Here is a 565,380-nt window from a genome sequence, read left to right on the forward strand (position 1 = left end):
GGGAGAGGGAGAAGCAGGCTTCCCACTGAGCAGGGAGCCCAATGAGGGGCCCGATCCCAGAACACTGGGATTATGACCTGAGCCAAAGGCAGACGCTTAATGACTGAGCCACTCAGGCGTCCCCTCCTTTCTTCATGGTTGACGGGCTACCGTAGTCCAGCTACACCAAACAACTCATATTTCCCTGATGACACCATCCTCTCACCTTGGCTTCTTTTTCTAAACTTCCAGAAATATTAGCAATATCCTTTCTCCCTTCTTTGCCAGGAACTCCTGTTTACGTATATGTCTATCTATATCTATATTTGACATTGTACCTTTCATCTCTGTGAATTATTTCTTTTATAACTGGAAGTTTGCACCTCTTCATCCCCTTCACCTAGTTGGCTCATCCCCCATTCTACTCCTCAGCTTGGCAACCAACCAAGGCTCCAAACTGCAAGACTCCTGGGTTAGGAGGCCCTCCTCTGTGTTTTCCACTTCCTGGGGTCACTTCCTCTACATCAGAATTTTCATATTCCTTTGTAACTCTCTGTTCATCTGTGAACCCCACTGTACTATGAACTGCCCTTTATTTATCTGTGGTTTCGCAATACTCGACACATAATAATAGCCACTGTTAATTAGGTGCAACTACATACCAGAAACCTTGCGTGCATTATCTCATTTAATTCACATGATAACTCATAAGTACCATTATCTCTATTTTATAGTTAAAGAGAAGGAAGCCCTGAGAAGTGAAGTAATTTTCCTTAGATCTTACAGCTAGTAAATGTTTTGCAATTGCTGAAAGTTCTGCTCCAACTGAATGAACCCTTGGCGTTCTATCTGTCTTACAAAGTTGCCAAGATCAAATGAAGTGATGAATAGGATATGGCTTTGTAAGCTGAAAAACTCTGATGTCAGAAACTGCTAACTCCCGCCCCCCATATTTGTCTTCTATTTTCCTTTCATAATAATAGATTCCCCGGTGTCTAACTAGACACATAGCTGCCCACAATAATAGCTATATTTCCTAGACCCTCCTACAGCCAGGAATGGCCATATGATTCTGTTCGGGCCAATGTGATACGAACAGAACCATACCTACCACTTCTAGGACATGGCTTTAAAGGGAATGCCCGAGGCTCCTCCTTCCTTTCCCCCTTCCTTCTGGCTAGGCCATGGACATGGTGGTGATGAGTCATCTTGGATCACATGGATAAGATAGAAGAAGCCTGGGAAGTCTGGCCTCGTGGAATTCACATACTTCCCCTACACTGCATCTGTCTGGGCGATGGTGACAGAGATGGATAAGCTTCCATCTTGTTTCAGGCATTTTGGCCCTCGAACTAATATAGTCTATTCATAAGGGGGAAGGATTATTCTTATTATTCCTACACAGATGCTTTGAAACTGCATGTAGGCTATATCATAAGAATTAATTTTCTCTTCTCAGTAAAAGACATTACCATTCAACTAGTTGCTCAGGGCGAAAACCTAGAAGGCTTTATTTTCCTTTTAAAAGCGCTTTCTTGGGGTGCCTGGGTGGCTCAGTTGGTTAAGCGTCTGACTTGTAATTTCAGCTCAGGTCATAATCTCAGGGTCATGAGATCAAGCTCGGCATCGGGGCTCCTCACCCAGCATGGAGCCTGATTGGGATTCTCTGTCTCCCTCTGTCCTGTAAGGCTCTCTCTCTCTCTCTCTCTCTCTCAAATAAATAAATAAATAAATCTTTAAAACAAAAGAAAACTTCTTTCTTGAGGTATGATTGATATGCAATAAACTGAATACGTTAAAGTGTACAATTAGATAAGTTTCCAGCCAGGAAACTATCTGCACAATCAAGATAATAATCATATCCATCACCACAGACGTTACCTAATGCTCCTTTGTAATTCCTTTCTTCTTCTTCCTCTTCCTCCTCCTCCTTCTTCTTTTTGTAATCTCTTTCTTCTAACTCCTCTCCAGTCCCCCTCTTCTTTCTGCCACTTCAGATCGGTTAACATTTTCTAGAATTCCATATACATGGAATTATATAGTATGTTATTCTTTTTTTGTCTGGCTTCTTCCACTCAGCATACTTATTTGGAGATTAGGAGTGATCTTTGGTTCCTCTTTTTCTTTCATGGCACCTTCCTGATCCCAATCCATTCCTTCATCAAGTTCAGTAACCTCTACCTGAGTCCATCTATTTCTACCCTTGTTTCTCTCATCCTCATTCACACCACCATCATCGCTCTCATACCACTTTTATTGTCTACTAACTGGTCTCTTTGTTTCCACTCATTTCTTCCAATCCATTCTCCACCTAGCACCTACAACGATCTTTTTAAAATGGGATCATATCAATCTCTTCAGATCAGATCGATACCCTGTTTGAATTCATTCAGTGCCTTCCAATCACACTCAGAATAATATTCTAAGGGGCGCCTGGGTGGCTCAGTAGTTAAGCGTCTGCCTTTGGCTCAGGGCATGATCCCAGGTCCTGGGATCCAGCCCCGCATCAGGCTCCCTGCTCTGCTGGGGGTCTGCTTCTTCCTCTCCCACTCCCCCTGCTTGTGTTCCCTCTCTTGCTGGCTGTCTGTCAAATAAATAAATAAAATCTTAAAAAAAAAAGAATAATATTCTAACCCTAACGGTAGCTTGCGAAGGCCTTTCATAGTCTGTGCGACACCCCCCCACCCCCGCACGCTACCGCCAACAATTTGACGAGGGAGTTGGTCTCTTGTTATTGGCATATCCCAAAGGCCTAGGTCACGGTCTAAGAGATGTTCAATAAATATTTGTTGAATGAATAAATAAGTGTATTGAGTATGCGTAAGTAGAGTTGAGGGATAATCGATGAACTTTTTAAGTTCCACAAATGTGGACTGATTCAGTCTTGGAAGGAGTATATCTCTGTACTAGTGAAGACTTCAGCATGAAGTCTATTTGTTCTGTGAAAATAATAGAAGTGACCACATCATGGTTAGACACTGTGTCAAGTGTCTAAGGACTGTAAACCCTTCAGGACTTTCATAGTCTCTTCCCGCCATTTTAGAAGTTCCAGAGAGAGGGGCACCCGTGTGGCTCAGTGGGTTAAGCCAGTGTCTTCGGAATTGAGCCCCACCTCCAGTCCACCTCTAACCCCAACTGGAGCTCCCCGCTCAGCTGCTCCCTCTCTCTCTGCCCCCCTCTCCCGCTCGTGCTCTATCGCTTTCTCTCAAATAAATAAAATCTTAAAAAAAAAAAGAAGTTGCAGAGAAAGAAAAAATATTTATTTTGAAGACCCAAATGAAAGGGAGAAACATACTATTGTGGCTTCCAGTCCATAAATGTATATCACATTCTGTTAATTTTATGCCCAGGGCAAGTTTTATTTTTCTCCAGATTTGCTTTCCTCCTGTGGTATCAAGAATTAACATAAAAACTGGTCTGGAACCCATGAATCTCATAGGGCTTTGGTAGAAGCGAATGTGAGGCCAGGCTTAGGGCTGTTTCTACAGCCCAGAACACGTTACACACTGAAGACAGGTTCTTCGTCAAAAACTAATGAGTCACAAGAGAAATCAACTATCTATCACAAAAAATATCAGCAGATGCCCCCAATGAAAGAACTCACAAGCCACAAACCTCAGGTAATAATACATTGTAGAGAGATTTTTAAATAATTATATTCATTATGTTCTATTAGTCAAGAATACATCATTACTTATCATTATGAAAAAGAAAAGACTATGTGGATTTGAAAAAGGACCAAATTAAAAAAAAAAGATAAAGGACCGAATAATTTTTTTCCATTTTTTTTAATGTGGTGAAATACACATAGCATAAAATTCATCATCTTAACCAGTTGTAAGTGTTACAGTTCAGCGGTATTAAATACATTTATAATGTTCTGCTACCATCACCAACATCCATCTGCGGAAGTCCTTTCATCTTGTAAAACTGAAATCTGTAGAATACCTCTTTTTTTTTTTTTTTTAAGATTTTTATTATTTATTTGACAGAGAGAGAGAGAGCCAGCAAGAGAGGGAACACGAGCAGGGGGAGTGGGAGAGGAAGAAGCAGGCTCATAGCGGAGGAGCCTGATGTGGGGCTCGATCCCATAACGCTGGGATCACGCCCTGAGCCGAAAGCAGACACTTAATGACTGAGCCACCCAGGCGCCCCCTGTAGAATACCTCTTAAACAATAACTTCCCTTCCTCCCCTTCTCCTCATCTCCTGGCAACCACTGTCTTACTCTGTATCTTTATGATTTTGACTGCTCTAGGCCCCCCATATAAGTGAAATCAGATCATATTTCTCTTCTTGTGACTGGCTTATTTCACTTAGCATTATGCCCTCAGAGTTCGTCCATGATGTAGCGTGTGATAGCATTTCATTCCTTTTAAAGGCTGAATACCATTCTATTGTACATATGTGCCACCTATTGTTCATCCGTTTATCTTTTGCCAGACACTTGAATTGCTTCCACATCTTGGCTTTCGTGCATTTGCTGCTATAAACATAGGTGTACACGTATCTGCTTGAGCACTACCTTGGATTCTTCTGGGTATACACCTACAAGCAGGATTGCGAGGTCATATGGTAATTCTAGTTTTAATTTTTTGAGGAACTACTGTGCTGTTTTCCAGAGCAGCTGCACTGCTTTACATTCCCACCAGCAATGCACAGGGTTCCAATTTCTCCACATCCGGCCAATACTTGTTATTTTCTGTGTTGTTTTTGTTTTTGTTAATAGCCATCCTAATGGGTGTGAAATGGCATCTCACTGTTTTGATTTGCATTACCCTAATGATCAGTGATGCTGAGGATCCTTCCATGCATTCATCTTCCTTGGAGAAATGTCTTTTCAAATCTTTGCCCCTTTTTAATTGGGTTGTTTGCTTTTTCATTGTTTAATTGTAGGGGTTCTTTATATATTTTGGATACTAATTCCCTACTCTCTCTCTCTCTCTCTATATATATATAATTTGCACATATTTTCTCCCATTCCATGGGTTGTCTTTTCTCTCTTGATAGTGTCTTTTCATGCTTAAAAGTTTTTAATTTTGATGAAGTCCAATTTATCTACCTTTTTCTTTGTTGTTGGTGCTTTTGGTGTCATTTCTATGAACTCATTATTAAATCCGATGTCAGGAAGGTTTCGCCAATGTTTTCTTCTAAGAATTTTATAGTTTAGCTCCTACATTAAGATTTTTTTTTTAAAGATTTTATTTATTTATCAGAGAGAGAGAGTGAGCAAGAGAGAGAGCATGAGTGGGGGGAGGGGCAGAGGGAGAGGGAGAAGCAGCCTCCCCACTGAGCAGGGATCCTGATGTGGGGCTGAAACCCAGGACCCTGGGATCATGACCTGAGCCAAAGGCAGATGCTTAATGGACTGAGCCACCCAGGTGCCCCTCCTACATTTAGGTCTTTGATCCATTTTGAGTTAATTTTTGAACATGGTGCTTAGTAAGGGTTCAACTTCATCCTTCTGCATGTGGATATCAATTTTCCCCAGTATCTTTCCCCAGAAAGTTATGATTAAAAAAAGATATAAAATATAACAGCATATACATAAAAACATGGAGGAAGGAGAGGAAAAAAAGAGAATGAATGTATTTGGAGGCTTTCTTTCCTCTTCTAATTTTGGGAATAGTTTGAAGAGAATAGGTATTAACTTCTTTAACCTGTGAATTCATCTGGTCCTGGACTTTTATTTTTGGGTAGTTTTTTTCTTTTCTTTTTTTTTTTTTTAAAGATTTTATTTATTTATTTATTTGACAGAGAGAGACAGCCAGTGAGAGAGGGAACACAAGCAGGGGGAGTGGGAGAGGAAGAAGCAGGCTCCTAGCAGAGGAGACTGATGTGGGGCTCGATCCCAGAACAGTGGGATCACATCCTGAGCCGAAGGCAGACGCTTAACGACTGCGCCACCCAGGTGCCCCTGGTAGTTTTTTTCTTAGTGATTCAATTTTATTCCTAGTTATTTGTCTGTTCAGATTTTATATTTCTTTCTGATTCAGTTTTGGAAGACTCTATCTTTTTTGGAATTTATCCATTTCTTACAGATTTGTCTAATTTATTGGCATAAAAATTTTCATTGTACTTTCTTTTTTTGTTGTTTTTGTTTTTTAAATTCAAATTCAATTAATTAACATATAATGTATTATTAGTTTCAGAGGTAGAGTTTAGTGATTCATCAGTTTTATATAATATCCAGTGCTCATTACATAATGTGCCCTCTTTAATGTCCATCACCTAGTCACCCCATTTCCCATCCCCCCTCCCCTCCAGCAACCCTCAGTCTGCTGCCCATGATGAAGAGTCTCTTATGGTTTGCTTCCTCTCTGATTTTGTTTTGTTTTATTTTTCCCTCCCTTCCCCTATGCTCCTCTGTTTTGTTTCTTAAATTCCACATATGAGTGAAATCAGATGATAATTTTCATTCTCTAATTGACTTATTTTGCTTAGCAAAATGTTAATCCCCTAGTTGCACCCACATAGTTGCAAATGGCAAGATTTCATCTATTTTTAATGGATGAGTAGTATTCCATTGGATATATATACCACATCTTATTTATCCATTCATCAGTCAATGGACATCTGGGCTCTTTCCATAGTTTGGCTATTGTGGACACTGCTGCTATAAACATTGGGGTGTAGGTGCCCCTTTTGATCACTACATTTGTATCTTGGGGTAAATACCCAGTAGTGCAATTGCTGGGTTGTAGGGTAGCTCTATTTTCAACTTTTTTGGGGAACCTCCATACTGTTTTCCAGAGTGGCTGCATCAGCTTTCATTCCCACCATTGGTGTAAGAGGTTTCCCCTTTCTCTGCATCCTCGCCAACACCTGTTGTTTCCTGGCTTGTTTATTTTAGCCATTCTGACTGGTATGAGGTGAGATCTCATTGTGGCTTTGATTTGTATTTCCCTGATGCCAAGTGATGTGGAGCATTTTTTCATGTGTCTGTTGGCCGTTTGTATGTCTTCTTTGGAGAAATGTCTGTTCATGTCTTCTGCCCATTTCTTGATCGGATTATTCATTCTTTGGGTGTTGAGTTGGTAAGTTCTTTATAGATTTTGGATACCAGCCCTTTATCTGATAAGACATTTGCAAATATCTTCTCCCATTCTGTCAGTTGTCTTTTGGTTTTATCGACTGTTTCCTTTGCTGTGCAAAAGTTTTTATCTTGATGAAGTCCCAGTAGTTCATTTTTGCCTTTGTTTCCCTTGCCTTTGGAGACATGCCTAGCAAGAAGTTGCTGTGGTCAAGGTCACAGAGGTTGCTGCCTGTATTCTCCTCTAGGATTTTGATGGATTCCTATCTAACATTTAGGTCTTTCATCCATTTTGAGACTATTTTTGTGTATGGTGTAAGGAAATGGTACAGTTTCACTCTTCTGTATGTGGCTGTTTTTCACTGTACTTTGTTATCCTTTGTATTTCTGTGGTGTCAGTTGTTACTTCTCTTTTGTTTCTACTTCTGTTTAAGTATTTGGGTCCTTTCCCTTTTTTTCCTTGATAAATCTGGTAAGGGTTTACCAATTTTGTTTATCTTTCCAAAGAACCAGATCTTGATTTCATTAATTAGTTCTTGTTTTGTCTGTCATTTTTTAAAAAATTATTATTATTATTATTATTAGTAGTAGTAGTAGTATTTTAAAGTAAACTCTAGCCTACTATGGGGCTTGAACTCATGACCCCAAGATCAAGGGCTGCATGCTGTTCCAACTGAGCCAGCCAGGTGCCCCTCTGTCATTTATTTCTGCTCTGACCTAATTATTTCCTTCTTCTGTTATTTCCTTCCATCTTGCGCTCTCTTTGTTTTTTTCTAGTTCCTTTAGGTATAAGGTTAGATTGTTTATTTGTTTTTTTCTTATTTCTTTAGGTAGGCTTGTATCATTATATATTTTCCCCAGTATCATTTGTTGAAAAGACTGACCTTTCCCCCATTGAATGGTCTTGGCACAAAACCTTTGGGACAAAAAAATCATTTGACTATATATTGAGGGTTTATTTCTGGGCTCTCTATTTTTTTCTAAGATTGATTGACTTATAAGAGAGAAAGAGAGAGAGAGAGAGTGAGCAAGAGCACAGGGCGAGAGGCTTTGGGAGAGGGGAGAGGGAATCCTAAGCAGACTCCGAGCTGTGTGTGGAGCCAGACTTGGGGCTCAATGGGGGGCTCAACCCCACAATCCTGAGATTACAACCATGAGATCCAGACCTGAGCTGAAACTGAGAGACCCCAAATTGACTGCACCACCGAGGCACCCTGCTGGGCTCTCTATCGTATTCTGTTTGTACATGTGTCTCTGTCTTTATGCCAGCATTACACTGTTTTGATTACTGCAGTTTTTTTTTTTAAGATTTTATTTATTTATTTGACAGAGACAGCCAGCGAGAGAGGGAACAAAGCAGGGGGAGTGGGAGACGAAGAAGCAAACTCCTAGCAGAGGAGCCTGATGTGGGGCTCGATCCCAGAACGCTGGGATCACGCCCTGAGCCAAAGGCAGACGCTTAACGACTGCGCCACCCAGGCACCCCTGATTACTGTAGTTTTGTAATAAGGTTTGAACTCAGGAAGTGTGAATCCTCAGTTTTGCTCTTCTTTTTCAAGATTGTTTTGGCTATTCGGGGTTCCTTGAGATTTCGTATGGACTTCAGGATAGATTTATCTATTTTTGCAAAAAAAAGTCATTGGGACTTTGATAGGGATGGCATTAAATCTGTAAATTACTTTGGGTAGGATTGACATTTTAACAATACTATGAAATCTTCTAGTCCGTGAACACAATGTCTTTCCATTTATTTGTGTCTTCTTTAATTTCCATCTGCAATATTTTGTAGTTTTCATTGTACAAATCTTACACTTCCTTTGTTATGTTATTTCTGAGTATTTTATTCTTTCTGATGCCATCATGAATGCAATTATTATTATTATTATTATTTTTTAATAAATTTGTATGCATAGAGATGATGTTTTTGACAGAGATAGAGACAGCCAGCGAGAGAGGGAACACAAGCAGGGGAGTGGGAGAGGAAGAAGCAGGCTCATAGCGGAGGAGCCTGATGTGGGGCTCGATCCCATAACGCCGGGATCATGCCCTGAGCCGAAGGCAGACGCTTTAACCGCTGTGCCACCCAGGCGCCCTATTTTCTTAATTTCCTTTTCAGATTGTTTATTGTTAGTGTATAGAAATGCAACTGATTTTTGCATGCCAACTTTGTATTCTTATACTTTGCTGCATACATTTATTAGCTCTAATAATTTTTGTGTGGAATCTTTAGGATTTTCTTATTATAAGGTTGTATTATTTGTGAACAGGGATAATTTTGCTACTTCCTTTCCAATTTGGATGCCTTTTATTTCTTTTCTTGCTTAACTGCATTGGCTAGGACATCCACTACTATGTTGAGTAGAAGTGGTGAAAGTGGGCACCGTTGCCTTTTTCCTTGTCTTACTGGAAGAGCTTTCAGTCTTTTACCAATGAGTATGATGCTCACTATGGGTTTTTTATATGTGGCTTTCATTATGTTAAAGTTGTTTAATTCTATTCCTAGTTAAGTGTTTTTATCATGAAAAGGTCAAATAGAATTTTAAGAATTAAGGGTTATAAGTATTCAAACAAAAACCCAAGGAATGGCTTAAATAGTAAGCTAGACATAGTTGAAAAGAGAGGTAGTAATTTAGTGGAGAAAATTGAATAAATCATTCAGGATTCAGAATGGGGAAATAGTAAGTATAAAGTAAGGCTAGGGAATATGGATGATTTAACATATTTCTAATAGGGGTTCTAGTTAAGAATAATGACAAAAAATAGTGGAAAGCCAATATTTCATGAGTTACTGGTTGAACATTTTTCAGTATTAGCATAAATCCTCAGATTAAAGAAGTGCACTATGTCCCAAACAGGAAAAATAAAGAAAACACACACCACACACACACACACACACACACACACACGGGTAAAAGGGCAGAACCTAGAACAATGTGAATGTCTTAAAAGACACCAGAGAAAGGACGGGTTTCTAACAAAATCATGAAAAGCATCCTGACAGGACTTTTTATCAGTATATGAAAGCCAGAAGACTATGGAAAAATGTCAAACAATTGTCAATCTGTAATTCTACACACAGCTAATCTGTCATTTCAAATTAAGGGTGAAATTAAGACAATTTTACATATACAAAGTGTCTTACTTCCATAAAGCTGCCATAACAAAGTACTACAAACTGGGCAGCTTAGAACAACAGAAATTTATTTTCTCACAGGTTTAGAGACTAGAAGACCAAAATCAAGATGTTGACAATGTCATTGTCCCTCTAAAAGCTATAGAGGGTTTCTGGCCTTTTTCAGCTTCTGATAGCCAGAAGTATAACCACAATCTTCACATGGCGTTCTGCTGTCTCTTCATACAGTCCTTTTTCTGTGAATGTCTGTATCTGTGTCTAAATTTCCCCTTTTTATAAGGACACCAACCATATTGTGCTATGGTATAGATGTTTGTGTACCCCCAAAATTCATAAGCTGAAATCTTAACCCACAAAGGTGATGGCATTAGCAGGTGAGGCCTTTGGGAATTGCTCAAGTCTTGAGATTGGAACTCTTACAAATGGGATTGATGTTCTTATAAAAGAGACCCCACAGAGATCTTTCACCCTTTCTGGTGAGAGCACAGCGAGAGGTCAGAAGTCTGCAACCCAGACTAAGGACACCCTGATCTTGAACTTCCAGTCTCCAGAACTATGAGAAATAAATGTTATTTATAAGCCGTCCAGTCTGTGGTATTCTGTTACAGCAGCCTGAAGGACTAAGACATAGGGCCACCCCAACAACCTTATTTTATTTTTGATTACCACTGTAAAGACTTGATTTCCAAATAGATGACATCTGGATGTACTTCAACTCATCTTCTTTTTTTTTGAGACACAATCAAACCCATCACACAAGGCTAAGAGTTTACTCTCTAAGACTCTTCCTGAAAGAATCTACTAAACGATTTACTTCATCAAGAAGGAAATTAAACTCAGAAGGAAGGAGTGGTATGCAAAAAGGAACAAGGACCAGAAAAATTGAGAGAAGGTTCTTTCTTAAGGTCCCACTGCTCTTAAGTAGTGCAGGCAGTATTGGAACCCAGGTTGTCTGACACCCTAGCCTATGCTTCTAACTTTGATAGTACATATGCCTCTGTGAGGAGTGTTTTAAAATCTCATTAGGTAATATACAGAAAAGTGTCTGAAACGTTCTTTGAAATTTAATATTCAGTCATTATTTATTAATTATCTATAACAAAGTTCTAAGGAGGTCCCAGAGTAGAATTAGGCCTTTCTTTTCTTTACCAAATTAGAGAGAAATGACTAGTTTTCTTTGGAATAATTCATTTTTACTGAGTGTTTATTTTGTATTTCTTCCCTGTGAGGCACTGTGATCGGTGTTCTGGGTGTAAGTGGGAGAACCATTATTCCATAGTTCTTGATTTCAAGGAGCTTAGAGTTTACTAAGAATTTTTTTTGGGGGGGGGAGGTAACGCCTGCGTGGCTCAGTTGGTTAAGCGTCTGCCTTCGGCTCAAGTCATGATCCCAGGGTCCTGGGACAGAGTCCCACATCAGACTCCTTTACTCAGCAAGGAGCCTGCTTCTCCCTCTGCTTGCCAATCCTCCTGCTTGTGGTCTCTCTCTCTGACAAATAAATAAAATCTTTAAAAAAAAAAGTTAAAAAAAGTTGTGTTTTTTTGGTTTGTTTTTGTTTTTGTTTTTTTTTAAGGTAGGAACTATCACGTACCTGAGAAAGGAACAGATGTAGTCTTGAAGAGAGTTCAGAGGAAATATTATTTTTGGTCTGTGTGATGAATGATACAAAAAAACAAAAAAGATAATGGGAGAGGTGGCCTGCTTCCTAGACCTTGAAAAACAAACATAATAATGCTAACTACAACAACTCAACTATAATTATTGAGTACCTACTGTGAGCGTTGTGCTACACTTGGAGCTTTTCCTGGTCGTATTTATTCCCTAAAATAACCCTGTGAGGTCAATTTTGTTACTCTCAAATTAAATGAGGATGTAAACTCTATTATCACACAGCTACTGAAATGGAACCAGGCAGAGCCGGGCTCCAGGTAGAGCAAGCAAACTTTGAATCCAGATCTAGCGGGCTCCAAATTCCCTTTCCTTTCCCCACCCTTCCAAGTTTTTGGAGTGCGTAAAAGGTCCAGTTCTTCCGTTTCTAAAAGTCTAATTACTATTTATCTTCTGGTTGAAATGCCAGGTCTTTTACATAAAGCAGTTTCTGAAAATGTGGTCTGCAGGCGGATTTGCATCAGGTCATAAGGAGAGTTTGGGAAAACACAGACTTTCAGGCCCCAATTTTAGAGATTTTAAGTAATTAAGTTTGGGATGAAGACCAGAGACTCTGTATCATAATTATTTTTTTAGATATGTATTTGAGAGAGAAAGCATGAGCGCAGAGGGAGGGGTAGAGGGAGAGCCCAAAGCAGACTGCCTGCTGAGCGCGGAGCCCAACGCAGGGCTCAATCTCAAGACACCCCCCCCCCCCCCCCGAGATCACCACCCAAGCAGAAACCGAGAGTCGGGACCTTAAGCAACTGCGCCGCCCGGGCACCCCAGAGAATCTATATTCTTTTTGCAAATTTATTTGGCCTCTCTTGAGAACCACTGTGTCTAGAAGGTCTTCCAGGAGATTTCAGTAGAAATAAATTCTTTGGAAGAACACTTCTACTAAAACTGCGGAACTTCTCCTTACTGGCAGGCTAATTCTTCTACTTCCCCGACAGCACAGGGACTAGCTGAAGTAATGAACGCCTGAAGAGGTTTTAGCCTGATCGACACACAACTCCATTCACCAAGCACTAAGCTATTTGTCAAAGCGCTTAAAACCACACGGAGAATCTGCGTGCCAAGCCTAATAGATCACGTGGGGAAGACGTAATTTGTAGCCTTAGTATTTCTGGAAGCCCAGCTAGCCCGACTCGTGCGCAGGCGCAGAAGAAAAGGGGCCGGTCGAACCGCCGAGGAGCGCCCCTCGTCCACCCTTTTTCTGGCTTTATCGTACTGCGCAGGCGCACCGAGTGAACCAAGATGGCGGCTCCCGTGGATCTGGAGTTGAAGAAGGTAAAAGAGGGTCCTGACCTGCCACAGGCTTCTCTTTGGGAAGCTGAGGGGACTGTGGATAAGAATATCGAATGAGGCTCGAGTCCTGAGGAAGGGAAGAGGCCCCAGGGAACTGGGGAGTGATTTCCCAGAGTCCTGAGGCGGGACCAGATCTCCTTAGGTTGGCGTGGGGGGCAAGCACCTCTTTCTGGGTAAGAGCCGGTTGGGCTGGTCTGGTTAAGTCTGGCGGTCCGATAGCTGGCCTGTCCTCTCGTTCCGAGCTCCAGAGCCGTTTCTTGTGTGGAGGCTTCAGTGCGATAGTAAGGCCTGAAGTAAGCGTTCCAAATGGGAGAGCCTTCGGACCGCTTGCCTGAGCCGAGGCACCTGTAATTCTAAATCTTCATTTGCTTTAAAAATTCCCAAGTCCGCTCTGTGTTTTTAGGCCACTTACTCGATCCCGTACTTTGAAAGGTAGCAGTATCTACATACAGTTCAGAGTTAGTCTCATAGCAATGTTAATGTCAGGGCTTTAACTCCCAGCCCTATCCCCCCTTCCCCTTTTCTTGAAGGACTTGTCAAAAAAAGAAAAAGGTTCGTAAAATTTTCCAAATAAAATCGTATCAGAAAGAATTGAGCTTCTGTCTTCAAACAGTTGCTTATAAATGTGTTAGTCAAAAAATTTTCCGCATCTAACGGTTGTCAGGGAGAAGATCCTGGACTTCATCTACTTTAAACCTGTACTTTTTCCTAGGAAAGGAAACTGAGTTCCAGAAAAGATATAGTCAAAAGTTGGGACTAGAATCCACTATTCTCTACTCCACACCTTTTGATGATTAGTTTAGGTTCTTCAGAAGAGCAAATTTTACATCTTAATACTTCTTCAGGTCAACCTTTGCATATGAACTAGGACAGCTGAGATGCTCCTAATAAATGAAGCTGTTTGTTATTGCCCTGAGGATATATGTGTATGTAACTTGCTTTTTGTCTTTCTTCTTTTGAAACTTGTAAATTTAGTCTTTAACGTGTTGGTGTTCTCTAATGCTGTAATATCTCAGTTTGAACAATATACCAGCTTCCTTAGCAAAGTGTGTACAGAACAGTCAGGCAATTTTACATGCAAACCAAAATTCATTTTAAGAATTCTTAACGAATTCTAAAAATTTGCCTTTTTTTTTTCTGTTAAAAGTTCAAATGTAAGTCAGGGTTTAGTGAAAGAGCTAACAATAGAGTACAGCTGTGAATGAGCTCAGCTCTCAGTATTTGAATTAGTTACTAAGAAACCCCTGGACACAATGAATGCAAACTAAGAAAGTGGTGACTTAAATTGGGTAGTTTTGACAGCTAATTAAATTAACTAAAAAAGAAACTTGTTTAAATGTTTTATCTTCTAATATCTTTATAAGGTCTTTTTTGTTGTTGTTTTTGGAGACTAATAGGAAATTTCAGGCACCTTCCTTCCCAAATCAGTCTTTGAAAACCTACTAGTAGGGGGAACAAAGTTAGAAAAAATTTTAGTAGCCTTTGCTGTGTATTGCAGTCACAAATGTTACTATTCAGGCTAGATTTGACAGCATCTGAAAGTCATTCCAGGCACTTAAACAAGAGGATCCAAGAACTGTGTTTATCTTTGAGTTAAGTGTATATGAGGGTCAAATTTGGCGTGGTATGTAGATATGAAGATCATGATGCAGCTCTTCTACCAATGCTTTGAATTTTTTTTGTTTTTTAATCTTTATCTCAAAAATATTTGTGTTCTGAATATTACTGTAGACGGTAGAATAGAAACATTCCTGAACTAGAGGTCGGAAGAAATGGATTTAAGTACCTGCCTTTCCACCTAATAGTTGTTCAACCCTGTGCAAACCAGTTATATCTCTTTGATAAATTTAGTTACTTTAACTTGTAAAGAGTGATGATGAAATTGCCATCCCTAACTCATAGGATTATTGAGAAGAGTAAATGAGATTATGTTCCTCAATGTTCTCATATTAATATTCCCTTGTTAGTATTTCAAACAAATGTGGGAAAGTGTTTTGAAACCTAGTCACGTAACACAAATGAAGTGAGTCCTTGTATTTGTGGTTCTTGTTTTGGATCTCTGGGTTTCATCCTCTGACTCTCGCATTTATTGTTTTTTATTACTCCTTGGATACCTGCTTTTTCATATGGTTATTTAATGTGCATTTGTTCTGCTTCAAGTAGACTGCATCTTCTGGGGACAGGATAAGTTCATTATTTAGTATGGTGGCTTAATTGTTTACAATTATATTGACTTTTACTGATGTTCGTGTTGGTAAATTTAACAGCTTTGTCTCTGGTTAGCATGCTTTATTTTAATGTGTTTGGATTTGACTTAAGTGTTTCCTGTAAAATGTTTCACCCACTGAATCAAGGACTTGTTTTTATTAGGCCTTCACAGAGCTTCAAGCCAAAGTTATTGACACTCAACAGAAGGTGAAGCTTGCAGACATACAGATTGAACAGCTAAACAGAACGAAAAAGCATGCACATCTTACAGATACAGAGATTATGACTTTGGTAGATGAGACTAACATGTATGAAGGTGTAGGAAGAATGTAAGTAAAATATATCCTTAATGGGGTTATTGTGGGAGAGTTTTTTCTAGAATTTGTTCATTTTAAAACTTGGGTTAAAGTATCTTAGTAGTTTTGAGGATCATCTAGTTAAATACCTCCTTTTAAAAAATGCTAACTGAATCCCAGATAGATGTGTTTAATTTTAGACTTTGAAGTACATTTCTTATTTTCCTGTTCTTCTCTCTATGATCAGGTAGGTACTTAAGTGTATAACTTCAATGACAAAAATATGATTTGTCATGAAAAGATGTGTTTTTTTTTTTTAAAGATTTTTAAATTATTTGTCAGAGAGAGCGCACAAGCAGGGGGAGCAGCAGTCAGAGGGGCAGCCTCCCTGCTAAGCAAGGAGCCCAAAGTGGGACTCGATCCCAGGACCCTGGAATCACGACCTGAGCCAAAGGCAGACTCTTAACCGACTGAGCCACCCAGGTGTCTCTGAAAAGATGTTTATAGTAATTTTGCATGTGAAGATTTATTTAAGTAGTTGTAGTTTTAACTTCCGCTATCCTACCTGATTTATTAGGAGTCATTCAAATCCTAGATCTTTCAGATGTTTGACTAGTGTTGTAAAATAAAAATAGATTCATTTATCATTTAAATGATTTAAAAATAGATTCATTTATCATAAATCATTTAAATTTCTCATACATGAGAAATCAAGTAAACCAGTTTACCTTTTGTTTGTTCTAATTGTTAAACATTATTAACCACCTACACTGCACTTTTTTTCTTTTAAGAAATCTATTACCCTTGTGAAGGAGAATAGACCTGCTTCGCTTTCTCTAAGCAGTAAATAAGGAATGGAAAAGCCCTTAACTACAGGTCACATTCCATTACAATGAGCTAAAAGGAGAAAACCTTTTTTTTTTTTTTTTTTTTTTTTTTAATTTCAGTGGAGGAGGTACAAGAGGAGGGTTTTTCTGGAATTTGGTCTTTGAATATTATTTAGTAAGTGGACTGTTACTTCAAGTTTGGAGGTCTTTTAGTTGAATGGAATTTGACCTCAGTCTTAGGATGACTTGTTTTGTGATTGATTTGAAGGAAGCATAACATGTGTAACATTTGGTAATGGCTTTGGAATGACATCATGAGAAGTGGGCCCTGCTCATGACTAGCTACTCCATTTCTTTCTGGAGAAAAGAGAGATTATGATAAACTTCATGTGATTTGCTTTCTCAGAATAAACAATATATCACAAATAAATTTTATCTCTGTAGTTCATGTTTTTCATTTTAGCTAGTTTTTAGAGGAAGAGAATCCCACTTTGAGGGTTTGCTTACTGGGACATGAAAGAATGGGAATGAGAACAAAGTAGAGCCCTTGCATATCTATCTATGTAGTGTGAGGTGCATTGTTGGCATTCACTCCAGGGTAATTTTATCCTTAATGTGAATATCCTGAGGTGTTAAAACAGTAATGCTAGCTTTCCTAGCGTGTTTGTTAACGTGTTGCACCTGGATTTCATGTCACAACATGAGCCTTTGCAACAGTTAAAGAATCTCTTTTTCCGAAAATAGAGAAACTCTTTTGACTATCTTTGACCTTTTGAGCTATAATGAAGTTTTTAGTTTTAATCAGAATAATTTAATTTAATTTAAACATTGTGCAGACATGCTAGGGTAGCTGCTTTTTTTTTTTGCATACTGCCCTAAGAGCTACAAGTAGGTTGTATTCCATGCAAAGAAGTCTAGAATTAAAAGGCTAGGATATGATTTAGTTAACGGTACAACAGTAGTAGTATTTCTGGAAGATTTATTTCATGTAAAAGAAATACATAGTCCTAAATGTTTGGATAAAGTGAAACCTACATAGTTTCAAACTTTGGTTTTCAATTTGACTTTTATGATTTCTGCATCCCACTGGGAGTACAAATTTGACCCTGCATTGTAGGGGCATGTAAGGTGAATAGTGTTTGTTGTTTGGCTAGAGTATTAGTGCCCTCAGGAAGAAAAGACTTGCTGAGTATTAGTCTGGTCATGAGGATGTTCTCCTTGATGCTAAACCTGAAATAACTATTTCTGAATTTATAGTCTTGAGTAATCTTGAGTATCATTGTGATTCACTTCTTTAATTGTAGTCTTTACCTTCATTTGTCTTTTCCTTTTTGGGTATTATTTGGGATTTCTAATTAGAATACTAATTTTTCTCAAGCTGTTGTTTTAAAACCATGAATTATGAAATCCAAAACACTCCGTTTTTGTTTTAGAATCTGCAGTAGATTTTTGCCGTCGCTGAAATTCAGGCCTCATCGTATTTTGCCTAGATTATCACAGTAGCATAATTGTTCTTTCTGCCTTTGTTCTGTCTGTCCAAATGTAGTCTTCATACTTCTGTTGGAATTGATCACGTCCATATTTTTCATAAAATTCTTTGATCTGTTGCCCACAGGATAAAATCTAAACTTATTAGCCTAGCATTCATGTTTGTTCATAATCAGTCTTTAATGTATCCCCCTAGCCTCAAGTCCTGCCATTTTCTATTCCCAGGCTCTGGATGGCACATAAATTTCACGTCATGGACTTCTTACATTGATTTTGGGTTATCTGTTGAGAAGGAGTTTGAGTTTCATGTGGGCTTTCATGATTAGTAGTGTCTGTCATGGGTGAAGGTAGAAGAGTAGTAAGTAGCACGTGTTCAAGAAATGGTTGTCCCCATTTTTGTCACAGGGCTTTGTCACTCACGTTTTTGTGCTTTCTTGCTTTTGTTTCTTCTGGCCTTGGCCTGAAGTATCCCCTTTCCCTTGTGAAATTCTTATCCTTCAAGACATAGCTCATCTTCTCTGAAGATTTTTCTGTCCTCCCTGGCAGACTTACTCACACTTCCCTGGGTGATACCAGAGCTTTTGTTCCTGTAGCTAGTACAGCAGAGAGAGAGAGATGATTGATATCTAAGTGGGTAATTTTTCTCAACTAGATCGTCAGCTCTGTGAGACCATATACGTATTTATCTTCGTTTCCTCAGTTCTCAACATAATGTCTGGCACAAAATAGGTGTTAAATGTGTCTTGATTTGAAATGAGTATGATTCTTTCTCTTGCTTAAAATAACTGCATTTTCTTTTGTTTCTTTAGAAAAAATATGTTTATAAAGTTGGACAATTAAAAATTAGGCTTTCTTATTCTGTTTTAAAATATGATTCAACAAAGGTGAAATTGTAAAAGTAATAAATTTTAACTAAGGTCAGAGGAGTTATTTCTGACCAAAATTATGTCCTTTGATTGGACAGGATTAATTCTTTATTAAATCTACTGAGAAAGTTGACTAATTCAAAATGCCAACCAGTTGCAGAGATATTCATTGAGAACTGACAGTATAGAGGAACCTAAGCCTTTAGAATTTTGCTGAGGGCAGTATACTCCTTAAAGAATAAAGGCTATTCTATGCAGAATAATATAAAAGTATCTCTTTTACCTTCCTCATTTTCATATAGGATGAAAATCAGATTTTCCTTTATAGGGTATATATTTAGTTTAACCAAATCTTGCAAGCCTAGATGTCTTTCAGGTCACAAGTATGGAGAAATTTGGTAGTGTTAAATACCTCTTATGTGGCTAATTTTGGTTTTAAACAAGGAAGATCAGGCTACAGGGCGGGAGATGATGAATTGCTATATACTGTAAGCTCTGCATACTCATTGCTCAAAGCTATATTCCATCCAGTCTCTTGGCGTGTTGCCAGCACATTTTAGTTCTCTTACTTCATATTCTTTGGAGAGGCTGTTATGTAGCCTGATACTACTACCACCAATTTCTAGTTTGGCTACTTAAGCTGTTTGTGAGCTGACCTCACCGTACTGCTTTGAGAACTATGATGAAAGTTACAACTGTGGAATGATCTGTCTGAATAGTTGCAAGTGTTTGTCTTTGCATCTTTCTAGCATGCAAGGAGGGAATAGACATAGTTCTCAAATACTACATGAATGTTTCTTGTATCTTTTTTTTCTTGAATAAGAACCAGTTTATAATGGTTTATGGGGGTTTTCTTCCCTTTTACTTTGCACACTAGAAAATAAGAGTATTTCTTAGAAATAAGAATTACATTTGAAAGTGCATGTAAAGGACATTTAACCACGCTGGTATTTGAAAGGACCATCATCAGAATAAATGTCAGACTTGGTTTTATTAGCAGTAGGTATGATCCTGACCCTGATGTGATGTCATGTTTATTATTCTATAATTTTAATGTCCCTTTAGTTGAGCATTGCATACACTTCTTTTCAAAAGACACAAATTAAGCTTTTAATTCTTTTAATATGGGAGGAACTTGAGTAGATTAGCCTTTGAGAAGAATTATTAGTGCCTTTTTAAAACTTGAACCTAACTAAAAATAACTTTGTACCATATTTAAACCAATTTAGAGGTATGCCACCATTCTGTGGGTATTTTTTACATTTAAGGAACTAAGAATGAACAATGGTATAAATCTACCAACTAGATAAGTGTCTAGCAATGTAGAAATTGCTGTTTGGGAGCGGTGTTGCTATTTCTACTTGTTGAAGTAATTTGATGGTTGATCTCTAATGGTTGAGAGATCCAGAAGTGTAAAACCTAAGATAAATGTGGCACAGGTAGAAAGTAAAAACAGTAGATGTATTCCTGATAGGTAACAAATTAACATCAACAAAAATGTAAACAGTTGAGCAACTTTACAACTATTTGGGATGTAGTAAACTAAATTCTTCCTGACAGCTTGTTTGAAGTGCCCTTTGTTTAAAATACGATGTTGGTTTTGTTGTGATTTTAATTGTTAGTTTGGATGTTGACCTGTAATCTGAATGGGACAGTAATAAAGCCAAGTTGAAATATTTGCTCTTTCTCTGTTTCGTTGTATTAAATATTAATAGAAAAGGGATATAGTCATGGTGCCTCAAGTTTTGCAACCATTTTACAATTTCATGTAGCTGTAGAGTTGGTATTCCATTCAATTTGAGATAATTTTAAAGCCGACAGAATAGTTGTACTAGCTTAGGAAATAAACCACAAGTCTTGGTGCAGTAAATACTGTTGATGTTATAGTAAAAACAGTTATGTATCGTTTTTACTGGAATCAAGTTTGGATATTTTATTTAGTGCTTGTTATAGGAGAAAAGAAGCGCACTTTTACTTTTGTTGTGAGAGCACACTGCAGATATAAATTTCTCTGCTCCTTGTATACTTTCTTTAAAGGTAGTAATCTGTATTTTAGAAGAAATGAAGCAAAGATAACTGAAGAGTTCTTCTTAGCTTTGAAAATTATTTTGTTTTTTAGATTTCATTTTAAAGGAAGAGGGGTTCTTGATGTTGAGCTGCTTTTACTAATAGAATGTGACCCACCCTTTTTGTGTTTTTATACAGAGCCATTTAAAGTCCTGGTTTTCATTGCTCAGAGTTCTAAGGGGAAAAAAAAACAACTTTTCTGTTGTGCAGGGAAAAATGACTTCAGTCTTGTTGATGCTGAGTATGTATATGACCCCAGATGGGCACACTCTCCTCTTTCACAGATGTGGTACTCTAGGGAGAGGAGATTTTTGAGTAATATTCTTAATTTCCTTAAGTTGTCAGTGATTTAAAAACTCAAGTGTTGATTATAACTGCTGTACGGCTGTGTAGAATGACATCACTGTTTTTGTGCCAGGGGAAGTTAACAAACATTTGCGTAGGAATTACATAGCTATGTTTCTTCTTCAGAAGAGTATTTTTAATAATTCTTTCCCTTCTTCCCCTCCCATGTCCTCCAGAATCCAGACTGTCTCACTGAAACACAGGAAGTTAGTTTCGAAAATTGTTGTGCTAATTAGGAGTTTATTGTAAAAAGGGAAAAGAAATCCGTTATACTTACCTTGGGATGTACAAACATGCTAAAGTAAAATATTTAATGTGTCCTTGTAGGGTTACTTATTTTAGGCTCAACTTGATTTAAAAATGTAGATGTAATTGATTCATTTGGTTACTTGGAGGACTTGGCTTTTGCATTTCCTGACATCAAAAGACCTGACATTTTTTTTGTTTTTTTTTTTTAACTGGCAAAGGATTAAACAAAACCTGCTTTTGTTGCATGAAAGTTGCAATTACTCAGCAACACAGGAGGATACTACAATGTATTCCATTTGGTGATAAGGATTGATCTAGTAAACTGAGGGAAGGGTGAAAAGTACTATTACCTTGTTGTTCCTATGTAAATAAAAATTAAGGTAGTAGGAACCTTGAACTATGTTACTTTGTTATTGGGGAATTGTTTGCTGCAACTGACTTCAGCTGAATTTCTCTGAAATGAAAAACAATCACTTTTAAGCTGTACCAAGAATTTTCTGATTTTAGCTGCCACTTATCTCATAATGGCAAATTTAGGAACAACTTGCTATCTAATCTGTTTGAGAGAGGACTGAAATGGTCATATCAAGGAACATAATCTGCTTAATGAAACATCCAAAAGGAGCTCAGAAAAAGTATTGACCTAGAAGGTGAAAGTCAGTCTGTGTTACGTGAACACACACTTGATGGTGATTTCTTAGTATTCTTTCTTATTCCTTGTATCAGGAATTGCTGTGAGCTACAAATACCGTTTGCCCAGAAGGAATGATTAAGATTGCAGTTTGTTGCATGCACCATTAGTGCCTGTGGTTTTGTGAAGAATGTATGCTCAATTTATTTTTAGCATTTAAGTTTGAATAGACATGTCTGAGGGAATGTTCTCTTATTGTCCTGGCCAGGAACTCTCATTACCATCTCTTGTTTTGCGGAAGGTCAGCTACCTTGAAATGGGCCAGATTACTTGGAAGACACTGTTCCCTTGGCTTTGAAGAGTACTTGAAATGTTCTCATATCAAAATTTGCACAGCAGCAAGAGCCCGGTATTAAAAATGTATCTTTAAATAGATAAGAGCATGACTGCCCTAAACTGAGCCTTTTACATTGTTTGGCTCAGGGTAAAAAGATTTGAATCACAATATGCATCCTGTATGTGTGTGTGACTGAGTCTTTTGCATTTGTGCCAAAATATATTTATATTCCTCTGACTTTCTGCTTTTGCATCAGGAGTCTTCTGTTCTACTTGTGTCCTTCAGTACTCACTGGATAGTAATTTTTACTATCCAATGGTTATATTTCATTAGGTGTTAACGTTTTAACCTAGTAAAATAAAGATCACAACTTGGAAAAAGTTGTAGCAAATCTTGATGATTATATGTGGGTATGTTTGGGATTTGATGAAGCTAGAGTGAAAGTGGTAAACATCAGAGGTGATTATTTACCAGAATAGTTAGAATACCAAATAGTGACCAAAAATAAACACCATGTTTAAAATAGATTAACATACTACTGCTTCCATTTTAGGAGTAATAGTTTGATTTAAAAATACACAGTGATTTCTAATTAGTACAAATTGAACCTAGCAGTGTGTGAGTTACTCATGTAGAAGAAGGGATATTTACGGGGCCTGGGTTCCTGAAGGGACATTGGTCCTCTCATAATTCCAGTGAATTCTCAGTCCTCATCTAATTTGACGTATTGGTAGCGTTTATTCCAGCTGGTCTTGCTTCCCTTGTTGAAGCATTTTCTTCCTTTGTCTTCTAGGATATCACCTCTTGGTTTTCCTTTTATTTTACTGGCTGTTCCTTCTCATTCTCCTTTACTGTTTCTTTTTCTTGCATTTCCAAATTTTAGATTGTACTTGGGCTCAGCCTTTGGAATTTTTTTTCTTGTCTATACTCAGTCTCTTAGTGATCTCATCCAGGCTTATCTCTTTAAGTGCCTTTTTTATATATTGGCAACTCCCAGATTTTTATCTTTAGCTTAGACCCCTTCCTGAACTCCAAACTTGTATATCCATCTGCCCACTTGATATCTCTATTTGATGGTCTAATAGGCATCTCAAAATTAACTTGACCAAAATAAAATTCTCACTGTTGACAAGTAAACCAGTTCCTTCCTATGGTCTTCTTCATTTGAGTAGATGACTTTGTGGTCCTTCCACATCTTGTAGTCATCCTTGACTCCTCTCTTTCAATCTTATTCAGTCCATTAGCAAAGACTATCTTTAAATTTGGTCCAGAAGCTGAACATTTCTACTTACCACCACCCTGATCTCAGTATCATTGTACTGTTGCAGCTGCTTCCTATCTGGCTCCCTGCTTCCATCCTTACCACTTGATAGTTTTTCTCAACTGAGTGCCCAGACTGATCCTTTCAAAACATGTCTGATCACTCTCGTCAAAACCTTCGGATGGTTATTACTGAAAAAAGACAAGGGCATTGCAGTTGCTGATCTCTATGTCTGGAGCTGCCTTCTTCAAGATGTCTCCTGTACACCTTTCTTTTGCTTGAGGGCCTTTATTAAAAAGGCCTTAAGGCCTTTTTTAACCATCCTATTTAAAATTGTGCACATCAACTGCCACTTTCTTGCCTCTTGTACTGTCTTTTTTTGTCTTTATTTTTCTCCGTAGCGTTTATAACCATCTGGCATACTATAATACTAATTATCCATTTTTCTTAAGTAAACTTTATTGAGATATAACATATATAGTAACATACACTCATTTTTAAGAATACAGTGAGATGAATTTTGACAACTGTAACCATCACACCAGTCATGATAGAGAACATTTTCATCAAAAGTTCCTTCTTCTCCCAAGTCATTTCTTACCTCCCCCAAGTTCTGCTCTAGGGAATTGATAATCTGACTTGTATCCCTGTAGATTAATTTTGCCTATTTTAGAACTTCATGTGGAGTGTGTGTGTGTGTGTGTATCATTATATATATTGTATATATTTATAGGTATGTATGTATTATATATTGTATAATCATTATAGAATGTACTCCTTTGCGTGGTTTCTTTCATTAAGCACAATGCTTCTGCGATTTATCAGTGTTGTATATATCAGGCTTCCAATGCTGGGCTGCACCCCACTTCTTTACTCTTGCCTCTGCCCTCTTTGTGCTTGCCAGCTTTATCTTCCACATTGGCTGTAGGAGTTCCAAATATTTCATTCAGATATGACAACATCTAGAGTTAGAAAGTACCATGTTTTCTATGTCACATTTGTAGGAGCAAAGAAATTTCCCAGAAATCTTCAAGAGGGCCACCTCTCACATTTCATGACAAGAACTTTACCATGTGCTTGGGCTTAAATCTTGGGGGATGGGACTGCCATGATTGGGTAAGACCAATCAAGATTCACCCCAGGTTTCACTTCCCTGAGTCACTTGGGGAAGTGGAGGATCCCAAACAAAATTTGGGCTCTGTCAACAAAGAAGAGGAATGGATATTGGGTAGCCAACCAGTAATGTTTACTAAAATCATCAGCAACAGTCTTTACAGTGACCAACAGTTGAGGGCTAGCTACATGAAAACTGTTGGTAATATATTTAGGATGAATTAGGGAGAGTTTCATCAGGGAATACAGAAGGAAGCTATTGAAGTAATTCAGGAGTGTAATAATAAGGGCGTAAGTTAAGGTGGCAGAAGTGGAATGGAGAGAAAAGGGTCAATATGAAAAAAAATGATGAGTCAGTGATAAATTGGGAATATAGAGGGTACAAGGAAAATATTGCAGGTTTGGGATTTAGGTGAGTGGGCAAGTGGTGGTATCATTGGTAGTCGAGATTGAAATGGGGAAACTTCTTGTAGGGAATGTTGGTATGGGTAGATAAAAGGACATGTTGAGCTTGAGATACGGAACATACAAATAGAAATGACAGATAATGACAGATAGTGCAGGTGATGGGGGTGATATTATTTTGTGGGCCATTAGCCAAGTTGATGCCTTGAAAATAAATGAGTTCTTGGAGGGACTTTGGGTAGCGATAGCTTAGTGGATAGCTTTCCATAATGCTTGAAATACTGGCCCTGGAAGAGAAAAGGAAGGGGGTGTGTGTGTTTAGAACTATAGTAGTTGATGAGGGGAACACAGTATAGCACTAAGCAGCAGCATCCCTCAGAGTTAGATTTCAGCGCACTGTGTGCCTAATGTATGGCAGGTCTTCTAGGTGCTGTATTTCTGGAATATAATCTGAAACTATGTTATTTTGTGCTCAAATAGTTCCACTTTGGCCATCTGTTCTTTCAGGTTGTCTCCAACTTGTTCCCAACCTTTTTTCGTTTTTTTTTTTTTTTTTTTTTTTTGAGGAAGAGAGAGAATGTACACACACACACACACACACACACACACACACACACACACACGCTTGGTGGGGGGCGGGGGAGAGGGAGAGAGAGAATCTTAAGCAGCCTCCACACCTGATGGGATCTCACGAGCCATGAGTTCATGACCTGAGCTGAAATCAAGGGTTAGAACGCTTAACCGACTGAGACACCCCAGGATTTAAGGATGAATCATACTCCGTTGTGTATATATACCACATTTTCTTTATCCACCCATTAATGGACATAGGTTGCTTCCATGTCCTGACTATTGTAAATAGTGCTACAGTGAGCATGGAGTTCACATCTTTTTCAAATTGATGTTTTCGTTGTCTTTGGACAAATACTGAGAAGTAGAATTGTTGGATCATATGGTAGTTCTATTTTTTATTTTTTGTGGAACCTCCATACTATTTCTTATAGTGTTTGCAACAATTTAGATTTCCACCTACAGTGCCCAAGGCTTCCCTTTTCTCCTTGTTCTTGCCAACAGTTGTTATTTCTTGTGTTTTGATAATAGCCATTCTCATAGATTTGTGGTGACATCTCATTGTGGTTTGATTTACATTTCCCTAATGATTAGTGAGGTTGAGTACCTTTTCATTGTACATGTTGGCCATCTCTCTGTCGTCTTTGGAAAAATGTATATATTTAGATCCTCTGCCCATTGTTAAATGAGGGTTATTTTCTTTTTTGTTATTATGTTGCGAAAGTTCTTTTTTATGTATTTTGGATATTAGCACCTTATCATATATATGATTTGCAAATATTTTCTCCCAATTCACAAGTTACCCTTTCATTTTATTTTTTTGGCTGTGTAGAAGCTTTTTGGTTTGATGTAGTTTCCCTTACTTATTTTTGCTTTTGTTGTCTAAGTTTTCTTCTGGGAGTTTTATGGTTTAGGTCTTATGTTCAAGCCTTTAATCCATTTTGAATTGATTTTTGTGCATACTGTAAGATAGTCTTACAGTTTCATTCTTTTCATATGGCTATCCAGTTTTCCCAACACCACTTATTGAAGAGACTGTCATTTCCTCATTATATATTCTTCCCCTTGTTGTAAATTAATTGATCATATATATGTAGGTTTATTTCTGAGCTTTCTCTTTTGTTTCATTGATCTGTGTCTGCTTTTAGGCTAGTACTGTATTTGATTAATATAGCTTTGTAATATAGTTTAAAATCAGGAAGCATGACACCTCTAGCTTTGCTCTTTCACAAGATTGCTTTGGATATTTGGGGTCTTTGATGGTTCTGTACAACTTTTAGGATTGTTTGTTGCAGTTCTGTGAAAAGTGCTATCCTAATTTTGTTGGGGAATGCATTGTATCTGTAGATTGCTTTGAGTAGTATGGGCATTTTCACAATATTTGTTCTTCCAGTCCATGAGCATGGGATATATTTCCATTTGTGTTGTCTTTAGTTTCTTTGATCAGTGTTTTATAGTTTTCAGAGTACAGGTTTTTCATCTCCTTGGTTAAGTTTATTCAGTGGTATTTTATTATTTTCGGTGCAATTATTGGGATTGTGTTCTTAATTTTTCTTTCTGCTACTTCATTATTAGTGTATAGATATGCAACAGATTTTTCTATGTTGATTTTGTTTTTTTTGTGTTTTTTTGTGTTTTTTTTTTTGTACGTTGATTTTGTGACCTGCGGCCTTACCGAAGTCATTTGTCAGTTCTAATAGTTTTTTGGAAGTCTTTAGGGTTTTCTGTATCTACTATTATGTCATCTGCAGTTAGTGAAAGTTTTACTACTTCCTTACCTATTTGGATACCTTTTATTTCTCTTTCTTGTCTGGTTGCTGTGGCTAGAACTTCTAGTACTCTGTTAAATAAAAGTGGTGAGAGTGGACATCCTTGTCTCGTTCCTGATCTTAGGGGAAAGCTCTCCATTTTTCACCATTGAGTATGATGTTAGCTATGGGTGTTTCATATATGGCCTTTATTTTGTTGAGGTATGTTCCCTCTAAACCTACTTTGTTTCAAGGTTTGCATCATGAATGTTTTTTATACTTTGTCAGGTGCTTTTTCTACATCTATTGAATGATCGTGTGGTTCTTATCCTTTCTTTTTTTGTTAATGTGATGTATCTCGATGATTGATTTGTGAATATTGAACCACCCTCGCATCCTGGGAATAAATCCCACTTGATTGTGGTGAATGGTTTTTTAAATGAATTGTTGGATTCGATTTGCTAATATTTTGTTGAGGATTTTTGCATTGATGTTCATGAGAGATAGTGGCCTGTAGTTCTGTTTTGTAGTGCCTTTATCTAGTTTTCATATCAGGGTAATGCTGGCCTCATAGAATGAATTTGGACGTTTTCCTTCCTTTTCTATTTTTTGGAATACAGAAAGATATTAATTCTTTAAATGTTTGGAAGAATTCACCGATGAAGTTGGTCATGGACTTTTATTTGTTGGGATTTTTTTATTTTTGATTCAGTTTCATTGCTGGTAATTGGTCTGTTCAAATTTTCTGTTTTTTCCTGATTCAGTTTTGGAAGGTTTTATGTTTCTGGGAATTTATCCTTTTCTTCTAGGTTGTCCAGTTTGTTGGCATATAATTTTTCATAATATTTTCTTATAATCCTTTGTTTTTTGGTAGAGTTGGTTGTTATTTCTTCTCTTTCATTTCTGACTTTGAGTCCTTCTCTCTCTCTTTCTCTTATTTATTTACTTTTTTAAATTGCGTCTCGCTAAAGGTTTATCGATTTTTTTTTTTTTTTTTTTTTTTTTTTGGATCTTTTCAAAGAACCAGCTTCCGGGACACCTGGCTGTCTCGGTCAGTAGAGCATGTGACTCTTGATCTTGGGGTTGTGAGTTTGCGAACCCCATGTTGGGTGTAGAAATTACTTAAAAATAATTTAAAAAATTTGGGCACTGGGTGGCTCAGTTGGGAACTAAGGCTTAAGTTTGAACCCATTCTTTGCTACCCCCCCCATGTTTTAGGTATATGGTGTCATACTTCATGTCCTTTTATTTTGTGTTGTGAATCACTTGACTGATTTTTATAGTAAACCTAATTTTACTGCTTTTGTAATTCCTATTTTTCTTCTACTTACAGTCTTTCCTTTCTGTTGAAAGTTCCATTTAACATTTCCTGTCAGGCTCGTTTAGTGGTGATATTCCTTTCACTTTTGTGTGTCCAGGAGATTCTGGGAAATTCTTTATCTCTCTTTCCTGGATAGAGAAAAACCTGGTTATAGGTTGTTTTTTTTTTTTTTTTCTAAGCATTTTGAATATATCATTCCACTTCCTTCTGGCCTGCCAAGTTTCTGCTGAAAAATCAGCTGATAGCCTTACGGGTTTTTCCTTGTTTGTAACTGATTTCTCTTGATGATTTCAAAATTTTGTCTTTATCACTACTTTTTTCCATTTTAATTACCTTTTGTCTTGGTGTGGACCTCCTTGGGTTGCTTTTGTTGGGGGCTCTCTGTGCCTTCTGGATCTGGATTTCTGTTTCCTTACAATTGATGGTGTCGCTGAGTTCCCAGAGTCTTTTCATTTATTATTTTTTTTCTTTCCTGTTCAGCTTGATTGCTTTCCATTACTCTGTCTTCCAGATCACTTACATTCCTCCTTCTGCTTCCTGTAGTCTACTGTTTATTCTGTCTGGTGTGTTTTTAATTTCAGTTATTGAGTTCTTCATCTCTGATTGGTTCATTTTACATTTTCTTTCTCTTTGTTGAGGGTCTCACCAAGGTTTTTCACTCTTTTCTCCAATCCAATGAGTGTCTTTCTAACCAGTACATTAAATTCTCTATCAGGCATATTACTTATCTCCATTTCATTTATCTCTCTTGCTGTGATAGTATCCTGTTCTTTCATTGGGGCATACTCCCTTGTTTCCTCACTTTGTCTAACTCTCTATGTCTGTTTCTGTGTGTTGTGAAGGTCAGCTATTTCTCCTGCTCTTGAAAGTAGTGGCCTGATGAAGAATAGGTCCTATAGTGCCCTGCAGTGCAGTGTTCCCTGTTCACCAGTCCTGGCCCTTCAAGGATGTCTCCTATGTATGTTGCTTGTGCCTTACTGCTGTGGCTGATCTCTGTTTGCCTGCAGTCTAGTTATCTTTAATGGTTCTCTTTGCCTGTTGTGGGCAAGGTTTGGTCCCTGTGTTGTTAATGGGCCAGTCTGAATCCACCTTGTGCTTCAGTTGAGTCAGACCAGATTTTTGCCATAGATGCAATAGCACTGAACTTCAGGGTGCTCTCCCTATGTTGTCCCTGAGAAACTTTTGTTGGAAAGGGCCTGCAGTCAGACCCAGTGTCTGCCCACAGTTGGGGCTGTAGTTGGAGTGGTGTGTGGGGTTATATTCTCTTCACCCTGGGACAGGATTCACTTTGGAGTGGTGCTGGCCCCTCTTGGGACTGCTTGCAAACTACCAGGCTTATGACACCACTTTAGATGGGCTCCAAACAAGGGCATATGGGAGGGAGCACATTAGCAGCAGAACATGAGAATGGGGTGCATGGTGCCAGCATGGTCTGTGCTGCTCTGCTGCAGGAGGGGACTGCAGCCTCCTGAGAAAACTCTTGCTGAGGCCTGCCAGGTTGGAGGGGCAGAACTGCAGAGGTGCTTGTGGATGGGGATGCTGTTAGCAAGCAGGATGGAGAGTGTAGGTGCTGTGCTGGTTCCCACAGGTGTATCTAGGCTGTAGGGTGGGGAAGAGAAGTGGTACCTGCCAGCTCTTTAGTTCTTAGAGAAGTCTCCCAAAGATCCCAGCCCTTCCCGTACAGACTTTAAGATTAGTCAATAAATCTCCTTCTCATATACCCCAGGCATTTTTCAAACTGCTGCTTTTGTGCTGTATCTCAGCAGGAATGTTTCTTGTGCTCTCTCTCTCTTTTTAAGATTCATTTATTTATTTGAGAGAGAGAGAGAGTGCACACATGTGTGGGGGGAGAAACAGAGGGAGAGAATCTTCAAGCAGACTCCCCACTGACTGTGGAGCCTGATACAGGGTTTGATCCTGTGACCCAGGAGCTCATGACCCGAGCCAAAATCAAGAGTCTGTCGCTCAACTGACTGAGCCATCCAGGCGCCCCTGTTGTGCTGTCTGTCTAAGGGCAGGGACTCCACCCTTCCCACTCTCCTAAAGCAGAGCCTCCTGATTATTAAAATTCCAGGTGTTAAGCCCTACTGATTATTAGGCTCCTCTCGTTTTCCAAGCCAAATGTTATGGGGGATATGTCTTCCCCATGTGGGCCTCTCATGCCTGGGTTGGGGATCTGGTCATATCCCCTCTCTGCATCTGCCAGTCCCTCCCTTCCATGGACAGTTCTTGGGGTCCATTTGACTTTCCACCCTTCCTGTCGTCTTTGATGTGGCCCCTTCTCTACATTTGGATGTGGAGAGTCTGTTCTGCCAGTCTTCAGGTTATATTTTGGGTTATTTATGCTGATATGGGTGTTATCTAGTTGTTTGGTGGGATGAGGTGAGCTCCTATTCCACCATCTTCCCTGAAAGTCTCCCCAGTCCCCACTTTTAATATATGTTGAATTTGGTTTGCTAAGATTTTGTTGGGGATTTTTGCATCTGTGTTCATTAGGGATATTGGCCTGTAATTTTCTTTTCTTTGGGTGTCTTTATCTGGTTTTGGTATTAGGGTAATGCTGGCCCTCTAAAATGAATGTGAGAGTGTTCCTCTTTTTTTTTTTAAGAGTTGAGTTGAGAAGCGTTGATATTCTTTGAATGTTTGGTAGAATTCATCAGTGAAGTCGTCTGGTTCTGGACTTGTTGGGAGATTTTTGATGAGTGTTTCAGTTTTCTTCTGTAGTAATTGGTCTGTTCAGATTTGTGTATATTTACGATTCAGTCTTGGTAGATTGTATGTTTCTAGGAATTTATCCATTTTCTCTAGGTTATCCAGTTTGCTGCCGTATAATTCTTGTCTTTTAGGATCTTCTGTATTTCTGTGGTATCATTTAAAAAATTTTTTTATATATTTATTTTAGAGCGAGTGCATGGGGGGGGGTGGGGAGAGGCAGAGGGAGAGAGAGAAGCAGACTCTCCCCTGAGCAGAGAGCCCAGTGCAGTACTGGATCCCAGGACCCCGGGAGCCTCTGTGGTATCATTTGTAACATCTCTTCTTTCATTTCTGATGTTGAGTCATCTCTCTCTCTCTCTCTCTCTTTTTTTTGTCTTGGTGACTGTAGCTAAAGGATTGTCTATTTTGTTTATCTTTTCAAAGAACCAGCTCTTAATTTTATTGATGTTTTCTGTTGTCTTTTTACTCTCATGCTCTCTCCTCTAATCTTTGTTATTTCCTCCCTTCTACTAACTTTGGGCTTTGTTTTGTCTTTTTTTTTTTTTTTTAACCCTAGTTCCTTGAGGTGTAAAGTTAGGTTATTTGAGATTTTTCTTGTTTCTTCCTGTAAATTTTGGTATTTTGCTTTTCCAATTTCATTTATCTCAAAGTATTTTTTATTTCCCTTTTGATTTCTTCTTTGGTTGCTTAGTGACGTGTTGTTTAGTCTCTACATATTTGAGTTTTCCAGTTTTTTTACATGTAATTAATTTCTAGTTTCATGAAAAGATGCTTATATGATTTCAGTCCTCAAATTTAATAATATTTGTTTGTAGCCCAACATATGATCTGACTTGGACAATGTTTCCTGTGCACTTGAGAATAATGTGTATTCTGTTGATTTTGGATGGAATGTTCTGTAAATATCTGTTAAGTCTATTTGGTGTTATGTGTCATAAAGGCTGTTTCCTTAGTGATTTTCTATCCCTTGATGGAAGTGGGGGCATTAAAGTGCCCTACTATTATTGCATTGCTGTCTGTTTCTCCCTTTGGATTTGTTAAATTTGCTTTAATTATTTATTTTTTAAAGTTTTTTTATTTTTTAAGTAATATCTATACCCAGTTTGGGGCTTGAACTCAAAACGCCAAGATCTAGAGTGGCATGCTCTTCTGACTGAGCCAGCCAGATGCCCTACCTTGCTTTTATTTAGGTGCTCCTACGATTGGCATGTAAATATTAACAAATGTTATATCGTCTTATTGGATTGACTTCTTTATCAGTATGTAGTGCCGTATTTTGTCCGTTATTATAGTCTTTGTTTTAAAGACTATTTTGTTTGATAAAGGTATAGCTGCTTCAGCTTTCTTGTTGTTTCTATTTGCATTGAATATCTTTCACTTTGTTTGCATATGTCTTCACATCTAAAGGGAGTATCTTGTAGGCAGCAGGTAGATGTGTCATGTGTGTTATTTAATTCACTCTGTCTTTTAACTTGGGAATTTAGTCCACTAACATTTAAAGTAATTGTTGATAGATTCGTGCTTATTACCATTTTCTTAATTGTTTTCTGGATGTTTTTGTGGTTCTTCTCAGTTCCTTGCTTCTTTTGCTCTTTTCCTTTGTGGTTTGATGAGTTTTTTAGTGGTGTGCTTATATTCCTTTCTCTTTAATTTTTTTGTATTTACTGTAGATGTTTGATTTGAGGTTACTATGAGGCTTATATACAATGACATGTCTAAAATGATGTCTTTCAAGTTGATAACAGCTTAAGTTTGACCCCATTGTAAAGCTTAACATTATTACACCTGCCCCACCACATTTTATGTTTTTGACTTCACATTTTTACATCCTTTTTAAAAATAGGAATGGTTTTATTTGTGTTTGTTTATTTATTTTTAAATTGTAATTCTAGTATAGTTAACATACAGTGTTATATTAGTTTCATGTGTACAATATAGTGATTTAACAATTCCTTACATTATCACCCAGTGCTCATCATGACAAGTGTACTCCTTAATCCCCATCGTCTGTTTGACCCATCCTCCCTCCACACCTGCTCCACCCCGCCCCCCTGCCCCCTCCCCCCGCCCCCAGCCATCACCTTGTTCTCTGTAGTTAATAGTCTGTTTCTTGGTTTGTCTGTCTTTTTTTCTTTGCTCATTTATTCTGTTTCTTAAATTTCGTGTATGAGTGAAATCATATGGTAACATTTTACATCTTTAAAAACATTATTTTATTTAAATTCAACTAATTAACATATAGTGTATTATTAGTTTCATAGGTAGAGTTCAGTGATTCATCATTTGTATATAATACCCTGTGTTCATTACATCACGTGTCTTCCTTAATGCCCATCACCCAGTTACCCAGTCCCCACCCCCCTCTCCTCCTCTCCAGCATCCCTCAATTTATTTCCTTAGTTAAGGGTCTCTTATGCTTTGTCTCTCTTTCTGATTTCGTCTTGTTTTATTTTTCCCTCCCTTTTCCTATGATCCTCTGTTTTGTTTCATAAATTCCACATGAGTGAAATCATATCATTGTCTTTCTCTGATTGACTTATTTTGCTTAGCATAATACCCTCTAGTTCCATCCACATCCATTTTACATCTTTTTTGTCTTGTGTATCCCTTAACTCATTATTTTGTTGTAATTATTTTCATTAGTATTTTTAAAAGATTTTATTTATTTGAGAGATGGTGAGAGAGCACAGTGGGGGTTGGGGCAGAGGGAGAGGGAGAAGCAGATTCCCTGTTGAGCATGGAGCCCAACACGGGGCTTGATCCCAGGACCCTGAAATCATGACCTGAGCTGAAGGCAGCCACTTAACCACCTGAGCCACCCAGGCACCCCTGTTTTTATTAGTTTTAACTTCCACAATTTGGTTCTTTTTGTTCAGTTATACTTGATATGTATCTGATTTTATTTCATAATTTTAAAAAATGGATGTTCTTTAGTCACTTTGAAACTCTTAAGTGTACTTATGTTAATGTCATTCTAAGATTAATCTATTTCCATTTTGTTGGAAATAAAATCATTTCCTGATTGTTTTTCTTTTTTCTTTTTTTTTAAAGATTTATTTATTTTGGGGGGGCACCATGAAGGGGCAGAGGGAGAGAGAAACTCAAGTAGACTCTGTGCTGAGTGCAGAGCCTGGTGCAGGGCTGGATCCCACAACTCTTGAGGTTATGATCTGAGCTGAAACCAAGAGTTGGATGCTTAATTGACTGAGCCATCCAGGTGCCCCAAATTTAACCTTTTTAGTTATAAAGTTCTTATCTTTTGACAAACATATATGGTTGTGTAATTAACACCACAGTCTGGTTTTGAAATATTTACATCTCCTCAGAACATTCCTTAGTCATTCTTCTCTCTTTACCCTTACTCCCTATTAACTATTGGTTTATTTTTTCCCCTTATTTTCCCTTTTTAGAATGTTATGTAAATGGAAGCATACTGTATATAACTCTTTGCGTCTGTTGCCTTTGACTTGGTGTAACTTTTGAGATTTCTTGATGTCATTAGGTGTATCAGTAGTTCTTTTTATTGCTTAATAGCATTTCATTGTATAGCTGCACCACATTTCCTCCATTCACCAGTCGATGGACATTGAGTTTCTAGTTTTTGGCAATTATGAATACAGTAGACATAAATATTTTGTACTGTTTTGTTTTGTTTTTGCAGACATATGTTTTTATTTTTCTGGGTTATAAATTTAGGAATGGGATTGCGGGGTTCAGTGGTGGGTGATTGCTTAAGTTTATAAGAAACTGGCCAACTATTTTGCCAACCATCTACGTATGAGAGTTCCAGTTGGTTTGCGTCTTCATTAATGCTTGGTATTGCCTTTTTTGTTGTTGTTGATTCTAGGCATTCCCGTAGATATGTAATGGTGTGTCCTTGTGGTTTAATTTTGCATTTCTTTAATAACTCGTGATGTTGAGTATTAGTTCTCATCTTCATGTCTTCTTTGATGAAGTGTGTAAGTCTTTTGGCTATTTTTTTTAAGATAAAATTCACATAACATAAAATTCACTTTTTTAAACATTTTAAAGTATACAAATCAGTGGTTTTTAGAATATTGATGAAATTGTGCAGTTACTGCCACTAATTCCAGAACGTATTTTTCACTATGAAAAGAACCCATGAACCCATAGTTGTTATTCCATCTTTCTCCCTTCTTTCGGTTGTAGGCAATCACTGATCATTCTGTCTGTATGAGTGTGCCTATTCTGGACATTTCACGTAAATGGAATCATACAATAATATAATATTGCGTTTGCCTTCTCAGCATTATGTTTTATTTATCTTCTTTTATTTTATTTTAAGTATTATTTATTTAAACTTGAACACCCAGTGTGGGGCTTGAACTCACATCCCTGAAATCAAGAGTCACATGCTCTTCTGACTGAGCCAGCCAGGTACCCCTCAGCATTATGTATTAAAGGTTAATCCATGTTGTAGCATGTATCAGTCAGTACTTTATTCCTTTGTATTGCTGAGTAATATTCTATTGTAGGAATATACCACATTGTATTTATCCATTCATCAGTGGATGGACAGTTCAGTTGTTTCCAGTTTATGACTATCATGAATAATCTGCTTTGAATATTTGTGTGTGTGTGTGTGTGTGTGTGTTTATGTGTTCATTCTCTTGGCTATACTCCTAGAAGTTGAATAGCTGGGTCATAAGTAACTATGTTTAACATTTTGAGGAACTGCCAGAATGTTTTTCATAGCAGCTATGCTATTTTAGTATCCACTAGCAACATATGAGGGTTCCAGTTTCTCCATATTCCCTCCAGCATTTGTTATTACCTATCTTTTTCATTATTTACATCCTAGTGAGTGTGATCATGCTTTTACTTTTAAACTGTTTATGTCTTTTTATTTAAGGTATATTTGTTGGTGATTGCATAGTTGGGTCATGATATTTAATCCAGTCTGACAATTTGTACCTTCTAATTAGGGTGTTCGGATCATTTATTTTTCAAGTAATTGTTGTTGTGGTTGGATTGAAATCTACCACTCTGCTACTTGTTTTCTTTTTGTTTCGTTTGTTCTTTATTCCTTTTCCTTTTTTTTCTGCCTTCTTTTAGATTATATATATATATATATTTTTTTTTTTCTTTTTCTTTTTCTAAGATTTATTTATCTCAGGGACAGAGGGAGCCTGTGTGGTGGGGAGGGGCAGAGGGAGAGGGAAAGAGAGAAACTTAGGCAAATTCTGCACTGAGCGCAAAGCCCAACACAGGGCTCAGTCTCACAACCCTGAGATCACAACCTCAGCTGAAACCAAGAGTTGGATGCTTAACTGCGCCAGGCACCCCTCTTTTAGATTATTTTTTTATGGTCCTATTTTATCTTCACTTTTGGCTTATTAGTCTTCAGTTAAAATTAGTGATTTTCCTGTTTTTACAATATATGTTTTTGTTACATTCTACCTTTAAGTACTATTATTTGCTTCATCTTTAATATTGTATTTCAAATTCCTTCACCCATTCCTTTTTTTCTTTTTACTGTTAAATCATTTACGTGTTATAGTTTGCTTAAGTAATTAATTAATTTAAAAAATATTTATTTATTGAAGAGAGAGAGAGCAAGAGTGTGCACAAGCAGGGGGAACAGCAGGCAGAGGGAGAAGCAGGCTCCCCGCTGAGCAGGGAGCCCCATGTGGGACTCAATCCCAGGACCCTGGGATGATGACCTGAGCCGAAGGCAGACTCTTAACTGACTGAGCCACCCAGGTGCCCCCATAGTTTGCTTTAGATCAGGAGTTGGCAAGCTTGTTTTGTAATGGGGCAGATAGTAAATATTTTTGACTTTGCTGGCCATGTGATCTCTATCATAATAGTCTCTCTTAAGTCTGTCTTTGTTGTGAGAATAGCCGTAGACATTATATAAACAAATGAACGTGCCTGGATTGGACTGCTTGCCATAGTTTGCCAGTCTCTGCATTAGGCAGTCACCTGTCTTTTAAAATGACTAAAAATAGGGGTGCCTGGGTGGCTCAGTCGTTTGAGCGTCTAACTCTTGATTTGGGCTCAGGTCATGATTTCAGGGTCATGGAATCAAAGCCCACGTTGGGCTCATGCTCAGCGTGGAATCTGCTTGTCCCTCTCCCTCTGCTCCTCTCCCTGCTATTCTCTGTGTGTGTGTGTCTGTCTGTCTCTCTCTGTCTCTCCCCCCCTTTCTCTCTCTGAAGTAAATAAATAAATACAATGTTTTTTTGAAAGTGACTACCAGTTAAAAAAAAAGTTGCTTATATTCATCTTAATTTATACTGTCTCGAGTGTTTTTCATTTCTTTGTAAGTTGCCTTACAACATACTCCTGCTGAAGTTATACTCCTTTTGCTGAAGAACTAATTTTAACATTTTTATGGTCTATATTTGCCAAAATAGTCTCAGCTTTTGTTTGTTTGAATTTTTTTCTTCATTTTTAAAAGTATTTTTTAAAAATTTATTTCAGAGAGAGAGAGTGTGCATGAGCAGGGGAAGGGGTAGAGGGTGATAAAGAATCCTCAAGCAGACTTCCCACTGAGTATGGAGACTGACTTAGGGTTTGATCCCAGGATCCTGGGATTATGACCCGAGCCAAAATCTAGAGTTGACGCTTAACCGACAGAGCCACCCAGGTGCCCCTTCTCCTTCATTTTGAAAGATATTTTCACTTTGTATGTACTCCTGGGCTAATAACTTTTTTCTTTCAGTATTTTGAAAATGTCATTCCATTGTCTTCTGCCATATATAGTTTGAGACAAGAAGTTTGCTGTGCCTCTTGCCTTTGTTTTTCTGAACGTAATCTGTCATTTCTCTGGCTGCCTGTAAGAGTTTCTGTTTATCTTTGAGTTTCAGTAGTTTAATTATGTTACCTGTTACATCTTGTTTTTGTTTTTGTTTTGCTTGGCTTTCTCTGGGTATCTTGGAACTGTGATTTGGTGGGGTTTGTTTTTTTAATTTGTTTTAGGAAATTCTTGTTCATTATTTCTTCAAGTGTTTCTTCTGCTTCATTCTTTCCTTCTGGATCTCTAATTACACATATGTTAGACTGCTCAATATTGTTTCTTAGGTCTTGAATGCTGTATCCTATTTTGTTATTGTTGTTTATTTTTTAATAGCTTTTTCTTTCTCTTAGTTTGATTAATTTTTATTAACCCATCATCAAGTTTACTTGAACTTTGCCACCCACCTAATTAGGAACACTGTAAATTAAAGTCTGTGCTGGAGATTTTCTAAACCATACAGTAGGTCGAATTTGGACCAGAACCCATGAGACGGTCAGTTATGGTTATACATTCTTTGATTCTTTTTTTAGTTAAAATACCTTTTTTTCTCGAATGTTTAGGAAATGTAGAATTACCTTTAGTGAGACTTAAACAACTCTTAGCACTGCTCACATAAGTTTTATAAGTTGTTAATTGTTTAATGTTCTGTCTCCTTCCTTTTAGAAATAGTTCATGATCTGCTTGATTTTGTCATTTGCTTTTTGATAGCTACTTAAAAAAACAAAAATAGGAGAGTTCTTATATTCCAGTAAGAACTGATACCTGAAACTAATATAATGTTACATGTTGGTTATATATCAAAAAAAGACACCCAAGTGTTTTTTTTTTTTTCTGAGTAAAAATGAAATGTGTTTTTATATATATCATACTTAACTATTTTAAAAAATTTGAATTCATAGCTTACATTTTGAAAAGTTATTTACATCCTGAGAATTAAAATATGAAAATTACACTCTTCCTACATAACTGATGTATCTTTAGTCAAATTAAAAAAAAAATCTGGGGCGCCTGGGTGGCACAGCGGTTAAGCGTCTGCCTTTGGCTCAGGGCGTGATCCCAGCATTATGGGATCGAGCCCCACATCAGGCTCCTCTGCTATGAGCCTGCTTCTTCCTCTCCCACTCCCCCTGCTTGTGCTCCCTCTCTCGCTGGCTGTCTCTATCTCTGTCAATAAATAAATAAAATCTTTAAAAAAAAATCCATTTCACTGTATTTCATTTTTTTATTGTGTTGAATTTTTAAAATATTTTTTATTTTTTAATTGAAGTATAGTTGACAGTACAGTGTTAGTTAGTTTCAGGTGTAAAAGTGATTCGAGAAGTCTGTATGTTCTGCTCTGCTCATCAAGAGTGTAGCTAATGTCTGTCATCATACAATGCCTTTTCAGTACCACAGACTGTATTCCTTATGCTGTACCTTTTTCCCTGGTGACTTACTCATTCTATAACTGGAAGCAAGTATGTCCCACTCCTCTGCACCCATTTTGCCATCCCCCCACCCTCCTTCCTTTGGTTATACATGCTTAGGGGACATTTTTGTTTGTTCATTTTATTTACTTCCGTGGTGTAGACAGGTTTCTTCTATTTTACCCTACTGAGAGACAAGTTTCTTTTTTTTTTTTTTTTTTCACTCTTCTTCACTCTTACTGAAGGTGGAACCCTTTGGGGACCTGGCTTTAACTGAGAATTCTCCTAATAGTATCTTCATTTTGGATGGTTTGTAGGTTTTATCTCCTGTTTCTTTATCAGTATGGATCCTCAAGGTCTCTGGGATTCAGCAGGAACTCTCAAGTTGAAAGCAGTTTTACTGTTTTCATACCTTTCAGAATTCCTGATCTCACTTCTTTTGGGCCTCTGGAATGTTTCATGTGTGTTTGCTCAGCAAAATGTTAGAAAAACAATTTTTTTTTTTTTTTGCTTTGTTTTTTAGTAGGAAGAATGTTCAGGGTATCTGTTCTCCATTATGCTGGTAACAAATGTCTCTGCTTGCTCAATATTCTACAATATGGATGTGCCATAATTTTATTTTTATTTATTTTTTAGAGATTTTATTTTTAACTAACCTCTACAACCAATGTGGGGCTCAAACTTAAAAGCCTGAGATCAAGAGTCACATGTTCCACCAACTGAGCCAGCCAGGCTCCCTGGATGTACCATAATTTTAAAATTCCTTCTTTACTAGGGGATTTTAGTTCTTCCTTGCTTGCTAAAATTATGACATAAAATTTTTTTTGCACATAGATCTTTGTGTGCATATGCTAGTAGTTTTCATCACCAGTGGGGTGAGGCAAAGAAGCAAGATAGACTCTTTCTTTTTGTTCTGTTTTAAGCAAGCTCCATGCTCAGCATGGAGCACAACATGGGGCTTGAACTCACGACCTGAGATCAAGACCTCAGTTTGAGATCAACAGTCATACGCTTAACCTAATGAGCCACCCAGGTGCCCCAAGATAGATTCATTCTTATTCATCCTTTTCTCTGCCACTTAATTTGTGAATGTTCTAAATCCCATATGTTTTCAGATGTCCTCTAAAAGTTTCCCACCCATACAGAATACATTATCATAAGCATATTGTTGTGTCTGAATAGTGTATGTCCAGGTGAGCATACCCAAAAGACAACATTGTCGCTCATCTTGGATTTTATTTTGGGCAGGTAAACAACACTCTTGATTCATGCTGAGTCATAAGAAAGTGGAAGTCATGTACCAACCTGCAGGACAGTTCAGAACATACCCTCTGATGTTTCTCAAGAAACAAAAACAAAAGTCATCATAAAAATTACGTATTTCAAAAATAATGTATATTTCAGGTGGCATAATTATAAATTAATGAGGAAATTAAGTAGGCTACTTGAGCATGAAGGTTGGCCGTGCTGGGCCACCTAGCATTGGTTTCCAGTGTTGAGACTCTTTACAAAGCAGTGACTCTAGTGTAGCATATATAATCCCGAATATTGTAAGCACATTCTTTGCATGTCATGTGTCATATAAAAATAACTTTCCTCTTCACGGTTTATGTTTCCTTTGTGGCACATTTTGACCTGCAGAACCCTTTATCTACCATTTGGCTTTCCATGAGCTATCAGGCAGGATCTCTGTGAGAGTCTCTACTTTGAGAAACTATGTGCCTAATATTTATTTATGATAAATGACTCATAATTACATTATGTGTTTTCAAAATAGCGTTTGATAATTCAGCACCTTTTAACAATAGATAAAATGTTCCTAAAGACTTTTTCCAGAAACTCAGATGTTTCTTGGGGCCCTTCCCAGTCTTCATTGGATTTGTGGTTGGCGTTTTTTAAAAATAAAGGGCTAAACCAAATTTTCCATAAGTTTTTTTGTTTGAATTTTACAATGTAACTACTCATTGAGGTAAACAGTTGTGTTTACTCAATGCTCATCCTTGTTTAAGACTTTTATGGCTGAGATATCCTTAGGCTTATAGTAAATTGGCTAGCTTCAGCGACATCTTTCTGGCCTTTGAAGTTGGCACAGTCCAGTATAGCTACCTAAGGGTGTGTGGCCATGGAAAAACATGTTTTTGTTGTTGAGTGTTCTTGCTTTCTAGTAATTTTATTTTCTGCTCAAGGGATTTAGTATCTGTTCAGATACTTTATTTTTAAAGGCCACATAAGTAATGACTTGATCTCTAATCTTAGCTTTGAAAATTTCCCAGACACTAATAAAGGTAATGTCTGATGACCTATTATTTGAGAATACTACTCACTGGCCAGCAATCAGTGCTATTTAAAAATGTATATTTTATTCTGAAAATTATTTTTATGGCTAAAAGGCTTTGTTAGTAAAATTGTGCATCTAATGACACAATTTGGTGACTTTTGGGCCTAGATTTATAGTAACTTTTTACATGGTATCACTGAGACTTAGTACAGTTTAAAACACTTTACTCTTCAAATACTATACTAAATAGTTCTTTTTTTTTTTTTTTAAAGATTTTATTTATTTGAGAAAGAGAGAGAGAAAGCACAAGCAGGGGGAGAGGCAGAGGGAGAAGGAGAAGCAGACTCCCTACTTAGTGAGGAGCCCGACGTGGGGCTTGATCCCAGGCACTGGAGATCATGACCTGAGCCGAAGGCAGCTGCTTAACCAGCTGAGCCACCCATGCGCCCCTGTATTAAAGAGTTCTGAGAAAAATATTCAGTGTATCCTAGTCTTATCAGAAATAGCACCTGTCTCTTGGACTAATAAGAATATTTTAGTCACAAAAGGTTATATAGTAATCCTTATTTTGCATGAATGTGCACTATCTTGGCAGTGACTCTATGAGTAAAATTTTAACTAAGGATCAACTTACTGCTGAAGACCAGGATCATCAGTTAAATGATGTGGACTGTCCACATCAGGACATTAACAAGGTTAATTATTAGTGGAGTGAAAGAGAACTTTACCAGGTTGTATTATATATGGCAGGGTGGTGTATTCATAAAGAAGAGGAGCAGTTTTCTCACAGTTGACTGGACAAAGCTAGAGTTGCCATTTTTGGTCTGTTTTTACTTGTTTTATATTTATAATAACAGATCCTCTTGGTTAAAACCCAGCCTAGACACAGTGGTGGGTTTTTTTTGTTTGTTTGTTTTGTTTTGTGGTTAGTAGAGAAAACTGCATATTGCTACCTTAATATGTTTTCTTATTTGGCTTCTTGTTTAAAGGAGATACACAGGTCAGTAAAACACAGTAGAGAGCCCAGAAGTAAACCCATGCATATATAGTCAATTAATGTATGACAAAGAAGGCAAGAATATGCATGGGGAAACGGTATTCTCTTCAGTAAATGGTGTTCGGAAAACTGGACCACAATCTTACATCATATACAAAAATTAAAGTGCATTAAAAACTTCAGTGTAAGACTTAAAGCCAATAAAACTAGAAGAAAATATAGGTAGTAAGCTCCTCATATTAGTGAGGTTTTTGTTTTGTTTTTATTGTTGTTGTTTGCATCTAACTTACAAAGTAGGGGTAATAAATACAAAAATAAATGGGACTACATCAAACTAAAAAGTTTCTGTACAGCAAAGGAAACCATCAACATAATGAAAAGGTAAACTGAATAGGAGAAGATATTTGCAAATCATATGTCTGATAAAGGCTTACTATCTAAAATATACAAAGAACTCCTACAACTCGATAACAACAACAACAACAAAAATCCAATTAAACAGTGGGCATAGGATATGAATAGACGTCTTCCCAAAGAATACATACAGATGGCCAACAGACATATGAGAAAACACACACACACACACACACACACACACACACACACACACACACACATACTGGAATAGTAATCAGCCATAAAAAAGAATGTTAATATTGGCATTTATGACAGCATGACTGTACCTAGAGAGTATTATGCTAAGTGAAATAAGTCAGGCAGAGAAGGACAAATACCAAGTGATTTCAATACCAGTGGGTTCTTAAAAAACAGAACAAAGAAAACAAAACCCAGACTCATAGATACAGAGTTTAGGGGTGGGGAGCTGTTGGGGGACAAAATTGGTGAAGGTGATTAAGAGGTACAAATTTCCGGTTATAAAATAACGTAAGTCTTGGGGATATAATGTACAGCATGGGGAATACAGTCAGTAATATTATATTAACTTTATATGATTAGAGATGATAACTAGACTTACTGTGGTAATCAGTTTGTAGTATATACAAATATTGAATCACTGTTGTACATATGAAACTAATAAAATATTTTTTGTCAGTTATACTTCAATAAAAACAACAAAAAGAAATGAAGTTTAGTTCTTTGTTGCTAAACTTAAAGTTTTATGCAAAGAGAAGAAACCATCTGCCTAATTAATTGCAATTTTTAATGGAAATCTGTTCAGCTTAGTTGGACGCTTGATTCCATTAGAAGGGAAAGAATTCATTTCACTTTTTTAAGGCTACTAAATAGTTTATTCTTCCTTTCCCTACAGCAAGAATTATGAACATATGTTCACAAAATGGATTCAGTGCTAATTTTTAAAGCTTCCGCATATTTCCACTCTCATCAGTTGTAAATAATGTATCTGACTGTAAAATGGAAAAAGTTGAAAATTTCCCCTTGTGCATTTTGAGCTTTTCAGAGGTATTATAAACTCTGGAAATAATAATAAAAGATACTAGGCTTTATACAGTGCTTTTTGTGTGAGGAACTCCTATAAACACTAATGCATTGATCCTAACACAGTACTTGATTGTGACTTTAAAAGGTCATGAGTTAGTGCTGTTGCAAAAAAAAAGTTTAAGAAGATTGGAGGGGGAGCTCTAACTTATAAATATTGTTTAAAAAATATCTAGATAAAAGTTGATCTAGACAATTGAAAAATAAAAATTATGGGGGATTTTTATTATTTAACTTTTCTCTTAGCCTGTGATAGATTTTTATCCCTTTTTTTCGTTTATTTATGAATCTTAAAGCCTGATTCCCTTCTTAGAGTTGTAAGCAGAATTTTCTTTTAAACTTTTAATCCTTCTCAGCCAAGGCTTAAACCTGTGGTGATTTCCTGAGTTTGTCGCATTAACATAGCAGTGCATTTTATTGGTCCTGAATTAGGAGATCATTGTCTTAATTTTCTTAGTTTAATATTTGTGGTATGTAGCTGTTGATTTTGATTATTATAGTGGTCATGTGGCTTAATCTTCAACTTTTTTGTGTTTTGTAGGTTTATTCTTCAGTCCAAGGAGGTAATTCACAATCAGCTGTTAGAGAAACAGAAAATAGCAGAAGAAAAAATTAAAGAATTGGAAGTAAGTTTCGATTGAATATTGACAGTAGTAAATTTTAAGAAAAAGGTAATTATCTCTGTGTGTCATGTTAAATGAAAACGTATGTCTGCCAAAGTCATGTCATGTTTTCATTTTATCGAATTGTGTTAGAGCAATAAATCAGTCATACTCATGGCAGTGTGTAAGACACTCCTCCCCCCTCCCCCAAAGGAAAGAAAAAAAGAAAGGAAGGAAGGAAGAAAAAAGAATAGTTTCTTGGAAATGTAGAGATTTTTGAAGACGATGGAGAGTATTTTCTCCATTGCCTTCAAATGAACATGTCTGTTTTTAAAAACAAAGCAGGGGCACCTGGGGCACCTGGGCAGCGCAGTAAGTTGGGAGTCCAACTCTTGGTTTTGGCTTGGGTCGTGGTCTCAGGGTTGTGAGATTGAGCCCTGCGTTGGGCTCCCTCCTCAGCATGGAGTCTGCTTCCGTTTCTGTCTCCTTCTGCCCCTCCCATTTGTTCTCTCTCTCTCTCTCAGTAAAATAGATAAATCTTAAAAAAAAAAAAAAAAAAAAAAGAAAGCACAGTGTATATTTAAACACCACATATTGTGGTGGATTGGCATGAGAGTGGGTAATGATAATAGTATTTAAAGGATCTTGATATATGTCTCATATATTATAATTTGTTTGACGTAGATTAGGTATAGCCGAAGGATGGTGCTGCAGTGAGAAAACAATTTTTTCCTTTTTTTTTTTTTTTTTTTTTGCTAGGGAAAAAGGTGATGGGTAAGAGAAACATAGTAAATTTTTGGATAATTGGACTGTATTACATTTTCCATATACATTAAGACTTTTGATGAGATACTCTTCTTGGGCTTGAGTAGAACGTCCATCCTATGTATAGTAAAAACTGGCCTGGGCAAAAGACTGGTTGTTATTTCTTTGGGGCCAAGATTTCCTGAAATGGGGGTGGTTGCAATGACTTCATAGGTCACTTTATCTAATTTGTGTGAGTACTGTTTGAGGCAGTAGTTCAGAATCTGACTCAGCTCTCTACGGAATTGGTGAGACACCCCCTCAGTCCTCCCGGGGATTTCTTAGGGGCACCAACTTGGCATGGCCTGGGTATGTAGTGTCTTAGGTTACTTAGGTTTATTTTTGTTTGACTACTGACCATAATTCAGACAAACTTAATAATAGATTTGTACTTTACAAAGGTATATTGTAAAAACAAAGCAATTAAGCATGCAAACAAAAGAACAAAAAAGAAAAACTTACCTTTTAGTAACCAGGTTGTTATTATGTCCTATTTTATCATTTTTGTTAGCCCGACTATTCTGGATTGAATTTTATATCTTCTACTGTTCTCAAAGTAACTTAAAAAACTCCAAATAAAACTATTTCATGTGGATAACTAAAAACCTGTTTTTGCAGCTGTAGGTAAATACATCTAAAAATTACCTTGATGAATAAGTAACCAGATGTAAACCATTGTGTGTATGATTCTTTTTATGAAAACTCAAAAAATAAGAGCTCCCTATAAACATTCAAAATGATATGTCAGGGGCACCTGGGTGGCTCAGTCAGTTAAGCGTCTGCCTTTGGCTCAGGTCGTGATCCTGGGATGTTGGGATTGAGCCCTGCGTTGGGCTTCTTGCTCAGCAGGGAGCCTCCCTCTCCCTCTTCTGCTCCCCCTGCTTGGGCTTTCTCTCTCTCTGTGTCAAATAAATAAATAAAATCTTTAAAAACAAACGATATGTCAGTATATATAGTACATTAACACTGGTTACTCTAAGGAAATTAGGTGGGATATGGACATAAAATTATTTTTTTCTTTGCCTTGGATAAATTATAGCAAGCTTGTGTTAATTTTTACAATTAAAAAGAATGTTACGGTAAAATCACCACAGATGGTGATTTTAGCATACTGTTCAATTTTGATGAGCATTTATTTATTTATTTTTTAAAGTAAGCTCCTGGGAGCCCAGCACGGGGCTTGAACTCATGACCCTGAGATTAAGACCTGAGCTGAGATCAAGAGTTGGAGGCTTAACCAACTGAGCCACCCAGGCACCCCAGGAAATTTTTTTTCCCCAAGTTACCTTTTTTTTTTTTTTTTTTTTGGAGTTTCTCAAATACTGGTAGAGTATCCTGGTATCTGCCAGATAATGGAAGTAGATTAGCTGGCTCGTTGATACCTGTTTGAAATGCTAATTACAGCTACAAAAAACTATCAGAGTTAAACTCCACCTTCTTTCCTAGAATATTTTATTGTGTCTTTTTTCTTCTTAATCTTTATTTTACATGTTTCTTTATATCACAAAAGCATTATTAAATGTACTGTAAAGAAAAACAGCCAATAAATACAGCATGATTAAATGAAGGTAATATTTTCCCCTCTTCCCTGCACATCTCCAGATATCACCTCTGCAGTTTGGTGTGGATCATTCCAAACTTTATTTTATAAACAGTCATACGCACATATACACTCTTTTTTTTAAGCAACTTTATTTATTTATTTATTTATTTATTTATTTATTTATTTATTTATTTATTTATTTATTTATTTATTTGTCAGAGGGAGAGAGAGGCAGGCACATGGAGAAGAAGACTCCTTACTGAGCAAGGAGCCTGATGCGGGACTCCATCCCAGGACCCTGGGATCATGACCTGAGCTTAAGGCAGACCCTTAAGCAACTGAACCACCCGGCGTCCCTACACTTTATTTATTTATTTATTTATTTATTTATTTTAAAGATTTTATTTATTTATTCGACAGAGATAGAGACAGCCAGCGAGAGAGGGAACACAAGCAGGGGGAGTGGGAGAGGAAGAAGCAGGCTCATAGCGGAGGAGCCTGATGTGGGGCTCGATCCCATAACGCCAGGATCACGCCCTGAGCCGAAGGCAGATGCTTAACCGCTGTGCCACCCAGGCGCCCCTTTTTTTTTTTTTTAAATAAAGAGGAATTATGCTGTATATACTGGTTTTCATCATTTGACAGTTAATCTTTCCACTTCTAGTTTATATTTTCCACTTTGTTTTTTTCCACCTCTCTTATCCTTGTAGGTTCCTTGTTATCCAGTATTTAATTATTGCATGATCCCTACCTCTGCATTTAGTACACTTTCCAATACTGCTCTAATTTGTATTTTTAATAGTACTTTCCACTATACACTCTCTTCTCTCCCCTCAAGCAATCCTATACTTTCCACTGCCATACTTTCATAGTTTCATTGCTTCAGCCTGAAATGTATGCATGTACACACACCCACATGTACACTAATGCACACATACATTGTTAATTGTAGTGTTCAGATTCCTTGTGTTTCTTACTCATTTTTTTCCTGAGTATTCAATTAGTTATTGAGAGAGATATGCCAAATCTCCATGATGATACTTATCAGTTTCTCCTTCATCTTTCAGCTTAGTGGGCATTGGTGTTTAGAGATTATTCTCTGTGTATTTAAGTGCTCATTATTACTGTATACATAGTTCAGAGGATAGGTTTTCATTTTGCTTTATATGTTTGGGAATTTCTCAGGTCTTTCAAGATAGTATTCTGATTTCTGGCTTCTTTTGTTGCTGTTGAAGTCATTTGTCAGCTTAATTGTTCCTTTGTCTTTTTTCTCGGTTACTTTTATTTATTCATTGTTTTTAAAAATTTATTTATTTATTTGAGAGAGAGAGTGCACACAAGTGGGGGGGTGGGGTAGAGGAAGAGGACGAGAGAGAATCCTCAAGCAGACGCCGTGCCAAATGTGGAGCCTAACATGGGTCTGGATCCCAGGATCCTGGGACCATGACCTGAGCTGAAGGCAGACACTTAACTGACTGAGCCACGCAAGCACCCCCCCCCCCCAGTTACTTTTAATATTCTCTTCATCTTTCATGGTTTGTGGTTTCTTTGGAATATGTTTTAGGTGTGGAGTTAGTCTTTTTATTTTTTTCTTAATCCTACTTGGTTTAAATTGAATTTCCTGAATCTGAGGATTAAGATCTTCCATCAGTTCTGGGAAGTTTTTGTTTTTGTTTTTTAAGATTTTATTTTATTTCTTAGAGTGAACAGGAGTTGGGGGAAGGAGCAGAGGGAGTGAGAGAAGCAGACTCCCTGCTGAGCAGGGAGCCCATTGTGGGGCTCTATCCCAGGATGTTGGGATCACGACCTGAGCTGAAGGCAGATGCTTAACCGATTGAGCTACCCAGGCGCCCCTGCATCTTAACTGGCTGTTTTTGTTTTTTTTCTTTTCTTTTCTTTTTTCTTTTCTTTTCTTTCCTTTTCTTTCCTTTCCTTTTTTTTTTTTTTTTTTAACATTTCTGGTTTTCCCCCATAAATCCTTTAAATGTATTTAAGCTAGAATGTCCTTTGTAGCATATTAGAAAATCTGGTCGTTTTACTCCTCGGTGTAAAATCCATCATTGTTCTTGGGTAAAGTTCAGACTTGTTAACATACATTCAAGGCTTTTTGTGAAAAGACTCCTGTCTGTTTCTCCATCTCTCTCATTTCCTTTGCCTTCTTTTACGCTGTATACTCCAGCCATTTAGAAATACTCTGTGTTTAGAACTTGCTGTGCTTTCTTTGTTTCTATTAGGTCTTTGGAAAAAATAGTTTCCTCCACTGGGGAACTTTCTCCTCCTGCAGTTATTACTGGCTGCATATATTAATACCCAAGATCTTAGTTTAGGGCTACTTCTAAGAAGCATTTTCTGATTCTTCAGTCTTAAATCAGGTCCTTTTTCCTTGTTCTCCCTAATGATTTTATTAGTTTCATTCCATAGTGTGGCAATTTGAACATATAAACTATCACCATTTGAGGTAATTACAGATTGGATTTCCTGGGGCACCTGGGTGGCTCATTTGGTTAAGCAGCTGCCTTGGGCTTAGGTTATGATCTCAAGGTTCCGGGGTGGAGCCCCGCATCAGGCACTCTGCTCAGCGGGGAGTCTGCTTCTCCCTCTGCCCCTCCCCACCGCTTGCACAGGCTTGCGTGCTTGCTCTTGCTCTCTCAAATAAATAAATGAAATCTTTAAAAAAAAAAAATGTTTCCTATTACTTGGGAAGCTTGATACAGATTCAGAGCTCTAAATAGTTCTTCCCAAGGAGGAGTTGTTGCTTCTCCTTTCAAATCTGCAGTGTTTTCTTCCGGGCCCTAGCATTTCCTGTTTTGTCTTAATCCTATTTACTTATCATTATCATTTAATTTTTACCCTAAGATACCTTAAGATATAGTTGGGGAGTCACCAGTTTATACGTAAGTCAGCAAAGGCCAGGCTCTTTCCGTTAAGCATGTTTTCATCTCTGAAGGAGTAAGATTATTTTGTGTCTGGGTCTGTAGTTTCAGTTTTTGATCAAAGCTGTTAACTTGGCCCACTTTGTATGCCTCCTCACTTCCTGCCAGCAGTCTATACAAATGACACTATGGATACACTTTTTTTTTTTTTTTAAGATTTTATTTATTTATTTGACAGCGAGAGTGGCAGTGAGAGAGGGAATGCAAACAGGGAGAGTGGGATAGGAAGAAGCAGGCTTCCTGCTGAGCAGGGAGCCTGATGCGGGGCTCGATCCCAGGACCCTGGGATCATGACCTGAGCCGAAGGCAGATGCTTAACGGCTGAGCCACCCAGGCACCCCATGGATACACCTTTTTAATGACATGGGTACTTATTTGATTCAGGTTCTCTGAAATGAGAACCCATTTTCATTAGTATTTCCTAGACTCCCTTTTATCTATGTCTTTTCTTACTGTTTCTTTATGTTTGCCTTCCGCATATTCCCCTCCCCTTTGTTTATGAATGCAAAGCTTACCTGGAATTTGTTTAGCTCTTAATAAACTCTCTTATGCTGTCCCTATATTGTCATCCAATCTAGTGGCCTGACTTGCTGGACCTTTGCTTTTATGGAGCAGAGGTGGGGGTACTATAACCCTGCCTACATGTTCCCTTGATAGGGAGTTATATTACTTACTAGAAGGGTAAAGGCAAGTACTAGCTTATTGGAAAGATAGTCTTACTGTCTTTTTCTTTTTAGTCAGAATGGCTAAAATTAACAAGTCGGGAAATTACAGATGTTGGCAAGGATGTGGAGAAAGGGGAACCCTCCTACACACTGTTGGTGGGAATGCAAGCTGGTGCAGCCACTCCGGATAACAGTATGGAGGTTCCTCGAAAAGTTGAAAATAGAGCTACCCTACGACCCAGCAATTGCACTACTGGGTATTTACCCCAAAGATACAAACGTAGTGATACAAAGGGGCACGTACACCCCAATGTTTATAGCAGCAGTGTCCACAATACCCAAACTGTGGAAAGAGCCTAGATGTCCATCGACAGATGAATGGATAAAGAAGTACACACACACACACACACACACACACACACACACACACACAGAGGAATATTATGCAGCCATCAAAAAATGAAATTTTGCCATTTGCAATAACGTGGATGAAACTAGAGGGTATTATGCTAAGCAAGATAAGTCAATCAGAGAAAGACAATTATCATATGATCTCACTGATATATGGAATTTGAGAAACAAGGCCAGAGGATCATAGGGAAGAGAGGAAAGAATGAAACAAGACGAAACCAGAGAGGGAGACAAACCATAAGAGACTCAGGAAACAAACTGTTTCTCAGGAAACAAACTGAAGGTTGCTGGAGTGGACGGGGGTGGGAGGGGATGGGGTGGCTGGGTGATGGATAATGGGGAGGGTATGTGCCATGGTGAGCGCTGTGAATTGTGTAAGACTGATGAATCACAGACCTGTATCCCTGAAACAAATACTACATTATATGTTAATAAAAAATTAACAACAACAACAAAACTCTGTATTTACAAAACATTACCCAAATGTTGGGTTATTCTTTGGGCTGTCGTCATTTTACTGGGATTGATGAGAAAATATTTTCATAATAGACTCACAATATGATAGTGTTATTTAGATTTTTATCTTTCCTCTATAAAGATGATAGATCAGGAGGAACAATCACCATTTCATCCTCATGGTGATTAGTATAGACCAATGATGCTGATCCTGTTAAAGAAAAAAATATAAAATGGTGGCTTTAGTATGAAAGAGTAACCATGTTATTTATGTCTGTTTTTTAAAAATTCGGATAATTTTTTAAAGAAGATGGCTGAGTGTATATAATACATAATACAGTATATGTTGTTAGAAAAGTACAAAAGCTTAATTTCTTAAATGACATGAATATAACTGGGATTTGGAATGATGACTATGAGTCTTTTCTGTTGGTTTTTTTTAAGATTTAAAAATTATTTTTAAGTGTTTTTACACCCAGTGTGGGGCTCGAACTTACAACCCTAAGATCGAGAGTTGTACATTCCATCGACTGAGTCACCCAGGCACCTCTCATCTGTCTTTGTAAAAGTAATTTTCTTTTTGAAATGTATAGCATTGCTACAATGGGAAAATAGAAGTCTTTTTTTTTTTTTTTTTGTGAAAATTCAGTTTTAGTTAAAGTTGGGTTGAAACATTGAGGCAATATATTCTAAAGAGTGACAAATACTTCTTATATTTTTGCTCACTTTTTTGAAGTAAGAAGGATATAATTTTATGGACTTTTTTTGCATTTAGAAAAACTTGATTCAGCTTCCAGCTGAGCTAGAGCTCCGTTTCTGACCTCTTGCCTTATGAATCTCAACTTTTTGGAATCCTTGAGATATCTGTAAGCTTTCAGTGATAGATTTGAGCACATTTTGACCACGATTCTCTTAAGTTCGCTCCTTCATTCCAGGTGAGGGGCAGTTATTGCTTGAGGCTCATCTGCATTTAGTCCAAAGTCCCCACTGTATTTTAGACACAAGCGTATACTGGTTGACTACTTCCTTTCCTTTATCTTTGACGTGGTCACCACGCCTTCCACTACCCTGCTAGCTTAGCAGTGACATGATAAAAATAAGAGTAAGGAAACCCAGGACATTCTGGCCTGCATAATGCCGCTTTTGACGCAAAATATTACAATCTCAGGGTTGTGAAATCGCTCTGCAGCCCAGTAAAAATCTAAGAAACTGTAAAAGTCCTGACTCTTGCACAAAAATGACAATTTTGGTCAGATAGTGGTTCCTGAAACAAGAAGGAAGAATAGTGGCAAGGGAACTGGTAGGAGGTGCCTGTGACATTCAGCAGTTGGCTGAGTTTTGAGACTCTGATGAGAAAATGTTTTGGAGGAGTTCCCATGATTGAGGAGGTTTTACTCTGCCTATTGAAGATCATTTTTTCCATAGCATGGGTGGTAACTTGGTAGGCACTTGGCTGGATGTCCACGTTTTGCTCTGAGTACTTAATTTTTGAGTTGGTACCATTGTGGACATGGTGGGAGCCCCTCTTTGGAGGTGATGTCAGGTGGACACTATTATATGATAGATAGTGATTCTGTTCTGTTTTAGTGGAGAGAGAAGGGCAGGTGAGAGCAGAGCCAGTGATGGGATTTTTTTTTTTAATATATTAAACAAGAATTATACTCAGTGCTGGCACAGCTCAAAATTTAGAATCCATCAAGAAATTAGTCATTTATTTTGTAGTGAAATGTAGCATTTACAAAAATAAACCTTAAAATACATATAGCTTAATAAAAATTGACATGCAGCAGAGGGGCTCCCACTCTTTTCCCCCCTAATGACAATGCCGTTCCTGCCCCGTCCCATAGCTACAACCCTAACTTTTGTGATAGGTATTCCTTTTTAAGTTTTCATTTAAATTCTAGTTAACATACAGTTTACTGGGGCACCTGGGTGGCTCAGTTGGTTAAGCATCTGCCGTCAGCTCAGGTCATGATCGCAGGTCCGTGGGATCAAGCCCCATGGTGAGGCCCATGTTGGGCTACCTGCTCAGTGGGGAGTCTGCCTCTCCCTCTGCCCCTCCCCCTGCTCGGGCTTTCTCTCTCTCTCTCAAATGAATAAATGAAATCTTCAAAAAACCCCCACAAAACCAACCATACAGCGTACTGTTAGTTTCAGGTGTACCATATAGTGGTTCAGCCCTTCCGTACATCACGGGTGCTCATCACGAGTGCTCTCCTTAATCCCCATCACCCGTTTAACCCATCCCCTCACCCACCTCCCTTCTGGTAGCCATCAGGTTGTTCTTTATAGGTCAGAGTCTGTTTCTTGGTTTGCCTCTTTTTCTTTTTTTTCCTTTTGCCAATTTGTTTTTTTCTTAAATTCTACTTGTGAGTGAAATCATATGGTATTTGTCTTTTTTTGACTTATTTTGCTAGCATAATACATGGCAATATTTCATTCTTTTTTTATGGCTGAGTAATATATACCACATCTTTATCCATTTTTCAGTTGGTGAACATTTGGGTTGTTTCCATAATTTGGCTATTGTAGATAATGCTGCTATAAGCATTGGGGTGCATGTATCCCTTTGAATTAGTATTTTTTTTATTCTTTGGGTGAATACCTAGTTGAGCGATTGCTGAATTGTAGAGTAGTTCTGTTTTTAACTTTTTGAGGAACTTCCATACTGTTTTCCAGAGTAACTGTACCAGTTTGCATTCCCACTAACATTGCATGAGGGTTCTTCTTTCATCCTTGCCGAACCCTCTTTTTTCTTGTGTTGATTTTAGTCATTCTGACAGGTGTGAGGTGATCTCATTGTAGTTTTGATTTGCATTTCCCTGATGATAAGTGATATTGAGCCTTTTTTAATATGTCCTGTATGTCTTCTTTGGAAATATGTCTGTTTATGTCTTGTGCCTATTTTTTAATTGGATTATTCATTTTTGGGGTGTTGAGTTTTACAGGTTTTTCATATATTTTATTTATTTTAGAGAGGGAGAGTACATTCAGCGCAGGGGGTGGGGCAGAAGGAGAGAGAAGGAGAATCCCAAGCAGACCCCCTGCTGAGCACAAAGCCCAGTGCTGGACTCAGTCTCACGACCCCGAGATCATGACCTGAGCTGAAATCAAGAGTCAGATGCTTAACCGGCTGAGCCACCCAGGTGCCCTGGCTGCCTTTTACTTTTGTTGATGGTTTCCTTCTCTGTGCAGACGCTTTTTATTTTGATGTAGTCCCAACAGTTTATTTTTGCTTTTGTTTCCCTTGCCTCAGGAGACATACTCTAGAAAGAAGTTGCTATGGCTGATGTCAAACAAGTTACTGCCTTTGTTCTGTTGTAGGATTTTTATGGTTTCGGGTCTCACCTTTTGGTGTTTAATCCATTTTGAATTTATTTTTGCGTATGTGTAAGAAAGTGGTCTAGTTTCATTCCTTTGCTTGTAGTTGTTCAGTTTTCCCAATGCCATTTGTTGAAGAGATGGTCTTTTCCCATTACATATTCTTTCCTGCTTTGTTGAAGATTAATTGACCATATAATTGTGGGTTCATTTCTGGGTTTTCTCTTCTGTTGCATTGATCTGTGTGTCTATTTTTTGTGCCAGTGCCATCCTGTCTCGAGGACTACGGCTTTGTAATATAACTTGAAGTCTGGAATTGTGATGCCGCCAGCTTTGCTTTTCTTTTTCAAGATTGCTTTGGCTATTTGGGGTCTTTTGTGGTTCCATACAAATTTTAGGATTGTTTGTTCGAGCTCTGTGAAAAATGTTGTTAGTATTTTGATAGGGATTGCATAAATGTGTAGATTGCTTTGGGTAGTATGGACATTTTAACAATATTTGTTCTTGCAATCCATGAGCATGGAATGTCTTTCCGTTTCTTTGCGTCATCTTTAATTTCTTTCATTAGTGTTAGGTTTTCAGAGTCCAGGTCTTGTACCTCTTTGATTAGGTTTATTCCTAGGTATCTTACTGCTTTTGGTGCAACTGTTCTTTCTTCCTTTTTTAAAAAAATTTTACCACCTATAAATACCTCCCCAAACAGTGTAATTTACTCTTGTTTGTTTTTGCACTTTATATGAACAAAGTCACTGTGTGTATATATATATATATATATTTGGTCTTCTTTTGCTCAACATGGTGTTTGTGAGGTATACCTGTGTTACTCGAGATTATGATTTGTTCCTTTTCATTGCTATATGGTATTCCGTTATGCAGAGTTAACCACAGTTTATCTTTGTAGACAGACCATTTTTATTTTTAACAAGTCAAGATGTTGTAATAGAGAGTATAGTTTATCTTTTAGTCTTTTGCTGAAGGGAGCTATTTTTCAGACCTCTGCTGCTCTGCCCCAAAAGAGTTGAGTACTAAAGTATAAAATGTCTATACTCTAAAAATTAGGTTGATGGTGTCCCACCTTCAGCTAGGTCACTAGACCCTCTGAGTGGCTTTTTTTTAATTTAAAAAAAAATAACTGCAAATTAGTAAATTCATCTCTTTTCTGTGTTTTGACTTGGAGAGTTGTGAGTCATCTTTCCCTTGCTGTCCCATACTTTGGGATTTCAGATATGAATACTTATCTCTTTATAGAGTTCATTTGCATTCTCAACATTTGTAAAAATGGATGTTTGTTTTAAAATAGTTTTTAGTTATTTAAGACTTAAATCTAAAAGAGCCTGATGGTTGGAAGCCCTAGAGTTTATAGTGAACTATATATATTCCCTATGTCCTGGTGTCTCTTAAGGCTTAATGTAGCTGCATAATCTTCCTCTTCGGCTTTTAGAGAAGAATAGGCATGAGTCTGAAAAAGCCCAATATGCTCTTTTTCTGGTTGAGTATTCTTTATTGGTTATTATCAATATTTTCAATGCCTTGGTCAGTGTATATGTGTTACGATCCAAGTGCTAATATTTACCCAAATATAAACTGTGATATATTTCACTTCCTTATTGGAAATACTTCAGCTCAGGGATGCCTGGCTGGCTTGGTCAGTATAACACGTGACTCTTTATTTAGGGGTTGTCAGTTTGAGCCCCGCATTGGGGGTAGAGTTTATTTAAAAAATAATATTTCAGCTATGGTGAGAACTTAAATCTGACCTTTTCAAATAGATTTGCCCTGTTAACTAGACAGTCTCCCTTTTTGTAAAATATATATTACAAATATTTTACACATACACCCCTCTGATTTCATCTATATACTGATGTATGTGTCTTCATTTGATGATTAAGGTAAAAGGAGGATTTGCATTCCAGTTAGACTTGAGTTTAGCTTTCTGCAACTTTATTCTATTAATCCTTTCTTCTAGAATGCATTCATAGGGTGCCTTGATTTCTTCCTTGGAATATTTGCCCATACCGACACCAGACTATCACATTCAGAGCTTCAGAGGGTTGTTGACTGACCTCAAGTTTTCACTGCTTTGTGTTTTATATGATCTAACTTCTCTCTGTGCCTCACCCTGAATATTTGTCTTTAGCCTCCTCCCTCCCATGCCTGAGAATTCCTGCAGTCACTTTCAGCCTGTCTAGGGAATGATTTCTTTCAACGACGTAGACTTTGAAGTTTCTTTCATGTTATTGCCTGCCTCCCTGCTCTTGTATCTAGATGGTAAGGGGAAGTTAATCATTATATCTTCTTTACCTTAGATTCTGACTCTGGTCACTCCTTACAGCACAGGTCTTCCCTAACCTGAAGTAATAGATACTGGCCAGAGGAAGTGAGTTGTTCGATACTCAGTGTGGACAGGCCACACCTGTATTAATGAGCACACTCTGCATGTTTGCTCAAGAGAACAAGATCCATACTGATATTTGAACCATAAATAGAAATCTCCAAGTCTACTGGATTTACAACAGAGCATTCATTCCTAATTTAAATACCTTCTGCTGAGTTAGGAGTTCTGAATTCTAGCCCTTGCTGTACTCTAAGCTTCAGTGTCTTCATCTGTAAGACGAGAGGTTGGAGTAGAAGGCATCTACGGGCACTTCTGTTAAATTTATCATTATAGCCTTGGTATTCTGAATTGACCCTTGAGGAGCAAAAATGCCCCCTTACAAAAAAAGATGGAAGGAGGTAAAACAAAATAAAAACCAGTTTCCTTTCATGTCCAGATTTAATTTAAAAAGCTAATTGGAATCCTTTTCTTTGAAGGTAAAATGAAAGTAGTTGTCTGCCCGCAGCTTTGCCATTTAAAATGTAATAAAAGGTAGCAACACCTTTTTTGATATCTTTGTAGTAGTTGCTTAAATTACTGAAATCACAGATGTGCGTGCGATGGCTTAAGGTAGTATATTAGGCATCAGCTGTTTTACAGATACTGTTGGATGGAGCTGTATTATTAATCCCACATAAATTAAAATAACATACCAAGGAAGACGTCATTTTACTCATTTGTAGTGCGTTATCCTATACTGTCTTATAAAATCCTTCATGTTGATCAGGAAGGAATGATTTAAATGCCTTTCCTGCCCCTTGCTATATATTTACCAGTGGTGGAGTGTAGGAAAACTAGGCCGTGTTTTCAGTTGTATTCTGGTATTCTGCAGTTTGTGATGATCCACCAAGGGATTACTGATCATACTTAGAGTAGGGGCAAGAAATGTTGTTCAGAAAGTGTTCATAGGGGCGCCTGGGTGGCGCAGTCGTTAAGCGTCTGCCTTCGGCTCAGGGCGTGATCCTGGCGTTATGGGATCGAGCCCCACATCAGGCTTCTCCGCTGGGAGCCTGCTTCTTCCTCTCCCACTCCCCCTGCTGTGTTCCCTCTCTCGCTGGCTGTCTCTATCTCTGTCAAATAAATAAAATCTTAAAAAAAAAAGAAAGAAAGAAAGCGTTCATAAAGTATAAACTCCTGAATGTACATGGACATTTTATCTTACTAAACAATAATGAATATATTTTTATGAATTTTAATCTGCTGGTGCAGATAGTTCTACTTTACCATTTTTATTTTTTCATTTTTCAGAGAGTTTTTAGTATTTTGTTTATAAATAAAGTGTCTGTGGGTGGTGCTGTCTTCCTAATTTTAATTAATTAGAGGAGTTTCTCCTACCTCACTTGCAAATCTTTCACCTGTCATCAGCATAATAAAAATATTTGAATTCCATCACTATTCATGAAGCCATTCTTTTGGGTACATAATTAGCTTGTGAGGGAATTCTTCCAAAATGGACACGGTTGCATTTTACTCCTACCTGTTGTGTAAAACAACTTAGTTCATTTTATTCTGCTTTTGTTTTTAAGAAAACACATGTGAGGGTGGAACAGCCCTCCAGATCAGGAAGCATTATCGGTTTCCACTGATGTTTTATACGTACTCTGTTTTTATGTGAGACTCTAAAAGCTCAAACTCTGCATGATGCTATAAAGACATGGAAAATGACTCTTTCTTAGGGTTGGAGGAAGTGACGACTAGTGTTTTTTTGCTGGTAGTATCTGATAATCCCCCCTCCCTTTAGCTATTCTAGGCATGTTTAGTTGTCAGGCGTTGTCGGACTAAATTGCTAAAAATAATAAATAAGGGGGAGGCTGTCCTAAGGCCAGCCCTTGCCACTGTCTGTAATCTGTTTAATTTAGTTCCTAGGGAGAAAGGGCAAAAGGAACATGGTGCCATTCTCATTGAATGGTTTTTTTGTTTAAAGTGCTGACAAGAACATTGTTTGAGCTCTCCTTTTTCCCAAGCCCCAATGGGCTCACGCACCCACGTCCACTGCAGCGTAGAGCCAGCGCTGGGGGACTCCGAGAGCAGGCTCCAATCAGTAGTTATGCTAGAGGTTAGCCAGGTGATTGTGGTCTTTTGCTAGTCTTTTAATGTGGCTTTTGACAGTGGAAATATGCAGTTAGTGTGTGAGAGGGGGTGAGAGGGAGAGAATGATTATTACAGATGGGGGAGTCAGTGTGAGAAAAAAGAAATCTGTTCAGTCCTTTTCCCTAACTCATCGTTCAGAGAGTCATGTTGCTTGATGAAATTTACCACACGTTTGACGCCGGTATACCTGTGCGATTGTAACCCCCAGTGCCAGCGTGAAACTCTGCTTGGATTTGGTTCTTGACCTCTCTTTGCCTTCGGTTTTTGCTAATAATAGAACTATGTCACTTTATATAAAGTAGACCTAGCAATCTAGTACTTGTTTGTAAAGCTGTCGATCATGAAGGAATGATTTAAATGCCTTTCCTGCCCCTTGCTGTATATTTACCAGTGGTGGAGTGTAGGAAAACTAGGCCGTGTTTTCAGTTGTATTCTGCAGTTTGTGTTGATCCACCGAAGGGATGATTGATTTTTATATTCTTAGGTTGCTTACTGATTTTTGTATCTGAAGTTGTATCCGAAATCCCTTCCTTTTGTACAGTTTTTTATTTTTTTGGGGGGTGGGGAGGAGGTGGTCTGAATCTGACCACTGTAAGCACCAAAGAAAGAAATGGATTGGTTTTATTAGAAATTCTCCGGGGAGAAATGTCTTGGGGAAGCCTATATTAACGTAGAGCCTGGTGTTTACCTAAAGCTTTGGGATCTCAGCACTTGGACACTGCAAGCTTTGGGAATGCTTACTTTTGGACATTTCTTAAGTCACCAACCTGTCCTACTCTCTAATTTAATGAAATCATGATTTTCACTGAACTAAAGGTTCTCAAATACATAATTTAGAACACAGTCTTCAGGATTGTCCGTGCTCTCTGTATATGATAAAGTCTTGTGATTCATGTGGAATGACATATCTGGCAGTGATTTAAATCTTCAAAAGTAGCTCAGAACAGATGTAATTTGTGGTTGAGTTTAATCAGCTCCAGAAATTTGTAAAGAAAAACTTCACTTTTTGTTCAGAACCTGGGCTTTCTTTGGAGTTCAAATTCAAAGCCTTCATTAATGCGTACTCTCTGCTTTCTTCAGATAAGTGGTGAAGAAAAATAAAAGAAAAAGAAGGAGCTTCTGATTGTATAGTTGAAGCCTTAAATTGGATCAGGTTTCAAACTAAACTGTAAAATATTGATTGCCATAAACTTTTAAACTTAGATGCTTTTAATAGTAGAGGCTGAAGTTTTTCACTTAAAACTGATTCCTTTGGGAGGACTAAACAGTTCCCAGATTTATGACATAAGGTTTTGGCCAATAATAGTTGTCAGATATGCCAGAAGTATATGCATATTTTTAAACAGGCATTATTAAATGTTTGCTGAGTGTCTGAATTACACATAGTACTTTGGGATATGCCTGTGGAGGCTTTTTCTTCTTACTTTCATACATTAAGGAACATACAGTCTGTTATATTTGCTATATGCCTGGCACGGGTGTTATGCAATGAAGACAGAATTAACAAAGGCCCTCATGGGTATGGAGCTTATATTCTAGTGAATGGGAGTGAGCAAGAGATAATAAACAATATAATTTATAAATACCAAAAGAAAAATAACTTGGAGTACGCAGAAAGAGAATGATGGGAGTGTATAAGCTGTTTTATATAGTGTCGACAGGGAAGCTTTTTCTTATAAGGTGATATTTGAGCAGTAGCCTGAAGGGAGTGATGGAGCAAGCCTCATGTACATCTGGGAGAAGACGACTTCAAGCAGAGGGACGAGCAAATATAAAAACCTGGAGGTTGAGAGCATAGTTGACCAGCTGGGAGAATAGCAAGGAGGCCAGTTCAGCTAGAGCTGAGTGAGGTAGAGAATACTAGGAGAAGAAATCAGGGAAGGGTCCCGGAGTAGATTATATAGGGCTTGCAGGCCATATTAAGGATTTTGGACTATGCTCTGGAAATCGGAATTTGGGGATGGTTTTGAACAGATGAATGACATGATCTGATTCATAATTTAATGGGACCAGACTGGGTACTGTATTGAAAATAGATTAGGGGTGGCTGGGTGGCTCAGTCAGTTAAATGTCCGACTGTTGATTTCAGCTCAGGTCATGATCTCAGGGTCCTGGGATTGAGACCTGTGTTGGGCTCCGTTCTCTGTGTGGGAGCCTAATTGAGATTCTCTCTCTCCCTCTGCCCCCCCCATAAGCAAATCTTTTTTTAAAAAAAGGTAAGATGTTAGGGGACAAGGGTGTAAGCATGGAGATCTGTTAGGAGGCTGTTGCATTATCCAAGTGAGCGATTGATGGTGGCTTGGACCGGGGCAGTGTCAGTGGAGGTGGTCAGACTCTGACAGTTGGGTGTAGGGATGAAAGAGAGGACTCAAAGTTTTGGCCCCTTCTTCCTCCCATGTGTGTCATTTATTCTCCTCTTGGAGAGATCTGGAACGGGTTCATGGGAGAGGGGTCATTTCACCTGGACCTTGAAGGTCAGTTAGAATTTTGCTTGCTTAGGGTGGGGGCAGAGGAGAGAACATTTCAGATCAAAGAAATAGTGGAGACAAATGTCTGGAAGTAAAGTGGTAAAGGAGGTTGGGGTGAGAAATGAGGCTAGAGAAGTCTACGAGAAAAGAGTTAAGGCTAAAATGAATGAAACCCACGTTGTCTCTACTCACTTTGTGTAAGTACTACTTGTTCTGGGCAAGTAGTTATTCCCAGTGCCAGGGCCATTCATTTAGTGTGGCTTCCACACAGCATCCATGTGTGCTGGGCTCCAGAGATTCCACACGTGTATGGGAACACATGTGCCATTGGTTATTCATTGGTCAGTTTTTCCTAGTTGATCTTCAAGTTTCAAAAGTAATTTTAAAAGCAGATTGAAAGTTTGGTTTGTGATACCCAAGTAGAGATATTGAATAGACAGTTGGATATATGAATCTGGCACTCCAGGCTAGTGAAATACAATTGAGAATTATCTATAAATTGTCAGTTTATAGGTGTCATTTAAAGTTACAGAATTGGATTAGGTCAACTGAGGAGAAAAGGTAGCTAAAGAAAGCATGAGATTCACGGACTAAGCCCAGCGGCACTGCAGCAGGATGTAAAGTCTTTCCAGAGGTGTGGCCGGTGTGTAGTGTGCGTCCAGAGAGCTAAGTGAATGCCCATACGGTCGAGCCTGTGCTGAGGAAGGGCCACTCCCTCCATGGTGAGGAGGCTGTTCATGCCCTTGGTTTTATGGTGGCAGCCGGAGCTGTCAGCTCAATTAGACTTGGGTTGCAGATGCTTTCTGGCCTTCTCTTACCAGTACTGACCCTGGAGCTAGGCGAGCCTGGTCTGCCCAGGGAAGCAGGTTTGTTCCCTCAGGGAGGGGTTGCCCGAGGTAGAGGCTGACATCGGGTTAGGCTCAGAGGTGAGCCTCTGTCCGTGGGACTCTACTGCAGGGAGTGGTTGAACACAGTTCATTTAGAGCACGGGAGATAAGCAGCCCTTGAGTGGTATCTTGAGTCCTAGTTGAGGGACGTGGGTACTTACACGGCCGCAAGCAAACATGCCTACGAGTTTTGAAGGTTAAAAGTTTCCTAAAGGGATTTTATAATAACTGCTTTCCCTAACACTCTCACATATGCACACACCTAAATATGTGCACTTCCCTACCCTCTCAGTATATATACTAAGAAAAGCTTTAGAATGTTTTTTTAGTTCCTCTTGAAGATTTTTTACCAAGTAGTAGGTAATGCTTTTCTTTGCTCAGGTATGTGTAGCATAATGCCTTGGCATAATAATTAAGAATATGAACTCTGGGATCAGATGAATATGAATTAGAACTCCAGCCCTGCCACTTACTACACTTTGGGTAAATTACTTAGTGTCTATAAGCCTAAATCCGCTCTTCTGTAAAATGGCAACAACAGCAGTGTTGATGGAGAGGGCCAATAAATAATCCCTTTATTATCTGCCTAAGTATGGAACCAACTGAAAGGCAGATTGAGATAAAAATTTTTATATATTTTCCCTCTATTAGTGAAAGATAAGGTTGAAGAATGTGGCTTCAGTGTGCCGTGATAACGGCGGTTTCTGAAACTGATCCAAAATTAGACACACTGATGAGACAGATTTACCCAGCAAATCTCTGCGGATGTAGGACAACCACAGGCGTCTCTCTGCAGAGGCATGCTGATACTGCCCAGCAGATGAAGAAAATGTGTACCTTGTGCAAGCGGGCAGATCCTGGCAGAGCAGAAGGAGCTGAGCAACATTGCTTTTTCCCAAACACGCCAGTCAAAAAACCACTAGTCTTCCTGAGAGTAGATAGAGGTCAGCGCTATAGCTGATGAATACCGGAAGTGAGGAGGATAAGCATTTATCCCTTTAAAAATACTGCTTTTTTTTTTTTTTTTTAATTTTTGTAACCTCTGTGCCCAGTGTGGGGCTTGAACTCACAACCCTGAGATCAAGAGTCTCATGTTCTACCAACAGAGCCAGCCAGGCACCACCCCCCCCATACCTACCTTTTAACATAATGTATGTAAATCACTTGACATTGTGCCTGTAAATACTCAGTAAACATAAGATTTGTTGTTTGCATCTGGTGGCTGCTCCGGAGCTGCTTACTGATTGAGTGTATCGCCACCAAATGTTTATAAGATAAAGGTTTTTTTTTTTTTAATTTCGAAAAAAATTGAAGATACACAAATATACAAGGCTAACTTAAACACCTGTGTACTCACTACCCAGAATTAACAAATGTTAGCATTTTGTAGTATTTACTTTTTCGTTATTTTATAAGAATAAAATAGTACTAATGAAATTGAAATCTCCTTTGTAACTTCCCTTCCAAGCCCACCTCAGTTTTATGCCCACTCACCAGAGGCAATTAGTAGGAGGTTTTTGGTGTGTATCCTCCATTCCATGTTTTATGGCATCTTATATTTAACAAATGACATCTTATTGTCTGTGTCTTTCAGTCACCCTCCGCCCTTTTTTTTGAGCTCTACCCAGACTAATGTATGTAGTTCACTCATTTAAACTGCTCTAGGGTATTCCATAAGAACATGTTGTATTTTATGCAAAGAATCCATTGTCTGTACTTCAGTATATACCATGTGAGTGTGGCCAAAGGGCCCAGTGACTTCTTCCATGCGTAGCATAAATACAGCCATTGGTAGGGCTGGTTGATGGGCTCACGAATGCAAGTGCCAGCAGGTTAGTGGTGTCTGCTGCTCTTATTCTTAACAGCCATGGATTCTGTGATGAAGCCATGTCATAAATTTCATGGCCTCTGCCCGTGTTTTAAAAATGGAGATCGAGTATCCTTCTTAGAGCCAGAACCAAAATCAGGGAAAGAGAGGAGGCTGAGGGGGAACCCAGGTTTCTAGATTCCAACCACAATATTCACTTTTACTCTGAAAGAAATGGGGGTTCCTGTACTATGGTTGGATATTCCTAGTAGCTGGGCCTTCTAAAAAGTTAGTGGTCCTTTTCCTATGAAATGGTAAACCCCCTAAATGCCAGTTCTTTGAGTAAAAAGATTGTAAGTGGTTTCTAAGTGACCTTGCATCTGGAAATTGAAGAAAGGGCAAAATGAAAACCACCCCTTGAATCATGTTTGCAAAGAGAAGCGTGCCAAGTGCTCTTTTATTATTCCAGTGTCATTATAAATTTAATTGGTGTTATGTCAGCTACTTAGATCAGAGCTAATAGCATATTAAACTCCATTCTGTTTGTACCAGTTCCATGGTAACTTGGGTGTGTGTAGAGTTGGGACAAGTGGCAGCTGTGACGTCTGGTCTGTAGAGTAATTTCATCATGGTATGAGCTTCTGGATCACCCCGGATGCAGAAGTGTCACTGGGTGATGTGAGCTGACCGCCCGGTGCCCTTCAGAACACCGTGAGCCATGTGAGCAACGACCCTGGGTTGCTTGTCTGACCTGGAGGGTTAGCTTCGAGTTCGAGAACAGTAGTAATGCCTTGGTGATACTGAGAGGTGTAACTATTATTCCTTTTGTCTTTCTTAATGAAAAGAAAGCCAGTTTTTTGGGAAAGCTTTATAAATAACTCTGATACTGGAGTATATTTGTAGTTCTCCCGTCCTGCCCTCTGCTGACCTAGACAAATCAGCAGAGGAGGTGCCTGTGAGTCATGAATCTGTGCTTGTGGTGGCTTTGAGCTCTGGCTTGTTTTCACTGTCTCCCGTTCCTTTTACGGGTTTCCGGTTGCCGTATCTCTATTTTTTTAGTTGTATAAATATGTTCCTCGATTGGAAAGTAGTAATGTGATCACATAGAAATTTCCTTACCCTTGTGTATTCATTGGCTCTCCCAGAGTACCTGATTGACTCATTAATCTAAATGTTTAGTGCTTACACTGATAACATTAAAGTTAGTTTTCAGAAATTAATACGTCAGTTTATTTTACCTTGGCCAGTTTGTGTGTAATTTTCGGAGTTTTCGGGTGGAGCAAAGGCTGATTTGCTCTGAAAGTAATTCCTTAGGAGCTTGCCTTGCCATGCCTTTTTAAAAAATTTACTTAGTTATTTTGGAGAGAGAGGGAGAGAGAGAGCATGAGCAGGAGGGGCAGAGGGAGGGGGAGAGAGAATCTCAAGCAGACTCTGCTGAGTGCGGTGCCCAACATGGGGCTCGACTCGGGGCTGGATCTCACGACCTGAGCTGAAACTAAAACTCGGATGCTTAACTGACTGAGCCACCCACCATGCCTGTTTTTAAACACAGGGCTTTCATGTCCGGTCTTTTCTCCTTGTGGTACAGCATTCTGAGTTTCTGTAACAGAAAATTCGCAGTGTTGTGCAGCCATCCCCACTGTCTGATTCTAGAACATTTTCGTCCCTCCCGCCCCCCCCCCCACAAAGAAACCCTTATCCATTGAGTAGTCCCTGGCCATTTCCCCTCTCTCCCAGCACCCGGCTGTCGTTAATCTGTTGTCTGTCTGTATAGATTTGCCTGTTCTGATGTTCATAAAAATGGATCATACAGCATTTGGATTTAGTATCTGGCTTCTCTCACTTAGCTCATGTTCTCAGGGTTCATCCATGTTGCAGCATGCATCAGAACTTCGGTGCTTTTTATGGCTGAACGGTATTCCCTAGTATGGGTATATCACATTCTGTCAGTTGATGGGCATTTGGGTTGTTTCCAGTTTTTGGCTATTTTCAGTGATGCTGCAGTGAACATTCAGAAGTTTTTGTCTGGGCACCTGTTTTGATTTCTCTTGAGTATATACATAGGAGTGGAATTGCTGGGTCATGTGGCAGTTTTATCTTTTAACTTCTTAAGTAACTGCCGAACTGTTGTCCACCGCAGCTGCACCATTGTACATTCCCACCAGCAGTATATGAGAGTTCTGATATCTCCACATCTTTGCCATCACCTATTTTCTGGTTTTGATTATAGTCATCCTGGTGGGTAGAAAGTAGTATCTCATTGTGCTTTAAAAAAAAAATTGGGTATTTTTTGAGAGAGAGCTTGCATGCAGACAGGGGTGGGATGCGGTGAGGGGGAGCAGAGCGGAAGGGGGCGGCTAAAGAATTTCAAGCGGACTCTGGCACTCAGCCTGAGTGCCGAGCTCTTGGGGGGAAAGATCTCAAGACCCAGGATCATGCCCCGAGCCGAAACCGAGATGGATGCTTAACCAGCCGAGCCACCCAGGCACCCCTCATTGTGGTTTTTATTTGCATTTCCCTAAGGACTAATGAAGTTGAACGTCTTTTCTTGTGCTTATTGGACATTCATGTATCTTTTTTGGAGAAAGGCCTGTTCAGATTCTTTGCCCATCTTTTAATCATATTGTTCATCTTTTTGTTGAGTTGTAAGAAAATTGAAATTCTTGCTTTGCTTGGAGCAGAGAGTAGTTACTGAAGTGACTTCAGATGCTTGTCTCATGTAGCTCCCTGCTAGTCTTGTCCTTACAGTTGAGTCAGGCGCACCTCTACTTCCAAGAATGCGAGGTGTTGCCCTTACTTCCTCTCTGAGAAGGCACACCCTTTTCCACCTACCCCTTTATCAGGCCTACAGGGCAAACTCCAGAGTACACACTAATGGCTGGATTCTTAGCTCTTGTAAGACTAGACCAAACTAAAGACACACTGAAATAGTAAAACTTTATTTGCTCACTTGGAAGACTTGTAGTGAGAGTAGTAGTTGGCCAAAAGAGTCACAGAGTTACAAGAAGATTGTAACAGATTCCTCTGCTCTATAAAAAATAAGCACAGGGGCGCCTGGGCGGCTCAGTCGGTTAAGCATCTGCCTTCGGCTCAGGTCATGCCTGGGATTGAGTCCCATGTTGGGCTCCCTGCTCAGTGGGGAGTCTGCTTCTCTCTCTCCCTCTCTCTCTCTGTGTGCTCTCTTTCTCTCTCTAGCTCTCACTCTCTTTCAATTGAATAAATAAAAATCTTAAAAAAAAACAAAACAAAACCAAAACAAAAACCTGTCATTGAGATGAAGTTGAAGTGCTGGAGCTGAGTTATCAGATAAAGCAACCTGGAAAAATACCGAGTAGTGATGGAACCTGAAATTTCGGAGGTGGCGCAGTTGGTGGTGTCGACATGGGTATGGCTGTTGGGTGGGTAGGGCTGAGGTGGGGTGAAATAAAAATTGTGAGGGGAGGGGACGTCATGGTACTGGAAGGATCGCTGACATTCTTGTTGGAGCCACGCTGAGTGGTGCAGAGGCGGTGGAGAGGAAGACAGTGAGCCAGCAGTGACTGAGGGACAGTACTCAGGATGTTGTAGATTGTGGCAACAACAGCAGGGGGGAGGCTGGGAAGGGTGATGCCACAAACTTCAAGGACCAGAGTTTTGGAGGGAAGGAGAGAAAATGGTTTGGCACTGGGCTGAATGAATGAATGGAAGAAGGATGGATGGATGGAAATTTGGGCTTTTATGAGGCCATTTCCATTGAAAGTTAAAAATCTCTGGAATCTCTGCACCTGTCAGTTTACACAGTCTATGGCAGCTTTGACGCTATGATGGCAGGTTGAGTAGTTGTGACAGAGACATCCCCACAAAGCCTAAGATACTGACTGGCTCTTTATAGAAAAAAAATCCAGTTTGCCAACTCTTACTTTTGAACAGTGGTTGTCAAAGTGTGCCTCAGAGTCACCTGGAGGGCTGTGCAAACACAGATTGCTAAGCCCTGTCCCTAGAATTTCTGATTCAGTGGGTTTGGGTTGAGGCCTGAGATTATGCTTTTCTCACAAGTTCCTAGGAGTTGCTGATGCTGGAAAAATTTCAGGGGCCACATTTTAAGAGCCATTGCTTTAGATATTTAAGGCAGTGGTCAGGTTCCTTCTCGCTTAATTTTTTCTGAGCCACATAGCTCTGCCTCCGTCAGCTGCATATCACTTGACTTGATTTACTGACATGCTTCATCCCTTTTAAGCCTGGTGCCCCAAAATGTGATGATGCTTTGGATGTAGCCTCCTCAGCGCCATGTACCTTGGAACAGTTGGCCCTTCTGCTGGCTCTGCGCTTATCTGGGAGTTTTCTTTCTACTTTTGCTCCTGGGTTGTCTGATGGGCTGGGCTTTCTCTGGGACTTAAAGGAGGCTCATGTGTTAGGGAGGGCACCACTGGTATTGATCACTCAAACCCTAGGGGGACCAAGGGGAGGAAGTAAGAATCCTTCTCTCCCCACCCCCTCCACCAGTGTGTTTTCTGCCGTAAGGCGTTGAGTCGTGTCGAGGTTTGTCTCGGGCGCACTGAGCATGCAGTCACAGGTGGGATTTGGGAGTCTGACCCCACACAGTAGCAGTGTCAGAATCTCTCTGCAGGTAAGAGAACACCTGGGAGAAAAACAAGGTCAGTGTCCAGCCAAACCACATCTTTTGGCAGAGGAACTTTTGAAAGCAGTTTCTGAAAGTTGCAGAGACAGTAACTCCTTAGAGTTCTCTTAGATTCTCCTGTTCCATGCCTAAAACTGCTTTTTCATTCTTTGAGCTTGTCTCCCAGCTTTGTTCCCTTATTGCCTAGTTATATCGTTTCTTTTTTTTTTTCTAAAGATTTTATTTATTTGACAGAGCCCAAGCAGGGGGAGCAGTCGAGGGAGAGGGAGAAGCAGGCTTCCCGCTGAGCAGAACCCTGGGATCACGACCCGAGCTAAAAGGCAGACACTTAGCCACCGGAGCCACCCGGTGCCCCGCCTAGTTGTGTCCTTACGGTGAGGTGGGCACACTCTGACGTTTCCCAAGTAGACGTGTCTGTGGGCCAGTCCCTTAGCTTTCCGTTCCCGTGGCCGTGGCCCGTCTTTCCCGCCCTGGTGAGTGCTCGCCCGTTCACTTGCACTTTCAGAGCCCGGCACTGCTTCTGCTTGCTGCACTTCTGCCGTCTCGGTCTCATTTCCCTTCCTCACTTCTCTCATTAGGACTCCTCATTGCCTTTCTTACTTTCTCTTCCCCCTTTTTCTCTGTGCCTTCATCACATTTACCCCCCCCCCCCGTCTGCCAAGATACGCCTTCTCAGCCTTCGGTGAATTCTTGGCCTCTTGCTAAACTTCCCCAGTGTGGGCAGCTGGCACCCTCTGGCCATTTTAGAGTTCTGCAAACTGAGAGAGCATGGGAATCAGGGAGGCTCTGGGTTTTTAATTTGGGAGCTGTAGGAGCGACAGTGAGAGGTGGCCTCGGCTTCACGTGTTTTGATTAAGAGTAGAGCTTGCAGCTGGCAGCGGTCCACAGAAGTTGGCAGCCGTGGATTCAGCATAAGGGAGAAGTGTGTGGCCAGGATAGGTCAAAGTCAGGATCTGAAACATGGGACTCAGAGCAGAGGGTCTCTGAGCACCGAGCTCACAGAACATCAGGGGTGGAAGGGAGTCAAGATGCGCATTTCTGCTGCCCCTGTAGCCTGGGTTGGAGGCATGGGACAAGCCAGAAGTTCTGCTTTTATCCACCGTGTCTCCCCCATCCCTTCCCCCAGCTCTGTTTCACCTGTCTTGTTTGTTTTGTCTTTGAGACAGGAGTTCATTTGAAGAAAAACTTCTGTGTCCTAAAGAATAATAATGGGGGAGTGAGGATACTGATATTGTCCAAATCCTCATTTTACAAATGGGGAAATAGAGGATGAGAGAGGAAAGCTACTTTCTATACCCTAAGAAATGGCACACAGGAAAAATATTAGAGAAAAGAGGGAAACAAAGTCCCTAAGGAAAAAAGTCTATAGAGATAGCATCACAAGATGAATTACCTCAGCGGTCTATTTGAGAGATTATGTCATGTCAGAAAAGTTCTAGAGACTGGAGCCTCTTTCCTTCATGGGAGGTCATAAAGGGAACACGGGCCCCTCAGCCTGACTCCCAGAAAGAAGAACCTCAGGCTGGTGAGCAGTAACTGCAACAATGTCATTTCCCTGGCCAGGCCGAGCCCCACAGGAAACCTCAGAATTTCACTCCAGAACAAGGCCCACAGGAATGTCGCTGCACCCAGACCTCTGTGGTTTGAGTCCACTGGAGAATTTCCTAGGGGAAAGCTTCTGAGGGAGATTGTTCAGCAAGACAGAAAAATGCTGCAGTGAGGCCAATTCCTGGGACTGTTGCTGGAAAGGTGTGGGTTTGAAAGGCCCCCTGGAGTTTACAGAGCAGTCATAATCCCCTTGTAGCTCACAGCAGCCCTGGCCAACCTCCGAGCACTTTCTCAAGGATTTCCAACTCCAGGACATGGGAAATTGGGATAGTTTGTTTTACAGTTTTACAAGTTGATCTAATAAAGGGCTTGACCCTTAGGGCCTGTTCTGTTTGTGGAAGCAAGCCTCTGATTTTCCCAGGAACATCAGTGAGGGTTGAGTTTTAGACCTATGTTTACCTAGGGGCAGAGGTTAGGAGGCATTGTTCCAAACTGAAAATCATCTTGAAGGAGATGGTCATTTTCTGCCTTTGCTTGCTCTGTTGGTGTTCCTCATTCATTCATGTTGTGAGGAGAACTAAAAAGTGTGTATACAAGTACATCAGTAAGTCCTCATTTCCTGTCATAAATGCACTTTTATTCAACAGGTATTGAGTTCCTCTCATGTACCAGCCACTTTTCTAGACACTGGGATATCAGTGAACAGAACAAAGTCTTGCCCTTGTGGGTTTTTCTTTCTTGTAAGGGAAGAGGGACCGATCCTACCGCTTCCAGTGCTGGTCGGTGCTGTGCAGGCACGTCGGGGTGAGAGCAGGGAGCACGGAGCTGCCATATATTCAAGGCTTTTCCCGATGAGGTGGTGTTTGAGAAAGGCCAGAAGGAGGTAGGCGAGCTAGTACTGTGGGTATGTGGGGAAGAGAGTTCCTAAGAGAGAGAGCCAAAGGGCAACAGCCAGGCAGGAGCATGGCTGGCGGGTCGGAGGGGCAGCGCGGAGTCGGAGGTGCTGGCCAGTGTGGCTGGAGCTCAGTGGGTGAGAGGGAGCTGAGGTCGGAGTCCACTGAGAACAAGACTAAACATGGCTTTGCAAAAGGCTTTCATTTTGAAACTGGAAGCCACTGGAGGGTTTTAAGTGTGCAGAGAGGACTCTGAGCACTGTGTGGAGAAGAAACTAATAGGGTCAAAGCGCAGAAGAAAGGAGACCACTTAGGAGGCTATACATTAAGGTCAGATTCTGGACACATTCTGAGGTAGTGCTCATAAGATTTGTTGGTTGACTGGACATCAGATGTGAAAGAAGAAAGATTCAAAGATGACGCCAAAGGTTTTGAGCATTTCCAAGAATGGACTTGTCATTTACAGAAATGGGGAAGACGGGTCCATGGACTTTCTGATTTGACTAGTAGTATTAGGAAGAAAGTGTGGAGATTCAAGAAAGAAAAAATTTGACTTAATCATTGCTTCCTTAATTTTCTGCATCCTTTCTGACAGGCTTGTTTGTATTTGGATCACTTGTACCACAATTTTCTTGGAGGAAGTACAGGTCCCAGTGTCCTAACTTATAGGGATCCTTAGCCAGACCTCCATGATTCAGTGTGGTCAGAAGCTGTGGGTACAGAAGAACTTTGGGGTAGATTCTGTCTCTGGGACATCCCTCATTTCATAGTTTCCTAGGGCTGCTTAACAAATTACTACAAACTGGTTGGTTTAAAACAACAGAAAATTATTCTCTCACAAGTTTTCGAAGCCAGAAGTCCAAAATCAAGGTGTCATGGGGCCATACTTCCTCTAAGCCTCTGGGGGAAAATCCTTCAGTTTCCTCTTCCTGGCTTCTGCTGGTTGCTGACCGGTCTTGGCCTTCCTTCGCTTATAGCTGCAGCCTTCCCTTTCTGCCTCCCGTCAGGGGATGGCATTCTGTCTCTGTGTCCCTTTTGCCTTCATGTGGCCTTATTAGGACACTAATCATTAGATTTAGGGCCCACCCTAAGTCAGATGACCTCATTTTAACCTGGTTACCTCTGCAAAGACCCTGTTTCCAAATAAGGCCACATTCACAGGTAATGGGGGGTTAGGACCTCAGCATTATTTTTTTGTGAGACAATTCAACGCATATCACATACTGTGATTCAGGTTTTTGATTATGAAGGTCTTTTTGGCTTAGGTGTATTTGAGGATAAGACAGGAACTATTGAAAAAGTTAGAAATCAGGATGACCCATCTGTTAGGATGAAACGAAAATTTTAATGGCAATAAGTTTACTTTATAATTAAAGATAGGTTTATTTTGCATTTTTTTTTCAAACTTGAAGACTTTAGGTTATACAGTGGTAAAAAACATGAAAAAAAATCATAAAACTGAAACCGGAAGATAGACGAGACATAGAATGACGAATTTTAAAATAAGTATTATAACCTGAATTTGGTTATCCAGAGGCCTGTGCAGTAGGTAGAAAAGCTCCAGCTTATGTTCCGAGTTTACGGTTTCGACAACTGGGGCAGCAAATTGGCAGAGATGGAATGCAAAGGACCCGGGTCCCTGAGCACTAGCTGACTCCGGGGAGCACAGCCCCGCTTGCCCCACTGGCCTTTTCCTCCCATTCGCGTGGGGCTGGGAAGGTGCCCAGATGGGACACGCACTTGCTGTGTAGCTGCTGCTCCCCTTCTGTGCAACACCCAGTGCACGTACATTCTTCAGCGGTGTGTCAGCAGTTATTAGTGTTCCCCTCTTGAAGTCACCACATGTAAAGTCTAGGGGTTGTTTATCAAAGGAAGTTTAAGTTCCCATTCTGATATCACAGTGATAGGACTGTATCAGGGTTAGCAACGTAATAAATTCCTTAGCAACAGTATACATTTGTAGCCACTGTGAATTTTTATGGAACTCCTGTTGTTTACAGGTTGGACAGGAATTGTGTGCAGGTTGGACAGATGGGAGAGGAGTAAAGAGATATGGCTCTTTCTAGCCTTCAGGAAATTCGAACTTAGGACACGACCAAAGGAATCAGGGTTCACACAGGAACTGATAAAGATGCTACGGCATTGGAGCCAATGGGAAAACGCCTCTAAATGTATCATTTAATAAATACCTGGGAGCGCCTGCGTGGCTCAATGGGTTAAAGCGTCTGCCTTCAGCTCAGGTCATGATCTCTGGCTCTCTTCTCCCCCCGGCTCGTTCTGTGCCAAATAAAATCTTGGGGGAAAAACCACAAAACATCTGGACAGAGAGTGGGAGAAGTTAGCCACAGGGATCTGCAGAACAGCAGAGACTTTAATGAAGGTCCAAGCAGCAGAGGACGTCATTTCGATTTTCCTGCCTCAGGTTTGGCTGGGCATCAGTTCCCAAGGAAAGCCTGCCAGGCCAGACTGCTCACCTGTTCTCTGGCCCAGTACTGCCCTGTTTTTTTCCAGGTCATCTGGGCACTTCGGTGGTCACAGTGAATGCACAGCTGCTGGGGTGAAAGGTGTCGGGGGAATGAGAAGGGCACTGGCTGCACCTGAGCTGGTGGCTCAGGGCTTTGCGTTACTGTCTGGCTCCAGTGTGGCCCGGTCACGTGGAGCCTTAGGGGACTATTTTGAGTATTCCTCAAAATGGGAGCCTCATCGCATGTCTCTTAAGTGGGAATGCAGCCACAACTATGTCCTCAGGGCAGGGACCAGTGGTGAAGCCACCATACTTTTTGGGTGACCGCAGGGCCCATAATGTACAGACATCATTTCCTTTGACTAATCTTTTGTAATCCTGGCCCAGATGTGGCTCCTGAAAGTAGTTAAAGCTCTTTGTCTAAGTTGAGATTTTTAATTTAGGACCCAGATGGGGTAGGAGGTAAACTTCCAAAAGGTCTGTTTTACTCAGTGTGTCACTGTCCTGGATTCCTGGCAGGCAGCGGTTTCATTAGAAAAGCAGATTTCATCCTGACTCATCTGCCTCAGTGAGACGTGTGATACAACTTCTTAGCACTCATACAGCCTGTCCTCTCACTGGACAGAGCAGAACCCTCTGGTACCCTGTCCATTCTGCAGCAGTGGCGGCTACAGGCGCCTGGCCCAGGCCATGGAAAACCTTGAGAGACAGTCTGTTATGGGGCCAGAGCTTTGTCCTGGAATTTCCTGGCCTTTGTCTGGTATAACTTCATGTACTGAGACGGCTGTTTTGAGTCCACTTCCTCCTGGGGGGAGAGCATAGCTGCCTTCCACAGAGCACTTCTGCTTCCTGTACCGAGTAACCTCTTCCTTCCCCCTCAGGCCTGTGGATGGGATGAGGGAAGCACTCTGGGCAGGTATGTGTGTACCTGGCCCCCAGTAGACAGTATGCTACTGGAAGTCCCTGGTCACGGAGGAGAAGCCATTACCATTGGCCATAAAAGCTGCATCTGCCAGCCTGGCCTGTACCTCCTAACTCTGGTTTCTTTCTTATACTGCAGCAGAAAAAATCCTACCTGGAACGGAGTGTGAAGGAAGCTGAGGACAACATCCGGGAGATGCTGATGGCACGAAGGGCACAGTAGGAAGTCTCAAGCAGAAGCTTCCTGCTCCCTCCCATTCCTGGCGAGGGCAGAGGGGTCCATGTGGGGAAACATCCTCTCTTCTGCCCTGATGGACTTTTTATTTGGATGATCTGGTAACCCTACGTTTTCTACTTCACCCTGTTCCCCTTTCAAATCCCAACTCTGTATTTTTTATCCTGGCTCTGCCCCCCGCCCAGACCACTCTTCTCGCCTGGGGGTGAGTCACCAACTCCCAAGAGAGGGAAGATGGGAGCCAGGACAGATAGGGGAGCTCTGCCCAATCCTATTACTAGTTACGCTGCTTAGACCAATAAAAGGCATCTGTTTCCCCAGCCACTCTACTGAGTCTGCCTTTCTCAAGCTGAAGGGTGAGAACCAAGGGCCAGGGAAGCAGAAGCTTTCAACCTCCACTCCTCCCTGTCTCCTTCCAGAGCTTTGGCTCTGTTCTTTTCTGGAGCCTTTCCTGCTTTTTACCTTTTCTGTTCCTTTTAGTAAATCCCTCACCTTCTGAGTCTCTCCATGCAGATAAGGAAGGAAGGAGACCAGGGCATAGCTGAATTTAAGTAACTCTGGTGGCGATGTTCCTGGAGAAAATGCAGTCATAAACCAGCAGCACCTCCATGGCTGTCTAACCCTTTGGCCAGTGTCATAGAGGTGGAAATTACAGTCGTAAGGCCTCCTGGGGGCTTAGGGGTGGTGGGTGTGCTGGAGCTGGTTTGTACTGGCTTGTGAGAGCCAGTCAGTAAACCAAGTGTTAGAATTTTGTTTCAAGCCAGTTGTGAAACACAGCCCTTATTAAAAATTAAGTTAGGTAAATATACAATTAAATTATATTCAGAACTTACCCCCTACTAAATCTGGCCATTATCTATGTTTTTGATGTTAACAGTCCATTGTATCTGGATGATGGAAACACTACACCACGCTTTTCTTCCCAACTCTTCGTTCAGGACATCATGTTGGTAGCTTGAGATCAGCTATGTTGGGACCATTTACTCCACAGAATCAGGTGATTGATGATGGATAAAATAAGGATTTGTTTTAAAGAGAATTGGTAGTTAATATTTATGAGTACACCGCTGTTTCAGAGTGAAAGTGGGCAGGCTCTCAGGGCTGGTCGAGCCAGCTAGCTGAAGGACAATCTGGCTCTGTTATGGCGGCACAGCGCCACCCCGCGGCCAAAGCTGAGATGGGTGGCCGGCCTGCCTGTCTGGCTCGTATTGCGACAGCTCTTCTCTCCTGTGTGGAGGGAGGCGGGGAGGGTGGGCAGCAGAAAAGAAAGAAGGCCTAGGCTCTGGGTAAAAGCATCTCCAGCAACTTGGTGAGCCTGTCTCTGAGAGGGACGAGGGAGAAAATGCTAGCCTGGCGAGGGCCCTGTGAACTGCCTTCCTCATAGGACCATAGACTCCTTTCTCGTCATAGTGGACAGTGGCAGAGAAACCCAGGGCTTATATTCTGTCTGGAATAATTCAGACAGTTGAGGTTTAGACAAATTTATTGAAACATACAGGGTGTTAGCAGAGAAATCACTCAGTGGTTTTGCATCATGTCACTATCTTGAATGTATAATTTTAAAATTAATTATAAATATATATTTTATAACTAAGCCTTTGGCCAAAAAAATAAAAGTCATTTAGCACATTTGTGAAAGGCCAATAAGAAATGATTTTAAACATTAAAAAGATAAAGTCACTGAATTAAACAGCAGCACAACCCCTGCTAATCTAGAATCCCACTGTGTCGAAGGTAGAAGTGTCTGTGCAGAGCTAGTCATTTTCATTTATTTCAGCAATCAGAAGAGATGGGGCAGGCACACCTGTTGAAGGTGGTGGCAGAGCTGGCAGGACAGGAAGGCTGGGCCGGTCACGTGAGCATGTCCCAGAGACAGCAGCAGCAGAGCGCAGTCCAGCAGGCTGTGAGGCAGGTGGAGGGGCCCAGGTCATCCCTTCTTTGGTCTTCCACCACATACACTGGAGGGAAAAGAGAGAGGGTGAGAATGAACTGGCACAAAACCCAGGCCCTACAGAGCCAGTGCCTCCCGGACCAGGCGTGGGCTACCAAAAGCCACGGGGCAGACTGGGTGCCGCCTTTCACTTACACTGTGGCAGACGATTGGAGGAAGGGTAGCTCAGCTCCTTTCTCTCCTCCTCCTAAGGACTTTCATCCCTGCAGGGACAGGTACTAGGGAACCAACAAAATGGCCTCACATAACGCAGCCAGAGAAAGTGATGGACATTCTGGTCTGCCCAGAGTTGCTTTAGAAGCAGGCAGCACCGTGTGCCGTACTGTATTTCCTCAGCCACAGTTACGCCATCTCCCAAAACAGCCACCTGAAAAGGCACTGCAGGCCCTAAGAGAATAACCAAGAACCCTGGTTTTCCAAACCTGGGCAGCGCACACTATCACAGTGCGGCCCCGCCTCTTACCTTTCACACACCGGTGGGGGGGGGAGCAGGGCTGATGACCTGGTCAAGTGAGAGGGAGGGCTGTAGCCTGGCACCCTGGCTTCTTCTCACAGTGGAGGTGAAATCTAGGCCCTGTCAGGGCTAAGTGCTCTATTAAGAAATTTGAGTGCTACACAAATCCACAGGTCAAGAAGGACCCCAGCCTCCCTCTGCTAGTCTGCTGACCTGCGGCCGACGTCAGCCTTCCTTCCGGTAAGCAGGCTAATGGTCAGCCTCAGTCTCAGAGGATCTGTGGACCCTTTAAAGAAAACCTGAAAACCACCACCACTAAACTCATTTATAAACAGTAAGGATTTTAAACTTTTTCAAAGTTAATGAATATATGAATCTTATAAATGAAATTGGTCCTTTGGCAGTCTTCTTTCAGTTCTATTTTTTTGTATCTATTTTTATACCTCCTCTCTTGGCAACTCCTCTCTCTGAAGCCTGGCATAGTAGCTAGAATACTCTGGGTTAGTAGTGAGCTTGTCCAAGTTGTCCCATTGTGTCAGCCGCCCTCCACAGACCTCCCCTCCCTTCTCTCGTGGCACAGCTTTCAACTCGGCCTGCTTTCATTTGGCCCCACTCAGCAACACCAGCAAACTTGTTTTAAGGTCTAGGAGACAAGACCCAGCCCCAGGGAAGCCTAGTGAAAGAGAAGACGTTTATTCTGAGGCCTGATAAGGTACGTTCCCTGGTGTAGTCGTAACAGCAGTACCTAAACACGGATGCTACCGTCATTCCCATTTCACAGGTAAGAGATGCAAGGCTTTGAGAGATTAAGTCTCTTGTTCAGGCATACGTAACCAGCCAGAGGCAGGCTCAGGGTATGAACCCAGGCCTTTGGCAAGCCAGACTTGCTCAGGCCCATCTGGGATAGAAAAGGGATCAGGAAGAGCACAGGACTGAATGCGCTCTAGGACCATTGTCTCTCCCCTCCCGCTAGCTAAAGGCATGCACCGTCCAAAGCCCTGGGGCCACCGCAGCAGGAAAGCCCTACGCAAGGGCTTTCACCTGCTCTCTCTGCCCAGACGACCTACCCAAGTGGCCAGCCTCCCCCCATCCTGCAGTGGGCAGCTTCAGACAGGGAAATGAAGAACGGAACGCACACTCCCCCAGAGTAATCCCTTACTGTATTCTCCTTACCAGAGGACGGGCCCTCTCCCCTGCCAGCTTTGTAGAAACCACCTGCCTTATCTAGGCCTGACACCCCACCTGGGTGCTGTGTGCGAGGCCCTGCAGCCTCTACCGTACGTTGAGATCACAAATGTGCCGCGACCTATGCCAGGAGCCTTCTGTACACAGTGCCGCTCCGTCTTCCCCACCCTGTGCGGCAGGCACCCTCCCTCACTGCTGCTGCTCCCTGTGCTTCCCTCCCATTTTACCACAGAACCTTGAGCAACTTCAGCAGGGAAACAAAAATGTCCCAGTCTTGCTTCCTCTAACACCTTTCTCCTTCAGTTTAGTCAGGTTTGTCCTTGCTAAGGCTTATTTCACATGACAGTTGGCTCTGAAACCGGGGCAGTGGGGACTTGGAGCTCATTGCTCCCAGACAGTGCTTACGGGGCGGGGGTTAGAAAGTCCATCTGGCTACAGGACAGGAGACTTCAAAGCAAAGGGCTGCGTCAGCCTCATTGGGGGGGGGGGGGGGGCGGTGTCCATTCTCTGCATACCTTAGAAACCCTGTCACTTCTTTCTTGGAGTACCAAATCTTCCAAAGCCCTCTTGACTTTTTCCATTAGGTGACAAAAGAATCTCTACCCCCAAACTACTGAAGAAGTAGGGGGTGGAAGGGTGTGTGTGGGGTAGGTCTGGAGGTAGGAGCGATTTGTGTTTTCCTTGCTCTTCTGTCACCCAAAGCAGGGGTGACTAGCCCAGGAGAAAGCTCTTGAGGAAGGCCTCGTAGTTCCTCACAGCACCCACCGTGGGGTTCTGGGATGGCATACAACTTACCTTCCTAGATGCCCAGCCTCGGGGTAGGCTCTGAGGTCCCGCGCCTCCGGAGGGTGGCTGCTGCACCGAGCAATACGGCCTAGTCTTCCCCAGGATACGCTCCACTGGAGGGCCCTCACTCCTCACCTACTCTCCCACCCCCTGGGTCAGTCTGTCTGAGAGCTCCTACACCGCCCTGGGTACTTGACCCAGGGGACTCGTGTGCACTGAGGCGTCCCTGGCAGTACTGCTTTCCCGGCAGGAGCTACGGCAGAGGGGACCCCAGCATGGGTGTTCATACCCAGGCCTTCCTAGCAAGTGGCCTCCACTGGCAAGCAGGCCATAAAAAGGGGGCCAGCACCATGGTTATGCAAGATGGTAAATATTCTAGACGAACAGTATAGGTAGAAACTATCTCTGCAACTCTTCCAGGAGCCTAAAAATTATTTCAAAATAAAAGACTTTAAAAGGGGCACGGAGAGGGGCACCTGAGTGGCTCAGTCGTTAAGCATCTGCCTTCAGCTCAGGGCGTGATCCTGGCATTCTGGGATCGAGTCCCACGTCAGGATCCTCCACTGGGAGCCTGCTTCTTCCCCCCCCCCCCCCCCCCGCTTGTGTTCCCTGCCTCTCTCGCTGGCTGGCTATCTCTGTCAAGTAAATAAAATCTTTAAAAGGGGGTGGGGGCACAGAGGGGGTCAGAGGAGCGGCAGGCAGGGGTGGGAGACAGCACTGCCCCTCCAGGTAGGTCAGCAGTGAGCCGAGGTGGGGAGGCAGGTTCTGGTACCTACAGACGCTGCTCAGATTGAGCCCTTACTTAGAGATCAAACGCCCTGCTGCGGCCAGCCGGGGCTCCAGCTCCTGGTGGACACAGGCAGGGCCTTAGGGATGGGCTCATATCCACCTCAGCCAAAAGGTCCGCCCTCCCCATTCGTGTCTGGTGTCTCAGTGCCCATACCACCAAACTCAAACCTCTGTCCTACTCCGCGTGAGAAGGGACTCTGTTCCCAGAAAACTACAGCAGAGTGGGGGACCAGCTCCCAGGGTCCCCTCACCAGCGTGGGTCTCGCTTGTTCCCAGATAGCCCTTTGACAATGACCCTCAGTGAGGGGCAGGAACTCAGCTTTGCCACATGAATTCAAGTGCAAAAGTGTGTGTGTGTGGTGGCAGAGAAGGGGGGGGGAGATGTGCACCCATGTGACCCAAAGACCTAGACTAGGTCAGAAAGGCTTAGGTTAGTCTTGGGTGCTGGGCAGCTTTAAGGAGCTGAGCAGCTCCTGGGAGAGGTTCCCACCAACCTTTCTTGCCTCTGTGCTGGAAGCAGAGACAACAGATGTTAGATAATGCGGGGCACGCGGCCCTCTGTGCCCCACTACCTGCCCACCAAGCCCTGGGGTCTTCTCCACAGTCATCAGCCCACTGCAACCCAGACTGCCAGACTCCCCAACCAGCAGTCCCAAGTTCTGGGACTCCCATGTTGTACAAGCCCAACAGTGCTGTTACAGGCGCTCAGAGACCCACTTCTGGGCAGCAGTGGGCATGCAGGGCGCCGGGCAGCAGAAAGGCCAGGGCAGAGGTGACCTGAAGAAATGGGAGCAGAGGCCTTCTCCGCTGAAGGCTCCAGCAGCTCAGTCAGCCCTGCCCTGGAATCTGAAGCCTTTACAGGAACAGCTCAGACATTTTAAATGATTCATCAAGTGCTCTGAAGTGGTGATACAGCCTTATTATTAAGACCTTCCTATTTGTGTACCTGTACCCAGTCCCAACCCAGGAGAGCTAATAAGGAGAAGAAAACAAAAAGACTGGGGCCTCCCAGAGAGTTCTGATGTCTGGGACTTTTATGCTCCATTAACTAGAAGGCTGCCCCTTGGCCTCTCACGGCCCACACCTCTGACGGGCACCCAGGACTGCTGCTCCACGGCTGGGACCACCACGGTCAAAGGAGCTCCCAGGAAGTACCCTTGGCAGAGGAGCTGATGGCTTTGCCAGGGGCAGGAGCCTTGTAGTCTTCGCCCAGTCTTGAGACTCTACACCGAAAGAAGCAAGCCAGTCTTCCAGGAGGTACTAGAGGATGCCGGAACAGCCCTCCTACTGCTCAGACAAGAGGTAGGGAGGGGCAAGTCTTTAAGCATTTTTAGCAATAAGCAAAATCTCAAGACAGCCATAGCGACGGGTCCTGTTCCTCCCGTGCAAGTGGCAGAGAGGAGTGCACACAGCTTGCTGAGGCCTCACCGCAGCTTTCCGGGGCTGTGCGTGTGCAGTGGCCTCACTCATTACTCGCACAAGGGGGCTACACTGGTGAGAAGAGATGTTCTAAAGGCAGTACCACCACTGTGCCACGTGGGGTGGGGGAGTAGTATCTAAGAGCCTAGATTTTCTGACAAAACCATAAAGTGCTTGGCCCAGGCCCTTGCATAAAGCGAAGCAGGGAAGAGGACTTATGTAGGAGCCACAATGTGATGACGTCCTACAGAAGAAATCACCAGAAATCTGTTACCTTATTCTGGGTCTGTGTGCATGGAGGGGGCTCCTTCAGTCAATCCACATTCAGACTGGTATTTGTGTGTGTGGCCCCAAATTGTCACAGGATGACAAAAGCTGGGACACTGGCAGTCCATGCAAAGCAAAAGCTGCTCCAAGAAGAGGAGAGGAGAGACAAGCCAGAGAAGAAGCAAAGGGCTGTGTATATGCACTGGGGGCCAGGGAGGCAGCTTTAGCTGTTAAGACCCCTCAGACACTATAGAGAGAATGAATTGTTTAGAAACAGCTCATTTCCTTAGATAAAGAGAAGAAGAAAACCCTCATAGATGCACACGTGAGCACGTGCCTAGATAGGATGAGTCTGTGGCTGTCACAAAGACAATGCAGACACAAAAGTCCCACAGAACATGGTATGAAATATGAAAGGATGGTCAAGGAGGAAGGAATGTACACATTTCAAAGATTAAGGACTGAAGAATAAGGGGTTTCTCCTTATGCCTTAAAAAAAAAAAAAAAGGCCAATCAAACGTGATGAGCCCACAACTGAACGTCAAAAATTCCAGCAGGACTGGTAGCCGCGTGCACTGAATCTCAGGAAAGGGACTGAATTCTCTAGGGACAAGTGTGTCTTTACAGAGGCAGCTCCCTCCAGTCCTGTTCTTCAGTCTAGAAAAAGTACAGAAGTGCAGTAAGAGAGCTGACAGCATTTTCTGTCCAGGGTCGTAGAATATTCAAGTGAAAAGACCATCTTCCTCCTCCCACCTCCCAGACGGAGCTGCAGAAGCGAACAAGGTTGCCAAGGAGGCTGCACAGGGCAGGGGTGTGGTAGAGAGGGCGGAAGTCCCTGTCCTGTTCCTCGGTGCGGTGCTGGGGGCGGAGAGCGGCGGTGCAGGTGGCTGAGAGCCAGAAGTGCTCGGTACTTTGCAGTAAAGACCATGCTATGTAGGCAGTAGAGTGGAACCCACGACGCTTAAGTAACAGAAAATAAAAGTCGTCTCCCCCACACACCATTACCAACAAAAGAAAGGCCGAAACCAGGGCCCATATCCCTGCTACCAACACAGGAGTCAGGCAGACCCGAGCTGAGATGCTGGCTGGCTGTGTTCTTCCACAGCTGGATGATGTAACATGGGAAAACAGGATAAGGACAAAGCTGAGTAAGATTAGGACAGGTCAAAAAAGATCTCAGTTTACTAACAGGTAGGTTTCATCATGGGGTTTCCTAAATAACGCGATCATACAGTAATTTCGAACGTCTTTCATATGTGACCGACATCCTATAGTTTATGGTCAAAGAAATCGAGAAGGGAGGTGCCAGCTGTTGCAGCGCGGCATCTGTGTCCCTGTCCGCCACTCCAGCAGCCCCGACCTCGGGCCCAGGACAGCACAGGAGCCCGCGCACCCACGGAATGCCCCACACGATGGGACGACTGCCGGCGCGCGTGGGGCGGGGACTCAGCCAGCGGAGTTTATGAAACTGAAGAGGTACAGATGTTTTTGTGTCTGAGGAGATAATCAAGAGCTGCTCATGCTGGTGAGAGGAATATTAGCCACCAAAAGGGAATCTCAAATGTTTACTAAGGTGGCAGTCCCAGTTCTGTTGCACAGACTTAGACTGTGAGGGGAAAAGACATCTTACAATAACCTGTGTTTCTCATTTAGCCTGGGGAGTAAAAAGCAATCTTTGTTTCATTCTGAAGACAGTCATGAGCCTGGGGAGGGACTGAACATCACTAATAGGAAGGAGTAAACAGGACAAGAACACAAGCAACAGCCGAGTCCTTGGCACCCCACTATTTCACTAGAAGTCTGTACCACTGTCTCAGACCAGAAAAACTACAAGCGTGAACTGAGATGATGTCACTGTAAGGGTCCAAGGGGGGAGAGAGTGGTCAACAAGTAAGAGAAGCTTCCATGATGACACTACAGCAAAGGGGAGGAGGCAATTCATTTTATCATGATAGATCAGGAGTATATTTCTAATGGAGAAAGAAATATAAGGCTGCTATGTCAAGAAGAAGAAATCAAGGAAGATGCAGAGAAACAATCTGGCCATGCCCAGTATACAACAGTTCTATGACCCTGAGCGGGGAGAATCTAATGGCTGGCTAAGGGCGCACGATCTTGCTTATGACCTGCTCAGAACTGAGAGACCGTGACCAAAGTTGTGAATGATGGTGACAGACCTGCCTGACAAGCCCTTCAACATTCTGGTTGTCTTTTCCCAGTCATTTCTACCTGATCTGATGTATAATCACACCTCCTTTACTGCCAGACTTCAAAAGACACCACTATAATCAATCATAACCTAGGGCTTTAACTCTAGAATCATCACAATACAGCCAATGAAGGAACAAGCTGCCTCGTGTCATATGCACATAAGGGGGAGCAAGCAGGGGCGCCTGGGTGGTGCAGCTGGCTGAGCGTCTGACCCCTGGTTTCAGCTCAGGCTGCGATCTAGGGGTCATGAGATGGAGCCCTGTGTTGGGCTCCTTGCTCCCCGGCGAGTCTGCTTGAGATTCTCTCCCTCAAGCCCCCTCCCCAGGGTTGTTCACTCACTCTCTCTCAAATAAATACATCTTAAAAAAATAATTTAAAAAAACAGTGAGCAAGCAATCCCATTTAAATACTCATCAGGCCTATAACGATCTACAGATTTAATGCAATTCTAGTTAAAATTCCACCAGTGTTTTTTATAAACTCGTTCTAAAATTTATGGAAAAGCAAATGCACTAGAATAAAACAATTCTGAGAAAGAAAGCTGGAAGAGTTAACGCTATCTTACGATTTAACATAAAGCCACAGTACTCAAGACAGGTACGGTATTCGCAAAGGGACTGACACAGATCAAAGGAACAGGAGAGAGAACAGTAATAGTGACGGAAACATGGCCAATTTATGTTTGACAGATATGCAAAAGCAACCGAATGGAGTAAGGACAGTCTTTTCAAATGTTAAAAAAAAACTGCCATGCAAAAATTGAAAAACAATTATTTTAGACTTTGCATTTTATGTAAAAATTAATATAATTAATGGATGAGAGATCTAAATGTAAAACATAAAACCAAAAACTAGAAGAAAACAGAAGAGAATCTTCATAACCAGGGGGTAGGCAAACTTAGACCTGTTGCCAAAAGCATGCTCTAGAGAAGAAGAAAAATGAGAAATTGGACTTCATCAAAATTAAGACCTTTTCTCTTGGAAGACACCGTTAAGGGGATGAAAAGGAAAGCCACAGACTGGGAGAAAACATTTGCAAATAACATGTAACAGAGGACTTGTATTTAGTATAAAGACTCTTGAAAAAGACTCCACAGTAACAAAACAACTCAGTTTAGTCATGGCCAAAGTACTCCCAACAGATAATTCACCAGAGAGGATACAAGGAGGGCAAATAAGTACACGACAACACCATTAGCTATTTAAAAAATGCAAATTAAAACCACAATGAGATATCACTATACACCTATCAGAATGGCTAAAATAAAAAATTCCATATCCAGTACTGGCTAAGATACAGAGCCACTGGAACCGTCGTTCATTGCTGACGGGAAGGCAAAAGGTATAACCTCTCTGAAAACTCGTAGCAGTCTGAAGTTAAACATACACTTAATCATATGATCCAGAAATTCCACTCCTGCGTATCCACCTTAGAGAAATGAAAACCTTCTGTTCACGCAAAAACTGTAGCAGTTTAAAGTTAAACATACACTTAATCATACAATCCAGAAATTTCATTTCTGGGTATTCACCTTAGACAAATGAAACCTTATGTTCACACAAAAACCTGTACATAAATTTGTGACTACCAGAAAGTGGAAATAACCCAAATGTCCTTCAACTGGTGAATGAATAAATGCACTGGCCCCGCCACACGGCAGCGCGCTGCTGAGCACCGAGAAGTACCCCCGCCCCGGTCCTCACAGAACAGCAGCAGGCGCGCAGATGGTCTGCAAGGCAGTACCGCAGGCATCCCAGCGCAAAACCCATCCAAAGCAAATCTCCCTTTGCCAGATGTACTGGAAAACCCAGAAAGACCGAAGGCTTTCTGACGTACTCCTCAGGTCCCTGGGCTTCCATAAAAAGGCAGGGGACCCCCTTTTTGCCTCAACAGCAATTCTACAGATTCTATTTTCCATACTGGAGTTACCTTTAAAGTTTCCTTTGATAAGATGTACACTAGAAAAATATGAAAATGCTGAGAAAAGTGTGATAGTATAATCTGAAGGGTCTAAACTGTTGCTGTGGCTCAGAAGGGCCTCCCTGGAGCACGGATGGTCACATGCTTGGGTATCTATGTGCTGGAGCCTCCAAAAGACACCCCAGAGGATACAATGTGCCTAAGGAGCAACGTCTCCTCTGTTTGGGCTCAAAGCTGAGAGACAGCAGCCTGACTTCCTTCCTTGGTGCCTGGCCTTTCTGGAACTTGATGTTTGATTGCATGCAGTTTTACTGCCTCCAGTGTGGCAGGGGTTCCAAGCCTTCATGCCGCAGCTGGTTCTTTGCACCTCTGAGCTCATGTCTTTCACACCCGCACAAATGTCTGACTTCCACCAGTCCCGAGGAGCCCCGTTTTCTGGTCCTAGCAGTCTTGTCTCTCCCTCTGTGGGTGTCCTTCACAGAATAGGAACTGGAGAGAAACCCACCCTCAGTGACAATAGCATGACAAGTCCAAAGGACATTTTCGAATTCTTACCTCACTTGACCTCGCAGCAACACTGGATGCTACTGATCACTCCCTTTCTCTAAATACAAATTCTACTTTCAGGACACCCCATTTCTCCTGGTTTTCCATATCTGACTCCTTTACAGGTTTTATCATCGATAATCCAACTTAGTTTTCCTTAAAGCTCAGTCCTCCACTGCCACCTCTTCTTTTCCCTACCCAACTTAATCTCATTCACCCCCACATTTCCGGTTACCAGGAATATGCCAGTGCCTTTCCATAGCTCTATCTCCAGTCCAAACTCTCCTCCAAGCTCCAGGTATATATACAAGGGCTTACCTGACATGTCCACTTGAATGTCTCATTGTCATCCTGACACCTCAGTCTAACCCAATATGGTTTTTTTTTTCTTCCTCCCAACCATAGTTCCCAACCTCCACAAACATAGCAGACATCCAGTTCCAGTTGGAAGCCCAGGAATCCTCCCTGAGCGTGCCTTTCTCCTTCAATCCCCATATTCAGCCCATCACCAAGTACTCTTGATTTTACGTCCAAATATCTCAAATGCATTCATGTCTCTCCACCATCATGTGAACTTGTGCCCCCTCCAAATCATTCTCTACATAGAAGCCAAGGGGATCTCTTAAAAATGCCAATTTGGTCATGTCATGCCTTTGCTTAAAATCCTTCAGTGGCTTCCCGCTGCTCAATCAAAAACCAGAATCTTTAACTGGGAATATGAGCTCCTTATCTTGCTCCTGTTTCTCATCTGTTCCCAACATCCCACGGCTCTCGCCATGCTAGTTTCCTCTTCTAGTTTCTCAAATGAGGCATGTTCTCTTCTGCCACTGAGCCTCGGCAGCTGCTCTTCCTACAATGGTTTTGCCTATTAACATCTACTCCTCTTTCAGATCTCTCCCAGTCGATTCAAGACGGCCCCCTTTTATATGTTTTCATATATATCTTCCTTTCATAGGAAAGAAGAACGTTAATTATTACCTGTGAGATTATTTAATGTCTGGTTCCTTCCCTAGAGTGCAAAGAAGCTCCATGAAGGCAGGGAGGGGGTCTATTCTGTGTGGTCCATTACCTAACACACTGGAAATGGCTCAGCATTTACTCAATGAACGTTGGTCCTTGTAGACCAACAGTGGTTCCCCAGGAGTATGCATGGTGTAGACGGATTAACTCCACCCACAGTTTAAAAGTGCCCTGAAGTGGGGGCGCCTGGCTGGCTCCTAAGTAGAGCATGTGAGTCTTGATCTCAGAGTCGTGGGTCTGAGTACCACACTGGGCATAGAGATTACTTAAGAAGTAAATAAAATAAAATAAAATAAAATAAAATAAAATAAAATAAAATAAAATAAAGGAAATGCTGTGATAAAACTTGTTTAGAATCCTCTAACCTGTGACCCCACTAAAGTGAAGAAATTATTTTCACCAAAAATGTATTTTTAAAAAAGAATCCATTCTGGGGCACCTGGGTGGCTCAGTTGGTTGGGCGTCTGCCTGTGGCTCAGGTCATGATCCCGGGGTCCTGGGATGGAGTCCTTCATCGGGCTCCCTGCTCACTGGGGAGTCTGCTTCTCTCTCTCCACCCCCCCATCCCCTGCTTGTGCTTTCTCTCAATAGCTCGCTCTCTCAAATGAATGGATGAAATCTTTATAAAAAAAAAAAAAGATTCATTCTGGGGCATGTGGGTGGCTCAGTCAGCTAAGAGCTGCCTTTGGCTCAAGTCATGATCCCAGGGTCCTAGGATTGAGACCTGCCTCAGGCTTCTTGCTCAGCGGGGAGCTGCTTCTCCCTCTCCTTCTGCCTGCCATTCCCCCTGCTTGTGCTCTTTTTTCTCTGTCAAATAAAAAAATAAATTTTTAAAAAATTAAAAATTAATTACAAAGAATCCATTCACAATAGCATTAAAACTAATGGACCTCAGGGTCATCTGGATGGCTCAGTCGGTTAAGCATCTGACTCCTGATTTCCACTCAGGTCTTGATCTCAGAGTCTTGAGATCCAGCCCTGCACTGGGCTCCCTGCTCAGCACAGAGTCTGCTTCCCCCTTTCCCTCTGCCCCCCACCCCCTGCTCATGCTCTCTCTCTCAAATAAATAAAATTTTTTAAAAAATTAAAATTTAAAAAAAAATGAAAGCAAAACATATGCAAAAGCTATGTGATGAAAACTGTATGATTTAACTTAAGGACATAAAGATGACCAAAATAGATACCACGTTTCTGATAGGAAGACAGTACTATAAATATGTCAACTCTTCCCTCAGTTATTTTGTGAATTATATACTATTCCAGTTAAAGCCAAACATGGTACTTTTCTATAGAAAATGACACATTCATCCTAAAATCCAGATTAAAGAGTAAAAGGCCAAGAACAGACAAGTTCTGAAGAGGAAAAGGGTACACACGTACATACGTATGTATATATGTGCTAGGGGTAGGGAAGATACTTATCACACCAGACTGGGGAACTTAGTATATGACAAATCCCATTTCAAATCAATCGGGAAAGGATGACCTAATGTTGACGGAAATTAAAACAAACAAACAGAACTCTAACCTATAACAATATCACAACTAAAATTAGGTCAACTAAAGGCTATGTGAAAAAAATTACAAGAAAACAGGCTTATGTTTATGATACTGGAATAAAAAAGGATTTTTCAAAGACCAAAACACACAAAGCATAAGGGAAAGACTGATAAACATGATATTTAAAAACGTTCCTATTACGGGTGCCTGGGTGGCACAGTCAGGCATCTGACTCTTGGTTTCAGCTCAGGTCATGATCTCAGGGTCATGGGATCGAGTCCTACGATGGGCTCCCTTCTCAGCGTGGCATCTGCTTGGGTTTCTCCCTCTGCTCCCCCACCCCCCACATGTGCTGTCTCTCTCCCTCTCTCAATATAATAAATCTGAAAAAAACTTTCATATTAGAATATCTTCTGTCTCAATCTTTTTATAGTGTATTTTCTAAGTGACAAATATTAGTGTGTGGAATATTTAGAGATTCCCTATGAATCAGTAAGACAAACAAAAATCACAAGGTTTTTAAAAGCAAATCACCAAAAATTTATATTTTTATGTTAAGATCACGAGTAATCAGGGAAGGTAAATTAAAATAGTGAAATACTGAGTAAAATACCTAGGCATAAACCTAACCAAGGAGATTAAAGACCCATACTCTGAAAGCTATAGAACACTGATGAAAGAAACTGAAGACAGCACAAATACAAAGATATTCCATGGGGGCGCCTGGGCGGCTCGGTCGGTTAAGCATATGGCTCTAGATTTTGGTTCAGGTCATGATGTCACGATCATGAGATCAAGCCCCATGCAGGTCCACGCCCAGTGTGGAGTCTGCTTAAGACTCTCTCTCTAACCCCCGTCATGCTCACTCTCTCTGAAGTAAATAAATAAAATCTTAAAAGATATTCCATGCTCACGGGTTAGAAAAATTCATATTGTTAAAATGTCCAAATAAATGTCCACACTATCTAGAAGCACCTGGCTGGCTCTGTAGGTGGAAAGTGTGACTCTTGATCTTAGGCTTCCGTGTTGGGTGTAGAGATTACTTAAAAATAAAACCTTAAAAAAAATGCCACACTATCCAAAGGAATCTACAGATCCAATCCTGTCCCTATCAAAATACCAACATTTTCCACAGAACTAGAATAAAGCTAAAATTTGTATGGAACCAGAGAAGAATTTGAATAGCCAAAGCAGTCTTAAGAAAGAGGAACAAAGCTGGACGTATAATCCTAGATTTCAACATCTGTGGCACAGAGCTGCAGTAATGTGACAGTACGGTACTAGCTCAAAACCAGACACAAAGGTCAATGGAACGGAGTAGAGCGCTCAGATATAAACCCACACATCCATGGTCAATTAATTTACAACAAAGGAGACAAGAATAGAATGAAAAAAAGACAGTCTCTTCAATAAACAGTGCCAAGAAAACTGGACAGCTGCATGCAGAAGAATGAAACCAACCACTTCCTTACACCACACACAAAAATAAACTCCAGTGGATTAAAGACCCAAATATGAGACCTGAAACCGTAACCATAAAACTCCTACAAGAAAACACAGCAGTCATCTCCAACACTGGCCTTAGCAACATTTTTCAGAACAGGCCCCCTGAGGCTAGGGAAACAAAGGCAAAATTAAATTATTGGGACCACACCAAAATAAAAAAACCTTTGCATAGCAAAGGAAACCACAAAATGATAAGGCAACCTACCGAATGGGAGAAGATGTTCACAAACGATACATCTCATAAGGGGTTAATATCCAAAACATGTAAAGAACTTATACAACTCAACACCAAAGTACAATCTGACTTAAAGATAGGCAGAGGACCTGAAGAAACATTTTTCCAAAGATGACATACACATGGCCAACAGACACATGAAAGGATGCTCAGCATCACTCATCACCAGGGAAATGCAAGTCAAACCACTATGACATAGCACCTTACACCTGTCAGAATGGCTAGAATCAAAAATACAGAAATAACAAACGTTGGCGAGGCTGTGGAAATAATGGAATCCTCATGTCTTGTTGGTGGGAATGTAAACTGGTGCAGCCACTGTGAAAAACAGTACAGAGGTTCCTCAAAAAATTTAAAAAAAGAATTACCGTATGATCCAGTAATTCTACCCCTGGATTTACCTAAGAAAACAAAAACACGAATTTGATAAGATATATGTACTCCTATGTTTATTGCAACATAATTTATAATAAGAGCCAAGATGTGGAAGCAACCCAAGTGTTCACCAAAAGATCAAAGGATAAAGATGATACACATATATACAATGGAATATTATTCAACCATTAAAAAGGATGAGATCTTGTCAAATCCAACAACATCTAGAGGGTATAATGCTAAGTGAAATAAGTCAGAGACAGACAAATACCATATGACCTCACTTACATGTGGAATCTAAAAGACAAAACAGAAACAAATCCATAAATAACAGGAAATAAACTGACTACTCCCGGGGGAAGGGGGGGTGAGGGATGAGCAAAATGGGTGAAGGGGAGTGGGAGATACAGGCTTCTAGTTTTGTCATGGGGATAAAAGGCACAGCACAGAGAATATGGTCAATGGTGGTGTAATAGTGTTGTATGGTCACAGACGGTAGCTACACTCGTGAGCACAGCATAATGTACATACACTTGTAAAATCACCACGGAACACATGAAACTAATTTAACATTGTGTGTTAACGATACTTCAATTTTTAAAAAACTGTACAGTACTGGCACATAAACAGACACCCAGATCAAGGGGACAGAATAGAGAACCCAGAAATAAATCCACACTTATATGGTCAATTACCTTACAACCAAGGAGGCAAGAATATACAATAGAGAAAAGACATTCTCTTCAATAAACGGTGCTGGGAAAGCTGGACAGCTACATGCAAAAGAATGAAACTGATCACTGCTTACACTATACAGAAAAATAAACTCAAAATGGATTAAAGACCTAAATGTGAGACCTAAGGCCATGAAACTCCTACAAGAAAACACAGGCAGTAATTTTTGACATCAGCCTTGACAACATTTTACTGGAATGTCTCCTGAGGCTAGAGAAACAAATGCAAAATTAAACTACTAGGATCACACTAAAATAAAATACTTTTGCACAGTGAAGGAAATCATCAACAAGGTGACAAAGCGACCTACCGAATGGGAGAAGGTATTAGCAAATGACATATCCCAAAAGGGGTTAACACCAAAAATATATAAAGAACCCATACAACTTAACACCCAAAACAAAAATAATTCGATTAAAGATGAGCAGAGGACCTGAATACACATTTTTCTTTTGTCTTTATTGTTTTTGAGAGAGAGAGAGAGCACGAGCCAAGCATGCATGCCAAGCAGGAGGGAAGGGCCCGCGGGAGGGAGCAAGCAAAAACCACTGGATGCGGAGCTCAATGTGGGGTTCAATCTCACGACCCAAGATCATAACCTGAAATGAAATCAAGAGTTGGATGCTTATGGGGCGTCTGGATGGCTCAGTCAGTTAAGCTCAGGTCATGACCCCAGGGTCCTGGCACTGAGCCCACATGGGAGGAGGGAGCCTGCTCCTCCCTCTCCCTCTGCCCCCCCCCCCCCGGCTTGTCCTCTCTCTAGTGTTCTCTCTCATGAATAAAATCTTAAAAAAAAAAAAAAAAGTTGGATGCTTAACCAACTGAGTCACCCACACGCCCTCTGAATAGACATTTTTCCAAAGATGTACAGATGGGGGCGCCTGGGTGGCTCAGTCAGTTAAGCGTCTGCCTTCAGCTCAGGTCATGATCGCAACATCCTGGATTGAGCCCCGCGGTGGGCTCCCCGCTTAGCTGGGAGTCGGCTTCTCCCTCTGTGGCTCCAACCTGCTTGTGTTTTTTTTTTTTTTTAATTTTATTTATTTATTTGACAGAGAGAGAGACAGCCAGCGAGAGAGGGAACACAAGCAGGGGGAGTGGGAGAGGGAGAAGCAGGCTCCCAGTGGAGCAGGGAGCCCGATGGAGGGCTCGATCCCAGGACCCTGGGATCACGCCCTGAGACGAAGGCAGACGCTTAACGACTGAGCCACCCAGGTGCCCCCCTGCTTGTGCTCTCTTGCTCACTCGCTCAAATAAATAAAATCTTAAAAAAAAAAAAAAAAAGATGTACAGATGGCCAAGGAACACATAAAAAGATGCTCAACATCACTAATTATCAGGGAACTACTAACAAAAACCACAATATCATCTTACACCTGTCAGAATGGCTAGTATCCCAAAAGACAAGAAATAGTAAGTGTTGGCAAGGATGTGGAGAACACAGAACCCTGTGTGCTGCTGGTGGGAATGCGAACCGGTGCAGCCACTCTGGAAAACAGAATGGAGGTCCTCAAAAAACTAACAGTAATTCTACCACTGGGTGTTTACCCAAAGAAAACAAGAACAGTAATTTGTGTTTACTGCAGCCTTATTTACACTAGCCAAGACATGGGAACAACCCAAGTGTCCCTCCACAGGTAAACAGCTAGAGATGTGGCACATGTAAGAACCAACCCCAGAGAGAGACAGACAGACACACACACACACACACACACACACACACACACACACACTGGATCGTTATTCAGCCATAAAACAGAAAGAGTGAGGTCTGGTCAATTGTGAGAACACGGATTATGCTAAGTGAAATTTAAAAACCGTCTTAAATAGAGAACTGCCGGTGGCCAGAGGGGAAGCGGGTGGGGGGATGGGTGAAAGAGATAAAAGGGTTAAGAGGTACAATTCCAGTTGTAAGTGGCAGAGATGAGAAGTACAGCATAGGGAATACAGTCAATAATATCGTAATAATGCTGTATGGTGACAGATGGTGACTGTCCTTGTGGTGAGAAATGTGTCATGAACAGAACTGCTGAGTCAATACGCTAAAGAGATAGTGAGATACCACTTCACACCTATCCTAGGTGCTAAAATGTAAACATCTGTAAATGAAGTATTTTTCAAACGAAGGAGAAAAGGAATGGTACAGCACTAATTGTTTATTGCAGTGACAGAAGGCAGCGGGCCTGGAGGGAGCGCTTGGGGGCCAGCCGCTCAGTCCAAGGTGTCCAGGAGGCAGCAGCAGCAGAGGGCGGCCCAGCACGCGGCCAGGGCTGCCTGACACCCGGTGTCCGGCTTCTGCTCCCGTTCCACCACGTACACTGGGGGCAGGGCGGGGGAGAGAGAGACCCGGTCAGAGGGGACTACGCGCAGCAGCGTCCCATGCAGGTGGCACGTAGCACCGGCCACGGAGACTCCAGAGGGAGGGCTCCGTGAGGGGGGAGCCACACGTGTCTGGTTCACGGCCCGTCTCTGCTCCGCTGTCTGGCACATGTCAGGAACGCAGGAAACGTTTCTCAGATGTACGAGTGCAGGGGACATCTGCTCAGCAGCTGTCAGAAAACGGTTTCCTGCCACCTCCCCTTCCCCAAGCTACAATGAAACCCAACCAGCACCCGAGCTGACGCTTGTCCCAAGTGATACGTCTGTAGTGAGCCCCGCCCTGCAGCCCAGCGCAGCGGGCACCCGGACAGTTTTGCACATTCTCACACCTAATCCTCCCAACTGCTCAGGGCCGCCCTCGTCACTTGTAGCTCTCAGACACTACCAGCAAGGGCGAACCGGCAGAACCCCTTCGAAACAGAGCGGGGAGGGCGTGGTGCATACAGTTTTTGACCCACAAACTCCCCACCTCGGACTCTTGCTGCTGAAGTAATGGTCTCGCTGTTGGGGTTCGTGTGACTGCTATGGTATCAAGACAACCCCAGCCGACCACGTCCGTGTCCAGTGCAGACTGACGAGCTACACCAACGCGTACCGTGCGACAGCAAACCCAACAGCCATTGCAAAGAACTAGGTGGTTCTTCCATGTTGCCAACAAATTAAGCAAGGTACATAAGCACGCTTTGATCTGCATGAAGAAACTACACACATACACACCAGCAAGTTTCCGAAAGAATACGAGAAACTTAAAGGTCAAGGTACGGCAAGGGGTGGAGGATCTTACTTTGCACTTTACATTTTCCTCAATCCAGGCTTGTCTGATTCCAAAGCCACACTCACGGCTGTTCTGGACTCACTGGCGGGAGGGCCTGTCCAGTTTCAGCACACCTCGGATCCCTTCCAGCCTCTGCCACAACTGCCAGCTCCCGGGTCTTTGCAGGCGGCTGTCACTGACCGACCCGGGCTCCCTGGTGGTGCCGGCGTCAGTCCTGGACGGCCTTCCCCGTGTCACTTGGACCCCGGCCCAGCTCCACCTAATCTGCGCTCCCGGTTACTCTTGCTCCTCCCACGGCCTGACCTGGCCCCTGGGACTCCAAGTCCCACCTACCAGATATGCAGTTCCGACTCCTCTCGGGCCTTGCCGGCTCTGTCAGGTCTAAGCAAAGGTGGTGAGCGGCTGACTCACATCACGGCTCCCCGCTCCCTCTGAGGCGCTCGGACACCAGGGAGTACTCCTGAACTGGTATAATTCTGAGGCTGAGCCCCACGCCTGGTCCCCCGCTGCCCACTGCCAGGGTGCCTCCCCCTCTAGCAACACCAGCAGGTGGCATTTCAGAAATCACCGAACCAACCCCAGCCTCTTCCATTGTTCCCCTTCAAGTCTGGGTTTAGGTTTGGGCAGATGTCAGAAGCCCACCTGAGCCCAGGCCTAAAGAAAGAGGACACCGAGCGAGAAGGAACAGTCAGTCCCTGCCTGTGCGCACCCGGGAGGACTCCACAGCCTTCCAGGGGCCATCTTCGGGTCCCGTGGGCACCCCTGTGGCTCTGCTCTTTGCTCACCCCTGAAAGCGAACATCATGCCCTTTCTCCTCTCGCTTCCTCAGCAGAAGCCCTCCATTCACAACCCCCTGCCAGCCTGTTACCTCAGCAGTGGCGTCAGGAACTGCAGTGCCGGCGCACTGGACCCTGACAGCAGTGCCCCCCCGCACCCCTTGGCCCTCTCGAGACGGGCAACAAGGTCACTGGGCTCGCCTCTCCATCTTGCAAACATCCCCCCCACACTTCTGCTCTGCCTTTCGGGACATGGGATGGATGCCACCACAGCCAAGGCCCCTGCCCAGTGCTCCGGACTCCCTCATCATTCCCGTCTTCGCCTCTGGACTGAGGCCTGTACAGCCCTGTGTGTGCACAGGTGAAAAACCACTGTGCTCCCATTTTACCAAGGAGGCGCCTGCTCGAGAGAAGTCTACAGGGTCTGTCCAAAGTCAGTGAGAAGGCAGCATTCACACGTCTGTCTCCTGACTCCTCCCGTAGCACACTCCCACTGCTCCGCACTTCAGGGCCCATCACGTCGCTCCTGGGGCGCTGGGGTGGCTCCGTCAGCGAAGCGCCCAGCTCCCGATTTTGGCTCAGGTCACGATCTCAGGGTTGTGAGACGGAGCCCTGCACTGGGTTCCACGCTGGGCACGGAGCCTGCTTAAGATTCTCTCTTCCTCTCCCTCTGCCCCTCCCCTGCCTCTCTAACAAAACAAAGCATCCAGGCGGCTCCTTCCTCCAGCACTTTCCCTGTGGCCACTGCCTGCGTCCCAGGGGTCTGGATTGGCCCGTGGGCGGCAGCTCTGCTGCCCGAGCCCCCGAGGGCCTCTGGGACCTCACTGCCAAACGTCTTGGCTTTTCCAAGACCCGGATCACACCTGTCTGCCCCCACAGGGAGGGCTGCTCCTCAGACAGGCCCGGCGGTGACTCAGTCGGCCTCCTACATCCCAGTCCCTCTCAGGAGACCTTGGGGTGCTGCATGGGAGGCGGGCCAGGGCTTCCTGTTCGTGAGTCAGGGAGCCCGATTCCAGGCACGTGCACAGCAAAGGCCAGCGCCTGAATAACTGATAATCCAAAGAAAGTGTTCATTCTCTGGGAACTTCCTCTGGGTTTCAAACCCCAAGGTGTGCATCTGGTGGGTACAGAACTCCGGTCTCTGGAAAGCTGGGTGAGGAGGTTTGCTGTGAGGAGGCAGGCGCCCACTTCGGGCTGCATTCACAGGGTAGAGGGACAACGGCCCTGAGGCCCCTGCAACGCTCCCCGCTGAGGGGGTGGGCAGAACACCGGCCCGCGGGCAGACTGCCCGGTGCGGGCGGCCCGGGCCGGAGGGCAGCGGGCTCCGCAGCTCCACCGCACAGGACACAGCCCGCAGGGGGCGCCAGCTGCGTCCTTGACAGAGCTCTGTCCCTGCGCCAGGCCGCCTCCTCTCCGGGGGGCCAACTCTCCCAGCAGCTCTTCCCAGGAACCTGAGGTTCAGCAGCAAGAGTGAGAGACAGAGGGAGTGTGAGTGAGTGTGTGTGTCTGCGTGTGTGTGAATGTGTGTGTATGAGGCACTGGGGTTCTCATCAGATTCTGGAGATGGGAAGTTCAGAGAGAAGCAGAGAAGACACCCTCCCTACCTGACGCTGTTGCTCCAATCCAGGTCACAATTCCCTAAGACACTGTGGCCCAATTTAGTGGGAGGTACCACAATTAGGATTTAAGAACAGAGATTTTAATAAGACATTATCAAATTGGATTTAAATATAGGCTCATCTACGCACTGGCCACATAACCTTGGGCAGGTGACAACCTCTCTTAGCCTCAGTTTCCACTGCGGTAATATAGGAGGAACACTGGTAGCCTACACCCCACAGGCTGCTGGGAAAATTAGGAGATCAGGCTCGTAAAATGCTTATTAGCTCAGCGCCTAGTGAACCATAAAGTTTTCCATCAATGCTCCCTGATGTTATCACTATTCTTCACATGACCATGACCCTGCAGGCAGACCCCTCCCCTGACTGAGCGGGCCTCTGGCGGGCAGCTCCACACAGGTAGAGAGAAGGGGGCTCTCACCCAGACTCTGGACAGAAGCCTCAGAAAGAACAAGAGGCTGGGGGCAGAGTCACAGGCTGCTCTGGGAGCAAAGGGTCCTAAGGTAAGCTGGCTCTTCGCTGTCTGGAGGACAGAATGGGTCCAGCCCAAGGGAGGGGTATGGCCCAAATCCACTCTGAGGGCAGGGGTGAATGAAGAGAGCCAGGCCCCATTTCCAGCAGACCCATGCTGGAGGGGGAGCTGCAGGCAGCTCAAGGCCCTGCCCTCACCCCAGCCCATGCATACACAGTCCCTGCCACTTCTCCTCTGGCCTCAACTGACCACATGACATCAGAGCCCAGAATCAGGGTCAGGGGGACATGGTCACATCTTTGGGAGGTAGGACTCGGAGAAACTCAGGCAGGACCCAGGACAGAGCAGCCTCCAGGGGCAGGGAGCTGGTATGCCAAGTCTGGGATGATAGGAGGAGCTGGCTAGCATGGGAACTAACAGGACAGCAGCACAGGGGCTGTAATCCAGGGGCCAGAGACACCTTTATCCTGGCTGTCAGGCCCATGCCTAGTGATCCCATCAACTGAAGGCCCAGGCGCCCTGGGCTCCGTGGCCACCCATCCCAGCAGGAACCCCCACTATGGGTTTCTCAGGCACCTGCCACTCGTCAGCCTTCCTGTATAGCCGGCCTCTAGGATCTGTGTGTGCACTCCTTGAACCACCTCTCTTCCTTCTCTCCCTGCCCCAGGGCGGTAGAGTGTCCCCTCTCCTTCACGTCAGCTCCAGGAATAGCTGCCTGATTCATTAGCCAGGCCCCTCCCCGCGCTTCAGGCCAGAGTTCTAGCTTGAGGTTGGGTTACTGTGTGGACGGCTCTTCCACCACCCCACCCCTGTCTTTCTGACCCTGAGAAGCATCTGATCTGCTCTCTGGCAAACTTGTCCTTTCATCCTCCAGTGTCTAAAACAAACCCAAATAAGGCGACCATCAGGGGACTAAACAGCCACAGTCCTTGAAAGTACTGATTCCAACCCTAACCCTAACTGATGCCCTACCCAGACTCATGTACACTCCCTCCCTCCTTCTTGGTTTGGGCCCCAGGGTGGCTTGGCCCAACTCAGCCGTTCCCTCTGCCTCTCGGAACCTCAGTGTCCGCACCTGCAAAAAAGCAGGGTTCGTAGTGGTATCTGTAATATGGCTCCAGAGAGATGAAAACGCACTGGCAACAAGATATGGTTCGATCCTCTTCCCTCCTGGCCCTGCAGCCACGCGCCGCAACAGGGGGAGAAGCTAATAGCCCTCAGAAGAGTGGGAGGGGGGCAGAGAATGTCCTCCTCTGCATCGCCAAGGTGCACGGTCCCCACTACATGGGGTTCCGAGAATCTCCTCTGAGCCACGTTGTTCCTGACCTGGTCTGGCAAACACAGAGGGACACTGGCCTAAGGAAGTCGCATCCAGAGATACCGAGCCCCACGACAGGACAGCTGAATCCAGCAAAAGCCTATCACCCTCCGGGTGTGTGCACCTCCCCAGCAGCCAAGAGCCCCCGGACAAGGTCTAAACGGGTGCAGGGAAACCAGTCCTTGTGGCAACGCCAAATGCCAAGGTATTATTTCAGAAAAATATTGCACTTTTGGAAGAAAAAACTTACATATAATTCTAATAATGCTAAATGTGGCACAAGAACTGGATGAAATGAAAATAAATGACAAGAACCAGCAGACGTGGGGGAGAATACCGTGCCTCACAAAGCTGCCACGGCGGGGGGGGGGGGGGAGGGAGACAGGAGGCCTCAACAGCCTCAGCTGCCCGTGGGCTCAGGGTTTTAGGCCCCAAGATGGAGCCAGATCCGGGGACAAGGTCAAAAGACCAGCGCAACTTGGGTGAGGAGGGGCAAACTCAGAAAGAGACCGCACCCCAGGAGCAAGCCAGCTAGAGTAAGGTGTGCTGCCCAGCACCAGTGCCCACCAGCAAGTGACAAGGTGCCTCCGCGAGCCCAAAGTGGCCAAGTGTAGTCGAGGACAGGTAATCCGCAAAGCTGGAACTGTAACGCTGCAAAAGCCCATCAGATATGAAAATGAAGCGTGATGTAACAAGTGACCAGCGGTGCTTAAGTCGGAGTCTAAAATTAGACGGTGAGCAAGGCTCACTTTCGGTCCGCAAGCCTCGCCCTCAGGGGGGAAGGGCAATTTATCAGAAACTGACCTTCAAAGACATCTTGCTCCTTGTGCTTTGAAACTCTCACCCGTCAGAACTGATGGCACGAACCTGAACGGGTATTTGTGCGTCGACGTTTATAGCGGCATATTCACGACAGCCAGAAAGTGGAAGCACCCCCAGCATCCCTCGATGGAGGAATGGATAAACAACACCTGGGGCGCCTGGGTGGCTCAGTCGGTTAAGCGTCCGACTCTTGGCTTCAGCTCCGGTCACGATCTCAGGGTCGTGGGATGGAGCCCTACGTCCCTGTGGCAGGCTCCTCTTCCTCTGCCCCTCCCCCCTTCCTCAAGGAGGGGATGGCAGGGAAGGTGGTTAATGCGCGATCTGTTATTTCATACCCTGCTGAGCAGAAGGAAAGATGCTTGGAACCAGAGAATCGCAGAAACAAAGCAATGAGAGAGAGATCAGAAACCACAAACTCCCAATGTCCCTGGCTCTTGAATAGAAGACAATGCTGTCATGATTTTGGAAGCTAAATAGAAATCAGCAAAATTATTATTTTCCTGGTTTTCAGGCACTGGGTTACAGTAAAGAATGGAGAGGGACACTCTGAGGGGAACTGGCTCTTTGGAACCTGCCCGGAAGGGCAGAGATCGCCAAGGAGGTAGCTGTTGGGTTCTACCAGCGCGAGGAACAGAACAAGGACATAGGATCGTCTCAGAAATGGCTGCTTTATCATCAGGGTTTCTCAACACCCTACCTAGTCCAGGCAGAGACAGGCACAGGCCGTTCTGTTATCGGCAATGCGGTCTGACTCACGCTGACTGCCGGCCTCCGGAGTCTCATTCAAACAGGACTTGCTCCATTCTGGAACAAGGTAAACACTGCCATATCGTTTTTACTGAACACAAAGTGTGTTTTTATCTTAGGCATACAGAACATAACTGGCTTCTACGTGGACGAGATTCCCATGTTACTGATTAACAGTCCCAGCAGATCTGTTTCTGCAAAGCACCCCAGTTGTTTCCTCCTTCCACGAGGCTTAATTGTGCAGAAGTAAAAGAGCTGTGTTTTCACCTGAGTGCACCTCAGGTGAGAGCCCTGGTGAGGACAAGGTGAGTTCTGAGGTCAGGGATGGAACGGATGACCGTCCTCAGTGAAGGTGGGGAGGTGATTCAAGGCAGACTTCGCTCTAATGGCTGTCCACCCTCCCTAGCTCGCTGCCCACCGTTTCAGAGCAACCACGGTCATGCCTGCAGATCTGGAAAGAAGTGTGTCACTCAGTCATCCACAACAATCCCTGCTGTTCTGTAACCCTGCCACACGCCAACACCGATGCAAAAGCCAACAATAAAGGGTCCTCACCCACTGACATGTGACATCTGGTGAATGTAAGGCCAGAGACTCCCCCAGCGGAAAAAGGGAGACGGAGGGGTGGCCTGACCCGTAGGGCTGTGACTACAACGCCGCTGGCCTGGAGACAGGGCTGGAGTTCAGGGAAACAGCTTCCTTCTGTGGTCAACTGGTGAGTTCTAGCTAGCTTGTTACCGAAGCCCGATCAAAAAAAGTCTCTAACACGACCAAACACCTTGCCATTGCTGGAAAATTTCCACTGCCATTTTCGGAAAAGACAGGCTCATCCTTGCTACGAAAACCCTAAAGTGGGAAACTAAGTGGGCTTAGCCTTGGAGGTGGAGTGGCCACGTGGGGGGGGCCTCCAATGCGTCAGGAATGACCAAAGGCACCTGACTGCTCCCCATCCGCTGAAAAGTCGTGAGCTGCCCGAAGTGGTGTGTTTATTGACAGCACCACCGGGAGCATCTCAGCAAACGCTAAGCCCAGCACACTCAACCCTCCTGCAGCTCTGCCATCACCACTGACAGCAGCACCCCTTCCCCAGGTCACAGCACAAGCAGCACTGAGAGATCACTCCTGGGCCTAGGAGCTCGCCAAGGAATGCTGGAAAGAGGAGAGGGGGCCCTAGAGGTGGATATCCTGGGGTCCACTCTGGTGCCACTGAGAGGGTGTGACCACCTCTCCCAGGCTCAGGTTCCTCACCTACAAAATGGGGACACTAATAGCACCTATGCCCTCACTTAACGAGTTAATCCACAAAGGCCAAGGTCTAGTACACAGCAGGTGCTCAGTTTATGTTAGCTGCTGTTACTCCTCCCAAGACAAGAGGTCGGAAGGTGGGAAGGCAGGGCTCCCTAACTCTGGAGGACCTGGGAGCAACACAGGCCTAATACAAAGCCGGTAGGGAGATTCTACAGGCAGTTTTTCCTTTATACAGGAGTCTTTCGGAAGAAGAAACAAGGGACACAGAAATGGGGTAAAAGCAGCATCTATTTCTCCTTGGCACTACCCACGCAGGCTGCGGGTGTGGACTTAGCTGGCTATTCTCTGAAGCAACAGCAAAGTGTTCCCAAGAAAAATACGAAGACCCTAGGAGTTTTAAGCTCTTAAGGAAGGAGTCAATCCCTCAGCTCAAACCCTTCAAGAGAACTCGCTTAGCCTTAACTTTCTTGCAATGGCTGACAACAGCCCTTGGTACGGGAACCAGGCACTTTATCCCTGAGGGGATCAAGCTGACCAGGAGGAGACCTTTGGCGTCAAGCGAGGAAAGGGAGCTCAGGGTCCAGAGGCTGGCAAACAACAGGAGAGCAGCCCCCACGGAAGACGCTTTCCCCAGATAGGCCTCTCGGGAGCCTCTCTTTCAGACCTACAGGCACAGGGCATCGTGCCCACAGCCTTGCGGAGTTCGTGGTTACCTGCTGCTGCCCAAGGGAAGTCGGACAGGTTTTTGGGGGGGTGAGGGTGGGGGAGGGGCAGGTATTGATCTTTCATAAAACTACCCATGATACACACCCCACCCAAAAGCAAAAATCCATTTTCACCCGTTAGGAACAACTCAAATACAATCTTGTACTCTCTCTAAAATCCGTCAGGCTACAAATATCCCAGGCTACCAAAGGGAGGCATCTCAAAGGTAAATGGAAAAGCTCAGAGGGAACCAAAACACCACAAAAAATAAAGTCTAATGGCAATTTCTCCCTAAGGAAAGTGAAATCTTTCCCAGGCTACCCCCAATTTATGGCCTCTAATCAGGTGTGTTCCTGGGAGAAGGGTCAGATGCTTGGGACTGTGCACCACACACGCATCCCAGGGCATCCCTAGAAGGACAGCGTGTGCTCCCACGTGCACGCCGCGCCGGGGTACAGTGGGAGAGGGCTCTGTCTTCTTCAGCTTCAGAAAGCCTTTACATTCCAAGGGCATCTCTAGAAAGGGGGCCACCTTCCGATCAGGACCTCAGCCTGGACATACAAGCCACCTTTGATCAAATGAGGAAAAGACATGGAGCCCGGCAGCAGGAAGAGGCGGGGAGCAGGACTGGTCTCTCACAGGCAGAAGAGCTCTGGCCTTCCTCCCACAAGCTGGGGAGGCTTCCCGGGAGAGCCGACAAGAAAGTCACTGTTTGCTGGAGGAGGGGAGCCTGGCAAGCCCGGGACAGAAGACCAGGGCAGGCTACAGATACTGCGAGGGTCCATTCGCTGGTGTGTCTCCGTGGGTCCGTCAGCCCCTGGCAAACTGCGAGCTCAGCTCACGGGGCAGGGGCAGGGTCCTCTTCACTCCCGGACTCCGCAAGGGCTGCCTCCAGATACAGGGTCACCAGGTCCCGGGGTGATGCTTGCTATGGTCCATTTAAGGAAGATGCAATTTTAACCTCTCTGGGGCTCCGTGTCCTCACCTGAACACTGGAGACAATAAAATAACCCACCTCTTGGGATCGTTAGGAAGATTATATGACGAACTCCTTGAAAACCAGTTAGCACAGTGCCGGGCACAAAACAGACAACAGTAGCTATTATCACTGCTGCTGTTCTATGAACTAAATAAAAGGCAAAAAGGAAAAGCAACCTATATGCTAGAGTTTTACCCTGTAAAACTTCGATCTTTCAAAACAATACTTTGCGCAGGCTGGGGGGGGGGAGGCACTCCTGCATGAAGTCAGCAGTGAGGGACTGTCGTCTACAATGGAGCCCTCAGGGGCCTGGGTGGCTCAGTCGGTTGAGCGTCGGCCTCTGGATTTCAGCTCTGGTCGAGATCTCAGAGTCCTGGGATCGAGCCCTGCCATCAGGCTCTGCTCTGCGCTCAGCGTGGAGTCTGCTTATCCCTCTCCCTCTGCTCTTCCCCCTGCTTGTTCTCTCTCAAATAAAATAAAATAAAATAAAATAAAATAAAATAAAATAAAATAAAATAAAATAAAATTCTTTTAAAATGGAGCCCTCGGTGACAAATGATCACCGCTCCTACTGAACACTTGCACAGCCTATCGGGCGGACATGCAGCTGAGGACAGACAGGACTTGAGGAACTGAAAATGGAGAAAAACAAAACCAGATACCCAACAACACTTTTATGGTCCAGGTAGCTGCCAATACATTCCCTGAACAGAGACTAACACACTAGTTGAATTTCAACAAGGGCTGCATCATAAAAAACTGAACACTGGGCAAAAGATTCATACCAAAATGTTAACTACTATCCCCGGAGAGCAAAATACCAGTATTACTCACTTTCTATAAGGAAGAGCTAGCTCTATAATTTAAAAAGTTATTTTAAAACCAAGGCCATGTTTCTCTGTGAAGAACCAGGGTGTAACCCAGAAGCAACAGCCTGGGGTGTGGCAGAGACGCCCTAAGTCGGGGTGTGGGCAAAGCCGCTCTCCTGGCCCCCGGGCCTGCTACGGCCCCAGTGCAGCAGCTGCTGGGAGAAGCCCTCAACCAATGACGTGGACACCGATCCTGTCTTCACTAGGAGCATTTTAGTTTTAATCATCCTGTGTCGTGTCCTGCTTTTTAGGACAACCCTGGGGAACCACAATATAAGCAGAATATCGATTCTTCCCCCCGCGGCTAACCACACAGCGACCACTGCAAAGCAGCGCCAGGTCCCTACAGTCGCCGAGCCACACCGGTGGGGGTACGGCCAGAGCCGTGTAGCCGGCCCCTCCAGCACTGCGAATGCCTAGTTACCACCTGGAAGGGTTTGTTCTCGGGAAAGATCCCTGTCACTCTAGGTGACCCCACTCTCCCAGGAAGGTCCCAACACCACGGTCGTGGCTCCAATCCTAGAGACTGACCTACGCTGTCCCACCTGCACCTTCCAAATTCCCTAGATGCCTTTTCCCCAAAGTAGTTTTCCCTCCTATGCCCACCAAACCAATTTTGTCATTGTTTATATCAACATAACTTTAAAAAGCTTCTGAAAGAGGTGAAGTGAATGTACAGGTCATGTTTCAGGACTAGGTAAAAGCAGTCTTCAGGCAGAAAACCCAGGCCACACCAGGATGGAAGGGGCTAAGAACAACGAAGCAAACTGGTCTGGGAGCCGCTGAGACTCTCACCACCTTCTGTTCCCCTGGCCAGCCAGGTCCCGGTCAGCGGACACCGAGCACACCCCACAGCAGCTCACTCAACTACATCCGCAAAGAGCAGCTGCCTTCTTGTGTTCCGTTACCCCTGAGAGCTGGGGAGGCCAAGGCTGTCGAAAAGGCAAAACAGAGTGTTTTTGCATAAAATATTTGACCAAACCAGAAAGCATCTCAATATCCAAGAAAATGGAAAAATCCGAGGCCATCTTTAGGAGCCTGTGGTCCCCCCAGTGTCTCTGTGAGCAGAATGTGTGCACGAGGCCCAGGGCCATGGCACCTACAGCAGTCGCTAGAGGGACTGCATCGAAGCTCTGGGCGCTGCTCGGCAGATCTGTCACGTTAAAGACCGAAGTCGCAAGTGTTGAAACAAGAGTCAAAGCTGGTACCAAGAGCCCGGTACATTCACTCAAGGCCAAGCTCATCTGCTTTCGTGAACAGAAGAGAGTTGCAGCTGAGTGCCCCCAGAAAGAACATGTCCTACCCATGGAGCCCACCTCCTTTACCCCTGCTAACCATTAATGCTATGGCTAACTGACATACTTTAAGGATGTTTCCTAATGGAATGCAAAAGAGCATGAAAGTTAGGAATATAGTTTGAAATCGACAGACCTGGGTTCAATTTATGGCTCAGTGAGTTACTTTCTGACTTTAGGCAAGTTACCTCCTCTCCCCGAATCTCAGTCTCCTCGTCTCTAAAATGGGAAAGCACCAGGACTGCTGTATGGTTTCAATTAGATGATGGAGACAAAGCATCTGAAGAACAAAACCTAATTAGAAACGGTCACATTTATTTAGTGTCTGACAGAAGGGAAAAAGGAAGATGACGGTAGAAAAGTTTTTTACTCATTCACGGGAGGTCACGTGACACAGGGAAGCACGTCCAGCTCTGGGTCAGCTGCCCGGGAGACCAGGGGCAAGACATCCTAACTTCTCCAAAACCCTGGTTCCACATCTGTAAATGCAGGAACATACCACGTAGCCCGAAGGACTACTGCAAGAACCGAAGCCACGTCCCGCAAGCTCTCAGCCCCCCAGTAAATGGTAGGCGCTGAGGTGCGTAGGCTTTGGGGTTGGACTGGTTTGAATCCCAGCGCTGCCCACCCCTAGCCGGGTGACCAGAATAAGTCAGCCTTTTCCATGCCTCAGAGTCTTCATCTGTATGATGGGGGTAATAAAAGACCTACCTGCGAGGGTCGTTCCCAGGACGAAATGAGTTAATATATAAAAGTGCCTGACACATAGTAACCACTTAGGTATTAGCTCTATTATTCAGCTAGTCTTTACTATTTAATAATGAACACTTAATATTAAATTATTTTAAAACTTGGACCACGGGACTCAAACTCTTCTTGTTCTCCTGTTTCTTTTCTCAGATTTTATTTGTAAGTAATCTTGACACTCAAAGTGGGGTTTGAACTCAACAACACCAAGATCAGGAGTCGAATGCTCCCTGACTGAGCCAGCCAGGCACGCTTCTGCTGGTTTTAATAGAGGGACTGGTATCAAACACCCAGATGCTCCAGTCCCAGACTGAGAAGAAGCTCAGAAACAGACTGTCCAGTCAGAAGTCGAGAGGGAGTTCTATACACTTCCAAGTTCCCAGAGCCTTCTTCCCGAGCAGGCCACCAGGCAAAGCCACGTATTTTTCAGCTGCTGATGAAACGGAGTAGGAAGGCCTTTGCCACCACGAGGCAACTTAAATTTTTCATTATGCAAACTCCAACCCAGTGGCTCTCAAAGGAAGGTGATTTGCGCCCTGAGGAAATCGGCTACTGTCTGGAAACGTTCTGGTTGCCGTAACTGAGCAGCTACGACGGGCATTTAGTGGATAAAGGTGAGGGATGCTGCTAAGCTTCGTACAAGTACGGCAGGAGACAGCCCCACCGACCCCTGACGAAAAAATCATCCAGGGGGGCGCCTGGCTGGCTCGGTGCATGGAGCATAGGACTCTTGATCTCAGGATTCTGAGATTACCTAAAAAATAAAATCTTTAAGGGGCACCTGGGTGGCTCAATCAGTGAAGCATCTGACTCTTGATTCCAGCTCAGCTCATGATCTCAGGGTTGTGAGATGGAGCCCTGCGTCGGGCTCCGCACTGGGTGTGGAGCCTGCTTAAGATTCTCTCTCTGCCTCTGTGCCTCCCCATCCTCTTTCTCGGTCTCTCTCTCCCTCTCTAAAAAATAAAAATAAAATCTTTTAAAAAAACTTATCCAGCCCCCATGTCAACTGTGAAGTTGAGAAACTGTGCCCTATATATAGGAAAGTTGCCTCTTGACAAAGTAAGGGAGAGGGGACAGAATATACCATGACTCTACACTACGATGGCAGCCAGGTACAAATGACACGTGCACATTAGCAAGAACTGCCTAGGAAATAAAAATGCGAAAATGATTTCAGATGATGGTCTATCTGGACTATGTGCGGTATTAAAAAAAAAAAATTCTGCATGAGCTGTTACTATGTTTAGGGGCCAGAGAAGAAGTGAGGGCGAGCACTAGGTAGAGGCAAGAATGACTCAAATCCCCATCTCTCAGTTCTGATCATTCGCACAGCTGACGGCCAGCCAGTGCCCTGACGGAGCTCCAACCCTGCGACACAATGACTGCTCTGCTCTGAACCCGGGCAAATAAATGAAGACCGTGAGGGAGAGAAAAGTAGTGCAGTCTTTTCTGCAAATTCAAGCCCAGAGCGGAACAGCTTAAAAAGCTTATTCTTAAAATAAGCTTAAAAAGCTTATCCTCATCTTTAATGAGTCAACAAGAAGTTACTAGGGAATCAAAGGCTCAAATTAGACGAAGTCTCTGCTATGATGGGAGACCTTAATTCTGTAACTAGATCCAAGATCACGAAATTACAACTCAATGGCGGATAGAGAGCTGACCCAGACTAGGGGTGGAAGGTAGCACTCAGCACCGAACTGACACATGAGCAAGATGGGAAGGATTTAATGGGTTACCTGAGCTGAGAGAGGTGAGGAGACTTCTCACAACCACTCAGAGGAAATACCATTTACAAAAGCCATGTGGGAGGAGAGGCCTGGGGAGGCTGAGGAACCGAACCAGAATCTGGACCATGAAGGGCCTCAAGGGCTTTTGGAATACTGGCCTTTACTCTAAGAATACTAGAAAACGATTAAGGAGGATGAAAGAAATGTATAAACCTTTGACTTGTATAGTTCCTACTGTGGCATATCCAAAGGTTTGGGGAGGAAACTGCTGCGACCAAAACGTCTTTATCCTCAGTTCAATCAAAACCTCTGGCCTATCATGGAGAAACCCAGGCCAGTAACCAAGCGTCCGAACTAAATGGAAGCCAACAGAACACTGCAAAGAGAAGGAACGGCCTCCCCTCCAAAGCAAGGACCAGCAAGTTTGAAGCCCAATGGACCATAATGGCCTATGTCCTCTCTGGGGTAGACGAAAAAAAGAGCCCGCAAGATGGCTGAGAGAAACAGCTGTCAGAGCCCTTGTACAGAGCCACAAATCCCAGGAGGACCCATAAGCAGCCCATCTTCCCCTCGTTGAGGGGCCCCGTTGAGGCTGCATCACAACACAACCAACTCTCCCATCTCCAGTGGTGTGCTTTCCTCTGCAAGGGTCCTGAGGATTCATCCAGACCTTGTGGAAGTCCTACTAATTACCAGCTACAGTGCTGGGTTGGGGACCGGACTGCCTCCATCTCCTATCCCTTCCTTATTCAGGTCCCTCCTCCTCCCTCTCTAGAGGCCTCCATCCTCTGGCCACTGGGTCTGGCTCCTCAGACCAAAGCATATATAGGACTAAACCCATTTACGGGGTCAGAAACCACACAAGCTTCTCAATTCTGACAGGCCTGGCTGAAGTCTTAACGAGGCTGGCTCAGTTCCATGTTGAAACCTAAGGGCATTCCAAGGAATTCCACGTAAACGCCATTTGGGTATCAGAAGATTCAAATGAATGACCCAGGACATGGGCTGAGAGATGCAAAAGGAAGGACAAAGGTTAAATAGACTGAACAAAGAGAAACTGAGGATAAAATATAAAGGAATATTTTTGCAAGACCACTGAAGATGTAGGAGACCAGGATAAACTAAGAGGCCAAGAAGGAAGAACCAAAGAGGCACAAGGTATGCCAAGGGTGGACCTCAGCCAGATTCGAAGGCAGCAAGGGAGCAGAGCCCACGGACAGCAGCCCGCATCCTGGGGGGGAGCCCGGGAGGCGGTGTCGGCGCAGGACAGGCTCTCAGGCCAGAGCCAGGAGCAGAGGGCCTGCTCCAGCACTCACTAGCGCGGACCTGGGCAAACCCTCTCCTTTCACAGGACCCGCCGCACAGAGCTGTCGGGCCAATTAAATGGAGAATCAGTGTTTAGCACCAGGCCAGGCACACGGCAGCAACTCAAGGAACTAGCAGCAGCGCCTTAGGGCCACTCCCAGGATTCAGCGTAGAGGAGGAGCAGGAACCAGAGGGAAGGCCTGAAGGAGAAGGACTCCCGAGACACCTGCGTAGGGAGAGAATTGGGCAGCGAACCTAACATACACAGGGCCCTGCCATCGAGGAGCTTCTATCCCGGCGGGAGGAGAAAGGCAGCCAAGCAACACAAGAGAGTATGACGTGGGGAGGGAGATGAGAAGAGCAGGACAGAGAGGGCCCAGGAGGGGTGCCACATTTAGGCGGAGGGCGAGGGGAAGCAGCTGGAAGGCCTCTCTGACTAGGTGACTGCTGAGTACGAGCCAAAAGAAGCCACAAGGTGTGTAGATTTCTGAGAAAACGCGACAGCCCCGGCTGGCAGCCTGGGGGTGGGGGGCACAGCGTGCTGGACGCCACTGGCTCTGAGCGGGCCTTGCTGGCCCCTGGAAGGACTCTGGCTTTTACCCTGAGGGACATGGGAAGCTCTTAGGGGGTCTGGGCAGAAAACAGATGGCAGGAGGAGGGAGACCAAGTCTGTGGCCGTGACTGCAGAGGACGACTTCAGAGCTGTCCCAGTTGCCTCAGGCCCGTGGGCAGCGGGGGAATGACACTCAGCAACTGGCTGCCCCACCCGGCCCCTGAGAGCTTCCTGTCCTCACCGCCCTATGCACCCCCAAGCAAAAATTCAGAAAATTCATGTGGGCCAAAGGAGAGTACTAACTTCCTCAAGCCAATGTGCCATAAACTGTACAAGGAATATTGCTTTATTCTTCCTCATAGTCCTGTAATCCCCATTTTACAGAAAAGGAACCGGAAGCCCAGGGAACCAGAAACTCCACCTGGATTCCTAAGCAGTGCGGTGTTGGGTGGCACCATGCAGCGTCCTTGCTGGGACATTCTGTCATCTGATACCTGGCAAAGAAGGTTCTGACTGGACTTTATCTCTGCTGGAAAGGCTTCCCAGGGCAATGAAAGGGCCTGATCGGAGTTTCTGATGAAAAAAAGCATAAAAGGCTCAAACAAGCCAAGCTGTAACTCCACACCCCCAGCCAATCAGCCAGAGATGCCAGACCGTTAAATTCCTTCCCCTTCCATCCTCATGACGACTGATGAGAGCAGTGTCACACACCAAGAAGAGCGTCCAGAAAGAGAAATATGCCATTCTATCGCCACCCTGCCCCCAACTGCTGACCTTGGACTAAAGGAGAGGCCACTCTGAGCTTCGGGGGTTGGTTGGCCAATGACCCAGTAGGGCACTCCTGGATCAGGCACTCCCCTTTTGCATCTTCAAATTACAAAGAACCATAATAAGGTCACTTTGAGTTCCCGACTGACAGGCCTAGAAACCCGGTTCAAAGGCCAATTGGGCTTTTGAACTCCATGGGGACATCCCAAGGACTATGCTGAAATAGAATTTTTTCCATTTTTTAAAAAAAGATTTTACTTATTTGAGAAAGAGCAAAAGAGAGCATGAGTGGAGGGGAGGGGCAGAGGGAGATGCAGACTCTGGGCTGAGCAGGGAGCCCACTTGGGACTCGATCCCAGGACCCTGAGATCATGACCTGAGCTGAAGACAGAAGCCTAACCGACTGAGCCACCCAGGCGCCCCAAATTTATTTCATTTTAAATCAATACCTTGCCAGATACCACAGTCCGAACCCAGAAGAACATGTACAAAGCCCTGGTATCTGGACTCCCAGGAGGTAAACAGCATGGGAAGGGGCTCCAAGGTAAAGGGACCTGGAAAACTCACATGAATTCACAACCACCTTTCAAAATGGTGCTGCTGCCACTCATCCAACACACATTTACTGAGCACATGCGACGTGGCAGGACCGCCTTAGGTGAGACGGGGACGAAGGAGAGAAAGACAGCCACTGTGAGGTTTCCAAGGCGGGGCAGGCAGGCAAGGGTCAGGGAGGTCAGGTAACCGGCCCAGGTCCTGGTGTTGGTCAGGGGGTTTGTAGATTCATCATACTTCCCCTCGCTCTGCTACTAGGAAGCTGATAACCCTGCTCTGAGCTACCAGGTTTTTGTGTTTGTTTTGTGGGGGCTGGAGGTGGTGGCGGCAGCAGGGAGACGGGAATGGGCTGCAAAGAAGGTATTCTCCTGAGGCAGTGTTCGAGAACTGCCGTGGAATCTGATGGACCACAGCACTAGGACTGAATAAGGAAAAGCATTTAGCTTGGAATCAGGACTTACATCCCAAACTCGCTGACCCTAGGCAAGTCACTAAACCTCTCTGGGCTTCGGTTTGAATCTCTCTAAAAAGAGGGGGTTAGCCCAGCAAGGAATGGCAAATGGCTTCATCTCATCCACCAGTTGAAGCCTATTCCCAGTGGCTTCCCAGGGTGCCGGGGTAAGGAGGATACTGAGGCCACATTCAGGCTAAGCGGAAAGGGCCAGTGACTGAGGTCGGCCAGGAGCTTGGCAGGTGACTAACCTGGGTGATCCTCTGAGGACTTCCGCTGCTGCGGGGGCTGGGAGGTAGCTGAGGGGGTGTCATTTTAATCTTGGTGACAGAATTTTTTAAAACGCTCTTTCACTACTTTCTAACCAACTCACAGAACCCTCCTTCAATAGACAGATTTCCTGATATAAGACTAGAGATACTGCTGTGTTTTTCACTTTAAACCATTCCATTACTAAGGCAGTCATGAGAACCTAGAAATGGCTGTGGTAGTGAGAATGCCTCACTGAACAGGAGTCCACCTATCGCCACAGGGACTTGGTGTAATGCTTGCAAAGATCGCCCAACACAGACGCCAGGCTGCAATGGGGCTCCTCCACTCCCCTCGAGTCACGGCTACACAGACCCGTGGCTGTGTGCACCAATGCAGTGTGCAGTGCTATTCCGAGCCTTCCGGACCTGGGTGGGGAAAAGGCCTGGCAGATCATTACAGGGTAGTGATGTGAGGCTTGGGGCAATCTGGGTGAGAGGTACAGAGAATCATCTGTACTATTTCTGCAAGGCTGTTCTAAGTCTGCAATGGCGTCAAAATTAGAAGTTAGTTTCTTTTTCCTTTCTTTCTTTTAAAGGCAGGCAGGCCAACAAACAAACAAACAAATAAATAAAGGGCCTGGCAGCTTCCACCTTTGCACACGGACACTGAAGGGTGAAGGAGCCCAGCTACCCGAGGCTGCTGTGCTGGGAGGATGCCCAGCCACACCCCACTGAGAGGCCATGTGGAGGAAAAGGGGGGAAGGAAAGACATCAGGTGTGGGGTTTTGTGGGTCTTTAGGATTTGAAAGAACAATTACTCATTATGATGAACGGGAAGTACAAGATTTCGCTGAAACAAACAGCTGACAGAATATGGCTGAACTTCAATTAAACCTTAAAGGGAAACGAGAGGGGGAAACAAAGCCAGTAAGAGTGGAGAAGCCCAAGATGGGTCTGGAACACACATAACGACAGTAGCACCTAGTGATGAGCTCTGGGTCTTGTAAGTGACCAATCACTGAATTTTACTCCAGAAACCAATATTGCACTGTATGTTAACTAACTAAAATTTAAATTAGAAAAAAATAAAGATGGTAGCATCTAAGTGTGGGTATCTTCTGACCCTCCGGCCCCCAGTCAGACTGCCCCTGGCCTCCCATCCCCCTCTCCCTTCTGAAGGTTCTGCTAAACCGCACAGCTTCTCCATACCGCACACGCAAGCCAGCCCGACAGTACCCTTTCAGACATGCTATCAACATAAAGCCTGGAGGATAGTTTGTCAGGCTCATTCAAGGTTAGAACGTACACACAGTCAACCCAGCACCCCAGTTATCATCTAACTTCCAGCCCCGGAGATGGCATGGGGAGCACAGATGGAACTTTCAAGCCAAGCCCTGCCCCATTACAGAATCTCTAACTTGGGATGGTTGGTTACGAAGCAGTACGTCGACCCCTCCACCTGTGGCAAAATGCCTTCGATTCTGGTTTGGCAAGATCCGACTACCTGAATGGGTCTTCTGGACCTAATTCCTCGGGCTGAGGTGGGTTTCAGGTTCTTGGCTAAATGCTTTTGTTTCCTGAGTTCCTTTTCATATAGCATCCCTAGTTATTTCATTAGGATTTATCTTCCCACATATCTAAAACTATTAGAGGTATTTTCTCCTATTTTCTCCCCTTTTTGAACAGGGTTTTTGGTCCTTGCATTGCCTCTGTCCCCTCAGAGTCCCTTTTTTGTCCGTTCTGGTCACCATCCATCATTGTGGAGCCTTTACTCAGGTCTCTGGTGACCCTCTGCTGCTGGTTAACACTTCCGGCTGAGAGACTATCACTTCCGGGCTGTCTTGACTCCCCACCAGTGGCGAGCGCCTACACTAGCAGACCAGACACAACACAAAAAGGAACTGAACTCCGAGAGGGGAGGTGCTGGGAAAGAAGCCTGTTTGGGGGTGCGGCTGAAGCACGGGGGACTGGTCACGTCTACCAGAGGGGTGGGACGCACAGGGAAAGCTTCACAGAGCGACATTTTGTGTCACCTCCGAGGCGTGTGGGTTGGGGCAGAGTGGGAATGAGGGGTGGAGATGGCAGGGAAGCGGCCCTGCCTACGTCGAGATGCCGACGACAGCCCGGACTTGAAGCGGATGTGACGACTGACGAGACAGCGGTGGTCTGGGAAGGGGGTGGACAGATCTTGTCCACGGGGAGGGCTGGGGATGCCGTGAACTGTTGGGAGCAGAGTGCAGTGGGGTGAAGTGTCTGCCAAGACGGTCACTGACAACTCCTCCGGCTCCCCGTTCCCATGTTGTTCCTCCGGAGACGGAGCTAATTTTACATAAATGTTGGTAATAGCCATTACTTACTAGTCGTAATAGCCAAGCAAAGTGTCCGTCAACTAATGAATGGATAAAGAAAACGTGGTGTAGCCATAAAATGGAATAGTATTTGGGGACACAAAGGAATGAAGGACGGACAGATGCTTATGCACGGATGAACCTTGAACACATTACACTAAGTGGAAGAAGCCGGTCATAAAAGCCCACACTTCACGGCGGTAGCATCTAGTGACGAGTGCTGCTTGTTGTAGGATTCCACTTATAAGAAATGTCCACAACAGGCAAATCGACGGAGATAACAGACTAATGGAGGGGGAGGGTTAAGGAAATGGGAGCTATTGGTAATGGAGCTGGGTTTCTCTGGGGGTGATGAAATGTTCTGGAATTACAGTGGTGATGCTCATACGACTCCAACTACAGTAAAAACCACTGGATCGTACGCTTGAAATGGGTTAAGTGTATGGTACGTGAATGATCTCTCAATGAAGTTGTTACTAAAAAAGGTGGGGGGTGTTGATGACATCTAGTTCCCCTCCCATTGAATCCAGCCGCGTTCATGACTTGCTTTGAACGAGAGAATATGGGTTAGTGATGCTGGGCCAGTTCTGGGCCTACCCACGAAAAGGCTGGCCAGCTTCCACTTTCACCCTCCTGGAAGTGAGCTGCCATGTAAATAAGCCAGGCTAGATGACAGACAACAGGTAGAGAGAGGCCGCATGGAGGTAAACCAGGACCCCACTCACGTGAATGAGGACGTCCTGAGACACTGCAGCCCCAGCCAAGCTGACAGCTGAACTAAGTGACCCCAGGAGAGATGACATAAAACCAACTTTCAGAATCATGAGACTAAATCACTGTTGCTTTAAGCCACGGGGTTTCGGGGTGCTATGTTATACGATGGGTAACTGACAAACAACCTCCCCAAGCCCCGGGTTCCAACTCTGTAATGGGGGATTAAAGCTACAGGGCTCTTGGCGAGGTTACACGAGGCCAACAGCAGGCACCAGGCTCAGGAAATACTCATTGTTACAGTTATTATTAGTACATATCATCCCAGGAGCCCCGACACACTGCAAGCGTACCCTTGGGAAGCCCCATGTGCACAAGCACCTGCTACCTCCATCACGTAGTTCCCAAAACACCGGTTTCCAGAGAAAAACAAAGGTATTTTTTACAATTTCTGTAGTACAAAAAAATGAACTTTGAACCACAAAGAGACTAAGGTTCTGCTTAGATTAGCCACGTACCCCAGGTACCTATCCATTCCACACACCCTTATTAAGTCCTTACTGATTACCAGACGCAGACTACCAGCAGCTCAGAAGACCTTCCCTCCCTTGAAACAGCGACAGTTACCACGTAGGTGTCCGTTAACAGAAGGGACTAGACACTTGCACTTCACTGGAGATGCACCTGCAATCGTAGATAAAAATCTACAACCATCCCCCTGGAGAAAAAGGCTCTAGGTACAGATTCCGAGGCCAAACCATCAGGATTCCAATCTGGAATCTGCCCTTTTAGCGGGGTGACCTGACCCACGTCATTACTCCACTCTGTGACTTTATGACTTCACCGTAAAGTGGGAATAACCTCACGGGACTGTTGCAAGGACCCAATGTTACTGTAAAGAAAGCTTTCAGGAGACCCCGGGGCACAGAGCGAGCACTCCGTAAGCATTAGCTATTCTAACAACCTGAAGACACTAGAACACAGCAAGCATTCTGCAAACCAGAAAGTCACAGAACAGTCCTAACAGTCGCCCAGACACCAAGCACAGCGCTTCTCAAGACGTTTCCATTCTAATCCTTCACAGACTGATCCTTTTTGTAAAACGCACCATTGCCTGCCTGAATGTCACCGCCATGTCCAATTGCTCTAAAAGTTCTTCACTGTTTAGTCTCACTCTCTGTACTTCTCACAGCCGTCTGCAGACTGGCACTTGTCCGCACAGCCAACTTCGAGCAGCACTGTCCTGGCGCACGAGGACGACTCATAGGCCTGCTGAACACTCAGCGAGCAGGTGTGAGAGAATCACGAAAACACAGCAGTAAAGAAAATCAACCCAACAGCTGGGGCAAGAGGATGACTTGCGGGTCAACAAACCGAGAGAGCAAATAATCTCGACAGGCCAAATCTAAAAAACAAAACTGGCTGCCAGAGCAAGACCCCCCTGGGACTTTCCCCCAGCAGTACTCCAGAAGGCACCCCCAGAAACACGTCGCCCTGGAAGTCATCAGCGCCAGAGGGATCAGAGACAAAGCAGGCAGAACTGACTCAGGCCTCCCGAGAAAAAAAGTACTTCTCAGGAGTCAGAAACCATCCGAAGCAGTCACCAAGCTTTGGGAAAGTCAACCATGACACACAAACGCCCGAGTTCCTTCTCTGCGGAAGAAAACATGCAAACATTTGCTCTGCTGACGTGGGGCTGTGCCCAGGCACACCCACATCTACACAGGCCCCGTCCCCAGTACCTGTGGTTTTAGGAGGCTCCTGAGGTCCGCCCTGCCAGCCGTACTGTGGATATCCTTGGTAGGGGTACCCCTGAGGAGGTGGGTAGGGGCCCCCCATAGGTCCTGGAGGGTAGCCCTCTGGTCCCATCGGTTGCGGTGGATAAGGTGGGTACGGGGCCGTCGGACCAGGGCCCGGATACGGTGGAGGGTTCCCTGGGTTCATCAGGGACCTGCAGAATGTACCTAAGAGACAAATAATGAAAATTACTTTCATCTAATCTGTGGAAATCATTAGGAAAAAAATTTCAACTCAAGAGATCATTTACAAAACACCTTAAAGGTTACAAACCTCTTGTAAACCTTTGGTTCTGCCCACTGTTTCCTTCTCACCATTCCCACAACTGACAGATATCCTCTGTACCTGTTTACTCGCCTTCTCCTGCCTGCCTTCCTCACTAGACTATAGGCTGTGGCAGCAGGGATCAAATCACCTGTGGATCATCACCATGACCCTGGAGCTTATTAGCATTATGCCTGGTACGAGAACAGCATTTTTTAAAAAAATTCTCTGAAATGTCCACAAATGTGAGTGCACAGCTCTAGGAAGAAGGCAGCAAGTGTAACAGCACTAATTGTAAGTCCCATCACTGGGGGCTAACCCGGCAAGAGAAATCCTCCAAAAAACAGGCCTGGGCCACACTGGGATCTTCTAACAACCAGCACTACTGCTGTGACCGACCAGAGACCCGCGGCTCTCAGCAGCTGAGCTGTGTGCTTAGTCCTCACTGGACAGAGGGCAGAGCTCTCTATGCAGGACACTGAGCATGTCCTCAGATCATCCGGGTTCTCACGACTCCGGAGGGCTCACCAGGAGCCCTCACAATTGTGTTTAATGGTGCCTGTTCTTGGTGGTTTGCTTGTCAGGGAGACCACTGCTTCCCAGCCCCCAAAGACGTGTTAACCATTCTCTTGATTGGCCTTGAAGTCGCAGGGCCAGCATCTCCTCTCCATCGTCTCTGCAAGCCCTGCGGTGCCGGGCAGTACAATGACCTGATTAAGAGCATTACTGGGGAATGCGAAGTACATACCCCGGATGGATGCTGCGTTGTACTGTAACCCATCTGCGGTACTGATGTTTAACTCTTTACCTACTCAGGGGTCTTTTATCCCCAACTAAACAGTAGGTTAAGAGAAGGCAGACTCTCATAGTCAAAATTTAGTAATTTCACTATTCCTTCTTCTTTATCACAGTCATCAATAAATTTGTAAGTGACTCTATAGGAATACGAAGAATAAAATACCCATAAAGTAAGGTTCCTTGGAAAATCCAGATTAAAATACAGTGGACTTTGCAGGTTGCCTGCACAACAACCATATCCCCCTTCATAACAGCGGTCAGATTTCCGGTCAGGTATCCATCCACTCTTCCCTCCATAACAGCTCCAGGATGAGCCCGGGTGACCTCAGCCAACCCAGGTCACTCTCTCCCCCTTTTCATCAGGACTGGTACAAGGAATCCAGCACTAAGTCAATCACAAGTGGCAGTCCTTGGCCAATGGGACTGGTTCTGAAGTGGTTTGGTAATTAAAAGCTTGGGGTTCTTCTCACACACTCCCGCCCTTCCTCTCCCCGTAACCTGAGCGCACACAGTCTAGCAAGGACACGGCCTAGAGAACTGCTGACAGCCAATCTGCAGCCCTGAGGAAGCCCGCCCGAAGATGAAGAGGCGCTTCAGAAAAGCAGAGAAGAAAAAAAGAAAAGCGCTTCCAGAAGACTTTGTAACGGTTCATAAATCAGGCAGAAACCTAGCCTAACCTAAACCATCTCTACAGAATTTCCAGTTCTAGGAACCAGTAGTAAGCAAGCTAATGAACCCGAGTGACATTCAGGCAAGCACATAGTCACACGGTGCTGACCGTGCTGGCGCTGCGCTAGGTAATGGGGTACAGAGATAGGTATGGCTCAAACCCATCCCCTGAGCACCTGGTTAAAAAGGCAAACATAGGGTAGGGATTTTTAGAAAAGGTGGTAAACAGACAGGTGGGCAGGAATAGGGGCTTAAACCAGTAGGAGGAGGTGAGAGTGTCACGTGAAGGAGGTGATTAGAAACTGAAACTTTATAATATGGAATCAGAATGGCTTGAAGGTCTCCATCTTGATCACATCTGCATTCTGTCCCTCATTTTAGAGACTTATTTTTCCAGAGGCCTAACAGGGATTCTGGAAAGAGAAAAAAACAAAAACAAAAACAAAAAAACACACAAAACAAAAACAAACCCTCGAGTTCTTTCCCTTCTCTGCTCTTGGCCCGCATGGCATCGCAGTCTGACCTGGGAATGGCCTTGCTCCTTATCCTAACGCAAAGGCTTGTGGTGACTAACACTGCAATATTCACCGAATCTGGGGACACGTATGTAACCCCAAACCACTTCTGCATTTCCTGTCTTCTACCAAGAAGGCTGTGGAAAACCTGGTTTAAAACAGAAATCAATCTCATCGACCCTTCCTGTCCCCCAAATGGCTGCTCCATTATTTACTTGTTAAGTCGCAGAAGCAGAACACGGCCGTCATAACTAGCTTTCCAGCAATTCAGTGCAGCGGGTGGGGGCTCCTCTGAACTGAACTAATCCCATCAAAACTCTATTGTATCTTGATTGCTCCAACAAAACCTTGCAGTAATGGTCAGTCTCACTCTAGCAAGGTCTGGACCAAACTCTGTAGACACTGCCCTTGAGAAGGGAAAAAGAACAAAGTGCAAAGAACGATATCACAGCCTCAGTCCTCAACATTTCATGTCTTTCCTGGATCCATCTACTTGCATCTATTCCCCATTATCCTGTGCTGGTCTCTCTCTCTGAAACCCTCGAAACTCCTCCAAAAGGATGTGTCCTCTCTCCTTCTCCCTCAATACGCTTCCCACTCAATTTTGGTATGTACCTTTCTCCCTCTACCTGAGGACTCACTTAATGTCTAGGGGGGGAAAATCCCATGTGCTGCTCACAGAGGCGCTTATAAAGAACATAAACCATGCAGGGCTCCAGCTGCCATGCCTCCCGCCCTCTTGGGTCCGTTTGTTCCCAAGACACCCAGTCACCTTAAAGGGATAAAAATCTGGACCTATCTTCATTTTCCTCTAAGTAGTAAAAAAAACAAAAATTAAAAAATCTCGGTAAGAGAAGAGGGAGAATCACAGAAACAGCATCTGTGCTGAGATCAAAGATCCTGAAGCTGGCATTTGCAAAGCACAACTTCCCCTAGTGGGAATCAATCGGGAGTCCCAAGTTGGTATACAAGCCAACCGAAGTAAAAAAAAGATTACCTCACACTGACACAGTCTAGTACAAACCACTCAGTGTAATCAAAACACAAATGCGCTTTAAATTCAAGGTATGATAACATCTTCCCTTATCAATTTGGTCAGGTGAGATGCAAGCCCTCCTACTACCCGAGTGTGTTACACCGAGGGCCAAATGTAAACTGGAGGTCGTACTATTGAAGACAAATCAGAGCTGCAGACGGGAAAGCTCAAATCAAGCAGCAGCCAAGATCCATTAACAGACCGCACTGAACACGGCTATCCGGCGTCCCCATCAAGACATGCTCCAAAGCACAGCATCAGCGGTCACTCAGTCATACCGTGAGAAGAGCAGGGACTGCGCTTTCAGGAAGCAGTCCTGCAAGATAAGACCACTAGAAAGGACCTCAAAAAGTAGAGACATAGGAAAGAACAATTTTTTTTTCAAAGCTGTCCTTATTTTTTTTAATTACAAGATACACGGTAGCCTGGCATTGACCCTGAAGGGAGAACAGTGAAGAATTTTCCTCTGGAAAAACTAAAAAGTCCCCGTGGAAGAAATATTACTGATACCGGTATTTGAGGAGACTCCCAAGAAATGACTCACCCAGTCCCCCCGCAGCAAAGCCCAGGCACACGGAACTCTCACTCTGTATTGCAGAATACACAAACGAATGGACAGAAATTATCAGACATTTGAGGAAAGTCTCAAAATAAAGAGCAAAACAGAACACTTTGAAGCATGATGTAGTATTAAGTATAAAAAAATTTTAGCGGCACCTGGGTGGCTCAGTCTGTTAAGTGTCCAATTCCTGATCTCAGCTCAGGTCTCAATCCCACAGTCCTAAATTCCAACCCCCGTGACAGGCTCCACGTTGCGCATGGAAAAAAATTTTTTAAGCTATATATTCAGCGTGTTCCCATTCTCTTCTTCTTTTTTGGCGGGGGGGATTTTATTTATTTTTTTGTGAGAGAGAGAACGTGTGCCTGAGCGATGGTGGGGGGAGAGGGGGTTGGGCGGAGGCACAGGGGGACCAGGGGCTCAATCTCAGGACCCTGAGATCATGACCTGAGCCACTCGACCTCCTGAGCCACCCAGGAGCCCCAATCCCATTTTCTTTAAACTAAATATTCATAACTAGATTAATGTACAGAATGAAGAGGCCTACAACAGACACAGACAGTAGTCGCTTAATTGTACAGAAAGGCACCACTACAATTCTGAAAGTAAAAATTAGTCCTTCCAAAAAACAGTGCTGGATATTCTTGCAAAGGGGGGGAAATGAACCTTGACCCCTAACCTTATAAATAAAAAATAATTCACACTACATCATGGGCCCATATATAAACACTACAACGATCAAGCCTTCACAAGTATATAATATATTCATTTCTTTGGCACTATTTACCTTAGGACCCAGCAACTCTGCTCTCAGATGTATAGTGAAGTGAAACGAGCACAGTAAGAACATTCAAAGCCGTTTTATTTATTATAGCCCCAAAGTGGAAACAGTCCAAAATGTTCGTCAACAGAACAGACAGCTTACGGGACATACAAGAGAAAACTGTCCGTCAATAAATTAAAAAAAAAAAAAAAAGAACAATTACTCCATGCAACAGCATGGATGACTCTCGCAGATGATGAGTAAAAGGAGCAGATTCAACAGACTCCACACTGTATGATTCCATTTATACGACGTTTAAGAACAGCCAAAAGGAATCTACAGATACTGACTGCAAGAGGCACAAAAGGAGCCTTCTGGAATGATGGAAATGTCTGCATCTTAGGCTGAGTCATGTTTACATGACTACTACAGACTCACTGAGTTGTACATTAAGATTTCACACTTGAAGTTGTACAGTAACTGCAGACGGAATTTGGCTAGGAGGAAAAAAACACTGATAGTGTTTTTCCCTGGGTGCTGTAATTATGGGCAATTGTTACTTACTTAGACTCTTCTGTATTTGAGAGTTTCAAGAAGGGAACCTATAGAGTAAAAAAAAAAAAAGGTTCTCTTAGTGCTTTCAGATATTTTCACGCTACTCACTTTTTTCTAAACCACTAGCATGCCTCTGCAGACCTCCTACCTACCCACTTGCAGCACCCCGATGTCCCTTCCCACTACTCATCGAACCTTTGTTGGTAACGTATTTATATCTGCTCTTCCCTTTTTACAGTAATTTCTGTAATTATGATTCTTTTTTCACAAGATACTTCAGCTACTTAAGTTCTTTAAATGTTTTCTTTCTGCTTCAAACTAAGATGTCACTTGACTGAGTACCGGACATGTGGTTACAAAAAAAAAAAAAAAATTCTGATGATTGCATGGAGGCTTCCCCCACCCTGAAACTGTTCTTATCGCCAAAGCCACAAGTCATGCTTATCCTTCTATCCTTACATATACTCCTTCAGAATTTATAAAATTATCTTTAAAGTTTAAAAGAATGAGAGCAGATCTTACTCTAACGACCTTCTTCTGTGTCTTTTTTTTTTTTAAACTCCCTCATTAGCTGGCCTTTTAACAGGATCCTTGCAGAAAGATTTAGATTCTAAGTCCCTCAATTTTTCTTGATTCTCATACCCATAATTTTGGGTATGGTTTGTTGAGCTAAAAAAAGCTCTAGAATTACTGGGTTTGTGCTGTTCTGTCCTCTCAGGTTTACGGTTTTCATTAAATTTTAGCACTGACATGTTGGTTTATCCCGTTCACACAGTCATTTGTTCATTCCATAAATACTTCTAGAAGCACCCACTATGACCCAGCACCAGGGGTTCTAGGCACTATGGAGCTAAAGGTAAGCAGGAGACAGCTTCTCCTGGGACTAGTGAGAGAGGCAGATGTTAACACCAGCAATTATGAAATCAGGCTGAGAGAGGAAGCACTTAGTACAGCGGAGCTCAAACTAGAGACAAAAGATCAGGAAAGTCAGAGCTTCTGGGAGGAAGTGATTATTACACTGAGAGTTAAGCATAAACAGAAATCCAACCACTCAACCTTCACCCTCTGGTCAGAGACAAAAACCTGTGAGAAAAACCTGAGTGCACTGGAGGAGTTGAATGGGTTCATTATGGCCTAAGGAGACAGGATGAGACCAGGCCAACGGTCAGCTCACAAAAGACCTTACTAAGAACAGACTTTCAGGATCACTGCAGCTTCTTCTTTTTTTTTTTTTTTTTTTTTGGTTTTTTTTGGTTTAAAGATTTTTATTTATTTGTCAGAGACACAGAGAGAGAGAGAGAGAGAGAGATCGTGAGCAGGGGAGAGAGGCAGGGAGAGAAGAAGTCTCCCTGCCTAGCAAGGAGCCCAACGCAGGACTTGATCCCAGGACCCTGGGATCATGACCTGAGCCAGTGGCTTAACCGACTGAGCCACCCAGGAGCCCCTGCAGCTTCCCTTTCTTTCTTTCCTTTTCTTTCTTCCTTTAAGAATTTATTTATTTGACAGAGAGAGACAGCCAGCGAGAGAGGGAACACAAGCAAGGGGAGTAGGAGAGGAAAAAGCAGGCTTCCCACTGAGCAGGGAGCCCCATGCGGGGCTTGATCCCAGCACCCTGGGATCACGCCCTGAGCCGAAGGCAGACGCTTAACAACTGAGCCACCCAGGCGCCCCTACAGCTTCCCTTTCTATACTTATTACCTCTTGTAAAAGGATTCACGTAACTTATGTTTGCTTCTCTGATGCTACTGGCAAACCTCATCATTTGTTTATTCAACCGTAAACGATATTCAACAATATGAAGGACAAGGCAGCCTGGGATATGAGAGAACAAACCCTAGCTGGCTTGCTCTGGCCCTTCAGTACTGCCAGTCATAAAAATAAAACAGTCGTTTCCACTTGTCTGTTACTGCATCAGATGGAAAATGCGGGAAGTTCTCCAAATTTCTAGGGTGTAGCGAGGATAGTTTGGTTATTCAGTCTATACAAAATTCACTTTGGACAGCCACCGTAATGAGTTCCGCAATTTTACTGGAAAACGTACAAGAAGCCTGCCTGAATGACACCATTCGGAGGGGAAGTTGGGCCACACACATGTGCAACGAGCCGAGAGGAGAAGCAGCGGCCCCAGCCACAAGAATGAGCATTCTAGAACCATGGGCTTGCTCCTAGGAAGAACTCCCTACTACTGACATGGACGTGACACAGAAGCCCTGGGGAGGAGCAACCACGGGGATTCACCTTTTCAACTCGGTAGGAGCTGACGTGCCCAACAACAGAGCAACAGCAGGAGACCTCTGAGAGTTCACTGTTACCACAACATGGGCAAGATCTTTGATTTTGTAACTTGCTCACCATTTGCTGTGTTACCATTTCCTAAGTTGCTTTTCTTTGGGGGGGCAGGTTGGAAGGATATAACCTGCAATGTTACTTCAGCATTGTCGAAATACCGATTCTGGTTGTCAACCTCCCAAATATTATCAGCCATCCCCTACCTCATTCAGGATCTTCTGCTTGCCAGAGTTCTACGAGGCACTGAACTGTCCTCACAAAATCCATGAGCGAATAATAGAGCATGTCTTTTGTATCAACATGCCGGCTGGTGGCCTCTTTGTGGAGGACACAATGACAGAGCTCAGAAATGGCACCTTTCACTGAACAAGGGCATCAAAACGCACATGAAAGGGAAAAAAATATAATAATGGATCATCCATCTCCGGAGGCCCTGTCCTAGAGTAATGAAGACCTTCATTTTTGACATACAAACTACAAAGGAGCCTAAAATCCTACAGTCTTTATTCATATGCTTTGCTAATGCTATTCCCGTAACTGCTTTAAGCCACCATCCCCAACGTTAAGCTAACACAAAGACAGAAGCACACTCAACTTGTCCTGACACAGTAGACAAGGAGTAGTAAAGTCTGAAAAGTCATCCCCACATTAATTATCCACAGTAGTTTAACATTAGTTGAAGATATGACTACAGTTGGGGCACCTGGTGGCTCAGTCAGTTAAGCGTCCAACTCTTGGCTTCATCTCAGGTCACGATCTCAGGATCGTGAGACTGAGACCCAAGCAGGGCTCCACACTCAGCAAGCAGTCGGCTTCAGATTCTCTCTCCCGCTCCCTCTGCTCCTCCCCTCCCCTTCTCTGTCTCAGATAAATAAAATCTTAAAAAAAAAAAAAAGAAAGAAAAGAAAAGATGACTACAGCCAATCAATCTTGCCTCCCTCCAACATTAAACTCAGTGTGCAGGTTGTAGCATTCTTCCAGCCTTGGAGACTTCGAGGGGATCCAGAGAAGCTGCCTTCAAGAGAGGGTAACATAACCGCTAAAATTGTTGTATAAAGCTGTCCGTAGAGAACCTCTGGCGGGATCCAAACCTGTTGCTCTATAAAATCTGTATCTACAACATTTATTAAATGGTCCTTAAAAAAATAATTGCTACATCAAAAGATCTACCAACAATTAAAATAGCCCCCCTAAGCTGCCCAGCCATAGGTATCCCATTCCTCCCTAATGTTTGGAGGAAACTTTATTTTTTTATTATTATTTTTTTTGAAAGAGAGAGTGTGCAAGCACGAGCAGGGGGATGAGCAGGAGAAGCAGGCTCCCCGCGGAGCAGGGAGCCCGACGCAGGGCTGGGATCATGACCTGAGCCGAAGGCAGACGCTTAATCGACTGAGCCACCCAGGTGCCCCCGAAACATCCTTTCTTTTTACTTAGGGACCATCCTGTTTTCTTACGTACTCGTCAATAAAAGCATGTTTTTAAGTGAAACCTTAAATAAATAAAAACACCCTCTTCTTCGAACCAGCAATTTCACCTTTAGGACTTTATGTTACAGATAAACACTAGTTCTGGTGTGCAAAAAAAAAAAAAAAAAAAAAAAAAAGATGTGTCTATATATATTACACATATATATATATATGCACACACACAATTTTAAACCTTCTCCACAGATACTATAGCATTTGTTCATTATAGCCATATAACACATCACACACAGGCGCACATACACACAATGTCTAAAATCCTAAAGGGCCACCAATATGGGAATGGTTAAATAAATAAATCATGAAACTTACAAATCGTGGCGTTACTATTTGGCCCTTAAGAATGAGGCAGAATTACGTGCGCTGATATGAAAAGATGTCAACATCCTGAAAAAAGCAAACTGCAGCACAAAACATTCTATTACCCCATTTGGGTTTAAAAATAAAGTTCTATTTCTAAACCTGAATACATTACAGTTATATTAATGATTATAATTATTCATTTAACTGTACTTTCTTTTTATATATACATTTCCACACATATTTAATAATGAAAGTTAAAACCCCTACTGATCATCTTTGGGTAGTCTGCCGCATGGCTTTTAGGAGAAAATAATCCATTTCATAACCCACTAAGTAGAAAGCCAGGCTTCCAACAACCAGTTAACTACCACTGAGAAAACATTCTGTTCTAGTCACCACCTGGAAAACCCCAGCTCCAGACCAGGATCAACAGTTGCAAACTGTCTCATGGGTTCCAGGACCACTTCACCAAGGGCCCCATTTCCAGCCTTTATTAGTCTTGTATGGTCCTCTGCAGAAACCACAGGCCTGCCTGGATGTAGGACTCATTTCTGCCTTCAGCTTCTGGAAGGACTCCCCAATGGTGGACCTCAGCTTGTCTGACAGCTCCCTACAATGCCAGCAAATCCTGACCACAACTCCCCTCCCCACACCACTGGGACCCCTAGTTGGGGGAAAGACACCTCCAGCCTCACCCAACCACTCGGCTCAGGGACGCTGGTCAGTAAACCAGCCATGATGTTATCTGCGAGCCAGTGGGGAAGTGAAGGTTGGCTCCTCCTCAGAAAAAAAGGTTGGGGACCTCTGAATTACATCTAGTCACCGGGACATATGGGACAGCATTGTAACTCTGGGACTTCAAACAGCCAGCCCTCAAAGTGACAATGGAGAGAAAATGAGGCCCAGCAAGAGGGAGCAGGGAAAGAGAAAGCAGCAGTGAACAGAAGGGACAGAAAAAGGGAAGAAGGCTATTAACACAGAAAGTGAGTTGGGGACATGAAAGGATAGGTTAGAGCACAGAGAGGAGGAGAAGGACCCAACTCTGCCCCCTGCCAAGTTGAGAGGACACACTAGAAAGGGACAGGTCCACCCCTCCCAACAAGCCTGACAAGGCCACTTCCCAGGCCAGGTCCCCCACCGGCACAGCCCCTGAAAGACCCGCTCCCCTGCCCCCTCCCAGAGCATTAGATTAGGCTTTGTGGGAAATGTGAAATCCTGATGGCTTAGGAAGAGGCCCCTACAGCTTAATGTGCCGGCAATTTAACTAAGCACTCCTGGTTCCTGCCGGCTACCAGGCCAGCCAGGGCTTTGCTCCGCCATTAGCGCGCTCTCCTGCCCCTGGGAGAAAGGCAGCAGCCCAGTCAGCACTGCGGGGGCGCCTCTTAATGGGCGAGAGGGAACCTCACTTCACACCTGCAAAAGCCACTCCTGCCTACCCTGTGCCTGTGTGGGCCACACCCTGAGACACCAAAACAGCCCCAGGCAGCGAGGTCTCCCCTCCTTTCTTCATCTTCATTGGACTTTGAGAGCAAAGGGCAGTAAGGCCAACCGAAGTTCGAAAAAACAAACGCTAGGTAACTCCAGATTTCGGTCAGTACCTCCACAAAGAGCTACTATAAATGAGGAAGACGGGCTCAAAGTAGTAGAGGGCACTGATGAGTTTAAAAAAAACAAAAACAAAGCTGCCTCCGCCCGGAAATAAACCCACGCTTAGATGGTCAATTAATCTACGACAAAGGAGGCGAGAATATACAATGGGGACAAGACAGTCTCTTCAACAAATGGCGCTGGGAAAACTGGACAGCTACATGCAGAATGAAACTGGACCACTCTCTTAGCATACACAAAAATACTCAAAATGTGAGACCTAAAACCATAAAACTCCTGAAACAAAACAAATGTAGCAATTTCTTTGACACTCTAGATACGACTCCTCAGGCAAGCCAAACAAAAGCAAAATTAAAGTATTGGGATTACACCAAAATAAGGAGCTTTGGCAGGTAGAAGAAACCATCAATAAAAACTACTGAAAAGGAAAAGGTATTTGCAAATGATTGATCCGTTAAAAAGTTAATATTCAAAATACATAAAGATCTAAAAAAAAAATTCACACACACACACACACGTATGATCTTATACAACTCAACACCAGAAAAACAAATCTAATTAAAAAAATGAGCAGAGGGCCCAAAGAGACATTTTTCCACAGAAGACATACAGACAACAGACACTTCAAGAGATGCTCAATGTCACTATCAGGAAAATGCAAATCAAAACCACAATGACATAGCACCTTACACCTATCAGAATGGCTAGAGTCAAGGACAACAAGTAACAAAAAGACAAGAAATAAAAAGTGTTGGTAAGGATGTGGAAAGGAGCCCTCGTGCGTGTTGTTAGCGGGAATGCAAACTGGTGCACCACTCTGAAAGACAGCATGGAGTTTCCTCAGAAAGTCAAAAATAGAATTACCATATGATCCAGTAATTTCACCATTGGGTATTTACCCAACGCAAACAAAAAAAACTAATTAAAAAAGATATATGCATCCTATGTTTATTGCAGCATTATTTACAACAGGCAAGATATGGATAGAGCCCCTGGTTGGCTCAGTCAGTGGAACGTGTGACTCTTGATCTTGGGGTTTTGAGTTGACACATGCTTCCCACATGACCCTGCCCAAGGTCCCGATACTAAAAGCTGACTTGTAAAGCACTGTGTACAGCATTAAAAATTTAATGTGTCAGGGGTGCCTGGGTGGTTCAGTTGGTTAAGCGTCTGACTCTTGATTTCATCTCAGGTCTTGATCTCAGGGTTTTGAGTTCAAGCCCTGCATTGGGCTCCATGCTGGGTATGGAGCCTACTTAAAAAAAAAAAAAAAAATTAATGTGGCATAAGTCTAGCACCTCTTCCCCGGTCGTCGTCTTCCCAAATAACTTTGCAGTTAATTGTTTCCCATCCCTATCTTTCTTTGAGCAATGAGACCATGTGGTCTGACAGTTTTCAGTAATGATGTATCTTCTGGACCAACTCTCTGGGGACGACTAATGATTCTTCAGCATAAATCAGAGAACTAATGATAGGCCTTATGAATACAGCAGTACTCCCCAGTGAGTGAATTCAGGTAGCTCAAACTCTCCTCCCACCATGACTACCAACACTGCCTTAAACCATTTAATTAAGCCTTCGCAAAAATATCAATCATCGCTTGTTTTTGGCAAAGTCATACCACAGGCTTACTGTCCACAGAGACTGGATTCAGACCATTTGTCTCCCCTGCTTTAGAGATGAGGGCCCATCCAGTTTCCTAACTCGGGTTCTGAGGCCTATATAAATACTAATATTCCACCTATGTTTCCTAAAAACTACACAAGAAATCATTCCAAGTTCATTTCCTTTCGAAGAGTCCTTTGTAAATAGTGCACAAAGTGGTGTGAACCTTTTTCGCTGGAGGGTCAACTCATGCCCAATCCCTTCGCTTCTATACTGCTGTTTAATTGCTGACTCCCACTTTATAGCCAAGCCAATTAGTAGCCTTGGCCAAGCGCTGGGAGCTTGGAGGCCTGTAACTCAGAGCTGCCTGAGAAAAAAAAGCCTCTTCCATCAGAACTCCCCCCCTGTGAAAATCATGCCTAGCCAACCAATGACAGAAGTCTAGGAGGTGGATGTTGTTTGTAGTTCTGTAGAGCTCCTGGGCACGTCAGTAAGCTTGTGAGCATCTGAGCAGCAGTACCGGAGGACTGACTTAGGATACAGGAATTTTAAAAGATGACTATTTCATTCCTCGTTTCATTTAGGAAGCATTACTATGCACTTTTTACCTCTGATGAGCATAATAACTAACTCCTTTCGAGCTGAAAGGATATTGGGTAGAAAGCTCCAGAAAGCTTCACACCCAGCTGTTACTGGCTTACTCTAGGCACTCTAAGAGAACGAGAAAAGAGTGGGGAACCAGCTGAACTGACTTCCTTATGAAACACAAACATGCTCTTACCCTCAGGCCTCCAGATCTTGATTATAGGCTTATCAATAACCAAGCCCAAATAGCCCACAAAAAAATCAACAGAACACCTCAGAGTCTGAATGAAGCTTTCACAAAAATTTAGAATGTCCATCTCTTTTTTACTTCACTACATCTCAAAATACACCATTTATCCAAGAATTAAAAAGATTCAGCTTTGGAGGAGCTCAAATTTCATATAAGCCTCTCATTAATTCTCCTCGGTACCCCTGGGAACCTCTGGGAACGGAGTCCTGACCATTATCCCCTTTCAAGGTCGAGGAATGTTTCTCTCCTGAGAAAGGACAGCCCTGCCCAGTGCCCTGGGTGACCAAGGCCAAGGCTGAGAATTCTCCCTGGCTCAGTCTGTGGCCTGTACCCCAGCCTTGCCTCTCACCTTGGCTCAGAGCCCCTTAAGGGAGAGCATTCCTGTTCCTCATCACAAGAGGAGCCAGCCCCGGTGTGTATCATACTTATGTTTAGGGAAACACACGAAAATATTTTTCCTGACAAGTCATATTCTCTACCAACGGGAAAACTTGTGTGGGTGGCACGGGTGAATGAAAGTGGAAAATTTCCCAAAACTCTTGGCCTACTTAATGGCCCTGACAGCACATAGTTACGGTGTTGGGGGGTGGGGGGACGCTGCTTCTTTCCAAAGGAAGCGTAATTAGTTGGCTGGTTCAAATATTTCCAAGGAGATTTAGAAAATGGTTAACAATTCTTCTTAGATGTGGCCAAGAAATCTAACCTCCGGAGATTCTAAATATTACAGAACTCCTGCAAAGACCCTTAAAAATCAGTATCACAACAAGCCCTGCCACTTGTTACCAGGAAAAACTCTTCAGTGAGCAGTAAGGTGTGGTAAACACCCATTGCTCAGGTGACGAGAATGGCCTCACTGATCCGAAGGGAGGTTCATTTTCCTCAAGTGCCAAACCCCCCCATGTGCCCTCCCTTGAGTGCTGTGCTGGTTTGCGCAGCACAAACCAGCTGCAGCCTCCTTCCCGAGTTCTCTGCAGTTCCCTGAACTACCTTTTACTGTACAGGATCCCTAGAGGTCCAATTCTATTTTCTGCAGCAAACATAAAACAAACTGCTGGGAAGGTTCAGCCATTTCACATCCTCCCAGAAAACATCAATTGCTAAGGTTCAGTATAAAATGGACAGCAGTGGGGCGACTGGGTGGCTCAGTCCTTGAGCGTCTGCTTTCAGCTCAGGTCATGATCCCAGGATCCTGGGACTGAGCCCCTCGTTGGGGGTCCCTGCTCCTTCCTCTCCCACTCCCCCTGCTTGTGTTCCCTCTCTCTCGCTGTCAAAATCTTTAAAAAGAATAAAATGGACAGCAGTGCCTTTTTTTTTTTAAGGTCACAGAATAAGCAAATTTCAGAGCTGGGAAAAAACCATAAATCAGCAAATCATTACTCTTCAATCAAAATTTCTTGTTTCTCGGGAGGCCCGGGTCGCTCAGTCGGTTAAGCGCCTGACTCCCGATTTCCTCAGGTCATGATTTCAGGGTCAGGGTCGCAGGAACAAGCCCCGCGCGGAGCTCCGCCTGGAGCCTGCTTGAGATTCTGTCTCTCCCTCTCTCTCTGCCCTTCCCCCCCCCCCCGCCCTCGCATGCCGGCATTCTCTCTAAAGAACAAAAAAGGGGGGCGCCTGGGTGGCTCAGTCGGTTAAGCGTCTACCTTCCGCTCAGGTCATGCCAGGGTCCAGGGACTGATTCCTGCATCCGGCTCCCTGCTCAGTGGGGAGCCTGCTTCTCCCTCTCCCTCTCCCTCCCGTTCCCCGCTTCGGCGTGGTCCGCATGCGCGCGCGCTCTCCCTATCCCTTTCTCTGGCAAATAAATTTTTTTAAAAAACTTGTTTCTCAGGAAAGTAAGACAATGACCAATTAACACTTAAACAGCCTTAAGCTGAGAAGCCCAAAAGCGGAAGGGAGAATGTGTGAAAGGGGACCTCTTAGTTCTGCAATTAACAAAAGCCTGAGACTCCTTTCAGTTTCCCCAATGTTCCATATTCATGTTTTGGGCATTTTTTTATCCTTTATTAACTTCCCCCCATTAACTGTCCTACTAATCACTTGGCATTTGGATTTCACTCTGGGGATACGGAGTGTTTTTAAGACACTCTGAAACCTCTGAAGGCCGAGTGCTGTGAAGAATACAACCCTAGTGTTTAATGAGGGGGGGCAAGCTCACAGGTAGACATTAAATTCGGTCAAAAGAGACAACAAGAGGAGCACAAGGCTGGCTCCGTCAGTAGAGGTGCGACTCGATCTGGGAGTTGTAAGTTCGAGCCCCTCTTTGGTATAGAGATTATTTGGGAAAAAAAAAAGTCTTAAAAAAAAGGCAATAAGAAAAAGAGCTGCAGCTGGGTGCTTCCTTCTGACAGGATTTTTTAATCTAATAATGGCTGGAGTACAGGCACCTGGCTGCCGGCGTCCTCATTATATTTCATAAGCAGGGGTCGCAGAATCCCATCAGACTACAATTCTAAGCGTTGTCACCTCTTTCCCAGGCTGTCACAACAGCCTCCTCAGTGTTTCCCCAAGCCAGATTCCCCCTACCCCAATCCAGCCCACGATTCAACGGCTCCCCACAGCACACAAACGCTCGGCCGGGCACTCAAGAGTTTTTCCTAACCAGCCCTAACCTAATTCTCCGAACTTTTTTCTCCGCAAAACAGCCCTAGCACTTGGTCCAGTCAGTCACCCAACAGTCTTCTTTCCTTTACCTCCAGCGCAAGGCTCGCGGTCTCCCTCCGCGGAGGTCCTCTCTCCCTCCCTCTACTCTTCCAACCCCCAACCGCTGCGGGCAGATTAGTCCCCACCCCTCAGGACTCCACTCAGATTTCACCTACACCAACAGGTCCACTGAGATCCCAATCACCCCCCCCCCCGCCTCAAGAATGAGGACTCCTTCACCCCCCCAACACCTTCTCTGAACACCCGGGCCTCTGCTCCCAGCCGCCGGGCTCCCGAGCGGCCTCCCGGCCCCCGGCAGCGCCTCAGAAATCGCAACCCAAGGCGGAGAGCTGCAGAAGCCTCCCGCACAAGTCCCCCGGGACGGGGTGTGGCGAGCCCGGGTCGGAGCACGCCGAATCCCGGCATGGCGAGGCCCGCTGAAACGCGAAGCCCCTTTAGACCACGGCCCAGAGGCCGGGCGGCGCAGGATCTCCACCCTCCCAGCCTCTAACAGCGGAGCGGCGACCCAGAACCGGACGAACAGCCGCGGGGCTCCCGAGTGGGCTTTGGGCCGGCTCCCGGCCCCTCCCCGGGGGCTGCGCACACCCCAGCCTAACTCGGTCCATCCCGTCCCGGTGCCTGCCGCTCCAGGGGTGCTCTTTGGGGAGCTCGCGGGCGCGCCAAACCTCCGAAGGGCCCTGCCCGCACCTTACCCGCTCCCCGCTTCCAGCTTGGCTGGGCCTGCGTCCGCCCCGACTCACCTCTCCTCTTCGAACCCGCAGGGCACTGGTTTAGTAGAGACCTGCTCCGACCAGATGAGACCGCACCAGATGCACCGCACCTGCCACTGAGCGAGAGAGGAGCCGCGGCGCGCGTGACGTCACGACTGCCCCGAGCGCCGCGAGCTCCGAGTCACCTGATCACCCTGGCAACGCGCGCGGGGCGGGGCGAGGCGGGGGGCGGCGTCACAGCACGATCCCCACCCCCCCAGCCGCCAGGCCTCTGGGCGCCTGCGGGAGCGCTCCGGGTGGGTCGGCTCGGTGGGAACTGGAGGCGGGGTCCTGGCTTCCCTGCTGCCGCCTCTGAGCTGGGGTGGACCTGAGACTCCCGACAGGCGTTCGTTTCAGGTTGGATCAGTTTGCCAAGACTCCAGATGATTGCCCCTCGCCGCTAATGCAGGTACCTGGAAGGGAGGCCCTGTGTCCCCGATGTATCCCGCTCAGTCAGGGTTCATTGTAGGCCTCTCCTGCTGGTGTCTTCTTGGTCTAGACCCACATAGTTCAGGGGTTTAGTTCCCGAGCTGTACCTGAGAGGAGTGGGGCTGTGGCTAACTGGATTGCTCTCTGGCAACTTTCCGTCATAAACGTCACAGCAAGTAGTGCAGCCTTTGCTAGAGAATGTAATAAGATCTCATTCATTCAGGCCCAGGCCCAGACTTCCTGTCCTAAAGGACTTCTGTTCCAACAGAGAGAGAAATGACCAAAACACTCCCGGAGCAAAGTCCAGGAAAAACCTGCGAGTCCTGCTTGCAAAGACTTTTTTGTTACTCATTTTAGAAATGGATTTTTCTCTAATGTCCTCCCCTCGTCTTCTATAGCCATATTGCCTACACCTCTGTGACCGGTGTAGATCCTCAGCTTCAAAGTGAGAATTGAACATCCCGTGGAGGTCCCAGTTTGACAACCACTTTTTATCTCACCCTTGGCTTCTTGCTGATTGAATTTCATTTAAGTTTTACTCTCTTATTCCCTGCACGGCTATGGAGGTTTCATACATATTGTCCTTCCCTCTCAAACTATGGGATTTTAGACCTGTCAAAAGGAAAAACCATAGGCCCCAAACAGTGTCACTTTGGCCAAGTCCCAAACTGAGGCTTAATAACAGAAGCTAATTGCAGTGTCAACCTTTGCCAGAAATAAGGTCAGGAATTTCCTGATAAGCACCAATGAGGCAATCTGTCACGTGGTGCTCTCTAGCCCTCAAAGGAAGGTGGAGTAATCTGCATCATAGGAAGCCCTCTACTCTACCCCTAAGGGAAAATCCTTTCTTTTCTTTTGTTAATAACTTTCTCGCTCCAACCTACCTTCTATTAAAAAAAAAAACAAACCTATTTTGTACAACTCCCCTCTACTAGGTAGATGGGATGCTGCCTGATTTAGGAATCATTTATTAAAGCCAATTAGACCTTTAAATTTCCTCGGTTGAATTTTTTTATTTAACAGATAAAAAGTTATTTTATAATCAGTTTCTAGTGAGCGCCTTTTGCCGTTGCCCAGCTGATTGGCAATGCGCAGCTGACTGAGACATGTTCTTTGACGATCAAGAGCCGATGGGTAGTGTGTCTCATATCAAAGTACCACCTGTACTGTTTACTATTTACTTAATAGTTTCAAGTTATACTTTTTTACTTTTATACATTTATTTTTTAAAGAAACGCATATAAATGGGGGAAAAGACAGTTGTGAGGGGCATTTGTGTGGCTCAGTCAGTTGAGCGGCTGCCTTCCGATCAGGTCATGACCCCAAGGTCCTGGGATGGAGCTTCGAGTGAGGCTTCCTGCTCAGTGGGGAGTTGGCTTCTCCCTCTCACTCTGCCCCCCCCACCCCCACCCCCCCGCTTCTGCTCTCTTGTTTGTGTGCGCTCTCTCAAATAAATAAATAATAGAAAAAAGACAGTTGTGAAAGGTAGAGAAGAAGAATCATGGCTTCAGACAGAGCTATACTAAGAGGTTGAAAACATGAGCCCGAGGTCCGAAGGGGCAGAGATTAGTGTGCAGGAAGATGCTGGGAGCAGGGCAGGGGCAGCGAGACCTGGGGTGTATGGCAGACCTCCCTGGAGGTCAGGGAGGGTGGAGGTCAGGAAGGGTGGGGGGAGAAATGAGCCTGAATGAGGTTTGACGGATGTGGTGGAAGGCAAACTTTGCTGGGAGCCAAGATAGAGAAGGGATTGGAGAGAAAGGAGAAGCAGCAGTGGTTTGGGGATCGGTTGCCGAAAGGGAGGGCAAGATAAAGAGAGATTTAGGAAAGGGAGCTGCGGGGTTATGGTGTCCTTCTAAGGTTTGCAGGGCAATACAGCATTGCCTATTGACCTCCGAGGAATAAAGGTCACTCACACACACCCCAAAACCATATTCGGACCATCAGGGGCAAGACCCACCCTTTACAAACACTGATGCAGGAGGAAGACCAGAGACCGTATGACCATAAGTACACTCTGACAGGAAGACTTTTTGGCAGGAAAATTTTCCAGGTCCTTGCGGGCAAGCACATGTCTCTGAGGTTCTAATGAGGGCAGGGCAAGATGAGGAAGGGGGGCTAAGGCAGGAATAACTGCTTTGAAAGGGAGGACAGCTGCTCGTGCTAGTGGGACCAATGGGAGCTGTGCTGGGGAAGAGATGATGAGAAATGTTTGCGGTAAGGTCCCTGGCCGCTCCCCTTTTACTGAGTTAGTTGGGATTGAGAGGGCATAAGTATCAAAAGAAAAACAGAACATTTCCCACCCCCAAATCCACGTCCACGTCTATGTCCACAGTTAAGAAGTGCTCTCATGTGAGTACAAACCCAGAGAATGTTGCCAGCAGCAGCCGAGAACCCGAGAGACCAGGCCAGGTTGTACATCCCACACGGTTCTTTTCTAGAATTTGACCTTAAGTCCCAGGACTCAGCAGCGGGCCAGTGGTCGAAGTTGCTGGAGTTTCACCAAGTTTCTTCACAACAGCAGTGAGTTTCCTTCCAATCCTGGAAATGAAGAAAAACGTCTGTGTAAAAGGCCCCAACAAAGCATATTTTCTGTGAAAGTTCATGAGCCACAGAAGCCGCAATGGATTTTGCACATATGTGAATTCAGGAGAACCGTCTAAGGACGGCAGAGGCAGCAGGATGCCGTGGTTGGGGAGCCTGTGCTGAGATTTATCCATTTTACGAACGTGGCCAAGTTACCCACTTTCTCTGAGCCTCAATCTTATCTGTAAAATGGGGATAATAACACCTACCTCATAAACTTTATATGAAGTCTTGATGAAAGGAAGAATCCAGATTCATGATTTTTCGCAAGGCCGTTTTATCTTTTTTTTTTTTTTTTTTTTTGAAGTAGGCTCTACGCCCGCCCGCCGTGGGGCTGAAACTCACAAACCTAAGATCAGGCGTCACGTGCTGTAGCCGCTGAGCCAGCCAAGCGCCCCTTCACAAGGCCCTTTTAAAAACCATCGTATTTTCACTGGATTCCGTTGGTTCACTCAACAATTCGATGAAAGAATGTTTCTTGGATGGCTAATGTGCGCTCAAACCTGTGTTGGCTACGAAAAGAGAGATGCTTCCTTAACTCCTTCTCCAGGGATCTGCCTCCTGGTGGGAAAGCCAGGGAGCGTGAGACCTGGGAAGGCCCCTGTGGGACTGAATGCTGACCATGTTGTCATGCCCTTCTGTGTCCCCAGCATTCATGAAAGGGAGGCCATGCCAGCTGCCCTGGCTAAGGTGGGAGGCATGAAAGAAAGGGTGTGGGGTGGAGCCTCGAAAGGCACGACTTGGAGAAGTGGGAGAAAAGAGAGCATTCTTGGTATGTATGTGCTGACTGAGTGAATGAAGAAATGACTAAACAAATAGCGAAGACAACAAAATCAGAGACAGTTTGGCATAACCGTAAGACCTGCCTAAGTGGACTGCGGAAATTGTAGAGTTGTGAGGAACAAGGTAAGAGACAGAGCAGGTTGTGGAAGAGTGCTGGAGATAGCAGAATCTTCTGGTAGGAATATGGGGTCTGGAGCTGGAGTGACAGGGTTGCATTCGGACACCAGCACTTATTGGCCATGTGACTTGAGCAAGTTACATGACCTCCTGTGCCTTGGTTTCCTCTTCTGGAAAAAAAAGGGGGGGTAGCATTAGTATCAGCTTTATAGCAGCATTTTGAGGATTAACTGAGATAATGCATGTGAAACCTAAGCATAGTGCCAGCACCCCGTAAATGCTCCAAACTGTGAGCTTTTTTAGTCCTGGCATTTGTTTTATTAAAGGCTAAGAAGAGTATAGATTCAATATGAAACCTATAGGGAACCAGTGAAGCTCCTGGGAATGGGAAATGGGAATGGGAGGCAGTCTTTTGTAAAGAATCATTGGGCAGCAGAGTTCAGGCTGGTCACAAGGGAAAGGGGGGGGGGGTCACGGCAAAGGTGCAGCCCCAAAGGGTCAAGAAGGACTGACGAAGGACTGGAGGAAAGAAGCCTTCCTCAAAAAGAGAAAGTTGGAGCCTGGCGCACAGGAAGTGCTCAGTAACTGTATTAAGTGGACTCCTCTAGATGCCGCACGAGTTGAACATCTTTCTGGAGCTCCCTGGCTCTGTGGCCAGCACTAGCGGAATTCCTCTAGGTTAAGTCCAAAGAGTTTTTATTTATTTGTTTGTTTGTTTGTTTATTTATTTATTTTTAAGATTCTATTTATTTATTTGACAGAGAGAGAGAGAGAGCACAAGCAGGGGAGGCAGCAGGCAGAGGGAGAGGGAGAGGCAGGCTCCCTACTGAGTAAGGGGCTCGATCTCAGGACCTCAGGATCATGACCTGAGCCGAAGGCAGACGCTTAACCGACTGAGCCACCAGGTGCCCCAAATCCAGAGAGTTTTAAAGCACTGGAGAAGTCCACTAAGACCTGGCCTCTGGCTTATTTCAGTGTCTTCTCCTTATGGAGGCAGACAAATGAACACACATGAAAGCAAAGCCAATGAACGTGGCCACACGAGCACCAGCTCCAGAAGACAGTGACCGGGTTCTTACTTTGTGTCAGGGTATTAAAGAAATGAGACAAACAATTATGCTGCTTCTTCTCTTTCTCACTGTTCTACAAGAGTCTAATTGAATTTGAGGTCCAGGTCAAGGAAAAAGAGGCAAACTCATCAGTTTGCTTCTGGCCATGGTTCATGGTTTTGGTTTTTATCTGAGCAATGGGTCTCCCAGTTTTGTGCCTCTTTTTCTGATCTACATTTTCAAATTCTAATCTGCTAGTCAGGAACATTCCATTGCAATTGACTAAAATGCTAGTCAAACTGGTTTAAGAAAGGAGAGAGATTTTATTTACTGGCTCCTGAAACCAAAAATTCAAACGTGAGTTTCAGGCATGGCTGGATCCAGGCACTCAAACACTGTCACCAGGAATCTCCTCTCTTGCTTTCTCTGGCTCAGCTCTCTTTTCTCTGCATTCTCCAGTAGTGCCTCTGGCAGTGTCAGAATTACATTCTCACAGCAAAAAGTCCCAGCAAACAAAAGGCATTCTCTTTCCCAACAGTCTTAAAAAGAGTTCCAGGTTGGAGTCTTAGCGTTTGCATTCCTGGTTAGAGTCTTTGGGTTACTTGCTTTTTTTCTGTATGTGTGGCTGGAGCCAGGAAATGTGATACCTTGGCTCCTCCCTGCTCTCCTGTGGAGCTGGGGGTGAGGTTAGGCACCACCAAATCCTACGGCTGGAAGTATGCAAGGAATGGCTTCCCTAGGAAAACTGAAGTTCAGTTACCAGAACTAGGAGGCAGATGCCAAGCAAACAGAAAACACAGCTGACCCCTACAGGCCACCTAGCCCCAAACCACCAGCCTTTGGCACAAGTAATACAACAGTCCAATAAGCTAACACTGAATCAAGCTGGGAGTCAACCTATCTTCTCCTGTATTTCCAGGAAAGTTGCATCCTACGGGGAGCAAATTTCAGCACTCAGAGGTTGAGCCTTGTTGAGATCGTGGCATAAAACCTGCCATTGGTTTTACCTAAATACGCTCTCCTCTCTGGAAGTATTACTTCTGAGGAAAGTGCTTCAGGGAGCACTTAATGTTTTAAATGTTTGTACAGCACCTTGAGTTCTCAAGAAGCATCACATAAATGCGTGCGTTTTTAATTATGACTTTTTGAAGCCCCGATTCTTCAAGTGGCCTGGTATTTGGATAATGATCTTAGGATCCCAGTCCTGGAGGAAAACACATTTTTCTCTTAGGCAATGACTCAGTGGAGTACGGCCATGAAATTCCCATCAACAACTCTGAAAAATTGCCCTGAAATACTCAACCGTTATGTCCATTTGCATTATTATTTATAAAACGGACCGATAATAATAATTTAGCACATGACGTATGAAGCCTAAGAACTCAGGGCAACATTAAACCCACGTATTCACTCAATACGTTTGCTATGTGCCTACCATGTGCCAGGGACCACCCTAAACTCTGGGGATGTGGGAATAAACAAAACAGATTTAGAAAATCCTTGCTTATGTGAAGCTTACATTTGCAATAGTGGGTCCATTTGTATACACCTTCCAGCAGCCTGTGTTATTGACAGGAAATATACACCAATAAACAAACCTGCCAAAGTCTTCGCTGAGTGCTTCCTCTAGCCTAGACTTTTCTGCCAGTGCTCTGAACACATTACTGCCTTACTCTCCTCTTCATAGGGATTAAAAGCAGGCTTCAGAGAGATGCAGACACCTGCTCAAGGGGCCACGGAAAGTAAGTGGTAGAGTCGAGACTGAAATTCCTATCTCCATGTCTGCCTTTTAATTACTACTTGCTCTTAGGATGTGGATGGGGGGTCATGGAGAGGGGTGGGGACTTTGGCAAACCAGAGACCAAACTCTGTGCAGAGGGAGCCACTATTATTCACGTGTCGCAGGGAAATGTGGCCCACTACAGCTAGGTTCTCTGAGTTTTCAAGAGGAGCCCGCAAAGAGGATTTTGATGTGAAAGCTGATTTTTAAAACGCTGTGAAAGCCAAAAATAATCTGTCCGGGCATAATTCAAGCCCTGGGTCTGCCCCTCTATTAGAGGTCACAGTGTGTCCAGGAGGGTCCCTGGGGAGGTAAGATTCTGGATAGAAACTCTGAAACTAAATGTGGGTAGAAAGCTGCAAAAATAGCTATGGTTCTTGCACAAAGTATTTCTCAGGTTGATTTCCTAAGGCTAAGGTAGAAAAACGGGGCTTGTTTACTAAAAAAAAAGCCAAGTCCTTAATGAAAGGTAAGAGTGAGGAAGCAGCTGGAACATTCCAACCCCCCAGTGTGGAGGAGGCTGACATAGAACCATCCTATGGTGGGTTGACAGGCCACGCTTACGTGAAAGGGAAAATTTAACTTTAGGGCGGATTTCGTGTTACATCTGAGGTCCTAATAATGATCATTATGCTGTCAGCATACAAGATGTGGTTCAAAATAATTCTCCTCCTAAAAGTCACATTCTACTTGCTTCCTGGCCCTTCCTCGCCTCCTCCACCCAGTGGCCTCCCACGCTCAGCAAGCCTTTCCTCTTCCCCACCCCATTTGCTAAAGGGTGACAGGCACGGGACATACAGAGGTCTCCTCCCTGGGGTGGTCTGGAGCCGGAACAGAGTTGGCCGCACCTCCTCCTGTCCTGGCTTTTGGGGGAAGGGAGGGAGCCCAGAAGAGCTTGGATGTTTAAAAAACATTTGTACCGTCAATAGAATGAAACTCTGCAAGACAATCGTTTTACTTGAGAAGTGTGAAGGAATTCCCATCCTCCAGATCTTAAGATCAGAAAACCTCTGTTTACTACAAGGATTGTTTCAGAGAGGGAGTGAAATCTGGCACATGTAAAATCCCATTCCTGTCCGCTCTCAAGATAGTAGCCATATGCCATGAGGATTTCATCACAGCCAAACAGGACTGCGCTGCGCTGGGGACAGATTGGCCGCCGCTGCCGCCTCAACCACCTCCTTCTGTTGCAGGAGGCAGGTGACAGTGCCGTGCGATCCACCAACCGGGCAAGTGCTCCTGGCGGGGACCTGACAACTCAGTTTGCACCATGAGGCCCTGGGAGCCTCTTCTTTGGAAAACACAGGAAGGACCTAGATTCATTCCTTCTTCCTGTCTTTCTCCCTCTCTTTTCTTTTCTTTTCTTTTCTTTTCTTTTCTTTTCTTTTCTTTTCTTTCTTTCTTTCTTCCTTCCTTCCTTCCTTCCTTCCTTCCTTCCTTCCTTCCTTCCTTCCCCTTTCTTTCTTTCTTTCTTTCTTTCTTTCTTTCTTTCTTTCTTTCTTTCTTTCTTTCTTATTATGAGAGTGAGCGAGAGCACGAGAAGGGGGGAGGGGTAGAGGGAGAAGTAGACTCCCCGCCAAGCAGGGAGTCTGACGCAGGGCTTGGGCTGCATCCCAGGACCCCAGGACCATGACCATAAGCATGAACCACCCAGGTGCCCCAGGACATACATACCTAACAGGACGAGACAAAGAAAACTCGTACTGTGCCCCGCTCCCTAGCTTGGAGGATCATTTAAGATTAAGAGATAAAGTGACTTCTCCCACTTGTGGAGGCAGAGCAATGCTATGACTAGAAAGGTCCAGAGGCCCGTGTTCCAGCCCAGGTTCCCCTGCATCCCGGCTTTGGGACCCAGAACAATTTCCTAAACTTCTGGAGGCCTCAGTCTCCTCATCTGTAAAATGGAAATAATAATAGGACCGGGGCTGCAGAGCTGTAGTGAAGGTTGGTTGGTGCACAGAGTAGGAGCTGCTCTCTCTTTGAAGAACTCACGCCGAATTCACCACGGCCTCTGTGAACCCCCACCGTGTCCCCCATCTACAGCCGAGGAGAGAGTGAATATGCAGACATGTGCTTCCATCTTGGCCCCGCCACTAGTCTCTGGGGCTCCCTGGACACGTAAGCAGGAGTCACACGGGATGCCCAGGGCCCCTCTCTTGCAATTCTTTAGCTGCCGCAGCAGAGACACAAGCTACCTTTGCTCTCACTCCATCCAGAGCCTTATTCTAGATGCCCCCTTCGCCTGAATTGCCGGTCTGCTTTGGCCACCTTCCCGATGAGAGTGCAGCCGCGCGGCCTCCAGCTCCAGGCCCCTGGAGCGGCCAGACTGGCAGGACCGTAGGTGTGGCGTCTACCAGCGTCGGAGCGGGACTGGCCCTCGGCACTTTGTACACACGCCATCTCTCAGGCCCCATTCTAGACCCATTGCTTCTGACTCACTGGGACCAGGGCCTAGGGATCCTCAAGGAACAAGCCCTGGGAGGGAGCAGGTGCACATTAAAGTCAGCATCGATGGTCCCTTGGTGCCTCAAACTGCCTATCTTTTCCCCAACCTGTTTCTCCTCCTCTGTCCTACTTAACTCATCATCCCCCAGGGCAGCGAGGCCTCCAAGCCAGAAACCAGGTAGTCCCCCAGCTTCAGGACAGGCCCAATCACCTCTTAACAGAGTGTGGCCCTTCTCCCTGCCCCGCCTACCCCTATTCAGGCCTTCCCTGTGGTCTCACTCCAGAACCAGTGGTCTTGCTCTCCACCTGCCCATTCTGGAGATCTTGATCTGAAATGTTAACTTAGGGTTGCCTGCGGGGCTCAATTGGTGAAGCCTCTGCCTTTGTCTCAGGTCATGATCCCAGGGTCCTGGGATTGAGCCCTGCGTCGGGGTCCTTGCTCAGCAAGGAGCCTGCTTCTCCTTCTCCCTCTGCCTGCCGCTCCCCCTGCTTGTGCTCTCTCTCTCTCTGACAAATGATAAAATCTCAAAAAAAAAAAAAAAAAAAAAAAGAAATGTAAACTTGGCCCTAATAGTCCCTTACTTAAAAATCTTTAGGGTTTTTCCATAGGCAGGATTCAAAAGCCTGTCCCTACAGCCTCAGATCTCCCGCCACTTGCACACCTACAGGGAAAACTCCAACTAGACTGACATTATGCTCAGGTCTTCGAATGTTCCATGGGGCTGCATGTCTCTGGGCTTCTATAGACACGGTACTCTCCACGGGGATATCCTCTCTCCTCTGCTACTCTTCCTTAAATCTCGACTGAAATGTCACCTCCTCTAGGAAGCCTTCCCAGTAGCGCTGAGTAATCCCTCCTTTATCTCTGTACAGTCCCCAGATATGTCACCCATGACCCTATTTTGCCTTTACTTACTTATGTGTTTCTGCCCTCATCGACCCACACAGGGATATGCATTTTATTCATTTCAAATTCCAAACCTTTATCAGGGCTGATAAGGTCCTCCATGAACCGGCTCCTGCCGCCTCTCCACCCCGGCTCCTGCCACACTCTGCCCCACCCACTTCACCCGGTAGCACTGGCCTTTGGACTGTTGCGAGAGCACCAAACTCCTCCCTGCTTCTGCGTCTTACTTCCTGCAGTGACCTCTTCCTAGAATGCCCTCCCCCAGATCTTTCCATGGCTGGCTCCGTCTTGACATTCAGATCTCTGCTCCAGAGTCCCCTCCTCAAGAGTCCTTCCTTGCCCAAGCAATCAGAAGTAGTCTCCCTTCTCCACTTTTCTCTCTTATAAAACCTTATCTTCTTCACCTTGGAGCACTTACCACAAGCTCTAGCTACTTCTCATTCAAAACCAGCCTTATTGAGGTATAATTTGCATAAATCAAAGGTATACAGTTAGAGGAGTTTTGACAAATACCCATCTATCCGCTACTCCACTCAAGATAAAGAGTATTTCTGAAACCCACTCAACTTTCCTGATCCCTCTTTCCAGTCAATATCCCCCATCCCCATGCCATCCCGGGGCACCAGGCCCCAGCCAACCGCTGCTCTACTTCCTGTTCCCATGGGCTCCTTTCGCTTGTTCTAGAACTTTATTTAAACGTCATCAGATGGTATATATTCTTCTATCTGGCTTCTTCCACTCAGCCTAATGTTTTCGAGGTTTATTCGTGTTGTAGCGCTTATCGGGATTTGTTTCTTTATTACTGAGCGCCAAGTGATTGTCTGAATATTCCACAATGTATCTGTTTGCCTGTTGATGGACACCTGGGCTATTTCCAGTTTGGGGCTATTATAAATAAAGCTGCTTTGACAATTCATGTACAAGTCTTGTGTGTGGATCCATTTTTATTTCCTTTAGGTAAATAACTATAATGGAGATCTCTGGGCAGATGGTAAGTGTATTGTGAGATACTGCCAACCTTTTTTCCAAAGTGCTTTTCCATTTCACACTCCTACCAGAGAATTCCAGTTGGTCCACGTCCTTGTCAACACTTATTACCAGTCTTTTCAACTTTAGCCATTCCAGTGGGTGTATGGTGTCCTCCTGTGGTTTTAATTTACATTTCCCTAATGGCTAGTAGGATTGAACAACTTTCTATGTGCTTATGAATATTTGTGTATCTTCGTTTAAACTATTTGCTAAAATCTTTTGCCATATTTTAATTTGGTTGTTTCCCTTCTTCTTATTAAGGCATATATTTCTCTGTATGTTGTGGATGCAAATTATTGTCAAAAATATGTATTGATGGGGCGCCTGGGTGTTTCAGTCATTAAGTGTCTGCCTTAGGCTCAGGGCGTGATCCCAGAGTCCTGGGATCGAGCCCCGCATTGGGCTCCCTGCTCCGCTGGGAGCCTGCTTCTTCCTCTCCCACTCCCCCTGCTTGTGTTCCCTCTCTCGCTGGCTGTCTCTCTGTCAAATAAATAAATAAAATCTTTTAAAAAATACATGTATTGCAAAAGTTTCTTCTATACTGTGACTCGTCTTTTCATATTCTTAATGCTGTCTCCGCCCGTTTTTAGGACTAGTTCTACCTGTGATCTAAGAAAACTCTGCCTATCCCAAGGTCATGGAGATTTTCTCCTATGCTTTACTTCTAGAAGTTTTAGTTTTTCTTTATTAAATACTTAGTTCTTTGATCTAGTTCAAGCGTGTTGTGAGGGAGGGACTGAGATCCACTCTTTTCCTTTTGGATATTCAGTTACTCCAGCTTCATTTGTTGAAAAATCTATCCCTTCAACTGTAATTGTTTAAATTCTGGTTCCTTTTTTTAATGCTTATTGTCTCTTCCACTAGACTATAAGCTTCATATATTTGTTCTAATTTAATCTGAGCTCTTTTCCATCCCTGCTACCTCCTTGCAGGGAGAGAAAGAAAGAGCTGACTTGCAAGTCATTTCTAGACCTGATTCTAGGGGACACGTAGGGGAGTGGGGAGAGTGGATGGGAGGGAAAGAAAGCCAGGACATGGTGCGCTATGGAGCTGGTCACCGCTGCGGGGAACTGGGGCTCCATCCTGCACCTCAGAACCTCCTCCCAGTGTCAGAGAAGGGGAGTAAGTATCTGCCACCACCAGCTGCATTGGTCAGTGGTTGTCCCACCAGGATTAACCACAGACCTGCTGGCCAAGGCCCTCGAGTGCGGAGGGAAGCCCTGGGCAGAAGGCAAGAGCCGTGGGGAGCAGCTAAGCCAAGGGGTTTCCACCTGCTCCAAGCCGGTTGCTAGGATGTCAGAGGAGTAAAACATGGCTCAGAAGGATGGGAAGAGGGTCACGCGTTTCTGATACACATTCACTCAACAAGTATTAGTATATTGAGTGTCTCCTCTGTGCCAAGCATTGTGCTGAGCAGTGGAGATAGTCAGCCAGAAGCCAAGCCCTGCCCTGACGACGGAGACAGACAGCAACCAGTTCAGTGACTGATACATATTATACCAAGAAGAGGTCAGTGCCATGAAGAAAAATAGAACAGGGTAAGAGAGTTGTGAAGCTAATTGCAGGAATGGGGCTTATTTTGACCCTCAAGTTCCCCTGAGAAGCTGATGTTAGGGGGCGCCTGGGTGGCTCAGCCCTTAAGCATCTGCCTTAAGCAGATGTGGCTTAGGTCATGATCCCAGGGTCCTGGGATCGAGCCCCGCTTCGAGCCCCACATCAGGCTCCCTGCTCGGGAAGCCTGCTTCTCCCTCTCACACTCCCCCTGCTTGTGTTCCCTCTCTCGCTGTCTCTCTCTGTCAAATACATAAATAAAATCTTCAGAAAAAAAATTAAAAAAAAAAAAAGCTGATGTTAGAGAGAATGAGCCATGTGGGTACGTGAGGCAAGAACATTCCAGGTAAAAGGAACCACAAGTGAAAAGCCTTGAGGGAAAGAGGATAGGAGGTCGCTGGGGCTGGAGCAGAGCAAGAGGCAGAGCCTCTAAGAGGTTGGGGAAGGCCTCAGAAATGAGTTTGAATTATATTCTGACTGTGATGGGAAGCCACCGGAGGGCTTTAAGAAGAAGAGTTATAACTTGGTCTTATTTTTGATTTAAAAGTTACGCAAGATACCATTACACATATATTAGAATGGCTGGAATTTTTTTTTTTTAAGGGATAATAGCCAGGACCGGCAGGTCGCAGAGCAGTGGCAACGCTCACAGGTGGGTCTGGGAATGCAAGGCGCGGCGGCCAGCGTGCAGAAGAATTCGGCAGATTCACAGGAAGATAAACTTACGCTTCACTGTGCAACCCAGCGATCCCACTCCTAGGTATTTACCCAAGTGAAGTGAACCGTATGTTCACATCCAAACCTGTACACCGATGTTTGCAACTTTATGTATCATCGCCAGAAACTGGAAATAATTCACATGTCCTTCAGCTGGTGGACGGCTAGCCTGTGGTCCGTCTATGTAAGGACACCCCTCAGCCACTAGAGGAGAGGGACTATTGAGAATACACGTGACAACCTAGACGGACCTCAACGGCATTAGGCTTAGTGAACAAAATCCCATTTCCAAAGGTTGCATACCGTGTGATTTCATCTATCTAACATTCTCAAAATGATAAGACTGTAGAGTGGGAGAACAGGTTAGGAGTCACCAGGAGACAGGGAGGCATGAAGCCAGAGTGGGTGTCCGTACAAAAACACAGCACTAGAGTCCTTCCACGATGAGGTCACAGTTACCTTCCGTGGCTGTGCTGGTAGATACACAGCTCCATGCACGGGATTTAAGTGCACAGAACTATACACACAGCCACGCACGCAAGCGAGTGCAGGTTACGAAGTGGTGAGTACCGCGTAAGGTCTGCAGCGTAATTAACAGTCCTGTACCAAGGTCAGCGTCCTGGTTTGGATATTTTCCTACAGCTCCACGTAAGATGTCACCATTGCAGGGAGCTGGTTAAATGGTACACGGGACTCTTATTTTTTGCATCTTCCTGTGAGTCTATAATTATTTCAAACCAAAAATTTGTTTTTCAAACAAAACTCTTGACAGGTGGGTAAAAAGCTACAAAAGACTTGTTTTGAAATAGGGGACATTTGCAAATGGATGGGTAGCAGAGGACACTTGAGAATTGTTGTCAGCTTTCTCTGGGTGACATGCTTCTCAGTCGTCCTCATTCCTAGGTAACACATGGGGAGTTTTAGAGGGGAACTGTCAGCGTCTACCACGTACTTTCAAACAGTGCAGCAAATATATGCCTATGCACAGACATCATTTTAAAATACAGCAACATGGAAACAGTTATTGAATCTAGGTGGTAGGTTTATAAGTGTTCACTGTATTATTCTTTTAACTTAATATTTGAAAAGTTTTGTAATGAAAAATTGAAAGAAAAAAGGCATGAACTGCTGATAGGTAGAACAATCTGGATGGATCTCAAAACATCGTGGTAAGTAGAGAAGCCAGATTCAAAAGGCTACATACTGAAAGATTCTGTTTTGAAAAAGTCAAAACTATAAGGACAGCCCTGGGATCAGTGACTGGGGATGGGGGGAGGGGCGGGTCAGTCAAGAACAAGAGAAAATTCAGGAGGTAATGAACATACTCTATTACTTTGATTGCGTTGTTGGTTACATGACTGTGTTTGTCAAAACTCATAGAACTTTACACTAAAAAAAGGTGATTTTAACGTGTGTAAATTATACCTGAAAAAAAAAATAGCAGACGAAATTATCATGTGCCGAACCATTAAAAAGCAAGCTGCATGAGGGCAAGAGCCTCTCTGTCCTAGACTTGTTCGTTGTGCTTATAACGCAGTTGGCATCTAATAAGCACTGAATAAATATTAGCTAGTATGTGCAGTATGTTTTTTCCCCCATTGAAGCCCCCGCGTCACAGGGACCGCGTGCAGTGCGGTGTGGAACAGCCTCGGCCAGAGCACCTGCCTGATGGCTGATGTGGCCTCGTCTCACTCACCCGGGGTTTGACATTTCCCTGTTGCATCACCAGGAACAGCGAGGTCCTCCACTCTGCCTGGAGGGAGCTCTGTGGGCCATCTCAGGGACCAGCAACAGCTCCAGAAGTGACAAGTGGCTGCTCCAACAGAAGGGGAGGTAAAGGAATTTCCCTTTCTCTTGAGACTTGTCAATCAAAACCAAACTTCCTTCTCCGGACTAGCCCCTTTTAAAAAGAAAGAAGAAATTATCAATTCCCTTTGCAAGCCTAACATGCTAAATAAACACGACACATTGTTTCTCAGCATAATAATAACTAGCATTTAGCTTTCTCAGCGCCAGGGTCCTCTACGGGTGCTGCGTTATTCCCACAGTGGTTGAACGTGGTGGCTACTGTTAGGAACCCATCGTACAGATGAGACAGCTGAGGTTCAGACAAGGGAAGGGACTTGCCCTTGGCCACATCCCGGGGTGCTCAGCCAGCTGACCCTGCACTTACCTGCTTTCCCATGTGGCTTTCACAGAGCGCCCGCCCTCTTGAGCCACCCGCCCTACTGCTGCCCAGGGGACCCCTTTTATATAGAGTCACTGTGGGTTCAGCAGCGCCATGTGGGCCGTGGAAGTCTCTTCCTCTGGCCCAGAATGGGAGGTTCTCCCTTTTGTGGGGTGAGTGCTGGCCTCTAGGTCAAATATGGAAGGCGAGGGGAGGAGTGGGGGTAAAGGAAGTGAAGGACAGGGAAGAACATGCAGAAAACACCAGATGCTCTTTCTAGCTTTAAAAAAACACAGGCATTAGGGAACACAGATTTTTATCACAGTTTGTCAGAAGGGAGAAGGAGGGGAGAGCAGGCTGTGGAGTAAGAAAGGGTTTCTATCCAGACCTCAGGATTGGGTCCGAGGCCCAACGATACTGACAAGAAAGATGGTAATGATGACCACAGTCACGGACACGGGGCCAGGTGCTGAGCGGAACACTCCCCATGGACGACCTCAGGTGGCTTTTCCATTATTTTCATTCCCGTTTTCAGATTAGAAAAGGGAGGTCCAGAGTCCGTACACGAACTCATACAACATATTTTCATATCGTACAGATTCATACCCATTGAACCAGGTCAGGAGGGACACCCATGAAGCTAACAATAGTAGTTACCGGAGAAGGGCGGTGGGTGTGACAAAGGGGAGAGCTTTAGCTTTTTATCCTATTGTGTAATATTTTTTACAATGGGAATGGTACCCGTGGGTGTGTTCTTAAACAACAGGGGGAAAAAAAAAGGTGGGAGGTTGTAAAGTCTGTGTCCAAGGATCCCATAACCAATTTGGAGCAGGGTCTCTCAGACGGCAGCTTTCAGTCCTAACCTCCCACCCCCCACCCCGTGCCACGCCTTTCCACGAGAGAGCCCGCGGTTCTGGCCCCGACACTCCTGACGGTGCAGAGGGAGGAGGAAAGGACTTCTGAGAGGTGTCTACTTTCCCTGGGCGTCCTGGGGGACTGAGCCAGTCTCGACCTCCGGGGAGCCGGTCTCTCGGGTTCCAGCCCCGGGGCCCGCCCACTATCGCGGAGTGGACTCCCGGCCAATCAGACCCGGGTGATGCCACGCTGGAGATGAGAGTGGCAGGAAATCAAGGTCAAGGCCCCGGACACAATGGGGCCATTGTAGGCCTCCAGTCAGTTGACTTTCAAGCAGCAGTTCCCCATCCACCCTCGCTCCTTCTCCTCAGCCCCGCCCCTTGACAGGAAGTCACCTAAACCCACTGCCTCTTTTTCGGCCTCCGCCCGAAGGAAGCCACATTCCGAATCCTACCCCAGACGGGGGAGCTTGGCCGCCCCCTGCATGGTCCGTTACGTCCACCAGGTGGCGACAGAGCACCACACTTCCGAGGGCGGGGAAGCAAGGCCCGGGACGAGCCGCTCTATCACTGATCAGGGCGTGGGGGACCCTGCCCTTCCGTTTTATCCACACAACTAAGTGAGGTTATACTTTCCCTTTACCTTTTACTCTGAGGTCACCAAGATCTGGAAACTCAGGGGCTTTTCTCTCAGCAAATGGCAAAATGGCCGTGAGCTGCAGCACTTTTCCTTAATGGCTGGGAAAACTGAGGGAAACCTCTTTACTACGCAAATCACAGCAGGTGAAACTGACCACCTCTATGGCCTGGATTAGTCAGGTGGTTGATTGACTGATTATGCGAAGGTGTAAATGTTATCTCTGAAAGGCCTCCCCGCTGTCTCAGTGCTGTCCTCCTAAGTTGTTCTCTCTCAAAACCAGCTGTAGTTTTCCTTCTGGGCCTGTATCACAATTTGTAATTGGATCCATATTTGTCTAATTCTTTTCCACTAGAATATATGCTCCGTGAGAGCAGGGTCTGGGTCTGTTTTTGTTCACCGGTGTATCCTTGGCGCCTAGTACAGGATCTGGCACGTAGCAGGTGCTGAGGAAATCAAGGAGTGCCCTATGAACCCCCGGGGGGTGGGTTTCAGGTTCCTGACAGTCCTGTGTGCGGGAATATAGTGCCTGAGCCCCCTGAGCAGGTGGACCTGGCCCAGACTATCAGAGTGGAGAGGCATGCCCTGGCTCCAGCCTTGGGGTTAAGACTTCTGATTCCGGGATCTGGCTTCACACCTCGACCCCTCACATGCTGGGCCATTTTGCACGTGTCACTTAACCTCTCTGAATTTGTTTCCTCACCTGTAAAATTAAGATGAAAATGGCCCCCGTCTCTGGAGGTCTTTTGGGGGATTCGGGAGGGATAATCAGGGTGGGTGCTGGGCCCAGGGCCCAGGACACAATAAGCACTGGGTGAGTATTAGGCAATATTATTATTGCTGCGGCTGTTGTTGTTGGGGAAGGAAGCCTCACGGAGGCCGAAGCCCGAGTGCTCAAGGCAGGTGTCGGCCGAGGCTGGCCATCTTGGGCCGAGAGGGCCATTCCACTGGGACCTCCCCTTGGCAGTTCTGGTTTGGTTTCTTCTGTGAACAGGCACAGGAAGCTGAGGCTGGTGGGGGCCTGTCCCTGTCTTTGTCGGCAGGTCTTACCCTCTGATGGGGCAGAGCAGGAAGCAGTGGGGAGGCAGGGCGAGAAGCCCTGGGGCCGGTGGGTGTGGAGACCACCTCCAGAACCCTGGCATGCCGTCCTGCCAGCCGGAGCCACACATCTCTGCTCAACTCTGCCCCCAGGATTTTGTGGTGCCCCCTCCCTCACCCACTTTGGCCTGTTGGGCTGGGCCCGTTCCCTCCTCTCTTTTTCCTGGTCGAGTGCCGTAATTTCAACTAACAAAAGTGACCATGGCTACTCTGACGTGGGTGTGACGCTGATGCTGGCCAGGCTGGGTCCAGTCAGTGAGCCAAGCGGAGCTTGGGCCCCGTCCCACGTGCCAGGCTGCACTGACTGCCACTTGCTCCCCTCCCCGTGAAATACCCAAGCAGCCCTCACTTTGGAGACACGTGCCAAGTGTGTTATAAGCACAATGAACAAGGCTTAGACAGATAAGATCTTGGCGTCCTGTGTGTTTTAAACAACTGTGGGGTTGGGGGCATTGAGGGTGGAGGAGTGGTAGAAACTTCTTGAGCCATCCTGCTCCCTCCCCAGCTCTGGAAGGGTGGGCCAGGACCTGGGCAGAACTGGGTTCAAGATACACAGAGATTAAAAAAAAAAAAAGATAAGCAGAGGTCAGATGGGCCACAGACGATGCCGCCCTGTAAGGCCTTGGGTTTGGGGGTGAGCTGGTGGGGTGGGGCAGGAGCAATGTTGGCCCAGCTTCACCCACCCTCTCTAGGCGTTGGAGTCAGTCAGACCAAGTGTGAGTCCTGACACTGTCACTTAGAAACTGTGTGGCTTTGGGAGGTCCCTGAACGCCTCTGAGCCTCAGTTGCCTCATCTGTAAAATGGGGTTCATTAAACACTCACGAGGTTTGTGAGGATTTAAAAAGATGATGAATTGGAAATGATCTGATCTTTTTTGCCGTGGCTACTGCCACTGTCACTGAGGAAGGCTTGGAGATAAGGCCACACAGAGTTGGGCAGTCTGGCCAGCCTCCAGATGTGGGTCAGCCAGGGCGGCTAGGGGAGGTTTCCTCCCTGCCCAGTCTGCTGCTAATGACACCAGGTCCTTGGGTCTGATACAGGAAGCCCAGAGGTCCTGCCGAGGGGAGTCACCCACCCCCAGCTCACCCCAGCATTCCCCCCTACTTACCTGGCCAGCCTGGGAGGTGGGGTGGGGACCCCTTCTCCTGAGGCGGCCTAATCTCTCTTTCTTCCCTCTCACTGATTCTCTGTCTTTACCTTTTGCCAGTGCCACAGACCAGCTTCTGGGTGCCAGGGATCGAGAGGGGAGAAGGGGGGAGCTGGGGGAGGGGATAGAGGAGGTTCTCCAATCTATAAAAAGGGAAGGGGCCATCTCCGTCTTTTTAATCTCAGGTAGAAATTGGTGACATTAGGTAGTGTATTTAAGATACCTGTCCTCACACCCTGCCACCTGCTTATGAAAAGTGCTGCCTCAATAGCCTGCTACTGTTAATAAAAGAATGGAAGCTTTCACACACACACACACACACACAAAATACAAATTGTGAATTGAAAACAGAGTCTGCAGTCCAGTTGGCCAACCAACACCCCATTTCCAGGGCTTCATATCCTTGTCTCTGCCCTCCCTTCCACGCCCACCTGAGAGCAGGCCAGAGCTGGACTCATGGAGGGCAGCAATGCTGGCTTGCACTCAGGTGCTCACGTTGGGGCTGAAGTCCTGCCCTTTAGCCTTTTCTAGAAATACCAGCCTGAGCAGCGGCCTCTTGAGAACCTGATTACTCCCAAGTCCTGTTCCTCAGGCAGGATCTTTCCGCTCCTCCTCCAGGTGCGGCCTCTGACTCCATTCCCACTCCTCTCCTCTCCATCCCAACCCAGCTCCCCCAGAATCTGGTGAGGGAAAACTTTGGGCCTCCAGAGACTTCTGAGGAATCTCAGAGGACCTGGGATCCCCCACTCCAGCCTGGCTGGGTGAGGAGCAGGCAAGCTCCGGGGGACAGGGGTGGAGGGAAGTTGGCCCCAGTGTGTGGAGCCTCTGGAACTTGCCGATCTGCGCTTCGATTACGCTGGAATGTTCCCGGTCCAGTTCACAGCGATGTCCGTGGGGAGATTGTGGGAGGGTGTCTGGCTGTCCCCGGTTCCTCAGGCTTGGGAACCCATAAGCCCTGCCTTTAAGGTCTGTGATTTCTGGCCTGCCCACCCACAGCCCTCTCCTCTTGCCTCTGCCCACCTCAACCCCATTTCTCAGCAGCCTCAAAGGACTTAAGCATCCCTGGTCCTTGCTGGTATGCTCTCTGCCCACCCCCACTGCTTATCAATTTGTCTCACTAAGTTAATTCCTACTCTTTCTTTAGGACTCCCCGGGATGCCCTGCTGACTCCTCCCTGCCCCAAGCGGGGCTGGCTGGCTGTCCATGTCATCTAGCATGCCTGCTATCCCCGGAGTAGGTGCTTTGTGAAGTGTCTGTTCCCTCTCACCACTGCCACCTGCCTGAGGACGAGGCTGGTGCCGCTGCTGGGCTCTGGCACCCACACAGGACCTGCCTGTGGAAGGCGCCCCACTCGACTCAGTCCGTGAGCGGTGATCAACCTCATTCGTGGCTTCAGGAGCTCAGAGTTTATTGTGCATGTGGGGGTGAGGGCGGGCTGACTCTGGCCTCTTCCCAAAGTCCTGGATTTGAGCTCCCCTTTCTCTTTCCCTCAACCCCAACACCCCCCTCTGTCCTCCCGCCATCAAGACCTAATAAGGGCTGGGGAGGTGGTGCAGTAGAGGAACTGACCATAGGGCCGAAAGCCCGCTGAAGGGGTCTGCCGTAGCTTTCCTCTTCTGTGAAATGGATCATTCCAGCACCTTCTCTGGGTCACTCTAAGGACTGAATGTAATAATCCCCAGAAGGATCCCTTTCTCTCCCCTGATGACTCTGGACCAGGGGTGACTCTCTTTCCCAAAGGTTTGTGATCTCCTCTGGTGAGGGGAGGGCACCCTATGTGCGGCGGTTCTGCACCCCTCATCCCTAGCCTGCCCCCTCCGTAGGGCCACACCTTCCCCCAGGGCAGAAGCCAGGGCAGCTCTGGGACACGGGGCAGGGTGTCCAGGGAGGCTCCTGGACACAAGGGACAAACAAGTGGCTTTAGTGGCAGGTTCTCTGCCCACTTTTATTTGACTTTGGGCCCAGAAGTCACCTCTGACCTTATGGGTAAGTCCTCAGTCTCATAACTGACTGCCAGGTGCCAGGGTCTGAGAAATCACTGCCTAGGCCAAGGTGGGGGGCAGAGTAGGTTAGCCCAAGCAGCAGGGGAGCTCAGCCATCAGAAACACGGGCGAGCTGCCACCTCCCTCCCTGCCATGATGTCTGGAGGCCTCATTGCCCACCATCGGGCCACCGTCCCCAAGACCAGAAGACACAGACAATCTGTGTGGAGGCCGGCATGGCCGCCTCTCCACTGCCCCTCCCTCCCCCAGCTCAGGGCCCTGGGAGATGGTAGGTAGGAGGGATGGAAGGTATGAACCCTGGAGAAAACAGGCATGTGTTTTAATCCTAATTAGCCGTGTGTGACCTTGGGCTAGTGACTTCATTTCTCCAAGCCTCAGTTTCCTGAGCTATGAAATGGGGATAATGATAGCACATGTCTCTTAGAAAGTTATAAAGATTGAATAGGAACATTCACATAATTCCTGGAGCTCGGAGTGCACGTGTTAAGGGAATAATAAATGACAGTATTCCTCTCATTACTATGTGTGTCCCTAGCATCTACCCAGGATACTTTAACGCTGTCCGACCTAACAGAGCCCGAATTTGTTGAAGATTTATAATCCCTTAAAGAGGGGCTCAATTACCTGAAGTGAGAGGAGAGGGCCCACCAGGCTCTAAGGTAGGGGGTGCTCTCCTTTTCTGCCCCACCCCTTGCCTGGAGCCCAGGTGGTCCTGCTGTTGTCTTTACCTCTTCCATGTTCAAAAGCTCACGGAGGCCTTGTTACATCTTCTGCACGTGGGAAACTCACACAGGTGGGCAGCCCTGCCGCCCACGATCCAGCAGCCCCGGTCTGCAGGCCACTGCAGTGGCTGTAGAGTGGGCTGGGATGCAGGCCTGGCCAGACAAGTGGTAACAGGGATCACACCTTTGCTCAGGGCCATGCTTCTGGCTTTGCAATGGGGATTCTCCAGCTTTTTCTCGCCATAGAGATGACAAGTGGACAATGACGCCAGCAGCAGAAGGGGCCCCTTTCCCTGTGCTGGGGGCCTCAAGGGCCCCCAAATCCACCTACAAAGCTTTGTAGCCACCGTGATGGTGGCAGGAGGGGGAGGCGGAGAGACCCGCTTCCCTAACGGTCGGAGCCACGAAGGGAAGCAGGGGCATCAAGCACCCCCGTAAGTTCCAGGCTTTGGCCTCACCGGGAGGAGTAGCACAAGGGGTTACACCTGCCCCCGCGACACACACATCAGTCTCATCCACATCCGTAAAGACAAAAAGAAGCAAAATGCAGGAGACACAACTGCCTGAGGGTCTAGGCCTCATCCTCTGGAGGCTGCCGCTGGCTAACCTGCAGCTGTGGCATATGGGCACCTGGCTGTCAGCTGGGGGACCCTGGCGTTCCCAGGCAGGCCGCCCTGAGGAGACCAAGGAGGAGGAGAGAGCAGCTATGCCCAACGACAGAGGTCAGCTGGTGGCCCTGGCCACATGGCTGCCCTTTAAGGCTGAGGCCTGAGTCAAGCCCCCCACAGTGGACAGCAACCCCCAGCCGCCAGACATGGGAGGCACTGGGCTCCGCACCGCCATTCAGAGGGGGCAGAGGGACCCGCAGCCTTCTCTGCGCCAGTTTGCAGGTGGGATGAGCCTCAGAGGGGCTGCCTCTGGCCTCTTTGCCATGATACTGGTGTTCCCGGGGGACCCCCTGGCTCTCTGGGCAGTGCGGTCCTTACCTGGAGGTCGGTAGCCTGTCCCACCCCGACGCAGGCCAGAATGGGGAGTGGAAGAGGAGCCAAAGCCAGGTGGATCCAGGTGTCTGGAATGGCTGTTCTGTTGGCTGAGTTCCGGGCCAGAGTCTTTGCTGCTCCTCTCCTGAGGGATGAGGGTCGGGGATTTAGCCTGGCCAGGCCTTGTATAACGAGATGGCCAGAGACCCAGTGGAGTGGCAGGGAGCGTGAATGTGACTGTGCCAAACCTCACCGCTCCTCTCCTAGGGGTTCTTTTATTAAATGCCCCGATCCCAGCTCCGCAGATGGAGCTCAGGAGGCTGGAACACAGCCGCCCCACACCCTGAAGCCCCACCCATCTGCTGGCCTGGAAACTTGAGTCAGTGGCTATGTGGGGCACCACGTGGCCAAGAAGAGGTGCCTGGCATCCTCAGAGATGGAGCCACGTGCAAGGGCTGCCAGGTTCCCTGGGTGTGGGGGTGAGGGTCAGGGTATAGGGAGGAACATTCTGGAAGCTTTGGGGTTCTGTTTCGGGAGAAAGGCAAGCACCATACCCGATTCTGCCAGGTATATGTCCCCGTCTGGCACCTCCTACTGCCCCTCCCACTCAGAATTTCTCTCTACCCTCTTCACCTGTGCTTAAGGGAGCCTGTGATTCTCTTTAGTGTAGCTCATAATTCTCTACTTGACTGTCCGTCTCCCCTATGGACCATGATAGTGGTACTGTCAGGATGGTTGGGGCTAGCTTTTCACTTCACTGCTCCCTAGCACAGGCACCGGGCCTGCCGCATAGTTGGTGTTTATGTTTTTTTAAAATTTTATTTATTTATTTGACAGAGAGAGCATAAACAAGCAGGCGGAGCGGCAGGCAGAGGGAGAGGGAGAAGCAGGCTCCCTGCTGAGCAAGGAGCCCAGTGCAGGGCTTGATTCCAGGACCCTGGGATCATGACCTGAGCCAAAGGCAGACGCTTAACCGACTGAGCCACCCAGGTGCCCCACATAGTTGGTGTTTAATACACCTTTGGTAAATGAATGACTTAAAGAATAAATTCCTCCATCAGACACCATGAGCTCTCCAAGGGCAGGGACCACTTCTTGTGTATTTTGTATCCCTGACTGCAGTGCCTGGCAAAGTCGGTACCCACTGAATTGTGTGGCACGGAAGACTCACTGGGAGTGAAAGTGAGGCAGGAGGAGCCTTTGCAGGTGTGCTAGTGAGACTCATGTCTTTATCCCTTCTTATCTGGGAGGCAGGGAGGACATGGCCTTCTCCTCTAGGTAACTCTCCAGTCACAAAGGGCTCCCCAGCAGGGCTGAGAAGGGGGTGGTAGTGCTGACTGGAGAAGCAGAAGGGAGATGAGCCTTGGGTGGGCTGAACTGGGGGCGCTCTTGCAGGAAGGTTGCTGCATTCGGGTAAATGGGAGCCACATCTGAACGGCACTCGCTTCTGGGAAAGCTCAAGAAGAGCTGGGGTAGCAGCACAGTAGGGGTCTGGGCCAGGACCTGAGGCCATTGTCAAGCCTAGGTTGACAAACTGCACTACCCCAAGAGCCTCCTGAGGTTGGGGACTTGGGGCCAGGGCTCCCACAAGTGCCACTCTTCAGACCTAACGGTCTTCTGCTCACATGAGATCTGGACTTCAGGCCATTCCTTGCCTTCACAGAGCCAGGAAGTCTCAGACACACATGGGACAGGGGGCAGGGGTGGGATCTCACACTGGACCGGCAGCAGACGCCTGGCACTATGAGCAGAGTGGGAGCACTGTGTCCTGGGAGGTGAGGCTCCCCCGGGGCTGCAGAGTCACCCATGCTCTCTGATTTCTGAGCCCATGTTTGGTGTCCAGAGAAACTGAGGAGGAGGGAGAGTCTCCTGGGACCCAGATCCTGGATGCTGAACAGATTTGGAGTTTGCAGCCCAACCCACATCTCAGAGCTTAAAAGGGACTTGGGCCATTTAGTGACTGCCCCTCCTAGCTGACAGACCAGTCTTATTTTGTCTGCTGGTGGGCAGAGGAATGCACTCATTTCAGAACCTCTCCCCAGAGGTTTGTCTGAGTATCTACTGACCAACACGAGTCAGAATAAAGACTGACACGCGTCAGCCCTGGCACTCCTGCTGTGGAAATCGGGGCTAAATGGTCAGATCTGAAACCAGAGCTTATGCGCAGACTGAGACATCATTTAACCGTTAATTCCTGCGTTGAGGGTTGCAGCAACCCCCAAATCAAGCCAAACTGAACAAAAATGTGAGTGACTGAGTAGCAGGCAAGTAGTGAGGTACTATTTCAGGGACACCTGGGTGGCTCAGTCCTTAAGCTACGGACTCTTCCCCACGGTCTCGGTGCTGGGTGTGGAATCTGCTTAAGATTCTCTCTCTCCCTCTTCCCCTTCCCCCTCCTAAATAAATAAATAAATAGGAGGTACTGTTTCAAAGACTCCCTTGGAAATGAAATGTGAACTTGACTTTCTTTTATTCAGTGACAAAAGTATTTACCCCAAATGGTTGCAGGCTAGTGAGTGGACACCGAGAGGCTCACACACGGGCCGGCACGCACACATTATCAACTCTGGCAGGCCTGACATGTTTTGATCAAGGCTGATTTGGGTCCCAAAGAATGGACTCCTTTTCTATCCAAACAGCATCTCATCAAGAGGAAAGATCCAGGGGCGCCTGGCTGTCTCAATCGGTGGAGCATACAACTTTTGATCTGGGGTTGTGTGGTCGGTCCCCAAACTGGGTGTAGAGATTACTTAAAAATAAAATCTTTAGGGGGAAAAAAAAGACTAAAGATCCCCAGCAGTGCTAAGGCCCCAGGTGGGCTGGGGGCGGGGACAGGTCTCCTTCCTGAGCCATGGGGGTCTCAGGCTGCAGCCCACTGACTTACCAAAATACGGTCTTCACCACTAGCTGACCCAGAGGGGAGCCGACGTATGCCACTAAACCCACTTTTTTGTTTTGTTTTCCTAAAGGCAAATGCCGCTTTGGTAGGTGACCGCGGCCGGGCTGGCGTCTACCTTGGAGGTCGGCCCCTGGGAGCAGGTTGAGGCCCGCTCCAACAGGTGCAGGTGCGCAGCGCGCGCGCCGGCCGGCGTCGCGCGGGGTCTCTCCCGAGGCAGCCAGCCGGGCGGCCGGAGCCCCAGGGCGCAGAGACCCGCCTGCGCAGCGGCCGCCTCGGAGGGGTGGGGAGAAGGCGGGGAGCCGAGCTGCGTCCTCCCTCGCCCCCTCCTTAAATGCCAGCGTCCTCCATTTGCTGCGCCCAGGGTGCGGCCTACTCAATCACCCGCCCCGCAACCGGGCGGCCGCGAGAGCAGAGTCGGGGCTGCCGAGAGGGCGGCGGAGCGGCGGGAAGGGAGCGCGGGGTGTCTGCCCGGCAAAGCCCGGTGGCGCGCCGAGCCGGGCGCTCTGGCTGCCCCGCCACCAGTAAGGGCGCCCGGCCGCTGCGCCCCGCCCAGCCCTGGGGCACCCCGAGCGGCCGAAGCGGCCTGAGGACGGGGCTGGAAGTAGCGGCCGGGCCAGGCTGTGGGAGCAGAGACGGTCCTGGCGGGCGCGCCTGCCCCGGCCCGGCCTCCCGGAGCGCAGCGCCCGCGCGCCCGGCGTCCCAAGAGCCGGCGGGCACCCTATTCGCCCCCTGGCGGCGCCGGGGACTCGCCGGGCGCCGCCGCTGCCACCGCCGCAGGATGAGCTGTCCACAGCAGCACTGGGCGCCGCCCGAGGTCCCGCACGAATCTGTCCCGGGGCCGCGGACCCGGAGGTAGGCCGCGCTTGGAGGAATGGAGGAACGAGGGAACGCGGCATCTAGGATGTTTGGGGGGGGGGGTGTTTCCCCCTGGATCCACGTCCTCCATATCCTGCGTGGGCTTCTCCACCAGCATGAAACCGGACACCCAGGGACCTCATCCCCTGCTGGCCCTCCCTCCCCTCACCCAGTCTCTCTGGAAATAAAAGCCACCCTCTCGTTCTTAATCATTCTGGGAAAGGTCCCCGCATCTCCCCTCCCTCTGCAGTGACCTGACCATGGTAACCTTGCAGACTTAGCCACACCAGGACCTGCCACACCCAGCCCTTGCCGCAGGTGGAGAGCTCTGAGTGCTAGGAGGTTATCAGAAAGATCAGCATTCTACATGGCCCTCGGTGTCCCTTGGGAGCCTAGCACTGCCCTAGGTTTTGTGGGAGATCAAAGTCCTTGCCCTCTAGGTACTTCCACTCTCAGAAGACAAAGACACTCAGGAGACTATTGGCACAGCAAGTGGCCTGGCAGCAGGAGCTCAGGGGAGGGCATGGTGGGGATGGGCCGAGCGTGAACACTGGAGCCATTAGAATTTGCTGAATGGACAGGGTTTGGAAGGAGAGAGAGGGAGGGAGAGAGAGGACAGACTGTCCTGGTCCAATCTGGAGTGGAGGGCTGGTGTGGGAGAGTTGGGGTGGCCAATCCCAGACGCCCTGTAAAGGTTAGCTTCTGTAGTGGGAAAGACAGGGAGAAGGAAGAGCTGGAAGCTGGACGCCCCTCTGGGAAGCAGCAGCGAAGTCTTGCTCTGACGTGCTGGCTGAGGAAGGGCGCACTTGCAGTTCTGAGGGGCATGTGTGCAGGTAGGAAAGCAAGGCAGTTGGGCCATACACTAGCCCCCTCTCCCCCCCAAAAAAGCTTGGGTTAGATGCAGAGGTTTTGTCGGGAAGGAGGAAGCCCAGGTTACGGAAGGGGGAGAGACAGCTGCGGCTAGGTCCGAAGGCAAAAAGAGGAAAAAGAGTGAGGGGAAGCAGGACAGCCAAGTAGCGCTGGGAGAAGCAGCCGGCTGCCTCCTGGGGAGGAGGAAGCCCCAGGGCTGTAGCCCATCTGAGGGGCCAGCAGGGGGCGCAGGGGCCCTGAACCTCACACCCACTGGAGCCTGCTGTAGTTGACCCTCGGGCTGCTGTGTGCGGTTTCTCCCCTTTTTCCCATTCCACTTTCTTACTGAACTCAGGTAATTGGAAAGACCCCTTCCGCCCAGTCTGGTTTTGTACAGAAGATGTGGCAAACGCAGAATGAAATTTGCAGGCCTCGCTGTGCCCTCCTGCCCAATTCTGCCCAGGTCTTAGGGCTACTGTTATCCTGCCTCATTTTTGACGTAGAAAAGCCATCTTTCTGGCAGCTGGAGACAGATGGACCATTGGGTCCCCTCTCAGTAGCATGACTTCCCACTTGGCCTTGGCTTCCAGAAAGGCCTGTCCATGCCTGGGGTCTTGGCTGTTTCACGGTGACCTCTCAACTTAGCTCTGGGACAGGCTCTCCGGGGGCCAGGGGGTCAAGCCTGGCAGATAGAGACCGAAGAGCCCAGACACTCGGGCACTGGCTACGCTGGGACTTCCATGGGAAAGACTGAGGCTGCTCAGGTGATGAGCCGGCAGAGTCAGGCGCTGCCTGTTCAGAGCCAGTGAGCACAAAGAGGGCTCTGGGGAGTGGGACTTCCCTGCAGTCCCGCAGTCGGCCCGGCCGGCTGTGTGATGCTCCTCAGACGTGGCGGCCCAGGAGGAGGGAGGCGGGAGCGGGCGGGCACCGGCACCAGATCCGGCCCCAGGAATGGCCTGGTCAGGGCCCTCCACAGGAGGGGGCCCGAGGAAGCACCGTTTGGAAGAACGGCCAGGGTCAAAAGTCTTCTAAGAGTGGGGTAGGGTTCTGGAGTGTGCAGAACTGGGCTGAGGAGAGGAAGGGTCCCGGCCTAGCGGGGACCACACAGGTGCCCGGGCCGGGTTTCCTTCCCTTTGCGGTCAAGTCACAGCTGAAGGAGAACTTCCATTTACTCATGCTCTGCTTCAGTTCCTTCAGGGTCCGCCACCCTCCACGTCCTCCCTCTTCTACCAGGAGCCTGATGGCAACGGGGAGAAGCATGCCTTATTTCTTCACGAATGATGCCTACATGAGTGCGTCTGAGGCCGTGCATGCCCCGTAGCGTCTGCTGCCATTACCCCCACCTCCGCCGGAATAGGTCCCATAGGGGAACAAGGTCTCTCAGCCACCATGCCCTGCCAGTCCTTTTTAACATTTACAGACACAGCTATCCATTTCTAAGTCCGTACTACGTGCCACGCACTGTGGTAGGCACATTGGGTGCATGACCTCATTTCTTCTTCTTAGTAGCTCAGAGGCTCATCGTCCCTACTCTTTGGTTCCAGTTCCCAAATCCGGCCAGGCACAAGGGGTTGAAGTCTGTTCCCTAAGCTGATAGAGAGGACACAGTCCAGTCTTGGCGTCACTCACTGTGTGGTGGCTCAGTAAATATTAATTAACTCTGAGGACAAGCTGCACTTTGACTCATCTCTGGCTAATTAAATAAACCTGCCATGTAAATCAGCTGTGGGGACAAAGCGATATTAGGCTGTGCTGAAAAGAAATTGGGCTGAGGGACAGTTGGCCTTCAAGCAGAAATCTACCTTGGCCTGCTCTGGCTCCCTCTGTGTTCTTTGAAGCCAGGGCCAGAGTGGTGGGAATGAGGAGTAACCTACTTCTCAGAGAAAGCCTCACCCCGACGTCCTGGAGAACAGCGAGGAGGGAGGCAGGGTTTATGTGCCCACTGTGTCCTGCAGGCCCACGATGATGTGAGTATTCTCTCAGGAGCCGAGACACAGCTGTCCGGCCTTCCCTGCTCTCCCCCGCTCCATCCCCATCCCTGAGGCATCACGTCCCAGGGGTCCTGTGGGAGACCTGGCGCCCAGAAAGCACAGGCTGTGAAAGCCCCTTCCAATAGCACCTGGCAGTTTGCGACTCTGGTGGGGCTGGCAGTCACCTCCCTGGGCTCTGCTTCCTTCTGCTCCTTCCTGCAGATAATGAGCCATGGCAATGTCCCAGATTCTCTGGAGGCCCCGCTCCCACTCTGACCAACCTAGGGCAGGCCACTTAGCCTCACCCGGCCTGGGCTCTACTTTGTCGAATAGGGAAATGGCACTGTCAGCCTCACAGGACGGGCTGTGCACAACGTTAAGGGCTCAGTAAGTGGCAGCTATTTGATGCTGCTGATGATGATGTTGTGTCTGGTTCGTAACAGCCAACTGTATCCCCCAGTACTGCTGGGCTGTCTTGAGATATAGTCAGGGTAGCTACTGTGTTTGAGCCTTAAGCTGTCACTTTGAAGGTGGCTGTTCTTTACATGGAAAAAGAGAGAACAGCATCTCAAAATAATGTCATGATGTGAACACGTAAGGATAAAATGACATAAGGTAGGGGCGAGGGCAAGGGCGCAGGGAGTGTGTGAGTTGCCGAGAAAGGATGGAACAGTGTGCCCCTTCCCCTCCCCTCCAAGTCCCTCCCTGCAGCCACGTGGGAGCCCTCACCCCTCAGGGCTTGTGTCCTTCCTCCTCCCCTGGGCTTGCGTCCTGTTCCCAGCGCTAGCATTGCTCAGAAGTTAAAGGCCAACCTTGGGGGCCTGTGGTTCATTCAAGCCGATCCCCCTAGTCCTCTACTAGGGGGAGCCACACCTGTCACCGTGGTGGGCCACAGGAGTTCTACAGGGTCCCCTAGAGCTGCCAAGCAGGTACAAGACAAACATCTACACGTAGCTCATTGGAACAGATCAAATGTGGTTCTCAAAAGCTCAGACTTGCAAGCTTTGGAGAAGGCCCAGGTTTGGCTCCTTTTAACTCCAAACAAATTCTTGTGGGATGTTGCAATTACTTGTGACAATCCGTCTCCCTGCCTGGGACTTTGATTTCAGATTTAGACATGTAAAACTGGGTGGCTGGCTGGGCCTTGAGCAACTTGGGGGGTAGGGTGGGGGATGGCCAGGGAAAAATCTTTGCAGCATACTGTGTTTGAATGAAAGATCTCAAGGAATCAGACACTGTAGCTCTGTTTGTGTTACCAGAACTTTTTCAGCCACTGTGGCAGATTTCCTGTCCCTGAAATTGGTTCACTATGCTGGAGTGGCTCATTCTGTCCTTTGAAATACAAATGTCTAGGAATCATTTTCTGTAATAGTCTTATGTTAGAGTAACTTTCCAATCACTGTAACAAATTCTGCAGTCCTTACCCTGAAATCTTATCCCCCAGATAAGCAGCAGATGAAGATCGGTCAAGGCCACAAGGGATATTTTCATGGTAACTTGTGCTGACCTGACCCCAGAGGAGCCTGGAAGCAGGAGGAGGTGATGCAGAGAGCGCCAAGCGGACGTAGAAACAAGAGAAGAGCATGGCTGGGCAAAGTGTGTCTGGATGTCGGGGCTCTGTGGCCTTTCTGGGTACTTGGTACATATGCAAATGCTTTGGGCAAACCGCCTGTGTCTTTGTGTTGCTATTGTACCTGGCCTTAAAGCAAGTTTTAAGCCCTGGACCCCATGTTGGGCCGCTCTTTCCCTACTTCCCAGCCACCCCCCTGGTCTGAGAGCCCACACAACCTTAGTTCTGGCTCCTTTGGCTTTCATAGTGGCAACAAAACTGCTGGATACTGCTGTCCCTGAAAGGGTTTTGGGCAGAAGGACCTTCTTTGTTTCACCCCTAGGCTTTTGACAGTCAGCCTGACCTAGCAGCTTGCCTCCTGAGGCTGGTGCACGGGACAGAAATCCGGGATCAAAAATGGCTAGGAATTTCTAGATGCTCTATGGAGCCCAGGCTGATGTGCAAAGTCCCAGGTGCCTGCTGGCAGATCTGGGGTCATAAGCTCTTGCCTTTAGTGTGGGTATCTGGCACAGAATCACTAACACTTCTGTTTCCTCAAATACCCTGTGAGCTCTCCTCTCCTTCCATCCATCTCGTCAGGACAAAGCTTAGAAATTACACGCAACAGTATGAAAAGAGAGGTCAGAATGAGGGGCTGTGTTTCAGGCCCACCAGATTCCCAGGGAATTCCGACCAAAGGAAACACCCAGCTGTCCTCCTCTGGGTTAGAAGCACTGCAAGTCCTGAGGGAGCAAGATGAGAGGGGAGGTGCTGGGAATGGGATGTAAAGGCAGGGAATAAGGGAGACAGGACAATCCCCCTGGAGTTCTTTTGAGTCTTAGAAAGAAAAAGCTTGGAATGCCTGAGCAAAAGCAAATGCTCCCTGCTTCACTCATATCTGAGGGGGAAGAGGGAGTGAGTAAGCTAGGATCATGGGGCATGACAATAAAAGGACCTGGCGGCTCAGGGCGCTGGCCAAGGGGTGCTGAGGGGACCGTAGGAGTCAGCACAAAAGAGAATGTCTCCCCCAGAGGCCTTTGAGAACATAGCTGAGCCATTCTGTTTCTGGATGAGAAGACTCAATGTTATAAAGGTATCGACTCTCTCCAACTTAATTTATATAATAAAATAAAATCCCAACCAAATTCCTAATAAGACTTGTTAAGTGAAACTTGATACACCGATTACAAAGTACGTCTAGAAGGATAAAATATGACAAATAATAAAACAATTTTGGAGGAAAATACACTGTATCAAAACATACTCTGCCGGCTTATTGAATTTAAAGAAAAAAAAAAAAAAGAAAAAAAACTCGTATTCTAAAAGTGCAACTGGAATGGTGTGCCGCTGGTCCAAGGAATACGGAAAAAGTTCAGTGCAGTGGAATAGAGAATCCAGGAACAGTCACATGTATTTATGGGAATTTTGAATGTGATAAGAGTAGTATTTCAAGTCACTGGGGAGAGGATGGCCTATATAATTCCGGGCGGCATGTGACCCTCCAGAAAAAAAAAAAAAGATTCCTAATTCACACCATATATGAAAACAAATTCCAGATGAATTAAAGAACTAACATAGAAACATAGAAACACAACTATAAAAGAAATACAAGAAACTATGGGAGAATATGTTTATTATCTAAGGATAGGGAAACCTTATTTAAAGACCAGAAAATACCAAGGCATAAAGGAGAGGACTGATACATTTGATCATAATAAAAAGCCTCTGTATGACCCAAGGAAGCATTCAGGTTAGAAAGACAGTCAGCTGGACAGCGGGGTGGCTTGTTCTGCCCAGTGGACTGTGAGATCAGATGGCCTTTGAGGCCTGTCTTTTCCCTCCTAATTCCTTCTCCAAAATCCAGGTTTCGGAGGAGGCAAATCGCACCAGAGGACGGCTACTCCCTACTGTTCATTGCCCCCGGGGCCCTATAATCAAGACATAATTCAAGAATTCAAGTCATAGTTACTAAGAGCCAGCTTAACCTGAGTGTGTTAAGGGAAGCAGGGTACAGGAGAGGAGGTGGTAAAGCCAGACAGAAGGCCCGGGGTGAGGAATGGGAACAAGACTGTCTCTCTGGTCTCAGTCCTTGGGCTCAACTTTCGCAAAGTGGGTGTGGCTGAGCTCCTCCTAAGACCCAGAGCCTTTTTGGAAGAGCATGCTGAGAAACTGTCACCTCCTGTGGGTTTTAATCACCTCCATGAGATCCCTCAGCTCTGTGGGGATCAGGGCAGTCCTGGGATGACGGCCCCTGCCTAGACCCCCTCTAGCAGTGACGCTGGATACGTCTATGTCCTTGGAGGAGTTGGGCGGCCTTGCACGGTGATGGCTCCAAGTCAGAGGCCTGTGTCCTGGAGACGTGACTATTTCATGTTCGGAGAACAAGGCTTCCAAGCAAAGTGAAACTCTAGTCCCATGGAATCTTCTTCAGCCAATTCACCCTATGGGGATCAGGCTCTACTCTTGGGGGAGCCCAGGGAACCACTGTGCCCTGCTGCTCTCAGTCTACACTGCCCACGTACGGCCTGACTCTGAGCTCAGAGCATGTCTGCCTGATTCAGGTACGAGGATGGCCAAGTCTTAGGATACCTCTGCCGCATTCTGGTGCCATCCAGCAAGCTGGGCTGAGCACACAGATCTGAGGTTTGAGAGGAAGGGGGAAAGTCTCAGCAGGGAGGCAGATGCCATTTTCTAACATGAACAAGAAACTCAAACAAAGAATGACAGGTATTGAGAAAAGCAGAAGAAAGTATCAGGACTGCCTAGAATGGGGGCACAGGCTCAATGACAGAATCATATTCCAAAAAGCATTAATCTCACAGGCCCCAAGTAGGCAGGCGAGGAGTCAGTACGCACAGCCGGAACTATGACCGAGGCGCCCGACCCCTAAAGAAAGGGTGCCCCACAGGTCAGAAGAATCCACTGGTCTCCAGGAAGTTAAAAAGTAGACCACGGGCTTTAGAGTTAATGCCTTCAAAAGGGAACGAAACAACTTCATATCAGTGCACAATCTGTCGCTGAGTAGTGACCACGTATCAAACTTTCAAATGACGGCAACATACTGAGATTCCCGCATCGCCTACCACTACGACCACCAAAACACACCTGGAGAAGCGCCCGACCCTGCCTCCCACTTCTGAGGTGACGCCAGATCCGACCTCCATGTGGCATAAAATACAGCAGTGTAGAGTGCCTTATAATACTATAACCACATCTCAGATACTCAGCTAGCTCGAAACCCCCAACTTCCCAAACGGATATGGTAGGCTCCAACCAGCCAACACAGAGCTACGGACGGCAGCTCTCTTTCCTCAAAGCCTCAGCAATGCTTCCGGGCCCGGCTCACTGACAGTCCTGTCAGTCAGCCAGGCTGAAGCTTCTTAGAGACCCTCAGAGGAGGGTTCTCTTTCTATTCTCAGATTAGGACCAGCGATTCTGAACCTATTTGGGCCATGAATTCCCTTAAGAGTTTTGAAGAAAACTATGGATCTTCTTCTTAGAAAAATGTACATTGCACACGCAGGTATAAGTTTGTATAAAATTTCAGGAGCTTTACAGACCCCCCAAAAACACCAGCTTAAGAATTTCTGCCAAAGGCAAATCACTCCTTTTCTTACGCAAGAGCTGTTTCCCAGGGCTGATTAACTGCTATCTTAGATGTCCAACAGGTGAATTAACATTCAGCACTGACCTCTAGTCATCCCACGCCCTTGGCAGATGGCAGAGTCTCTGCTGTTGTCTGTGACCAGAAGGAAGCAGAGTCCCTAGACAGAGACCACATTCTGTTTTTCAAAAAAGCACTCTTCTCTACCACGGCCAGAAAACCTCAGACACCCCACGTCTAGAAGAGAGACACTAAATAACAGACCAAAATAAATCTGGTCCAGTATCCAGCTAGGTCCGTGAAGACACAGCTATAGACTGATCCTCCTTGGACCGGGAGGAGAAAGGTATGAAGATAGGCAGGTACCCAGGCTGAAATGGGAAGGGGTCAGGATGGGTTTGCCTTCCCTTCAGCTAAATGCAGACTAGCTCTTCATTCTAGAGGCATCTGCTCTTTTCATGGCTCCTCTACCTGGAACGCGGAGGCTGCTGGAAGCAGTGCTCCTATTGACTACTCAAGTTCCACATCTCTCTCCCTTTTTCCAGTAACAACCACAACAGCGCCATGACAACAAGGCTAATGATAATGATAGCACTTACCGGCCATTAGTCTGTGCCAAGAACTGTGCTATAAGCTCTTGACATAAATTACTTCATTTAGTCTTCCCAACAATCAAATGAGGTATGCCCTCTTACCCCATTTACAGATGAGGAAATTGAGACTAAGAGAGATTAAGTAGCATTCCTTAAGGCACAGAGCTAGGGAGTGATGGGACAGAGACTGGATTTGCACCTAGGCCTGATTTCAAACCTCATAGCCTCTTTCTTTTTTTAAAAGTAGGCTTCATGCCCAGTGTGTAGCCCAGCATGGGCCCAAACTCACAACTCTGAGATCAAGACCTGAGCTGAGATCAAGAGTCGGACACTTAACTAATCGAGCCACCCAGGCGCCCCTCAGACCTAATACTTTTAATCCCCACCTCCACGCTCCTGCCCAAAAGATTGGGACTCAGACAAAGGCCTCAGAAATCCTCCAGAGTGCCACTCTGGTCCCAGGTCCTTGCTTTCCCCTCCCTATCCTCTGCCCACAATGCAGCAGCCTGGTTCCCATCAGGGACTCACTTCATGGAGAAGTGGTTGGAAACCCTCAAACTCTATCTTCTATCTCCGTCTGACTTAGCTATGACTGTATGACTCCATAGCCTGGAGCTGAAATTTATTTTAAACTCAGCTGAGCTCGGGAGCCTCATTTCCTCCTCAGGTTTAGAATCAAGGAAGAAGGCTCTTTTCTGCTTCTTCCCTGTAGAGTTGTTGTTGCGGTGTGTGTGTGTGTGTGTGTGTGTGTGTGTGTGTGTGTGGTTGTCACCACTCCCATCTTAAAGACTCGGGGGAGGGCCAAGTAACAGAGAGTAGAAGAGCCGGGATTCAGTGAAATGTCACCAATGATGATGGTGCTCTATGGAGGCCATACTTTTCTACATCTCTCCTACCCCTCAGCATTTAGAAACAGGGCACATCACCTCTCAGATAGCTAGTCTCCTCCCTTCCCTCAATTAGTGGGTTCCAGGGAGAGTAAGTGCCGAGTTCATCAAGTGAAAAGTCCAGATGAATGTGGCCAAGGGGGCCCCCAAGTGCATGCTGAATGGCTAGAGGCCCAACTAATGATGCTTTGGGGAGCTTTTGGGGGCAGAGTGGGCATTAAGGTCTCTGTTGAGTCCAGGGTTCCTGTCCTTTCCCCAGAGCTTTGGCTAAGGATGAAATAGCTGGGGAGAGCAGATGCTGACCCTGCACAGAGGCGGGAGGTGCAGGATGCTAAGGAGGGTTGGCAGCAGGCTGAGAAAATCATCTCCAATGCAGGGCCCCTGTCCTATGCCACCTGTGCGCCAGCGGTGAGATAACACAGAATGACAATACTTGCATTCAAAGTGGATGAGGAAGTCAGCCCCAGAGGCAGAGCTGACTTTCCGAAATGGCCTACTCACTGGGGTCCAGTCATTTAGCTAAGAGATGTTTACTGAGTATCTGCTGTGTGCCAGCCTCATTCCGACACTGGGGATGCCTTAGCGAGTCCTGCCCTCATGGCGTTAGCCCATCAACAGAAAAACATAGAGAAGTCAATCTTGGACAGGGAGAGGTACTAGGAAGAAAACTTAACCAAAGCAGTGAGGGAGAGTCCACTTCAGTTTGGGTTGTCAGAGGAGGCCCCCTCGAAGCAAGAACATAAGCTGAGGCCTGAATATGAGAAGGGCCAGCTGTGCGGGGGTGTGGAGGGAAGTACGTTCTGGGCAGAGGGAAGAGCAAAGCCAAAGACCCTTAGGTGGCAATGGGCTCCATGCGTTCAAGGTACAGGAAGATGACCACATGGCTTAGAGAAGTGAACAAGGAGGTAAAAGGAAGAGACAAAGCTGGAGAGTTAGGCAGGGGCCGGCTCATAAGAACCTCGAAAACATATTTACAAGCAGGCTGCTGTGTGGAGAACGGATGGCAGGGGAAAGAATGGCTGTAAGGAGACCAGCGAGGAGACAGGTGAGAAAATGGGTGGCCACATAATCTGTCATCCAAACGAGGACACTTGTGCAGGTGAACGGGGTGCTACAAACAACCAGGGACAACAGGCAGAGCCAGGACTCGCCATTGCCAGAACTCCACCTGCCGTCAGCCAGCTCCAGCCAGGACTGGCACAGGAAGCTCGGCAGTTTTTATCGCTCCTGCTCTGACACAGCGCTCCCAGCTCTAGGAGAAAGAATCACTTTTCTATTTGGCCCCAGGCTCCTGGCCTGGTGCCCCACGCCTGAGCACTTGGTTTCTGTCTAGAGGCCATGGGTTACAGTTGCGGCACATCCACGGAGCATGCCCTTTTCCCCGTGTGCTCTGGTGCGCTCTGCGCGACGACCAACAGTGCACAGATGAAAGAACAACTAGGGGAGAAGGCCGCCCGGGGGGCTCAGTCGGTCATGCGTCAGACTTGATCTCAGCTCAGGTCTTGGGTCGTGAGTGAGGAAAGTGATGGCTCCACGCTGGGCATGGAGCCTACTTAAAAAAAAGAAAGAAAGAAAAAAAAAAATAGGGGAGATGTGGCCGTCCCTTCTGGAGGTGGTGTCCAAAGGGTGAAAGCCAGAGAGAGCTGGACAAGCTCTAAGTGGCACAACAGGGACTCGTAACTTGGCCTTCAGGAGGATCAGTGAAGCAGGTGAGATGGCCACAAGCTCTCACTGGATTCTCAAATCTAAGACTCGGAAAGACACAGAGAACCTTGCTTTAGAGAGCAGTGGCTCTCACACTTCCATGTGCCCTACGGTCAGCTGGTGGGCTCCTTGTAACAAGGGTCACTGGGCTCCTGAAGAGCAAAGCCAAGCTTCTGATTCAGTTCATTCCGGAGTTAGGCCCAAGAATTTGCATTTCTAACAATTTCTAAGGGAATGCTCATGCTCTTGGTCCGGGGGCCACACTTTAAGAATCACTACTACAGAGGATACAAAACACATGAGGGGTTCCAATTTCAATTGTGAACGTCTCTTTTCAGACAAGAGTTCTAACAGAGGCCACAGCCATCTAAACCACCCCAAGTCCCCAGGAATTTCATATTTTATTTTTGGAAGAGGCCCCTGGAGAGTGACAGACTCTGGACCTCCCCTTGGAGGTCAGGAAGCATCTGGAAAATAGCATTTTAGAGGATGCAGGAAAATGCCTTCAGAAACATAAAAGCCTAAGCATAACTCTGAGCTAGAAACTACAGGACTAGCCCTGGCTGATCCAATTACTGGGCCAATTACTGGTGAATAGTGAGGTTTTGGGAATCTGGGCAGACCTGGATCCTTTCCTAAAGGCTGCCTCCTGATCCTTTTCGAGCCTGTATCTGAAGCCAGATGGGCCCAGATAGGAGGTCAGCTGTGAGCAGGACAGGGTATCTGCTGGGGACTATAATCCGGGAAACAGAAAGAAATCAACAACTCCACCAGACAGAATTCAGGGGCTTCATTCACAGGGCTCTTTGATCAAGTCATTGTGGTGAGAGTGGGAAGAGGCAGGAATAGTATTTAGGGCTGAACTTACTTTCAAAATCAGCAGTGGAGAGAGAGGCCTGGAAAGGCTATTGCCGGCTTTCGTCGGCCCCGCTCTGAGTAAGTCATTCCCCCATGAAAGGGGAGAGGGAAATGAAAATGTGGATTCATTCATGAATCAACCTTCAGAACAGGAAGTGTGGCTTTTGAGCTATACAGGGAACATAAGCCTTGCCATCCAGCTAAGTACATCCCGAGGTGAGGTGACATCAAATTCAGGGGGACTCTACCAGTTAGAACCTCACAGGGAAGACAATGCACTAGAGTGACTGAGACCAAGGGTGTGCTCTGGCATCAGCCTGCCAGCACACCTGACTGTGTGGCCCTGGGCACGTTACTTAATCGCTCTGTGCCTCAGTTTCCCTCTTCTGTAAAATGGGGGTAATTCAATAATAGCCTATCTCATAGGGTTGTAGTAAGAATTAAATAAAATAATCTAGATAAAACACTTAGCTTGGTACCTTGCATATTTTAAGGATTCAATGTTAGTTAAAATAAAAAGTAGTGGGCTTGTAAAAATTTAAGATGGTAGCAGTATAGACCCACCCTTAGTGTCACTGCCAGAGACAGAAAAACTGGAGGCAGGTTAGACCTGCTACGGATCTTCCCAGGAGGATGACAAAGAACCTCCTGCTCCTTGGGGGAAGGTCTAAGCTGTGAGCTGGGTATGCAAGGAGAATCAGGATCCTTAGGATGGGGGGGGGGGAGTTAAGTGGGTAACCCTGTGGGCTGTAAGGTGGGGATATCCTGCTTTTAAACATTGCAACATTCACTGACTCTGTTTTGTGACATTTCCTCACTGCCAACTTAAGTGTCAAATGGCCCAATTTGAACAAATCAAAATAAATAAAAATCATTGTTGATGAGAATGGGGACAACCTTACTGAAAAGTAGACTCCCCATTTTCAGGAAAGAAAGTGGCTCCTCCCCCCCAAGTTCCAGAAGCGTGGGGGATGGTGCTGAGTGAAAGGAGTGGTGAGGTGTGCCTGCCCTGAGGCTAGCCAGCAGTCAGCCACAGCAAAAGACGGCTCTTCTTCCCTCTGGTGCTGAATGAGCAGAACCTCTTCCAGACCCTGTACTCTCAATCAAAAAGTCCTGTCTGCTTAGAAAGAGACTGTTACTGGAACTAGGAACAAAGAGATTTCTAAAAACCATGCAAAAGAGCCAAACTAAATGACATACCACATGGTTAAATAAAAGGTAACATCAATTAGAGGTGGCGGTGGGAAGAGTTTGCCAATTATATCACTTTAGAAAACAAAGAGCTAAATAAAAATGACAAATAGTTCTGTTGAACATGCTGGGCCCCTTTCTTGAGGGTCTCCCTCCCATGGCACGATACGCCTTGTCCTGTAGTTCAGACTGATCCCAAGTCTGCATCCCCTGCAGCCCTGCAGAACTTCACTACTTGCTCTTCAAAATGACCATCCATAGGGCATATTTTATCATAGTCCCATCTGGCGTCTTTAAAAGAGTAAGGTCACAGACAGTGAGGAAGGGGCTTCTGACTTTTCCTTCCCTTATACTCACCACAAATCATGGCTACAGTTTCCACCTCAAGCTCCTATAACTAGAGAGCCCAACTCTTCGAAAGGGATCCAAAGGTTAGACTGATTTCACCTGGAGCCCAGTAGGGAATCTGGTCTCCTTTTCAGGAAGTACCCACCTGTTCTGTGCGTGCCTCCCAAGTCAGAGGCCTCGCAGAACTCGGGGGAAACTTTCTTTGCAGCCCACCTACCTCCTCCAAACAGTGACACCCTCAGCTTTAAGTTTTCATACGCAAAATTCCTGCGTTATTTTTACTGGCTGTCAGATGTAGAAGCTAGTCTAACAGCTAGTCTGCTGTTCTCTACAAAGGAGGGCCACTTGAGCAAGAAAAAACCAGTAACAACAATAGCACAACTTTCTTGGGATTCACCCAGGAAAGCCTGGAACTGTAATAATATGATCTTCAGATATTTTTATGGCCATATAACAGCTTTTAGAATATAACCACTGTCACATACATTTAAATAACAATGAAAAATTTTCTATGGTGTGACTTTTGCAGGGACCTTGTCCCTGCAACTACTTGTTCCAAGCCTCCTTCTATCCAGCCTGAAGGTAAGTGAAAGCATCAGCAAAGATAAAATGAGGAGAATGCAGAAATTAAACTTCCAACTCTACTTCTAAAGTTTGGGGAAAATGTCATACACCTAAGGCCTCCACTAGTTTTTGAATTAGAGGACAAAATTGGGATTTTTTTGGTCTAATAATCTAATCTTCTATAAGAAGACCCATTAAAATTATTCTGAAGAATCACACCTGAGCCACATTTTCATTGGTAACTTCATTCTCTACCACTCTGCTCACTAGAAAAGCAGTTCTGAAAGCATCTTTAAGCACAACCTCTATTTTCTTCAGAAGATTCTTGTCATGTTTTGTCATGCACTCTTTGGTAAGTCTTCTACTACCCTAAACCAAATTTAAAAAAGACGAAAACAAAAAAAACCTTCCATGGTTTCGAAAGGGGCATGATTTATGGGGAAAGTTTTCTTTTTCTTCAATTGTGATGGGCTAGGTTAACCATCATACCATCAGAGAATTTAAAAAACTGACTCAGGGGCGCCTGGGTGGCTCAGTCCATTAAGCATCTGCCTTCGGCTCAGGTCACGATCCCAGGGTCCTGGGATCGAGCCCCATGTCACAGGCTCCCTGCTCAGCAGGGGAGTCTGCTACTCCCTCTCCCTCTGCCCTGCTCCTGTGCTCGCTCTCTCTCCCACTCTCTCAAATAAATAAATAAAATCTTAAAAAAAAAAAAAAAACCTGACTCAAAAAGACAGGCAAGTCATTCACATAAAATCTTTAGAAATAAATAAGTGTGTTTTAAAATAAAATAGAAAATAGAGTTTACCAGTGTGAGAGAGCACACTTAAAACTTGCAGCCAATTAATGATCAGGCAAGTATACCTGTTACTGAGTCCTAAAAATGGTTTCCATCTATCAAAAAAACCAAAAAACCAAAAACAAGAGCAACCAGATCCCCCCCAAAGACACTGAAACAAAAGACTGATCTGTTTATATAGTCACATGAAAAATAAACATCTTTATTTTTTTGCCTACTTTATTTCATTTTTTTCAAATAAAATTTAAATCTGTACAAAGTATACTGTTACAGTATATATTTTGTAAGAATCAATGCCTAAAAGAATCACAATACTTCAATAAGCAGTACAGCAGACCTCGCTAGTTTCAGCTTTGATATTGAACAAACTCAAGCCGGCTGATGCACAACACATTTGCTTGGTTTCCACATGGTGAGTTCCCAGCACTGAGATGGGAGAACATGACAGCAAGTATGGTTATATTACAGCCCGACACACTGCGCTTCTTCATGTGATAATAACTGCACATATTTAATACAGAATGCTCAAATTTACTTTTTAAATTGCATTTGCTTACTTCTTAGTTGGCAAAATTCAGCATTCTTAATGGGGTCCCCAAACAGTGCAAATTAATGATATTCTACTGTATAATTGGCACATCTCCAATAAGGATTAACTTGTAAACTCAAAGAATTTCACAACTTTGTCCTAAATTTTAACTAATATACATCTGGTCCATTTAACCAAAGTCAGTTTGGAAAGATATTAAAGAACAATTCTATTTTTGAAAGGATACTGTTTTGACCATTCTTTCGAGAAGTAAATTTTTAAATTGTCATTAAAATGTTTTACTATAAAAATTTTACAAACTTGATTAGAAATTTCAAGATTATGATTCACAGCAGACAAATACAAACTTTATATTCCAACAATACCTACTCTTAGACTTTCAAACAGAGCACAACCATGTCAGCTGTGTTAACTAAAATTCTGAACAGTGTACTAAATTTATAAGTGGTGCTGGGTCTAGCAAGTGTAAATACACAGTATATTTTAATGAAAAGAATTGTCTTCTTTATACTTTATTTGTTTTCCCATAAGGAAACATTAATGTTTACATTCTTTAATAAAGTTAATCTTACATCAGAATATAACTTAATACTGTCAGCAACAGGGACCACACACAGTAAATAAGAAGCACATTTAAAATAAGTCTGAATTCACATAGATTAACATTTGTTGGTTAATAAAATATCGACAGTATTACAATCTTACAATATTTACAGTAAGAAAAATCTAGAGTAATATATACCTTTCACAGCAGGATTCTTTTTTTTTTTTTAATTATTTCTTCCAGTTTGGGATTGTGTATACATGAAAAGCTCAAATAAAGCAACTCTGCAATATAATCTTAAAATAATGGCTACTGGGGGGAAATTCTATCACAACCATTGAAAATAATGGTGACTTTTCACGGAGTCTGTGGCATCTGAGAACCCAGTTAATTAACCAAAGTCTTGCCCCAACCAGCCTCAGTTACCCAGATTAAAGCTGCAGAACTCCGGCCTTCCCTGACAGCTGAAAACCCAACAGATTTTCTCAACATGCTATAAGAAAAGAGGGAAATAGGTTTCAATTCATACCTCATGGCTGGAAGCCTCCGGCCAGTGCATATTCCCCAACTTATGCTAAAAGGGCCCATTTCACCTCCAAAGCATCACAAGAGTTTCCCTCTAACAACAGGGCACTTTGATATAGGAGCTCACTCGTTCCTCAACTCTTGTGCATTAAGATAAGGCATGAACGTGGCCCATATAATACACACCAGCATCCTACTTGGGACCAGGGCAAAGAAACAGACTAATGCAGTTTGCACTGAGGTCAACAGGGAAAATGGGAAGCGATGCACATTTCCAATTAGAATGGTAAGAAGAAGACCCACATCCCTAAACTGGAATTTGGCCAGGGCCTCAGAGTTAGCACCCCCTCTCTGAGTACCACAAGCGATTAGGATGTGTGCTCTGGGCCTCCTCCAAGAGAGAGCATCTACAGTAAGTAACACCATGTGGGACATTAGTTCAGTGATGACTCCCAAGAAAACAGATACAATTCTTGAATCTGGGGCTGTCCACAGCCTGAGGTCACTCATCTGAGCTGTGACCTGTCCCAACCCTGCTTACTTTAAGAGATCTGATGGGCACAGAGCACTCAGGGGTATGGCTGCTGGCTACTTTGGACTCTAGATCTCACAGGTAATCAACAGGTATCTGGGATTGAATTAGCAAACTGTACCATAGCTCCTTAAACAGACACTGTCAGGTTTGAAATCATGTCAAGCATGAATCTTCACTGTCAGGTCAGAAATCAAAGTGGGTATCTTCCCACATCAGCCAAGATTATTTTGTCAAAACCTTAGAGGAGTTGGACAGTTTTTCATGTTCCAAGTGATTAGTTTACTTATTTCAGTCAAGCTGGATTGACAAACCAGACTGATCTATTTAGTTAGTTTTGTTTTTTTGATTCTTATGTATGTGTTAACCCAAAGCTGTTATATTTGGGCTAAATACACTGACAGAGAAAATTCAAACAACAAAAGTTTTCAGCAAACTTCTGTGGTGTTTTCTTTTTGGAAGTCAATGCAAGATCTAAAGGTATTTCTACCCAACAAAGTCTGTTTAAGTGTTTAATGTTATTTCCTTTTTGGTCCTATACAGAATGCTATGACTTCTATATAGGTCTGAATGCTGCTCCATGTAGATTCCTTCTGTATATCTAAAAATATATACTTTTCAGTAGTTCAATACATGGTTAATCTTCCCACAGTGGAAGATTTTTGTAATCACAAGTTGCAAAGTAGAAAAAAAATCTCCTTTCTAAGAAAGGAAATATACTTTCCTATTGTACACTTTTGAAGAAGCCCAAAGGCATGCACCAAAAATCATTATGAAAACTAATACATGCACTACTAAAATGGTGTAGAGTTAGGACTTAAAGTGCTGTTTCTCAATTTTTAAATTTGGAGAAGACATTTTGTCAGTTGTTGACTCAAAGATCTCCCCCCACCCCACCCACCCCACTCCATGGCATCAAGAGAGAAAAGTAAAAAGTATGCATAAATCTTTAAACTATTCTTTACATAGGGGAAAGGACAGATACAACAACTATCCTATTTATAAACTGGATTCCCAGTTTTAAATAAAACCAATATTTACTGGTAAAAATTGTCAAAGCTAATACATCCAAACAAATGTTGCTAGTAAATAATGTTCTACATAGAGAATAATTTACTTTGGTTTTATGTACCTTCTCACAAATAATACTGGTGTCCCATACGTCACCAAACTGATGTGTTCCAGCAAAGTTGTAAGGCAAATCTTTTTTTTTTTTCCCCAGTGACATCTTTTTTCCTAATAGACAAAACTAAAATCTTTTGGTGAGGAAGGGGTTAAGATAAATGGCTAACCCCTTGGCATCCTGAGCATTGTGGTTTATCAAACTCTACCCTGCTAGAAGCTGTCAGGCACCCTGACCCCTGCCTTGAACCAGGAATGGCTCCCATGTCTAGAGATGCCCTGACTCCTTATAAATAGCTCTCAGAACATTGCTTCTTTTTTCCTTCTGTCTGGATGTCTAACAAAGCTGGTTGCAATGTCACATTTTGCTAGTAGGGGCCACCATCTAACAATAATTCCAATCTGAAATGTTTTAAGCCAATAGTTAGTTCTTAATTTTATCAATTAATTGCATTAGAATTTTCTCTATAGAGTTTACTTAGAGCAGAGATCCTTAACTTGGGTTTCAGAAGATGTGTGATGCCCCTGAGGTTGCATGTAAAATTATCTGTGTATGTGCATTTTTTTTTCCCTGGGGAGAGGGTCCATCACTTTCATCAGATTATCAAAGGTTTCTGTGATCGCAAAAAGGGGTTACAGGGACTCAGAGGGATACCCGTAATTCATTTTATACTAGGGTTGGGAAATGGGTGCAGAAAACTAAAAATGGCCTCAAAAAAAGGGGGCCAATTTGCTGATCTTTTCCCTTTATTCAAATTTGGGAAATAAGTGCTTCAACCTAGGAAAAATAATTAAGCTGATTAAACTCCATTAAAAAATAATCAAAGCCACTTTCTAAAATATTTTCATTTTCCATATATGGTAAGTTTAGTCTCCAAGAAAAGGTCTGGAGACTGAATTTTGCTCTTTTCCCTAAGGAAATTCATAAACACAATGCTGATCATCATTCACATTTACAGATCTGACAACCTAAAACTTAAGACAACTCTAACACTATAGCCTTTAGCTTACGATTTTGAGTAAAGGATTATCTAGAGTCAAATACACATTTGCCAACCTTCATTCCCCCAAATTGGTCCATAGTTAGACAACTATCGGGCACAATTCCACTAGATAAACCTAAAATTTGAACAATGGAAGTTTAACTTTCTATCCCAATTGAAAACAAAACTACAAGGTTCTACAATAAAGGCCAGCCACAAACGTTCACACTATGTCATAGAGGACTTACACATTTCAATACATGACTGAATTATCAACAGAGTTTGCAAAACATGAGATCCAGAATGACTACCATGCTGAGAAGAGCATGTCAAGAATTAAAACACCACCCTGTGCCCCCCCCCCATAGAGAAATACACTCAGGCATTCCAAAAATAAACCAGATCTAAAGAGAGGCCTCTCACTTAGTTTTAAGTATGAAGCGCCCAAAAGGATACAGGGAAGGGAATATAAAATGAAATAATTAAATAACTTACAAAAATTAATTTTAGCCAAAACATATTTCTGTTCTATTGACAAAACTATCAACCTTTTTTTTTTTTTTGCAATTTTGAACACTGTGTTGCACAATCTCACTAAGACAAAAAATGTGTTCACAGGTACACATTTTGTTCTCCTATTCTTCCTAGAGCACAACTTGAGGTTATAAGAATGCTTCTAGTTAAAATAAAGTCTCTTATCCCTTGCCACCCTCCCCCCCTCAAAAAGTGAGTGAACCTTGAATTCCAAAAAGGAATATTCATTTAATGTAATTATTTCAATACCAGTTATATCACATAGACCATGATGAAACTCTATGAGCATTATGGAAAACTACATAAAAGAGGGAGCTGCCACTTGTCACCCACTTCACTTCCAGCTTTTTAAGCCAATACCCAGCTAGACTCAGATCTCATTGACTTCAGTGAAAATAAATCAACACTCCAAAAACAGGCCATTTCAGGCTGGAAACTGGATCTCAAAGACATCGTTTCATATACATACATATATATATATTTTTTCTATCCTAAGCTTTCACTTTGTCTATTCAAATAGTTTAATAAAGCTCACATTTACAAAGGATTATATTGGCAAATAAAGGCCCATATTAAAAATTTTTATCAAAACAAATTTTTGTTCTACATACCTAACACTAAGAAATATTTTCTTGGACTTATAAAGCATATTTAATTGCATATAAGTTTTGCTTTGGGTGGGATATTGAAAACAATTCTGTAAGAAATTAGAAAAGACTAGAAACAAAAGTGAAAGTGACTAGTCTTAACTTTCAAAAAATCAAGTGCAAAGATAAATAGTGCAAATAATGAAAACTAGAAATTTTATAGGCAACTTTACATCTTTCCTGCTTTTGCACTTTTACATATTGATAACTTTATAAACCCTAACAACTGTATGCAGCATGGAAATGGGCTATCATTTATCTCCATTCACTAGACTCAAGGAATCCTTTCAAAGGCAGTCATTTAAATCACTGGTTCTTGACTAGGTTTGGGAATTCACTTTTTAAAAAACAATTCTTAAGGGAGGGGCTATTTAAGAAGGCTCTGCACGGACTTAAACAAGTTATAGAATGTAATTGTATCATAATTTAAAATCGGTAGGATGGGAAAAACATACTAAGTGGTAACTCTAAAAAATAAATTATAATAAAAATAATTCTATTGTTAATGAACTTGATATTTGTTTTAAAAAAAAGTTACGTTCCAGATACAAAATCAGAACCTCTTTTTTTAGCTAAGAAATTTTATCACTAGCGTATACAGATTTGGGTAAAATGAAATAAATACTGTCAGAATCACTGAGAATAAGTCCATATTAAACTAAAAAGGAGTCCAAATAAATTTGAATTATGTAATTAAAAAAAAATATTACAGCAATTCTTTATCTTAAATAATTAAAAATGTTCCTGGGATACTGGGAACAGAAATCTAGACACTATCAGTTCACCCTACAAAGAACATAAGAACTTCCAAGATATACTAAATTACATTACTATCTGCCACCACTGGACACTTGGGAATTCTACAACTTTAAAGTAACAAAGTGGGACAACAAAAAGAAATTTGAGTTTGGGGGGGTATGTTGTCTAATTTCAGAAATATAGTATTATTGAGGGTCTCATAAGGTCCACAATCTTAAATGATGGGACTGCAAATGTAAAAGAAATGAAAAGATACCTAAAATTGCAGTTTAGTGTTTTTACTTGGTTTACTCTCCTCTTGTAAGAAATTAATGTGGACCAAAGGCTCAAGGTTCTGTAAAATCAAGGCATGATATGGATCTTTATGAACTGTAAAATCAAATGATTTGATCAAAGGACCATTTTGAAAAGTAAAGCTAAACTACACTGTAACATGAGCCCAGGAAAAGAATCTGTACCATAAATGTTTCTGATAGTTTAAAAATGATAAGTGAAAAAGTTTGAAATTTTCTTATCTTCTTTCCCTCACAATAGTAAGTCCCCAGTACCAACAGGCTTTGACCAGAAAAGCTGTCATTCCACAACTGTGCTACTTAATTTGTCCAGAAAAGCAAACATCCTACACCTGAAAGCAGATTTGTATAATGCATCATCATCATCATCATCATCATCATCATCATCATATCTAGCTACAGACCAACAGCTTTCTCGTAACCAACAAGGGACCCATTTTCTCCGACTTTATTGAAACTTCATTAGTGAAGATCAACTTCATTGTCCTTAGCAAACAATGCTCATTTAAGACTCCACCTTAGTATCTTTTCCTACCTCCAATAAAAACTTCTCCCACTTTACCTCCAAACCATTCCCTTATATAACTCTCACACTCCCATTCATGAAGACATTAAACGGTTCTTCCCTTTCTGCTCTCAAATTTCCAAACCAGTAAATCTCAGCCCCCAGTAACTTACCTAAAATACACATACCTCTTACTCTCTTCAATACACAAATTTCTTAATGATTTCAATGCCCTTCAGATTGCCAGTTTAAGACTATGCCTCAGAAAAACTGCCCAATTATCTCATTATACAGAAATCTTTCTGGGATCAGTTAGCTATGTTCTAAGGCAGAAGCCAACAATTTCTTTACTTCCCTCTTAAAGGGGTAAGTTCGAGTGTCACTGGCAGGCCTATGGTAAGGAGAAGAATAAAGGACAGTGAAATGAGGAAAAAGGAAAATGGGAGGAAAAAAAAAAAACCAAACGTATATGGTAGGGAGGTAGGTCAAATGCCACCAACAACTACCTACACTGGAAATTGCCAATACACTCCAGCTGAACGGGAGCTTGATCCAATCCCAACATGTGTCTAATAATTCATTAGCTGATGCCCATCACTGGTTGAGCTAGTCAAGGTGAATACATAAGTCACCTGTCCCCTAAGTTTGCTACTTCACAATAAGGACATCTTAAGTCCTCCGAGGATCCTTCTGTTTTAATCCAGTTTAGACTAAAACACATGTTAAGAAGAGTACTTCCATGATTCTCAAAATTCCAGAATATAAAGGTTTGGTCCTTGAACTTGGAGGCCTCTTGAATTATTAAAAGTGTACCCTAAATCAAGAAAATCAAACTTTTAGCTTAATTTTTTCCCATGAAATGCTATAAAGTTTTAATAAGCAAACTGCTAATAGTCATTAAAACAAAGTATGCTTTCATGAAAATTCAAAAAATCTTGCAATTCCAAAATGAGTAAAATATTTCTGGTCCCTAAAAATTAACTTTATTTTACATAGAGGATCACCACCATGTTTCTACCTATCAAACAAGACAATTTTCCACAAAAGCAAAGCACATCAGGGGGAAAAAAAGAAAAGAAAAAGAAAACAAATACCAAACATAATATGGGGACAAAATAAAAATACATGAGTAACTATGAAAAATTTTTTTTAAGAAAAATATTTCTAACGGATGACCTTTGCCGTTACTCAGCTTTCCTAAAGACATGAATTGACTAGACCATTCAACATCAAAACTTGGTAGTCAGTTTAGGAGCTGTAAGATGACAAATTGTTAGCTTGAAACCAATCATATCTTTCTCTTTTCACTTGGTTGTTTTTGGATTATGAAATTCTACCTGACATGACAATGCTAGTTTAGATCATCTTCACTTAACCCATAACAATGAAATTTGTTTGAAAAGAGTCTGTCAAATGGCCTAGGCCTTAAATTTAGGTTTTTAGGATCAAATAACTCCCCAACTATTAAAATCAGGTTTTCTTAAAAATATATTGCAAATTCTCTATGGTAATTAATGCAGTTGGGTGAAAAGAGTAATTTTAATAGCAGTGATCATTTTAGCTTTATAGTATACTCCATTACAAATGGTCTAAATTCAGTTAATTTGCAATTAAAGAACCCAGAAATATAATTTATGATTTAGAAATGGATAAACTTTAACAGAAAACTACACAGATAAATTCAGTGAATTTGCTCACTTAAGCAATTCCAATAAATTCTTTCCTATTCATTCCACTCTCATGAAAAAGTATGTATCTCTCCAAATTACTAAGATATTCAAATTTAAGGATATTCAACTATAAATGTTATACTCAGAGTCATCGCCAATTGTTCCAAACCTAAGTTGCTAAGACTCCCTTTTCTTTAGCATCCTTTTACATAGAAAGCAGGATCTCATTCTGATATTGAAAAAACTCAGAAAAGGGAAAAAAGTCATTAGATTTGGTATCTCATTTTCTTAATGGGGAAAAATATTAAAAGTATGTTCACATGTAAAATAAAGTGAATTGTGGAGCTATGAAAACAACTACAGTAACAATTTCAGAAATCTCCATTCTAAAATCATCTGGAAATGTGTGCGTGTGTGCGTGCGTGCATGCGTGTGTGTGAAATATGAAAAAATGAGTGGGAATATTGAAGAAGAGAGGGTGAACCATGTGTGGGAGACAGAAGTAATAATCATGCCCATGGTGCGTTCACCAGGGCTGGCATATAACCCAAAATATCATAAAAGAAAAATATGTTTGGAAAGTTTCAATAGTGCCAAATGCAAAATGTTAAAGCACAGAAACAATGAATGAGATAACCCCCACAAACATCAAGTTCCATACGAAAACAGGAAGAAAAAAATTGACATGTGCATCTTTTTTAATATACCAAATCTTAATTGACTTAAAGATTATATAAAGTGCTTGGGCCATGGTTACCCACCCAGATGCTCATTATCAACGGACTTATCTCTTCCCCTCCCTTCCACCCAAATTTAGTACAGTGTTCCTGCAGAAAAAGTACAGCATTCCTATATTAATAAGAATAAGAAATGAAAACAGTGAGTACAACTGATATAGATCCATTGACTTTTATTACAAATGTACTTGATCACTTGGCTTCAAAAAGTTTAAAATCAATACCCTATTTTCTGTATGCCAGTACAAAGCAAACTGTTTTACAAATTAAATACCTAAAAATTTGACAAAAATATTAAAATTTGATGAAAAACAATTATAAAAATCCTTAATCTCTCTCTCTTCAAAAAAGGAGGCAGTCTTCCCAGTCCTATTATACAATATTAATAATATTCACCATTTTTAGAATAGGTAGCTAAATTATATTTTTCTGTTAGCATACAAAACTCTTAGACTAATAGATTTCATTTGTATATGCTCCAGTTAAGTTTGTGAATGCCATCTGATTGCAATATAATCAACTATCTTTAATTGAGTCCTAATTTACACTTATTTAATAATTTGCATAGTTTAAAAGGGATAAAGGTTATTCTACAACTAATTATCATAGGCTATTACAGTGCTATTTTTCAAGGCAATAAGTATTTGCTCCCAAATGAAATTAACTGTCTTTAGGCAGGGGTTAAAATTACTAGCAGCTTTCTCCATTACCTGAAAAATCAAACTGGAATAGTTATCCATCTCTAGATGTGAAGACCTAAAAACATATCGATATATTTTCCACTTTGAGTCAAATTTCAACCCCTGCATGGGACTAGAAAGTGAGACTTTCAAGGTTTTTATTTCCCTGTTGGTTTTGGTTTCTACTCTCCATGGCTTTTAGGAAGCTGGGAAAGTTTGTCTTTCCTGACTCACATTGTCTCTCCTTTCCATTTGGCAAATATTCATCTACCTTCAATCTGTATCTAGTAGAGGAAAAGCCGACATGGCTTTTCTTATGAACTTCCTTTGTTGTCAAAGGCATGTATAATGATTTCTACAGTTCTGGTTAGTTAACTTTAGCTCCCTCTGTGGCTGGATGACTGCTGCTTCTAACATCAGCATGATAAATAGGAGGCACAAATAAAAAGTAGCTTAAAAAAAGATTTGGTGATTTAAAAGAAAAAAAAAAACGAACAACACCAAACACACACACATATATGGGCATTTCAAATCTGGTGGCTGATCTCTGGATTAAATTACTTGACAGTGTCTCTCATTTTAAAGAACGTCAATATTGCAATGCATTTCAAGTTTTCTTCTATACTTAGGCAAATAACATAGTTTAACCAAGCTCTTGGACCTTAATCGTAAGACAAAGCAGATCATTAAAAATAAGGCATACTTGTCAGGAATTAAGTTTTGTTTGCTTGTTTTTGGCACATTTGATCATACTGTCTTCTATGAATAACACATATGGTCAAATATACCATTTCCTTTTTCATTTCAGCACAAACAGGGCTTACCAACCAGTAAAATAAAAACAAGGAAAAACTCCAACATAAAACACTGAGATATAGAACCTTGGTAAAGTACCGAGCACCTGGGAGGAAGGGTGGGGAAAGGATGAAACAGTAGAGGGAAGGGAAGGAAGGTTGGGAGGGTGCTTGGGGAGGTAAAGTGAGATGCAAAAAAGAGCATCTTTACAGTCACTTAGTCTTTTCTAAGATCACCTCTTAAGTCTTAAAAGATTTGCACGTGGATTTCTTTTTAAACCCACTGACCATAAATCAGACACTGGTTTCAAAATCTTAGTAAGATTGTGTTTAACTGTTATAGTGTAAAGACAATTGCACAATACATGTGCTTATTGATCCGGTAGGATTCCAAGCAGAATCTGAAGTCTGTAGGTAAGAAAGGCTTCACTTTAGGTAACTCTGACCCTAAAGAAAACCTCATGAAAGAACTCGCATCTCAAAGAAAGGACACTTTGCCTAAGTTTGCTGTGTTTTTGTTGACTTGCACTACTTATTGCTGGCTACTATGAAACACTGATCTAGGAGTACTCCAACAACCTGTAGTACAAGGCTTAACTTTAAGAAGCTATAGTAAACAAGAGACAAAATCAAAGCAATTCTCTTTCCTAACTAGTAACAGCACAGAGAATGCAGTCTTTTCCATATCACAGTAAAAGTACAGTGAACAAAACAGCTCAACAAACCTTAAGACAAAAAAGTGCAGGTTATTAATGTTTACATGCAGTTGATAAGCATTCCAAATGTCACATTATGCACTGTAAAAGCTCAACTTTACTATATGGAAATAAGAAAAATGCACCTTGGGGGAAGGGGAAAAGCAATTTAATCATTTCCAGTGATTTTTGTAAGTAAAGAAATTCCTAACTATTGTACGGTCACCTCATATTTAACATTGTATGAATATTAAAAGCAAACAATTTAATGGGAAAATGCACAGTACAATGGAAATAGCTTGTTATTCAACACATACAGTAGATCTCAAAAACAAAGACAACACACTCAACCAGGGAGCTTAAAATACCAAATCAAAACCCAAAGAACCAGCAGAAAAAAAAAAAAACCTTCAAAAAGACAACTGTTTCACCTTCCTAGGCCAATGCTTTACAATGTGAGAAGCACTGATACCTTCCAGCTCCTACAGGTGGTGTCTTCTACATACAGCAGTAAGCTCTATATGGCTGGATTTGCCAAGAAACAATTCCATCCCCAGAACTCTCTATATCAGACAAGATCCTTTTTTTTTAAACCAAAATACTTTCTACAGAATTCCAAACCAAAATGTACTGTTTAAGGCATCTTTTTTTTATAACATTTTCTCTTCACTCAAAGATGATAGTCATGCAGCAGTTTAATGATAAAAATATATTAATATTTTACTATACAGCAGCAAGAAGTTAGTTGTCAATTAAAAGCACACGAACATCTTTAAATGAAAACCTGTAAAAGACTATCGTTACAAACAATTTCAGTTTGGAGGACACCAGCTTGGTAAAGTGCTCTCCTAAGCTTTGCATTTTCATACCCTACACCTTGAATATATGAGTTATAGAACATACTTTTGAGAGAAGGCTTGTACACTTGGGGAACACAAATACATTAGCATATAATGTAGCCAGTAATAACTAGCACCACAGCTACATGGAAATCCTTTACACATACCAACTTGGCTTTCACTTTTAAAATGAAACTCAGAATCCATGGCTCAGTAGGATAACTATAATTGTGTTGCTCTGCTTTTTAACAGGTCTACATAAGTTAATAGCACTGGCAAAAATCAAAGAATAGCTTCAGACCTCTTACTAGTTTAGGAGACAGTGCTAGTGACCACAAATAGACTCGCTACCTGATGTCCAAGTACAGGTTCACTGGAAATTGCTGCACGTTAGTTAAGTTTTTAAAATCTTTCTACACATAATAAAAAAAATATATTATGAACGATACATCTCATATACACAATAATGACAAAACACCTACTCAATCAAAGCAAACAGATGCAGAAAAATATTATGGGAGATTTCCTTTTTCTTTCTTTCTCTTTTTCCTTTTACTATTTGGATAACTTTGGTTCCAACCGTAAAAATCACAACTTAGCAAATTTCATTTAAATGCCTTTTTTAATAATTTCTTCATGTTCACAGAAGTTTCACTGACCATTTTTATGTTTAAGGTCCAGATGCAATGCATATTGTATAAAAGAGAGCACTTATTGTTTACCTTGCATGAATTAAACCTACGTACCTTTAACTCTACAAACTTCTGCATAACATTTAGACAAAGCTCAGACACACAGCATGCCTAGCCCTCATATATATACACATCTCTAATCACAGGTATATAGGGTGTCAAATATACTATAATAACCTCCATGTAAGGTTTGAAATTTGGTAACAAAATGAGAAAAACTAAAAATATTATTTTACGTGTTCTAAAATATCTCTTTTTTGTGCTAAAGTCAAATGTTAGCTCAACATGAAAAGGACTTTTATATAATTCAGCAATATTATAATCTTGACCATTTTGCAAACACTTTTAATAATAATAGCTTAAACGTGTACAAAAGTTCTTGGTTAATTAGGGAAATAAACACTCAGTTCTTTATATTTTTTAATCAAGTAGGAAACACAGTTCATATAATGTTATTACTTTTTGTATTTTTTTTGTTTTTTGTTTTTAGCAGCTGCTTACTGTTTTATATGGTGGATAAAGTGGACAACATCCAGCGATGGGTGGCAAGTCAAGAAGAGAAACTGTCAGTTGGTGGAGGTTCTGTGGGTGGTGCTCCCTTGGAGTTAACAGTTATTTCTTTTTTTTTTTTTTTTTTTACTTTTTTACTTTTTATTTTCTCTCTTTCTTTACAGTATATTTTCTGTGTGTGTGGCTGTGTGTGTGTGTGTATGCATGTGTGTGTGGGTTTTTTCCATTCAGTTTGATCAATCTTCTTCCCCTTCTTCCTCACCCTGCAGCAACAGGGTGGCAGCGGCGGTCTCCTCCTGCTGCTGCTGCTGCTGCTGGTGGAGCTGCTCACAGGCAGCTCGCTTCTCCCTCTGCTTCTCTTGAATCTTCTTCATCTCCTCCGAGTACTTGCAGAAGGTGTGTCCAAACTTGGCCCACACCTTGTAGGGCACGGTGATGGAGTTGCGGTAGGTGGGCTTCACCTCGCTCACTCGCATAAACACGCCGTACTTGTTGGAGCCCACATCAAAGAAGAAGCGCTTGTTGTCCACAGTCAAGGAGGTGCCCTCGGGCAGCTCGGCCGGCTCCTCCTCCACTCCGTAGTCATCGATGAGCTTGGCCAGAGCGTCGCGGAACTCGATGAGCCCCTGTGCGGGCAGCGCAATGGTCTGGCCCTGCGTGGAGCCCAGGCCGGGCCCCCGGTTGACCGTCTGGCGGATGCGCAGGAAGCGGCCGCGCTGGTTCTCCTTGAGATCCATGTAGTACTTGCGGTTCTCGCGCACCAGGAACTCGCTCTTGAGCGCCCGGCGCGGCTCGTCCTGCGCCTGGGCCAGGTCGGGCGGCTGGCTGGGGCCCAGCTGCGCGTAGTGCTCGATGAAGTCGCCCAGGTAGTCGCGGAACTCCACGGCCACTGACATGGAGAGAGTGAGGCGGCTCTTGTTGCCGCCCGCGCCCACCTCAGCGATCTTCAGGAAGCGGCCCTTGGCGTTCTGCTTCACGTCCAGGTAGAAGCGCTTGTTCTGGATGTCCACCCGCTTGGAGGCCAGCTCCTGCGTCTCGTGCTGCAGCCCCCCCGGGGCCCCGCCGCCGCCGCCGCCACTGCCGCCGCCGCCCCCGCCGCCACCACCGCCCCCGCCGGAGCCTGAGCCCGAGCCTGGGTGCCCCAGGGAGCCGCCCGAGCCCAGCGCCGCACCACCCTGCTCGCTGCCGCTGTCTCGGTCCGCCATGATGCTGCGCTCCGCCGCCGCGCCGCCGCCGCCGCCTGCCGCTCCGCCCGCCGCCTCAGTCGCCTCAGCCGCCGCTGCTTTCCCTCCCCGGCTCCGCCTGCTGCCGCCGCAACCCCCACAGCCAGTCAGCCACTCTCGCGAGATCTGCGGGAGAGACGAGACCCGGTAACAGGGCACTGACTCCCCAGTACAGTAGCAGGGCGCCCTACTGTACGCGCCCACCCGCCCGCCGGCACGTGACATGCGCCCCCTCCCTGATGCCAGCCCCCTGCCCGCCCGCCCGCCAGGCGGCGCCCACCCGCCGGCCCTCACCCCACACCCCTGGCTGGGGGGGGAGGGAGGTTGTGGGACGCGCCGCGTCGCAGCTGCTGCCGCCACCACCACAGTGGCTGTCGCTGTTGGCCAGACCCTGAGCGGCTTCGGCCCAAGGAGTTGGGGGACCAGGGGTGAGAAGGGGACTGCCATACTAAGCACAGGGAGGAGGCCTGAGCTCTGCTTTCCAGTGACCCCAAAGAGAGGATGTAGGGAGAAGGGCCTGTGAAGCGCAACTGAGCCCGCTGCAGACAGGGGACACCGAGTCACGGCCACCCCCTTCCCTGTGGGCCCTAGCCAGACCCAAACCCATACCCAGACAGGCCCACCCACTGCCCGGCTGGGCTGTCTCCTACCGCAGAGACCTGGCCTCAGAGGCGGGCTAGGAACAGGAGAGGTGGTGCGGCGGTAACCCTTAGCTGCAGAAGGGGCTGCCTAGGATGAGGACGGGGCGCCGGCAGCAGTGGCGCGGAGCAGCAGACACCTAGCCCGTCCCTCCCCTCGCTCCCGCCGCTCCCCCTCCCCGCGCACGGCAGCGGCTCTGGCCTCAGATGATCCCGCTCCCCCCCTCCCCCCAACCGCAGCCCCGCACAGTCGGGCGGGCGGGCGGGCGGGCGGGCGGGCGCACTCACCGGCGGGGGGGAGCCGAGCAGAGGACGGCAGCCGCACCAGGGCCGGGGTGCCCGCAGTGCCTGTTCCCGTTGGCTCTGCCCTTCCCCCCAAGCAACAATCAAAAGGAAACCCCACACTCACCCAAAAACCATCAACCAGCCTCCTTTGGGACCACAACTGCCCGCCTGCCTCCCCCTCCTCCTTCCGAGATTTGGGGAAGGGGGGCACCCTGCTCAAGGCTGAGCCCAACCTCGGTTGCCGGCCAGCTCTGCGGATGAACCAGGCCCTGCTGAGCCTTCAGCCCCCAACCCACTCTTCTTCCCCTCTGGAAGGACCCAGAATGGAGGAGAAAACCAAGCAAGATTTAGGAAATTCACGAGCTAAAAATGCCAGGAATTTCCTGGGAAACGCAGTTCCTTACGGGTTTCATTAACGCAGGTTCATTCGCTCCTTTTACCCCTCCTCCCAGAAACTCTTAAGTATCAAGGAGAGCCCCCACCTCTCAAAAAGTAAAACATTAAGTGATTAATGGTTTTTAGGTGACAGCTACGTTACCAGCCACGAATTAACCAATGAATCTTTGGACAGTGACAGCTAAAGGGGGTGTCTGGTCTCGGAAAGGGGCTCGGAAATTAGTGAATGCTATCCTCCTAGATCTAAGGCATAATCTGGGGCCTGTTTTCTTTCTCCTAGATATACAGCAAATGCTCATACTCCCTCCCTGCAGTCTGTAGTTCTAACAGTTGAGGGAAAGCTAAGGCCTATCTCCAGGGGAACCCCTGCCAATCCCCGTACATTCTCCCTATTACCTTCTGCACCGGGCTCAGGGGATACAGACCTCACAGCTTTACTCCTGGCTTTCTCAAGCATCGATTGCTGCCTCCATCCTTAGAAGAGTGTGTTTGTCCCATCTGTGAGCTCCATTCCCACTGAACATCCCTCAACCCCCAAAGTTAAGGAATCTTGCCTCCCTCATTCAGCCCCAGAGACGGCTGAATACATAGTTGTGCAAGCTTCCTGGAAAAGAAAGGGGTAGATCAAGTAATGATCAAGAAACACAGACCAGTCTAGGACATAAGCCTTGTCAATGCCTGAGCCCTCAAAGTCCCCTAATATATCCTTTCATCACCTAGGCAAACCTGCCTGCTAAGTATTCACAGCTTCCTTTTTCTCTTAGCAAGGTCTCCGTTCTACCCAGCATTAGCTCCTTTGGCTCTGGGTTGATGTTTGCTACTTCCCGCTAAAGAGCAAGAAACAGGGAAAAGCACGATGGCTACCAAAGAGCAAACTGGAGTAGTCCTGTGGGAACCAGCTCCAGAACCACCCACCTGTCCAGTGGTCCCTGAAATGGTTCCCTGAAGGGGAGGCCCATTCTGAGAGACAAAAATCCAGACTTTGGGCCCCATAAAGAACTTCTCCTTAGTTGGGGGGGGGGCATCCTCCAGTATCGTGAAGTAACCCTGTTGGTGCTGATTTTTCTATACTCCCTCCCTGTCCCCAAGTCCGCAGGGAAGGGGAGAGAAGAACTTTGGCGAACTTCCGACTGCGCAAAATTTCAAGTGAGAAAAAGCAGTGGCTCCTGCAGGCTCACACAGTAGCGATCAGGACCCTGGATAGACCCTGGCCCCAAACTGGGGCGGAAAGGCTGAGTGGCAGGGTCTCCACGCAGAGCAGGGCGGGGTATTACGCTCCCAGCTGTAAAATGAGGCTAAGATCTGTTTAAGATCTAGAAGAGCCGCTGCTCTTCTTCTGGGGTTTACCTTGCGCAGAACCAAGCCCTTGCCCCTTCCAGAGAGCTCATAGCAGCAAGAAGCCCAATGGGATTGCGATGAAGGGGCACGCGCCTGCCAGTCCCTGCCATTCTTCCACACTAATGACTGCTTCCTCCAGGAGAGAAAACTAGGGTTTAAAACTGCCCATCTTCTTGGACCAACTTTAGAGTCTAAATTTCTTGCCCTCTGTCCCAAACATTTACATCCAGGGGTTCTGAAGCGGTTTGAGTTTGGGAACACCCCGATTTTCTGAGAAAGTGTCACCAGAAACTGAGTTCTTAGTTCCCCAGCGGAGAGGCAACTGATGAAGTTTCTAGACAAAACACAAGTTAAATATCATCTGCATGCTTACACTGGGAATTTTAAGCCCAAATCAGCAAACGATTGAGACCTGGATCTCTCCACATAAATATGCACTTACTTATGTTATACTATTTGTTATATATGTATACAATTTCTGTCATTATATACCAGTTTCTTCCCTATTTTACAAATGTATCTAAAAGATAAACAAAGTTAACAATGGCTTTTCCAAAATAATTCAATGATAAATTGGATAGTTAGTACATTTTCACTACTCAAAAAGTTAATTTCAGGATAAGCCTGTATGTGGGGCTTTGGTCAGACTAGGGAAGGCATGGTGGTGAAAGGCGGCTTTCCTTAGGCTACAGAATACAGTAGCCTTAAAAGGCAGTCTGGGAAGAATGAATATTGACTCAGAGTAAAGTCTTAAAAAGTTTAGAACCTTAAAAAGAATTTCAAAGTTAGATTTGCATCCTAACATTGAAACTCCATTAGAAAATTTGTAGATTTGAAAAGACTTCCAGGCATTTGCTAATTACCTAAATAATATACTTAGTAAATGAAAAGTCAGTTCTAGTGTCTAGCTTTTTGAATTTGTTATTTTGAAACAAACAGTTGTAAAATTAAACTGATGATTTCAATACAATGTAGGGAATGCAAAGGGGAAACGAAATATATTAATATGCAGCAAAATATAGGTGTTAACTAAAAATCATCAAAAAATATTCCCTTTCTACTCAAAGTTTGCTTACTTTAAAAAATCTGGTAAATATCTTTAGATTTCTTGTGCTCTTTTATTAATACTACACACACATTTTGAAGAGAACAGAGATTGCTTTATTTTTAATCCCACTATCTCTATGTCGTTAACAAACTCTTACCAACAAAAAATTGTTCACAAGTGAAACAAACATTAGGCAGAACAAGAAGGAAAAAAACCTTTCTTCCTCAGCCTGAAACTACAGGGGATTCTAAAATAATCTAATTCAGCTTTAGTCTTTAAAAGTAAAAATTAATACACACATGTTTTTAAAATAAACTTGGAGGGAGGGAATCTACCTCTGGGTAATGAACCCTTTTGATTATGGAGTTTCCAACAGAAACAATATGCTGATTAATATCACAGATTTCCAAAATAAAAAAGCAAGAACATTAGAAATTGTGTTTTCAAGCGCTACTTAGGTTAAATGCCTGTCTTAAACTAGACAATTATCTTCAATACCCAAATCATTAAAACTAACTGGAATGTTGCATTGCAAGTGTTCGGAGTAGAGGAATTATCCATTTCTTTTCAGGGCTATCTACCAGGAAAATGAAGCGTAAAGTAAAACGTTTAACAACAACAAAGACTAATAGTAATAGTATTTCATCAATCATTTTTTAAAAAAGCATATCGTCCTTCTATAGTTCATCTAATCTTTAAAATTATGCCTCTCCAATGCTATTTTAATGTTTAAAGATATGAATTAAACATTCAAAATCTGAAGAGAACAATCCATGTGATAGAATCCTCGCACTTCACAAAATGTTTTCATTTTAACCATTTGCAAAAGAGTTAAATAAACGTAGCACACATTCTAAATTCGATAAAAGATTCCGAGAACCCGACATTTTATGTACCCAAAAGGCCCAAACAGAACCGATGCAAATGTCAATAGCTCACTCTCTTCCGGCTGATACTTAAAAGGTTTTACTAGTACCCAAAGGAATGAAATCAGCAACTCTCCACACTCTAGTCAACACTCCAATTTTCAAAGCCGCAATTCGCAAACGTCAATTTGGGCTGGAAGCAGTGGGGGTCTTGAAGTAATAAAAAAAATTCCTTTTCTCCCCTGACAGTCTACCAAAGGATGTCAAACCAAATTCCGTCTACTGTAAAGCACTGGGACCTCCCTTCCAAGGACACGGGACACAAGCATAGACACCGCTGCCAAAAAGCTCTCCAAAAGCACCTGGCCCGACAGAACGAATTAGAACCCTTAAGAGGGTCCCTCACAGACAGCAGAAATGAAGGTGGCATTAATTCAGAGGTAGACAGCAACGAGCCAAAGAAAGTTGCCCTAGCCGGACTTGGGCCTTTCTCTACACAAGTTCAGAATCAAGGCAGATATATTTGTGGGGGTCTCTTCTACAGACATCTCAGCCGCCTCCGGAGCCCACTGTCGCTCAAAGACAAGACCCTCCAGCTTCGCATCCGTTCCTTTTGCCCCCGAACAAAGGCAGAGGAGACTGCTGAGCTGACCTAGCTCCGTGGGGCAGCAAAAATGCCTTGTTCGGGCCACCCATCCTTGGGCCTGCCTTCATCTGCGATGTCAGCACCAATGTATTATTTTTTATTTTTACAACGCATCCTGGGCGGGTGTATGCATTGCGGGGGTGGGGGTTGAACAGAGAAGAGGAGGGGTTGGTAGTGAAGCCTAGAACCCTCCTTCCTCTCTCCTCCTGCCAGGGTTGCTGTGCAGGGAGTGTCGGCCTCGTTTGGCGCACTGTCCCAGGGCCGGGGCGAAGGTGGCCAGGGGAAATGGGGCTTAGGGATCGCTAAGCAAACGGCACCATTGGTGGTCTACAAGCATCTGCGGAGGTAGGATTGCCTTTTTTTTTCTTTTAAGGGGCGTGTGATTTTGTTCTTTTTTTGGAGGTGGGAGTTCGTTCGTTCGTGCGCTACGGGGGTGGGGGGGGGATGTTGCTGCACTGCCAGAGTCCCCGAAGGGAGGGTGCGAGGATGTCTACAATGGTACAATAATCATTCCTGGGGCATAAGAGGGCAATTAGAGGGGACGGGGTGGGCGGCACCTCGAGTTGTGGCAGTGGCAGCAGAAAAGGTCGCGAGGGGCTTACCCGGGCGGGCGGGCGCTGTCCTGCCGCAGGTGAGGGAGGGCGCGGGCTGGAGGGAGGGAGGGCGCGCGCTAGGCAGGCGCTAGGCTGGCGCGAGGAAAGGGGGAGGGGAGGAGGGGGAGGAGGGCGCGCGCGCGCACACCTGTCCTGGACAGCGGCGCGAGCCGAGCGGCGCCTCACTCGGGCTCTGCCGGCTGAGGAGGAAGGAGGGCGGGCTGGCAGGCGGGGGCGGGACGCCGAGGGGAGGAGGAGGAGGCGGCTCGGATGGCTGGCTCGGCTCTCGCTCGTTCTCCCTCCCGCGGGCAAGTCCGGCTCACACCCTGCTTCTCCCGCTCACTCACAGCCCCCTTGGCTCTCCCTCCTCCTCCTCCTTCCCCTGCGGGATCCGCTCGCCGCCGCCGCAGACGGCAAGTCGTGGCAGCCAGACGTCGGCGCGTAACCCGGCGCTCCGTGCGTGACTCCGAGCGACGTCAGCGCGCGCTCCGCGTTACCCACCATCTCTCCCCCATCCTCCCCCCGTGGCTCGCGCCCTCCGCCCTCGCGTCCCTCCGTTTCAGTTGCCGCGGCGGCGGGCGCGGAGCGCGCTCCCTCCGCCCCCCTCTTGCGCGTGCGCGCGCCTTCTCCGCCGTTGGCGCGTCAACAGCCCACGGCCCAGGCCTTGAGGCGCGTCTGAGGAGGGGGCTGCCTGTGGCCTCTTTGCCCGCACTTCCTCCACTCACCGCCCGTGGCGCCCCTAGGAGGACTTACCCTCGTTGGGCTTTGAAGGCTGGAGCTAGGCTCAGGCGGGGCTAGAGTCCCGTAGGGCCTGCATCAGCTCCAACTTAGGGCCCTAAGCGTCGTTACCGGTGCAGCTACCACCCTGTCACCCTCTCTCCCCCCGCCCTCGTTCCGCCCTCAAGTCTCAGGAGGCGATAGGGCTTTCATCTCCCGGGAGGGTCTCACCTTGGCCTTCAGACGCCCGCCGAGAGGGCTAGAAGGGCAAAATTAGCATAAAGAAGAAAGAGGCGAGACCGCGTTCAGGCTTTAGCCCCTGGAATCCTTGACAGGAAGCGTGGGGCTGCTGCCCAGCCTCCCACGCAGTGTAGGTGAAACTGGGCCCCTTTGAGGGACTGTGACTAAGGACAAAACCCTGATAAATATTATTTATGCGTCCTTGGGCTGAGAGGGAGAAAGTTAAGAGACGAGTTCATTTTCATAAATTGCTACGCAAGGACGAAATGCAGAACTATAAAATAGCCTTTTAAGAATTTTCTTGAAATCCAAGTTTGACAAGATTTTTGGTGCATGGTAACTTTTTTCCTCACTTTGTATGCTGTCACATCTCCACCCTGTAACATTGCGTACCTAGAAGATGGATCCATTAAAAATTATCAGCTGCAAATAAATAGAAAGCTGCCTTGCCATCTTTATCATTATTTAAATAGGTCTCAGAGAAGTCAATCTGTAGCTTAGGAAAATTTAGTCACTGTCCTAACTTATTTAACTGAGTATATTTTAATTTGAAGTTACCTTGCAATGCACAGTAAAATACCCTTTTAATAGGCTACATTAGACTTTTAAACTCATTTATTATAGGACCAGACCTTTTTTTTTTTTAGGAAGCTTATCTAATTAAGCCTCTGAGGCAAGTAGGAGGGAGATGAAATTAACCCCATTTTATAGATGAGAAAATCAAGTTACAAAAATGTAAGTCAGTTGTTCAGAGTTGCAAGGAGTCTGTCACCGATAGAGGGAAACACCTTTGGTCTATTATTGCTTGCTTTATCCACTAAGCCAGAAATCCCTCAATTGTTTACTTCCGGGTATCTTTGGATGCCCCTCCCCCATGTATTATAGGCAGTGCCTAATGTCTGAGAGAAACAAATTTGGAAGGTATTCCTGGAGACCCCAAATCACAGAGGACTAAAGGGTTTGAGGTTGGAATTTTCTGCCATAGAAAACTACAGCTGAGCAATCAGTTATTGTGAAACAGTTCAGATTCCATACTAACAGCAAAATGTTTATTAATCCTTAGAGGTAAGAAAATTTTTGAGACAGGTTTAAGAATGATGGGTCATTTCTTTTGAATTGCTTCTTTATTCACCTCATCTTTAGGTGGCAGCACTACTATATAAGTATCTTAAAAAGTACAGTCTTCTGCAACTTGATATCCTAAAGAGTGTTTTGCCCTAAATGCATCCATCTCTATTGTGGAGATTAGAAATATGAAATCATCCCTGAGAATTAGAATATTTGGGTTCTAGAGGAAGAAAAACAGAAAGGCTTTCAAAAGAGAAGTTAATACATGGAGTTACTGAGAAAATATTTGAAAGTTTTTAAAAAGCTTTTTCTTTTTTTAGCTGTATGAGGAACAAGAAGCATCTTTACTCTAAACCTGATCTTGTATTGAACCAGCACAAAATAACCTTCCAAAACAAACCACACTTTTTCAATACTGCATATTAAGAATTTACAAGTTTAAACTTGCTAGTTGTATAGTTGCCAGTATTCTAACTACAATTTTATTTTATTTATTTTTAAAATAAGTTCTACGCCCAACATGGGACTTGAACTCATGATCCCAAAATTTAGAGTTGCATGCTCTACCGACTGAGCCAGCCACGTACCCCTAACTACAATTTTAAAATTGGGGTGCAGTTTTCTTCATTAAACTGCATCAAGCTTGTGAGGACCCTGAATAGCACCTTATTGTTCACCCTCATGGAAGAGAAGAACTCTATTGGCTCCTTTCTTCACCTCCTAAATTGTTCATATACAAACTAAACCACCATTACTCAAACTCAGAGAAGTGACAATACAAGCTAAAGCATATATAAATTGATAGCAACTTACAGATATTCTGTATCTTAATTTCTGCCACAGTGTTTGAGGGTAATAAATTGTGCTGTATGGGGGCTATTTGGATCAAGTATTCTCTAAGTAGAACTTTGTCATAATTAATTTTGTATATTTACAGTAATTCTCCTTGTACCCCTTTATCCAAGCAACCAAACAAAATTGAATTTACATGTATTTCAAAATAGACTGTGTTACATTTACAGTATAAACAAAACTACCAAAGAATGTAGAAGTATGACCATCAGGAGTGGGAAATCAAATTATTTCTGGGTAGAGGATGAAGTGTTAATAAAGTCTTTATTGATGGCAGCTTCCATCTTTCTCAGGTCAAACTTGGAGAAAGAGTCTCAAGCAAATTGGTAGAGCTCAAACTCAGCAGTATTATGTTAAGATTTTAAGCTCTCTGGTGCCAGCAAATCATGCAGCCTGGGGGCCTTTGCTCCAAACTTCTGCCAACTCCATTTTGGCAGTAAACTGTTCTGTTGAACAAAGTTTGCACGTGTTTGGGGTGTGAAGTGGTTCCTCAGGCATTTATCTGGTTTTATTCCAGTTTGGGGACTTGAAGACAAGAGTCAGAAGCATGAGACTTGTATAGTTCGTATGTGCCCTGACAGACTACGTTAGTGATCTTGAATTTCCACCTAAGCAAGGGCAGCTTTTATTTTGTTAGTGTAGGATTTATTGAAGTGGATCATTTAGTTTACTCCTTAAATGTTAACATGATATTGAACCAGTTCTCAAAAGCAGGTAAGCAGGACCCTCTCTGTTGAGGGTCCAGAGCTGTGGCAAATCACTTCTGATCCTCCTACCTACAATACCACCACATACCACTTGACAGCAAAGAGGCCAGTAATTATTTAAACTTGATCTCACTGTCATACGTAACTATGAGTCTCTGATCTTTTTTGGTATTGGTTGTCTGGTTTTATCTTTTTTACCTACTTTTTCCCATCCTGGAGTCGTTGGTTAACAACACTTGGCCCAGTTATATGTGCTAATTTGTGTTATTTCAGAGGGTCCCTCTTCTTGTGGGAAATATATACATTCTCAATTTCCATTGTTTTTTCAAATAATTCTAGTAGCAAATCCTTGCATAATCCGGGGTAACAGTTTGAAAGCCACTAATCTGCTATTGGAATATTTTCTTTTTTTCGTTTTCTTCTTCCTGGTTTAAGAGTAATGGAAAGAAAAAAGTGCAAAAGTAAAAGTTACAGATGTTGAAATGATACTATTTTAACCATGATCAATGGAATGTCAGTTTGTGAGATACAGTATGGTAACTTGAAAATGGTAATTATTTTTGACACTTTTGCCAAGAGTGTGGCCTGACTTCCTATTTGCACCTGTCCTAAGTCAAAACTGACCTATGGATGAGGTTAGAAAGGAAGAAGAAACCTGGGCCGTTCCAAAGACTGAATCTATCTGGACTGAAAGTACTCTTGAACATTGTTGCACATTTTATGGTGACCCCAAAACTCCTTTGTTTGCTTACTTTAAAATATAAATGTGTTGTAATTTTACTACCTGGAGCAAGACTAAATACAGGCATACGTAGGTGAGTGTGTACATACAACCAGGTTGCTCTGCCCTCTGAAGCTAATTTAGACCATTTTTATAACCAAATGCAGCAGCACTTTGCGATTAGATGATCAGTTGGTTTCTTTCAGTGGTGAGTGAAATATGTCAGGGGAAAAATCAAGATAATCCTCCATGGGAAAAACACAAAGTAAGTTCTTTAATGTTTTGTGCTCTATTTTTATCTTTAAGTATTTTTATTTTTATCTTTAATATACTTTTAGGTATACTTGTCTAAATCCTGAAAATTAAGTATTATACTTACTTTTATACTTTATTATTATTAAATAATTTTATACTTATCTTTAAGTTTACTCTAAGTATACTTTTTCTTCTTGTCTAAATACTGAAAATTAATTATTAAATGTAAATGTAAGTGTAATGATTAGTTTTTACTTCCTAGAGAGTAAATCAATATTTATTTGATATGTATAGAGAAGAAATGTTTTTATTTATTTTTAAAGTTTATTCTTTTTTAGTAATCTCTACACCCAACATGGGGCTCAAACTCATGACCCCAAGATCAAGAGTCACACGCTCTTCTGACTGAGCCAGCCAGACGCCCTGAGAAGAAATGTTCTTAAATTACTATTCTGGAATTCTATTTATATATATATATAACATAAATGTATTACAGCTGATGTTTAGATGGCATTTTATGTATTTATTTTGCCTTGAATTTCCTTTTGGAAAGTAATTTCAGGACTAATTCTTAGAACCCACCACTGTTTATGAATCAGGCTTATTTTCTTAAATCACTTATTGGACACTGTCTATCAACCACCTGTTTGTCAACCATTGTTCCAGGTGCTTGAACATAACCAAGTCCCTGTTCCCAATGAGTTTCCAGTCTAGTAAGACAGATAACAGACAAATATATAATATAATGCTGGATAGTGATAAGTGCTAAAAAGAAAATGAAGTAAAGGGGCAAGAGTTCACTGTGTGATTGTGTGTGTGTGTGCCTCCCACCTGATATTTTAAATAGAGTGATCAAGGAATCCTTCTTGAGGAAGTAACTTTTGAGCAGAAACCTGAAATAGTCAGTCATGAGAATATCTAGGGAGATGTTCTAGGCATCATGAAAAATTTATGCCACATAAAGTCTCCCAACTCTAATCCAGGTACCATCCCATGTGATAACTATGTATATGTCTTTTTCTTTCTTAAGAGAGAAAAACTCATCAAGTTTCCTGGGTACACATTAGGTTTTCAGAAATGTTTATCATTTAATATCATTATTGCTCTATACTTCCCATGTTTAGTATTCCATTATTTAATACAGTAAGATTTATGTTAGACAAAGCTTCACAATTCCTTATCTGCAATTCCAAATTCCAAAACATTTTTTTCTTAATTTTTTGGTGTAAAAAAATCTGATCTGAACTGACATGACTCTATTTAAAGTCTTCATTATTCCATTTGGTGTGACTATTGATGCATTTCATTATGGAAATATGTGTTTGATTAGAGGCCACTGTCCAGGACAATATAGGCTACATAAAATATAGATGGCATAATATGTTACCTCCTAAAATATATTTAAAAAATTAATTCAGAAACCTATCTGGCCCCAAGGATTTTGGATAAAGGATTGCATATCTACCAGATTTCTTCTTGATTCTCTGATTAAATATCACTATTGATATTAATCTTTAGATATCTTTTATTCAAAGTGTAATGTTTATATAGTGCTCTTATTATGTACCTGGCACTATGTAAACACTCTGTATATTAGCTCATAAAATCCTTACAACAGCCTTATAGTAAGTTTATTTTCCTCATTTTACAAATGAGAAAAATGAGGTGCAGACAGATTGAGGAAACTGCAAAAATCACACAGCTACTAAGTGACAGAGCTAAGAATTGAACCTAGACAATTTTCCTTCCTAGCTTGCATTCTTTGCCAATAAACTAACTCTCCCTCTCTCTATTCCTCTCTCCCTTCCCTCTGCTTTGGGGAAGTTTTAAATATCAGCCCTTTCCAAGAACATGGGTTTTTACTTATACTCTGAAATATCGGACATCAAAATTTTACATTTTCTTTACGAATACCCTTCAACAATTTTTTTCATTTTATTTTATTTGCTCCTGGTATAATTTCAGCCATTTCTATTCTCAACTGAGATCACAGATTTACTTGTCCTTATTCTCAGTCTGATAGGTTTTCATGTTAACCTTATCTTTCACCTTTTCTTCACTGAATATCCTTGCATAATTATGAGACACCTCCCTTATTATTATGGCCTTGTCAGATGTCAGATCACATTTAAAAATTTGCATCTCGTTTATTGAGAAGTACCACCTGCTAAATAAAGCTCTGTCACCGATTTGTAGGTTTTTTGCACTCAATGAATTACATAACTGCCTCAGATAACTGTATTCTAAGCATATTAAATTCACATTTTTGAATTGGAACTGGCTTGGTTTTCATTACTGTGTCCTCAGGTAAGAATTCTCCATAAGTAATTAGAAACCGAGATCATTTTTGTATTGATTCATTGACTGATTGCAAGATTGAGTATATTTTATGAAGTTGGGCAAAGACTATTATAACTGTATAACATAGGTAGGGTCAGTTTGAGTAAGTATATCATATTGAACTTTCTTTCCAAGCATCTATTCTTGCTTATCCTAGAAATCCATTGTGAGACATTAAACAAGTCACTTTAGTTGTTCTCTGTGGAAATTAATGTGTTGCCCTTGAATACAAAGATGAAAGATCCGACACACACTCAGTAAAGTATTATCTTTTGTGTAATGTTGATAGACTTGTTCTGAGCCAAACATAATTTCTCAGGAGTCACTCAACAGCTCATGTTTGCTAAATTTAGGGGTGCAGTTCATGGCCACCAGAGCTAAAAAGGAATTAAACCCATCAATTTTACCTCATTAGCATCCTGTTGAACCAATTGAGCCACAAGTCAGTTATTAAATTGCTGAGAAGGAAAAAAGAGACTAAATACATACCTATGTGCATTGAGATTGGTTATAAAGTACATCGGTTTATTCTATGGAAAATCGAGGGCTTTGCTAAGGATTACCTTTCTGCCTCTATCTCCTGAGAGATAACGATGACATTTTCTCCTGAGACCATGTTTGGGAGACACAGCTTTTCTCCAACTAGTTCCTCTGCAATATTCTACATTGATAGTATACAAAACCTTTGAGGCATGCCATTAATATTTACCAAAGTGTAACAATGTCTTAGGGGTAAAAATTTCGTATATATAATTCACCTCAAGTGAATATAAACACACTTCAATGAATTCAAGTGATGAATAACTGTTTTAGCTCTTCTGCTTTTCCTAACCTTTAGTTAGGAGATCCCTCTATTCAATGTGGCAGTCAAGAACGTGGTCGGGGTAATCCAATCTTTCGGATTCAAAACTCTGCGTTCCAATTCCTAACTATGTGATTTTGGGCAAATTACTTCATTTCTATAGGTCTCTTTCCTCGTTTATCAAATAAGGATGCTAATGCCAGCAGCCACATAGGTATATTATGAGGATTAAATTAGTTAATTCATAAAAAGCATTTACAAGAGGATGGGGCACATAATAAGTGCTCAATAAATGTGAACTCCCACCCCCTGTGGCACTAACTTTTCTTGCCCTCTCTCAAGAACCAAGCCAAGTTCTTTCTTTTCTTCAGATTTCAAGTTCACAGGTCTTGGCCTAAGATTAAAACTATCCTCTTCCTGAGGTGCTTAGTTGGCTCAGTTGGTTAAGCAGCTGCCTCTGGCTCAGGTCATGATCCCAGGGTCCTGGGATTGAGCCCCACAGGGCTACTTGCCCAACAAGGAGTCTGCTTCTCCCTCTGCCCCTCCCCGCTACTTATGTTTTCTCTCAAAATAAATAAAATCTTTTAAAAAAATACCCCAAAACTGTCCTCTTCTTCACCACTAGATTCATCAACTGCATTGTTCTTAAAAACCTTCAAGAAAACTCTCCTTTTCTTGGTTTTAGACCATTATACTTGCTTTCTCTATCTGAGAAGGGCTTTTGTGGCTTCTCTAGGTAGTATGTCTTTCACATACACATTGAAAGGTTTTTTCCTCATTACTACAATATTGGTTCCTTGAGAGTACGGACTGTGTCTCAAATACTCTATTACTCCGGTCCTTTCCCCTTCCCTGCTGCATAGTTTACTCTATAGAAAAGTTAGTTGAATAAATAAATCAATTCATTTAGCCTTTGTATTTTTTTCCTATTTTATCCTGGGTGTTCTATTCTGAACCTTCAGTTTTCCTGAAAGTTCTCTTGCTCCTTTTATCTCTGGAAATTTTAAGTTCACCTGGTGATGCTGAGATTCCATCCTGGATCATCACAGTTTTCTGACTGACAGGTAAGAGGTTCATTTGGCCACACAATCCATGTGTTAGAATGAAAATTCCCATTTAATTCACCTAGATTTAATTTCACTTATAATCTTGTGGCTCTAGCTAAGCTGATTATTCTCTTAAAAATCTATCAGTATCTTTGAGAGAGGGGTTCTATTTTGCAGAACTCTTTGTCTCATTACTTATTTGAAGTTAGGGCTATACTACTTTCAGTTTCTTTACATGCAGAATAAGCATCAGCTCCGGGCGCCTGGTTGGCTCAGTTGCTGGAGCATGTAACTCTTGATCTCCGGGTTGTGAGTTCGAGTTCCACATTGGGTGTAGAGATTACTTTTTAAAAAATTTAAAAATCTTGAAGAAGCAGCAGCAGCAACAGCTCTCTCTCACTTGGAGTAAGTCAGAATGAACTAGATCAATCTCAAAACATTTTTCCTTTTAATACATACGAAGGACCTATGTAACACATGTATTAGCTATAAGTCTTGGTAATATCATTAACTACCCAATCAAGATCTAGAATCTTTCCCCTGTAACTTGTATCTACCTCTGCCTGGGCTCCCCTCTTATCTCTTCCCCCATCCTCAAGGGTACCCAGTATCCTGAATTTTATGCTTATCTTTCCATTGCTGTTTTCTTTTTAAAATTTAGTTTTATGACAAATGTATCTATGCTAAAACAACATGTTGTTTGATCTATATGTTTTTGAGCTTTAGAAAAATGCTGCAAGAATGGGAGAAGATATTTGCAAATGTCTTATTAGATAAAGGGCTAGTATTCAAAATCTATAAAGAACTTACCAAACTCAACACCCAAAGAACAAATAATCTAATCAAGAAATGGGCAGAAAACATGAACAGATATTTCTCTAAAGAAGACATACAAATGGCCAACAGACACATGAAAAATGCTCCACATCACTCAGCATCAGGGATATACAAATCAAAACTGCAATGAGATACCACCTCACACCGGTCAGAATGGCTAAAGTTAACAAGTCAGGAAACAACAGATGTTGGCGAGGATGCAGAGAAAGGGGAACCCTCTTGCACTGTTGGTGGGAATGCAAGCTGGTGCAGCCACTCTGGAAAACGGTATGGAGGTTCCTCGAAAAGTTGAAAATAGAGCTACCCTACGACCCAACAATTGCACTACTAGGGATTTACCCCAAAGATAGAAATGTAGTGATTCGAAGGGGCACCCGCACCCCAATGTTTGTAGCAGCAATGTCCACAATAGCCAAACTATGGAAAGAGCCCAGATGTCCATTAACAGATGAATGGATAAAGAAGATTATATATATATATATATATATATACACACATATACACACAATGGAATGATGATATATATATATAAATATATATAATGGAATGAATATATATTTATAAATATATATAATGGAATGAATATATATATACATATATATATAATGGAATATTACTCAGCTATCAAAAAATGAAATCTTGCCATTTACAATGACGTGGATGGGACTAGAGGGTATTATGCTAAGTGAAATAAGTCAATCAGAGAATGACAATTATCATGTGATTTCACCTGTATGTGGAATTTAAGAAACAAAACAGAGGAGCATAGGGGAAGGGAGGGAAAAATAAAACAAGATGAAACCAGAGAGGGAGACAAACCATAAGGGACTCTTAATCGTAGAAAACAAACTGAGGGTTGCTGAGGGTCGGGGAGATGGAGTAACTGGGTGATGGATACTAAGGACAGTACATGATGTAATGAGCACTGGGTGTATTATAAGACTGATGAATTACTGACCTCTACCTCTGAAGCTAATAATGCACTGTTAACTAATTGAAGTTAAATAAATAAAAAGAAAGAAAAATGCTGCCATCCAATATATAGTTTTCTGGGATTTGCCCTTTTTACTCAATACTATGTTGCCCAGATTCATTCATGTTGTTGTGTATAATGACTTCTTGATTTTCAGTACCATATATCATTCTGTTGTATGAATATATTGTAATTTACTCTCCTATTAATAAACAGTTGTGTTGTTTCTAGCCTTTTAAAAAATTATAAACACCATTGCTATAAAAATTCTTATGTATGCCTTCTGGTAACACATGCAAAATATTTTTCTTGGTTGTATACCTAGGAGTAGGACTGCTGGGTTGTGGAGTATACAAATATTCAACTTTGTTAGGTAATTAATGCCAAATGGTTTTCAATTCTCTGACAGTTTACAAGAATTCTACTTACTGTCAATATTTGGTATTATTACATGTAACTTTTGCCAATCTAGTGGGGGTAAAATGTTATATATATGCTTTTTATAGGATGGAAGAAGAAGTCATCTCTACTTAAAGCTTTTTAAATTCCCTCTTCCTTTCTATATGAGGAGCTTGGAGCCTCATTTGACATTACTGTGCCTGGGAGTTCCTTTGAGAGAAAGCATCTATTTGTGAGATAGTTTCTGCTAATGGTATAGAAACTGAAATGGGATGGAGGCTGTAACTGGGTAGTTTGCATGTTGCTTTTGAGTTGGTCTTGCACATACACAAACTAAAATTTCTCGTTAATGCTCTACAGAAATGGAAATTACATTCTTTACTATTGGCCCATCACAGACTAATCCGAGTGCGTTTACACCTATCTGCAAAACTATTTTAAATAAAAGCTTTCTTCAATCTGTTGATCTGGAATATTTCCACGGAATCAAGTTTAGTAAAGATATCTTTGTGTATTTCTTTGTATTTTAATTGTACCAAGGAGACCCAACTTACCTTCTTTTGATGTGGTTACATTTACATAATGTAACACAAATTAATCTCTCAAAGGAGTTTTAAAACTACAAATGATCATCTTACTACTGTTACCCACCGAACTGACCTCCACATGTCAGCCAGGGAAATAAGTCCAAACAGATGGTGTTGCAACACTGTGCCCTAAAATGTGCTTTTTTTTTTTAATTGAAAAAGTCATCTTGTATATAAACAGTTTCCATCAATAACTAAAAACATATGGAGATGAAAAAAGAGAATTCAAGGCAAATGGCAATATATGTGTATTTTAAAGAAGAACTTTTATAGCTCCTAGTGTTTATTATCTTTAAAAACAAATACCAGTTTTGTCATTTGTCTATTTTTTTTCCTTGCCTTTGAGTGAAAGATTTTTGAAGGAAGGGACTGTGTATTTGTTTTATGTGTCTTATGTTTTTTATTATATTGTTAAATATAGTGTCATATCCCAAAGGGGAACTCAGAATATTAATTGAGTGCAAAAGTCCCTGCTGTACCATTAATATTTTTTGACTAACAAAATGACCGAGTGAATATTCATGACCAAACCATAAGAAAGCTGCAGTTACTTTCTTTCCTATGGTACAGTAGCTATTATTGGAAATAATCATTCACCAGGGTGAATACATTTATGCCAGGTGAGTGTTTTTCAACTTTATTTATATAGCTAATGCTGTATTTAGTCACGTTGCTATCAGCCATTGGTTTCTTTTAAAGCCAAGTGTTAAGCTTCATTTCCTCATTTCCATGGTGCCAGATATTCACTTTCTGTATTGATCAAGGGACCTCAGGTGCTGCTGAAGTAAGACTGACTTCCTGCCAAAGCTCCCTCTAAGTGAGGGCTTTTCTTTGTATCATGCAGCATACATGAGCTTTTTGTTGTTTTTTTTTTTTTTTTTGCTTTTGTTATTTTGTAAGTGGTGATCTATAAGATGGGGCAAATCTAGAGGTTAAGTGTTTACTTCTCACATGGATTGCAACATGACGACATCCTCCCTGTGGTAGGCAGCCTCCAAGATGGCCCTCAGTGATTCTTGCTTTCTGGTATTCACACCCTTGTGAATGTTCTGTGTGGGTTGGTCTGTATAACCAACAGAATGTGGCAGGAGTAGTGGTGTGGCACTTGTAATATTAGGTTATAAAAGACTTTAAGAACCCAGGAACCACAACCAAATTAGAACCTCAGCTAGTTCTATAAGGCACTTTTTCTGAGACTGGGAAGTGCCAACCCAGATCCTGAGCCAAAAAGGCCCAAGTCTTTCTTGGATCTAGGAAAGTAAGAGACAGGAAAACATATATGTAACTAGAAGCAAGTAGGAATTTCACTAAAAGATAGTGGGAAAAAAGAAAGCACCTAATGTAAAGAAATGAAATACTGACAGAGGTTACCACATGGTTGAACCTTTAAAACATACTAAGTGAAAGAAGCCAGTCACAGAAGACCAGATATTGTATGATTTTAATTGTCTGTAATGTCCCGAATAGGCAAATCTATAGACACGGATTGAGAGTTGCCTGGAGCTGCAGTGGTGGGGGTGCGGGGAGCTTGGGGTGTGAGAGCTTGGTTCAGGGTTTCTTTTGGAAGTAATGAAAATGTTTTAACATTGGTTGTGGTAATAACTGCACAACTCTGTAAATATACTAAAGCCATTCAACTGTACACTTTGAATGGGTCAATTGTATGGTATATGAATTATATCTCAATAAAGCTGTTTTAAAAAAGACTGCGGTTTCTGTCTTGGGCTTTCTATCTCTTCCATCACTTCCATCACCCTGGAGGAAGTCAGCTGCCATGTCTTGAGGACACTTAGACAACCCACTCATGGAAAGGCTTATGTGGTGAGGACATTTGTGAATGATGTTTGCTAGTTAATTTGTAGTTTCCTATTATGAGTGATATTAGGCATATTTAATATATATTTTTAAAATATTTATTTATTTTAGAGAGACAGCAGGGAGAGGGGGAGAAGGAGAGGGAGAGAGAGAATCCTCAAGCAGACTCCCCACTGAGCGTGGAGTCAGTCATAGGAATGACTGAGTTCATGTACCTGAGCTGAAATCAAGAGTTGGCTGCTTAATCGACTGAGCCACTCAGGTGCCCCACAGCATATTTAATGTGTTTAAAGGCATTTGTAGGAGGATAACAAGAAATATAAGCATGAAATCCATATTCAATGACACTGGGAGATGTCTCTAACCCCAAGATATAGTACGTGAAGGCTAAAAGTGCATGGAGAAATGATGAATGACTTAAGGAGTCAGGATGGTAAAACCTAGGAACTGCAGAGAAAGAAGATACCAGTAACAAGCACACAGATTTGTACCATGGAACCTGAGAAAGCCACAGGAATTGGAGGGGTGAAAACTATATGCAGGCATACCTTGGAGACATTGTGGGTTTGGTTCCAGACTGCTGCATTAAAGCAAGCATCCCAAGACTTTCTTAACCAGTGCCTATAAAAGTTATGTGTACCTTACACAGTAAATGTGCAATAGCATTATGTCTAAAAAAACAATGTACATACCTTATTTTAAAAATACTTGATTGCTAAAAAATGCTAACCATCATCTGAGCTTTCAGTGAGTCATAATCACTGATTACAGATCACCATAACAAATATAATAAGGAGAAAGTTTGAAATATTGCAAGAATTACCAAACACAGAGGCATGAAGTGAGCAAATGCTATCGGAAAAATGGTGCTGATAGACTTGCTCAACACAGGGTTGCCACAACCCCTTGATTTGTAAAAAACACAGTATCTGCAAAGCACAATAAAGCAAAGTGCAATAAATCTGGGTTCTATCTGATTCCTAATCTATATAGGAATCTATACAGGTCTCGATCAGATTCCTATACAGATTAGGAATCAGATAGAACCCAGATACTCACCCCCCATTCTCACTCCCAAGTAGTCAGATGTTTCCTCTCCCTCACCAGGCAGGAGAAGGAAGTCATCTTCTTTGGAAAAACTGAATTGGGAAGGCTCTGGTCTTTGGTCTATCAGGCTCTGAGGACTGGGTATGAAAACAAGGGTATGGTATAAAGACATAAGTCTGTATCCTAAACAGGACATTCTGCTCTTTTCCCTACCCAGCTCCAGAAAGCGTGCAGCCAGACTGTTGTGATCTCCAGGGAGGAAACAGGAGGATTTTTCTATGGAAAATTGAGCTGATACAGAGAAAATACATATACTGAGAATCCCTAATTTTAAAAAAAGCCAGCTTCATAGTATAATAGAATTCATAACATGTCTGGGGTATAACCCACCTTCGCTTACTATCATCCTGGGACTCGCTACTACCATTCCTTACTTGGATTCTTGCAGCATTTTCCTATCTGCTTGCTTACTTTCCTACCTTTACCCCTAGAGCTAATTTTCGTCCTAGTAGTCAGAAGAATCTTTTTATAATGGATGTCAGATCATGCCACTTTTCTATTCAAAACCTTCTAGTGATTACAGGTCTCGATCATAATAAAAACCAAATTTCTTACCATGGCTTACAGGTCATACATGATCTGTCTTCTCTGCCCTCTGCCTCTCTAACCTTGTGTTCTTCTAGTCTCCTTTTTGCTTATTCTATGCCCGCCATATTGGTATCCCCGAAAATATGGGCTCTCTCCAATTTTAGGACCTTTGTATTTGTTCTTTTCTCTACCCAGAACTCTCTTTCCCCAGACATTCTCTTGGCTAGCCCATTCACTTCTTTTAGGTTTTGCTCAAAAGTAATCTTAACTAGGGCACCTGGGTGGCTCAGTCCATTAAGCATCTGCCTTGGGCTCAGGTCATGATCCCAGGGTCCTGGGATTGAGTCCTGCATCTGGCTCCCTGCTCAGCGGGGAGCCTGCTTCTCCCTCTCCCTCTGCCTGCCACTCCCCTTGCTTGTGCTCTCTCTCTTTGTCAAATAAATATTTTTTAAAAAAGTAATCTTAACAGTGAGCCTTCCCTGATCACCCTATACTAAATAGCATCCTTCTTATCATCATCTTAACTTGCTTTATTTGAATCATAGCATATAATTATTACAGATGTTATATATTTATTTACTTAATTATTGTATATCTACCTTGACTAAAATGTAAGCTGTTGCCAGCAAACACTTTTGCTATTTATGCCCACTGCCATATCTTCAGCACCTGGTACACAGTGGATGCATAATGAAAATTTGTTGGCTGAATGAATCAATCAATAAATCACTCAAAAGTGATGATAATATGCTTTTTCTCTTTTGATTTGTTAATATGGGTGATTATCACAATAAATTCCCTGATGTTGAACTATTCTTGCATTCCTGATATGATCCTACTTAGGTGTTAAATTTTTTAAAAATGTTTTTGAATTTTATTTGTTAGTATTTTAGTTAATATTTTCTCAGTAGCTATTTAAAAATTGTGGCGTTGTCAGTTTTTGTTCTGGTATTTACTTTGGATTGAAACAAATGAATGTCTTTTTTTTTTCCCCTCAAGGCAGCCCAGATTTATTTTGCAAGCAGAAGAGAGAAGAGTTTGCTCCAATTTATAGAACCAGGATTATTTCAGCCCATATTTTTTTCCACTGTCTGAGGCTGAGGTTCCTCTCAACTTTTTAAAAATGTATTTCTTTTTTTTAAAAGATTTTATTTATTTATTGAGACAGAGAGAGTGCATGAACAGGGAGAGAGGCAGAGGAGGAGAGGGGAAGAAAGAAGGAAAGGGAGAGAATCTCAAGCAGACTCCATGCAGAGCCCAACATGGGGCTGCATCTCACAACCTTCAGACCATGACCTGAGCCAAAACCAAGAGTTTGACACTAAACTGACTGAGCCACCCAGGCGCCCCTGAGGTTTCTCTCAATTTAAGTCACATTTCCTGATTGTGTCCATCAAAGATAGTAAAAAATTCCCTGAAAAGTTTATCTCCCTCAGAAGATTCTGGCCTTCCCATTTGCTTGGTTAGAAATAGTCTACATTGGGGCGCCTGGGTGGCACAGCGGTTAAGCGCCTGCCTTCGGCTCAGGGCGTGATCCCGGCGTTCCGGGTTCGAGCCCCACATCAGGCTCCTCCGCTATGAGCCTGCTTCTTCCTCTCCCACTCCCCCTGCTTGTGTTCCCTCTCTCGCTGGCTGTCTCTCTCTCTGTCAAATAAATAAATAAAAAATCTTAAAAAAAAAAAAAAAGAAATAGTCTACATTGCATCGAAAACTGGGGATGTACTGTATGGTGACTAATATAAAAAAAGAAAGAAAGAAAGAAAGAAAGAAAGAAAGAAAGAAAGAAAGAAAGAAAGAAAGAAAGAAAGGAAGAAAGAAAGAAGGAAGGAAGGAAGGAAGGAAGGAAGGAAGGAAGGAAGGAAGGAAGGAAGGAAGGAAGAAAGAAAGAAAGAAAGAAAGAAAGAAAGAAAGAAAGAAAGAAAGAAAGAAAGAAGGAAGGAAGGAAGGAAGGAAGGAAAGGAAGGAAGGAAGGAAGGAAGGAAGGAAGGAAGGAAGGAAGAAAGAAAGAAAGAAAGAAAGAAAGAAAGAAAGAAAGAAAGAAAGAAAGAAAGAAAGGAGTCTTCTAGCTCTCTGTTAACTACAGAGAACAAACTGGTGGCTACCAGTGGGTAGCTGGCAGGTGGGGTGGGGGTGGGTGAAATAAGTGAAGGGGATGAAGAGTACATTTATGGTGAGGAGCTCTGAATATAGAGTTGCTGAATCACTATGTCATACACCTGGAACTAAATAACACTGCAAGTTAATTATACTGGACATTAAAAAAAAAGGAAATAGTCTTCCTAGGACCTTAGGTTTCCTCTCATTAAAATCTTTCTCTGGGATAAAGTTCCTGGGAGAGGGGCCTCTGGTTTGAGGCTTGACCCTCTCTTAAACGGAGTGTTGACTGTAATTTAAGTTTTCTTTTTAAAGATTCATTAGTTTATTTTAGAGAGAGAGAGAGAGTGGAGGGGCAGGGTGGGGGGGGGCAAAGCAAGAGGGAGAGAGAGAAACTCAAGCAGACTCCGTGCTGAGTGCAGAGCCCAATGTGGGGCTTGATCTCACGACCCTGAGATCACAACCTGAGCCAAAACCAAGAGTAAGATGTTTAACCTGCGGCGCCATCCAGGCTCCCCCATAATTTGACTCTTAATTGATGACCCAGGATAATTATTAGGAATATCAGTTCTATGTGCTGGCACAGTGATACCCTCCTTGGCTGTTGTAGTATCTATGTGTGTTTGCTAGGACCTAAAAGATACCCAGACTTGCTGTGCATTTTAAATTTTAATCAGCATTCTCACTTTTTTGTTCCTTCTCGACTTTTCTCTCAGAAATCAGCGTGTTTATTTGTTCCTCACCATCCCCCATGGGTTTTAAAAATAACATGCTTATTAAAATTGTGCCTAAGATAAAAGTCAATAGGCCTTGAGCCTGAGGGAATCCCTTGTGGCAAAATGAAAGACATTAAAAAGTTTTGACATCTTTTTTGGCTGTTCAGTCTTTTCCTTCATGCTTACTATTCTATTCTAGGTTACTACAGTATTAGATAGAAGAAGATAAGAAGAAAGGCAATATAGAGTTGCTTGGGTTCAAATCAGGGCTAGCTGTGGGCTTTTGGGCAAGAATCATAACTTTTCTAAGCCTCAGCAAAATGGGGAGAATAATTATATTTACCTCGTATGGCTGTTGTAAGGCACAAGTGATTTAATACGCGTAAAACACTTAGAATGGTGCCTAGAACAAGTAAGTACTCAATTTTAACTTTTATTATTATTCCTATATTCCCAGAGTGGCTTTGCCTGATGTTCTTCAAGTGCCTGATGAACGTGGATGAAGATGTTCAAGGCCCTGTTGAAATCTCTTTGTATCTTAAGTTTGGTATTATCATTTTACAGTATTAACAGTGTCCTTATCATATGACCACTAACCCTCTATAAATCTCCACTCAGCTAGGCCAGTCTATTTATTTCTCCTAATACATCATGCACATTTGCAACTTTCCCACTTAGGGGGATGTACTCTCCTCCAGTTTATCTCCAAATGCTACCCATTCTTTGAATTCTTCATGGAATTTATCCTGGATACATCATTCTTTCCCTCTTGAGAATTTGTAACTGAATCTCTCAAGTAAATATACAGAAGGATGCAAATAAATGAAAATGATGTTGTCTAAGAATTATCTTCAATTCTGTACATGTGCTTGTGTGTGTGAAATAGTGTGCAAACTCTGACATCTTAACTATTAAGGGTACGCAGTGTCATGCTGCACAATTTATGGTTACATGCCACTGTACTGAGACACCATCACCGAGAACTGCTAATCTAGACTAATCATCTGGTTCTGGTCTTAGGTCAGAGCTCTTGTGCTGTTAACTCATACTGTATTATTTTTTCTAATGTATTCATTTTATATAATTTTAAAATGTATCACAAAATTGGAAAGTGTTATTGAGAGTTTTACAGCTATATAACTCAATCCCAACCAGATGAGAAATTTCTTTGCATCAAGTAGGCAATCAATAAATATTTGTAAATGAAGGGATTCAAAGATAAGCTGGTAATGGGGAAATACTATAACAAATAGTTTCCAGATAATTATAGTAGAAATTTAACAGATCCATTAAGGAAAAAAAGGAATATTCCTATTATTAAACTTGCTGCACTCTAGTGTTCCTATGGTGTTTTATTCATATTTTTATTATTGCACTTACAATGTTGGATTATAATTTATCTTTAAGAATAACTGTCTCCTTTTCTAAACTGTGAACAATTAGAGCACAGCATCTGAATCATATTCCTTCTTATAATCCTGGGACACATAGTAGGCATCCAATTAGTGTGTGGAAAGAATAAATGACAGGTGACTTTGAGATTAAAATATTATTTTTACTCCCTGCTAAAAAGGATGTATCTCCTTACTCCTTTGTTCTTGAATATATTTTAGCTCAGTTTTCCTTCTAATCCATCTATTGTAGAAGCAATGGGTAAGGTTGGCTGATTATTTTACGCTAAGAGGCACTGATGACTGTAGTTTGGTGGGTAACTATGCTCTGAGGTCTAGTCACCAGTTAATACTTTAGTAGTAGTAATCTGATTCACTTGGAAAATGTTATTGAAAGTTTTACAGCTATATAACTCCATCCCAACCAGTTGAGAAACTTCTTTGTCTGCATCAAATAGGCAATCAATAAATATTTATAAATGAAGGAATTAATAACATGGTGGTAATAAAAAGATGTTCTGGGGTGCCGGGGTGTCTCAGTTGGTTAAGCATCCGACTCTAGATCTCAGCTCAGGTCTTGATCTCAGGGTCGTTAGTTCAAACCCCGAATTGGGCTCCATACTGGGTGTGGAGCCTACTTAAAACAAAACAAAACAAAACAAAACAAAACAAAACAAAACAAAACAACAAAAAGAGATATTACTCTGCTCTGTCACTGATAGGCAAGATAATTAGAAGACCATTACATCAATCTGAGTATGAGGGCATAAGAATCTAATGAAAAGTTGTAGAGAAGAAAAGAGGAAACACATTCTCACTCTACTTTTTTATTACTCTGGTTGTGTTTTCTGATCTTAAAGTGATACTTTGATTTTCAACAAGCATTCCAAAACGATTCAGTGGGGGAAAAGAATAGTCTTTTCAACAAATGTTGCTGGAAAAACTGGATATCCACACACAAAAAAACAAAGTTGGATTCCTACCTCACACCATATGCAAAAACTAATTCAAAATGGATCAAAGAGGGGCACCAACTTTTGGTTTTGGCTCGGGTCATGATCTCAGGGTGATGAGATTGAGCTCTTGGTCGGGCTCCACATTGAGTGCAGAGTCTGCCTAAAGACTCTCTCTCCCTCTCCTTCTGCCTCTCCCCCTGCTCTCTCTCTTTCTCTCTCTCAAATAAATAAAGCTTTTTAAAAAATGGGCAAAAAACTTGAATAGACATTTCTCTAATGGGTATGTACAAATGGGCAACAAGAACATGACAAGATGCTCAACATCATTAGTCATTAGGGAAATGTGAATCAAAACCAAAATGAGTAATTACTTCACATTCACTGGGGTGATCAGTAAACAACAACAACAGCAAATTAAAAAGGAAGGGGCATCTGACTGGCTCACTCAGGAGAGTGTCCAACTCTTAATCTTGAGGTCATGAGTTCGAGCCCCATGTTGGATATAGAGATTACTTAAATGAATAAAAAACGAATTCAAAACAACAGTAACAGAAAAAAACAAGTGTTAATGAAGATGTGAAGAAATTGAAACTCTCCTACATTGCTGATGGGAACGTTAAGTGGGTGAAGCCTACTGTGGAAAACAGTTTGGCAGATCCTGAAAAATTAAATATAGAATTACATATGATCTGGTAATTCTACTCCTGGATATATATCCAAAAGAACAGAAAACAGAGGTTCAAACAAAGACTTGTACACGAATATTCAAAGCAGCCAAAAGGTAGAAACAACCCAAATGTCCACCAATAGATGAATTGATAAACAAAATATGACCTATCCCTATGAAATACTACTTAGTCATAAAAAGGAATAAAATACTATATATGCTACAACATGGATGAAGCTTGAGAACACTATGCTAAGTGAAAGCAGCTAAGCACAGAAGGCCAAATATTGTAGGATTCTATTTATATGAACTATCAAAAATAGGCAAATCTGGATACAGATGCAAGTCAGTCTGTATGGCCCAACAGAGACAGAAAGTAGATTAGTGGTTGCCAGGGACAAAGGGAAGGAGGGAATGGGAAATGACTGCTTGGGGCTCCCGGGTGGCTCAGTTGGTTGAGGTTCTAACTGTTGGCTTTGGCTTGGTCATGATTTCGGGGTCATGGGATTGAGCTCCATGTTGGGTTCTGTCTCAACGTGGAGTCTGTGCATGCTCTCTCTCTCTCAAATAAATAAATAAAATATTATTTAAATAAGGAAATGAGGGGCACCTGGATGACTCAGTCAGTTAAGCCTCTACCTTTGGCTCAGGTCATGATCCCAGGGTCCAGGTATCGAGTCCTGCGTAGGGCTCCCTGCTCAGTGGGAAGCCTGCTTCTCCCTCTCCCTCTACCCTCCACTCATGCTGGCTCTCTCTTTGGTGCTCCTCTCTCAAATAAATAAATAAAATCTAAAAAAAAAAAAAAGGAAATGACTGCTTAATGGGTACAAGATTTTTGTTAGCAATGATGAAAAAGTTCTGAAATTGGATGATGTTGATTGTTGCACAACTTTGTAAATGTACTTAATACCATTGAATTGTATAATTTTTTTGAAAAGATTTTGTTTTTTTATTTAGAAAGAGAGAGAGCGCACAAGTGGGGGGAGAGGCAGGCAGAAGGAGAAGCAGGTTCCCCGCTGAGCAAGGAGCCCAACGTGGGACTCGATCCCAGGATGCTGGGATCATGACCTGAGTGGAAGGCAGATGCTTAACCAACTGAGCCACCCAGGCATCCCTGAATTGTATACTTTAAAAGGTTTAATGGTAAATTGTATGTTATATATATTTTACCACAATAAGAAAAAGTAACACCTTACACTTTGACCCAGGAACTTCAATTTTAGGAATCCACCCTGAGGAAATAATGGGGTGGATATAAAGATATAGTCAAAAAAATGCCCAGTTGAGACAGTCCAGAAGTAGAGAGTTGACCTAGTAAATTATGATATCTCCATAAAATGGAATACTGTGAAGTTATCAAAAACCGTATTGGATAATACTTTATGTACCTAGGGGAATGTTCTGGATAATATGCCTAACAAACAGAAACACAGATCATGGAACAGATATAATGATCATCTTTTTATTTTTAAGATTTTATTTATCTGAGGGGGAGGGGCAGAGGGAAAGGGAGAGGGACAAGTAGACTCCATGCAGACACTGACATGGGGCTGGACATGGGGCTAGATTCCAGGACCCTAAGATCATGACCTGAATTGAAACCAGGAGTCAGACGTTTTACCACCTGAGCCATCCAGGTGCCCCTATAATGATCATCTTTTCAACAAGATAAAAACCACTGCAAAGGGTCTAGAAAGACATACACAAAAAGGTTAGCCATGGTTATTTTTGGCTGCTGAGATTATAGGTGAATTTTCATAGTGTTCCTTTAATTCTATGTGTATTTTCTAGGTTTTGTACTTTGGAAATGATTTACTTTTTTAAGTTGAGTGCTATTTACAGCAAGGAAACTATTCCAGGATCATTATAAAAATCTAGAAAAAACATATGTAAGGAAGAAAATAAAAAGCACCTAGCATCCAACTACTTAATGAGAAATACTGTAATTGTTTGGCATGTTTTCCTTCATATGTATTAGTGCTCACACTTGCACTTACTTTGTGTGTGTGTGTGTGTGTATGTGTGAATTAGTAAATCATATAAATATAAAATATGTTAATATTCTATAAATATAAATCGTATAAATATAGGGTATATTAATATATAGAATATATTACTTCAGTTATAAATTAATCACTACAAATTAATATTCAATATAAAAGGACTGCATGACCATTGTAAACATGGTTACAGAAATACTTTATAAAAGTCTACTGGTCCTGCAATCCTTCCCAAGACCACTTTCAACAAGAAACTACTAATACTGATATTGTTCCAGAAAGTTTTGATCATAAACAAATATCATACACACACATACATGTATATACATATATATACTTCATTTTACATAAATTGGATCATAATACTTATACTATTCTGAAATGTAGATTATTTAATAATACATCTTAGAAGTATTTCCATATTGTTATATATAAATCTATCTTACTCTCTTTAGCAGTGTTGGGAGTTTCACATAGTATGAATTTACCATAATATATTTAACCAGTCTCCTAATGATGGACATTACATTACTTCCAAGATTTTTCTGGTGCCTATGAGCACAATGGCAAGAGAGCCCATCTGCTCCTCTATCCCTGCATGCTTGTCATAGTATTTCTGTAGATGCACGTGGCATTTTAAAGGAAGAAATGAGCAGGCTTAGTGACGATTTGGTCAGAAGCTTGATTTGATCAATTCAACCAAGAGTTGAATTGGGCATCAATTCCTACGAACTAAATTTACAAAACCAAATTATAAACCAGGGCCACTACATTCAATTATACAGAGGTGTATCTGTTTGAAAATAGAAATTCATTGTCCAAAGCACCCCTCTTGTTGGTTACAAATTTTCCAATAACCAGAAAATAGCTTCAAGAATTGGATATTTTAAAATAAGGCTAAATGAACTAATGGAATTTTTTTTTCAAGCCGTGAAGGGTTTGAGTCATGCTTCTTCACTGAACTCTCTGTCATACAGATTGCAAGGCTCACACCCTCTGGTTCTCTTAGACAGTGCTGGAGGCATGTTGATGTATTCTTACTTACCTGCTCTACTTTTTTAAACAACTCTGTAATGAACTTGCCCTTATTGCTTGTGATATCAATTTTCATCATTTTGAGCTCCATTTTATTTTGCACTCGTAGTCCCCAGTCCAGTGGTTTGTTTCTTTAGATGAAATTTTGTGCAGTGTTCACACCAGACTGCTCTTTTCCTTTCCTGCGTTCTTTCACTCAGCTTCCAGAAGGAGGGAGGATGAAGAGCAAAAGTCCATCTTCCTTTTCTCCTTTGTAACTGGTTCTTCATCCACTTCACCCCAAATGGAGCAATCAGGGAAGTAGAACCATCAGGCTTCCCACCCTCTAAGTGGTGACTTGGAGAAGGAAAAGTAGTTTTAGCTTCTAGGGGCTCTTGGCCCAAATTTCTACAAGAATGGTAGTGGAAGGGGGTGGGGGGCTATTTCAGTCATGAGTGATTTCTCCAAGGCTAAACCCATAAATATTAAACGCCAATTTTATGGTGGTAAATGCCACCAAACTGAATTGCTTTTAAAACTACACATAACCCTGGCAAATATAATTTCAGCTCCTTCTCACACTGTGGTATCCTTTTACTTATGCCATACTTTGACAGAGGAAGAATGGAACAAGCTTCATTTTGATTCATGAATGTTGTTTTTATTCTAAATGCCCCATGTGAGGGGAATGCAAATGGACACAAGATATATGCAAATTCACTTGCATACCCAGAGAAGGCAAATGAGGCTTAGTTCTTAGATTCCTTGATCAGGCTCCCTGGGTGAGAAGGCTAAGGAAAGAGGTGTCTGTAACTGAATTACAGAGAACGTCATGTTTGAGAAGGGAGAGGAGAGATGTTGGCTGCCGTACAGCGCCCAGCATTCCAGGACCTGCATATAAAAGTGAGTGCAGCTGCCAAGCCAAGGGAAGGAGCTCAATGAAAGAACGGCCTTCACTGGCGTGAGGACGCCCAGGGCACAGAATGCATACAGCGCGATAAAATGGAGTCTCCCACTTTTCTGCTTTAGGTCTTGACCCCAAATCCCAGCATCAGTTTTTAAACCACTGTCTCTTCCTACTTCCTCTCTCTCTTTTACAACCCAGGCAGGACTAGGGGGTGGTGAGTGAGGCACAAAATTTAAGGGCAGCCCCAAACCCCAGCAATCAAAGTAAATCACGTGTTAATGCAATGTTCTTTAAAAATTCAAAATCAGTGCAAAAAGTCCACGATGCATAAAACGTCAACATTTTAAGTAAGGACGGAATCTGTCTTGCTGAGTTCTACCTATCCTGCCTCAGTCAGTCACTTCACCCTGAACCTGACCCTGGTTCCAATAAAACTTTATTTGCAAAGCTGGCGGCTGGCTATAGTTCGCCAATTTGATTTTTTAAACTATTGCATTACAATATTACTTATTTGGTCGCTGAGTCTTGGGGGACACCTCTTCGACGTGGTGCCCAAGGGGAGCGTGTCACTCAGCTTATCCTAGCTCTGGCTCTGTTTCAGCCCCTCCTTTTTGCTTTTTTAACCTTATAATGATCGTATTTGTGAACGAGCTCCCTCCTGAACTTGGCTTAATATGAGAACTGGAAATATGCAGGAGGTACTGGTTTTTGCAGAAAGGTTTTCACATTCTATCTTCTTTTTTGCCTTCTTTCTCTGAGATCAGTTCCCTGGGAGAACATTCTTAATTGTCCTTTCCTGTCCTCTTGTGGCTTTACTTTTCTTTTCCAGGCAGTGGTTCCTCAATTTCTTGATCCCAGCCATGTCCTGTCATCTGTTGTCTCCAAAAGCACCTCAGTTCCTGTACTGACTTTAGACAGCTAGAGGAGAGGGTAATTTGCCCTGCTTGTGATAGGGGTTCTTATGCCTGATTCGTGTCCATGCACACGGTGGGGTAAGGTGGCTAAGGAAAAATAGGCATTGTGTTTACACCATGACAGAGACACGTCAGAATACCCCGGAGGTACCTAACGCTTGTGCTATGTTTATACAAAAGAATTTATTAATGTTTTCACTTTGGTTACCTTAGCATTTATGTTCTGCTCTAGGTTTGTATTACAGTGGACTAACATCACACGTTTTTAAAAATTATGTACATTCAATTCTACAGAACCACAGAGAGGGAGGAAAGGAGAGAAAGGGAGGAGACAGATTCGAAGCTTTGAAGGGAACATTCCCCTGACTGAGGATACATCCCATAGTAAGCACGAGAAGGGAGATGTGAACCTGTTGTGTCTTCAGGAGACTATGTACTTCAGGAGCAAGTTTCAGGAACTTTGGAGTAATCCGTCTAGTTTAGTTTTTCCCTGGCACGTTCATTTAGGAACCACCCCCATTAGCTGCTACCCCACTGTGCGGTAATGAAGGATTGGTGCTATTGGGTTTTGTAAGGGTGTTTTCCAATTGTTTAATGCATTTGAATTCTCTTCATTCAACAAAACTGACCTGCTCTGAAAGAAACTGTGAGGTCACAGCTATCACACAATGTTGCACTTAACCTTTTCTCCTCTGGGCTGGCGGAGGGCGCTGGGCAGGACCACGGGCTCCAGCAGTCAACTGCCAAGGGTCAAATTCTAGCTCGGCCACTTAGTAGCTGAGCGACTTTGGATGAGCTACGGACCGTCAGTTTTTTCCTCATCCGTGAGATGGGGATAATAACGCGGACCGCACAGAGTTATTAGGCGGATTCTGAAGGAGTGTGTGTAGCGTATTTACCGCAGCCCCTGGTGTTCAGCAGGTGTTCAGTAAATGTGAGCTATGATCGCAGTAGGTCCACGCTGGCAGGGCTGCGTGGGGAGCCTGCAGTGTGAGGAGTCGCCACTGAGAATAATGACTTCCGACTATGATGGTAAGACCCAGTTAGGCTTCCTTCTAACAGACATTTGGTTAGCGTGTGGTTCTGGTCAGATATGAGTTTTTTCATAATAATTTGTTTGGTATGGATGCCTGGGTGGCTCGGGGGGTTGAACGTCTGGGTCTTGATCTCAGCTCAGGTCTTAATCTTAGGGTCATGAGTTTGGACTCCGTGTTGGAGCCTACTTAAAATAATAAATACTACTACTACTACTACTACTACTACTACTAATAATGTGTTTGGTAAATTTACAGGTCCGAACAAGTCCTGACTTCTAAGGATCATAAAAAAGAATATGACATACTTTGAGCATAATGTTAAGAAATAGACTTAAGTAAGGTTTGGGTCCCTTTTTAATTTCCACTAACAGTTATTAGTCCCTTGTTCTTATTTCTAGTTGTTAATAGGAAATAATCTTCCTGCCACCCCAAATAAGCTTGTTTTGCATGTTTAAAACACCAGCTCTGGCACAGGTGCTCACAGGTTTTAGGAGGTTGGCAAAACCCAGAAGAGGAGATTTTTGTATTTTCTGGTTGGTGCTCATTCTATCAGATTTCTTAGGGAAAAAGTCCCATCACCCTTGCAATGATTTTATTTCTATAACCTCTTGGCAAAAGCTAGCAGGGAAAGATAAAAGAGAATCGTGATGACATTGTGCACATTGCCTTTCCTGATCACGGGTTTCCCTGGTACTTGGCTTTACAACCTGAAGCTGAAATTTCCCCCACTTTCTACCACTCTTTTCTAAACGCTACTTAATATCATTAAAATTGCTTTCTCTAGACCAGAGGATGGCAAACTGGCCTACAGGCCTGCCACCTGTTTTTGTAAATAAAGTTTTATTGGAACCCAGTCATGCTCATCTGTGTTGTGTGTGTCTGCTTTCCTGCTACAGCAGCAGAGGTGGGCCACTGCCATGAAGATCCTATGACCCTACAAGCCTAAAACATTCATTGTCTGGCCCTTTAAGGAAAAAGTCATGGACCCACCGCTCTAGAGGAGCTAAAGTTGTCAGCTTTGTATTAGTTATCTATTGATGGATCACAAATTACCCTCAAATTTAGTAGCTTAAAACAACATATTTACTGTTTCACAGTTTTTGTGGGTCAAGAATTCAGGAGTGGTTGGGATGCCTGGGTGGCTCAGAGGTTGGTTAAGCATCTGCCTTCAGCTCAGGTCATGATCCCAGGGTCCTGGAATTGAGCCCTGCATCGGGCTCCCTGCTCAGCGGGGAGCCTGCTTCTGCCTCTCCTCCCCATGCGTGCTCTCTCTCGCTATCTCTGTCCCTCTACCTCGCAAATAAATAAATAAAATCTTTATTAAAAAAAAGAATTCAGGAGTGGCTTAACTGGGTTATTCTGACTCAAGTTCTCTCATGAGGTTGTAGTCAAGCCTTGGCTAGGGCTCCAGTTATTTGAAGGCTTGACCGGAACTGAGGGATCCACTTCCCAGATGGTTCCCTCACGTGGCTGTTAGTAGAAGGCATTATTTCCTTGCTAGCTGTTGGCGAGAAGTTTCAGTTCCTTGACCCATGGACCTCTCCACGGAACTACTTGAGTGCCCTCACAACATAGCAACTGGCTTCCTCTCACCAAGTGATCTGAACAAGAGTGAAGAGGAGGCTGTAACATCTTTTATGATCTAATCTCAGAAGTCACACACCATTATTTATGCCATACTCTGTTTTTCAGAAGGAAGTCACCAAGTTTTGGTCCACACTCAAAGAGAGGAGAATTAAGCTTCCCCTTTTAAGGAAAAGTGTATCAAAAAATTTATGGACATATTTTAAAACCATCAAGCTTAATTCCAAACCATTTTTAAGATTTTTTGTTTTGTTTTTAAGTCCTGTGACAGGAGGTGATAAACTTTTTCTGTAAAGGGACAGTTAGTACATATTTTTGGCTTTGGGCCAAGTGGTCTCTGTTGCAACTACTCAACTCTATATCAGGAAAGTAGACATAGACAATTGGTAAATGAATGTCCATGGCTGGGTTCCAATAAAATTTTATTTACAAAAATAGGCAAGGAGTTTGGATTATGCTCCACAAGTAGAGTTTGCCAACCCCTAGTCCGGAAGATTCTTTTTCTTATTTCTTATTTATTTTTTAAAAAGTAGGCTCCACAACCAACGTGGGGCTTGAACTCACAACCCTGAGATTAAGAGTTGCATGCTCTACCAGACACCCCTGGAAGATTATTTTTCAGGAACACAAATCAAAGAGTTGAGTCACACAGAAGACACAAAATTTAAAGCCAGAGACATGTGCATCTTTGACCTTTCCCAAGCAGGTCATATGCTCCTCCAGGATAAGACATGCTTTATGCTACTTTTTATTCTCCTTTATAATTTAATAAGGTTCTAGGAATGCAGCAGCTATTTAATTATTAATTGTTATTTATTTATTTTTAAAGATTTATTTATTTGAGAGAGAGTGAGAAAAAGAGTGAGAAAGAGAGAGGTGGGTGGAGAGAGACAGAGGGAGAGGGTCTTCAAGCAGACTCCCTGCTGAGCACAGAACCAGATGGGGGCCTTAATCTCACAACACATGAGTTCATGACCTGAGCTGAAACCAAGAGTCAGATGCTTAACTGACTGAGACACCCAGGCGCCCCAATTGTTTCTTATTTAATGAATTGATAACATTTCATCATATGAGTATGCAATAATATTGAACCAATTGTTTCTAGTCTTAGTACAAATAAGCTGCAATAAGCATACACACACACACACACACACACACACACACACACACACGAGTATATTCTGGGACAGATTCCTAGAAGTATAATAGTCAAAGATCATGTGTAGTCTGTGACAAAAAAGAGTTTCAAGATAAAGTTAATTTACTTCACATAGTATATGTACAATATTTCAGGATAAAAAAAGATATAAAGTGCCTTGAACTTTCTTCACAGACTTGTAGTTGCTGTGTGATTTTAAAAAAGATTTTATTTATTTATAGAGAGAGTGAGTGGGAGGAGGGACAGTGGGAGAAGGAGAGAGAGAATCTTGAGCAGACTCTGTGCTAAGCATAGAGCCTGATGTGGGGCTTGATCCCATGACCCTGAGATAATGATCTGAACCAAAATCAAGAATTGGATGCTCAGGGACGCCTGTGTGGCTCAGTTGGTTAAGCATCTGCCTTCGGATCGGGTCATGATCCCAGGGTCCTGGGATCGAGTCCTACATTGGGCTTCCTGCTCAGTGGGGAGCCTGCTTCTCCCTTGTTCCCCCTGCTTGTGCTCTCTCTCTGTGTCAAATAAATAAATAAAAATCTTGGAAAAAAAAAAACAAAACTGAACGCTCAACTGACTGAGCCATCCAGGCACCCCAAAGAGTCATTCTTGATTAAAAGAATTATTGAGGGGGGGTGATGCCTGGGTTGAGTGTCCCACTCTTGATTTCAGCTTGGGTCATGGTCTTGGGGTTAGAGATTGAACCCCCTCATCTGGCTCTGCACTCAGCAAAGAGTTTGTTTGAGATTCTCTGACTCTCCCTCTGCTTTTCAGAGAAAAGATAAAAGATAAAGAAATCTTAAAAAAAGAAAAAAAATTATTGTGGGCAGGGGGAAGAAAGGGATGGAAATGTATTAGGTACTTTCTAAGTTTCTGATTCCTCGTGCTTCATGTTCAAATAGATGTTATTTTCTCTTTCACAGATGAGGAAACATGTTCAGAGGATTTATTGAGTTTCTGGTCAAAAAGCTAGTAAGCGGTGATCAGAATTTATTTGAATTGGGGTTTTCCTAACTCCAAAGCTCTTTCTCTCGTGTGATGCTGTTTCCCAATGTGCTCAGAATGCACTGATATTCTCAAGATAGAAACAGAAGACTTCAGGGCACTGAGTTGCCCAGACTGGCTTTGTGACACTAAGGAATTTCAGGAAAAGTTTAGTCATTGCTCTGTTTTGCTCCGTCCAAGAAGAAAGAAGTAGGAGCTGTTCCTCAGAAAGCAGACTTCCCAGTAGGTGAAAGGATGCTAGCGGAAGAGCTAGATGGGTTAACAAAAATAATTACTTCGACCTAGAGTTGAGAGAAACGGGGTGATTTAATTTAGCCACATTCTCTGGTCATTATACTAATTAGAGGGAAAAAAAGGAAAGAGAAGACAAAAGAAAGGTTAGGGTTAATGATTAGGGGGATAACCGAGAAGAGCAAAACTAGCTGCTATTTATGGTTCCAGCAAGGCAAAAATCAAAACTGAAATTTTCTTGCTGTGCCCTCTTCATGATTTGACTTTAGAGGGGAAAATCTATTTTACTGTATTTCAGTTTCTCCACCCAATAAATAATAGAGAACAACGTTGTGATTCTAATAACAACTTTTCTTCCTGTCCTAGCAGATAGCCCCTGGATTGTATTTCTTCTTTATCCATGATATCAGGTAGATAAACATATACATTAAAATGAAAAAGCTAGGGTAGAACTTCACTCATGTGGACTCTAATAATTCAAATGCATAATAAAAATCACTACTGTAGGTTGTGCTGAAATTTACATCACTGGAAATATAGATTTTTTAAAAAGGCAATAAAGTCATTGAAAAAAAACAAATGGGGATATTCAGCTCATGGAAAGGAATTAGTTACCTGTGAACAATTTAACACCTATTTCATATTTATTACTTCGGTCTGAATTTGGAACAACAACAAAAAAAGTTGATTTTATTCAGTAAATAAGCTCTTGTTTACATGACATTAAATAAGGACTGAATTAATCCCTAAGGGAATACTATACAGCCTTCAATCAGTTTTTTGGGAATGTTGAAAGTAAGAGGTTGAAAAGTAATTTTTGGAAGGAAGGATTATCCCAAAAGGAAGTAGAGAATTAGGGTCTAGAAAATTCTTGAAATTGACATGTAAGAGGTTTTTTGGTGACATCCAGAGGTTAGTTTTGGTAGTGTGGTATGAAAGGATGCAAAATTTCAGAGATCTAAAGATGATGAGGTAGTAAGGAAATGGAGGCTTCCAGAGAATATCCATTCCATTCCGAATATCTGTCAGAGAAATAAAGAGAAAAAACCTACGGGAACAATGGGTGAATGGCAGGAAGTGCAAGTGAAGATTTTTGCAAAAAAGTGGGAGAATTCTGCATGATTGAATGCAATGAAAGGCGGCCACGTTTGAAAGGGGTGGGAAGGAACAGGATTAAAAGGCTGGGTAGAAAAAGAAAAAAATAATAAATCAGGTTTTGCAAGATAAAAACAAATCCTGATCTTTGAAAGACAGTCTGAGAAAAGGAAAAGACAAGCCACCCACTGGGAAGAACCACTTAAAAAGCACATATCTGAGGGGCACCTGGCTGGTACAGTGGGTTAAGCAACCGACTCTTCACTTGGGCTCAGGTCGTGATCTAGGAGTTGGGAGATTGAGCCTCCGTGTCATGCTCTGTGCTCTGCGCAGAGTCTGCTTAAGACTCTTTCTCCTTCTCCTTGTCCCCCTCCCCTCCGCGAGCGCGCTCTCTAAAATAAACAAATAAATCTTAAAAACAAACACATAACTGATAAAGGATTGGTAACCTGAATATGTAAAAGATTCTCTAAACTCAATAATAAGAAAACAATTGAAAGAAAAATAGGCAAAGCACTTGGACAGACACTTCACAAAAGAAGACAGATGGCAAATAAGTACATGAAAAGATGCTTGACGTTTGTAGTCAGTGGGAAAGCGCGAATTAAAGTAACAATGAGATACCCCTGCACACCTAGAAGAATGGCTTAAACTACTACGGCAGGAATTAACACAACTGATAATGCCAAGTGCTGGTGAGGGTGCCGAGCAGCGGGGACTCTTACCCATCGCTGGTGGGAATGCATTGTGACACAGCCAATCTGGGGAACAGCTTGCCAATTTCCTATAAAGTCAAACTTGCATTCACTTTATGATCTAACAATCCCACTCCTAGGTGTTTACCCAAGAGAAACGAAGACCTGTACCCACACAAAAACCCTAATGGTAATATTTGTAGCAGCTTTTTCTGCATTTTCCAAAAACTGGAAACAAAGCATGGTACACCTATACAATGGAATACTGTTCAGCAATAAAAAGAAACAAACTAGTGATACATACAACATAAATCACTCCGAAAAGCATTATGTTCTGTGAAAGGAGCCAGACTGAAAAGGCTACATACTATATGATTCCATTTATGTGGTATTTGGAGAAGGAAAAACTATAGAGACGAAATCCAATCAGCAGTTGCCAGGGGTCTGAGCCTAGGAGGGGTAGAAGGAGGTAGGAGGGAACTTTGTAAGGTGGTAGAAATACTGTATGTCTTGATTGTTGTAACGGTTACATGCCTGTATAAGTTTGTCAAAATTCATAGAGCTATACACATTAAAAGAGTGATTTTGCTATTTTTAAATTATACCTCAATCAACTTAAAAAATCTTTTAAAGGGCCAGGTAAAGATTATTTCCTTGACAAAAGTAGGAACACTTGAGCATGTAGGTTTTTTCTTGCTTTAAGGTTTTGCATACATGTTTCCTCTACCAAGGCGTCTCTCTTTACCTTACTTCCTGAATAACTCCTTATTCTCCTTGGGGTTTCAGGAAAGCATGACTTCCCCCTAGAAAGCTTTCTCTGACTCCACAGACTAGGTTAATTTTTCTTGCTATGTGCTCCTAATAGCACTCTTACCTAATCCCTCGGGCAGGGTGGGTCAGACTCTATTGTAACCGCATATTGAATTGTCTTTCTCCCCCTTTATACTGTAAGCTTCATGAGGGTATGGATGGCATCCTTCTTACTTAACTACTGTATCCCTGCATTCAGCACAGAGCCAGGAAGACTATTCGTTGAATGAATGAGGGCAAAGCAGAAAGTTTGAATGGCTCGATGAGAAATTGATAAGGGCTGACAAAAGTGTAAGTTTTCCCTCCAACTGCATCCCTGGTCCTGACCTCTAACTTACATCCCACCAGCATAATGCTGATTGTCCTTGTGACGTCTTCACATGGATGTCCTACTGTTAGTTTAGCCCTAATATTTCTAAGCAGAAGTCATTTTCCCCTTTCCTCAATTTCTTTCAAATGGAATTCTTTTCCCAATTACTCTTTCTGAAAGTAGCATCTCTATTCTTATAGACTTTCAAAGAAGAACCTTAGAATTGGATTTAAGTTTTCCTTCTATTTGCTCTCTTACCTAATTTGATATAAAAATGTGTAATTCCTTCTTCTAAAATGTTTCTTATTTTAATTGGCTTTTCACTCCCAGTGTTGTTCCTATAGAGCCCAATCTGGGCAAGAGAGGCAGGCACCAAACAAGGAAACACATATTCAAATATGTAATTATGACTTGTGATTAGTACATGGAGGAACAGAATGCTTCTATAGAATTATGAGATGGGAAGGACCTAATCTCTCTCGGTGGCAAAGGAAAACTTCTTTGAGAATATCATTTAAGATCATTACATTTCGGCTAAGAAGAAGGACAGAGAGCCAGCAATAGGAAGAACAGAGAGAACACCATGCTGAATTGAAGGAAAATAACGTGCCTAGGGTTTAAGGCGGGAAAGAAATTGGTGTTCAGTTATAGCCTGTTCCCGGGGCTGAAAGAGGACGATGGTAGCTGGAAGGCAGGGAGCAATGGAGAAGAGTGGCATGGGGGAGACCTGAGAAGCACGCAGGGACCAGATCATGCTGAGTATCTTAGGCTATGGCAGAGGACTTGGTTACTAGTCTTTCTACTGTGAAGCTACCAAAGGATTTTAATCAAGGGAATAACATAATCCAGAAAGTAATGCTAAGCAAGAAAATCGTTAAACACGACAGCATCTCTAAATAAGCATTGATTGTAAACAAGATTAACAGTGATACTAAAGCCTAACTTGAGAAGATGTTGAAACTAAAATACTAGATAACAGAAATTAACAAGATGAGAGGGAGCATGATTGGAGATAAAGCTTTCTAAGGCTTTTTTTTTAAAAAAAAGATTTTATTTACTTATTTGAGAGCAAGATCACAGAGCTACATGCAGGGCTAGATCCCAGGACCCTGAGATCACAGCGTGAGCCAGAGGGCAGATGCTTAACTGACTGAGTCACCCAGGTGCCCCATCTAAGGCTCTTGATTATTCAAGGAAGAGAATAGATGAATTAACTTTAGACTTCTTAATATACGTGTTTAAAATATAAGGATAATTACCAAAAGGAGAAAAACATAATATGAAGACTCTAAAACAATGAGGGTAAAGAAAAAGAATAAAGAGAAACCACACCAACCCATTAGAAGGAATGCAAGAAGGGGGGGAAAAGACTCAGAGAAATAGCACTGTCAATTAAAAAAAAGCATCAGAATTGTCGTAATAAGTCCAAATGTGTCAGTAAGTTCAATATATAAACAGATGAAGCTTGTCACTTAAAAGTCAGAAGTGCTCATACTAGATAATAGTACAAAAAATGTAGCTATATACTGTTTGCCATAGACACAGCTAGAACATAAGCCAATGAATGGGAAAATATTACCCCAAAAGATGTTAGTATGGTAATATTAATGCCAGACAAAATAGCCTTTAAGGTGAAAAGTATTATTAAAAGTAAAGACTTTATTTTATTTTTAAAATATTTCATTTATTTATTTGACAGAGAGAGAGCACAAGCAGGGGGAGAGGCAGAGGGAGAAGCAGACTTCCCCACTGAGCAGGGACTCTGATGCGGGCTCAATCCCAGGACCCTGGGATCATGACCTGAGCGGAAGGCAGACACTTAACGACTGAGCCACCCAGGAGCCCCAAGAGTAAAGATTTTAAAAAATAAAAGGAATAATAAAACAATAAAGGAATAATACAGGAAGGAGCTACAGCAATTCTGAATCTGTATGTAACTTACCATATCTTTTCAATAGATATAAAGCAAAAATGCCATTGACAGCATTGCAAGAAATCAACAAATCTTTAACTGCATTGGGAGATTATTTTTTTAACTACATTTTGTATAGAAACAGAAAAAACGGACAAATTATTACTAAGAATAAAGGAGATACAAAAACACAATTAACAAGCTTGATTTAACGGAGATAGCCAGAATCCTTCACCTAAAAGAGAGTACATGTTCTTCTTAAGAACACATAGAGCACTTAAAAAATTTTTACTGCAAAGCCAGTCTCAAGAAATAACAAAAGAGTTGATATCATACAGGCTACTTTTTTTTTTTTACCATAATATAACAAAACTAGAGATCACAACACAAAGCTCTCTGCCACAATAGAATGACTTTTAGTTTCTGTCGTCAGCAGTTAGGTGGGTGGTAGTGCTGTCCTGTTGTTTACTGAGGTGGGGAGGTCTGAAGGAGGAAAAGGTTTCTAAGCTGGGTTCAAATGAAGTTGGAACAACGATGAGTAAGTTCAGGGATGTGTGGCCAACCTAATGAGGTATTGGGATGGATGTACCTCAGCTGATTCACCAGCCATAGATGTAATGTGTCTGCTGTGACCACACTTCTTTTCAAAGAGCCCTCTTTCTATTTCGGGATTTTGTAAATTTGAGTTTGAAAATCACCTATTTACATTAATATTGCCAATTAATTGGTAATGCTGCCACCTTGTGGTATACTTTAGGATAGCAGGAGATGTCTTCTCGGACTGTGAGCTTTCTTTAAATTAAAGAAAGCAAGGAACGGGAAACCATTGGTGTCATTGTTCAGAATATCACCACCCCTATGTCTACATGATGAATTATTTCCCATATTCAAAATATTAGCATTGCTTTTACATTAAACTGTTAGTATTGCAAAAGGTTAGATTCCCCCCGAACATAAAAAGCTTAGTGCACAAAAATTATACAAATAGCCTATATTTGTTGCATGCTTACTATGTGCTAGGCACAGTTGTAAGTTCTTTACATGCACATCTCATTTAATACAATAACCCTGTGAATACTGTTATGCTTACTTGAAGAAATTGGGGCATAGAAAAATAATTGACTCAAGCCTACATAGACAGTAAATAACAGAGTTGAGATTTCAAAATACATAATAAGATTCTGCAACTCTTAGGCTTAAGTACTGTAAACATGGTTGAAATCAGGAAAATTTTTAAATAATCTAAATATTTAACAATAAGGAAATGGCCCTCAAACTCTGAGTGCAATTTGATAGAATATTTATAAACATTTAAAAAATATATTTTTTACTTATTTGTCAGAGAGAGAGAGCACGTGCACAAGCAGGGGGGAGGAGCAGAGGGAGAAGCAGACTCCCCCACTGTGCAAGGAGCCCAATGTGGGACTAGATCCCAGGACCCTGGGATTATAACCTGAGCCGAAGGTAGATGCTTAACAAACTGAACCACCAGGGGCTGGATTTATTGTTACTACATTTATTTTTCTTTTGATTTTTTGTTTTAAGTAGGGTCCACACCCAGTGAGGACCCCAGCATGGTACTTGAAATCACAACTCTGAGATCAGGACCTGAGCTGATACCAAGAGTTGGACGCCTAACCAACTGAACCACCCGGCACCCCAATCTTCTGATTCCTTCTAAAAGAAATAAAAATTAAAACACTTTCGTGGGCCTTTAAAAGTATCCCAGGCTTTGGGGTGCCTGGCTGGTTCAGTCCGTGGAGCATGTGACTCTTGATCTCTGGGCTTTGAGTTTAAATCCCACGATGGGCATGGAGCCAACTTAAAAAAATAAGTATCATGGGCTTTGGACACTGTGCTTAACGGAAGAGAGGGCTCCCAGCATTCTGTTCTAAGTAAGAGTCCTCCCTTCTCCCTCATTTATCTATTAGTGATGTAGGCTCCTAGATTGTTATTTCTAAATAGTTTCTAATTCATTACTATTTTTACTTAGTTTGGTGCTTAAATTGTCCTAGATTTGGCCAGGGGGAGCCTCTTCAAATTAACCCCCAAGTCCTTGCAATGCAGTCCCATCATCTTTTCGCATTTATTTTCTGGCATAATAAGATGTTCTGGGTTCCAATTGTACTTACCTTGCCCCAGCCCTGGATTCAGCCATTTTTTGAAGGAGTCCAGGTTCTCTGGAGTGGGGAGTGGTATTGGTAACCAAGATCTGGGCAGTAGGCGTGCTCATTGCTATTGGGTTGTGTTGCTTCTTGGAACTTTGAACAGCCAGACCTGGGAGATACAGGCATGTAAATATACATACACACATATATACACATGAATGCTCATATTTTAGAAATCATGAGTTCACACCAATTGCCTTAATTCCAACCCATCTCCACAGGATTCTTTCTTGCCTTCCCCCATTCCATACTTCCATGCTTTTTCTACAGTGAGAAACTTGGCTCCTGAAAATAGCAACACATTTACTCATTTGTTCAATCCTAGACTACATCTAAAATAGTTTCAGAATGCTTTGCCCATACCAGGACAATGAACAGCCCTCCTAAAAAGACTTCAGGATTTGTTTGCACTTTTCTCTCTCTACCCTCTTTGAAACTGAGGCTATATTGTGTCCATAAATTCCTTGGATTAGTTCATTCTGTTTAATTTTTTCTCCATTCAGTGGGGTCATAGTAGTCATTTGAAATAAACTACGTTCATTTGTTTCATTTGGCTTTGATTTTAGTTTTGTCTTCCCTTCTTATTGATTTGATTTTTAAATATGTAAGATATTAACATGCTTTCCGAAGTCAGTACTATACAAAAAGTTACACTCAGAGAAGAGTGACTCCCTTCTGTGTCCCTTCCATTAACTCCCCTACCCTTACTCCTTGTGGGAAACACACTTCACTGATTTCTAGTTTATCCCTCCTGCGTTTCTTTTTGTAATGGTAATGGGTATTTTCTTATTGTTCCTTTTTCCTTATACAAAAGGTAACATATTATATATGCTCCTTTGCACATTGCCTTTTGGGGAAATATTTGGTCTGTTTGTTTATTTGAGGTGGGGGGAAGAGCAGGGGAGAGGAGCAGAGGGAGAGGGACGAGCAGGCTCCACGCCCATCACAGATCCCCATGCAGGGCTTGATTTCACAACCCTGCGATCATGACCTGAGTAGAAATCAAGAGCCGGATGCTTACCCAAATGAGCCACCCAGACGCCCCTGCATGTTGCTTTTTGCACTTAATATGTCCTGGAAATCATTCCAGATCAGTTCACGGAGCTCATCCTCATTCTTCTTCACAGCTGCATAGTACTCCAATATATGGATGTACTATCATTTTGAAATAACCTCCTTCACTTAGATATTTAGGTCATTTTCAATATTTTGAAATTACAAATAATGCTGCAATGTTCATGTGCATTTTTATGTTCTTGTTCATGGATATTTTTATATTATTGAAGTTGTACTTCAGGATAAATTTCTACAAGTGGGATTGCTATGTTAAGGGGGAAATTTGTATGTGGTTTTGCCATATTTCCCCCCAGAAATCTATGAGAACACCTGTTTTCCTATATCCTTACCAACAGAGTGCCTTGTCAAACTTTTAATTTTTTTTGCCAATATAATGAGAAATATCTCAATATGCTTAAATAATTTACTTATCTCTTGTTATCTATGAAGTTGAACACATTTTATATGTTTAAAAGCCATCTTTGTGTGTTTCTTTGTGAATTTTCTGTTCCTGCCTCATGCCTATTTTCCTATAGTATTTTTGGTCATCTTTTTTCTCCATTTTTAGGAGGTTTTTAAGAAGTAAATTTAAAATATTAGCCCTTTATCTGTGATATATATTGTGAACATTATATCCCATTTTGTCATTTGTCTTTTGACTTTGTTCATAGTGTTTTGTCATATAAAACATTTTTGTGGGAGTACCTGGGTGGCTCAGTCAGTTAAGCATCTGACTTCAGCTCAGGTCATGATCTCAGTGTCCTGGGATCGAGCCCCGCATTGGGCTCTCTGCTCAGCAGAGAATCTGCTTCTCCCTCTCACTCTCCCTCTGTGCTCTCCCTGCCCCTCTCTCTCTAAAATAAATAAGTAAAATCTAAAAAAACATTTTTATGTTTATGTGGTCAAATTTATTGATCTTTTATTTTTCTTGCTTCTAGATTTAAAACTATAGTTATAAAGCCTTTCCCTATACAGAAGTTAAAGAGGAATTCACCCAAATTTTCTTCTAGAACTTATATAGTATTTATTTATTTACAGTTAAAGCTCTGATCCATTTAGAGTTTATTCTTGTGCATTGTGTGAAGAATGGGTCTCATTTTACTTTTTTTTTAAATGGCTCTCATTAAAAAAAAGACTATTTATTTATTTATTTATTTGAGAGAGAGAAAGGAAGAGAGAGAGAGAGCATGGGGGGAGGGGCAGAGGGAGAGGGAGAGAAAGAATCCCAAGCTGACTCCACTCTAAGCACTGAGCCTGTCAAGGGGCTCAATCCCACGACCCCGAGATCATGACCAGAGCTAAAATCAAGAGTCAGATGCTTAACTGACTGAGCCACCCAGGTGCCCCATCAGATGGCGCTCATATTTAAAAAAAAAAAACAACACTTAGAAGATAATTCTTTGAAATACGAACAATCGGTTTTGTTTTTCTTTTCTCTTTTTCTCTATTTTCCAAGTTTTCCTTAACGAACTTTCTCTTTTTCTGAGAGAGGAGGAAAAGTTTTTAAAAAGAAACACGAAGTTGTAACAAGGATCTTGGTGTTCTGGAGGTCATGAGTCCCACATCAGCATTGCTTTCATCCTGAGAACATGGAGAGTTTTTGTGGCATAGCTCAGGACTTCATTTACACTTTCTTGTTTTATTTCTATTGTGAATTTCTCGAGGTCAAAACTACTGATAAAAGTAACGGTGACCAAGTATCTCATAAGTGTGCTGGGCAAAATTCTCCAATTTTTCCTTGACTACATATGGTAACTATTTTTACACACGCTTGAACACTTCAGCGTATCTAACAGCGCCAGATAAATAGCGGTATACTTGTTAGTTGATTTAGATGTTCTACCTGGACCAGAGAGAGTGGCAGGATTTAACTTCATTTTTTTCCTTTGCCTAGGCTCCAAACAATATTTGTACATATATATGTATTACAGCTTTAATAGAGAGATTGCACGTTCATTAATACGCTTTCACAGGTGAGAGAACACAGAGAGTTAGAAAGTGGAGGACATAGTTTTTAATGTGTTTTAAATTTGAGCCCTATCTTGCTTAAACTGAAATTTAAAAGTTTATTTATTACATGTTTCTTTATGTAAGAGGGCATTCTATAAAAGTTTTGTGTAGGTAATTTTTTAGCTAACTGTATCATAATCTCAGTATTGGCTGACTGGTGACAGACAAGAATGTGCATGTATGTATTAGTACATAGAAGCTCACACACATACACACAACCCATCACCAAGACTAACTGTGCTGCTTTTTCTCCTCTGCAAACCTAACTTAAGTTTCATGTGTTGTTTATACTTTTTCTCCAGGGCTTTTGCTATTTCTTCAAAGGCAATGGCACCCATAAAAAATTTGAAGGAGGACACATAGCGTGATTTATCCAGGGACCTGCGCCCCTTTAGGAATGCCACTTTGAGGTTGTCTTTGCCTGATACACTTTTCTCCTTGTCCTCCTGATAAGATCCTGTTTATCCTTTAGAAACCCTCCTCATCACCTCCTTTGTGTTTCTTGAGAGAATTAATTCATCTTCTGTACTGATGCCTGGGGAATGCTAACAATTTGAGTTTGATCAGAGGAGGAAAAGCCAGAAAGGAGACTTTAAGCAAAATGGTGTGGAAAGAAACCCAGAGGGAGTTGGGGGCATAGATGAAAAGTGGAGACACCTGGGGCGCCTGGGTGGCTCAGTCGGTTAAGCATCTGACTCGATTTCAGCTCCGGTCATGATCTTGGGGTCATGGGATTGAGCCCCACATTAGGCTCTGGGCTCAGCAAGAGTCCACTTGAGATTCTCTCTCTCCCTCTCCCTCTGCCCCTCCCCCTGCTCTCTCTCTCTTTCTCAAATAAACAAATAAATCATTTAAGAAAAGAAAAATGGAGACAACTGATTCAAGAAGTTTTGATGAACGGAAGCAAGAAAAGGGGACAATGGGTGGAGGGAATATGGAGTCAAAGAAGTTTGTTTGGTTTTTTTTTAAATAGGTGATATGAAGGCATGTTTGTCTACTGAGTCAAAAGATGGGGGAAAATAGATGATGTAGCAGAAGAAAGAGAGAACTGAGTGAGTCCTTGAGAAGGCGGGAAAGGAGGGGATCCGGAACACAACTGGCAGCGTTGGCTTTTGACAGCAACAAGAACAGGAACGGTTAGTAGTTCCCGAGTGAGACAGGGAAGGCAGAGGGTGTGAGTCCAGCTGTGGAAAGGCTGGTATAGCTGGTAGTGGGAAGACGGGGGGGGGGGGGGGGGGGGGGGGGGGGAGGCCTGTCGGTTTTCTTCCTCCTGCCACAACACAGCTGAGGTCATCAACGCAAAACATATGCCTGCCATTACCTGTAAGGTACAGAAAGAAAGGAAGCGACCTAGGCTTCAAACTGTTATTTCTCACCATTCTGTGAATTGACCAGGTGGTTCTGCTTCACATGGTGCTGGCTGAGGTGCCAACAACGGTGCAGTGTCCCAAATGGCCTCGCTCTCGTGGTGGCTGTGCGCGCCGGCTGCCGCTGGAAGCGCGCAGGCGGGGCCGGGGGCCGGGGCCCCGCCTTTCCTGCCTGTGGGCCTTTGCACCTGTGTGGCTTCCTCACAGCGTGGCGGTCTTAAGGGGGAAGGACTTCTTATGTGTCGAACCGCTTGGCTGTTTGGAAGGCATTCAATATTGGAGTCGTTTCAGCTTTTGGGGCTGCATTTTAAAATTAAGCCATAAATCTATAGCTGGAAAGCCATATGCATATTTTGTCTGGCTAATTAAAACTGACTGATAAGAATTCTTTGTTTTAAAAATATTTATTGTTTGTTTGTTTATTTTAGAGAAAGTGAGAGAGAAAAAGAGCATGCCCGTTGGGGGTGGGGCAGAGGGAGAGAATCTCCAGGTAGACGCCCCGCCCAAGCATATAGCGCAGGGCTGGATCCCACTTCTCGTGAAGAGTCGGAGGCTTAACAGACTGAGCCACCCAGGTGCCCCACGAGTTCTTAACAGTAGCAACAACAGCTGTGATTTTTCTTAGACCCAGAAAATAAGCAAAGCTTCATATCTCCTTTGGTGACTTGCATTTCTTTTTTCAGGTAGAAAACTGCCACCTGTCACCAAGATTCCTCTTATTTTTCTGTGCACATGGCAGATTTATCCTGAATGAGGAATTTTAAAGTCTCATTCCCCCCCCATACTAGTAACAGCATTTTTTGAATGACTTGTCATATACAAAAAATAAGGGGAGCATTGAAAGAATGCACACAGGGGAAATGAAGGGCTCTTGCTTCTGACTCCACGGATAGAAACACAGTCAATGTGAAATTAGACTCAAAGCTTTGTGTTCCTGAGAGAATGGTGAAAAGGAAGGGTGAAAAAGTTGTATGTTCACGAGAAAGAAGCAGTGGAGTCAGGAAGATATGAAAGAGAGCTAAATGATAGATACAAAAAAATGTAGCTTCTGGGAAGAGCTACTTGGCACCAATAACTTTCCATTTCAAAAAACAAAACAAAACAAAATGCTGAATTGTAAGCATTATAATTCATTTTAAAGGGCATTCTGTTTTCCCCTGGATGTATATCACAAAATTGCAAACTTAAAAATACCTGAAACTGAATATAAAGTTCCACTGTAAGCATGTCATTTTGGTGAGGAAGTGATTGGTAGGGGAGATAGTCCATGTGATACTGTAAACATTGTACTATCCCCTGTACAGTTATGTTTACTAGAAATCATGGTTCAGACTTGGAAAACTTTATCCCTGCCACTGTTTCTGTAATGTATAGCACTTTCCCTACTTTTGCCTGCAAAATCCCCTTTCCAGACTGTGTGAATTTCTTTCACATTTGAGGTCCCCAGCAGGGCATGTCCAATAAAACTTTCTACAGTGATGGAAATCTTAATTTTCACTGTTTAATATAGTAATCTCTAGTCATATATGGTGATTGAGCGCTTGAAATATGGCTAGTACAAATAAGGGACAGAATTTATAATTTTATTTAGTTTTAATTGCTTACAGTTACTTTTTAAATAGCCACATAGGGGGAGTGGCTACCATATCAGACAGGACAGCCTGGCGTGTCACTTGTTGCTCATAAAATTCTGCTTACCTCCTTTTTCTTAGAATCTGAAAAAACTGAGCTGTAATGTCATAATTCAGTCATGGACATTGCCCTATCATAGTTTTTATTTGTGGTAATTTGATTGATGTCTCTATCCCTCATTGGATCCCAAGCTCTTAGGGGCAAAGGCTAAGTTTGGTTTTTTCTCAGCTTTATGCTCAGCGCCTAGTCCAGTAGCTGGAACATAATAGATGTTCAATAAACAAATTAGTACATGAATGAATTCAAAGGATCCGTATACCTTTGGTATAAATGATGCCTCCACTATCTACCCGGTGTGTGTGTGTGTGTGTGTGTGTGTGTGTGTGTGTGTGAGAGAGAGAGAGAGAGAGAGAGACAGAGACAGAGACAGAGACAGCGACAGAGAGAGGTTTCTAGAGAAGGATCTAAAGATGTGGACAGGAGACCAAGGCCAGGTTATTACAGAGTTAGAGTTGGCCACAGGGTACTTTGGAATCAGAAACTTGGCTTTATTAATAACAAGACTCTTCTTAAGCATTCACTACATGCCAGACAATATCCAAAGTACTTTACATGAAGTGTCTTATGTAATCCTCGTAAGATGACCCTACGGAGTAAGTGCTATTGTTATCCCCATTTACAGATGGCACAGAGGAAAAGAGGAGTCACCTACCAAGGTAAGTAGCAGAGCAAGCATTTAAATCCAAGCCATCTGACTGCAGAGCCTACCTTCTTAATCACAATGCTGTATTGCTTTCTGTTTGATTGTGTCCATATGGTGACAGAAGCTTAGTGACCTCAAATGTCTGCATCAAGCCTTTGTCTAAAATTAAGTCTCAGTAAGCCGGTGTCTGCTGGAGGTTTAGGCCTCTTTCCAGTGGTGCAGGTGGAAGGAGGTGGGGGTAGTAGAACCGAGAATAGTAGGATATGAAAATCTGCCCAGGATTTCTTTGCTAAGCAATCAAACAAATATTTTTATTTTTAGGATTTTTTTGCCTTCTACATAATCAAGAGGAAATAAACCCCTTTCTGTAATTAAAAAAAAAAGCACAAAATGATCAACCCCCACCCTTCCAAATCTCTGTTCTATTTAGAAAGATCAACGGAGGCTTGAAACCTCAGAGTCAATACAGCCTGATTGCAAATTCCAGTTTTATTTAGCCTTCCCTCCACCTCTCCCCTCACCTCTATCCCTTACTTAGTGCTCCATACACCGTCCAGAGTTGATAGTCCTATTTAGTTGTTTAATTGTTTTGTGTAAGGATAGCTCCTCTTCCTGTGCTAATTATACTCTGCGTGCCCCCCCAAACATTTCCACCTACCACCCAACCCCCCACCAGATTCAGCCCTGCTCCGAACCCTGAGCACCAACTCTGTGGACTGTCACCTCTGGCCTCCTGGGGGCTCAGCGGAAGCTTGGCATAGGGGTAGGAAGAAGAGGAAGAAAAAAATAGGGGATTTCTTCTCCCCTTACCCCTTACTTTGGTGCCACGTTTTTGTCCTCGCTGCCAACAACACCCCCTACATTGTTCCAGCACTCCCTGGGATCCCGTGACCCCTTCCTCACCTCGCCCCTGCATGTCTAGGGAAGGGAAGGTTTTAACAAACTCTTGCCAGTCCCTGGGTGCCTCGACCTACCTGTTGTTTCTTTTAACTCTGCCCACATCCTTGTAAATAGTCCCTTTAGTAAATTATTTTCAGTAAACTGTTTCAAGTAGAATCTTATTTCCTGGTTGGGATCCTGCTTGATCTATTTCCCCCTTGGTAGTCTTTCAAATTTCTTCAAGGCATGGAGGAAGCCTGGACTTCCAAATGGGTGTAAGTTTAAATAGGCTTCAGGTAGACCGTCTCACAGAGTGGATCAGGAGATTTTATCCCTCTGTTTCCTACCCCGTTCAGGGGAGAGAGACTGAATATGACGGGCAGGCATAGCCTGTTACAGGTGTCAGAGAGAGCGCGTCTGCCTTTTTCACAGCGTGGTGAGATGACCTCGAGATGGCTCACTGCCCTGGGACGGATCATCAAGCAACCTTGCGATTACTAAATGGGTTTCCTGGGTAACTGGATCCAGAGACAGGGGTACCTTGCAAGGTGGATGCCAACATTCCAGACCCTGCAAAAGTATAGTCTTCTCTTCTATTCATCAAATTGTCATTTTCAAAGAGGGAAGGGAAAAAGAATACAGTTTTCCATCTTTCCCTCTCCACACGCATACTACCTTTTTACTTTCTGGCTTGCATTTCTCAAATATGTATCTTTTGCTGCTGTTGTTCTGTTTTGCTTACAGCTCGAGCCTTACGTTCAAATGAAGATTTCTGTTACCCAAATCGATACGCCAGTCTGTTTCTCTACTCTGACACCGTATCCACATTCCTGTCTTCATTCCGGTTATAGGAGACAGAGCGCTTTTCCTGTCAAAGAGCAGCCCCCCTCTCTGCGCTCTTATGCTCATCTTCTCTTGTCTTCTGAAGGACCTCCCTCTTCACTTATGCCCTTTCTTCCACAATTTCTTCCTTCTTACTGGAACATTCCCATCAGCGTACGAGCATCCAGTAGCATCTCCTGTTTTGGTAAAAACATTCCCTTGACTCCACATCCCCCTCCAACTAGTGCTTCATTTCTCTGTTTGTCTGCCCAGCAAAACTTTTTGAAAAAGTTGTTTTTACTGGCCGTCACCACTTCCTTACCTTTCATCGACTCCATCCTGGCTTCCTTCCAGGAAGCCATCACTCCACTGAAAAAACTTTAGTCAAGGTCACAAGTGAACTCCATGTTGGTGAATTCTATTGCTCTTTCTCATCCTCAGCCTCTGATAAACATTGGACACAGATGACCAGCCTGTCTTTAAAATACTTTCTTCTCTTGGCTTCTACGGCACCATTCTCTCTGTCTCCTTTCCTGACTCTTCCTCCTCTATTCAATCTCTAAATGTTGGGTTGCTCCAGGGCTAAGTTCTAGACTTGTACCACCCGCATGTGGCTAGTGTGAAATAAGATTTGCTATAAACATAAAATGCACTCTGAACTTCAAAGACTTAATGTGAAAAAAAGTATATACATTATCTCATTAAAATTTATTGTATCTATTGAAATAATATTTTGCATACACTTGAGTTTTTTTTTAATAGAGAGAGAGAGCAGGGGGAGGGGGGCAGGGAAAGAGAGAGAGAGAGAGAGAGAAAATCTCAAGCATGCTCCATGCTCAGCATAGAGCCCCATGCGGGGTTCAATCCCATGACCCCAAGGTCATGACCTGAGCCGAAATCAAAAGTATGCCCAAGTGACTGAGTCACCCAGGTGCCCCTGAATATATTGGGTTATTAAAATTCATTTCATGTGTTTCTTTCTACTTTTTAAATGGGGCTATAAGGAAATTCAGAACTACATAGTGCCTGACATATATGTCTATTGGACAGTAGTTCGAGATCATTTTCCCTACCAGATTTCTCATTTCATCATTACCCAGTCCCATAGCTTTACATAACATCTGTATGTTGACCCCCCGGTTCAGACCTTTAACTCTGACCTCTCGTTTGAAGTCCAGACTTACCTGTGTAGCTGGTACTTGAACTTCCATCTGAAGGTCTAACAGGTGTCTGAGATGTTAGCATGTCAAAACTGGAATTTTCTACTTCCTCCAACTCCATTATGTTACTTGCTACGTTTCCCATCCCGATCTGTCCAGTTACTCAAGCCAAAATTTGAGTCATCCTCGATCACTTTATTTTCTGTACTCACTTCACCCGATCTTCTAGCAAGTCCTGTTGGTTCTACCTTCAAATTCCATTTTGAACTCCACGCATTTTTCACCTCCTCTGCCACTACCCCAGTCTAAGCCAGTGTCGCCTCCTACCCACAGTACTGCAACAGCTTCCTAACTGCTCTCTCTGCTTCCACTCTCACCATCATTACAGTCTCTGCCCCATATCTGAGAATGATCCTTTTTTGCACATAAACCAGACCATGTCATTCCCCTTCCTTATGCTCCCCAGTGACTTCCCATTGTACTTAGAATAAAATCCAAACCTATCATAGCGTCCCAGGCTCAGCCTAAGTCTGATCCCTACCGATCTCCCTAACCTCGTTCCATGCCATGCTTTCCCCTTGCTGTAACAATTTCCAACGTCGCTGGCCTTCCTTCTATACTTTGATCGTGTCGAGTTAGTTATTACCTCGGGCCCTTTGTGAGGTGCTCTTCCCTCTGCCTCAAAGGCTCTGCTCCCAGAGTTTCGTGTGGCAACTCCTCTTCCTCCTTCAGATCTCAGCTCAGATACTGCCTCCTTAGAGAGGCCGTCCCTGCAAGCGGCAGTCTGTCCAAGTCACTTCCAATCGAGTCATACTCAAAAACTCTCTCTTCCTCTTGTCTTTCTCTTCCTAAAATGTTTTATGTCATTGTTTCCTTTTTAGCGTCTATCCCCCTTTAGGAGTCGAAGCACTTCAAGAACAGGGACCTTGTGTGTTAATCGAATGGATTTTTTAAAAGAAGGAGTGAACGAGACCTTTTTGGGAATAAGAAACTTCATTTGGAATGAATAACATGGTGTGTCTTAGAAACTAAGGCACTTAGGAAACTTAAGGAGATGATGCATTAGGCCTTAATAGATATTAACTCCTTAGTGGAATTGAGCTTGTCATGTCCAACAAACATTGAAGACCCAGCATTTGCATGGCAAACTCTTTCTGCCCTCAGAACTGGGAAAGCTGAAGGAATGGCAGGTCACTGAGCCTGTGAGGCAAAGAGGAGGGTGACATTATAGGAGAATAGTGTGTGTTTGTTGGCAGGGGCAGAGAGAGGACAAGGGCAAGTGCTAGCTCCTGACTTTATGCCTAGATTTTAGCTCTAGCTTAAAGGAGCCATGCTAATTATCTCTTTAGCGTCTGGGTCAGTACGCATAGTAGGTTTTCAATAAATGCTTTCTGGTAGAATGAATAAATGAGCTTAGGAATTGGCAAGAAAATTCAGGAAAGGTAAAGTCTTAACATTTCTGACCTGGAAATTATGGGGTAGAGGCAAGGTTGAATTGGACACTCGAAGGCATACTAGCCTGAGGATTTGGGAATAAGAGAATACTTTCTTCTTCTCGTCCCGCTTCACGCCCCCAGAGTTGAATCAACCTCAGAGTTCCTGTTGACCCCAGGAGAGGATTCCAAATACACAAATCAGGAAAACAGAGGGAGGCAAATCTCTGAATGTTCACCGGTAAGAACGTGTAGCTGAAGACATCTCATTTTCCCCCAATCCCAGTTCGATATGCTCGGACATGTAAAAGAAAACCTCTGATGGTGTGAAGTGTGAATGTATTATCCGATAGTGATAACACAAACTCAATAGTCTGTGTCCAGATGATACCTCTGTTATGGTCTATTTTAGGGAGCGTCTGGATTTGAATCTAAAAGTGATCTCTGGAAAAGAGATAATAATTTGGGCTCACATAGCACTTTTCACGTAAAGGTCTCCAAGCACTTTACAGAGAAATAAGTATTATTATCCCAGATGGAAGAACTCAGACAGAGGGGTTGCTGCCCTTTTCAGCAAATTGGACAGTGGAAGCCCTTGGAGTCCTGACATAGCCCTAGGCTAGCAATGATTGAATCACGTGCTCTTCATTGGGAGCTGGGTCTATCAATGATGTGACTTCTTATAAATGCATACATACATACATATAGAAAGTAGAACGTCAGCCTCTACTCTTGAAAACTTCAGCATGTGTTCAAAACATCTGAAAATGGGTGGTTTTAAAACTGGTGAGTTGGGGGTAAAGTCTAGCTACTTAAAATAAGAAAAGTGGTGAGTCTAGCTGGACTAATAATAGCTCACATGAGCCAGGCATTATTTTAAGTAGACTACAAGTATTATTATATTTAAGACTCACTACAGTTGTAATGAGGTAGAACCTATTATCACTCTACCCATTTTACAGTTGAGGCAACTGAGACACAGAGAAGTGAAGTAACTCGGCAAGTGGCAGAGCTGGAATTCAGACGTAGACAGGGTGAGCCCATCGCCCACACGCTTGGCCAGTGACTCTGCGCTGGGGACTGTAAAGCATGTTGCATGAATTGTCTCACTGAATCCTCACAAAACCCCTAAGAGGTAGATACACCGTTACCCCAGTATTATTGGGGGGAGGAAACAAAGGCTTAGAAAGGTGAAGTGATCTGCTCAAGCTCACATTCTAGAAGGGGCGGAGCCAAGATTTTGAACCGTGGCCAGAAAAGCACCAGGCAAGGAGTGGGGCTGTTAGTGCTGTTTCTGCCACTAACTAGGCTGCGTGACCTTGAGCAAATCAAACCACCCCTGTGGACTCTGTCCACCTCTGTGAAAGGAAGACATCGGACTACATGGATGCCAAAGTCCTTCCCAGTGCTAATATTCTCAGATTCTCAATATCTGTTTTCTATTTAGTCCCTTGTTTGAAAATCCTTGGAGGAAAAGAAATTAACCACACAGAACCTGAGAGTGACTCTGGAAGCCAAATTTAGAAAACAGATCTCAAAAGGAGAAAAAAAGAAGTTTACAGAAATGTCTTTATTTAGAGAACGAGACTGTCCTGTCATGTTGAGCTTGATTTGTGAGACTCGGTGACCACATAAAGGCCGTACATCTCCTTAACAAGCCAGTTCTCCTGGTCATAGCGACTCATGTAACCTGGTTCAGTGGCCATTTTTGGCCACTGAATCGACTAAAGCTGGAAGAAGCCCATCTTGTGTAGGAGGGATCTGGAAGAAGCAGCCAAGCTTTTCATGTGGGTGTTCTATCTTGAATTCAGAATGTCTATACCATTCTGTCTACTTCTGTTTTTATTCTCAGTGATTATTATATAGTGACACAGCCTACTGCTACCATGAACCAGTTTTTTCACAACCTGGTGGGGAGCCATGCTGTAGTCAACAGGTCTGGCTTTCCATTTCTCCGTGTTATTCTGTTCAAAAATGTGAGCTTGATCCAAAGGAAACACATTTATTATCTTTAAGACATATCTTTACTGCCGTGTTCATTGCAGTGTTGTTCACAATAGCCTCAGTATAGAAACAACCCAAGTGTCCATCAATGAATGAATGGTTAAAGATGGGCTATATCCCTCTCTACAAAGTTATTATCATTCAGCCTTAAAAAAGAAGAAAATGCTTGGATTTGCAACACCATGGGTGAATCTGGAGGGCATTATGCTAGGTGAAATGAGCCAGACAAAGACAAATACTGCATGGTGTCCTTTATGTGTGGAATCTTAAAACAAAACAAACCAAGACAAAATAAAACAATGAAATAAAATGAAATGCAAGTCAGACTCCTAGAAACAGAATAGAATGGTGCTTGCCAGGGGCTGGAGAGTGGGGGAAGGGAGAGAGATTGGTAAATGGGCACAAGCTTCCAGTTATAAAATGAATAAGCTCTTAGGATCTAATGTATACATGGCGACTATAGTTGATTACATGGTATTGTATAATGAAAATTCATTGATGGAATAGAATTTAAATATTCTTACCAGAGAAAGTAAATATATGAGGTGGCGAATGTGTCAATTAACTCGATTATAGGAATCCTTTTACAATGTATATGTGTATCGAATTACTGCCTTGTACACTTTAAATATCTTACAGTTTTGTCAATTATACCTCCATAAAGCTGAAAAAAATAAAAACAAATAAAGAAGAGAAAAAATAAAACAAGCCAAAAAACCTCCCAAAAGTGTGAGCTTGAGTTTGTGATAATCCTTGGCCCTCTCCATGGCTTTTTGATCTTGGGAAAGTCACTTAAATTCTCTCAGTGTCTCAATTTTCCTCATCCTTTTTCGAAGTGATGCCTACACTCCTTGAGCTCCAGTGGTATAAATTTCAATAGTCTGCCACGGGCGGAAGTGGTTGGGAGAGATCGGAGACCTCTCCTCTCGGAGGACACGCGGTGTCGCGGAGGGCCGGCGCGGTGCTGTGAGCAAAGCGTTTTGGCCATGGACAAGCCTGAGTGGCAATCCCAGCGCTGCCTGTCATTTGGGCAAGGTATTAAATCTCTAGAAGCCTCTTCAGTTTGTAAAATGCAACGTTGTTGAGGTACGGCTATATAAACATGAAGCCCCTGACAGTCAATAGGCCACTAATAAGTGGTGACCATTATTATTTTTATTATCAATTACTGAATTATGACGAATAGTTAGCAGGTTCAGAATACTCGAGATTTATTTTCTAAAACATGAGTACTCATTCACTTTGATCCCCAGGAAAGAGCCAATACAGAATTGGGCTGTCCTAGGAAATTGAATCTTGTGCTTATCTATACTAAATGCTTGAGGCTAATTCTGGAAGCTTATCCTCATACACAGCACACCTTGAGAAAACCTGGCAGGTACTTCTCTTCCGCTTAGAAGTCTCTGCCTAAGTCCCCACTTCTGTGACCCAAGGAATTCTGGGAGTCTGTTGGGATCTCAAAACTTACCTTGCGTTCTAAAGAGGGCAAAATTATAATGCACTAATTCCCAATGCCTTTTAACATGAGAATCTCATTTTAAGGCAAAAATAATTTCAAGGAATCCCATAAAATAACGGTTCTATTTTAGGTAGCTTTTGAGTGAGAAGATATGTGATAAAAATTTAGCAATGGTAAGAAGTTAGAGAATCCTCTCAAACATTTCTTTTGAGTAGGTAGGATACGAGCCTGATAGAAAATTCACAAGGTACCGAAGGGAATAGTACTTGTACTCTACCCGTCTGTCACTCAGTGTCCTTCCCAGAGCCAACCGTTGTTTCAATTTCTGCTGTGTCCTTTCAAAGGTAATCTATGCTTTACAAATAAATACAGATTTATCCTTCGAAAAAAGTAAAAAGCATAGCAGATCTTTCCACTGTTCTTCGTACTTAACAATGTCTTGTTATGCTTTAAATGGGCTATGTGAAACACAGAGAGAAGAATGTGTATTTTTATTCATCACAGTGGCATCTACTATTGAAAAGTTAGATTGTATTTATTAATATACAGAAAGTCCAAGTGTACCTCAACTACACACCGCCTAGAGAGTCTCAGCTCTAAGATTGGGAACCACCGGCATAAGAAAGTTATCAGTGATATTCAACATTAATTGCGGCCCCTACTCTGTACCAGGCATTGTTCTAAGCCCTTTGCACTGGTTATCTTACATAATCCACAGCCTTCAAATCCTTCTCTTCTCGGCTTAAATGTTATCTCCTTAGAGAAGCTTTCTGTGATCCAAGTATACCTGCCCTCTCCCCTTTCCATTATTCTCTATCATTTCATCCTGTTTCTTTCCTTCAGGACACGAACCACTCTACGTAATTAGTCACCTATTTGTCTGCTTTTTTACTCTTGTCTTCCCAATAGTATGGGCTTTACGAGCAAGGGCAGAATCAGTTTGGCTCCCTGCAGTCTATCCAGTGGCCAGTACCGTGTCTCAGTGCTTGGCACAGAGGAGCCATTCATTGGATACTTATTAAGTAGATCACGAGCAAAAACCAACTTTATGAGGTAGACCCTATTATTATCTCTGTTATACAAATGAGGAAAGCAAGGCCTAGAGAGAAAAACAGCCTCATTCCAAAGTTAGTAAATTACAAAATTAGTTTGAAACCCAGCTCTGCTTGACCCCAGAGCACAAGCTCTTCACCACTACTCTGTTGTCAGAAACGGAAGACTGAGTACGGTCCTGGCCGTGTGTGATCTTTAGTAAGTCCCTTTTCCTCCCTAGGACTGTTTGCCCCATTGGAAAATAAGAGGGTGAAGTTAGCAATATTCCTCACAGTAGTGTTCTGTGATGGAGGAGATCGTGATCTATGAAAACGTAAAGGGGGACATTGAAGCAGCCAACAAGACTGGCCTGATGCCTTTAAGAGAGATGACCTTCGATTCTTTTCTTCCTTCCCCCCTTCCCTCACAGAAGATTTGCTGATCTTTATTCTGTGCCAGGCACTGTGTCGGACATCCCTTTGGATAGGGCTCCAAAGACTAATAGGACATAGTCTCTGCCGTTAAGGTGCCTGGTCTGATGGGTCTAGTGCAGACCCACTAACAGCTGCCTTTTAGTATAGTCAGTGCCATAATAGTAATACGTATGAGGCACATGGTTACACGGAAGAGGAAGGGATTAATTCCATGATGTTATATGTACAGTGTTCGGGATGGAGGTGGGTGTAAGGATGGGAAGGATGAGGTATAAGGCTGAGCTGGGTCTTGGGGAAAGAATAGTTTCCCAGATGGACAAGGCTGAGGTGAGGCTTCTGGGCACGAGAGACATTATATTGGCAGAAGCCCAGCAAGAACGGCACATTGTGCTGGATTCCTAGGGTAGGCGGGTGGCTCCCACAGTATGGAGCTGGTTAGGTAGAGAAAGCCCAGGAGGAGTCAGCCGAAGAGTTTGGACTTGACTCCTGAGAGCAGTGGCATGGCCAACTCATATTTACATTTTATTTTTAGAAGGATGACTCTGACAGTGGTAGGACTGGAGGAGGCTGGCGAGGCACACAGTGGGAAACTAGTTAGGAGGCTTTGCAGTAGTCCGGGTGAGAGACGATGAGCACTCAGACCTGAGGCTTTCGCTGCAGGGTTGGAGAAGAGCTAGATACACTGCAGATTTTTAAAAGGCAGAGCAGAAGGACTTGGTGATTGATTGGATGAGGGCGAATAAGAGGAGACTAAGGGCCTTCCTGGAATGGATCAGGTGGCCAAGCATAAAACGCTGCTATTAACAATTACAGGGAATTTGGAGAGGGGTGGGAGAAATCATGCTGTTGGCTTTGGATATATTAAGTTTGAGGTGTCTCTTAGACAGCCAGCAGGAAAGGTCTAGCTATGTCCTTCCTTTCCAGAATAGCAGTCCAAGCCTGAGCCAGACATCCCTGGGCCCATTTCCTGCGGGGCCCAGGCAGGGATAAAATTCTCCAAGACCTGAGTGGAATTCCTGAGTTCCACATCCTTCAAGGATCTAAGCTGGGAATTGAAAACTCCCTAGATCCTTATTGATGGGAGGAGAATGGATCCTGGATTTGCTTTTTAAAATGAGACATTGGCTCCAGTGGATCAAACTCTCCTGTCCCTTGCAAGGACCAGACTTTTTAAAAAGAAACCATTTCCTATGAAGCAGCCTCTGGCCTTGACAGGCTCAGGCTCTCAAGTTGGCTCCCAAGAAGCCCCCACTTCCCTTAGGGAACAGTTTTTTAAAAAGAAGACGAGGTTGTACGGCGTGTAGCCTGGTCCAGCCTGGCCGCTGCAGAAAGCCCAGAGTCTTGGGGACTGGACCCTCTCCCAGCCACCACCCTTAGTTAGGTGTCCTCAATGCCGAGACAAGACTGCACGTAGCCCTCTTTCCAAAATGACGGGACTGGACTCCTTTCCCACCTCAACTGGAATGCCTAGAGCTCCCCAGGCGGTGGCAGGGCCGAACACGTGGGTTCCATTAGGGGCCGGCTTCTAGGGTCCTCCCGGGGAAGGGGACAACCTAGGAGGCAGAAGGCTGGCTCGCCACACGGAGCGTGGTAATCTCCCTGGCTGCTCCAGTCCATGGCCAAAGGCAGGGGCACGCCCTGTGTCCCACTCCCACGTTCATAGGACCGTGCCAGAATCCCTTTTCTCTACTCCGCCCTCTCCTCACGCACTGTCCCACTGTCCTGCCCATAAATCGGAGGAGCAAAGGTAGCACGATTCCTCCCGCGCCCCTGCGGGCCGCGAAATCGGGCGCTAAAGCAGTGCAGTCCCCAACTTCCCCTGCAGAAGCCGCGCTCCTCGCTCGGTCCGGGGGTAGAGGGGGCGCGAGAGAGCAAGTGGGCGGGCGTCCTATTCTCCGCATCCTCCTCCAGGTCCTGGCGCGCAGGGTGGGAGCGCCGCGCCGCTCCGCGCTGCGCATCGCGGCCCGCTTGCCGCCTGCCCCCTGCCCTAGCTGGGCCGCCTCCCCCGGCTGCCGGTGGAGGGCTACGAGGCGCTAACGTTACGCTGTTTCCGGTTTTCTAGCGGGCTCTGTTTCCCCTCCCAAGGCGGCGGCGGCGGAGCGGCGGAGCCCCCCAAATGGCCTGGCCAGATGCGGCAGGTTTGCTGCTCAGCGCTGCCGCCGCCGCCACTGGAGAAGGCTCGGTGCAGCAGCTACAGCGACAGCAGCAGCAGCAGCGGCAGCAGCAGCAGCAGCAGCAGCAGCGAGAGGAGCAGCAGGAGCAGCAGCAGCAGCGGCAGCAGCAGCGAGAGCAGCAGCAGGAGCAGCAGCAGCAGCAACAGCAGCATCTCCCGTCCCGCTGCGCCCCCAGAGCCGCGGCCGCCGCAACAGCCGCAGCCCCGCAGCCCCGCAGCCCGGAGAGCCGCCGCCCGCTCTCGAGCCGCAGCCGCCGGCGGCATGAGGCGCGACCCGGCCCCCGGCTTCTCCATGCTGCTCTTCGGTGTGTCGCTCGCCTGCTACTCGCCTAGCCTCAAGTCGGTGCAGGACCAGGCATACAAGGCACCGGTGGTGGTGGAGGGCAAGGTACAGGGGCTGGCCCCAGCCGGCGGCTCCAGCTCCAACAGCACCCGCGAGCCGCCCGCCTCGGGTCGGGTGGCGCTGGTGAAGGTGCTGGACAAGTGGCCGCTCCGGAGCGGGGGGCTGCAGCGCGAGCAGGTGATCAGCGTGGGCTCCTGTGCGCCGCTCGAAAGGAACCAGCGCTACATCTTTTTCCTGGAGCCCACGGAGCAGCCCTTAGTCTTTAAGACGGCCTTTGCCCCCATCGACACCAACGGCAAAAACCTCAAGAAAGAGGTGGGCAAGATCCTGTGCACGGACTGCGGTGAGTCGCCCCCTCCCTCGGCTAGAGAAAGGGGGGAGGGGCGAGGTGGTGGAGAATGGGGGTGGGGCGGGGAGGTGCTGCAGGTGCCCAGGCCTGGCAGCGCCCGGCTGCTGGGGGGGGTGGGGCCGCCCCTGGGCAGGGCACCTGGCACGGGTGGGTGAGGGGTTGGTGTTGGGGAGAAGGAGGATCAGGCCCAAAGTGTGCCAGGGGTGGGGGGCGGGGGAAGGCGCTGGCCTGTGCCAGCAGCGATCTGCGGCTGATGTACGGCATGTGGAGCTGGAAAGCTGCCATCATAGCCCAGTAGCGGCAGGAAAAACGGAGAAGTCCGGGTGGTGCTGGCCCGAGGCTCGGTGAGTCAGGAGTGACCCTCGGAGGCCTTGCCCGCTCTGCTCCCGTGGGCCTGCCTCGCTCAGGCTGGCCAGGGTCTGCAGGAGCAGCTGGGCAGACACCCCGGCTGGGAAGGCCTCCGCTTACAAGTTCTCCTAGGGAATGATGGCCCCCGCCCCCTCCTTCCTCTCCTGGGCTCCGGGTTCTGCTCGTCCACACCGCTGGCGCAGGCAGAGTTGGACTTTTTCTGCTGTTTTCCGTCCTCCATGTGGCTCGGGGTGTTTTCTCCGTCGTGATTGCCTGTCTTTGCCAAGCGGTTAGCACAGCCTTCTCTTACCCTCCAGGATCGGGGAGCAGACGCCTCTTTTGGCCGTTTCTGGGAGATTTTACTAGGTCTGTTGATTGTGATGACAGTGAAATAGAGTAACTTACTTCTGCTGAATGCCAAGTTCAAGCTCTGACATCTTACTGGCAGGATGTGTTGACTGCATCGCTCCTCTTCATGATGTTGGGCGCTGCACGGGAATGCAGGTGATCAGAAACAGAACGGCTCAAGTCTGTAGACCTCTGCAGCGGGAGTGGAGGGCTCCCATGTCCAGAGTCAAAGAAATAGCAGTTTACGAGCTTTTGTTTCTCCTCCCTCGACCCAGCACTTACTTCTCAGTGAGATATTTCAGACCAAATCGTCCCCACACTGGAGTATTTGGTGTGGGCTGGTCTTGTGCTTATTCCTATTGGGGTTTCCTTTTATCCCGGCTAAGGCTGAATTTGGAGCTTGCTGTGTAATCACTGAATTATGAGAGATGTTCTGGACGTCATCGAAATTGGCATATTTACCAGTTTACCAGTCGGTTCTAGCTAGGCTTTGGGAAGCAAAGAATGTGTAACAGCTCATAGGAAGTTTTGCTGCCCTCACCTTTTTAGATCAATGCCTTTGACTTTTGGAAGCTTTCCTCCTCTTACTCCCTCCCCCACCCCTGTCCTTCAAGAGACAGATTTTAATTTAGCAGTGGTAGTGTATCTAGGCATTATGTTAAACTGTGGCCACTTTAATCAGAAGAATCTTGAAGTATCTTAATGAGGAGGGAAAAACTTTGGTGGTAACAAGGATTTATCTCTCTGACATTGTTCTGAGGAATATTGTTGACCGCTCTTTAATGTTGCTTTTATGCTCTTAAATGTTTTATGATGACAAGTCGGGACCGGTTAAGAATTTCTAATTTTTTATTCTGTTTAGTGTTTTATCCGAGATCCCGTGGGGAGCTGTGGAACTGTATTGTGCAGTGGGAAATAGATAGTGAAAACATTTACTGAACCTTGTCCAAGGACAGCTTCTGTTTTGGTTTTCAGTGAGTTGCTCCTGACTGTGCACAGTGCACATCAGCACATAATCCCTAGTCTGGTCCACTGAGGCCCAATGGTCTTTGTCAGATAATCCCCCGTCTTCCTCCTCTTACTTTTCCCCTTGCCTCCTTCCATTATACCTTGTTTGTTTTGATGAGAGTTTAAGAGTTGAATAGTTGAATGTGGAGATCATGAGAGATGGGGACGTCAGAAATATTGTCTGCTTTCAGGTTATGATCACCTCATGTTACGGAAGTAGCATGTGTGGGTCTGGTTCTCGGGAAGTACTGCAATCCCTGCTAAAGGAAAGGCCCTCCCGCACCGCCAATTGTCAAGAAGCAGGACCTACTGTGGAAGTAAACACTTCAGGATGCAAACAATTTGGCTTGGAGTTAATGGCCTCTAGATCTGTGTCAGTTGGGGGGGGGGCTTTATATAAGGGGATTAGAAATTAAAGGACATATTTGTGGGAGGAAACTTGTGGAACTGCTGATTATATGCCGGAAGAGCATAACCTACATTTTCTTATTTTCTACTATGGGGTTAAGGAAAACACGCACTGGGGATGGCATATTAAACAAGGAAACAAAATCATCCTAACTAACCACAACACCTTCCTTGTGCTCAGCAGGAAATAACTAACAAATTCATTTTCTGTTTTCTATCTCTAAAGAAAGCCCTCTGGGCCACAGGGTCATTGGGAACATTTTCTCCTTGGAGCAGATTTGCCCGTTGCAAAATAGGGAAACTGGCGCTCAGAAACTGTCATCATGCCCGTTATATTGAGCAACTGTGGTTGAACTGTTACTTTGTTTAGCCCCTTTCAGCTCCAAATGTGTCTGGATTCAGAGAGCTGTGGTTCCTAGGGAGATCATCGAGAAAGGTGTATTTCGTGGGTTTAGGACTTTGGGACAATGTATCATATGGAGGGATATTGAGGTTAAAAGTTAACACTTGCCTCAGTAGCATCAGTGAGGGGTCATGCTGGACCCTTTCGAGAAGGTCCTCCTGAATGGCTAATTTCACTGCAACTGTCTAATATTGATTTGAAGCCTGTGAAGTCTGGCTGGAATAGCAGTATCTGTCAGAGGGGTATTTTTACAGATCTCATGTGTATCATTCACCCAAAACTACTACCTCTGGTGGTAAAGAGTTGAGTAAAATCTTCGCATTTCTGAGACGCTTGCCTGCAGGGAGGTGTTTTCTGTGCCTTCTGTGGAAAGGAGAGGAAAAAGAGTGAGAAAGGAGTCTTAGGGATTAGCAACTCTGTACAATGCTATAAAAGCATCCTGTTCTGCAAATAGTCCTGCATTTTTAATGGTGGTTGCGTATATTTTGGTATAATCACACCCTATCTTGTTGCTTTACTATATATATGGTTTTTAGCCGTTTCCTTGTTGCATAGACACAGTAGATAGCGTAAAAAAAAAAAATTATTCTTCCTTTGGGACTCCCCGATTTGCCATTTTCTTCCAGTGTATAGTGTTCTTTGTTGTTAAAGATGGAAAAGGTGTATTCCGGGGGGTCTTTACATCCTTCAGGATAGTTTTTAATTAATTTGACAACCAGATTCACATATTTGAGGAAGGTGGTTCACAAAATTCAGCATAGCAAAAGCGACTGCATATTTTTAAAATGCTGTTTATTTAAAGAATCTTTTCTTCCCCAGCCAGCTGGAAACCCAGCTGTGTTGCAGCTTGAAGATGGGAAAGTGAAACTAGTCTAGAAACTGACCATTCCTAGGGGGGAGGACGAGGCTTGGTTATAGATTTAGGGGAAGAATCACCATCATAATGTCAGTAGTTCTTTCGGTGGCTGCTTTCCTCAGCAGACTGCAATTCTTGGGGGCGGGAACCATATCTTATCTTTGAGGTCTTTTTCCTACCTCTCCAGGCCCCGGTTGTTGGTACTGGGCCTGGTGTCTACAGGGACTCTCCCTTAAGTGTCTTTTGAATGGATGAAGTCAAGTGAAGTTAAAAAAGCAAGCCTCCAGATTAATACTAAAACAATCTTAACTCTCGCATCTGTGACACCAAGTCGCGTTCTGAAAAGCTGAGTTTGATGATAGCCTTTACCTGTCGCTATGGGAACCTTTTTTCCAAAGGAGTCGTTATCAACTAGAGTACTTAACCACAATGTGCTTAATCATTGTGCTGATTAGTGTTAATGGGATTTGAGAAGCGGAGAATAAAGGTTTTGCTGGAGAGGACTTTTTTTTTTTTTTTTTTTGGAGAGTAGATTACCACTCCCTCATCCTCAAAACAAAAATAAACAAAAATAAAACAACTGTCCAGTTCGAATTAACAAATATTTTGGGAGCTAGAGAGGGTGGTATATTAACCAACTAGGTGACTAACTTCTTGGTCCCAATCCTCTTTTCCATCTTTTATCATCTAGGACATGTTCATTTTATTTCCTAATAGCAAATGCATCCTTAGGTTTTTCTTTTTCCTTTAGAAAATAGTATTTACTTTTTTGAATGTGTAATATAGTTATATGCCTCATTCAAACAGTGCATACGAATATATGGTCAAAAGTCTCCCTCCCACCCCTGTCCTCCGCTAACATATTCTTGAAATGTGTACTTCTCTAAGAGCAAAATGTTTGTCAAAGTAGTCTTATGTTTTTCTCTTAACAGATGGAGAATGTTAATTTTGCCATTAAGTCAATTTTATGGTAAATTCTTCCCAAGTTTTATATATATATATATATATATATATATATATATATATATATATATATATATATATTTAACTTAACCCAAGATCTTAGTCACTACCCTGCCTCACAGATAAAACCCTAGGGTCAGGAATGAAAATACCAAGTTGTTTTTCAGATACTCTGCCTTTAAGAAGTTTTCTGTGACGGTGAATTTTGTAAGGAGTCTTCACGGCCATGCTCAAAGGAGAGATGCAAGGATTTGTCCCTGTGCTTTAGGGCAGCTGGGCCCGTACCACAATTCCTACTGTTTCACCCTTTTGATAATCTCACAACAGAATCCATGTGGAAAATCACATGATTCCATATGTGCAAAGAGAAAACCCCACAGTGCGTGATTGCTTTGATTTTCACTAGAAGTCAAGCCGAAGACTCCAGTTGCGAAGAGTTTCATTTTGACCGCATTGCCATACAGCTGGTACAATTCTAGGGGGAATTATCCACTTGAAGACTACTTTGAAGTATGTTTAAGGTAACCGGTTTGAACACAGTGTTAAAATTTCAGAGTGTCAGGGAATTGCCACTTGAATACTTAGGGGGAAAAAAGCAAATATGGAAATCCAACAGTGGAGAGTTTTAACCCTCCAAATCCGGGTGGCTTCGTGGCGTCTGGCAATTTGCACATTGCTTTGGAAAAGGAATGACAGTATCAGTGAAGTTTCCCCTGTGCTGTCTTCAACAACTGGTTCTGGGGTCTTTCTTTTGAAGGTCTGAAGGGGTGGTAGTGTAATTTGAACCAAAGGTGAAAGAAATTTCCCTCCAGATTTTGAGTTTGGATGGATATGTATGAAATGGGGACTTTGTCTTACTTGTTTCTAGAACTTAACCCTCCCTTCCTACTCATTGGAATTAGCACATAGAAATAAAGTCAGTTTATGAATTTCAAGAGATGAAGTAGGGAACTGTTTAGAAAACTGGGGAAGGCAGGTGAATTGGCTGGTGGAACTGCTGAATTCTGACAAGTCTGTGAAATTAGACTCCTTTATTTTTTTTTAATTTTATTTATTTATTTGACGGAGGTGGGGGGAGAGAGAGAGAAAGCAGGGGAAGGGTCAGAGGGAGAGGGAGACGCGGGTTCCCCGCTGAGCAGGAAGCCCGATGTGGGGCTCGATCCCAGGACTCTGGGATCATGACCCGAGCCAAGGGCAGGTGCTTTACCAACTGAGCCACCCAGACGCACCCCTAGACTCCTTTAAAAACAACAGTGCGCACAGGTGAAGGTTGGTGAAGTAGAGCTCCATGTAAGGCTATAAGAACCGGAGCAAACCCAGAGGATGATTAAAAGGCGTTAGGGTGAAGTGCAAGAGACATCCTGTACTCAAAGAGGGAAGCTTTTGCCAATCTGGGGTCAAAAGACAGAGATTCACACTGATGGAAGGCATTTGTTGTTAATCAGCTGTGATATTTTCTGATAATTATGAAGCGAGGTTAAGTTAAGGAGCCTTCTTTCCCTGACTAGTTGCAACTGGCCAAGTGTGGCATGTGAGCTCCGTTCTGCAGCAACATTCCCTTCCCACTCTGTGCTCAGAGTGAGATCCAGGGAGCCTCTCCAGGGACCTTCTCTGGGACAGAGCCGGTTAGCTCCTCCCTGTGCCTCCGCTCAGGACCTGATTGTGCCGCCCGCCTCCTGGGCTGGGCTGGGCTGGAGGTGGTTAATATTCCATTTCCCCTTGCAGATGTTTTCAGAGTGGCAGGGTATCCTAGAGGTTCCCGTCTTCTACTAGCAACACAGCCCCCCAAGGTGTGATGTTCAGGTTACTTTGTATTCTGTCTTCAGAAGCAAAATTGTTAATGCTTCTCTTCTGCTCTCATAGATTTCCTGCTTTGTGCTGATGACATTGACTTCCCGCTCCTCTTTCCCTCCCTGAGCTATTTATTCAAACTGAGGCTCTGTCTTTGTCCTTTAGGCTAGGGTGTTTTACTTGGTCCTGATCTTGATATTGGTCCAACTAACTGAAGTCAAACTGAGCTAACATTCCTCAGAACTGAGTGAGAGGGGAGTTACCACATGGCTAATACCGGGGCCAGCCCCTGGGAGAGTCAGGACATCATTATTTCGACTGTGACAATGATGCATTTTGGGATCCCTGAAGCCGTATTACTAAAAGAGCTTTGCTTCAATGCCATCTTTCAAATCTTTGCTTCAACAAGTATTTCTATAGGTGCTCTGTTTAAAGAACTAGATATTTCAGGGTAGTTGTATCAGACACAGTCCCTGTCATCAAGCAATTTACAATCTTGAAGTACAAAGGTAGAGCGGCACTTCAATCCAAAATGTGATAAACGCCATAAGATTTACCAGCATAGCGCTTTGGGGAGCAAGGGAAGCTGGAGGAAAAGAAGATCATATTTAGAGGATTAAAGGAAGTTTCTTGCAGAGGTAGTTTGAGATGGGATTCGAATATTCAGAGGTAGTTGAGGTAGATGTGGTTTAAGGATAGAGAAAGATGAAATGATTGATTAAATTGATGGCATGCAGAGAGAGCGGCGTTCTGTTCAGCAGAGGGGCGTACTTAAGAGTATACAAAATAACCAGGACGAAAGGGAGAGCTGATAAGGAGTCTGGAGAAGTAGACGTGGGTAATATTTTCAACTGCCTCGAATGCTAGGCTGATGACTTTATTTGTCATTAGGTAAGTAGTAGGAAAAGCAATTCAGGTATGTTTTGTAGTTATCAGTGGATGGGTCCTCCACACATTTTCTTAAAGTTATCCCTAAGTATTTCCTGTTTTCTGGATGCTACTGTAAAGGGTATTTTTGTTTAATTTTGTTTTCCAGTTATTAATTGCTGGCATATAAAAAGATAATTTATAAAATACTGAGTTTGTATCCTATGACCTTAATTAATTTGCTTATTAGTTCTAGTAACTCTTTTGGGTAGGTTTCTAAGGATTTTTTTCTATGACTAAGTTGTCAGTGAAAAAAAGACCGTTTTAGTTTTTCCTTTCTAATCTGTTTGCCCTTATTTCTTTTTCTTTCCTTATTGCACTGGCTAGGACTGCCAAGGACAGTGTTGAATAGAGTAGTGAGGACAAACATCCTTGATCCAGTCGTGGTGGAAAGCATTCAGACTTTCACTATTAAGTTTGACGTTAGCTGAAGGTTTTTCATACATGCCCTTCCTTTAAAAAAAAAAAAAAAAAAAAAGTCTGCTAAGTGTGGTGTAAAGACTAAGAATTTGGGCCTTACAGCCACATGGGCCTGGATTTGGAAGCCAGCTTATGCATTTTCTAGCTGGGTGATGTTGGGCAAATTACTTTCTGTGTCTTAGTTTCCTGTAAAATGGGGATAATGATAGCATTTAATAGGATAGCTGTTGGTATTAAATGAGATAGTACATGTAGAATGATTAACACAGAACCCAATAATAAATGTTTGAAAATAGCTAATTATTAACAAAATCTTACTAGACCAAAGTGAGCAAGAAGACTAGTAAGTGAAAATTTTAAGTTCTAGAAGTGGACTGCAGGCAGGCAAGGGGGGAAATTTTCACCAACCACTATATTTTTAACCAGATGTTCCTACTTATCTCAGCTTGAGAGTCCCTGGGCTGGGCTGGTGGAGGTGGTGATGAGAAGAGAGTGGGTTATGTGTGCAGTTTCAGTGTCGGGAAGTTCATTTGAGTTCAGGATCTGAATGCTGGTCCTCTGGAGGTCCCAAGTAGGCTCTCAATAATCATGGATCCCTGGGTCTCTGCTGGTCAATATTCCGAGAAGCCTACAGATGGATACTGCTTTTCTCTGTTTCACAAATGGAATGACTAAGATCCATACTCCAAAGTGTCCCTTTCAAAATCTCAGCATGCTTGTGGGGTCAACCAAGGGTCCAAGATCTGGAATCCTGCCAGGCGTGCTCTTTGACTATCACTGGTCTCATCTGTTCTTAGGAGGATCTGCTCAAAGTCCCTGGAAAATGGCTGAAAGTGTCTTTCTCTTCCTTCCTTCCTTCCTTCCTTCCTTCCTTCCTTCCTTCCTTCCTTCCTTCTTTCCTTCCTTCCTTCCTTCCTTCCTTCCTTCCTTCCTTCCTTCCTTCCTCTCTCTCTCCTTCTCTCCTGCTTCCTCTCTTTCTCTCTTCTTTCTTTCTTTCTTTCTTTCTTTCTTTCTTTCTTTCTTTCTTTCAAGAAAGCAGGTCCCTGATTCATCCTGCTTTGATTTGGGGGTCTCCAGCATTGGGCATAGGTTCACGCTGCATCACTCATAGTCTCTCTTTCCTTGTTTCTATACTGGGTTGGTGTGGATCTCATGGCTGACCAAGGTCAGAGGGGTAAAGGTGTGGGCATAAAACAGGTGGCATCTTTGGAGTTCGTGGGGCTGAATTTTAATTTTACTTAATTGATTGATGTGTGGAACCTGATGAAAGTATGAATCTTTGCTCCTAAAATGTTTGTAGGACAGAGACTCCTCGCTTTGGCTTCTTCCTCTAAATATTTGTCGGGTATTATTAACCCTTAGATCCTGGGCTGGACATGCATCCCCAAACTCAAGTTCTCCTTGTTATTTTCTTATTCTTAGAGTTTTAGTATTTATGGCCTATACCACGTATATGACACTTATCATTTAATGCCAATCATTGTTAGTTACCTTTTGATGGGTCCGTGTCTTATCTCCTTCACCTGATTGTAAGATCTTTAGGGGCAGTAACTTAACATATGATAAAGTAAATATTTGATTAATGGCTATTGCCAAGAAAGAAGGGAGTGAGAGGGCCTTTTTGCTTTCTCTACTGACTACTTTTGCCCTGGATAAATTTCAAGGTTCCTCAGATGACAGCCCACACTAAGGGACTAGAGCAATTGTAGAAAGTATCCTCAGACATTTTGATAAAGGGCAGAATCTGTTATGTTTCTGTTCAGTTTTTTTTTTCCCTTGATAATTCATAGCGTGTTACAGGTAATTCTTTTCTTTTCTCAAATTTTAGAATTATGACTGAGTGCTTTTCCTCACACATGTTAATATTTTGGCTTGTGTTTCCTTTCTGTCTTTTGGTTAGTTGGCATTCTGCAAAAAATTCTCCAGTTTCACTTTGCCATAGGAGCTTTTGGGGTGTTCCCCATTCGGGTTTCTCACCGGAGTATCCCGTTGGACTTGGTTACTTTGCTGCAGGCTGAATACCTCGAGGGCTGACACGTACGACCAGGTGTCTTCTGTAGTAAGCGGAGACCACAAATTAGGTGTTGTTGTACCCCGTTGCCCAGTAGGCAGCTTGGCGGCGTCTGAGGCCAGGACTGGTTGTTTCCTCAAAGGGTGGGGAGTGGGATCTTAGTCTTTCTTCCTGTCTCTCTTTGGCATTTTCCTCCTTTACCATATCCTTGAAATGAGGCATTTTCTTCTGTCTGCTTGGCTAATGTATTGGGGGAGGGTTGGGGGTGGCTTTCAAGAGGAGGTGCTCTTCTAGCTCAGAGTGCCTAAGGACCACTTGTCGCCACTTTGCACAAGGCTGTGGCACGCAGCTTCCTCGGGTCAGTCCCTTCCAGTGGTGCCTGTGGCCATGAGCGTAATCTCAGTACAGTGGCTCACTACAGTTCCTTAGGCCGGTGATGAACGTCACAAACGCTGCCCAATCGGGGACGGTCTTTTGGAGGAACTTTGTAAGGTTTTAGAGAGGAGAGTTTATTCATCAGTCAGGATGGAACAGGTAGGTTAAGGAGATCTGTCATTTCTGACTTCCCGTCTCTGAATGAGAAAAAGAACAGCAGGCCTGCGTGCAGTGCAACTTTCCTAGTATTGTCATCGGTTGATTGGATTTCAGGGAACAAAATAATAAAAAGAAGAAGAAGTTTTTAAAAAGAAGAAATGAGTCTCAGACCACAACGTGATCCAGCTGTCATAGAGTGAAGCTAAAGCCCACCAAGTGAAGAGTTTCTTTCGAAGGACACTGGGGCTTCCAAAGGCAGCCTGTCTGACTGCTTACTCTTAGTTGGTTTCCTTTTCATAGTCTATTCATGTAGATTCACTTCTGAGAACCCTTTACCACGGGTTCCAATTCTCCTACCTTACCCCTCTGTACTCCCTACTTAGGTCTGCTGTCATACTTGCTTTTGTCACCATCGTAATAGCCGGTCCTCAGTCCCTAGTCCCAAGCACCAGAGAAGTTTCCAGAAATTTCTAATGCAAACTTTTCAACCCTTCCTTTGACTTTAGGTCTGATGGACCTGGTGGAAAGACAATGAACAAGGCCTGGGAGAGGGACCTGTGAGGCTAGAACCACATATGACAAATCTGGCTGAGTTTCTCTCAAGTCCAGTTCTTTTGGATAAAACATGGTGTTGTTTTTTTGGGGTTTTTTGTCTTTTTTTCCCAAGAAAGCCTCTCCCATACTTACAGGTTTCATTTGCAAAAGGAAATGCTTTCTCTAAAAGAGATAGTAACATTCACGGGATCCCCTAGTGACGTGCATGTTAAATTGTCTTGGCCAAGTACTGGTAGTAATCCTTTCGGATGGCACCTCCCAGGGCTCGACCCAAGTGATTCAGGCCATTACTGAGAAGATCCTAGGGTGTGGAGCCAGGGTAGAATCATCCTCTAGGCCAAGCAAAACATACCACCTCTGAGAGAAGCTTCTTGCTACTGGAAAAGAATCTAACTTGTAAGTTGAAGGGAGGCACATGGGTAGCCCCCAGATTGGGAGAGAGCTTCCTGTCTTTGTTTCTCATTATGCAAATTATCTGAGTAGGTTTCTGCTCTGCGTGGTATGCACTCTTCTACCTGAGAGGGCAAATGGGAGCTGGAGCTGAGACTAGTTCCCTTGGGAATATTGTTTTCACCTCTGCCAGTTTCCTCCCCCCTCCCCCCCACAGCTTCTGCTTTTCCCACACGGGATGTGGGCTCCCTGCTTCTTCTGTGTGGTGTCACAGCCTCACAGCCTCAGGTCAGTGAGCCTTAGGCCTAGAGCTTGCTGTACAGAGTAAGGATTAAAGACGTTGGTTTTAGATTCGTCTGTGAAGGGATCACATCAAGTGGATAAAAGGTCCCAGAGGTTTGATGGTCTTCACTGGGCCAAGCTCGCAAAGCATATTTTTTTTAAAGTAAGTACAAGAGTTTACTTTTCTCATCTCTGAAGTTAAATAATAGCCTAGTCATTCCACAGGAGGAGTGCATGTTGTTATTGTTTTGTTTGTTTGTTTTTAAGATTTTACTTATTTATTTGAGAGCGCGAGAGAGCACAAGCGGGGAGGGAGGCATAAGGAGAGGCAGAAGCAGACTCCCCGCTGAGCAGGGACCCCCCCCCCCCCCACACACACACAAGGGCTCCATCCCAGGACCCTGAGATCATGACCTGAGCTGAAGTCAGACATGTAACCAACTGAGCCCCTGATGCATGTTGTCATCTAAGAGGAAAGTGGACATGCGCAATAGTGCTGCTCTGGCCCCATGTCTCAGAGGGTAATCCTCTGTGGGTGCTACTCTTTCTTCTATGGGTCAAAGATTCCTTTCTCTGGAAGGGTTTGTGATGGACAGCTGTGAGCTTGGGGAAAGGGTTGTGGCTGAATTGCCGTGGACCCATTCACCCTTCAAGCCTGAAGCCGCTCTGTGCCTCCTGCCGTGGCTTCCTCAGTGATGTTGTGCGTGTTGTGTTTGGTTCTTTCCCCTCCCACTTCCTTCTGTCGTTCCATCCCTGGCTCTTCTTTTGACCACCTTGGAAAGGGTACAGTTCCTAAGGGTCCTTGGTTCTCCTCTCAACGTATGGAGGCTGTTCTGCCATTTCAACTGTGTGCTGCGTCGTGGTTACTCTGGAAGGCAAGCCTCGGCTCTGTGACTTACTAGCCATATAGCTTTGGGCAAGTTAATTAACCTCTTTTTGCCTCAGGTTCCCCAACCAGAAAATGGGGCCACTAATAATACCTACTTCATGACATTGGGGTAGGGTTTCAGTGAGCTCCTCGTGTAAAGTGCTCCGAAAAGTGCCCGCTTGGAGAAAGAAGTGGGCAGGCTAGCTGCCATTAGTGTTATTGATGTGTCTGTTGTTTGGAAAGAAACTGGCTTTGGGTTCAGCCTGATAGTTATTAAAATCCTGGCTCTGTTCCTCACCAGCTCTGTGAACTTGGGAGAGTCGCTTGGTTTCCTGAGTCTCGGTTTCCAGCTGCCTGGGGCACCCCGTCTCGGGTATCTCTTGCTGCTTAACAAACCGCCCCCAAGTGCAGGGGCTTCAAACAGCAACAGTTCTGTGTCATTATCTCTCACAGGCCCGGGGATTGACTGGGCTCAGCCAGGAGGGTCGTATCTTTCATGCCGTTTCTGGTCACAGGGTGGCTGAGCAGTCAGACGGTAGCTGAGACCGGGTCACTTCAAAGTTGCCTCTTGACATGTCTAGAAGTTGTTGCTGGCTGTTCTCATCTGGGAGCTTAGCGGGGGTTAAGGGCCCGGGACCTTGCCTGGGAGTATCCCAGGAGCGGGCCAGGCAAACGCTGAGCTGTCTTCTATAATCTAGCCGCAGAAGTCACTTCTACCACGTTCTGTTTGTTAGAGGAGAATTAGTTACTAAGCCCTGACCTGGTTCAAGGGGAGCAGAATGAGACTACTTCTTGGTGGAGGGATTGTCGAAGACTTGGTGGATATGTTTTGAAACCATTACAGTCTGCTTTCTTTTTTTCTTTTCTTTTTAAAATTTATTTGAGACAGAGACAGAGAGACAGAGGGAGAGGGAGAGAAAAGAGAGAATTCCAAGCAGATTCTGCATTGAGCATGGAGCCCAAAGCGGGGCTCAATCTCATGACCCTGAGATCAGGATCTGAGCCGAAACCAAGAGTCAGAGGCTTAACCGACTGAGCCACCGAGGCGCCCCTATGGTGTGCTTTCTGGTCACAAGCTAGTGATATGAAACATACGCTCATCCTCACCCCAAATCTTCCTCCTTCAAAAAAGTCTCCTCTATTATGGCGCCAGGCTCAGGCTCAGCGGCCAGGGTCTCACCCTCTAAATCAGGTGTAGTTGCAGATGAGGCTTCTCCAAGTCACTTCCTTGGGGACAGTAACTTGAGTGTTGCTCCTCTTGACTCGAAGAAGTGAACTATAGAAACAAGTTATCTGACTCCCCCCCCCCCAACACTTCACTGCCGTACAATGCTGGAATAGAGGTGGGGGAACTGCTATTGAGGCCCCTTTTTAAAAATTGGTAATACGTCAACATTTTGGAGTGGCTTAAGTTTTGAGATAATTTGAAACCTACAAGAAAGTTGCACAAGTAGTGCAAAGACACCCCTTTGCCAGCTTCCCCAAATTACACAACCCTGCGGACTTACCAAAACCAGGACGCGGATAATAGTATCCATGTACTACTAGTAACTAAGCTATAGACCTTATGCAGATTTTGCCAGTTGTCTTGCTAATGGCCTTTTCCTAGTCCAGGATCCAATCTAGAATCTCCCATCACATTTAGCTGTCATGTCTCCTTGCAGTAGATATTCCCACTTAGAAGGGGGGAAACAGCAGCCAGCCACTGTGCGTTAGCAGTTCTGAAATCCGGCCGGGCACGTGAATAGACTCAGTCCTACTGTCTGGGAATGATTCTCCACTCTTGGTTGTACCCTGTGGGCTCCTGGTTTTGCCTTCTAAATCATCTTTCCTTTCCTTTCCTTTTCTTTTTCTTTCTTCTTCTTTTTTTTTTTTTTTTTTTAAGATTTTATTTATTTGACAGAGAGAGACACAGCGAGAGAGGGAACACAGCAGGGGGAGTAGGAGAGGGAGAAGCAGGCTTCCTGGTGAGCAGGGAGCCCGATGTGGGGCTCGATCCCAGAACTCTGGGATCATGACCTGAGCCAAAGGCAGACGCCTAACGACTGAGCCACCCAAGCACCCCTTCATTCCTTTTCCATAAGATAGGGACTGTGTTTGCAGCTAAGGACTTGTCTCAGTGTTCTGTGTTCTTTCAGGTGATGGTCAGTCTGGTGCAGCCCCAAGAGGAGACACGGGAAGGGCACAAAAAACAAAGGTTACTATAGTCACAGGTCCTAGAGAAGGGGTCACTGCATGCCACACAGGGTGAAGAGGGAGTGCCACGTTTTGGTCAGGTGGCACAAGGCAGAAAAGCACAGACAGCATCAGGCCAGAGCCCTTATTGGGATTTCCCTGGGAACAGAGAGCCAGGGCAGGGTGAATTGTTTAGGATTGGCTAGTTTGAAGATTTCTGCAGGACGCTAAGCTATAGGGATGGTTGGTGCCTGCTTGCCTGGTCCCTGGTCCGGGGATGATTAAGGGGGAGATAGAAGAGGTGTGGCTCGGAGTTGGTTAGTTTGCATATCAAAGGCACGCTCCTGATTGAGTCCTTCACTATCTCTAAGAAGTGGCTGGCCCTGATGGTGCAGTCTGTCCATACAGAAGGGGTTTTTAAGATGTCAAAACATCATATTATATAGAAAATAAAAACTCTATACAGTACACTCAGCCTGCTTCCTACTCGTAGATGTTTGGCGGCCCAAAGGCTTTTCATTTGGTAGCGCGTGGTCCCTTTTAGACCGTGTTCCTGCTAGTACACTTCTTCTTAAAAATGTACGGATTGCCTAGGAATCTTATCGGGGTTCACTACCTTAGACAAAAGCCACACTCTCGAATCTGACCAAGATAAGCTCTTCTCTACCTTGAGCTCTCTGTGGGCTGCTGTTTGACAACACCCTTCAGTTTAGTGGAATCCCTGTTCTTGAATGGAAAGGACCTGGGAGATACGCCCTTAAGAGGGCCTTTTGTCTGTCTCAAAGGTTCTTTGAGACATTGCTTCTTGATTTTTCTGAGGTCTTAACAAAGGAGACAGTTCAAAATGCCTCACACTGAGTTCATTATCCCTTACCATATCCTGCGCTGGATAGGACACCCCCATCTTAGGGAGTGGCATTGATCTAGTCTTCCAAACCATTGGGAACCTCAAAATCCGTCGTCTATGGTTCCTTTCTTACCTTCATCCCCTGTGTCCTATACGTTGTCAAGTTCCTGACAGCTTTTACTACTGCAAAGCTTCTTCCATCCAATTCTTTCCATTCTTGTTGCTCTAGTTGAGTACTTGTGTGTCACCTAGACTGTCACAGTAGCCACTAAATGGAATTCCCCACTTTCAGAGTCTCTGCTCTCTTCTCTCTCTCTCCTGGAATTAGCTTTTGAAAACAAAGTGATTATGTCCACCGGATCCGGAAGTCTTCATTCGCTTCTTACTGCTTACAGAGTAAAGTGAAAATGCCTTCACATGGCATGCAGGGCCGTCCACAGTTGGAGCCCACCTGCCGTTAAGCCCGCAGCCCACTCTGCTACCCTTACGCTTCGCTGCAGCAGGATGGACTGTTTGGAAAATTTGGGAGACCTTTTCCATTTGTCTTCTTAGCGCTTTTGTGCATTCTGTTTCCTTGGCTTGGTATGCTTTTCCTTTCTTTCTCAGTCAGTTGCTAGCCCCTTCATCCTTCACAGTTCAGCTCAGACCCCACTTCTCCTCAATGCTTTTTCTGGTCCCCTTAGTCTGAATGAAACCGTGGCATCCTTTAGGTTTCTGTAGCGGTTCGTTGCTCTTCTGTCATTGTGATGGTCTGTTCTATCATTTAGCATAGTCAGATCGGGAAGCAGGGTTTGTGTGTGGGGTCCCTGGACTATGAGCTTCTTGTGAGATGGAACTGCAGCAAAGTCTGTATCTGACTTGGTTTTTTTGTGCCTTAGTTAAGTCAGATGGCCAACAACTGCCTGACGACTTGAAGAGAGAATGAATTTTACTTTAGGATTAGAACTGGCCATTTAATAAGCATCTGGTTCATGGAAGGAGATTGGCCTAGGTGTATTAGATGTTGGCGGAGATACACGAGAGAGGTAAATTGAGGCAGCTGCTTTAGATGAATAGGGGGTTGGTTTAGTTACAGAACCCTATGCTGGACTCTTTACTAGTATTGTTGCTGCTGTTTATAACAATAAAAACCAAATCTCTGAAATGTGGACTAGAGTCTGTATTTTATTAGCCTCTGTGGGAAACACCTTGATTATTCGGGGGTGCTGATGACTAAGTACCTAAGATTATTCAGGGATAGGAGAACTGGGCTGTTTTGTACGCCAGCGTACCCCATGGTTCTTGGGGTGTCATAGGATCTTAATAAATATTACTTGAGGGGAGAGTGAGTGAAGAAGTGATTTCTTCTCCTCCGTGACTCTAAGGTACCTCCATGTGCCATTCCCACGGATCCTAGCTTGGGGAGCCGGTTCAAAGTCAGCCAAAGTTAAGAGAAGCCTTATTGCTCACAAGTGATTTATTCGGGGTCCTCTTGGTATTCAGAGCTTTCCGCATTGCCACAGACGAGTGGGGGACGCTGGGGCGTGGGGATGGAGACATACGTGGTCGGTGGCAAGTGAAGGGCAGCATTGCAGTCGAAATCGGGCGGGCAGAAGTGACAGGAGCTTCTTTCAGGTGGCCAGGGGGAGAGTCTGCGCTGTGTCCAGAGTCAAGGAAGAGAAGACTGTTCAGGCATTGTCAGGTGTGTGGTGGTTGTTTTGCTTTTAAATGATGAGAGCCCTTCCTGGAAATCGGTCTCGGGCCCAGTCTCGGCCCAGTGCATTCTGTGTGACCCGTGCAGCCCGTGCTGGTACCCTGGGCTTTGTTTCGAGCTGACAGATGCTGGTTTCTCCTTCAGCTGTGAGGACTGGGGAGGAGAGTGTTACAAGCCAACTAGGTAAGTGGCATGGCAGCAGAATAGAGCCTGCATGGGTCTATAGCTTTTCTTTGGAAATTTTAGCAAAACCCCAGACTGAGGGACAATCTGGACGTCTGGAGTGCTGAATTTCTCTCTTGAAGCTGGACTTCCCTGTCTTCCATTCTGAGTATCAAATCCGAGCAGCCTCCCTAAGTCTGTGATTGTGATAATTGGATGGGAGGGATTGGGGCAATTTAGGAAGATGATGGGGGCCTGACCTCTTCCTGCCTTTGAAATCCACAAGGGAAGGAAAATGGGGAAAATGATAAATAGTTGATCAGAAAATGGGGAGTGCCCCTCCATAATTAGGACAGCTGGCTCAGGGATAAAAATATTTTGCTGTTAGTGGCCCTCAGGACCAGATGCTGTGAAAACAGAAGTTAAACTCTGACTTTGGGCAGCTCTCTCCATCCAGGGAGGGCAGTGTAACCTCTTCTCTGCCCTTGCCTGGCCGCGGGTTCCTCTAAGGAAGTCTCAAGAGCCTTGAGAGAGGAGACTCACTGGGTCCAGGTTACTGGATTCCGGGGGAGGGGTAGTTTCCGTTGACTGGGGCCTCAGGGCATGTGGGTTTTGCATCTGCTTGACCTTTTGCTTGTCCTTGGAGACTCTGCCTACCTGTTTTCAGTAGGGCTAGCTCAAGGTGACCTCCCTCCGTTCCGTAGATAGGAGAGTTGGCCTGCTCGGTCTCTCCAAATCCCCGAGAAACCGATTTTGCTACAGGACCGGGTGAACCATATGGCAGCCTAGATTACAGCGATTGTTGGCGTTCGTCAACAGAGAGAGCAGGCTTTTTGGCTATGGCAGATCCCCCAGGTAGGGTTGCCGCACCATCTGTGAACACAGCATATAGGATTGGCTAGATGGGTACACGGTCCCATTCTCACTCACTCCCTGCCTCCTCCACAAAAGGAGCGGTAAGTTTGCCACCAAATATTGGCGGATATATACTTCAGCTCTTTTATTGTTATTTTCTTTGAAAGAAGCTAGAGAGGTCTGGTAGTCATGTATCTTACTCTTGAGAGGTTTACAGTCTAGTTGAGGATGTCAGATTAACATGAATCAATAGCACGGGACATAAAGCAAAAGATATGTAATAATTGCAAATAGGGAAAACAGACGATAGAATTCAGAAATGGGGAGGATCCTTTTGGGGCTGAAATTTTCCAGAACAGAGTTAGGACTGGAGGTTAGTCTTGAAAAATGAATAGGTTTTGGGGATTTAGGAGGATAAGGGAAAGGCTTCTAGGCCCAAAGAACAATATGAACAGAGGTAGAGACAAGCAAGATGTCTTTACCGGACCATGAGGAGATTAGTGTGGTTGGGGTAGAGATACAGGGGAGATAAGATTAGAAAAGCAGGGCAGGACCAGATGAAAGACGGTCTCCAGAGACAGGCTAAGGAGCATGGACTTGGTTCTGGAGGTGATATGGCCCCATTGTAGGTACTGGTGCAGAGATATGATATGAAGGGAGGAACGTTTGCAAATACATTATATGCACAATTCAGAGTAGACTGGAGTCGGGGAGAGATACATGTTCCAGAGATCAAGGAGGGAGTTATAAAGTCCTTGAAGCCATGGCAGCTGGGGAAAGAGGCAGGTAAACTACGCAGTTTCTTTCCAGCATCTGTAAGATTTCATCAGGAGCTGGGTGGTAGCTGGGAAAGGGGTCATGAAGCAGAAAAAAGGGGTCAAGGTTTAATTTTGGAAAGCTGGGAAAAACAATAGTGCCATTGGCAGAAATGGAGAAGTTGTGAGGAAGAGTAATTTTAAGGAGGAAAATGATGAGTTGGCAATGATTTTATTACTTAGCAAACACTTACGTGACACTTATTATGAACCTGGCACTGTACTAACCACTTTCTAAATGTTAACTCATTTAGCTCTCATCATAACCATATAAAAGAAGCACTTTGCTATTATCTTCTTTATCACCAAGGGGAAAACGCAAGCAGGGAAAGGTTAAATAATTTGGCCAGCATCACGAAGCTATCAATAAATGGCAGAGCCAGCATTTTGGACCCAGGCCGTTCCTCGAGGCTCCCCCTTGTTAATGGGAGACCCAAGTAGAAATAGAAACTGTAATAGACAGTAGGACATCAAATACTTGTTAAATGCTTCTTTTGTGCAGAGTTCTTTGCAGGAAATAGAGAAATGGACATGCGATGGATATAGCATAAAGGAGCTGGGACAGTTCTAGGAAGGGTGGGGCACTTGTCTAGTCACTGTTGAGGGGCACTGAGTTTTGTGCTACTAGAAAGTAGCACGTAAAGAAACGGGGGCGGGGGGGGGCAAATGCATATGTAGTTAGAGATACCAGAAAAGACTCGAACAAGGAGATGGGATTGTAGATAGACCTTGAAAGATGGGTCAAGTTGGACTTTGATAGTTGGTAGTAGGAGAAGACCATTCCAGATAGAGAGCAAAGCTTGAATAACATCACGGAAGAAAGAAAGTTGAGAACATATTTTGGGACCAGCACTGGGCCCAGTACCTAACTCAGTAAATGTGTGCTCTGGGATGCGAAGTGGTTTAGCGAGACTGCAACACAGAGCTGGACAGCAGGGAGAGAGGGCTGGGGGCCCATGAGAGAGGAGCGCATTGGAGACCTCGAATTGCAAGCCCACAGCATACAAACGAGGAGGGGGTAGCTGATGCCACGAGGACAGAGGACTCCTGGAGGGAAGCTGAGAGCTGAGGGTGGAGCATTTTTGTTTTCTGCCTGCAGATCTGTAAGCTATTCTTCTTTTGGGATGAGCCCAAATAGTTCCTAAAATAAGGCTTGTTGGCTTGTGGGCTGTGGTTGTCCGTCTCCCTGATTGGGAGACCATTTCTGGCTCTCTGCCTCTGCTCTTCAGGGGTCTCCCGGGCACCTGGAGTACGTGCATTTCTCATTGTTGCTGTTCCCTGAGTAGATATAGACCGGGGATCCTAGGCCCCTTCTGCCTGCACTGAGGAAGGGATGAAGCTTTGACACCATAGGCACGGTACCGGTGCAGAGGTGGTATTTCGGGGACTCGTGGGTTCCCTGTGTGGCATGAAACTCACGTGGTTGAGATTGCTCTCTCTTGCATCATGGGCAGTGACTTCCAGAATTCCATTGCCCTTTAGGCCTTTAAGGATCGTTCAGCGTTGAGTAGGGACCGAACTTAAAAATACAGTGGTCAGACACTGTTTGTGGACTTCCTCAGTGGACGTGCTGGCATGCTCCTGACCTCACACTTCATTTCAGGAAACAGAGAGCACAGTCCTAGGAGCGAGATGTCACTGTAACCCCCCCCCCCACTTCCCAGTTTGCCACTTACTAGCTCTGTGACCTTGGGACGACTGACCTTTATGAGCCTGTCTCCTCAACTGGAAAATAGGGTTAATGGTATTTGCTTTTCTTTCCTAACAAGGATATAAATCGTGTCTGTGAAAGCGCTTCGAGATTGCAAAGTGCTGTATCAGAACAAGCTGTTAATATTACAACTACCAGCCGTTCGCTCAGTCCTCAAGATGCATGTCCTGAGAGTGCCTTTTGTGTAAGCTCTCCATAGTCCCTCGCCAAGGACTGTCAGGACAGGGCCCCGGAGCGGGGGTCGGAGGCACAGCGAGGGGGGTTTCCTCAGGCAGACGTAGCCGATGCCATTGGCGGTGTGAACATGAACCATCTCTGAGCCTAGGCTGCGGCCAACAGTGGATGGCATAGTGGATGTGATGAAATCAGCTGACTCTTTTCTTGGAAGCAGACGAGCCACATACACAAACTCTTCTCTTTTTTCCTACATGAAAAGCTATTTTATCTCAACCTTTGCCGGAGAAGATCTCGCTGAAATGCTCGGGGGCGTGGTGCTGCCGCCGCCCTTGTAGCGCTCCCCCTGCCCTTGACGATCTTGCTGGCTGTCACGGGAAGCCCTTTCTCAGGGCCCAGAGCTCTGCAGGCACAAGTTCGGCAGGAACGCATCTCTCCTGATCTTGGCCTGTCTCCTGCTTCTTGATCGAGAAAAAAAAAAATCTCTAATGACAATTTTGCCATCATTTCCCGCTTGCTCGAAAAGTGCAAGGCGAAGTGTGTTGTGGTTAATGGGACGGTTTCTATGACCCTGGGTTGGACTGTGTTGGGTTCTGGTGTGTTAGCAGGTGAGGAGCTGCGTCTCTGATCTCTGTCCTGCAGACCCCTACCCTAAACCCTTCCCGCGCCAGGACAACCACCACACCCTCCCGGGAGCTTCTCTTCGGTACGAATTCTGTTCCTGTTGTCTGACCTTCCGCAAGATCTTCAGATTCAATGGCAAATTCAGCACTTCTTTCTTAGCCCCGACTCTGGTGATTTCAGTCTTTTATTGAGGGTTTAGGTATGGACTTTCCACCTTCCTGTCGCATGGCAAGGCGGTGGCTCAGGCGCGGGGGCCGGCTGCTGCAGGCTGCGGGAACGCGTAGGCGCTCAGGCAAAGATGGCTAAGAAAGGGGCGCTGACCTTTGCTGGGCGTGTACTTGCACAAACATTACTTCATTCGATTCTCCCAACCACCTAGGAAGGCTGGCCTTCTCTTCCACAGGGCACATCCAGGAACCTGAGGCTCAGAACAATCGGGCGAGTTCCAGGCCGGCCACACTAGTGAGGAGCTGCGGAGCTCATCTGAAGCCATGCTCTCCAGGCAGAGCCAGGCCAGAGACAAGGAGGGTGATAAGGGGATTACCTGCACTTACTGGTTACCTGGATATTACCCCTGGCTAACGTGGGGGCCCAAGAGAGGACTGGACAGGGTTCTTTGAAGAATTCTGGGTTTGTTTTTTTCCCCAGTCTGATCCTGGGAATGGGCTGGGGACCATGCCCCTGGTTGGAGCTGTCCTGGGTCGCTCAGCCTCTGATGGGCCCTCCGGCCTCTGCTTCCAGAGCCTCCCGATTCAGGTCAGATGTTGCGTGGTGCCCTAGAAATAACGGGGTTTCTAGCCCAGCGTGCCTCCCTGGAGCCCCTGGGCCTGCGAGGCCAGCGTTTGCAGCACCTCTCCCCCCAAGCTGTGTTTATTTCTGTTATGTCATTTGCTTATTATAGGCAACTGCTAAGTGTCAGCTATCATTTCCCCGAGGTTCCCCGCCTTTTCTTCTCTCTGTCTTCCCCAGTGCTTTGGGGACCGTGGGCGACAGGGACCCAGGAGGCAGCATTCTGAATAGGTTCCTTGTACATTTCTTCATTAGGAATTAAGCTTTTCTGTTGATTTTCCCTCGGGGATGAGCTTTTGTTAGAAGCACTAGTGCTGTCAGTGAGGACCCTCTCAGTGGGCCAGGGAAAGAGTGCCTCAAAGGATCCAAAAGAGAGCAAACTGCAGGGGGGGAGGGCCTGGAAGGGGAGAGAGTTGGTTTGGATCGGGGGGGGGGGGGGCAGTGTCAAGTGGTGACCTGGGATTGGGCAGCTTCTGTGTTTTGGTCTTCTGCTTCCTGTGACCTTGGTAAGCACTTGTCCTTTTAAATCTTTGCATCCTTGTGCTGTTTGCGCACTTTGAACTAAGAGGTGCTTACTGAATTCTGGCCCCAGAGTCCTAGCCATAGTTACAAGACAGCAAACTGGAGAAACTGCCCCAGAGTCCAGGCTGGAGGGAGCTGGGAGGTCAGGGGCCTGGGCAGTGGCGGGGGAGGCATCACACTCTGGACTGTGCCGTGTGAAACAAGAGCTCAGGCTGTCAGGCTGCAGAGCAGCCTCTGCCCCTTCCAAAGTTACCGGGGGAAGAAGTGGGCTGGTTTTCCCTCCAAACACGCCCATCTGAGCCCTCTGTCTGTATGCTGGTGCTTTATGACTTCTCTTCTACCCCATTGCTGTTTTCAGTCATTTCCCCGATTGGACCTGGTTACACGTGGGCCATCTCCCAGAGATCCCTTGGCATCCCCTGCAGACTGCTCGGCTCCAAGCGGCTCCTGTTTGGCCTCGTTCTGATTCAAGCCCAGGGCAGAGGAGGGCGTGTGTTTCAGACCAGGTGTCAAAATGGGGCCCACAGAGGTTGTTTGCTTCCTGGGGTCTCCATTGCTCACTAGCCACGCATGGGCCTCTAGCTTTGGGGGTTTTCTCTGGAAAGCGTTAGCACGGCTGACTTGATGGCTGCGTGTTTGGAGGGATGAACCAAACTGACTTGCATACTTACTCATCCTCACCTCCTCCCTCCTGATGCATAGAGGAGCTGCCCTGGTTGTCCGAGGCCTGCACGGCCCCGGAGCCCCTCCCTCCCACCTTCTCGGGATCCACACACTGTCCACTTTCCTTTCTCTCCACTGTCCCTTCGCTCGCTTCATCTCTGCTGAATCCTCTCTATCCACTTGGTCAGCATACTGACGTCTCTCCCACCTGCAGTGCCGCCTGGCTTTCTGCTCTCTCTTCAGCCAGACTCCTTGGAAGAACAGTTCCTACGCCTCGTCTCTGTTGCACGAGCTCTCCTGTCCCCCTGTTTGGCGTCCTCCCCGGTCCCCACTCCAGCAGAACTGCTCCAAGTGAACTGCGAGTCCCCGAGCCTCACGTCTACAGTCCTTCCCCATCTCACCTCCTCTCTCCGCACTCCGAGCCCATGAACTGCCCCTGGCTTCTGCTGCCCTCCTGTCAACCCTTCGTTTTCCTCCTGCAGCTCTGGCCATCCCTTCGCATTTCAGCTCTTTCCTTTCTACCCCGTTTTTGAATGTGGGAGTTCTTCCGGTCTCCATCCTAGGTTCTCTTTGTTTCTCCTACTGCCTCTCTGTATGCAGCTTTCCTGCCTTCGGTGATGTGTCTGCGAGGACCCTCAAATTCGTGTGTTTAGCTGGAGCCCTTTGAGCTCCAGGTCACACTCATCTTCTCTGTTTGACATCTCACAGCGATCTCACAGCCCGCCTGTCCCAGACCGCCCCCCTCATAGTACCACCTCCTTCCCAAACCTCTAAGTGACCCTCCCCTCGGTTAACCACTTGGACTGTCTTCTTTCTTACCTGAACACAGCCCACCCCCCTTCTTATTACTTTTCCCTCCTAAATCTTGCTTGAATCTGTCTCTTCACTGACATCGCCCATGTCAAACGCAGATCGTCTTTCACCTGTTTTACCAGCGTCGCTTCATTACAGGCCTTTTTATTAGCGATTTGTGCCCCTTAGAGTCATTCTTCACATAGTGGGCTTTTATTTTTTTTTAATTTTTTTTAATTAAAAAAATTTTTTTTCCCACATAGTGGGCTTTTAAAAACACACGTCCAGTCAGATTTCACTCTGCCACCCCTGTGTCTCTCCTGTGTCAACATCACCAATGTCATCTCCGCCCCCTTCTCTTCACTCTGCACTTAGGTCACGCCGGCCTTGATGAGACATGACTCCTGCCTCAGGGCATTTGTATGTGTTCTTTCCTGTCTCAAAATGCCCTTCCTTCCGTCCTTCTGCACTCTGCTGAGATGTTACTTCCTTCAGGAAGGTTTTCTGAAACCCCAGACAAGGCGACAGGTAGGCCACATTTGCTCGCAGATGAGACTATCATTTCCTTATCTTTCTAGTTCTTACTCATGGTTATAACCAAGACATCACTTGACATGAGAGATCTATCTCCCTGCTCGACCCTCAGCGTCTGAGAGCAGAGACTGCGTGTGTCACACTCAAACAGTCCTAGCACAGTGCGGGGCACAGAGATGGCCCCAGGATTGGTTCTTCTTAGGAATGAATGGCAGTGAGCTGGGGAGGAGGGGATTAAGATAATTTTGAAAGGGAGGGTGTACTCAGTGTCGTCCTCCCGAACGTCAAGTTAGAGAGGTCACTAGTAGTTCACTTGATAAGAGTCACCTAGTTAGCTTAGCTGGTTCAGAATGTTGTTTTTAAATATGCAGACATGAAGGCCCAGAGACTGAAGCCACTTGCTCAGGGTCAGAGAATGAGGTAGGAAGGGTTCAAACTCCTCCTGCCCGACTTCCGAGTTGGCCCTCACCCTCTTCTGCACCCCCTTCCCGCCTCTCAGACAGGCGACAGCCTATACGTTCCCAGGTGGCGAGCAGGGCTCTGGAGTCAGGAAGGCCAGTCGCTTCCCCGCTGCTGTGAGGGAGGGTGGCCGGTGGGAAGCAGCCTGTCCCATAGCTGCGGCTGTGGGGGCCCCCCGGCACTCCCCTACCCCCGGGGGCAGCAATGAGTGATGGGCTACAAAGACATCTGAGCCAACAACAGCCTCGCCTGTTGAGATGTGGAGCCCTGAAAGCAGAAACACAAGGGATGTGTTTGTTGAAGTAACTTGATTTTCCAGTTTCTAGGTTATCCGAATTTGGGGCCTGGAAGCCTGACATTGGAGCTAAAGCTTCTGGGAGCCTGGCTGGTGTCTGTGACTTGTGGGCTCCCTGTGTGCCCGCCTGGGACCTCCAGCTGTGCGCGGGCCGAGGCTGAAGCCTTCATGGAAGTGTGCGGGGAAGCCCTTCTGCCCTGCGGCGTCCCTTCCTCCATCGTGTTTACCTGACCCTGTCCTACTAGTCCCTGAGACGTCCATCCTGCGAGATCTAGAGATGGAAAGCTCCAGGCTGGGAGTGGCTGTGCAGGAAGCAGGATACTTAGAATATAAACCGCAGAATGCTGGCACCTCACATTTCCAGTCTCCCCTCACTCATTTTCAGGTTTGTTTGTTTTTTCTGTTATTTAACCATTAAATCTCCATGACTGTCCTGGGTATGGAGGACGCGGAGATGAGTAAGTCACATCTCTGCCCATGGGAAGCTCGTAGCTTAGGGATGGACCATTCATTTATTCATTCACTCATTCATAAAATATTTGGTAGGCATTTATCGCGTGCTAGCATTATGCTGGGCTTATTCACTCATTCAGCAATATTTGAGTTCTTCCTGTGTATCAGGACTCCTTCCAGGTGTTTGGAATACTGAACAAAAATCTCTGTCCTCGTGGAATTTACTCTCTAATGGGGAGAGACCAATCATATCGACTATACATAATAAATAAGTAAATTAAATAGTGTTTAGAAGGGGTAAATACCATAAAAAGAAAAAAAATGAATGGGAAGGGGTAAAGGGAGTGCATGGCGTGGGTTGCAGGTTTAAGTAGGGTGGTTACGACAGACCTAACTTACAGGAGTGACATTAGAGCAGAGACTTGAAGGCGGCTAGGGAGTTAGACATATGGACAACTTGGTGAAAGGAATTTCAGGCCGAGGGACTTCCACTTAAGGTGGAAACATGCCTGTCATGTTCAGGGAACAGCAAAAAGGTCCATATGTCTGGAGTGGAATGAGCCGAGGTTAGAGAGGCAACAGGAGCCGGATCATGGAGGGCCTTGTAGGCCATTGTGAAGATTCGGGGTTGTCTTTTAGTGAAAACAAGATCCGCTGGAGGGTTTCGAGTAGAGGGACTATTTGATCTGACGCATATTTGAAAGGGATCACGGAGTCTCCCATATTGAGAACAGACTTTTGGGAGCAAGGGTGGGAACACAGAAACCGGTTAGGAGGCCGCAGCAAACATCTGGGAAAGAGATGGTGGTGGCTGTGAGTATTGTGGTAGCAAAGGAGGGGATGAGATGAGGTTGGAAGCTGATAGAGGAAGTGGAATCAGGAGTGTTTTATTATTATTTTGTGATGGTCAAATATGCCTAAAATTTACTGTTTTAACCATTAATAAGCATATAGTTCGGTGGCACTAAGTACATTCACGTTTTTGGGCAACTATCACCACTATCCATTTCCAGAACTTCATCTTCCCAAACTGAAACTCTGTTATTTATTAATTTTTTTAAGATGAGAGAACTAACATCGTGTTTCTGTGCTGGTGGGAACGATCCAGCTGAGAGGGGGAAGTTAATGATGTAGGAGGGTGAGGGGAGATGTTGGAAGGATGTCCTAGAGCAGGGGAGTGGGGAGATCTGGGGTACAAGCGGAGGGCTTGGCTCTGGGGCCACGGATAGTTCATCTTCGTAACAGGAAGGAAGGCAGAATCACGTGTGTGGATGCTGATAGGCGCATCGATGCTGCGGTGAGAGTCTATGGAAATTCTCTGGTTGTTCCCATTTTCTCAGTGAAGGAGGAAACAGTCATTGGCTGAGAGTTTCAGGGAGGCGTGGTAGAGGTTTGAGGAGAAAGAAGGCGTAAAGTTAGTCATCTAGGTGAGTGAATAGAGTAAACTAGGGAGTTACAGTATAATGTAGGGCCCACTGTAAGGGCCCATCTTTGGATCAGGGTCATGTATTCAAAGTGAGGCCAGCCCTTGTGGTTGTGGGCTCTTCTCCAGCTGCATTCAATTGCATGGGTGCAAATACTGGGTTGAACTTAACTAGGATTGTGGTTTAAAATGAAGAAAGGGGGGCGCCTGGGTGGCACAGCGGTTGAGCGTCTGCCTTCGGCTCAGGGCGTGGTCCCGGCGATCTGGGATCGAGCCCCACATCAGTCTCCTCTGCTGCGAGCCTGCTTCTTCCTCTCCCACTCCCCCTGCTTGTGTTCCCTCTCTCGCTGGCTGTCTCTATCTCTGTCAAATAAATAAATAAAATCTTTAAAAAAAAATAAAAAATAAAATGAAGAAAGGGGATTATTATAAAGACTGATCATGAATGTAAGCTGGGAGAGAAGAGCAGAAGGGGCACCATATTCACTCTGAGGACCAGTGAAAAGATGATAGCATCAATAGATTGGAGATTCTGTTAGGATAAAAGAATTGTTGGGATCCCAGTCCTAGAGGGACTGAGCTGGAAAGTGGTTGGAGAGTGGGATGTGTACATTCAATATCATGGCGGGGTTGCAGTTTCTGGTGACAACAAGGACTACAGTTGCTCGAGAACAGAGGCGCACAAGATCACTGGAGAAGAAGAATTCAAGGAACCGAGAAGCTGAGACATCGGCAGGACCACTTGATCAGGGTAACGGCATTTCTAAAAGTTAAGATAAGACTCGTATACATACACATATGAGTAGTAGACATGTGTCCTGCCCTCAAAGAGCTTGCAGTCAGAGCCCAGGAGATAAGCAAGTCAAAAGCATAATGTGCTATGTGCTGTGACTGGAAGCGTGCAGGGAAGGGCCGTGCAAATGGAGGACACCGAAGCCCAGCCTTGGGGGCTGGAAAGTCTTCCTGGAGGAAAGAGATTTGTGTGGGGACTTTGAAGAACAAATGGATGTTAACGAGGGAAAGGGAGAGGAAGAAGTACTCCAGAAAAGGGGAAGAGCATGTGCAAAGGGATAGACGTGAGGCCGGGGCACGCCCGAGTAAGTGAAAGAAGATCTGTTACTGCAGGTGTGGGTGCAGGGGTGCTCGAGGAGGTTAAGAAGGTGAGGTGAAGGGAATCATCATGTCGGGCCTTGGGGGCTGTAGTAAGGATTTGGCTCTTTCCCACGAGCTGTGGAAGAAGTGTAGACGGACTAGGGGACAGAAGTCGGTGCTGAGGAATGCTTAACAGATGAGGGACATTGAGCTAATATGAGCTATGGCTGCGTAACAAATTACCCTGAAACTTAGCGGCTTAAAACAACAAACATCTTTTTTCTTTTTCTTTTTTCTCTTTTTTAAAAAGATTTTATTTATTAGAGAGAAAGAGAGAGAGAGCACACACACAAGCGGGGAAGAGGTAGAAGGAGAGGGAGAAGCAGGCTCCCCACTGAGCAGGGACCCTGATGCAGGACTCAATCCCAGGACCCCGGGATCGTGACCAGAGCCAAAGGCAGACAACTCACTGAGCCATCCAGGTGCCCCCAACAAACATTTGTTTTCTCGCAGTTTCTGTGGGTCAGGAATCCAGATGTAACTCGACTGAAACCTCAGACGTAGGAATTTTATTACAAGACTACAGTTAAGGTGGCAGCCAGGGCTACAGTGATCTCAAGACGTGAGAGGCTTTCAGGCTCACTTACGTGGCCATCAGCAGGCTTCAGGTCCTCACTGGCTGTTGACCACAGACATCAGTTCCTTGCCACATGGGTGTCATCACAGGGTAGTTCACAACATGGCACCTGACTTCCTTCAGAGCAAGCAAGGGAGAGGGGGTAAGAGAGTGGGCAAGTTTCAGGGTGCAGTCTTTTTATAACCCAACTACAGAAGTTCGCATATCGTCCCTCTTGCTGTGTTCTGGTTAGTAGAAGTGAGTCACTGGGTGCAGCCCACACTGAAGGGGCAACACTGCATACAGGCAGTGATACTAGGAGACAGGAGCTTTAGGGGCCATCTCAGGGGCTGCCGTCAGAGGCCTGAAGGAGGGCTGAGGAGTTGCCAGAGAGATGAGCAACAATAGGAAAGATGGCACAGAAGTATTTTAAGGAAGAGGGACTAACACGGGCGGTGACATGGACGCGCTCGATGCACGAAGTGTGCAAAGTGCTGGAAGATGCCTCTGTGAACAACCATCGGGAAGGGTCTTGTGTGCCGTGCTGTGGAGTTGGGTCTTTACTCTTTGTACAGGGAGAAAAAATCCCTTGAAGGCTTTTCCGTAGGAGAGTGACCTAATTAGTTTTTGGTCTCCAGCTGTGTGGGGGACGGTTGGGACTGGGAGGGCCGGGTGACAGAGAGCGCCCTCCAGTGGGCGAGGAGGGCCTGAATCGGGGCCATGGCAGGGGGTCTTGAGAAGGGGAGCCGGACTCAAAGGATTTTTAGACGATAATGAACAAGTCTTGGAGACTCTCCCGGGAGAGCAAGGATGTGTCTGATGCTTTTGAAGCTCTCCACCTGGATCACAGAGGGTCCTGGCTGGAGTAAGGCAGTGTTCTTGTGGATGGGACAGGGAGTCACGCCTGGCATCCCGGCTGGCACCTGTGAACCGAGGTACGCTTTCCTAGCTCTGTTTGCAGACAGTAAGGAAATATTTAGTTTAAAGCCTTTTTTTTTTTTTTTTTAAGCTTTTCCCGTGTGTAGGATGTCAGAGTGTTAGGGGGAATATAGAGTACAAGGCTCTAGCCTGAAGAGGCTTCAGCCTTGTTCAGGAAGAAGCGATCAGGCTCGGATTTAGGGCGGCGTCACTGTGAGGCAGGGTGGGCGAGAGCCTCCCTGAGCCCCGCGCGGCGGCAGCAGCACCCTGAGATGCTGCCGGTTTCTCCAGGGGTCTCCGAGGCAGGTGAACCCACACAGTGTCGGAGGGCTGCTGGGCTTCCACTTACGATGGTGTGGTAAGGGCTTTCATCCCCGCCTTACCACCTTCCAGAACAGCCTCCCAGGACTCCTGGGTCAGGGAGTGTGAGCCCAAGAGAGCCCTGGGCTCCAGGTCAGCGTTTGGCCCCAGCAGGGTTCCTTGTGCCTGAGAGGGTGGAGCAACACAGTGGTGTTCCTGCGCACTGCTGAGAACGCTGCAGCCTCAGGACATTTGCATGCCCTTTTGGAGGATCTTCTGGGGGAGCGAGTAGGATCAGATCGGAGGGTGAGCTCTAAGTGCCTCCTAAATGCCAGAGAGAATTGGTACTGAGGCTGTACCAGTGCTGTGTAATTGTTTGGCACACATTACCTCATTCAGTCCTCACAACAGTCCTAGGAAGTCGCTACTGTGGCTGTTATCCTATATCTAGATCCTCCATTTCCCCTCATGGGGAAGTGAGACTCAGAGATGCTAAGTGACCTGCTGAAAGCCACACAGCGAGTTAGAAGTACAGGCTGGCCTGTCTGACTGCAGAGCTCATATTCTAACCGTATTACCATACTCCTCCTGTCTTCGTGCTTTTATTTATTTATTTATTTTGAGCCCATCAGTCTTGTCTCTGATCCTATCATTTGTCAGAAGATTATTTTCCCTCTGCTGCTGGGGTAAATAGGCTATTCTTTTTCTTTGTAGGGTTTAATTTGGCACTGAGTGCTGACCTCTCTGGAATTGATTGCAGTATATATAAATTTCATTCGGTTGTGCTCCCTTGGTCACAAGCCAAAGTTAGATCCTCCTGGGCTAGCTCGGGTAAGGATGAGCTTACCGGAGGGAACCGTGGAGTGCCAAGGAGTAAGGGATCTCAAAGCAATCCGTGAATAAGGCCGACCTACGACAGGGCTGGACCTTGCAGAGACCAGATCAGACCCGAATAGCATGTGCCCAGCTCAGTTTCTGGCACAGACTAGGTGCTCAGTAAGTATTTATTGAATAGGTGCAACGAACAGTTGAGTGACCCACTATCCAGTGAAAGGGGCCTGTCACAACCCCAGGGGGACCAGAGCCCTTTTGTTTTGGCTGAAATCAGGGTGACCGGGCTCCTGGAAGAATATGGTAGTAGCGACGCTAGAGTCTCATACTTGTCATGGGACACAGCTCTGCCTTCCTCACACATCTTCTGCCTAGACTCTGAGCTTATCCTCAGTGGCTGCGGCCAAGTGGGAGACACAGATGACCGTCTGCCCATTGTGTCCACATTCCTGCGTGGGTCCCTCCACACCTGTTCTCATGTGAAGTGTCACTAGAGGGTAACAGCGTCCTCTGACAAGACTGTGGTCCCCCAGCCCTGGACTTCCTGATAACTAGAAAAAGGGAAGGACTAGATGGATGGAGGATCTGGGTTCAGGTATTGGCTCTATCAGAGCTGTGTGCCTTGGGCCTGATATGTAGCCTTTCTGGGACTTGGCTTCCTGATCTGTAAAGGGCAGAGTTTGGTTGAGGTTCCTCCCGGCTCTTGAGTCCTGTGAGTTGCTGGGTCGGGCTCAAGGTCACAGGGAAAGGAATGCTGGCATCACATTCATCTCCCCTGGAAACCCATCAGTAAGTCCAAGTCCAGGTGGCCCCTTTGATGGAGGACGGTTTCCAAGAGAGGGAAGAATCTTTCTCAGGGTTTGGTATCTCTAAAGATCCTTGGAAGCGAAGTCTGGCATGGTCAGCAGGGACTCGTACGGTGCCCGAAGTGAAGACGCAGAGGAAGGACACGCAGACAGGCCTCCACTGCTGAGTTGGGCAGCCTCGCGCGCTCCGTCTGCCACTTCCGCCCCCGCCTTCCCTTGGCTCATCTCCTCTGTTTGAGTTCTTGATCCTGAGCTGTGTCCCATTGGTGTTCGTTATGGCTCTGGAGAAAAATACAATTTATTTTTCTCCAGCTGGAAGTGGAAGGTTGCTTCGTGTTCGTGATAACGTCCTTGGTGCTCTGCACTCCGGCGCGTTCACTGCCGAGGCAGGTCCCGTCTGAAGCAGGAGGCCCTTCCGCTCGCACGGGGTGTGAAGCAGGTTGGAGGTTCCTGATGTATTTCTGAGCCACCCAAGCTTTTTCAAAGTGCAGTGGAGAGGGAATACATTTGTGGTTCCCTTCTCCCTTGAGCAAGGTTTTTAACCGTGGCATTGGCGTTTTGAGCCAAATCATTCTTCGTGGAGGGGGTGCTGTGTTGTGCTTCGTACGATGGTTAGCAGCAGTAGCACCCCCCCCTCCTGCAGTTAGGACAACCAAAAATGTCTCTAGACGTGCCAGCTGCCCCCGGGGGGCAGAATCGCCCCAGTTAAGAACCGCTGTCCTGCCGCACACACGCTGGTACCTTGTGACACAAGCTAGGCCTTTGAGGATGCTGGTCTCTGTTTTTGGTTTCACTTCTGACTCACCGAAGATCCTAGGGCCATGAGGCTCTGTAACTCTGTTTATTCACCTATAAAATGGGGCCATCCGTTTTCCTTATAAGGATAGTAATAGATGTTTGTTGAAAACAATTTAGGAGCAGCATTAAAGTATAAAGAAGACAATCTAAAAAGATTTGTCAGCATCTCAACTACCTAGAGTTAACTACCATTAAGGTGTATTTTCTTCCTACATTTTTAATTTGCATACCTCTCCCCTCCCACGCCACACAGAGACGAAATCAGGATCACATCAGAATATATGCAAACCGTTCCTGGGAAATGTGATTTTTAACAGACACCTAGAAGGCCATCTTATGACTGTCACGTACTTTATTCAATCAGAGTTTGGTTTCTGACATTGATCGTGTCGATTTCTTACGACAAGAGCTAATACTGGGCAGCGACCTCGCGCATCAATCTCTGTGCACAGCTCTGATTTCCTTAGGACCATTCCTAGAAGCGGAATTGCTGGGTCAAAGGCTGGGAACATTTTTAAGGCTTTGGGTGTATATTACCCGGTTGCCTTCCAGAATGGTTGCGCCATTTCATACCAGCAGTGTACGAGAGAGCCAAATTGGGGCAATCTGTACTTCAAAAAAGCTTTCTTCAACACCTCAGGCTCCTGCTGAAGCTGTTCAATCCCCATTTTGTGTGTGACATTGCACAAGAGCCCTAAAAGCACAGTGGTGGTCTGCACTCAGGGTGCGGCTGGGCACAACGTGTGCTGACCACGACGGGTGACGCAGGGCGGATTTTAGAATTATCGATGGAACGAAGACCCAAGACTAGAGGGCCCACAGCCTTTTGAGAGTCCTGTCTTTTTGGCGTGGTCCCCCGAATGGGGTGTTGTACACCAATGGCCCTGTCCTAACCAGTCTTCTGAAGGGGCCACTGATTTTCAGAGCCTCTGACCTAGACATCTTTAGCATGTGGTTTTCTAGAGTAGGAGTCCAGCGGCCTATGTGGAAGGTTTCGAGGGTCACATCTGAGGTGGAGCTGGCTAGAAGTAATTTGACTAGCGACGGCGTTCCCTCCCTGCCCCTCACCTGCACCTAGAGGCATTCTGGGGGCTCTTAGTGAAAGAACGTGCAGGAAGTGTAATTTCTCATCTTGACATGCGCTGGAGATGCTTGAGGTGCTGGGGATAGACTGGGCGATGGGGTGGGCACATGACGCCTGAGATATTGGGTCCGTACTGTTGCAGGCAGGACCTTGATGGCCCTTCTGGTCTCCGCGACCCAAAGCACTCCTGCCATGGCTGTCTCTGTCTAAGAATGTAGTCCCTGGGGGACTGGAAGGTAAACAGAGGCAGGCGGTGATGCAGGCAGAGAAAGAGGTTTTGAGACCAAGTGCTTGCTCCTTTGTTATAGGGGCGGATACTCGGAGGAAGGTCAGTGTTGGCTCTGCCACACGGCTGGGGTGACCTTGTTTGGGCGAGCGCCAGCTTCTAGTCCACCTTTCTCTGGCTGATGGAAGAGAAGGTGAAGGTCTCTGGTGAACTGTTGACTGGTACTCATTAACGGTGATTTCACCTCCATCATCAGGTCCTTTGATATTCACAAGAGGAGCTCTCTTACTGGGAAGAGGGATATTTAAAGCTTGGGGATCTTTCCTTTCAAATTCTTACTTCTGCCCATAGAGAGCTCAAGGGAGACCCACCCAATGCCACATTTCCTGAGACAGTATCAGATTCACCTTGTCCTGCAGTAAAACCAAGGGAAAGGTGGCAGAATTTGTGGGGTGGTGTTTAATCCATGGTAAATCTAGAGACATAATCTTTCTTTTAAAATTTTGTATTTTGAACTAATTTTAGACTCATGGAAAAGTTGCAAAAATAGTACAGAGAGATCCCGTACACCCCTCACCCAACTTCCCCTATTATTACCATCTTACATAACCATAGTAAAATTATCCAAACTAGGAAGTTAACATCGGTACGGTACTGTACACCGCACGAGACGCCTTAAATTTCCTCAGTTTTCCATTCATGTCCTTTTCCTGCTCCACGAACCTCCCTAGGATCCATTGCGTTGCATTTAGTTCTTATCCCTCTGTCTCCTCTAATTTTTTTTTAAAGTTTTTCAGTCCCTCCTGGTTTTTTATGATCTTATGATCAGTTATTTTGAAGAATGAAACTCAGTTTGGATTGTCTTTTTTCTCATCGCTGAAGTGAAGTTACACCTTTTTGACAGGAAGTTATCACAGAAATGAGGTTGTGTCCTCGAGGGCATCTTACAGGTGACGGTAACCTGGATCACTTGGTTGGGTGGTGTGTGCCGAATCTCTCCACTGGAACGCTACTATCTTTCCCCTTAGAGTCAATAAGTATCTTGGAGATACACTTTAAAATGATGCATACTCTTTTGCTCCTCCAACTTTTGACTGCTAATTTTGGCATCCATTGGTGGATTCTTTTGGCAACAGTTGTTTGTGGTGTTTGCCTGATGGTGCATTTCTATTTCTGCATTTATGAGCCGTGGAATACTATCTGCAGTAAAGTAGAGCTGAAGTCATAGTCTTGTAGGCAGATATTGTTCCTTGATTAAGTCTTCATTCAAGAGCAGTAGCTCCTTCCAAACCATGACGTAGTTGTTTTTATACCATTGTTTTTTGTTCCCTAATGGTACTCACATAATATTTGCAAAACTACTACAGAGGGTTCCTATACACCCCTCACCGACTCCCCCTAACGTGAACATGTGACATAATCATAGTAGAATTAGTGAAAGTAGGAAATTACCGACTTTATACGAAGGCTATTGCAACAATGAAGCAAGAGATACTGGGGGCTTAGACCAAGTGGGTAATGGGGGAGATGCGGAGAAGTGGCTGGAGTCTGAATATATTTCGAGGGAGAACATACAGGCTTTGTGAAAGGACCGGGCGAGGAGTGAGAGGAGAGAGGAGCAGTGCACTTCGGCGCCAAGATGTTTGACCCGAACGACCGGTCCTTACATTTTTTGAATTGGGGAAGCTGACAAGAGCCATCCAGGCAATCGTGCCCATCAACTGACAGACTCCCTGTTTCTCATCACCTCCCTAATTATCCACTTGATCCAAGCTGCCATTATTTCTTGCCTCGTTGTTTTAATAGCCTCCAGATTGGTCTCTCTGCTTCCGCTCTTACCCCCTCTTCCGTCGATTGTGCACGCAGCCGCAAGATGGACCCAAAAATGAAAAACAAGCCAGCTCATACGATTCTTCTGCTCAGAGCCTCATCTGGCTCTCCTTGTCACTCAGGGCAAGGTGACTAAAGGCCCACGTGCATGTTCTGGTCTGTTACCTCTGACCCCTGCTCTGCCTTCTCCCCTCATTCCTCCCTCTTCACGACTCACGGACCTCCTTGTTTTCCGAACCTGCCAGGCTTCTTCCAGCCTCTGCACTTGCGTGTTTGGCGTCAGCTCTGCTCTGTGGTTTTATGCGCTGTGTGCTTCCCCTAGAAATCTGCGGGGCTGCTCCCTGACTTCCTGCACTCTCCGGATGTCACCCCCAACACGAGCACTTCTCAGGCCATCCTCTCTGCAGTTGCAACTCCCATGTAACTTCCTGTCCCTCTTTCTGTGTTCTCACCTTAGCTCCTACCATTTTCTAACATTCCTGGATATTTTACTGCTTCACCCTCTCAATGTTGTCTGTCGCCTTCCACTAAAATCACAGACTCCGGGAGGACAAGGATTTTCGTCTTTTTTGCTCTCTGCCACACCTCTCCTGTGTAGAATAGTGCCTGGCAAACAGCAGGTGCTCCATAAATACTTGCGGAATGAATGAAAACCTGCTTTTAGAGTTGGGCTCTGTATGTCTCAGTTGCTGTCTGAGGTATACAAGGCATTATGGTATGTAGTTAAGCAGATAAAAAGACTTTTAAGACATGCTCTCTGTCTTCACGTTGCTTAGAATTTGGTGGGGAAATATGATACCCATGTGTGAAAAGATGACTGATGTATCCTCGTGAGCTATAAATGTTTATTAAATATTGTGTAGGGCCCAGTGGTGGGTACAAGGGCAAACAAATACGTCAGACAGTTTCTTCTCTCAAGCTCTTCTCGCCTAGTGGTGAAGACCCAAAGGAAAACAAGCTGTACCAACTGGATGAGCCGAGTGCCCTCTGTGACATCGAGGCCGCCCGAAGAGCAGCGGGGCTGAGGCGGGGTTTCCTCAGCCAGACCGGCAGCGCGGGCTGCGCGGAACATCTGCCCCGTAACACCTTGGCTCTAGAAAATCCAGGGAATCCGAGAGGTCTCATGTAGCCAGGACACGGGGTGTGGGGGTGGGGAAGAGGCAGAGATGAGGCTCGCAAAGCAGGTCACCGAGAGGTGGTGAAGGACCTTGAGTGCCGTGTTCGAGTTTGAACTTCTCTCTGTAGGTGTGAGGAGCGCCCCGATAAAGCGCTGGAAGAGGGGATGGGCATGGTACCCCGTGCTGTGGGAGCCGTCGATGACATTAGAGAGGCCCGAAGGTAGGGAGGGCTGTTCGGAAGCTCCTGCAGTAATCCGGGAAAGATGACGAAGCCCAAAGCATAACAAAAGGTGTAAAAAAGAAAGAAGGGGATGGACTGGAGAGCCAGTTTGAAGGGACGGTAGGTAGATGCAGGTGAACGACGACATGCGGGGTAAGGGAGGGTTTATTGAAGGTAATGCTGAGGCTTCTGACTTGGGTGACTGATGGTTCCCGGAACACGGAAGGGTAGGGCTGGAGGTTGGGCGTGCAGGAGTGGGGAGGGTGGAGGCGATGGGAGAGAGAAGGGCGGCTGTGTAGTCGTCCTGGGAGGTCTGCTCCGACCCGAGTTCCCTGTGTGGCTACAGAATTCCTATGGTCACTGAACCAGGGGGAAGCGAGCCTGTGCCCAGGCTGACTCCATGAGCCCCGGGTCAGAGCTGCTGTTCTCCCCACTGCCTCCAGGTTCCAGGAGCAGCACGGACAGAGCTAATCCTGGCAGCAGGCAGGAGGAGGTGTGGCGCCTGGGGAGCATCTCTGAGGCCTCGGAAGGGAGCCGACAGGGAGCAGGAAGGAGGCTTGCAGTGCCTGGGAGCCAAGTTCAGCTCAGCTCTATTTTGGGTGACAACATTTACAATGTTCCTTCACCCAGAATCATTCCGCCTGCCTGCCCGCCTTCGGTGTTTCCAGCTGATGGGTTCTCACGCCTACTTAACAACTGGCTTGGTTCAGGGGCTCCTGGCTCCCTGACTGCTGCCCTTCAGGCCCCTCACCCTTCAGCAGGGTGCCCAACGCCCTGGGGTGAGCAGAATACCAAGCTTGGTCACCGCTGGCTCTTCCCAGGGAACCGAAGGAGAGGTGCAGAAGCTGGAAGCAAAGACGGGTGGGGAAGGCGGACGTCAGGGTTCAGGCCCAGAGGTGTGTAGGCAATTGACTTGTATTTCTGTGCTTCACTTCCTCTGAGAGACCAAGTCATGGAGAGAGGAAATGCTCGATAAACGAGAATATTTTGTGTTTCCACATCTCTTGTCTGAGAGCCTCCTGGAGCAAGCTCTGGAGTCTGCTGCTGTCCCAGATTATCCCCTTATCAAATCCGTGGACATTTATAGGTCATGTTTAGGGCTTTGCAGATAGAGTGTGCAAGGGACAAGCGTCATTCTTTTACAAATAAAAACTTAAGGGTGTTACACGTGCATGATAAAAATACGTGAGAGTATAAAGAAAAGAGTCAGAGTGACCCACAATCCCATTACTCTGAGAGAACTATGGCTGATGATTTTGATAACCGTTTCTTCCTGCACGGCTGTGTGTGTATTTTGCTGGGTATGCATGTGTTTGTGTGTGGCACACGTGCGTGTCGTCTTTCCCCAGGCTTCCTTGAATGGGTACAGAATGAGACACACACTCTCAGCCCCAGAGTGTTCTCACCCAGAATGTATTTCCCATGTCGTCTGGGAGATTTCCCTCCTACGACTCTCCTCCTTTTTCCAAAATGAAATCATGCTCCTTGTAAAAGACTGTTGGTGCTTCCAGGAAGGGGTGATGTTTGGCAGAGCTCAGCATGGGACGGTGTGCAGTGGGGAAGACGAAATGGAGGTTGTATCATAATCTTGTCTCCCGAATAATGATTCCAAGGAGCCCCAGAGCCCCAGCAAACTTGGGTCCCTCCTCTCCATCTGTGAGCCCTGCTTGGGAGGGCAGCGGCGAGTCGATTTCCCATCCAGTCGAGTAACCAGACCTGGTGGTGAGCAGAGAGCCAAGATTTATGAGAAAGCTTTTCAGAGTAATGTGTCATGCCTTGAATAAAAGATGCCAAGTCACCACAGAACTCTCTAACCAGCTCGTGAGCACCAGATTCTCGGCTGGTGTTTTTGGTGTGGGTTCACCTGAAAGCAGAGTCTGAGGTGAGGACTTGGCCACGGATAGTTTATTGGAGAGGAAACGCCACGAAGCAGGAATGGGGGGAACAGCATGAGTGCGGGACGAGGCAGGGCAGCAGGGAAGGCCAACACAAGGGTGTAGTACTTAGGGATCCTACTATGGGCGAAGGGAACTCGGTTCTTCCGGGACTTTCTGGACATCACAGGGTGCCTCGTGGAATCGTCTGCTGACAGGAGGCCCGGCTGGAGCATTTACCCACTAGCTCCCACTCCTCACTGACTGAGCATTGTCCTTACGTGTCAACAACTTTCCCTCAACTTACGTGTCCCTCAACTTTCCCCCGTCTTATCTCTTCTTCCTATCTTCCCCATTCCTGCGTGTCTCTGTTCTTACCCCATATTCCAAGTGACAGTATATGTCTTTGACTCTGGATGGTGGATGGTGTTGGTTTTTTAGTAACTCCCTAATTCTGAAATCCTGAGCCATAACTCTTATTCAGCTTTGTCAAGAGCAAGGGTTGGGCCTCCTGAGAATTTCCCCCACCTGAGGGGGGGGCTCCTGAGGTTCCCCGCAAGTGACTGAGTTCTGCACTTCTTGCCGCATCACTGGTGGAGACCAGACTTGGAGGAAGACAGGGATGAGGAGAGTAGAAGGGGGAGACAAGTCACCGAGAGCTGCTGTCCTCGGCTGGGTGGGGCTCCCGTTTGTTTATGGAACAGTTACTGTGGGACTCTGCTGTGGGGCTGGTCTGCCGGGAAACCCGACCAATATCTGAATGTACCTGAGGTGGAGGCATGGCTGGCTTTCCAGGGCTTTCTTGGCTTCTGATTTGGTTTAAATATATAAGTAGTGACCACAGTGAAGACATTTCTGCAGCCCTCTGAGGCTTTTTTAGAACCATGTTCCGACCTGTTAGCTTTTTTTGTGGGCAGCACTGAGATTAGTGTGTCGTTCTTTGAGTATAGGAACTAGAGGCCCAAAGAGGATAAGTGATTTGCCCGAAGCTGTGTCATTTTTTTCCCCGGTGGCAGAGCGTTCTAGAACCTGGGCCTCCTGACTTCCTCCTCCAGTTCTTGACTCTCCATTCCCCACCTCCACCCCAACCCCTGCCCACCAACACAGAAACACAATGTTTTATTCCTGGCTCTCTCTCTAACTTCAGACCTCTAGCCAGGTTGTAGTTCTGTGGGGACGGGGCCTATGCTTTATTTCTCACATAACTCACTGCTCTTAGCCCAGGTCTAGGGCAGCACCGGCGCCTAACAAAACCTCCCTCGTGTCCCTGAATGTACAATGTTCTGAGTAACTGAGCACCAAAAAGGAGGATTAACTTTGGCCCCTCACCAGGCAGGATCTGGCCCATGGCACCCCATAGGCCCATTTAGGGGGAGCCCGTGCTTGGAAGGTCTGCCTTCTTGCTAAATAGGATTCACCTACTACCTTCTTCTGCGAGTTTGCTTCATTCCAGGGTCTGTCACGGGCAAAGGGAGGGCATCCTCATGGACCACCGAGCCCTTGCTCTGGGGGGCTGATTCATCTCTTTCTGTTGTTCGGTACATGATGCCCCACATAGCAGAATGGCTCTGCTGCGTCTGTCCTTCGCCCAGGATTCAGCAGGGCTGTTGTCCCTTAATCTTTGGGGCCGGTCTGCTTTGTTAACGTCTGTTCTCCTCCCTCCTTCCCGAAAGAGCATGGAAAGTGCTGATTGGGGACGGAGGCAACTCACTGCTTCGACAGACACCCTTACAGCAGTGCTGGCAAAGCGTGCGTTAGATGGTCTTTGTAAGATGATTCCATTTATTCCTGCTGGTCTTTGAGTTGCCAGAGCTTTGAGTGTTTAGGGCCAAGGAGGTGAGGCGGGGTGCTGAGCTCCAGCCGTGCCTTTGGATGGGCAAAGGAAGGGTGGGTTCTTTACCCTCTTCCTCATTCCCAGGCTTGACCCATAACCTCTGATTAAAATTAAAAGAGATCCCGCCCCCCCCCACACACACTATTTCCCATCAGACTTTTAAATGAAATAACTTCACAAAGATTATTGAGTGCTAATCACAGGTGCCATCATCTGGGGACTGCAAAGACGTATTCAGCGTGTTCTCTGCCCTCAGGCAGCTTCTGGTATGACTGAGAGACAAGGACACACGACGAAGACCAGGCCGGGCAGGTGGGGAATGCCAAACGAAGGGCACGACCGCTGAGCAGGAGATCAGAGTCCTTGGAAGGGAGAGGAGGCACTTTGGATGGATAGGGGACAAGAGAAGCCTTCCTGGCAGAAATGAGATTTCAGTCAGCTCCCTGAAGTCACACGCTTTCCTTCAGTAAGTGTTACAGGTATATATAGCCCTTCGGAGTAGGACTTGATGGCACAGTTTTAATACATCCACCACCGCCACCCCCGCTGGGATCCTAGAGATGAGGTTATTGAGTTCCTGGAGATTCACCGTAGTATTGTTCGTAATAACCAAAGATTGGGAACGAGCTAAATACCAAACAAGGGGACAGTCATTAACCAGGCTGTGGCCTCTCATATTGCCCATGTTGTGGAAAACCAGGCAACCATCACGCATCGTTTATGCAGAATTGTACTTATTTACATCAAAAAACGCTCACAGTGGATTGCTCAGTGAAAAAAGTGAGGTTCTAAGGTAATATGTTCAGTATGCGTCCATTTATATTTGTTAACAAAATAACGTGCTAAACCATGACCGTTTCATTCATCCTCTTTTTGCTTCTCCATTTTCTGGTTGTTGCTACATATGCGTTAACTAGTAAATAAAGTCACCTCTGATGCTTTCCCTTTTTTTAGGTAACAGAGGTGGAACGTCCTATAGCAATTGTGGGGGGACAGGTCCAGTGGGGTCACGTGTCGCTTATTCAGTGGGGACAGGCCCTTGGCTCACTCTGGTCCTCAGTTCCTGAAAAGACAAGTGAGCTGGCTGGGGGTGGGGGACTCTGGGCAGCCGGCTTCTTTCTGGTTCAGGGAGCCATGCCTAAGTGCGCCCTCTCGTTATGGAGGCCTGCGTACTTCCTGGACAGCTGAGGCTGAAGTGCCCTGTTGGCATAGGGGGAGCCATATTGTTTAAATCCAGCCTTCTTTGCACTTTGTATTTTAGTCAGGGAATCACTGCTGCCCACTGTCTAGCTCATTACAGTGCCGGGAAGAAAAAGGTGCTTTTGAGATTGCGAGCCTCTCTGGGAAAAGGTTACGAGACAAGAGGGACAGAATCCATCTCTTCGCAGTAATGGTGGGGGCCGGGGTCTCTGTTCCCCGAAAAGCTCCTTCAGATGACCTATTTGGTCTAGACTCTGTCTGTCGCAGCAATAGCTGTCATCTGAATGTCACATTAGGAGATTGGGTGCTTCCTTTTCCTTCCCCGTCAGCAGGTTTGAGATTAATGTGTACTATACTCTAATTTGAATGCTAATTAGTGTTTTTAAAATCCCCTTTTTATCACCTCATTTCCCAAAACTAAAACCTTCCCTCTCTTCTCCTTGCCTCTAGGCTCAAGTCCAGACTCCTCCGCCTGGCATCCAAAGGCCTTTCACATTCCGACCCAACCCCCTTCATACCCTTATTCCAACTACTGACCTTCTTAAACGGTTCTCTGTAGTTGGTCAGAGCCAAACCATTTATTCACCGCCCCCCAGTACATTTGTATGCTGGCTCCTCTACGCCTCCTCTCTGAACTGTCCTTCTTCATTTTGTCGAAGCCGGTTTTACTCTTCTTTCCCAGGCCAGCTCAAGTCCCCCTTCCCCAAGTCTTCCCAGACCCCTGGGGTGCACAGCGATCCCTCCTGGGCCAAACACTTCCATCACAAGGGTCTGTGCTGCTTTCTTTGGCATATTTTTTAAAAATTGTGGGAAAAACCAAATCACGAAATTTACCATCATAATCGTTTCTAAGCGTAGTTCAGTAGTGTGAAGTCGGCTCGCGCTGTTATGCAACCAATCTCTAGAACTTTTTCATCTGGCAAAATTAAAACTCTGTACCCATTACACACCAACTCCTCATTTCGTTTTGCTTGGCATTTTATCAAGGACCGTGTTGCGGTACCATAAAAGCTGAGCGGTTTCTTCCAACTAGCATTCAGTGGGCACCAATGTTCCAGGCAAATCCTTCGTAGGTTCTAGGGGAATATGAACCTGCCTGAGACACAGCCACCAAATGGGAAGAGTTCACTTTATCACTTGTGTATGTCTCCTCCCTCCCTCAACAGGTGATAAGAGAGGGACCTTCCTATGAGCCACAACGGTTCCTTTTTTTTTTTTTTTTTTTGGAACAAGGCAGACTATTGTGACTAAATACACACAGATGTGGCCCTTGGGTTCCTGCGATGCCCAGGATGGGGCTGGTGGGTGCACTTACTACGTGTTACTTGCTAGTTGCAGAGGCTGATGTTGATTCTTGAGGATTCGGGCGGTCTTTATGTGCTTTGAACTAGACTGTGAATTTTTTTAAAGGAAAGAATTTTGTGTGTTCTTTTATCATAACAAGGTTACTTTTATTATTTTGTCTTATAATAAACACAATATGTGCTTGTCAAAGAAATTTTAAAAAACAAAATACAGACAAGCAAAGAACATCAGTACTAGTAATAGAGTCTCTCCAGACATGACGGCCACTAGTTCTGTGCTTCTGCCCTTCCAGCCATTTCACTTACAGATTCAGACACGCATACAGATGTATTTTTTAACAACAACAACAAATCCTGTCGTGAATACATACTCCTTTGATCAGCTTAATATGGCTTGTATATCTTTACCTGTCAATAAATTCCTTTAACATGCCAGGCACCAGTTTAGACATCAGGAATAAAGCAATGAACAAAACTTGCTTAAAGCTTACGTTGTGGGTTGAGATGAGGGGTGGGGAAGATAACAGTAAAATGAGCAAATGAACAGAATAATTCCAGACACTGATAAGGGTTATTAAAAGCACGTGAGAGTGACAGGGGAGCTTCCTATGTAGAGATCAGAGGAAGAACATCCCAGAAATAGAGAACAGCTAATACAACGACCAAAGCTTGGGAGTAAATTTGGCATGTGTGAGGAACCAGAAGAAAGCCAGAGTGGCTACAATAGTGAGGAAGAGGGAAACTTGTGTATTAAGTCAGAGAGGTAGACGTAGATGGAACTTTCTATGGGGCCCCTTTGGGGCCTTGTAGACTATGGTCAAGAGTTTGGATTTTATTCTAAGGTCAATGAGAAGCTGTTGCAGGGAAGCGGCATGATCTGATCTGTTTTAGGAATATTACTCTCCATAAATGTAGTTTATCTCATTAACAGATTAAAAGAGACAAAGCCCCCACATAATCATTTCATTAGATTCAAAGAAAACTTTCGATAAAAATCGACACCCAGCCAAGGAAAACAACACACAAGAAGCCGTCTGGCGTCTTCACCGAGTGGATTGTCAGGGGCAGGGGGGGAAAGGATTCAAAAGACATATTTCAGAATTAGGCAAATGCATGTTACTAAGTGAAAGAACCCAATCTGAAAAGGCTACTTACTGCATGTTCCAACTATAGGGTATTCTGGAAGAGGCAAAACCATGGAGGCAATAAAAAGATCAGTGGTTGCCAGGGCTTGGGTGGGGAAAGGAATGAATATGCAGAGCACAGAGGATTTTTAGGGCAGTGAAAATACTGTGTACGATACCATAATGATGGATACCTATCATCAAACATTTGTCCAAACTCATAGGATATACAACACCAAGAGCGAGCCATAATGTAAACTACAGACCATGAGTGATAATGATATGTCAGTGTCGGTTTATCACTTTAACAAATGTACTGCTCTGGCAGACGATGGTGATAGTGGGGAGGGCTGTGCATGTGTGGGGGCAGGGAGCAAACGGGAACCCTCTGTACCTTCCCCTCCATTTTGCTATGATTCTAAAAATTGCTCGAACAAAGTAAAGTCTTGGTAAAAAATAAAAACTGAAAAGACTGAAAAAAATTAGTCAAAACTAGGGGTGTCTGCGCGGCTCAGGTTTTGGCTCAGGTCACGATCTTGGGGTCCTGGGATTGAGCCCCACTATGGGCTCCGTGCTCAGTGGGAAGTCTGCTTGTGGATTCTCTCTCTCTTCCTCCCCCTTTGCCCCCCCTCCCCTGCTCATGCTCTCTCTCTCTCTCTCACTCTCGCTCTCAAATAAATAAATAAATCTTTTTAAAAAATTAGGCAAAGCTAAACCATAGTGTGTAGAGATTCATGTTTTGGTGATAAAACTACTCCTCAGAAAGTAAGGAGGTGATTACCAAAAAGTCAGGAGAACAGTTGCTCTTAGGTGGGAAGAGGGAAGGGCCTATAAATTGAGGAGAGACACGTGGCAGGCTTTTGACATGGCTGAGTTTGTCTTCTTTCATGAGTGGTGGTTACAAAAGTGTTAGTCTTATAATAATTAAGCTGCTTATTTGTTTTGTGCTGTTTTCTATATTTGTGTTATTTTAGCTATAAAAAAAAGTTTTAAAAAACTCAACAGCCACTCATGATAAAACGGGATGAAAGGGAACTTTTTTCCACCAGATAAGAGTGACTATAAAAATACTAGAGTAAACATTTTCCTAAATGGGGAAATGTTGCAAGTATTCACTTTAAGACCAGGATTGAAGCAAATATGCTCGTTATCACCAGTGCAAAAATTCAAGAAAAAGAAATGAGAGGCATAAGAATTAGAAGAGAGGTAATAAAAGTCAGTATTTGCATTACGTGTCATTATTTGCATAGAAAACTCCGAACAATGTGCAGATTATTAGAAATGGAATTTGGCCAGTTAACTTGATAGAAGATTAATATGTAAAAGTAATTTGCATTCTATATGCCAACAACAAGCTAGAAAACATCAAGAGAAGACGCTTTAAAAATACTGTCCAAGAACATCTAATACTTAAGAATAAATCTAACAAGAAGTGTTCAAGTCATCCACGGGGGAAAAATGTGTGTAATTTCATGAACAGGTATTAAAAAGAGAACTAAATAAATGGAGGGAGATACTGCACTCCTAGGCTGGAAAACGTAATACCATAAACATGGCAATTCTTCTTTTCTCCTCTGTTTGACCTACAGACTCCAATGAAAACCCCAACAGGGTTTTTCCTGTTATCTGATAGGAATTCTGAAATTTTGAAGACAAAGTAGAGAGAAAAGACTTGCTCTGCTAGCCACCAGGACTCAGCGTGAAGCTAAGCTGATCATGACGGTGTGGTCTTGGCATGAGAATAAACAAAACCACCAATAAAATAGATTATAGGGCTCAGAACCAGACTCACACAGAAAGGGAACTTTGGCGTACGACAGAAGTAGAATGTCGAATCAGTAGGGAAATAAAAAACGGTATAATAAATGGAACTTGAAAAAAATTCATATGCAAAAAAGGTGAAATTGGACGCCTGCCTTATGCCATATGCAAAACATCAACTCCAGATGGTTTAAGGATTGAAATATAAAAACCCCACAACTTTAAACCTTTTAGTAGGTAATGTAGGTGATTATCTTTTAGAATTTGAGTAAGGAGGGATTCTTAAATAAGACACAGGAACTAGTGACTACAAAATAAGAGTAGGCAAGTTTGGCCATAGTAATATTAAGCATTTTTATCTATCAAAAGACCTTAAAGGAAGTGAAAAGGCAATTTATAGACTGGGGAAAGATCTCTGCTGCACACATAACCAGCAGAGGATTAGTGTCAGGGAGGCACAGAAACCATATCAACAAATTAATAAGAAAAACCCCAAATTGGGGCACCAATAGGTGGCTCAGTTGGTTAAGTGCCTGAATCTTTATCTCAGCTCAGGTCTTGATCTCAGGATCATGAGTTCAAGCCCATGCTGGGCTTGGAGCCTACTTTAAAAAAAAAAAAAAAAAGCCCAAATGACCCAGTTTTTAAAAATGGGCAAATGACATAACAAGCATTTCACAGAAAAGGAAACATTTAAGATCAATAAAAATGGGAAGAGATGTTCAACATCATGAGTGATGGGGGTACAAATTAAGACGACAACTAGGAAACTTTCAGCACCCATTTGATTGGCAGAAATTGAAAAATTTTATAATACCAGGTGTCAGAAAGGAATTGCAGCCACTGGCTCTTCGAAATTGCTGCTGGAAGTGTAAATTGTTGAACAGTTACAGTTTGACATTCACATATCCTGTCATGAAGACATTCCATTCCTAGGACTATGTCCGAGAGCAACTCTTGCACATGTACAACAAAGGACACGGACCAGAGTGTATTGTTTACAATAATAAAAACCTAGAAAGCCTTACATGCCTATCGATGAGAGATTGGATAAACTAGGTCTATAGACACAATGGAATATTAGACAGCAATGTAAATAAACGAACTATAGTGAAATGTGACAATAAGCATGAATCTTAGCAGAATACCGTAAGTGCAAAAAGTATTGCATACCACGTGATGTTATTTTTATTAAATTATAAATAGCTTTAATAAAAACCTACATATTTAGGCATTCTTATAGATGCAACAACACTACATAAAAAAGAGCAAAGGAATGAGGATTCAGGATGAGGGCTGCCCGGCATGGGAGGAGGTAAGGAGATGGGTTGCCTGGGCAGCCAAATGCCTGGTTAGATGCAGGGGATTGTCAAGTTCCTAGCTTTCACTTTAGGTGGTAGGTTTATGTGCGCTTATTGTGTTAAAATGGGTACCTAGGTAGCCAGTCAACAAGCTAGCCAGCTCTGGCTGCTATGTGGAGAATGGGTTGAAGGGGGTAAAAGTAGAAGCAGGGTGACCAACTCGGAGGCTGGTTAGTAGTCCAGGGGAAGGGTGGTGCTTTGTACCTGGATGGTGGCGTTTGCGATGGAGAGTAATGGACAGAGTCAGAATATATTTGGGAGGTGATGGCTTAGAGGTGGGAGGTAAGGAATATTCCATTATATGAAGCTATCATAATTTATTTAGCAATCAGCTCTTGTCATCTTGATTGTTCTCAATATTTTTTACTCCATAAAAAGGTCTAAAATGAATATCCTTGTAGCTTAGTCTTCATATATCTAAATTAATTTCTTAAGTGCAACTTCCGGAAGTGAAATTGTTATACCCAGGAATATGTGCGTTTAACGAGGCTTATGCTACGTATTCCCAGATTACCTTCCTGAAGGGTTGTAGTGCTTAGCTACCACTAGCAGTACGAGGCATACCCACCCTTCCTTTTTTTCTCCATCCAGAGCTCCGTATTAAGAGTGGTCTCATTGGCAGGTGAGGAAATGTGTATCTTTCTAGCAATTAACCCCAGAATGATTTTTGCGGTTGTTCAGTCTCCCTCTGGCCAGGATCCTTAACCATCCAGAGAACATTTCCCTGCTTCCTACAGTGGCCATCCGTAGAGCTTTGAATTCATGCGTGGGTCCTTCCGCGGAGCATGTAGTCTAGGATGTGAGATGGCACAATCTCTTCCTTGGGAAAGGCTCCTTAACTCATGGATCAAAGAGAACTCTTCCTTTCTTTGATGCCTAGAGTCTTCCACTCAGACTCTGCCTACCCCCAACCCTCAAAGAGCCCTAGAGATTTCTAACAAACCTAGCAGTTTTTCTGAGTCATTTGGGTAAAGGTTAAACAGGCATATAAAAGAATTAATGAATTAATTACTCAAGTTCATGTCCCCTCAGAGCATCTGGAGCCGCACTATCCAAATATAGTATAGCCACTAGCCACAGGAGGCAATTTAAATTAATTAAAAATAAATAATTTTAATTTCAGTTCCTCAGTTACACTAAACATTTCAAGTGCTCAATAGCCACACGTGCCTAATGGCTACCATATTGAATAACACGAATCTGAAACATTTCCATCATCATAGAACGTTCTATTGGACAGCACTGCAGAAGTTGGGTTACTCGGGATATGTTCTCAGGGGTCCTTTTATTTTTTATTTTATTTTATTTATTTGGGGGTTGGAGAGGGAGAGAGAGAATGAGCGCGTGCGTGCACAAGAGTGGGGGGAGGGACAGAGGGAGAGGACGCAAGGTATCCGCATGACTTGCTAGATGGATAGATCCTTCCTGATCTGGAAATCAGTTCTTATTATATCTAGGTTGTTTTTACCTTTTCCTCTCTGTCCTTGAGCAGGGGACTCTAGTTCTGTGGCAGTTACGTCTTAAGAACTGTGTGTATGTATATTTTATAAGAGAAATCTGATCGCTAGTTCATGACATTGACCGACCTAGGCCAAAGCCATTTTCCTCTAGCGCAAGGACCTGGAAGGGAAATCCCAGGGGCAGCGCCTGACGTGTAGGCAGGCTGTGGTTTTGCCTGGGTTTGCAGTGGCTGGAGGGAAGAATATTACAGCGGAGCCAGGGACGCAGAGTTCTAACTCCTTCCTGTCACCTCAGTTTCTTCTCGCACAGAACGAGGGTGACGCTGCTCCCGAGCATTCTAGAGTTGCAAGAAAGGGGTGCTTGAGGGCGATGAAGCTCCAGATTCTGTCTCCTTTCTACCATCCTGGGGCTGTGGTTCGTTAGCATCTGCCTATGTCCCTTCCCTGCGTATGTCCAGACCCTGCTGTGAGAAGCACTCTTCCCAGTGGCCTAAATATAGCCCTGGGAGCCCCAAACGCCATATTCTAGTCTTGGCTTGTGCACTGACTCATGGTATGAGTCTATATAAGTCACTTCCCCTCTCCTCCCAATGGGTCATCAGGGGTGGAGGAAGGATAATGGCCCTGAGTCACCTCCCAGAGAGGAGCTAATTAGGGCTCATTGGGCAAAGAAGTGGCAAGTTGAAAGAGCAACGGAAGGAGTGGGACTCGAGTGGGGCTCTGAGGAGGGGCCTGGCCTGGCTTTCTCGCTTCCCCGGGCACTCTGCCCCCTCAGACCCAGAAGCCGGGATCTATGGTCAGCTTCAGAAGGTCTGTAACCCTTCATGAATTATGTACAAGAGTACGTGGATAGCTGCCTGCATGCATTTTTCTGCAGGGGGTCCCTAACTTTCATCAGATCCTCGGAGAGTTAAGTAACCCCCAAAAGGTTCTGAATCACTGCCTTAGGAGGCCTGACTCGTTGGGCCTCTCGGGTGCTGAAGAGAGGGGATGCGTTCTTGCTTGGGGAGGGGCAGTGAAGGCCTGGAGGTCAGATGGCAGCCACTCTGAGAACAACGTGTGCGGAAGGGCCCGCCAGCCAAGGACATGCTGAGCCCTTACCGACTGCCTCGCGCTAGGGCAGGCCCTTGAGGTGGAATCAAAATTCGTTTTGGCTCCCAGCCCCTCCCCCTGAGGTCTGATCGTCCCAGATTTTTGGCCCCGAGTGAGGTTGGTGTCTGTGTGGGCACATCCCAGAAGACAAAGGTGGAGTGCCTGTGCCCAAGTAAGGTAAGCTGAGCAAGTCTCCAGGCAGAAAGTAAAAGGCCGCCTAAGTTATAGGAAAATGGTCATCTAGGGAGGCCGTGGACTGCAGCAGCAGGGTCACCAGCTAGGTCTGAGGACACCGGGGTCCAGATCCTGATGTTGACCTTCAACCACTTTGTGACCCTGGCTGTTGCTTAGTTCTCTGCATGTATCATGCTATCTGTAAAATGGGTTAACTTCCCCTGTCCTACATACTGACAGGCCGCTAGGGAAAATAAAAAAGAATTTAACAAAAATTAGCATTTGTCACATTTTCCTTTTTTAAAAGTATAAAATGCCCATTGTGGGAAATATTGAAAACGTAGAAACACATCATGAAAAAGAGAAGAATGATTCACAACTTTACCATGCCAAAATACATCCTCTTGTAAGTCTTGGTAATTTTCCTTCCAAATTATTTTTCCACGCATATATTTTTTTCTCCTTACTAGATCTTGATGTTATAATTTTACATGTACATTTTCTCACGTAATATTAATGGTGACTATATGCCCATGCCTTCAGTTGTTCTTCACAAACCTGAACTTTAATGACTGATGTTCTGTCATTTGAAAGAACCAAACTTTATTTAACAAACACCCAAGGGTAGGCCATGGATAACGTAGGCCATTCCAAATATTTCCTTGTTATAAGTAAATGCTTTGTGGAACAACTTTGTATATAAATCTTAGTATTCATTTCTTTCCTTATAATAAATTCTTGGAATTGAGGTTTTAGGGCCAAAGTGTAAAGCTGATACAGTTAAACACGGACACACACGTGCAAGGCGTCGATGCAAATGAGGATGAATTCGTGTGGACGTGATATCTTTATATGGCTCTTGCAATCGTGGCATTTCTGGGTGTCTGAGGGAGATGTCTCCATGACCCTGGCCTGGTGGGGATCTAGGAGTGGGGATAGAATTTTAAATAGAATTAGTGCCTACTTCTCTCTTGTAGAATTGTCTAATGCCAGGAACACAAATCATTTATAGTAGGAAAGTTTTCAGTATGAGAGGGCAGAAAGTTTAGGCCACACATCGTTAAAAAACAACAACAAACCTAAGTGTTTGAAACTCTGGGATCCAGGCAGTACCCTAATAACTTGTTAATAACATGAGCAAGCACATTATTTCTCAGGCTTGGGGAGACGAATCCTTAACCTCTCTGTCACGAAGGAAAACCAGGGACGAGTAATGAAACTCTGTGCATGTGAACTCATTGAACATATCACAACGTGGTAAAGGCTGTTCTTTTGCCTTTCTCATCACGAGATTGAGGGCTGACAGGAGAAACAGAGGCGATGAAGGCAAGTTGTCTGAGGGACCGAGAGGGACGTGAGGCTAGGAAACCTCACGAGGAGTGTTCTAGAGGCTCCACGTGGAAAAGCCTTCAAGAGGAGCAGCCCCGGGATGGGCCAGGCCTTTCGGCTGGGCCTTGCACGGGATCCACTCTGACCTGGGGACCATTCCCGGACTGAGACATTGATGCCTCCCACGAAACTGAGACCTTGTCATCCGACACTGGGTACCTTGGGGTTCAACTCTCTGGAAGGCAGTTTTAGTGGCTTGTCTGGTCAAACTCACAGCCACCTTCTCTTTCAAATCTTAAGATAGGCCGGCTGCTGCCTTGTGGGAATGGGGGAGAGGAAAGGAGGAGGCCCCTCTGACCCATCTGCTTACCTTCAGCACAGAGACTGTGAGAATCGTGACAGAACATCTTGCATGAAGTGGATCCTCCCTGTCCACAGGAATGTGCAACCCTCCCTAGCCTGCAGCAGCCAGAGACCCAGCGCCATAAACAGAGGCTGTGGTACTGAGCAGTCGGGCCAAGTTAATCCCCCAGACGTCAGAGTTGGCCTGGTAGAGCTGGGAGCGGGGCTGATAACGCCTGATGAAGGGGAGGGAGCGCGAGGGCAGAGGCGTGGTGGGCAGGCTGGTGTGCACCCCTGGTTAGGGCAGTTTCTGACTGAGGCAGATGATAAAGGCCCACCCATGGACAAGACCCCTTCTCAGCCTGTTTGGAGTACCAGGCCAAGGGGCTGGTGTAGCAGGGGCAAGCAAGGCACCTTGCAGGGGATGGGGGGAGGGTAGTACCTGCAACCCAAAAAGGAAGGATTGTTGGCATTTACTGAGCCCACCCTGAAGGGGACACGTAGCTCAGTCCCCGTACGGCCCAACTCCCAGAGAACTTGAACCTGGCCATGCGGTCCTGATGGGCACCTCGTGTGGCTCTCCTGTTCTAGCTGACTACGACGAGAAGAAAAGCAACTGATGAGCCAGGCGCGATGCTATAAACGGGCTCGGTCATGTGGTGCAGGCTAGGAGGGCTGGAGGAGTTCAGAAGAGGCAGGGATCGGTGTGGGCTGAAGCGATCAGAACAGGCTTCACAGAGAACGGGGCCCGGACCCCATGCTCGCAGGTTCGGATCCACTGTGAAGAGGGAGGGAGGAGGCAAGGAGGGCCCTTCGTGGGGAACGGGAACAGACAGGACAGCAGAGAGGCTGGTGCCCTGCATACCGAGGACGGAGAAGGGATGCTGGGGGTAGAGGAGCGGTGGGAGGGCGGGGAGGCAGCCAGATTGTAGACTGTTTTGAATTCCAGGCAGAGGAGTTTTGTCTTGATTCTATAGCAAATAGAGAGTAGAAAGAACCCCTAGTGTGAGGAAATGTAGGAAGCCCTGCCTTGCTGATTACTCCCACTGAATTAATTCCTTTTTGCCCTCAGTGAGGCCTGCTAAGCCCCTCCGAGGCCTCTTGTGAGAGCCGAGCTCTACGGCTGTTACGGCTGTTACGCTCTGGCTGCCGCGGCCATGGGGGCAGCTGCAAACCCGTCCTTCTCCAGCACGCCTCCAGATGCCTCTCAGGTCCTCCTTTTCCTCCACACTAGTGTCTCCTCCACGCTGGCGGCCTGGGGCCTGTCAGCACTGGGGGCAGGGGAGAGGACAGACATATTGGCGACGTGCCCTGGGCCAGGCTCTGTGCTGGGGCACGGACCTGAGCAGGACCCAGCCTCTGCCGTGGGAGCTCACAGCTTGGTGGCACCAGATGAAGTACCACATGGAGAGCGTGACAGGTGGCTGCCTGCCTCCAACGCTCAACAGAGTCTTCCTCACAGCATGCGGGAACCATGGAGCCCTCGATGGAGTCCGAGGAGTTCCGAGACTGTCCCTTGACTAATGCTTTACTCCTGAGTCACCTGGGCTAGAAGCAGAACTTCAGCCTGTCTCTGCACAGCCACCCGGGCTCTCTGGATTAGCACCCCTGTGTTGAGGGAAGGGGGAGGGTGGCAGTGGCATGACTGACACCATCCAGCGTGGTAGGTGAAGGTTCTAGAAGAGTCCCCCTCGAGGAAGATCCAGAGCAGGGAGGGAAATGGCTGCTGGGAAGACTGGCACTCTCCCCGCCATGGCCATGTGAGCTACATTTTCCTGCCTGCGGTTTGGGAAGAATGGTTCAAGCCCCTTCTGGGAGAAGGGGATGTTGGAGGAGCAGGGATGGTCAAGGCGGCAGCGCCCAGTCCAAGAGAAGCAGGCCTGTCAGGCCACGTGCCCTGCCGCAGCTCTCTGCTGGGCCCGAGAACGTGTGCAGCGAGCCCAGCCTGAATCCCTTCTGGGCCCTCATTTCTGGATCAGTCACACCACAGGAAGCCCTGCCTGGGGAGCTGTCACCACTGTTGATGCTTCTGCCAACTCTTCACAGCCACGGCTGCACCCCAGGAGCTAAGGCTTAGCATCTCCTTCCCTCTCCTGCTCCCTCAGAGAAGCAGCTACAGAAACCTCTTCTCCGCACACCCAGCTGCTTGTAGGGGGTAATCAAGTTGAGAGTTGCATAGATTTCAGCCATTTGGGAAAGGCAAGTAGGAGGGAGATTCCCCAGGGAAAAGGAGCTGCCTGGCGAGCCCAGAAAGTCTGGGGAGAGGAGCGCTAGGAAGAAGAGACAGGGAAAGAAACTGGGAGGAAAATTCTGTATCGAAGCCAAGGAGCTGTGGAGGTTGGTGTTGGCGTTACGTAGAGTCCTTCTAGTCCGAGGAGATGGTTTTCTCCCCTCCCAGTGACCCCAACCTTTCAAAACCCTTCTTTCCCCACAGAGCTCTTTGGAGTTGGGGGTGCTGAATGGCAGCCAGAGAACTTGGACTTCTCTTGGAAGATGGACGGTCTTCCTGCTCCTCACCCTTCAAGGCTGTCTGCCTAGGAATGGCGGCCATGAGAGTAGCGTGGCTGGCCTGGAGGGGACATACTGCAACCTGCCTTGTGCTGGGAGAACTTCTTTGCCTGTTCTTTCCTGTGGGTCTGAGGGTCTAAGGGTTTTACTTTCAAGAGGGTCTTTTGATCTTGGAGACAGCCTTGGAAGGAGAGCAAGGTCAAAGGAAGATAGAATAGGGGCGCCTGGGCAGCTCAGGTCTCAATCTCAGGGATGTGAGTCTCAGCCCCATGTTGGGGTCCATGCTGGGCATGGAGCCTACTTAATAAATGTTTTTTAAAACAGAAGGAAGATTGAATATTTGGGGGGATACAGTGAACATGCTGTGAATTAGAGAAATCCCCCCAAATTGCCGAGGCCGAATATTTTTGGGACAACTGTTTGGCTCGATATGAAGCCAGGCCCCTGCCTCAACTCAGGGGAGAGCTAGACTGCCTCACCTGAGTGTCTCTGGACCCCCAATGGCTGGGTTCTTTCCAGTGTGGGGAGGGGCTACATCACCAAACCCACCTGCCTCCAGCAGCTGTTCAGGGAGCAAGAAGAAGGAAGAGACAGTGATAAGCAGAAATGGCCCAGAAGGTGGCTATGTGGAAGGGCTGCCAAATCCGATGGACCTCGGGATTTTGTTTTGTTCTGACTTTCCTAAACTTTGTAGTTTTCCATAAAGTATTCTCATAAGTAATGTTTTTTTTTTTTTAAAGATTTTTTATTTATTTATTCGACAGAGATAGAGACAGCCAGTGAGAGAGGGAACACAAGCAGGGGGAGTGGGAGAGGAAGAAGCAGGCTCATAGAGGAGGAGCCTGATGTGGGGCTCGAACCCGGAACGCCGGGATCACGCCCTGAGCCGAAGGCAGACGCTTTAACCGCTGTGCCACCCAGGAGCCCCTTCATAAGTAATGTTTTATATTAGTTATATAATATTGCATTAAAAAATTACCTCGAGGGGCATGTGGGTGGCTCAGTCGGTTAAGCGTCTGTCTTTGGCTCAGGTCATGATCCCAGGGTCCTGAGATCGAGTCCCACATCGGGCTCCCTGCACAGTGGGGAGCCTGCTTCTCCCTCTCCCTCTGCCTGCTGCTCCCCCTGCTTGTGCTCTTTCGCTCACTCTCTCTCAAGTAAACAAACAAACAAACAAACAAATAAATAAATAAAACCTAAAAAAAAAAAAAAAAAAAAGATTACCTCCAAACTTTGTGGCCCCAAACAGCAAAAAACACTTGTTATCTGGCAATTTCTGTGTACTGAGAATCCAGCTACAACTCGGCTGGGTGCCTGTGGCTCAGTCTTCCAGGACAGGGCAGGGCAGGGCAGGGCAGCGGGCATCCAGCACCACAGGGATCTCGAAGTCCGAGTGGGGCTGACGGGTCTGCTTTGCAGCTCGTTCGCATGTTGGCGGGAGCCTTGGCGAGATCTGCTTCCAGGCCGCGAGACTCTCCGCAGGGCTTCCTTACAACACGGCAGCTAGCTTTCCCCAGCACAGGAACGAAGCCCCCCCTTTTTATACCCTAATCTCAGACCTGAGATCCCATCACTTGCCATTTTTTGTTTGTTAGCGGCAAGTCAGTAAGTCCAACCCACGCTGACAGGGAGAAGATTACACAGCGTGAATGCCAAGAAGCGGGGATTATTGGGGACGCTTTATTTGTTTATTTTTTTTTAAGATTGTATTTATTTATCAGAGAGAGAGTGAGCAAGAGAGAGAGGGAGAGCACAAGTGGGGGGAGGAGCAGAGGGAGAGGGAGAGGCAGACTCCCCGCTGAGCAGGGAGCCCTGTGCCTGGGCTCAGTCCTGGGTCTCCGGAATCATGACCAGAGCCGAAGGGAAAGGCGTAACCGACTGAGCCACCCAGGCGCCTACTGGGGACGTTCTGGAGGCTGCCTGCCACACCTCTCATTTCAGCCCCATGACACCTGTGCCCTGGAAGGGAGAAACTGTCCACTGGTAAGGAGGAAAGGAGCTTGAGAGGGAAGGGTCTCTGCCCAGGACCACAGAGATGCTAAATGGTAGGTTAGAATTGGAACCGTACCCTTGGTGTCCGTCTCACTTCAGATCGAGTAGTCTTACCCCGATGCCTCCATGCCTGTCAGTCCCATTGCTGACTGATACTCGTGCTTGGCCATTGGTGCAGGCTTGAGCTGACTGAGCATTCAGGGCTTTGATGCTATGCCACTTTGATGCTGCTTGACACTTTCTGGCTGTTTCCAGAGTGTCAGGAACGTGGCTCATAATCATTTCCTTCAATAACAAGCACAATTTCTCTCTACTCCTTTTTATTTTTTTTAAGTAAACCCTTCATTTTAGAAATTTTGGATTTACAGGAAGATGGTGAAGATAGTCCAGAGGGTCCCCACATATCCCAAACCAGTTTAAACCAGATGTTAAAAATAACATCTTACATTTGTTACAATTAATGAATCAGTATTGACACATTATTAACCAAAGTCCATCTTTTATTCATATTTTCTTATTACTCCTTTGTAGTTGAGCCAGGCAGTGGGCTAGACATTACTGTGATGAATTCTTAGAGCGGTCCTGTAAGCTTGGCACTATTATTATCTCTGTGCTGCAGAAGGGGGAAGTGAGGCACAAAGAGATTAAGTCACTCGGCAAGATCACAGAGCTGTGTGCAGAAGCAAAGTGGGCATTTGAACTGCCTTCTCTCTCAATCCCATGTAGCGCTCCTGACCATTTATACTTCTCTTCCTCCCTCTCACTCTGACTCCTGCTTCTACAAAAGGAATTGTACACATAAGCACTGACATCTGGCTCTACCCTTAGGGCCTAAGCTTCTGGGAAAGATAAGAAGATGCCAGGAGACTGACAGGCTTTTAATGACCTCCTTCAGCCTCAGCCTTCTCGTCTGTGGAATGATAGGATTAGATTTATGGCCCTGGGTCTCCTCTGCCTCCGACTTTCTGCAACCTTGTCAGTCTGTCCCAGAGCCGTTGTCCAGGGGATCTGGGGGCTGCCAGTGGGAAAACTGGGGAGGAAATGGGCCCAAGCTTCTTCCCCAGGCACCGAGTGTCACTGGCATCTGGGGAATGAGCCTGAAGGTTAGTGGGATAGATTCGCCTTCGTGTAGAATCCATCCCTGGGCTGCCCAACGCGGGAAGATGCCAGTACTATGCCTCTGGCTTTGAGCTCACTGCCACGAGCCTTCAGGAGTAAGGCCTCTAGGGAAGCCACTCTGAGCAATATTTTTTTTTTTCTGAAACATCAAAGAAACCCACTCTTGGAGGAGCATAAACTCTACACAAAGAATTCCCTTATTCATAAAAAGGGCGACTGGTCAGGATCCCAGAGGCAGTGTCCTGGAGTGGTGAAGAACATGGACTTGAAAGTCCTGTAGACCCGGCCTGCCTCTTGCAAGCTGGTGACCTTGGACAAGTCTTTCAGCCTCTCTCTGTGTCCATTTCCACATCTGTAATGTAAGGAAGGTATAAGGAGAACTACCTCACGGAGCAGTTTTTCAGATTAAATGTAATTTATGTAAAATGCTTACTTAAGCCCATAATAAATACTTAGTAAATGGCAGTTATTCTTAGGATTTATTTGAATAGATCTATTTTACTTGCAGCTCCGGAAAGTATTCTTTCTGGACTCTGAGGTCTGTTGCCCTTTTGGAGTTCCAAGTAGTTAGAAAGCACGGATTGCTGAGAAGCACGTCAGCCCTGGGATACGGAGGGCCTTACTCGAGTGTGCTGAGGTGGGGGTGGAGGTTGGGGGGGAGGATCTAGTGAGCCCCACTGACGGTTTCCTTCTCCACCAGCTGCAAAGGAAGCCTGTAGCCCGGGCGGGACAGTCCCAGCCCAGTCCTGACCGCCCAGCCGACCTGCCTGGTGCTGCCTGAAATTCCCCGCATGGCCCTTGGGCTCTGGAGGGCCACTGTCCCTGGTGTGATGAGGTGAGCAGGACTGTGCACAGGGCTCCTCCCGCGGTGTACCTCCCAGACCTGGCACCTGGCTCTGTGTCAGCCTCTCTGACTCGGCTCGAATGCTGTAGACTGGCCCGGGGTCCTCGATATCATGCTTAGGAGGGGCCGCAGACAGCAGACATCATGACAGCAGAGCCGGGGCCAGGGTGGAAGCTGGGGCCCAGCTGGGCCACACAGCAGGGGCCGCTCCTCTAGCAGGAGGCTCCCATCTGTGCCTCTCAGCCCTGGGAGTTGGCAGAATAGGGACAGAGGGAGCTCACTGTGAGATCTTGCAGAGCTGGGAAAGGTGTTTAGACCAGCTCTTTTTGTTTTCCTTCTTCTTCCTTTTTACCAGAAGGTAGAGCATCAGAGAGGCTGGACTTGATTTTGATTCCAAGTTCAAGGCTGCTAGGGTTAGAACGGGCTGAGTGATTCCAAGCGATTGAAGAAAGAAGAGCCATGGGGACGTCCCTGTGTTACTGAGGGTGGCCTACACATTCATACACACGTAGTGCTGATGATAAATAGACATTCGTAACACACACATGAGGCACTGGTGTATCAGCATTTTCAAGAAACCTCTTTTCCAGAGGAAGGTTGGCTGCCAGCCCACACAGGAGGCCCGTGGCCCACATACAGACCAGGAAATGGGTTTTCCACATCCAGGGAACATTTATGGCATCTAAGGAGTTATTCTGTGGGTCTGTCCCCCTCTGGGATTAGGGAGGAAGTGACCTGGACCTGTGACCTGGCAGCAGAGGCCCTTTAAGGGCAGGAGCCCCTGGCCCTGTCTCCTTTGGAGAGCTGCTGTCCCCAGGCTTAGTGCTGAGAACGGTTGGTCCCGAGGTTGGGGTGGAGATTAGGCCATTTCTGAGGCCTCACCCGCCTGTGGAGAAGAGGTGGGGGATAGCAAGAGCTGAGGCAGAGGAGGAGTTTGGAGTTTTAAATTTTTAATGATTTGGACCCTGACTGGCAGAAAAAAACTACTGGTAAATTATTCTATTAAGAAATATGTAATAATGACCCTAGATGAAAGGGTGATTGTCCTGCTTCTACCCCCAGCCCGCAGGGACCCTGCCCTTTGCTCTTTTATGGTCTAGATGGCAGCTCACAGCCCTCAGATTCATGGGCTCCTGACTTAACCCAGATCCCCGTCTTTGCTGGCCCAGGGCCCTCTCCCCCTCACCTGTTTGGCTGAAGCGTTTTGGGGTACCCTGTTGCCTCCCACGGCCGATTTTGTCCCCAGTTTGCCAGGGACAGAGATACTCCCCTTGGGGGTGGGGCGAGGGGAAGGGAAAAGGGGGGAAGCTGGAATCCTTTTTTGCATTATAAAAATGGCAAGTTTTCTCAGTGAGGAGGGGGAACCCGAGTGAGGAATTGGAATGAAATTTTTCGGGGTGGGGGCATGTATTTCTAAGCCATGGGATCATTTCTCCTTCGTGAAACTTTATCCCCCAGTCCACCCGGGGCCAGGGAGGACTGTGTATCTGGGAATTGCCAGCTCCTAACTTTTCTTTTCCTTTTTTTTTTAATTTAAAATTTTAATTAAAACATTACACAAGAGGGGCACCTGGGTGGCTCAGTGGGTTAAGTGTCCGACTCTTGATCTCAGCTCAGGTCTTGATCTCATGTTTGAGAGTTTGAGCCCTGCACTGGCCCAGTGGGGAGCCTACTTAAAAAAATAATAATAAATTTAATTTGAAAAGAAAAGAAAAAATAAAAATTACACAAGTGCTTAATTGAGATAAGTTAGAAAGTATGAATGATGAAACAGAAAAAAACCCAGAACATTTATCATCAAAGCACCTAGCAGTGAAACTGGAAACATTTTGGAGTAAATTCTTCCAGACCTTTTGCTGTGTATTAAAGACTGTTTTTAAAATGGGACAATTCTATACCTACTGTTTCCTAACCTAGTCCCTTTTTTCATTTAAAAGTATATAGGCGCATCTTTCCTTGGCGACAGCCTTATTTTGATGCCATCATTTAAAAGTCACGTAGTATTTCATTGTATGGATACGACTATAATTTATCAATTATTTACTAGAAATTTAGTTTGTTTTTAATATTTTTGTTATTCCAGTTGTGCTTCTAGATGATTTTTTTTTTTTTTTGGCATATTCTTACTTCCTCAGGATGAATTCCCAGATGGAACCGTAGAGACTAAAGATATACACCTTTTAAGGCTTGCGATGCCTGTAGCTAAATTACAGATCAGAAAAATCGTACCCATTCATGCTTCATCAGCCGTGTTGGTCTCTTTGTGCACAACTTACTCGTGTTCTTTTTCACCTTTAATATCTGATACGCACAATGTTATTTTTCATTTTAATTTGCTTTGATTAGCATTTAGACTGAACATTTTAGTATGTTCATTAACATTTTGTGTTTATGCCTTTGTGCATTTTTCTCTTGAGGTATTTATCTTTTCTTAGTGTTTTGCAAGTTTCTTCTTCTCGCAAGAGCCCTAACCAATTTCCTCTGATAAATGTTGCATACAGTTTTTCCAGGCCGTCATTTGTGTTTGGTTTTGTGACATTTTTTTGACATGAAGATTTACATTTTTTTAAAGTGGTAAATACCTTGATATTTATTTGGGGGCTGCCTTTTGATCTATGCTTAATAAGACTTTTCTACTTCTGTGTTACATAAACATCCACCTAAATGTTCCAGTGTTTTAACATTGTAATCTTTTAAGTATCCAGAATTTATTTTTGTCTAAGAATGGTATTTTAAAAATCTTAATTTTTGATCCCAGCACCTTATTGGACAATCCATCTTTCCTCTCTTAATATGAAATTTCATTTTCATTCTGTATGTATTTATAATGTAACACTTTAAATGTTTCACTTATTTGAGAGAGAGAGAGAGCATGCACGGGTGGGGGGCGGGGGGAGAGAATCTTGGGCATACTTTGCAATGAGCTCAGAGCCCGACATGGGATCCAATCTCATGACCCTGACATCATGACCTGAGCTGAAACCAAGAGCCGGACGCTTAATCAACTGAGCCACCCTGACTCCCCTATAATATTACATTTTATATAAGCAGTAGCACCCTTAATGAAGACACAATTGTTTCTTGCCTTTATAATATGTTCTACTGATCTGTCTATTCTGATGCCTTATCCATACTTTTTTAAAAAATTCCAGTTGGTTAACATCTGGTTACTATTAGTTATAGGTGAACAGTACAGTGATTCAACACTTCCACACATCACAGCAGGTGCACTCCTTAATCCCCATCACCTGTTTCACCCATCCCCTACCCACGTCCCTTTTGGTAATGATCAGTTTGTTCTGAGTCTGTTTCTTGGTTTGTCCCTCTCTGTTTTCCTTTGCTTGTTTGTTTAATTTCTTAAATTCTGCATATGAGTGATATCATCTGGTGTCTGTCTTTCTCTGACTGACTTATTTCACTCAGCATTATACCCTCTAGCTCCATCCTTGTTGCAAATGGCAAGGTTTCCTTCTTTTTATGGCTGAGTAATATTCCATTGCATATATGTACCACATCTTCTTTATCCATTCCTCAATAGATGGACATGTGGCTGTTTCCATAATTTGGCTATCATAGATAATGTTGCTATAAACATCGGGATGCATGTATCCCTTCAAATGAGTATGTTCGTGCCCTTTGGGTAACTCTCTAGTATTGCAGTTCAATTTTTAGCCTTTTGAGGAAGCTCCCTAGTGTTTTCCAGAGTGACTGTAGCAGTCTGCATTCCCACCAACAGTGCATGAAGCTTCCCCTTTCTCCACATCCTCGCCAGCACTTGTGGTTGCCTGTGTTGTTGATTTTAGCCATTCTGACAAGGGTGAGGTGGTGTCGAGGTGGTAGTTTTGGTTTACGTTGCCCTGCCTCCCCCACACTCCCTACGTTATTGTAGCTTTATAGTACATTTTAATGACAGTGCAAGTGCCCTTTTAAAATTTTTCTTGGCTTTTCTCAAACGTTTGTTCTTCCAGATGAGTTTGAGAATCAGTTATGCCCTTGGGATTTTGATTGGAATGGTGTTAAATTTAGAGATTCACTTGTCAAGATTTACATCGTACAGCCCTGCGGTCTTCTGCCAGTCCGTGTCTTTTTGTTTCCTTGAGCCGAGTTAGAGCACGGTTTTCTGTCCGTAGAGCCCGCACATTCCTTACTGACTTGATTCCCGTCGCTTCATGTTTTCATTGACATTGTTCGCGGCGTGGTTTTTCGTCATATTTTCTAAGCGTATGTTGCTTATGTACATGAGGGTTCTTTGATTTTGATCCGTTGATTTTGTAACTGGAAGGGAAACATGCTGTCTTCCGGTTTTTCCTTTGGTGGGTTTGTGCCAAAGGCGTGTTTGACCTAATTTAAGGCTATTTAATTTCCTTCTGGATCCGGGCCACAGCTCCTCCCTGTCCTTCCCTGCAGTTGAGCATAGAGTTTGGGGAAGGAATGGCCGGCACGGCTGGCTCCCCGTCAGCTGCCTCCCGAGGACGGGCGCGTTGTCAAACAGATGCCCGCCGCGTCCTCTCCCCACTCCGGCCCCAGCCATTTGGAGGCCGGGGAAGAAGGGACTTAGCATCCAGTGCAAAATTAGGGGCACGCATCCAAGCTGCGGCAGGCAGAGAGACCACGGGGGAGGTAGTATTTAGATTGCGTTCGGTGCCAACCCCGGGAGCTCGCAGGAAACACTTCAGGGCCTATAAATGCCATACGCTTGGCATCTGGGGTAGCTGAAGGCATCTGAGGTGGTTTTTACTGTGACTCAAAGGCAGGGGCGGATCAACTTCTTTTCTCATCGTGTTCGAGAAGCTGGGTCAGGCCGATTGCGCGGACTCCAGGATGGTGCTGTAGCAGCTGTGTGCTCCCTCTGAGGAGGAGGGAGACTCGTCAATGCTCAAGACGCAAGGCGAGACAGGAAAACTGGTTGGCCTCGTTTTTACGTCTCAAGCAAATATATCTGAACGATTTCGGGGAGAGTGTTAAGGAGCCCATCGCGTTTTACACACTCCACTTTGGTTAAATGTCAAGATTGACCATGCCGTCTCTCTCTGATTTTACCACTTGGGGTTATTGCCCAGGGATGACCCCCTTTCAACCCTTCTACCTTTGCACCCACATCACCCCCCTCCCCCAGCCACAGCCTCTCTTCCTTGCTCTTTGGTCTTTCCTGCATAGGCTGACGCCAGAGGAGAAGATGGCCCCAGAGGTACCCTAGAGAAGGTCAGCCAGCAGAGGGGCACAGGGGCTAGAGTGGTTAGGAAAAGACGTGGAGGGATTTGGGGAGGGGACATGGGCACGGATGGCTGGAATGGGAAGTGAAACTTAGAACCCTGATTTGGGGCAGGGCCCAGAGAAGCCTTGCCTGCATTTTCTGGTGCCTGGCTCTGAGTGTCCCTCTAGTGGGAGGTGGGGACATTGCTCTGGTCCTGGTGGGCCTATCAAGGCCATCTCCTTACGATACAGGCTTTTATCATCCTGGCCCTAAAGGTCGAGTCATGTGCCCAGACCTATGGGTGTCCAAACCAGGTTATTTTCTCTATTCCCTTCCTTTTACCACCAGAACCTAATGGAAATCCATGTCACTCTCCCAGTCTTCCAAAGAAGGAAACACCACAGCCTTCGTTGGTATTTTACTCCAATGTTTTGAACCATCTTGTTCCCAGAATGTTCTATTTTGCAGCTAGCCTAGTCTTCTTGCAAAAGAAAACCATCATCCCGTGTCATGACTTAGACAATGTGGAGAGCAGACACCTTTTTTTTTTTTCTTGTAGAACCCTTTAGGGACTTGAAAGATTAAGTTTGCCTTTGAACTTTTGCCAGCACAATTAAGTAAAAATCATATTTGTAAAGTGACGAGTACACTGCCTGGAGCAGAGTAAAATCATGTGGTTGTTTTTATTTATTGCCATTATTTATACTATTATTCTTAGATCACAATAGCACACTCAGTTTTCAATGTTATTTGTCCCAGGGAGGTAGAGAATCGTTCCAATAAGGACAGAAAGGAAGCGTATTTTCCTCGCCCTTCCTATTTGAAAGGCAAAGGTAGTCTAAGCCGAAGGCCATCATATATTACTCGGGTGGGCCTCAAGGCTCACTACCCCTCTAAAGTCTGAAGTCTTTGAGGGCAAGTGTTATGTCTTGCATTTGCAATCTCCGTTACCTAGCAGAGGGCTGATTCAATAAATGTTTGTAAAGAAAGGTGGGGGGAGAGGAACAAGCTGTTGTGACATCCTAGCTTTGGAAGGGACAGTACGATTCCTGCACAGAAAATGGCCTTCTAGCTTTGCTGCGGGCTCGTGAGTCTGCCTTGCTTGGTGCCTCTACTGCCTGAGAGCTCACCCTTTCTGAAGGCTGCCCGGGGTCGGGGGGTCAACTCGAATTAGTAGGAATATTCCTTCTGTTGAGATAGAATCTGCTTCCCCTTAACTTTTACCTGTTAGTCTCATGTCTGTCTGTTGAACTCTGGGAATACGTTTAGGCCTTCTCCCAGGTAGCAGCCCTGCAGATACTTGAAGATAGCTGTCATTCCTTACTTCCTTCTGCCAAATCTAGAACTTGCTTCAGGAAAGCTGTAGGAAACTCTGCCATTCAGAATGGGTTATGGAAAGAAGCCAAGCAAGTTGGCCCTAACCTGGGAGGTTTCTGTTAGAACGGTCCTTTCTTACCACTGCCTTAGGGCTGGGGTCTACTCCCCGGGTCAGAAGACCATGACATGGCTTCGGAGCTTCTTTTCCAGAACCTCCCCTCCTTCTACCCCAGCTCAGTCCAGCATTCACCATAGCCGTAGGGCCATACAGCTTCATGGTCAGGGGTGCAGGCTTTGAAGCCAGATTGCCTGGATGCGTGTCTCGGCCCTGCCAGTTAGTTTAGCCTCTTTCTGGTTTGAGCGCCCTCATTTGCAGTGTGGGGTTAATACTCCCTACCTCACCGGGGCTTCAGGGAGTAGTTCCCGCAAAGCAGTGAGCACAGTGCCAGCACTCAGTAAACATTAGCTGGTACTGTTATTGTTAAAACTGTAGCCGCCCCGCGGTAGAGAGAGCTCGTGTAAGCTTCTGCCTTAGCCTTGCCCGGGATCCTCTGTGTACTTCTGGGTCTTTGTCACTCACCGGACTGGGGGTCTCCCTTGGGGAAAGGACATTTCTCCTTCATTTTTGCTACCACAGTGTCTGGCATGTATCAGGTACTGGACGAATGTTTGGCAGATGAAAAGCCCTCGGCTTGTACTTAGATTCAGGTACTTAGCAACTGTGAGACTTTGGACAAGTCATTTGACTCCTTGGAGCTTGAATGTTTCCATGTGCCATGTGGAAATACTACATACCTCTCCGGGTTTTGGAAAGGTTAAGGGAAGTGACAGCTGTGAAAATCTTCGTTAAAGAGGAAAGTCCTAGGGGAAAAAGTCTTACGCAGGTTAGGTCAATAGAGCTTAGCTCCCTGGGGACCGGGATCGGTCTCGTCATTTCCTACCTTCGCAATCTCCACACTGCCGTACAGATAGGAAGCCGTTCTAAGGACTGGGCTGGTTGCACAGATGAATGGGTGCTTGGGTGGGTGAATGCACTGGATTGAATGACTGAGCGTATACCATTGTAGTGTGTAATCTTTCATGTAAATGCGCTTTGTTTCACCCCCAGATGTCCCTGAATCCTTAAGGACCAGGGTCATGCCCTCAAGGGCTACATCCTTCATATTCTAGCCTCGGACAGGCAGCAGGCAGCCGTCAGCCGTGGGGCTGAGTGAGTCCGGGTGGTCAGCCGTTGGGGCTGATGGCGCGCGCGTGCGTGTGTGTGTGTGTGTGTGTGTGTGTGTGTGTGTGTGTGTGTGTGTGTGAGAGAGAGAGAGAGAGAGAGAGCGAGCGAGCGAGAGAGAGAGAGCGCGAGCCCGCTCCAGCTCCTCCGCCCCTGCTTTCCACCAGGTGGCAGGGCACTACCTGCCGGAGCCTTGTCTCCCGCACCTTCCTCCTCTGTCCACCAGGTGGCGGGGCAGGCTTTGCGTCCCGTCTTGCCCTATCCTCTGGAAGGGGGGCCCCCTCCTCCCCCGCAAAGGCCACAGGGAAAGCCTAGCAGGGCTGTACGTGCTCCTGGAGCTCTCCTGCTTCCCTCCCCATCTAGGGCCGGCTGATGCCTCTGCTGCCCTGTGGGGGCGATGGAGCAGGCTCGTGGTGGCCTTGCTGCCTGTGTCCTGTGCAGCCAGTCAGAGATCTACCATGCTGCTCATCAGAGTGGTTGGTATCTAGAATACCGTCGGATGGGAGCAGGCCCTCACTGCAGGTTGGCTGAATGGAGATCTCCTGGTGTGGATGGTCTACTGCTGCTGCAGCTGAGAAGTCCCCCTCCTCCCTTCCCAGCCTGCCTTCCTCTTCCCAAATCCCTGCAGGTCTTGGAGGGCAAGCTGCTGCTGTCTCTCTGGCCCTCCCTCCTCAGTGCTGACCGACAAGATTTCTGACTTTAGACGACTGAGATAAAGGCCAGTCCTGGGGCAGGCCTTGCAGGGTGGGACATATGACAAGTTCTCCTGGGCTCTTCCCTGGGGAGGGTGTTCAGATCCTGGGCTGCCTCCAAACTCTTGGGGCTCCAGGTCCCAGCTGCCCACCTCATCCAGCCCTTTCAGCTCAGGGCACAGACGCACCGAGTCCCTTTCCTTTTGTATTCTGTCAGTGGCTTGCTTCTAACTTCTTGCTTCCATGTCCCCCTCCTAACTTCTAAGTCTAATAGACATAATCCTGGGCCCGACCTTGGCATTCCATCCAGGCATTCCATCCGAGAGGGAAGCCATCAGAAGAGGCTGTCAGTGCCTGCCTCTGTCTAGGGGTATTTCACTCAGTGGCCTTGGGGGTCAACACAGCCTCCTCCTCCCCACTGGATCGAAGCACCTTAAGGACACACGTGACCGTGTACTCCTGTTGTCCTTCTATAGGTAAGAAAATCAAGGGCAGGGTTGAAACATGTGCCAAAGCTACATGGTAGGTTGGTGGCTGATCTGTGACTGGAGCTCAGGCCTTCCCCATCTCTCATGCGGCCTTGCTTCTGAAGCAACTTAAGTTACTAGTCTCTCCTTGCAAATGTCTCTGCTTTTCCTTGCACTGGGTCACCCATGGTCTCCTGGGCCCACGTCATACACGGCAGCGTGTTTTCGCCACTTTTGTTCCCTGACCTAGTGGGAGGACGTCTTTGGCCACGGTGGCCTTTGCGGACTGCAGGATATGGAAGGAGGGGAAAGGGTCTTGCTTTTCATCTTCAGTACAGAGACTCTCCTGACGCAAGGGGAAGGATCTGTATCCCGAGCCTGTTTGATGGGCTTCTCTTCCTCTGCCAGGGAGGAACACTTCTTGGGCCACTACTTTGTGCCCAGGGCCGAGCAGCACATGAGATCAGTGGCAGTGGTTCCTGGAGGTGCTGGGAATTGAGGGAGGAGGCTGACTCTGAATAGTTCGTGGTTCCCACGTTCCTGGGCCCAGCACCACTCTGTGCCTCCTCCCTGCTCCAGGCACTGCCGTTCACCGTGTCCCCATGCGCTGGCAGGATGGAGGCCCCCCCTCACGTGGCCCACGGGACTGACTTGTCAGGTCTCCTGCCAACTGTGGGGGGGGGGCACTCAAAGCAAAGGGCAAGAGAGTATCTATTCACCCGGAGCCACTGGGGCAGCCTGGGTGCCCTGCGCAACCCCGTCTCCTCCCGGGCAGCTCCCTACTCTCCTGCCCTCCCTTAGGGAGGGAGGCAGGGCCACTTGCCCTCTGCTGAGCAGCTGTGCTCTGAGCTCCATTCCTGAGTACTTAGGGAATTTTCTAAATCCCAGCTTACATTCTTTTACTTTTCTGCTTACAGCCCCTCGGTGGCTGTCCATACCAACCTCCAGGGCCTCCTGCTTGCCTTGCCAGCCCCCTACCCCCCGCATCTCCTCACCGTCAGTGGCCACACTGAACATCCCTGTCCCCCTTGCGGAAGCCCCACGGTCTCTCACTTCTAGACTCTTGCATGTACTCGTCTCTCTTTGTAAAATCTCCTCCTCCCCGTTTCCTCCCCCCACCTTTGCTGGCTAATTCACACCTCTCCTCCGGGAGACCTTCCCAGCTCCCTAAGACTGGCCTAGTCCTTTGTTGGAACCTCTCATGATGGCCCTTGTCAGACTGAGTTGTAACTGTTTCCTGATGTGTCTTCTTACCAGAATGCTCTGTCCTTAAGGGAAGGGGCCAAGGTTTTGGGTGTTGTTTTCGAATTTCGTGGAGGGGCCCCCTGCTTCCAGGGTCACGTAATAGGTGCTCAGGATTGATTGTGGAATGTGGTATGAGCTGATGGGTGGGTGAGGAACAGGTGGGCCTTCCTTGGAAAACTGCCTTCCATGCCTGACCTGGATTGTCTGGGTCTTTAGGGGCTTCACTCCCGTATTTCTGGACAATGGAGGTTCTGTGGGCAGAGACCATTCATTCATTCAGTAAATCGTCCAGAGCCCCTCCTGTGTGCCACGCACCATGCTAACACTGGGACATGACAGTAAAGTAAGACATAGTCTTATTTTATAAGCTCCTAAACTCACAGAACTTATATCCTAGTGGAGGAAACAGATAATAAACAAGCAAATATGAAAACACAATTTCATAGAGTGACCAGTCCTAGAAAGGACTACATAGGCTGGTTTGGGTGTCAGGACAATCACAGGAGGGGCTGTGCCCCCAAAGCTCTTTCCCTAGGGGGCTTCCTGTGCAGAGGCCTTGAGCTCCCGCACTCCCACCTCTGCTGGGTTTACGTCGGAGTCCTTCTGTCCTCAGCAAGATCTCTACTGCTGAGCGCCCCGAGGAGATTTTCCTTGTAGTGCTGACTGCCTGTGGCGTGAAGGACTCCCGGGTGGGAGGGCCCATGGGTCTGGGCAGAAAGGATAACCCCTTGCTTTGCTGTCGGGGGGCCTGGACTCATCAGCAGAAGGGGCAGAGTCCTTCCATCTGGGTCTGGTTGGGTGAAATGTTCGGGCCCTGCGGACACCCCAGAGCATCAGCAGGACTGGTGTGGGGCTGGCATGAGAGCCGTGGCCTCCTGGTGGCATGTGGAGCCACTGGCGCCAGCGCCCTCGGGAAGTACCGTATCGCTGGGTGGGCCCAGGGTGGGCTGGGGAGTGTAGCCCTTCCAGCTCTGCCGGCGGCTCAGCAGGCTTGGGCTGCTTTCTCTGAACAGCTGTTTGCCTTCTTGGAAACCCGGTGGCTTTTGCTTGGGTGAACTCATGTGAGAGAGTTGGGGTGCCCCTCTGGGGTGCTGTCCCCTGGCTTGGAAGTTAGTGCTGGATTACTTGGAGTCTGGGGGTCTGAGAGGGGAGCCCGTGCTAGCCCGTGTCCAGGGCAAAGGGAACTTCGGTGCATGCAGGCGGGGAGGCTGGGGTGGCAGCCTGAGCCGTGGGGTTAACAAGGTGGCGGCAGAGTTCCCGCCCCGGGGCAGCGCTGACATGTCTCCTGCCACCACCATCCATCGGGCCCTTGCATCAAGGTACCTTTGTTTCCCCTTCAGCTGGGAGAGTGGATGCCAGCTGCAGGTGAGAGGCTCCTGCTGGCCCAAGGCCAGAAGCCCCACTCTCTTCTGGGGACACACAGTGGCGTAAGCTTGGCCTCTGTTGGCTCAGGGTAGATGGGCTGTGTTTTGGTTCAGGGGCCACAGGGCAAGTTGGGAAGGGCCCTCCCCACTCCCTGGTGTGGATGGGACCCAGCCAATTGCTAACTTCAGACTGAATGGAGTGGTGGTTGAGAAACAGAGATCCCATAAACTTTGGGGACCCCCTGATTCCAGGGTCTGGGTCCAGCCTCCTTTGTCCTTTGGTCCTGTCCACAAGTGCCTGTGCCCAGAGAGCTGGTACGCACTCCCGGATCGTACATGTGACGATGTTTGTGCCTAAGAGAAAGGGCCTGTTTATGGTAGCGTTTGGAGACATGTGATCGTGAGTCCATGTGCTCATGGTTATATGTGCTCAGCCTCCAGGGGATTTGTGTCCCTTGAGGCTCCGAGTGCCTCTGTGAATAAGACCAGGCTGTTTATGACAGTCTGGTGTGGGCACCCACATATGTGCGTGTCTTTGTTTCGTGTAACTAACCACACATTCTCTCTGGAGCTGCTCCCCTAGACCAGAAAGGGTATACACGGCAGAGTCCCGAGAGAGGAGGGCACGCAAGGCAGGGCCCCCGTGTGGGAACTAGAATGTGCTAGCATTTTCCGGTGCTTTTCCTTGATCTGCTTTCCTTCCCATCCTTCCTTGCTCTCTCACCCTAGTCTTGGCCTGAGGTACATGGGGGAAGAGAAGACCCTAAAAAGGCTTTGTGACCAATGGTCCTTCCAAATTTGGGGGCCAGGCATGGCTGGGCTTGTCCGAGAGTCAGAAGAAGTGAGAAACTGGGCAGCATAGAGAGAGAGAGAGATTACAGTTCCTGGAACAGAGCTCCTTTTTTTTTTTCCCCCTTGTTCTTTTTTCCTGGCTTGGAAATAATAGGTCTTCGAGCTGAGATTAGGAGAAAAGGAAACAACCAGAAAAGGAACCAGTTTAAACAAAGACAAGGTGCTGGACGCAGACAGCACCCCTGTTGCGATTGAGTGTTCTTCCCTGGATGTGGCTCGGCATGCCAGGGTGGGGGGCGAGGGAGCAGGGAGCGGCGCGGGGGCCGTCCAACCTCCCCTTCACCACCGGGCTAGGAGAGGGAGGACAGCAGGCGAGACAGGAGGTAGGCTCTGGAGTCAGACCTATGGTTTAGCAGCCAGACTTCACCTCTCCAAGTTATGGCTTCCTCCCTGTGACCTATCCGGTGGTGGTGAGGACCCACACGTACAGTGCTTGGCACAGTGCCTCGCACACCCTAAGCATCAGTGATACATATATGGACAGGGCCCGGTTCTTTCCATATATCAGGATCACAGGCGCGAAGACGAGGATGATTTTCGGCGACATGGATCTTAACAGTCTGCAGAAGTAACTGTCTGTATCGAAAGGTGCCGGCAGAGATGCCAGCCTGGTTAAGATGGGGATGGGTTTGCTCGCAGGGCTGGGGCTGATGCTTTATCTCTACGCACAAGCCTTGTGTGTACGAGGCTCTGAAGACGCAAAAGCACTGAGAAAGATAAGGAGGGAAGATACCCATGGGTTTTGTTTGTTTGGGTTTTTAAATTTTTTGGATACCTGTGTTTTTAAAGTAAGAATATGGCCTGAGAAGCTCTCCAGACAACCTACGCAATGGGTATATGTCTATCCCATCAGCTTGTGAGGCGAGTTCAGGGGTGTCAGGAGCCGGCTGTTTGGGATCTTTTTCAAGGAGGTCGGAGTGTTGTGCTCATCTGGAAACCAGTGGTTGGTCTGCCCATTTACTCACTCTCCTTTCATCGATTTGATGACTATGGAGCCCTCGTGGATACACCGGGTCACTCGTGGGAAATGTGGGCCTGCAGAGAAGGAAACTGTTGAGATCGAAACTGGAGGAAAGACATCTGGGGGTGGGGAGCCCCAGAATAACCTTCTAGTCCATAGAGGGCTTTTAGATGACTCCATGTTGCCTATGCACTGGAGAAGTTGCATATTGAAACCACGGCAGGAAGGATTCAGGCTGGATTTGAATTTAACAAATACTTGGCCCTGGAGGTAAAGAACAGCTTCCTGACATGGTCAGGCATAGTCAGATGTCCCATTTGTTGGGATCCGGCCTGCCTGGGGCAAGCAGTGGAGTGGGTGACCTCTTGAGGACCCCTCCACACCCGGGCGTCTAGAATATTCCACTGGCTTGGTTGCTGACTTACCCTAAGACCTTGGGCAGATGACTAAGCACTAATGAGCCTCAGTTTCCTTCTCTGTGAAATCCTGATGGGAGTGCTTCCTTTCAGTTCCTCCCTGCCTTCGGGGGCTCGGGAAGGTCAGGGAGCCCACCTCTGTAAAGTTGCTTACGTTTCTGATGAAGAGGCCCCTATTTTTAACTCCAGGGAGTTTCTGTGAGCTGACTTCCCTGGCTAACCTCACACCGCACCCTGAATCCCCTCACTGCCCAGGATTCCCAAATCGCCCTCCATCTCCCCCAGGCCTGTGTGCCCTATAGGAACGGGTTCTTTTGGACATGCCACGCGACTTCCCTCCTCCATTTCTCACTGCTGCTGTGACCCCTGCCTAGAATGCTCTCCCCAATCTGCTTTAAGCCTGCTGGTTTGGGGCCAGCCCTTTTCCCACTGGAGATTCGATCCTTTCCCCCCTCCATCCTCCATAGCTTGTCTCCAAAACAACGTTGCTCTGTCCATGCTCGGTTTAGCTATCCCCAGTCCCGGCCCTCGTGTGTGCCACGTGATCTGCTCTCGGGGCTTAGTAGCATTGACGGAAGGAACGACCATCAGGGCTTGTGCACCGTTAGGAGCTTGAGGCAGGTGGAGAGGCAGGATGGGTCCCTGGGAGGTCAAGGACTAGTTCATAGGACCAGAGAGACAGAGAGATTGGAAGATGCCTGCAGGCGACCCTTGCTGCCAGTGCCTCCTGCCATCTGGCCTCCTGTGGCCAAGCAGTGACCTGTTGTTCTTGGGGTTGGTTAGAAAAGCCAGCACTCTGGTAAGGAGGAGACACTTTGGGAGGCCAGTTGGCATCTGCCTAGGGCTGCCTTGTCCTCCTGTCATCCCAGGAGCTCGGAGGACAAGTTTGCACGTTCCCCAGGCCAGGGCTGAGGTGCGGCCTGAGGCTTGTTGCAGAGGCTTCCTGGAAGTGGACTGAGCTGCCAAGGAAAGAGCGCGTCCTACGGGGGCTGGGGACGTCAGCTGCTGTTTGGTTTCACCAGCCCCCACCCCCCGCCCGCCCAGAGGGACCACGGGGCCAACCCCAGCCTAGAAACTAGACTGGTGATAGAAAACAGGAGTGGGGCTTATTTATGAAAGCTTCCCTTCCCTGCTCAGCCTCCCATTAGAAGCTCCCAAGGGGGAGGGAGGGACCTGCAGCATCTGACCAGATGTGGAGGTCATGGAGGGAGTCTGGCCCGTGCTCACTGTCCCCTTTTGGGTCTCAATCCCTGGGCTGGTGAGAGAGGGAGGACCTGGCCTTGGGGAATGTTTTCTCCTTCTGGCTGCTGCAGCCCAGGACCATGGCTTCCACATGTTTCTAAGCGGGCTTGATTGTCCTCCGGAGCGATGTGTCACACACATATCGGAGTCCTGGCAGAAGGGGAGGAGGCGGGCAGACATGGGGGCGAGGGGCGCTGGGATTCTCAGGGTGACAGGGCAGTAGGGGTTCAACCCAGAGAGAGGACGCCCTGTGGGAAGCTTGGCCACGGCAGATGCACTAATATAGTGGGGCAGGTGAGGGCACCAGCCACGGCTCCCTCTTCTCCCCAGACCGTGGACCCACTCAGCACTCCCCCCTGCCCCGCACTGGCAAGGCCTAGAACCGTAAACAGCCTGAGTCAGAGCTGGGCACCAGCTTACGAGCGTGTCGCTTCTGTCATTAGCCGTAATAGCATCTCAGCCTGCTGCTGCCGCCTTTCATCCACGCCTCTCAAAGAACTTGACAGAGCTGCAAAGGGTTCTATTATCCCCACATTACTAATGGAGAAACCAAGGCCCAGACGAGCCTGGCAACTTTTTGAGGCTTAAATGGAGGAGGTGGCAGGAGGCTACAAATGGGCAGGTTCTGTCCAACTCGGAAGTAGATTCTGGGTTCTTAGGTATCCACTTGTTTATTCTTTCTTCCCCATAGCTGCCGATTTTGGACAGCTAACAGCAGTCATGAGAGTTACAACGTACATAGCGCTGTGAACCAGAGGCGGGAGGTGCTGGTATTATTTCCATTTACGGATGAGGAAACTGAGTCACAGAGCGGTTAGGTAACTTGCAGGTGAGACAGCTAGTAAGTGATAGCGTCGGGATCCAAACCCCAGAAGTCTGGTGCCAGAGTTTAAACCTCAGAATGATATTACCGTTCTGGACCGTACCTAGGGCTGGCCAGTTATGCCGAGGCACAACTCCAGCCTCAGCTCTGAGGAGAGGAGAGCCCCTGTCCCCTCCTTCCACTTCTGGGGAAATCGGTCTGGGGAGTGACGTCCCCGGAGCCTTGGCCTGCACGGTGGCCATAGGGATGTTGTAGTGGCGGTTCCCGATTTGACCTTGTTGCTGGTGACTCAGAGCCTGGGACCCAGGGGATGGGACGCAGCATCACCAACCCATCTGCATTTCCCTTCGATGCCGGCTGTCCAGGAGTTGGGGAGGGTGGGGGTCGGAGCTCCCTGGGGTAGTGCTGGGTACAGCAAGTGTGCCCTCGCCGTCTAAGACAGGGAAGGAGTCTTTGTCCCCGTCTCCAACCCTCCCGTCTCCGATGCCCACCTCATTCTCAGGGATGTGCACGGCCAAGCGCAGCCCCAGGTGGCTTCTTGTCCCGGCTTCCCAGAAGCGCAGAGACCCTGCTTCAGTCTTCTCCGCAGCATTTCTGGGGCGGGGGGTGACAGCGGGGTAAAAGCCAGCCTGGGGATCTGGTTCCTGCCAGAGCTCACCGTGGGGTCTAAGGCGAGTCGTTTCTGGCCTCTGACGGGCCTCCGATCCCTTACCTGTGAAATGAGGATGTTAACCCAGTGCTGCGCCTGGCAGCTTGGTTCTTGGATGTTCGGGAGAGAAAGTCTCTTGAGAGCTGCCTGGGTACCCCGCAGACATGGGCGGTGGGCAGAGGTGGGGGCAGGAAATCCTGGGGAATCGTGCTAGGCAAGGCCGCTGGCCGTTTCTGGTGCACGCTTCCATTTCAGCTATTTGCAACTTTCTGAGAAGTTCATGGTTTGGGGATTTGTGTTTTTTTTTTTTTTGGTCATTTTTTCCATATTTGGTCATGGCCTGGAGCAATGATTTTTGGAAAGATAGAGTAAAAACCCCTTCAGCTGTTTGTGAGCATTGCAAACACCCACAAAAAATATCCTTTTTCCATTTAGAAGAAACAACAACATAGTTCTGTTTTCTTTTTCAGCTCAAATAACTCGCAAACAACTCCAAAGACTTCAAACTTGGCTAGTAATTAATCCTTAATGAAGGGGACTGTACAGTGTGTGCTTTGCGAAGTTGGGGAGAGTGGTTTCAAATTCAGAAAATTATTGATGCTTGAAAAAACTCTGCATTCTTTTCTTGCTTGCTGGCCCTCTCCCCTAGACGGCAGCCCCCTCGTAATAAAGCCAGAGTGGACCCCACATCTAGAACCATAGCTCATGTGGGAGTGATTCTGGAAGGAGGTGGCCACACCTTCTGCCTGAAGATGCCAACCGTTTCCTTTCCTATGCTGTGTGGTCTTTGCCTGTTGCACAGACTGACAGACTGAGGCTGAGCAAAGTTGGAGTCAGGCCTCGCCCTGCTTCCTAAGATGAAATGAGCCGGTCTTTGGAAAGCTTACGTTTGAGGTCCTTATCCCAGGAAGTTTCTAGGAGGCACCTTATAGTCTAAAGCAGTCACTAGTTCCAGAGTCCTGGGACCCAGGCCTCTGAGGAGTGAAGTGATGATGGCTCACATGCCCAGAGGAAGTGGGGGCCTCTCCCTTGGGTGAGCAAGGGATCCCTTGCCCATTAGGTCACATCCTCTGGGCTCCATCCCTCAAAAACTAGTGCTGGGGGCCTCCCTCCTCTCAGCCACCCCCTCCCCCAATCCCTCTTGGCTCCTCTCAAACTCTTTCTAGCCCCGCCTACTCCAGCTCAGAAGAGTACGTGCAGTCTTCTGAATGCTCCCTCTCGCTCTGGTCTCTGCACATCCACACCCGCCCCGGATGGCAGTGAGAGCCTCGACCCTGGAAACGGGCTCTCTTCGCTCTGCAAATCAAGACAGTGATTGGAGCTGAGTGTTCTAGGCCCTGGGGTGGAGTGACAGGAGGTGGCCGTGTGGAAAGGAACTTGGAAGCCTGATGCCCGAGACCTAAGTCCGCTAGATCCAGCACCTGCCCCTGACAGACCTCTCCTCTCCTTCTTGGCTTCTGTCCCTGAATAGTGCAGGGACGGGGCTGCACCCTCTCCAGAGCCCAGGGATCTGACTTGGCGTCGTGCTCTCAGAGCTCTCGATGTGAATGTGCGTACACACATGTGTGTATGCACACACGCGCGTGCCAGACTTTTTACTGATTTTTGACCTTTGGGGAGTGGGGCCCTGCGAGTTCCTAACTCCAAGGAGCGAGAGAATAAACTGATTCTGGGGTGGGCCGCGTCCAGACATGAGGAGCCACTTGGCCAACCCTGAGAGTCCTACAACCAGGGATACGAGACCAAGGGAGTTAAGTGGGCAGGGGCATGGATAGAAAGGACTTCAGAAGGTTTTGCCAGCTGGGAGGGTGGAAGACGGCCCTTGAACTTGTCTACCAGCCCGTGCCAGGATGTCATTTTCTCACATCTGGTCCCACATCTGGAACCAGCCAGATGCTCCTTTCAAAGTGCTGATGAGGCCTGCCCCGATTGCCTCAGGGAGAAGGCCATTTGGTGACACTGTCTCCAGACCTCCTCATCTCCAGATGGTAGCCCATATTTCAGCTGGGATTCTCGGGGCACACCCACTGGGCCATGCAGCTGGGGAGAGCTTTGGGGCAGCTGCCTGGAGGGGGGGCTTTGCCTTAGACCCCTTATCAGGCACTAGAAGCTGCAGTGCGTTGCAGTTTCCTGCCGGGCAGCTGTTGGCCTCCCTGTCTTGCCTCCTGGAACTTACACTTCTGCCTGCTGCCATTCCAGCCCTTGGCGCCCAGCTGCTTCAGCCTTTCCATCTGACGGCCACATGACCGCGTCTCCCAGCTGCTGACCCTTGACTGGAAAGCAGAGTGGGTATATGTCAGGAGAGGCCACTCTTCTCCCCCTCTCCATCCCTAGGACCCAGCTCTGGCCCATCCAGACCCTCAGATCCTCTTCCTCAGCTTCACAGGGGAAGGAGTAGGAAGCAACAACCCACACCTTTGAGAAGCCTGGTCTATGGACCATGGAGGAGCGGCAGCCGGTGGATCCTGCCCTCAAAGAACTTTGAGTCTTGAGGATGAGAGGGGCCCTTGGAGGACTGAAAGGCCTTAGAGGGAAGTCCTAGTCATGTACTTCATGAATGGTGATGCCTGAATGTCCAAAAAGTCCGAGGAGGGAGAGGGCACTGTGAGTTGGGAGTCAGGGGAGGCTTCCTGGAGGAGGTGCTAACTAGTCAGGACAGGACAGCCTGGAGCCTCCGAACCTGACTTTTTTAGGGCCCCAGTTCCTGCAATATGTGTCAGGGCAAGGGTGACTGGGTGGTCTCCAGGGGTGACTGACAGTGATTCCCACCAGCTGGAGAGAGACTGGGGAACACAGAGGGTGCTGTGGATGGGTGGGGGAGTTGCCGAGGTGCACACAATTGCTTGATGTTCTCCGTTTGGGCTCCCTTCCTCAGCCTCCCGAGCCAGCCCTGGAGCAGGGCCCGCGCTCCTGTCTCTGTTTCAGCAGCCGCTTCCTCTGCTGTGTCGTTGCAGGGCTTTCCTCCGCGCCCCCAGGTGTGGCCAGCGGGGCCACAGGTGGCGTGATTCTCAGTTTACAGAGGAAGAAACTGAGTGTCAGGGCATCCGAGTGCTTGTCCCCAGGCTGCCAGCTTCCACCCCCCTCTCTCGAGGGCAGTGCGCTCCTGTTACAGCACGGGGCCCCAGCACAACCCGGCGCAGGCCACGACCTGCTCTAGGAGCCTCCAGTAGATAACCTGCTTATTTAGAGATCGAAAAAAGCCATGTGGGGCGGCAGCAGATTATGAATCTGAGACTCACGTCCGACAGATGTGAAACAGTTAAAATAGTTCCAGGCACATATGTTGACGGCCAGAGTGAGCAGTGCAGCCCCTGCCACGATTCCCTGTTGCGCACAGGACTCGGCCCCAGCATCCCAGTCCGGTTTACGCAGCCTCTCCAGATCCCGCTCCTGCCAAATCTCTCTGGCCTCAGCGTTCCCGGTCTTTCTCCCAGTCATAACCCTAAGGAACTCACTGTGGTTTCCAAATCCCTCTTCTTCTCTCCCCTCACGCTGTACCTACTTCTTTGCAGTACCTCTCTTTCCGTCCACCTGCTAACACCTATTCAGCTTTCAGATGCCTGCTTATTCATCACCTCCTCCAAGAAGCCCTTCCTGATCCTCAGTGCTTGTCTTACTTCTGCTCCCATAGTGCTGTGTGCGTGGGCACCCTGAGCCCAACTCCCGCACACCCCCTTGGAACTTCCTTTTGCTTTGATTCTCTCTGGACTGTAAGCTCTTTGAGGGCAGGACAGCAACCATCCTATTCCCCATTTCCCCCTTGTGCCTAGTATGGTGCCTAGCATCGTGTGGGGTGCCCGACACATCCTGTTTGAACAGAAGGAAGCTGAGCTGGTAAATACACAAAGGAGGGTGATAATAGTCACGGGTGGGTGGGCGGGGAGGTGATGCTCTAGAAAGAGCGTAGATCCTGGACTCGGACCGAAAGGGGAATGAAGAGGACAATAGTCACTTTACTAATAGCTAACGTTTACTCTGTGCCGGGCACTGTTCCAAGCACTTTCTAATTTTATCTTTACCAAAATCCTATGAGGTGGGCACTATTACTGTCCGGTTTTAGAGATGAATGGAGTGTAAAAAGGGAATAATCATGAGTTGGTAGAGACAAAAAGGCATTTCATGTTAAGAAAACAGCATGAGCAGAGATAGAGGAACTTGGTAGGGCACACGCAGGGACCTTTGTGGAGGGTGGCTGGAGCAGAGGGCTTGGTCAAGGGAACCGTGGGAGTGAGAATGGATGAGATCCAGGGGAGCTAAATCACAGAGAATCTTTACATTTGGGCTCGGAAGTTTGTCTTGATTCAGGCCTTGGAAAGCCACTGCCACTTTCTCAGCAGGAGACTGGTGGGGCTGGATTTGGCGATGATACTGATGAATGAATGAGGAGGGAAAAAACAAGCCAGCCAGCCAGAAGGATGTTGGCATAACTTCCCTCCCTTCCTGTTCCTCCAACCATTTAAATCCTTCCCTTTCTTCACTGCCCACTGTAGGTGTTGACACGGGCGGCCTGGGGACCCCAGGACTGGACGGCAGCTGTGGGTCTCCCGTGGCCCCAGCCTGCCTCCTCTCTCTGGCTTGGCTAAGGCTTGGCTAAGGCATGACCCGGGCTGGGCTGGATTTCTCCTCCACGGTCACTCCTGCTAATGAGAAGCAGTTGTGCTTGCCTCAAGCATGTAGGAGGGAGAGGGAGAGAACGGACAGCCCAGCCCCTTGCGCACTCCTGCTGGTCTCCCCCCACCCTCTGGGTCTCATTCTTCTGCAGCTTCCAGCTGGCACCTCCTCTTTCCCCCTAGGTCAGCCGTCTGCCTGCCCTCAATGCTGGCCCATTCTTTCGAGGCTGTCTTTGGGGTTCCAGGGCAGAGGTGCTGCCTGGGGGTGGGGTGGGGTTCCCCAAGTGGCTGTAAGCCCATTCAGGGATCCCTTTCACAACTTCCTCCTGCCGGCTGCCTCTTTCTCCTCTTTCTTCCTGTCGTCAGATAAAGGGCTTGGGCCACATGGGCTCTGAGGTCCTCCTGGTTCTCATATGATTTTTCTCTTGCATCCTTGCTTTCTCCGTTTTCCCCTCTCTACTGCAGCTTCTCAAGGGCCTGGGGCCTGGGGCCTGGGATCTCTTTAGCTGAAGAGGACATGTCTTGTCTTCTTCTCATTATCTAGTCAAATTCCTCTTATCTTTTGAGACTCTTCCTCCAGGAAGCCTGCCATGACCACCCCATCTTGTCAGTGTTCCGGAAAAAGCCCAGGCCCAATGCCCCCAGGTGGGAAGGTGGTCCAGCCTCCATATCCTGGCTTTGCATCTCTGTGGCTCTTCTGGACGGTTCTCTCAGGTTGGGGAAGGTGGAAAAAGGGGCGGAGTGCAGATGGGAGTGAGGATAGAGGAGAGGGGATGAGTACAGAGACATTCCAGTGCTTTTCCTGCTGGAAGCATCCAGAATACCTAGTTTCAGGAAGGCTGAGGAAAGAGGCCCAGAGTTATTCTCTGGCTCCCTTCTAGCTCTTCCTAGACTCAGGCACCCCCTTCCCTCAGATCCATTAACCTTAAAGCTCACAAAGCCTCTTTTGGGCCCTGGCCATTGCTTTGGGCTCTCAGTAGCTCCTCTCCCGGATGAGAGCCGCCCCTCCCCGCTCAGCCCCCCAGTCCGCCCAGGCCGGGCGCTGCCAGGGCCCAGGGTTAAGCGCGAGGTAGCCCAGACTCTCTCCCCAGCTCGCCGCTACCCCAGAAAGCGTGTCAGAGGCCTGCTGACACCTCTCAGGACCTTGCTCTTTCTTCTTTTCTCTTCACTGAGGCCTTTTTTTATGGCAATGCTGTTGACGGTGCACATATTCCAGAGTAATATGTTCAGGATTAGGCCGCACAATGAGGTTATGACTCCCTCCTGTGCAGCCCCCACCCAGGGGAGCGTGCCCTACATCTGGTCGGTGCACATCTGGCTCAGGCTCACAGCTGGCCAGATGTTGCATCCCTCTGAACCCAGGCCTGCAGCCTCCCCTGCTAGGGGCTGGAGCCCCGTGCGCACACACACACACCCCACCCCCTTCTCTTTGGAGCACCGAAGGGCTGAGGTCATCTGGCTCTCCAAGGGGTGCTTGGCCTCAGTGCGATGAGTCCTCCTGCACCGGGGTGGGGCAGGCAGGCTGTTGGGACACAGCTGTGGAGGTGTGCAAATATCAGGTTCCCTGCCTCCAGCCCAGACAGGCTGGCGGGAAGGACCTGCTTGAAACCAGGCCCTGAGTCTGGAGCCTCCCCCCTCCCCAGGGCCAGCTGCTCTCGGCAAGTTCCCGGGGCACTTATTTTGAGGTCCTCCGGGCCCTAAGCCGCACGAGCTCTCCTGTCGCATGCTGAGGCTCCCCTCTGTACCCGTCTGCTGCTCACCCTCCTTCTTCCCACCCTCGTCTCATTTTCCTCTTTGCCACCTTTTGTAGTCCGCAGCTTGTGCAGAGAAAGGATAGAAGGTCCCGAGAGATAAAGCACCCTAGACCCTCCAATAATGGAGAGGGGATCGGCCAGGTTTGTTTGCCCACCAGTGCTGGCAGCGGCTGGGCAGGAGATCGGGGAGGGAAGGAGACAGGCATGGTTGGGTGCCAGCTGTGTATCAACACTGACCTAGGTGCTTTCAGTATATTACCTTCGCTAATCCTCGCAACCGCCTTGCAACCAGCTGTCACTATCTCTGTTTCACACATGAGGAACGCGTGGCTCGGAAAGGTTAAATCTCTTGCCCAAGGTGACCTGGCTGGGGAGAGGTAGAGCCTTACGCCATGCCGTCTCCCCCGCAGCTTAGCTGGTGAGTGCCTCTACCCTTCCGCAGGTCCTCCTCCTTGGCCACTGTATTCCCTGGATCTTCCACAGCCGAGACGCTGAGGCTGTGAGCTTTGGCCTTCCTGCCAAGCCAGGCAGGGCTGCCAGGGTAAGCCAGGGCGGGCGGGTGGGGGGCGCGCATGTAGCAAGGGGTGCCGGGCTGAGGTCGTAGTGTTGTTTGTAACCAGTGGGTTTTCTGCCTGGTTGGTCAAGGGCCTGGGGACTGAAGTCTCACAAACACAATTAGGGGTTGAGAAAACTGGGTGGTGTAGGATGAAAGGCAGGCAGATGGGCCGAGGAGACATCTGCGGGGAACTTGGGAGCTTTCCATGGCTGTGGGGCAGAAGGCACCTCATTAGAGGGAAAGAGGGAGCCACAGAGCCCAGGCTGCTATTGTTGCCTTATCATTCCATCAGCCTCCAAAGGGTTCCCAGCAGATGGAGCATTCCAGCAGCACCTCCCGGGGGCTCCTCTTCCTGACCGCAGAATGTGGGACCCTAGAGGGACAGCAGTTGGGGGGGGTTGTGGACAGTCAGCCTCCAGCCTGACCATGACTGGCTGGGTCCCGTGGCAGCTCCAGTACTTGGCTGCTTTGGGCTTGGAGAGCAGGAACGGTGGCCTCACCCCTCCTTCACCTGATCCCAGTACATAGCCACAGACACACACACACACACACACACACACACACACACACACACACACACACAAATTCCCTCCCCACCCCCGCCCCCAAGTAAAACCTGTTCTGTATCTCTGCCTGCCTCAAACAGAGCTGTCACTGCAGAGACGAAGCGGAAGCACAGAGAAGGCAAGTGACTTGTCCAAGGTCACGTAGCCAGCAATTTTGCATGTTATCTTCTCAGTCTGCATCCAGAGCCCAGCCCACCATAGGGAGACCACGGGGCAGTGGGAACAGCACAGGCTGGGGAGGTATCTGGATGAGATTGAAAACCCAGCCCTACCTCTTCTCTGCTCTGTGACTCAACATTTCAGAGCCACAGTTTCCACTTCGGTGAACTTTCATGTTTGCGGTGAGGATGAGAGAAAACGTTACAGGTGTTCGACAAGTAGGAGCTGCCCTTCGCAGCAGTGGCCGGGATATTGGCTGGGTCAGTAGTCGGAAGGCCACTACGCTGGTGGGCGGGAACGGTGGCGATGATATTCACAGTGCTGGTAACAATGATTTGTGGGCTTCTGTTTTGGGGACAAGAGGGGTCCATTCAGGTGAGGTCTCTGAGGAAGTCCAGAGCTGAATTCTTCCCCACCTCTACGTGGGTTGGTATATGCTAGCCCCAAGGTTGGATGCGACCAGATGTCAGGTGCAGTGAGATGTTTGGACCCTCGTTCATTTCTGGCCGCGGAGAGTAATTTGCCCTAGGAAAGGAGGCAGCTGTGCCTGCAGTCATCTGCAGGGGGAGGAATGGTCAGCCTGGGGATGTCCACGCCCACCCCCTCCCCGGCTCCCCAGCTTTGGAACACCACGACATAGCTCTGGGACCAGCACCTTTCTAAAGAGGTGGGAATGGGGAGGTGCTCTTAGGTTTTAGTGAAAGGAGAGACTTTAGCTCTCTCCACCTCAGGAATTTTCTACTTGGAAAGAAGCTAAGTGTGCTACAGAAGGCATATTAGACCCTGGGGTGTGAGGGAAATATTGGTACCTCTAGGGCTGCATTCCATCTCCCAGGGGATGGGCAAACACTGCAGCTCTCCCCTGGGGCAGGTCAAGAAGGTTCAGCCCGTCAGGGACAAGGCCAGCGTTGACCATCTGTGTCCCTGGCATTGGGAGTCGGGTCTCTGGTGTGCAGCTCACTCCAGCTGACCTTTTGGGGGACATGTTAGAAGTGTTGAAACAGCCTGGCTCAAAGGCAGCTCTACCCTGGGGAGCCTGAAATTCTTTTTCTACTAATCATCCTTTGAAATAATCCTTTTAATCAGGTTTCCCCTAGGAAGAGTCGGGGACGCCACTCTCTTAACAAATTTTCGCTCGTCTCTTTGTCACAGATGGGCCAGTCCTAACAACAATTTGCTATTTAGACAGAGCAGGAGCCACGCAAAGAATATAGCAATTCTAGCTGCCCTTTGGGAGACCTTCCCCACTGACCAGCCCCCGCCCTAACTTTGGAGGTGTCTGCTATTTCCTTTTCTTATACTGAGGGGGGCAGGGCTTGCGTAGAGGAAGTTGGTAAATGTGAACACAGAGCCATGGCCTGGCACCCGGCAGAACCTCATTGAGAGACATTCACGTACGCTGGAAACCTGAGAGATGGGACTTTGCAGGGCTTGAGGAAAGCTCTCTGCACCGTATATCAGCCATACTGGGTCATTCTTTAGCCCAAGATGCTCTTCTTAAGTAAAATGTAAGTTCCCTAGTTAAAACGAAGAAAGAAAGAAAGCGTATAGTCTGGCAAGACACTGGAGCAACATGTTTATAATGATTATCTTCAGGTGCTAGAAGTTCTAGTGATTTTTATGTCTTATTTGTATTTACCTGTAAATTATTTTTTTTAAGATTGTATTATTTGAGAGAGAGAAAGAGCGAGAGAGAGCGCACACAAGTGGGGAGAGGGGCAGAGGGAAAGGGAGAAGCAGACTCCCAGCTGAGCAGGGAGCCCGATGTGGGGCTCGATCCCAGGACCCTGAGATCAGGACCTGAGCTGAAGGCAGAGGCTTAACCAACTGAGCCACCCAGACGCCCCTGTGAATTACTTTTAAAAGAAGAATTTATTGCAGATTTCCCTAAAGGAAGACCACATTATGACATCATTCATTTGTGCTTCAGTAAAAGTTAGTTCTGGGTCTTTTCCTAAGTGCAGGATAAGCTAGAGTGTTGAAGGTCATTTCCGAATCCTTAAACCTAATATGGTATACCACACCTGGTAGAGAACAGGACCATCAAATGTCTGTGGAGTTGATCGATGGATTTTTAAGGACTGTGGAGAGGTGGAACAGATAGAAATTTGGTAGAGGAAAGACTGAGCCTCCTGGAGATCCTTTGATATGCAGAGAGACTAGTTTCTCTTAAAAGGAGACAGGAGACCATTTCTCTGGTGGTCAAATGAGTCCTATCAGTTCCATTCTTCCCTGAAATACCTACATCATGGATCTTTGGGGAACCCTATTGATAGACTTGAGTGGTCTGGTCTTGGGAGCCCCAGGGGCATGAGGACTCACGCACTTTGAGGGTTAGTGGGACCCGGACGCCCGTGACCACCTAACTTGCCTGTGCTGGGAGAATCTGAAATCAGATTCTATATATTCCGCCTTCCGAGCAACCCTCTGTTCTACCAGTTGTCTTCATCCTCACTGTCACCACACTCATCTCACCTGGACTTCCGGCAGTAGCCTGCTGACTGCTCTAACTCCGGTCTTAACATCTATTCTCCAGGCTACAGTCGGAGTAAATGTTAATATGCAGCTATGACCTTCTCATGATACTGCTTAAAACCGTTTCTTAGCTTCTCAGAGCACTCAGGATCGAGTCCAGACTCCTGGGCGTGCAGGTCTGCAATGCCCAGTAGAGACAACATAGCAGGTGCCCGGTAACTGGGAGCCGCTGTTGGCAGCACAGGCCAGGATATTGGCTGGGCTAGTCGTCAGGACGCAGGCTGGGACAGGGGCTGAGAGGATGCACGGGAGCGGTGGCAGTGATAATTAAAGTGACAGTAACAGTGATTTGTGAAGTGAACCTCTGGTTTGGGGTCAAGAGGGGTCCATTCAGGTGAGGTCTCTCGGGTCGTGCACAGGCAGACCTCTCCCCCACCACTGGAAGCATGGATATGTGACAGTCTTGAAGTTGGACGTGACCAGACGTCAAGTGCAGTGGGGATTGTGTGGCTCCTGGCTCAATTCTGGCTGTGGAGAGTACTGGTCCCAGGAGAGGAGTCTGCAGCCTGTGTGGGTAAGGCCCGGCAAGCCACGGTTTTACATCAGGTAGAGTGGGGAATGGCTTTATTGAGATATAATTCACGTACCATGCAACCCATCCTCTTAAAGAGTAAGATTCCGTGGTTTTCAATATATTCACAGAGTTGTGCAACCATCACTATAATCAATCTTAGAGCATTTTCATCACTCCAAAGAGAAACCCATGCTTTTTAGCTTCCTACCACCCCCCCAGCCCGGCCCTAGGCAACCACTAATTAGCTTTTTGTTGCTATAGATTTGTCTCTTCTGGACATTCCTTAGAAATGGAATGATGCAATATGTGGTCTCTTGCGACCGGTTTCTTTCACTTAGCGTCATGTTTTCAAAGTTCGCCCATGTTGTAATTTGTATCAGTACTTTGTTCTTTTTTTATTGCTAAATAATATTCCATTGTATGTCTGTGTGTGTATATATACACATTTTGGTTATCCCTTCATCAGTAGATGGACACTTGGGTTGTTTCTACTTTTTTACTATGGTGAATAATCCTTCTTTGAACACTTGTGTGTCAGTTTTTGTGGTGTTTCCTTTTCTCTCTCGCGTAAACCCATCAGGTAGCGGGCAGGCTCAGTCATATGGGAACTCTGTGTTTAAGCTTTTGACGAACTGCCAGACAGTTTTCCAAAGGAGCTGCTCCCAGCGGCGGAGTGCGACCATTCCAGTTTCTGCACCTTGCCCGGGTGTTTGTTACCTGTGTTCTTTATCCTAGCCATTCTAGCGGGTGCGAGGCGGCGTCTCCTCGGCTTGATGCATTTCCCTAGTGACCAATGCTGTTGAGCATCTTGTCACATGCTTATTGGCCATCTGTTTGTCTTCTTTGGCGAAATGTTTACTCAAGTCCTTGGCTCATTTTTTAATCCGGTTGTTTTTGTTGTTGTTGGGTTGCTCTGTGCCCCTTTAAAAAAATTTTTTTAATTTTGAACAATTCAAAATTGAGTTGTTTGCCTTTTTACTGAGTTGTAAACATTATGTGTACGTTTGGGGGGGTGTTGCCATCTTAACAGTATTAAGACTTCTGATTTATGAGCAGAGGATGTGTTTCCATTTAGTATTTCGATGTTTCTTTTCTTTCTGCAATGTATTTTGTAATTTTGAGAGTTTAAGTCCTGCACTGGGTTTGTTACATTTATCCCTAGATATTTTACTCTTTTTGATGCTATTATAAAAGAAAGTGTTTTCTTAATTTCACTTTTGGATTGTTCATTCCAAGCATATAGAGATACAATTTCTGTGTCTGTATACGTATATTATTACAAATACAAGGAATCTATATTTTGTACCTGTAAACGTGCTGAACTCATTCATTAGCCCTACTAGTTTTTCTTACTGGATTCCTTAGGATTTTTCTCTCCAAGATCGTGTCATGTGTAAATAGAGATAGGTTTACTTCTTCCTTTCCAATCTGGATGACTTCTAGCAAAGTTTCTTACCTATACATCTTTTGTGGTTGAAAAAGATCTAAGCATACTATTTGCAACATGTGAAAATGTTATTCAAATTTTAGTACCCATGAATAAAGTTATGTTGGAATGCATAGCCCTGCTGCCCATTTGTTCACATATTTTCTATGACTGTTTTGGCCTTACACTCGCAGAGTTCTGCGATACAGACCACATATGATGCTGCCCTCACTTGGCTCTGCTCGACTACAGAGCAGTGATGTACTCATAATTTGACAGTGTTTCAAGTGACACGTGTATCGCTATTGTGCGGCATTTTATTTACTATTTTTTTTAAAGATTTTATTTATTTATTCGAAAGGAGAGAGAAAAAAGAGCACGAGCAGGGGGAGGGGCAGAGGGAGAGGGAGAAGTAGACACCCCGTTGAGCAGGGAGCCCCATGTGGGGAATCCGTCCCAGGACCCTGAGATCATGACCTGAGCGGAAGGCAGACGCTTAACTGACTGAGTCACCCAGGCGTCCCCATTTTATTTACGATTAATGGTGCACACTTGTCATGTCAAAACAAGAAAAGAAGAGTAAAGTGGGCTTGGAATGTCATGCTTCTGAGGCCCCGGTGGACTGTGAATTATTTTGTTATCGAATTAAATGATGAGGAATATTTATTACGCAATGACATTATAACGATGCTAAAAGAACACAATATACATCAACATTACCAAACTAAATATTCCTCACAAGATCCCCAAGTCACAGGAAAACAATGGTTAGAAAAATGAGAAAATTTAAAATGGACTATCTCATCACAGCAGAATTCTTCACAAAAATAAAAAATGAAAATCAAGCTGCAACCAAAGCAAGTTTCCAAGAGGCTCATTTGTTAGCAAAGCAAAGCAAGCTGTTTACAAATGGCAAGTTAATTAAATCGTGTTTGATTGTCGCAACCAAAGAATATGTCCAGAGAAAATAAACACACTTAAAGACCGTTAGCCTTTCGGCAAGAATAGCTGTTCAAAGAGCTGAGGACACGGGGAACAACGTAACGAGTAAACTTAGAGACAAGGCAAATGATTCCAAGTGGTTTTCCTTGGCTCTGGATGAGTTGACAGATGTTAGTGATACTGTCCAGTTACTATTGCTTATTTAGGGAATCAGTGCCAAGTTTGAAGTGACCAGAGAATTGGCCCCAAAGGATAGTCTGCGTAGAGCAAATCCAGGTGAGATAGTTGAGAAAACACTCATTCAGTACAACCTGAAGTGGAACCTGCTAAGATGTGGTATGACTCATGACGGCAAAAATACGTCCAGAGAAGGGGCGCCTGGGGGGCCCGGTCAGTTAAGCGTCTAACTCTTGATCTCAGCTCACGTCTTGATCTCAGGGTTGTGAGTTCAAGCCCCATGTTGGGCTCCACTCTGAGCATTGAGCCCACTTAAAAAAAAATTTTTTTTTTTAAATATATGTGCAGAGCTTAAAGAGGTTTAGTTGGGCAAATTCACAAAACTCTTGAAAATGTAAAAGGTGTTTAAAGCCTATAGTTATTCATTGTATTATTCATTGGTGGGTACTTTGAGGAAAAGATTTAATCCATCGTGTGTTAATCAACGAGTAGTGTCAACAGAGGACTTCATATGTATATTTATTTATCTATAGAGATATAAATATTGATATAGATAGGATATCTGCACTCTTGCGAATTTAACCGTTGACAGTTCTGTAAATTTGCATCAGCAACAAGAGCCAAATCTACAACCTCTCCTATCACAGAGCAGTTTGATGGCTTCACAGTAGTAAAGCTTTATTGTGATGTTTTTGAGTTCAGAGCTGAGCTAGAAATTTTTCTGAATCAGAAAAACTGTCCCCCGGCACTATTATCAAACACTGAATGGCTTTGGAATTTAGCTTTTGCCGCAGACCTGATAATAGTTATTGGTGAATCGAGCCTCCAATTACAAGGCAAAACAATAGTTATTTGTGAAATTTTTATGCCGATGAAATGATCTCGACCACAGCGAATGTTGTTTGAATCACAAGTAATGTCAAGCTGCCTTATATACCTCTCGTGCTATCAGAAATCAGAAGCAGGCTATCTCCATTCCCACACAGATTTGCAGGGAAGTATTTTCTGAGCTCGAACTACGGGCCCATCTGTGTTTCACCTAACTTCGATGCAAGCGCAAAGGAAATTTCCATATTTCAAAATTCATTTAGCTGTGCAGTTGAGGGGTTCCCACCTAGCCTTCAATTGGCCGTGACTAATCTGCAATGTAATGACAGGCTAAGAGGCACATAGCAAGAGAAGAATCTAATAGAATTCTATAAATCCGTTCCAAGTGATGAATATTGCTCAAGTAAAATCACGTGCTCATGGACTGGTATCAGCATTTGGCAGTACTCATTTGTGTGCAGAGACGCTTTCAAAGATGAAATACATCAAATCTCATTACAGATCAGCACCACCAGGTGAAGGTTTGCAATCAGTTTCGATGGTAAGAACGCTAACGTTGCATCCCAATTAAGTGAAGTGCTATCCCCCACACCCCGCCCCGGAAAAAAATTCTGTCATTCTCATTAGCACACCTGCATTACCAAATATTGTACTCAATTATTATATTTTGAATTTCATCAATAAAAAGTATAGAGGGGCGCCTGGGTGGCTCCATCAGTGAAGTGTCCGACCCTTGATTTCAGCTCAGGTCATGATCTCGGAGTCATGGGATCGAGCCCTGCATTGGGCTCTGAGCTAGGCTGGGAGTCCGCTTGAGATTCTCTCTCTCTCTCTCTCTCCCCCTCTGCCCCTCCCCCTGCTCATGCACGCACTCTCTTTCAAATAAATAAATCTTTTTTTTTAAAGTATGGACATTAATTTTTTTCTCTTCTTGTATAAATACTGACAATATATCATTGATTTTTGCCTCTTGTCCCACAAAGTCTAAAATATCTACTACCTGGTGCTTTATAGAAGAAGTTTCCTGACCTTTAGCTTGCAAAATGAAAACCCAGCCCCCCCCCCCCATTTCCCAACCTCATCCTTGTCCTTAACCTTCTAGCCTTCTACCCTGTAGTTGCCTGATGTCATTTTTTTTTTTTTTTAAGTAGGCTCCATGCCCAGTGTGGAGCCCAACCACAGGGCTTGAACTCATGACCCTGAGATCAAGACCTGAGCTAAGATCAAAAATGGCACACTTAAGTGACTGAGCCACCCAGGTGTCCTGTTACATTTTCTACACCCAATCTGGGGTAATCTCTACACCCAGTGTGGGATCTTTGCACATGCTGTTCCTTCTGCCTGGAATGCTCTTCTACTTTTTCCCCACTTCTGTTGGTTGACTCTTTACCATCTCTCAGGTCTTACCTTAGATATGACTTTTTCAAGAAAGCGTTTACTGACACCTCCCACCAATGTGAGATCGGTATCCCCTTCTGTGGACTTCCTCAGCACCCTCTGCCACCCCCACGTCATCCTTTTAAAAACGTACATGGCAGAAAGTACAAGAATGCATGATGGAAAATAAAGTTTCTGCCCGTTTCAGACTCCGGACACTGAATTCCCCTTTTTAGAAGCTACCACCATTACATTTTCTTGGGGATCCTCCTAGAGGTTCTTAGCCTATGTGGGGTATGCATATGTTTTCCTTTTTTTTTTTTTCTACAAGCAATAGCACACTATACACATAGTTCTGAATCTGGGTGTTTTTTCGCCCACCTGCTATAAACTTAAAAGCTTATTCTGTGTGTAGAACTGCATCATCCTTTTTTAAAAAAAAAAATTAAGATCAAAAAAAATTTGAGACAGAGTTTATATACAATAAACACCAATTGTAAGTGTATGATTCTATTCGTTTTGGCAAGTGTGTACAGTCATGTGAAACACTACCACAATCGTGTTCTAGAACATTTCCATTACCCCAGAAAAGGTCCCTCACGCCCCAGGCAATCACTGATTGGCTTTCTGTCACCATAGCTTACGTGTTTATTTCTAGAATTTCATTTCAGTGGAGTCAGCACGTATAGATCACTTTGTGTCTGGTATCTTTTGATAAGCGTGTGTCTGAGACTCATCCGTGGTATTACATGCGTTCTGTTTCTTCCACTTTTTTGCTAAGTTCTGTTCCATTGTATGGATACGCACAATGTGTTCGTTCATTCACCTGTTGATGGACATTTTAATTGTTTCCAGTTTGGGGCAATTAAAAACTACTATGAACAGGTGTGTACAAGTTTTCTTTTTCTTGGATAAATACAGAGGAATGGCATGCCAGGGTGGCATGGAGGTGTATGTTTAATCTTTTAAGAAACTACAAAACCTTACCATTTTCCTTTCCTAGCCCTTCCGCATCCTCCCCAACCTTTTCTGTGATCATTCCTTCTCATTGGGGCCATTCTGGTGGATATACAGTGTTACATCATTGTGGTTTTTTTGTTTGCAGTTCCCTGATGGTTAATGATGTTAAGCGTCTTTCCATGTGCTTCTTTGCCATTGGTATATCTTTTTTGGTAAAGTGTCTGTTCAAATCTTTTGCCCGTTTTTTAAATGGAGTTGTTTCTCTTTATATTGGTTATAAGAGTTTTTTCTGTTCTAAATGCAATCCCTTCGTCAGGTAGGTTTTGTAGATTTCCCCCCGATCTGCGGTTTGTTCATTTTCGTAACACTGTCATTTGAAGAGCGGAAGTTTTTAATTTTAAAGGCCAATTTATTTTTTCTTTTGCATTTTGTATTTTTGAGTCCTGTTTAAGAGATCTTTGCCAAACCCAAGGTCACTAAGAATTTCCCCTATGTTTAAGTTCTATAGTTTTAGCTCTTATACTTAGGTCTATGATACATTTTGAGTTAATTTCCATATATATAATGTGAGGTGAGAGTCAAGGTTTGCATTTTTGTGTATGGCTATCCAATTGTTCCAGCACCATTTGTGGAAAAGGTTATTCTTTCCCCCCAATTTCCTTGAATTGCCTTGGGACCTTTGTCAAAAATCTATTGATCAAATATGCAGGGATCTATTTCTGGATACTTCGTTGTGCTTTACTGATTTATATACCTTTTTTATGCCAGTATCATATTGTCTTGCTTATTATAGCTTCAGAAGACGTCTATAGGAAATCAAGTAGTGTAAGTTTCCTAATGTTTTCCTTTTTTTTTTTTTTCTTTCTTTTCTTTTTCAAACCTTGACTTTGGCTATCCTGGGTGCATTTCATTTCCATGTACGTCTTAGAGTCAGCTTGTCAGTTTCTACTAAAAAGTCTCCTGAGAGTTTGATTAGGATTTCATGGAGGGGCGCTTGGGTGGCACAGCGGTTAAGCGTCTGCCTTCGGCTCAGGGCGTGATCCCGGCGTTACGGGATCGAGCCCCACATCAGGCTCCTCTGCTGGGAGCCTGCTTCTTCCTCTCCCACTCCCCCTGCTTGTGTTCCCTCTCTCGCTGGCTGTCTCTATCTCTGTCGAATAAATAAATAAAATCTTTAAAAAAAAAAGGATTTCATGGAATTGATAGGTCAATATAGAGAGGAATTACATTTTAGCAATATTAAGTCTTCTGATCCGTGAACACAATCTTTTTTTTAAATGTTAATCCCAGTAATTTATATACAGTGTTAGTTTCAGGTGTGCGATATAGTAATTTAACAATTCCACACATCACTCAGTGCTCAGCACAGCAAATGCACTCCTTAATCCCCATCGCCTATTTCCCCATCCCCCATTCACCTCCCCTCTGGTAATAATCCGTTTGTTCTCTATCGTTAAGAAAGAGTCTGTTTCTTGGTTTGCCTCTCTTTCTCTTTCTTATATTTTTCTTTGTTTTTTTTTAAGTAATCTCTACACCCAATGTGGGGCTCGAACTTACAACCCCAAGATCAAGAGTCACATGTGCCACCCGCTGAGTCAGGCAGGCACCCCTCCCTCTCTCTCATTTTTTCTCTTTGCTTGTTTATTTCTTAAATTCCACTTATAATTGAAATCATACGGTATTTGTCTTTCTCTGACTTATTTTGCTTAGCGTTTTATTCTCTAGCTCCGACCATATCATTGCAAATGGCAAGATTTCATTCTTTTTGTGGCTGAATAATAGTCCATTGTATATATGTACCACATCTTCTTTATCCACTCACCAGTCAGTGGACACTTGGGCTGCTTTTATGGTTTGCCTATTGTAAATAATGCTGCCATAAACATAGGGGTGCGTGTATCCCTTTGAATTAGTGTTTCTGTGTTTTGGGGGTAAATACTCAGTAGTGCGATTGCTGGATTATAGGGCAGCTCTATTTTTAACTTTGTGAGGACCCTGCATGTTGTTTTCCACAGTGACTGCACCAGTGTGCCTTCCCACCAACAGTGCAAGAGAGTTCCTTTTTCTCCACATCCTCACCAACACATGTTGTTTCTTGTGTTGTTGATTTTAGCCATTCTGACAGGTGTGAGGTGATATCTCATTGTGGTTTTGATTTGCATTTCCCTGATGACGAGTGATGTTGACCATCTTTTCATGTGTCTGTTGGCTGTCTGGATATCTCCTTTGGAGAAACGTCTATTCATGTCTTCTGCCCATTTTTTAATTGGATTATTTGTTTTTTTGGGTGTTGAGTTGTATAAGTTCTTTTTATATTTTGGATACTAAGCCTTCATTGGATATGTTATTTGTAAATATCTTCTCTCATTCTGTATGCTGCCTTTTAGTTTTGTTGATTGTTTCCTTTACTGTGCAGAAGCTTTTTATTTTGAGGTAGTCCCAATAGTTTATTTTTGCTTTTATTTCTCTTGCCCCAGGAGACAGATCTAGAAAAACGTTGCTATGGCTGATGTCAGAGACATTACTGCCTGTGGTCTCTTCCAGGATTTTTTATGGTTTCAGGTCTCATATTTAGGTCTTCGGTCTACTTTGAGTTTATTTTTGTGTATGATGTAAGAAAGTGGTCCAGTCTCATTCTTCTGCGTGAGGCTGACCAGTTTCATGAACACAATCTTTATTATTTCCTTTTTTCTGTTTATTTTGGGTTTAACTTCCTCTTTTTCTAGTTTCTTAAGGTGGACGTTTAGGTCATTGATTGAGACCTGTCTTTTCTCACACAAGGGTTTAATTCCATAATTTTTTCTCTAAGTACTGCTTAAGCCGCATGCCACAAATTTTGATATGTCCTATTTTCATTTGATTCCGAATGTTTTCTAATCTTCCTTGTGATTTATTCTTGGATTCATGGGTTATTTAGAAGTGTATTGTTTAATTTATAAGTATTTGAGGATTTTCCTTATAACTTTCTATTACTGGTTTCTAATTTAATTCTTTTTTGAATTGTATGATTTGAATCTTTGTATGATGTGACTCTTTTAAAATTTATTGAGATTTGTCTTATGACCCAGAATATGATCTAGCTTAGTCAATATTCTATATGGACTTGAAACAAGTATGTTCTGTTAGTGCTCAGTGGAGTATGCCATGAATATTCATTAGGATTATTGGGGGTTTGTTCTAGTTGATCGCTGTTTCCAAACTTTTGCTATTAAAATTATCACTGAACATCGTTAGTTCCTATAAGTGAAAAGTGCTTGATCGAAGGGTATGTGCATTTAAAGTTTTTGGAGATATTACCAGATTTCTCTCCATATAGGTTATTCCCATCTACATCCCACCAGCAAGGTACGAGAGCGATCGCAGCACCCATCTCATGGCTTGCTTTACCCACTAGACTCGTGGTTCATCACTGCACTCCCAACACCTGGCACAAGGTCTACAAACCTTGTCTCCCCCCTATTTTGTTCTTCTTCAAAATAACTTCGTTGTTCCTGGCCTTTGGGGCTTTACTCTTTAAACTTGGCCCCGGCATTTCCCCTGTGGCCTGGGAAGAGGGGAAGGGCCCACTCTCTGCTTTTTGCCTTCGTCCTCTGCATTCAGGGACTTACTTACTCTCATCCTACCTTGGCCAGATTGACTTTCTTGATGACTGCGACCCCCAGGGATCTTTATGTCTGAACTGCTACATTTAAAGTTATGCCCTGCAATCTAGTGCTGGCTCATAAGTGATTTGCTTGCTAATGTTCATGTAATTTGTATTTCCAGCAAGATGATAATAAATCCCTTGAGGACTTGTGATTATATATATTCTTCCTCTAGAATATCAGCAAATTGAGCTCCTTCTATGTGACTGATCTTGTCCTAGGCACTTTATACTATCGTTTCATTTCATCTTCACAACAGCCTTCTAAAGTATCCTTTTCCTCGTTTAACGTATGAGGAACCTGAGGCCCAGCAAAGTTAGATGGTGAGTCTTAAGTTACCGACTAGTGAGAACGAATGACAAGGCTGACATTCACACTCACGTCCATCTGAGTGAAAGCCCGTGTGCCCTTGGCGTTTTATTCTAGTTGGATTTGTAACCTCTTGCTCTTGCTGCCCACCAGTCTATCTGTCACCATGTGGAACAGACCCAGACAAATTGGTTCTTTGGGTGGTATCTGGTGGCCCAGCATTCTCGGCAGACCTCCTGTCACTGCTGATAGAAGCCCATGGCCTCCGTGTCTGCTTTAGTCCAGACTGCCCTTTCCATCAGGATCCGCCCGTGGGCTGCCCCTCCCTGAACCCCTCCTTGGTAGCCCAGATGGCCTTTCTTGTCCCCTAGTGGCTTTCCGCAGCCATTTTTGGCAAGTGGGGCCTCGAGCAGGGCCCGCAGCAGACAGTGAGCATCCGAAGTCAGTGAGGTGTGTACTTTATCGTCAGAAGCACAAGTGTGATCTACAGAGATGGAAAGCAGACTTCCTGGCAGGAGAAGAAACACAAACCGAAGGGAACCTGTCTGAAAGTTTGACCTGAACTCTGCTACTTTTCTGTCTTTGAGACCTGGAGGACTTTTGTTCTCTTGTTGAATCCTTTTCCAAACATACCCTACACGTGGCTAAAACAGATAAAACATAAACGATCTCTTTGCAGATAGCTTCCTAAAGAACAGGAAACATCTATGCTTTCAGTGCCATGTACATGCGATCACCTCTTCACTGTGTAGCCAAGTCCTTTGGTTTATGCCAGCGAACTGGAAAAGAAAACCTCTTTTTTAACTCACTCACCTCGCTTCCCCCAGGGAAAGCATGAAACAGCAAATTTGTAGAAACAGGCCAGTCATGCTTTTAGCCTTCCGTTTGAGGGGGAATAAAGCCAGTCCTGATGAGGAGTGGGAGAGATTTAGGAAAGGGGGAAGGTGCTATGGGAAAACACTCTAATCCTGGGTTGTCCCACCAACAACCTTACTAAATTGTCAGGACAGAAGCCCTCCCTGAAGCTAATGGGATATGTGGGGTTAACGGTTATGTTGAAATGGCTCAACCTAAGCACCACCACGGATTCAACAAATGAGCAGTGAATGTCCCGGCTGGTGATTGCTTTTCCCCAAAGTAGAGTCAGAATTGACTAGAATATGGAGACCACTCTTCTCCCAGACAGAGTGACCCCGCAGCTGATGGGAGACTTGCCCTAGAAGGGCTGATGAGGTACCACAGCCCATCCAGGGGAAGGAGGCTGGGTGTTGGAGGGATCCTCCAGAAGCTATGGTACCCAATCTTTTGACAAGGAGGAGAAGCAATTCTGTGGTTAAAAACATTTAGAGAAAAACTTACAAGTAGCCTCCTGTGGGCACCATTTCCTTAGGACTCAGGTGGAAGTGTGGCTTCTCCGCTTGGCAGACATTTCCGTACCACCGTGACCCCTCTTCACCCCTCTTCACCCCTCTTCCTTCTGAAGAGCTCTTAGCCCACACCCAATCTCATGTACTCCTGTGCATTCCCCAGGAAACAGGAATTATAAATTCATTCATTCGACAGACACTGTGAACACCCCCCCACCCTGTGTAAGGTGCTAGTAGTACAATGAGGAATGAGAAAAAGGTCCTGTAAGTTCAAGAGTATAGTCTGCTTAGAGCAGTGAGGCCATAGGAAGCATCGTAGTTCAAGGCAAGACATGCTTCACTGGAGGGAAGGAGCAGCTTATCCTGTTCTTCAGGGATGGGTAAGTTTAGGAAGAGCCAAGGGGTGCCTGGGGGGCGCAATCCTTAAGCGTCTGCCTTCAGCTCAGGGCATGATGCCGGTGCTCTGGGATCGAGCCCCACGTCAGGCTCCTCCGCTGGGAGCCTGCTGCTTCCTCTCCCACTTCCCCTGCTTGTGTTCCCTCTCTACCTGGCTGTCTCTCTCTCTCTGTTAAATAAATAAAATCTTAAGAAAGAAAAGAAAGAAAGAAAGAAAGAAAGAAAGAAAGAAAGAAAGAAAGAAAGAAAGAGCGAGCCAAGAGGGCGTAAAGAGTCTAAGGGCCAGAATAAGCGGTGTTGGGAAGGCCTGGGGTGTATTTGCCAGAACAATGAGAGAAGACACGGCATGGGCGCCTTGAATGGCCAGCCATAGGATATGGACATAGGAGGGCTGATGGAGCATTCAAAAATGCTATTGAGAGGAGGAGTGACAAGCTAAAAGCTTTTGGGGGAAGATTAATCCAGCTATTTTATATGGGATTTTTTGGGACTGCAGTGGACTAGAGAGCTTGGATGAAGTGGGGAAGTTGGGAGGCTCTGGCAGGCCTGATGGCGGTGGTGGTGATGAGAATAAGGAGAGAGGCAGGGGCAAATGTGTTAGAGGAACACCATGCTGGCAGGATTCGCCGGACACAGCCAGTGACTAGGTGTGCTGCCAAGCTGTCAGTCAGACACAGTTCCTGATTTTCAGCTCCGATGGCCAAGAAAATGCTGAGGCAGGTAATAGAAGTCAGAGAGTCAAGAATGAGAAGGCGCAGGCTCTGGGGGAAGATGCTAAGTTCCATCTGTAGTGTCGGAGCTGCGTCTGCCAGGGTCAGGTATTCAGCTGGAGTTAAGAACACAGGGCTGACCATCAGGAAAGGCCAGAGTGGGAGACACACTTGCGTTCTCCTAGGAGAAGTGGTGGTTATTGCTGCGGGACTTGAAGTCCTTGAGAGGTGGGGGTGAGAAGTAAATGGCCAACGCCCAGCCCAACACCTGGCGCGGAGCAGGGCTGAAACACTTAGGGAAGGGAGGAAGAAGTGAATGGGTGAATGAGCCAAGGGCAGAATCCTGAGAAGCATTTGCGTGGACAGAGTGAGAGGAAAAGGAATAGTCTGTTAGTGAAGAAGAGAGAGAATAAGCCGTCAGAAAGCCAGTAAAGGGGCGCCTGGGTGGCACAGTCATTAAGCGTCTGCCTTCGGCTCAGGGCGTGATCCCAGCATTCAGAGATCGAGCCCCGCATCAGGCTTCTCTGCTAGGAGCCTGCTTCTTCCTCTCCCACTCTCCCTGCTTGTGTTCCCTCTCTTGCTGGCTGTCTCTCTGTCACATAGATAAATAAAATCTTTTTAAAAAAAAAGAAAGCCAGTAGAACCAGGGGAGTAGCCTGGCAGAAGTGGACGTGGGAGGGGAAATTTCAGGAGGGAGGTGGCCCACAGTGTTTGTTGTTGCAGAGAAGTGGAGACCCTGGGAAGGCTGTCGGGGTGGCTGGCTTCCTTTCTATGAAACTGGGCAAGTCTCATATCTTGCCTCAGTGGTGGGACTCAGGGCCTGGGCGTTCGTGCTCATCTTGTTACCTTTCCTGCTTTGTCAGGATGGCTGCCCCAGACATGAGAGTATTGGCCGTGGGGGGCTGACTGATGGCCAGAGAGCTCTTCCATGGCCCTTACCTCTGCCGGTGGTGGAGGGCTGTAGGGCAAACAGGGGGTGATAGTGTGAGGACGGGGATGGTTCCATCTTCAAATACAATGAGGCTTTTCCTAGGACAAGGGGCAGAGTAGAGACATAGCCTCTATCTCTCAAAGTCCACATCTTGGCATCCCAGAGAGAGGGTAGACAAAGCTGTGAGCTGGTAGCCCTCCCATCCAAGGCCAGTGAAGTCATTCTGGGGATGGTTTTCTTTGGACTCGGGAGAAGGGGGAAGTGGGGCCAGAGAGTATTCAAAAATCGTCCTATAGCCTTTGCCAGATTTCTTTTTCATAATTTTCATTTTCCTGTCTGGTGTGTCCTTTGAGGAGTAATCCCACAGCCTCTGTGGGATTGGAGGGAGTGGAGGGCTTCAGGTACAGGAGGGAGATAAAAGGTGGGCAGAGAGGAGGGGGGTGGGGAGAGTCGTTGCCTGGAACTCACTGCCACGAAGGTTCCAAATAGGATGGGGTAATAGGGCAGGGGTGAGGCATCTGGGCCCAAAGTGAGCCAAGAATAACCACAGTAGGGAGCGGGGCGGGGAGGAGAGTCTGCTACTCCCACTCGCCAGCTCTCCCAGTATGGTCTCCCAGAGAGGCAGCTGTGACCCTTGCCAGGTACCACATCCTTTTATTGGGTTCTTCTTGGCCTCTTGCAAGAGCACTGTATGAAAATTTGACTCTGCAGAAGAAAAGAAGGTCAGGCTACAGAAGGGACATCTCAGCCGTGGAGTCCTGGTAGTGGGGGGCTGGCATGAGGCCCTCAGCTCCATCCTCTCAGGAGCCAAGCAGCTTTTCTTCCTTCCATGGTCACAGAGGGTGCTGTGTCCAACTGCCTGGTGGAAGGCCTGGATGGAATGTGCTTGGAAGGTGAGCTCAGGTCATACACCTAACGGAGGGGGCCCATTGCGTCACTTCGGCTCGGAAGTGGTTCTAAGTAGTGACATCAGACCTCGCAGAGGAGAGGGAGCAGGGATTTCATCGCTGGAGGGGTTTACTGAGCACCCACAGGTCACCTTTGGGCTAGAGGCAGCCTTGCCTGAGCGTGGAGTGCGGAGGCGCCGCTGGTAGCATAATGAAGGGAGAGAGTGGAACCCGACGCTCAGATCGCTTTCCCGCAGAGGCGTCCCTGCCCAGGAGCCCCGCCCATCCCTGCCATCCCTGGGGGAGGCCGTGCCTGGGCCCTCGGTGGAGACCACGTAGACTGGGGCCACGCTCCCGCTCCCGAGGTCGTCAGCATAGCACCGTCGCTCACTGCAGCCGCCGGGGGTCCGAGAAGCAGGGAGTGCCGGGAAGGGGTGGCTGCCATGGAGGGCCGGGAGAGGCAGGCGACGATCACACGGGACCGCCAGAACCTCGCCTGCCCTGTGTGCACGGCCGAGGCCTCGGGCCTGTGGGTCTCCTACCCCGCCGCCTGTGTAGTGTCACCGTTCCTGGGTGACCCTGTGCCGGCCTCAGCTCAGAGGGAAATGTGGGTGCAGAGTGAGATGCCCACACCCAGGCGGACCGAGCCTGGCGGGGAAGCCAGAGCATGTGGGACCCAGCTCATTATCTCTTGGGGACCCGAGGAAGCCCATCTGGTGTGGGTGGTAAAGGCTGTTGTACCCTCCTCCTGTGTCAGGAAGGCCTGGGCCCTCGCCACACTCTGCGGCCATGGCAGGGGTGATGGGATGACTCAGAGGCTGCAGTGGCCACATTTGCCCTACCTGCTGGCTGTGGGAGTGGGGGCGGGGGTTGTGGGGGTGACTGAGGTGGCAGGAAACAGGGTGAAGGTGTCCTAGGTAGGGACAATGGGCCCTGCCAGCCCGGGGGGGGGGGGGAGCAGACTCCCTGCACCCACGGATGGCGGTTTGGAAGACCCGGTGGAGGGGTTGGAGTGGTGGGGCCTGCTGGGCTGGGCTGGCAGAATAGTGCGCTCCCATCTCCCTTGAGCGCACCCCTGCAGAGCCGTCCAGAGGCCCTCAGGAGCCTGGCTGCAGGCTTCTGCCTGAAACCCCCGCCCGCTCACCTCTTGCCTCGGCTGGGTTTGGCTGCTGGGCCCTTGCTCTTCCCCCCGCAGGTTGGCTCAAGGGCTGGAACTGCTCTGTTCTCAGCAGCCCCCCGACACATTCCAGGGGCCTACCCCATTGACAGAGTAGAAGGACCTCTGGAGAGGCTTCTTGTCTGGATGGTCATAGCAACCAAAGAAAATACCCACCGGGAGAGAGAGGAAGCTGTTCCTGGCCCCTCGGCTACAGGTTTGCCTCCCCATGACCTTCAGGGTCTGCACATTCAGTGGTCCCCAGACCTCGGGATCTGGGTTGTTAGTGCTTGCGGAGCATTGGCTCAGTTTCCCACCCACGTAGGAACTCCTCGAAGGCAGAAGTGGGGTCCCCCCGCCCCGCACACACAGTGGCAAAGCTGTGCTGAGTGTGTGTGGAGCAGATGGGCATCCGGTAGATTCTCCGGTGCAGCATCATTTTGGACAAAGGGCTCTCACTCTGTAGGACTTTTGACACTGGTTGATAGTCAGGATTTAGCTGCTGACCAAGAAAACAAGAAAGAAGACAACCAGACCCTGGAAGTTAGCGATGAACTGACGGGCTGCACCACCCCTGCTTGCTCTGGGTACCTTGCTTAGCCTCATTCTTCCTTGGCCTCTGGACCATCCCCTCATTCCTGCCTCCCAGGGCCTTCCTGTGGGCTCCTCCTGGTCTTCACGCATCCTGCGGTGTCTTCTCAGGACCCCCACACCAGTGTTGTTTACTCTTCTATCCGACCCCGCACCAAAAAAGGTGTGAACAACTCAGTGCCCTTGCCTTCCTCCGAGCGACGGACTCCAAGGGAGCCATGGTCCCTGTCCCAGAAACAGCAGCGAGGAGACATCAATGAGGCCCCGGGAAGGGAGGTAGCCGGTGGAAACTGTGCCAAGCCCCGGCGGCCCAGGGAAGCCTTACAGAAAGATTCTTTCTGGAGGAAAGAGGAGATTAGCTGAGCCTCCCCAAAGAAGACAAGTAAAGAAAACGGAGAAATATTTCCTTTAAAAGGGAGCAAGAGCAGATGGAAAGAGGGTTTATATTAATGAAATCTCCGGATATTAAGGATGAAATGAATGCCAGAGAAGGTTATTATCATTTCATTAGAACACAAAGGAAGAAACAAACACGTTATTATGTGAAACCAAGAAGTTATGAACAAGGGAATCCAGCAGGGAAGTTATTAGCTGGGTTAATTAAAACAGAACAAGCCGGTTGAGTAATTCCGTCTGTAGGACACAACAAGGAAGGCATAATTCATCGCCCTTAAGAAAAATATTCAGGGTTTTTTTTCTTTTTCTCGTTTACCAGAAATTCTGCACTCTTGATATTGTCTCGCAAACCAGAAAGATTTATTCTTGTCAAAACTTAATTGATTTAGCACCAGGGTATTTTATTAAAGAGAGTTCAGTTTTTTTTTTTTTAAAGATTTTATTTATTCATTTGACAGAGAGAGAGACAGCCAGTGAGAGAGGGAACACAAGCAGGGGGAGTGGGAGAGGAAGAAGCAGGCTCCCAGCGGAGGAGCCTGATGCGGGGCTCGATCCCAGATCGCCGGGATCACGTACTGAGCCAAAGACAGACACTCAACGACTGAGCCACCCAGGCACCCCGAGAGTTCAGTTCTGATCAGAAGAGATGGAAATCCACCAGAGGCCCTTGGGCCCAGACGGCTATAGCCCTTCCCCTCTCCAGTGTGACGGGCCCCTCAAGGATCCTTGCAGTGCCAGGCCTGCAGGGTGATGGGAGGTGGCGGCGGAAGGTGCTTCGAGGCCTCCCTTGCCCATCCCGGGGATCCCGGGTAGGGCTGGACCAGGCCTGGTCTGCTTGCTGTCTTTTCTCTGCTTCCTCCTGCCGTGCTGTGGCTGGGAGTCCTTGGCACCGCACATGCTCCCTGGAGCTGTCAGAGCCAGTCTTTCCAGCTAACCCTGTTGGCAGCCAGCTCAAAGGGGAAATGACCAACAGGACTGCTGGGGCAGCATGGAGCCCTCTGCTCAGAGGGGCCTGGGATCTACTTGTTGGGCACAGCTTATGTATGTGAGCGGCTGCCCCCTTCAAGGAGCTCAGAGGTCCCACGTGTGACCGTCCCTAGCAGACCGAAAGGATCCTATCAGCCCTTAGGGTTTTGCTGCTCTCTTGTTGGCCTTATGAATTACCACTGGGGCTCTGCATTGGCTGCATTGGCTGAGCGCTTGCAGGTTGATCTCGAAGGTCTTTTTCTCAAGTTAAGTACCAGGGAACCAGAACTCCCAACATACTTGGCACAGGCCTGGGACGTGAGAACTGGAAGGGGCCTTGCCAAGGGGGTAATCCATCCAAACGCTTTGTTGCGGAGGAGGCAACTGGGTCCCAGAGAGAGTGTGTGAGACCTGTCTGAGGCCACAGAGTTAATTAGTGGCTGAGCAGGACAGGCACTGAGGTTTCTTCGCAAGTCCTGGTCGCTCTCTTCCGGCCCGTGCGCATGCTCTGTCCTAGTTCAGGAACATCTACCGCAGACATGCCCCAAAGACCAGGAAGATACGGGATACATGATAACGAGACATAAGGTGGTATAAACATTGTTTCATAATTGTCATTTGCTCTAAGTTAACAAATTTAATGTTTCAGAGCAGTTTTAAGGGCATAGCAAAATTGAGCGGGAAGTACAGAGATGGCGCTTGTATCCCCTACCCACACGGGCAGAGGCTCCCCCGCGACTGACATGCCCACCACAGTGGGACCTTTGATGAACCCACACGGACACAGCATTATCACTCCAAGCCCGTAGTTCATGTCAGGTTTCACTCTTGGCGTTGGTCATAGTCTGGATTTTAACAAAGGCGTAATGACATGTAACCACCATTGTAGTATTGTATATAGAATAGTTTCACTGCCCCCCAAATCCTCTGTACTTGGCTTATTCCTCCCTTCCTCTTCCCTACCCCCTGGCAACTCTGATCTTTTTCCTGCGTCCATAGTTTTATTTTTTCCCAGAATGTCATATAGTTGGAATCATACAGGGTGTAGCCTTTTCGAATTGGCTACTTTGATTCAGCAACATGCATTTAAACCTGCTCCAGGTCTTTCCATGGCTTGATCGTTCATTTCTTTTTAGCACTGAATAATGCTCCCTTGTCTGCATGTACCAATTTATTTATGCAGTCGCCTACTGAGGGGCATCTTGGTGGCTTCCAAGTTTTGGCAATTACGAATAAAGCTGCCGTAAACATCCCTATCCTGGTTTTCTTGTGGATGTAAGTTTTTAATTCATTTGGGTAAATACCAAAGACCACGACTGCTGGATTATGTAGTAAGAGTATATTAGGTTTTGTAAGAAACAGCCAAACTGTCTTTCAAACTGGCTGTACCGTTTGCATTCCCACCAGCAACGAATGGAGAGTTCCTGTTGCTCCCCATCCTTGCTGGCATTTGGTGTAGTCAGTGTTCTGGATTTGGGCCCCTCTGAGAGGTGTGTAGTAGTACCACGGGGTGTGAATTTGTAATTGCCTGATGACATATGTTGTTAAGCATCTTTTCATATGCTTACTTGCCATCTGCATATCCTCCGTGGTGAGCTGTCTGTTCAGGTGTTTTGCCCATTTTAAAATCTTTAAGAGTTCTTCGTATATCTTCCATAACAGTGCTTTCTCACGTGTGTCTTTTCCAGATGTTTTTCTCCCAGCTTGTGGCTTGTCTTCTCATTTTCTTCACATTTTCACAGAAGTTTTGTTTAATTAAGATATAATTCACATAACATTGTGTAAGTTTAAGATCTCCAACATGTTGATTCGATACATTTCTGTATTGCAATATGCTTACTGCTGTGGCATTCGCTAACACATCTATCACTTCACGTAATTATCACTTTTTATGATGAGAACGTCTAGAAGTTTTTAATGTTCATGAAGTCCAGCTTATCAGTTATTTGTTCATGGATCAGGCCTACAGGGGTGTATCTAGAAAGTCACTGCCAAACCCAAGGTCATCTAGATTTTCTCCCGTACTACCTTCCAGGAATTAATAGTTTTACATTTTACATTTAGAGCTATCATCCATTTTGAGATCGTTGTGAAGGGTATAAGAACCTATGCTTAGGTTGATTTTTTTGCATGTGGATATTCCAACAGGATTTGTCGAAAAAACTATTGTTTTTCTATTGTATTGCCTTTTTTATTTTTTATTTTATTTTTTTCTTTTCTAAAGATTTTATTTATTTATTTGACAGAGACAGAGACAGCCAGCGAGAGAGGGAACACAAGCAGGGGGGAGTGGGAGAGGAAGAAGCAGGCTCCCAGCAGAGGAGCCTGACGTGGGGCTCGATCCCATAACGCCGGGATCACGCCCTGAGCCGAAGGCAGACACTTAACCGCTGAGCCACCCAGGCGCCCCTATTGTATTGCCTTTTTTTAATTTGCCCTGTCATTTGCTTTTAAAATAGAAACCTTCTCAGAGGATTGTAGCTAAAGCTTTTGTATGTACTTTCTCTTCTCTTTGGGCTTGCCTGTATGCTGTCTCCTCTGCCTGGAACAATCTCCTTTTCCTCCCTTCAGTCTCTACTCCAGATATCCCCTTCTTCTTACTTGATTCATGTCTTCAAGCCTCAGAGAAGCCATGTTTTACACTGAGAAGGCTTCCCTTACCCTGGTGAGCCTGGGTAAACTGATCACACACCCACCCACCCCTACCCCCACCCCCCGCTTCCTACCTTCTCTGAAAGATGGAATCCCTACCCTGAACAGACTGACGGTTTACTTGGGAGATAAGCCACAAAGATGAAAATAATAATAATAAACAAACATTTAGCACTAATCTGAAGACTTCGCCTGGGGGCACCCGGGTGGCTCAGTCGTTTAAGCGACTACCTTCGGCTCAAGTCCATGATCTCAGGGTCCTGGGATCAAGTTCCGCGACGGGCTCCCTGCTCAGTGGGGAGCCTGCTTGTGTTGTCTCTCTCAAATAAATCAATAAAATCTTTAAAATAAATAAATAAATAAATAATACTTGTCCTAAATTAACTCATTTAATCCTTACCAAAGTGAGGATTAATGAGAATCAGAATCCTCCTCAGCCTGTAACATAGAATCTGGACGCCTTAGGTCAACACATAGCCTTCACATCAGGACCCACATCTGCTTGTCCAAGCTGAGCTGAATTTCTCACTATGCCGTGTTATGGTCTGCACATTCTTATCTCTGAACACTTGTATATGCTCTTCTCCCTGTTTGCAATAGTCTCTACCCTCTTTGGTTTGGGTGAAATTTACCCGTCGATCGGGACCCAGCTGGGGCCTCATTCCGCCGTGCCCGCTCCATCCCCGTAGTTCTACAGCACTCAGTCTCCAGACCGCTCATTTTTATTACGAACCTAAGCCGGTTTGCAGGAAGAAAACTTATGGGACACCAAACATGTCAATCCTTACTGCCCCTCTGATTCTGGCTGAGAGCCTTGAACGGCTGTCTCTGGTGTGGTCTCTGCCTTGTTCAATTGCTGTATTTTGTATATAGTCTTTGTACTTCGACGTAGCCAACATATTTGCCATTGAAGTGGTCACCTAGTATTCCATGGTGTACATTCATGGCTTCCCTTTTAGAGCCCTGCATTGTGTACGCTAATTCGATTTTGTTTTCACAAATATTTGCGTGTCAAGTATGTGCCAGAGACCACAACCCTTGTCTTTCAGTATGGCAGTTGCGAGAGCCCCAAGACGGGGCTTATCTTCAGCATCACCGTATCCCCCGCTGTGCTTAGCTTGCGTATGCTGGGTGCTCGGAGAGTTGAGTTGAAGTAAACGCTCATAAAACTGGGCATTTAGCCATGTAACTGGCCCCCCACCTCTACCCTGATACAAACTAAACCCATAAGGCCTAAGATGTGGAACAAGAGAATATCCAGTACCCTTAGATGCTTGATCACTCTAACATTGTATCCCTCCTCCTGTCACCTCCCATACCCCCCCCCCCCGCCCCGGGGTATCATTTTGCTACAAGGATTCAGGAACCTTGAAGATCCTTTTCTCAAACAGCTCATGAGTACAAACTAAACATAAGGACCAGGTGCCAGTGCTTCTGCTCTTAGCCACACAGAGCCATGCGGGGCCCAGGGGGTCACGGGGAGGGGAGAGTTAGTGAGCCCATACCTACACTTCCCTGACTTGGAGTGTAAAGCTCCAAGTCAGCATTGCCTTCTTCATCTGTGCTCAGACTGAAGAAACCTGGCCTGGACCCTCTGCCCTTGGGAGGGGAGGCATTTTGGAAGCGCATTGTTCTCTCGTCCACAAGCAGGCATAACTAGCTTTAAGCAAAAGTTCTATGTGAACAATGATTTCGAGAGAAAGGAAAAGCGGTCTTAGAGAGCAATCATTTGCTTTACAAAACAATTCAGGAAGGGTTTCCTTCAAAGTAACACAGTCCCATCAGGCACAGACGTGTGATCCAGGGGCCAGCTCTTGAGAGCAATGATCTGTGATCTTGCTTTCCAGCCCCTGCCAGCCACCTATCCCCTTTCGGAAGTCTTCACCCTTCTGGCTATTTATTCGTTGTTTGCTAGTAGTCGGACCTCCGTATTCTCACAGAATTCTTCTAGCTCTTTTCCCACCCACCGTCTTGATTCCTCCTGGCCTCTAAAATAGGGGCCTGCTTCAGCCTCCCTTTCTCTGTCTGCCCTTTCTCCCCGCAGACTTGCTTGTGCTGGTCCCTTTAATGATGTTCCTCAGTAGCCGCTTCTCAAACCCTATCTTCAACCCCGACCTCCGACCTCCGGAGCCCGCTCCAGTGCCGCCTCTTCAGACGTCTGCTACGCAGGTCCCGCTGGCAGCCCAAATCCAGCCTGTCTAGACGGCTCCAGCAGCTCTGGGTCCCGTCTGCCCGGCTTCCATCAGTGTCTAGAGTCATGACGCTTGCCTGGGATGCTGACTGACCACACCTTGGGCCCTCACTTTTCTCATCTGTTATATGGAGCCGGTCATGCCCTCTCCACCGCAGTAAGAGGACTGAATGAGACAAGGGATGTGGAAACGGGTCTTAAGCTGCGGAAGGGCATAGCAGGAAAAAGCATAATCATGGTTTTTTCATCTTTGGATTTTTATGGGTCACTACAACCACTCCATCACCTTCTGTTACCCTGTCCTTCATCCTTCCCTCTGTCATCTGTCCTTTTATCTCACTTCTTGATAGGACCACCTAGTTTAAGCCCTTTTACGCCCTGCTTAGCCTGGTTCTGCACCCTCTCAAGCAGGGGTCCTCAGACTGCAATCTGCCTAGGATCACTGAGAGGAACGGAAGAGAAATGCCACTGTAGTATCTTTAACAATGGTGCGGGGACAACTGGACAGCTGCATGCAAGAGACTGTCTCACACTCTATACAAAAATTAACGTGGATCAAAGATAAAAATGTAAGAGCTAAAAGTACAAGACTCTTAGAAGGAAAAGTAGGCGTAAATCTTTATGACCCTGGATTAGGTACCGGGGTTTCTAAGATGTGACGCCCAAAGCACAAGCAACCAAAGAAAAAACATGCGGTATATCCACACAGTGGAATATTATTTGGCCACGAAAAAGAATGAAGTGCGCCACGTGCTGCAGTATGGATGAACCTTGAAAACAGCAATGCTCCGTGAAGGGAGCCAGTCGTGGAAGGTGACATGGGGTGTGATTGCGTTTCTATGAAATATCCAGAATAGGCACATCTGTCAAGACAGAAAGCTGATCCGTGGTTGCCTAGGGCTGCAAGACATGAGGGAAGAGGGTAAAGAATAGAGCGTTTCTTTTGGGAGCGATGAAAAAGGTCCTAAAATAAATGTGGCAACGGTGAATATACCAGAAACAGTGAACTGTACACTTTCAGGTGGGTCACTTGTATAGTATGTACGTAATATCTCAATTAACTTTAAAAATACAGTCAGAAGTGGGAAAAAATTGGCGGGGAGAGGTTACAGAAAGCTTTAAATGCCAAGCTGAGCCGTGGGGCCTGGGGGATCGAAGGCCAGTTTCCTCCCAGTGTGCTTCACACACCATCTGCTCAGAAGAGTTACAAACACCAAGCCTGGCCCCACCCGAGGGCCTGTGGTTCAGAAGGTGTTGTATGGGATCAGGAGTCCGCATTTGCAGCGAGCGCCGGCATGAAGCTGTAAACGGTGGCTGCCATTGTGAAAACTGATCAAACTTGCTGCTTCCAGACCCCCCTGCTCCATTCTGCCCCGCACATTGCTGCCAGATGAGCTTCCAAGAGAACTTCAGCTGGGTCACCTCTTTGCTTAAAAACCGTCCATGTCCTCTCCTTTTCTTGGCACGAGCTCTAAGAGCTCCAAGCCATCTGGTCCCCATCCTCTCTGCCCAGGCTTATCTCCCATGACTCCCTACATGAGTCTTTTATGTCAGGCAGGCTGGAACGTTCATCATTCCGTGAACCCACTTTGTGGGCTCCCACTCGTGGGCCTTTGCCTCAGCTGTGCTGTATTCCAGGAAAGCCTTTCCCATGTTCCCTTCTCATCTTTTGCAAAACAAATGTTACCCCGATCCTTTCACTTTAGCTAGATGATCATCTGGAATTTACCACCCAGCCTTTCATAAACATTTGAGCTACGTGATTCTGCTGGGAAGTCAGACATCAGTACTCGGAGTTGTTACAAGAGAGCACACGTCGATCAGGCGGCCAGCCGGGCTCACGGGAGGAGTGCGGTGCCCAACAGGTGGCACGTGAGCAGGGCCTTCGGCGCAGCCGGTGCGGGCGATGGAGGTGGGAGCACTGGCACGCCGAGAGCGGCCCTGGGGCGGCAGGGTCTCCCGAGGAGTTCAGTGTCCTCCCTGGGGACCCAGAGATCAGGGGCCCGCCTCGGGCACCACTGTCACAGGGACAGGACCTGGGGGGCCCTGGCCATCACCCTGCCTGTCAAGCCTTCATGGCTCAGCTGGCGCCGGCTCCTCACAGTAGCTGGAAATGGCTCAGCAGAATCCTCATTTCAACTGGTGACCCCAAGCACAGAAGCTCCCCACCCCATTGTCCACCAAATCACCCCGTCTCTGCGGCGAGAGAGGAGGCTGGAGAGTGAATTACAGCCTATTTGTTAACGAGCTCTTAAAAATAAAATAATGATTGTCAGATAATTATTTTACGGTGCAACAAGAGCCCCCTTGCAACCATTTCAGTAATTACATTAAGCCGTTCTATTTGTAAGAAGCTAATGGGAAACAAACCATTAATTAGCATTTTGTCTTTCCTCCCACTGCCCCTTCCCCCCTTGAGTTGGAGCCCGGGTGCAACCATGGGGGTAGAGAAGACTAGGACATACAAGAGCCAAGGCTCCCCGGGGGGGGGGGGGATGGAGAGCAAAGGCAGGTACCAGCATTTTTGTGATTCCAGTGTGACCAGCCCCAGGACCTCCCATGGCCTAGGACCCAAGTCCTGGGGCCCCGGTTGGGCTCTGCGTCCACTCCTTCCGTGCTGGAGTCGAACCACCAGGAGCTGTGGAGCCAGCTGAACCCAACGTGGGCATGTTCCCGGGGCTTCAGAGCCCGTGGGTGGGGCGGGCGGGCACCTGGGCAAACAGAACTAAGCAATGAGCAGGAATGAATCAAGGACAGCTTAAATATGCAGCAGTGCTGCTCATACCTCTGGGCAAAAATAATCCCGGAGTTATGTAATAATGGATGGGAGGGATAGGAGAGGAGGGGTGAAGAGCGCACCAGTTTGAGTGAATGAGATGGTGAGGGAGAGAGGGGAGAGGAGAGGACGGCGTGGGAGGATCCTCGGGGACTTGGCAGAGGAGCTCCTAACGCGGCTGTCTTTGGGGCGGGTGTGCGCGTGTGTATGTGTGCAGATCGGGTAGCGGTGTCACTCTTCGTGGAACCCTGCGCACAGCCAGAGGAAGGTAGCTCGCAGCAATGCCAAGTTCCATGCCTGGGGTGGCCTTAAGGCTACTCCAAATGGGTGGGTTCCCTATTCCTGAGGCAGGAGGGACAGGGACAGGGCCCAAGGTCGCAGGTGGGCGTCTATGTACCAGTTTCCCCCCTAAGTCAGTGCACCTCCCACTGGCCTCCCCACTCCCACCCCCAGCTCCCATCCCACCACCAGCCCTTCCTGCTAACTGGAATAGTCCCCTTCTTCTTATAGGAAGCCCGCTTTGACTGACCACCCCAGGTCACTCGTAGCTCTCTGCCCAAGGAAATTCCAGGGGTTTTGGTCTCATCCTTCTGCAGCAAATTGTCCATAGATTGCTGCTGCTGTCTTCGGCTGTGATTTTTGTCCATCCTTGAAAGTGTTGTCCTCCCTCTAGATTGTGTGCTCCCAAGGACAGGGCCTGGTACCCCGCAGTGCCCAGCACCGTGCCCATCACACAGCGGGTGCTGAGCGAGCCATGTCTGACCCCAAGGAGCAAAGGCAAGGTAGAGGAGCGGTCACAGAGGCTCCGGTGGGGCTCCCCTCAGGCAGCTGAGCTGTTGAAGCCAGTGGCTGCTAGGTGAGCCCCAGAGACTAGGGGATGGGTTGGTGGTGTTGGAACTGCCCACTAATTTAAAGGGGAGGATTGTGTATAAAATCACATAAGAGAAGCACTTGGCTGGACATCAGTCAGAAGCCCAGAACAATATGCATAATTAGACAAAGGCTTGTAGGAGACACTTCACTGACCACAGTTCCCAGAACCCACTGCTCTGGAGTGGCTGGGAGGGGGCGTCAGAATCACCAGAAGGCTGATTATGACTGGGGGATGGTGTAGGAAACAGATTTAGGGCTTGATAGGGTCCAAGAGGGCCAAGAAGGTCATCATCATCGTCATTCTCCTCCTCCTCATCGCCGGTGAGTCAGTGCTGTAGCCTGGAGCCCTAGAGAGACTAGAGGAATTCTGCAATGTCCAATGGTCAAGTGTGGTGCTCAGAGCTCCTGAGGCCATGTGTGGGCATGCGGGTTCCCATGGGCATCCCCACACGCATCCATCCACAGGCTGAGTTAGGAGAGTAGAGGTTTCTGGAAACCAGAGGTTGACCTTCCAAAAGTAGGAGGGAGGCTTCTAGATGGCCAGCTACAAGGGCAGCAGCTCATGGCAAGGGATGAGGTTCCCAGAGTTGGGAACAGATTTGGAGACAGAGCTCTTCTCTGAAGGCTTATTGCTAGAACAGCCCCTTGGAGAGTACTTCAGTTTCCCTTGGTTCACAGGTAAGCGGCATTGAGGCCAAGAGGAGAGTATTACTTCCCAGGAACCACCAGCAAAATGTGGCTGAGCCGAGAAGAGAACTCCAGTCTCCTGGCCCTATCTCGACTGCATACCTACTTGGCATTTGTACAGCCTGCTCCCGGGTGAGCTGTGCTAGTCGCAGCTCCGCGTGTTTAGCCAACAACCTCGGCGTTCTGGTGGTGCTTGCTTCGTAGTTAGTGCTGGAACTTCCATAAGCTGGGAACAGGGGCCCTAAGGAGACGGAGAGGGCGGATTTGGGGTAAGAAGAAGAAAAAGGACAGAGCCCGAGTTGGGTCTTCTGGCTCCTTGAGGCCAACCGCAGCCCCCGGGAAGTTAGTCTGTGAAGTCGTCCACTGGGAATTCCCAAGAGTTCTGCATGGGAACCAGTCTCCTGGCCAGGCCAGGCAAGCTGGGCTGTGGTCCCAGGACCAGCCAAGCCTAGGGTGGCAGGGCTGAGCTGGGTAGGGCTAGGCTGGGCAGGGCTGGGAGAGAAGAGAATTTTTTGCCTCCAGGCTCATAAATGCCTATATTGGGCAAGGCCTCTTGTTTCCTTGTTTCCAGTCTCTCCAAATTTGCCAGGCTGGCACGAATTTTCTCCCTCTGCCCAGAAGGGGGCTGCAGCCTTCTGGAGGAGCCCCCTCAGTCCTCAAGGTGATGGGTGTGGGCGTCGGTGCCTCCAGCCTCACCTCCTAGAGTGGATGGCGAGATGGACGCAAACTCCAGGTAAGAGGGCCGGCTCTTCGTTACCCCTGCTGGACAAGGACAGCACCCCCAGGGCTGAGGACGACCGCTTCTGGGAAACACGGCTCCCAGGAGGTGCGGATCCACGTAGTCACCGCGTCCCCCGGGTGGTACAGACGAGCAGCTAAGCCTTGCACATGGTCCCCACAGCCCCCAAGCCGGCAAACAGTCATTATGTCGTTACATAAATAAATTACGTACTTAGGACTTGGTGTGTAAGAGCCAGTTATTATTATTGCTGTGTAATTATGCAGTTAACTTGAAGAGGGAGCCAGGCAGGAGGACTGAATCACCCCCGACCCTGGGAAAGCTACCCAGGCTCCCCCTTCTCACCCCAGGGAGAATGTGGCTCTGGGTCACAGAAGATGAAGTGCTATCGTCTCCCAGGTATTTCAGTGCAGATGGGGCAACTTACCCCAAGGCCTTATCCTGGAAGAAGCTGGCAGCAGGAACCCAGGACGGCTTACTCACTTGCAGCCGGGCCGATACCTGGCCTCGGGCTCTCTGCCAGCACAGTCTGTCCCCGCAGCCTAACAGCGGGGCTCACAGACAACTCAGGGCTTCTGCCAGGCCAGAGGCCATACAGGAAAGGGCTGAGGGAGAGCATGGGGCTGGGAGAAGGGTCTGTGAACCAAGAGTATCTCCTCCCCATCTGTGGGACTGGGGGCCACGCCCTCACCTACTCCCAGCCGTCTCCCCTCTTGCTGGCAAGCTTGGAACCCTCCAGTACCTCAGATGGGGGAGCTCTGGAGATCATCTGGTCCAACCTCGAATTTTCCAGAGGAGGATGCCGGCCAGAGAGGGAAAGGGACTTGCCCAAGAGCACCCAGCAGGTCCCTGGGGACACTGGGAGTAGTGCCCGGGCTGCCTCCCTCCTGCCTCCCTCCTGCCTCTCTTCAGCTTCCCTTCCTTTGTCTTCTCCATCAATCGCACTCCCACCTCCTACCCCTCCCTCATCATTGGGCTGCTCTACTTTCTCACTTCCTCTCCCTCTCCTGCTTCCAGCCCTGCCCGGGCCTGCCTGTCGCCTCACCTCTCCCCTCCTTTGCTCTCCCATTGCTGCCTGAGCTTTCTTCTCCCGGCCCCTGGAGCCAGGGGAGGCTCCCCACCCTCTCTTTGGCCAATGCTTTCTTCTCTTTCCTGGTCCCTCCCAGGGCTCATCCTGGGTTGGGTTAGCCCTCTCCCTTCTACCGCCTTCTCTCTCCTACGAGGGTCCAAAACGAAGGAAAGACACTCAACTCTCAAGCGGGGAGCGTGAATTCCCTTCTGGGCTTGGGGTTGGGTGGGCTGAAGCAAGGGGAGCCTCCTAAAGGATGAGAATGAAGACAGAGGTGCCCACCCACAGCAGCACCCCCCACCTCCCCGAAGCCTGGGCCCAGCTCAGGCTCTGGACCAGCTGATCTGGGTCCCCCAGGAGCAAAAGGACAGGGGATGGGGTCAAAAGGGCATGGCAGGAAGGTGTGGCTCGTCACCTTAGCACCATGGGCATGGCCTCTGAGCCTAGGGAGCTGCCCAAGGCCCAGCCCTGGCATTTCTGGAAGACCAGAAATGATTTCCTTATCCGCTTAGTGAGATTCCTATGGGAAAGTCCTGTGGGGCACACACACCCCTTTTTATTTGGAAGGAGAAATCAGGTCTTGTTCAGAACATCCCAGTCTAGGGAGGACTGGTTTGGAGCCTGAGTGGGTTGACTGAGTTCAGGCTCTGCTGGGCCCAAGGCTCAGGGACGTGCGTGCACCAAGGTGTGAGCGTAAGTGTCTGTGCTGAGCAGACGCAACTCTGAGGGGCACGTCCAGGGCGTATTCTGTTTTGGCTCCAGAGGCATTCACACCCAGCAATCAAGGGCTTTTCTCCAAGGATCTCGAGCCCCTTACTCCTTCAGTCACCTAGATTCTTGAGGCCTTCCCGGGCTGGTGGACAGAGGGATCTAGGGGCACTTCTCATTGTGCAGCTTGAGTCCCTGGTATAGAAAGTGATCTGTTCAGGTTAACCTAACTTCAGGGGCAAAACTGGGCCCAAGCCAACATGCCCTAGCATCTAACCCAGCCCTTCTTGTCCAGCCCTTGCAGCCCCCTTCTTTTTGGTGGCTCTGTTCTCTGCAGGCTGTGTGAGGGAGAGGGAGGCATGAGTGAACTTGAGTGAAGGAGAAGAAATCCATCAGGGATTTCTGAAGCTACAGGGATGCTGAAGCTGGGGCCAGGGTGCGGCTTCTGCAAGAGGCGCTCTCCAGGCCTGGTGAGCAGGGACTGGCCCTTGCTTGCTCCCAGGGGGCATGTGGGGCTTCAGCCAGGGTCACTGGCGGTAATGGGCTTCCCAGGCCTTGCATAATCCCCCGGGGGAGCAGGGATTTCTCTGGTCCTGCAGGGAGTGGCGTATTGATCTCTTTCCTCCTCTGACAGCCTGGCTGGGTGGGGAGTGACGAGAGGAGCCTCGGGAGCCTCGTGACTTGGAGACACTGAGGTGGGGTGGCTGAGGGTAGCCTCATCTTCAAGGGCTTGGAATGCCCGGGGCAAACATAACTGTGGCTCTGGGATAGCTCAGGGATGACTTTTCCTGGGGCAGGAGGCAGTCTTTAAAGGACTGCATTGTGGTCTCCCCAGCTGGGGACACTGACTTGCTTCTGGAGGATTCCCCCTGAGCAATGGGTCCAAAGGGAAGGGGCAAAGCCCATCTTGGTTCCAAGACCCCTTTCCAGGGAAATTTATAGGTAATCCTCTTGGAGCCCCAAAGTCTCAGGTGGGGGTAAGGGTAGTGTGGGTTGTTGTGGTTTTTTTTTTTTTCCTCTTTTCACTCAAAGGCATTTTTGCACATGACTCAAACAAGTCTAAACTTTCCTAAACTTCAAAGTTTGCCCATGGCACAGCCTCAAAGTGGAGGAGAGAACGTTAGAAAGGAAAAAAGAAGTTCGTAAGCCAGTTAAACATTGTGTTTTTGCTCCTTAAAGGAATTGAATTAACTTGTTATGTTACTATTAGTGTCTCATTGTGAAACTAGGGTCGGGGAGAGGCTTCTTCACTGGGCGATGTGGTCTCTAGGCCCATCCAGGGTTCGGCTCCCTCCCATAGGACATTGTGCAGGGCATTGCACAACCCGTGGTAGGAGGAAGGGGTTCTCCCTGGGTCATTTTCAGGCTCCTGGCAGGAGCCCCGGTCCAGGCTGAGGGCGCTCCAAGTGCCTGCTGTCCTTCACCCGAGCAGCCCCTGCTGCCAGGGCACGCATGCCTCATGGCACCACGGGGCACTCTCCACCTGCCTGTGACCCTGGCACTGAGACGTGGCCACGGGGCTGTGGGGACTGTGCGGGTCCTGAGGCCAGTGGTTGGCCTTGAAGAGGCCCTTTTCTACTCTCTGCCGCTCTCCACATCTTGTTGAGCGAAACCATGGACCTGTGCTTAGGGATACGGGCTCTGAGTTCCTAAATACATAGGCTCCTAATTCTGCTCCGCGCCTTACTAATTGTTCAACCTGGACAAATGAAAATTACTTCAATGATCTGTGCCGGTCTCCTTATCTGCAAAACGGCGTGTATCAGTAGACTTCCATCATAGTGCTGTTGTGAAGAAGTGTGTACCAAGCATATGATGTTGGCGGCTCTTACTACTGCTGTTTTCACTCCCTTACCCCCTGCTTCAGGCCCTCCTTACCTGACTGACCCTCACGATGCTCATGGCCTGGCACATGGTAGGCGCTACAGAAAGATTTAATAGTTGATCTGCTTAACTGGCTCCCTTGCCTCCAATCTCTTCCCCTTCCATCCGTCCTGCACACTCCAGTCGGATCGATTTTTCTAATGCACATGTCCCTCCCATGCTCGAAAAGTCATCAGTGACTTCCCATGATTTCTCAGTAGTCCCAAAGCACCAGCCTGGCAGGCGGAGCGTATCTCTGGCTTGCAGAAAGCAGTACAGCGTAACGGTGAAGGGCACGGGCCCTAGTGCGGTGGCTACAGTGGGACGAGTCCTTGCTCTGTGGCTTCCCAGTGACACGACTCTGAATGAATAATCTCATCAGCTGTAGTCTTTGTTTCCTCTTTGTAAAACTGGGAGATGACCACACCTACCCCATGGGAGTGTTGTGGGGGTTATAAGAGATGAGACGGATGGCATGCTTCGCACTCTGCTCTGAGCTCTGGTACGCTACGTGTCCAGAAGGTGTTCGCTCTGTTCATTATTAGCTCCCCTATTTCCTGCCATGGACCTGCTGTGCACACAGTCTCCTGAGCCAGCGCCCAGGGAAGGCACCGTCCGCGTCTTTGCCATATCTCAGCCACTGGAAGTCCCTCGCCTGCCCCCATCGAAATCCTCCCCCTGCCTAAAGACCTTCTCCAAGCCCCACCGATACCCCAGCCCATGGGCAGTGCTTGTGCCCCTTTGAATTACCAGGGCTTTTTTTTTTTTCAAGGTTTATTTATTTATTTGAGAAAGAGGGACAGAGAGAGAACAAGAGCAGGAGGGGCAGAGGGAGAGCAAGAGAGAGAATCTCAACCAGACTCCATGCTGAGCGTGCAGCTGTCACAGGTCTGGATCTCACCACCCTGAGACCACGACCCAAGCCGAAACCAAGAGACGGATGCTTAACCGACTGTGCCACCCAGGCGCCCCAAATTCCCATGGCTTCTCTGACTCTTAGGCACTGATGCAAAGCCATGAGCGGTCTTGGACTGCGGGGAGAGCTCTACCCAGGAGAAGTTATCTCCAGCTGGCCTGCACTTTCTGCTTGGGGCCCTTTTGTCTTGCTGCCGCCCTCCACCATTCTTCACTAGCAGGATGGGTCACTCATCTGTCCTCCAGGGAGGTACTGACCACCTCCCATGAGCCGGGCGCAGGGTTCCCAGCCCTAAAGGGGCCTGACTCCAGTGGGAGAGACGGAGGTCATGAAAACCACTACAAAGTGATGGCGTTCTTATAAAGATACGTGTGCATTACTGAGGAAGCAGAGGGTCTGATCATTGCCCTCTCCCACCCTGCTTCAAAGCTCGTGGTAGCAGACTATTCCTCATAGGATGAAGCCCATTGTATGCCCGGTTGTTGTTTTTTTTTACTGAGCCTACAATGTCCTGTTTGAGTTAACCACTGCTTGCCTCCTCTCCAGGTTCCTTTTGCCCCGCTGTGCTACACCCCCCCACACACACCCCCCTCAGCACACTAACCATCTTTTTGTTTAACAAAGGCAAGAATGCTCCTTCCTGCCCCACAGCCCTGGCAGTGGTATTGCTTCTGCCAGAAAGGCTCTCTCCTGTGTCCAGCCAACTCCTCACCATTCTTTGATTCTCACTTTAAATGCCTCCTAAGGAAAGCCTTCCCTCACTGCACTGTTTCCTCTATCGACCTGTATGTCAAGATAAAGAAATGTTTGTTGAATATGTCCCCTTGATATTTAACACCAAGTTTCATGAATTTGCTGTTTATGTAATTAGTTGTCTATCCCCACAAAGACCGTAACCCTCATGTAAGCAGGCCCGTGTCTGTCTTGCTCACCGCCAATCCCCAGCACTGTGCCTGAAACATAGTAAGCCTTATGACGTATTTGCTAAGTACATGAATAGAGAGGTTGGCCAGGCCAAGAAGGGGGAAGGCCATTCTGGGCAGAGGGATGAGTATGTGCAAAAAGATAAGAGAGGAGACAGTGTAGTACACGTGGCTTATAGGTAAATGTGGCTGAGGCCTAGGATTCGGGGCTAGAAGGCTGTGAGCTGGGACCCAACGCAATAGGGCTCTGAATACCGGTGAAGAGCTTAGGCTGAACCTGCAGGTAATAGTGAGTGATCGGGCTTGTGTTTCGGAAAGCTCTGTCTGATGGCCTTGAAGAGGTCAGAACTGAAAGGGCAAGACTTCAAGCAAGGAGATCAAAGTGTAGGACAGGAGGAGGGAGTGAACTGAGGCGGTGGTGGTTGGCTGGGGAGGGGTGGATAGGAGTGCCATTTTAGAGGCCGAATAAGCAAGGGGTTGGAGCAGATGAGACCTGGGTTTGGACTCTGCCCAGGACCCCTCTGCCCACCTCATAGGGAGCCATGCTGCATGAATCAAGGTGAGTGCTCACCGTGGGATGGGGGGGCGGATAGCTCTTCTACTTGGTCCCTAGAACTGGCCCCTGTGGGATAGGCTTGAGGCCTCAAGAGCACCAGAGATCAGCCCTCTGCATGGGCATTGCCTCCATCTTCTCCCTTTCTGTGTCCACTCGCTCATCCTCAGTTTGGCCTCAAGGTCTGGCCAGGCCCCCCGGCAGCCCTGGAGCCCCCCTAGCCCCTGGCCTTGACCCAGAGTCCCAGCTTGCTCCAGGCTCTCCTAAGGAGAACCCTCCAGAGAAGCCTTGGGACCCTGTCGTGATGAGGCAGAGGAGTGGCTGAGATGATCTTTGACTCGGATTCCAGTTGGGATGGCTGTAAGGGGACACCTCAGGCGGAGAGAGGCAGGCAAACCGCAGGCTCAGGCTTTCTGGGAGCCAGAAGAGGGAGAGCCTTTGCTGTGTAACCCTTTCAGCACCACACCCAGGCTGGAGCCAGGACGCTGTCCTTTCTGGCAGCTCTTGCCCAGTGGCTTGTGGGAGGTGGAGGGTGGGGGTTGGAGGGGTGTCAGTGTCTGAACTCACCTTCACAGGCCTTAAGAAAGGAGCCTGCTGGTGCTGGCTGCCTGGGCTGTCAGAGTGTGTATGGCAGGGGTGCTAGGAGCCACCTGGGACACCCAGGTCGCTTCAGGCTGCAGCCCACCTTGGCTGGGAGGGGCTCCAGGGCCACAGACTCCCGCAGCCACGTATAACAAGTATTCCCCCAGAGGGTGGTATCCCATGGGGTTGAGGCCAGACCTTCAGAGATGAAGAGGCACAGGCAAACTGCCCGTAAGACTCTGGGGGGCCCACAAGGAGGTGAAGAAAGACTGAGAATCAAGAGCAGGTCCTACCTTACTGGGGTGGCCAGTGGGCTTCATTTTGGTTCCTTCCTGGCCCCTACTCGGGCTGTCTCTCCACCCCCATGCTGTCCTTAGCCTGGCCCTCGCTGGGGGATCTCTACTCCCCCGTCCCCAATCGTGGCTCAGCCCCCCAGCCCAACTGAGCCCCCTCTCCGGTGACGAGATCTGTGGCGCTCTGTTTGGGCACCGGTCCTGCCTCGCTCCGTGGGCCGAGGAGGGGGTCCAGGGCGCAGACCCGGCTGCCCACAGCCCCCCCGCAGCCCGCACGGGTCGGGGGGGCGAGGGCGGCGGGCGCGGGAGGGGAAGAGTTAAGGCTGGCTGCTCCCCTCCCCCGGAGGGTGTGACCGCCCTATAAGAAAGGCGCCGCGCTCGGGCACTGGGGCTGCAGGCAGCGGGGGCGCAGCGCGCCAGCGGAGAGCGAAGGCCGTCCCTGCCTCCCGCGCCTCGAGTGCGTCCCACCGCCGGGGACCCCAGGCAGAATGTCGGAGTCCAGGAGGAGGGGCCGAGGCCGCGGCAAGAAGCACCGAGAGGGGAGGAAGCGGGAGCGGGAGCCCGAACCGGGGGAGAAAGGTAGGGCACCTCGGAGCACCCAGAAAGCCCGTTTCACTGGGAGAAACCTGCCACCCGCTCACCCGCCCCCAGCTCCGCGCTGGCGAGTCTGGAGCTGTGCGAGCCGCCACCCGGGTGACAGGCGCCGGAGGAGCGTGAGTGCTTGCGGGCGAGCGGGGCTCCGTGGCCGGGTGGGCATGGGACTGTGCGCCCGGAGTCCGCGGGTGGCTGCGCGCGCCTGTCCACGGGCCGCCGCGTCCCGACGAAGGGGGCGGCAGAGAGGCGCTGCCCCCTCTCCCCTCGGGGACCGGCTTGCAAACGCGGAGCCCGGAGTGAGTGGCAGGATGGAGCCGGGGGCACGGACAGAAAGCGGACCAGTAGACGCGGGGACCTGGCCTGGCGTGGCTCAGAGCGCTGAGGGAGCTGTCACTGACTCTCCTGCTCCGAGTGTGCTCTGGGCGCACTTCCACCCATGTGCCACACCTCCGTGAGTTCTGCTCAGCCATTGGAGCAAGGGCAGCAGCGCCTGCCAGCTCCGGAGACTCGGAGGGGATGCCCTGTTCAGCTGGCGAGTCCAGGGAGCAGGGAGCCACAGCTCTCCCCCAGAACTGGACCAGGCACAGGCAATTGTCTCCCTCTGGTCTGCAGGAGTACTCTCGGGCCCTTGGGTTCTGTCCCCGGGGGAGGGAGTGGAGAAGGTGCCCCCGGCGAGCAGAGCGCTGTGCTGACACCCACTTGGGTGCCCTCCCTGCGCAGCTGCAGGGTAGAGGAGGAAAGATCTCACTGAGTGCACCGGTCTGGGGCTTCTCGGGGTGGGTCTAGGGGTGAGCAGGTCCTCCCTTGTAGAATGAGGCTTGTGTTGTCGGGGCACAAATCGGAAAACCCTGGATTCTCGCTTTTTTTCAGGCAGGCGTGTTATTAATGACGACTGTGTACTAGTCAGATGGCGAGGCATGCCTCCCTCCGTCTTCTCCTCATAACAACTCTGGGGGCAGGTGGTCCTTGTCCCGTTTTACAGAGGGAGCAACTGAGGCTTACTGAGGTTAAAGGCCCAAAATAAGTTCCAGAGATGGGTCTGGAAGTTTCAAATCAGCATTCTCTGGACAGTGATGTCCATTTTGCTGGGTCTCTGGAGACCACTCACAACATAAAAATGGCTTCAAAAGGGCACTAGATTGGGAGTTGGGAGGCTTCAGTTGTGGTTGAGGATATGGCCAAATCTCTTTCCTTTTCTGCATTTCTATATAATAAGGCAGGAACTATAGCAAGGTAGTCTCTGAGGTCTCTTTGTTGGGGAGAGCCCAGGAGTCTAATGTTGCCTTCAGCCTGGTAGAAAGTAGGAGCCAGGGAAATTTAAAAGCCAGGGCTATGTTGTCTTCTTTATAAAGAACACCCCTTGGGGCACCTGGGTGTCTCAGTTAAGGCTCCTAGTCTTGATTTTGGCTTAGGTCATGGTCTCAGGGTCGTGGGATCGAGCCCTGTGTCAGGCTCCATGTTCAGTGGGGAGTCTGCTTGGGATTCTCTCTCTCCCTCTCCCTCTGCCCCAACCACCCCCCACGCTCACACTTTCTCGCTCTCTCAAATACATAAATCAATTTTAAGAAAGGATGAAAGAAAAGAAGAAAGAAAAGAAAAAAGAACAAGAACACCCTTTTGCCCATCTTTGCTAGGCACCTGTGTCTAGGAGTCCACCCTACGGAAACGGACACTGTTGGTCTGCCCTGAGGAATGTGTGTGTATCAGCTTAAGCTGGGCATGTGTAATGTGGGATTAGCTCCAATCTGAGACCTGAAGAAATTCAGGGTGCCTATTTTCAGGGTCAAAATTTATCATTTGGCTCAGTGAGCCACCCGTTTTCTCCCCCTCCCCTCCCCAACCCCAAACACATCCTATCATGGGCACCTTGGAAGGCTGACTAGTTAAGGGTACTTTCCTGACATCAAGAAAGCCACTTGGTGGGCTTCGATGGGTGAGAATTAATAGTGCCTGGAAAACGAGAATGCCTGCTGCCAAGGGTAGAGTATGCATTAGGGCACAGGTGGGAGTGGACTAGGAGTATGAGATTCCACAGACCTCTCAGTGATCTCTTCCAGAATCTTCTACTCCTGTGAGAAAGCCCTTCTTGATGGCTAACTATAATCTTTTCTGCTTTTTTCTTCTCTGCTTCATCTTATTCCCTGCTTCCCAGTGGGAAGCCAGCTTTTCAGAATGCCTTCCTTCAGGGACCTGGCTGGTGAGCAGATACCAAACAGACCCAAGGTCTGGGCTAGAGGAACTTTGGAGAGCTGGGACACTCTGGGATGGGGAAGTTGTGGGGGAGGGTCATGCTCCAAAACAAGATATCTAGAGAAGGTACCACGTCACTGAGAGGCAACAGTCTGAAGTCCATGATGTACTAGGGGGTCTGATTTCACACCCAGTAGAATCTCCCCTCCAGGCCCGCCTGAGGCTGCAGGGTCCTCTTATTGCATGCTCAGAGCACCCCAGTGGCGGAGAACATGGGCACTGGGCAGCCGGAAGGGAGGTCTCAGCCAGGGTGGGGCCACCTTCGGTTGAAAGACGAGGAGGTGCAGACATGAAGAGTGTGAGCAAGTTATCCACTAAAATCTTCAGCTTAGATGGCAGGGCGGGGTTGGGGGTAGGATCTGGAAAGTGGGAGGGAGAAAGGAAGAAAGAGAAGATGATGTTAATTAATTGGCTCCCCACCCACCCACCACACATCCAGCCACCTCCATCTCCTCCTTGGCAAACAGCTGGAGGAGTCCCCCAGACACACACACCCAGACCGGCATGGGGAAATAGGCATTTCTTCTGTCTCAGTGCAGGAGGGCCAGGTGGGGCTGAGCTGCAGGTGTGACTGCGAGTTAGTGGGGCTGAACCTGGTCTCCCTTACCTGGGGCCACTTCCCCCCTTTTCCCTTTATCCCCGGGGATTGGGGAGGGGGGCGGCTGGCATGGCCTTGCCGGCCTTGGCAGGAGCATTCAGGCATGGGTAATAAACCCACTCTTCTCCTAGGGTCTACCCCCTGCTCTGCCTGTGTGTGACCCCAGGCACTGCCCGCCCTCTGTCTGGGCCCCTCAAAATGGGTTCTGCTCTCAACTCTTACTTTCTCCATGGCAAGGCCAGAACCTCAGCCCTCAGGCCCTGTGTCTCCCAAGGGGAGGAGAGCTCCGAGATTGAGGTGGGGGAGGAGCTGGCCCCCAAGAAACTGATAAGCCCTGAGGCTGCTATATGGTTTTGAAGAAGGACTTTGAAATTAGACTCTAAGTCACCGGCCTTTTCTGTGTGCCCCCTGAAAGACCAGTCAGGGATGGATGGCAAGGTCCCCTCTGTTGAGCTCCCTGTGAATTGGGAAGTTGCGTCTGCCCACAGGAGGGCAGGGGCCACACTTTGGTCTTCAGCTGGGTGTCCTAGAGTATGAGGGTGGGTTAGCATCACCGGCTGAGACTCTGGACACACCTTAGTTAAATGGGCCCAAAGAAAGCCTTGCAAGGTCTTTCTCTCCCACCTTTCCCATCTCCTGCCTCTGGTTTAAAAAAAAAAAAAATAGCACCCAGATTTCGAGGACAAACTACTCTTTAGGCTGTCGAGGGTCAGGTCAGAGGTGGGGATGTGCCCACAGGCACAGGTCGGAACCGCATCTGTTGATGGTTCTGGAAGTCTCCAACTCTGCCCTTGGCCCCAGGCTGACCCTGCTGAGCCAGGCACCTAGAGCGGTCCTCCTGCCAGTCCGGCCTCCGCGTGTGCCTCACGCTCTGCTCTGCTCCCTGGCACCAGGGAGTTCATTAGGATACATAACAGCAGAAGAGAGGGACTTTGTACTTGCCAGCAGTCTTTCATCCTGACAGCTCAGAGCAGTTTACAGACCAGGACTCATCAGCCCTTAGCCCGGGTCTCAGGCATGCAGCAGGGGGTATGAGGGGACGGAGAGACTGGTACAGCAGTAAGGTTGGAGGAGGACAGTGAGTCACCTGGGGCAGGGGGATTGGATGGCCACTAGGTCTGGGATAGAAGTAAAATTGGACCGAGGGCTTCAGGCTGCACACAGAGGGGATGTTCTGCCTTTGAAAAGAAGGAGCAAGTCCCTTCTGACCTGTGCGGACCGCATGAGCTCGCTGCTGGAGGAAGCAGCACCAGCGTCATGGGCAGCAGAGGCCCTTGGACTCAGAGGTTGGCAGGAATCCCCAGGTGACCCGTCTTACTGCCCTCTGCCCTTGGTACGGGAGCTCCAGGGTCAGGTCAGGACAGCCCTGAGCTGGCGTGCTGCCAGAGTGAAGAGTGTGTGCAGGAAAAGTTGCTGGCCCAGCATTGGCGAGCCCCAGCCCTGGCTGGAGGTGGGCTTCCCCCGATGGATACCCATGCCTCGTCCGCCCCACTCATCTGTCTGGCTTCCTCTGCTCTCTGGCCCACAAGGCTGGCCTGCAAGGACCATTGGCATAGAGAAGAGAGGGTTGTTTTTTTTTTAAAGCTGGCAAAGCACTGCCAAAACTTGAGACCTGGAGCCCATCAGAATCACGTTCCCATTGTGTTTTCCCACCATCTCTAAGCCTGTAACACACCATTTAAAACTTAGCAGAGTCGGGGGCACCTGGGTGGCTCAGTCGGTTAAGCATCTACCTTCAGCTCAGGTCGCAATCCCCGGGTCCTGGGATGGAGCCTCGCACCGGGCTCCCTGCTCTGCGGGGAGTCTGCTTCTCTCTCGCTCTACCACTCCCCTCCGCTCATGTGCGTGCTCTCTCTGACAAATAAATACATCTTTAAAAAAATTTTTTAAAGATAATGCAGCTTCTTAAAAAGATAATAATTTAGCAGAGTCGAGTGCAGTGCATCCTCCCTGTCTTCCTCCAACCCAGCCTTGGCATAACCATCAAGACTTCCAGGTCGTGGCCACATGGTAACTATACAGGCTGCATGTGCTTTCACTCAGTTTTATAAATTCCGTTCTGCAAACTACCACCGAGCGCCTGCTGACGGCTCTGTCCTCAGGAAGCTCTGACAGATCTTGACACAAACCCCCGTGATTAGAACCAAGTGTAAAGCCACAGAAATGTACAATGTATGGTGAGAAGAATCATTTGTTCTCCTGGGAGGCTGTAAGGAGGGCTTCACAGAAGAGGTGACATTTGAGCAGAGCCTAGATGGTGAGTAGGAATTCAGCACGGCGAGAAAGGGCCTAGATCGTGTCCATGCCCAGCCTGCACTGGGGAAAAGAGGGAGCAGCTATCATTCACTGAGCACACACTATGTGCCAGGACTGGTTCTGTGAAATCTAGGAATTATTTTATCGTCCCACTTTACAGATGAGAAAACTGAGGCAAGAAGAGTTCGTGACTTGTCTGGGATACGGCCATGAATTAGTGGCAGGCTCACCAGGTCCAGGTCTGCCGCCTGCACTGCCTCCCCAGGGACACTTCACCTGTCTCTGGGCTCTAACAGTTTGTGTCCCTCAAGAAACAGCAGCGAGGGGCATAGGATACCCTGTTAGTCTGCTTGTAGGAACAGGTCCTTCTCGTCACATCTGCCGGTCGGATATGAGCTTCCTGGGCCCTCGGGCAGGGTTTAGGGGGTGCAAGGATGAACAGGTTGTGGCCTTGCTCTCCACAGGAGCTCGTGGTGTGACTGTGGCAGGAAGGTGTGAACAGGAACCGAGGAGTGCCGACACAGGAGGGCAGCTGCAAGGCCCTGAGGTCGCACCCCTAGGGCGGTGTTCCTGGGAAGATTGAGGTTATTAGGGTCAAGTGGCCAAGCCAGAAAACAAGCAAGGGGTCCAGAGAGTCCAGCTAGATCTGGCACAAGTCTGGGTGGTTTTCTTGTCCTATCGAGTCCCTTGTGCCAAAGGTCAGTGTTCAAATAAATCAGTGGGAACCTGATTTAAGGCATAAACTGGGAACTCGCTTGAAATGCAAATTCTTGGGTCCCACCCCTGACCTACTGAAACAGAAACTGCAGAGCTGGGGGGCCAGTGTGTGTGTTTTAGCAAGTCCTCTGGTTGATTGTGATGGTGCTGAAGCATGGGAACCACTGATGGAGCTGGGCAGCTAGCCTCCTGGAGCAGAGCCCCTTAGGGAGCCTGTCAGGCCCACTGGCATTGAACCAACATATCCGTGCCAGGCTTGGTGGCTGGGGGCTACAGGCCATCCTCGGGGAATGGGGTTGCCGTCTGTGGGACAAGGTAGGTGTGGACAGACCTAACTGCAATTGCAAGACTGCCCTGGCCAGGGCTGCCACAGAATGGAGAGGAGAGACTCATTCCCATCAGAGGAATCTGGGAGGCTTCCTGGAGGAGATGGGGTTTCAGTAGACTTTGGAGGATGAGAAGGAGGAGGGCCCTGAAGGACCGGGCCTGCGGGCTAAGGAAACCACTTGAACAAATGCATAGAACAGAGGGTGCTGGGAGATAACATGCAGTCCTGAAGATATGCTGCCCTACATGGTGTGTGGTCAGGAGAGACCAACCAGGCCCAACAGTGGGTTCGCTGAAAGTCAGTCTAGTGACTTTAGACTTATCTGAAACAGTCGTATCTGCAATTCTGGGGCAGTCAGGTGAGGCTGGATCTGAGCTCATGGTGCAATGCCTTTGCTGTACAGTTGGGTAAACTGAGGCCCCGAGAGAGAAGTCCACACACCAATGAGGCAAAGGGTTTGGCGGCTCTAGGAGAGCAACAGCCCTGTGAGGCACTGCCCCCTCCCTGGCCCGCTGTAGGCTCACGTCTCCACCCTCACATATAGTGATCTAGTCAGAGAAGATTTCTCACAGTTCCTTGAGTGCGCTGCGGTCTCCTGCCCAGTCCCTTGCACCTGTCGTTCCCTTTGCCTGGAGCACTGTTTCCTTTCTTTGGGCTAACTCCTGTCATCCTCCAGCTTTGCCTCCTCCACAGAGCACATCCGGCCCCAAGGTGAGGAGGCAGGGCGAGGCGCATCCTCCGTGCCCGCCCCCAGCCCCTCCCCGTCACTGAGCCCACCCCACTGCATGTACACTCCACTCAGCTAGAGTCTCCCCCGGGGCCAAGACCAGCTTGACCCTCAGCACCTGACATGGGCCGAGTGTCCAGTTCCTACTTTAGTCTAGGAACAAAGGAGAACATTCCCAAGCCCTTTCACTCCTGTACACAGAGACCCCTCCGGCCCCTCTCTTATTTGAAGAGGGCAAATAAGCGGCCGGGGGCCCCTCGGTGGTTGGGCAGCCTGGTGGGCTGACCAAGAGTAGTCCTGGGTGAAGTCCCCACCTTATCCCCTGCTCTGCCGTCCCGGGACGGATGCCCGTCTGGATGAGGGGGAAGGAGAGAGCTGAGTCAGGGGGCAGTGTCCGGTGGGACAGGGCTCGGAGCGTAGCTGTGGAGGGGCCCCACGCTCCCCTGAGTGCTTGCAGCAGTCTTGCTCTGGGCCACTGTGAAGCACCAGCAGTCACAGTGCAGCCCTACATCGGTCATTCATTTGTTCGGCCAGTGAGCAGCGAGCACGTGCTCCGTGCCAGGTGCCAGAAACACAACGATTCTCCAACACATCCTGTCCCCGAGGTCCCCACAGTCTAGAAAGCTAAGAACTCGGTTTCCTCCAAGGTAGGAAGCCCCAAACAGGGCAGGGGAGAAGCTCAGGGAGCCTGCATGAGGCAGGGGTTGCCCTGGCTGCGTGGTTTAGAGAAGGGCCGTGGCCCTGGAGGAGATCCTGAGGCTTCTAGATTAAGGAGAGCGGCCAGGTATGGAGTTCTCCATTCCCGGGACTGTGCAGTTCTTGACAGACCGTACCCGTGTTTAATTCCAGCCACAAGGATAAGAGGTGGGCGAGATGGTCCCTGTTCCACAGACAAGGAAATAAAGGCTCCGAGAGGCTGAGTAGCTTTACTAGTTACACAAGGCAGTGGGCGGAGCCAGGATGCGCACCCAGACCAGTGTGACCCCAAGGCTGTGTGTCTGAGCCTCTCAGCTGTGCTTGTGTGCGGGGAATGGCACGGTGGGGGAGCAGAGGGCGCAGAGGCAGACCAAGTGCTGAATAGGCGTAGCTGGGGAGCGGCCAGTGATTTGGCTTGCCTGGAATATACAATTCCTGAAGGGAAGTGATGGGAGAAAAGCAGACAGGTGTGTGTGGGAAGGGGGCCTATTCACTGACCCAGCAAGCTTCCCCCAAAGGCCCCGGCTGTCGGCCGGGTCAGGCGGGTGGCCTTTCTTCTACAGACATCACGAAGCCAAGGAGGTTTCGGAATGGGAGAGAGGCACATAGAGACGAATGTGCCCCGTGGTCACTGCTAGTGGGTTGGTACCGGGGGTGGTGGGAGCTGAAGCAGGACCTGGCAGACAAGGGAGGGTTAGGAGGGTAAGAGGGTTGGTGGAAGGTGAATGGTCTCAGCCTGTGGAGAGAGTCAAGAGAGAGACGGTTGTCACAGATGACAAGGAGACTGGAAGAGGGAACCCAGGAGAAAGGGGTCTTGAGAGAGATGGGGACACTGTTTTCCCACATACTCTGTTTGCGTCAGTGACTAAATATCCAGGCAGTCATTCATTTTGGGGTGAGCTCCTTCCAGCCCCCCCTCTCATTAGCCTGGACCACAAGGCCTGTGTTTCAGCCCTGCAAGCCCCCCAGTGCCTGTGCCAGGCTCTCCGTGCTTGTTGGTGGACTTGCAGGAGAGGAGGCTGGGCCTCTGGCAACCTGCCCCCCGCCCCCACCCCCCCGCACCCACTGTGGTTTCTGCATTTGCTGAGCGCATGGGCCTGTCTGTACCTTTCTTGCATTGTGCCTACTAAGACCTTCCCCATCAAAGCCAATGTTTCTTGGAATTCTTTTATTTTTATTTTATCTTCAAAATCCCCATCATATGTCTGTTTGCTTTAATACAAAGATGTTGCTTTTCTTACTAATGAGCTTGGCGGAGCCTTCAGAAAGCGGCCCTGAGATCATCCTGCGGCTTTGCGTGTGTCCCGGTCTGAGAAGCCGGTCTTGTCTGGTCTATGAGGTGCCTCCCCTTTCTCCACCCCCACTCCACGGCCTCGCGACCCAGACCTTCAGAAACAACTTTCTCCAGCCAGGCTGAGGAGGTGGGAAGTGCAGGCCCATGCTGAAGGGGATCAGGGCTCTGGGATCTCCTCCTTGGCTCTCTCTCTGGGTTCCCCCGAGCAAGGGGCGGCCTCGTGCAGCAGCTGCAGGGGCTCCCCACCAAGGCTTCTTCGGGGCTGGGCCCAACACTTGGGCCCTGAGCCCAGCCTTCCCCAGTGGGGAGATTAAACAGAGTTTGGGCAAATGTAAAGGCCTTCCAGGGATGTCCTCTCCGCTCTGTCCGAGCTTCTGCCCCCAGCAGTGGAAGGGGTGACGATGGTAAGAAGCCTTCCATCCCTCCGTAGAGACCCCTCTCTTCCTCCCTTCCTCCGAAGTAGGCAGAAAGCGGTTTACAGAGGAGTCAGCTGAGGCCCAGAGAGGCTAAACCACTTACCTAAGGGCAGAAGCTAGAAAATCAGGAGGCGGGGACAAAGAGCTGACCTGCGCTGTCCCCAGCTGCCACCCTTTCCTCTGTTGCTGTGCCGCTCCCTCTGCGCCTCACCTGTGCGACTCTGGGTGTCTGGGGCCCACGCCCCGAGGACTGGTAAGAACCCAGGGAGACTGCGTGTCTGTGCGATGGACCGTACGCTGCCCGGCAATAGCCACCTCTGTCCTGTGAACCGGGGCGGTGTCCCCCAGACGTGGGTGACACCCCGGCACTCCCCCATCTCTGCTGCTCATGTCCCCGCCTCACCGCCCCGAGCCCACTCGAGGAACGGCGGCACATACCTCCCGGACTCGGGGGGCTGAGCACCTCTGCCTTGGAGGGGCCCCAAGGAAGCCAGCGTTTCTGGCAGGGGGGGCAGGGGGGCTGAGGGGGCTGGGGTGGCCACAGTGTTAGCCCTGGCGCTCAGACCAGGCCTGTTGGTGCCCCGCATGCGTCCTGTAGGGTTGGGTGTCAGTGGATGGGTGCGTCTGAGGGGCAGGAGAAGCTCTAAGGCGCGCACGGTTTCTGTTGGCGCTAGAGCTCCCAAGTTTTATCCCCTCCTCCCGTTCCCTTCCCCTTCCTCTGCACCCGCCCTCCCGGAACAGGGTCTGCCTCCCCTCTTAGCTGCCATCCCCAGCTGGCCCTGGCCTCTGCTCTCTACCTTGTAGCTGAGGTGCCAGGTGTAGAGCTGAAAGCCCAGCAGGTCGGGGCTGCTTCTCACCAGTGCAGGGAAACTGTCCTCTGTGAGGCTCTGCCCCCTGCGGAGCCCTAAACGGGAGGCAGAGCCCAAGCCAAGGCGGGAGCCATGTTGCCTTGCTCAGCACCATATCCCTGGTGTCAGGTGGGTGCCTGATACATCATAAGGGTTGTTGGAGGTGGATATTTGTTGGATGGTTGTGAGAATAGGGCAGGGCAAGCCCAGGCACCAGGCTGGGCCTGGTTGGCTGAGGAAATGCTGCTGGGGGGGAAGCCAAAAGGCCCGGCAGGGCACACACTCCGTTTGGGAGGCCAGGCCGTGAGTGTGGATGGCTCTTCTGCAGGCCACAGGCAGGATACCTGGCTGCCCGTTTCACAGAGAAGGCCCTCCGTGCCCACTTAAACCAGCTGTGTTTTTAGTTGTTCTTTTCTTTCTCATTTGAACTTGGAGTCTGTAATTAACCTCCAATAGGCTGCAGTCACTTTATGGGTCGAGCGGGGTGGGGAGGGGGCCAGGCCGCAGGCCGCCAGCAGCACGACAGTGGGAGACTTTGATGCCAGGCATTGTCTCCAGGTGTTGCCCTGCAAAGGGGACGGCTCAGCCTTAGTCATGAGGTGAGGATCATTAACCCTTTTAAGAGTCCGCTGCCCCTGCCCCCTGGTTGCTGGGAGGGAGGCCGGGCCGGGTCCTTCCCGGCTGGGCTGCCTGGCTCTGTCCTGGGCGTCTGTCTTGCCCTCAGATCTCAGCAGGCTCCGCACCCACCGCCCACTGCCGGGAGGAATGAGGTCAAGCTGCTGGCAGCAGCATACCTCCCGGCCTCGGGGCTGGGATGTGGGAAAGCAGCAGCCCTGGTTGTTCGTGCTGTTGTTATCTTCAGTGTGATGCTTGGTGGGGATTCCCTCTCAAACAGGCACAGCCTAGAAGCCCTGGCTTGGCATCAGGGGATAAGGAAGCAGAAGCCACCAGATACCCCATGGGTGGCCCAGCTTGTGGCCACTGTGGAGGTCTGTCTGGAGGTTTACAGGACCCGTCCTCAAGGGAAATCTTTCTGTGGCAGTCTGGGTCATCCCTGAGAGATCGTCCTCATATTGTTATAAAGCTGCCAGAGGAGACGTCCCCACAACCCCCCTCCAGAGAGCCCTAGTCCTGCTGCTCAGGTGGGCACTGTGCCAGGAGGAAGGGAGCTGGATGGCTGAGGAGCTCTCAGGGAGCAGGGGAGCTCAGCAGAGAGGGCTGGGTCTGAGGAGGAGACCTTCAGGGAGGTAAAGGGAGGGCTGCCCAACAGCCAAGGGCCACCCAGGCCATCAGCTTGCTGCCTGCCCTTTCACCTGGGGGGAAGGAGCAGCCACAGGGAAGCAGGGTAGCAGGGACAGTCCTGGGACCCCCTTCTTGGGCACACAGATCTTCCTCTTCCTTCTACCCGACGTCTCTCATCTGTGTAGTCTCCTATGTGCTGGGCGGCCTTTGAGAGTGCCTCCTCTGTGTGGGGAAGTCCAGACCCTCCAGGCTGTGGCTCTTCGCTTTGGCTACAAAGCCGAATTTGTAGAGAAGTTTATTGCAGTATTGTTAATATTAGCAGAATGTTGGAGACGACCTAACCAATTCATCGGAACAATGAGACAGGACACAGACATTGAAATGATTTAGATTTGTATTTCTAGATTTAGGGAAAATGTTTTTATAATATATTTACTAAAGGGTAGGATATAAAACATTTTAGAAAAGTCTTGCAGGAGATATTTGAAAATGTTGGCCTTGGTTTTTTTTTCCCCCTGGTGGTGACTGAATGGATTTAAATGTGCTTTTCTTTTTCCTGACTTGTGTAATTTTTCTACAATAAAAATGTATTTATGTAACAAAACAATAACAGAGAGGGACAAACTAAACTCGTTGAGGAGTGGGAGGGGCTGCTTCATACATGGCCAGATCATTTCTGTCTAGGACAAAGCACCGAACCTGGCATACAGTAGGCACTCAGTAAATGCATGTCAGCTGACTTGGCGGTGAGCGCTTGCCCACTAGGGTTGCTCCAGCTCTTGCCCTGACAAATCCTGTCCATCCCAGGAAGCCTGTTCCTCTGCTTGTTTTAGCCTTGCCCCCAAGACACTCGTGGGACCCGTACAGTGACCTCCATACCTCACACTAGCATTGCATTCTGAGCCCTGGGCCATAAAATAGACCCAGACAATACTAGACCCAGTTCCGAGAGAGTGCCCAGGCAGGAGTCAGAGCTGGCCCACTCATGTCTTAGGCCCCATAAGCACTACCTCCAGGTCCTCAGAGGTCTGCTGTGTGAACGGCCTCTTAGCTTTGTCCTGGGTGCCCCCAGGGGCTGGTACGGGATCCAGCGGCTGGGAGCCATAGTGGGAGAAGCCCTGGTGACTCAGCTTAAGAATGACTTTAAAATGTACAGAGTAAGGTCAGGTCATTCCCCAACGTGTAAGCCTCTGAGGTCACGTCTACCAAACAAACCCGGGCCACCTTGGGGAGCTTGCCCTCACACAGAAAGCCTAAGGAGGCTCTGGGCCCAGGAGTGAGGGTGCAGAGGTCCTTTGGGTGTTGTTGGGAGTGCCACCTCAAGGGTCTTCTCTTTCCTGCCCCCTGAGCTTCTTCCCCTCCCCTAAAGGGACTTGCCTGCTGGGGGAAAAAAAAATCAGTCTGTTCTCAGAGTCCTATTCCCTTTCAAAAAGCCCATGTTTGGCTTTCAGAGAGCTGGGAACTAAGATTTCTGTGAACAGGGACCAGGACCAGACACTGTTAGAGCAGGAGGAATGGTTTTTAGTATCTTAGATGAGTCTTGTGAGGAGCTGTTAATAGATGCAAAAGAAGACTCTTTGTAAAGAGCACGGCAAAAAAAAAAAAAAAAGAACATGGAATGATTCAAATGTATAGTTATTTTTATTTTGTCATCCTCTAAACCAGTCCTGTTGACTAGGAATATAATGCAATCCAAATATGTAATTTAAACTTTTCTAGTAGGCACATAAGTTTAAAAAGGGGGGGGTGCGCAAAACAAATCCAGACTTCTCACCCCGGCTCACACAGCCCCACGTCAGTCACTGGGCCTACCTGTCCAGGCTCCCCTCATACTACCCCTGCCTTCCAGAACCTTCCAGCCACATGCGCCTCTTTTAGCCCTCGAACTCACCAAGCTCATTCCCACCTTGAGGCCTTTATGCAGCTGCTTATTACCACCTCATAGTCCCTATTGATCATTTGCTGTTGTCTCTCCTCCTCACTAAAACTCTGGTTCCCTAAGAACAGGAATCTTATCGGTCTTGCTCACTACTGTGTACTCGGGGCCCAGAACGGTGCCTGGCATACAGTAGGTTGAATGGATGAACAAATGAGGAACACACGAACTAGATGGGGTTGTTCTGAAGTGAGGAGACTATCAAGAAATGGCTCTCGGGTCACACAGAATCCTCACTAGACAGTGGGCTCCTTGTCATCTGAAGTGCAGTCCTGGAATTTCCACTGGTGACAGGGAACACCTCTGGAACCCCCAGTTCCTCAGACCCCCTAACATGGGCTCATGCCTGCTGTTTCTGGGGTCAGTCTGTATGTCAGCACGCCCTCCCCATCACCACCGCCATTCGCAGCGGCCCCAGGCTCGGTGCATAGAATTGTATCAGGACTCGCTCGGGAAACAAGGTGGTAGAGCGACCACCATTTCTTCCCACCAGGTGGGTGGAAGGCAGGAGGCCCCCTTGTCTCAGAACTGCAGGAAAGGTCAACATTCCCTGTGTATTGGGGGGAGGCACCCTAGAACTTGAAAAGAGCTCTGTGTGTCCCCGGTTCACGAGAAGACTAATTGGAGGTCACCCATTGACAAGGAGGTTGTTAGATCACTGGGTGTCAACCCCACTTTAGAGGAAAGCCACCCATGAAGGTGTTTTTAGGTTGGCGCCAGTCAGTGAGCTGTCTGCTTAAACACGTGCACGTTCCTTTATGTTATATGTTTTTAAAACCCACACCCCCAGACCCGCTCTTAGAGGTCCTGCTTCAGAACATCTAGGGTATGTTCCAGGCACCTACCTAACTTTTAAAGCTTCCTTTGTGGTCCTCAGTGGCATCTAAGGTTAAGAACTATTGATAAGGAGGGGCGCCTGGGTGGCTCAGTCAGTTAAGCATCTGCCTTCAGCTCAGGTCATGATCCCGGGGTCCTGGGATGGGGCCCCGCATCGGGCTCCTCGCTCAGTGGGGAGCCTGCTTCTCCCTCTGCCTGCGGCTCCCCCTGCTTGTGCTCTCTCTCTTGCCCTCTGACAAATAAATAAAATATTTAAAAAAAAAAAAGAACTATTGATAAGGAGTGACTAGGGACCCCAGAGCAAGCGGATGAAGGAGAGCGTGGTGTAGGTGAGGCACAAGGATGCTGAGACAGGACTTCAGTCACACTTAGAAGAATGATCTTCCAGAAAGTCCAACACACTGATAGGTTAAGACACATAAAACCTCTGGGTGTCCAAAAAAATACCCCCAAACCAGCATTAAAAACTGTAACAAGCAGGTAATTGGGAAAAATATATATAGTAAAAGGCTAATAGCCTTAATATTTATTTATAAAAACCCTTACAGATCAGTAAGACGAGCACGCAGTAGAAAAACAGAGGACAGGCATGAACAGACAGTTCAAAAAGAAGAAATACAATGAGCCAATACATTTATGAAAAGTGGTCAGCCTCACCAAGAACCAAATAAATGCAAAGTACAACAACAAAGAGACGTTATCTTTGCCTAGCTAATTGGCGAAGATTAAATCTGTGATAATACCTCATGTTAGTGAGGGTGTGGAAAAAACAGGCCCTGTCATTCACTGGTGGGAGTGCAAATTGGTGCAACCTTTCCAGAAGGCAATTTGGCAACGCTTAAAGCTGAGGAAGCTCGCATACCCTTTTGATGCAGCAATTCCCCTTTCAGGAAGATTGCCCTAGGAAACTGTGGTGGATAATAATAAGCAATCAGAGCTAAGCTCCGTTCAATGCTCTGTGCAAGCCAGACTTCACGTGCGTTGTTTATACAATGCTTACGGCTGTCAGCCCGAGAGGTAGGAGCCCTGATTATCACCCGTATTTCACAGGTGAGGAAACCGAGGCACCAAAGGATTAGGGTAGTGACCTGAGGACACAAAGCTAGTAAGTAGCCAAGCCTGGATCTGACAGATCCAGGCGGTCTGAGTCGAGAGCCACGCTGCCCACCCAGCAGGACACGCCAGAGGAGTGCGAAGGAGAACACTGCGTGCCCTGGGTGAGCACATTGCGTGTATATGCTGGACCAAGCGGGGCCCGTTTGTAATGAGGTGGCCGCGGGGAGAAAACATGCAAAAAAACCCCAGGGCAGGAAGTGGTTACATCAATTAGGATATGCTGATAAAAGGAACATTACGCAACCACGAAAAGGAGAAAAACACGTGTGTGAACACTAGGGGTTTTTATATATGCACAAAAGGTCTCTGAAATGATATAAACACAACTGGTAATCTTGTCTCCTGCAAAGACACCTGCGTGACTCTGGTCAGAAGTTAGAGGGAGACTTGTTTTTCAAGCCGTATACCCTTTTACACTTCGTGAATCTTGAATTACGTGAAGATATTGCTAAAAGGTGTGTGTGTGTGTGTACACGCACACAGAAGTTACGCTGTAGAGCGATTCCTTGTAACTTTACTTCTCTGAAATGCTACCAAGGGTTCTGAGAAAAAAAGTTCTAAGACCCTTGCTTGGAGAATCAGACCAAAGTCAGTAATGATACTTCTTGAACTCTCTTACCCAAACTGGTTTGCTCGTGGAACCCTTTTCTCAAGTAACATCTATTATCATCTCTCTGGATATTCGTGTCCTATAGAATTCAGTTTGGGAAATGCTCTCGTTAATATCGCCAAGCTCAAAGGCTTACATTTCTTTCATTAAGTAAAAGAAACGTGTTACTGACGCTGATCCCGTTTATTTACAATGCACGTGTGTGCGTGCGTGTGTGTGTGTGTGTGTGTGTGTGTGTGTGTGTTTTACTTCTGAGTGCTAAGGGGGTGGAGGAGTTTGTCTTCTTTTATCTGTATTTTTAAACGTTCTAAAATGAACAAAATCGTTCACAAGCACTGTTGTTTTTGAGTCTCTGTAATCATCTTCGAAGCTTCAGGAGCCCTTTCTGCTCTCTCCGCCCGGGCACCCCACGCCCATCTACTGCCCGCTTACGAGCCGCCGTTCAGGGGCAGGTCCAGTGAGGGAGCCCTAGCGATAGCCAAGCCCTCTTGGCTGCCTTCGTCCGAGTCAGCCAAGACGGGACCATTCAGTCCCCAGACAACTCCCCGGCCTAGCAGACCCTGGCTTCTGCTGTTGGAAGAATTTCAGTTATGTTCTCCATTCCCCGGAAAGACACACAGGCTGTAAAAGCAGACACCAGCCTGCTCCAGGCCTGACGTGTTGCAAACGCAGATTCCTGGGCTTCGGTCCCAGCTCTGTAGCTGCCTGGCTATGTGACCTTGGGCAAGTTTCTTAACCTGAGTCTCGTCTTCCCCATCTGTGTCAGCAATGACACTTGCCTTACAGGGCTCAGGGACTGAACGAGAGCATGCATGAAGGCATTGTGTACCCTGTCAAGGGCCGTCCCGGTGGAAATTATTACATACTCCAGCAGGGAACACGGGCTTGCCCTTACCTTCCTGAGAATTGAGCACTTTTCCCTTTTTTGGTAGGTTGTTGGGGGAGGGGAGCAAGGAGATGAGGCATGGGAGATCTGCGTGGAAATGGAATTCTGTGTAAGAAAAATGGGAGGAGCCTCTCAGCTCGGCATTTGCAGGCCCTGTGTCCCCCAGTAGAGCCCCAGGCCTTGCCCCCCACACAGCTGCTCCACTGGCCCCATTCAAGTCAGCTCGTCCCCCGGACCACATGAGTCCCTGACGCGACAGCGCTGACTCTGGCTGGCTCACCTCCCTTCCTACCCCTTCTAGCCCCTTAGCACCCTTTAGCTCGTAGCTGAGTTAGCTCTTTCCCCAGCCCGGATTGGGGTCGCTCCTCTAGGTCTCAGCACCTCCAGGCTCCGCGTACCAGGCACAGCTCTCCTGCCGCACTGAACTTTGAGGGCAGGAGCCGAGTCGGTCATCTTGGTCCTCCTGTGTCCTCTGGGCCCGGCGAAGGCCTGGCCATCTGGGACAGGAGTTCGATCATGAGCACCAAAGTTAAGGGGACCCAGGTTTGAGTCCCCGTGCACCCTGAGAAAATGACTTCACCATTCTGAGCCTCAGTTTGCCCCATCTGTCAAGGGGTTGCATCACTGCAGGGAGTTCACAGGCTTTTCTCATAAGCTAACGTAGGTCAAGCTCCCAGTGTCATTCCGGGTGTGAAGGAAGCGCCATAGGTAGCAGCCACATTGATATCACTGCAGACCCTCGGTGACCGAATTGAAGTGGGGAATGACCCCGGGAGAGGGGGCTTCCCCGGCCACCCTTCCACCCCTGAAGACAGGGGCCCTCCCTCCACTGCGCACACTTGGCACCTCGCCCCCACCCCCATGCTCACCTCCCTGCCTTGTACCCCACAGCCACCCGGCCCAAGCTGAAGAAGATGAAGAGCCAGACGGGACAGGTGGGTGAGAGGCAGTCCCTGAAGTGCGAGGCAGCGGCGGGCAACCCTCAGCCCTCCTACCGCTGGTTCAAGGACGGCAAGGAGCTCAACCGCAGCCGCGACATTCGCATCAAGTACGGCAACGGCAGGTGAGACATGCCCCTCCCTCCCTCTGTCCAGCCAGCGGCCCTTCCTGCACCCTGAAGGGGGGGGGGCCGGTTCCCGTCGCCCTTCCTGGCCACATCCCATTTCTTCGTGCAGCTCTGGGTCCCTCTGGTTATGGTGGCCCGGTGATGGTTGAAGGCAGTCTGATGGTCAAACTCAGCTTGACCTGTGAAAGTAAAGGGACCTCTTGTCCCTAAAACTCCTCAAAGCATCTGCCTCAGTGTCGGAAAGCCCCCTGTTTGGCAACCTTTGGTGAAAGACCGACTCCAGGAAGCATCTGGGAAGTCAGAGTGGTGACTTCAACCTTCCTCCACTGCCAGCTCTCTTTCATCACGTCCCTTCTAAAAGCTTTCCCTCCATGTCGTGGTCCCTGTCCCTCCTCCAGCTGTTGCCCATCCCGCTTCTCCCCTGTGCTAGCAGGGAGGGTCGGTGTCCCGTCCACTGACGCCCGTCGTCCTCCAGGCCTCTCTGCCCTGCTGGCAGCGGCCTTCGCGCTGCACTCCTATGCTGCCTGTGCCCGTGGCTCCTAGAGGCCTGCGACCTCTGAGCTTCCGAGCCTGGGGCCTCCAGGCCTCTCTGCAGCCCCGGGCGTGGGTGCGACCGGCTCTGGGGCCTCTGCAGCCCCCCTCCTGGTCCTTCTGTGCCTCTAACCACTCCTTCAGTGCTGGAACTCTCCCGTCCTGGGGGCTTCCCTCCTCTCCTCCCTCCCTCTCCACTTGTGGGTGATTTTACCCTCTCCTAGCTCATCACCTTTTCTCTAGTTTGATGGCTTTTCTTTTTATACCTGAGTTCCAGACCTGTGCTGCCAGCTAAACACTAGATCCCACCCCTGAGAAACCGCAAACAGCTCTAACCCTGTCTGCCCCAGTCTAGCCTCTCCCCCGCGTCCTCTCTGGCCCTGCTGCACCCGCCTCTGCTCCCCTCCCGGCGGCGGCGGCAGAACCAGACCGTGACCGCCTGCTGCCTGGCACCTGCCCCCGTGCCACCCCGCCAGCAGGAGACACGCTGCTCTCTGCCCTGCATGTTCTTATCTGCTCTCCTGCCTCCAGCTTCTTTTCCTCCACTGTCGCCACTCTTCCTGGGCCACAGGCCCCTTTGTGAGCTCATCGCTGTGTGTAACGTGTGCGTATGGAACATTGGCTGTGTGCCAGGCACTGGGCCAGAGGCTGGACGTACACCAGAACCTGAACCACGCACGGTCCCTCCCTACCTTCACAGAGCTTCTAGCCTAGCTCCCAATACACAAGGTGGTAGAGGCTTCCCAACTTTCTTCCGAAAAAAATATGCCTCATCTGCCCAGTTTTGTGTACAGTTCTAGAGGCCCGCTGACCCCTGTGACCCTGGCAGGGGATGAGCTTTCTAACATGGACACATATCTGAGTATTCATTCACTCACTTACTTGACAGATCTTGAGAGCCTGCTGTATGCCAGCTACAGCCTGGGCCTCGGGCCCTTCCACCTCCCCTCTTCCTCCCCTTAAGTCACTGCCATGCTTCCCCAACACCTCAGTGCTCCTGAGCCCTGCTCATCAAGATTCCGGATGTGGGCCCAAGCTGTTCCCTGTGCTGGCAGCTCCCCCCTCCCCAACCTTGTCCCTAGCAAAGTTCTCCAGGCCCAGGTTAAGTGTCATATCCTCTGACCACCTTCCTGAACCCTCCAGGCAGCTCTTATGGTCCCCGCTCATGGTGCCTTGGACATAGTTTCATTGCATTTTGGGGGGTCGTCTCTCCCTATAGCATGAGAGAGCCTCAGAGGCTGGGTGCCGCCTGTCTACACCCCTCTGCCCTGTATGGCCAGGCAGAGATCTGCATTCAGTGTTGGATCAATGAGAATCTTGCAGGACTAGCTCTCCTCTCCTGGGTACAGGGTGACACTAGGATAGCACAGGGCACCCCTTGGGTTGACCTAGACTTTGAGCAAGTTACTGTCCGGGTCAAGCCTCAGTCTCATCTGACAAATGGGTTACCCAGTCCAGAAACAGGGCCTGGTCAGGTCTTTCTATCCTGGGTATTGGGGACCTCTAAGAGCCTGAAGCATGCCCCCTGCTTCCTATTAGGGCTGCACTCCTGAAACTTCCTCGATCTACCCATCCTGCCCCTGGGCTCCCAGCAGTGAGTTGACAGGGTGGAGGAGTGAGCCATGATGGAGAACTTCTCATTGCCTTGCTGTGGCAAAGAGGGCTGCTGCTGTCACTTACACACACACACACACACACACACACACACACACTCTCTCTCTCTCTCTCTCTCTCTCTCTCTCTCTCTCTCTTCACCTGGCCTGGGGGCCAGGGACATGAGCAGGAGTCTCCTTGCTGGCAGAATCTTCTCTTTCTTTCCGCCCACGCTGCAGCTTGCTCTCTGGCCATCCTCGCACTCCCTCTGCCAGGCCACACTCCGTCCTGACCCGGCTGCTCGGTCTGCAGCGACCCCCTCCCCTGGCTGGTGCTGTCTGTCTCTGGGGCCGCCACACTGAGGTGTCTCACCCAAGCCTTCCTGTGCCGGAAGGAAACCAGCCCCCCAAGCCCTGGGCACAGGGCCCTCCCCTGCAGAACCACATGTTCCCTTATTTATGAGGGGCAAGCTGCAACAGGCCCCTCGGGCAGGCAGCAGGAGCTAGGCACTGAGGAAAATGTGCGGACGGGTGGAGGATGCGGCCGCCCAGGCCCCATCCCTGCCAGCGTAAACCTGGCTGAGGGAGCAGGGGAGGGGCACCCATCGCAGGGCCAGGCCTGGGTCAGTGTGGCAAGCGGGCAGCGGGCCTACCAGGAAGGGGGGAGAGGGTCCCGAATCCTCGGGGTTTCCGACTGGAGCTAGGAGTGACAAGGGAATGTAGCGGCCCCTGCTCCTTCAGGGCTGAGAGACCCGGAGAGCCCCTACCCTGCAGCTCTGCCCCCAGGACCTCTTCTGCAAGTCTGGGGCCCCCTCCCCAGCACTGGCCAGGTCCTCACCCAGCTGAGAAACCAAGGTGCCTGCAGCCAGCACACCGACGCGCTGTTGTTTCTGTCCACTCACCTCTTGCCAGCTCCTCAAAGGAGCAGACCTCTCTCTGAGCCCTGGGCTGACTTTCCACAGGCCTCACACACCTTCTGTGCGAAGGTTTCCTTCCGTCTCCAGCCTTTACCCCTCCAGATACCTGCGAGCCTAGCTGCACCTTTCCTGCTCCCTAGGATGTGGTGTAAGGAAAGCTCCTGTGAAATCAGCCATGGGCGACCCCCATCCCTTGACCCTGCGACCCTCAGATGGTCCCATGCTCTGCTTACTAGTGTCAGGGAATTGCTGGTGGCCACGAAGTGAGGGAAGCCTGGTCCTGGGGCAGCCAGGCTTCGTGGCACTGGATTAGATGGAAGGCAGGAAGGAGATGCTGTTTTAGCCAGAGGGGCCTCCAGGGCTCTGTTTAATGAAAAGAGCAAACTTGAACTGACAGAAGAGTATTGTAGGCAGACAGCAGGCCAAGGAGACAGACTGGCTTGAGCGGGGAAGGGTTGGAGGGACGGGGCTCTCAGCTGTCACCGAAACATAGAAACATCGGTAAGGACATCACCACGGCAACGGGGCCTATTGACAAGACAACCCCATGGACCCTCCTTTGGAGGCTCTTGGAGTGAGGAGGTCTGGGAAGAGGCCCCCGAGGCAGTGGTGAGCCCAGGAAACAGGTTCCCAAAGCTCGGCCCCCGTGGGGATGGGGGTCACTTCGCTGGCTTCTGCACCTGCGGCCTGGCCTCGCCTCCCCTGTCCTTCCCCCATCAGCGTCACGGCTCTATTTTTCATCCCTGGGCTTCGGGCAGTGGCAGCTGCACTGCTCCCTCCTGTTGCACCAGCCCTCCAACACACTACACATATTCTGGGAATCTGGTGTCTTAATTTGGGAGTAAAAAGAGGAGGAGGTTACATCATGTAAAGAAATTTTCATGCTACCTCTTGTTTGCCCCTGGGGCCCAGGCTGGGGTAGTAGGCTTTACCCAGAGCTCAGAGGGGCCCCTGGAGAGCTCTGGGGCAGAGGGAGGGGTGGGAGGTGTGAACAGACCCCGCAGAGCTCAGGCACCCTGGGACAGGTACAGAGAAACCCTGGGAAGGAAGGAGAGGTTTGGCAGGGTCTTTGGAAAGAAGAGGGGAACCAGGGCCTGGTGGCCTGGAGTCACACACAGTCCACAGGCCCTGCCCAGGCCTGGCCCCACAACTCTCGGCATGCAGGGACAGGAAGCAAAGCCCTTCGCAGAGGGGGCTAGCCCCCCAGCCTCTGGCTCTGGGAAGTGGTCCATGAGCCCCTGAGGGGCCCGTGTCCTCACCAACTCCGGCTCCTCGCCCCGCTCTGCTTCTGCCTTGCCAGGTCCCTTTGCAGTCCAGAAGCCCCTCTGGGACTCAGTTTTCCCATCTGTACTGCCTGTCCATCTCCAGGTTAGCCAGGAGGGTCAAGTCAGGCCATAAGGATCAGGATCTGTTTGTTCCCTTGAGGGATCCAAGCTTCCAGCTCATAGAAGGCACTCAGTAACCATTTATTAAATGGGTGAAGGGAGGGAGGGAGGGAGGGAGGGAGGGAGGGAGGGAGGGAGGGAGGGAGGAAGGAAGGAAGGAAGGAAGGAAGGAAGCTAAAGCCCCTGGGAGAAGTCACAGAGAACTGCTAGTGGCAGGTAAGGTGAAGGTCAGGGGAGCCACCTGTTGGGACTGGGAGGCTGGGCACAGGTGTCCTGGGCGCCTGTTAGCTCGGGGGCCTGCCCAGGTACCTGGGACCAGGCCATGCGTATCTAGAGCAGCAGGGCTGCCAGTCCCGAGGGAAGGCCCAGGTAACTGGTGAGGCAGTGGCTGCCCTGTTCTGAGGGGAACACGGGGCCTGGGGGAGGGACACCGAAAGGAAAGGAGAGAGGTGGTCATGTGACTTCCTTAGGAGACCCCACTTTCCTCCCCCCAGACAAAGCAGGTCCAGCCCCGGGAAAGTGGACAGGAGGCTTCCTAGAGGAAGAACATACGTGCGGCCACTAGCTGTGCCCTGTGCTCTCCCGAGCCCCCAGGTCTCCCTCCGGCTCGGGGGACTCAGCATTCCACCGGAAGCCCAGAATCTACTTCCCATCCACCCCGCGCCGCCACTGTGGCTCTGCAGAGGGGAGAGGTGACCGCCGGGTGACTGCTGGGGAGCCACAGCCAGCCCAGGCCTTGGCTCACGTCTCTCCCCCTCTTATCCCCTCCCTACCCAGAAAGAACTCGCGACTACAGTTCAACAAGGTGAAGGTGGAGGATGCTGGGGAGTACGTCTGCGAGGCTGAGAACATCCTGGGCAAGGACACCGTCCGGGGCCGGCTCCATGTCAACAGCGGTAGGTGGTCCCCCACCAAAGGGATGGGTCCTGCAGGGGTTTGGTGGGGCAGGCCGGTTGCCCCCCAGCCCTCAGGAGGCCCGCACATGTTCCGTCTTGCACTTGACTCCCCTCCCTCCCGCCGCTGCCGTATCAAGCCCCAAGATCTGGGCCGATTCAGAGAAATGCAGTCGAAGCATAAATGTTTAGCTTTGTTATCTGGGCCTGGAAGAGCCGCCAGCTCTCATTTTAAATATCCTGAAAACTAAATATTTTGAAATCAAGAGGTGGGGGTGGGGGAAGGATATTTTTAGAAGGCAATTACGGGAGGCTGGGCTGCCAAGAGTGGGGCTCCAGGGAGAGGCAGGCCCTGGGCGTGTGGGAGCTGACTGCCTGTTGCTTTGCTGGGACCCGGGTGCAGGCAGCCATGTCCCCGGGGCCATGGCCGGTAGGCTTGGCTGTGTTGGCCCCTGCGGGCAGCCTCTTTTCAGGGACAGCAGACCCTTCTCCCGCAGGGGGGCCTCCCCCTTAACAACGCGCAAGGTCAGAAGCCCACGGCACCCTCAGCTTCCCCCCTCCACCGTAGCAGCCTCAGTGTCGGCTCGCAGGCAGCCTGCTTTCCCTTGGCTGGAAAGCGGCCAGAGCTGCCTGTCCTCAGGCCGCACGCCTCCACTCTAGCCCAGGAACTCCAAATCCCACAGATGGCCTGTCTCCTCCCAACACCCACACACAGAGCATATCATTTGGCTACCTGGTTCTTTGGGTTCACTTCCAGTCCTGCCCCTGTCAGTCTAATCCTGCATCTGCCTTCTCCTGCCTGTACTTCCACCAGGCAGCCCTCCAGGACTCCCGGAGTCCAGCATTATCTGAAGAGAATGTGGAATGCTCCCTGTCTCGGGACCCTCAGAGGGAAGCCTGGTGCAGACCCTGTCTGTCCTGTACTGTGATGGGTCTCTGTTCTCCCAGCCTCTCCGGCTCCTGGCCTCCCTTGTCACTGTATCTTAAAGGTCCAAGCCTCCAAATCCTGGTCTTCTTTCTGGATCTTTCTCACATCTGTACGTCCCACTCCAACCTTACCTCAAAGGCAACACAGCCCAGGTTTCAGCTCTTTTCACCTAAACCACAGCAGTGGCCTCTTAAGAGGCTTTCATCTTGTCACGCCCCCACCCCGAGGTGCCACGGAACAAGACCTTCGTCCCACAGCCCAGCTCCCACCAACCTGGCCCTCACGATCTTTCCAGCCCTACTTGTGTCAGTCCCTTACAGTCTGTTCTCATTCTTCCTCTCATGCCATCTCTCCCAGGCTACCAGCTTCCCCAGCCCCTCCATCCCAGCACAGCGTCCGTCCCAGCCCAGGTCCTACTCCCAGGCCACTTCTTGGCCGGTCGCGGTCTTGTGTACTTCGAGTTCTGTTAGATCGTTTTCGAATCTCATCCTGTTGCTGAACTTGCCATGCACGTGTGACCTCTCAGTGGAATTGTGAGCCAGGACTGGGGAGAGCTGGGGTGAGGCCTCCTCCAGAGTTACAGTGAGAGCCGCGGTGCACGGAGAGCGTGCTCCAGGCCCCGTTCCGTACTCCCTCTTGAGCCCTGACAGACCCATGGAGTAGCTCATAATTTCTAAGACTGAAGCCCAAAGAGGTTAAATATTATGCCGCAAGTCTAACTGATGGTTAAGGAGAGAGCTATGCAGTGTAAAAGTAGTTAGCAAACACTGAGCCCGTGAGCTCCGGGGTGGGGGGGGGGGGGGTGTCTCGCCTGATCGCCTAACACAGTGCCTGGCACATAGTAGGCACCTGGTAGATAGTCTAGAAAAGGACTTATAACCTGCTCCAAGGCCTTACTGACTGCCTCAGGCCGCAGGGGGTACCTGATTCCCGCCCCCCTGCTCCTCCCCACCTGTCCCAAGGCCAGGAAAATGGACCATGCTAGGTGTCCAGCACCTGTTACTTCCAGCCATAGTGGGAAGACATTCTTAGATCCACTCGGGCCTTGATGTTTCTTGTTTTTAAGATTTTCTTGGTTAGAACGGACAGAAGGAGCACCTGGCGGGCTCATGAGTTTGTTGGGGGTAGAGATCACTTAATACTTTTTTAAAATACATGCCTGACAAGAACCCGACTTAAAACTACCTTAAGGAGTGTATTTATTGGTTTATAAAACTGAGAAACCCAGAGATAAAACCGGGCCCAGACATGACAGAACCCAAGTACTCGGAGTAGGGTTCAGAATGCCCTCTCCCACGGTGTGTTGTCCTCGTTCTCTCCTTCTATAAAATGGGCTTCTCCCATGTTTGGGGAACAGAGAGGGAAGAAGAGGCCAGGGCCTCGGATGGCTCCAGGTTTTACATTGTCCCAGCCTCCCACCCAGGGGAAAAAGAGAGAGCTTCTCTCTCCATCACTGGCATGATCGCAAGGATGGGTGCCTGTGAATCCTGCTTAGTTCCCCGCTTGGCCCAGTCACTGGCCTCAGGGGACGGGGTGGCATCCTCACCAGGCTTGCGTGTGTGCAGAGGGGTGGAGAGGGAGAGTGGTGTGAGTGATGACCCTGCCCAGCCTGCAGAGGGTCGCTTTCCTCGAGGGGTGCTGTTAGCAGAGGAAGAGGGCAGGGCTCCTGTGCAGAAAACTACAGTGGCACCCTCTTCCCCCAGGGCTGGGCTTGGGGAATGCGGCTGCAGACCATTGGAAGACCCCTCAGATACGCCGCAGCCCCACGCCACACAGGCGGTCCTGTCCGCCCTCAGCAGCCCGTGTTCTGATCAGTCAGGGACCCGGCAGTGGGGGGTTGGCCTAGGTGCTGCCCCCAGGGCTCCTGGCCTCTCCTGCCTCCAGCCCAGCAGGAGAGTAGCAGGGGGTCCCGAGCTGTGGTCTCTTCCGAGCTCTGGGAGCCCGGAGACCTACTCCACCTCTCTGGTCTTCCATTTCCCCGAGGCTGAGCCAGGTGATCTCTAGACTCTTCCCCGTAAAATTCTAGGGTTCTGAGTTTGATGTAGAGGTGGACATCCTATGCACCTAGCCCCTGCCTCCCAACACACACACATGACCTCTTCTGTTGCCCTGTTCAGTCCATGGCAGGCCCCCACCCTTGACGTGGGCTATGAACAGGGCCACTGCAGGGAATCTGGAGGCCCCTGTTGTGGGGGGGGGGGGGGCGCGTTTCCACAGGCAGAGATGCCCAGGCTCCTTGTTTACCCACAGAGCCCAGGAGACCTGCAGCAACCACGCCCTGGGGAGAAGGTGGAGGGCGGGGGGCAGGCAGCTGTGCCTGCCCCCCTGTGACTCATCCCAAGGTTGGCCCGGCCCGCCCAGGCCCCAGGGAAGCCAGGGCTCCTGCAGTGTGGTGGCCAGAAGAGGGCATGGGAGGGCGGCAAGGAGCAGGGGCTGCGCCAGGGGCATCGCTGGGGCCCTTGGCAGCCTGCTTTGGCTGTGTTCCTGCGGAGCCGGAGGCCCCTTCCCCGAATCAGAGCAGACGCTTCTTGCGGTCCCAGCCCTGCCGGCTCACAAGAGACGGCCTCCCCGCTTGCCTGGGAGAAGAAGGAGTCAGCAAGGAGTTTGTGGTGCTTTTTAATAAAACAATCAGCTTGGTCCAGCCCACCTCAGAGTTAGAGAAACCAACTGCCTCACCCCCAGTTGAAAGAGAACTAGGGAACGTCCGGAGGTGGCCGCACCAGTCCCAGGATGTCAAGCTGGGCTTCGCTTCGCCCCAAAGGGGAAGCAGATTTGACCTGGGGTGTCACAGGTCCACGGAAGCCCTGCAGAGGCTTCTGGGCCTGTCCCTCACCTGGGGGCTTAGAAAGGCTGTTTCATCTCTCTCTCACACACACACACACACACACACACCTGCTCTCCCGCTCACCTAGTCAGCAAGGCCTTACTCAGAAAGACCGGGTTCAGAGCTCTGGGGAGTCATAGTCTTGGCTCCCAGCGAAGTCCCTCCAAGTTCCTGGCAGGACGCCAAAACCCCAACTCAAAGCATCTGCCTGTTCTGACACATGAAAGAGGAAAGGCAACCTTACCCACAGGAAAGGGGCATACTGGGCAGGCGGGTGGGAGCCTTGACGAAGGAAGATCACTTGATCGGGGCCTTGAAAGTAAGTGGGGGATCCTCCACGAGCGGTGGAGAAGAGCAGTTGCACAGCCAGCAGCGGGGAGAGCGTCTCCTGGCCCTTCCCGCAGCGACCCTCAGAAAGCTCACGGCCACCAAGACACTCGTGGCTGATAGAGGCCTCCTGGGCTTACCCTTCCCGGCATTTAATTCCAATGAAATTAACGTGCATTCCATCAGCTTCAGGTGTACCATAGAGTGAGTCAGCAATCCTTTACCTTACCCTGTGCTCACCGCAAATGTACTTCTCATCCCTTCACCTATTTCCCCCATCCCCCAGCCTCCTCCCCTCTGGTCACCATCAGTTTGTTCTCCATAGCTAAGAGATTTCCGGTTTGTCTTTTTCTTTGTTCCTTTGGGTTTGTTTCTTAAATCCCACATGGGTGAAATCATATGGTATTTGTCTTTCTCTAATTTCGCTTAGCACTGTACCCTCTAGATCCACCTAAGTTGCAAATGACAAGATTTCATTTTTTAGGGCTGCGTAATATTCCATTCTACAGCCCATCTTCCCTATCCATTCGTCTAAGGATGGACGCTCAGACTGCTTCCATAGCTTGGCTGTTGTAAATAACACTGCAGTAAGCAGAGGGGTGCACATATCTTTTTGAATTAGTGTCTTCATATTCTTTGGGTAAATACCCCGTAGTGGAATTACGGGATCATATGGTAGTTCTATTTTTCATACTTTCATACTCTTTTCTGCAGCAGCTACAGCAGTTTACATTCCCACCAACAGTGCAGGCGGGCTCCTTTTTCTCCCCAGCCTCACCAACACATCCTGCTCCTAATGTTTTTGATTTTAGCCATTCTTCCAGGCACTTTTTAAAAAAGATTTTATCTGGGAGAGAGAGAGAGATAGCAAGAGGGATGACGAGTGGAGAGAGGGGCAGAAGAAGAGGAAGAAGCAGGCTCCCCACTGAGCAGGGAGCCCGTCGCGGGGCTCGATCTCAGCACACCGGGTTCATGACCCAAGCCGAAGGCAGACACCGAACAGACTGAGCCCCCCAGGTCCCCCCCCCCCGGCATTTTTTTTAAATCAAATTTTTGGGGGTATAATTTACAGACCATAAAATTCTCCTTTTTAAAGTACGTCATTTAGTGGCTTTTAGTGTATTCACAGGGTTGAACAACCATCACCACCAATTCCAGGACATTTTCATCACCTCCAAAAGAAACCCCATGCCCGTTAGCATTCACTCCCCATTCCCCCACCCCTCTGCTTCTGGCAACCACAAATCTATTTTCTGCTTCTGCGGATTTACCTATTCTGGACTTTTCATATAACTAGAGTCATACAATATGTGGCCTTTTAGGACTGGCCTCTTCCACTCAACCGTCATGGTTCTGAGGTTCGTCCATATTGCATCAGTAGCCCTTTACTTTTCATGGCTGCACAACGTTCCACTACATGGCTATTCCACATTGTTTGTCACATTCCGCAATGTGGGTTGTTGGGTCATCCAAGCTTTCCCCCATCTGGGCTCTAATGAATAATGCTGCTGTAACGTCCGTGAGCAAGTTTTTATGTGCACATAGGTTTCCAGTTCTCTTGGGTATATACCTAGAAGTAGAATTGCCTGGCCATAGGGTAACTGTTTAATTTTTTGAGGAGCTACCAGACTGTGCTCCCAAGCGGCTGCACCATTTTACATGCCCCCCAGCAAGGTGCAAGGATTCCAAATTCTCCACTTTTCTGGTCCATCTTTTTGATTATAGCTATCCAAGGGGCTGTGAAGTGGCATCTCACTGTGGTTTTGATCTCCACGTCCCCGGTGCCCTTCCAGGAAGATTTGTGTATAATAGGAGACAATGCTTTAGTCTAAAGAAAAGTTATCGTCCTCAGGCCAAGGTGACCAGATGAGCTCCTGGGACGGTAGTAGAAGGCACCTTACTCCGAAAAATCAGATGTTCATTTGCTCGTTACAAATATTTGTAAATGCTTGTCAGGCACCTGTTGCCTGTGACGCGCTGCTCCAAATACTGGAGTTGGTTGGTGAGCCAGACAGACATGGACCCTGCCTAGATGGAGCTTACATGCTGGTGAAGGAGCTTGTCATTTAATTGTTAGAATAAGTCCTGTAAGTGTACGCAGCTAAGAGAAAGAGTAAGGGGAGAGCCTGGGCAGCCTCTCTGAGACATTGAGATTTTGAAAGTCCTGGACAGGAAGACCCCTGGCTTGTTAGAGGAGCTGGACTAAGCCGGTGCAGTCTGAAGATACTGCAAGAGAGGGACAGGACATGAAGTGGGAGAGGAGCTGGGGGCCTTTATTCTGAGGGTAAATGAAAGCCATTGGAGGGTTTTGAGAATGGAAGTGACTGACCGCTTTTACCTATTTTAAAGACCACTTTGATGGCAGGGAAGCAAAAAGGTGAGAGATGAAGGCGAGAGTGAGGGCAGAAAGACCAGTGAGGAGGCTGTCGTGGTCATCCAAGAAACAGACCATGGAGGCCGGGGCTGGGAAGTGGTAGGGACACGTGGGCAGAGCCTTGGGAGCAGGTAGAAAGGCAGCGTCAGTGATAGATAGGCGGGGAAAACAAAGGAGGAGAAGAAATGGAAGATGCCCTCCAGGTCTTTGGTCTGTGCTGCTCAGTCGGTGAGATGAGTAAGCCTAGGGAAGCAGGTGATCGGGAGCCCCATCTGGGGAGACTAGGAGCCATCCCAGTGGGGGTGTCAAGGGAGCAGCCAGACTCTCCAGCCTGGAGTGTAGATGTCACTTTCCCAAAGTCGGGAGGACGCAGTGAAGAAATACAGACACACTGACAAGGGAGCGTAGGCGTGCTGCCTTGGGAGTGCGCATGCGCCCGACAGCGTGAACGCACGTCTGCAGTGTGGGAACCTTCCTGGCCTGAGCCTCCACGACCAGCGGGGCTGGGCTGCAGTGACTAGAGAAGGCCCTGCCATCACAGGGGGTGGCCTCCAGGTACTCGTTTCTGAAGAGGGAACACCTCTGGTCATTTCCCCTAACCCCCTCTGTGACTGGCTCCCCCACTGCCCATGTTTTTTGCCTTTCTGCGCCCCGGCCCAGTGCCCATGATGACACCGCTCTGGCAGCATGGGCCGCGCATCCCAGCTGAGGCCCCATCTCCTTTCCAGAGTCGCCCTCTGCCTCCCAAGGCCTCCATGAGCAGAGACATGCGTGCGGACAGGCCCAAGTATAGAGCTGTGGCCCCAGCCACCATCCTCACTGCTGGCCACTGCTCACTCAGTATAGCCATGGGCGATCTCTGCCACCCACAACCACAGAGGTAATCAAGTTGGGCTGAGACCTCTTGGCCTTAGTCAACGCCTACGAGAGGACCCAAGCCTGTGGTCCACATCGTATTTGCCTTCGTCTGCTCATGTCAAGCCTTGGTGCTGATATTTTCTTCCACGAGGGACTAGCTGGCTAGTGAGAATGCTCAGCCAGGCGTCAGGAACCCTGAGGCCTTGTCGCAACACACACTGACTCTGGACAGGCGTTCCCGGGCTCTATTCCTTCACTCCTCCTTGGCAACGTAACCGAAGGGCAGGGCAACCTCTGGCGTCCTCCAGAGTAACGGATTTTGCAACTCGCAGGCAGGGTCACCTCAGCTATTTCTCTGCTCTGTCCCTTTCTTGGTTCCCTGGGTCTCCCTGACCCAGAGTGGGCAGAGACCAGCAGAGGCCTCCTGTCCCAGCTGAGTGTGGCATCATGTGTTGGGAGGAGACTCCGCAGCGGTGGGGCTCAGGGATGCCGGCCCGGCAGCGGGCATGGTGTGGAGGGGACGGTGGGAGCGGGCCCTGCCCGCCGGCTTTTATCAGCGAGCTCCTCAGACATATACAGAGGCAGGGCTGTGTATATACTCCCAGTCCCCGCGCTCCATCTGTCTCCCACATGTCTAAACACTGAGGGCGCCAAGTGCCTGCCCTTCTCCTCCTCCTCTCAACCCCATCGCCATGGGAAGGGGGCGGGTAGGGGCTCGGCACCCCTGAGGAGACAGGAGCAGCCGGGGTAGCGTGGGCCACCTCAGGCAGGAGGCCGCCGCTGGGTGGGAGCCAGAGACCCTCGGAGCCCCTGAGGCTGAGGTGCTGCCCAGCCTGGAGACACGGCCTCGGGAGTCAGCTCGCAAATGAAAACCAACACTGGGGACAAGACTTTTCCCTTGAAAGCAGGTTTCTAGATGCCATCCCCTGGGGGAGCAGAACCAGAGTTACTTTCATTTATCACATGAATCCCACCCATCAGCTGCGCAGGCTGGGTCAGCAGCCTTAAGGCTCCGTCTCACGCTCACCCAGTGTCCACATCCCAGCGACCCTGCGGGCCTCTTCCCCAGCCCACCTCCTCTCCAGCAACCTGACCTCCAGGATTTATAGCCTGGGCTGTCGAGGCCTAGAGGTTCCCTTCAGACGCAGTAGCTGACGGGGGGGGGGGGCTGAGGCAAAGAAAACCCTGGTGTTTATGGAGAGGGGCATAGTGGCCTCTGTAGCAGTCCTGAGAGGCTTGTCCTCTCTGGGACAAAGGAGGAAGACACGGAAGCTAGGGCTCTCCTCACGTCTCTGGAGATCTTAGAGAACGCGTGTCCGAAAGGGGCCGCTCCCCTCCAAGCCCAGCTCCCCTCCAGCCACCTCCTGGCCACCTCGAGATCCCAAGCGGTGCAGATGGATGTGGAGGTCTCCTCCCTGCACCCGTGACTTTGTTCCCCACAAAAGACATGTCTCATCCGCCAACAGCGGAGCCCCAGAAAGGCAGGCAAGACACGGGCTCTTATTTCCACCAGCTGCTTATCTCCCTCCCCAGTATCGCACATCTCCCTGGCCTTTTGGGGTTTGAGCACTTCGGGCCAGAGTACAGGTGCAGGCTGGGGCTGGGCGAACGGTCCGAGCCCCTGGCGGCCTCCCCTCCGCCTTGCTGGTGACTGGGAGGAACCCCAGACCTTCCCCTCCAGCTACTTCTGCAGTTCCTGATCTTCCAGCTTTGAGATGGGCCGTGAAGGGCCCGCAGAGAGGTGGTTCCTGGGGCCCAGAGGTGGTCTCAGTGGGTCATTGGCACGTGTCTCTCATACCTCCAGTGAGTACCACCCTGTCATCCTGGTCGGGGCACGCCCGGAAGTGCAACGAGACAGCCAAGTCCTATTGTGTCAATGGAGGCGTCTGCTACTACATCGAGGGCATCAACCAGCTCTCCTGCAAGTAAGTGACCAGTGGGGGCGGGCAGAGGGCAAGAGTAGGGCGAGAGAGGCTGGGGCAGAGGCGGAGGGCTCTAGGCAAAGTCGGCTTCAAGCCACGGACAGGGGGTCCCCAAGGGGTGTAGACAGGGAGGTTTGCCCCTCTCCCTAGCCCTTTCTGGGAATCTAGGGAGAAGTCAACCCTGAAGAGCTCGGGGCTTCTGCAGCGCCAGTTTCTCAGGCCCCAGCCCACCCCATCTCCCGGTGTCCACGCTTTCACCAACACTTTTAAGGAGATGGGGATGCCAGTCTATGCCCTAGGCACTGGGTTCTCGCTCTTTCTCTCCCTTTCCCGCTCTCTGTCTCCCCGCCTCTTTCTCCCCCCATCGCTCAGCAACTTTCCAAACTGTGTTCTGATGAACATTTCCCAGGGTGTGTCTTCCCCAGCAGTGAAGAGTTTGGCAGGGTCAGGCAGAGCACAATTCCCAGCACCCTTGGTAGTGGAGGGTTTGCTCTCCTAGCCTTGAGGGGAGACGAGAACTCTGCATCCAGTGCTCGCCTCAAGACCTGGCTGCTCTCTCTGCCTGGTGTCCAGATATGCCCTGGGTGCTGCTTGTTCCATTCCAACCCCAGCCCCTCTCTGTGGGGTGAAAGGACACCAGTGAGGATACCGCTCTGGGTGTGGCCCAATGGGGGCGATGTCAGGGTTGAGGAGAAGCTCAGGCTGGGGCTCCCAGCAGGATCTCCATCCTGCTCCCCTTAGCGAACAGGGCAGACGGGGGCACAGTAACCCAGGAGGGCTTATTCAGGCCCAGCTGGGTCCTATCCGCACAGCTGAGCCCACAGTAACCCAGGAGGGCTTATTCAGGCCCAGCTGGGTCCTATCCACGCAGCTGAACCCACAGCGAGCCCTGACAGACTCTGGTGGGTGAGTGAGGAGCCGGAGGGAGAGCTTGGTGAGGGCAGCCCAGGTTCTGGCCAGACTGGGGAGGGGTGGGGGGCACTAGTTAACTTCGGGTTTTCAAAGCACCCCAAGCCTAGGACCCTGGCGAGGTGCCACAGTTGCCCCATTCCCATGGCATCTGGGCAGAGGCCACCAGAGTATTGGTGGAAGCTTAGAGAGAGGCGTTTGCCCTCCCCACAGACAAGGTCAGATTCAGCACTTCTCAGCTCTCCTGCCTCTGGGCTCCAGTTCCAGAGCTGCATCTCCCCATTGACTACAGCCTTAGCCCAAGACCCCTCCACCTCACAAAGTGATAATGAGGGGCCGTGCCTCCTTGACACTCCCCCCTCAGTGCTGGGCCAGGTGGGCCCGGACTGCCAGGCGGATCTGTGCCTCTTGCCCCAGCGGGCCTCCTTTGCTGGCTTCCCCCCCAGCCCCACCCTTCACCTGCTGCCATCCCCTTACTGGCCTCCCCCATCCTGAATTTCCGGGGACTGTCCCAGCAGCAACAGCAGGTCCCCCAGGGAAGTTCTCAGCCTGGACTCAGCCCCTCATCTTTCTCCTTCTGCCTCTAGAGGCTGCCACACATTCATGCAACAGACCCCAGGGAACATTCTAGCCATGAAAACGCTCTGAGCTCTCTGCAGTTGATCTATAGAAACTCATAAAGGTTCTGTATACCTCACAGACATCCCCCAGCCCTGTCCGCTCCTCTTCTTTTACCCCCCAACACACACACACACACACACACACACACACACACACACACACACACTTTCCTTGGTAGTGGAGGCCTTTCCTCTTCCCTAGCCCCTCGGACACTGAAACCTTGAAGGAATCCAGCATCACTGAGATCAGCCCTGGCTCCAGGCTGGGAAGGTTTCAGCCACCCAGGACAGGTGCCGGGGCTGAGGAAGGCCATGGGGGCCCAGGGCTCCAGTGCTAGTGTTTAGTGTGGAAAGGGGTGTGATGAGCAATATGGGTTTCCACAGGGTCCTGCCACAAGGCTGTACCCCTAGGACCCTCTGAGTCACACCCAGCTAAGTCAGAGAAGCAGAGGGCAGGAGCCTCAATCGTTGTGAAGATGGTGTCCCAGGGGCAACTGGGGTTCACTACTTAGAACTTGAAGTTGGTACCCAAAACCACGACCTCCCCATTTCAACCTGCCCCACATCAGCCCCAGCCAGGGCTCCTGGAACCAGCTTCCCTGACTCTCTGAGCCCTCAGGGGAGAGGGGTGTCCCCGGTGAGGCTCACTTTCAGGAGAGCAGGTCCTCAGAGCTGTGCTGGAGAAGGACAGGGGGGAGGGGGGTAGGGCAGAACCCAGAGGCCGTTCTGGGGGCGGGTGAGCCGGGAGGGAAGGGGGGGCAGGCCTCTTGGGATTCCTGATGACACCCGCACGGATTTGAAAGGAGACAGTCTAGGAAACGGAGCTCACGTCTTACCATTTGTGCTGTTTGTTTACTTTTTATTTTGATTGTTTTGCATTTCCGCTTAGCTTGGATAATGAAACTAGACTGGTCAGTTTCATGCCAGTTTCTATAAAAATCAGTTTTCCTTCCTGGTTTTCTGACACTTGTTGTTGTGTATTGGTTCAGAGCCCCGCAGGGAGTGTTGAAAAGCAGGCACACTCCGTCCCTCCTGTTTTTCTGGAATTCAGAGCCAAAATAAACAGTGGCACGGATGCTGAATTTTGTTTTAAAAAAGAAAACTTAGGGGGATTTGAAAATGGGGGTCCAAATCCAGGTGACCGTCCCCTGTCTGGGCCAGACAGGGGCCTCTGCACTTCTCGCTGCTTTCTCCTCTTCTCTCCGTGTTTTTGTGGAGCACGGTTGGTGCGTGACTCTTGGGGACTGGTTCAGGGGATGATGACAGAACAAGACTCTTTCCAGCCCTGTGCACATACCAGCGGCATGCCTCCCTCTCCCATCAAGCTCATCCCCCCGCCTGCCCCACCCCATGTCCAGGTGGGTCTCCCATCCCATACCATCTGCCTGCTCATCCTCTCTACATCTCCGCCCCACCCCTCATGAGGCCAGAGACCCTCCACCCCCCTCCAGTGCCCGGGGCACACCCTCATCCTTCATCCTCCCCCTCCCCCGGGTGAGGGCAGCACACATGGCATTATCCCCAGGCTACCAAAAGGAGAAACCGAGGCCCGGGAGGTGGGTGGGAAAACGGGGAGGCAGAGTCCCAACCTCTGTCACCCCAGAGACAGCCCATGGGCTCTCCTCTCTGCCCCTGTCTCACCTCTGCTCTTCTCCAGCCCTGGGCACAGACCTTCCCATAGTCACAGTGGAGGACTTGGGGGAGGGCTAAGAAAGCTATGACCTGCCGCTCCTTCTCATCTGTCCCCTGTGCCCCTGAAACTCAGAGGGCGCATCCCTGTTTCAGTGGGAATGTACCCACTACCAGCCAGCTCCCCACATGGAGTCAGACCCCCCTCGTGGTTGATAGGTTTATGTAGCCCATACCCCGTTACCTGGTCCTGAGCACAGGGTAGCAAGGCTATAGGCCCACCCCCAGAATCTTCCCCAGCGAAGCCCCAGGCTCCTGGACATGGCTCATTCTCAACAAACAGGAGTAAGGAGAGCCCAGAAGCCTGCTGGAAAGATCTAGTACCCAAAGAACAGTATGGGCTGTCAGTCCCCCAACCCCTGCACTGTGCCCATCCCCCACTGCCTTTTTTCTTTCAGCCAGTGGGGAAGACACTTTGCTGGGGCAGGAAGATTAGGACCATATTACACAACTCCAAGGGACACATTCGTATTTGAGACCATACCCACGGTGCCACCTGGAGTTTTGTACAAGTCAGTGGCCATGAAAGATAGATTACAGTCAAGTTAGTCCAGGCTGGGTGTGGGATCAGGGACGCCAGGTTGTCCTCCCTTATCATTGGTCTCCAAGAGCCATGGGACAGCATCCCTAACTGTCAGCAGTGGAAACCGATTTCCCCTTTGCCCCCTCCTGCCCCCGCACTACCCCACTCTCTCTCTTAAACACCTACACACACACACAAGCCGGGCTAATCTCAGACATTGGACACAGTCAAACCTATCTCTTTCCTATTCCTCTGGATTCCAAGAGTCATTTTGGCAACTTCCTGGGTCTTTATCCATCCCAAAGGTGCTGCTGCTTTAAAAATCACTTCCCCCCTCCAGCCCCCACCCCAAGCGGACATCAGTCTCTGAGAGCTGAGGAAGGAGAGCTGAGCCTGACTAGAGCTGGTTGGGAAGCCTTAGCAACTACGTGCATTTTCCTGGGATGGGATGCCTAGACCAGAGAAGGATGTACTGACAACGGTAGCCTCCTCCCCCGAGCCACCCTGTTCAACAGGACGAGGGCGCATCGAGTTCCATTGTAACCCCCACCCCCGCCACACTCTCCACACTCCCCAGCCCTCCACCACTACCCACAGGCCAGGCATTCCCACATGCACACGACCACCACTGCAAGGACCAGCCTCCCGCCTCCCCTGCATCAAGGCCTAGAGCGACTCCAGCTGCCTGCCCACCCCCACGCCCCCAGGCTAGACTGGGGGCAAGAGTTCCGCGAGTGTATCACAGCCAGAGGCAACCATCCCCTCTGAGCTGCCGGGGCTGCTGATGGTCGGTCAGTAGACAGGATGCTAAGAGGTGGAGTACGCTCACCTCTCGAGGAAGCTTACTGACTCATGTGGAATAGCTACTTATTGAGGGAACTCTGGTGACGGGGTTACCTAATTTCCCAATAAGGAAGAGACAGAGGCAGCCTGAACCCATCTTTGAGTAGGGGAATAAGGGTGGTCAGTCTGGCCCTGTCTGTAAGCTTCGCCTTAGGTATCTAGCCTTGCTGGGGTTCAGAAGTACAGGGCTGGGCATGTCTCCCCCAAACCTGCAGGCCAGGGACTTGAGGCAGCCAGAGAGCAGAAGACAGTGTACGTGGGGGTAAAGACAAGGTCAGGGAGCGTGGGTGGTGCCGGGCAGCTACAGAGGCCCCAACACGGGAGAACGCACTCCCACCAGAGCCAGGGAGTGATGGAAGAGCAGGTCCCGGGAAAGGACAGGCGGCCCAGGCAGCCAGGAGCCCCCCCAAGTGGAAGAGGTTTCAGGGTCCTCAGGGAGCCTGCTTCGGCCCTCCCCCGCAGTTGTGATTCTTGCCACCTGAGGGCAGATGCCCTACACCTGGCCTCAGCAGGCCGGCTTTGAGATGCTGGTAATTCCAGCTCCTCTCCAGCCTCACCTGTTCCCGCTAAGTTTTTTTTTTTTTCCACGTGTATTGCTCCAGGGCAGCCTTCCCCAAACATGTTTACAAGGGTTCCTCAAAAAAACATCTTCCATGGTCAAATAAATCTGGGACAGACTGGAATATTCAGCTCTTTCCTCCAAAATTTTTCCTAGCCTTTTCCTATGCCAGTGCGCACTGCAACTCTACAAGGAAACCTGGGGTTGGATTTCCTAAATTTATTTGGCCACAGAACCCTCTTTGAGAGAACAGATGAAACCTCTCCAAGGTCACTTTTGTCACGGGCACACAGTCTAGAAACAGCGTTCCGGTGTTCTCCTTTGAGCTTCCTGGGGGCTGTTTCATGGATGAGAAAACCTGCCCAGGGCCCTGGAGAGAAGCCGTTGGTAGGGCCTGGAAGGAGTGGCTTCCCAGAACCTGGTATTCTGGAAGGCTCCCGGCACCCTGCCTGCCACTAAGGGGCTACCGTTTGGGCTTCACGGGGTCCCAGGCAGGTCAGAAGGGAAGTCTCACCGACCACAGGACGATTAGGCATGAGGTTTTCCAATCTTTCCACCCACTTTTCCCTAAATCATCCTCCTTTCCGCCCCACCCCTGCCCCCCACCACCTACAGAGCAACATCTAGTAGAGAGATTTGGAAGATTTCTGAGCCCTTCCCCCAGCCCTGACTCCAGCCCCTGCAGCGACGAGTGTGCCCCAGCGCCCGACTTGGTTTTCTCATTCATCACTGTGCACTTTGATTTCTAACCTAAGCCTCGCGGATGATGCCAGTTTGTTCTGTGATTTTTCCCCTTTTCCTTCTCCAGATGTCCAAACGGATTCTTCGGACAGAGATGTTTGGAGAAACTGCCTTTGCGATTGTACATGCCAGATCCTAAGCAAAGTATGTTTGAAGATACAAACACAAGTCCCTGCTCCTTAGAAAGCTTCCGGGTGCAGTCCCCCGACGTAGGGCATAGGGCCAGGGGAGTTGGTTGTTTTGATCTTTGGCTGTTTGGTTTTTTTTTTTGTATTTTGGTTTGTTCTTTTGTTTTGCTTTGTTTTTCATTTTTGGCCTAATCCTTGGGTTGCAAGTTCAGGGCTGCAGGTAAGGGGCAGAGTGGCGAGGCCAGCACAAGTGCTAACGGTGGCAAGGAACCCAGCTGGCATCGGCAGGAGCCCGTGCCGGGGTGTTGCCGTGCCTGTGTCTCGCTATCCTGGCTCTCTCTTTCTGGTTTTCTTTCTTTTGGTAGGTGTCCTGTGGGATACACCGGGGACAGGTGTCAACAGTTCGCAATGGTCAACTTCTCCAGTATGTCTCTTTCTTCTATTTCTTTCCTTCCCTGGTGACTGATAATCTCCCTGAGCGGGAGGGCTGGGGCCTTGCTTAGCAAGACTTAGAGGGGGCTTTGGGAGAGGGGAGTTTGGGGAGGGAGTGGTGGTTTTCCTGGGCTCCTGTCAGCCCTCAGGGCTCACTCGAAGCCCGTCTGGAGGAGACGGATATTCCCCCTGCCACCCCCACCCCACCCGCCTCTTCCCCTTCTTGGGGGCTCTGGGCGCGATAACACCGCGTCCTCTCTGCAGGCGGCCGCAGCCGCGCTCAGGTCTGGGCAGCGCTGCTCAGGTCAGGCTAGCAGTGCGCGGAAGCCCGCGTGGGGCCCTCACCTGCCTTATAAGGCCTGTTGGAGGAGGTCACGTGCTCATGGGGCCAGGCAGCAAGTGCGTGCACGTGTGGGCGTGCACGTGTGGGCGTGCACGTGTGGGCGTGCACGTGTGGGCGTGCACGTGTGGGCGTGCACGTGTGGGCGTGCACGTGTGGGCCAGTTTGAGAGAGAAAAACAAGTTCTCAGCCTGTCTCGGGGTCTGGCCAGAGTTTGTTTGGTTTTGATTTGGGGTGATGGAGAGTGGGGAAGGGGGGCTGAGGGAGAACAAGCCCCAGGGCAGTGGTTTCCATGGAGGCCAGAGACCAGAGGCATTTCTGCGGCTCTGGGGTAGGACGGCATGGGGGTTTGCTGCCTGCTAAAAGATAGAGGGAATGAGGACTCAAGGGATAATGGGTGATTCTCTCCAGGCCCTCTCTGGGCTGAGTCCCCCTCCAGAGCTTCATTCCCTTCCTTTCTTCTACTTGTGAGGTTGAAGCTTTCTGGTTTGCATAGTTCGCTGAAAAAACGTGAGCCCTGCAGCAGAAAGAGGAGACCGTAATGGTGGAGTGTTTTGAAGCTGGGAGCAATTTCTGCAAGGGCCACCAGGTGGAGGTGGAGCAGAGAATAAGCCCCGGGCCAGGCCCGAGGACTCCGGGCCTCGTGCGGGGCCCAGCTGTCGGCAAGCCCCGGGTTCCCATCCTCCAGAGCGCTCTAGGCCCCCGCTCGGCCCAACCCCCACCTCCTCCTCTCCAAGGAGGACAGCTGGGTCCCATGAAGAATTAGGAGCCAAAGTGGCGGTGCCTGGGTATAGAGAGTGGGGTTCCAGAAGAGGCAGAAAGCAGGATGGGGGCAGGGGGACAATTAGGTGGCCCTTGAGAGAAAAGGCGTTTGCAGGTTTGGGTCTCAGAGTGGAGTGAATGAGTCTTCCCAGTCCTCCTTAGGCCACAGCACAAAAGCCTAGAAATCATCACCTCCTTCTCCCTGCTAGAGCCTGGAAGCTAAGACAAAAAGAGGAAAGTAGAGGCCCCAGGGAGGTGGGGGCTGGGCCGAGATGGCCCAGATGGTCAACTGTTTTCACGGAGTGTGGGAGGCAGCACTCTCCCCAGGCCCCCCAGTTGGAGGCCAGGGTGGAAGGCTGTAGGGATAAGAGCAGAGCTGTGGGCAGGGCATAGTGGCCCAACAGAATTCTTCAGAGTCCAGGCTCCAGGAAGAATTGCAGAGTCAGATCCAGCCCCACTGGAGGGCCGGAGGTCAGGAGGGGCCTCTGGAGGGAACAGAGCAGCCAGGCTGAGGCTAAGGACCAGGGGAGAGAGGCAGTGGAGGGCCTATTCCTTTTCACCCTCAGTCCCAGAGCCTCCCTGGCTTACAGGACTGCTGTGGACAGGGAGTCCCAGCCCATCGTGAATCAGAGGAGCGGAGCCTCCAGAGCTCGGCCACTGGCCAAGCTTCTCTGCCAGCTGGGCAGCTTCAGCTTTCGGCTCAGAGCTGCTCAGAGGATCAGCAGGGCCCCAGGAACCCAGAAAAAGCCGAGAAATGCTGCCACGGGGCTTTCGGCCTGGTGTTATCAGGATCCTTGCTGTTACCTTTCCGTGGAGGGTTTATATTGCTCATGCACTTGGCCCAGAGCTCTCTGTGTCTATCAGATACTTATTGAAAAGGTAGTAGAAAATGCTAGCTTAAATGTTCAGGCTTTGGATCCAGCCAGATCTGAATGATGACGGCAGCCCCTGAGCTTACCAGTTCTGGGGCCTCATTGAACCCGAGTTGGTTTTCTCATCTGCGAAATGGGGATAGTTAACAGTTACGCCTCGAGGGTCGCCGTGAGGAAGAAGGGCAGTGACGCTTAGGAAGGGCTTAGCAGAGAGCCAGCTGCCGTGGTTGGAGGGCAGCTTAGCACCTCTCCCGCTACAGCTGCTGTGGGGCAGGGGCTGGGAGGGCCGGCACCAGCGCCCTGGACGCTGACTCCAAGCACGTCCTGAGCAAAGTGTCTGACTTTCCGCCCAGACAGCTTCTAGGCCAGATTACCTTTTGCAATGGCCACAGAAACGGAGCCTGTGGCCACAGTAGCACTTTGAAGCTTCTCCTTCTTCCCCTGACAGCCCCTCCACTTCCCAAGAGTCAAACCTTGTGCATCTGTATACCCCCCAAGTGAAAAACACACACACCTACGGGGACACACACACGCAAGCATATACTCGCACATGTTCAAACACACACGTGCTCACATATACTCAAACACAAGCACATGCCTGCACTGGTGTGAAACACACACATCTGCTCACCCCCCTGCACACACCTGCACAAACACACGAGCATGTGTTCTCATCAGGGGCCCACATCATGGCCTCCTCAGCCAGGCCCCCGTAAGTGTGTGTCGTTGGACAAGGCTAGGATGAAGACTTTGTATGTTGTCTGGTAAACCTGGCCCTCATGGGAGTCCGGCATCAGGTTGCCATGGTTACTGGTCAGTATGCAGATTTCTGCCCAGTGGGACCTGTCTGTGATTCAGTGGCGCCGCTGCATTCTGGCTGACAGGCAGCCTGTGCACATGAGGAGCTGGAGACACCTTTGACAGGAGCAGACTTAGCCACAGACCCCTCCGAATCTGTCCCCGGTGAGAGGGAAGCAGGGCTGCCTCCCTGGAGACTGGGCAAGCTCTCAGTGACCTCACCAGTCCTGTCGGCCACCGCTGGTCCACCCCAAACAGGCCTTTGACTGAAAGGGGAGGTCCCTTAGGAGGCCTAGACCCTGCTGCTGTGGCTGCTACTTGGTTCCCAGAGCTGGGAAGCAGAAGAAAACTCTTCAATGGCTTTGGGACCCCCACTCGCTTCTCCAGGTGGTCATTTTCCTCATGACTAGGCAGTGGGGCCCGGAGACTCAATCGGCAGGAACAGCACAAGACCTCCTGCTGATGGGCCGCACGTTCTCCTTCCTCTGGAGGAGAGGAGACACCAGAACACAGTCTCCCCTCCTCCCTGGATCTCAAGAGCTGACTGTGCACGCAGGGAGGCCGCGGACTGGGCTCCCGTACACGCACTGCGCCTCCCGCTGTCCAGGCCGCTCGCGTCTCCCTCTCACTGTGGACAGCCACTTTCGACAGATGAGGAAACCGAGACCAGACTCGCCCACATGCACACAGCACGTTAGGAACAAAACTGAGACTCGGAGCCTGCAGATAGGTGTTGGCCACATGAGAATGATAGGGGAGCTTTCAGAAACACTGTTGAGATTTCTGGGCTCCCACCTGAGACCCTGATCCCGTTGTCTGGGATGATTCTGAAGCACAGCTGGGTAGCAGAGCTCCCAGAGATCCGATTTTAACAGAGCCTGAGAGGTGGCTAGGCCGGGTGCGCTTGGAGACGCAGTGGGTCTGGGGCAGGGCTGACCCTCGGGCAGGGCCCTTTGATCCGCAGCCCCTCTAGGCTGTGGGTGCCCACCTCATAGGGCTCTGAAGACACACATTTACAATACGATCCCACTTCAGAAAGTGGCCCACCATCTGACACACGTGTTCCGCAGCTGAACCCACCTGGCTCTTCCCACAAGTTGCAGTTGGCTTTTCTAAGTCGTGAAATCAGGCTCAAACCCCAAGGCCTAGGCCCCGTAGGCTTCTAGGGTGTTGGTGGTGTCATGTGAAGTGACCTGCTGCCTGGAGCCTCTCCCCATAAACGCAGGAGTCTCGGTGCCCGGGCTCCCAGTAGATGGGCAGGCCAACCACGCCTTTGGACGCAGGACACGGACAAAGGCCAGTCGGGGCCCCCTACGCCCTCGTTCGGAACAGAGAAAAGGGCCCCGTGAATGAGCTCAGGGCTGAGCAGGCAGTCTGCAGGAGGAGTGTGAGAATGCGGAAGGCCTGGCACTGGAGCTGGGGGGCGGGGGGAGAACAGGGACTCCTCGGACCGCCACCCCCACTCACCTTTCCTCCCTGGGGACATCTGCCAGCTGACTCTCGCACCTCTGCCTCCCCACCAGGTACTAACCCCACAGCTCATCTCTAAACAACCTGCCCTGCTTGCTGATCCTAACGTCTCCTCTCTCCACCCCCCTTGGGGCTCTTGGGACTGGGTGCCAGGGCAGGGGCTCAGGAGGCCGGGAGGGGACACCACTAACCTGCTTTCACCTCACAGGCTGACTGCTGGTGTCTGAAGAGTCCTGACCAACGTTTCTCTCTCTCTCTCTCTTTCTCTCTCTCTCTCCCACCCTCCCTCACCTCCCCGCTCCCCCATCTCTCTCTGTATCCCTCCCGCCATCCCTCCCCCTCTCTGACCCCCCTCTCTCCTGCACTGCCAGAGCACCTTGGATTTGAACTAAAGGGTACGGAGCTCTATGTATCAGTCAGTGCCGTCCACACCGCCCCTCTCCGCAGCCTCTGACACCATGTGTGCTGGACGCTTCGTCTCCTTTCCAAAACATGGAAAAGGGATGATTCCAAAAATCTCCCCTGGCCCCCCCAAGATGTCCTATCATAAAGCACATTGATTTGGGGGAGACAGCAGCTCAGACGAGCAGAGCGCCCCGGGGCTCAGACTGTGCACCCCGGGGAGAGCGGCACCCCCTGGCCTGAGGCCAGTGGCTGGGAGGCCTCCCAGGGGAGGAGCTTCCCGAGCTGTGCTGCCCGGTGGGCTGCCGGACGAGAGACGCCCCGGGGGAGCTGGTGTCCGGAAGCCACGGCACCCTGGCTTGGAGACTCGTGCAGAGAGGCAGCCTCTTCCGTTGGACTCTAATCCTTCCTGTTCCCACTTCATTTCCATTGCTTTTCATCCTGCCCTGTGCCGGCAGCTGATCGCACCCATTCGTCTCTGCCCCCTGCCCGGGGTCTGTCTGCCAGGCTTTGCCATCTGCTTGAGGCTGTCACTCCCTCCGTGATCTGTCTCCACAATGGCCCGCGTGTTCTTCGCCCATGGGCAGGGAAGCAAGGGTCTGGGTGGGCGGGCCTCTGGTGCTTGCCCTCCTGCTCCCCGGCTCAGAACCTTACCTCCCTCCCACTACCGCCCCCGCCCCGGCCCCTGGGAGACACCTTGAGCGGGAAGGGACCCGGAGGGGTCGGTCTGTCCCCTCTCTGTGCTGGGAGGCTCCACCCTGGCCTCCGATGTCCAGACATGTTACAGCAGGAGAGAGGCAGGGGCTCGGAGGGGTCGAGGCTTCGGCGGGGGCAGACGTCAGATGGCAGTGCAGAGCCTGCAGTGTGAAGAGGCTGTTCTCGAGGCAGGTCTGGAGAGGCCCTGGTTCCCTCACCGCCTCGGCCCTGTCAGCTCTCCTCAGGAGACGAGCTCAAAGTGTGGGCGCGAGTGTGTCTATCTGCTGCCGGTGACGGCTTGGGAGGAGAGGGGCCGAGTCCGCGTGGTGTGCGTGATCGCCGCAGGGTGCGGGAGGTGACCTGCGGGGGGGGGGGGGTGCCGTGGGGGGTGGAAACGTCACACACCTTGTCAGGCCCCCGGTGCGGGGTGTTGCGTGCATGAAGGCGCGCGGCAGGACATCTTTGTGTCAAGGCTGAGCGTCGTGCAGGTGGAACCGTGAGGGTGTGGAGGTGAGCGGCAGCGTGTGCCGATATGTGTCTGTAACGGTGGTCTGTATGTCCATCCATGTCCTGACTCGACAAACATCTACTGAACCCCAGAATTTGCCAGACTCTGGCGATCTGGCGCACAGAGCCCCTGCCCTCCTGGCGCTCAAATTCCCAGGATGAGACAGACAACAAACAGGAAAGATATCAGGTGGTGGTAAGTGCCATACCAAAAATAAAAGAAGGTAATGGGAGGGTGCCTAGCTGGGGAGGGATTTACCTTAGCTGAGGGGCCAGGAAAGGCTTGTGCAATGGGCTAACATCTGGGTTAAAACCTGATGGAAAGTAGGCAGCCCTGCCAACAACGGGGGAGAGTATGTGAGGAGGGGGCGCAGCAAGTTAGGGATGGTGGGTGGAGTGGGCTTGCCTGATTCAGTGGACGGAAGGAATGGCAGCATCTCTGGGCACAGCAGACATGGGGACTGGACCAACGATGAGATATAAAGGGAAGGCTGGGACAGTAACCCAGGCCTCCGAGGCCAGGGTGCGTGTGTGGGCTGGAATCGAATCGCAGGGCGAGGCCGTTGTGGATTTTCAGCAGAGGAGTAAATGATCTGCTGGCTTTGGGGCAGAGAACACACTGGGTTCGGAGACAGGCTGGGGAGGAGTGGAAGCAGAGAAGCCGGTCAGAGGGTGCCCAGCTGTCCAGGTGAGAGGTGACATCATTGTGGACTGAGCTAGAAGTGGTGGAAGTGGTCAAATCCAGAATCTACTGGGAAGGTGAAGCTGGGAAGATTGGCTGAAGCGCCAGGTGTCAGAGCCGGTGGGGAGAAAGGAGTCCTTGGCAGTGATTCCAAGGTGTGGGGCCTGAGAAACAGGAGAGGGGGTGCTGCCACTGACGAGGTGGGAAGGGCGGGGAGCAGGCTCAGAAAGAGGCTGGGGAATCGGCACTTCTGCTTGGCCATGGCCCTTGGAGCTCAGGGAGAAGTCGGCAGGAGATACAAATGTGAGAGTCACCTGCATACAGCCAGTATGCAAAGTCTGAGCTGCGTGAGATCATGAGACGTGAGAGGGCAGGTGGGAGAAAGAAAGAAGCCGGGGAGCCCCTTCTACCTTGCGGCCCAAACAGAAGAGTAGGAAGCAGCGACTGAACAGGTCAGCCAGTGAGGGAGGAGGACACCCAGGAGAGCAGAGCCACCCAGGGGGAGTGGACCCAACAGGGGGAGTCAGCTGGAGGGGAAGCAAACGACCAGGGGACCTGGCAGTAGGAGGTTGTCGGTGACCAGGACCAGAGTGGTCTTGGAACAGTGACAGAGACAGATGTCGCATTGGAGAAGATGAGGGGGTGGGCAGGGATGAGAACTGGAGGCAGGACGTGGACCTCCAAGCCCAGAGATGGGGTCCAGGGTGGAGGGCTGTTTAAGACCACATGATTGCGTGTGCGCGTGTGCGCTTCTCTGGACACGTGCGAGTGCACCTTTGCGAAGGCGTCTGTCTGTGTACAGATAGGCATAGTCCTAAAGGTATGTGTGTCTAGAGGGTTTGCGCTCCCGGTGTTTACTGGTGGGTGTACGCAGGACGTGCTGCAAGCCCGAAGGCTTCGGGACATGTGCCCGGGCTCTACCCGGGTGTTGGGGTCTAGCCTCCACGTGTCCCTGTGCTGGGGAGAGGGAGCCATGTGGAGGGACCAGCTGGCAGGTGCAGGTTGGGGCAGAGGGTGTCCTGCTGCTGTCACCTTTTTCCTTTTCTTCCTCCTGGTTTTCTCTGCTCTAGGAAGGCAGGAGTTGCCCCACCAAGAAGTGGGAGGTGGAGGGGATAGTTGGTTCTTCCAGGGCTTTGAAGCCCAGCCTAGCGCAGCTCCTCAGAAAGGGTGGGGGCTGCTCCTCGAGCCCGAGAACTGTCCTGGGCGCCAGGGGCTACGCTGTCTCTTGTGGGCTTCTCAAAAGCCAAGGGAAAGGCTGGAGTGGGCCAGGGCCACGTGCTGTCCAGGCCCAGGGACAAACCAAGGCCTTTCTCTCCATGTCCCACTCCATGGGTCTGGTCTGCTCTGTCCCCGCTCCTGGCATCCCTCCTGGGTCCAGCCTCTGGGTCTGATGTCCTGTCACCAGCCCGGAACAAGCCAGTCTCCAGCTTCTTGGCAAAGCTGAAATGGCAAGCCAGACCTTTGCCCGGGGTCTACACGTTCACTGCCATGAAGAACAGCTCTCGCCCACCCATCCAGGCTCTTTGAAGCCACCAGGCCATTGTGGAGTAGGGCAAGGTCGCTGGTCAAGCTGGGTTGCCCTCCCCTATGGCCTTTGGAATTTCACCTCCATCCCACCCACCCTCATCCCCCCTGCATTTGCCATTCACACGCTCTGGGCAGGGTGTAGGGTTTGGGAAGGTGAATTCAGGGGTAGTCACTTGGGACCAGGTCCGTGGGTGGACAGATTTCGGGGCAACAGGAGGCAATCCAGGAGGGAGGGGCTAGCTGGGGAAGGAGGAGATGCAAAGGAGCTGGGAGGCCCTGAGCTGGAGGGAGCCGAAGCTTTGGGGGTAGCGGGGAGGGCATCTTTGCACCAGTGTCCCCACAGATCTGCCTGCTGCCCTGCCCGCTCACATCCTGTCCTCTGCCTGTGCAGAAGCCGAGGAGCTGTACCAGAAGAGGGTCCTGACTATCACCGGCATCTGCGTGGCTCTGCTCGTAGTGGGCATTGTCTGCGTGGTCGCCTACTGCAAGACCAAGTGAGTGTCCGACGTTCAGGCCTGCGGGAGGCCAGCTACGGAGGACAGTCTCTTCCCCCCCGCCCAGATCCCCTCTTCTATGCCCCAACAGCCCCTTCAGGGGCCTCTGCAGCTGGCGTGGGGCCAAAGGGCTGGGCCAAGAAGCAGGAGCAGAGGATAGAGGAGACAGGCCCCAGAGCAGTGAACAAGAATGGTCAAGAGCACAGGTGTTGGAAGAAGACAGATCGGGGTTCGAATTCAGCTCTCCCATGTACCATGACCCCAAGCAAACCGAGTCCTCATCTATAAAGTAGGAATGACCCTAGTAAGTCCGTCGGAGGGCGCTGTGAGGGAGAATCTCCCCTGTCAAGTCAGGGGCAGTGCTGGGGGTGGGGAAGCACGGAAAGGAAGGCTACATTCCCAGGGGACAAAGAGACCTCAGGAGGCACTGTCTAGCCCCACCTGGGAGAGATCTAGGCCAGAACAGAGAGAAGATGGGGCCAGGTCACCTCTGGGCAGAGGAAAGGTGAGGGCAGAACCTCGGGGCAAGGAAAGAAAGGTGCAGAAAGGGGGCTGGGCAGTTCCTAGATAATAGTGCTGACAGACAAACGCTGGAAAGGATCCGTTGTGTTCCTAGAGCATAAGCGGCCCAGACTAGTTGGAGCAAAGGCCTGGGGTCAAGAAAAAGAGAGGCATGAGTCTAAGGAGACAGCTGGAATCCAGATGGTACCATGGGGCCTTGAATCCCAAGCTAGGCAGCCTGGGTTTGCCCTGTAAATGATAGGGAGCCCATGAAGGTTGTAGAGTGATGTAGTACAGAAAAAATGATAGGTCTGTCCCATCCATTCTTATCTAGAAAGCAAGGGTGGGGGCATAACCAGGACTTAGGGCACAGAGTCCCTCAGTCTTGACTCCTGCCGAGCCTATCTATGGGATCTAAGCCCTGCCAGCCTTGGGAGTTAGGGCCCAAGGACTGAGGTCAAGAACTCGGGGAAAAGCAAACCCCTATTCTAACCTCCAGTGCATTTATTCATTTCTTGAACAAACTTTCATTCGATGCCTGCTGAATACCAGGCTCTCTGCCAGGCGCATGGCCAGTGCTCTAAGCAAGATGTCCAGTGTAACGGGGTACGTTTCAGGGGTGCCTAACCTCAGCTGGAGGGCAAGAAGGGTCTCCCTGAGGAAGGAGCTCTTAGGCTGAGCTTGGGAGAAGAGCAGGAGTCGGCAGGGGAAGAGGCCGAGTGTGTTCCAGTGGGACGTAACAGTACGTGCAGAGCCGCAGAGCCCGGAGAAGGCCGGCACAGGGGAGGGTCGGAACCAAGCCCTCCAAGGATACGGCGAGCTGGGGCCGAGAGGGCCGTGGGAGAGGGCCCGTGAAGGGCGTTCAGCAGGGGAGGGACATGGCTAGACCGGATCATTACAGAACAAGCGTACTGGGCACTTCCTGTGGCCAAAGTAAAGCAGTCCCACGAGCCCCTGATACACAGCTCCGTGTTTGATAGTCCTTACCGCACTTTACTGAAAGCACCTTGCTCATTCGTGTATGTGTTTATTATCTGCCTCCGTACTGGCCTGTGAGCTCCCTGAGGGTAGGGATTGGGTCCTTCTCCTTCTCTGTTCCGAAACAGCATCTGGCACATAGTAAAAACCCAAGAAATAGCGAGCGAATGAGTGACCAGTGCTTGAGTATTTTATCTCAGTTCCTAATTCTCAGTGGACTTTGCAAGGGGTAAGTGGTCACCCACTTTAAGAGGAGGAAAGTGAAACACAGCGAGTGTAAGGAACTGGCCCGGGTTACAGAGCCAGGAAGTGGTGGCATTCTAGTCTCTCGGAGCCTGAGCTCAGGACTGCTACGCTCAGGTCCTGCCGGCTTCCAGCTGCCCCGGCATCCTGGCCAGAGGTTAGAAGAGTTCCCCTGGAGGGACAGCCCGGGAATGTCATACCCAGTGTGGGGGCCGTGCCAGGCTAACACGCCCTCGTCCTATGCAGGAAACAGCGGAAACAGATGCACAATCAGCTCCGGCAGAACATGTGCCCGGCCCACCAGAACCGGAGCTTGGCCAACGGGCCCAGCCACCCCCGGCTGGACCCCGAGGAGATCCAGATGGCAGATGTGAGTGGTGTTCCCAGAGCCCCTCGCAGCCCTCACTGGAGAGCCAGCCTCGTCATGCCCCCTGCAAGGCCGGGCCAGGGCGGCAGCTGGCCCACGCCATGCTCAGGCAAGGGCCTGCTAGCCTAGCCTCACCTCGGTGACCGGCCTCGCTTTGCCCACTTCCTGAAGGGGTTGGTTGGCTGGGGCCATTGCTGCCCTAACACCAGCTCACTCACGCAGTGGACCACTGCCCAGCCTGCAGCTTCGCGCGTGGCTTCCCCATCCCCACCAGGAAGGAGGGCCGACTTGGTGACCCGTCACTAACTCCCGCCCAACTGTGTCTGTTGCAGTACATCTCCAAGAATGTGCCGGCCACGGACCATGTCATCCGGAGGGAAACCGAGACCACCTTCTCTGGGAGCCACTCCTGTTCTCCTTCTCACCACTGTTCCACGGCCACACCCACCTCCAGCCACAGGTGGGCACCAGCCAGGCACACACAGATTTGCAGACCCCTGCATGCACACGTCTGCCTAAGGACACACAGAACCCCCCCCAGCCAGGCCCGGCTCAGCACCGAAGCTCCCTCTGAGTCAGAGGAGGGAGGTGGACTTCGGACTAGAACCCACCACCAAACGTTCATCCAGATCCTCGGCAGCCCAGATTGCCTCTTCCAGTCCCCAGGGGAACAATAGCCTCCCTGTGCCCCCCTGACATTAAGTCTTGGCACCACGTTATCCAGCATACAGTGCCTCCTCGTTCAAACACCCGCACCTTTTGATGCCCTCTCCTGAGTTTGCCCATATGAACTTAGTCCACCTTAGCTTCCTTTTCTTTAGAGTGGGGAGGTCTGTCCGCCGAAGCAGAAAGGTTCTTAGAGCTCAAGAAATAACATGGTTGGCCCCCTTCTCCCCTGGGGAGCAGCATGAACTAGGCAGGTCCCCCAGATATTGGCCACTGGGGCTGTGCTCCTGAAATTGGTGGCTAAGAACCATGGGAGTGGAAGGGCCCCAGACAGGGAGCCCCGGGCTGAGGCTGGGGGCGGGGGGCGGAATGGTTGCACAGAGGAAAAGAAGAGGCTCGTGCACATGGCAGCTCACCCACCCATAGGACACTCAGCCCTCCTCCCTAGATCTTGATATGACTTATCGGCTCAGAGTGGAGAAGGGCAGTGAGCTGAGGGTGCCTGAAATGAAATGAAGAACCAGGGAGGGGGTGGGCCTGGGACTACACCTGCTGGGCTATTCTGCCCCTTCCTGATCTCTCACGTCTCCTCCACTTCTTCTCTAGGCATGAGAGCCACACGTGGAGCCTGGAACGTTCTGAAAGCCTGACCTCTGACTCCCAGTCGGGCATCATGCTGTCATCGGTGGGCACCAGCAAGTGCAACAGCCCGGCGTGTGTGGAGGCCCGGGCGCGGCGGGCAGCGGCCTACAGCCTGGAAGAGCGGCGCAGGGCTGCCGTGCCACCTTACCACGACTCCGTAGACTCCCTGCGTGACTCCCCACACAGCGAGAGGTCAGTTCCTGCCTCGTGCCCTGTGCCCCACCTTGGCCAGAGAGCTGGCACCACTGACCCAGGGCTGACCCTTAGGGCACCTCAGAGACATTCCAAAGATTCTCGGGTCCATATTTCAGATTGGCCAGCAAGGTCCCCGAGGGGTTCAGTGATCGGCTCAGGGTTATCCACATGTTCATGACAGACTGGGATTGCAGCCGAGCCAATGGACCCTGGTGTGCAGTGACGACTAAGACACTTTTCAGAGTAGAAGGGGATGTTAATAATTGCACTAGGAACATCAGGAACAAACAGGGGCTGTTCCGGACAAAGCAGAACATACGGTAGCCCTGCCCTGGTGTCACCCAGAGGCCCCATGTCCCAGCGGGAACAGAAAGACACCAAGATCGAACAGAGTGGAGGGTAGGAGGGGAGGCTGTCTGCAAGGAGACTGACCAGTGCAGGCTGGGCACGAGCCAAGAATGACTGCAGGCCCTGGCAGTATCAGCAGCAAGGCCCAGGGATCAAGACACCATTGAGTTTCCGAGCAACGGACGGAGTGAGAACCAGGAAACTCCCCTTCTTCCCTGACTCCACGCCAGGAGTCACAGGAGGCCAGCCCTCCACCTTGCTCAGCCCTCCAGTGGCCCTTAGCAAGTGGGGTCTGTGGGAGGAGAGCAGAGGAAAACGCATAGTACTGGGAACTCCAGGCTGGAGTAGAGGGAGAGGAAATGTCCTCCTGCTCTGAGCCTACTCCATGCCAGCCCTCGCCGAGCAGGCCTGCCTGGGGACCCAGAGATGGCCCCCCGGGTTCTTGCTCCCGAGGAGCTGAGCCATGGACACAAACCACTGACGCTCACAGCCACCTAAGGAACGCCTAAGAAAGGCCATCCTACCAGGGCAGAGGCCCAGTCTGACTCCAGACTCTAGGAAGTGGCCAGTTTTCCAAGACCAAACTTTCGAAGCCCAGCTCCACCACCTGTGTGATTTGGAGCAGATTAGTCACCCCCGTGCCTTGTTTCCGTAGCTGTAGATCATGAAAAACAGTACCTGCCAGGCATGGTTCTCGTGAAGGCCGTCAGAGGGCGTGCCTCCCAGCCAGCGGCACTAGGTGTAGCTGTCGTTCTCGGCAGCAGTAGGCCTTCTTAATGGTTGGGAGGCAGAGAGACAAGAAGAGCTCTCCAGGCACGGGAAGCCTCCTGAGCGAAGCCAGCAGAGGCGTTTAAGAACACGGCTCGTGAGTGAGGTGCCCGGAGCAGGGTGAGCTGTAGGGAGAGTGGAGCTGGGTCTGAACAGGTAGGCCGGGGCCAGGTAAGTGGCTAGTGGCCCTGGACGGGTAAGCAGGAAGGGCCTCCTAAAGCAAAACAGTGATGTTAAAAGATTGCTCTGGAAGGTGCATACAGTGGAGGAGAGGCCCTGGAGTGGGGTCATGACCAGAGCAGAGCAAACAACTAAGCCCGGGATGGGGTAGAGCAGGGCACAGGCTGTGTTCCAGGAGACGGGGAATGGCCGCTGATTGGATGTGCGTGTGGGAGAGGGCCGAGAGGGAAGGCAGGTGATTCCGAAGGAGAGTAATGGGAACTCTGGAAAGCACTGAAGTCGTGGTTCCTGCCTGGCATCGGTTCAGATCCCAGCTTTACCACTTCCAGGTTGTGTGAACCCTGAGCAAGTCACCTAAATGTTCTGAGTCTCAGTTTCCTCATGTGTAGTATGGGCCCAACATAAAGGTCTTAGAGAATTGCTGTATTAGATGAGATGGTACATGTCAAATGCCCTGGCCTGAGCCTGATGCAAAGTAACCACTCAGAAATACCGGTGACTGTGAGCATCCCCCACACCAAAGGATCGTTCAGGGGGGGGTCATCAGGTAGGCACAGGCACTCCATTTGATACGTTTATGGAATCAGCCCAACGACGCCACGGAATGAGCACTGTGGCTCTCCCCGCTTAACAGATAAGGAAACTGGGCCTGGAAGAGGTTAAGGAAATTGCTTAAGGACAGTGAGGAGTGCCACCATGATTCCTGCAGGCGGGATCCACCCCTTACACCGCAATCGGTAGCCCCCACGCCCATGCCTCTGCCTCTGCCCGCAGGTACGTGTCGGCACTGACCACGCCCGCGCGCCTCTCTCCCGTGGACTTCCACTATTCGCTGGCCACGCAGGTGCCGACTTTTGAGATCACGTCCCCCAACTCGGCGCACGCAGTGTCGCTGCCGCCGGCGGCGCCCATCAGCTACCGCCTGGCGGAGCAGCAGCCGCTCCTGCGGCAGCCGGCGCCCCCTGGCCCGGGGCCCGGGCCCGGCGCGGACATGCAGCGCAGCTACGACAGCTACTACTACCCCGCGGCGGGACCCGGGCCGCGGCGCGGGGCTTGCGCGCTAGGCGGCAGCCTGGGCAGCCTGCCCGCCAGCCCCTTCCGCATCCCGGAGGACGACGAGTACGAGACCACGCAGGAGTGCGCGCCCCCGCCCCCGCCGCGCCCGCGCGCCCGCGGCGCGTCCCGCAGGACGTCGGCGGGGCCCCGGCGCTGGCGCCGCTCGCGCCTCAACGGGCTGGCGGCGCAGCGCGCACGCGCGGCGCGGGACTCGCTGTCGCTGAGCAGCGGCTCGGGGGGCGGCTCGGCCTCTGCCTCGGACGACGACGCGGACGGGGCGCTGGCGGCCGAGAGCACGCCTTTCCTCGGCCTGCGCGCGGCGCACGATGCGCTGCGCTCGGACTCGCCGCCGCTGTGCCTGGCGGCCGACAGCAGGACTTACTACTCCCTGGACAGTCACAGCACGCGGGCCAGCAGCAGACACAGCCGCGGGCCGCCCCCGCGGGGCAAGCAGGACTCGGCGCCCCTCTAGGGGTCCCCGCCGCCCGCCGCCCCCTCCGCCTCGCCTGCCCCACTGTCTTTAAGAAGAACAGAGACCACCGCCTGGAGAGAGAAAGGAGGAAAAAAAGAAATAAAAATATTTTTATTTTCTATAAAAGGAAAAAGGTATAACAAAATGTTTTATTTTCATTTTAGCAAAAATTGTCTTATAATACTAGCTAACGGCAAAGACGTTTTTATAGGGAAACTATTTATATGTAACATCCTGATTTACAGCTTCGGAAAAAAAAAAAGAAACAACAAAAAAAAGAGAGATGGGCCAATTTTTTGACTCTTTAATAGAAACCTATATTGTGGTGCCTTTTGCTGTACGCTAATCTGGAGCTCCTGGAGAGAAGTCGGGTTGCGTGGTGGGGTGGGGGTGAGGGGAATGTAGGATCCCAAGCTGGTGGGGGTGAGAGGAAGCTGGCAAGGAAGAGGCTGCTGGGTGCTCGTGGGGGCGGGGAGGGGATTGGCCCTGAGGAAGGAAATGAGGACAGGAGTAGCTTTGCCCCCAGGCAGGATCTTGAGTCCCCGACCCCCTGAAGAGAAGGCAGGGATCCTAGGCTTGGAGCTAGAGTTGGGGTCAGGTAACATTCAGGGGGAGACTTGAGGCCCAGCGACAGCAACCAGAATGGGGAGGGGGCCTCCCCGCTCCTTACAGCTGCTAAGGCAGGGGGCACTGAGAAAGAGATCTTCCCAACAGTCCCGGCCCCAGGGAGGGGGCAGCTCTGCCAGGGCCCCAAAATTCCGGCTCCTCCTCCCCTGTGGCCTCCAGGATGCCCTTCCGTCCTCTGCAGCACTTTCGTTTACAGGTTGTCTTTTCTATTTTACGCCTGCATGTCCTTTGCATTTCAGATTCTTTAGATTGGATGCATGGTCACGCTGGGACCGAGAAGAGCCACTCCACAGTGTATTTGATTCCCTTTTTAGCAATAAAGTAACACCATTTCTTCCAGACCCCAAGCCACCTATGACTTCCACTCCCTCTCCAGCCCTGTCCTCCCCATCCCCGCAAAACTGGGTCCACTGCTAATTTGTCAAAAAGGTAATTGTTTAAAACAAAAACAAAAACCAAACAAACAAATGGGAACCCTGCCCTGAAATGTCCAAGCACCTGACTGTTGACACTTGAACATTTTTATATTATAAATAAAATCAGAAATAACTCATGTTTGACTGTGTGTGCCTAGCCCCCAGGTGAGGAGAGAAGACAGAGAATGAGGACCTGGGTGGAGATGGATGGATGCTGGTGTGGAGATTGGAGAGGGCCAGGGTATTCCCAGGGTGGAAGAGACTGTCCGTCTACTCTCCCTGGCTTCAGCTCCTAGCACAGGCTGCAACCCTCCTGCCTCTTCCAAGAAGATTCGCAAGGTATCCCCCTTAGCTGCTGGGGAGCCGGCCAAGGGGCTGATGCTGACTGCTTTGCTTTGAGCTCAGCCTCAGAACTCTGGCCCAGTTCCTGCCCTGGCGCTACTAGGGCTGCGCTTCGAGGCAGCAATTTCCGGCCTACGTGGGTGAGGAGGGAAGGGTTGTGGGGTTGGCACCAGGGCAGCTGAGGCAAGATGACCCTTGGGGCCTCAGGCATGTCACAGGCAAAGCCCGGACATGCAAGATGGCATAATGGGTACCCTTGGCTGCCAGGAAGACCACAGCTGCTGCAGCTTGTAAGCCCGCGGGGTGTTGTGCTTTTTCCAACTTTATAGCCCCTCAGAGCCAGGGCCTGTCTAAACCTGCAGCCCCTGATGAAGGCATGGAGAAGGCAGATGGAGGTCCAGGGTTAAGAAGGCTTTTCCCTCGTTGATTCGTTTATTAAACCGGTGCCCAGTGCCAGGAACCCTTATGTTCCAGCCAGACACAAGGGAGTCTTGTATCCAAAGGGCTCAGGTGGTTGACTTGGGTGCGCGCATGCGCAAATGCCCCCAGAACGTGTGTGGTCAGTTTGGAGACCTGCAAATGGGAGGCACGGAGAGGCTTGAGGTTGAGAAGGGCTGAGTTCCAGTTCCAGCTCTGCCCCTCCGTGGCGGTGTGACTTCTCTAGGCTGCTGTTTCCTCAGCTGTTCAGTGGTGATGTTGATACCTACCTCAAAGGGTTGTTGTGGAGATCATGTAGAAAGCGCCCAGGATTGCCTCTGGCACATGATGCCTGTTAATGGCTAATTTGATGATGACGATGGTATCCTGTGCCTTGCATTCTTGAGTCACACAGAGTGGCAAAAACTGGATTTGAAAGGGAAGTGATGGGGAAAAACAAGTCATTGTGTTCACTGTGGGGTGCTGGGGGGGAAAAGCACCTGTTATAAAGAAACAAAGGGAATAGTGAACTAAATGGTATATAAACCCGCAAATCACTGATCTCTCCCAGGCCCCACCTGGTGATGTCATCCAGATCCCTTTGCTGGCTGAGTTAGTTTGCTGTTGGCTTTGAAATTTTCTGGCAGCCAGTAGTTCCTCTATGTGACTTCTGACCTCTATGTGAACCCCAATAATTGTGAACAACCTCTTGGTGACACCCCTGGCCTTTTCATGACCCCAGGTAATTGTATCAAATAATTTGATAGCTTGGTTTTCCGCTTTAGATTCTAAAACACCTACCAAGAGTCTAAGGCCAGAACCTAATGGAATTCGTCACCCATTCATTTCACAGGTGTGAATGGGACCTGGGAGAGGCGTGGCCAGGCTCATTTTCCACTCTCAAATTTCTGCCTTGGGGTGTCTTTAGTATAGCCCATCGGGAAGAGGTGTAGCCCTGTTAAGTCACTTCCCTACTATCACCCTGGCCCCCAGGAGCACTTAGGACATTCAGGCAGCTTCCTGAGTCAGAGTCGTCTTGCCCAGTCCACCAGTTCTCTCTTCTTCTCTCTGCCAGGTAGTTTTGGCTTTCTCCCCAGTGCTCCCAGGGTCCCAAATGGTAATGGTGACTGCCTGTTCCCTCCCCACTAGACTGTGAGCCCCATGTGGACAGGGAGCTGCTCAGACCTCTTCTCACCACACTGTCCTCAGCACCTAGCAGCACAGTGTGCAGCCCTGGTGACCGTCACTGAATGAGAAAATGAAACTTCAAGAAACACTGTGGTCAAGGGTCAGTCCCCAGAAGTCCCTGAGCCCGCAACCACTTCCCAGGACCACCAGGTGGCGCAAACCACTTATTGCGTCTCCCCTGTGGTCCTCCAGCCCCTGGATTTGGACAGTCCTGGAAAATGGGTATATTAAGGGCAGAAGGGGGGGGGGATATGATGGTCCATTAGAATGCAGGAAAAAAAAATATTAGAACTTTGACTTAGATTTATTTTCATCTCATCTTTTTAAATTTCTATTTTTGTGTATGTTTTATAATGTACATAATATTTTAGTACAGTAGTACATGTATATAATTTACAATAAATAATTATACAATTAAGAAAGTGAACTAAAGATTTTTTTACTGATGGGAGACATCACTAGTGCTCAGGGAAGCCTATCTGCAGCAGACAGAAGCTTGCTCCTCTGCTTTCACTCACCCGCCCTCGTGAGGTGGAGGGGGGGAAGCTGACCCCCAAAATCAAAGACCTTTGAGCCAGCATGGGAAAAGTACAGGGAGCTCTTGCATGTTACATCGCTCTTTCAATTTCAGTTAAGTGAACATTGACTTCCCCTCAGCAAAACAAAGGGGCCAGATGGCGTGGGTATAAAATACACTTCAGCTGATCCAAATCAAGTCGTCTGGATTTAGATCACTACATACTTCCACAGACTCCTCCGTCCCTGGCACCAAACGTGAGCGTGCTTAATAAATGTTAGGTACTTAATAAGATAAGCCAACCTTGCCACTAACTAACTACGTTACCACTGAGATCAAATTGCTCCCAAGCTAATCGATTTCAAAAATATAAAGGGTCTGCTCGTCATAGCTCATGGAAGGTCCCGTCACCCCACCGCTTGTCAGTCGGAGGAATTCGGGGTTTACAGGATACTAGTCTGTGATCACCACGTGGCAAATGCTTCTACCCCCCCCCCCCCAGGCAGGTCCTTAGCTAGCATTTCTGAATCACTAGAAGAATGAAAGAAATAACAACTTAAAAACCAATCAGCAACTTCGCACTCCGCCTTTTCCCAAGACCAGGAATTACTGGCTTCCATAACCTTCCTCCACCGAACATCTTTGGGCTTGTTGACAAGTGGCTGTTGGCAAGGCAGTGTCTTTTATTCCTGCAGCAGCAGCTCTGTTCAAGAGGCCACCTCGAGCTCAGAGACCTGGCAGCACCAACATAAAGACCAAAATATAAACAGGGCCATGGTCCCATCCCACTCACACCCTAGAACGCCTGTGGGCCAGCTGGGGTGGCGCACACACCGTCTATTCCAAAGCATCAACTGTAAGAGCAGCGTAAGTCACAGGTCAGCCGGAAGAGGGGACAAGGGGGCAAGAGGAGGTCAGCAGATCTCCACCTTCTCTCCCAGAGTGTCTGGGTCACCAAGGGGCCAGGTAGCAGCCCTCCTTGCTAACAGGTGGAGTTCTGGAATAGGCTTCTCCTTCATCTTATTTCATCTTGATACCAATTCCAAAATCATCTTTTAAGAGGTTCCTTATATATATATATAATTCTTATATATATACATTTTTGTCCATATAAAAGAAAGCAGGAGTGGCCTCCATAAATGCAAGGTGAGGTGGACGCACGAATGAGTAGACAGCTTGACATCAAGGGAGCAGGCCTGGGTCTTGGATTATTGCAAAGGGAAGCAGGAGAACAGGGCCTGGTTCCAGAAGCTACTGGGTGGAGGGAGGAGGGGATGGTGCTGGTGGTCTGCAGACCTGCTGCTGGTCAAGTCTGAGGAAGGAGGAGGAGAACGGCGGCGGGGGGGGGGGGGGTCCAAGCTGCCAGCTGGAGTCAAGAGCTGCCCTTGGAAACAAGGGAGATGAGGGAAGGAACTTGTGAGAAGGGGAGGGCCTGGGAAGCCAGCTGCCCTTCCTCCTCCTCCAGTGAGATCGTGTCTAGAGCATGCACGTAACTGGCCTACAAAATGAGGCTCCACGGTGGAGAGGAATGTGAGGGCTGGGAGAAGGTCTGAGGCCCAGATAAACCCCAGGATGCAAGAAGATCAAGGCCATGAATAGCATCTCCATCTCCTTGGCCCATGGGGCTCTTCGCACCCCTCTGGCTGCCTGTCAACTGCCTGGAGCGGGCGCAAGTAGCCCCTGGCTGGAATTGTGCTCACTGACCCCTCTGGGGACATTTGCCTGCCTCTGGGGCCTGCCCATCCGTGCCAGCTAAGTAGCAGGCCCGGTGGGATCCTTCGTTGCTTTGCTGCCAGTCACAGTCCCGTGGCCCTGGCTGAGGGCGGGGCTTGAGTGTGTCTTGCGGAGAGAAGGATCATCGCCTTCCAGAGTGGCCAGCCGGGCCTCGATCCGCTCCAGGTCATCTGAGCCCACTTTGATTTTCACAGCCAGGAGGTGGATATAGGTCTCATAACGGCTTTTCTAGAAAAAAGGCAGAGAAAGGCCAAAAACAAAGTCAAAGGACAAACAACAAAATGAAAAAAAAAAAAAAAGGATTTGGACCTTGTGTGACAAAAGACTAATTTCCTTAATATTCAGAGAGCTCTCACCAATCAATAAAAAGGAGATAAACAATACAATTTAAAAATAGGCAAGGGACATACACAGAAATTTTATTCATAATTTTAAAAATTCAAGTGAAGTGGCCATGATTTCTTGAGTATGACACAAAAGTACAAACAACCAAAATAAAAATTGAGAACTGGGATTACAAAATTTAAAACTCATGTGTATCAGGGGCGCCTGGGTGGCTCAGTTGGTTAAGCATCTGCCTTCAGCTCAGGTCATGATCCCAGAGTCCTGGGATTGAGCCACCCCACCACCCCCCATCCCTGTTAGGCTCCCTGCTTCATTGGGGAGTCTGCTTCTCCCTCTCCCTCTGCCCCTCCCCCTGCTTGTGCTCTCTCTTTCTCTCTCTCATAAATAAATAATCTTTAAATAAAATTAATATTTTATTTATTTGAGAGGGCAAGTGAGAGAGAGAGAGAGAAAGCACGAGTGGAGGGAGGGGCAGAGGGAGAGGGAGAAGCAGACTCCCCACTGAGCAGGGAGCCCAACAAGGGGCTTGATCCCAGGACCCGGGGATCATGACCTGAGCCGAAGGCAGATGTTTAACTGACTGGGACACCAAGGTGCCCCTAAATAAAATCTTCAAAATAAGTCATGTGTATCAAAGGACACAATCAATAGAATGAAAAGGCAATCCACAGAATGGAAAAAATATTGGCAAATCCTATATCTGATAAGAGTCTAGTATCTAGAATTTATGAAAACTCCTACAATTCAACAACAAAAAACACGAACAACCCAATTTAAAAAGGGCAAATGTCTTAAATAGACATTTCTCCAAAGAAGACATACAAGTAGTCGATAAGCTCACAAAACGACATCCCACATCACTCCTCACCGGGGACATGCACATCAAAACCACAGTGAGCTACCGCCTCACACCTGCGGGAACATCTACTCGCAAAGAAAAACCAGAGCAAGTACTGGCGAAGATGTAGGGGGAGCAGAGCCCTCACGCACTGCTGGTGGGAACCATGGCACACCGCCGCAGAAGACAGTCCGGGGGCGCCTGGGGGCCCCGTCAGCTGAGCATCCGACTCTTGGTTTCGGATCAGGTCATGATCTCAGCGTCACGAGATCACGCCCCGAGTAGGGCTCCATGCTCAGCGGGAAATCTGCTTGAGATTCTCTCCCTCTCCCTCTCTCTCCGCCGTGCTCTAATAATAAATAAATCTTTACAAAAAAAAAGAAAAAGGAAACAGTATGGCTGTTCTTCGGCAAGTTAAAAATAATATAACCTTGTGCTGCAGCAATACCATTTCTGGGCATATACCCAAAAGAATTTAAGGCAGGGTCTCAGAAATATTTGCATACCCACGTTCACAACAGCACCATTTACAAAAGCCAGAAGATGAAAGCAACCCAAACGTCCAACAGCAGAGGAAAAGATAAAGAAGGTGCTGTATCTACATACAGCGGAACAGTATTCAGCCTTAAAAAGGAAGGAAATTCTGGGGCGCCTGGGTGGCACAGTCGTTAAGCGTCTGCCTTCGGCTCAGGGCGTGATCCCGGCGTTACGGGATCGAGTCCCACATCAGGCTCTTCTGCTATGAGCCTGCTTCTTCCTCTCCCACTCCCCCTGCTTGTGTTCCCTCTCTCGCTGGCTGTCTCTCTCTGTCGAATAAATAAATAAAATCTTTAAAAAAAAAAAAAAAGGAAGGAAATTCTAACACGGGCCATAACATGGATAAACTTGAGCATAAGCCAGTCGCAAAAACACAAATTCTGTATTTTTCCACTAATACGCAATGACTAGAGTAGTCAGATTCGCAGACAGAAACTAGAACAGTGGTTGCCAGGGCTGGGGCAGGGGGAGGTGGGACGGAGCTGCTGTTTGATGGGTGTAGAGCTCCAGTTTGGGAAGATGAAAAAGTTCTGAGATTGGATGCACAACAGTGAACTGAATTATACACTTAAAAATGGTTAAGATGATAAATTTTATGCTATGTGTATTTACCACAATTTTAAAAATTTTAAGATTTTATTTATTTATTTGAGAGAGAGAGAGAGAAAGAGATACCAACAGAGAAAGCACAAGCAGGGAGGAGAGGGAGAAGCAGACTCCCCGCCGAGCAGGGAACCCTACGCGGGGCTCGATCCCAAGACCCGGGGATCATGACCTAAGCCGAAGGCAGATGCTTAACCCCCTGAGCCACCCAGGTGCCCCACACAATTAAAGACTTTTTAATCCACATTAAAATAGCAGTGAGATACCCCTTGTTAAACCCATCAGATTGATGATGATTAAAACATTCAGTAATGTTTGGCGTTGGTGAGGGCATGAGCAGAGAACTATATTCCTAAGCTAAAGTGTTATAAATTGGTGGGTGGAGGGGGGCACCTGGGTGGCTCAGTGGTGAACCGTCAGACTCTTGATTTCGGCTCAGGTCATGATCTCAGGGTTGTGAGATCGAGCCCCATGTCGGGCTCCGTGCTGGGTGTACAGCCTGCTTAAGATTCTCTCTCCCGAGGAGGCGGGTGGGGGATGGGGTAACTGGGTGATGGGCATTAGGAGGGCACATGACACGATGAGCACTGGCCGTTATAGGTAACTGATGAATTACTGAACGCTACATCTGAAACTAATAATGTACTATATCTTGGCTAGCGGAATTTAAATTAAATAAAAAAAAGATTCTCTCTCTCCCTCTGCCCCTCCACGCTCGCTTGCACTCTCCCTCTCTCTCAAAAAAAAAAAAAAAGTGTTATAAATTGGTAAACATTTAGGAGGGAAATGTGGCCGGCCATGTCTGAGAGCCTGACTCTGAGCTTCCAGCCCTCACCAGTCAGGAGAGGCTGAGGTGCTAAGGGAAGTGAAGACTAAAGGTCAGGACACGCTATTCTCATACGACTCGGCCAAGTGAGCAGAAAGACCCTTCACTGCTGGGCTTCGCCTCCCCGCCCCCCAGCTAAGCCAGGGGGGATGTGAGAAAGACCAGAGTGCCAGAGTTACAATCAATCGCCTGGGTTAGGATCCTGGCTCCTCCATTTCTTAACTGTCATCTCAGGCAAGTGATCTGCCCTCTCCAAGCCTCAATTTTTCCATCTGTAAAATGGGGATAATAACAGAACCCATTTCCATAGAGTTGACAAGAGGATTAAATCAATGAGTACAAGGGAGTGAAGGCCATCATGCCTGACAACTGGCAGGAGATCAGCCCACTGTAGCTTTTGCCACCCCCTTTTTTTTTTTTACATTGCAGAGAGAGTGGGTCTGAGAAGACTTTGAAAGCTGTACAGCTTTGTTTTTCAGAAGGTCAGGATCTCTCCTGGGAACTCTCCTCTCTTTCTCACACCTCAGTAGAAAATCAATGTAAAAATCCAGACGCTGAGATCAGCGACTTCCTGCCTTTCCTGCCCCAAAGGCTCCGTCTCAGCCTCTACAGTGTCCACCCGCGCCAGCAGGTCAATGCAAAGGCCTGTCCCAAAGGGACAGTGGTTCCTGCCTGCCTCCCCAAAGCCGCCCCCCTCTCCTTCACCCAATGAAGGCGATGCTCCGTCAGCCCCACTCACAGAGCGTCATGAGGCAGAATGGGGGGGGCAGGGAGAGACAAGATGGAGAGAAGGGAGAACTCAGGCGCTGTGCTTGATAAACATCTGTGGAAGAGGAAAAGGAGACGAAAGCGGGGTAGGTCACGCAGGTGGGCTTGAGCTGTCTATGGTTTGGGTGTAACAGCTCCCCGAGAAGCTGGTCCTGGGGGGAGTGGAGGTGAGGAGGGGCTTGGAGAAGGGTGCGGCCCACCTGGTGCTCTTTGAGAGACACAAGCGAGGACACGACTGTTCAGCAATTGGCAGCCGGACTGTGCAGAGACTGGCCCACAGGAGGCCACGCATGGCTCATGGCTGCCTCAGGGGAGCCCCCAAAATGGAGAACCCCAAACCAGGAGCCCCTGGCTGCAGAACGAAGTTGGTGACAGGAAGGAGAAGAGCTGGCTTCCTCCTTCTGCCCCAGCCCTGTCCTTCGCAATCAGCCCCGAGGAGAACCCACCTCGAAAGTGAGATAATGCTCCTTCAGCCGGTTCTCCTCGGCCTCCTTGGACTTGACGCCCTTCTCGATGGGGTGACACCTGTGCTCAGCCAGCTCCGCGGTCACCTGCCTCAACTTATTCTCATGAGAACGCAGCTGCTCCTCCTGCAAAGACAAGTGCTGGGCTGGGAGGCCCCGCTTTCAAGACGTCATAGGCGTGGGTCTAAACCTGTCGTGCTGGATCTGCTTCAGCAAGAGAAACTGAGGCCTGGCCAGGGTCCTCAAGTATGTGGGAGACCTGAGGGAGTGCCCCTCCACCCTCCTCCTCCCTGCCTTGCTTTCACTGGCATCAGCCCTCTGAGATAAATCCACGGCAGGCTCAGGAGATGAGACCCCCTCACACTAAAATACACACAGACATTCCCTGACACAGACTCACAATCCCACCGGAAACGCCCCCCCACCGGCTCAGGTGGACTCACACATACACACACACACAATGGACCAAGGGACAGTCTGGCCTCGGCTACCCCTGGCTCCATACAATGCACACATTCTCTCGGATTCTTTTTTTTTTTCATTAACATCTAATGGATTATTTGTCTCAGGGGTACAGGTCTGTGATTCATCAGTCTTACACAATTCACAGCGTTCACAACACATACCCTCCCCAGTGTCCATCACCCAGCCACCCCATCCCTCCCACACACACACCCCCACTGCAGTAACCCTCAGATTGTCTCCTGAGATTAAGAGTCTCTTATGGTTTGTCTCCCTCTCTGGTTTCATCTTGTCTCATTCTTTCCTCTCTTCCCCTATGATCCTCTTCCTTGTTTCTCAAATTCCACATATCAGTGAGATCATATGATAATTCTCTTTCTCTAATTGACTTATTTCGCTTAGCATAATACCCTCTAGTTCCATCCACTTCATTGCGAATGGCAAGATTTCATTTTTTGATGGCTGCGTAATATTCCATTGTATATATACACCACATCTTCTTAATCCATTCATCTGTCAGTGGACATCGGGGCTCTTTCCATAGTTTGGCTATTGTGGACTTTGCAGGTGCCCCTTCGGATCACTACATTTGTATCTTTGGGGTAAATACCCTGTAGTACAATTGCTGGGTCATAGGGTAGCTCTATTTTCAACTTTTTGAGGAACTGTTTTCGAGAGTGGCTGCACCAGCTTGCATTCCCACCAACAGTGTAGGAGGGTTCCCCTTTCTCCACATCCTCACCAATCCCTGTGTTTCCTGACTTGTTAATTTTAGCCATTCTGACCCATATGAGGTGGTATCTCATTGGGGTTTTGATTTGAATTTCCCTGATGCCGACTGACGTTGAGCACTTTTTCATGTGTCTGTTGCCCATTTGTACATCTTCTCTGCAGAAATGTCTGTTCATATTTTCTGCCCATTTCTTGATTGGATTATTTGTTCTTCGAGTGTTGAGTTTGATAAGTTCTTTATAGATTTTGGATACTAGCCCCTTATCTGATATATCATTTGCAAATATCTTCTCCCATTCTGTTGGTTGTCGTTTGGTTTTGTTGACCGTTTCCTTTGCTGTGCAACAGCTTTTTATCTTGATAAAGTCCCAATAGTTCATTTTTGCCCTTGCTTCCCTTGCCTTTGGCGATGTGTCTAGGGAGAAGTTGCTGCGGCTGAGGTCGAAGAGGTTGCTGCCTGTGTTTTCCTCAAGGATTTTGATGGATTCCTGTATCACATTTAGGTCTTTCATCCATTTTGAGTCTATTTTTGTGTGTGGTGTAAGGAAATGGTCCAGTTTCATTCTTCTGCATGTGGCTGTCCAATTTTTCCAACACCATTTGTTGAAGAGACTGTCTTTTTCCCATTGGACATTCTTTCCTGCTTTGTCGAAGATTTGTTGACCATAGAGTCATAGGTCCATTTCTGGAGTTTCTGTTCTGTTCCATGGATCTATGTGTCTGTTTTTGTGCCAGTACCATATTGTCTGGATGATTACAGCTTTGTAATAGAGCTTGAAGTCCGGCATTGTGATGCCACCAGCTTTGCCTTTTTCAACATTCCTCTAGCTATTCGAGGTCTTTTCTGCTTCCATACAAATTTTAGGATTATTTGTTCCATTTCTGTGAAAAAAGTTGATGGTATTTTGATAGAGATTGCATTAAATGTGTAGATCGCTCTCGGTAACAAAGACGTTTTCACAATATTTGTTCTTTCAATCCATGAGCATGGAACATTTTTCCATTTCTTTGTGTCTTCCTCAGTTTCTTTCAGGAGTGTTCTATAGTTTTCTGGGTACAGGTTCTTTGCCTCTTCCATTAGGTTTATTCCTAGATATCTCATGGTTTTGGGTGCAGTTGTAAGTGGGATCAACTCCTTAATTTCTCTTTCTTGTCTCATTGTTGGTCCATAGAAATGCATCTGATTTCTGTGCATAGATTTGATATCCTGCCCCTTTGCTGAATTCCTGTATGAGTTCTAGCAGTTTGGGGGGGGGGGGGTCTTTGGGTTTTCCACATAAAGTATCATATCATCTGCAAAGAGTGAGAGTTTGACTTCTTCTTTGCCGATTTGGATGACTTTATTTCTTTTTGTTGTCCGATTGCTGAGGCTAGGACTTCTAGTACTATGTGGAACAGCAGTGGTGAGAGTGGACATCCCTGCCGTGTTCCTGACCTTAGGCGAAAAGCCCTCAGTTTCTCACCATTGAGAATGATATTCGCTGTGGATTGTCTCGGATTCTTGCCCAGGCACGTAGGATGGTCACAGACTCGGGATCTTACCCGGACAGTCAAAGACACTGTCACTCACAGACAAGCGCGCACGTACGTCCCACCCACCGAAGTAGAGCCAGACCACTCGGTGCCGTGCAGGCAATGAGCTGCATGTGTGTGCGTGTGCGTGACGCATGTGAGCAGTGAGGGTGTGGGTGCACAGCATGTGTGTGTGCAGGCACGCACACGGGTGTGCCTGTAAGGTATATGCGTGCATGGGGTGTGCGTGCACGCACAGGGGCTCTGGGCAGAAGCTGCAGCCTAGGAGCTCAGTGGAGAGACCCAGGACAGGGGCCCAGGATGAAAGGGGCCCTGCCAAACACAGGAAGTACGGAGCTCCCCCTGCACTCCACCTCCCAAGTGGTGGTCCCCCATTTATCCTCTCCTCTCCAAAAAAACCCTGAAAAACTCAAGTTTTGATGACAAAGAGTTTTTTTAGGATTAGAAATAAAATACTTAAGGGTACGTAAGGACAGCAAAAGAGCACTGAAGGGCCAGCCAAGTCTCGCCCGTCCCTGGCTTCCTGTGACACACGCATTCTCTTGCATTCGTGCTCAGACACGCACCATACCCACAGACCCACAATGACATCCACAGGATAGCACACCATTGGCAGAGAAGAACGCAGGCCTCTGTGTGGTGTGTGGCCCATCTGCAAATGGCGATGGGGTGCCATGGGGATGGAGAAGCTCTGTCTCTTCACCTTGTCTCTTAGCCCAAGACTGGGCACCACATAGGAGCTGAAGTAGAGACTGTTGAACGGGGTTGGGGGTGCCTGGCTGGACGCAGCCTGAGGAGGTGGCATTGGGGTCCCAGGAGCTCATACCTGGCAGAGGCGAGTGGTGCAGGAGGGCAGCAGGGGCCGACAGAACTTCTTCATGGAGCTGACAGCAGCGGGGAAGGATGGCGCTGAGAAGATGGCGGCCACCAGGTTGATCCTAAGGATCCAGGACAGCATTTCCTCCTTGCTCCTAGGGACAGGAGGGGAGGGGAGAGGGCACCAGCTCCTCACAATAGGACTCCCTGGCCCCCACCCGAGACCTAGGACCCCCCACTAGCCTGGCACAGGAGGGTGCCCCTCCCTTCACAAAGGGGGACAAAGGAATGAGGGAGGATGGCAGGAAGGGGGCTGGATGGGCCTGGTCAAGTCTGTGTAGGGAGCTCGCCTCTGTCCCAGCTTCTAGGCAAGACCTGGAATTTCACATGAAAATAAAGCTGTCCAGGTCCCGAGTCAATAGCCATGGAGTAACAGGCCCTAGAGCCAGTGGGCCCAGGCTGATGCCTGGATCTCTGGATCCTAGAGGTAACAGGCAAGCAGTATCCCCACCCAGGCCTCCTGTCCATGCCCCACTACCTCGCCCACAATGCACACTCGCATCCTGAGAGGTCACCTACCAGCCTTCCTCCTTTTAAGCTCATTTGACACATGAAACTCCAGTCTCAAGTCACAGCATAGGGTGTAGAGGAGTGGACAGAAGGCCCTCCAGGGAAACTGTAAGACGAGTCTTTCCCATCCGTTCCCCACCCCGATTTACAGTCAAGGATGACTCATCAAGGCTCCATCTGCCCTGGATTCGGGGACTTCGGCGCACAACAGAATCACCTGGAGGACTCGTTAGAATACAACTGCTGGCCCAGCCCCAGAGTTTCGGGTTCGGTAGGTCTATCGTGGAGCCAGAGAAACTGCATTTCTAACACGTTTCCAGGAGATGCTGAGAGGACCACACTGGAGGACCTGTACTTCAGGGGACCCCCGCGGTCGGTCTGTGCCAGGCAGATACACTCACTCATACGGCTGACTGTGCTGGGCAAGCCGACAGCACCCCCCTGAGGCAGACGAAGAGCAGGGGGCAGTCCAGGCTCGATACTGCGGGCCCTGGGCCCAGGGTGGGACGGAGGGGGCTCCCACTCCTACTTACGGTGCCTGGAAGAGGAAGACCCTCCAGTCAGCTGTCTTCAGCTTGAGCACATTGGACTTCTTGCTGTAGTCGGAGGCCCTGGTGGCCAGAGCATGGTGCACGCGAATGGCATTCTTCAAGTCGCCCTCAGACAGAGCTTTGTCGGGCCTGTACTCATCCTGGACAGGTGGAGCAGGGGCACGCAAGCCTCTGTCATCACCAGACGCTGGCTCGCTAACCCACACTTCCTCGACCCTCACCATCCCTCCCTCTTGCTGTCCCTCCTGTCCCTCTGCTCCCTCCATTCTTCAGCTCTTGCCACTGTGATGCCATGCCCACCCCAACAGAGCACACCAGCCACTCCTCTTCACACCCTGGTTTGTCCCAAGGCCCAGAAAGAGTTTCCACTGCATATCTTCTGAGCCCCTGGACATTTGCAAGACCCCTCCCTGAGAACCCAAAGCTCTGTAAGCCCAAGTGGAAGGACCCAGCATCTGCCTAAGCCCCAGGTCCTGCCAGGGACCCTCTGGGCGCCACAAGACAGAGGCCAGTTGGAGGACCGCACCGGCTCTTCCTGGATGAGGACTCTCACCTTCTGCAGATACAGGATGGTCCCTTTGAGCACCGCGTAGAATTTCTTCCAGCCACGCCTCCCACGGGGTGCTAGGGATGGGGGTATGGGTAGTGTGGCCACCACCACCCACCCCAATATCGCCTCCCCTGCATGCCCCTACATGTCTACTGGGATGTGCAACCCCAGAGGAGTGACCATGGGAGCCAGACCCTCTCCCCCGAACTAGCATCCCCGAACTCCCCATGCCCCTTCCCTGCCTGACACCCACTCCTCTTGCCATCCATGTCGGCGTGAGTCTTCCGAGTCAGCACACCATGCTTGTAGGTGGTAGCGCTGAGAGCCTGCGGGACATCCAGGAAGGGGTTGCCACCATCCAGGATCCGTGTCACTTTCTTGGTGCCTGTCCCAAACTTGTCATCCACCAGCTCAGACAGTGATTTCCTCAGCTCGTCCTCATCACTAGGAAAATGCTAGACCTGAGCACCACCTCCATGGAAGCCTTAGCCCCACATGGACATGTTCTCTCCCCTCCAACCCCTCTCAGGGAAGCAGTCAGAGGTGAAGAACAGAGATGAGGAGGTTCCAGTTCCAGATCACAGATCCAGACCTTTGACGCTGGCCCTCAGTCTTCAGTTCTGACCCCTGTCCTCTGAGCTGTGATTTTTGTCCTCCAAGCTCTAATCCTTACCACTGACCACAAAGTTGGAGACCTTACTAGTTTTATTCCTGGTCTTTCTTCTCCTCTCTCCAACCCTGAAATCCCAGCTTCAGGGAACAGTGACCCATGGCCAGACTGAAGCAGCTGCCCAAGCCCCACAGACACACTGGGCCAGTAGATGAGGGCCCTAAAGTCTAGGCTTCCCAGTAGAGCCCTGGGAGAAGAATACCAGCTCTTCCCAGACTGTTGGGGTTCCTAACAATCCTTACCTATGATCTCTACATGGACCCAAAGACCAAAGCTGCCCTGGGGAGCACAGGAGGGTGAGGGAGCCAATTTCCCCTGGAGCTTCTTAATCTCCCCACCCCGCAAGGTCTCCACACCTCTTTCCAGATGGCTGGGCACCTCCAGGTCTCACTGCCTTTGCAGGGGAAGAAGTTAGGGGGAAGTAACCTCTCTCCACTGCCAAGAGCAGTCACTACCTCAACATGGTCATATTCTTGGTCTTATAGGGGGATTCTTGCCTCCTGTGTGCCTACCTCCCAAAAGGGGAAGAGCTATCATCATTGGGAATAGTGGCAATAGCACAGTACAGAAAATAAGTTGTGGAGATTATGAAACTAAAGTCACAGTTTAATCAATTCCATACCCGTTTAACATAGTACACTTTTTATCAAGACAGAAAATGTACCCAAAGGGGAGCTCAACACCTGGCTCTGGCCAGCTGGACTGGGGTCACCGGAGCTGTGGTTTGGGAGAAATCAGCACCATGGAGAGTGGCAGGAGTGACTTCCCTGCACCGTCAGACACTCCCCCTTTCCCTTCCCAGTGATTCATTTTCCCCATACCCATGCTCATGGGCACTACTCACATGGCCCATTCCAGCTTTTCATTCTTGATGGAGTTGTAAAGGGTCTGGGACAGGGGAAAAGAGAAAGAGAGGAGTTCAGATCAAGAGTCAAAGAAATTTCCATCTACCTTTAGTAATGTGGATGCAATGAGGAAGCATCTTTTCAGCCAGTGGGGCAAAATGGGTATTTGACTCATAGCTGTTTGTTGGTTGGGTGAATGAATGAGGGATGGGTGGGTAGATGATTGTTTAGATGAATGGGTGTATAGATTTGAGGAAGAGTTGGGTAGATAGGTTGGTGGGTAGGTGGCTGGGTGGGGAAATAAGTGGGTGGGTGAGTGTGCAAGGGTGTAAGAGGTGTATGTGTGGATGATGGGTGAATGGGTGGGGGTAGGGGCAGGCGAATGAGTTTCTGGGTAGGTGAATCAATAAAAGGATGGGGGCACGGGAGGCTGGGTAAATGGGTAGATGGGGAGAAATGGATAGGTGGGTGTTGTGACTGGGATTATTTAATCTCACTTATAAATACATTATTAACAAGCCTTTCTTGGTGGTAAAAAAAAAAAAAGAAAATTATGTTAAGAAGAGTGATGGAGACAATGTTCTATTTTTTGGCCTCCACACTCACTAGCCAACTACATACCTGGTATCAGCATAACCTTCAAACCCACTATCTAAAACTGAACTCATCAGGACACCTGGGTGGCTCAGTCGGTTAAGCATCCAACTCTTTTATTATTATTATTATTATTATTATTATTATTATTATTATTATTATTAGTCACCATACAGTACATCCCTAGTTTTTGATGTAAAGTTCCATGATTCATTACTTGCGTATAACACCCAAGCATCCAACTCTTGATTTCAGCTCAGGTCATGATCTCGGGGTAGTAAGACGGACCCCTGCATCAGGCTCTGCGCGTGGAGCCTGCTTAAGATTCTCTCTCTCTCTCTCTGCCCCTCCCCCTGCTCACTCTCGCACTCTCTCTCTCTCTCTCAAATAAATAAATCTTTTATTAAAAAGAGGGAGAGAGAAAGAGGGAGAGAGAGAACACAAGCAGGGGGAGCAGCAGGCAGAGGGAGAGGGAGAAGCAGGCTCTCCACTGAGCAGAGAACCCGATGCAGGGCTCGAACCCAGGACCCTGGGATCATGACCTGAGCCAAAGGCAGACGCTTAACCGACTGAGCCACCCTGGCACCCCTCAAATAAATAAATCATTAAAAAATAAAAAATAAAAAATAAAACTGAACTCCTCATTTACTCCCCCAAAACATGCTCCTCTTCCTCCAAGGCAGAAAACTGACCAGGCTTGAAAGGCCAGAGTTCCACCCTGGGCTTCAGCCTCAGGAGAAAACTAGAATGCCTTCATTCCTGGTGATATTGGAGAAATGGGTGGGTTTTTCCCTGTGGTGATGACAATGACAGTTGCGGTGATGGCGGTGGGGGAGATAAAGGTACCGGTGATGGCAGTGGCAGCTATGACAACTGTTGTAGCTTTGAGGGTTACCGTGACGGCAATGAAGAGAATGGAGTGCTAAAAACAAATCTCAGAAAGCTTACCTCTCTGCCTAACTCAGGGACCATGTAACAGTCAAATGTTGAACTGGATGGTCACTAACTCTACGCCAAAGTCATGGGGGCCCTGACCCCAGTATTAAAAATGTAGACTGTCGGAGGGCCTGGCCAGCCCAGTCAGTAGAGCATGAGACTCTGGATCTTGGGGTCATGAGTCCGAGCCCCATGTTGGGTGTAGAGATTACGTTTTTTTTAAGATTTATTTATTTATTTGAGGAGGGGAGGGGCAGAGGGAAAGGGAATGAGAAAATCCCTGCTAAGCGTGGAGCCCAAAGCAGGGCTCTATCTCACGACCCTGAGATCACAACCTGAGCCAAAATCAAGAGTCAGACACCCAGGTGCCCCTGGTGTAGAGATTTTTTTTTTTTTTATCTATACCGTCAGGATTTAGTGGAGTAGAGACCTCTCTCATCCCCACCCACTCCAGGTACAGATGGGGGCATGGGAACCCGTAACAGGTATTACCTTCAGCAGGTCTTTGGCAAAGTCTTGGCCATCATTCAGCTGGTCCAAGTTGGCAATGAATTGCTGGCAGGACATCTTTTTGCCAATGTTCTGTAATGGAGAAATGGTTCTGCCTGAGAGTAGGGATGGAGGCTGGTAAGATCCCCACACCCTGCCCTGCCCAGCCAGAAGGGATGAAGCAGCATCAAGGGTAGTAATGAAAAATACTGCCTAGAGTTCCCTTTGTGTCCCAGAGTTTACAAAACCCTTTTTCACTTTTAAGATTCTATGTGATCCTCAATGAGAAGTTGGGAGTTTTTCCTCAAACCCAGATGGAGTCAGGTTGGATTAAATAACATAATAGATGACATTTGCCAGGTGCCTAGTATGTTTCAGGTATTGTACTTGACATGCATTATTTTATTTCCTTCTCATGACAAGGAGAAAGTGAGGTGGGTATTATTATTATCCCCATTTGACAGGTAAGGAAACTGAGGTGCAGGAAGGTGAAGTGACGTGCCCATGATTACACAGCAAGGAAGTGGAAGGGCTGAGTGTGTCTGACACCAAAGCCCATGCTCTCACCCGCTACTCCATGGTTAACTCTCCCAAGGTCACACAGCACCAGGACTTGAACCCAGGCCTCTTGGCTGCTGAGCAGAAGCTCTGTGTATTCCGTCACAACTGTCTCACCCTCTCACCTGTACAGAGGGGCGGCAAGACCTCCAAGAGGTAGGTGAAGTGAGGGAGAGGTTGGTCTTAAGAGAATCAAAAATCAACTGCCACCAATACACATGGGTACCCCGTGCTGAGCTGGGCTGGGACCAAGGGACCCCAAGCAGATGGTCTCATTACAGAAGGCACAAAAAGACAAAAGGCTGGAAATGACTGTACCCCAAGTTCTGCCTTTTTTAAACCACTGAATAGCAGAGGGGCTCCAGCCCTCCAGACCCAACACCTGATGTGCATACTTTCAGACTCTTCTTGCAATATGCCTGTTGGAGGACACACTGGGTGGCACTTCACCTTCGTGAAGACAAAGACCCTTGAACACCAGATACTTATTGGTGTAGGATTTTGTGGATTTAGGTTGGCTATAAGACAGTGTTTTCCAAGACTTACCTACAGATGGGAACAGGTATTCCCCCACGAAAAGACTTCATAATCAAATAAAGTTTATTTACATGTTTCGGAGTCTTTAATAGGCTTTTGTGTGTTCAGAGTCTCCAAAGGAAGGATTCCATGTACAGCCTCCCAAACTCATTGACCTTGTCAGCATTTTAACAAAGAAAATCTATGAACATCATGTGGGACATTCACATACCACAAAAAATCCAGGAAACAAGGATATAAGGCTTTATAAGTAGCTGACAAGCAAGAATTTTCTACACCTTTCCAAAAAGTTAAAGAGATATATGTGCCTTGGGGCACCTGGGTGGCTCAGTCGCTAAGCGTCTGCCTTCAGCTCAGGTCATGATCCCAGCGTTCTGGGATTGAGCCCCACTTCGGGCTCCCTGCTCAGCGGGAAGCCTGCTTCTCCCTCTCCCACTCCCCGTGCTTGTGTTCCCTCTCTTGCTCACTGTGTCTCTGTCAAATAAATAAACAAAATCTTTAAAAAAAAGAGAGAGAGATGTGCCTTGATAGAGTATGTTTCATATGTTTATGTGTATATTTTACACATACATATATGTAAATACGTACACAGCCACTTATGTGTGCATTCATAATAGAGGGATATGAGGTGATAATGTCTGGGTTCCACACACGGAACATTCTCCAGCAACCAGTCAGTTCAAAATCAAAAAATAACCAGGCAAGATTTTCAATCCCAGAAATGACAGGTTATCCTGTTGCAAATGAATCTTCCTAACAGAAACAAGTGTTGGTCAAAATATTAAAACATCTGTGTGAAGGCACTGGAGAAATATAAGAGCAGTGACGACTTCAAGGGTAAAGATCCCGCAAGAAAGGAAGCAGGAAGATGTGAGCCCCATAAGGAGCAGCTTTCCTACCAGAAGCATTTGCCATTCACAAGCAGTGGCCAAAAGGCTGAGCAACTGAGCAGTCAGTAGGACTGGAGAGTGAAAATTGGAATTCAGGCCCACCAAGGACAAGGGGCCCTGGGGAAACACCCCAGTCATACTTCAACACAAATGTTGAAATTAAGAAAGGAAATACTAACGGGACTTCTTCTGGCAGAAGGAAAAGTATCCCAGATGGAAGCACGAAGAAGCAGAAAGGAATGAAGAGCAACAAAAAGGGTGGCCAAATCTAAATGAATATTGATTGTATAAAACAATAATAAGAGAGTTTTCGGGGGAAGGGCACCTGGGTAGCTCAACCGGTTGAGTGTCTGACTCTGGATCTCAGTTCAGGTCTTGATCTTAGGGTTTGTGAGTTCAAGGTCTCAAGGTTGTATTGGGGTCCACGCTGAGCATGGAGTCTACAGAAGAATAAGAATAAAAATAAGGGGGCCCCTGGGTGGCTCAGTCGTTAAGCACCTGCCTTCAGCTCAGGTCATGTTCCCAGGGTCCTGAGATCAAGTCCCACAACCAGCGGGCTCCCTACTCAGCAGGGAGCCTCCTTCTCCCTCTGCCTGCTGCTCCCCTAGTCATGCTTGCTCTCTCTCTCTGTCAAATAAATAAATAAAACCTTTTAAAAAAAAGATGACAACAATAATATATAAGTGGAGAGGGCAATAAATGGAGAAATGGAGCTTAAGTGTTTTAAGGTGATTTCATTGCCCAGAAACTGGAAAAACTACATTAATAAGTTAGGATGTACACTGCAAACAACAAAAAGAATTCATAAAGAATGAACAACAGGCTAATAGGATAAAAGGGAATTCTAAAAAATGCTTAAATAATCCAAAAGTAGGCAAGAAAGGAGAAAAAAAGGAACATAGAACTGATAAGTCAGAGAAAACAAATTTATCCTGGTATGTTTAATTATATTAGTAATTCATTAAATGATAAGATTAAGAGGCGAAGATTATCAGACTTGATTTTTTTTTAAAAAGTGTATCATACAAGACAAACCTCTTAAATATAAGGGGACAGAAATCTTACAAACGAAGGATAGAAAGAGATACACATGCAAACACTAACAAAAGAATTCCAGTATAGCCATACTAATATCTGACAAAATAGACTTGAAGAGAAGAAGCCTTACTAGGGATAAAAAGAGACATTTCATAGTGATAAAAGGGCCAATTTACCACATGACATAAGCATCCTAAATGTGTATGCACCTAATAACATAGTCCCAAAAAATAGAAAACACAAAGTGTTAGAACCAAAAAGAGAAAGACACATTCACAATCTTGGTTGGAAATTTTAACACTGCTCTCTCAGTAACAGAAGAACAAAAATCTAAACAATTCATTAGCAACAATTAGATAAAATGAACAAATTCCAGAAACACACAAACTATTAAAAGTGCTCAAGCAGAAATAGGAAATCTGAATAGATTTATAAGAAGTAAAAAGACTGAGGGGCACCTGGGTGGCCCAGTCGCTTAAGCATCTGCTTTCGGCTCAGGTCATGATGCTCGAGTCCCAGGACAGAGCTCCACATCGGACTCCCTGCTCAGCAGGGGGACTGCTTCTCCCTCTGCCCCTCACCCTGCTTGTGCTCTTGCTCTCTCTCTCGCATGCACGTGCTCAAATAAATAAATAAAACCTTTAAAAAACAAAAAGAAGGAAAAAGATTGAACCACTAATCGAAAACCTCACAAAAGAAAAGCCCAAAACCAGATGGCTTCAGTAGCAAACTTTACCAAACATTAAAAGAAAAATGAACACCAATACCTCTCAAATTCTTCCCAAAAATTGACAAAACGGGAAAACTACCTAACTCATTCTATTGGGCCAACATTACCTTGATAACAAAACCAGAAAAAAGACATCAGAAGAAAACTACATTACAATATCCCTTGGGAATATGAATGCAAAAACCCTAAACAAAATACTAGCAAACAGAATCCAACAGCATTTGGAAAGGATTATATAGCATGATCAAATGGAATGTATCCCTGTAATGAAGGGATTCGATTAGATTCGATTAGAAATCTAACAATATACCATATTAATAGAATGAAGGGGGAGGGGATGTCACATGTTCATCTCAATTGATGCAGAAAAAACATTTCACAAAATTCAACACTCCTTTCATGAGAAAAAAAAAAAACACACTGAACAAACTAGGACTAGTAGAGAACTTCCTCAGTATTAAAGGCATTTATGAAAAACTCAGCTAACATCATACTCCGTGGGGAAAGACTAAAAACTTTCCCCCTGAGATTAGGAAAAGGCAAGAAAGCCCGCCTTCCCCAATTCTCTTCAACACTGTACCAGAAGTTCTAGTCAGAGCAATTAGGCGAGCAAAAGAAGTAAAAGGAATCCAAATTAGAAAGGAAGAAGTAAAACTATCTCTATTCATAGATGACATGATCTTGTATATAGAAAATCCTAAAGGATACACCAAAAACATGAACACATTCAGCAAAGTTGCAGAATACAAGATCAGCGCATAAAAATCAATGTTAGTAAAGAACAATCATAAACCGAAATCAAGAAAACAATTTCATTTACAATAACATCAAAAAGAAGTAAAAAGTTAGAAATAAATTTAACCAAGGAGATAAAAGACTTGTATACTGAAAACTACAAAAGATTGCTAAAAGAAATTAAAGACCTGAATAAACAGAAAGACCTCGGGTGTTCATGGATTGGAAGACTTAATGTAGCTACAATGGTAATACTCCCCAAACGGGTCTATAGAGCCAACACAATCCCTATCAAAATCCCAATGGCCTTTTTTATAGAAATGTAAAACCTTATAGTTAAATTCATATATAATTGTAAGGGTTCCCAATACCCAAAACAATCTTGGAAAAGAAGTTAGAAGACTCACACTTCCTGATATCGAAACTTACTAAAGACTTACGTAATCAAGACAGAGTGACACTGGCATTAGTATAGACATATAAATCAGTGGCACTAAATTACGAGTCCCTAAATAAAACCAAACATCTATGGACGATCAACTGGTTTTTACTGAATAAATTTGACGTAAAACACTGCATCTGTTTAAGGTACACAGTATGTTAATTTGATACATTTACGTAATATTATGGTCAATTAATATGGCCAAGACCATCTAATGAGGAAAGAATGGTCTCTCTAACAAATGGTGCAGGGACAACTGGATATCCACAGCAGAAGAATGAAACTGGACCCCTACCTTACTCCATATATAAAAATTGACTCAAAAATTGACTCAAAGACCTACACATAAGAGCCAACACCATTAAAGTCTTAGAAGAAAACAAGAGTAAATTTTCATAACCTTGGATTTGGCAATGGTTTCTTAAATGACCCAAAAGCACAAGCAAAAAGGGGGGGGGGAAGCAGATAAATTGGACTTCATCAAAATTAAAAATTTCTGTGCATCAAAAGATGTATCAAGAGAGTAAAAAGACAACCCACAGATGGCTAAAATTTCTGCTAAGCATATACCTGATAAGGGCACCGTATCCAGAATATATAAACTCAACGACAAAAACACAAACAATGTAATTGAAAATGAGCAAATCCTTTGAGACAGCTGGCTAGCTCGGTTGGTGGAAACTGCAACTCTAGATCTCAGGGCTGTGAGTTCAAGCCCCATGATGGGTGTGGAGATTACTTAAAAATAAAATCTTTACGGGGCACCTGAGTGACTCGGTTGGTTAAGTGTAGGACCCTTGATTTCGGCTCAGATCATGATCTCAGGGTCACGAGACTGAGCCACACGTTGAGCTCTGTGCTGAGTGTGGAGCCTGCTTAGGATTCTCTCTCTCTCCCCCCCTCTGCCCTCCCCCAATCTCCACCCCCAGCTGTTCCCCACATGCATGTGCTCTCTAAAAAATTTTTTTTAATTAAAAAGAATTTTATTCAAATCTTTGAAAAATAAAAAATAAAAATGAGTAAAGGATTTAAGAATTTACTTATTTGAGAGAGCGAGCATGCACACGGGGGGTAGGGAGAGGGGAAGAGGGAGACAGAATCTCAAGCAGACTCCCCATGGAACACAGAGCCTGACACAGGGCTTGATCTCACGACCCTGAGATCATGACCTAAGCCAAAACCAAGAGTCAGAGGCTTAACCAACTGAGCCACCCAGGCGCCCCCAAAGGATTTAAACAGACATTCCTCCAAAGAAGATATACAAATGATCAATGAGCACATGAAAAGACACTCAACATCACTAATCATTTGGGAAATGCAAAAATCAAAACCACAATGAGATAGTAAGATGGCTACTATCAAAACACAGAAAACAAGTGCTGGCAAGGATGTGGAGAAATTAAAAATGTGTGCACTGCTGGTGGGAACATAAAAAGGTTCAGTCACTAGGGAAAACAGTATGGCTGTTTTTCAGAAAGTGAAAAATAATATTACCACATGATCCAGCAGTACCACTCCTGGGCATACACCCAAACGGAATTTAAAGCAGGGCCTCAAAGAAATATCTGCACGTCCATCTGCCCACAGACGTATTATTCACAGAACCCAAAAGGTAGAAGCAATCCAAGCGTCCGTGAGCAGATGAAAGGATAAACTCAATGTGATACATGCGGACAATGGACTATCACTCAGCCTTAAAAAAGAAAGAAATTCTCATTCTGGGATCGGGCCCCGCGTCAGGCTCCTCCGCTATGAACCTGCTTCTTCCTCTCCCACTCCCCCTGCTTGTGTCCCCTCTCTCGCTGGCTGTCTCTATCTCTGTCAAATAAATAAATAAAATCTTTAAAAAAAAAAAAAGGAAAGAAATTCTGTCTCAGGCTACAACATGGATGAACCACGAGGACATGATGCTAAGTGGCATGAATCAGTCACAAAAATATAAATTCTCTCTGATTCCTCTTGTTTGAGGAATCTAGAGTAGCCAAATTCACAGAAGCATCAAGTGGTACTGAGTTGCCAGGGACGAGGTGGAGGGGGGCGGTGAGGAGTAGTTGTTTACTGTGCGGAGAGTTTCAGGTGGGGAAGATGAAAAAGTTCTGGAGATTAGTTGCACAGCACCGAGATACACGTAACACTACGGAACTAAACCACATAAGATGTAACTTTGATGCTACATGTATTTTACCACAACTAAAAAAAAATTTTTACTACAACTGTTAAATAAATTTTCTAAAATCCAAAAAAAAAATGGGCAAAGGACTCAAATAGACATTTTTCCAAAGAAGATGTACAGATGGCCAACAAAAACAGGAAAAGATGTTCCAATGTCACTAGTCATCAGGGAAACGCAGACCGAAACCACAATGAGATACCGCCTCGTACCCACCAGGACATCGATCATTAAAAAGGAAAAGGAGTGTTAACGAGGATGTGGAAAAACCGAAACCTTCATACACGGGCAGTGGGAATTTAAAAGGGCTCAGCCACTATGGAAAACATTTTTGCAGTTCCTCAAAAAGTTGAGCACAGAATTCGCATGTGAGGGAGGTAGTCTATTCTTAGGAATTGAAAATAGGTGTTCAAAAAAAATAAATAAATTGTACGCAAATGTTCCCAGCAGCACGATTCACAACACACAGAAGGCAGAACAACCCAAATACCATGAGCAGGTAAACAGATAAGCAAACTGTGGGCCATCCGTGCAGTGGAGCGCTATCTGGCCCTAAAAAGGAATGAGGCACTGACGCACGCTAGAACACGGACGAACCTCGAAAACATAGGCTAAGGCAAAGAAGCCAGGCACAAAAGGCCACGTATTGTATGACTGAATTCACATGAAATACACAGAGTAGGCAGATCCATAGAAACAGAAAGCAAATGAGTGGTTGCCAGGAGCTGGAGGGAGGAGAGAATGGGGTGTGACTGCTAATGGGCACAGGGTTCCTTTTGGAGTGATGAAAACATTCTGGAAGTACGGAGTGGCGATGACGGCACACCATGGGAAGGTACTTAATTCCACTGAACTGCACACTCCAAAATGGCTAAAATGGCATGTTATGTGTACTTTACCACAAGACTTGCACGACACAATGAAAACACTTGACCTTATCGACACATACAGAATGTGACAGCCACCAACTGCAGAACGGACTTTCTTTGCAAGCCCACATGGAGCAGCTACTACAATTGTCCATCTGAAGAACACGCACGCAGCCCTCTGCCGGCCGCTTTACTGCCCCCCTCTCCGCCCGGAGCTCTTTCCGGGGGCCCTCGCAGGCCCCATGTTCCTGAGATGCCCGCACCCACCCGCTCTCCGAAGAGCCGCCGAGCAGCAGGGGGAAAGGTGGGAGCAGGGGAAGCCGCTCCCGCAGAGGCCTCTGCAGAGCTCACAGGGACTGCAGCCAGGCCCTGGGCTGAGTGTGGGCTCCTGAAGCCACAGGAGGCGCAGGATGGGGAATCCGAGATTTAGGGAGGTTAATACCTTGCCCCAGGCTGTACAGCTGTCGTGTGGAGAAATACAGGGGACTCTACCCAGAACCCTTTCTCCTGATGCTTTTGCAATATTGCCTCAAGAGAGAACGCCGGGATCCTCAAGGTCTACTGGCTGCAGATAGCACCGTCCTGTCCCACCCGCTTCTGCTCGGGGAAGGGGTTGATGTTTCTCTTCAGCCACGGGCACTGGTGGGGGGAGGGGGGGGAGCTAAGGCCCACCCAGCTCAGGGGTATCCGCAGCCTGAGGGGGTCACTGAATAGTGGCTACTGCCGTTCTTAACCATGGAGCAGGCCTTCCAGAATTTGGCCCTGCAGTAACCAGGTCTTGAGGTGGCCCTCAGGCTCGGCCAAGGGTGGGGCAGGTTTAGGGTTCCTTTTAAGGTATGCTCACAACACCTGCTCTCCATAAACAGAGTGAGCCATCTTGGGGAATATTAACTGGTTCGTAGGCAATTAGCTCTGGTGACATTCCCATGGAGTGGGAATGTTTCACGCTCAGGCTGCCAGCCCAGGCAGAGGAATGGAAGTCGTCTCATGACAACTCTTTATGGCAAGGTCACCAAGACCATCACCCTTCCCAGGCCAGGTGCCCCAGTGTGCCCACGCCTGCTCAGGCTGCCATCGGGCTGCAGTCTTCATATTCACGACCCTCCAGGGACCCTCAGGCTAGGCCTTGGGGCTCTCCATCATTCAAACTTTAATATCAGTAATGAATACCATTGTTATTACTGTCATAATATGTCATGACATTATTCATAATAAAATCCTCACTGGGTGCCAGACCCTGACACCGGTGTCATGAGTATTAATTCTCTCCCGTCTGCCCGGGACACTTGTCAGGAAATCACTATCCCCACCTCACAGATGCAGAACCTAATACGCAGAGAGGCCCAGTGTCTTGCCCAGCGTCACAGAGCTTCCACATGGAGGCAAGAGTAGGATCTGAAGTTGGGTCTGTCCTCACTCTTCCTTCCACTCTATGCCCTGGACTTTCCTGGTTAACTCCAGAACCAAACTTGCTGGCCTCTTGTCCCCAGGAATTAATGAAAGATCCCCAACCCAACAGAGGGGCTCTGAGCACCGGTAGGTGAGCAATGACGGGGCAATGACTGGTAGGGCCGGATGAATGATGGGGAACACAGAAGGGGAACATGGAGATGGGGGGGTCTAGGCTCACAGGGCATGCATACCACCAGCTCCACTTACCACCTGAAGAAGGGCAAGAGAGCCCAAAGAGGGGGGGTCCCCGGAGCAGATGGAGGAAAGAAGAAGGAGTTACTGAGCCACAGGCAACAGCGAGAAAGCCCAGGGCTGAGAGAGCACAGGCTCCCAGCCTGGGGCACCCACCTGTCACGTCACTGTTTGCCTGGTGGTGGGAGGGATGACGAGAATGCCTCTTGAAGGCAACCTACCATTTGACGGGTGGAGGCTGCCTGGGGCGAGACAAGGCGGCAGGGCCACATTCGGACTTGCGGGACAGGGGTAGGAAGAGCACGAGGTCTTTTAGCAATGCCTGGAGTCAACACAGCTGGATGGCACATCTTATCTAGCAAACCCTAATTCCCCTGTGCCTCAGCTGTTCTCACTGTCCAGCTTGGGGGCAAGGACCCAGGCAGATCTCAGATAGATAAAGACAGGGCCAAGTCTAGAAGCCAAGTCTCCCAACTCCCAGGTCTGCTTAAAGAACCATGGCCAGCAAGCAGGTGTCGGGAAGGGGGCTGGAGAGAGGGCGAGCCCCAGGACAATGTGCAGTGGGTCAGCGGGAGGACACACCCCTTTCCTGCCTCCCCGACTCACATGTCCATGCAGATCCGTGTTGAGCAGCATCAGAGCACAGGTGAGTGTGTGGATCCCATCTAAATCAGAGATGGTGTCACCCTCAGTGTGAGGACCCCGTTGTTTTCCAAACCCAGCCACCCAACTGTCTCCTGACAGAGCCAACCTGGTGGCCTTGGAGACAGGAAGAGGCCCACCACCAACCAAATGCACCTCAGGGCCCAGGACCTGCTCCCTGTCCCACCCCTCTCACAGCACCAGAGTCACTGGCCTGCCCCAGGTCAGGGCCAACCCCCCCCTCAGAGCGGACCTGAGCACCCTGGGCCTGCTATAGGCCAGACTCCTGACTCCTGTGACCGAACTCATCTTGACACTCAGACCCAGGGGCGGCTCTGGGTCCTGGACTACGTCCCTACCATGCCCTGTGTCTCCTCCAATAACTGGCCTCATCCCCCAGGTCCTGGAACTCGGGTCCATCCACAGGGAAAGTCCTGCCGCTAAGTGGACTAAGAGGGCCCCACCCCGGGACTCCACACGGGGACTCCCACCGCACCGAGAATCCACACCGCGACAGGGACCAGTGAGAAGGAAACCCAAGACCAAATCTCGGACAGAGGACTTCCAGGCACGGAGAATGACCACAGGCAAGACATTTGGAAGGTCTCTTGTCCAGCAAGCAGACCCGTTCCAGGTGCCATAGTTCCTGTATTCCATGTTTAGTGAGCAGGACAGAAGTGGCTGTTGGGGGGCGGGCGGGGCGGAGGAAGCCGGGGCCCTGCCCAGCAGTAGGTAGGGCAGGCGGCCATACCTTCCGACGTGCTGTCCTCCGGGTTGCACTGGCAGTACCGGCGGGAGAAGTGCGTCAGGACCCGCTCACGCTCCTGCGTCTCCCCCATCAGCGGGAAGGCCTTCAGGAAGGTTCTGGAGGGCAATTCAAGGAAGCTGAAGACCTCTAGAGTCCCTGAGTCAGTATGGATCCTCACCCGGGGCAAGAATTCCCCCCAAACACACACAGGCATACACACACACACACACACGCACACGCACCACATAAACCCGCTGGAGGGGGCCAGGGCTCCAGTGCCCCAGCATCTTCCCCAGGACAGCTTCCGGAGTGTGGGGGCTAGGGGACTTTAGAATTTCAGCCTTCTATGCCGTCCAGGAAGTAGGCAGGGGACAGAGTATGAAGAACAAAGGCAGAGGAGCCCCTCAGTGGTGCCATCGGCCCTTCTTCAGGATAAATGCCCACTTCCCTCTCCCTCCTCTCTGGCGAGGCCTGCAGGGGCCATACCTGCCCCCTCCCCAGACCGTCCCTCCTCAATCATTCCTGCTCCTCACTGGATGTGCCACCAGCCGAGCCCCAAGCCCCACCTTGGCCTTGGCCTCCCTCACTCTTCCCCTGTCCTCAGACAAGTCCAAACTGTCAAGTCCCAATGACTTGTTCTTCACCCTTGATCTCAAACTCTCCCCCTCCTCTGCCCTCATCATATGCCCAGGACACTCACAGCAGCCTCCAGAAGGGGGCACCCCTGCACCTCCCCGAGACATCCTCCCCGCAGACCCCGACTGGCCTTTCTAAACACACATGCAGGTGAGCTGCACCCCTGCTTAGAACCTGTCACTGGCTCCCCAGAGCGCTCAGGTAACAGCCAAGCTCCTCATGTTCTGGCCTTCCCAGGACATGTTTCCACCTCCCTCCTGTCCCTCCAGCCTCAACCCACCTGCCTCCCACACACATTCACACCCTGGGACGACAGGCACTTTCGCTGCTCCATGCCTCTGGGGAGGCTGAAGCTGTCTGCAAGGACCTTCCCTCCTCTCCTGTGTGGCTCTGCCTCCTTCTCCTGGCCCACTTCAAAAGCCACGGGCTCTCAGGGGCCCTGGGAGTTGATCCCAAAATCACAGGGGCTGGGAGATGGAGCCTAGGGATACCTCTTCTTGGGAAGCAAAACTGTAAACTGAGCAAATTTGAGCTTCTATCCAGAGTTCCTAAGACTAGTTCATTCCTAATTTTGCTATGGTTCATTTGGTTTCTGGAAAGTCCACTTTGCTTTATGCTCTCTCATGTTGCTCCTAAGGCACCCTGGGACCTGTGAGCCCATCTTGGCCAGCCCTTACCTTCTGAGGCCTCTCAAGGCATCCAAAACTACAGACCACACTCCTCTTCAATCCCAGTCAGTCAACTGCCATACAGAAACACGGTGTTTGCAGTCTAGTCTCCCCTTCCCCGCCCTGGTCTCTTTTGTTCCCTGTTCTCTTCCTCCCATCTGGCACCCATCTCTGCCTCTCCCTCCTCTAACCACACTCCACTAAGACCTTGTAAAATCCATTTCCCATCCCAGCCTTGACCTGTCCTATCTACAAGCCATCCAACCCAGCTCCCACTCCCTAGTCCAAACACTCCTTCCCCAGGTGTCCTCACTAAGCCCCAACCCAACACAGCCACCACCAAACTCTCAGGCGGCCCCCAGGGTCAGCCTCAACACTGCCTACCCTCTCCCTTGCACTTTGGCACCATCCATCCCTCTACTCAATCCTCTGGATGACCCCTCGCACCAATCTTTCCTTTAGCCCCACTGCCCACCTCAGGCCTATCCTCTCCCACCAGACCCTCTTCAGAAGCCTGCATGCCTCGAGATCAAAGGCTACCAGCACTACCCCCCAAAATACTGCTTTATACCCAGCACCTTCTGTGGCTCCCCAGTGCCTTTGCAGTTGAGCCTAAATCTACTGGGCTGGCATGCAAGGTTCTCCAGTGCAGCACCCGGGCCTCGGATCGTGACCTGACCCACTGAACATCTTCTCCTACCACTCTTCCTCATCCCAATGCAAACTTCAGACTCAGCTCAGGCTAGAGCACCTTGCAGCAGACCAACACTTCCCCTGAGAACCTGAGACAAGCCAGACAGAATACATCTCTCTTAAGCTCTCAGGAAGCCACTGGTGTCACAAGGACCACAGGGCCAGACTTCCAGAGAGGAGAGAGCTGAGGTGAGGGGTTCATCTACAGGGGCTCTTCTCTTGGGGGCATTGCTGATGCTGGGCAAAGGCAAGAGGCAGAACACTTCGTGGCTTCACAGAGCTGAAGACACAGACCTGGAGATCTGAGGGGCTGTGAATATACAGCCACTTTTCCCTTGGAGACATCTGCTAAAGTCTGAAGAGGTGAGGGACGGGATGCTACGAACCTAAGCAGAAATCCTCTAAGAAGTAGAAGGACTGGGGTGTTTTGTTTTGTTTTGTTTTGTTTTGTTTTGTTTTGTTTTGTTTTTGACACTCTAGCCATATTGAGGAAACACAATTAGGATTCAGGACCCACCAAAGGGAGAGGCCCCAGTGAACACACTAGGCTTCTAGTGGAAAGCCGTGCGGGCCTCCACCCTGTGGTGGGGGATCCCTGAGTTCACCAAACTGGTGCAGCCTTTCCTCAGCTCAGCCGTGGTCGGATTAGGAGTGCACCCCCTGCCCCCCTCTACCTGCCTAGTAAAGGACAAAGTAAACCCTCGCGGGAGGAACATATAATAATCCAGAGCCTAATTCTATACAAAACGCACAACATCTAATAAAAAATTACTGAGTGTGCAGAGAGACAGGATGCATGACAGAAAACCGAGAGAAAAAGAAGAGACAAGAGAAACAGATATTGATGATTCCAGTGATACAGATACTGGGATGAGGAGGCTTTGAAATAAGGATTAATATGTGTAAAAGGAAAGGGACAGTTGGAGCAAATGAGTGAAAAGATGAGAAATTCCCCCAGAGCGTTAGAACCTATTTTTTTTAATTTAACAAAATGAAAATTCTAGAACTGAAAAATGTAATAATAAAAAGTAAAAAACTCAATAAATGGATTTAACAGTATATTAGGCCCAGAAAAAAGGCTAAGTGAACTAAAAGCAGGTCAACAGAAAATATCCCAAGTGAAGTAGAGAAAAAAGAATGGAAAATACATTTTTTTACATGTAAGGGACGTGTGGGACACAGTGAGAAGATCTAACATTTGGGGACCACCCCCCAGTTATCTCAGAGATCGTTGGTGCCCACAGCCAGAGGGCTGCAGCCTGCTGTCGCCCTGTGGGCCTGTCACCAGGGGCCGCTAGACACTGGGCGGCACTCTATTCCATGCCTTCCACCGCCTGGGGCCTGCACCTGACCGTCTGGAAGGCCACTGTCTGCATCTAAACGCCAAGAGGACCAGTGGTCAGATCCCACTTTTGCCCTCTCCCCCCTCAGTGACGGTGGGGGATCATTTGACCTAAGGGCTGGTTCTTCCTTTGTGAACAGCCCCGATAACACCTGCCCTCCAGGGGTGTGGTCAGGATGAAGTGGCAGGGGGTGCAAAGACCTACTGCCTCAGCAAACAGGAAGTGCTCAATACAGGCAAGCCCTTTGCCCTGCGCTCCCAAAACCTCAAGACCGCATTCCCACCTTCACATGCTCAGCCCACCACAGAGCCGGCCCTCACTGAGGCGCTGGGGGGCTGCTGTGCTCAGGGCCCCTTCTCCACAGCCTTCCCAGGGAGGGTCCAGAGACTGTCCAAGGTTGCACAGCAAGTTTAGGACAGAGCTGCCATGAGAATCCAGATGTGTGGCCTGTAGCCCTGTGGACACCACCCCATCCCAGCCCCACTGACCTGAGCGCTCGGTCCAGAGTCAGGCCCGAGAAGTCGAAGAAGCTGAGATACTCCCCGGCCACCAGCCTGCTGAACTCGTTGCTGTTGAGAGAGCATGAGGTGTCCGTTAGGAGAGGGCACAGCCACCAACAAGAGGCATGTGGGCAGTGAGTCCTAGCATACCCTGACCCCCCCACCTGATCTGCCCGTCCCTAGACTGCCTCCCCCTCCAGGCCAGTTGGGCTCTGATAGTCCATCCTTAGGTTGGGGGGTCAGGAAGGCTTCCTAAAGGAGATGGTGTCTCTGTGAAGACGGCAGACCTATAGGAAAGTAAGAGCCAGTGAGGCGAAGGGACTAGGGGGAGGGATGACGCAAAGTGTCCCCAGTAGAGGAAACTGCACGACATGTCCAAGTAGCTATCAGCAGGGCCATGTGGCCAGAACCAGAGAGCAGGAACCTGTCAGCAAGAGATGAGGTAGGGAGCAGGGCCCGAGGGCCAAGGGAAGGATTGGTAGTGTTCAGAAGGGTGTGAAGGGAGGGGTTGAGTGAGCAGGTCAAAGCCTTGTGTGGAACACCCAAGGGTTATTATGATGTAAATTGTTAGGTTGAGGATTATTAGGGTTGGGTTATACACTATGATAGCGGCTACACCCGCCGAGCGAAGACCCCTGGGCGCTCTAGGGGCTGGTTCCCAGAGAGACGGAGAGTTTGGGGAGGAGAGAGATTTCAGAGGCAGAATCCATGGGCAATGGAATGGTGCAAAGCATAACCCGGAGGTGGGCCTGGAGGGGAGTTCTCCAGAGCTGGACATCCGGTGGGGCTGGATGTACCCACATGAGAGATGTCAGCTGGTTAATGGCCTGGATGGAGGACAGGGATGAGCGCAAGCGAGAGGAGGGTGCAGACTCAGGACAGATATCAGAGGAAGCCCCTCTTAAGGGCAGAGGCCGACTGAGGAGAGAGAGGGAGCCACTGAAGGATACTGAGAAAGAGCAGCCCGAGAGAGCTAGGAATGCGGCGTCCTGGAAGCCGAGAGAGAGAGAGAGAGAGAGAGAGAGAGAGAGAGAATGTGTTTCGAGAAGACTGGAGTGATGAATTCTTGTCGGAAAAGAGAACAAATTTCCACCTGAACCACCTGAACCTACCCAAGCCCCGAGCTCTCCCTCCCATTTGCAGGAGACTTAGGACTGGGGAAATAGGGAAAGCACGACATAACTCCATGGGGACACCAAATCCAAATCATGGAAAATTCTTCCTGACAAAGGCTCTATTTCTTCAACAGATACATGGCCTTAAGAAAAAGGAGGCAGCCCGGCAGACTATTGATTAAGAGACTTAAGAGGAAAAAGAGAGAGAGAGAGAGAAACGTTTTGGCCAAATGTAAAGCATGGACCTTATTTGCATTCTGATACGAAGAAGCATTTCTGAGACAGAAAATTAAACTAAGACTAAATGTTAGAGATTGTATGGAATTTTGGTTAGTTTTGTTAAAAATTATAATGGAATGGAGCGCCTGGGTGGCACAGCGGTTAAGCGTCTGCCTTCAGCTCAGGGCGTGATCCCGGCGTTATGGGATCGAGCCCCACATCAGGCTCCTCCACTATGAGCCTGCTTCTTCCTCTCCCACTCCCCCTGCTTGTGTTCCCTCTCTCGCTGGCTGTCTCTATCTCTGTTAAATAAATAAAATCTTTAAAAAAAAATTATAATGGAATGATGACTATATTTAAAAATCCTTATCAGTTAGAGGCACATACTGAAGTATTTATGGATTAAATGATAGAGTATCTAAAATACGCCTTAAAATAGTCCAGCAAAATGGGGGGGGGGGATGCTATTAACTTTGAAGCTGAGTAATGGGTATGTGGAGGTTTAATATGTTATTTTCTCTGTTTTTGTGTATGGTTGAAATTTGCATAATAAAAATTTTAGTTAAGGAAAAAGAAAGGAGTGGGGTGTGTCTGTGATGTTGAGGAGGGGTAAGTTGAGGCCAGATAGCAGCCACTGGATTCAAAGACAAAGGCTGCTAACTTGGCCCTGGCCTGGATGGGCAGCCAAAGGCAGAGGGTGGGGGAGAAGCCTGCCCCAGGGGCTGGATATGGAGAGGGGGAGTGGACCGAGGCCACCCAGGTTAGAAAACTCGAGAATTCTGGCTGCCAAGAGGCTGCGGGAGGAAGTGCCTTTGAGGAAGAATTTTTGTTTTCAGATGGGAGAGACTTAGGCGCAGTGGAGTGCGGAGGGAAACTCTTGCAGAGGAGGGGCTGAAGGACGGACTCCTGGAGAATGTCATTAGGTTGGGGGTGGGGGCCTCAGCCCAGTGGGAGAGGTGGGGCTTTAAGTCAGCTGTGATGTCCGGGCTGGGGCTGGGAGGCAGGCCCAGAGCAATGTGGAGGCTGAGAAGGGTAGAAGAGGAAGGCAGGAGAGAAACTAGGGAAGGATCCCAAGCCCAGCTGGCCTCAGCTCTTTCAGTCAGCTCCAACTTGGGGCCTAGGGGCTGCACTGCCCCTTTGCCCTGAGACCTAGGACTGCCTCCCCATCTCAGAGCCTAAATGTGGGTATGGGAGGCCCCCTGGAGGAAGGGCAAAGGCAGGCGGCCATGCTGACAGAAACACTCGGGATGTGCCAGCTGATCCCTCAGTCTCAGAGCCCCTGGCGGTCCCCGCACCCCGCACCCCCCACCCCTGCCCCCGGACTGCCATCTGGCTAGTTTCCTTTCCCCAGTCCCAAGGCCAGGGCTGTGCTTTGGCAGCTTTGGCCCCCTTAGCCAGTCCCAGCAGACTGAGAGTGGGGCTTAATGAGCCAGGAACCCAGTTTCTGGGTCCCAGGCAGTCCCAGCCCAGGCCCAGGTTCTCCTCTCCTTGGCCCCGCCCCCCTGCTCTGTCCTCCCTACCTTCGTCATGGTCCCATAACTGCAGGCCACACTACGTTCCCCAGCCCCGAGGGACCGCCCCGCCACCTCCTCCCCTCCCCAAGAGCACAGGCCTTCGCCCAGGCAGCCCAGAAAGGAAACAGATTTAGGGCAAGGCCAGGAATGAGGACAGTGGCAGGAGGAGGAGCTCTCGGGGACTACTGGGAACCCCCCAAGCACCAGACACCCCTGACAGAAGTCACCCACACCTCCTTCAGGCTGAGGAAGACCCTGGGTTTGCCCGGAGTGGGGGTACAGGTGATAACTCACTTCTTGCCCAGCTGCCGGGCGACGTCGCAGCGCTGAAAGCCCTCCAGGTGGTAGAGGCGGCGGGCCAGCCGGCGAGCAGCTTCACTGACCCCCTGGCACCCGTTGGCCAGTGCGTCTGTGCTGCCAGGCTCCAGCCCCTCTGAGCTGCTCAGCTCCGAGTCCGAGTCCGAGAAGCCGTCCTTCAGGCTGGGGTCACTGCACAATGAAAGTGGGGGCAGAGAGAAGGGGATCAGAGGCCCAGGGTCCGAGGCCTGGGAAGAGGCTGGGACGTCTCCCAGAGCAGGAGAAGAGACTCCAGTGCATCAGGAGGGAATCAAGTCAGACTTTTAGGGGAGCCCCTCGACGAAATCACTAGAAGCTACACAACCCACGCAGCACAGCTCCCTGGACCCACCAGGGCTGGAAAGGCCTGGAAGGGCAGAACTGAACCTCAGGACTGGGGTGGGAAGTCTGGGTGCAAAGGAAGAACACCATGACCTTGGAGAGGGCTTGTTCACTCTGGGCACTGGGTTGCCCTCACCTGCTTTGCCTCCTCTGGGTCTCAGTTTCCCCATCTGCTCAATGGTTCTCCCAGTTCCCAACCTAGGCTCTGCCTCACCTGGCTGAGTTCAGCAACTTGTCTGTGTCCTCCTCCTCCTCCTCCTCCTCCTCCTCCTCCTCCTCCTCCTCCTCGTCCCCACCTGGACCCTGGGGTCCGTCTTCATGGAAGCCATTGGGCACGGCTGTGAGAGACAGGCGGCTCAGGACGTTCTCTGATCGGCTGCTGGAGATGGAGCACCGCAGGGGGCTGCCCAGCTCCCCATCACCACCAGCTGCTCCTGGGTCCCCCTCAGGCCCCATGTCCCCAGTGCCCAAGCCAGCCCCCGGCTCAGGGCTCTCACGGGCCCGCTGCTGGATGAGGGGTGTCAGGGGGGCCTCGAAGCTGACGCAGCTGTCGCTCTCGTCCGTGAGGCTCAGCACGTCCAGGGAGTCAAGGCTGCTGTACTGGGTGCCCCGCAGCAGCTCGGACTCCACGATCTTCTCAAACGTGGCACTGAAGCCATCCCGCACATCTGGCTCCCCGGGGCCACCCAGCCTGTGGGATGCAAGGACCAATCACCATCCTGCTATGGGGTCCCCCTTTACAGGGGCTAGGACTGCACCAGTCTGTGTCTGGGAGCTCCACGGGGGCAGGAGCAGGCGTGGGACGTGTCCTGTTTATTCTGTCAGCCAATACTTACTAAGCGCTGGGTGCCAGATGCTGGGCTGGGTACTAAGGTGCAGCAATGAAACAGGACAGGCATGGTCCTGCCCAGTGCCCACCCCACGCCTGGCCCAGAGCAGGCACTGGGCATTTGTCTAAATGAATGAATGGGAGACCTCTTCCTCCACGGTGGCCCAGGGGCTGCTGCCCGCAGGCTTCCCAGAGCCATGTGGCTATCTCCCAGCACAGCTAGAGTCATGCTGGGTCAAAATGTTGCCGTCCCCAAAGCCTGGGAGGCTCTCAGCTTGGCCCACCACACTGCAGCTCTCAGGCCTGGCCTAAATGTCACCTCCCCAGAGAGACTGAGGAAGGCAGGAGCACATCACCCAGCCCACTGGCCCCGCTCCTTATTCTCCATCCTCCGGGTATCTCCTCACTTCCTCCCAGGCCCGGTCAGCATGTCACACCGTGTGCTCCCGTTTCCCATCTGTTCCCCAGTCTCACCTCCCACAAGGCCAGAGAACACCCACGACACAGTTCGTGCTTAGCAAACCTGCTGAATGGTGCACTGGGTGAACACACAGATGTTTGTCAGCCCCCTGGCCTACCACACTGCCAAAGCCACTGCAGGGCCCTGTCCTGTCCCTGCAAGAGACCTCTGGCTGGCAGTTCCTCTTCCCTCACGTTGAAGCCCTCCTTCCTCATCCCTTTCTCAATGAGGTCTGCCCTGAGCGCCCTATTTATAACCAGGACCCGCCTCCAAACACCTCAGCCCCTTTTTCCTACTTCATTTTTCCCAAAGCACTTACCCCCCCTTCCTACATACTACATAATTACTTCTATGATTTATTATCTATCTCCCCCCTAGACCCTAAGCTCCATGATAGTACGAATTTTTGTATGTTCTGTTTTCTGATGTATCCCCAGCACCTAGAATAGAACATCACACAGAGATAAACTGAGGCATCCCAGGAGGATTCTTATCTGCTGGGGAGATGCACAGGGAGGACAGGTAAGGAAGAGGAGACACTGAAAAACAGCGAGATCAAGAGAGATGGGACAAAAGAGAGACAAGAAGACAGAGAGAGAGGAAGAAAAATAAGAGAGACAAGAAATAGACTAAGAGAAACAGAGAGACAGAGAGAGAGACAGAAACATAGAGATAGCAAGGGGAAGAGACACAAAGAAAGAAGCAGGCTGAGCCCAGCCCATATCAGATAAATCAAGGTCCGCCATTTGCAAAGCAGTGCACCCCTCATTCCCCCCGAGGATCGGCCACATCCTGCTTCTCCCCCCAGCCCCTGCAGCCTCCGAGAGACTGAGCTGTATTTGGAGGACTGGGAACTACCCCTCTCCTCAAACACCTCCTTGGACCCCAGGTCTGAGATGTGGTCCTAGTGTGCTCCCCGGAGAAGCATACTGACCTGAGAGAGAAAAAGCTGGAGTCACAGCCAGCTGCCCCCTGCTCAGTTCCAGCAAGAGCTGAGACCATAGCCTTATTAGGCCTTCTGTTGCTGGAGAAGGAAGTGGGGTGGGGGGACAGAAATCTAAGAAGTCGCAGGACACCTGGCAGTGAGCTGGGATGGAGTTGCCGCTGGTGACCTCCAGGAGGAAGGGAGGGAACGGAAGGGTCACTGTCCTGGTTACCAGATCAGATGCCAGAAATCTGCCCAGCAAAGGGACCTCTGCCAGGCCTGTGCTAGGTTCCAGAGACACCTGAATAATACAGATCTTGGCCCTTGGGGGAGCTCTCATCTCACTGTCAGAGCCATGAATGGTCTCCCCCACGCCACTATCTCCCACCCTCTCATGCACCTCAGCAGACCTTAGAGCTGGTCCTGATAGAGGCTTAAAGACCATTAGCCCAATCTCCAAACTTCCATCTGCCCCCCCACCTTTGGCCATCCCCAATAAATAGGCCCCCTAAACCCAAATGGTATGCTCCAAGAAGCCCCAGACCCTCGTCTGCACCCCACTGCCAGCCAGGTGGCTGCCCTAGGACCTGTCGGACAGAAACACTCACGGCCACGGGACACCTGGTACACACCAGCACCCGACCTCACGTATTCACATTCCTATTTGCAGAGCTAGCTAGCCACACTCAGCCCTAGACCTTGCCATGCAGCCCAGGTATGTACCCACAGATCCACAGGCCAGGCATACACAACCCCCCACACACAACCACACAGACCCATGCATAGCCACGTGTTCACACATTCCTATGCCCACAACAGCGCACAGAGCAGACACACACACGCATGCCACCCACTCACACTTGCTTCTCCAGGCCAGAGCCCACAGCTGTGCACACTAAGGCTTCTACACACTTTCTTTTCTCAGCCCACCCTGAGGTCTTCTAGACATTCTCCTGTTCCATCCCCCCTCCTCATCCAACTGGCACCTCCCAAGACACGCTGGTCTCTCCACCTCCTACAGAGGATAATAGAAAGGAGGCTGTCACTCCAGGCAGTAGGACTGAGGTGAGATTCCTGGTAGAACCTCCAGAGGGCACTCAAGTGAGGGGAGCTGGCTGGGATCAATCCACAAAGCCTACTCTTCTGAGGTCAGTTACAGAATTGGGAGATCTTCATCTCCAGGAAACAGATGGATGGACCAGATGACCTTCCACATCAAAGCACTTTGGAACTCTACTGCCCAGCCTGGGACAGAGGGTGTGTGACCCTCCAGCCCCACACGGATACAGCCCATGATGATTTGGGGGGCTTTGGGGTTGGGAGGCACAATAGGCCTGCTAGCCTTTGAAATCTAATGGTTCTATCCTTCCAAAACACCCAGAAGCTGGGCAAAAAAGGACATAAAATTCCCATTTTATGGAGGAGAAAAACAAGAACCAGAGAGGCTAAGGGGCTAGACCCGGACCACATAGCACTGGAGCAGGCAAACGTAGTGAGCCCCCAAGCCAAGACACCCACTTACCCCAGCTGAGGGTCCTCAGTATCCAGACAGAGGTTCCTGGAAGCACTGTCCCCCTCTGCCGGCCCACCAGCCCTCCAGGGCCTGGACTCTGCAGAATCTTCCAGAATATTTGAGTCTGGCCCCAGGACTAGGCCATTGGTGAAGGGAAGGCCAAGGCTGAGGCCATGGAGAGCCATGTCCAGGCCCTGTGTAGGCTCCTCAGCGTCCACCAGAGCGCCCCTCATCTCATGCCCTGGGCTGTTATAGCTACTGTTCAGGTCCTGACTGTGTGCCATTCCATTCTGGACCCCAGGTTCTTCCTCAGGCTCCAAGCTGGGGTCCCAGGCAGCACCACCTTCCCCAGGTAGTACAGATGGAACCTTATCCTCATCCATGGCAGCCACTACGTCCTCCCTGCGCTGACTGCTCCTGGGACTCCCCTAGACCTGGAGGTGAATGAAGAGATAAGGAGGTGAGTCAGACAGGGCAGGTACTGAGGGGTCTAAAGCCCAGCAGAACCAGCACCAGGCAGCCTGCCTGGGGACAGGAGGATGGCAGAGATGATCTTCTCAGGACCTCCTGGCTGGAATATGGGTTTGGGCTGTGGCATCCTCAGGCAGTAGCCCTGCTCAGGCCAGTCCCACTCACCGTTCCCCTGACCCACATTCACCCTGTGTGCCCCAGTCCTGCCTTCCCTGTTACCTCTTACATGTCTCTGTTGTGCCCTCTAGAACCCACCAAGCCCTGTGAGAAAGATCCAGGTTGGGAGAAACTAGGGAAGGGCCCAGGACTTCTCCAAACTCCCTCCCTTTCCTGCTGGTGTATAAGGTAAACAAAACTCCAGGCTGACAGCAGCCAGTGCCCTTGTTTCTTTCCATCTTCTCACCCTGACTCCAGGAGCCAGAAAAGAGTGACTCTGTGGGTGAACGGAGGGAACTGAGCTGGGGCTGCCTTCAGAGGGAGATTTAAGAAAGGAGGAAAGGAAGCCATCAGAAGTGCAGCTTCATCAGACCAGACGCCAACCCAGAGAAACCAACCTGAGGCCCCACGGCAGCCATCCCCAGGCCCAGCGTGAGGCGCTGTCCAGGGTGCTGGGCGGTGAGGCACCACCCAGGACCCTTGCCTACAGTCAGCCTGCCTTCGCTGCCCAGCTCCCAAAGCCCTGGCTGTGCAACAAGAAAGGTGAAGGGGGGCCAGGGTTCCCCTCCACACCAGGACCCCCAGAGCTCACCCAGCCTTGAGGAGGGATGCCATGGAGCATTCTGGGGAGAGCACCGGAAGGGGAGCTGGGCCCTGCTCTGCCCAACTCACTGTGTGACCATGTGTGGGGCTAGGTTGGGCCTCCTTACTGCCGCAGCCAGGCCAGCCCCACTCCCCTCTGCCCTGTTTTGGGTCTGTACCTCTTCTTAAAATGAGGAGACCTGTTTCACTTGCCATCCCCATCCCTGCCCCCTTTTAAAGTTGATCAAAACCAGCCCGCATTTCCCAGAGGCTTCCTGCCCAATCTAATCTCAGATGAGAGGACAGACGCAATGGGCTGCGTCCTGGCTCCCCCTCAACCCTGTCTCTGTCCCTGGCCCCACCTAGAGCAGGCTATTTCTGCATCACCCCACCCCGCCCCTGACCTTTGTTACCAGGGATACAGAACAGCCCCTCCAAAAAACTTCCTTCCTTCCTTCCTTCTTCGGGACTCAGCTTCCCCCAGTACCCCCACGCTCTTCTGGAGAAAGGGTCCTGCAGGTTCAGGAAAGTCTGGAGGAGAGGGACTGGTCAGCCTTCCGGGCTGCAGTAGAACAAGTTGCAAGGACAGCAATAAGAATCTAAGTGAGGGGCGCCTGGGTGGCACAGCGGTTAAGCGTCTGCCTTCGGCTCAGGGAGTGATCCTGGCGTTGCGGGATCGAGCCCCACATCAGGCTCCTCTGCTGGGAGCCTGCTTCTTCCTCTCCCACTCCCCCTGCTTGTGTTCCCTCTCTCGCTGGCTGTCTCTATCTCTGTCGAATAAATAAATAAAATCTTTAAAAAAAAAAAAAAAGAATCTAAGTGAGACCTGGGGCGCCTGGGTGGCTCAGTCGTTAGGCGTCTGCCTTCGGCTCAGGACGTGATCCCGGCGTTCTGGGATTGAGCCCCACGTCAGGCTCCTCCGCTGGGAGCCTGCTTCTTCCTCTCCCACTCCCCCTGCTTGTGTTCCCTCTCTCACTGGCTGTCTCTCTCTCTCTGTCAAATGAACAAATAAAATCTTTAAAAAAAAAAAAAAGAATCTAAGTGAGACCCATCCTTCTTCTACTTGCCTGGTCTGAAATGTCACCTGAGGGACTTGTTAAAAAACAGATTATGAGGCCTTCCCCCAAACCTCCTAAACCAGAATCTACAGGGATCGGATACAGCACTCTGTCATTGTTTTTAAAAAGTTGAGTAAACAATGAGTTAGACTCCAAGAGGAACTTCCCACTTAGAGAAGATGAGCCTGGATAGGAAGGTCAGTCTACCTCTCTGGGGGCTTCCAGGGCCTGGAGGGGAGATCTGCCACCGCAGGACCACTTAAGATTCATTTAACCCTTGGTTTTCACACATGGAGAGAAGAGGGCAGGGTAGACAGGGATCTGGGGCCTCAGGCCACCCACCCTGAGCATTTCTCCTAGAGTTTTGAAGACTGCACAAGTGTAAGATTTTACTTAAAAAAACAAACAAAACAAAATAACAACAACAAAAACGTCTACAGATTCAAAAAAAACGTGAAGATCCAGGCTGTAGACTATCTGGGCCCTGATCCTAGGACACCGGGGACCCCAAGGGGCTTGGCACTGAGGGTTCCTTTCTGGTCTGCCCTAAATCCCTGCTGCTGCAGTTGCTATTTCAATCTGTTCCCTCCGGTTGTGTACTCGGAGGGGGAGAACAGGAGGTCATCTCCTCAACTGAGACTTCTGGGGTGGGCGGGTGCATTTCTAAAGAAAAGAGGAGGGGAAATGGGGACTTTTGGCTTACTGCCTGAGTTCTAGTCCTCTGGCCTGCTTTCTAGTCCAGGAGCCTGGATGCCCATTGGATCTGGGGCACAGGGCTCCAACCCAATTCCACCGGGGTGCCTCAAACTCCCACACCCACACATGGAGGCTGAGCCCAGAAGGACGAAGTGCCTCCGTTTTGGTCAGGGCTCTGAGGTCCCAGTGAAGCCTGAGATTTCAAAGCATAAGCGGTTTCCCCTTATGCTCATGCTACACCAACCCCAAAGCCAAGGTTATGAACAAATCAAGGACATCTTGGGAGGCCCCTACCTCATCCCCCAACTTCCAGCAGCTGCCTCGGGCTGGCTCCAGCCCTACCTGCCCTGCCTTGTCCTCCTGCAGCTGGAAGTGGGGATAGAGGTTCTGCCAACACCGGGCACTGGGCCGTGTCCTCAGTTTCTGGGGGTGGGCAGACAAGAGGCAGCATTGAGCTCCACTCTGGGCGGGGGGCCCAGAGTCCCTGCCTGGGCTGAGGGCCAGCTGAGCCCAGAAATAGCTGAGCCAGGACACCCCCTCTCTTTCTGAGCCCAAGAGAGGGGTGCACTGGGGGGGGGGGGGCTTCAGATCAGAGGTGTGAAACAATACCCCAAGCCTTCACTCTGAACCATCATGTACCCTGAGATGCATCACTGTCCCCTCTTGCCTTTATGAACCCATCTGCAGAATGGGAGCATCACCTCTGTTCTTCCCCAGGGCTGGTGGGAGAATTTGAGATCATGAATGCGAAGAAAGCAGAAATCCAAGGAAGAACAAACTCCTACAGAGATCAAGGGAAAAGGCAGCTATGGTCCACTTTTTCCACCACTGCATTTGACAAATGGGGAGACTGAGGCACAGAACCAGGAAAGGCTGTGCCCGAGGTCACACAGTTGAGCAGCTGGCTCTAGAACTCAGGAATAGGTTCCTTCTGAACCTGGATGGGCTGGAGGTGCAAGATGAACCCATCAGATCCTCCCACAAGATCAAGGGCTCAAATCTTCAACCAGGAGACTCTATCTGAAGCAGTGACCCTACCCCCTCCAACCCTGCTGGCAAGAGCAAGGGAGGAAGTACAGCTGGGCCACAGGGCACTGATCCCAAGCAGAAGCCTACAAATGACAGGCTGGCAGTGGTTAGATCCCCTGCATTCTCTCTCAGCATAAACCAGGCCCTGCTCCAAGCAGGGGCTCCTGCTACCCATTGCCCTTGAGATGACCTTGGACTCAGTGACATCTTTTTCAGCTCCAACTCAGGTGGACCCAGGATGATAATGGAACACTGGCAGGGCCAGGGCTAAATGCCAAACCAGCCACTTTCTGGGTCTCAGCTGTGCCTAAGACAACCCTATCCCCCGCCTCACTCTCCCCACGGCAGCTGGAATGAACCGTGAAAACACAAATCACATTATAACCTTCTCTCACTCATAACCCTCCAATGTCTCCCACTGCCCTTCGATTAGAATTCATTCTCCTTAGCATGGCCTAAAAAGGCCTTGTCTAAGCTGGTTCACTGCCCTCATCCCATCCCCCACCCCATCAGCCACACTGGCCTTCTTTCTGCTCCCTGAGCTCATTCCCACCTCAGGGCCTTTGCACCAGCTGTACCCTTGGCCTAGAATGCTCTTTCCCTAGATCTCGAAATGACTGCCTCTCCTGCCACTTAGGGTTCCACTCCAGTGCTGCCTCCTCAAAGAGGCCCTCTCTCACCACCCTGCATTCTCACACTCCTCCACCAAGCATCAGATCTGCTAAGCATCACTTAGAACTGAAAACTCCTTTTTCTATGTGATTCCTTATTTCCTGCCCATCTCCCTCAGTAGGATGTAAGTGCAGGAGGGTGGGGGCTATGTCACATTCACTGTCTCCCCCGGAGCCTAGCACCAAGCCTGGCAAACAGTGGGCAGTTTTAAATGTCTGATGAATGAATAACCTGGCGATTGTCATCATCACTGTTGTAGGCGGGGGTTAAGAGAGGTTGCAGAACATGCTTAGGGTCACAAAGCTGGAAAGCAGCAAGGCTGGTATTCCGCTTACAATGAGGTTGGACTGTCATAGGAATACCTTGTATGGTGACTTCCATGCAGAGATTCAAGCCCGGGACTATGGGAAGCCCAAGGAAAGGTCTGGAGAAGGGGGCCCAACAAAGAGGGTTCCAGGGCCCGACATGCTTTATAAGATAGAGGGGAGAATGCACAGGTACTGAGGCCTGTGTGCATGTCTGTGAGCAAGCATATGGTGCAGGCATTTCTGGGCGCGCGCGCACACACCCACACCTACACCCACACCCACACCCACACCCACACCCAAACACACACACACACACACACACACACACATGAAGGGAGCTGGCCAGCCACTCAGAGGCAGTCCCCCTAGGTGATGAGGTAGAGATGAGGCCTAGGGGCAAGGTTCAGGCCAGCTAGACAGATGTCAATGGGCAGCTGGGACTAAAATCATTCTGCTTTGGGAGAAGCAAGGAGCCAGAAAGGGACAACTCAGTGCTTCAAGTTAGGGTGGGGGATGGGGAAGATAGGCACCCACAGTGACCACAGCCATACCCAGTAGCATCAGGTAGCTGGGTGGGTTTGGAAGGAGATGGGGGAATACAGGCCCACTTGGTGGAAATGGGGACACAGGAGGCAGAGCTGAGGTGGGGAACCCACGGTGCTGAGTACTACCTAGAACAGGCAAAATCTAAGAGCCTATGGGACGTCCAAGGGTACTTGGAAGCCAGGCAGGTTATATGTAGAAGGGAGGGAGATCAGAGAAAATCATTCTGGAATGTCATTATAGAGGCAAATCTGAAACTCCTGTTTGGCCTCCAACGGGCTAGCGGAGTTTGGGGAAATGAAACCCCTCTCTGGCCTTATTTCCCCATATACGTCAGAGATTCCAAACCATTTCCAAGACTTGGACTTTGAACACTTGATGGCTCTGTGGATCCCACCCAGACTCTCACATAGGTACACAACACTTTTGAGTATTTTTGAGAGGCTCAAGGACCCCTGAAGTCCATCCATATACCTTGGGTCTGAACTCCACAAATGGGACAATCTTCACAGACCTCCCACCTCTGACACTGGACACTCACAGAGAGTTCCATAAGGCTACTTGCAAGACAAAGAAAATGATGGATGCCTTTCATTGTCAGAGCTATTCCCTGCCCCTTGGGAGCCCACTCTGGACACCCACATTCGTCCCAATGCCCTTCCCCAAACTTCTACTACATGGCCTTCCTAGCTCGCCCAGATTTTTGCCATGGACTGGGATCGTCACACATACATGAAGAGTTGAATAAGATGATCAGTGAAAAGAGCTGGCGTGTAGTAAGTGCTTAGAACAGACTTTGGCCGGTTGTGCCCCAGGACTCTCCCAGGAAAGGGCTGGGCCCCTGACAACAGGAAGTTCACAGGCAGACCCCTCAGTGGAGACCCTGGTCCCCCATGCCCACCATGCTCCCCACAAACCTCTGCCAAGGAGTCTGGAGGTCAGAGCTCCAAGAGCTGTCTCTAGGCACCGACCAGCCTGGTCACGTGCCCCTTCAATGTCCCAACTGCTTGGGGCAGGGGGAGTAACCAGGATAATAGGAAGGAGTTGTGCACCCAGGACCCTTTGGAACCTCCCTGCCCCCATTCCCCAAGGTGACCCTAATCCCTCCAAACCTACCGGGTCTGCCCAACTTGGAGCATCTCATACAACAAGGGTCTCAGACTGGGAGTCCAGGACGGTGGGTCAGTGCGCTAACTGTATGGTCAGGAAGACCTGCCTTCAAATTCCAGCTCTGCTACCCACAGGCTATGTGACCTCGGGAAAGCTGCCCACCTCTCAGAGCCTCAGCGCCGTCCTCTGTAAAATGTGTGGTGCTAAGAGCATCCGCCTCACAGGGCTGCAGGGAGGACTGAAGGACATGGTGTGGGTGCAGTGCTGAGCTCAGAGCCGGGTGCAAGTGCTCAGGGAAGGGCGGCAGCTACTGCTTCCCAGAACCCTCTCTCAGGCCTGCAGGGGAAAGGGCGGGCTGCCCCCGCTGGGGATGGCATGCGCAGGAGAGCAGCACAGGACGCACAGGACGTTCAGGGGGCCCTGCACACATTGGTCCCTGGCAGCCTGTCAATGGCTCCCAAGGCAAGGGCTTCAGGGGCCCAGCCTGAGGGTGGAGGCAGGACAAAGGCTCCCTCGGGGCCCAGGACAGTGGGCCAGAGAGAGGGCCCCACCCTTTCCTGAGGCAGGTGAGGACCCTACAGTCCTGACCCCACCAACACTCCCACCCGAGGCCAGGCTCCCTTCTCGTTTCCACCTCAAGGCAGAAGAGCAACACTAGGTGCAGGGCAAAGGCCAGGGCCCCGGGCTTTCCTGAAAAGGGGCCCAGGCCCTTCAGGCGGTGCCAGTCCAGGGGTTATTAAGGAGCCCAGCATCACCCTGCTTTCTCCCGCTCAGTTTGGCCCTTGGGGAACCAGCTTTGCCTCGGGTTGTGGGATCTGGACGGCCTTCTCTTTCTCATGGTTGGGCAGGAGGAGGTCCCCAGGGCTGGGTGCACATTTGCATCTTATCTGCATGTACCCCTCAGCCTGCTGGAACTTTCAGGGGCCCCTGGGCCCAGCTCTGCAAAGGTCATTCCTTGACATCTCCTGGAGTACTTCTCTCCCCTCCCCCCAGCCACTCGGCCCCTCCTTCACTCAGCATCTGTGTACTTCTGCAAGTGGATTTGGAGGGCCTCGACCCTGACGACGCTCACGTCTGCTGTCAAATCTCAAGCCGTGCTTAGAGCTGGGCTTCCCCCAGCTTACTTCCGTACAGGGTGAGCCCTCCGTTATCTGGGACCGCAAGGGACTCGGCTATTCTAGCTAAGTGACTGGCCAGTGCTCTGTCTTCCTGGAGCTTCACAGCATACCTGGGACTCTCACTCTGCTTCTTGAGCCCCATTTGACCCATGAGCCTGCAGACTGAGAGTTGAATACCAAGATCTATAACGGACTGAGCAAATGCAAGTCCTCCCCGTCAGCCCTGCCTCAGCTAACATGCCTGATGGAGGGCGGATCTGAGGGTCTTCATCTCTGAGCAGCCGCCGCCCCCCAGTCGGGCTCAACAACAAGGAGAGATGAACCAAGAAATTTCAACCTCCCTTCACTCTGCCCAAGTTTTACTTACCCCTTACTCCCTAGATCCTCACATTCTCTGTCTGCCCCCCATTCCCTAAAACCCCTCTACCTCTCTGCATCTTCCCCTCTGACCTTTCCCACACCCCCACAACCTCTTGATGCTGTTGCCCCGCTTGACACCCCCTCCCCCGCAGAGTACTGCCTCACCCCCATCTCCCCCTCTTCCCCTGCCTGCTCCTGTCTCTGCTTTAGGAATACAGCACAGGGTGTGACTAAGGTTGTGGTCTCCTTGAGGCCGGATGAAGGCAAGCAGCATGTGCATGAAGCCGGCAGGTGGGAACCGGGCTGCAGTGGGCCACTGCACTCTTGCCGCCCATGCCCATCGCAGAGAGAGCCCCTTCTATTCCGCCATAGCCCACTGCCAGAAGATCTGGTGCCTGGTAAACAGCCTCGCCCCTTCATGGACAGTACATGGGGGAGGAGAGAAAGAGAAGAGTCGGGAACGAAGACAGCATTTGGGCCCTGAGCCCCTGGAAGGGTGGAGCTGCCATTCCTGAGACGCGGAAGTCTGGGTGGAGCAGGTCTGGGGAGGAAGACCAGGAACTCTGCTTCGGACAAGTTGAGTTTGAAGGGTCTAGTAGACACCACTGTTGAGATGTTAAAAGAGCCATGGGGGCTCAGGAGAGGGCTCAGAATTGGGGGTATAGATGTGGGAACCGGCAGCACGTAGGTAGGTGTACTTAAAGCCACAGGATTGGACGAAATCAGCACAGCAGTGGGTGTTGATGAGGAAGACCAGCCGTGCAGGGGCTGAGTCCTGGGACACTGCAACGTGCAGAGGTGGGGGCGGGGAGAGTGGGCAGAAGGAAACTGAGTAGGATCAACCACAAGGCCAGAGGCAAACAAGAATGGATGTCCTAGAAGTCAAAGAGAGTATTTCAAGAATTGGGAGAAACTGAATGTGTCAGATCCTTCAGATGAGGACGGAGACTTGGCCACTGAGTGTAGCAACATGGAGGTCAGTGGTGACCTTGAGAAGAGTAGTCGGTGGAAGGGGCTGAAAGCCCGTTTGGAGTGGAGTCAAGAGAGTGGCAGGAGAGGACCAGAGGATAATGAGTCCCAACAACCCTTCTAGGGAGTTCTGCTGTGAAGGAGAGCAGCGACGTGGCGGCAGCTGGATGGAGAACAAGAGAGCTGCCTTGTAGGACAGGAGAAACCAGAGCAAGTGTCTTCTGGTGGAATGATCCAGCACAGGAGGAACTTACAACGTGGGGGGGGTGGGGGCAGTAGCTGCAGCAATGCCTACAAGCAGGCACAGGGGAAGGAGAGGGGTAGCCTTAACCAGGGACAGGAATGCCTCATCCCCAGAGACAGGAGGAAGGCAGAGCCGTGGGTGCAGGTGCTGGGAGATGGGTGAACGCAGCACTGCGAGTCTGAGAAAGTCCTGATTGCTTCTATTTTCTCAAAGAAGCAGTTTCATCAGCTGAGATGGAGGATGGGGAAAGAGGGGCAAGGATTGAGGGTAGAAGACAAAGTGTGAAATAGTCAGCAGGTAGGGGGAGAGGAGATGGACTCAGGACCCATGGTGGGCGTGCAGGACATCACTAAGGACTCACCTGAAGTTCACAGTTTTGAACTTCAAGTGAGACCAGTCAGGATAGTGGTTTTCTTAGCCCCGTCCGGCCGCACAGGTGCCGATGCAGAGCGGGCTGGGTGTTGGATTTAACCAGGGCTGGGGTTTAGCCAAGAAAGTATGAAGAAGCAAATGAGGTAAGGGAGTTGGGGGTCTGCATAAGAGAGATTATCCTGAGCTTTATAGCGGCCCCTGGCCCGTGCTCAAACTCCTTCCCCTGCTGGGCCTGACAGCCCACCACCTGTTTCCTGCTGTGAGTCATGAGTGGCCTTCCCTCTGCGCTGGTCCCGAAATGAGGTTCGGAGAGGCCACAGGTGGCCACCAACACCTGAGAAACAAGCTTCCCACACACCGTTCCTCTAACCTGGAAGGTAACGTGGAAGGTAACTGGTCCACACACTCAGAACTGCATCCCCCATCGCCCTTCCGAGGCCGTCCAAGACAGCTCTCCCCCACTCTAGTCAGATGCCAGGGCCTATCCGTTCTGCCTCCTCCATCTCCCCTTCTCCTGCTCTCCACCTCCCACCTGCCACACCCCGGTCCCAGCAGGGTCACCACCCCATCGACTCCACTCCCACCGTGCCATACGCGGCAGCCCCGAATCCGGTGCCCAGCCTCGCATACTGGGCCACATCACGGCAGTTGACCGGTCCTTGTCCACCACACTGGCCCTGCCAATCCCCCTCCATCCTCCTCACACACACCTGTCCCATTACTCTCCTCTTTAAAGCCCTTGGTGGCTCCCAGTGTCTTTGGAGAAAGGGCCAGCTCATCAGCCCATATTCCAGGCCCCACCCCCTTTCTGCCTGTCTTGGCCCCCTCCATCCCCTCTCCCCTCACTACTTCCTGCCCCTAGTTGTGGCTCACCCCCATACCACCCCTGAGGTTGGGAGTTTCTTGAAGACCTCCTCAGCGTCTACTGAATCACCAGTATGTTGTCTGAAGTACGGGTTCAATCAGTTTTGCTGACCTGGTGCGTGGATGACCAGGTGGATGAAGCTTCTGGAAGTGGAAAGAGAGAGGAATGGCGTGAAACAAAGGGATTCCTTAGCCAAGTGACCTCACTTAGCTGACCACCTATTACAGGACAAGCTGAGGACATCTGCCTCCTGAGGAGAAGCACTGAGAAGGAGGCAAACATCACCTATGGGATATTCTTGCCAAGAAATGTTTAAGGTGGCTCTACTCATGAGCAAGATACAAGACAATCTCAGAATGTGGGACATTCCACAGGAATAGTGACCGAGGCTCTTTAAAATTGACAATGTTATAAAAGACTTAAAAAAAAAAAAAAAAGACAGGGCGATTGTTCCAGATTAAAGGAGACAGAACTAAATGCAATGTGTGATCCTTGAACAAAACTTGTTTTTAAAACAGCTATAAGGGCTATTACTGGTACAATGAGAGAAATTTGAATATGGATTACGTACTAGGTTAAACTGTGTCATTGTTAAACTTCTTGAGTATGACAATATATAGTCATTATGTAGGAAAACGTCCTTGTCTCAGGAAATTCATGCTGAATTATTCGGGGGTAAGTGTTATGATGTCTGCAACTTACTTTCAAAAGGTTCAGCAAGAGAAACACAAATGTGGGTAAAATGTCAACAATTGGCAAATCTAGGTCTCTAGGTGAAGGGGATATACGTGGGTGTTCATTGTACTGCCAGGTGTGACAAGACAAAAAGTTAGGGGGGAAGGAAAGGAGTGGAGGAAGGCACTCCAAAGGGGGGAGTTCAAGGCCCTGCTTGCCTGGGCACGCGTCAGAGAGGCAGCCCTGCACCCCAGCAGGCCACAGCTGGATGCTGGAGGCAATCGAGGCCAGGCAGACACAGCCCTGGTGTGCTCACTACCTAAAAAGGATGAGATCCCAAGGAAGACTTACCTGTGAGCAAACCCACTTAGAAGGACGAGGGCTCTGCAGGAAACAGCCAGCTCCCGGGGGGACCGGCAAGGCAGCCCTGCCCTACCTCTGCCTGAGCTGTGGCAAGCAGCCAGGTCCATCCCAGGCTCACCACTCCCCTCCGAACACCCCTCAAGGGGCGACAGTCTGAGTGTATCCTCCTGTGTGAGGAGCCAGGCTAAATATGGAGCCCCAGACATAAGATGCCGCTCAAAACAGATTTTCCTGGAAAAGACCATCTGGCAAAGGATGTCTAGAACATCTTCCATCATGGGAGGCAGTGTCATTTTCCTGCAAGCAAATGTCCTGAATGGGAATGCCTCAATCCCACCTCTCTAGAAGACTCTAGCTTAGTGCCTCCGTTTGCTCCCAGATGGAAAGGCACACAGTTACCTCCCTCCTAACTTGCATCTCCGAGAAGAAGAGAATGAGACTGGGGACAGAGGTCCAAGCAGCAGACAGCTCTGCCCAGGTACAAATCCTGATTCTGACACTTACTAAGTGATGTCTGAACCAGCAACTTCTTCCTGAGCTTCAGTATCCACCTCCCCAAAACGGAAATACTAGTAGTACCTCCCTCTACAGGTGGTTGTAGGAGAGTACTTAGCCGGTGGTAGTGCTCCCCGTACAGAGGCTTGGGAGGTAATGCCCCCATTCGGAGTCCCTCCCTCTCAGTGCTGTCAACATATTTCCCTATTCAATGGGAAAAGAGGGTTCTTGGGTGGGCAGGTCTCTCCTCCAGCGAGAGGAGGTGAGTAGGGGAGGGCAGCCGGCCCATTTTACTGATTCAGAGATCCCGGGTCACAGAACTTGTAGCTTCTCTGGAAGGTTAGAGCTCCTAGCCTTCTGGGGAAGGGGGTGGAGAATGACTGTATTTGCCCGGGGATAGGGGTTGGGCTTGGACGTAGTCGCAATGCCTCTTACCCACTCTCCCTCAAGCTGCCTGAGTAACCCCATTAAGTAGCTCTTGCTTCCAGGGTCTGGAGGAAGGAGCTAGGGAACCTAAGAAAGTTCAAATGCCTCTCCTTAGACCTAGGCTGCCCATCTGCCTTGGCCAAATGCTGTGCCCTCTCCCCGCTCCCCATTCACCCACCCATCAAGCTCAGCCTGGCTTATCCTGAGCCTGCCAGGAATTTCAGCCCCACTTCCATTGTGGCTAGTGCTTCTGTCCCTAGTTCCCTTCCAGGGTCCCCCCAGGATGGCCCCAAGACAAAAGGGTAGGCTGGGGCAGTGGCCCCCAGGGACTGTGTGGAGACAATGTCCCCAGGTCTGATTCAGAAAGTCCCCAGATCCTCCAGGGACAGCAACAGTCAGAATACCTCCTCTTAGGGAGGGGGCCAGCTGGGCAGGGTGGTCGCCACATCTGGATTCCCTGCTCCACCCTAGCCCCCACAGCGGGCTTTAAGGACCCCTCCCACCCTGCAGCTGCTACGGCCATTATGTGCCTTCTCAGCCTTGCCCGCTGCCTGCCACGCCCCCATGCAAGCCCCTGTTCTAGCAGCAGAGTCCAGAGCTGGGAAGGCCTGGCCGCCAAGCCAGGCTGTCAAAGTTAGGAAACTGGAAACAGAAATAAATCCTCAAAGCTGCTCTGTGGTAAAGGTAGCTGCCAGCAGGCCCCGGCAACCACCTAACACCCTGGGTCCCCTGCCACCAAGCTGCCACTGGCACCCCATCAATGCACACATGTACCTCAGATTATACAAAAGGGTGGGGGACAGGGAGGCAGAGCCCAGAAGGCAATCCGGCCGGCTGGCCCTGGCTGGCCCTGCAGGATGGCCTGGGGTGCTCTGGGGGCGCCCCCACTCCCTGGCCGAGACCCGGCCATCCCCGGGCTTCCTCTCACAGCCCCATCTCCATGACAACCGTATCCTTCGGATGCTCCAGCCGCCACGGAATTGATCTCAAAATGTAGCTTTGTTAGCAGACCCCGGCGGGCATGGAGGGCGGAGGGCGGCGCCCTCCAGCATGCGTTCCCCCCCAGCGTCCCCTCCTGGCCCCCGACCCGACTTCGGGAGAGGCGGGGTCCCGGGGAACGAGGGCCCTGGGGACCAGGTGGCCCCGCGGCCCCACTCACCGCTCCTGGTCCCCGTCGCTGGGTCCAGCCGCTCACGGCGGGGCCATGCGGAGGCCTCCGCTGGACTGACCGTCCCGCTCCGCCGCCGCCTGTCGGGACACCCCGCGCCCGCTTCAGTCCCTTCAGGTGTCAGAGCCGCGGCTGTGGAGAAGCTGAGCAGAGATGGGCGGACGGACGGCAGGAGGGAGGGAAGGAAGGAGAGAAGGAGGGAGGGAGGGAGGAGCGGGAAGGGCGGGGAAGGGCGGGGGGACTGCAGGCGGGTGGGTAGCGGGAGCCGGAGGCGACCGCAGCCACTCGGGCTAGCCCGCCCGCCAAGCCTCCGCTCCCAGGTCCCCACTGTGTGCCCCCACCCGGCCAGGGAGGGTGCGGCCAGCCCCTTCCCGCACAGCCCTGAGCCGGCCCTTTAAGAAAGTGGGGGAGGGGAGCGCAGCTATGTTCCGCACCCCCTACCCCCCCAGCCGGGCCGGCTGTCGTCTAACCCTGGGTCAGATCCAGCCACCGCCCCCCCCAACCCCCGAGGCAGGACCCTTAGCCTCAGACCCTGAGCCCTCAGGCTCCGCTTAGCCCTCCTCCAGGTGAAGGAGGGAACAGGTTCTTGCCCTGCTCCAAAGGTCTGTTCCTCCACTAACTCTTTGCCCTCCTTTCCCCACACAAGCCCAGAGAGACCCTACCAGGATGGGTGACAAGGTGGGCCATCTCCGAGATAGGTAAACTGAGCCTGCCCTACCTACCTACATACATACCTACCTACTGAGACAGACAGAGGGATAGACAGACCTGGGTACGGGGTGAGAAGGGGGGCTCAGGACAGAAGATCAGACAAAGGAGAGAGACCCTGAGGGAGGGAGAGGGGAAGGGTAGATCCAATCAAGAATGCAGACTCCCAGAGCCAGGTCAGGGGAAACTGCCGAGGCAGAGAGATACAGATGCTGTGGGCTATGAAAACCATCTCCCAAGGGACCTCCCCCACAGTTCTCCCCATGCTGGTCACCACCTTGAAGACCTCCCCCCACCCAGGACCCTAGCTCTGAAGAAGGGTGACAGGAACAGACACCCAGAAGAGCTTCCTAGCCTTGAGGCTCCTACAGGGCAAGATTCCACCTCTCACATAGGTAATAATGGGCCCCCACCTGTAGGGATCTATGGAGACAGAGGCTCAGGGGAGCAGGGGAGGGTGAGCAGGTCCAGTTCCACTAAAGGGGAGCTCAGGGTAGAATCAGCCCTACCACAGAAAGCCACTTTCCACAATTTTCTTCCACGCCAGGCCCCAGGGGCTGTTCACTGCCTGGGCTCCTTCCTATCTCCAGATCTTTGCAGGTGTTCCATCCCCTGCCAGGTGAGGCCTTGATCCTGCTATGCTCGATGAACTCCTACTCAGCCCTCAAATCCCTGCTTAAATGCCCATTCCTCCAAGAAGCTTTCCCTGACCTTCTTTCTACCTATACACACACAGAGTTACAGGCCCTCTTTTTAGGAGCAGAGGGTGAGAGAAGGGAGAGGATTTGCTGACCCGTTAGGGGTGTCTAAGCTGTGCAGGATGGAATAATGCAAGATGCGGGGTGTGAGCTGTGATTAGTCTCCTCCTTCTTCAAGCTGGGCCACATGAGGTTTCATCAACCATGGCGACACTTGTGTTAACTGTACATCCACCATGTGCCAGAGCCCACAGTAAATGCCTACCATCTGTTATATTTAACCCTCAGAACAATCCTACAACCCATTTTACAGATGAGAAAACTGAGGCCCCAAAGCACTGGCCACTTGCTTAGGGTCCCAGGAGGTCTGATCCTGTGGACACAGCTGGGCAGTTGAGAGGGCACTCGGGCCATACCCCTTCCTGCCCATCAAACCCAAGGAGATTTCCACAGAGCCCAGAAACAAGGGGGCTACTGTATTGCAAGTGCCCAGGATCTTCTTGGAAGAAGAAGGAACATGGTTGTCCTGCCGTCCTGCCCTCTAACCTTCCCCCCTCTGCTACCTGTAGGCGGGGATGGGTGACAAGCAACAGGAGCCGTGGGTGAAGGAGAGGTGACAGGGCTTTGCTTCCACATCCCCCTGCTCAGGATCCATGACCTCAAGTCACAGCTGGACAACCTTTCTAAGCCTCCACTTCCTCAACTACCCAGTAAGGATGGGAAGAGCCCCTCTCTTGTGGGCTGGGGTGGGATGAAAGGAGCTGTAGGGCTCAGGGCCCACCCACCCAAGCCTGGCACCCGATGCACTCAGCAGGCCGTGGGGATTGCACCTGTAATGGGAGACTTACTGATGGTATGAATCACTTACTCGCTGTCCACCTAGTTGGACCATGAGCCCCCTGAAGGCCAGGCCTTTCTTGTTACAATGGACCCTCAGGACCTAAGGCGGTAACTGCATGCGGAAGGAAAGAATGGAGGCAGGGAGGAAGATAGAGCTGTCTCCCCGCTTAATCTGGCACACAGGATCTAGTCCCTGGCCTGGGGCTGCTCCCCATCACTGGCAGCTCTGGGAGCCTCTTGCCCTGGGCATGGGCTGGCCGGGGCCAGAGCCCCGGGTTCTAATCTAACCCAGCTGCCTGTGGTCGCACAGCTAGATCCCCTCCCTGAATCTCACTTAACCGTGTAAAGTGCAAAGGGCTCGAAGGGCTGTCACAAGGCCACAGACGGCCTCCATGGGAGACAGTGCTTGGGGTGCACTGGACACAGGAGACAGAGTTATCATTACAATTCCGTGTAGCTACTTTTGCATCCTGCAAGAGTACAGGGTCGGCATCTCCCCAGCCAGCAGCCAAAATGCACTACATTTCTCAGCATCCCCCCAAGGAAAAAAGAAAAACCAGGAGCTTCTCCCCCTTCCTCCAAGTGACTTCCCTTTCCTCCTCCCCCACCTTTCCCGGCGCACCCGAAGGTGAGTCTCAGGAAGGCAGGTGCTGGAGGCTGGACAGGAGCATGGGGCCCAGTTCCCAGCCCACTTAGCCCAGCACAGCCCCTGCCACGGTGAGGCCTCTACCTAACCTTCTGCCTCCCCAGACCCAGGCAGGGCCTCCTCCTCTTCCTCAGCCCGAGCAGAGTGGGGCTTCCAGGGAGAAGAGGAGGCCAGGCCTGGAGACCCACCACCTGGAGGAAGGCATATGGATCCAGAGGAGGCTTGGCCCAGAGAGCATCTGCAACACCCAATGCTCCCAGCTTCCAGCTGGTGGACTGAGGCCAGGGGATGAGAGGCTGTGTAGGGATCTCCCCAGGCCAATCCTGCAGTACTCAGTGAGCACCACTGTGTGCCCAGCCATGCTCCAACCTTGCCCTTGCCCCTTTGCCCCCAAGACAAAGGCCCCAGCCCACCTGTCCAGTGTCCTGACACCTCACACTTCAAATGTGATGCTCTAGGACCCCACCCACACTTATACACGCCCACCATTCCTAACAGCCTCACTTCGCTTATGCTGGTCACCCCCCTAGGATCCCTTCTCTTCACTCACTCTCTTGCTAATTCCTCTCAATCCTCCAGCCCCCTATTGTGCCATTTCTTGTCCCCCATTATAGCAAAGCTCCTTGAAGAAGTTGTCCATGCTCTCCAATTTCTCTCCCATTCTCTCTTGAACTCACTCCCATCTGACTCTCATCCCTTCACCCACAGTTATTCCACTGACACTGCTCATCAAGGTCACCAACACAGCTAATGAGTACATATGCACAGGTTGGGCACTGCACAAAGGCACTTCACGTGCACAAGGGGTGGAAAAGGAGCTGAAATCCAGTTTGCTGTCCCCTCACCATGCTATGCCTGGTGCAAGGCCACACCGGGCTGGGAACAGACACCTTTTCCTTTATACCAAGGTATCTCCCTTCTGCGTGCTCTGTACACTGGGTCCACCTAGAGGAGCCGCCGCTTTCTCCTATTTGTACAAAGGGACCTAGATAGACTGGGGCCTAGTCCCTAGTGACCACTGTAATGTCAAATCCAAAAGTCAATTCTCACACCTCATCTTAACTTATTGGCGGCATCTGTCACACTTGATCACTCTTCCTCCTTGAAACAGTTCCTCCCGCTGACTTGCAGGACTCCCGCTGCCCTCCTATATCCCTGGCTGAACCTTTCCACCCTCCTTTGCTGATTCTCCCTCCACTCCCTGACCAACAAGTACCAAAGGCCCCAGGTGTCGGCCCTCTGTCTTCTTTTCCAGCTCCCTCTCCCGTGGTGATCCCACCTGGCCTCAAAGCCCACCTAAACAAGGATCCTTCTGTGTGGTTCTCCAGCCCAAACCTCTTCCCTCTCAGGTCAGACCCTCAGACCCAACAGCTGACCTGAGTTCTCCGCGAGGATATGCAAAGAGCAGCTCCGACTCACCTCAACCAGAAGTGACCTCTTCGTCGCCGCAGTAGATGCCACCACCCTCTTTTAATCAGCTCAGGCCGAAAGGCAGGCGCTGTCCTCGCCTCTCACACCCCACATGCAATCCCTCAGCACACCCTGTGGGATCTACTTTCAAAACGCGTCTCCAATTGGCCACTGTTCATCAGCTCCACTGCCACCACCTGGCTGCAACCTCTCACCTGGATTGTTACCATCGCCTCCTCACTGGTCCCCGTGATGCACCCAGCCCCGCTACCGACATTCCCAACACAGCAGCCAGAGGGATCCTGTTCAATGTCAGCCAGATTGTGTCACTCCTCTGCTCAAAATTTTCGAATGGCTCTTATGTCACTAAGAGTTAAAGCAAAGCCTTACAATGGTTACAAGTTCCTACATGATCTGGGCCCTGCCACCTGTCTGACCTCACTCCTCTCCAGCCACAGGGGCCTCCTCACTGATCCTGTAACACGTCAGGCACATTCCCACCTCAGGGCCTTTGCACTGGCTATGCCTCTGCCTGAAACTCCTCCCCCAGGTGGCCGCAGGGCTTAGCCCTCACCCCGTTCAGCTCTCTGCCTAAAATACTACCAGCCTCCCCTTGGCCGGCTTGCTTTTCCTCCAGAAGACATATTTATATGCTACATGCCTACTTGCTTATTCTGGTTATTGTCTGTCTTCCTACCACCACTATCATCACTAGACCATAAGATCCAGGAGAGCTGGAAATTTGTTCACTTCTGTATGCCCAGGGCCTAGAACATTGCCTGGCACATGTCAGGTACTCAGTAAGCGCTCAGATAATGAACACACCAGCAGATAAAGAAAGAAAATAACTACAGATACTAAAATGTACTCTGAAAAGAAAAAAATGGGGATGTGACAGCCCTTAGCTAGAAATAGCTAGGTGGGAGTGCCTTCAGCCAGGTGGCCAGAGGAGGCCTCCCTGAGGACAGGTCCCCGACTAGGCACACACCCCCCGGGCTCACACAGACCACCATCTTGCCCCATCACAGCACACATCACGCTGTGCCATTACTGTCTGGACTGGATAGCCCATGAGAGCAAGGACCCTTCCCACTCTTCTCTGGGTCCCCACTTCCTCCAGAGCCCAGGGTCAGCATACAGTAGGCACCCAAAGGGTGATAAAGCCAAAGAATGGATGGATGAGAGGTCATGGACAAATCCATGCATGAGCCACAGGACTCTGACAGAGCCCAAGGTAGGGAAGCTATGCAGTGAGGCGCTAGGCAGGAAGCCACAGAGGCCCAGGATGGAATCCTTGGAACCTCGGGGTCTTCTCTGTATAATCCCCCGCATTACCTATGACTCCTATGTTAGCTGAGAGGGCATGTGGGAAGGAAAAGCCATTCTCACTGGCCGTCCCGTGGCCATGAGGATGATGGTTCATCCATTTGTTCAACAAATATTTACTGAGCAACTACTGCATGCCCTGTGCTTGGCCATGGGAGGAGTGTGGGCAGGGCCCAGGCAAAGCCCCTCCCCCCACAGCTCACAGCCTATGGGATGATTTCCCAGAGGAAACATCCCTACAGGCAGAGCTTCCCGGAACAGCCAACTTCTCTGCTTCACCCCAGTTATCAGAAAATGATATCAAATTTTAAGTATGAGTTTACTAGTCTCCTACCTACTACCTCCCTGGACTGTGAACTCCAAAGAGGACAGGAACTGGGTCTTGTTATTGCTGGATCCCCAGCACCTAGCAAGGGCCTGGAGCATTGTAGGAGCTCAATAAATACTTGCTGAATACACGGATGAATGAAGAAATGAGTGGGAGAATATAAGCAGGACCTGAGGATGGCAAAGATTTGAAGGACACGTGGGGGAAAGGCCACACAACTGAGCGGGCCTGAGATGTGGGAAGGACTCTGGGAGGACAGCAAGGCCAGGGGCAGGAGGGAAAGGAGAAGGGAGAGAGTTGCCTGTCCCACCCCCACCCCCCAGCAAACAGAGCCCTGCCAGCACTGGTCCAGGGCTAGTGGACAAAACCCCATAAGCAGTGCCAGGGACTTGGAGTACCTAGAGCCAGCCGGCTGCGGGCCCAGGGCACAGGCAAAGCCTGGCCCAGAACTTTGTCTGAAGGCCTTTGTGGGCCTCTGGGAGCCTGTCCAGGAGGATGCCGGGAACTGGCTAGGGTGCTATGAGGTGAGTACTGTCCTGCTTCCGGAGGTCCCGCTGATCCTCCAGGCCTGGGTTACGGGGGTTAGAAAGAGGATCCCCGTCTGCCGCCCAAATCCTTATGCTTGGGGAGCGCGCATCACCCCATCCCAGGAAGTGGGGGCACCTAGCATTAGAGCGGCCCGCGGATCCCAGCCTGGTTACTGAGGCCCAGGGAAGGTGCAGCTCTGCTAGAGGACGCACAAAGTTCGGGTTGAAGCTGACGCTCCCCTCACCCAGCGTTCCTCTCCGCCCGCCCTCAGGAAGCCCGGCGGGAGAAAGGAGGACGAGCGAAGAGACCCGAAACACGCGGACTGCCGGCCTGCGAGGCGCCTCAAGCGGCAAGTTCCCGGGACGGCGAGCTCGGGGCGGCGAGCGGAGCCGTGCGAAGCCCAGGAGGCTCTCTGCTTCCCTCTGCTGGCCGTATCCAGAACTACCAGAGGGTCCCGCGTCACCAGGCCAAGCCGCGTCCTGGGTGCTCCGCGGCGGGCAGCCCCCCTCTCAGTCTTTCTTTAAGAAGGAAGAGACCAGAGGTCATATGGGTCATCCCCCTGCCTCAGCACCAGGCCCAGCCGTGCCCCGAGGTCCAGCCGCAGGCCCTCTCTGACCAGCCTCCGTGCTGGGATGCTCGCTCCTTCAGGCAGTCTTTTACCTGGTCCAACCTGAGTATTTTCTCAACTTGACCCAGGCTGTCTCCGAAGGCCACGCTCTTCCAAAATACGGATGGAAAACTGAGGCTCCACTGACTATCCCATGGAGACCCAGGCCCGCTCCTCTTTGGAACTGAGGGGAAGGCAGCTACCTCTCCCCACCGCAGCCGGGAAGGCAGGAGTGTAACTGGCCGAGATCCAACAGGCCGCCCCGCCCAACCCCTTCCGGAGCCCTGCTTAAAGCAGTCTTCCCAAGAATGAGCTCTTTTGGGGTCAGAGCTCCACCTGCTGGTGGCTGCAAGAACTGCACCTGCCCCGCCAGGCACAATCACAGGCCAGCAAAGACCTCCGATAATAATCATAGCAGCTGATTTTTATTAAGAGTGTTCCATGAGCCAGGTTCATACTGAGTTCTTGGCATTATCTCATTTCACACATTATCTCATTTCATCCACACAGAAACCCGATGAGGTGGACAACATTCATTCCATCTTACCTGTGAGATCCCTGAAGCTAGAAGGACACACCTCTAGTAAGTGGCAAGCCATAGTGCATACTTTAGCTGGCCTCTTTCGCGTGCACTGGGGCGGGAGGGAAATGGCAGAGCAGGAGTGAGCTCTATGGGGAAGATCTCCCCCTTCCTACTTCCCACCCACCCTCGGGCACAATCCGTCTCAGCCTAGCGTGCAGCTGGCCCAGCAGGATCCCTCAGTCTGATTTACCCCAGTAGGGCCCAAGCCCCCCTCCCCCGACAGACGGAGTGCAGAGCCCAGGCAAATCTGATCGCTTGTTCCCTCCTTCCAGCACTAATAACTGAATGCCCAACCCCCCTCACTTGAGACTGTCACTGACCCACACATGCTGCAGGCCCTCCTCAGCCCCTTCATCACCTCCCCGTTCATGAGCTGAGGCAAGTACGGTGCAGATGCTTGCAAGGGCCAGAAACCAGCTTCCATGGAAAGAGGCTCAAGGAAATGAGAAGTCCGGGAGCAGAGCAGGTAGTACTGAATCTAGGCTCCCAGACGTCCTTCTCCAAGACTGTAGCCCAGTATTCCTCTATGTTGACTCCATTTCCAGGCAGGCTCTTCCGACAAAGTAACAACATGGGTAAGGCAGCTCTGAGCTTATGTCTACCTTTGAGGAAAGAAGCCTTTCCTATCCCAATAATATAAACAAACGTCTCAAACTTCAGTCTCATTGACCCAGCCAGTGAAATATGTCCTAGCCCTGAACCAATCAGTGTGGCCTGCCGAGTCCCTGCCCCCCTGGGAGTGAGGAGTGGAGTCAGCCCAGGAGATCCATGTGGACTGGTGGGGGGAGCAGATAATCCCAAAGGCAAACAAGGGGAGAGTTACCCGGAGCAGGAGGACGGCCCATGGCACAGCGAACGGCACTAATGTCCACGACACCCAGCCACGCCAGAAGCCCACCCTTTCTTGGCTCCAACGCCTTTTTAGATTGCAGACCCCTTCCCAAATTATCACACTTTCTTCCTTCATTCATCCTTTCGACCAATTTTTGTTGAGGTCCTACATGTACCGAGCACCATTCTAAGTGAATCATATCAGTAAACAAAAGAGAGGGAAATCCATGACCTCCGGGATCATTTCTAGTGGGGGTAAGAGTAGAAAAGAAACAATAAACACAAGAAATAAGTAACATAAGTAAAAGAGACAGTGACAAGTACTACAGGGGGAAATAGGGCAGCATAAAGGGGATAAGGAGGACAGACAGGGTGACAGGTATCGCAACTTCAAATAGAACACTACAGCTACCAGAAGGCTTTGAGAAGGTGAATTTGAGCAAAGACAAGAAAGGGGTAAAGGGATTTGCATGTAGGTGTGGGGGGTGGATTTCCAAGGACCAAGAATAGCCAGCACAAATGATCTGAGCTGGGAGTGCACCTGGCATGTTCTTGGAACAGCAAGGAGCAAAGGGAACAAGCCGAGAGAGCAGGAGAGGAGGCACAGAGATAGTGGGGACCCAAGGATGCAGAGTCTTGTCGGCCATGTAAGGGCTGTGGCTTGGACTCTTAGTGACAGGAGGAACCACCCAAAATCTGGGGCAAAGATCTGATCTGATCGGACTTGTATTTTTAAGGGGTCCCTTTGGCCGCTGTATTGGTGATAGACTGGAGGGGTCAGGGCTGGACCTAGAGACCGGTTAGGAGGTTACTACCAAATTCCAGGACCGGGGTGGGAGCCGTGGAACTGGGGAGAAGTAAGCAGATTCTAGATGTATTTTGAAGGTAAACCCAATAAGATGAGTTGAGGGATTGGGTGTGGGGTCTAAGAGAAAGAGAAGTCAAGGGTGAAGCGAAATTCGAGGGCCTGAACAATGGGAAAGAGAGCATTACCAGGAACTCAGGTGTGAAAGTGGGAAGACTATGTCCCAGAAGGAAAAGCAAGTGCTCAGTTTTGGACAGGTGGAGTTTGAGGTCTCAGTTGGTCACCCAAGTGGAGATGTCAGGTAGCCAGGTAGAGACGTGTCAAAGGTCTGGGCTAGGTGAACATTCGGGAGGAGTAATGAGGCCACCCAAGAGCAGGGATGCTTGTGTCAGAGGGCCAAGAATGGAGCCCTAAGAGCCTCCCACATTCAGAGGTTGGGGAGGAGAAAGGGGAGAAGCAAGAAGGAAGACTGAAAGGAAGCTTCTAGAGACGGAGGGAAAGCAGGAGAATGTGGGATCCTGTAAGCCGAAGGCAGAGGGGCCAGGTCAAATGGTCCTGATGGATGGAGTGGGGGGAGGACTGAAAGATGACCATTGGATTTAGCAACGTGGAAGTCATGGGGGCCTCTACAAGAGCTGCCTGAATGGGAAGGGTTGGGGGCAACCTGATTGGAAAGACACTATGAAAGAACAATTAACAAGCTTCATAGCAGCCTTATTCACAGCAGCCAAAAGGTGGAAACAACTTAAGTGTCCAGTGACAGATGAATGGGTCAACAAATGTGGCTAACACAAGGGGATATTATCCAGCCTTAAAAAGGAAGGAAATTCTGGGGCGCCTGGGTGGCTCAGTCGGTTAAGCGCCTGCCTTGGGCTCAGGTCATGATCCCAGAGTCCTGGGATGGAGCCCCAGATCGGGTTCCCTGCTCAGTGGGCAGCCTGCTTCTCCCTCTCCCTCTGAAGCTCCTCCTGCTTGTGCTCACTTGCTCTCTGTCAAATAAATAAAATCTTTTTTTAAAAAAAGGAAGGAAATTCTGACACATGCTAAGACAAAGATGAACCTTGAAAACGTTATGTGAAGTGAAAGAAGCCAGACACCAAAGGACAGATAGTGTATGTTTCCACTTATAAGAAATGTCTAGAATAGGCAAATTCACAGAAACAGGAAGTAAAACAGAGGTTACCAGGAGCTGGGGGAGAGAGAATGGAGAGTTATTATCTAGGGGGTACAGAATTTTTGTTGGGGTGATGAAAACGTTCTGGAAAGAGTGGTGATGGCTGCGCATTTTTAACACACCTAATACCACCGAACTGCACACTTAAAAATGGTTAAAATGTTAACTTTTATGTTATGTATATTTTACCATAATAAAAAATAAGGTGGCCTTCAAAAGAATAATCAAAAAGAATTTGTTAAGCACCTAGTCTATGCTAGACACCGGGCCAAGACCTGGGAGCTGCAAAGGGCCACTGGGTGCCCACATGGGCTCGAACAAGTACTGTCCCAGCCCCACCTTTGTTCCCTTTGTTCTCTGGGCCCCTGGGCAAGCCTCTGGGGACTGACTTGAAATGCTGGCTGTGTGGGGATTCCGGAGGCTATCTGGTGGATGCTGGCCTGAAACCATGGTGGAAAGCCACAGCTGGGTCCAAGTTCCGTGGCTTTGCAGCTGGTAGAGTCATCACCATCAGAGATTATGGGGAAATAAAAGAGGGCAAGCACAAAAGGAGATCTTTAGAAGCATGCCACCAAGCTCTGTCCTTGGCCCTGGACTTACCTGGTCCATGGGTTTTTCGTTTTTGTTTCTGTTTTTCTAACCAATAACTTGGATGAAGACCTAGAGGCACGCTCGGCTTGTTTGCAGAAACTGGAAGATGGAGGGAGATGACCCGAGAAGGCAGAGAGGGGCCGCAGAGTGAGTGGTTAAGATCACAGGGTCTGGGGGCACCTGGGTGGCACAGCGGTTAAGCGTCTGCCTTCGGCTCAGGGCGTGATCCCGGCGTTGTGGGATCGAGCCCCATGTCAGGCTCCTCTGCTATGAGCCTGCTTCTTCCTCTCCCACTCCCTGCTTGTGTTCCCTCTCTCGCTGGCTGTCTCTATCTCTGTCAAACAAATAAATAAAAAAAATCTATAAAAAATAAAAAGGCATGCTTTAAAAAAAAAAAAAAAAGATCACAGGGTCTGGCTCCGCACTCTCTGGGTGCTAATCCTAGCTCATTTAAGACTCAGTCAACTTGGGAAGTCACTGAACTTCTCCGTGCTTCCATTTCCTCACTTCAAAAATGGGGCTCATAGCAGCTCCCGGGTAGGGTTGTTCTGAAGTCTGAGTGAGGGAGCTCAGTGCCCGGCACGCGGTGAGTATAGGGGGGTTTGCTACTCTCATCCTTATCAGGCCAGGCTGGAGGGTTAAGTCAAAACTAACAAGATGGAATTTCATGAGGACAAATGGAAAAGCTGACATTCAGATTCCAACAAAGCAAGCGTACAGTTTCAGGGTCAAGAAGACTTGGCTGGGCATCCATCCGCTCATCTGTCCATGAGAAACAGCCCAAGGTGTCAAGTGATTTCCAGGGCATCGGCAGCCACCCCTGTTATTATGACCCGCAGTGGTATGCACTGAGATACAACGCCCAGAACCAAGGAGGTGACAACCCCATCGTGTTATGAGCTTCGAACGCAGTGGTGGAGATCACCCTTTGTCGGGGGGGGCGTGTCCGACCATTTTGTAGAAAAGTTGAACAGTTTCTTATAAAACTAAACATACAACTACCCTATGACCCAGCAATTCCACTTCTATTTCAAGAGAAATGAAAACATATGTTCACAACAAAGACTTGTACAGGAATGTTCCTGGCGCTTTATTTACAATGGCCCCAAACTGAAACCAGCCCAGGGGTCCATCCAGAGGCAAACGGATTAACAACTGTTACACATCCGTACAATAGAATTCTACTCACAATAGAAAGGAACGAACTACTGGGTGCCTGGGGGGTTCAGTCGGTTAAGCGTCTGCCTTCGGCTCAGGTCATGATCCCGGGGTCCTGGGATCAAGTCCCACATGTCAGACTTCCTGCTCAGCGGGGGGCCTGCTTCTCCCTTTCCCTTTGCCCCCCCCCCATGCATGCATGCATGTGCTCTTGCTCTCTCTCTAGTAAATAAATAAAATCTTTAAATAAGAAAAGAAAGACGTGGGCAAAGATGTAGCTATAAGGATGTTCACTACAAAATCGATTACAATGGCAAAAGTTGTAAACAACTTCTATGTCCTAAAATAGGCCATTGGTTGGAGAAATCATGGTGTCTTTACGCCCCGGAGTATTATGCAGCAGTTAAAACGGTACATCACACAGATTTGCTGAAATGGGAAGACATTGTCTCTACAGATATAGTTGAGAAGGAAATGCAGAACTCTGGGGTTACCCTGTCCTTCACTAGAGGCCCCATCCAGGGACATAGGGTACTCGATGCACCACCCCATCCGAATCCCTGGAGGTCTTGGGGGCTTTAGTTTCTCCTTATCACAGAAGGCTCTGCTCTCCTTTTTCCATGGAAATCTCCATTTCCCATCTGCCCCTCACCTCCCCACATACTGTCGCATTTCCCCTTGTGGTTCTCTGGGGATACACCCCCTTATTCCTTCACTCCTCTAATGCCACCGGTTGAGACAGGAGTAAGGGGAGAGTTCGTGGTGTAGCTGGATCTTGCGGGGGCCTTACTGGGGGTTCAGGACTGCAGACTTTACTCCTCCATTCTGAAGGGGGCAGCTGCCAACTGGAACCTGGACTTGCCTTGCTCCCATGACACCTGCCCCAGGATCTGGGAGGAGGAAGGTGACTGAAGGGGAAAGCAAATGGCTGTTGGGAACTTGTGGGGAGGGCAGTCCTCCAGGAAACTTTCCCCGCCCCTCTAGCATGGCCCTCAGAAACTCGAAATTCTTCCTTATTATCAGAATGATTTCATTCTCTTTGTCCCTTCCCTTAGCCTTCCAGAGAAAACCTGTCTTCACAACCAAATGACCCTGGAAGGTGTTAAGTTAAACAGAAACTACCTTCCTCCCCTAAAGGGCCCCCCTCCCACCAGCTTTTGCCTCCCACTTTATTAGCACACACTGGCAGCAGTCTGGAAGGAAAGTCTCCGAGGAGTTCAAAGGGGCTGCCTTTGGGTGGTGAGATTGAGAGCAATTTTTCCTTGTGTGTATTTTCTAATTGCTCCGTAACAAACACATGTTCTCTTCTGTACTGACGAAAAAACAGTCACCACAGAATACCCACCCAGAGTATACCCAGGGGAGAGTTGCTCAGGGGACGCAGACCTGGAAAAGGTGTGTATGGGGGGCTGGGCCCATTTAAGCTGGAGAGAAGGCCAGCGCGGGGCTGGGAGGAGAGGGCCAGCAGGAGCTTACAACAGCAGAGCCACATGCTCTGTGCTCCCGCGGGGTAGCTAGTTCCAACAGCTGGACGGCACAAGGCCAGTTCTCATTGATTATTTTTTTTTTTTTTAAGATTTTATTTATTTATTTGACAGAGGGAGAGCGCAAGTGAGCACAAGCAGGGGGAGCAGCAGAGGGAGAAGGAGAAGCAGGCTCCCCCCTGAGCAGAGAGCCCGATGCGGGGCTCAGTCCCAGGACCCTGGGGTCATGACCTGAGCCAAAGGCAGGCGCTTAACCAACTGAGCCACCCAGATGACCCAGGCCAGTTCTCATTGAAAAGAACTGTCCTACAATGGAACAGGCTACCTTTTAAGGCAGTGAGCTCCCTGTCGTATGAGGCATGCAAGCAAGATGGGCAGCTGTCTGCTAGGAGGGCTAGCGAGGGAATTTCTAGGCCGACCAAGAGAACGGCCTGAAGATCTCCGAGGTCCCTTAAAGCAATTCAGACAAGCTTGTCAGCCACCCTAACAAAACAAAGTGTCAAGGGAACCTGGAGGCCATTTCTCATATTGGTGGCACAGGAGGTGGTCAGGGCTGATTTTCTGGAGGAGAAGACCAGGTCACTGTCCTTCTGGCCCCTCAAACTCCAACCTGTGGGGATATATTTTACTGACTCCCTTGTCTGGAGTCCTTTAGTCCTTTCTGGATAAAAATGAATAGGGCCTCAGTTGTTGCCTTGTTACATGATCCTGGATGACTCCTTGTCCCTCTCTGGGCCTCAGTCTGCCCCTCAGTTCAATGGTCTCAAGGGAACCATCCATATTTTTTTCTTCAGGGATGGCCAAACTGCTAGTCACACACTTACATGAAAGAAGGAGAGTGGGGGTTGGTGTGGTTTTTTTTAGAGAGAGAGATTGCAAGAGAGCACACGCATGTGAGTGGGGGGTTGGCAGAGGGAGAGGGAGAGAGAAAGCCCCAAGCAAAGAGCACAGAGCCCAAGGTGGGGCTCAATATCTTGACCTTGAGATCATGACCTGAGCCGAGATCAAGAGTCGGACACTTAACTGACTGAGCCACCCAGATGCCCCTGGTTGGTGTATTTTTTTGAGGTGGACTCCGGTTGTATCCCAGCTTACAGTCCTTGGGATTTCTTTGGTCTAGTGCTCAGAGGAGATTCAGCAAAGGTGGCAGGGGCTCCAGAGGCAGGCCAGGGGTTCAGCCAGGTTTTCTAAACTTTGTCCCCAGCTCAAAGCATAGGGGGAAGGTCAGGAAGGGACCCGATGTTACTCTGCCATTGTTACTTTGGTGATGGGGCATACCTCTGAGCTCACCCTAGAGCCCCTGAACCCCTCCTCCCCAGGGGCCTCAGGGTCGGGTCTCAAGCCCCAGCCCCCCTCCCCAGCCTGCATGACCCTGCCCAAAGCGGGAGGGTGCTCTGATGAGGCGAGGAGTGGTGAGGGCCAGGTGAGGCCAGGAGACAGATGAACAAACCGACACCGCACCTACGGATGAACTCATTCAGGGTGGAGCACTGGTTAGAGCCCGGACAGAGCGGTCAGGCAGGCTTGGTCTGAATCCCTGTGCTGAGAGACCCTGGGCAAGTGACTCCACTTCTCTGGGCCCGTGAGGATAAACTGCAACGCCCTTGATGAGCTCCTGGCTTCATTTTATCCACTCACACCCGGCCACCTGGAAACAAACCGCAGAGCCCCGCCCCTCTGCCCACCCTACCCTTCCTCCCACAACCTTTACCCACCCGCCTCACCTCGGCTCGGCGTCCTCGGCTGCCCCCATGCGGCCCTCCTCGGTATTGCAGCAGCCGGCCTGGCTTGCCCAGGCCTTGGCCCGCGTGCCCCTTGCTGCCTCGGCAAGGTCTCCGGCAGCCAGGCCCTCCCCTTCAAAATGTCAAAGACTGGTAGCCATTCTCAGAGACTAGCCTCAACCCCTAGGTATGGCTCCACATCCTTCTTGCTGGTTCCAGGCCAGCGGTAGGAGCCTGGGAAACCGCACTGCGCCCCGCTGTCTGGGACGGCCATTGTGGGCAGGAGGGAAGGGGACACAGCACATTCTTGAGACAGACCACCTAATGATCCGAAGCTTCTGGGGGTGTCCACACACACACGTACACGCACCCACATACGTCAGGCCTCCATGTGCACCCATGTGCACACAGCCACAAGCACCGCGCACCCGTGTACGCACACTGTCCCCGGAGGCACGCGGCAACATCACCGCCCCATCAGCCCATTTTTCCGTCCATCCATCCCTCTGCCCCTGTGTCTCCCCTTCTCCCCCATGAGTTGAGGAAACAAACGGCCCATACGATAAATTGCAAATATAAACTCCTCTCCATGGCCTGAAGCCCTTCCGACCCCTCAGACCACATCTCCCACCACCATCCCCTCACCCATTTTTTATTCCCTATTTCTCCAGTAAAAATACGCAGCACCCACTCACACTTCAGGTCGTCTGCACAGACAGTACCCTCTCCCTGAAATGTTCTTCCTCCAGACCCTCCTCTGGCTGCCTCCTTCCCTTCTCAATTTAAATGCCACCTTCTTCCAGACCGCCAGAGTTAAGAGGCTCCCTTCATCTCTCAAAACATGTTTACTTCAAAATGTGTATCCTGATCGTTAGAGAAATGCAGATCAAAACCACAGATACCACCTCACCACCATTAGGGTGTGACTACTATTAAAAAAAAAGAAAGAAAGAGAAAAACAAGTGTTGGCAAGGATGCGGGAAAAAATGGGACCCTTGTGCACCATTGGTAGGAATGTAAGAGTGTGCAGCTGCTGAGAAAACAGTATGGCGGTTCCTCAAAAAGCTAAAAATAAAATTACCATACAATCCAACAATACCCACTTCTGGGTATTGACACAAAAGAATTGAAAGCAAGGTCTTGAAGAGATTTTTGTATGCCCACGTTCATAGCAGCATTATTCGCCATAGCCAAGAGGTGGAAGCAACCCAAGTGTCCATCGATGGATGAATGGATAGAGGAAATGGGGCACATACAGAAAATGCATATATTATTCAGTCTTAAAAAGGAAGGGAATTCTCATACAGGCTACAACAGGGATGAACCTTGAAGACATTATGCTAAGTGAAATAAGCCAGTCACAAAATATAAATACTATATAATTCCACTTATATGAACTATCTAAAATAGTCAAATTTGGGGTGCCTGGCTGGCTCAGTCGGTGGAGCATGGGACGCTTGATCTCAGGGTTGTGCGTTCCAGCCCCACATTGCATATAGAGAGTATTTAAAAATAAAATGTTTTATTTTTTTTTTAAGATTTTATTTATTTATTTGAGAGAGAGCATGAGCAGGGTGAGGAATAGAGGGAGAAACAGACTTCCTGCTGATCAGGGAGCCTGATGCGGGACTCGATTCCAGGACTCCGGGATCATGACCTGAGCCAAAGGCAGATGCCCAACTGACTGAGCCAAAAAATAAAAGATTTTTTTAAAAAATAGAATAGTCAGGGGCGCCTAGGTAGCGCAGTCATTAGCCATCTGCCTTCGGCTCAGGGCGTGATCCCGGCGTTCTGGGATTGAGCCCCACGTCAGGCTCCTCTGCTGGGAGCCTGCTTCTCCCTCTCCCACTCCCCCTGCTTGTGTTCCCTCTCTCACTGGCTCTCTCTCTCTCTCTCTGTCAAATAAATAAATAAAACCTTAAAAAAAAAATCACCATCTCTCAAGTACCGTGAGGAAAAACCAAACCGTGAAATGTCCAGAGACAGGTCAGCTGGGCGGGGGCACGCCATCCTGGAGGAGGTGACATTTAGGCAAAGACCCAAGAAACAATCAAGTCGGTCATCGAGTATCTGGGAGACCAAGGTTGCAGACAGAATGAAAAGCACGTGCAAAGACCCTGAGGTGAGCGTGAGCCTGGTGTGCTAGACAACAGCGAGAGGAAGGGCGAAACAGGGTAGAGAGGAAAGAAGGAAGACCTGGGACAGGAAGGGGGATGGAGGGCATCCTGGTGGCAGAGAAAGGAAGCCCCACCGGTTCACCAGCCTCTTCCTCCTCCACCGGTGGGCTTCTGTGAATGGCAACCTCGAAGTGCATTAAATGCTTTCTGCAGATCAGCCAGAGAATGTTCACACCGAAAGAGTCTTAACCACCCTGGGATGCCTACTCCTCCCCTGCCTTCCTCAAGGACCCAGTCGGAGGGGTCTCTTTCTTCTCACTAGCTATGCTCCCACCACCATCCCCTCTGCCCCAGGTGTGAGGGCCTGCTACGGGCAGCAGCTTGCTGACGGATCCCTGCCAAGGGGTTCTCCTTCCTCCCTTCTCTGTCCCTCAAAAGCAAGCCAAGTAGATAGAACCCAGCCCCTCTCCCTCACCCAGCTGGGGACAGAAACCCATCTCCAGCTTCTTCACAGCCTACTTCTGAGGCCCATCCATAGGCCCTGTCCTTGGGGAGCCCCATCTCAAGGGGAGGGAACCAGGAACCCATGGGGCTTGCCAGGCTGGAGGGCAGCTTGGTGGTCAGTGAAGATGCCCTCCAAGGCCAGAGACGGCATCACCTTCAGGCCTGAGGGGCTGGCCTCCCCCAAATGCCTTCACTGCCCCAAACCCTGGATTGTGACACACCAGGAGAGAGTAGGACCCGGGGAGGCCTCAGGTCCTCACCAGCTGGGAAGCATGTTGTACAGAAGGAGGCACATGCATTCCAACCTGCAGTCCTGGGCTCCGGGAATTGAGGGCCCGACCCACCACGCCGCCTGCACCAGAGAAGGAATGCCCCGGGGTGGGCAGTCCCAGGTCCCATCCTACAGGTCCACACCCTAAGGTGGACGTGAGGCATCTTCCACCCAGGACCATTACATTGCAGGACCCACACAAAATGCAGATACAGAGCCCCTTGTCCAGAGAGCAAGGGAATGCACTCAAGGCACTCCAACATAGAACTCAATATAGGGGCGCCTGGGTGGCTCGGTCAGTTGAGCATCTGCTTTCAGCTCAGGTCATGATCCCAGGGTCCTGGGATCGAGTCCCCCACAGAGCCTGATTGATGGAGAGTATGCTTCTCCCTCTCCCTCTGCCCCTCCCCTACCCCTCTGCCCCTCCCCTGCCCCTCCCCTGCCCCTCTTCCCCTCCTCCTATCTCTCCTCCTGCTCGTGCTCTCTCTCTTTATTTCAAATAAATAAATCAAATCTTCAAAAAAAAAAACCTAAATATATATAAAGCTTTTTCCTTTCCTATGTGTTCTCTCAATTTGCCATGATGTTTTTTAATTTGCTATATAATGTCATTCTAAGTAAAGAAAAATCAAAAATTTAAACAATTAACATGAATTTTACCGTTCATCTATAGACTGTGCAATGCCAGTTTTAAAATGCAGATATAGGGGCGCCTGGGTGGCACAGCGGTTAAGCGTCTGCCTTCGGCTCAGGGCGTGATCCCGGCGTTCTGGGATCGAGCCCCACATCAGGCTCCTCCGCTAGGAGCCTGCTTCTTCCTCTCCCACTCCCCCTGCTTGTGTTCCCTCTCTCGCTGGTTGTCTCTATCTCTGTCGAATAAATAAATAAAATCTTTAAAAAATAATAAGAAAATAAAATAAAATGCAAATATAAAGGCATTGCACTCGTATGCAGCGTCATCAAAATTATGCAGTTTGTATTCTGAAGTTTATGCATACACGCGTATTTCATTCTTACCTGAGCAGTGGAAACACTGCACAAACGAACTCAATTGATTTTATTTCACTTGATTCGCGCACATTCTACCAACACACTCTACCTTTGGCTGGCTGATAAGTAAGAAGGACTGAAACGGAAAGGAACTGTGGGTTGCTGGATCTTTCCCTGTGCTGTGGCTCCGTGGTCAGAGTAAGGTGTTGGCTTATCCAGAGATACATTATCCAGGTGGGGAGGAGCCTTGGCAAAGAAGCAGGTAGGAAAACCTGAGGAGTTACTATGGGGGATGATGCTCCTGCCTGCCTGCTCCCCATAAAGGAGCCATGAGAGGTGGGGGCACGGAGTTGGCAGGTCACAACACAGAGGCCCTGAGTGCCCTCCATTGGGCCTTATTCCAACTCTCACGATGCCATGCCTGACTAGAACATTCTGTGGCTCCCCAGTGCCCTCAGGGTGAAATCCCCAGCCCTATCCCTGAGCACCAAGGCCCTGCCTCCCTCCCACCACTGCTCATTGCCACACATTCTGCTGCAGCCATAGCCCTGTTCTCCCTGAACCATGGGCTCAGGACCTGCCCTTCTCTCTATCTAGAACCCTCTTCCCCACCATGCCCCTTCTGACTAATGCAAACTTATCCTTTGGGTTCTACATCCTCCACGAAGCCTTCTCTCACCTCCCAGGCTGGGTCAGGCACTTCCCCTGGCCTGTCACAGGCCCCGTGCCCCTCCCCCCATCACATCCCTTCCCTCACTACCTACCAGTGGGCTCTCTAAGACAGGGACTGACTTTGATTCAGGTTAAGAGCCCTGGACACAGCACACAGTAGGTGTTCAGTAGTGGTTGCTGAATGGATGCGTGGTCCACAGGCAGTGGAGACCCTGGACTCTGTCTGAGCTCTCTATGGTCTCCCAGATTAGGCAGCCAGAAGGAGCTGACGGACAGATGGACAGACGTGAGGCACCTGCTCCGTTCCAGGCCCCGCCTCCTTTACAGTCTGACCTTATCGGTCACTCCCAGCCAGCCCAGGAAGGCCAGCAGCCCAGGAAGGCCACGTTCTTCTACCTGTGACACAGACAAGGAGACTCAGCCTCTTTTCTTGCCCCCACCACGCACACATCCAAGCCCCAGCCAGGGTGACCAGCCCAACAGCCTCAGCTGGGCCAATGCAGATGGCCTCTTTCCTTGGCCGGTCTCAGAGAAAACTCGCTCCCAGCTGGGGCCTGTCCCATCCTTTCTCCCTCCCCTCCTTCCTCCCCCTCCCCGCTTCCTTCCTTCCTGCTCTTGGATATTCCCTCTGCAGGAAAGGCCCCAGGTTCCGGGGCAAGGCCCCTAGGTCCAGCTGCCCAGGCCAGGACACATGCTTCTTCCATCAGCTAGCCTCCTCTGCCCTCCCGGGGGCCGGAAATCTGATCCAGGCCTAGGGAACATGGGAGGACGGCACAGGAGACAGCCCAAGGTCATCTTGTCCCTCTCCCTGCCTCCAGCGCAAGCACTAGCGGAGAAGCTCTGAACCTCATCCTGGAGGCCTGGAGTCTGGCACCAGGCCTGGTAGGGGCTTTGTCACTGCCTGTGAGCGGGCATTACCGAGCGCCTCTTCAGGAAGGCGCTGAGCCTTTGTCAACCTAGGAAAATAATGTCTTGGATCTCATGTGCTGAGTCCATTTACGAGACCCCCCAGCACAAAGCATGCGGCCACCGGTGCCTATAACCATCACAACGCCCCCCAGCAGCAGCATCGTCAGACTCCTCACAACGATCCTGGGAAGTAGACGGAGTGGTTATTCTCCATTTATAAATGAGGGAACTGAGCTTAGAAAGAAGGGGTAGGTCAAGCTCCTTCAGCAAGTATCAGAACTGAGACCAAACCCAGACCAGGCCAGTGCCCTTCATCACTTCACCACCAAACCCTCTGTTCTTGGTGATCCTGGAATAATTCTTTACTTCCTCTGTGCCTCAGTTTCCTCATCCACGCAATGAGGAGGACGATGGAGGAGGCATCTCTAAGGACTTCAGTCACTAATCCATTGAGCAGAGGCTCACTGAATGCTGTCCTAATGCCAGGCCACATATGGGCACGAGATGACAGACCATGACGGTGGGTGGTCCTACAGGCCAAGGTCACCCCAATCCAGTACAGACTGCAGGAGTCTAACCTTGGTCCCTCTGGCTGTAACTCCATCTATTTCTGCAATACATAGAGGAGAGGAAACCTCACATTGTGGGAGGGGGAGAGGGTGCCCCCACTCCTCCAAGACTGCCGAAGACTAGGGAACAGGCCCAGACAGGTAGGCAGAGGCCATAATGGGGTCATTTGGGAATGGTCCAAAGCAGATGCCAATGCTAAGGGTTTAGGGCCAGGCAGGAGCTGCCAGGCTTGGAACAGAGACACCTCACCCTACCACCACGCCCATAGGATCCCCCCACCCTTATGCAAGCAGCACACAGGGATAAAAGCCCAAACTGCTTGATCCATGAGTAGAGATCCATTTCTTGGCAGACTTGGTGCTCCCCCCACCCCCCACCATTCTTCTCCCACAGTCCCTTTCCGGGACCTTCATTCCCAAGCTCCCTAGCCAATATTCTCCCTTCATCCCAGCCTCCAGTCCCTCTGTCTTGCCCCCAGAGAGGGGGTTGGACTGCCAACAACCCCATCGCTCTGCTCCGCCCCGCGCCAACCCCTCTGCGTACCAGCTCAAGGACAGGCCCAATAAACTAGGACGTGGAAGAGGGAGGGAAGGAACGCATCTCCCTGTCCCCACGCAGCAGCCCGGAGAGCTGTGCCGCTTCGTGGCCACCAGAGGGCGCGCGCCCCCTCCCAGAGCCGAAGCCACGACGGCTGTGGCGATGGACCCAGCGGGGCTAACAGAGGATGAAGGGGTGCGACACTCCTGGCAGGACTACCCCGAAATGCAGCCCCGTCCTGGGCTTGGACTTAGGCTCCGTAAGACAAGAGCCTCGGATGCAGCCCCTCGACCTCCACCCTGGCCGCGCCCCGAGCTTCCGTCTTTGGCTGACAGTTCATGCGCCCCCTCCTGGCCTCAGTGAGCACTGCGGTCTGGCGGAGCTGGGGCTGGGGAGTGGGGGAGCAGGAGCGTAAAGGGGGATTTACTAGGAAGCAGAGAGTGGGGTAGGTACTGGGCAGACTGAGGTTGTAGTGGCACTGGGTGAACAGGAGTACTAGGAAGGTACTGAGATCTATATTGGATGTGCAAGGTACTGGGTGAATAACAGAAGGGCACTAGGAGCCACTAGGGGCAGTGGGTCACTCCGGGGAATATTAAGGGGCACCAAGCCTAACTGGAAGAAAAGCACCATATGGTTACTGGATATTAATTGGGGGGGGGGGTGCTAAACGGATATTTGGAAATACTAAGTAACCATAAGGGAGAGTGGGCAACAATTAGACAGCAAGTGGGTACTTGGAAGTACTGGGGCACACTGGAAAGATGTTGGAGGAGTACAAATGGCACTGGATGGGAACTGGGGGTGTCACTGAGCCCACAGTGGGAAGCTCTGAGTGGGTTTCAGGAATATGGCATGACCGAGAAGATAAAAGGCCATTAAGACAGTTCTTGGCAGGTACTGGGCACTTGGGCATTATCGGTGAGAAGTGGGGATACTGGTGGACATAGGGTGGGTATTGGAAGTCACCAGGTTTACACTCATACCATGGACCAGGATGGCACTTCCCCAGCAGAACCTCAGTGCCCCCTCACAACAGCCCCTTGAGCCTGGATCATTGTGTCATGTTCACAGCCAGGACTTAAATCAGAGATGTCCCTTGCCTCTCCTGCCCTGACCAGGACCTGTTCCTGATTTCCTGGCCAGAAGTGGGGGGGGGGGGAGGGGCGCTGCACATGGACAGAGGACAGAGCCCTCATACTATCTACCTCCCCCAGATGGAGAGGGAAGTAAAGACAGGTCAGCCTCTCATCTCTAGAAAAATAAGGAGCCCCCTCCTCAGTCCCTCCCACCAGGCTTCGGCCTCCTGGCCCAGCTTGCTGGCTGCTGGGCCGGGAGGGGCTGCCAGGCTCGGCCTCCTGCCCACAGCGGGGCGCCGGGGGAGGGCGGCGCGCGGCTCGAGATGCCGCGTTGCCATGGAGACGCTGCCGCATCCTGACTGCTCCTGGCAACGGGGTCCCGCAGCCAGGCAGGCGCTGGGCGGGGACCCCAGGGAGCGGGCGCGCCAGGCTGCCCACGGCGCCGCCAGACCCCCGGGACGGGACACGGATACGGCTCCCCCACCCACAGACACCCCTCGCTCACGCTCCCACCGCACACACATGTACACAGGCGCCCCAGCTGCAGCAGCCCAGGCGGAACTGCAGCCCAAGCCCTCCCTGCAGCCCCCACTCATTAATTCAGCAAACATTTGCCGACCGTCTCAGTGCCAGGCGCGAGCTGGCCACTGCGGCTGCGGCGACGAGTCACACAGGGACGCAGCGCCACCACCCCCCCCATCTCACAGCCCACAGAGGAGACAGACACAGAAACCGTGTGATCAATACTGTGACCCCAACAACAGCCACCCGCTGACTGTGTGCTAAGCCCTCCTCATGCAGGGGCTCACCCGAAGTTTACCACCCTTGGGAAGCCATAAGGAGAACCCCTTTTTACAGATGAGGAAACTGAGGCCCAGGAGAGTTCATTTATTCACCAGAGGCCACATCGTATGAGGCAGGGCTGGCCTTCCAGTTTGGATCCTACCCACTTTCCCACACTCCCCCTGCCAGAAGTGTTTCCAGAGCATAGATGAGGGAGGACCCAACTCAGTGAGGGAGGCAGCCGGGAGAATTTCAGAACTTGCGACCTGGGAGCAAATGCAAGTGTGCCAGGCAGAGCCAGGGGAGAGACCCTCAACTGCAAGGCCAGGCCTTGCAAAGACCTGCAGGACTGAGAGCAGCTGGGGTGAGGGAGAGCAAGTGCAGATGTGGTTAGCAAGCTGCATGGACGCGGGTCCAGCAGGCCCCGTGTGCAAGCCAAGGGAGTAGGGAAGGTGTGAGCAAGGGAGGCCATGTATGGACTGTTGCTCTGGCAACCATGGGGGGGGGGACTGGGGGACTGGAGAGCAGGCCATGGTCATCAGCCCAGTGAGGGACAGGTGGACCCAGCCCCACAGTGGTATCCAGAGAGGAAGCAGGACACATCCTTCTTGCCTTCCCAAGCAAAGAACCTTCTGCCTGAACGGGGAACTCAGGGAATGACAGAGGTAGATGCATGATAAAGTAGGGGCTTCAGGAGGGCAGCAAATGGGAACACGCTTCAGAGGGACATGGGGAAAGACCAAGGCTAGACCCCAGGAAGAACTTCCAAGAGGAGGAGGACTGAGTTTGTGAGAGAGGCCAGGGAATCCTTGTGAAGAAAAGAGCCCCTCACACATCTGGACATGGGGTAGACAAGCTGTCCCTTCCAGACCCCTCCCACCAAGATTATTCCTTCCTGGACCCTGTCCAGCATATGGAGTCCAGGGCACCCCTCTGAGGAGGCCCGGTATCCAGCCCTAACCACCACCCCCCCTCAAGGTTAGCCTAATTTTTTCCCTTCCATGGATTCAGGTCATTGCTCCCTGTCCTCTCTCCCAGGCGCCGCGGAATGTGACTAATTCCCTCCCTTCATTTACGGGTCCTGTTACCTGGGAGGTATTTATAGCACGACAGCCTCCCACCCTCCCCAGCGACTCAGCCGCTCTCCCCCCAGGCCATCTCTCCCCCACTCGGCCAACCTTTGGCTCCCCTCTCCTCTGCCACAGCTCCACCACCTCCCCGCCAGCCCTCCCCTCACTTGTCAGTCCCCAGGCAGCAGCGGCAGGGAAGAGAGGCAGCCCAGGTGGGAGGGGGCTGACCCAGCAGCTTTCTGAGTGGAGAACTGTCTGCAGGGGGATGCCCCCCTTCTTGAACACCCCCAAAAGGCAACTTAGGGGCCAGGCCAAGGGAGAGCGCCTCTGTGATCTCACCATGCAGTCTGATACTTCCACTAACAATAGGTCACAATTACTGAGTACTTAATGTGTGCCAGGTATTATTACTTCTGGTTTGCAGATAAGGAAACTGAGGCTCAGAAAGGTTAAACGACCCCCCTCAGATCTCTACAGCTGAGGTGGGGTGCTCCTGCACAGCCACCCTCCAGAGCCCTGCCTGGTGTGCAGGAATACCCCAAAAGGCAGTTTGGGTAGTAAGGCCCACAGGATAGCTAGGGGTTGCCTGACACCTCTCAGAAAGCCAGCTGTGTCCCTGCTGGTCCCGAGCCGTGGCTGATCTGCCCAGGGGTTGTCAGGGAAGAGCATCAGAGGGAGGCCACTAGGTCCAAGACGCTGTCCAGATCACACACATCCGTCCCCTCCTCCAGGCAGGGGTCACTGAGGAACTGGAGTGGGAGGGCACAAAGGCAGCCCAAGACAGAGAAGAAGGGAACCCTGTGACTACAGAGGATGAGTGAAGGGAAACTGCAGCAGAAGGGAGGGAAGTCAGACTCCATGAGGGACTTACAGGTATGGAGGGCCAAGGCAGGGACCAGCTGCCCTTCCACATCCCCGGTTTCTCAACTGCCCCAGGCTCCTTTTCACAGCTGGGAAGACAGACTCTGACAAGTGAAGAGATGAGCTCAGCTTCTCCCAGATCTTCTGACCAGAAATTCTACCATACTGATGAAGTGGCTTTGTCAGGATTTCTGTCAGGAGACAGGAGGGGATGGAACAGGAGACCGAGTTCAAATCCCAGCCTTGTGCTCATAAGCTTGGTGACACAAGGCAAGTGACTCTGCCTCCCTGAGACTCGGTTTCCCTGTCCGTAAACTGGGCCAACATCACACCCCACTCACAGGTGGTCACGAGAACTTAGAGCTGTGAAACAGACAGAGGACAGAGCACGGGGCCTGACACATGGCAGGAGCTCCACAAACGCAGGCAGGTTTGTATTTTTTTCCTGCTTCTTTCTTTTCTCTCTGATCTGAGCAAAGGGGCCACACCTCTTCCCTGAGACTGGGGCATCCTGAGGATAAGGGCTTTGTTTCTACCATCAGCCTTTCATCAACTGTCCTTGGGACCAGAAGGTACCCGGGCAGGCTGCTGTCGGGAATGAACATTCACTGCCGTTATCAGGACTTTCATTATCATCAGTATATCACTCTCTACGGCTGTAGCCCCAGCAGCCCACACCCAGCTAGGCTCTTGGCTTTTGTTTAAGGAAGTCATTCCCCCCCACATTGCCACAAAGGCACACCAAAGTTCCCACGTGAGCCCCAGCTCGGGGGGCCACGCTGGGTCCAACAGCCCCCATTGTATCCTTTTCACTGATACCCCTCATCGAGGGGTGCCAGGAGCTGGCCTGGAAAAAGAAAGACACTGAGTCATTCTGATTCCTGCTTCAGGGAGCCAGAGCTGGCAGCAGCCCAGCCAGCCCCTCCAAGGGGGAATGGCAGGGGCAGACTTAGGCCCCTGGAACTCTCCTGGCAGCCCAAACCAATGGGTGAACGTGGCGGCACCAGGAGCCAGATTTGGGAGGTGGGTGGAGGTAGAAAATATAGGACACTGGTGGCTGGGCCCTGGCAGAACAGGAAGGGGCAGCAGGAAGCATCTGTGAGAAACCCTATGGACCTGGCATGGAGCCAGGTGTCCCTGGGAGAGAGAGCCCCACCCAATTCACAGATGAAGGCTACAGGCTACTACAGGGAGGTCCCATCAACTGCAGTGGTCACACAGTACCCGGTAGATGGGGGCAGGCCACGCCTGCTCAGATGTCCACAACCCTTCATCCCCGTGTCCTCAGTGGACCAGCAGGCCCGGAGCTTGGGAAAGGGGAACGGAAGCAGGCAGCAACCCAGTCCACGCTGGCAGATGGAGGGTGGGACCAGGTTTCACAGGAGACTGGGTGCAGAGGTCGGGGAGTAGGGCAGTGGAAGGGAGGCACTCTGAGCCATTCTTCAGCGGGGACAGGGTGGGCCATGGGGTGCAGCCTAGGAACACTGAAGCCTTAGTCTTCAGCCCGGCTCCCCTGAAGCTTACAGTGGGACCCTGGGCGAGGCCTGGCCTCTCTCTGAGTCTCAGTTTCCCCAGTCGTGCTATCGTAGCTCTAAGCTCCAATGTTTTCTCCCTAGCAGTTCTGAGTCGGGCCTCCCCAGGCATACCAGCAGGGACAAGAGGCCAAGGGGCCAAAGAGGGGTCTGTGCCCAGGAGGCCGTCCTCTCCCCACCCACAGGCACAAGGGGTCCTCGCTGAAGAAACACGGTGTATACAAATAATTAAACAGAAGAATTGGAGTGATTAGGGCAGATGATTATTGTCAAATTATGATTTATCTTGTAGTGGAATTAGTATTCCCCCAAAGGGCCCGGCGTGGCGCGGCGCCCGCCACGGCCCGTGATTAATCGCCGTCTCCAGAAGGTCACCTCCAGCCACTGCAGATTAACTCAGTGGGGAAACTTCTTTCCGTAATTCAAGCTGTTGTTCCCACAACCTGTCATCCGCCGCCGCGGAAAAGGACGATTTCGTCAGGGAGCCCAGGGCGGGTGCCCGTCCGCTCCCCCGGCCCCTCCCGGCTGCGGACATGATATATGGTGCGTCCCGACACGGGTGACCGCGAGGGGGGGCAGCGGCCGCCGTGGGGTGGGCAGCGGGAGGCAGGAGTAGGGGGAGCGTGGGGGACCAGGCGCCGCCGAGCAGAAGTAGGCTGTGAGGGGAGAGAGAGCGCGGGCGGTGGCAATTAGGAAGAAAATTGGATTTTTCAGCGTCCAGAGGCAGCTGGGATCTGCGGTGTGCGGCGCAGTCACCACCCCCTTCCCCAACACACACAGGCACCCAGCTCCAGCCAGGCAGGGACTCCCCAACAAGGGTGGAGGATGGGGGGCCGTGGCCCTCCTTCAGGAAGGTAGGAGACGTAGAAGCAAGAGGAGGCAGAAAGAACGTGGTCAGGTCTGAGGCCGGCCCTGCAGAGCCTCCCAGTGAGAGCAGCTTTCCTGACCCAAGAGCTAGAACCGAGATCCCGTTTCCTCAGCAGTAGACACTGCCAAAGTCACATGCCCATGTCACCTGGGGCTGCTAATCACGGCCACCTCCGGCTGGCAGTCTACATCAGGTCCGGGAGGGGGCCCCGGATCCCCAGTCTGTCTCCTTGTGCATGGCGAACAGTGGGGACAGAGCCCCCCATCCCCATCTCCTCACCCCACCCCACCCCCTGCCCAACCCTTACATCCCTGAATGGGAAGGGATATGAAAGCACAAGTGCCTCCCCTTCCTCTCTTTCATTTACCCTCCATCGGGGCCTGGAGGGGGCGGGCAGTGGAGACAAGTGTCTTGTACCCACAGCACAGATGAAGAGGCTGAGGTAGGGGGGCTTTCTGCCCTGAAGCTGCCCTGGGTCCCCAATACCCTCAGGATTACTATCAAGTTCCTTCAGGCTCTGCCCTTTTCAGTCCAGCACCCCCCCCCCCCCCCCCGCCGCTCATCCTCCCCACCTCCAGAAAACCTCACTGTGCACTATTCTTTCAGGCTCCAGGCTCTGCACGGTCCGAAATGTGTTTCCTGTCCCCAGCCCTCCTCTGGTAAATTTCTATGCATTCTTCTCAATCCAACTGTTTGTCCCTCTAGGAAAAGAGGGTGCTCCCGTGTGCAGGAACTGTGCCCTCACAGGCCTCCCGCACCAGAACAGCCTCTCGCTGTGGGCCTTCCACATCTACCTCCCCAGTGCCTGCGCTCACCCAGCCCAAGCAGCTACTCGGGGAAACTACTTAGAAGGCGCCAAGGACTCAGGGCCCTGACTCCCCACTCCCCCCAACTCCCAGTACCCACTTACCGGACCCCAGATCTGAGGGTTGAGGGGTAGAGGACAGAGGTGGAGACCCTTGCTGGCTGGCACCCTTGTGCTCCGTTCAGAGCAGAAGCATGTGTTATGTATACTGCAGTTTGCTCAGAACATTCTCAGGTCTGATATATACTTAGAGTTGTGAAGACCCAGTACTATTTGGGAGAGAAGAATCTATTTCCCTGTGTCTCAGGTGTCGTGGTAGGGGAACACTCTCTCCAGAACCAAGAACTAAATGCTGGCATTTTCTTAGGGGGAGAAGGGGACTTTCCACCCTCTGTCAGGACTGTCTGGCAGACACCCACCCTCCAAGTCTTTGGCTGATGGTGATAATGAAAACTCTGATTTATTCTGCATCTTACTTTCAAAGCACCCTTTGCTGCATTCATTCACTGATTCCTCAGGGACAAAAGAAATCTGTTAACCCCATTTTACAGATGAAGCCGACTTGGGGGAGGTGACAAGTGACTTGCCCCAGGTCTAGGGCTGTAAGCAACGGAAGTGGCTGTGATTCTCGTCCCACTCCTCACCCAGCCCACTGTGGAACCATTGTCTCCCACACAGGTGGCAGGCGGCTCAAAAACTTTTGCCCCCATCCTTCCCCAAGGCATGGGTGGGATGGGCATAGGGCAGATGGTTGGGGCAGGGACCCTCCCAGGGGAAGACCCTCTTCCTGTAAGCTCTGGATCTATAAGCCTGGTTCAACTCTCAACCATGCCCTTCACCAGCTATAGAACCTTGGGCAGGTTACTTTAGCTCTCTGTGCCTCAATTTGCATTTCTGTAAAGTGAATTACAGCCTTGTAGAGCTGGTTATGCAGATGCATCCAGACTGGGGCCCCCAGCCTGGCAAACAGTAAGTGCTCAATAAATGTGAGGTGCGTTTGTTTTATCATGTTCACCTTCTCACTAATCTCTTGTGGAAGAGGGGGCGGGGGCGGCGGAGCTGATAGCTTCCCCATTTCCCATTTCCCAGAGGAAGAAACGAAGTGGGCAGAGCTTCCAGCGAGCAGAAGACATCATCAGATAAATTATCCTGAAGGCCACCTAAGATTCTGTGCCTCCGCTCTCAAGCACCCTCCGTTGCTCCGTGTCCATGGAACACAGCACACATGCCCAGACGGAAGAATTCTCTGTTCCTAAACCCTGCTGGTTCCTGCCTTCCAGCCTTTGCCCAAGCTGGTCCCTCCGCCTCGAATAACATTTCTCTACTAGCTCCTCAATTGTTACCGAACTCCTCCAAGGCTCCGCCTAAAGGCCACGCCCTCCAGGGAGGGACCCTCAACCTGCAGCCCACGGGCCGCCCCGGATGCCCCTCAACGAGTCCAGGCGGTTCCGGTCCGGCCACCCACCACCTCGTCACCCTACGCGGTTTTCTGACACCCCCCCCAGGTTGGGCGGGGCCTCCTCCGTCTGACCCTGGACGCTGGGGCGGGACCCACGGTGGGTGCCGCGACCTCGGGGAGCAAAGCCTGCCCCCCACCCCACTCCCTCCAGCGCCGCGGCCGGGTCTTTGATCCGGCTGCCTCCGCGCCCCAAACCTGATTGGCATCGAATTACGCCGCGCGGCGGAGGGAGATAATGGCGGGAGGCGCGGCAGACATGAAAGGGGGGGCGCAGCGGCAGTCCGGGCCGTTGTTAATGACCCAATAAAAAGGAAGAGGGGGGAGAAATAACCCTCCCTTCCATCCCCGCCCCCAAGACAGCGGCCAGTGCACACAAAGCCGCCGCGGACTCGGAAATTACCGCGGCTCAGCCCAGCGCAGCGTGACTGGAGGGGGGGTGGGCTCACCTGGCGGGGAGCGGGAGGGAGGACACACAGCCACAGCCACACACAGTCACGCAGACGTGAACACATACCGATCCTGTCTTCACTAGCTGTATATTTTTTCATCATGGATTTTTTGCATTAATTGTGATTTTTGAAAAATATTACCCTAAAATAATTTTCCTGATTACTGAGAAATTTTGTGCCCACCCAAGTCCCAGCTCTGAAACACAGTCACAGAGAGTGACACGCACACACTGTGCCTCATACACACAGATACAGTAAAGACAGTCACACACAGAGATACAGACACACGGACACAGTGTCACACCTAAAGTCACTTGCAGAAACCAACACGGAACCACACAGACACACACCCAGCAGGGCCTACAGAGACTCACCTAGAGACACACACAAAAGCTGGAACTGAGACAGACATACAAAGACACACACACGCACACGCGTGCACACACACACACACTGAAGGAACGGCGAGGAAACTCACAGAGATAGACAAACACATGACACAAGCCATGCAGAGAGACACACTGATATGCACTGAGATCTACAGACAAATACAAACATGCATCGATACATAGCCACACGGCATCCCAAAACACACAAATAGACCTGGGTCACATTAAGCACACACAGTGACACATGCATCCAAGCACGGAGTCCCTGAAACACACCCCATGCCCTCAAGGCCACCCATCTCACACCTTCACTAACAACTGTTCAAATGTATTCAAGTAGGTTCAGGAGGGCCAGGGGCTGGGTTGACCCATAGCAGAGACAGAGATGAAGTGGGGTCACCGGGCCACAGAAGCCAGACAACATGGCAGTGGGGGAAGGGGTGGGGGTGCAGCTGCCTTGAATCCACGAGGCTAGGGCAGATGGTTTAAACTGTCAGAATATCAGTGTTATTCATCTCTAAAATGGGGTTCAACTCCTCTCCAAGGGATTGTGTGAGTCAATAGGCAATAGGCAAGTACTAAATGTTGAATGCCATTACCATGTGGACTCCCTTAGGGCCAGCCCAGACTCTCCACCGCACATCTCCCCAGGAAACGGGCGCATGTGTGTGCGCACACACACACACACACTTCTCCTGGCTCCCAATCACTTTACTGCCAGGAAGGTCCCTCTTAAATCTAATCTGAGTCCCTCATGCTGTAAGCTAACTCCAGTTCTGAGAATGGAGAGGGCTAGCCCTTCCAAGAAGCATATAGCTTCAAAACCCAGCACACTGAGCACCAGGAGTCCTGGTGGGGGCTGAATAGGGCTTCATCATAAAGTCAGGCTCTGGGTCAGGCATTCTTTGCTCTGTTGTCTGATTTCAAATCCCAGTTCCACCATGAACCAAGTGTATAACTTGGGCAAGGAGTTGCCCTGAGTCTTGGGTGCCTTCACTGTCAAATGGGTTAACAACATCAGCATCCAACACAGGAGACTGTGGGAGGATGAATGAAATAGCTCTCAGGCTGAGCTAATAGGCCAAGGTAAAGCTGCTAGTCCATGTTGGGGTTAGAGGTGAGGGGTCAGGGTTCATACTCCCCTCCACACACCAGGACAAAGACCTTCCCTGCAGCTTCTTCTTAGGTGGACATGGGGACTTTATGAGCCAAACCTCAAGGCCTAATTAATGCGATTAATCACAAGCCCAGCCGCACAGGCCATGGGGACAGCTGGGAGGGGGGTGACAGTCAGCTCAGTTACCCAAAAGGATGGGGAAGCAGGAAACAAGATTCTCAGTGGCTTCTGCCTCCCCCACCACCCTCAATCCAGGCTCCCCCAGCTTCTGTGACCAAAGCCCCCCCACACACCCAGCTCACTGGGGAAGTCCCTTCTCATATCTAAATCCAGTCTCTCTTGCTGTAGCTCAGGAAGCACATGGAATCTGCAGTCAAGGTCCTGGCTGTCCTTAAACAGGCAGGTTAGAGAGGCTGTGGCCAGTCTCCCAGTAGCTGGCCCGTGTAACAGTTTTGGGGGGTGGGGCGCAAAACCTCTCAGAGCCCAGTGCCTGGCCCAGGAGCAAGGCAAGAATAAAGAAAGGAGCTGGTGGCTAGAAGGGAAGGTCCCCTTCTCCCTCTAAGGGGCCCGTGTGTGTGACCCAGTGTGAGGAGGATTGGGGTGGGGGTGGCCGAAGGCTCTGGCCAGGGCTGCAGCAGGAGGGGGTAATCCACTCGGGCAGGGGTGCTGCCGTGTTATAAATCACCCTCGACTCAATTAGAGCCTGTGAAAGGTTGTGCACACCCAGCAGAAAGCTCCGAGCTTGGCGGGCAGCCAGCTCCCTGCGGGGGGCGGGGGCGAGAGAGCTGGTGTGTGCCTATGTGTGTGTACATGCGTGTGTGTGACATACTGTGCAGACATGCTTGTGTGTCCTTGTGTGTGTGTCCCTATGTACCTGTTTGTGCCTGTCTGTTCCATGTGCGTGGTGATGAGCACATATGCCTGTGAATTCGTGCGTGTGCTATATGCTCGCGTGTCTTTGGGCGTTTGCCACTGAGCGTGTCTGTACGGACCTGCTTGTACCTACTCGCGCTGTGTGTACACCTGTGTGTGGGGGCAGATGCCCTCGTGCCTGTGTGCTCTCGAGCACGAGGGTGTGCGTGGCTGTGTCTCTCCGCCACTTCGTGGCTGTTCATGTCCCCTTGCCTGGGTGCACCCGGGTGTGAGTGCGTGTATCTGCGACTGTCGTGTGGTTGGCCTGATGAGCTGAGCTGGACATGGGGGTGGGGGCAGAGGGATGTTCCTGTGTGGGGCAGAGCTCTATGGGGGGACACACAGAGAAAGGGAATTAGGGGCAGGCAGAGAGTAAGCCAGAGCCAGGCCAGGCCAGGAGGGAGAAGCTGGAACGGATAGGAGAACTAAGCTTTCAGGAGAGTGGAGGTCCGTGCAGTTCAGATGACCTTCCAAGACCAACAACCTCCAACCCTGAACAGCAAGGCTGGACGCCAACCATGCCATGGAGGGGGTGCCCTAGTGTGGCCAAGGAGCGACTTGAAGTTCCCCCCTCCCTCCCTCTCTAATGACTAAGGACCCCGAGTAGTCACCATGGCCTGACTTCTGTGCTACAGCCTTCAGCCTGATTATCTCCCTGAACCCTCACAGACATGCTAGGAAACATGGGCTACTAGAATTCCCACTTTGCAGAGATGGAAACTGAGGCTCATTGACATGTTCACGGCAAACAAGTAGTAGAGCCAGACTCTGAATCTAGGTTTGTCTAATTCCAGAGGTCTTAACACATTCATTATTGCCTCTCCCAGAGTTCCCAGTGGTCACACTCCGGGGGAAAAGGGGAGGAGAGTGTGTATGTGTTGGGTGGGTGAGTATGCCTGCCCGTCTACTGAGTACTCTCTGATGCCCAGGTTACTGTGCTCCCAGGGCCCAGAACATAGCAAATGCCAAAGAAATATCTATTTGTTGGAGGAAGCAGGGAGCCAAGACATCCTGTTTTGTTCTGAGGCTAAGAGTAGCTGACAGAGGTGTTTGGGTGGGGCTACCTATGAACCACACCATGGACACTGGCCACCTCTTCCTTCCCCCCAGGGAGGAGGGACTGACCTTGGCTCCAGAGAAGCTGCGGAGTTGAGGCTGAGGTTTCCCAGAGCCAGGGTGGGCCCTGCCTCATCTTCTCCCACACACAGAAGTAGGACTACCTGGATATCTCTCTAGGTCGACACCATGTCTCACTTGTCTCTTCTGTACCCAACCCAGGGACAAAGATTTTCATCCCCCTCCCCTTTCCCCTCGCAACACTTGGGTCCCTGAATCAGGACCCCTGTGGGAGAGGTCTGCACAGCACCCTTAGCCAGGAGCCAATTTGGGACCCCTGACTCAAAAAAGTTTCCCCCATCTATAAGGGCATTGCTCTGAGTGTAGGGGAGCTAAACCATTAAGTTCTGGGCCTCTTTGTCCAGCTTGGAGAACCAGCTATGGATATGGCCCCCAGGTCCCAGATCCAACAGCCTGCCCCCCATGGAGGGTAGAATGAAACTCACAATGGGCTCAGCTTCTCTCCTGCCCCAGCCTCCTGGGAGACCTCCTCCCTAAACCACGTTCTGCTCCCATTTACTGACCAGGTGCCAGGAGAGAGAGGTAGATGGGCCTCCCTCGGGCAGCCTCCAGGAAGAAACTTCACCGTGTGCCAAACATCACCCTGCGTCTTCGGCAGGCCCCTGCAGGCCCCACATCTGGAACCATTTCGGGCAGGAGAAGCATAGGACTGAGCTGCCCCTGCTTTGATGCTGGGGCTGTGGGGAAGGGTTGTGCCCTTTGGGAGGTCGGGGGTCACAATGCATGGATGGCACACCTCCTGAAGACAGGAAAATGGGGGCAAGGGGGGGAGAAGGAATGGGCAGGATGGGGTTGAGGTATTCATGTCATGGTGCTCCTCCAACATGTAGGATCGGGGGACTCCGGGAAGGATCCAGAAGATGATGAGCATTTTATTTAATTTCTTTCTTTATTTTTAAAGTAAGCTTTATTCCCAGCATGGGGCTTGAACTCACAACCCTGAGATCAAGAATCGCCAACTGTGCTCTACCAACTGAGGCAGCCAGGGCCCCAATGAAGAGCATTTTAATCCTGGAGAAAAGGGCAGGGCCAAGTTTTACTCTAGCTAAGCCTCAGTTTCCCCAATGGGACTAGTACACACAGGATTCCGGGGAGGATCCATGGTGAAAGGATGTTTTAGCATGAGGCCAGCTCATAAACAATGCTCAGGACAGGGCAGGAGCTGCTCTTGTCATTATCGTCATTTTGTTTAAAACCTAGCTGCTTCCTACCAAAGCGCTCCATCCAGCTGAGGAGACTGGGTGAGCACCCCCAAATCAGTCAGGCTATATGGAGTCAGACACTGGAACATTAGGAGGGGAGGAGGCTGGAGGGCTGGACAGTCAGGAAGAACCTCCCAGAAGAAGTGGCACAGGGTTCATCCTTCAGAAATGGGAGAGTCAGGCAAACTGAAGTGGAAGGGAGAGGGTGTCCCAGGGGGCAGATGGGCTTCAGCCAAGCCCTGCAGAAGAGAGGGAGCTCTGCAGGGAAAGCGGGCCTGATTTTGTGAGAAGCAGAGACAGGCCAGATGGGGTGGGGTGGGCATGGGAGCTGGCCTGAGGAGAAGAATGAAAAGAGGGTATGGTATCCCATGCCACCTCTGTGGAAGGACTCTTCCCTGGGGCCCACCCCATCCACACCTGCTCTGCATCCCAAGAAAGCCCTTAGGATCTGCAGGGAACCAGTGACACCCACCCCAATGTATTCCCCCCCCACCCAGGGCTCTGAGAAATCAGGTGGCTGCTCTCTCCTCTGTTTATTTATTCCCCTGTGTTTTTTTTTTTTTTGTTTGTTTGTTTTGTTTTTGTGTTGTGTTGTTGGTTTTTTCCCCCCCCCCTTTTCAGGAGACGATAATTATTCAGATCATCGCGGTGATTTACTCGGCAATCAGAGCCGCTCGATGCAGTGGCCACGGAGCTGAGACAGACGAGCATCGCCAAGGAGGACGAGGCCAGGGGCTCAGCCCCCCTCCCTCCCACCCGCCCGGCCTTTGTTCTCTTTGAGGTCTGCACCCGAGCTGCCTGGCAGGCAGTGAAGGCGCCCACCCTGCGGACACAGCAGCAAGCTTGGGGGGTCGTGGGAGCCAGTGTGCACATGTGCATGTCCTGGGGAGGGGTGTGTGTGGGCTCCTATGTCCCTTGGTACTGGCTGAGAATGGTGGAGCTCCTGTGTGCGTGTTTGTGTGTGTGTTGGGGCGGGGGGGGGGGGTGGTGGGTAGGACTGTACCACGGCGTGAGCATTGAGGTCAGGTGTGTAATCGGAATGTATGCACCTGTGTGATTACCTGGATCCCGGGGTACACCTGTCTCTGCAGGCTTGTTCAGAAGTGCGATGGGCAGGTGCCCAAACGTTTGTATTTTAGTCACATAGCGGGGAGGGGAGGGGAGGAGGTCTGGGGTTCCTATGCTGAAGCTGTCTGAGGTGATCATGAATAGGACAGGGACTAGGTCCTAGCTTGGTCTCTCTGACGGTGCTAGTGAGGTTAGGGGGGCTAGTGATCAGCTCATATCCAAAGGCTGAGTTCTCCTGGGTCAGTACTGGGGCCTCAGGGGTTATGTGGATACAGGTGTGGCTGTGTTCACAGGCATGTGCCCCCGCAGGCGCCCCCCCCCCCGCCCGCGCCTCCCGCCGACTGGCGCGGTGACGGTGACCTCATTACTGCCTCCGCAAAGGCCCCTTGAAATCCCTGCGCCGTCGCATTTGGCTGCTCTAAGTGATGGGAACGGCCTGCGCTTCCTGATCAATCGCTTAAAATTCAGGGTCGGCTTGCTCGCCGGAGAGGGCTGCCTGCCAGCCCCACGCACCGCGCTCTGCCGCCTCCCCCTACACCCCCTCCTTGCTTTGGGGTGGGGGGGCTGCGATACTGCCGTATTGGAAAACATCCCCGCGCTGGCTGGGGGGCCCGGTGGGGCCAGCGCTGGAAGCCGTTCCACTCGAGCAGATGGCTGTGAAACTTTGGCGGCGAGATAAATTGGGTCTGACGGCGTGAGGCCGGCTCACAGATGGGCGGGATTCTCACGCCGGCCCCCACGTCCGGCCCGGCCGCGGGCAGGGCCGGCGCCGCTCTGAGCCCCCTTTGGGCACCCGCCCGGCCAGCAAAAGCCTTCGGGAGGCCACTCATCAGCCAATAGCCTCTCTATGCCGGAGGCGCCCTCCGTTGCACTCCTTCCGGCCCTAGATCTCCCCAGAGACGAGCCCAGAGGGAGGGGCAGCCCCCAGCCCCCGCCTGGTCACCTCCGCCAAGCTGGCAGCTGGGCTTTCCCCCTCCTCTGCCATCCGCAGAGGCCTGAAGCGTGAAGGTTAACAGCTGGGGGGGAGGCTGCGTCTCCCTCCCTCACCCCCTCTCTGCTGCAGCCCCGCCCACCTGCCAACCCTGGGGATGTCGTAAACAGGGATGTGAGGTGTGTGTTGGGGGGGCGGAGGGGGGGCTGAAGGGAGGGAGAAAAGACAGACAAAGAGGGAAAGCGAAAATGAGCAAGATGCGAGAGAGACCTACGCTCAGACCGAGGGACAGAGACAGACAGGCAGAGAAAGAAATGGAGACTGAGATGTAGAGATAGACACAGAGACACCCACAGAGAGAGAAGGGAGGGAGAGACCTCAGAGCCAGAGAGGAGACACACAAAGAGAGTGGGAGGAAAGCGAAGGATAGGACGAGGGGACGAGATACAGGCGGGGACCGCCTCTAGCCGTGGGCGATCGTGGGGGTAGGAGAAGAGAGGAGTTGGGGAGCGGGGCGCGGCCCCGGGCTAACTCCGCCCCCACCGTGAGGGTTGCGACCCAGAACGACAGTCGCTGCCCCAGGCCGCACCCTCCATCCCAACACCTCTTTCTCGCCTCGGTTTCCCCAGGAGTGCGGGTGAAGAGGATGGCGGAAGGAGGAGGCCTGCACAGCCATCACTCTGCCGCAGAGCCCACCCTGTCGAGCCGACTCCCCGGCGCATCAGTCCAGCAGGCGGATATCGATCCGGTCCAGCCAAGCTCGATACCCGCGCCCTGCAGCCCGCTCTGCAGCGGTCCTACAAAGAGGAGGGGGCTCACTCCCCGTGCCGCCCCCGCGGAGATTCTGTGCCGGAATAAACCCCCGAGAGCCCCGCCGGAGCAGCGCACTCGCCTCCTCCTGGCCCTAAGCGGCCCGACTTGGCGGGCCGGGCTCCCTGCAGCAGGAGGATGGCCCGGGTGACCACCCCCACCCCCACCTCCTGCGGGGCACGAGAGGCCAGAGGACAAAAATCTTTGCTGAGTTGATGAAGTTGAAGTTTCGTAAAGGGCGTGAAGGAGACAGCCAATCAGCGAACCTTCATTTACATAGGCTCTCTGATTGGCTCTCACGGTGCCTCTTTAGAATGTTACTTTGAAACCTTAAGAAAACGAAGAGAAAAATCCCACTGATGAGAGATAGGGGGAAGCTCAGAACACTCGGGTTCATGTAGGGCGCCCCAGACCAATCTCTAAGGAGAGGTAGGGAGTTTAGACATGGTGTCTGTCGCCCAAGCCTCACGATACATATAATCAGCTTGAGGCTGTATGGTCAGAGAGGTGGGGCTTGGCCTGAACCCAGCGCCTGGGCTCCACCCCGCACGCTTCCATGTGCCCACCTCCAGATACCCAGTTGTGTGGTCAGAGGTCATTTCAGACTGGAAGCGGGAAGGAGGAAGGCCTGGCTTGGCTTGGGAGTGGGAAGCCTGTGGTGCAGAGAGTTTTGTCTGTGACAGGAACAGTGTGGATTGTGTCACCAAGCTCTGCAGGTTCTCAAATAATGGAGCTTCAAAGGTAGGACGAGTTGGTTCCCCGGCTGACCCCCAGGCCAGACTGACCTTGAATCCTAGACAGGCACACACGAACCCATGTGAGCCCTATGACAGGCTGAAGCCTGGGAGGCCCAGAGGAGTGGGTTCACTCTGCAGAGAGTGGGACCAGGCCACCCTGGCCGCCTTGCACTGCCCCTAATCCACACTCCTGGGCCCAATAGGCCCTGAGTCACTCTAGGGGAGGGAGAAGAGGTCTGGACTTTGGCAGCTATGAGAGGAGAACCAGTTTCTGTCCTGAGGCCTCTGCTCTGCCCTACTCCTCCTGCCCATGCTGGGAAAAGGGTCCCCTGGGGTTACCATGTGCAAATCCAGCCCAGCCTCACAGCGCACACCCCTCCCTGGGGCCCAGCACAGATGACTCAGACTTGGGGGGAGGGGAGGGCATCTAAGAGAGGATGGGGTGGGGGAACTGAATCTGTGGCTGAAGCTAAAGAGAAAGCCCCACCACTGTCTGCCTATGGCAAATTGGGGGACATGTGGGAGAATTCACTCTTGTAGGGCCCTAACCCCACCTTACTTCTTTCCCAGTGACATATCCTGGAGACCCAACTCTGTCACTCAACTCCAAATAGCCTTCACCAGAGCCTGAATTATATGTGAAGGAGAGGTCATGCCTGAGTCCCCAGTGTAGCCGCTGCTCCTACGACAGGTTATGCACACACCCTTGTTGGGCCTTGGGCAGCACCAAGTGCTGGTTTGCAGAAGACCCAGGGACCGAAGAGCCAGTGCCCAGACACCTGTCAAGCTGCAGAGCTCAGCCTACTAACATGCCAACCTTACTGTGTGACTCTGGGCACAGCTCACACATCTCTGAGCCTCAGGCTTTTCTGTAAGTCTGTGCTTTCCTAAACATACCATTCTTAGTGGAGGCAGTTACAGAGAAACCCTGAAAGCAGGGCAGAGTCCAGGCGGGGCCTGGGAGGGCGTACTCAGAGGCCCTGCTGGTCCAGGAGTCAAGTGGGATAAGGACAAAACTGCCAAGTCCCACGGTTCTCACCAATTCTCGGAATCTCATCTCTCCTCCTATCTCCCTGCCCACCTCATAAATATCAGGAGGCCAGGCTGTGTCTGCGGCAGGAGTGGGGAACTGTACGTGCTTGCGTGCATTTGTGAGTGTGCATGTATACGCACACAGGGAGAGTGTGAGAGCCTCCCCCCTCCATCCCCCCCAACCACGGCCGCCATTGCACTCTGAGAAGCGGAGATAATCCCTCGCCATCTGTCTTGTGTTGCTAACCCGCTCAGCCCAGTGGACAGCTGCCCGGGCCACAGCTCCACAGAGGAGCGGGTGCGGGGCGCTAGGGGAGCTAGCTCGCTCTCAGGCCCTGGCAGCAGGCATACTCGGTCCTCCCGCTCCATCACCTCACTCACTCCACCTTACCTGCCTGACTCTACAGAGGGGAGAAAGTGAGGCCAGAGAGGGGACGGAAAGGACTTGCTCCATTCCTGCTTCAGACCACGGGAGGAGTAGGGGAAGAGAAAATACTCCCTGGTCTGGGGGCTGGGGACTGACCCTCCCAAAATGCAGGGGGATGGACAGGGTGACCTACAGACTTATGCTTCTATGAGCCCTCCAAATGTACATGCATACATGTCCCTCTGATGGAAAGGGTGCATTAGGGACAAGTCAGGCCTTCTGGGCCTGGGGAAGGGAGGAGGGACCATCTCCCCAGCCTTTGACAGGCCGGTGTCCAGGCCTCCCAGTGACCAACTTCCCAGAGCCACAAGAGAGGCTTATAGGATATTTGGTGGGTAATGCTTAGTGTGTGGGCCCTGCACCCCAAGGTCTCCTGACCACCATGATCCCCATTGTTTTCATGAGGAAATTGAGGCTCAGAGAAGGAAGGGACTTGTCCAACTCACTCCAGTGAGGGGAGGAGCTTGTACGTGGACCCAGGCATCAGACTCCAGCAACCCTCCCTCTCTTCCCAGTTTTATCTGTATCTGTCCCCTGCAGCCATCAAGTCTCTCACTTGCCTCAACTACCCTACCTGCAGCTCGGCCCCCATGCAGCCCTGAGATTCTTCCAGCCCAAGCCGGGCGATCACTTTCCCAGGGACGCGGTCCCAGCCAGTCAGACAGGATGTGAGGCCACGCCAACCAGGGCCCGAGGAAGGATGAAGCTGTGCGGTTGAGTGTGGCCCCCCACCTGGCCTTCTGTCGATCAGCTCTCACCCCCCTCCATACACACGCATGCCACACAAGCAGGTACTCACACACAAACGGGTAGGTAAACATAAGCAGTCACACACACAGTGCTTATACACATACAAACTCTCAGATACAAACACAAACTCAGACAGCCACCCACATCCTCACACCAACACACAGACCTCACCACTCACAGCAAAGCTCGCGCACAGACCACCCCCAACCTCCACACTGCAGGCTCCTAGTTCCTCAGTCCCACTCCTACCCCCCCAGGGGCCCCATCTTGCCAGAGAGTAACCTTCCTGGAAGGCCAGTGCGGAGGGAGAAGTGGAGGTCAAGCAGACAGAAGTCTGCTCTGTCTTTCCTGCCTCTGGGTGGGGGCCCTCCAGCAAGAGTGTCAGTGCACACCTGCCCCCTTGCCAGCCCCCCTAAGACTTGGAGGGCAGCCATCTGGCCACAGATCTAAGAGACCAGTCGCCCACCTCTCACCCCCAGGGACTCTCAGCTTCCCCTGGCTCAGAGGGAGGAAAGGGACAGCGAGACGGAACTGCCTGTCCTCTGAGGGTCTCAAGTCATCAGGAAATGAAACACACCAGGCATAGTCTGACAATGGTCTGAGCCCCACAAGGTAGTGGACTCTAGCCCCAGCCCGTGATCCGCCCTCTCCCAAACCTCCCCCACCCCGTCCCCAACCCTTAAGGGACTCTGAAAACAGAGGGGAGCTGCCCCCTCCAACTCTAGGCTGGAATTTGACCCCCAGGTCACTGTGTGCTCTTAGCCAGAGGGACCCCAGCCCTGAGCCTGGCTTCCCCGCCCCTGAGGAGGGCCCAGTTCCAGATACTGCTAGCCTCGCCCACGCCAGGTGAATCACACACTCCAGCACATGCTCACACCTGCATGCTTGCACGCTCGTGCGCAACCAAACACTCACTATCCTTCTCTCATGCTCAGCCACGCTCACACTCTCGAAGCGTGTCACACTCACTGCCACACCTGAACAAGCTGAAGTTCTGGGGCCCTGAGTCGGCAGAGCCCTGGCAGAGGCTCAGAGGCTGGTGCTGACAGCCTGGTGTGCAGGGGGAGGGGAGGGGCTGCCACGGAGGCCTGGAGGGTCCTGAATAATTCACGGTGGTGGCTGCTGTGGTGGCGGGAGCCTGTCAGCTGCAGGGAAATCTTGGTGGCTGGATTGTTCTGGGAAGACAGCTCCTGGTGTTTGGAGGAGAATCAGTCCCAAGTGGAGTCTCACTGAGCTCACAGAGGACTTCTCACACCTGCTTTCCCTTTTAATCCTCTCCAGGAGCCTGCACAGCAGCTACAGCCCCATTTCGCAGATGAGGAAACTGAGGCTCAGAGGCTAAAGAGATTTACGAAAGGTTGTAAAGCAGGGGTCTCCAGGCTCCCCCCTGCAACCTTCTCCCCACGTACACACACACTCACACAGCCTGGAGAGTTTCCTTTGGTCACTCTACCCAGATGGAGATGAGAGACCCCAGCCATCCGGGGACATTCTGGAGTGTGCGTCCAGGAAGCACCCTGGCTCAGGGCACAGTAGGCACTGTGCAGGGCTGGCACACTGTAACTCGAGGCCAGGCAAGAGACATCTCTGAGCCTCAGTGTCCTCCCCGCAAGATGGGCACTAAGCGTACCGACCTCCTGAGAAGCTGGTAAGGACTGACTGGGAAACACATGTAAAGCAGACCCACAGGACAGGCTCCACGTCGCAGCGAAGACATGCAAACCCTTGCCACAGAGACAGCCACGGAGGGGTGGTGGTCTGTGTATTCGAGGTTCCCTCTGCCTGGGGCATCTTCCCCTCTCCCCTCTGCTGTCACCACCTTTCTCCTCTTCAAGGTAGAGTGCATCTGTCACCTCTCTAGGACAACAGCATGGTTTCATGCCATATCATGCCCCCCTCGGTAACATCCCCCGCCCCCGCCCAGGCACTCAGGTGGCTGGCCTCGTGTGCGAGAGCAGCCCCGGCTATCCCAGCTCTCGGCCGGCACACAGTAGGTGCTCAAGTGTTGCATGCTGACCGGACAGCCCCGCACGGTGTCAGCACACAGCAACCTGCAGTTAGGGTGTTTCCGCTGTTAAAATAAACCTCTGAGGTCATGGGTCTGTTCTCTCTGTAAAAACAAAAATATCCAACTGCTCGTGTCTGGCGAGACCCGCAGCAAAAGACCAGACGTGACTGCTTCACCGCCCAGAGGCCGAGCATCAGGCTCCCGGCCAGGTCCCCATCTATGGGGGCACCTGCCCAGGCCCGGGGGTACCAACGCCCAGAGGCAGTTGGCACGTGACTCGTGTGCCCAGTGGGAAAGGCAGGCACTCAGTCCCCAGAGCCCTGAGCTCTGAGGAGATTATGGAACATTCTCCATATTTGATTCAAAATAAAAACCACAGTAAACCATAGACCCAAAACTTATACGTCGGCTGAAATTAAAATAGATTCTTGCTACGTTTTCTGGTTTCAATATTCTGGATCAGTTCATGGAAGCTGAATCAGGCGATTTGTCTGTCCCTCCTGTTTTGTTTCTGTTGTTGCCCCTGCTTCCTGGGATCTCAGCACACGCTCTGTCTCCCCTCTGGAGCAGACCACAGCCAGGTCCTGGGGGTCCCCTGGCCCTGCGCTCAGGAGGCTGATCCCCCACCCCAGGAGCCTGCCAGCACCCCCTGGCCCCTCCCTCTTCCGGGGAACCTTGCGGCTGGGCCCGTGCCTGCGGCGAGTCTCACCCCAGTATTATTTTAGTCGCAGACAGACACGAGGCAGATGGTGACAACATCCCTTCCCCGCTCCCCACTGACGAGCTGTTGCAGCCCTGAAGCCTGAGGGTTCTTCTCCCTCAGGAATATTTCAATCCCGACTCGGTGGCTAAATGTGGCTGCTCTTGTGAGCCGTGGGCACATCTGCTCCTCCTCCTCCCTACCCCCTACCCATTTCCTGGGACTGAGCAGAGAGCCCTGGGGAGGCCCCGCCGACTTCCAGCTCTGCCCAATCCCCCCAGCTGCCCTACTGTGCACCAGGCACCAGGCCACGAGCATTGTACCACTAGGAGGGCCGATTATTGGGCCCACTTCACAGATAAGGAAGCTGAGGCTCAGAGTGAAGCATCCCAGGTCACACAGCCAGCGACGAGGTGTTCCCTCGGGTCCCATGCATCCTAGAGACACAGGGTGTACCCTCCCCTTCCTTCCCACACCTGAATCTCTACCCGATCACCTTTAGGCACCACCTGCAGGGACCACGCCAGGCAGACCGCCTTCCCCGCAGAGCGCCTAGGAGCCAATTCAGATGCCGTACCCACTCTTCTGCGTCAGCCAATACGGCCTGGAGCTCGAGGCTAGCCAAGCATCCCCTGCCCAGCCCCTCACCCTGCTGGTCCTAGCTCAGTGGACACACAGACTGTAACTGTGAGAATCAAGGGCAGGGGGAGGGGTGCTCTGGCAGGAGACAGGCCTGGATTCAAACCTCAGCGTCGCTGTGACTTTGGGCAACTCACTTAACTTCTTGGAATCTGTTTCTCCATTTGTGAGACACACAGCAGCAGTCTCTCCTCTCCCGGCTGATTCGGCGAGGTGACTGCTGTATTCCCAACACCTAAAGCCAGGCCCGGAACACAGCACACGTACGATAAATATCTGTTGAATGAATGACACACGTAATGAACTTAGGGTCAGGGCTGGCTCAGTGGGGCTGGTCCTCCCCGCAGCCCCAGCCCCGGGCCCAACAATGCCCAGGACCAGCTTTGCCTCTGTGGTCCATTATGAGCTGAAGCTGGCCACAAGGGCCAACCTGAGTGTGTCTCTGGCCCCCGCCCAGCCCCCACAACACACAGGGCTTGGAGCCTCGGGAGGGCAGGCCCAGGGCACCGGGCCACCACCACCAGGCTCAAGCGCCAGCAAGGTGTGGGAGGTGGGCCAAGGTTGTTTGCGTTCCCTCACGCCCCTTTCCTAGCCACCCATCCTGCCTGGCCAGGGGCAGGAAAGCTGGACAGGGGCTCTTTGAGGGCTTGCGGTGCTCTCTGGGCCAGTGAGGACATGTCCTTTCCCAGTCAGACCTCCTGGTTGTGGGCTCCCTGTCAGGGCACAGTCCCCACCCCCAGCGCCTCAGCAGGCCTTCTTCTGGGGCTGGGCCAAGATCGACACTGACAAACCATCACACAAAATCACACCCACCACAGTGACCCTCGCACCCCCCAAAGATATACAAAACTGTATACATACGTGCCACCCAACGAAAGACACAAAAGCAAACACACGCACGACTCGGCGTACACGGCAGAGCGTACAAGCTCACAGACGTGTGCCGCACAGCACATCATGTGCGACAGTCACAAACACACGGCACAAGACACACCTACACGCTCCCACAGCACAGCCGTGGACACATGTGTGGCACGCCCACAGAGGCCCAGGCCCCCAGCCCAGGAGCACAGATGTGCACGGCAGGACGTAGAGGCCTGTCCTGCAAGAAACTGAGGTCTGGCTCCTCGTGTCAGACCTGGCCGGGACCTGAGTTTTCGCAGCTCAGGGGGACAAGGGAGGGCAGGGACACAGGCCCGCTGGAGGAGAAGGGCAGGCCGGGCCTGGAGTGGAGAGAGGAGGCAGTCCCTTGTTCAGGGTCAGCTCTGAAGACCCCACTTTCACGGCATGGGGGCCAAGGCCCTCGTAACACACAGACACCCCCGCACTGCCAATCCCTCCCTTCCGCAGCCACCTCTGCCCAAGTCACCGGCACGTTCGTGCGTGGCTCCAGAAGCTGGGTGAGGCTAGGCACTCTCACCACAAAAGCCAAAACAAAGGAAAAGAGAAACTGACAGTCAGTGCAGAAACCCGTGGAGACACCTTCCAGCAGAGAATTCTAGTCAGGAGACCACACTCAGCCAGTCATGCTCACGAAAGGTAAGTCTATCTGAATAGCCCTATGCTAACCCTACCCTAAGGACACAACCCTGAGGCCAGCTGGCTTGGGAAAGCCAGCTGGTGAGGACCAGGGCCCTCCTTATCTCTGGGCACATCTCATCGGCTGCTTCACCTGTCAACAGGGTTCCATGGCGCTGTTGCCTGGGGCTGGCATTCGAGGCCCTTGTTATGGGGCCTCATCATGTGTTCTTTTCCCTAGGCCTTTGCCAATGCTGTTCCCTTCCCTGAGAATGCACTCCCAGGTGCCCACCCCCCACATTCTGGCATTCTGCTCATTCATCAGATCCATGCCGCCTCCCTTGAGAAGTCCCCCCAGTGCCTGCCAGGAAAAAAAAATTTCACTCCAGTGCTGGAATGAGAGATGAGGCCCCCTGTGGGCTTCCACTGGACCTCAGTGGCCTAGTCAGTGACATATACACAAGACGCAGTCATCACCACTGAGGAACAAAGTGAGGCCAGATAACCTAGTGCAGCAGTTCTCAAAGCAGGGCCCACAGGCCCCTGGGAGTCTCCAAGATCTTCTCAGGGGTAGGTGAAGTCAAAATTATTTTACTAATAATACTAAGACATTAGTTGACCTTTTTACCATGTGGAGATTTGCACTGATGCTGCAAAAGCAGTGCTGGGTAAAACCACTGGTGCCTTAGCACAAACCAAGAGGGTAACACCAAGATACACCAGGAGTCATAATATTTGTCAGTGGTACAAGCAGCCATTAAAAAAACAAAAAACAGCTCGTTTCACTTAGGAATGTCCTTGTTGGGGCGCCTGGCTGGCTCAGTCGATAGAGCATGTGACTCTTGATCTTGGAGTCGTGAGTTTGAGCTCCACGTTGGGCATGGAATCTACTTAAAAAAGAAGAAGAAGAGGGGTGCCTGGGTGGCACAGCGGTTAAGCCTCTGCCTTCAGCTCAGGGCGTGATCCCAGCGTTCTGGGATCGAGTCCCACATCGGGCTCCTCTGCTATGAGCCTGCTTCTTTCTCTCCCACTCCCCCTGCTTGTGTTCCCTCTCTCGCTGGCTGTCTCTATCTCTGTCAAATAAATAAATAAAATATTAAAAAAAAAAAAAAAAGAAGGAGAAGGAGAAGAAGAAGAAGAGGAGAATGTTGAAGTGAAGCAATAAAATTAGTAACTGTATTAAATCTCAACACTTGGGCACACATCTCTTTAATGTTGTGTGTGGGAAATTCACACAAAGCACTTCTGTAACATAGCAGAGTGTGATCGTGGCCTCCAGGAAAAGCGCTTGTGCAGTTGTTTGAGTTACAAGCTGAACTAGCTGCTTTTTTTATGGAACCCCATAAAGAAAGTCGGACAAACTTTAGACTTGGGTATTTGCAGATATTCTCTCTAAAGTAATCAAGTGAGCCTGTCACTTCAAGGAAAATAACTACAGTACTTATTACCAATGATAAAATTCTATTTCTTGGAGCAAATTTTTGAATTTGGGGGTACGTATAGAGGTCACCAAAAGCTTGACTGCTTCCTGATACATTTTTTTTTAAGATTTTATTTTTATTTATTTGACAGAGATAGAGTGGGCACAAGCAAAGGGAGCAGCAGGCAGAGGAAGGAGGAGAAGCAGGCTCCCCGCCGAGCAGGGAGCCCAATGCCAGGTCGAGCCCAGGACCCTGGGATGATGACCTGAGCCGAAGGCAGATGCTTAATGACTGAGCCAACCAGGCGCCCCACCTGAATCATTTCTGATGAAATTCGTGGTGCTATGGATAGATGCGATTATTAAATATTATACATAATGAACTGGGTTAACATTTGAGAGGTTTGCATAACTCAATGAACTAATGTTCTCTAAATGACCAGTGCATGGTGTTATAAAATCATGCGTGGGCAAGAGATCCTTTAAAGTGCAAGATGGACAAATGGACCTTCATGTAACAGAATATGAAAAGTTCACTGACAGGGTTTCAGATTCTACATGGCAACTAACCTTTAAGAAACCGCCACTTGTCAAGTTTTGGTGTAGTATCAAATTATCTGAAAAGGCTACGAAAATACTCCTCACTTTTCCAGCCAGAGACGTGTGTGAGGCCAGATTTTCTTCCTATACTTCAACAACAGGAAAACAACATACTACAATAAATTGAAAGCAAGAGCAGATACTAGACTCCAACCCCAAGGGGGCTGTTTGTTCTATTAAGGCAGATACTAATGAGATTGCAAAAAATGAAAAAACAATGCCACTCTTCCTGCTAATTTTGTTTTGTTCTGGAAAATAAAGTTATTTTTCATGAAAGTATATTATCTACATTAACATGGAATGAACCACTACCGTTACTTTAAAATAAATGAATACGCATTCTTAAATTTTCTTAGTTTTAATTTCTAATATGGTAAATCTTTTTTTTTTTTAAGATTTTATTTATTTGAGAGAGAGAGAGAGAATGAAGGGGGGGGCAGAGGGAGAGAAGAGGAGCGGGCTCCATCCCAGGACCCTGGGATCACGACCTGAGCCAAAGACAGACACTTAACTGACTGAGCCACCCAGGCCCCCCACTAATATGGTAAATCTTGACAGATATAACCCACGTAAACAAAAGTTCTTTGGGGTCCTCGATATTTTTAAGCCTGTAAAGGCGTGCTGACAACAAAAAGATTGACAATTGCTGGCCTAGTGCTTCCACAGCAGGAGAGACTAGGGGTAGACATGAAGAAAATCTGGATCAGCAGACACAGGCAGTGAGGGAAAGGGGCTATCAGAACTAGCTCCTTTGAAGAGGTCCCAGCCCCAGGCCTTGAAGTCTAAGCAGAAGAGCGGGAAGGCTGTGACTTGGCGGGGGGGGGGGGGGGGGTTCTGGCAGAGGCTTCTGGGAGTCCCTGCTTCTCTCTGCTGCCCCTGTAGGGGTTGTCAGTATGTTGGGAGAGGCCTCAAACACACAACAGACCTCCCTGCACACAGGCTGAAACCCGCCTAGAAGCTCCAGCCCTCCCCAGACGCCTCCATCCTCCCCCACCCCCGCCCCACCCCCACGAAAAGGATTTAGGCCTTAAAATTATCGTCACCACTGCACAGCAGACAATACAGAGGGGACATTATGTGCCAAGAGAGAGGCCTCGTTGTTGCCGCTGCTGCGAGACAGCAGTGCTCTGTTCTAAGCAGGCTGGGGGCTGCTCATGTGCCGCGGCCCAGACCCTCACACTCAGAAGCACATCCTCACCCCAGGGTGCACTCACGGACTCACCCCGGGGTACCCCCCAGGCACATGCCGTGGCACACGGGAGCCTTCCCATGCACTCAGTTCCCACCCCCCGCCTCTGTGCACATCTCCCACCCACCCACTACCTGCTCTGGTCCTCGCTGCCAGCCCCCCCACACCCCTGTACTCCATGGCACAGGTATCCTCCCCTGGGGAGCCCTGGCGGGGTGCAGGGGACACAAGGCAGCCACATTGGGAACCCTGAGGACGCCCGGCCAGCCCCGCCCTGCACCGCCTGGACAGGATCACAGGGCACTGAAACCAGCGGCAGCCTAGGCTGGGCCAGACCTGCCTAGACCCATGGAGGGACACAAAAGCTGCCTTGTTGCTTTGCCAAACCCTCCTGGCTCTGGAGTGGGAGGGAGGAACCCAGGCAACTGGCACCCCTACCCCCGGCTTCTGGGCTGGCCCTGGAACAAGACTGGACTTTAACCTCGGAGGCCACCACCCATGCCGGGGCCAGAGGGCAAGGTGAGGACAATCCAAACGTCCTGATAAAACGGATCCAAAGAGGGCCCCCTAAGCCCAGAGCTTAAGCTGGACCCCAAAGTCTTTGTTTCTCCTCTGAGTGGGGTTCTCTCCCTCAGGTTGTTCCCTGGGCCTGGAACGTCCTCCCTCCTCTCCTAGTCTGGGCAAGTTTTCATTTCCCTTTAGGCTGTTGTTCAGAGAGCACGTCCCCCCAACCTCCTGCCCCAGGGGCTTCCCTACAAACAGGGAGCTCCAGATGCCCACAAGGAATGCCCAGCAGGGCCTAGCCAGAGCGAGCTCGCAGGCAGGCAGGGCCGCCAGAGGCCTGGTGAGAGGGTGTGGCCGGGACAGTGGACGCAGCCGCACCTCCAGCCAAGCCTGACCAGCCCCAAGACCACACCGTGGCAGTGGACGGGATGGGAGAGGAGTGACCAGCCCCAGCTTTCAACCAGCCATCAGTCACCCCCACCAGGTGACACAGAGCAGAGTTCTTGGAGGAGCCTACTTTCTCACATCCAGGCCTTTGTTCTCTTTGCTGAAGACACTCTTTCCCATCTGTCTGTTTGCCAAGTCTTACTCATTAAGTGGCAGCAGTTTTTATTTTTTATTTAATACTTACAGAATACTTACTGCGTGGTTGGCACTATTCTAAGGGATATTTACAGGAATTAACTCATTAAATCCTCACAACAACCTTTTGAGGTAGGTCCTATTATTATTTCCATTTTCTTTTTTTTTTTTTTTTTAAGATTTTACTTTTAAGTCATCTCTACACCCAACGTGGGGCCGCATCCCTGAGATGGAGAGCTGCGTGCTCTACGACTGAGCCAGCCAGGCACCTCTTATTCTTCCCATTTTAAAGATGAGGAAAGTAAAGCACAGCAAGGTTAAGGAACTTTATCAAGGTCACACAGCTAGTAAGTAGTGGTGCTCATAACAGGAACCCAGGCAGTCCACTGTTGCTTCGTAACCAGATTAGGGGCCTTTGTGGGAGCATCGCCAACCTCAGACCTATCTCTCTTGTTGGTGAGCCCCTTAAGAGCTTTCCTGAGGACATATTTGGGGGGGGGTGGCGGTCAAGCAGTCCAGCCCCTAGCACAATACCTGATCAATGGGGGATCTCAAAAAACACTGTTGACTAAATAACTGAATACACAGTAAGGATGGCTGGACCCCCAATGCCCAAGGGCAGAGGCAGTAGAGACTGCCCATAAAGGCCCCAGGAGTTCTCTCCCCTCCTGACACCACACACCATCTGCTTTGTCACTCACTGCAAAGCCTGGGTCGTCCTCAGGTACGTGGGGCTATGGAACACTGGAGAGGGGAGGAAGAGGCTACCGGCTTCCTGGAGGCCTAGCTGCTCCCACATCTCCATGTTCCTCCGGGCAAAGGATCCGTTAAAATTCTCAGGCACCATGAACCAAAAAGATAGAGTCTTCACAGGGTCTGCTGCCCCCTTTCTCTCAACTGAATCCGATTTTCTGAACTATTGGGTAGTTTCCCCAGCTCCTCGCCAATGTTTACAAACTGATGCTCAGACCCCAACTAGTAGAGAGGGACACCTGGGCAGCCAGGGGACCAGCCAGTCTTCAGAGACCTCCACACTCAAGAGGTGCCCTCTGGACAGAGCCTCTTTCTCTGAAAAGCTCCATTTCCATTGGTTGTGGCCCAAAAAGGAGACACAATCACGCCTGCCATTGGCTGTCTCTGTACTTCTGAAGTCACATCAGTCGTGCTCCCTAGAGAAATAGCCCCAAGATGAGGACCACTGGCACTCAGTCGTCCCAGCTCTGAAAGGGAACTGACAGGTGCCCCGAAGAATGGGTAGGAAAGGTTGCAGTCCTTTAGGAAAGGAGGCCCCACTGGCCTTCTAAGGAGAGCCCCTTCCCCCACCTCAAAGTAGATTTCCCAGCCTGCCCCTGGGTCAGCCCAGCTTTCTGCTAATGTCATTCACACCTGGTCTCCCCTGCGAAGGTGGCTGAAGACAAGGCCTCCTTCTGTGAGGAGCTGGGGTCTTCCCTCACTCCCACCCCCAGCCACCAAAAACGCAGTTTCCAGAGAATTTGCTTCATAACCAAGGAAGGCTGGGGGTAGTGGGGTGGCTTGATAGAGGGCATCCCCAAATTGCAACTTAGGAAGGACTCCAGGCAGCTGTCTGTTTGGAAGGAACTGGAGGCTTTTGCTTGAAGCTGCACGTGCAGCCACTAACTGTACTTAAATACTAGGTTACAGACCGAGAGCAGCAGTTTGCCCCAAGCGCTTTACATCGAATGAAGAAAATACCAGTTGCCCATATCAAAAAAGTAATGATGATGAGGATGACGGGGATGATAGAGATGTTGTGGGCACCAAGTAATTTCCCCTTCTCCCACCAGGCTGTGTGTGAGGGCTGCCTGGACTGAGGGAGGCCATAGCCCTCGGAAACGTAAGCTTACCTCAACTTCTACTGAAAAAAATATTCTCCAAGCCACAGAGCCCTGGGCTGTGCCTGGGAGGGAAAGAGACGTGGTGAGTCGCTAGAGCTGCCCTCTCTGGTTGAGCGCCAACTGGCTGCGGGGCAGACGCTCGCGATGCCCTTTTAGGACGACCACCTTACAAGGGAGCATTGAATTACTGTATTTTCCCTATTTCCCCCACTTTACAGAAGAAGAAACTGAGGCTGGGAACGGCTACGTAGCAACAGTCACCATTTATTCAGTGCTAACTGGACCCTGAGCTGAGCTTCTAATTCATCCTCTCTGTGATCCCCACTATAGCCCCGCTTTCCTAATGAAGAAACTGAGGCTTACAAAGGTTGTTTTCCGCCCAAGATTACAGAGTCAATACGTGACAGAAATGAGACGAGAATCTAAACCCTGGACTGTCATACTCCAATCCCTGGGCACACAAACCACGTGTGAGAAGGGCCCAGAGAATAGCCCAATAGGACTGAGGGACATAAGAGATAAAGGGCAGCCTCTGTGTTTGTGAGAATAAACACGTGACTTGGGGGGGTGAGGAAGAAGCTGACCTAAACCGTGAAGAATGGTTAGGGTTACAACAAAGAGATGGAGAGGGAAGGGACTCCAGGCGGAAGGAACAGCACATGCAAAGGCTCCCAGGTGGGAACCTGTGCAGCATGTTTGGGGAGCAGTCGAGGGGCCATGTGCTCAGGTGGTGGAGCAGAGGATCATGGGAAAGTGGGTCAAGACCAAGGAAGAGAAGGATGCAGCTACGGGCAAAGCCGCAGAGAGAATGACTCAGGCTGTGAGTTTGAATCCTGACTTTGCCACTGACCAGCTGGGGACCTTAGAAAAGTCTCTCCCCTTCCCTGAGGCTCAGTTTCCTTATCTGCAAAATGGAAATAATCAAAGGAACCACTTAATAGCGTTGTTCTTCTGAGAACTCAGACAGGCACTCTGCCCAGCCTAAAAGCTGACAACTGCTGTTCCTGGTACTGGGCCTTGGGGAGCCACTGAGGGCTCCTAACAGGGAGAGGGACTCCAGCAAAGCTGGGCGAGGAAAAGACTGGCACCACGGCTCATAACTTACCACAGATCAGCCCCAGGGCTCACGAACAGTGAAACCAGATCGCTGGGCCCTGGCCAGCTGTCCCACCCAATGTTTCTTTGACATCTCCTCTTTCATCTTTAAAGAATTTTATGAATTTCCCTATGAGCAATCCATGCTTGTTTCTAATAAAAATAATGTATTCAATTACTGCACCTCCTCCTAGTAAAACAGACATTCCAGGAAGCAGAGCCATGTACACAGCCTGCCCCCCAGCCACCGACACAGCCAGGCCCCAGGCTGAGCACATGGCCTCACAGGGGAGGGCTTGGCTGGAAGATCCCTGCCTTTACAAGAGTTGGTTCCTTCCTCTGAAACGCACTCTCCTCCTACCGCAGCCCCAGCTGCAACAGAGCTGGATTTCGAGAAAATTTGCTTAACGACTATTGGGCTACCTTCGTCCCCAAACTCAAGTATCAGCTTACCTAACTTTTCAGAGAGGTCTTCCCTGACACTGGATCAGCTGGGAAAGTCGATCACGTCACCTTATTTTAATGCTGGCCAAGCACTCTCCCCTTACACTGTCCATATGTCTGTTACCAGTCTGTGTGTCCTACCCAACCAGAAGGAATGCTCCAGGAAAGCAGGACTTAGTCCTATGCACTGCTGTGTTTCCGCCACAGAGCAGCGCCTGGCACACAGGAGGCGCTCGATAAATACAGAAATAGAGAAGGGAGGAGGAGAGAAAGAATGAATAAAGAACAAAATCTGGGTTCTTGTTCCCAAGACTGAGAGGCTCCTTTGAAGACTCAGTTACCCGCTCTGTGGAATGGGCGGGGCCTCTAGCCCAGGGACCACGGTGGCCACGCTAGGATTCCATTCCCTCCCTGCAGCATTGTCACAGGCCTGCCTCTGGAGCTGCCCTTCCCTTCCCCGCACCCCATCTCAGAGAAACAGAAATTAATTTCCCTTTGGCATAAACTGATTTTGATGAGCCCAGTCCCCGGCGATTCATCATAGACCTCTCGGGGAGCACTGCAGGGAACGGCGGGTGGCTGCATGACTTATGGGCCTCGCAGCCCCAGACATCCAGCTGCTTCTGATGGCTCCGGACACCTCCAAGCCCCCCTAAATCAACAGCAAGGGAGCGACCTGGAGAGCTGCCCAGCTTGTCCTCTGGCTCGGCTGGTGCCCCTGGCAGGCGCCTCCCAGGTCAGGGGGCGCAGGCTGCGTGGAAGCGGGTGACTTCATCCAGGCTGACTCACCCGCCGCCAGCCACTGGGGATGGACGGCAAGAGGGAGGTGGCGGCAGCCCGCTCCGGCCTGGAACTTCGGGGGGGAAAGAATCCCCGCCCTGCCTCTACAGCCCCAGGGCTTCCCCAAACCGGACTGTGCCCCTACCCCACACCACAACCATCACCCCAGAATCCACAATGATGTCCTACAAATAGTCTAGGCCCTTGGCTCAGTACCGGCCTGAAGGCGTCTGGGGCCCGGGCCCAGTGCCCCTCTTACCGGCCTTACCAGGTAAAATGGACCAATCCTTCACCCCTAAGATTCAGTTTCTTCATCTATAAAATGGGCACAGGGACCCCTACTCCACCTACTGCTCAGAGTATCGGCAGATCTGACTGATGAGCCAGGGTCTTGGAGATAGGAACGTGCCATGTGGAAGCCGGAACGGAATCTGGGTCAGGGGATCCCACACCACACAGGGGAAACCAGACCTCTTACCCTGGCCTGCAGTGCCCGAATCAATGCCCCTAGGCAGCCCCTGCTACCCTCTTCCACTCCCCCCTAGGCCACCGTGAGGCTCCTTAAATTCATCAGATGGGCTGTTCTCTTGCCACCTTCAGACCTCTGGTTCTAGGCTGTTCTCTCAGCCTAGAACTCTCCCCCTCCCCCCAACCCTTTCTTGCCTGACTAAATCCTATTAACTCTCAGTTCTCAGCTTCAACATGACTTCCTCTGGGGACTCTTTCCTAGCCCCAGTGTCTGTGCCCCCACAGTCTTGCTGTTCCCCTATATTATCACAATGTCTCACATCTGCCTCCCAGATGTTGCCCTTGATCTCACCTACAGCCCTTGGGCCCAGCCCAGTGCCTAGCTCATGGCAGGTGCTCCCTAATATTGGCTTATTTGAATTGAATTCGTGTGTCTACTCATCTTGGCTGGCAGGGGCCACCTGAAGGATCTGTTAAGAAGGATCCTGAGGCTGAGAAAATGCACGTAAGCATCACACTTGCCACGGAGTGTGGGTTCATTACATGTCAACTATTAACATCGGGGTTGCTACTGGGAGTTGGTTCCTGGGAACCCACAAGTTCTCCTTACCTGCCTCTACCTTCAGACACAATTCCAGCAACCCAGGGTAAGGAAGGTAACTGGGGAACACTTTTGTCTGAAACGACCCAAAGACACTTGCCTGCCTCTAGCAGAGAGAATATCCCTACGGAGTCAGGAGACCCGAGTTTGAGACCCGCACACCCCTTCTGACTTGCTCTGGAGACTGACTCCAACTCTATCACCATCTGTAAAGAAGGAATAATTCCCACAGGACTGCTGCGAGGACCAAGGTCAAAGGTGTGGAGGCAGGTGCTTGGTTCGCCTTGATGAAGGATACATATCACCATCATTATGAGCACACCTCAGCCCTACCCCCACCAAGGTGAGGTAGGGCTCAGAGAGTGGGGACCCCAAAACCAGAACCATTACCAGCCAAGGTCGAGTCTCAGCCCAGGCCTTCCATCTGGGGACCCCCAACTTCAAGCAATTGCAGGACCGCCTGTGAAACCATAAGAGCAGGGTTGAACGTCTACTCCCTTCACTGTGCGACTTCGGGCAAGTCCACCTCACCGAACCTCAGGTTCTTCACCTAGCAAATGGCCATGGCGACGGCAGCTGCCTCCTGGACTTCTCAAAAGGATTAAATGAGATAGTTCAGTAAAGAATGCAGTTTGCATTTAGCTCGAGGCGCGGTCAGTGCTCACTATTACCCATCACCATATCGTCATCGTCATCATCATCACTACCCCCCCCAAAAGCTCTAGCTATGCAGGGGGTAAGATGCCCATGTTAATCCTGGTCCCTCTGTACCACAGTAACGCCCAGAACCTTCAGAGCAAACTGGACTATCACCCTTACTCCCCCGATGGGCAAACTGAGACTCAGAAATTCAAACTAGGACTTTTCAGACTAAAAAATCCCTGAAGGCAGAGGCCATGCCTCCCAAGTCTGGGGTCCTTGTAGGATTGAGGCTACACCCCCCCCATCAGCCTGGGGGCTTTTTCTCCTTCATTTGGCCCCAGGGCGAGGGCCGGGTTTCTTATTCAGCACCTCCAGCCAAGCTCAGAGGAGCAGGAGGGGGTGAGGAAAGGTTCAGGCTGTGGACAAAGGTCGGCGCAGGGCCCGCCGGGTCCTAGCTGCCCCAGCTGACGCAGGAAAGCCTCGTGACTGCCCCCTGCCCCCACACTGGCTCCAGCTTCCCGCCTGACTGGGCTGAGCACTTCAAAGCCAGCAGCCTCTGAAATGAGGCCGCAGCATCTGAGATGGCAGCTGGTGGGGGGAGTCAGGCAGCCCCTGGCCCCCTGTGAGCATCTCCAAGCACTCCTGTCAATGTGGACTTGGCAGGCAGCAGGTGGCCACCAGGGTCGCGGGGGATAGCTTTGGGTGCCCACATCATGGCCAAAGGAGCATTAAAGCTACTGGCAAGCCAGTGAGGCAGCGCCTCGAGGGGCCGACCCCTTCGTGCCAGCAGGCACTGGATGCCCACGCGCTGGTGGGAGATGGAGCACTACAGAGCGGCCACTAGGACACGCACACACGCGCTCACTGCCGCACAGACTAGGAGAAACCGCGCGCTCCGCCCCTCCAGACCTGGGATCGAATCCTGCTTACCCTACTTCCTCGATATGTGACCTTGCGTAGTGTTATGGGTTGAATTGTGTCCTCCCCAAAATTCATATGCTGATGTCCCTAACCCCCAGGACCTCAGAATGTGACCTTATTTGGAGAAAGAGTCCTTACAGAGATAATAGGGTTAAAATGAGGTCATTGGGGTGGGCCCTCATCCAATCCAACTGGTGTCTTTACAAGAAGGGGTAATTTGGCCAGACGCGCACACAGGAAAGACGATTTGAAGAGACAGAGAGAAGACGGCCATCTACGAGTCAAGGACAGAGGACTGGAACAGTTCCTTCCCTCACAGTCCTTAAGAGGAGGCTGCCAATATCTTGATTTGAACTTCTCATCTCCAGAACTGTGAGGCAGTAGAGGGCTGTGGGTGAAGCCACCCGGCATGTGGTACTTTGTCAGGGGCCCTGGGACACCAATACCAGCAACGACCCTTTCTCAGAGCCTCAGTCCCCATAGGCCTACAGAGGAATCATAACAGTACTTGCTTCCTGGGACGCTACAAGGCTTACATGAGACGGTATCTGTGAAGACAGCACTTAGCCCAGGATGAGACACAAAGCGCATGCTCAGTAAAGGGCGGCTGCGTTTACTATCTGGTTATTATTGACGCACATGTTCCCGTCCACACATCCATTTACTCACCTGTTCCCAATAACACTGTATTGCACACCTTCTGAGCACTAGGCACGGTTGAACAAATCTCTGTCCTCCGGGACACTTGGCAAAGAAGCCATGTCCTTGTGGGAAACAGACAATCCACATACACACGAATTAGCCGATGGGAGAGCAAATGCCCAGGCGTTTGCACAGGCGCGCTCACGCGTCCGCACATGGGTGTTAAGGTAGGCGTCCGTGTGCACATAGGTGTTGATGTGTGCATGGGGACATCGGGACACCCACGAGCATAGGCATGTTAGTTCCTGTGCATCTGGGTGCACGCCTATGTGTGTTCCTGCACAGGTGCACATGCGTGTGTCACACGTGTGGGGTTCTCACGTGTGTGTGCAGATGTGCATGCGGATGCATGAGCATATACGGGCTGCTGTGAAACTGGATGAGTATGGATGAGCAGGGGTAGATGTGTGGGCAGTTGTGTGTGAGCACAGCAGGGCCCAAAGCTAATGCCCTCTGTTGACTACGGCCCAAGAAGGAGCTCTGAGAGCTCATCTCAACCATCCCCCAGCCTCAGGTAAACATACACCCCCTTCCCAAAGTCAGACTTGAATCCTCTTATGTCCAGGGACCACCTGAGGACCCTCTCCAGAACACAGCCCTGGTTTACAGGAAGTCCTTCTAGCATTCTGACCACAATCCCTACTTCAGAAACCAGGAGGCCCAAAGGCCCTGAATGAAGCAGACATTAGCCCTATGTTCTGGGCACATTTTTGTCCAACATCCTCATTCAGCTCCAAAGGGAGGTGGGATCCCACATCCCCAAAGGCCTTTCCAACTTGGGCACCTTCTTCCCATCCTGTTCCTGCCCCCAAAATGCCCAACATCAACACTCCCTGTCCCACCACCATCCCTTGGGAAGTGGCTCAGCTACCTGGCCTCTTCCCCACCAGCACAGAATCCAACAAAGAAGTATAGCTGGGGGTCGCCTGGCTGGCCCATTCAGAACATGCGATCTTGGGGGTGTAAGTTCAAGCCCCACGATGGGTGTAGAGATTACCTAAATAAATAAGTAAATAAAGAAATAAACTTGAAAAAAGAAGGAGGAGGAAGAGGGGGGAGGAGGAGGGAGTAGTGTAGCTGGACGTGGGTCCAGCAGGGGCAAGGCTTCGAGCACTCAGCAGATGGGCATCTGTAACTGCTAGAGCTGTGGGACGGGAAGACTTCCCGAGACTGAAAAAGGATAGCTACGTGCACAGGCACTAGGGCTTGGGAGTGGGGCGGGGGGTGGAAACCCACAGATGAGACCACCCCCAGGGGACTGACTGCCTCCTACCCCACACCCACTCTTCCCTGCCCAGGACCCGGTGGAGTCCCTGAACGACCAGACTTGGGGAACCAGAGACAGCTGGGCCCGGCTCTGTGCCCCTAAACTACTATCTGAACCGCAGACCTGAGTTCCAGTCCTGGTTCTAACAGAGCTAACAATGATAATCAAGGCTCACCTTTATCATGCAGTTTCTAGGCAGCTGGACCGGCACTCAGCACTTGCCACGCGGTGCCCCCCGGAAGCTACATGTCGTTTCGATGTGTTGTAACCGTCAGCGTGCATTTTACAACTGAGGAAACCAAGGCACAGGCAGTTCAGCTCGTCTGTCCTCCAGCGCGCAGCTGATTAGCGGCTGAGCCATGAGAGCCCGTACTTTTTTGTTTTTTTAAAGATTTTTATTTATTTATTTGAGGGAGAGTGAGAGAAGACATGAGCTGGGGGACAGGCAGACTCCCTACGGAGCATGGAGCCAGATGTGGGGATCGATCCCAGAACCCTGGGATCATGACCTGAGCTGAAGGCAAATGCTTGACCGACTGAGCCACCCAGGCGCCCCAAGAGCCCATACTCTTAACTGTGAAGCCCCTACCTTATGGGGTGACCCTAGACAATCCCTTCTCCTCTCTCAATCTCCCAGTCTGTGCAGTGAGGGTGCTAATTGCCATGACCTCTGATCTCTGTGGGACTCCCAGCTCTGACTCCTGGGTGAGGTCATAAGGGGTCAAGCCTCAAAGTGAGAGCCAAGGCCTCCCCCGGGGTCTTGTGAAGCATGCAGTGACAGGACCACCGCACACCAACGGATCAGACTCTCTACACACTCCCCACATCTCCTCCCTCCCCATATCTACAAGCTCCCAAGGCCAAATGGTCTGTTGTGCACCAAGGCTTGAGAATCCCTGGATTCTCAAGGGATCTCTTGGCTGGAAAGTAGGTAGAGGAAAGTGGAAAGCACCCCTGCTTAGGTCCTGCAGGGGGAACTTCAGGTCACAAGGCTGAGGATGCTGAGGCCTGGCTATCCCTTCCTCATCCATGGGCAAACCTCCTCCAATGGGCGGATGACTGAATTCCAGAGGGGCTTCCCACCATGGGGATGATGGGGAGGAAGAAGGGAGTTCTGCCACAATCATCTGTCCCTGCCACCTTTAAGCCAAACAGCCTCAAGGGTCTTAACCCATGTGCCCCTCCCCCAAGAAACGTGAGCACAGCTGAGGGAGGGGAAGCCTGGGGATGCTGGAGAGGCAGGAAGGTGGGAATCCACACAAAGGCTGACCCCAGCCAGGCCAACTGGCCAGCGGGCCCACCCAACACCCTGCAGCAGGCAGCTTGGCAGGGCTGAGCGCCAGCTCCTGGAGCCAAACCGAGTTCCCACCGAGTGTGCTTAATGCAGCGGCGGCGGTGACATTTCTGCCGTCAGAAGCAAAAACAGGAACCCGGCCATTTTGATGAAGGGCGCCTAGAGTGCGAGCGGGAGATGTAGGAGGGTGGGGTTCCCACTCCTGCACGCGTTGCCCTAACCGCCTACCCCTGCCTCTGCCCAGTGCCCAACCCAGAGGGTCACAAAACAGATCGCCAGACAGGGAAACTGCTACAGAAGAACCCCCACCCTTTGGCATAGGTTGGGAAACTGAGGCCATAGCGCTGACACTAGCCAGATCTGGAGAAGATAAAAGGAGGGTCGAGAAAAGCCCCGGGGAGGATGCCTTGAGGAATGTTCAGGTGGGGACGCCTGTCTAAGGACCCAGAATGCTCAACCCGAGAGGCAGCAAGGACGGGTCTCAAAAGAGCCTACACACCTGCCCCCAACCCTGGCGCGCCCTCATGAGGGCGCTCGCGGCGTCTCTAATCTTCCAAGCAGCGAGAGGGTTAAGCTTCCTCTTCGTACTTGCCGCAGTAAGTGGAAAGGAAAGAAGTGTCAACTCTGTTCTCACCACAGCGGGGCTGTCGGATGGCACCTCCCCCCGCCCCGCGCACCCCGCCCGGCCTGCTCCCCCGCCCTCCCCTCGGAGCGCGCGCGCACACACCTCCCACCGCTTTGCCCAAATTATTTTCGATCCCGGGAGACTCCGGATGCCAGACGCGCTCCGCGGCGGCGGCGGCGGCCGCGCCTGATTCATTGCGCCAAAGCTGCAGATGCGACCTCCCGCCTGCGCCCTGTGCCCTGGCCCGCGCCGGGCTGCGTGCGTGCCTGGAGAGATGGGGGGGGGTGGCAATTTGTAGGCGCCCCCCCCAAGAGGCGGGACCCGGCCCCCCGGGGCCAGGTCCCCAGTCCCCAGCTCCCCGGGCAGCGCTAATTAGCTTCCTCGGGGGGCGCCACGCGGCGTGAGGGGCGGCAATTTCCCGGCTGGGCTGCGGGGGAAGCGCTCCCACCGCCTGGGAAGGTGAAATGGGAAACTCGATTCAAAGAGAGCTTTCCTCCCCCCTCCCGCCAAGCGCCGTAGAAAACGGGTTTGAAATTCCTCCTCTTTTTTTTTTTATTTATAGTGCACCGTCTCCATGGAAACCGCGGAGGAGGTCACGGTAGCTGGGCCCCCGCGCGTCACCCCGCGCCTCGCCGGCTGCAGGCGCCCGGATTGCGGCCTCCCAGGCGCCGCGGCCCGCGTGGACTCTACTCCGAGTTCCCCGCCCCCGCTCCAGTCAGCCCGCGGCTCAGGCCATATGACTCTGCCGGGTCCCAACCGGGAACCGCGCACCTGGGCACCAGCGCGCTAGGCTGTTGTGCCTCTGTCCCCGGGCTCTAGCACGCGGGAATGCGCCAAGAAACACGTGCCTAGCTCCAAGACGGGAACGTGTGCGGCAAAACGCCGCCGAGGGGCTCACTGAGCTTGTGAATACCCTGGGGGATCGACCTATATAGGCGCACAACTCCAAAGCTCTTGCTAAAACGAGACCACCCGTGGTTAAGAACTCTGGAGTCAGCCGAGTCCCTTCTGGGTAACTTACTAGCTATGTGACTTCGGGCAAGTCACAACCTCTCTGCCTCTCAGCTTGCTCATCAGCAAAATGGAATTGTGAGCCTTGAGACAAAGTACGTTAAACGCTTAACACTATGCTTGGCAAGATGTTCTGAAAAATGGTAACTGTGGTTGGGGTTATTTTTTTTCAGGCTCGGAAAGCCGAGGCCCTAAAGGCTTTGCTCAAGGGCGCGGTCGGCCAGGAGGCTGGGAGTTACACCTTGGAAGCTCCCAGCACCTCAGCCTAGACGCACAAGGTGGGAGGTGAGGGGACGCGTGCAGGCTGCGCAAGGCCTGGGCCCGCCTAGGGCGCGGCGGGCGGGGTTGGAGTCTCCTAATCTAGCCACATCCGCACCCGGAACCCTGGAAACGGGGCTCCCCGCCGTGCCCTCCCCCCGTAGCAGCACCATTAACAACAAGCCTGCCTGCCCTCCCTCCCAGGGCTAAGACCGCACCTGCCCCACCGGATGGCCTCCCCGGGGCCAGGCCGTGCCCCCCACCGCGCACACTTCCTCCCGGACCCCCAGCGCCCCGTCGAGCGCGCAGGGGGAGGGGACCGGGCCGCCCCCGCCCCGCCGGCTTCCCACAGCCTGAGCTGCCCGGAGCCGGGGAGGCAGGAAGTCTCAGAGCCGGGGCGTGGAGGCGGGGTAGGGGCAGGAAGTTGGGGGTGACTCTCCCAGAGACCCCAGACGGGGCCCCGGCGTGGGAGCGGGGTGGGCGGGCGCGGAGGGATTAAGGGCGCCCCCCTTCCTCTGTGGCCTTTGGCCATGTGACCCGGCCGGAGCGCCCCGCTGGGCGAGGGCGAAGGCCGCTACCTCTGGGACCCCCAGCAGCGCGCACGAGGAGGGAGGGGCCGCCTTTGTCTACTTTGCCGCAGAAGCAGCCCCCCATAACCCCTCCCCACCGCGCCCCGCCGGGCCCTGCACAGCCCGGGTTTTCCATCCGGCCCGGCTCGGCTCGGCAGCTGTCAGGGGACCGAGCTGACCTTCGCGAGCAGGGAGTTTCAATTAGCCGCAGATCAGATAAGCGGGCGGGCCCGTCTCTCCGGGCACCGCGGGGGCGCAGCCCCGCCCCCGCCACGCCGCGCCAAACGCGCTCCAGATGGGAACAAAGATGAAGACGCAGCTCCACCTGCCTCCCCGGGGAGGGGGGGAAAGAGGAGGCCCCACCGGGAGGAGCTTCCCAACGGAGGAAGGGGTTGCGCGCCCTCCCCTGCCCGTCGAAGGATCCCTGGCCGGGGCAGGGGTCTAGCCAAGAGGATCTTTCCGGCTCTGCTGGCCTCCTGCACAGCGGGGAAGTGCCCGCCGCGCTGACCTCATCCTCAGGCGGGCATCGTGCCCTCCCTCCCCGGGAGGGAGCCTTTTGCCATCTCTGATCTCATCCAGAGCGCTCCTGGGGAGGCTGAGCCAAGTGAGGCAGAACCCAACAGAAAAAGGAAACTGAGGTAGAGAGGGGCCTGGACTTCTTGATCCGGAGCACACATCCTTTCACATGGGTTTTGTTTTGTTTTGTTTTGTTTTTGAGTGCCTACTAAGTGCTCGGCACTGTTTAGGGGGGCCCCAGAAAACAGTCTCGCAGAACTTACATTCTAATTCAAGGAGACAGACCATAATCAAGTAAACAAACAGTTGAACAAGATCATTTCAAAGAGTCTGAAGAGCCATGAAGATATTAAAATAGGTCATGTGAGACTGACTTGGGGAGGGGACCATATTAGCTATGGTCGTCAAAAGGGCCTCTCTGAGGGGGTGAGGTCTGAACTGAGGCCTGAAAGATCGGCCGGAGCCAGCCAGGCAAAGGCGGGGGTGTGGAACATATCCCTCTGCACATGACCTTAGGCCGAAGGGGAACCAAAAGGGAGCAGGATTTGGCACCCAGGTGAGAGGTTAGGATTTATGCAAAGTACAACGGGCGCCTTTGGTGGGTTCTAAGCTGGGAGTGACGCAGTCTGACTTAAATTTTTAAAAGATCCCTCTGGCTACTGTATAGATCAGAGGAAGGCAAAAGTAGAAGCGGGGAGGAGGAAAAAGAGGATGGAGTTGGAGGGGAGCAAAGGGGTGGAGGACAGGTTACTGGATGTTAGGTTCTCAATAAATTTGGCTCTTACTACGGGTGTTGTTCCTACTCTACCAGCTCTGCCCTGACCCCCCACCCCACCCCAGGCCCACCCTGCAACACACACATACACCTACCTCTGTGTACCAGAACCATCCCCTGGCCTTCCACCCAACCTCTGACCTTGTTTTCATTTGCTGAGAGCAGGAGCTCCGCCTCCTCCCATTTCCCCCCAACACCTTTGTTTGGAGGGAAGTTGAGGGGGTGGGGATCGTTAAAAAGAGACTCACCTAGTGGTCTTTCACTAAAGTTATTGCTGGGATCCCTTTGCATCGCAGGACCCCAACCCACCACCCTGGGATGACCCTCTGAACCCCTCAATGGTCTCAATCCTGGCCTGCCCTCCCTGCGTGCCAGAGGAGTTGAGACCGTTCAATTATCATTCGTTCAATCAGCTGAGTGACCCTCCAGACAAGGCTGCGCTGTGGACAGAGAAAAGCAAACCTAAGCCCTGCCCCCAGACAGATGCTTGGTCATGGGGGTTTGTGTTCTAGGAGCTCAGCAGGGCAGGAGAGGGTGAAGGGGTGGGAGGCTCCCTTGGGGAAGCAGTTCCTATAATCACAGCTCCCCTTTAGGGACACTTTCCCAGGGAACATGGCCAGGCACCATGCCCTGGTCCATACATGTCACTGAGTCCTCACGACCACCCAATGAGGTCTATACTATTACTGTTCTCAATTCATGAGCAAATAAGCAAATTTACAGAGGTAAAGTGCCTTGCCTGAGATCACAGAGAAGTTAAGCGGTGGAGCTGGGAATCAAACCCAGGCCTACCTGAGGTCGGAACAGGAGAATTTAACCATTCTGCTATCTGGTCTCACATGCTATTAAATGCTAGGCTGTCTCGGGGTGCCTGGGGGGCTCAGTTGGTTGAGCATCCAACTCTTGGTTTTGGCTCAGGTCATGATCTCAGGGTTGTGGGATCCAGCTCTGTGTTGGGCTCCACGCTGGGCATGGAGCCTCCTTAAGATTCTCTCTCTCCTCCTCCCTCTGCCCCTGCCCCCTCTGAAAAATATAAATAAATTTAAAAGTGCTAGAATGTCTCTGAAAGGCCTTCAATCAAATTCCTGTGGAGCTGGATTTTGTCTCACTTCCCTAAACTTCCCTGTATGCCTTAGTCTTCATCTGAATCCTCAGGAGCCCAGTATACCATGTACCCTGCTGCCTGGTATACAGTAGGTGCTCGGGTACTGCTTGAACAGAGCATGCTCTTGACAAAACAGAGATGATGGCTGCCCTCACTTCCACACCTCCCCTTGGGTTCTGGGCCCCCCGTAGCCCATTTCAGAGTCTGTCAGAGCTGTTGACTAGAAAAAGAAAAGTTCTAGTTTGCATAATATTTGCATCTGCTTTGCATGCTGTTCACATTACATTAAAAGGCACAGAGGCCAGGCCCTGGTACCTTATTCCCCCTCTTGCTGTCCCCCCCACACACCCACTGATCCAGAAGGGGGGCGGTTTGAGGGTTCCCATTTAGAGTCCACCTATGCTTGCCTATTTCCAGTGCTGTGGGGCCAGGAGTGGGAAGATTCCTGCCTGCCCTCACCCCCACCTCCCTTCCATCCCTTCCTGGGGAGAGTAGTGGGTCAGGGCAGGGGAGCCAGTGGCAGACACCAGTGTGCACGCACATGACGAACGCAGACACACACACACACAGAGCCAGGCAGCAGGAAACATCTGAGGTCGGGTGCCTGCCACGTGGTGACAGAGGTGGAGAAGAAGGGAAAGGAGGCTTTGCTGCTGTTGCTGCCGCCCCGGTGGGATCCTCACACCCAGCCTCCCCTCACACAGGGCCAGCCTGCCTCTCTGACAGCCCACCTCACACCTATACACTTTCCTGATACGGCTACTTGGGCTGTAGACGGGAGGCCAGGGACAGGAAGAACTGATGCCAGGACTGGACAGAAGGAAGCTGTGGCTCTGATCGTGGAGGAGGAGGGGAGAGTGTGCACAGCCCAGCCTCAGCCTGGACCTTTAACCAGGTCAGGACCTCCTGAGAGATCCTGACATGGAAACACAGGAGGAGGGAGCTGCTGTGATTGGCTCTGGAGGCATGACCCACATGAGTTAATAGAGGCCAATAACCTGCCCTCATTGGACCCAGACATCATTGTAAGGAGTGTCTTGGGGTCTGATTGGCTATGAGGTGTCAGCAGTTGAGGACTGATTTGCAGAGACATCTTACAGTCCAAATGTGTCCCTGCCCCCACTCCAGGTTGAGATTTCAGGCTTGGAGGCACCTAGAAGCTCAAGAGGAACCAGAGACCAGGGAACTTAGAATGGTGGGCTCACCTGGGATCCATGGATGGATAGGAGGCCGCGGGTACTTACTGGGTGGCTCTGTGCCAGGCATGTAATGGGCGCTGAGGATGCTACAGGGTGCTGATAGCCTGGCAGACATTAGACCGACAGCAACCGTGCACAAACACTCCCCTGGGAGCCCTTCCTGGAGAAGGCAGCGTAAGGGGCTGGGCTTCAAAGGATTGGTAGAGAAAGTGACAAGACTTGTGACTAAAGGCAGGTGGGCAGGGACTGTTTCAAGGTGTCGGGGACAGCAGGGGAAGAGAAGGGAAAGGTAGGCAAGGGCCTTGAATGCCAGGCCCAGCAGCTGGCACTCTGCCAGGTAGGAAGGGGCTTACAAGGGAGGATGGGAGAAAGAGACTTTGAGAGGCCTGGCCTGCCACCCTAACTCACAGCTCACACCTCACCCCTGCCCCGCGGCAGGGGAATGTTAGTACTGTGAGATGGTCTCCCATGCACCACCAACTCCTTGTACCCACCTCACTGCACAGCATGTTGGGCTCTACTTCTGTAATAAACTGAATGTGTGTGTCCCCCCAAACTTGATATGTTGAAATCCTAAGCCCCAGTGATGGTATTAGGGAGTAGGGGCTTTGGGAGGTGTTTAGGTCATGAGGGTGGAACCTTCATGAATGGGATTTGTGCTTTTATGAAAAGAACCCCAGAGAGCTGCCTGGTCCCTTTCACCACAGGAGGACATAATAAGAAGACAGCCAGCTATGAACGGAGAAGCAGTCTTCACTGGGCACCGAGTCTGCCAGCACCTTGATCTTGGACTTCCTGGTCCCCATAACTGTGAGGAATAAAATGATTGTTGTTTCAGCCACCCAGTCTGGGGTATTTTTGTTATAGCTGCCTGAATGGACTAAGTCCCCATACCCAGGAGAGGTGCCCAAGGCTGGCCTCAGCTGAGCAGAACTTTCCAGGCTGGTGTGGCCTCTCCTGGCCCCTGGCCTCTTCTCCTTGTGCATGCCCCCATCACTGGCCTATGCTCAGCCGAGGGGCTGGGCGGGCAGAGCCCCTCAAAATCATCCCCACGATCCTTATACCTCTAGGGTCACAGTCCTGGGGCAACTCCAGTTCTCAGAACTTACAGTCACAGAATCTCTTTGAGCCTCGGTTTCCTCACCTCAAATGGAAATAATATCCACTTTCTACAATTCTGGGGAGAAGTAAGTTGAACGAAGTCCTTAATAAAATGCCTGAATTTCATTTACTTATTCACTATTGAGTGCCTTCCATGTGCTAGGTATTGTTCTAGGCACTGGGGTTTCAGCAGTAAATCTCAGAGACAAGGTCCCCTGTTCTCAGGGTTTTCCATTCTAGAGAGGGAGAATGAATATAAACCACAAATACATACATGACAGAATTTCACATCATCACAAATACCGTGAAAGTATAACTAGGATAATGTAATAGGGTGACGGTGTAAAAGGAGATAGGGGAGGGTGGGTTTTGGATAAGGTGCTCGGGAACCTTGTCTCTGAGGTAATGCTTGAGCCAAGAACTGAATGATGAGGAGGAGTCTATCACGCTAAGAGGCAGAGGAAGGGTGTTCCATGGAGCAGAAACAGCAAGTGCAAAGGCCCTGAGGCAGGAAGAGCTTTCCCTGTGGGGAGGCTGTTGTGGCTAGAGAGAGGGAGCAGGGAGGGCAAAGGTTTGGGTATGGGGGTCCTCAAGGACCTTGGAAGGAGTCTGGCTTTAATTCCAAGCGCCATAGAAAACCAGTGGAGGTTTCTGGCAGGCATGCTGGGAAGTGATTTACACAGTAATTGCTCAATAAAGGCGAGCTGTTGTCATTATGAATAATAAGAGCCCAGAGAGGAATAGCAATATGCCCAAGGTCACAGAGTCCCCATCCCACAGCCCCTTCCTCCTTTGATTGGCCTTCCCCTCCCCTGAGGAGCCCTGTGTGTATCAGCCCCAAGCCTGGCGGGAAGGAGGTGAGGGCAGCCTCCCTTCCCTCATTCCCGCTCCTTCCCTCCGGCCATTTCCCGTGCTCCCGGCGCCTGCGCCCCAATTAGCCAGCAAGGCTGACGGCCTCGGCTCCCAATGACAGACACCTCTTGTCACCCCCTGACGGGCGAGGAGATTAACTCTGAGCGGCACTGGCTCCAAGGGACAACAGGGAGAGGAGAAGAAGGGGGAGGGGATGACCAGGCCTCCCCCTGCCCCAGGGCCCCCAGTGCCCTGGAAGGAAGAGGGACTGGGGGGGGGGGCGGTGCTGTGCACAGAAAGAAGTGCCCACAGACTGGGGAGGGCGGCCCCCCCTCTCCTGACTGGCCACTGCAGCTGGGGCCGCTGCCCCAACTTCCAGCCTCAGCTGCTCTGAGGGCAAGAGACCATGCCGTAACTGGGGGTGTTTCACAGCTGAACCTCAGTTCTGGGCACAGAGTGGGTGTGCAGTAAACACTTCTGAACTGACTGTGCTAAGTAACTTTTTTTTCATGCAGACTCATTCAATCCTCACAACATCCCCATTTTATAGAACACGAAACTAAGGCTCAGAGGTGGAGGGACTGGTTCGAAGATCACTCAGATGGGCTAGAATGGGTAGAGAATGGAAGTGAGTTAGCCAGGGAAGAAGAGGTGAGCTGGACCTTGACACAGAGGCATGACTAGTCAGGAGAGGGCACGAGGAAGGCATTGCAAACAAAAAAATGCAGGAGCAAAGTCATCAAGGCAGAAATGGGCAAGGCATGTGCTAAATGGTAAGGACTTCAGGTGGCACGTGACAGAAACCCAACACACACTTGCTGAAGCAAAATTAGAACCCACTGGTTCATTCTGTGGGTCAAGGAGGATTTGGCTTCAAATACAAGGGTCAGTTTCCCTTTGGTGGATTCATTCATGGATAGTTCTCAGTGGTGGTGGCCTCAAATGCTCACACTACCAGATCAGACTCCCCCGCCCCCCCCCTCAATAATTCCAACCCAAACCCTGGGATTCAACCGAATTGGCCAAGTGCAGGTCATGTGTCCATCCCTGAACTAATCACTGCAGGGCAGGTGTCTGCTGATTGACTAGCTCCCCCCACGCCCCAGTATCAGAGTAGGTGGAGTCCCTCTAGAGCCCTAAGGGTGGTGGGGGAAGGGAAAGGTGGTCCTTGTTAACTGGGAGGGCACTGGGGACCTGTCAACACCAGGGCTCCCCAGTTCCGGGGCTGGATTCTGGGCCTTGGATGACTCCTCCATGGACAGCCTGAGAAGCTCTACTCTCCTCAGTTCCAGTGCCTACCTGTGTAGATGACATCCCCCAGCTGAGCTGTGGCCAGGTGCGAGGGGCTCCAAGCACAGGACAGGAGGGGCCTTGAGGGTTCCCAGTGCCCGAGCTTGCTCTGGTGCCTTTGATGTCTCCATAGGCGGCCTGACCTCTCCACCCATCCTTCACCCTTAGCCTGGCTGTAAGCTCCCCCCAAAGCTGGTGTCATTATCAGGGTCTTTAATTGTTTTTTACAAAGTCACCAGCTCTGATCACCAGAAAGGGCAGTCTTGCAACAGTCAAGACTATGGCCCGGTGCCAGGAAAGACTCCTACTGGGAGAGCGATGCACCCTGCAGCCAGGGATGGGCAAGGCTGTGCCTGAAAGAACAAGCAACAGCTGGGCCAGCCCCCAGGTTAAAGCGAAAGCTGCATTCGCTCGTCCTAGGACGAAGGACTCTGCAGGTAATGCGTTTGCTTCACCAGGAGGAGCGCGCTGTACTTTTGGCCGTTATGCTCAGGATCTGGAGCAGGACCCGGAAGTCAGCCTGACAGACTGCAGTTCTGGATCAGCTGAGTGACCTTGGGCTTGCCCTCGCCAGCCTTAGTTTTTTCATCTGTAAAACGGAAATAATGCAAGGCCTGACCTCAACGGGTAGCAAAGTTCAAATGAGATATTGTGTCCAGGTATTGGCACCACTCCTGCCACGGCGACTCTTCCATAAAGGACAGCTGTTACTACTAACAGTCTTCCAGCTCTGTCCAAGACTGGTCCTCAGCCTGGAGATCCCCGCAGTCTTTCTGGATCTCAATTTCTCCATTTGTACTTCCAGTCCTCTCACTCCTAGGATGGGTGACTTGGATGATCTCACTGAGGGGAAGACCCCTCCCACATCAGTCAACCCATGGGGGTGGGGGGGTGGGGGGGTGGGAAGACGGCAGGCAATGCCCAACCAACATTTTCACCAGGCTGGGCGGGCAGCGCCAGGCAGGCGGGAGCTGGTCAGGTTTTTAATTGAACGCGATGCAAATGAAATGTAAATACCATGCAAATAAGCTCTTGCCAGGAGGCGCTGGGCTGGGAGCAGAGGGAGCTGGGAGGGGACTGCTGAGCAGGGGCCCTCCCCTGTCCGCATTTCTCTCTCTCCTGTGGCTGCCCACGCCTACGCCCACCCCCTGGTGCTGCCCACCCAGCCAGGCCATTACATTCTGGGAACAGCGGGCAGTGCATCTCCCCAGAGCTCCCTTCCAGATCCACTTCCCTAACCTTGTGACTCCTGGTGGTGGTGGTGGTGGTGATAGGGTGCTCAAGGAGGAGCCAGGGATCCTGTGGATGGGGCTAGGCTGACACAGACACAGTCACACGGAAAGACCCACACGGAGACACAGAGGGGACACACAGATATAGACATGCAGAAACCCACACTCCCTCTCAAGCCACCTGCAACACTGAGACCCACACAGACAGCCAGTCTCACATAAATACACACAACTGCACATTCAGTCACAAATACACACAGCGGCACAAATAGACCCAGTCACAGGGGCACATGCATGTACACACATACACACACACAGGGTCTAGTCTGCCCTGCCATAAGGACTGCAGACCGGAGTCCCTGGGCTGGCCTGAGGTCAGGGCTGGGGGGTGGGGGGGACAGGCACCCTGTGTGGTCAAAGCCTGGTGGTCTGAGTGAGGCCAGATGGGCCTTAGGGGGTTGAAGGGCTCCTTCCGGGTGGCCTGGGCCCTTTGCCCACCCCCCCATCCCAAGATACATCACCATACCCCAGGGCTCACGGCCACTAGACAATCGGCCACTAGACAATCCCGGGTGTTGGTCCAACCCCCAAGTCCTGGGGTACTGGACCCCATCCTGGGATTTGGAATTCCCCTCGGGTTCCATAGTTCCTGACCCCCACACCCATCCTACTCCTTAAGGCAGCCGTCCATTTGGGAAAGGTTGACCCAGGTGACAGGGTCTGATCTGCTAGGTCAGTAATCCACGTCCCACCTGCCAAGGAGTGTGGGGTAAAGCACAGGGAAGTGAGGAAAAGGCTGAATGGTCTGGACAAACCTTCAATCCACCCAGGATCCACATCTGGGGGTGGTTCCAGCCCCCCCTCTGAGGTGACTCACGCCCCACATTTAACTCTCATTAGCGCCTCTGAGCCCAGCTGGGAGGGACAACCGCCAACTTTCCCCAGCAGACAGGGAGCTCTGGGTGGGCCCCTCCGCCCTCGCAGCCTCAGTTTCCCCCCAGGGGCCTGGCCCAGCGACAGGGGCTGCGTGGGAGAGCAGTGGCTCACAGTCCCCTTCGTCTGAGCTAGGGCTGTCCGCCCCACACAACGAGGGCCTGGGTGTGGCCTCTTCCAGGAACCCCCGCCCCAGTCCCCCACCGGATGCACAGCAGCCTCCGATAGTCCCCCACCCCAGCCAGGGCCCAAGGGTCAGGAAGGAGGGGAGGGTGTAGATGGCGTCCAATCGGAGGCGGCCGGGGTTGCGGATGGTCCCGCCGCCAATCGGCCGGGGCGCCCTGCAGCGACGCTCCTTCTCCGCCAGGGCTCCTGGCAGGGCGGGGGTGAGTGAACGGGGGCCAGAGAAGCGGGGAGGCGGCCGGGGACCCATGGCCGGTCCGCGCCTCCTTCTGTCCCCCGCTTCACAGGCCCAGCCCCGCTCTTACTTTGATTAAAACCGCCCTGTGAGCGGCTCGCGGGGCGCAGGGTGCGCTGCGGACGCAGGCCCCACGGGAGGCCGAGCCCGAGCCCCCCGGACCCGAGCCCTCCCGGGAGAGGCCAGTTCCGCCCGCCGTCAGCACACTCCCTCCCCCTTCCCCTCTCTGTGGGAAGGAGGCAGCTGGGGCGGGGGTGGCCGCGGGAGCGTCTCGCCCGTGTGATCGTGCCGAGAGCCGGGAATTCGGGGCCATGTGGGAAAGACATTAGTGCCGGCCGCCCTGCCAGCCAGGAATGCGCCCCCCGCTCCGCAGCAGCCGCCTGCCTGGCTCAGAAACGGTGACTCACCCGCTCCGTGTTCCCACCCCCTCGTCGTGCACCCTCCACAGCCCACCACAGGCCTGGCCGCCGGCTTTCCAGCCTCGCAGCCTCTGCTCGGGCTGGTCCTGTTACCTGCTTTGCCCATCCTCCAGTCTCTTCCAATCTCTGTGGTCCTGAACCGGATCACACGTCCGGGAGAGTCCTCAGACCCCCTTCCCAGGCCTGTGTGTTCTCTGGACTCTTGCTCAGGTTAGAATACTCCTTTGGGACTTAGCCTCTCCGCTGCCTTCCTTACTCCAGAGTGACTTGCCTCTGACCGCACACCCAGCACTGGACCAGGACAGGAGCACAGGGCAGGTGCACAAAAAAAGAAAGGAGTGGATGTAACCTGTTAAGTTTGGGAAACAGAGCATTGTCTGCGCAATACCATTCCTCAGGTTCCTCTGTGACCTTGGGGTAAGAAACAATGCCACTTACCTCATAGGGTGTGTGATCCTGGATCCCTACTCTCCTGGCCCAGCCTTGCTTTCCTCATCTGATGCAGCAGGGACAACAGTACCCTCCCCAGGCACTAACAGGGGTGGCCTGGGTAGAAGCTCTTGCCAGTAAAGTCCTCAGCTCAGTGCCTGCTCCTGAGAGGGACTTGCTCACAATGCTGGTGCTAATGCTATTCTCTTCCTCCCAACTATTCAGTGAATACTACTATGTGTCAGGCCCCAGGCTGGGTACTCTCTAGATGTTATCTCACATCACCCCTGCTTCAGCCCTGGGAGGCAGGTTTTGTTATTATCCTTCTTTTACAGATGAGGACACCTTGAGACTTGTCGAGGGGAAGGTACTGACCCAGAGACCCACAATCATCAGAACATAGGCCCACACCCAGGGTTCTGGTCCCAGCAACCCCAGAACCCTCCAGAGCCCTTGCAGGACCATCCCCTAGGTCTGACTCTTCCAAAGACCAAACAACTCCAGTAGGCAATCCCTTGCAGCCCCCATCCCTAACAGATGCCTCCCACCGACCTCCCACCTCTCTCAGGTCCGTCTCTCATAACTTTTAATAAGAGGTAATAGTGTCAAGCAGCGGGCATCAGCTTCGTTTTTAATTATCTAATTTACATTTAATTTTCCCCATCAATGTGATGCAGTTTATGGATGTTTTACTTAAGAGCATCCATTTATGGGCTGAGAATATGTTCACAAAATGAATGGGCAATGTTTCTCTATTGGAGGCCCCTAGTTCAGAGTGGAGGACCCCACCTGGGGCCTTAAGCCCTGAGACCTAGCAGTCAACATAGTTCTGGACACTGGAATAATTAATAAGCAAATATCCCAGAACCTCTTCAGAGCATGCATCTCCCCTTCTAGCCTCCAGAAAGAATGATTATTGAGTGCTTTACTGGCTGGACACTTTATAGAAATATCTCGTTTAATCCTTGCAGCAACCCTTATGAATAGGTACTATAAACACCTGTTAGGGCACCTGGGTGGCTCAGTCTGTTGAGCGTCTGACTCTTAATTTATTCCAAGGAGACTCCCCGACGTGGGGCTTGATCTCATGACCCTGAGATCATGACCTGAGCCGAAACTGAGAGTTGGGCGCTTAACTGACTGAGCGCCCCACACGCCCGTCTCACTCCCTCTCTTAAAAAAAAAAGAAAGAGGGGCGCCTGCGTAGCGCAGTCGTTAAGCGTCTGCCTTCGGCTCAGGGCGTGATCCCGGCGTTGTGGGATCGAGCCCCACATCGGGCTCCTCCACTGGGAGCCTGCTTCTTCCTCTTCCACTCCCCTGCTGTGTTCCCTCTCTCGCTGGCTGTCTCTCTGTCTCATAAATAAATTAAAAAATCTTTTAAAAAAAAAGGAAGGAAGGAAGAGAAAAGAAAGAAAAACATCTGTTCTATGAGTGGACAAAGAGACCCAGAAAGATATAATGTTCTGCCCAAGGTCACACCGTTAATTGAAGGCGAGGGCTGGCATTGCAAACGTAGACTGCGTGACTCAAAGCCTGCTCTGCACTGCAGGACTGGGGGCCCCTCTGAAAATCCATGCCCTGGTCTTGTAGACACCGGCCCCAAACTTTAAGACCTTGGATCTGTGGGGAAGTGTGCCTTGCGGTTCTCAAGATGTCAGTGGAGTTGGGTGACAGGGCAAGAGGGAAGGAGCAGGACTCAGTGACTCAGGTTTTTCAGGGACCCAGAGTTCCCTGAGAGCTGGGTTTGGTTTTCCAGGCCTCTCAGTGCTCAAAGGCTGTGACTTCCATGGTGGATTCCAGGCTCCAGGAAGGTCCTGGAAATAGCAGGGGCACCCATGTTTCTTTCCACCATTGGTGCACCGATGACACTGGGCCTCCTCTAAAGCAGAGGAGGTGAGCAGAAATTCTGGTTTCCAGGAGAGAAGAGAGAGTATGAAATCCAAAATGAAGTCTGAGCCCAGGGCTGGTGGAAAGAAGACACAGGCCCAAGGCAAATGGGTAGTGTGGATACTCACCTTGAACCCAGCTCTTGGGGGCACCGTGGACCCTCAGCCAGCCTTAGCCAGGACTGGGCCGAGAGGGGGCGTGGACACTCCCCCCAGCCTCGGTCAAGCGCAAGTGGGCGAGCACTCCGTACGGCACTCCGTGCCTCCGCCAGGCTTTGAGCAAAAGGACAACACAGACACTCACCTGAACTTCAGCCACACCCTGTGTGTGGGCCGTGTGGATCCTCAACTCCAGCCTCAGCCAGACCCTGGGCGGAGGGCAGTGTGAACTCCTCCTCAGTCCAGATCATGCTCACAGAACTGGGAACTCTTGCGAGATTTGAGGGAGCTAACCCCCACCCTACCGTGGGGACAGAGACCTATATTTCACCAGACGCCTGTGGGTCCCGAAAGCTCAGCTCGCCACTGCAGGACAAGAGAGGAGCACCGTGGAACACAGAGGCCCAATTAACACCCCTTGAGCCACCCCTACCTCTCCAGTCTCAGTGTGCTTGATGGAAAAGGGAGATTGTGACCCACTGCATACTTCAGGGAGCTGCCAGGACTATTATGGTCATTAAATGAGATGGGCCAGATCTCCTCCCCTCTTCCTGGTAGCTCCTTCATTACACAGAAGGGGAAACCAAGGCCTGGAGAGATCAAAAGACTACCCCAAGATCACACAGCAAATTGAGGTCAGAGGTGGAAGTGGAACCCAGGTCTGGGTCTCCCACAGCGGCGGGCCTGCAGTTAACTCCCTGGACTATTGCACTGCGGGTTAAGCTGCACCTTGGCACCTGGTCCAGGACACACGTGTGTGTGTGTGTGTGTGTGTGTGTGTGTGTGTGTGTGTGTGTTGCTGGGGGGGGGGTGCAGCGGACAGGGTGTCAGGGGAGCTGCCGCTGCCGCCTCCCTGGTATTTTTAGCCTCGAGAATGAGCTGAGCTCAGGGCTCTGAACAACCATCAGCAGTGAGGGAAATGGGAAGGTCCCCGCCACCCCTCCCTACCACCACCAGCCTGGAGCCAGGTTTGGGTAGTGGGGCGGGGGTAGCCTGGAAAGGGGCAGAGACCCCAGGGTGTGGGAGCAGTCAGACCCTGAGACCCTGCACTCCCCCCCATCTGGATTATTTTTCCAGTGCCCCCTTCCCATGGGGTACATCAGAACCCAGCCAACCTGACAGGGATAGGCACCCCCCTCTCACCCCCTGCTACCCTCAGCTTCCCCTGCTAGGAGCTCCAGGGCCAGCTTTCTCCTGCGCTGCCAGGTCAGAGCTGCAAGGTTCCCATGACAACGGATGACAGCAGCAGAGGCTGCTGGCCACAGGGTCAGGGGTGAGGGGGGTGTGGGTGGCAGAGCAGAAGAAGGGAGGGGGCCTAGCACAACAGTGGGGGAGGGGGCTGGAGCACAGGACCCCGAAATTACAGCTCCCTCCTGAGGCCTAACACCCAGGAAAGGCCTAGAACTTTGCCTGATTGATGCCGGAAGGGACTTCATTGCACAGATTGGGGAAGCCAGGCAAAGGAAAGGTTGGCTATGCATTTGGTCATGTGATCACGAAGCCAGCTAGAGGGTCTGGCTTGGATGGAAATCCTAGCCCCTTGCCTCCCAGCCCAGCACTCTGCTGCCTCCAGGGTCTTGGCGGTACGAGGCGGTGTCCAGATGTCCCTATATTCCTATCTCCATGGAGTGAATGGGTTCTACAGCCCTCCAACCAGCCTGGCTTGATTCCTCGTCCTCTGATGAGTGGTCAGGGCCCCCGACTGCCAGATCACTTCTTGTCAAGCCTAGCCCCCCATTTGCTAGCACAGGGTGTGTTTTAGTTTCCTTGGATGGGGACCTTACAGGGATCACAGCCCGCTGCTGACTCCGCACCCCAGGTGCAGGGGCTGGGGGTGGTCAGGCATTTGCCCCGCATACCCAGCTGGACTGAAGATTTCACTCCAGCCTTTAAGTCCCTTCAAAGGCTGCCCACGTTCCAGAACCATCATTGGCTTCCACTGTCCCCAAGACAAAACATACACACTCGTCCTGGAGTTTGGGGTTGACTCTGCAGTCCCTGGGGCTCCCTCCGGTATGGTCTCCTCACTGTTCCAGAAGCACCAGTCTCCACATCTCCTAGGTAAGCAGCATGGTCCTTCAAGGCTCAGCTCCATTCACAGTCCTCCAAGAAGCTTTCCTGGCTTTTCCCATCCACGCAGATCTCTTGCTCACCAACAGGTACAAGGCTCGAGAGTTCACGAGGCCCTTGCACACAGGACTTCTCATTCCACCCTCCTAACATCTCTGGAAAAAGGATGTTACTTGCTGATGAGTAAACTGAGGCCCGGAGAAGAAGCTTCTTAGAGAAGGTCATACAGCCTGTGAGCATCAACCTGGGACCTGGCTGCAGGCCCTTTTTTCTCTTGGCGTCCCCTCTTGGCAGTTCCCAGCCTGTGGCCTCGCAGTTGGGATCCTCAAGCTCAGACCCAACAGCTTCTTCCTCCAGCTCCTGAGACACAGAGGGCCAACCCTTGTCCTCCACCTCCAACTCGTCCAGTTATTCAGCATCACTGAGCACCTAACAGGGGCCAACAACACAAGCCCTTCCCCTTGGAGCTCACCTTCTAGCTGGGAAGACCAACAAGTGAACACGACAGTTCACCCAGTATGGTCCCAGCAGGGCCGTGATGGGGGCACCCGGGGCAGTGGGTGCACAGAAGAGGCTTCTCCAGCCAGACGTGCAGAGTCAAGGCAGACTCCAACCACAGCTCTGCCTCCCTCAGGTCCCGCCTGCCTGGGGAACTGTACTCCCATGTCTAACCTCAGTCCCACTAGCTGCAGCCCCCAGAAGATGTGTCAGAGGGTGACTGGCTGAGAAAGGCCAATACCCAGGTCGCTGACCCCAGTGCTCTATCAACCGGCAACCTTACTCTGTATCCGCCCGGGATCGATCCCCTCCCTCCACCAACTCCACAGATCCTGAGGATGCGCAGAGGGGCTGGCTGGACGGCAGGCAGGCCTGTCAGGCTAGGGCTGGCAGAGCCACTGCTCTCCTCTGAGCCCCCCGCCCCCCCCCCGCCCCCAGCTCTGCTCTCGGAAGAGACGAACCAGCAGGAGGTAGGCAAGGGTCAAATCTCCCCCTCCCCAGGCTGCGGAGCCAAGGTGGGAACAGGAGAGAAAGAGGCCACAGGATTGCTGCTAGGTCCTTGGGGCTGCCGAAGGCCACCGGGAAGGTAAGAGAAGATGAGAAGGGGGCTCAGTCTCAGCAACCGAAATCCTCCCACCAGTTGGAGTGGGGGCTACAGGGGCAGCAGGAGGCAGGGTAGGCTCCTGACCCAGAGCCCAGTGCCCTTGCCAGGGGTGGGGGTCAGGGCACTGGTCGCCCTTGGGATGAAGCCAGCTGCAGGGCGATTCATCTCTTGAGGACAGTGTGTCAGCCCCCCCCCCCCCCCCCCGCACAGCCCCCCATGGTCAACCTCGCCTGCGCTGCCCTGGGACTTCATCTCAGCTCCGGGGACTTCTCAACCGCTGTCACGGCTGCATTAATTCTGAGGCCGAGGGAGGCAGGAAGGAGGGAACACAGATGGGGGGGGGTGGATAGCCTCCTTGGGAAGGTTTCATGGTCAGCAGCTGGTGAGGAAGGGTCCCAAAGGATGGTGCCTGGGGCCTCCTTCAAGGCCCTGCCCTGGATGAAGAGTGGGGGGGGGCATCCATATGATACCCCTTAGACCATCAGAACCCTTGCACCCCCAGCCTCTAGCCCTCGGCCACCAGCTGAGCCCCAAATGCAGTTTGCAGTTTTGACAGCAGATGTCTCTGCTATTATGATTTATCAAAATGCTTAAGGTAAATAAGGCACACATATTTATAGGGAAGGAAGCAGGCAGTAGAAGGCGGGAGGGATTGAATGGGGTCAGGGGACGTTGGGGCAGAGGACTCGGGGAGCCCTCACCTCTGTCCTCAGCTCTCCCCACTCAGACCCAAGGCTTGATCCCAGCCTGGCCCTGGGGAAGGCGGGCAGGGGCGACATCAAGCCTGCCCAGCCAGCCGCCTGCCCAGCCCGGGGCCTCAGGAGGTCGGGGAGTGGATGGGCCTGTCTTGCTGGGCCCCCGCCAGGCATGGGAGGCGGCCACCTGAGGGAAGCGCTGAGCCAGCCTCACACCTCAGCCACGTTTCCATGGCTTCACTGCGTCCTAGCTCCCGAGGGCTCTGTCGCCTTATCAACGGCGGGCACTGCCCTGGCCCTCACCCTCGCCGTCACTCCCCCCGGACCCCAGCGGCTGCCTATGGATCCTGCTGCAGCGGAGCCAAAATTCAGCCACAGGCGGTGCCCTGTCCTGGGCAGGCCTCAGAGCAGGGCGAGGGGCTGGGAGCGTGGTGGGAAGTCGCCACGGAGGCCGAGGCCCTCGTAGAGTCAAGCTGCACCCACTCTGGGCCCCCCAATACCCAAGTCCTGTCATTCCAGGGGAGGGGGCGGTGATCCTGGGCTACCCTCTCATCCCCCACCCTCACTCCACACAGTGCTCTTTGTTTCCGAACGTTTCTGGGCTTAAGGACGTTTGGTTGAAGAACTTTACTGGGTTTTCTGATTTGAAAAGCAATATGTACTTATTGCAACAACAACAACAACAAAGAGTGAAAAAACAGAGTCAGAAAGTGCAGAAAAGTTGAAGGAAGTAATGCTTGACCCTAATCCCACATCTGGGCATGATCACAGGCAGCCTGGGGGGGGGGGGGGTCCTTCCAGCCAAAGCCTGAAGCATAACCAGGTGTTTAAGGGCTAGATTCTGAAACCAGAGGAACCCAGCCGTGTGACCTCGTGTGTCTTTCCACTTCTACCTCTCTGAACCTCAACCTTCTCATTTGTACAATGGGGTAACTAACCAATGCCCTCCTCACGGGTTATTGCGAGGATTAGGAGAGCCAGTAAGTGCCATGGACCGACCCGAGGCCTGGCACATGGGGCCAGAAGCTCTATGCAGCCTGAGGCCGGAGACTTCATTCGCACCTCTAACCAAGGGTAGAGATCCAGAGTATGGAGGTTCCAGGGGGCTAGGGAAAGGGGGTTCTTTCTAGTAAATCTCCTCCTCCTGTGAACAGCACTCCAATTAGGGTTGAAAATGCACGAAAGGAAAAAAGGAAAAAAGGCCCAGAAAGAGGAGATAATGTGTTTACTCAGCCCACCAGAGGTTTTCTGGTGCCGATGCCGCCCCCATGAACTGCTAGCCACTGTCCTGAAGCCAGGCGATGCTGCCCAGAGTGATCAGTAGTGATGGGGGTGGTGCAGGGACACTAAGCTTGGCCTGCTGGGGTTGAAAAGGCCCCGGAGGAGGTAGCCCTTGACGAGCACGGCATCAGTCAGAAGGGAGAAGGCAGCAGGAAATGGACCTGCCTGACCCATCATCGGGCATCAGGACGCTCGGGTGGCTGGCCCCCAGAGCCCCCAGACCAAAACCCCCCGCCCCAGGCACTCTGCACCCAGGCCTGGAGCCCTGGAGGACCTCCGCTCTCCTCCCCTGGGCCCGCCCCATCTTCACGCCCTGCTGCCTGGAATCTGAGGCAGCCCTTGTTCTCTGGCAGGAGGGGAATTTAATGCCGCTGAGGGATGGCAGGTCGACAGGCGGAGAGAGATGAAAGTGTCCGCTCTGGCAGCCGGGTCGGGGCCTCGGGGGGACCCTCCTGCAGCCCTCCCATCCTCCCAGCCATTCTCTACTCTGTGTGGCAGTAAGAGCCCTCAAGGGGCCCTCAGAGAAGATGTGGACCTCTGGGGACGGGACTCCCTGCAGGCCTGTGTGACCTTGGGGGGCAGCTGGGCCTCTCTGTGCCCATTACTTGCCTGCAGGGTGCCTGGGCCAAGGTCTATATTATTAACATGCTGGTGGCTGCCTGTCCCTCTCTCACCTTGGCTGTTGTCAGCATTGCCTGTCAGCACAGGGCCACGGGTGGGCAGTGGGACGCCCGGGCAGGCTGCACAATGACCTCCATCCATCCATCCGTCTCTGGCACCTGGGATCTGCTGCTGCAATCAGGTCAGGCCTAAGCAGCTTTGACTGCAGCCATGCCAAGTGGCCATCACCACCTCCTCCGTGACTGCATAGGGCTAAGTCAAGCCTGGGACTAGAGGTTAAGGCCCCGGGTCGGAATCTGCCCCCTGGGCCAACAGCCCCAAGTCCCTGTTGGAGATGCTGTGGGTCTTGGCACCGTGAGGTGAACTTGGTGCTCTGGAAAGGACCCTGCCAAGTGCCCCGCCCCACCCCACAATCCCTGATCGTGTTGCCCTTCTTTCCTAGAAACAGAGAGGCAAAGGTGGTTGGCCAAGGTCATTCATCAAGGGTGCACGCAGATGGGTGTGTGTGCCACAACCAGACACACACACACACACACACACAGTGACCAAGAAGTGAAGAGGACCCACGTATTCAGACTCCCAGGTCCCCTTTCCCTTCCATGGAGGCACATGGTCCTCCCAAAGCAGCCTGGTGCAAGGGGTGGAGGCCAGAAGCCTGAGTTCTAATCAGACCCTCGCTACCGTCTCGCTCTGTGACTTGGGCACGTCACATACTCTCTGGGTTTCAGTTGTGCAGCTGTAAAATAGGTAGTATTAAGCCCTATCCTGATGATTTTCTGAAGCCAAAGAAGTAAACTTACTCGACAACTTGAAACCATTCCAGACCGAAGACAGCCTCCAACTAGCCTTGGACCGAAGGGAAGTATGCATGCGGAGTGCCTAGCCCCCGGCCCGCAAACACCTAGTCCACTACGAGAGCCGGGCGCTTCCTCCTCCCTGTACAACGGGAGCGCAGCAAGCTCCTAGCAGAGGGGCAAAGGCCCAGCCGGAGTGCCGAGTCGGGCGCAGGGCATGAGACGGGGCCCCAGCGCGGGTGGGGGCATAAGGGCACCAAGGGACTGGGTCAGGCCAAGCCCCGCTGCTTTGGAGGGGAGGGGGTGCCTGGCAGGCGCTGGGCCGGCAGGGGTGGGGAGAGGCCTTTGGCGGCCACAGAGAACAAAGAGGCTGGGGTTGCCAGGATATTTTGTGGCGCTGAAGCTGGTGGTAGGGCCGGGAGAGGGGCCGTGGCAGCCGTGGGAACTGCGCCTGCTGCCCCCACGCCAGCTCCGCCACCCAGAATGGGCCTCAGGGCCAGGCTGCGGGTACGAGGGGCTGCCAGGGACACTGCTCTGTCCTTAGAGTTGCATGCTGTCAGGGCAGAGCCCCAGGAAATGCTGGACACCAAGTCACACGTGGCACACGGAGTCAGCATCCCTGAGAGGATCGCAGGTGCACGTTGACACACGATGTCACGAGCACACACCCAGGGTTATGCAAGTGGTGTCACAGGGTCACAGCTTGGTCACAAGCCAGCGTCATACCCTCCCATGGAGTCCTGGTGTCAGTCTCAGGGCCACACCCATGATGGTTACACAGACACAATGTCACAAACCACAGAGAATCACCCAGTGTCTGTCACAGGCTCGTGCATGCCTCCCAACACCAGTGTCGCAGATCCAATGTCACACACACAGCGTTGGCCAGTGTCACATCACACTGGGTCTGCTAGAGGATTGCACAATGTCACAGGATTACATGTGCCATGTCACCAAGTATCCCAATGTGTGGCTACTGACATCGTACATTAACCCACAGCCAGACGAGGTCTCACAGAGCCTACCACACACTGTCACAGACCTGTTTTCATGTCACACACAGCCACGCTGTTGCACAAGGCCTCACACGGTTGTCAGGGCCTTGAAATCTGTCTGTCTGTCTGTCTGTCTCTCTCTCTCTCTCTCTCACACACACACACACACACACACACACACACACACACACACACACAGCTGCATGGAGGCTGGGTTTGTCTCCAGCCCTGCGTGTACCCCCAGCCACTCCTGCCATCCAGGTGGGGGAAAGGAGAGCATGGGCTGAAGGCTCTCAGGTCACCAGGAGGTCAGGCTCCCAAGGGGAGCAAGGGGAGCAGAGAGCACCCCTAGGGAGGGGAATTGGGCATACAGCTCCCCAGGGAGCCTGCCTCTAAGTACTTCTCCGTCAGCAGGAGAGCAGCAGGGGTGAGCCGGCAACAGAAGACGCAGAGGTGCTACAGGGAGAGACGCGAGGAGACGGGAGAGCCGCACAGGGACATGGAAGGATGGCAAGACACAGAGACACAGAGGAGTGTCAGAGACCGACAGAGACTATTGAGAGAGATTCAGAGACCGTGAGTCAGAAATGGCTGGAGGTGGACGTGCCGGAGCTGGGCCTGGCCAGGGCTGGAGCCCGCTGGGGACGCGGCAGCAGCTAGCCCACCGGAGGGGAAGTCGGGAGGGGAAGGTGAGGCGGCCAGGGCTTTAGGTCGGACCCACGGCCTGGGCAGAAGGCGGGGGACACCTCGGTGAGATGTAGGCGAACAGCTTTAGAACAGCAACACTAGCCGCCATTTGACCGCGTGCGTATGCCGAGCCAGGCCCTTCCCTACAGTGATGTCATTTCATCCTCCGGCAACTTCGTGGAGGAGAGACGATTACTGTCCCCGTTTCCCAGATGAGGTAACTGAGGTCTCATCACGTGTTCGGCCCACAGCTATTCCCACCCCTGCCTGGACTTCTCCAGACAGAGGGGCTGGCCTCCCATGTCCACAAGCAGAGCACAGAGGCCAAACTGGAAGAGGTCAGGGGCTTCAAGCTTAGGGCTCTGTGCTGAGGGTAGGCCCAGGAGCCATGGCTGGGCTGTGGGTTGGCACGCTAAAAAGGTACAGGCTGGCTGAGTCACAGCAACCCCCTCCGGGCTGGCACTGGAGCCGTCCACCCCACACCTGTAGGCATGCCAATGAGGGCTGGCCGAGGCCATCTGCGGCCTGTGTACTGCCAGCAGCAGGGCGGGGGCAGGCGGGGGCCTCCTGCCTGGGTGCCCCCTGCTGGCCAGGCTGCCCACCCTGCAGCCCCCGAGGACGACCCTCCCTGACCACTCAAGGATCTGGAGGTGCTGCAGCTCGCCTTGTGCAGGGGATGAGGGTGCCCCTGGCTGCAACACCTCCCCCTATTCCCCGCTGGACGCCCCCCCTTCGGTAGAGCCGCCTGGAGAGATCACAGGCAGCCACATGAAAGGGAA

General features: G+C 48.8%; 6 protein-coding genes, 2 long non-coding RNA genes and 1 other non-coding gene across 13 annotated transcripts; 4 read left to right on the top strand and 5 right to left on the bottom strand.

Annotated features, from left to right (window-relative positions):
* Positions 1-12,934: 12,934 nt before the first annotated feature.
* PFDN1 (prefoldin subunit 1) lies at positions 12,935-75,816 on the top strand. 3 transcript variants are annotated; one of them, XM_087862216.1, is made up of 5 exons: positions 13,044-13,084; positions 13,948-14,028; positions 15,473-15,639; positions 44,993-45,077; positions 75,397-75,816. In XM_087862216.1, exons 2-5 carry the CDS (start codon positions 13,981-13,983, stop codon positions 75,478-75,480), a joined length of 384 nt encoding a protein of 127 aa, XP_087718342.1. In that variant the 5' UTR covers positions 13,044-13,084; positions 13,948-13,980; the 3' UTR covers positions 75,481-75,816. The 3 variants fall into 3 exon arrangements, with proteins under 3 accessions (XP_045650487.1, XP_045650486.1, XP_087718342.1); XM_045794531.2 differs by lacking the exon at positions 13,948-14,028 and having other exon boundaries at positions 12,935-13,084; positions 44,993-45,122; XM_045794530.2 differs by lacking the exon at positions 13,948-14,028 and having other exon boundaries at positions 12,936-13,084.
* Positions 75,817-76,957: 1,141 nt separating this feature from the next.
* LOC123790278 (uncharacterized) lies at positions 76,958-134,435 on the bottom strand. The gene is made up of 4 exons (XR_006779045.2): positions 134,288-134,435; positions 122,775-122,812; positions 117,552-117,773; positions 76,958-77,450 (listed from the first exon to the last, which is right to left on the bottom strand). It is a non-coding gene; the product is annotated as an uncharacterized LOC123790278 (transcript).
* A 27,327-nt stretch (positions 134,436-161,762) lies between these two features.
* On the top strand, positions 161,763-166,681 carry LOC123790282 (uncharacterized). The gene is made up of 3 exons (XR_006779060.2): positions 161,763-161,882; positions 163,087-163,865; positions 165,313-166,681. It is a non-coding gene; the product is annotated as an uncharacterized LOC123790282 (long non-coding RNA).
* A 9,485-nt stretch (positions 166,682-176,166) lies between these two features.
* Positions 176,167-187,781, bottom strand: IGIP (IgA inducing protein). The gene has a single exon (XM_045794532.2). The coding sequence runs from the start codon at positions 176,472-176,474 to the stop codon at positions 176,313-176,315; it is 162 nt and encodes a 53-aa protein (XP_045650488.1). The 5' UTR covers positions 176,475-187,781; the 3' UTR covers positions 176,167-176,312.
* Positions 187,782-189,678: 1,897 nt separating this feature from the next.
* On the bottom strand, positions 189,679-190,781 carry PURA (purine rich element binding protein A). The gene has a single exon (XM_087862215.1). It carries the CDS (start codon positions 190,779-190,781, stop codon positions 189,813-189,815), a length of 969 nt encoding a protein of 322 aa, XP_087718341.1. The 3' UTR covers positions 189,679-189,812.
* Positions 190,782-190,921: 140 nt separating this feature from the next.
* Positions 190,922-206,710, top strand: LOC148110107 (uncharacterized). Its single transcript, XM_087862217.1, has 3 exons — positions 190,922-191,227; positions 195,620-195,950; positions 201,506-206,710. Exons 1-3 carry the CDS (start codon positions 191,023-191,025, stop codon positions 201,576-201,578), a joined length of 609 nt encoding a protein of 202 aa, XP_087718343.1. The 5' UTR covers positions 190,922-191,022; the 3' UTR covers positions 201,579-206,710.
* Positions 198,342-238,785, bottom strand: LOC148110108 (uncharacterized). Its single transcript, XR_015724554.1, has 3 exons — positions 238,705-238,785; positions 234,227-234,371; positions 198,342-200,618 (listed from the first exon to the last, which is right to left on the bottom strand). It is a non-coding gene; the product is annotated as an uncharacterized LOC148110108 (long non-coding RNA).
* Positions 238,786-252,173: 13,388 nt separating this feature from the next.
* NRG2 (neuregulin 2) lies at positions 252,174-427,075 on the top strand. 3 transcript variants are annotated; one of them, XM_087862218.1, is made up of 12 exons: positions 252,174-253,112; positions 390,642-390,813; positions 396,019-396,137; positions 405,250-405,370; positions 411,319-411,395; positions 411,745-411,803; positions 416,262-416,448; positions 420,259-420,361; positions 422,330-422,453; positions 422,783-422,910; positions 423,723-423,950; positions 426,024-427,075. In XM_087862218.1, exons 1-12 carry the CDS (start codon positions 252,383-252,385, stop codon positions 426,775-426,777), a joined length of 2,802 nt encoding a protein of 933 aa, XP_087718344.1. In that variant the 5' UTR covers positions 252,174-252,382; the 3' UTR covers positions 426,778-427,075. The 3 variants fall into 3 exon arrangements, with proteins under 3 accessions (XP_087718344.1, XP_045650489.2, XP_045650490.2); XM_045794533.2 differs by lacking the exons at positions 411,745-411,803; positions 416,262-416,448; XM_045794534.2 differs by lacking the exons at positions 411,319-411,395; positions 416,262-416,448.
* Positions 427,076-430,061: 2,986 nt separating this feature from the next.
* On the bottom strand, positions 430,062-481,325 carry PSD2 (pleckstrin and Sec7 domain containing 2). The gene is made up of 16 exons (XM_045794536.2): positions 480,915-481,325; positions 477,805-477,939; positions 467,253-467,677; positions 463,731-464,207; positions 463,133-463,327; positions 459,979-460,059; positions 456,154-456,266; positions 455,367-455,425; positions 445,151-445,240; positions 443,128-443,171; positions 441,867-442,057; positions 441,617-441,687; positions 441,046-441,203; positions 439,953-440,097; positions 436,382-436,525; positions 430,062-432,246 (listed from the first exon to the last, which is right to left on the bottom strand). Exons 3-16 carry the CDS (start codon positions 467,624-467,626, stop codon positions 432,037-432,039), a joined length of 2,352 nt encoding a protein of 783 aa, XP_045650492.2. The 5' UTR covers positions 467,627-467,677; positions 477,805-477,939; positions 480,915-481,325; the 3' UTR covers positions 430,062-432,036.
* Between the last annotated feature and the right edge of the window lie 84,055 nt (positions 481,326-565,380).

The sequence above is a fragment of the Ursus americanus genome, chromosome 5 (genome assembly GCF_024610735.1).
Source record: "Ursus americanus isolate L20-20 chromosome 5, mUrsAme1.1.p, whole genome shotgun sequence".
NCBI lineage: Eukaryota > Metazoa > Chordata > Mammalia > Carnivora > Ursidae > Ursus > Ursus americanus.

Excerpts from the sequence above, each read along its gene's own strand:
- PFDN1 (XM_087862216.1), top strand. The coding sequence starts at position 13,981 with ATGCTCCTAATAAATGAAGCTGTTTGTTATTGCCCTGAGGATATATGT. Across the intron at positions 14,029-15,472 it reads ATTGCCCTGAGGATATATGT|GCCTTCACAGAGCTTCAAGC; the intron begins GTATGTAACTTG and ends TGTTTTTATTAG. Across the intron at positions 45,078-75,396 it reads AAAAAATTAAAGAATTGGAA|CAGAAAAAATCCTACCTGGA; the intron begins GTAAGTTTCGAT and ends CTTATACTGCAG.
- IGIP (XM_045794532.2), bottom strand. The coding sequence starts at position 176,474 with ATGTGCAGTTATTATCACATGAAGAAGCGCAGTGTGTCGGGCTGTAAT.
- PURA (XM_087862215.1), bottom strand. The coding sequence starts at position 190,781 with ATGGCGGACCGAGACAGCGGCAGCGAGCAGGGTGGTGCGGCGCTGGGC.
- LOC148110107 (XM_087862217.1), top strand. The coding sequence starts at position 191,023 with ATGCGCCCCCTCCCTGATGCCAGCCCCCTGCCCGCCCGCCCGCCAGGC. Across the intron at positions 191,228-195,619 it reads AAGGAGTTGGGGGACCAGGG|TCTACCAAAGGATGTCAAAC; the intron begins GTGAGAAGGGGA and ends CTCCCCTGACAG. Across the intron at positions 195,951-201,505 it reads CGGAGCCCACTGTCGCTCAA|AGTAATCTCTACACCCAACA; the intron begins AGACAAGACCCT and ends TTATTCTTTTTT.
- NRG2 (XM_087862218.1), top strand. The coding sequence starts at position 252,383 with ATGCGGCAGGTTTGCTGCTCAGCGCTGCCGCCGCCGCCACTGGAGAAG. Across the intron at positions 405,371-411,318 it reads ATCAACCAGCTCTCCTGCAA|ATGTCCAAACGGATTCTTCG; the intron begins GTAAGTGACCAG and ends TTCCTTCTCCAG. Across the intron at positions 420,362-422,329 it reads GTCGCCTACTGCAAGACCAA|GAAACAGCGGAAACAGATGC; the intron begins GTGAGTGTCCGA and ends CGTCCTATGCAG.
- PSD2 (XM_045794536.2), bottom strand. The coding sequence starts at position 467,626 with ATGGATGAGGATAAGGTTCCATCTGTACTACCTGGGGAAGGTGGTGCT. Across the intron at positions 441,688-441,866 it reads CGACATGGATGGCAAGAGGA|CACCCCGTGGGAGGCGTGGC; the intron begins GTGGGTGTCAGG and ends CCCCATCCCTAG. Across the intron at positions 436,526-439,952 it reads GCACCACTCGCCTCTGCCAG|GAGGAGCAGCTGCGTTCTCA; the intron begins GTATGAGCTCCT and ends TTGTCTTTGCAG.